Consider the following 523,702-nt stretch of genomic DNA (forward strand, 5'->3'; position numbering starts at 1 on the left):
ATTTCTGATAGGGCTGTTTAGGCCAGAGAGAGTCCCCAGTGGAAAGGCACAGCCTCAGAAAAGAGTCTTTTGTTTTGTTGGTTTTTTTGGCTGTGCCCTCAGCATTCAGAAGTTCCTGGGCCAGGGATCGAACCCATGCTGTAGCAGTGACAATGCTGGATCCTAAACCCACTGGGACACCAGAGAACTCCAGAAAAGTGTTTAAATAGGGGAATAGTAGGGTATCCCTGATTCTAGAGGATGCTGGATCACTCAGAGCCTGGAAAGACAGGAAGATGCACCGTTTGGATGTATATTTTAAAAATACTTGTAAACACAAAGAGAGTTTGTTTGTTTTGGTTTGGTTTTTTTAAATTTTTTTGTATTTTTGTTTTTACTATGGAGCTATGATGGGGTTTCTTTAAGCTGCCAGGTGGCGTCAATCAAACCAAAGAAAGGGCTGAAAACGAAATCATTAAATTTCCTTCTGGCCCAAGGCATCCTTAGCGCTGAACACCAGGTTAAGGATTTCTTTGCAGGGCTCAAAAGAGAGATGTGCGGATGTCAGTCAAGAGTCGTGAATGGCTGCATCCTCCAGAGCCGGTGAGTCTCCTGATATCAGGGTCTGGACCGCCTCAGCCCCTCGCCCTCGGCCCTGGCTCCCCCGCCCCTCCCCACTGGCGTATGGCGTGTCACACTTTTAAAAATAGCCCTGAGCAGTGGGGAGCTCTCTCTCAGCCTGGATCCCAACTCACAAACGCAGGCCTCCCCCGAGAAGCGCTGCCCCATGAGAGCGTAATTCTAGCTTCCCGATTACTGTGGCTGATTGGTGCGCGGATGCCGCTGTGAACGTCCCCTCCCCCCAAATCAGCCTGATCCTTTGAAATAGTCACAGCGATGTGGGGCTCCCTTAACCAAGTCCTGTCTTCCTTCACCTCCTTAATAATTCATCAGGCTCATTTGTCTGCAGGAGGAATCCGATAACATTGCTGGCGCTTTTTTTCTTGCAAAATTCCCTTGAAATTTCCCAAGGATGTTTGCTGTTTGCCTCGCTGTTAAAGACCAGCCCCAGCTCCACACGGCCTGTTCGGAACCTCAGAGAGAGAGACGTGGCTGGAATGACACTCCAGGCCTCAGAAGGCCAGCCTGGCCTGGGAACTGATGTGTTTGTCTTACCGAGCCTGCAAGGAGATGAAGAAGGCAGTGAGCTGGAGCAGACACAGGTACAGGAAACCATGGCCCCCGGGGGCTCTCAGGTATGTCGGTGTTCCTGGGGAGAGGGCTCCCGGCCCCTTAAGTTTTCTGCACCTCCCCCCACAGCCCCCTCTGCTTTCCTGACTCTGAAAAAGATCACCTTGTGTTGTTGCTGGAGAGTGAAGGCATTGTAGCTTTGTTTCTTTCTTTCCAGTTGAGTCCCTTCAGCCCCACCCCATCACCTACCTGTCCTTTCCTGTCTCTGTGTCCAAAGAGATATTAACTATGACTGTGATGACTTTGTCCTGCGTACACTCTATGCTAGGGAGGGATCAGTGTCTCCATTTGATGAGGAAACTGAGGTTCTGAGAGGTTAAGGTCAGTGAGAGACCTGAGACAGAGGCTGTTTCTATTGATATGATACTGACAAGAGGGGTTGAGGTCCTATAGGTGAGGGACTTAGAAGACAACCTGGCAAATAATAGATGCCTAGCCTGTGCCATCCAGCACAGTGGCAGGGCAGGGTCATAACTGTAGCCACATGCAGCTCAGAGGGAGTTGGAGGGAAAGGGCTTCCTCGAAGACCACCCCCTACCTCACCTCCCCGACTGTGGCAAGAAAACCTTGAATAAGTCGGTTCCACCTGCTTCTTTGAATAGACTACAGACATTGAAGAGTGTTTTTAGGTCATCATCAGTGGGTCTAGATCTGTCTCCCCCTCACCCCCTGCTTCTCCTCCAGGAGGATGTGTGAGCTTCCTATATGTCCTAGCAATGGGGAGGGGGCAGTGTTCTCGTACCCCTTTGGCCATTCTGTTCTCAGTGGCAGTGCCAGACTGAGCTCTGCATGCAGTGAGGCTCGCTTCCCTCTGTAGGCCTTGCTCACAGGGAGCCCTTGAGTCATGGTCTCTTCACCTCCTGCGGACCCCTCTGTCTCTGCCTCACCCTCTGTCTGGACCCTGTCTTGGTAGGTCTATCATGGGCCTTGACCATAGAGTCACCTTGCCTGGCCCCGGTAGGTCCCACTTCATAGCTACAGCTGTCAACCCAGTGTCCACCACCTGAGGCAGCTGAGGATGCTGGGGGGATGGCCAGTCCTCCTGAGCACACAGCTCCTCCCCCTGACCACCCCATGGAGGCACCAGGGTCCCTGCTGGTGACTCCTCTCAGAGTCACAAGTAAAGAGTGGTTGCACCCCACACTTTCCCACCCTTCCTGCCACCACCTGACCCCCAAGGAGCAGGCTTTCCTCCCCTTCCTTTCCTGACTCCAACTCCTTTCCAGAATTCCTGAGGTCCTGGGGGGTGGGGTGTGGGCAGGCCTGCTTCTGAGATGCTGCGGGGTCCGGGGGTGGGGGGGGGAGATCTGAGGACTTCTGGGAGGTCAGGGCCCCCCTACCCTGGCATCCAAGCCTCCTGACTCACACTCATAGGTGGCCCCCCAAAGACTACGAGAGCTATTGAATCACAGTAGTGAGTATCTGCAAGGATGCATCCCATTAGAGGGATTGAGGGCCTGGCTGTGATATCAGACCAGGGCTTTGATACCTTTCTCAGCAGGTTGCCAGCCCTGTGACCAGTCTTAACCTCTCAGACTTTAGTTTCTTCATCCCTGTGGAAAAATCATGTCAGGAGCAGAATGGCTGGAGTGCGTGAAGCTGAAACCTCACTGACCACTGTTGTTGTTGTTGTGATTAATGATTAATTTTCCTCTTCTGCCCCTTTATCCCCACACCTGACATGGTCCAGGAACGAGGCTGTGCCCATTGTCTTGTTTTGGCAGCTTGAGCAAAAACCAGGAAGTCCACAGGGCTGGGACAGAGGCAACCACACAAAGATGCTGTGCTTAATCATAATATTGTCATTTTTATGTATGTAAAAGTAATTTCAAAAACCATTGGAAACATAAAGGAAAAATTCACTGTAATCCTATTAATTCGATACAATAACTATTCACTTCTAGTCTTCTCCTTTGTTAATCTGATAGAGTTGTGCTTGTAATACTTATACTAGATCTAGTATACTTGTAGACTTATGCCCAGGTTTGTTTTTTTTTTTCTTAACCTAAAATTAAAGTCATAAATGTTGTCTAGGTTGAGATTAAACTTCTTAATTGTTCCTTTAATGGCTGAATAATATTCCATTGTGTGCCTTGCTGTAATTTATTAAGATTTATGGTGAAATGTCAGAATTCATAGGTACATTTTTTTTGGTAAATTTCCATGGAATTTCTCAGAAACTTGTCAACTGGTCATTCCCTAAAAACTTTATGAAATATCTGAACATGACAAAAAGAATCACAGCTCTGCAAGAGAGGGTGAGAAGTTAGGGTGTGTATGTGGGGGGCGGGCGTGTATGATTGGGGAGGATGTGCTGGCATTTTTTGACAAAGGAATCCTGGATGTGGAGAATTTTGAGGGAACCACAAGGACTGGATATAGTTCCCTGTGCTATACAGCAGGAACCTTATTGCTTACCCATTCTAAATGTAGTAGTTTGCATCTACTAACCCCAAACTCCCAGTCCATCCCACTCCCTCTGCCTCACCCTTGGCAACCACAAGTCTGTTCTCTATGTTTGCAAGTCTGTTTCTGTTTTGTAGATAAGTTCACTTGTGCCATATTTTAGGTTCCACATATAAGTGATAGCATATGGTATTTGTCTTTTTCTTTCTGACTTACCTCGCTTAGTATGAAAATCTAGTTGCATCCATGTTGCTGCAAATGGCATTATTTTGTTCTTTTTATGGCTGAGTAGTATTCCATTGTATATATGTATCACATCTTCTTAATCCATTCATCTGTAGATGGCCATTTAGGTTGTTTCCATGTCTTAGCTATTGTGAAAGGTGCTGCAGTGAACATACAGGTTCATGTATCTTTTTGAATTGTGGTTTTGTCTGGATATATGCCAGGGAGTGAGATTGCTGGGTCATACGGTAGTTCTAGATTTAGTTTTCTGAGGAATCTCCATACTGTTTTTCTGGATATATGCCAGGGAGTGAGATTGCTGGGTCATACGGTAGTTCTAGATTTAGTTTTCTGAGGAATCTCCATACTGTTTTTCATAGTTGTTGTATCAGTTTACATTCCCACCAACAGTGTAGGAGGGTTCCCTTTTCTCCACACCCTTTCCAGCATTTGTTATTTATAGACTTATTAATGATGGCCCTTCTGTCCAGTGTGAGGTGGTACCTCATAGTAGTTTTGATTTTCATTTCTGTAATAATTAGTGATGTCGAGCATTTTTTCATGTGACTGTTGGCCATCCATATATCTTCTCTGGAGAAATGTTTGTTTAGGTCTTCTGCCCATATTTTGATTGAGTTGTTTGGGGGTTTTGTTGTTGTTGAGCTGTAGGAATTGTTTGTTTATTTTTGAGATTAAGCCCTTAGTGGTCGCATCATTTGCAACTATTTTTTCCCATTCCATAGGCTGTCTTTTCTTTCCTTCTTTCTTTCCTTCCTTCCTGTCTATCTTTTCTTTTCTTTTCTTTTCTTTCTTTCTTTCTTTCTTTCTTTCTTTCTTCCTTCCTTCCTTCCTTCCTTCCTTCCTTCCTTCCTTTCTTTCTTTCTTTCTTTCTTTCTTTCTTTCTTTCTTTCTTTCTTTCTTTCTTTCTTTCTTTCATGGTTTCCTTTTCTGTGCCAAAGCTTGCAAGTTTAACTAAGTCCAATTTGTTTCTGTTTTTATTTCTATTGCCTTGGGAGACTGATTGAAGAAAACATTTGTACAGTTGATGTCAGAGAATGTTTTGCCTAGGTTCTCTTCTAGGAGTTTTATGGTGTCTTATGTTTAGGTCTTTAAGCTATTTTGAGTTTATTTTTGTGCATGATGTCAGGGTGTGTTCCAGTTTCATTGATTTACATGCGGCTATCCAGTTTTCCCAACACCACTGGCTAAAAAGACTGTCTTTTTCCCATTTTATATTCTTGCCTCCTTTGTCAAAGATTAATTGACTGTAGGTGTCTGGGTTTGTTTCTGGGTTCTCTATTCTGTTCCATCAGTCTGTTTGTCTGTTTTGGTACCAGTACCACACTGTCATGATGACTGTAGCTTTGTAATATTGCCTGAAGTCTGGGAGAGTTATGCCTCCTGCTTCTTCCCCCCACCCCATTATTGCTTTGGCAATTCTGGGTCTTTTATGGTTCCATGTAAATTTTTAGATTATTTGTTCTGGTTCTGTGAAAAATGTCATGGATAATTTCATAGGGATCTCATTCAATCTGTAGATCGCTTTGGGTAGTCTGGTCATTTTAATTATATTAATTCTTCCAATCCAGGAGCATGGGATATCTTTCTAGTTCTTTGACTCCTCTTTCTTTTATTAAAGTTTTATAGTTCTCAGTGAAATAAGTCTTTCACCTCCTTGAGAATCCACCAACCTGTATTTTTTAATTTTTTTTTGTTTTACATTTTAACAGCTTTCTTGTGAACTAATTCATAACATCATAAAATATACTCAGAGTATCTATTTAGGTGGATTTTAGTATATTCAGGGTAGGGCAACCATCACCACTATCTAATTTCATTATCTCAAAGGAAATCTACTCCCCTAGGCCTAAGTAACCATTAATCTATTTTATTTCTTTTTTAATTCAGTGAATTTTATTATATTTATAATTGTGCTACCGTCATCACAATGTAATTTTAGAACATTTCTAACCCAACCCCCCAATCCATCCCTCCCCACCAACCTGTCCCCTTTGGTGACCATAAGTTTTTCAAAGTCAGTGAGTCAGTTTCTGTTCTGTAAATAAGTTTATTGTATTCTTTTTTTATAGATTGTACATATAAGTGATGGCATATGATGTTGGTGTCTCATTGTCTGACTAACTTCACTTAGCATGATAATTTCTAGGTCCATCCATGTTGCTGCAAATGCCATTATTTCATTCCTCTTTATGGCTGAGTAATATTCCATTGTGTATATGTACCACATCTTCTTTATCTACTTCTCTGTCAATGGACATTTATGTTGCTTCCATGTATTGGCTATTGTATATAGTGCCACAGTGAACACTGGGATACATGTATCTTTTTGAATCATGGCTTTCTCTGGATAGATGCCCAGGAGTGGGATTGCTGGATCATATGGTAATTCTATTTTTAGTTTTTCAAAAAATCTCCATATTGTTGTCCATAGTGCTTTTACCAGTTTACATTCCCCCAGTAGTGTAATAGGGTTCCTTTTTCTCCACACCCTCTCCAGCATTTGTTTGTAGACTTTTTGATGATGGCCATTATGGTTGATGTAAGGTGGTACCTCATGAGTTCTCATTGTGGCATAGTGGAAATGAATCCAACTAGGAACCATGAAGTTTTGGGTTTGATCCTTGGCCTTGTTCAGTGGGTTAAGGATCCGGCGTTGCCATGAGCTGTGGTGTAGGTCGCAGATGCAGCTCGGATCTGGTGTTGCTGTGGCTCTGGTGTAGGCTGGCACCTGTAGCTTTGATTAGACCCCTAGCCTGGGAACCTCCATATGCCACAGGTATGGCCCTGAAAAGACAAAAAGACACAAAAAGTGGGGGGTACCTCAGAGTAGTTTTAATTTGCATTTCTCTAAAAATTAATGATGTGAAATATCTTTTCATGTGTTTTTTTGGCCACCTGTTTGTCTTCTTTGGGGAATTATCTGTTTAGAGCTTCTGCCCATTTTTTGATGGGGTTGTTTGTTTGTTTTTTATATTGAGCTGCAGAGGTGTTTGTGTATTTTGGAGATTAATTCCTTGTCAGTCACTTCATTTGTAAATATTTTCTCCCATTCTGTAGGTTTTCTTTTTGTTTTGTTTAAGGTTTTCTTTTCTCTGAAAAGTTTAGTCAGGTCCCATTTGATTATTTTTGTTTTTATTATCATTACTCTAGTAAGTGGATCTGAGAAGATATTCCTGTGGTTTATGTCAGAGAGTGTTTGGCCTATGTTTTCCTCTAAGGGTGTCATAATATCCAGTCTTAATTTAGGTCTTAAATCCATTTTGAATATATTTTTGTGTATGGTGTTGAAGATTGTTCTAAATTCATACTTTTACATGTAGCTATCTAGTTTTCCCAGCACCACTTTTCTCCATTGTATATTTTTGCCTCCTTTGTCATATATTAGTTGAGCATAGGTGTCTGGGTTTAATCCTGAGCTTTCTATCCTGTTCCACTGACCTGTTTCTGTTTTTGCACCAGTACCATACTGTTTTGATGACTATAGCTTTGGGGTATAGTCTAAAGTCAGGGAACCTGATTCCTCTATCCCCATTTTTCTTTCTCAAGATTTCTTTGTTATTCCGGGTCTTTTGTGTTTCCAAACAAAGTTTAAAATATTTTGTTCTAGTTCTTTGGAAAATGCTATCGATAATTCGATAGGGATTGTATTGAATCTGTAGATTGCCTTGAGTAGTATAGTCATTTTGTTGATATTAATTCTTCCAATCTAAGATCATGGTGTATCTTTCCATCTATTTGTATCGTCTTGGATTTCTTTCATCAGTGTCTTGTAGTTTTCAGAATGTAAGTCTTTTGTCTCTTTAGGTAGGTTTATTCCTAAAATAATTTTTTTTTTCTTTTTAATGAGATGGCAAATGGGATTATTTCCCCAATTTATTTTTCTGATCTTTCATTTTCACTGTGTAGAGATGCAGTTGATTTCTGTGTATTAATGTTGTATCCTTGGCAGAGCCTCATTGCCTGCTCACTTGCACACTTACAAGCATCTAATCTTAATAAATCTATTTCTTGCCTAAAAAATTTTGTATCCTGCAACTTTACCCAATTCATTGATAAGCTCTAACAGTTTTCTGGTAGCATCTTTAGGATTTTCTAGGTATAGTATCATGTCATCTGCAAACAGCAATAGTTTTATTTCTTCCTTTCCAATTTGGATTCCATTTATTTTTTTCTTCTCTATTGCTGTGGCTAGGACTTCCAAAACTATGTTGAACAGAAGTGGCAAGAGCAGACCTCCTTATCTTATTACTGATCTTAGTGGGAATTCTCTCAGCTTTTCACCACTGAGAATGTTGTTAGCTCTGGGTTTGTCATATATGGCCTTTACTATGTTGAGGTAGGTTCCCTCTATGCTTACTTTCTGGAGGATTTTTATCAGAAATGGGTGTCGGATCTTGTCAAAAGATTTTTTTGCATCTATTAAGATGATCATATGGTTTTTATTCTTAATGTTAATGTGGTGTATCACACTGATTGATTTGTGGATATTGAAGAATCCTTGCATCCCTGGGATAAAGCCCACTTGATCATGGTTTATGATCCTTTTAATGCATTGCTGGATTCAGTTTGCTGGTATTTTGTTGCAGATTTTTGCATCTATGTTCATCATTGATGTTGGCCCATGATTTTCTTTCTTCTTGTGTGTGTGTGGTATCTTTGTGTGGTTTTGGTATCAGGATGATTGTGGCCTCATTGAATGAGTTTGGGAATATTCCTTCCTCTGCAATTTTTTGGAGTAGTTTCAGAAAGGTAGGTGTGAAATCTTCTCTAAATGTTTGATGGAATTCACCTGTGAAGCTCTCTGGTCCTAGACTTTTGTTTGTTGGAAATTGTTTAATCACAGTTTCAATTTAAGTACTTATAATTGGTTTGTTCATCTTTTCTATTTCTTCTTGGATTAGTCTTGGAAGATTGTACCTTTCTAAGAATTTGTCCATTTCTTCTATGTTGTCCATTTTATTGGCATATAGTTGTTTGCAGTCATGTCGTATGATCCTTTGTATTTCTGTGATGTCTGTTGCAACTTCTTTTTCATTTCTAGTTTTATTGATTTGAGTACTCTCTCTTTTTTTCTTGATGAGTCTGGCTAAGGGGAGAACCCACCAATCTGTAAACAGCTCCTCCTCTAACCTCTATTTTAGTCTTTGAAGGGTTTCCCTCCAGGACCACCCTGTAGATTATGCCTTTGTCATTCTAGGGCTCTTTATAGGCTGGCATTACTGGATAGCTTATTGTCATCCACCGATACCTCAACAAAGATTAGTTTAGCAGATTCATTTTCAGAGTTGCCATTTCCTGCTCTGTATTCTCAGGTAACTCTTCCTGTGGCTTGTACATGTCTTCTATCTCAAGAAGCCCAGGAACCACATCTGCAGCATGTATTTGTCATTGAATAAATATTTATGGACCTCCCACTGTGCAGCCGGTGTTGTTCTAGGAGTGGGATCTGGAGCACTCAACAGGTCAGACAGGATCCAGCTCTCTTGAAACTTACATTCTAATGGAGGAGACATAATAAATAATTAACTTTTTCTATGTCAAAGATATGAGACAGATATCTTTGTGATAGAGGGTGACTGGCAGCAGGGAGGGGACATCAGGTGGGAGGGCAACGTTTGAACCAACATCTGAACGATGAGAAGACTGGTGAGAAGGTGCTTCACAGGGAGCAAATTCTAAGTGCAAAGGCCCTGAAGTAGGCTCAAGGTTGGTCTGTTCTAGAAACTGAGACCGGTGTGTCTGGAGAGCAGGGAGCAGGGAAGAGAGGAAGCCATCAGAGCTTTATGCTGCAGAAGGCAGCTGGGGGTTATTCTGAAGCATCAGGGAAGAGCCCTAGGAGGGTTTTCATCTGAGGGTCGGCTTTATCTGATTTATGTTTTATACCAATCATTCTAGCGGGTCTGTGGAAAATGGATTCTCTAGGGGACGAGAGGGGAAACAGGAAGATAAGTGAGGAGGCTTTGGCTGTAGTCAGGGAGGAAATGGATGGCGGCTTAAACAGAAGTGGAGAGATTCTGGATTTTTCTGGAGGTAGAACTTCCAGGACTTTATGGTAGGTTGACTATGGAATGAGAACTCAGAGGTGCCTCCCAGCTTTTTTCCTTCATAATTAGAAAGTCCTCTTTACTCAGCTGGGGAAACCCAAGGTAGAAGTGAATTGGGGTGGAGGGGACTGGAGGGTTCTGAGTTGGATATTTTTTATTTTATTTTACTTTATTTTACTATTTTATTATTTTTGTCTGCACCCACAGCATGCAGAAGTACCCAGGCCGGGGATCAAACCCATGCCACAGCAGTAACAACACCATATCCTTAACCTCTAGGCCACCAGGAAACTCCTGTGGGGGACATTTTAAATTTGAGATGCTTGTCATACATATATCTGAGTCGAAATGTCAGGTGGGCAGGGGCAAATACAAGCTTGGAACTTGGGAGATAGGTCAAAGAAGTCATTGGTATGGATACATGAAGTAGAGTATGGATGATGTTTCCAGCCATGAAGCAGGATGAGATCTCCAAAGGATAGGGAAAGGGACAGAAGAGAAGAGGCAGAGGCTGTGCCCTCCTGCTCTCTACCTTCCAGATACCTGGCAGGCAGAAGAGCCATCCAGGGAGACTGAGAAGAATAGCCACTGAGGTTGGAAGACAGCAAGAGGCCAAGAGGCTCTGTCTATAAACACCCTATGCTTTTATCATATTAGGTTGTCAGTAAATATTTCCAGGAAAGACAAGCTCTGTGGCTGCTCATTAATGTCTTTGCAGTTGCTGGCGCAGACCTAGAACATCGAATTCAGCCATATGGCTTCCCTTTATCTCTGACATCAACGCTGCTGCCTCTGCCTGGCTGCAGAGGCCTGGCGAAATCAGGCCCCACCCCAGCTCCATCCCTAGTCCTGCTGCACCCACTGTGGCACCCACCCTTCCCTCCTGGTGGGACTCGCCCCACACCCTACACTGGCTGTGCCGCCTACATGGCATGAGGCAAGCTCACTCCCACCTCTTCACCCAGATCCTGCCTCTTCCCCCTCCTGGAATGCCCTCCCGTCCCTGCTCCTGCTGCCTTCCCCAGCCTGGCCCAGCTCAAAGCTCAGTTTCCCAGTCTCTCCCCATCTGCCCACTGCCCCCCACCCCCCACGCTGGTACTTGATGGATTTCCCTCAGGACCACCTTTAGGCATTACACTCCCCCCAACTCCCCAGGCTACTGAGGCCCATTGGACATCCTCTGTCCAGCCCTTCACATCTAATCCCTCAGACTGTAATGGTTCTACCCCAAAATACCTCTTGAATTCCATCACTATTTCCCTCCATCTCTGCTACTCACCTCGGGCCTGAGTCACCATTTGTTTCCCGTTTGAACCACGCAACTCACCTTCCCGCCTCCAGGCTTGTCCCATCCATTCTCCACACAGTGTCAGAATGATCTTACTCACATCACTTATCTGCTTAATGCCCATCAACAGCATCCAATCCCTTAAGATAAAATACCAAATCCTGGAGTTTCCTGGTGGCTCAGCTACTTGAGGATCCAGCATAGTCACTGCTGTGACTTGGGTTGATGGTGTGGTGTGGGTTTGATCCCTGGTCCAGGAACTTCCACATGCTGTAGGCAAGGGAAAAAAACAAAAACAAAAACAAAACAAAAACAAAAAAAGCCAAAAAAACAAAAAACAAATCCTAACCAAGTCTTTCAGTGTCTCATGTGATCCAGCCAACTGCTCACCTTCCCAGACATTTCTCACCTCATCGCTCCTTACTCTCTATGCCCAGACACACACATTCAATCCCTAAACACACCAGCTTTCAACACTTCTCAGTACCTTGCATGTGCTGTGCCTTCAGCCTAGAAGGGGCAGCCCAGTGTAGCTAATGCTGATGGTCCCCTAGGTTTAGCTTAAAGGCCTCTTCCTTCAAGGGCCCCTCTGATTCCTTCCCCAGTTAGAACCAGGTACCCTCTGTGAGTGTCTTTTTTAGCACCCATTCTTTTCCTTGATAAGAGTTACCACAACTTATGATTGTAAATTGCTTTGTATTTATTTGTTTGTTGTCCAGCAACTCCACTGGATACTCACAAGTGCAGGTGCCACATCTCTTTTGACGCTCAGAACTATAGCCTCATGCCTGGCACTTATTAGTTGCTCTTAGGTCATTGTCATCAATGAATGAAGCTTTCCCTCGCTGCTCCAGCCCATACTGGAGCCTTTAGGTTCTTTGCTTCCAGGTTCACTCAGTTCTTCCCAATTTATTTGTTCTGTAGCAAAAATAAAAACAGCAATAGCTGCAATTGCCTAAGGTTTATTATATGCAAGATTCTGTGTGCCAATTACATATACATACGTGTATTCTCTAATCTTTACACAAAACCTGTGAAATAGGTACTGTTAACCCAGTTTTACAGATTAGGAAAATCAGCCTCAGGGAGAGAGAGCAATTGCCTAATGCTCCCTAGCTAGTCATTGCCACAGCCAAGACAGGAATTCAGGTCCATCTGACTCCAGTGCTCTTATTCTTTCCTCCACATTGGTCTATGTGGATGTTGTCTCCACTTTCAAGTTGTCTGTGAAATTTGGTTGTTGTTTGTAAACATTTTGTTGATATCCTCTCTGGTTGGAGAGGTTTTCTTTGTGCTCTTCCTGTATACAGCAGGTGCTCCCTATTGCCTGCCCTTTGTAAGGTGTGTCAGGGGGCTGATGAGGGCCACGCAGGACAAAACAGTCCATGTTTCTGTCCAAGTTGCCCTGCAAGGTGAGTTGCAGGGCTAGGCTAAGAAGGTTGAGTGGATGGCCATCCACCAAACCTGACTTGGGGGGGCTCCCCAGGCCCACCTTCCCCAAATAGCTCTCTCACCAGGTCAGGCTGGCCCTGCCCTGCCTTCTCCTCCCTGCCTAGTGGAATTCCCACCATTGGAGTCACTTCCATCTTAGGCAACATAGGTTGGCCTGGCCTTCAGATGGCCTCTCCCACAGGTCTTCAAGCACGATTAGCAAACTGACAGGATTAGCAAATTGCCCTTGATCAGGGGTATGGCCAGATGGAGAGTAGCAGAATCTCAAAGCTGAAACAGATCATCTGGACTCTGAAGCAATCTCCTGCCCACTGGAGGAATCTCCCAGGCAGAAACCCCTTGCATAATCCCAGCCAAAGAAACTTCTTACCTCCCAAATGACCAGGGTGGTAATTTTTTTTTTTTTTTTGTCTTTTTTGCTATTTCTTTGGGCCGCTCCCACGGCATATGGAGGTTCCTAGGCTAGGGGTCGAATCGGAGCTGTAGCCACTGGCCTGCGCCAGAGCCACAGCAACGCGGGATCCGAGCCGCGTCTGCAACCTACCCCACAGCTCACGGCAACGCCGGACCGTTAACCCACTGAGCAAGGGCAGGGACCAAACCCGCAACCTCATGGTTTCTAGTCGGATTCGTTAACCACTGCGCCACGACGGGAACTCCTTTTTTCTGCTTTTTTAGGGCCACACCTGTGGCATATATAAGTTTCCAGGCTAGGGATTGAATCAGAGCTGCAGCTGCCAGCCTATCCCTCAGCCACAGCAACTCCAGATCTGAGCCATGTGTGCAACATACACCACAGCTCAGGGCTGGATTCTTAACCCACTGAGCGAAGCCAGGGATCGAACCTGCATCCTCATGGATTGTAGTCGTGTTTGTAATCCGATGAGCCACAGCGGAAACTCCCCAAGGTCTTTCTTACAGTGAAATCAAATCTACCCACTCACAAAGGCCCCATTTCCATATCAGGTGTGACACAACATGTATGTAATCCTTTACTGTGCTTGATGGCACTTTTCTTCTCCAAAGCTAATGTCCTCATTCAGCAGTTTCAAGGCCCTCCTGTCCTGGGCTCTGGCATTAGCTCCAGTCAAGTGTTCAGTGAGCCATGGCTTTGCCCCCTTCCTGGCCCAGTGTGGGTGTCTCAGGTGGGGAAAGAGGAGGATCCAGATGGTGAGCAGTGAGCCAGCTGCTTGGTGGGAGGAGGAGGAGAGGGCCTCCCGGAACCTGAGGAAGAATTCGTGCCCTGGGTGAACCTGCCTGACCCTGTCTGTCCTCACTCAAGGCCACCTGCTGCTCTCAGAGGACAGGCAGGAGACAATATACTTGGACATGTTTTACAGAGTTGATGTGTGTGACTGTCTGACCGGGTGGCCTGGCACATGGAGGCACAAAGTGAATGTTATTTTCTTCCCCTGTCTCTTTATTTATGTGTCACATAATTATTTATTCAACAGATAATCATCTGTTAACATATAATAATTTTACTCTTTGAAAAAATCCTGACTATGAAGAGCACGTAACATCTGTTTAGTATAGACACTAGAAATATTTTAAAGTTTACTGAAGAAAAGAAACATTGCTAGAGTTCCCCATGTGGCTCAGTGGCTAATGAACATGACTAGTAACCATGAGGTTGCAGGTTTGATCCCTGGCCTCGCTCAGTGGGTTAAGGATCTGGCATTGCTGTGGCTGTGGTGTAGGCCAGAAGCTGTAGCTCCGATTCAACCCCTAGCCTGGGAACTTCCATATGCCGTGGGTGTGGCCCTAAAAAGACAAAAGACAAAAAAAAAAAAAAAAAAAGAAAGAAAGAAAGAAAAAGAAACACTGCTAATATCATCATTCAGGAGTTCCTGTCGTGGCTCAGCAGAAACGAATCTGACTAGCATCCATGAGGATGCAGGTTCCCTCTCTGGCCTCAGTCAGTGGGTTAAGGATCCAGTGTTACTGTAAGCTGTGGTGTAGGTCACAGACATAGCTCAGATCTGGTGTTGCTGTGGCTGTGGTGCAGGCTGGCAGCTTCAGCTCTGATTCCACCCCTAGCCTGGGAATCTCCATATGCCATACACACACACACACACACACACACACACACACACACACACAAATATATACATATATATATTATCATCATTCAGAGATAACCTCTTAAATCCTCAATATTTCCTTTCAGTCTTTTTCCTAGGCACATATATACATAGAAATCTGTTTTGTTTATGTATAAATATATATTTATACATGTAAAATTGAGCTCATATTAGGTCCTTCCCACCTAACAGCAATTAGTGATGGTAGAGGAAAACAAATTAAGTAATAAAAGATTTTTTAAAATGGCTATAGGGTTCTCATTGTGGCTCAGCAGAAATGAATCTGACTGGTATCCATGAGGAGGCAGGTTGATCCCTGGCCTCGCTCGGTGGGTTAAGGATCCTGTTTTGCTGTGAGCTTTGGTGTAGGTCACAAATGTGGCTCGGATCCCATGTTGCTGTGGCTGTGGTGCAGGCCCACAGCTGCAGCTCTGATTTGACCCCTAGCCTGGGATCATGCACTGCGGGTGCAGCCCTAAAAAGACCAAAAAAAAAAAAAAAAGGCTATAAGATACCATCATATCATCTAGGTTGTTTCCAATTTTTGATGCCCAGAAAGCATGATATTAATATCTAAATTGCAGTGATTCCACTCTCCTCTTTGCCAAGTTGACAGAAAATTCAATATTTTCCCTTCAGGTAGGCCAGAGAATTTCCAAGACTGTTGTCGTTGTCCATGAGGCATTTTTTCATTCATTCATTGGTTCATTCATTCCTCTGCTGACTCTAGACTTCTCTACAAAAGCATCTCTGCTGATTTGCCCAGGCTCAGGGATGCATCTGCCCTGTCTGGATCAAAGAGGAGAGTTCCCCCAGCAAAGTTACTTGGTTACCAAGTATCTCTTGGTAATGATACAGCTTAATACACACACATAGGGAGCCAGTTCTTTGCAAATAATTCCATAGTAGCAAGATGAATAAATATAAAGGGTGTTTGGCAATATCTCTGTCCCTTCGCTTCCAACACGCTAACGCCTAATACTGAGGCCAAGACACTGGTCCAAACCTCCCTCATCCTTATGGTGTATTTCCTCTCTCTCATTGCCCTTCTTTGCCATCTGCTCTCAAAGGATCTCTTCAGTTCATCATATACATTTCAGTGAATCCCTAATGGGAAGCTGTCAGGGTCCCAACCTCTCCCCCAACCCCCTGCCCCCATAGGCTTCTCTGCTCCTATGTAAATTTATGGGCGCAACTAGCTTCCTAAGGGAGAGTGCTATCTAGCCCCCGTCAGCAATGTCCAAGGCCCCAGTGCCATGGATATATGAGGGAGAAGGGATGACTGGTACCTCGATCCGTCAGTGACTCACTCCTAAGCCATAGCCCTTGTTAAGCCAAAGGAATAATGACAACAAAAAGCAATTATAGGAATAACACTGAATTGAATGTCTTTGAGGATTTGTGCAAGAGTTTATGTATAATAAATTCCTAGAAATAGAATTCCTGGGCCAAAGCTCATACAAGGTTTACAGATTTATAGAGATGACCATATCACCCTCAAAAGTTTGTGCCAATTTACATCTTTTTTTTCTTTCTTTTATTTAATGATTTTTATTTTTTTTCCATTATAGCTGGTTTACAGTGCACTGTCAATTTTCTACTATACAGCAAGGTGACCCAGTCACACATATATAGATTCTTTTTTTTCACATTATCATGCTCCATCATAAGTGACTAGACATGGTTCCCAGTGCTACACAGCAGGATCTCATTGCTTATCCATTCCAAAGGCAATAGTTTGCCTCTGTTAACCCAAAATTCCCAATCCACCCCACTCCCTCACCCCTGCCTTGGCAACCACAAGTCTGTTCTCCATGTCCATGATTTTATTTTCTGTGGAAAGTTTCATTTGTGCCATTTATTAGATTCCATATGTAAGTGACATCATATGATATTTGTCTTTCTCTTTCTGACTTAACTTCACTTAGTATGAGTCTCTAGTTCCATCCATGTTGCCGTAAATGGCATTATTTTGTTCTTTATGATGGTTGAGTAGTATTCCACTGTGTATATATACCACATCTTCTTAATCCATTCATCTGTCGATGGACATCTAGGTTGTTTCCATGTCTTGGCTATTGTGAATAGTGCTGCAGTGAACATATGGGTAATGCGTCTTTTTCAGGGAAAGTTTTGTCTGAATATATCCCAAGAGTGGGATTGCTGGGTCATATGGTAGTTCTATATATAGTTTGCTGAGGTACCTCCATACTGTTTTACATAGTGGTTGTACCAATTTATATTTCCACCAAGAGTACAGGAGGGTTCCCTTTTCTCCACACCCTCTCCAGCATTTGTTATTTGTGGACTTATTAATGATGGCCATTCTGACTGGTGTGAGGTGGTACCTCATAGTAGTTTTGATTTGCATTTCTCTAATAATCAGTGATGTTGAGCATTTTTTCTTGTGCTTGTTGGCCATCTGTACATCTTCCTTGGAGAAGTGTCTATTCAGGTCTTTTGCCCATTTTTCAATTGGGTTGTTGGCTTTTTTTGCTATTGAGTTGTATAAGTTGTTTGTATATTCTAGAGATTAAGCTCTTTTCAGTTGTATTGTTTAAAACTATTTTCTTCCACTCTGTAAGTTGTCTTTTTTTTTATGGTTTCATTTGATGTGCAAAAGCTTGTCAGTTTGATTAGTTCCCATTGGCTTATTTTTGCTTTTACTTTTGTTGCCTTGAGAGACTGACATGAGAAAACATTTGTAAGGTTGATGTCAGAGAATATTTTACCTATGTTCTCGTCTAGGAGTTTGATGGTGTTTTGTCTTATATTTAAGTCTTTAAGCCATTTTGAGTTTATTTTTGTGCACGGTATGAGGGTGTGTTCGAGTTTCATTGATTTACATCTGGCTGTCCAGTTTTCCTAGCACCCCTTGCTGAAAAGTCTGTCTTTTTCCCATTTTATATTCTTGCCACCTTTGTCGAAGATTATTTGACCATAGGTGTCGGCTTATTTCTGGGTTCTCTATTCTGTTCCATTGATCTGTATGTCTGTTTTGGTACCAGTACCACACTGTCTTGATGACTGTAGCTTTGTAATATTGCCTGAAGTTTGAGAGAGTTATGCCTCCTGCTTGGTTTTTGTTCCTCAGGATTGCTTTGGCAATTCTGGGTCTTTTGTGGTTCCATATAAATTTTTGGATTGTTTGTTCTAGTTCTGTGAAAAATGTCATGGGTAATTTGATAGGGATTGCATTGAATCTGTAGATTGCTTTGGGTAGCATGGCCATTTTTACAATATTGATTTTTCCAACCCAGGAGCATGGAATATCTTTCCATTTCTTAGAATCCTCTTTTAATTTCCTTGATTAACAATTTACACCTTAACAACAAAGTCTTGATGACTCTTCCCTGCACCATGACTAACACAGCATTACCAACTTGTCATCCTTTTCAATCTAATAGATGTAAAATGGCATCTCTTTTTTTGGTTTAATTTATATTCTTATTATTAGTGATAATAATTTATAGGCTTATTGCATATTCCAATGATTCCCAGACTTTGTTGAATGTCAGAATCACCAGGAACGCTTTTTAAATTCCAATGCTAGGAGCTTCCTTGTGGCTCAGCAGGTAAAGGACCAGCACTGTCACTGCAGTGGCTTGGGTTGTTTCTGTGGTGCACATTTGATCTCTGGCCTGGAATTTCCACATGCTGTGGGTGCAGCCAAAAAGAAAAAACAAACAAACAAACAAACAACAACAAAAAAACCCAGTGCACAAGTCACTTATCACTTATGTCAGAATACCTTGGAGCTGGGCATCAATATTTGTTTAAGGATCACCAGATGATTCCAACATTGGGGAGCCATGGATGTATATATTTCTTTTCTTTCTCTTTGTCCCCCCCCCCACCCCATCTCTCTTGTCTCTCTCTTTTTCTCTTTTTTTTTTTTTTTTTTTTTTTTTTTTTTTTTTTTTTTTTTGCTTTTTAGGGTCACAACCATGGTTAATGAAGTTTCTAGGCTAGGGGCTGAATCAGAGCTACAGCTGCCGGCCTACACCACAACCATAGCAATGTGGGATCCCCAACCCACTGAGTGAGGCCAGGGATCAAACCTGCATCCTCATGGATGCTAGTCAGATTCGTTTCTGCTGAGCCACGATGGGAACTCTCCACGGACATATACATCTCTGCCATGAATTACCTGTTTATATCTTTTGTCAATTTTTCTACCAAAGTGTTACTATTTATTTGAAAGAATTTTGGCTTATTGGGAATTTAGCCCTTAATAAATTTGGTACATATTGTTACAAATTTGTCTTTTATTATTACTTATAGTTGTTTGACAAGGAGAAATTTAACATGTATGCAGTCAGAATTATCCGCTGGTTTTCCTTCATTGCATGTCAGTTTTGTGTTTTATTTCCTCACTAATGGTAATAAAACAGTAACCAACTAGATTATATTTACATCTAGAATTTATTTTAATATAAGGAGTGAGATGTGGAACCAGCTTATTTTTTATCTGAATAGCAAAAAGTTTTTTTTTTTTGCAGAAGATGGTTATTTGTCCAAAATAGTATTAAATAATCCACTTTTCCACTATTAATTTGTAATGCCATAATTTTCATATGTCAATTTCTTATTTATTTTCCCCCAGGTTTACTTATTTTGTTTTTCATAGCTATTGTGTTTGTGATCTTACTTTCCTTTGGGGTGTGATTTCTATTAGAAATGTGTGGTTTTTATTTATTTTCATAATCAGCCATTCTTATTATATAATAAATTCAAATAAACATACATATATATTTTTGTACTGATTTATTCTCTTTATAGTTCTCCTTTTTTTTTTGTCTTTTTAGGGCCACAGCCATGGCATAAGGAGTTTTGCAGGCTAGGAGTCGAATCAGAGCTGCACCTGCCAGCCTACACCACAGCCATAGCAATGCCAGATCCAAGCTGCATCTTCGACCTATACCAGCTCACAGCAATGCCAGATCCTTAACCCACTGAGTGAGGCCAAGGATTGAACCTGTGTCCTCATGGATCCTAGTCAAATTCACTTCTTCTGAGCCACAATGGGAACTCCCAATAATTCTCCTTTTAATGACAACATAGAACCCCGTCATAGGACTGTGCCATCATTTATTGCTCTATCTACCAATATTGACAGTTTGGGTGATTTTCAGTTCCTTAGCATCAAAAATTTAGATGCAATTAATATTTTAAAGCATGTAGCAATTTTTTCCTTAGTGGAGTTTCCAAGATTGGAATTATCTGGGCATAAATAGTTTTGTGGGGTTTGTGAGGTTTTTTGGTAACTATTGCTATACTAAGTAATGCGGGTGGTAGTTGGATTTGACTATATGGTAAAGGAGGTTAAGAGGCTGGAAGGAAGGGAGTTGATGAAGAGTCCCTAGAATATGGGTTAGAAAAAGTAACAGATCTTGAAAAAAATGCCCCAGATTACTAATAATTGGGGAAATGCACACTAAAACCGCAGTCAGAGACAATTGCATACCCATTGGTTTGGAAAAACTCAAAAAGTCAGATGATACCTCTTAGAATTCCCCGATGTGAACTCTCTGACATAGCAATGGGAGTGTGAATCAGTAAAAATTACTTTGGGGGACAATTTGGCAATATCTAATGAAATTGGTGAAAATATACCTTTTAAGCCAGCAATTTTTTACTCTCAGGGGTGTATACACTAAAGAAATACAATATATACAAGAAAGCGCATGGTAGGATTGTTTGTACCATTCTTCATTGACTTTAAGCACATCATTCACCAAGGGAAAATACTGCCAGGTATTACATATCATCATGTTTAATAAGCATCCCATAATTCAGATATGTTAAAATGGGGGGGGGGGACCTGTCGAAATACGGTAAGAACAAAAACTTAAAAACAGCTTAAATGTCCATGGCAGAAAAATGGGCAAATAAATTGTAGTCTAGTTCACAGCTATGGCAAAGAATGAGCCAGATCTATACCCTCAATGTTAGCAAATCATATAAACATAATATCAAGTGAATAAAATGTTTACTGAAGAATACATATCCTTTATGTGATATCTCATATAAAGCTTAAAACATGAAAAACAATACCAAATACAGCTTAGAAATCTAGGAAAAGTACAAAGACATGCATGGGAGTGGTGACTGAATTGAGGTTCAAATTCAGGTTCATGGTTATCACTAGCAAGTGAAAAAGGGTAGAGACCAGGTGAGGGGCACACAAGGGGAATTCAACTCTTTACTAATTTTTCAGGCTGAGTAGTGGATTCATGGGTGTTCAATTTAATATTCTCTATACATTTTGAATATCGTAAATATTACTTAATCCCCTCACATGGCATTCACTGAGCTGGGTGCCCAGGCTCCAGTGAGCCCAACTGAGCAGATCTCACCATAGGCTCCCACTGCCCCACCATCTCCAGCAGGCCTGCAGCTCCATAATTTCCCAGGACTCCTCAGGCAGCCTTCAGAGTTTCCATAAGTCTGCCCAAGCTACTCTTTGGAGGGCTAACGGTGTCTCCCTGAGGTCAGACTTGCCCTCAGCTCTGAGATCCCAACAGTCTCTCACTGTTACCCCAGCTGTTGGATGGTAGAGGTAGGGAGCCCACAGTAGGATAAATGACTGCCTATGTATTTTTCCATATCTATTTTTGTATTTTCTAGTTATTTTTATTAAAAGAGGAACCAGACATGTGAAGAGGAAAATTACCGTATCCTAGGTAGATTATTAAAGTTTCTATTTTTAAATTATAGTTGATTTACAATGTTTCTTTAATTTCTGTTTTACAGCAAAGTAATCCAGTCATACACAGTTCCATGCGCTGTACAGTAGGACCCCATTGCCCATCCATTCCAAATGTAACAGTTTGCATCCACCAACCCCAAACTACCTATCCATTCCACTCCCTCTCCCCTCACCCTGGCTACCCCAAGTCTGTTCTCCTTGACCGTGATCTGTCTCTGTTTTGTAGATAGGATCGTTTTTGCCATATTTAGATTCCACATATGAGTGATATCATATGGTATTTGCATTTCTCTTTCTGACTTCAGTTAACATGAGAATCTCTAGTTGCATTCATGTTACTGCAAATGGCATTATTTTGTCCTTTTTATGGTTGAGTAGTATTCCATTGTATATATGTATCACATCTTTTCTTTATATATTATTATTTTTTAATAGTTATTTCCCCAATACAATTTTTTTCCTACTGTACAGCATGGTGACCCAGTTACACATACATGTACACATTTTATTTTCACACATTATCATGCTCCATCATAAGTGACTAGACATAGTTCCCAGTGCTACACAGCAGGACCTCATTGCTAATCCATTCCAGAGGCAATAGTTTGTATCTATTAACCCCAAGATCCCCAACCACTCCACTCCCTCCCCCTCCCCCTTGGCAACCACAAGTCTGTTTTCCAAGTCCATGATTTTCTTTTCTGTCAAAAAGTTCATTTGTGCCTTCTATTAGATTCCAGATATAAGTGATATCATATGGTATTTGTCTTTCTCTTTCTGACTTACTTCACTCAGTATAAGAGTCTTTAGTTCCATCCATGTGGCTGCAAATGGCATTATGTCGTTCTTTTTTATGGCCGAGTAGTATTCCATTGTGTATATATACCACATCTTCCTAATCCAAATGTCTGTCAATGGACATTTGGGTTGTTGCCATGTCTTGGCTATTGTGAACAGAGCTGCAATGAACATGCGTGTGCATGTGTCTTTTTTAAGGAAAGTTTTGACTGGATATATGCCCAAGAGTGGGATTGCGGGGTCATATGGAAGTTCAATGTATAGATATCTAAGGTATCTCCATACTGATCTCCATAGTGGTTGTACCAGCTTACATTCCTACCAACAGTGCAGGAGGGTTCCTTTTTGTCCACACCCCCTCCAGCATTTGTTATCTGTGGACTTACTAACGATGGCCATTCTGACTGGTGTGAGGTGGCATCTCATGGTAGTTTTGATTTGCATTTCTCTAATACTCAGGGATTTTGATCATTTTTTCATGTGCCTGTTGGCCATCTGTACATCTTCCTTGGAGATATGTCTATTCAGGTCTTTTTCCCATTTTTCCATTGGGTGTTAGCTTTTTTGCTGTTGAGTTGTATAAGTTGCTTGTATATTCTAGAGATTAAGCCCTTGTCAGTTGTATCATTTGAAACTATTTTCTCCCATTCTGTAAGTTGTCTTTTTGGTTTCCATTGCTGTGAAAAAGCTTTTCAGTTTGATGAGGTCCCATTTTTTAATTTTTGCTCTTATTTCTGTTGCTTTGGGAGACTGACCTGAGAAAATATTCATAAAGTTGATGTCAGAGAATTATTTGCCTATGTTCTCTTCCAGGAGTTTGATGGTGTCCTGTCTTATATTTATGTCTTTAGGCCATTTTGAGTTTATTTTCATGTGTGGTGTGAGGGTGTGCTCTAGTTTAATTGATTTATATGCAGCTATCCAGGTTTCCCAGCAATGCTTCCTGAAAAGACTGTCTTTTCCCCATTTTTCATTCTTGCCTCTTTTGTCAAAGATTAATTGACCATAGGTGTCAGGGCTTATTTCTGGGTTCTCTATTCTGTTCCATTGGTCTGTATGTCTGTTTTGGTACCAGTACCACACTGTCTTGATGACTGTGGCTTTGTAATATTGCCTGAAGTTTGAGAGAGTTATGCCTCCTGCTTGGTTTTTGTTCTTCAGAATTGCTTTGGCATTCTGGGTCTTTTGTGTATCACATCTTTTTAATCTATTCATCTGTCGGTGGACATTTAGGTTGTTTCCATGTCTTGGCTATTATGAATAGAGCTGCAGTGAACATAGGGGTACATATATCTTTTTGAATGAATGTTTTGTCTAGATATATGCCTAAGAGTGGGATTATTGGATCATATGGTAGTTTTATATTTAGTTCTCTGAGTAACCTCCATACTGTTTTCCATAGCAGTTATACCAATTTACATTCCCACCAACAGTGTGGGAGGGTTCCCTTTTCTCCACACCCTCTCTAGAACCTGTTATTTGTTGACTTGTTAATGATTGCCATTATGACCAGGGTGAGGTGGTACCTCACTGTAGTTTGATTTGCATTTCTCTAATAATTAATGATGTTGAGCGTTTTTTCATGTCGCTGTTGGCCATCCATATATCTTCTTTGGAGAAATGTCTAAGTCTTCTGCCCATTTTCCAATTGGGTTGTTTGGTTTGTTGTTGTTGTTGTTGAATTGTATGAGTCATTTGTATATTTTGGAGATTAAGCCCTTGTCTGTTGGATTGTTTGAAAGATTTTCTTCCATTCTGTGTGTTGTCTTTCATTTTTTTAATGGTTTCCTTTGCTGTGCAAAAGTTTTTGAGTTTAATTAGCCCCCACTGGTTTATTTTTTTTAATTGATCTTATTCTAGAAGGTGGATCAAACAAGATGTTGCTGTGTCCATAACTGTTATTTATAGGAAAACTGAGGCCTAGAGACATTCAGAAGCCAAGACTTAACTTCTGTTTCTCTTTGTATTTTGAAGATAGTCACCTTCCCCTTTTGAGGGAAGAAAGGAATATAGGGATTGCAGGGACCAAAACACAAAATTGCACAGGTTAAAAATGTTCTCATATCATCTTTTCCACCTGCCCCCCAACTCTTTAGTAAATTGGAGTTCTCTTGTAGTGCAGTGGGTTAAGGATCTTGCATTGTCATTGCAATGGCTCAGGTCAATGCTGTGACACAAGTTTTATCCCTGGACTGGAAACTCCCACACACTACAGGTGCAGCCAAAAAACAAATAAACAAAAAAATGATGAACAAAAACCCATAACTCTTTGGTAAATCTTTGATTCCCAGGAGAATCTATTTTTAACTAAAGAGTTCCTTATAAGAAGTCTGTGCAGAATCAGTTTCTCCAGAATTGGAGCCAGCTCTGGGCACCTCCTGAGTGCTTGGCAAACATTCTCTACTGAGGTCACACCAGCTGCCTCCTCCATTTAGCAAAGCCTCCTTCTTCCAGCACTTAGCACTGTGTGGGCTCCATGGCCACATAACCCCTGTGCAAACTGACCTCTGCCAACATCCAGTCTTATGGCCAGAAGAAAGCCCTTCTGTTCCTCTGAAGTGACTGGACAGAAAGGCAGTGACTGCATGTGTAGACTTAGTCTGACCTGAACACAGATGGACAGGACTCTGCTCGGGTCAAGCCAGGACAAGGAGAGACCAGGTAAGGAATGAGTGCCTGCCTCCCACCATCGCCCTCTGACACTTACAGGCCCTGCTCTGGATTCCTCCTTCTCCTCCACAGACATGCAGGCTGATCATTCCTGAGCACTGTCTCCTTGAGCCCAGAGTGACAGCTAGAGAAAATGAGGCAGATTCTGTGTGGCCCCAGAGTCCTGGGGGCCTGCAGGGCATTTGGGTAGGACCAGACCAATAGCCGTTCCTCTCAGGTTAAAAGGGAGCAAACTTTCTTTATTAGGGGCCTTCTGCAGGTGATGGCTTGCACCAGTGAGCCACTCTGGGCTCATGAAGGAGGCGCACCTGTCTTTTTCCCTAGACACATGATGCCGATGGTCACCTGTTCTGCCTACAGGAGCAGGCTTTGCTCTCTTTCTAAATACTCTTGCTCAAAAACTTTCTATGAGTCACCACTACCAACAAAAGAATGACATCTAGAACTTTCTTTTCTTTTTTTTTCTTTTTCTTTTTCTTTTTTTTTTTTTTTTGTCTTTTTTAGGGCTGTACCCATGGCACATGAAGGTCCCCAGGCTAGGGGTCAAATCAGAGCTGTAGCTGCCAACCTATGCCACAGCCACAGCAACAGCAACAGCAACAGCAACGCAGGATCTGAGCCATGTCTGCAACCTACACCACAGCTCATGGCAGCACTGGATCCTTAACCCACTGAGTGAGGCCAGAGATCAAACTCGCATCCTTATGGCTACTAGTTGGGTTCATCACCACTGTGCCACCATGGGAACTCCTAGGACTTTCTTTAATATTCTTTCTGAATATTGCTCAGGCTTGTTTCACCTGACAAAAATGCCCTTTCCTGCTTCTTTATTCCCTGGGTCCTTACCTTTCCTCAAGGGCAAGTTCAAATTTTTCCTACTGCAGGCAGCCTCTTCTGGCCTTCGAGCCCAGGGTGGCTATGTTCCCAGAGCATCCTATTTTCATACCTGTCCTCGAGTGTGACATGATCAGTCTGAGACCGTTTGCTTGACCTTTCCCTCTCACCCAGCTTTGGCTGTGCGCTTGTTGGGCAGGGCTTGACATTTCAGTCTCTGAGGTTGCTGTGCCATGGGTCACAGCACTTGCAGTAGATCCACTGTGAACTAAGGGCCAGCCACGTGCTAAGACATTTATCTCATTTAGTCTTCAACACCACCGTTGGAGGAAGAAATTATTATGCTTCTAATTTTACAGGTGGAGACACTCAGGCTTCGAGGGATGAATTTAACCCCATTCCTACAGCTAACATGTGGCAGAACCAGTGTGCAAACCCAGGTCTATAACTCTTCCATGTCTAGACCTTAAAGTAACTGGACTCTGTTCAATCACGTTTGAGACAAGGACAGTGTCATCCTCTCAGAGGGAGCTAGTAACAAAGAGCCAACTCTGTACAAAAGGCTCCTGGCAGTCTTACTCTGTGTAAGAGAGAGGGAGAGTCAAAAGCAGGAAGATAAAACCTGGCATCCGGTGGAAACCAGAGGCACAAGTTTTAGCAGCAGAAACTGCAACAAGTTGAGAAATGTGCTCTGAACACAAGGGCTCTGAGAATGCAAAGCACTGAGTCAGACTCTTAACGTCTTCTTACCAAGATAATGCCTAAAAGACGGGATCTGTTGAGAACACTAAGAACCTAAATATTACCTCCCTTGAAATGAAGATCCTTTCATGTCATATTTATCCTTATTTTGTGTCTCTTCATCATGAGATAGTCATGTCTAGTTTGTTGGCCAGAAGTTCTGAATCATCTTGACATATTAATTTCTATGGCTGATTTTTTAAAATCTTTCATTACTTGGAGAGTATACAGTTTGCTTTATTTCAGGTTCTCAAAAGTGTATTCACTCATATGTTTGTTTTAGGAAATTGAACTTCATCAAGGAACATAGGAACATAAAGAAGCCTTTGAAACACGTAATGGAGAATTTTGATTTTCTAGGCCAGTAGCATCTCCCAAAAGGCTGAGTTCTGATGGGACAGGCTGATTTGCATCACAGCCCTGTCACTTGCCAGGGTGACCTTGAGCAAGTGGCTTATCCTGTCCATGTCTCCATTCTTCTTCAAATGAGATAGTAATAGAATCTACTTCACAGGTAATAGAAGACGCAAAGAAACACTGTCATTTTGTAAACATTTCAATATTTGTACCCCCTTTGTCCCTGTTGACATCTGTGTGATAGCCCAGAGTGTGAATATGCCATAATTAACTGTCCCCTTACTGATGAGCATCAGGTGTTTCCAGTTATTAAACAAGACAAGCAGAGTTCCTGCCCTGAAGGGTTACCATCTAGTGGAGGGAGGCAAAAAGAATAAATGAACAAGATAAATTGTGCTGTATTAAATTTCATTTAACTTAATAACCAGAGCAACACAGAAGCAAGTCAATGGATGAAAGGCACATATGTTACCAAGGGTGATCCGGCAGGGCTTCTGGAGAGAATGCTGTTGGACAGAGCCATGACAGGAGAAAGAGCCAGCTAGCCACAGAATGAGAAGTCAAGGACTTTGGGCAAGGGAACAGCAAGTGCAGAATCCCTGATGTATGAAAGAATTTAGCCCATTCTGAGTGTGGAAGGCCATGAGATAGACCCTGATATTTAGGGGTCTGATGAAATCAGCACCACAGATCAATAAGAAAAGAACAAACTCTTTAGTAGATGACATGGACACCAGTGGCTGACCGTGTAGCGTGAAATACAACAGCATCTCCACTTCACAAGCTGAGCTGTGTTCCAGGGAAGGAGAATGTGAAGGACCATGGCAAGAAGGACAAGCCACCAGAAGCTGTGGGAGAGTTTTCCTCAGGGCCGTTGCTAAATCTTGTTCATGTTTTTAGGAAATCGTTTGTGCTCTTCTGTGGGGAATGGCTTATAGCAAGGCAAAAGTGGAAGCAGGAAGACCAGTTAGGCTAATACAGTAGAGATGAGGGAGATAATGGCTTGGGCTAGAGCAGTGGCTGGGATGCTGAGGGAAAGCTGGAGGGAAAACAGTTTCCCCTGAGTGCAGAGGGCTGAGGACCTGACCATTATCACCCTTGGTGCCCAGGAGCCGCAAGCTTATCTTCTCATTATTTCTCTGAACCCACCAAGCCTTTCCCATTCTCTCCTCGGAGAAAGGCAATCATTATTCAGCTTTCCCAGAGTTTTCCAATTTAATAGCTGCAGTGAAATTTGATTGTTATTTCAACTTCTCTGAATACCAATGACTTTGAGCATCTCCTCAAATGCTTATTTGTTTGGGGGGTTTCCCCTTCAATAAACTGCAGGTTCGAACCTCTACTTTTGTGTCAGCGTGGCCATCTTTTTCTTGTGCAGTATGTAAGAATTCTTTGTATATACTAGACACTGTGTCCTCTTGGGATTTGCAGCAGCATTGTGAATATCTTCGTGAAAGATACTGGAATCCAGCATTCTGTCAGCTATCTAGTCCCTGTTTCTCTGTGTTCCTAGTTGACAGAAATCTGTAATTCTTTTTTTTTTTTTTTTTTTGTCTTTTTGTCTTTTTGTTGTTGTTGTTGTTGTTGCTGCTATTTCTTGGGCCGCTCCCGCAGCATATGGAGGTTCCCAGGCTAGGGGTCCAATCGGAGCTGCAGCCACCGGCCTACGCCAGAGCCCCAGCAACGCGGGATCCGAGCCGCGTCTGCAACCTACACCACAGCTCACGGCAACGCCGGATCGTTAACCCACTGAGCAAGGGCAGGGACCGAACCCGAAACCTCATGGTTCCTAGTCGGATTCGTTAACCACTGCGCCACGACGGGAACTCCCAGAAATCTGTAATTCTTATGTACTCATTTAGAAATGATTTTCTTCCTTACGGTACATGGATTGAAAATGATGTTTAAGAAATCCTTCCTACCCCCAGACCACAAATTGATCCTCCTATGTTATCTGCTATTACCTTTACAAGTTTCCATTTCTTTTATTAATCCCTTTTATGGGATTATCCTCTGAGTCACTCATAACCATATCATCTATTTAAAAAAATCTGTTCTTTTTCTATTGATTTGTGGTGCCAATTTTATCATGTATTAACTGCCCTTAAATGTCAAGGTCTGTCTCTGGCCCCTCTTTTTAGTACCATTGGTCCTATTCTTGCACTAGCAAGCTAGTGCTTGTGTTAGTGTGACTTTGTAGTCTATTTTAGTATCCAGCAGTAAGACTTTCCTCTTTACTATTATTTTTTAAGAGTGAGTTTGTTATCCACAGAAATTTATTAAGAGGAAGAAATCTGGAATATGTTTTGGAGGTGGCGCCGTGCTTATCAGAATCTTTAACTTTTCTCCAGTTTTATATTTCTATGTATTTAAATCTGTCAATATTTCCTTATTGGTTTCTAGGTTTTCTACCTTGTTTAGGAAAATCCTCCTCATCCTCATAATTCTCAAATATTTTATTTTAAATCTTTCCTTCTATAGTGTTATTTTAATGTTTATATATTTAATCTATCTGGAATTTATTGTGCAGTAAAGAAGTTGGGATCTAACTTTTTTATTCCAAATGGTAAGCTAGTTTTTCCAAAAATGAATGGTCCATCTTTCCATTGCCGATCTGAAACATTTCCTTCATTGTAACTGAAATTTCATATTTACAGGGGGCTGTTTTTGGGCTCTGCTTGGAAGGTATTGGAATCCAGAATCTGTTAGGGTAGAAGAGCATTAGATGTGTTTGAGCAGGAGAATGACAGGTTGAAGGGATGACTACAAAGCTCACTAGCCTGCTAAAAATAAAGTATAAAACACACACACAGCTCACTGGCCACCCAGGTGTGTGGAGGAGGAACTCATGAGAGGCAAGAGGCTGAGAATCAGATGTTGCTGATGAGGTGGGAGGGAAGGACAGCACCAGAGGCATCTTGAAAGAGGACAGGTGAAGAATTCACCCTTGGGGGTTAGCCTGGGAGTGATATCAGCTGAGCCATCGGGAGGAACGCAGTTTCAGTGCTGTGTTACCTGAGGCCAAGAGGCTGCTGGTGGTCACCCTTATCAATGGGCCGGTCATAGCCAGAGATGGAGGCTCAGAGGAGCAGGATGGGGGTGTCCTGGGAGATCTCAGGCTCTCTGCTCAATAAAGAGGAGAGGATGGCGGGTAGAAAAAAATCCAGTCCTCTCCACTTTGTGCAGAGATGGCTTCAGAATTTCCACTGGAAGGAGCTCTGGGGGCAGGGATGTTAACTTGGAGCATCAGTTGTGTACCAAGAGCACTGTTGTGGCTTTAATGGTATGTTCATTCTGAGACACCCTGGATTAGAGGAGAGACTGCATCGTGTGGACGTTGCCTCATGCCTGGCACTCCTTGCCTTCCCAGCCCACTCCCCACTGTCCCCACAGGACAGTCCTCTGTCCCCTCCTGCCCTACTTAGAGTCCACACTGGACCATTCACTCCTTAATTCACCCTCTCTTCTCCCCTCACTAGATCACAAATTCTTTGCAGTTTCCTTCCAGACCGCACCCTGTCAGCACAGAGCCGGGCAGTCAGTCAATGCTGGCACATGGTCCATTCTGTTTGCTGTTGGATCAGGTCCCACTGGGGTCAGAGGCTGTGCAGAGGATGAGGAGAAGGAAACTTCCACCCACCGCCTGTTAGCCTCTTCATTCAACTAGAGTGAGGCCCTGCTCTTGAGGAGTTTGTGGACAATGAGGAAATACAAGGACTGGAGACCCAGATTTTCCATACGCTCCCTAGGACAGATGGATAGAGTGGGGTGGTGTGGCTAGGCTCCTTCATTGAGAAAAGGATCAGGTTCCAGGCTATGGGGGATGCCTTGGAGTTTGGGCTTGCCCTGGGCCTACTTGATGGTGAAGGGTGAAAGAGTGGAGGAAATGGGGAGACAGGTGAGGTGGCCCCCTGGATCTCACCATCGCCCTCACCTCATCATTTTCAGGACACTCCAGTACTGTGGGTGGGGTTGTCTACAACACCAGTCAGCATTGCCTTACTGAAATTCATCTCTGATCATGTCACTCTGCTGCTCACAAACCATCTATGCTCCCCATTGCCTAGAAAATAGTCCAAATTTAAAGCCTGCCTTTTAGGATTTCCTGTTGTGGCTCAGCTAGTTAAGAACCCGACATAGTGTCTGTGAGGAGGCAGGTTCCATCCCTGGCCTCGCTCAATGGGTTAAAGATCCAGCGTTGCCGTAAGTTGCGGCCTAGTTTGCAGACATGGCTCAGATCTGGCATGGCTGTGGCTGTGGTGTAGGCCATCAATTGCAGCTCCGATGTGGCCCCTAGCCTTGGAACTTCCATATGCTGCTTTTTTCCTAAAATGAGAAAAGACAATAAAAAATAAAATAAAATAAAAAGGCATGCCTTTTAAAGGTCACAACTATCAGGCCCTAATGTATTTTTCCAGATTGGTTCCTTCACAGAGCCTCCCTCTCTCTGCTCAGCTTCCAACGCTCTCTGTGTCCCACTCTCCACCTCCTACATCTCCCCCCACAACACAACTCACTGCTTCAATACCAGACCACTTACATACCTGAGCATACCCTGCTTTCTGGCCTCCCTCTTCCTGCTTGTGCTGTTCCTTCTTCCCGTCATGCCTTTCCCACCTCTCATTTGCTATTGCAATCCCATCTATCTTCCAAGACCCAATTCACATGCCACCTCCTCCATGAAGCCCTCTCAAACCCACATTCCCTTTCCAGCAAACACCCATTTCCCTGCTTCTGTGCCCTCAAGCCAGTTATTAGCTCCATAAACCACAGATATTTACAAATGTTGATCCTTCTAGGATACTCTCTGTTACCATGGGAGACTCAGCCCTCTGTGCCTTGGGAGGGTTGGAAGAATTTGGCTCCCCTACTGGAGTGTCAGCAGCTTCCTGCCTGGAATTTCCTCTCTCTGTAGCATGTATGCAATAGGTGCTCACTAGGTGTTGTAAATTAAATCAAATTTAGCAGATTCCACCGAGGGAGTGGCTGCTGAGTTTGTGTCCTTGGCAGGGGGGTATGGCAGGGAAGAATGGGAACTGGGAGGAATCCAATATCCCCTCTGGAGGGCCTGACAAGCAGAGGGTGACAGGGTGGGGACATCCTCCCCCTGGCACAGGAAGAGGCCCCACAGGTACCACCGACCAGGTTGCACCCTTGCATTTGAGCCCAGTCAGCCCTGCATACAGATCTCACCCTGAGTTTCATAAAATCACTTTAATCCGTGGGCCAGAAAAGCTGGTTGTGGGGCCCCAGGCAATAGCTCAGGCAGGAAACTCCCAGTGCACCCAGCTAGGCAGCCGAGCAAGCAGAGCCGCCTCACCAGGCCCCCGAGTGAGCCAGCCACTAGCCTAGAGATAGAGATCAGCTGGGTGGGTGGAGCAGGAGCATCCTCAAAGCTGCCCTGAGCCTGGGCAGGAGCTGGGCACACCTGGCCTCCAGAAGGGAGATCAGGGAGCACTTGCCCTTGACCATGTCCTCCCCAAAGATTCAGGCCATTACTTTCTTCATCCTCTCACTTTGGGAGTCCTGGCTGCAGTCTCCTGCCTCTCTCGAGGTCCCTGCTGCTTCTGAGGTGTTCCCAGGACACCTAGTCACGGGACTAAATAGAACCAAGAGGGAGGGCACATTCCCCAGAGACCACCTCTGAGCCATGACCTCCACAAGCTGCAGAGAGAGGGCTTTCCCACTGTAGCAGGGCTAATCCTAAAGCCACAAGAGGCCAGCAGCCTCTTCCTGGCATTCCCTATTTCACTAGAAAGACTGGTCATTCTGAGCTTCCAGGGGCAGCAAACAGCTGGTCCTGCAGGTCCCTGCATTTGCAGGATCTGAAGACCTGAGGGTCCCCTGATGCTAAGAGGCCTAGGCCCCTGCCTACCCATCAAAGCCCCTCCCCCTGGGCAATCCCAGCCACTGCCAGGAGTCTTGCAGAGGGCGGGGCTCTGAGTCAGTATAAGTTTCCCATCTCACCACCCAGCTGCAGAGTCACGCAATGCTCCAGAAGCAGGTGCCTGTGTGGGTCTCCCGCTTCCCGGGGGACCCACACCAAGCAGAAGATGGCAGGCCCCCAGCCGCCTGTACCTTGGAGGTGAGGGAGCAGGGTTGGGTGGGTGGGCCAGGAGCTGAGGGTGGAGACGGGCTCAGGGAGGGTTGGGAGCACTGCAAAGACATGAAGCAATTCAGCTCAGGCAGCCTCTGCCTGGAGACGTGGTCTGGTCCACTTGGGACTGGGCTCCTGGGTGGATGGCCTGGCTGCGGGTACCCACTGGCTTGACAAGATGCTGTGGAGGGGCCACTGCCAAGGGTGGGCCACGTTGGCCTGTCTTATTGGTGAGTAGGCTTTTATCCTGTGGACATCCTAAATGCCTGCTGTGAGAGCGTGGAGTGTGGTGTCTGGTGAGGGTCGGTGCCATTACCAACCTTTCGCCATCCACCAAGAAGCACCTCTCCTGGGTCTGTGGTCAAGACTCCTGGGTCTACACAGCCCCTCACAGGGAGACCCCAGGTTCATGGGTCAGGTGGCCAGGTGGCTCTAGCCCAGCTCTGCCTCCACTTCCCCATCGTATCTCAATCTGCCAATTAGCTGTAGGCTTGCCTTGCCCAGAGCTGTCAGCTGCAACTTCTCCCTCCTTACCTCCACCACCTCCCCCCTCCCTCCCACCCCGGCTAACACTAAGTCTGTAATGAGGAGTTCCCTTGTGGCACAGCAGAAATGAATCCAACTAGGAACCATGAGGTTGCAGGCTCCGTCCCTGGCTTCGCACAGTGGGTTAAGGATCCAGTGTTGCCGTGAGCTGTGGTGTAGGTCACAGATGAGGCTCAGATCCCGAGTTGCTGTGGCTGTGGTGTAGGCCAGCAGCTACAACTCCGATTTGACTCCTAGTCTGGGAACCTCCATATGCTGTGGGTGCAGCCCTAAAAAAATTAAAAAAAAAAAAAAAGGTCCCAGAATGAGACAAGCGATGCCCTGAAAGCCGCCATCCCTTGGGGTAGGAGGTGAGGACCCTGCTCTGCATCCACGGATCCCAGGAGAGGAACTCTGTGCTGTGTGGCACCTGGGATCCTGCTGCCCTGGGGCCAGGGTAGACATTGCTTTCTGGGCTGTGTTTCCTCAGAGCCCTCAGGGGGCCAGAAGGGCCTCTGGTCCACACGGGCTCCTGCCTCTCTGGTCTCGGCGAGCCTCCAGGAGCCTGGGCCAAGAGAGACTGCCACAAAGGGGACAGAGCTTACCTTGAAGCAGCAGCTGAGGCCATTGGGAGCTGTCCCATCCCTTTCCGGTCCTAGAGGTTCCATGACTCAGAGCTGGGACTTCTTGCCCAGACCCCTCACCTAGCTTGGATGATAAAGAGGAAATCCACCATGACGGCTTCTCCCAGATGACCCTGATCTGGGGTGCTGCTCAGACTAGCTGGAAAAGGTTCTGGGTTCCCCTAAGGTCCATATCCCAGTAGTCTCCTTTTAGGGAGAGTCCTTGCCTCCTGGAAGCTATCACTGGCCGGTGTGAGCTATGACCTGGGTGTTGCAGGGAGATGGATACACCCAGCTCCGGCATCACCAGCAGGGCCTGTCCTGAAAAGCCCTGAGGTTCCCACAGGCTCCCTGGGTGCAGTCTTCTGTCCCCAGCACCCAGCCCTCATAGGCTGTTTGCTTAGGGTATGCCTGATCCAGGCATGAGCCTCAGACCCACCACCTTGGACACAGGGTTGTCAGACCCTCCTCCCAACCTGGGTGGGAGCTGGACCGTGGGAGCCCATCTGTAACTAAATACTCTTCTGATGAAATTGTGACGATAGCTAGATTCTTGGGGTGCGGGCGGAGCACCGAAATGGGAGTTAGCAGTTTTCCTCCTGCCTCTGCTATTAACTAGTCTAGTACATGACCTGGAGCAAGTTTTTAATTGATTTAGTTAAATCCCAGTGAGAGGCAGCCTCCAGGTGGATGGAAAGGGCTGCCCTGTGGTCAGGTGGACCCAGACCTGAGTCCCAGCCCCGCCCCTTCTGGGCCACCTGACCTTGTGTGAGCAGGAAGCTCTTGAATCTCCTCCACAAAGCAGGATGGATCCTAGTACCTTCCTCAGAGCGTGTCTTTGGTGGGGGGATGGCGCTAGGTGAGAATAGATGCAGTGCGCCCCAGGCAGAGGAGGATAAAAAAGGGTGTTTCCAACCTCCCTGCCAAAGTCCTAGCTATAAAGTTTAGGGTTTTTTTTTTTTTTAGGGGTGACATTGGATTGCAAAACAGCCAATCCTGAGAGTCGAGGTCTTTTCTAAAGGAGCTGCAAGATCCCTCTGCCCTCTGGAGGTCTCGAGGGAAATGGAGTCTTGCAAGACCTGCTCCAGGGACCAAGGCCAGGGGAGGAGACTAGAGCCGGGTGTGTCTGCAGGCTGAGCAGTGTCTTCCCAGAAAAGTGTCATCCAGTCATCCTCCCTGAGCAGCCACCCTTCTGGACTGTTTGCCAAATAGTCCCTGCTTGAGCTTCATCCCCCTAAGTGGCCCCAGGACCCTCCAATGCCCCTCTGAACCAGAGGAATCATTCCCATCCCTGGTCCAGGACTACAGCCTAGCTGTCCTGGTGCCTGGCCTCGCCTGTTGTTAAACTGTTACCCTGATGCCCAGATGGGACATCCTGCCCAAGGAATGGGATTGTCCAAATCCCTAAAATTCTTACCTGGACCCCATAAACTACCTGTCAACTTTAAAAAATACACACAACCTGAAAGTTGAGAGTTAAGTTTTATTTGGGGCAAAATTAGGACTTAAGCCCGGGAGACGTCATCTCAGGCAGCCCTGAGAAAATCCTCCAAGGAGGTGAGGTTAGGAGCTCGGATCTATAGGAGTTTTTGCAACAAAGGGCAGGCAGCAGGAACAAAAGAGGCCTGGGCTCACTGAAGTCATTCCTTGGATGTGCATCTCTGCTATCAGGGCCAGTATCCTGAGTTTTCACAGCCTGCAGGACTCAATGGCTCTCACCCTTGCAGATGATCGTGGCATTCTTTGTTTTATCCTTAACTACAGTCCAGACGTGGTATTTCAGATAGCTCTGAAATATTGCCCCAAGAGGAAAGGGGGGACATCAGGATAGGATGAAGGTGAAAGGGAGGTGCATGCAGCCATACGCATGTTTTACAAAATCTGTTTCTGATCTCGTGAAGATTACTACTAGTCGCAAGGAGCAGACATCGCCTTGAAGGATTTTAGTGTTTTTCTAGATATGAGGAGATGCAAGAAATGGGCACATAAAATCTTCTCCAAAAATCTCTGACTATCTGAAGACCCATTCTTCCAGTTTCCCCAGAGCACAGAGCGCTTTCACTCCTGATTTTTACCCTGAGCTCTGCTCTGGGTGTGCTGTGTGTCTGCAGCTACCATGGCTCATGATTTAATCCATGGAGAGGCTGATGGCAAGTGCAGAACTCCAGTTCACAAACCCCATACACTTGGGTTCCCTAAACTCTGGTTCCCATAGTCACAGACATGGTATTCTGTTTATTACATCTTTCTACTGTGCATCAGTTACCTCCGGGGCCATGAAGTTTACTTGTGTCTAGCACCACTGCAACTGAGCAAACTATGTTCACTCATTTTAATCCCAGAAGGTCATTTTTCACAGCCCTGGTGCCTGGAATCATCTGGGCCCAAGATCCGAGTCTGGGGTTCCCACCGCTTTCCTCCCCACAAGGCTCCTCAGGGCTCTTTCTCAAACCTGCTGGGCTCCGTCTCCGTTGTGGCAGATGTAAGAGCACTGTGCAGAGGGCTTTGAAATTGAGAGTCTCCTGCAAATTCCTGAGCTGGAGGTGTGATCTGAGGCTCTGGGTTGACCACAAAGGAGCCTCTGTAGCTGCTAGAAAGTGAGAACTTCTCCAAGAACCTTTACCGCTCTGATGAGTTCATGTGTTTGGGCTACTTAAAAAAGGGAAATGACGGGATGTGTTAGAAGAGCATTGTAAGCAGAAGGACGGCCAGAGTTTTGGGGGCATTTTGAGGCTTTGGGGGGAATACAGAGCATAAAGAAGAATCTGCCAAGAAAATAGATTTTCAGAGGACAAGACCGAGCATGAAGAGACTGGGGCAAGTGGAACCCATCTCTGTGTTTGTGAAGGGTCATTCTGAGGTAAGGTGACAGTGTACTCCATGGTTACAAACATGGGCTTAAGAATTAGCACTGGAGGGAGTCCCATTGTGGCTCAGTGGAAACAAACCCAACTAGTATCCATGAGGATGCATGTTCAATCCCTGACCTCAGTCAGTGGGACAGGGATCTGGTGTTGCCTTGAGCCGTGGTGTAGGTCACAGACGTGGCTCGGATCCCACTTGGCTGTGGCTGTGGCATGGGCCAGCAGCTGTATGTCCAATTGGATTCCTAGCCTGGGAACTTCTACATGCCACAGGTGTGGCCCTAAAAAAAAAGGAAAAAAAAGAAGAATTAGAACTGGATTCAAACTTAGTTCCTTTTGATTCTAGCTCCGTGTCAAAAGACTAAGGGTCAGGTTTTCCATCTGTAAAGGGAGACTAATGATAACTCCTTCATGGTAGTAAGGATTGAACAAGATAAAATAGAGAGATTATACGCACAACATGTAGGGTGTGGTACACACTCACAGAGGGTAGCTGGTGTTGTTATTGGTACTGGGTTAGGATAGAAATAAATGGTCAGCCTCACTGGGAAGCATTGGGGTTAGATGACAGCAGAGAGCTTTTCCTGAAAGACAGGGAGACCTCGAGAGGGAAGCAGTGAATGCTCTCAGGAAAGACACAGGGCCCAGGGCAGCCCCTCCTGGAGGCAGGAGAAGGGCTGTGATGACTGAGAGGACTGTGACCCTGGGTTCAGAGACCTGAGGAGTGACCCTGCCTAAGCTGAGACCTTGGGCAGCTCCCCAGTTGAGCTCCAGCTGCTCTCTGAGAAAGTGGGCCAGGGGCACAGGCTTGGCCAGAACTGCTCTCCCGGATGAAAGATGACTTCTGCTTCCTCACCAGGTCAGGCTAGGATGCAGCTCTGCCCAGGTGGAGAGTGAGAAATGAGGGGCCACCGGGCCAGAGCAGGGCTGGCTAAAGGCCCAGCTCTACTTCCAGAACCAGAAGAGAAGCGGTGTGTGCAACCTCTGGCCCAAGATTCAAACCTCAAGATGTAATCCTGTTAGAGTCCTGTTTATTCACCCTGAAGATACTTGGTATTTCAGGTTTAATCTCACAAAAGGAATCCTCAGACCTATATGAGACTTTCAGTATGGCTTTTGTTCCTATTTTGAGGTATCTCCTGAGGAGACAGAAGAAAGAGTCCCTAAAATTGACTTACATGCCTATCTCAGAGACTAAAGGAGAGGCTTCCCAGCCATTGTCCTATTGTTCCTGGTTAGAATTAAGCTCCAGAAGAGGCTGGAAGGACAGACATCAAAATGATAACAGTTCTCAGGAGAAGGAAAAAAAAATGTAACTATGTGTGGTGATGGATAAGTAAATTTGTGGCAATCTCAATACAAAATACATATATCAAATCATTATGCTGTGTACCTCTAACTTATACAATGTCATGTCTCAATTATATCTCTCTCTCTTTTTTTTTTTTTTTTTGCTTTTTAGCGCTGCACCTGCAGCATATGGAAGTTCCCAGGCCAGAGGTCTAATCAGAGCTACAGCTGCTGGCCTACACCACGGCCACAGCAACGTGGGATCCAAGCCAAATCTGCGATCTACACCACATCTCAAGGCAACGCCAGATCATTAACCCACTGAACGAGGCGGGTACTAGTCGGATTTGTTTCCTCTGTGCCACAATGGGAACTCCTTAATTTTAAAAATAACAACACTTCGGAGTTCCCGTCGTGGTGCAGTGGTTAACGAATCCGACTAGGAACCATGAGGTTGCGGGTTCAGTCCCTGCCCTTGCTCAGTGGGTTAACGATCCAGAGTTGCCGTGAGCTGTGGTGTAGGTTGCAGACGCGGCTCAGATCCTGCGTTGCTTTGGCTCTGGCGTAGGCCGGTGGCTACAGCTCCGATTTGACCCCTAGCCTGGGAACCTCCATATGCTGTGGGATCGGCCCAAGAAATAGCAAAAAAAGACAATAAAATAAAATAAAATAAAATAAAATAAATAACTACACTTCTAGGAGTTCCCATCGTGGCGTAGTGGTTAACGAATCCAGCTAGGAACCATGAGGTTGTAGGTTTGATCCCTGGCCTCGCTCGGTGGGTTATGGATCCAGGTTGCCATGAACTGTGGTGTAGGTCACAGACGCAGCTCGGATCCTGCGTTGCTGTGGCTCTGGCACAGGCTGGTGGCTACAGCTCCGATTAGACCCCTAGCCTGGGACCCTCCATATGCCGCGGGAGTGGCTCAAGAAAAGGCAAAAAGACAAAAAAATAAAATAATAAAAAAAAATAAAAATAACAACACTTCTATTATAAAGATTTCATGAGATTTAGAAACTATAAGAAAAGTGTTGGGCAAGTAAGTGTTCAATAGATGTTATTAAAATATTTCTGATAATAGCCAAGGCAGATGAGGACAGTCTGAGTTGAAAAAAATTATTATTGAGTTCCCATCGTGTCTCAGCAGAAATAAATCTGACTGGCATCTAGGAGGACACAGGTTCAATCCCTGGCCTTGCTCAATGAGCTAAGGATCTGGTATTGTGGTGAGATGTGGTGTAGGTTGCAGATATGGCTCAGATCCAGCATTGCTGTGGCTGTGGTGTAGACTCAACCCCTAGCCTGGGAACCTCCATATGCCATGGGTGGGGCCCTGACAAGAAAAAAGAGAAAAAAAAATTATTATAACTTTTTAAAAACAACCGAAAAATGATAATAGAGATCCCCTCTGAGTGGTGGCATTATAGGGACTCTTTTTTTTTCTTCACACTCTGATGTTTTTCCCTAAACCCCAAGATTTTTTTAAAAAGAGAAAAATTGGGGGAGTTCCCTGGTGGTTTAGTGGTTAGGATATAGTGCTTTCACTGCTGCAGCCCAGGTTCAATCCCTGGTCTGGGAACTGAGATCCTACATCAAGACTCTGTATTCTGTGGCAAAAAGAAAAAGAAAAAAGAAAAAAAAAAGAAAAGAAAAAGAATTGCATCTTCTTAAAAGATTTTCAAGTGATTCTAGAGACATGGACTGGACCACGTGGCATGTAAAGAGTTCCAGTTCAGAGGCCTCTATAAACAGAGCTGTTGGGTGGGTTGGAGGAGTCTGAGGGTGCCTGCTGTGGACGTGGGCTGGGAGTGGACAGTAAAAAGACTGGCCTAGACCTGGGTCTTTCAGAGAAAGGGTTTCTAATCCCAAGATCCAAATAGGAAAGACATGGACAGGACAGGCACAAAGCTGTCCCTCTTCCGAGGTGTGCTGGCTCAAAGCAGGGTGAAGACAAAGCCCCTGGCCTCCACAGCCCCAGGGCCCCTGGGGACCAGAAGCGTCCTCCAGAGCCCAGAAACTGGGTGGAGGGGGAGGCTACTTGAGTCTGGGAGGTGGGAGCCAGTGCCAGATTGAGCTGCTTTCTCTGACAAGGCCATCTGCCACCGTTGCCTGAAGAGTGAGTCCACTGTCCTCTCAATCCACAGGAGAGGCTGTCTCCATGCCACCTGCTGACAGTGAGGGTCATCCGAATGAAAAACGTCCGGCGGGCTGATGTGGGTGAGTCACCCCTCCCACTTCCCTCCTCCTTCTCTGCTTATGGGGGCAGGAAGGAGATATGCCCTGGGGGAGAAATGGTCAAGTGTGGCTGTGTCTGTGTGCGTGTGTGTGTGTGTGTGTGTATACACATGTGTGTGCATGCATTCATGTGTGCGTGTGTCCTGTATTCAAGTTGTATTTCAGACTTTAGAATTTGTATCATTTTTCCAAGCCCTTCCCTCTAGTGGCCACCTTGGCACTACCCTGCAGTGGGCCTCATCCAAGAGCACTGATCACCTCCCTCTCTCCTCCCTACTCTCCCCTTCCTGAGATCTGTTCCAGGAGTACAGCTTCCCCCACGCTGGGCGCTCCTTGCTCCTGCGTGAGTTTAGGGGCTGGTAAGGGGAAGCCCTAAAGTACCTTGGAGCCAGTTCCTATCCAGCCCCAGTGCCCTTCTTAGGACGTGGATCTCAGGCGGGTTCGAGGGTGCATGCCAGGTGCCCCAGAGCACCCAGTTCCACACTTCAGCCCATGGATATGCTTTAACTCACCAGAGCTCTTTGTGCAGTGCCTTCTTGCAGCCTTACCTTCCCCTTCATCACAGCCCCTGCTGCATTCCCAGACCCTGGACACCCAGGGAAATCTCTGGCTTCAGGAAGAAATGAAGTCATCTGAGTGGGCAAGAAAACAAAAGCCCCTCTCTGGGCTGCCCTCTTCCTCCACCCCCGACCCCGACCATCCAGGGAGGAAGGGGGAAGCTTGGCCCTCAAGGAGGAGAAAGTTCTGTGCCAAGGCCCATGGCTGGGGGGTCCCCACTCACTAGTGACCACACAGGAATGGCCCAAGGGCTCCAGGTTCCCCAGAGCTCCAGGGTTTTTTTTGTTTTGTTTTGTTTTTTTAGGGCCTCAGGTGCAGCACATGGACGTTCCTGGCTAGGGGCCAAATCAGAGCTATAGCTGCTGGCCTACACCATAGCCACAGCAATGCCAGATCTGAGCTGCACCTGCAACCTACACTACAGCTCACACAACACTGGATCCTTAACCCACGGAGCAAGGCCAAGGATTGAACCCATATCCTCATGGATACTAGTTGGGTTCGCTACCTCTGAGCCATGATGGGAACTTCCCCAAAGCTCCATTACCATGCCCTCACCCCGGGGCTCACCTAGGCTGGGACAGCTGTGGTACAAGGGGAGGTATCTATGCCCAAAGTGATTGCAGAGCAGTAATAGAAGGTGGCATTCTGATCTTGTCACCACAGAATTCAGAAGTGGAGGAGGACACTGAAAACTGGGAGTAGCTAAGGAAGGTTGCTTTCAGGGCCTGGGGACTGAAGGGGCAGAGCATGAGCATCCAGAAGCTGGAGGGGAGGGGCCCTCCTGAGGGGGAGAGGGGAACCATGGGGCCAGATGTCCAAGTACCATTCCACCTCCCCACCCCCTGAGGGCAGGGGCTCACTTTTCACATGAAGGTTAACTGCCTGAAGCGGAATCCATGTCTGCCCCCAGGTCTGGATGCTAGGGGGCAGATGGACAAGCCCAGAGAAGGAAGCGGGAGCCATTCAGAGGATGGATAGGGATCTAAGTGACGGGCACCTGAGTACCTGAGGAAGTGATTGCAGGACTTTCTGAGAGATACTGGAGTGTGCAAGAGCACAGGCCAGAGAGGCTGAAACACCTTCTGCAATGCTGCACAGCAAGGAGGAAGGTGGAGGGTGGAGGACCCATGGCCCTGAGCCCCAGAGAGAGCAAAGGGGTCCAGCAGGATTCAGCCTGGGTCCCAGGAGGGTGACTGTCCAGAGCCTACAGCAGAGGACCAGTTCCAGCCAGTGTCGCTTTGGGCCCAGCTCTGCTGCGAAGCCGGCCAGAGGGCCAGAGACTTCTCTGGCTTTTCAGGGCCTTCCAGGCAGGCCACCAGAGAGTGATCAGAGGAGACTGGAAGTGTCCCCCAGACCTGGGGCCAGGCTGCCTCTCTTGCCATGTCACATGGGTCCTCAGCCACCTCACCCGACTCCCCTAGGGGACGGGATGGCCAAGGTTCCCACACACCCACAGCTGCCTCCGATTCTCTGGAGGCGTGTCTGTCCCCACCCTGCGGGTCATGCTTGCCTCACACCCTGGTGGCATGTCTGCACCTGTGAACTCAGACCTTCTCATCATCTAGGGCCCTTTCTTCTGTCTTCTCCTGGCCACCCCCATCACCTACGGGCCCCAGAGGTGGAGGTGGGATGGGGGAGCAGGCAGCCAGAGAAGGGGGCTGAGGTCTGCTCCTAACCCCTCCTCTCCCCCCTCCCCACACCCGCCTCTGGGATACAGGCTGCCCCCTGGGAGGACCTGATCCTCTTGTTATTTTCCTTATTCCCCTGAGGATCAAGGTGGGGGGAATCCATGATGTCTGGGGACTGTTGGCCCAGGTTAAATTGTGCCTGGATCCACAGCTGTCACCAGCTGGATCTGTTGCTGCCTTGCCTGAATTGGGACTATCCTGATGTCTTGCAGGTCCTGGGTTACCTCGGCCCAAATTGTTCCTTCTAGCTTGGATCAAAAATGAGCTCCTCTCTGGTTCAGTCTTGTAATGGGTGCCTGAGTATCCAAGATTTCCAGGAGCCTGAAAGGAATGAGATTCAGGGCTGCTGCCCCTATCCAGGAGAGCACCACCAAGCCCTGGGCCAGGACATGAGAGATCAGCTCAGAGATCTCCCAGCTGTCAGGGCTTTGTCTTCCTCTTGGGAAAATAAGTTAAAACTCAGACCAACACCCCAAGGCAGGTGTCTCTAAAGTATTAAGATAATGTTCTTGACACCTGTAGACCTCATTGAGTCACCTTGGCCACCCACATACTGGGAAAAGAGACATGCCATTCAAGTGACCAAGCTGTCTGTCATACAGTAAGGAACAAAAATTAGAATCTATCTATGCCTAAAAAATCCCCAGAAATCCCTGAAATCCTTAGACCTGGGTCATCTTCGCTTCACCACTCTTAGTTGCCAGCATGCTGGTCACTATCCTCACAGTCAGCTAATGATGCCCCAGGTTGTCATCTGGGCCCAGCACCTCCCTCCATCACCCTCACCTCCCCAGGATTAACCCCTCTTTGGCTGCACCCTCCTTCCCAACCTTGTGTGGGAGCAGGTGGAACAGATCTCTGGGAAAGGACTTGAAAACCAATTAACGGTTGAAATATGGGTGTCTGACCAATCCTGGCTCTTCCGGGTTATTTTTGTCTTAATTAGAGATTTAAGCCTTGGCTCAAAGATACCGCAGCTTACTTTAATGGATTTCACGGGACGATTTGAGGCATGGACTGAGGATAGGAAAGGGATTTTAGAGGGAAAGGGGCCTTTAGAGGTCCTTCAAATCATGCTAAGCAAGTGGGTGCAGGTTGATGGGGTCCCTGCCTGCAGGCTCCTCATGTACAGGAGTCAGACCAGCAGGAGGCACCCTGGAGTCCAGGAAAAGCCAAGGGAGGGTCCCAGGAAGACTGAGCAAGTCCCCAGGGAGTCCCCAGGGGCAGTCATTAGATATACCAACTTGCTTACCTATGTCTGGGGTGACTTGGCCCAGAATTTCTGATATAGACCAAAAGCAGGAAGTTGGCCTTTTCTATCATTCATTTGTTCAACAAATATCCAGTGGCACCAACACTGTGCTCCTGGGCTTCCCTGGGTTCAGGGCACGGTGGAGACAGATGTACTGACCCACCCTTGCAGGGCAGTGTAGCCAGTGCTCCACTGGGAGAAGAGCAGAGGGCTCTGGGCTAGGATAGGCACCTGGTCCAGACTTGTGGGCTCCGGCAAGGCTTCCGGGGGCAGTCCTTTCTGCAATCTGGAAGGGCTACCCAAGGAAGGGTAGCCTGAAAGAGGAAGAAAAGGCTGTTCATGGCAAGACAGCATGGCCTTCTGAGACCTGCAAAGGTTTGGGTTTGGCTCCAGGGGGTCTGGAGTGTGAACACACGTGTGCAAGTGTGTATTCCGTTTGCATGTGTGTGGGCACGTACCTATGCATATGTATGGCGTGTGTGTGTGTTTGGAGGCAGGGAAGGAGCTGGGGTGATAGGGAGGATGGAAAGATGAGGCTGAGGCTCAGCAAAAATAAATATGACTGGTATCCATGAGGATGCGGGTTTAATCCCTGGCCTTGCTCAGTGGGTTAAGGATCTGGCGTTGCTGTGAACTGTGGTGTTGGTTGAAGGTGCAGGAAAAACAGGTTGGGTATGGAAGGAAAAGATAGCGAATGAGTTCATCATTTTCTTTTGATTCTGTTGGATTTTAGTCATTCTTTGTTACTGGATTAATGATGATTGTGACATCTAAAGAACAGTGTTACCTTATCCCTGCTCAATGGGAGGAAGTCGTGAATTCTAATTCACTGAATGGCGAGCCCTTGAAGATGAATCGGCCATTGGGGATGACATCAGAAGCTAAGGATGCTGGTGATGCAAACTGTGGTTATTAAGTCTGATAAAGTTCTCATTACAGTGACAATGTAGGGCTAAGTCAGTCTGGGAGGGATACCTCTGGTTCCTCACCTGATACCTCACAGGATATTATTATTATTATTACTATTTAAAACAAATTGTTATTTCACCTTCATTTTCTAAGACACAGTATTTTGTTTGTTTTTTTAAGGCTGCACCCATGGCATTTGGAGGTTCCCAGGCTAGGGGTCTAATTGGAGCTGTAGCTGCCAGCCGACACCACAACCACAGCAATGCCAGATCCAAGCTGCGTCTATGACCTACACCACAGCTCATGGCAATGCCGGATCCTTAACCCACTGAGCAAGGCCAGGGATTGAACCTGTATCCTCATGGATACTAGTCGGGTTTGTTAACTGCTGAGCCACGACAGGAACTCCAGAAACAGTATTTTTTAATTGAAGTATAGCTAATTTACAGTGTCGTGTTATTTTTCTGATGTACAGCAAAGTGTTTCAGTTATACATGTATATACATTCTTTTCTATATTCTACTCCTTTATACTTTATTACAAGATATTAAATATAATTCCTGGGCTATACAGTAGGACCTTGTTGTTTTCTATTTTATGTATAGCAGTTTGTATCTACTAATCCCAAACTCCTAGTTTATCCCTTCCTCCTTTTCCTGCTTTGGTAGTTGTAAGTTTGTTTTCATTGTCTCAAAGGACTTTTTTTTTTTCTTTTCGTTTTTTAGGGTCACACCCGTGTCACACGGAAGTTCCCAGGCTAGGGGTTGAATCGGAGCTACAGCTGCCAACCTACACCATAGCCACAGCAACACCAGATCCCCAACCCACTGAGTGAGGCCAGGGATCGAACCCTCATCCTCATGGATTTTAGTCGGATTCATTTCCACTGTGCCAGACTTGATTACTCACAGGACATCATTAATTATAATTAGGAACTAGTTTGGATCTATCCTGTCAGTAAAGAACTCCCATCCCACCCAGCTTTACCAGGTAGAAGACTCTCTGACACCGGAAACTGTACTGGCTTTTCCCATTCTTTATGTATCGGGTGGGTACCCTGAGAATTACCCTGGCAGATTCCCAGAAGAATGACAAGGGTGACTCTGGCACCTCTTCCTCCCTCCTCCCAGGTAGGATGGGAAGAGGGAAAGGGGCTGGGCTGCCATGTTTCACCCTATGCCTTCCACTGCGCCAAACAGAAGGCCCCCTGGTGGCGTTCTTCCAATTTACAATGGCCTGTTGGGATCACAGCCTTTGCCCTTTTCCAGAGCATATATAGCGTCATCCCACTTGGTTATTAAAATAATTATAAGGAGTTCCTGTCATGGCGCAGCAGAAATGAATCCGACTAGGAACCATGAGGTTGTGGGTTTGATCCCTGGCCTCACTCAGTGGGTTAAGGATCCGGCGTTGCCATGAGCTGTGGTGTAGGTTGCAGACACGGCTTGGACCTGGCATTGCTGTGACTGTGGTGTAGACTGGCGGCTGTAGCTCCGATTAGACCCCTAGCCTGGGAACTTCCATATGCCATGGGAGTGGCCCTTAAAAAAAAAAAAAAAAAGATTGTAAAATAAGTGTGTGGTCTTGGGTGTGAGTGTTTTTTGGGTCACACACCTCAGGCTGGGAGACCAGTACAGACATGAAGACCACGTCTGGGTGCAGCTGAGCCTTCAGCCATGTGTGGACTGTAGTCCCTGCAGGATAGCTTGTGCCACTCAAGCCCTTCCCCACTGGGGCCCTTAGGGCTGCCTCCCAGCTGACCGTGTCCTTTCTAGTCTTTGCTTCTTCTTGGGGCAGAGCTGGGCTCCACTTTGCTTTCCCTGGTGCCGTGGGCAAAGGGTAAGCAATAAACGGGACACTTGGGGGCCAGTCCTCTAGAGCTCCCCTGGCAGAGGGAAAACCATGCAGCCCTGCCTTGTCCCAGGCCAACAGGTGTTTGCTCAGAGAGCCAGTGTTCTTCTGAGAGGAGCCAGAGGCCATCTGTGTCCATGAGAATAGTCAGTGAGACCTGGGTCCCCTTTGTGAAAGCTCTAGCCTGCCATCTATGACCTCATCAGGGTTGTGGGACAAAGGTTTCTGGAGAGTCACAGCCATGAGTCAGGAGGGGATGTGAAGCAGAGACAATCTCTGGCCCCTCACTGTCTCCTCTCTGGACCTGGGTTGGTGCCTTACCCTCCCCTCCCCCAACCCTTGTCTTGCTTGGACAGTGAGCCAAACTGACTGCTTTGTGAGCCTCTGGCTGCCCACCGCCTCGCATAAGAGGCTGAGGACCAGGACCATCTCCAACTGCCCAAACCCAGAGTGGAATGAAACCTTCAACTTTCAGATCCAGAGCCAAGTGAAGGTGAGACGGGGGGACCATACCTACCTGCCCTGCATGCAGGTCTTCTTCCAGCCCTGCCTGCCTGTCCTTCTCTTTGTGCAGGTGTCCTTCTTAGGCTTATTTATCTTTCTGCCAACTTCTTCTACCAACCTCCTATGACCTGTCTACCCACTCACCCACTCCTTCCTGCTGCCTGTCTCATGCTTGTCCCTCTGAGTGTACTTATCTTTCTCCCCTTTTCCTGTTTCTCTTGTCCTTCTGCCCAGTTGTTGCTAGAACTGGGCGTCTCCTGCCCCAAAATAGAGTGTGTTGCCGGTATCTTCCAGAAGGTACTCCAATCAGGAGAATGCAGTGGAGAGCCACTCAACTCATTAGGTCTGAGGCTAGTCTAATTCCAGCCAGAGGACTCTCTCTATCTTAAGTCCTTTTTAGATGGCTTTGTTATTTCTAATCCCTTGGGTGTGTGTCTTTTGTTGAGTTGCCGTTTCATGGTATTGGTCTTCTTCGGATATATGGTGACTCGAAGTTGCATTTACATCTCTGAGAGAGAATCCTCTCTTGAATATCCTTCCACAGGGTTGACAGCTTCAGCAGAGTGCCCACAAGGCAATCTTGGCCTTGTTATAGAGGCATCAACCCCAGCATTGAGGCTGTTGAGGCTTGACAGCTCCATCTAACTTACTACTTTCGTATTTTATGAATGCATCTCCATTTCTGCTTCATGATGTATCTTTTTTGTTTTCAGGTAGGGCTTTATAGTCATTGTTTTAAAATATTTTTTCTATCATATATATGGTTTTGTTGGCAAAGGGAGTATGGGTTCAGTCTGTCATCCTGAAACCAGAATTTGTGTTTCTTCTGTCTAAAGATCTACAGGGCTGCTGGGTTGGCTCTGAGACACACCTGGTTTCTAGTCATCACACAAGTCAACAGATTTCATTCATTTGGGAACCCCCAGAACCACCTCATGTCCACTAGTTAGGGACCAAAGAGGCAAACCTGTCCCCAACTTGCATCTCCCAGGATCCTTGGAACAAGAAGCTTCAGAAGCTAATCCATGTCATCTAAGATCATTAACCTCAGAGTTCAGCCAGATGACAGGGTAGCTGCTCCACCTTACATGCTGCTTTGGGACCATCCATGGGACCTCGTTAGGGGTTGATAAACCAAAGGATTGAATTTCAATACATCACCCCAACCCAAGCAATGCCTCTATAATCTTTGTCACATCACTCTCCCTGGTTGTTATGATGTTAGCTTCCCTGAACTGGGCTTTCTAGTACCAAAGGAACTGTCTTCAGTTCCTGGTCCCAGTGCTGGAAACATTCTATGTTGAGCAGGGGTCTTGCTTGCTCTGCCCTTCTATCCTTCCTCCAGGTGAAATGAAATCTCTCACATTTCACAGACCCCTCCCAATCCTGCAAAAGAGCAAAAAGTTCCCCAGTAGGAGAATCAGAGAAGGGCAGGAAGGCTTTAGAGTGTTGGAAAGGACAACTCTACATGTCCCTACAAGTGTCCCTCACACCTGAGCTGTGCTGGTCCCCACCCTTCAGACCCACCTCCTCACTAGGCCTGAGGTCAGCCCCTCATCCTGGAAGTGGGTTGATGAAACCTTGATAACCAGACTTGTGCCCTCTTCACCCCTAGAATGTGCTAGAGCTGAGCATCTGCGATGAAGACACAGTGACACCAGATGACCATCTCTTGACAGTTTTCTATGACCTCACCAAGCTCTGCTTCCGAAAGAAAACCCATGTGAAGTTCCCACTCAACCCAGAGGTGAGTGCTGGTGCCCCAGGCCTCAGCTTCCTGCCTCCTGAGGGTCAGCTGGGTATTCCTATGATGCTGTCCCACAGGCTCCTCTCTCTGTAGCCATGACAGGAGAAGACAGTGCTGGTCTTCAAATCCTAGCTGTGTGACCTTGTGGATAGTACTTGATTCCTTTGAGTTCTATTTCCTCAGCTATTCAGTAGTGATAATAATTCCTACCACAGGGCCACTGTGAAGTTTAAATGGGACTACATGCATCTCGTATCCTTCTAGAACAATCTAGCATTGTTCCTGTACCACATGGAGGTGGAGTTGGTTCTCTTTCTTCCCTCAGAGTCCTACTGGGATGGCCCCTGGGAGAGGACAAATAAGGGTAAAGGAGGGCAAATCTGCAAATCCAAGAAAGTTAGAGCTGGAAAGTGTGTTATAGATTCAACCATTCAAAAAGTACTTGAATGCCTACCAAGGGCCAGGCACTGTTCCAGGCACTGGGGACACATCAGGGGACCAGCACTCCTGCTCTCGCCTGGGTTCCATTCCAGTGAGGAAATTAAGGTCCAATGAGGTCATGACGTCCTGAAGTTATACAGCAAAAGATACAAAGTAGTGGATGAAGGAAGGCGCTCCTGGCCGTGGAGTTGAGCTTGTGGGGGCAAAATCTCAGCTCTCTCTTGTCCCAGGTGCTGAGGCCCTTGGTAGTGGACACTGGAGGGAGAAGATGAAAGGAAAAAAGTTCTGGGGCAGGGGGACTTACCCACTGGGGTTGGGGGTCAACTTCATACCCTGACCCTCCCTTTGGTGGTCAGCATGTTCCTGACATCAAAGACTTGGGGACAGGAGTTCCCGTCGTGTCTTGGCAGAAACTAATCTGACTAGCATCCATGAGGATGTAGGTTCGATCCCTGGCCTCAGTCAGTGGGTTAAGGATCCAGTGTTGCCATGAGCTGTGGTATAGATTGCAGACATGGCTCGGATCTGGTGTTGCTGTGGCTGTCGCTGTGGCCGGCAGATGTGGCTCTAATTAGACCCCTAGCCCGAGAAGCTCCATATGCTGTGCATGTGGCCCTAAAAAAAAACACAAAACACCAAAAAAAAAAAAAAAAAAAAAAAAAAAAAGGAAGCAAGAGCAGCTGCCTCCACTCCAGGACAGCTGGACAGCGGGGTGAGGACAGGGGCAGGTCCACAGGGTGTCTTGGGGTGGCACAAGGTCCTGGTCTGCAGAGAGGTATAGACACAGCTCACAGCTGCCATCCCTTGCAGGGCATGGAGGAGTTGGAGGTGGAGTTCCTGCTGGAGGAGAGGTGAGTAAGCGCAGCCCCCTGGGGTTCCCCCAAGGTCCTGACCCCAAGCAGATCCTGGGCACAGGCATTGCAGAGCCTGGTCCTCCTGTCTGCTGCCCCCTCATCTTTCCCACCCACCCCTGGTTCCTCACTGTGTCTCTGAATCACTTGAGAGCCTCTAAATACTATAGTTGCCTGGGTCCCACCCCTTCTCATCCAGTTCTGCTGATGTCAGTATTGCTTTAAAGACCTAGTATTCTGGCCTCATCACCTGCCTCAGCTCCCTGGCATTTCTGAGCAGGGCCTCTGAGAAGAATTCCTGCCACCCTGCTGATGGGGCCTTGCTGAGGTCAGGCTGGGAAAGAGGTCAGTACCAAGGCGTCTCCTCCTGAACCCAGAAGTGTTAGGGCAAAGTCCACCAAGCCGGCCCGCTGCAGAGGCTGTGCCCCTCTGCAGCCAACTCGGGAACCACATCACGGGAAGGCTCGGAGTCAGTATCTGGGGTTATTTTCCATCATTTCCAATTAAGAAAACTGGACCCAGGGTCCTAGAGATATGGCTGTGCTATGAACTTAAGTGGAATTGGGTGATAGAGCTAGAATGTGGGAAGAAGAGGATGAAGAGAGAGGAAGGAAGGGAAGGGGCAGTGAGGGAGGGGCACAAGGTCCCTGCCCGGAGGGCAAAAATCCCCTGTGATCAGGCGATCAGCCTAGGGATAGGGGAAAATGAGACCCAGAAACTGGAACAAGAGGTCTTGTCAAATTCCTCTGTCTGGGGGCTCTTAGAAATATTTGAGGTGCCTCGTTAAAATCTCCTTTTAAACTTTGAGTTAGATATAATTTGACACATTAAAATCAACTTCATTTGTTTCACATTAAAGAAAATCTGGGCTCATTCCTTCAGTTCTTGGTTTGACAGGACTTCCCACAATGGGAAGCTAAAGCTTCTTAAGCCAGTATCTTCCACAAGAACTAAGAAGCCTCTGCTATCTCCTTACTGACCCTACGTAAGTTTTTGTCATCTTTGTGAGAAATCCATCAAGAATGAGAGACTGGAATTCCTATCATGGCACAGCAGAAATGGATCCAACTAGTAACCATGAGGATGTGGGTTTGATCCCTGGCCTCTGTCAGTGGGTTAAGGATCCAGCGTTGCCATGAGCTGTGGTGTAGGTCGCAGACTTGGCTAGGTTCCCATGTTGCTGTGGCTGTGGTGTAGGCCAGCAGCCGTAGCTTCAATTTGACCCCTAGCCTGGGAACTTCCATATGAGGCAGGTTTGGCCCCCAAAAAAACAAAAAAAAGCAAAAAAAAAAAAGATTGACCAGGAGTTCTCATTTTATTTTGCAGCCCTTCTCCACCGGAGAACCTCATCACCAATGGCGTGCTGGTGGTAATTATCCTTCCAGGCTCTTGTATCTCCAGAGCCCACCTCTGGCTGCTGTTCTCCGGGAACAGAACTGAAGGGGGGGAACCAGGCCCCCACCCTTGGGCCCTTGTCCCAGAGCTATCAGGATTTGAGATTAAACGCAGCCAGACAAAGGGGGCATGGGTGGTGATGGGGCATCAGTTGGGCACCTGCTCCTGGGGAGGAAATACCAGAGCCATCGATGGCCCTGGACCAGCAACCTATCTCCCACTATAACCTCGGGAACCTCCTTAATAAAAGGAGGCGGCAGCCTCCTCCCAGTGTCAGTCTCATCCCATTTTATTCCAACCCCAATCTCTATAAGCACAAGTCCAGGATTAAAAAGATTTTCTTAATTCAGCTGTTGGTACAGCCATTTCAGTTAGAGATCTCTCCCCTAAACATCAGTCTTTGGGAATTTGTGGCCTGGTATGAACAGTGGGGCAGCTTGTGCTCCACATGACCTCACCTTCCTTTGTTTCAGTCTCGACAAATGTCCTGCTTAGAGGTTCAGGCAGAATCCAGGAGGCAGAAGAATAGGAAAGGTGAGCCCTTTGACCACCTCTGCCTATTGGGGGGCGGGGAGGGCAGCACCACTGCCCAACCTTGTCCATGTCAGAGTCACTGCTCCATGGCTGCCCTGGGCTCGGTCGGTGAACCAAAAGCTTGGCCAAGACTCCTTGGGATCACTCACCCTCAAGGGTCATGAACCCCTGTCCTTCCCCTGCACTAAAAGGGAACTGTGCTTCCAGGCCCCTGCATGACGAGCACCCTCAGTCAGAGGTCAGTGGCACAGCTCTGCCCATCTGCCCACACTGATCTGCGCCGCCCCCTGCCAGCCTGGGGTGTCCCTGGGTCTAGTGCAGTGGTCAGCATCCAGGGCAGTGGCCCGGACACACCCTGGGCCCATCCAGCTGTACCTCTTCCTCTAGTCAGATTATGATGCACAGAGACCTAGCATTTTAAGCTGGTGAGACCTAAGATCCATAGCTAGGAGATTCTCAGCTCAGCTCCATCCCATTCCCCCTGCAAGGGTTCCAGCCCCACAGGCCTGCCGGGGAGGGGAAGAGGGAGGTGGAGGCTCTACCCCCAAACCAGTGGTGAGGGGAGGGCCCACTTCAGTGCAGTGGGAGGGTAACCTTGGGGCACCTTGTAAAGAAGCAGAACCTGGAAGCACTAGTCCAGCGGACTCAGCGTCTCAGACCTCACACACAGACCTTGTTAAAATGCAGGTTCTTGGGCCCTGCCCTTGAGAATGAGACTCTCTGTCACAGCTTGTGGCAACATCAGATCCTTGACCCACTGAGCAAGGCCAGGGATCAAACCTGCATCCTCACGGAGACAACATGGGGTCTTTAACGCCCTGAGTCACAATGGGAACTCCCCTCTGGGGCATTTTAACCAGTGCCCTCAGTGTTTATATTTTTAATTGTATTTTTTAATTTTTTTTTTCTTTTTGCGGCATATGGAAGTTCCCAGGCTAGTTCCCACCTACACCACAGCCACAGAATCGTGGGATCCAAGCTGCATCTGTGACCTTAATCCACTGAGAGGGGCCAGGAATCAAACCCACATCCTCACGGATACTAGTTGGGTTCATTTCCACTGAGCCACAACGGGAACTCCCCCCCCGCCCCAGTGATTCTAAACCCCTGTCCTGGGTGCCTCCAGTGAGGCCTTTTACCGGGCCCAGTTGGGGTGGGGATGAGAGGCTTCTCAGGGGTCTTAGCCCTCTCATCCTCTCTCCCAGTGAAAGACCTCCTGGTGACAGTGACAGAGTCCTTCGAGCATACCCAGCGCACCTTACACCACCTGAACCCCGGCTGTCCAAACCCTACCTGCTTCCACTACCCCAAGTATCTCCAGCCCCAGCTACACGTGGAGGTGCCCAAGAGCCGGTGGAGCTGTGAGGTATGCATACAGGCCTGAGGCCTGGGGCGGGGGAGGGGAGAGCAAATGGGGCTAGAGGAGCCCCTCCTCCTCACAGAACCGCCCATCCTTCCAGCTTTGCTGCTGCTGTGTACACAAGAAGAAGAGCACTGTGTGCCAGCCCCTTGATTGCCTCTCAGATGGCCAGACGGTGACCCTATCCTTGGTGAGGGCTTGAGTTTGGGAAAGGGCCCCTGAGCAGCTTCGCCTGGAGCTCCCGTGGCAGGGAGAAGGGAAGAGCCTGGGGGATCCAGGGTGGTTGGGGTGGGTGGGAGGATGCCTCATGGGGTCTCTCTGAGGAGGGGTAGAGGAGTACTGTCGGGTAGGAGACTGCTGAGCTGCAGGGTGGAGCCTAAGACAGTGGTGAAGGCTGAGAGGAGGATAGTGGGGAGGGTCATGTGCAGAAGAGGGAGTGGAGCTGGAGCGTGTGTGTGTATGTGTGTGTGTGTATGCATGCGCGCGCACGTGCGCGCGCGCTAAATCAAGTGCAAGCAGGGATGCAGCGTGGTAAGGCTCCACAACTTTGGTTGGGACCACTTGGCCCTGAATGGTCATCCCTGACAAAGTTTTTATTTTTCACTTCCCAGAATGAGAACTGTGAATTGCACATGAAGTCTACACCCTGGTAAAGTGCCCTCTGTCTGTCTGTCCCTTTGACTTAGTCAACTTTTGGGGGGTGTGAAGTGGTATCTTGTGGTTTTGATTTGCATTCCCCTGGTGACCAATGATGGTGACCAGCCTGTCATTCACAGGCTTATGAGCCATTTGTATATCTTCTTTGTATAAATGTCTATTCAAATCCTTTGCCCATTTTTAAGGTGGGTAATTTCCCTTTTATTGTTAAGTTGTAAGAGTTTTTTGTATATTCTAGATTCAAGCCCCTTGTCGGAAGTGATTTACAAATGTTCTCTCCTATTCTCGTGGCTTTCACTTTTTTTTTTTTTTTTTTTTTTTGGTCTTTTTGCCATTTCTTGGGCCGCTGCGGTGGCATATGGAGGTTTCCAGGCTAGGGGTCGAATTGGAGCTGTAGCCGCCGGCCTACGCCAGAGCCACAGCAACACAGGATCCAAGCCGCGTCTGCGACCTACACCACAGCTCATGGCAACGCCGGATTGTTAACCCACAGAGCAAGGCCAGGGATCAAACCCGTAACCTCATGGTTTCTAGTCAGATTCTCTAACCACTGAGCCACGATGGGAACTCCCAGTCTTTCACATTCTTGATGGTGTCCTTTGAAGCACAGTTTTTGATTTTGGTGAAGTCCAACATACGTATATTTTTCCTTTTGTCACTGATGATTTTTGTGTCCTATTTAAGAAACCATTGCCTCATTCAAGGTCACGAAAAGTTGCTCCCACGTTTTCTTCTTCTAGGAGCTTTATAGTTTGAACTCTCACATTTAGATCTGTGATCAATTTTGAGTTGATATGTATGTACACTGTGAAACAGGGGTCCACCTTCATTCTTTTGCATGTGGATATCCAGTTGTTCCAGCACCATTTGGTAACAAGACTATTCTTCCCCATTTTGAATTGTCTTTCTGGCCTTGTTCAATATCACGTGACCCTAGTTTCTATTTGCAGTTCGATCACTATTTGTCCTTAGTCAAGTGATTAAGCCTCTCTCAGTCTGTTTTTTGCATCTGTAAATTGGAGCAATACCAAGAGTACAGCTGTCCATAACTGGGTTGCTTTGAGGATCTAGTAAGATGACACATGTGAAGGAATCAGTGATCTGAGAAGTGGGACACATTCAGCAAGTATGAACTAATGGTATTAGGACTGTTGCTTTATCATTCACTCCTTGTTGAGGCCAAGGAAAGATTTCCTCGGGGCTATGTCTGCAGGCCTGCACTAGACATGGAGGAAACGTGATGGGAGAGCTCCCAGGCTCTGCCATCAAGGGGATGTGACCTTATTTGTGACTCAGGTCACTAAGACTAAGGCTGGAAATTGTCAAGATCCATTCTCTTGGAGTCACTGGGGGCAGGGCCTTGGAGGACTCAAGGGATGTAGTTAGGCAGAGGGAGGCAGCTTCTGGTGGGGGCAAGGGCTTGCTCGAAGGCTCAGAACCTGGATGCTGCTCCTGGGCTGTGACAGTTGATGGACTCTTCCAGGAAGCAGTGGGAGATGAGGTTGGACAGATGAGGTAGGAGCTTCTATGCCTGGCCAGAAGCCTAGGAATGTGATAACAAGAGGGCAAGTGTTGGGGATGCTGCCTTGCAGACCCGTGGGGGTGACAGGGTAAGATCTGGATATGAAGGGGTTTGTCAATTACACAAACACACAGGATGATCTTACTCTGGGGGCTGGAAGAGCTCACCCAGGAACATGAGCTCCGTAGGAACACAGCCTCATTTATCCAGCTCAGAAGAGCCTTATTCCAAGGGATTGACCAAAAGGATCTTAGGACCCCTTGTCCCCCAGATCTAGCCTCAGACTCTAGAAGGTGCCTGCTGGAAGCTTTTTAGGACTTTCCAGATCGTGTTGAAGAGGCAGGGGGATCAGTGAGTTCCTCATTGTGTTAAGTACCTGCTTACAGTACTCTAGCTAAGACTTTGAGGGTTTGATGTTTGTCATCTCATTGAGTGCTGAAGACAGGGCCAGAACTGAGCACAATTAGCCCCATTTTACAGATGAGAAAGCAGAGGCTGAAGGTCACAGAGGTGCTACCTGGCAGAAGTAGGCTTCCATCTTAGGTCCAACTGACCCTAAAGCCATGCCTTCTCCCTGGAGGTGGTATCTACGGGCCACTCAGCCAAGGTCCTCTGTCCCCCCAGCCCCCAGACACTGGACGTGCGGCTGGGCTTTAGCCTGTGCCAGGCAGAGCTGGAGTTCCTGCAGAAGCGGAGGGTGGTGGCGGCCGAGGCATTGAAGCAGGTGTTGCAGCTGGAAGAGGACCTGCAGATGGACGAGGTGGGTAAGCACAGGTCCACACCAAGCCACTCTTGTCCTTCCAGCACTGTGCCTGCCAGCTGCCCCTTGCAGTCCATCTGTTGCCCCAGGGCGGCCTCAGCACTGCCTTTTCTGGTGGCTCTTACTAGGTGCCTAGGCGAGGGCTGTGCAGGATGTGACTCAGTTGTTTGATCATAAGGAGCAGGAAGGGCAAAATAGGGAGAAAGGAAGACACCCTGGCTGCCCCTTTCCGGGAGCTGGCAGATCCTGAGGTGATGGACAATGTCTTACTATGTGGGGATGACATGGCCTCCTGTCCCCAGACAGGAAAACCCCACAAGTTTACCAACGCCCACATGCCACACACCTCCACCCAAAAGACCCTTGGCCCTTCATTCTTCAGTTCTCCCTTCTCTCAATGTGCACATGTGTGAGTGCACACACACACCCAGAATGAACAGCTGTCAGCCTGGAGGGAAGCAGCTTCCACTTGCAGGGCCAGCTTCAGCTCACAGGGCAGATGATGATGGCTCTGTAAGAGACTTCTGTCATGTCCCTGGTGTGCACTGAGGCCCACAGTCCCCAGGGCAGCAGTTCAGCCCTCCCACAAGCCCACATTCTCAGGCCAGCCACAAGTGTGGACAGAGACCTTGTGCCCAGAGACGGCTGTGATAGGGCCCTGGCCAACAGAAGGGTCTTATAGTCCCACTCAATGAAGACCTCACACCTCCCTCTCCCACCTCTCACACTGAGGGCACCTTAAGCCTAGGTAAACCCAGAGCTGACAACCCTGCTGTTCCCCCACCTCAAAAAATTCACTTACTCCTGCTCTTGTACATCTAGTCTGTATTGAGCACATACCACGTGCCAGGCCTGGGACTGGGGCCCTGACACCAAATCCTTCTACAGATGTCAATTTGCAGCCACGAGGGAATTGCACATAAGCTGGCCTCTTTTTTTCTTTTCTTTATTTCTTTTTAGAGCCACACCTGCAGTATATGGACATTCCCAGGCTAGGGATCGAATCAGAGCTGCAGCTGCCGGCCTACACCACAGCCACAGCAATGCGGGATCCGAGCCACATCTGCAACCTATGCCACAGCTCGTGGCAATGCCGGATCCCTAACCTGCTGAGAAAGGCCAAGGATCAAACCCATACCCTCACGGAGACTATGCCAAGTTCTTAACCCACTGAGTCACAACAGGAACTCCCTAGCTAGTTTCTTGAGCAAGCCAGCCAGCCCTCTGGATCCCAGTTCCATCATCTGTTAATTGAGGGCTAGGTTAACAGTGCTAAGAACTCCTCCAACCATGACTTTCTGATTTACTGAGCCTGACACCGACCATTGGGTTTGGAGCTCAGATCCAGTTCTTTGCCTACCAGCTGGCCTGACACTCTGTGAAAGGCGGTTTCAGGTTACCCAGTCCCCACTCTCTGCTGTCTGTAGCCAGCTCTCCCTCCTCCACTGTTCTTTCTAAGCTCCTGTCACTACAGGTCTTCTCCCAGCATCACCCCAACAGTCTGCCCCTGTGTGCCCCCAGGTCCCGCTGATCGCCATCATGGCCACTGGGGGTGGAACAAGATCCATGACTGCCATGTATGGCCACCTGCTGGGGCTGCAGAAGTTGAACATCCTGAACTGCGCCAGCTACATCACTGGCCTGTCCGGGGCCACCTGGTAAGGAGCCAGGGGCCACTGTCCAGTGAAACCCAGAGCAAGCAGCATATGGGCTGCCGGGAGAGGGGTCTCTGGTGAAGCTCATCTCCCCCTGCCCCGCCATGTGAGAGTGACTCATGACACCTGAGCCGCTCTGCCACTCACAGCTGTGTGACCCAGGGCCTGCAGCTTAACTTCTCTGAGTCTCCTTTTCTGAATCTGTAAAGTGGGGACGGTGATTGCACTGATCTCAAGGGGTTGTGAGATGTGTTCCCAGTACTGGGCACACAAGGGGACATTTTGCACCTCATGTTGGTTATTACTATGTTACTATTTCTGAGGAGCTGTGGCAGGAACCCAAAAGTGTGATGGCCAGTGATAAGTGAACCACTGGTGCCACCAACCCCATCCCACTGGGAAAGTGCACCTGCCCTCTCGGACCGTGCCGGGTCACCTGGGGCCGGTGGTGCTGGCTCTGGCCTCTGGCTGCCCACATCCCAGCCCACCCCCATCCCTATGCACTCCCTCTGCCCTGCAGGCTTCCTGGGGCTCCTAACTCCTCACTCTCACTGTCGAGCAGGGACCATGAGCCCTTAGCTCCCCTGCAGGTGAGGCCAGCTTCTCTACAGGAGCCACGGAACCTGGGGCCGCCCGCAAAAATGGTTCCATTTCTTTTAAGATCAAAAGAAAAAAATGAACTTCTAGGTTGAAAATGTTTTAATAAATACTATTACTATACTTGTCTTTATACAACAGTCATAAAACATAGTTTTTAATATTTTGATGGTGGAAAGGGCCCACCAGAGTTATAATGCAGCCTTGGTCAAGGGTGACCAGGGCTTTGGAACCATCCACAGCCTCTCATCCTGGGCTGCATCTTATTCTGTGCTGAGCTAGTGGGCCTCAGAGCTCTCGGGGTCCCAAGCTGTGCCCTTCATCCTGGAGGAGCTCTGGGTAGCTTTCATTTGAACAGGTGGATGGGACCTTCTCTGGGAAAAATCAAGGGTTCCTGGTGCCCCAGATGCCCCAAGACTTCTGCCCAGATGGGACAGAGGGATAACTGACAATTATTGGCTGCTTCCGCTGGACCATCTCATTTCTTCTTCACAAGAAGGCTATGAAGGCAATGTTTACATTATGCTCATTTTATTTTATCATTGTTTTTGTTTTTTGGCTGTCCAGCAACATATGGAGTTCTCAGGCCAGGAGTCAGATCTGAGCCGCAGTTGCAACCTAAGCCACAGCTGCAGCAACACTGGATCCTTAAAGTGGGCCAGAGATTTAACCCATGTCCCAGCGCTTCCAAGACGCCGTCCATCCTGTTGCACCACATTGGGAACTCCACATCATTCTGGTTTTACAGTTGGAAAAACTAGGGTATTTACTCAGCTAGTGAGTGGTAGAGGTGGGATTTGAACCCAGGATGTCTGAGTCCAGGGTCCATGTTCTTAATCTCCTCATTAAACCACTGCCCATGGGAAGTGTGTCAAGGAGATAACCTTGCTTGCTTTGGGGTAGGGGACACATGCATCCTCTGGCCTACCCCTGGGCCAGGCTGGAAACTGGGAGGAACTCAGGCCAGGCTGGGAGGGGAAGAGGGAGCCTACTGGTGGCCTGGGGAAGCGTTGGGAAGGAGTTTTTTAAAATCAGAATCCATCTTTTATAATTTTGTTTTTGAAAGCTTTTTCAAAGCATAAAAGTAACAGCCTGACCCTTATGGAGAGCAGGGTACTTTCTGTGGAAGAAATCTGCTAAAGGAAGAAGCCACTGCTCAGAAAAACTGGGCAGCTGCAGACAAGGGCCACTGTGGGGAGGGGGACTCCTGGGTGCTGCCCTGAGCCAGACTGGGAGGAGCTGGGTCCAGGCCCAGCAGAGGCAGACAGAAGCCAAGACCCAGGCCTAGGGGATCTCCGTCTTTGTTTTACTCCTCCCCACTGCCCACATCTCAGTTAAGAAGAAGAAGGGGACATGAACCTTTGGCTGGCACCCTAATTATGGGAATTAATGTGGCAGAAGGGGAAGAGTCCGGGATTTGGAAGTGGGCAAAGCCTGGGTTGAAATGTTGGCCTGTAACTCAAGGGCCCAGCACTTACTCTGTGCCAGGTACCATCCTCACCATTTTGCATAGATGACTAACTCAGGTCATCTTCGCAAGAATGCTTGTGAGGTATGCACAATTATCATTATTCTTCCCAAGCCACAGATGGGGAGACTGAGGTGAAGAGCAGTTAGGTAACTGGCTGAGTCTGGCTTTGAACCCAGGAAGATTTGGGTCCAGAATCCTCACTTATTTTTGTTGTTGTTGTTGTTGTTGTCTTTTTAGGGCCGCACCTGCGGCATATGGAGGTTCCCAGGCTAGGGGTCGAGTAGCCGCTGGCCTATGCCACAGCCACATCAATGCCAGATCCGAACCGTGTCTACAACTTACAGCACATCTCACAGCAATGCTAGATCCTTAACCCACTGAGCAAGGCCAGGGATCGAACCTGTGTCCTCATGGATGCTAGTCAGATTCATTTCACTGAGCCATGACGGGAACTCCCCAGAATCTTCACCCTTAAGCAGCATATTCCACCTGGTACACAGCAGGCAGTCACGAAATAGCAGCAGTTGTGACTGACTAAGAGTGTTCTCTGCTCCCCCACCAGCCTCACTCCCTTTCCTCCAGGCTCCTCTCCCAGCAGGTGAGGGTTTCCCAGGACCTGCCCACCTTCTTTCCTGCCAGGGTCTAGGGACGATCTGACCACCGCTGGCTCAGCTCTCTCAGCCATGCCTGTCTTTCTCCAGGACCATGGCTACCTTGTACCGCGACCCCCACTGGTCCTCTAAGAACCTGGAACCTGCCATCTTCGAGGCACGGAGGCATGTAGTCAAGGACAAGATGCCCGCCCTGTTCCCAGACCAGCTCTCCAAATTCCAGGAGGAGCTCCGGCAGCGCAGCCAGGAAGGCTACAAGGTCACCTTCACAGACTTCTGGGGCCTGCTGATCGAGGCCTGTCTGGGGGATGAGGTAGGTACTCAGCTTCTCCTGGGGCCCGAGCTGCTCCTTCATCGGGCTGTCAAGCCATTCATCACAGCAGAAGGCAGTTAGGTTTAGACCTGCAGAGGGATCCTTGGGCCTTAGGAAGCATGAGGCATCAGAAGGCATGATGGATGCAGATGGTGGGGTTGTCTTCCAACATCCCTTTAGGGTGGCTTAGGTGCCACCCTGAGGAGAGGCAGTGGGGCCTCTGAGAGCCAAAGTACCTGTAAGAGGAAAGGGGAGGGAGCCATCAGACTGTGATGCGAGTCTGACCCCAAATGGAGGAGGGAGGGAAGGCTGGGTGGAAGCATCCTAGCCTGCTGTGTGGTCCAAAGGTCAGCAAGGCCCTTAGAGAGTCTTCCAGCCAAGGTGGCCAGCTGGGAACTCTGGCACCCGCTTCAGGACCCCTGCCCTGTTCAGTCACGGGCTGGGAGCAGCCCAGTAGGAAGTGTGGCCTCAGCACAGACTCAGCCATGGGTTTCTGAGCAGAGTAGCTGGGGCCCTCAGCCAGTTACATCGCCTGTAGCTGGAGGTCTGTTGGGCCCCTTCTCATGGCCACCACGCAGAGGATGCTCAACCCCCACCCATGAGGTCCCTTCCAGCTCTGATAGCCAATGATTTGAGCAATATGTGCCCAAGAAGAGCAGCAGCCTGTGTTGGGTCCCAGCAGCTGTGAGGGCCATGGAGAAGCAGTGGGGTTCCTGAGGAATGCTGGGGTCCCCGACAGCAGGGTGAGGTCAGCTAACCCCTGGCCTCCTCTGACTGCAAAGGCCCCAGGGAGGAACCAGCTTGGGCCATGACTTGGCCCCAAAGCACAGCTTCCCATCAAACTTCTAACCAGGCCCACACAGCTATGTGCCCCACACCCAAAGGTATCGAGGGGGTTCTGACTTCAAATCAGAACTTGCCAGAAGGAGGAGGTGTTAGGGTTGCCTTGTTTTGGTCCCTCGGCCCCAGCCTGCCACAGGAAAGAATTGAAATGGTGGGCGTGTTACAGAAAGTTTATTTGTTTCTTTGCTTGCTTGCTTGCTTGCTTGCTTGCTTTTTAGGGCCATACCTGGAGCACATGAAAGTTCCCAGGCAAGGGGTCAAATGGGAGCTGCAGCTGCCAGCCTGCCCCACAGCCACAGCAGCGCCAGATCTGAGCCATGTCTGCAACTTACACCACAGCTCACGGCAATGTCAGATACTTAACCCTCTGAGCGAGGCCAGGGATCGAACCTGCGTCCTCACCAATACTAGTTGGATTTGTTTCCACTGCACTACAACGGGAACTCCCAGAAAGTTTCTTAAAGCCAAAGTACATTCTCAGAGAAAGAGCAAGCTGCCCTGAGAGTACTGGGAGTAGGAATTGCCCGGCCCTGCAATTGGGTTTTCCTTAAATCCCCATACTGCAGTCCTGAGTGGGGGCCTGATTTCTCCACCCCAGCCCACTGGTGCTTCCTGCCATAGCCCACTGCGCATGCGTAAGGGCTGAGTGTTGATTGGTTTCAGGCAGCACCTTATTTGCATGTGGGACAGGTGATAGGGAAGTTCCAGGAGAGTCCCTTCAAGCTATGCTGGCTTGCTCAAGGTGGAGGGAGGGGCATTACAATGAGGCTAGTGGGGCGATTATAAGGGTCTGGTAATTCTAGTCTTGGCCAGAGCCTTTGAGTTCAATCTCCATGAAGCGGGATTTGAAGCCTCATGAAGGGACAGCAAATTATTTTCTAATAATATTTAGTAGATCTCCTCTTCCAGAACACCCAGACATTTTGAGCAACAAGGACTGGCCAAACCTCATCTTCAAAATTGATTCTTTCAACAAAACTAAGGATCTCCTACACACCAGGAACTGTGCTTGGCAGTGGGGATTTAGACTCAGGAACCCACAGCTTTGGATGGATCCCACTGTCTAATCTGTCCTCATGACTAAGCAGGGCAGGCAGAGGCTGCAGCTGTTGGCTTTTGGATTCATGCTGGACAGGGTGCAATTTCTGGCTTTGCTCTGTGCTATTCCTTTAAATGGGAATTTCGTCAATAAGTGATGGTTAATGTTTCTAACAGGAGTCAGTGGTGAGGAGCCACGCTCCAAGGCATTCACAGTAGAAGTATGAGCGCTGCCCGGGGTTTGGTGTGGGATGAAGCCAAGGTTCCTGGGAAAGCAATTCTAGGATGAATGGGAAGAGGCCCCTGCTCTTCCACTCTGGCCAAGGCAGAAGCCCCTTTCTCTCAGGCCCCCTTGACATTGTGTTTCTTTCTTTCTTTTTTTTTTTTTGGTCTTTTTGCTATTTCTTTGGGCCGCTTCTGCGGCATATGGAGGTTCCCAGGCTAGGGGTCTAATCGGAGCTGTAGCCACCGGCCTACGCCAGAGCCACAGCAATGCGTGATCCAAGCCGCGTCTGCAACCTACACCACAGCTCACGGCAACGCCGGATCGTTAACCCACTGAGCAAGGGCAGGGACCGAACCCACCACCTCATGGTTCCTAGTCAGATTCGTTAACCACTGCGCCACGACGGGAACTCCGACAGTGTGTTTTGACTGGGTTCGTTTCCAAATCTGCAGCCTCTTCTCCTTCCAGGATGGTCAGCTCTGTAGGGCCCATATTTTTGGGCCCGGATATGACAAGCACCTCATTGGCCTTTCAAGGGAGGCCTAAGAATTGTTTGACCCATACATGCATTTACCATCCCACACAGGTTCTGTGGCCTTTATGCACTTGGGCAACCATGCTTGTCACCCAGAAGGCAGCTGCTTGGCCTGGGGACAGAGCCTGGGCCTCTAAAAGCTCCACTGGCCTTGTCTACACTGGCTGATTCACTTTGGGAGGTGGCATGTGGCTCAGGCTATCTGTAGGACTCCTGCTCTGATTACACTGCATAGTGCTCTGGGGACTTAGAAGGAACTTGACTGCCATCTGGTGCCCATTTCCAAGCCCTTTGTTAAAAAAAAAAAAAAAATGCTTTTTTTTTTTTTCTTCCCAAATTTAGGAGGGAGCCCAATATCCAAAGCAGATTTTTTTTTTTTTTAATGGGGCTTCTCCTTTGGAATTCCCTTTGTGGCTCAGTGAGTTACAAACCTGACTACTATCCATGAGGATGTGGGTTCGATCCCTGGCCTCACTCAGTGGGTTAAGGATCTAGCATTGTTACAAGCTGCAGTGTAGGTTGCTGATGCGGCTCAGATATAGCATTACTGTGGCTGTGGTGTAGGATGGTGTCTACAGTTCCAATTCGACCCCTAGCCTAGGAACTTCCATATGCCACAGGTGCAACCCTAAAAAGCAAAAAATAAAAAATAAATAAATAAATGGAGCTGCTCCCATTTGAATGGGGTGGAAGGAGATGGGGACAAAGAGGGGCAGTGGTGGCCTCCTCCATGCCTACCTTTTCTTTCTCTGGTCCCTGAGATGGGAGAAGCTTGGGACTCTGAGGGACAGCCCTAAACTACAGACCAGGGGGAGTGGGGGGACGGGGGCAGGGGGTGGTGAACGGCAAGGGCATGGATGAGTGAACATTCTCCAGGTGCATTTTAAGAGCAGATGCGATTGGTGTCAGCTGGGACTTCCACAGCAGCCCATCGCTGGTGGGCTCAGGAGTTAGGAAATGGGCTCCCAGAGCAGAGGTCTAGACTGTCCTCTTATTCTATACTGCTTCCAGGCTGCTTGTCTGCTTCTTCTCCTTAACCCTTTCATTTCCACACAGAAGAACGAATGCAAACTCTCAGAGCAGCGTGCTGCTTTGTGCCAGGGCCAGAATCCCCTGCCCATCTACCTCACCATCAGTGTCAAGGATGATGTAAGCAACCAGGATTTCAGAGGTAACACTGGTGGCTAGCAATTTATGAGGGGGTCTCTTCTCAGCAGGCACAGGCACTCAGCACCCCAGCACACACGCCCCTTCTGCCCTTGATGCATGTGGTCCTGCAGCTTCCCGGCTCAGAGGTTTGACGGGACAAAGGAAATAAGGGTCATGAAGGGAAAAGGTCCTAGATATTTCTTAAGCTGCCCAGAAGAAAGGACTCTAGAGACTTGCCCTGCTTTGACATCCATTTTGGTCCCGTTTTCCTGTTTTGAGAAGCAAACGAACCCGTGCAGGGTGCAAACATGGAGCAAGCAGAAACCAGTCACAGGCGCCCCCGTGTGCCCTATGAGGGAACTGCAGCCTCCCTCCCACAGGCCCCACAAGGAGGATGGGTGGGACTGTTCCTGACCTGAGACTGATACTGATACCTGGCCCTGCTGCTCCCCGTGCAGAGTGGTGTGAGTTCTCGCCCTACGAGGTGGGCCTGCAGAAGTACGGGGCCTTCATTCCTGCCGAGCTCTTTGGCTCCGAGTTCTTCATGGGGCGGCTGATGAGGAGGATTCCAGAGTCGCAGATGTGCTACATGCTAGGTAACTCCAGGCTGGAGGTGGGGGGTGGGGTGCAGGGAACCCCACCCCAGGCTGGGTAGGCTTTACCTTTGAATTGAAGGAATGACTAGAAGACACACTCTCTGTGTCCCCAGGATCTTGTCCCAGGTGCTGGAACTGGTTTGGGTTGCCCCTTAGGCATATGACCCTCTGGCATTTGCTGGCATCTTCCTCTCCCTCATCCCAGGAGAGGCTCCTGAGCCTACCCTGAGACCAGTCTCCCAGACTGCACTGATCTCCCTGCTACCCGTTGGGCCCAAAAAGACCTGACAGGGGCCCCTAGGTCACTGGGGCCTCCAGGGGACTCTCCCGATGTCCTGGTCTCCAGTGGTCTCCTTGGGGTCTATTCAGAACCAGACTGGGAATGGCAGGCAGAGATGGAAGCTTCTGGAACTCCTAGTCCCTCTACCTCTGACTCTAGGCAGCACCATGGCTATTTTGGGAGGGGGTGGGGGCCGACTCAGTTCCAGGGATGCAAGGAGCCAGAGGAGACCTCAGGGTGAAGACAGTGTCTGGGGAAGCCTGGCCCAGCTCCCAACACTAGGCTCCCTGGTTCTCCAGAATCTGGTCCACTGAGTACAGGGGCCTGACTGGGACGTCCACTCATAGAGTTCTCCCCTTCAGAGGCTGAACCACATTCACCAAAGGGCAACTGCAAAAAATAGACCCATCTTGACAGCCTCAACAACAGTCATGCTCTGGTTTAAACTAGTTGTCCACACCCACTCCCTTCCATGTATCCCAAATCCAACCCACCCCAGAAAGTCCCACTTTCTCCTGTGAGGTCTGCCCTGAAGCCCACAGCCCCCAGCAGCCTCTCCTTTCTTTGAGCACCTATGCTGTTAGGTATGTGGCTTAGAAATCTGTAGTTAAGACACTTGGGCTTGAACTCTGGTTCCTCATTTATCAGCTGTGCAAAGTGGGCCAAATTACCTGATCTTTCTGAGCTTTAATTTTCTCATCCATAAATTGGGCTTGAGAGTAAAACCACCCTTACTGAGGATCCAGATGGGTTGATGTATATGAATGATTTTGTATGAGTATTATTGTGTTGCATTTTTTTAATCGTAATAATTAGAGATGGCATGACATAGACTGAGTGCTCACCAGGTGCCAGGCACTGTCCTAAACTGGTGTATTAACTGATGCAAAGGGTGATGTCTATACTTGAACTTGAAGCCTGCACTTGTCCACATAAAGTTCCTGCTGGGGCTGTGTCTTATGAGTCTTCATACGCTCTCCCAGCTCCAAGAGGAGGGTGGAGAAGACCTGTCTCCTGCATCAGCTGCACTGTGGAAAGAGGGCGGTCAAAGCCTGTCCCACCCCATGAGCAGCCTGACTGGGAGGGAGCATCAAGGCCAGGGCAGAACCAGTCAGTATGTGGGTGGGCCTGGAGGCGCTTGGGCAGAGCTACTCACGGCTGGTCCCACTCCCTAGGTTTGTGGAGCAGTATCTTCTCCCTGAATCTGCTTGATGCCTGGAATCTGTCCCACACCTCAGAGGAGTTTTTCCACATGTGGACAAGGGATAAAATGCATGATATCGGTGGGTGAAACACTGGCTTCCCTTCTCGATTGGGAGATGGGGGTGGGGAAGGAGGGTACCAACTGAGGACCAGTCCACCTGCCATGTGTTTTGACATCATCCCTGCGGCCCACCCGCAGGGATGATAGGAGGCAGGAGGCAGTTAGGGCTAGAGGGTCTACCTGGATGGAAGGGTGATTGTGATGGACACGCCCATGCAGCTCTGGCCTAGCCTAGGGGCATGCATGCACTGTGCGGTAGGCTTGCCAGAGCTACACAGTGCCCAGGAGAGCTGAAGAGGGTGGAGTCTATGAGCGAAATTCAAGGCTGCTCCTCTGGATGTCATCCTCTCTGGAACCCCTCCTTGCCCGTCACACTGGCTCCCTCTCCACTACCCTGCCCCTATTCTGTTTCTCCCTTGGGGCCTCCTGGCTCAGATGCCAGGTCCTTGAGAACTGGGCAAAGAAGAAAATTCCCATTATGGCTTAGTGGTAATGAACTTAACCAGTATCCATGAGGATGCAGGTTTGATCCCTGGACTTGTTCAGTGGATTAAGGATTCAGTGTTGCTGTGAGCTGTGGCATAGGTTGCAGATGTGGCTAGGATTCCATGCATGTGGCTGTGGCTGTGGCATAGGCCAGCAGCTGTAGCTCCAATTCAGTCCCTAGCATGGGAACTTCCATATGCCGGAGACCCTAAAAAAAAAAAAAAAAAAAAAACTAGGCAAGGAAGGAGTGCACTGCATTGATAGGCTGACTCCTGGGTGTGGGGCTACCACACTGTGCTTCACCTGGGCAATTCTGGGACCCCAGTTCTGTGACCTTCCCTCCATCCCCACTCCCTCTCCTGCAGAAGATGAGCCACTCCTACCCGAAATCCCCAAATGTGATGCCAACGTCCTGGACACCACGGTGGTGACGCCAGCATCGTGGCTGTCCGATACTTTCCGCAATGTCCTCACCCATCGGGCCTTTGTGTCCCAGTTCCACAACTTCCTGCTGGGGCTGCAGCTGCACACCGACTACCTCCAGAACAGCCAGTTCTCCATGTGGAAAGGTAACCTTACCTGCTGCCAACAAGGTCTGCCCTCTCTTTGGAGGAAGAAGAGTGGATGTGGAGGCTGCCACAGAGTGAAGGATGAGAAACTCCTCTACTCCAGGAGTGCGCTGGGCCGAGGGCAGGCTCTCCCCACAGCAAAGTCCACATTGGTGAAGCCTCAAACAGAGGGTGGAGCGGTGGTGTATGTAATTAATTGTACAAACTCCACACAACATCTGTATGACAATCCCAGGAGGTAGAAGCTGGCCCCATTTTACCTGTGGGGAAATGTGTGTCCTGACTTTCTATAGCTGTGTTCTGGGGGCATCTTTTGATGTGAGTGATGCCCCCGGAGTCAGGCTGGGATGGCCCAGTGCGGAAGCCCCCAAATGGTGAATGTTAGAGCTGAGTCTTAAACTGTGGCCTTGGAATTCCCATGGTGGCTCAGTGGGTTAAGAACCCAACATAGTGTCCATGAGGATGTGGGTTCAATCCCTGGCCTCTCTCGGTGAGTTAAGGATCCAGCATTGCCACAAGCTGTGGCATAGGTTGCAGCTGTGGTTCAGATCCAGCATTGCTGTGGCTGTGGTGTAGGCCAACAGCTGCAGCTCTGGTTCAACCCCTAGCCCAGGAACTTCCATATGCTGCAGATGTGGCCTTAAAAGAAAAAGGGAAAAAAAAAGTACTGTGGCCTTGAAGCTTCAGCTCAGTGCCTCATTCCCACCCTGCTAAGGCTCTGAGATTGACTTACTACCATCATTGGTATTTTACTTGGCCATGGCCTACAAATGGCAGCTTGAGCCTGGCCTAATAATCCATCTTCTCATGGTGTGGGGAGGAAAGGGCAGCTGGCTGTGGGCCCAGAGTTTGCACTAATTTATGGTCTTAAGCCCCTGCTACCCCACAAGCTCTGTGGCTGAGCCTCAGTGGGTTTTATGTCCATGTTCCATAAAAGACTTGCTAAAGCCCCAAGGTAACACTGGTCTTCCTCAGCCCACTCAGGGGCCCCTGGGACTCACCAGGCATCCTGGCCAAGGTGAAGGCTGGAGGCCAGGCTGAGGTGCAGGAGCTCCAGGAAGGGTATCTGGTCCCCACCAGGTGCCTCTGAGTGAAGGTAACTGGAAGCCTCAATTTTCAGACACGGTGCTGGACAGCTTCCCCAACCAGCTGACAGGGTCCGTGAACCACCTATGCCTGCTGGACACCGCATTCTTTGTCAACTCCAGCTACCCGCCCCTCCTCAGGCCTGAGAGAAAAGTTGACCTCATCATCCACCTCAATTACTGTGCCGGGTCCCAGACAAAGGCAAGTGCAACAAGGAACGGCTCCCCGGGCTGCTCCCCACAGGCTCCTAGACTCGGCGTCAGAGAAGCTCAAGGCTCTATACCTGACGGAGGTTAGATGTCCAGACCTCAGGGGGGCAGCCTGCTGGTCCTCACGCGTTGGGGCCCAGAGTTTACTAGGTTCACTGAGCTAGTTCTAATTTTATTCTTACATTTGAGTATTTTCCACATTTGGCAATTCTTTAGCTGCAAAAGAAAGTGCAGTTTTTTAAAAATAGCCTTAATAGAGCTGAGTCAGTTCTAAAGCTTGTAATGCTCTTTTTTCTTTTTTTCTTTTTTGTCTTTTCTAGGGCCGCACCTGCAGCATATGGAAGTTCCCAGGCTAGGGGTCTAATTGGAGCTGTTGCTGCCAGCCTACACCAGAGTCACAGCAATGCCAGATCTGAGCCACTTCTGCAACCTACACCACAGCTCAGGGCAACGCCGGATCCTTAACCCACTGAGCGAGGCCAAGGATCGAACCCGTAACCTTATGGTTCTAGTCGGATTCGTTAACCACTGAGCCACGAAAGGAACTCCAGTAATGCTCTTTTTTTTTTTTTTTTAAGCTTTTTAGGGCTGACCCGCAGCATATGGAAGTTCCCAGTGTAGGGGTCAAATCAAAGCTACAGCTGATGGCCTACACCACAGCCATAGCAACTCGGGATCCGAGCCATGTCTGCAACCTACCCCACAGCTCACAGCAACGCCGGATCCTCAACCCACTGAATGGGGCCAGGTATCAAACCTGCATCCTCATGGATACTAGTCGGGTTCATTAACTGCTGAGCCATGATGGGAACTCCGAGATGCTCTATTTTAAAAGTGATGGTATAGTTTTCTACCCACCCACCCAGCAGAAGTATGACCTTCCATGTAATTACACCAAAGAGTTAGGACCAAAGATTTTTATTTATTTACTTTTGAAAATTTCTGGCTTTTTAAGGGAAAGAAACTATTGTTTCTACTATCTACTTTAATACAGTCCTATCCTGAGGCCAGGAAAGGGGGAGTGGAGACAGATGACAAGCATGACTCCAATGATAATGCCATGTTTGTAAACAAGGGACAGTACTTTCCTACACATGATCTTACCTGATCCTTAATACCAGCTCTTTGAGGTAGTTGGCACAACTGCTATTATGTCTATGTTATAGGTGAGGAAGGTGAGGCACAGAGAGGGTAAGTGGCTTGCTTAAGGTCACACAGCTCATGAGCATAGAACAGAGGGTAGAACTAAGGGGATTCTGGTACTCTTGTGTCTGCTACTCCTTCTGTTATCTCATGTTTATAAAAAATGCTCTTTCGGGAGTTCCCATTGTGGTGCAGTAGTTAACGAATCTGACTAGGAATCATAAGGTTGCGGGTTCGATCCCTTGCCTTGCTCAGTGGGTTAAGGATCCGGCATTGCCATGAGCTGTGGTGTAGGTTGCAGATGCAGCTCGGATCCTGTGTTGCTGTAGCTCTGGCATAGGTTGGCGGCTACAGCTCCGATTCAACCCCTAGACTTTGAACCTCCATATGCCACAGGAGCGGCCCTAGAAAAGGCAAAGACAAAAAAAAAAAAAAAAAAAGATGCTCTTTCAGAGTCCTTCCCAGCCCTGTAGCACTTTGTCAGTCCAAAGCCCATGCATGTCCCACAGGAGCCTGGCCAGCCAAGTCTGCCACCATCTCAGGGAGCCACCCACATATTCAGGTCTGAGTTTGCATCATCAAAAGGGCTTCTGTTCATTTTCCTTGGGGAAGATGCTTGCAGTTGGGCACACACCAACCTACTGCCTCAGGCTCTTCATCCTGACCCAGCTTTGTCCTAAAAATAGCACAAACAGGCAAAGCAGTCAGATACCTGAGTCTGGAAAGATCAGGGAGCTGGAGCTAAGAACTCTGTATTTCTTACCCACTCCCAACCCCATCCTGATACTCAAATGCATCCTCCTGTGATGTTCTAGCCCATGAAACAAACCTGCGAGTACTGCACCGAGCAGAACATCCCCTTCCCCAAATATGAGGTGCAGGAGGAGGACAACCTCAAGGAGTGCTACCTGCTGGAGAACTCCCAGGAGCCTGACGCCCCCATCGTGATTTTCTTCCCACTCATCAATGACACCTTCCAAAAGTACAAAGCCCCAGGTAAGCCACTGCCACCGTGAGCTCGCACCCTACCTGCCCTGGCCTTCAACCAAGAGCTCCTGCTCTTAGGCTGTGTGCGGGAACAGGGAAGCCTGGCCCAGCTCCAGTCTGAGCCAACCTTAGCTTTGGCAAGAAAGAATAGCCCCCCACCCCCACCCCCACCCCCCACAGCCCCCCGCTCCTGGCTCTGTGCTGGTGCAGGGCCAGTCCTAAGACAGGCAAGCTGTGTCCCTGCTCTGAGGGACCGGAAGGTGTGCACACACACATGCCTGTGTGAGTTTGCACGCAGGTGTGTTTTCCTGTGTGTGCAGGGGTGGACCTTGGGGAGACGAACAGAGACAAGCCACTACAACGTCACATAATAAAGGGGCTACCATGAGTCCTTCTGCTCTTCCAGGTGTGGAGCGAAGCCCTGAGGAGCTGGAGCAGGGCCAGGTTGACATCTATGGCCCCAAAACTCCCTACGCCACCAAGGAGCTGACGTACACGGAGGCTGCCTTCGACAAGCTCGTGAAGCTCTCTGAGTATAACATCCTGAATAACAAGGACAAGCTCCTTCAGGCCTTACGACTGGCGGTGGAGAAGAAGAAGCGCCTGAAGAGCCAGTGTCCCCTCTGAAGTCCCAGGGCACCTCACTGATCCTGTGTCTGCTTCTAGCGTCAGAGACACAGAGCCCACCAGGGCTGAACCCACCCACACAGCTAGCTCTGCTCTCTGGCAGGGGCTGCAGGCAGGCTGGCCTGAGCTTTCTACCAAAAAACCAAAAATTTCTTAAAGTTGAAAGAGACAGAGAAAAAGACAAAGGAAAGCAACAAAGGGAGGTATTAGGGTTTTGTTCCCACTGGAATTTTTTTAAACCTTCCCTGCAGGGAAAAGGGGTCCACCAGCCGAAAGCTCCCACACATGCCTAAAGTGTGGCAAATAAAAGCACGCCTGGTTTTATGTACAGAAGAGGCTGGGACTTACCTGGTGGATTAGTGGGTTAAAGATCCAGCTCTGTCACTGCTGTGGTGGGGGTTTGATCCCTGGCCTAGCGCCCTCACCTCATTACTCCTCTCTGTTCAGGGGATGCTCAGGAAGATCTGAGAAGCATTCTGAGTTCTCTGGAAACAGTGCTTTTTAAATTTTAAGGCAATGATACTCTTGTGATTTTTTTTATAGGTAGTTGTATTTTATGATTTTTATTTTTATGAATCAGCAAATTAATAGGAAGCATGACACTCAAAAGATCTCGGTGGAGCAATGGAATCATCCTGGTCCCTTTAACAACAAACGCAAACAGGTGAGGGGGTTTCAGCAGCCCCTCTGAAGCTACTCGGAGCCCCAGGACCAGTGTTCCCCAGGATCCTGACCAGACAGCCCTGTCTGAGCATCCAGCTCCAGTGAAAGGCAAGGCAGAGCCCGAACCTGCAGCTCAGGTTTGCCGAACAAGGATCTAGGATGCAGCTCAAGGATATCAGGTGGGTGCTGGTGCCAGGCACCACTCAGGCCAGGGGCCGCCACTCATTGATCAGCCTGCTCCAACAGCATGTCTCAGTCCTCTCACCACCTCCTCTCTGGTTTCCAGGTGGGATTATTTATTTCTAAGTGAGAGTCCTCTTATTTATTATGTAAACACTGTGGCCAGCACATCCCAACTCTTGAAGAGCCACCCTGAGAAAACAGAACTGGAAAGGATCCACCCAGAAAGGACCAGGTTAACCCCTAGGAAGAAGCTCATCCATGGAGATGGTTCCCAGATGAATTGCTGGGAAAGCCCTGGGACACAGAGAAGCCCAAAGTCTCTAGGGCTCCCATCAGGCTGGGAACTTAACTAAAGAAATGTGTAACCTGAGCCATTGAGCTGCCGGAGCCCATGGAAAGTGTGACCAGAAAGGCATGTGGTCTGCATGAAACCCAGCAAACCTGGAAGATGGCCCTCTTTATGGGCCACCATGCTCCTTAAGCAGTCCTTTGGATGTTACAAGAACTGTCCTCTGATTTACATCCTTGTTACTTAAAGTGTGGTGGGGAGCTGGTTAGAAATGCAGAATCTCGGGCTCCACCCCAGCTATACAATTAATCAGAATCTGCATTTCAAGGAGATTCCCACCTCCTCGCCACTGCCCCCAGGTGATGCCTGTGTACCCTAAAATCTGAGAGGCATAGATTGATGCTAGACTCTCCCGTAAAGTGGAAAGCATGAATCCATCAACTCCCCTGAGCCACTGATAAACAGAGCTCCTGCAGATCTGGTCCCCACTTCCAAAGGATGCTGACCTGGGACGCCACCCCTCTCCTCCACCACAGCAGCCAGCTGCCTCTGCTTTGCCATCTTTTCCTTCCAGCTGCAGCAAACAGGTTCTACTTAAACTATCCGAGTGAACCACGGGGCAAGACCTGAGTGTTTATTGTAAGGTGAAGGCAGCCCCACCCTGGATTCCTCAAAGTATGTAAAACAAGATTTATAAAATCACTGTATCATCTTAGCATGGAATAAACTGGCCATGTGGGTCAGTGCTGTCAACTCATCTGCCTTCATTACCCGCTGCTGTAAAATATGTGTAACTCCTGCCTGGGCTTCACACACACCTGCCAGAGGTGTGAGAAGGCCACTTCCAGTCCCACCCCCCTCCCCTCCTACATGGGTGCCCCCTTCTTGTGATGGGCTGCCCCTCTGTTTTAATGAGGCCATGTCAGGGACCAGTGGAGCACCAGCCCTTGCTGATGGACGCTGTTTGAAGTTCAGATGGTTTTCTGGAAGTGCTGATAGAGGGGAAGGAAGGGCAGCCAGCTCAGCCAAGCAGCTACCTGATACTCAGTGGTCCCTGAATAGCCTTTGCTTTCCAGGAACGTAGAGAGGTATGGGGGGGCGGAGGGAGAAATGAAAAGATTTCTCTACAGACTTGAGAAGTTAGAGTCACATGGCTTCTGAAGCAAGGCTGCCAAGGAGTTCCCGTTGTGGCACAGTGAAAATGAATCCGACAAGGAACCATGAGGTTTTGAGTTCGATCCCTGACCTCACTCAGTGGGTTAAGGATCCGGCATTACCATAAGCTATGGTGTAGGTCGCAGTGCGGCTCAGATCTGGCATTGCTGTGGCTGTGGTGTAGGCCAGCAGTAACAGCTCCGATTTGACCTCTAGCCTAGGAACTTCCACATGACACTGGTGCGGCCCTAAAAAAGATAAAAGACAAAAAATAAAACAAGGCCACCAATGTCACAGAGCAGGAGATGAGTAAGGGCCACACAAGGAATAAGGAGTGTCGTTGACTCCAAGAGGGGCAAGGGCACAGTGCCCTGGAGAGAACAGGGAGGCTTCCTCCCCAGTTTCCCTGCTATGATTAAGTAGAATATTAAGGCGTTCTCATTGTGTCTCAGCAGTAATGAACCCGACTAGTATCTATGAGGACATAGGTTTGATTCCTGGCCTCGCCTAGTGGGTTCAGGATTCAGCATTGCCATGAGCTGTGGCATAGGTCACAGATGGGGCTCGGATCTGGAGTTGCTGTGGCTGTGGTGCAGGCCGGCAGCTGTAGCTCTGATTCAACCCCTAGTGTAGGAACCTCCATATGCCGCAGGTACGGCCTTAAAAAAGCAAAAAGAAGAAAATTAAAACTCTCTCCCCCAGTGTCCCCCCCACCCTGTCTCCCTTTTCCTTCCCAATAGCGGCCACACCCATACGCAGCCCAGACACCCTGCCCCATGGTAGATGTTTTCTGCCCTGACATCCCTATGGAGACCCTTTTCCCCAAGGTCACCAGTGTCCTCCTAATGGCCAGATACACTGAGCCAAACAGCACCGGCGCTTTATAGGCCTTATCTTATCCGACTGTTCTCCGCCTTTGGCCCTGCAGGCCACCCCCTCCTTCCTGAGACCCTCCCTTCCCAGCACTTCCTTGCCAACAGCAGTACAGTTCAGTTCCGATTGCAAATATTTATTGCCTTCCCACCACATGCCAGTCTCTGCTGTGGGTGCTGGGACAATAAAAAGGATTAACAATGGACACTTCCAAGAGCTTCCTTCTGGGCCCACGCAAGAGGCCTACCTGGAAACAGGCTGGCGGTACAAAGAGGAAATTCAGCATTTGCTGTGCACACAGCGGGCACACATTAGGGACTGCCGACCTAGCCCTAGAATGAAGGGGCCAGATGTGCTGGGTGCCTTTGGTCCTGGGTTTCTTCCACTTTTGAGCCCCTGCCCTGGCCGCCCCTCCCCCCACTCCTGTAACTGCTGGGATGCCTTGAGGCTCTCTCCTTAGTGTCACCCCCTTCTCAGGCTATACCCTTCTCAAGCAATCTCATTTTCACCCAGGACTTCTTTTATATTTTTTTTAATTTTTTCAATTTTTATTTAATTTTATTGGAGTAGAGTTGACTTAACAATGTTGTGTTCATTTCAGGTGTACAGCAAAGTGAATCATTCATACATATAAATATATCCATTTTTTCTTTTCATATAGGTTATTACAAACTCTTGAGTAGATTGTCCTGTGCTATACAGGTTCTCTTTAATCATCTATTTTATACAGTTGTGTGTATATGTTATTCGCACCCTCCCAATCCTTCCTCCCCCACCTCAGCAGTTTCACCCTGGTAACCAAAAGATGGGTTTTGAAATGTTGGTTTCTGTTTTATAAGTTCTTTTGTGTCATTTTTTATTAGATTCCATATAAGTGATATCATATGATATACGTCTGACTTACTAAGTATGATAATCTCTAGGTCCATCCATGTTGCTGCAAATGGCATTAATGAATTCTCTTTTTTCTTTTCTTTTTTTTGTCTTTTTGCCATTTCTTGGGCCGCTCTCACGGCATATGGAGGTTCCCAGGCTAGGGGTCAAATCAGAGCTGTAGCCACCGGCCTACGTCAGAGCCACAGCAACTTGGGATCTGAGCAGCGTCTGCAACCTACACCACAGCTCACTGCAATGCCGGATCCTTAACCCACCAAGCAAGACCAGGGATTGAACCTGCAACCTCGTAATTCCTAGTTGGATTTGTTAACCACTGCGCCACGATGGGAACTCTGCATTAATGAATTCTTTTGTAAAGCTGAGTAATATTCCATTGTATCTCTGTACCACACCTTCTTGATCCATTCCTCTGTTGATGGACATTTAGATTGCTTCCATGTCTTGGCCATTGTAAATAGCGCTGCAATAAATATTGGGGTGCATGTATCTTTTTGAATTATGGTTTTCTCCAGATGTATGCCTAGGGGTAGGATTGCTGGATCATATGGTAGTTCTATATTTAGTTTTTAAAGGAACTGCCATAATGTCCTCCTGGCTTGAGTCTATACTACAAAATTATAGTAATCAAAACGGCATGCTTTGGCAAAACCCCCCAGAAATCTAGATCAGTGGAACAGGATAGAAAACCCAGAAATAAACTCATATACCTATGGTCAACTAATCTATGACAAAGGAGGCAAGAATGTACAGTGGAGGAAAGAGAGACTCTTCAGTAAGTGGTGCTGGGAAAACTGGACAACTGTATGTAAAAGAATGAAATTAGAACATTTTCTAACACCATACACAAAAATAAACTAAAAATGGTTTAAGGACATAAACATAAGGCCAGATACTATAAAACTCTTAGAGGAAAACAGGCAGATCACTCTTTGACATTAATTGCAGCAATACCTTGTTTGAGCCTCTCTTCCTAGAATAATGAAAATAAAAACAAAAATAAACCAATGGGCCCTAATTACACGTAAAAGCCTTTGCACAGCAAAAGAAATGATAAAAAATGAAAAGACAACCCACAGAATGGGAGAATTATATCAAAAAAACAAAAATTTGTCCAGTAAAAAATGGACAGATGATCTAAATAGACCATTTCTTGGAGTTTGTGTCTTGGCGCAGCAGAAATGAATCCAACTAGGAACCATGAGGTTGTGGGTTTGATCCCTGGCCTCGCTCAGTGGGTTGAGGATCCAGCATTGCCGTGAGCTGTGGTGTAGGTCACAGACACAGCTCAGATCTAGCATTGCTGTGGTTGTGGCATAGGTCAGCAGCTATAGCTCCAACTAGATCTCTAGCCTGGGAACCTTCATATGCTGACAGTGCGGCCCTAAAGACAAAAGACAAAAAAAATCAAATAAAGTAAAATAAACAGACATTTCACCAAAGAGGACAGACAGATGGAAAAAAAAAAAAACATGAAAAGATGCTCAACATCACTAAGTAAAAACTACAATGAGGCATTACCTCACACCAGTCAAGAATGGCCATCATCAAAAAGTCTACAAACAATAAATGCTGAGAGAGTATGGAGAAAAGGGAACCCTCCTACACCGTTGGTGGGAATATAAATTGATGCAATCACCCAGGACTTCTATTAATATTTTGAAAACTCTTGGAGTTCCCTGGTAGCTCTGGTGGTGTTACCATTGTGGCTCAGGTCCCTGTTGTGGTGCAGGTTTAATCCCCGGCCCTGTAACTTCTGCATGACACAACACAGAAAAAAAATAAATAAATAAAAGGAAGGAAGGAAGGAGAAAGAGAAAGAAAGAAAGAAAGAAAGAAAGAAAGAAAGAAAGAAAGAAAGAAAGAAAGAAAGAAGAAAGAAAGAAAGAAAGAAAGAAAGAAAGAAAGAAAGAAAGAAAGAAAGAAAGAAAGAAAGAAAGAAAGAAAAAGCTCTCAAACCTTTAGCTCTGGCCAAGCTAATGTCCTAAGTTCTTGATTCATGTGCTCAAATTCCGTACCAGATAGTATTGCTTTTGCCACATAACCAAAAAAGTCTGAAGTGTCTTAAACAAAAGTTTATTTCTCCATATTTAATCAGAGACTCAGGTTCCTTTCAGCTCTTCTACCACCTAAGTTTTCCTTCTGGTCCAATACGGCTGCTAGAGCTCTACCCATCATGTCCACATTCCAGGCAGCAGGGAGGATAAAGCAGTCTGAGCATATTTCATATTATATAATGCCCTAAGTTTCATCTAGATTATGGCATGTGATAGGATTTCCTTCCTTTTTAAGGCTGAATAATATTTCATTGTATATATACATACAAATTTTGTCCATTCATCTAACAATCAACACTTGGGTTGCTTCCATCTCTTGACTACTGTGAATAGAGCTGATATGAACATGACTGTACAAATATCTCTTAGAGACCCTACCTTCAATTCTTTTGGCTGTATGCCCAGAAATGGGGTTGCTGGATAATATGGAAGTTCTATCTTTGTTTGAGAAACCACCTACTATTTCCCATAGCAATCTGCAGATTGCAGATTCACTTCTGCAATCTGCCTTTTTTCCACTAAGAACATATTCTAAGCATTTTCCCAGTCATTAATATTCTTCTTATATGCACAATTTTCAGAAACTGCACAGGAATCCATCATCTGCTTAACTAGTCTTTCATGGTGGAGCAACTAGTCAAAGCTTTTCATTATAAATGATATGCTGATAGACATTCCTTAGATAAAGCTTTACATTCACTATTCCCTCAGGATAAAATTCCTGAGATGTGTGAGCATGTCTAACCTAGACTAGTAAAGGTATAATTGACGTACAATAAACTGCATGTATTTAAAGTCCACAATTTGATGAGTTTTGACAGAAGTGTACAACTGTCAGCCATCACCACAAACAAGATAATGAGCAAATCCACCCCTACAAAAGTTTTCTTGTGCTCTTTGTAATCCTTCCCTTTGCTTCTTCCCTGCTGGGTCATGTGGTAGATGTATGCATCACTTTTAAAGAAACTATCAAACTGTTTTCCAAAGTGTTTGTACCATTTTACATTCCACTGGCAATGGATGAGAACTGCAGTTGCTCCACATCCTCACCAACAACTGATCAGACTTAATTTTAGACATTCTAATAGGCACATCGTAGTGTCTCGGTGTGGTTTTAATTTGCATTTTCCTAACAATGAATGATGTTGGACATCTTCTCATGTGCTTATTTGCCACCCATGCATCTTCTTTAGTGAAGTATCCAAATATTTTCTTTCTATTTTTAAAATTGGGCAGTTAGTTTTCTTATTGGCAAGTTGTAAGCGGTCTTCAGGTATTCTGGATACAAGTCCTTTATCAGATATGTAATTTGCAAATGTCTTTTTGCAAATGTATTCTCAGTCTGTGATTTGTCTTTTCATTCTCTTTATGGTATCTTTCAAAGATCAAGAGTTCCTAATTTCGATGAAGTTCAGTTTATCAGTTTTTTTCTCTTATAGACCATGCTTTTAGTATCATCTAAGAAAACCTTCCCTACACAAGGTCGCAAAGATGTTCTGTTTTCGTCTAGAAATTTCATAATTTTAAGTCTTAAATTTATGTTTATAATCACTTTGAGATAATTTTTACATATGGTGCAAAGTAGAGATCAAAGTTCATCTTTTCAGATATAGATATCCAACCGTTCTAGCATTATTGGTTGAAAAGACTTTCCTTTAGCCATTAAATTGTCTTTGTATTTTGTCAAAAATCAATTGACCATATATATGTGTAGGTCTATGTCTAGACTCTATTTTTTCCATTGCTATATATTGGAACAACCTATATCTATCTTTATACCAATACCATGCTATCTTGATTTCTGTAGCTTTATAATAAGTTTTGAAATTAGGTAGTATAAGTCCTCTAACTTTGTTATTATTCAAAGTTGTTCTGTTTTAGGTCCTTTGCATTTACATGTGAATTTATTTATTTATTTATTTATTTATTTAGTCATTTATTTATCTATCTATTTTTGTCTTTTGAAGGCCGCACCCAAGGCATATGGAGGTTCCCAGGCTAGGGGTCCAATCGGAGCTGTAGCCACCGGCCTACGCCAGAGCCACAGCAACGCCAGATCCGAGCTGCCTCTGCGACCTACATCACAGCTTACGGCAACACCAGATCCTTAACCCACTGAGCAAGGCCAGGGATCGAACCAGCAACCTCATGGTTCCTAGCTGGATTATTCATTTCGGTTGTGCCACAACAGGAACTCCCCACATGTGAATTTAGAATCAGCTTGTCAATTAACAAAAATAAAAGCCTGCTGAGATTGCAGTAAATCTATATATCATTTTGGAGGAAATTGACATCTTAACAATATTGAGTCTTCTGATCCAAAAGCATGGTCTACATTTTCATTTTATTTAAGCCTTCTTTACTTCTCCCAGAAATGCTTTTTAATTCTCAGTGTATAGAACTCATACTTTTTTTTAGATTTATCCCTCTTAATTTACTATTTTGATGCTATTGCAAATGATAATGATTTTTTCTTTTTTTCTTTTTCTTTTTTTTTTTTTTTTTTTTTGTCTTTTTACTGCCACACCTGAGGCATATGGAGGTTCCCAGGCTAGGGGTCAAATAGGAGTTATGGCTGCCAGCCTACACCTCAGCCACAGCAATGCAAGATCCAAGCTGCGTCTGCAACCTACACCACAACTTATGGCAATGGTTAACCCACTGAGCGAGGCCAGGGATCAAACCTGCGTCCTCATGGATGGTAGTCAGATTCGTTGCCAATGAGCCATGGCAGGAACTCTGCAAATGATAACTATTTTTTACTTCATTGCCCTATCATTCATTTCTAATATATAAAAATATAATATGAACATTTATATTATATAAGATAATAAATTTAAGGAATTCCCATGGTGGCTCAGCGGGAACGAATCTGACTAGTATCGGTTAGAATGAGGGTTCGACCCTTGGCCTCAGTGAGTTAAGTATCAGGTCTTGCTATGGTTGTGTCATAGGCCAGCACCTGTAACTTGGATTTGACCCCTAAACTGGGAACTTCCAGGAGTTCCCATCGTGGCGCAGTGGTTAACGAATCCGACTAGGAACCATGAGGTTGCTGGTTCGGTCCCTGCCCTTGCTCAGTGGGTTGGGGATCCGGCGTTGCCGTGGGCTATGGTGTAGTTTGCAGACGTGGCTCGGATCTGGCGTTGCTGTGGCTCTGGCGTAGGCCGGTGGCTACAGCTCCGATTGGACCCCTAGGCTGGGAACCTCCATATGCCGCGGGAGCGGCCCAAAGAAATAGCAAAAAAAGACAAAAAATAAATAAAAATAAAAATAAACTGGGAACTTCCACATGCCACACGTGTGGCGCTATAAAGCAAAAGCAAAATATTGATAAAAATAAATTCATCTTATATATAAAAATATAATAAAAATTTATGTCTTATACCCAACAACTTTGCTAAACTCATTAGTTCTAGTAGATTTTTTTGATAGATTCTATAGAATTTTCTACATAGATGATCATATTTTCTGCAAATAAAGACAGCTTTACTTCTTCCTATCCTATCTGGATACTTTTCTTTTTCTTGCCTTACTGTACTAACTAGAGCCTCTGGCACACTGTTAAGGAGAAATGGTATGAGTGGACATCTTTACCCTGTTCCTGATCTTAGAGGGAAATCAATCATTTCACCTTAAGGATGATGTTGAGAAGCAGAAGTCTTGAAGTGCATTTTCAAGATTTTTGAATAAATACAGAGTTCTCTTGTGGCCTAGTGGTTAAGGACTTGGCATTGTCACTGCTGTGGCACAACTTTGATCACTGGATGAGGAACTTTTGCATGCCACAGGTGCCGCCAAAAAAGAAAAAAAAAAAAAAAGGATTTTTGATAAGTACAGACTCCAGAAAATTGCCAATTTATTCCATCCCCAACAACGGAGGAGAAGGTATTTTTTCATATACCCGTGCCCATATTTGGCATCATCTTGGGAAAATAAGTCTGCCATTCTTAATGTTATCTATTTATTTTAAATTTGTTTATTTGATTACTACTGGGGATCAGTATCATTCAATTTTTACTATTAGTTGTCTTTTATCTTTAGTTGTATTCTGTTAGTTGTCTTTCTGTTCATTTGTCTATTGTAGTATTTATTTTATTTCCTAAGAATTTCATAGTAGCTTTTTAAGATTCTAATATCCTTAGTTAAATATAGCTATCATATATGTCTGTAATATTTACCCAATTTGTCTTTTGCCTTTTACTTTTGTTTATGCATTTGTTTGTTTATCTCTTTTTTTATTTTTTGCTTTTTAGGGCCGCACCTGCAGCATATGGAAGTTTCCAGGCTTGGGGTTGAGTCAGAGCTACAGCTGCTGGCCTATCCCACAGCTCACAGCAACACTGGATCCTTAACTCACTGAGCAAGGCTGAGGATCAAACCTGCACCCTCATGGATCCGAGTTGGGTTTGTTAACTACTGAGCCATGAGGGGAACTCCCTGTTTGTTTATCTTTTGGGGCCACAGCCTCGGCATGGGAAAGTTCCCAGGCTAGGGATTGAACCTGTGCCACAGCAGTGACAATGCTGGATCCTTAACCCACTAAGCCACCAGGGAACTTCTATATATACTATTTTTAATAGAATTTTTTAGAGAAGTCTTAGATTCACAGCAAAATTGAGTATGAATTACTGAGAGTTGCCATGTATCTGTTATTCCTCCAACACAGCCTTTCCCGCTATCAACATCCTACCCTATTACCATCCTGCATCAGAGTGCTACATATGCTACAATCAATGAACCTAACCTACACTTACACATCATCACCCCAAATCCATAGTTTACACTAGGATCCACAATTGGTGTTATACATTCTATGGATCTGGATGAATGTATAATGACATGTATCCACATTTATGTTATCATACAGAATTATTTTTAACTGCACTACAAATCTGTGCTCTTCTTATTCATTCTTCCCTCCTCCCTAACCCCAGGCAACCACTGATCTTTTTATGGTCTTCATGGTTTTGCCTTCTCTAGAATGTCATATAGTAGCAATCATCCAGTGTGCAGCCTTTTTAGATCGGCCTCTTCCACTTAGTAATATAGATTTAGGTTTCCTCCATGTCTTTTCCTGGCTTGATAGTTCATTTCTTTTCATTTTTTATTTTTATTTTTATTTTTTTTTTGTCTTTTTAGTTATTTCTTGGGCCGCTCCCGCGGCATATGGAGGTTCCCAGGCTAGGGGTCTAATCGGAGCTGTAGCCACCAGCCTACACCAAAGCCACAGCAACGCGGGATCCGAGCCGCGTCTGCAGCCTACACCACAGCTCACGGCAACGCCGGATCGTTAACCCACTGAGCAAGGGCAGGGACCGAACCCGCGACCTCATGGTTCCTAGTCGGATTCGTTAACCACTGCGCCACGATGGGAACTCCTCATTTTTTATTTTTTATTTTGTCTTTTTGGGGTCATACCCACAGCATATGGAGATTCCTAGGCTAGGGGTCCAATCCAGGCTACAGCTGCCAGCTTACACCACAGCCACAGCAACACAAGATCTGAGCTGAGTCTGCGACCTACACCACGGGTCAAGGCAACGCCAGATCCTTAACCCACTGTCAGGGATCAAACCGGCATCTTCATGGATGCTAGTCAGGTTCGTTAACCGCTGAGCCACAACAGGAACTCCTCATTTCTTTTTAGCTGAATAATATTCCACTGTCTAAACATACCACAGTTTGTTAATCCATTCATCTTGTTAAGGACACCTTAGTTGCTTTCAAGTTGAGACATTTCGGAATAAACTTCTGTAAATATTTGTGTGTGGCTTCTGTGTTGACATAAGTTTTCAACTTATTTGGGTAAATACCAAGAAGAGCAATTTCTGGATCCCATGGCAAGAGTATGTTTATATGGGTTTGTGTTTTATGTACTTAAAAAAACAATGAAGGCTTTACTTTTTTGTTGAGAAACCTACCTTTTTAAAATAATTTTTCTTTTATTTTAATTAGGCTTTTCCCTTCCAAAATTTTACAAATCTTCAGTAGCTTCTGAAGTAGTAGTTCTCCTTCTAGTAGATCTGTGGTGTCATTTTGACATTTCAGTCTTTGCTTTATTTTAACATAAAGCAGACATCTAACTTCATTTTCTCTTGGCTTTCTTTTCACTTCCCTGGTTACATATAGCTCCCTCTAAATATTTTATCCACACAACTCTAAAGGAGTTCCCATTTTACAAACAAGGAAACAGAGGCAGCGAGGAAACTCATTGCATTTAAAGTCACATAGCCATTAGTTTATATAGTCAGAATTCAAACCTAGTTCTTTTGATGACAAATCCTGTTTGCTCCACACAGCTTTGGTACTCAAAGTATGATCCATGGAAAAGCAGCATTGACAGAACTGGGAGACTGTTAGAAATGCAGCCTTGGGTTCCATCCCATACTCTGATTCAGAATCTGCATTTCTATCAAGTTTGACAAGCACTGTAGTGCATCCTCTTTCCCCAAAGTAAAGGTACACAGAATCACCTGGGGCTGCTTGTTGAGCTTCATTCCTCCTCAATGTTTTAACTCAGAAGGTCTGGGGTGATGACCAGAAATCTGCATGTTAACAAGCATCCGAGGTGCCTCACCACCACCACACTTGAGAAACTCTCTAAAACAACAGAGAACTATTCTAAAACTGTAACCTAGGGTACCAAAAATGATGGCTGATTATTTCTTCTAATTTCAATTTAGATGTGTCCTTTTCACCTGAAAAAGAGATTGGCTAGAAGGTAGCAGTAACTCTTTTCATGTCAATGTGTGGAAAATAGATTGTAATCATGAGGATGATGACTAAATCTTCGATTTTACAGAAAATTAAAGAAAACAAAGGGCAAAAGGCCTTCGATGGAGCCAGAATTTAGTAGAGGCAGCTGTGGATATGTAGGAGAACCATCTACCTAGGTAGATTGAGGCTGCGTACCTTACTTCAAATTTTATCAATTATGTGTCTTCACAACTAAAACGAGGTTTATAATAACCTGCCAGTGGGTAGAAAGAACCTGTTTGTCAACTTTCTGAACTTTTGCCCCTAGTGTCGACGTCCATAGGGCTGCGATGAGTAAACGCTCCGGGAGACTAAGCAGCCTCTGCAGGCTTGTTTTCTACCAGCTCAGATTTGCCCGGAAGCCGACGCCACCTGGCCAGAGGTGGAGCCCCGGCGACCCAAGCAGGCCCCTCGGCGGGTCAGTCTGTGCCTGAGGGTTCGAGAAACACCCTCTGCCCCGCCCAGTCCTTCCGAAGGTCTCCGTCATCAATAATTCATTAAGAGCCTCCTCTCCATTGGCTAGCGCCTCCACCCGCGCTGGCAGCGGCCCAATGAGGAACGAGTTGAGAGAGCTCTTCTGAATAGTGAACGAGCTCACGTGACGTAGCGACCGGGGATTGGCTAAAACGGCGCGAGGCGAGACCAGTCCGGGCGGGCGTGGTTAGGGCAGCTCGGTGTTGCCGGGGAGGGTCGAACCCGGAGGAGGGTCGGAGCTCGGAACCAGGACCGAGAGGGCGAGCGCGGGGCTCGGACGGGTGGACCGGCGTCAGGATGTTCAGCTGGATGGGGCGGCAGGCAGGCGGGCGGGAGCGCGCGGGCGGCGCGGACGCCGTGCAGACGGTGACGGGCGGCCTGCGCTCGCTCTACCTGCGCAAGGTGCTACCGCTGGAGGAGGCGTACCGCTTCCACGAGTTCCACTCGCCCGCGCTGGAGGACGCCGACTTTGAGAACAAGCCTATGATCCTGCTGGTGGGCCAGTACAGCACCGGCAAGACCACCTTTATCAGGTAACCGTCCCCGCCCGCCTCTCACCCCTGCCTGGACCCGTCTCCCACCACCTACGTGGAGACGGTCCTCCCCACGTGTGTGCGTGTTGTCACTAGCCTTTCGCCGTCCTCGGACCTCCTGCTGTGCCCACTTTCCCCTTGAAGGACCCCTCTCGTAGCTGCTTCTTCCTCCAGCATCGGCGTGACCACAGGTTCCTTGTCTGAGTGCGGTGCCCGGGTGTCCGAAGCCCCGCCTGGGGCGCGGCCGCCGGAGTAGGGACGCTGCCTGAAGTGTCCTCGGAACTCCTCCGCGAACTCTGAGCCCTCCTTCCTTGCTTTTGGAAAGGCAGTTCTCTGGCTAGCTTTATCTTGTCACCATAGCCCGGGGACCCGGAAAAGGGAAGGAAAGCAAGGCTACAATAAGCACTTTCCTGATGAGCGAGTGAGGCCCAGGGCTGGTAATGGGGACAGAGGTGTGGGATATCAGAATGTGTTATGAGTCAAACTGGCAAAGTTAAACCCCTAGCACAGTGCCCGGCGTATAACTTTATTATGAATGAATGAATGAATGAATGAATGAAAACAGAATATTGCCCGCCCCCTTCCCTTGCAGTTCTTCCATGCTGCCCCCCCACCACGGGGTTGGGCGTTGGGAGATGGGGTAGAGGCCGCCTTGATCCTACACTTGCACAGCCTCCCTTTATCCTGCCACAGGAAGTTAGCTGTGTGGAGCAGCCGCGCCAGCGCTCAGTGGAACTAAGGGGGAGTGTCATGTTACTATTCGTTAGTTTCCATTTCTTAGATGGGTCATTCCCTCCTCCCTCGCCCTTGACAACTGAAAATATTTGTCATGCTTGCTGTGTCTCTAAAAGCAAACAATTACTGTGCATGCCTTGACAGTTCAAATCATATAGTTCCAGAAGTGATTTTTGATGGGAAATAATTTATGTGGAAACAGATTGCCTTTTGAAGAGACTATTTTATTTTTAAAGCAGCTGGTATATTAACACTAACTTTCTTTGGTTGGGAGACTTATTTTCCTGGTTTTAACTCTGTGTCAGTTGAAACAAAGTGACTGATCATTTAATTTAAGGTTTTGGCCCATGGCTTTTGAAATGGTAACAGTCTCTTCATTGATGTTCAACAGGTGTTCAGAAAACTGCAGCTATATTTGGATACAAGCCATTTCTATTTAGTAGCGGCCTCTTTTCCTCCACTCCAGTGACCTAAATAGTTCCTACAAATAGAGTAGTTGTCACTACAGAAAATATGTTCAATCCAGGTCTGCAGAGATACTATGAATGAACTCAACAAAGCAAATATATTATATTGAAATATAGTTCTAGACAGTAAATTGAATGTGAAGAAAATAATTTTGAATTGCTTTATTTGATACTTATTAATAGGCTGAAAAGAATATTAACTGTCACCTCGCCAACACTCAGAATGAACCATAGGAATATTACAATAATTGAAACCTTGAAAGATGATAGACACTACCTTTAAGATCTCTATAATACTAACCAGTTTTTAAGTATATGGGCCAATGAAGTGTTATGACCAAGTAGTACAAGAGGGGGAGGTGGACCTACTCTTGGAAATATACAGATAAAGGGTAAGAAGGTAGCATTGTTATAATTGTAGTCTCAGACATTAGTGGTGGCATGTTCACAGCACCCCAGGTTGTTCTTCCCTCTGTCCTTGTGGTGGGGGCTTTATCATGGGGTCAGGGAGCTGCTGTTGACACTGCTAATCTGGATGTGATGTGGCCCTCTCTCTGCTCCCACAGACTGGCTAACAAGCAAGCCTGAGGCAGGAGAACAAATCCACAGGAACATGAATTGATCTTTTTTTTCCCAGTTTACTATTTCATTATATTATTTCCCACTCTTCTCTTTGTTTCATCATTTGGGGGAGTTTTGTGGAATAGCTAAGCATAGTTTGAAGAAAAATTTCAAGATCTGGCAACTCCATCCAAATGAACCACTTCTCAGGAGGCAACAGAGACCCATGTGCAACACCAGGGTGAGGAAGGAGTTGCCTTATCCAGAAGTCACTTGCTCTGGAGACCTTCCCTGGCTTAGGTGACTTTGTTGTTAGGCAGCAGGCACAAAAGCAGACCTCCGAGGGTAGAAGAAAGTCAGGACAGAAAGCTTGGTGAGGCACCAGAGACCTGAGTTTGGTTTCAGAGTGGAGCTGGGAGGAACCGTGTAGCTTCTGGGAGGAGAGCCTCAATACAAAAAGGCAGCTGTCCTCTAGAGTCCTGCACTGGCCCGGGGGAGCAGAGGTGTTGGCCTGGTGCTGACCTTCCTGGAACATGCCTTCATCCATGTCTATGTTTTCTCCGAGGCTAGTCTGTGCCTAGGTAGTTTGCTTCTAGCCGCTGAGAACTGAAAGCTTGTATTTGGCCATGGGGTACACCTATCTGCATTGTCAGAGATTCCTGCACATCCCAAGAGGTCACTGGTCACACGGGTCCTGCACTGATGTAGAGGGGAACTTCTCTCATTGTAAAGCTACCCAGTAAGGCCTTTGGTGTACATTCCACACCCTTAATGAAGCCATACTCTTCCTTCCTTTTGACCGATATTTGGGAAGAACTAAGAGCCTCCCTAAAGCTGTTCATCAAGGGTGAGGGAATTAAGTGTGTGCTGTGGTCTAATGAAGAGGCGTCCTCAATTGGGTGGTTGAAAAGCCTGAGTGTCAAGAAACTATGCCCACTCCTGCCCGGAAGTTCACCACGATGGTCCCAAGGGGAGGAAGAGGATGGGCGGAAGGAGCGTCTTAATGGACTCCCCTCACATGCATCACAAAGCTGGCCCAGAACTTCCGGAGATGTGTGTCAAAGTGTCTTTGGGTAGAATCAGAATGGCTGATAAACCTATTGTCTCACTGACACTTTTAATTCTCAGAAGACAGAGAATGCAGTGGGAGGAACAGTTGGTGCCCTGCCTCTGACCAGTAAGAATTGGCCAGAGCAGGAGAAGACATGTGCAAGGAGGAAGTGGCCATGTCATGGTAGATTCTTTAACAGCCAAGGAAGGCTGGATATATTGGCCAGGCTTATATCTAAAACCCAAGGAAAACAGATTTCAGAGTTTCCCACCGAAAATCCCTGGCCCAGGTGCTGTGAAGGAGGTCATTTCCACTTAGAGGATGCGAGGTTCACCAAAAATCAATTCAAACTGCACAATTGCAACTTCTGATTTTTAAGAGCTCCTCTTTCTCTCTTCCTCCTACACCTTGTCTTGTTCTCTGAAAAAAAAAAAAATATTCTAATGAGGAAAAAAGAAGGAAGTCAGTCACTCAAGAAACTATATAGACTTTAAAAGGATAGAGACCAGGAGTTCCCATCATGGTGCAGTGGTTAACGAATCTGACTAGTAACCATGACGTTGCAGGTTTGATCCCTGTCCTTGCTTAGTGGGTTAAGGATCCGGTGTTACCGTGAGCTGTGGTGTAGGTCACAGATGCGGATCGGATCCTGCATTGCTGTGGCTCTGGTGTAGGCTGGCGGCTATAGCTCTGATTTGACCCCTAGCCTAGGAACCTCCATATGCCATGGGTGTGGCCCTAGAAAAGACAAAAAGACAAAAAAAAAAATTAAAAATAAAATAAATAAAAGGGTAGAGACCCAGGCAGTTAGGCAAGAAAATAAATAGAAGGAATGTAGATTGGAAATGAAGAAGCAAAACCGTCCCTGTTCTCAGAGGCCATCATCTTGTAAATGGAAAAGCCTAAGGATTCAGGAAAATTCTTAAAAAAAAAAGTCTTTAACAAGTTCAGCAAAGAATCAGGACATAAGATTAATATACAGAATCATATTTCTATACACTAACAATGAACAATCTGAAAATGAAATTAAAACAATTCCAGGAGTTCCCACTGTGGCACCATGGGTTAAGAATCCAACTGCAGCAGCTCAGGTCACTGCGGAAATGTGGCTTTGATCCCCGGTACAGCGCTCTGAGTCAAAGGATCTGGTGTTAACCACAGCTGTGACTCGGATCCAGTCCCTGGCTGGGGAACTTCCATATTGCTGTGGGTGTGGCCATAATAAAAAAAAAAAAAAAAGAAGAGGAAAGAAAACAATTCCATTTATAATAGCATCTAAAAGAATAAAATACTTAGGAGTTAATATAACAAAAGCAAAACTTAGGCACTAAAAACTGCGAAACTTCGTTGAAAGAAATCTTTTTTAAAAAAGGAAGACATTGCATGTTCATGAATTGGAAGACTTAATATTTTTAGAATGGGAAGTTCCTGTCATGGCTAAGTGGTAACGAACCCATGGAGTAACCATGAGGAGGCGATTTCAATCCCTGGCCTCACTCTCTTTTGCAGTCATGGCTTGGATCCCGAGTCGCTGTGACTGGTTTAGGCCAGCAACTACAGCACCGGTTCTACCCCTAGCCTGGCAGCCTCCATGTGCTGCAGGTGTGGCCCTAAAAAGACAAAAGACAAATATGTATGTGTGTATGTGTATATATATATATATATATATATATATATATATATATATTAGAATGGCAGTACTACTTAAAGTGATCTTTAGATTGACTGCAATCCTAGCAAAAATTCCAATTGCCTTCTTTATAGAAGTTGACAAGCTGATTCTAAAATTCACATAGAAATGTGAGGGATCCGCAATAGCCAAAACAATCTTGAAAAACTCATTGAAATTGGAGTTCCCATAGTTTGATTGCAAAACTTATAAAGCCACAGTAAATAAGACAGTGTGATGCTGGTGTAAGGATAGACATATAGATAATTGAATAGAGTTGAGAGTCCAGCGATAAGCCCATACAGCTCTGATAAATTTGTTTTTTCAGAGATTCTAAGACAAATTCAGTGGGGGAAAAATACTCTTTTTAACAAACAATGATGGGACAACTGGATATCCATACTGCGAAAGAAATAGAGAGTGACTTCTAATGGGTACAGGGGTTTTTGTTGGGGGGGGTGGAAATGTTCTGAAATTAGTGATATTAGTTGCACAACTTCGTAAATATACTAAAAACCACAGAATTGTGCCCTTTGAAAGGGTGAGTTTTGTGGCATATGAATTATATGCCAATTAAAAATGTAAAACAGTTGAGTCCTTCAATATTAAGCATCCCATGATTTAATTCCTGTAATTCTACAATTAGTGCCAGTCAATTAATTTCTGCATCAGTGTGTAATAATTTAAAATAAAAATGGATGCCAGAAATAAAACAAAGACTAAAAAGTGGAAATAAGCTGAAAGAACAAAGGACAAAAGGAACTAGAGTAGGCAGGAGAAAAAGGGAATACAAACAGCTACCATACCATCCCTATATTTTTTCCTTGTATATTCTTGTCAGTATATAAACATGTGCATTCTTCATAACACTCAAGATAGTAAAATGAAGGTATGTTTTCCTAGCGAATGTTTGATAAAGTAATTATGCTTTCAAACTTTAAACATTGCTTAAACATAGCATTAACAGGGAAAAGGGAGCCAGGGTTTCCACATACAAAGCTGAGAACAGGGTTTGTGGACAGTATGAAGCATTAAGAAGCTGGAGTGAGTGGACTGAGAGGGCAGAAATACCTCAGGCAAATGAAAAAGACTTTTTAGATATGATAAGAACAAGAAAAAGAATCAGGAAGTGATAGGCCCACTGCTTGGGACCCTTGCCGTAACAGTAACAGAAAGCAGAACTACTCAGCTATTATTTTGCTTCCTCTTTTTCTGTCAAGGAAAATGCTCCAGAGATGGTAGAAGGGAACCCAGCCCTGTTTGAGATGGTGAGGAACTCCCCAGGGCCTGGCAGAGGCAAGACTCAGTAAATACCTGGGTGGAGAGAGGGTTGGGAGGCCTGTCTAGGAAAACTGGCAGTTGTGCTCAAAGAACTGTGGTGATTTGTAAGAAACTATGAACAATATGAAAAGTATCAGAAAATTGAAAGCAGGCCAACGTCCGAGTTTTCAAAAATGGGGCCTGGGGGATAGATTTTGTTTAAGGACAAAGCTCTACTTCGTTCCTTTGATAAGCTCTAGATTCCATTACTAAAGAGAAGTATAGATATTCACTAGAAGGCAGCCTGATTCATTTATTTAAAAAAAAAAAAAAGATGGAGTTCCCTTTGCGGCGCAGTGGAAATGAATCCGACTAGGAACCATGAAGATGCAGGTTGAATCCCTGGCCTTGCTCAGTGGGTTAAGGATCTGGTGTTGCCATGAGCTGTGGTGTGTGTCGCAGACACGACTCGGATCCCACGTTGCTGTGGCTCCAGCGGAGGCCGGCAGCTGTAGCTCTGATTTGACCTCTAGCCTGGGAACCTCCATGTGTTGCGGGTGGGGCCCTTAAAAAAAAAAAAAAAAAAACTATTAAGGAAACACTGGGACCCGGGTGGATGGTTCTCACCCTCATTCAGATGTTGGACCTCTGGAAATCATAGTCTTCTGTGGTAAATACCATGCCCTTTACAGATCTCTCTGAAATACTGAAACATTTGACTTTTACCGAAGAATAGACTATATTTACAATATACCCTATAAGATTGTACTGACCCACCCTAGTGTTCCTTTACTCAAATAATATTGAGTTCAGGGATGGGCCCAGCCATCGCAGACTATTGTAAGAATCAAGCCATGAGGGCTCTGGGTGACAAGAGCGGTGACACTAAAGCACAGGATGACATGGGAGCAGGTTGGGAGACTGGAAAAGGCCTCCCTGAGGACACAACCTAAAAGCTGAGCCCTGAGGAGTGTGCCAGAATTCACTGCCCCAAGGAGACAGGACAGTGAAAGTGATAAAGTGCCAATGATGAGGCCCAGGTTTGGGTAACCGGGAAGGTGGTCGAGCTTCTGATGAGATGGGGACACAGGATGGCAGGGGGCCATGCTTTTGAATTTAGATTTAAGCTTAAGTGAACACCCAGGTGTAGAGCCCATGAGGGGTTGGACATATGGGTATGGAGCTTGTGGAGATGCTGGGGAAAGCATCACCAGGGAGGTGGAGTAATGCCAGGGGAGGATGGTGGTCCAGAGCCATCCTAGGGCTCTTTGGGTTGCAAGTGACAGAAATTCAACCACAAAAGCCTTTATAAAAGGTCCGTGTGTTCCCATGAAACTGATGGGGCCAGAGTGTGCTAGCTTCCGGCCGGGCCTAGAACCCTGTCTCAGCTCTGCTGCCTTCCTCACTTTGGCTTCCTCCTCAGGCAGTGGGTGGGCAGGTGGCCCCCTCCAATTACAGACCCACATTCGGCCATCTCAGCAACCCCAGTGAGGAAGAAAATAATCTCTTCCCCCATAGTTTCAGCTAAAGTCTCAGGTTTGAGTTTCATTGGCTCGACATTGGCCACATCCTGTCCCAGAACGAGTCCCTTGAGCCAGGGGAATGAAGTAGCCATGCTACTGAGTGGGATATTCAGCCCCCAACCCACATGGACTAAGAGTGGGGAGAGGTGACCCCTTGGGGTATGGCTGTCAAAAGGGGAAAATGGATGCTGGACAGGTGGGACAAGAGATGGCCCCCACAAAAGCTGGGGAAGGAGAGAGGGGTGGTCAGATGATTCTGGGGAAAAAAGTGAAACAGAACCAATGGATTGGAGCCATCAGGAGCCAGGGTAACCTCGGCCAGTGCTGTCCATGTCAGTAAGTGATGGTGATGGAAGCCAGATGGTGGAGGGTTGAGGAGTGAGTGGGAGGTAAAGCGTCAAATATAGAAAACTCTTAGCAACTGGCACCGAAGGGGAGGAACTGTGTCCTGGTCACAGGGATTCCGGAGATTTGGCTGAGGAGCATGACCTTAGCAGAGTTAGAAGTTGATGGAAGGGGCCTGGGAGGGAGAGCAGCTGATGTTTCAGAAGCCCAAGAGGAGGAGGGATAGAGGACCATACGGGGCAGGCTGAGTGTGGTGGCATTGGTGGTGGCAGTCAGCTCGGTGAGACACCGTGGGTTGGCTTCTTGTCCACTCATTGCATCATCTACCTAACAAACAATAGTGGTGCCAGAGAATTAGAAGAAATGAAATCTAGACGCTTCTAAAAGATACTCAATATACTTGGCAAAACTTGGAAAATTATGCACCAGAAAACTCTGGTTCCTGGATCTGTCTTCAGATCTGAATCACCCAGAGATCTTCTGAAACAGGTCCCAGGGCCTCATCCCAGACCTTGTGAATTGCTCTTTCTCTGTTTTGTTTTGTTTTTGTCTTTTTGCCTTTTCTAGGGCCGCTCTCGCGGCATATGGAGGTTCCCAGGCTAGGGGTTGAATCAGAGCTATAGCTGCCAGCCTCCGCTGGAGCCACAGCAATGTGGGATCCGAGCCGCGCCTGCAACTTACACCACAGCTCACAGGAATGCCAGATCCTTAACCCACTGAGCTAAGGCCAGGGATCGAACCTGCAACCTCATGGTTCCTAGTTGGATTCGTTAACCACTGAGCTGCAGTGGGAACTCCAGAATTGCTCTTTCTCTGGATGATACTGAGAAATCTGTTTTTATTTTTATAGACTACCTCGCATGATGACTCTTAGGCAGCATCCCCCAGGAAACTTTTGGGAACTGTTGCTAGATGAAGGTTCAGTTGATGGAACCATGACAGTTGAACTATCAAGCCTGAAGAAGGAGTCTCCTTTTGGTGACTTTCCATGCCATGTGGTCCAAGCCCCATCTGTTCACATTTTTAGCAGATGACTTAAATAAATCATGATTACAAAACTAGGGATTACGCAATAAATGCAATTTATTAAGTAGCCTTTTTTTTTCTTTTTTCTTTTTAGGGCCTCACCCATGACATATGGAAGTTCCCAGGCTAGGGGTTGAATTGGAGCCATATCCGCTGTTCTGTGCCACAGCCATAGCAGCTGTCCTATTCAAGCCACATCTGTGACCTACACCACAGCTTAAAGCAACACCGAATCCTTAACCCACTGAGCGAGACCAGGGGTAGAACCCACATCCTCATGGATGCTAGTCAGGTTCTTAACCTTTTGAGCCACAACAGAAACTCCAATAAACAGCCTTTTTTTACTTAGTATGATGTGATGAATGTTTTCTTCTATCATTAAGTTATCTTCAAAAATAACTAATGATGGGAGTTCCTATTATGGCTCAGCTGTAGCAAATATGAAATGTGGCATATAGAAGTTCCCTTTTCAGAAAAATTTTTCCAAAATAGACTTCCACAAAGGAGTCTAATATGAGGATCAATATTTCACTAAACTGTTGGTAGAATTATTACTATTAAAGAGAAATGAATATGATAGGAAAAATTTGAGTTTGCTTTTTTTTTAATTAGTGAAGTTGAAATTATAAAATATATAGTCACCATCTATATTTATTTGTGAGTTGTCTGTGAACTTGGCCAAATTTTCATTTGGAGCATTAGTCCTTATCTTATAGATGTTTAAATATTTTACTTGATAGTGGCTATTAATCCGTTGTCATAGTTATTATAAGTATTTTTTCAGTTTGAGATTTGCCTCAAATTTTTATAACTTTTAACATATAGATATATTTAACATTTGTGGTCAAGTCTAAACATTTTTTTTCTCTCTGTAAGATGTCTTTTATCACACTTATATCTAGAAAATCCTTGTTTATCCTAAGACTCAGTAAATATTCACCTGTATTTTCTTTTCTTTTTTTTTTCTCTTTGCTTTTTAGGGCTGCACCTGAGGCATATGGAGGTTTCCAGGCTAGGGGTTGAATCGGAGTTGCAGCCGCTGGACTACACCATAGCCACAGCAGCAGCAACTCAGAATCCAGGCCACACCTGCAACCTCCACCACAGCTCACAGCAAAGCTGGATCCTTAAACCATGAGCGAAGCCAGGGATTGAACCTGCATCCTCATGGGCCCTAGTCGGGTTGATTAACCACTGAGCCACAAAGGGAACCCCCATATTTTCTTTTTTTAAGTAGTCTTTTTTAAAACCATGTTTTGAAAGTATTCATTTTTTGGTTTTTATTTTTAACCTTATTTATGTTTTGTCTTTTTGCCTTTTCTCAGGCCATTCCCGCGGCATGTGGAGGTCCCCAGGCTAGGGGTCTAATCGGAACTGTAGCCACCGGCCTACACCACAGCCACAGCAACGCCAGATCCAAGCCGTGTCTGTGACCTACACCACAGCTCACGGCAACGCCGGATCCTCAACCCACTGAGCAAGGCCAGGGATTGAACCCGCAACCTCATGGTTCCTAGTTGGATCCATTAACCACTGAGCTACGATGGGAACTCCTTTAACCTTATTTATTGAATAATCCTACCTTTTCCTGCTGTAACATGAGGCTTCCTTAAAGGCTAATTTATTAGCTATTGGAATCTTTTAGGACCTTTCTTTCTCTTTCTGTTGTTCTTTTGGTAGATTGGTAAACCTGCACTGTACTCTCTCTCTCTTTTTTTCTTTTTTCTTTGGTCTTTTTGTCCTTTTTTAGGGCTGCACCTGCAGCATGTGGAAGTTTCCAGGCTAGGGGTCCAATTGGAGCTACAGCTGCTGGCCTACACCACAGCCATAGCAACGCCACATCCGAGCTGCATCTTTGACCTACACCACAGCTCATGGCAATGCCAGATCCTTAACCCACTGAGCGAGGCCAGGGAGTGAACCCACAACCTCATGGTTCCTAGTCAGATTCCTTTCCGCTGCGCCACGACGGGAACTCCTGCACTGTACTCTTTTAATCACTATTACTTTATTTTATTTTTTTTCAAAATATTAATTTTTAATATTGATAATATTTTATTTTTATGTATTTATTTTATGGTTTTGAGTTTTATTGGAATATAGTTGACTTACAAAGTTGGATTAATTTCAGGCATATAGAATCAGGTAGACATATACTATGCCCGTTCCTTTTCAGATTCTTTTCCCATATAGGCTATTACACAGCATTGGGTAAATTTCCTTGTACTCTACAGTAGGTCCTTGTTACCCATCTATTTTATATATAGTAGTAGGTATATATCAATCCCAAGCCTCTAATTAAGTATTGTTACTTTAAAACATTCTTTAATAAGTGGTAGCATAGGGGTTCCTGTCATGGCTCAGCGGAAAGGAATTTCCATGAGGATGCAGGTTTGATCCCTGGCCTCAGTCAGTGGGTTAAGGATCCTACGTTGCCATGAGCTGTGGTGTAGGCTGCAGATGTGGCTTGAATCCTGTGTTGCTATGGCTGTGGTATAGGCCAGCAACTACAGCTCTGATTCTACCCTTAGCCTGGGAAGCTCCATATGCCGTGGGTGTGTCCCTAAAAATAAAATAAAAGGTATCATAGACCCTTCTGATCTTTCTCTTTATTTTCCAAATACTGTCAATCATCATTTCCTGTTATTCTTTATTTTTTTATTTTTTATTTTTATTTTTTTTTATGGCTGCACCCTCGGCATGTGGAGATTCCCAGGTTAGGGGTCAAATCAGAGGATAGCTGCCAGCCTATGCCAGAGCCACAGCAACTCGGGTCACAGCAATGCCGGATCCTTAACCTCCTGATCCTTAACCCCCTGAGAGAGGCCAGGGATCAAACGTGTCCTCATGGACACAAGTGCACTTCGTTAACCACTGAGCCATGACGGGATCTCCTCCTATTCTTTCAGAGGAACCTTAAGATCGCTTCATTAGATTTTTTTTTTTTTTTTCTTTTTAGGGCCATTTCTGAGGCATATGTAAGTTCCTAGACTAGGGGTCGAATCAGAGCTATAGCTGCCAGCCACAGCCACACCACACCAATGTTGGGTCCGAGCCCCATCTGTAGCCTACACAGCAGCTCACAGTCGGGATCCTTAACCCACTAAGTGAGGCCAGGGATTGAACCCATATCCTCATGGATACTATTTGGGTTCTTAACCTGCTGAGCCATGGAACTCCCTCCTTCATTAAATTCTTTCCAGAAAATCCCATTGGGATCCGTTTGTATTAGAACAGCATTATATCTGGATATTTGCTCTTCCCAAGCAGGGGTTCAGCATTGCTTTCACTCAGACCTCTTATATATCTCAGGAAGGTGGTTCTATATACTCCTATTAGTGTTCTCCTTGGGTATTTTATACTTCCTTACTGTCATGAATCTTATTTTTTTTCCTTATATTGTTCTGGCTAGATTTGCTAGTGTGTAAGATAGCCACTGATGTTTTGCATTTTGGTTTTGTTTGTGTTTGTTTGATTTGAGTTATTCTAACAGCTCTTCAGTAGATTCTCTTGGGTTTTCTAGACAGACAGCTGTTATCAGTTACATTCCTGATTACTTTGTTTTCTCTTCTCTTTCATATTTTATTGTATTGGAAAACGGGTGTCCATATCAAGCTTGTAATTTTCATGGTAATGCCTTTATTTTACCTTAAGATGTGATATTAATGGTTGGTTTAATATCTTATAAATTAATCACACTAAGAATCTCCTATTATGCAAACTATTACATTTAGAGTGGATAAACAATGAGGTCCCACCATATAGCACAGGGAACTATATCCAATCTTTTGGAACAGACCATGCTGGAAGATAATATAAGAGAGGGAATATGTGTGTGTGTCTGTGTGTGTGTGTATACATGAATATGACTGGGTCACTTTGTGGTACAGCAGAAACTGGCAGAACATTGTGAATCAACTATACCAATGAAAGAAATTCAAGTAAAAAGAAATTATCTCATTATTAATTTTAAAAGAATTCATTTGAAAAAAATTAAAAATAGAATGAATCTTGAGTTCTATTAAATGCCTTTTTACCTCTTCCTTTAACCTATGTTCTGCAGAATGTAATCTGGGAGATTGTTAATAAGTGTTCAAAGAAAAATGAGATATAGTCAAGTAACTTTGGGAAATGCTATGTCCTATAGCCTCCTCATGGAGCTTTGCAGTGCTCCCAGATCATCCTAAAGTCTGTTGTCAGATTCATAAATTACAAGTTATAACATAGAAAACATGTAATAGATCTCCATTGCATGAGCAAATGAATGACTGAAAAAATAAACAAGACTGTAAGAAACTGGGAAGCATGTTGCTTTTAACCCAGAAAACTACCTCTCCCTTCCTTTCCCTTTCTTCCACTCTCTTTGCAGAACAGCATGGAAGGGGGGAGTGGAGCAGCTGCAGATAATGACACAGGTTAGACAGCAGTGCGCCTTCAGCACATCCCAGCCCCACATAGTTGTTTGTGTTACTTTTTGACCTTGCCCCAGCATGTGGGCGTTCCTGGGCCAGGGATGAAACCTGTACCACAGCAGCAACCCAAGCTGCAGCAGTGACAATGCTGGTCCTTAACCTGCTCAGGCACAGAGGAACCCCCAACCCTGTGTAGTTTAAATTTCACTCATAGCTGGAAAAATAGAAGAATGCCGAAGGCTTAACCCAGCAAACTCTAGTTTCTTGGTCCAGCAGGCCATTCCAGTTTCTTGGTCCACTCCCTAAGTAGGTACTGTAGTTATAAGGATGATGTCATCTGAGCAAACAGTCTTGGTGATAATATGTCAATGATTTAACCAAGGGAAAAACAAAAATGAAAATTAGGTTTCATACTTAAGACATGGAGTTTTAAAATGGAGTGCAGCTTGGCCTGATTTAGTTTTCAGTAACTCAAAGAAGATTAAAAATTTTAAGTAATCTTGTAATAACTTTTAATGGAATAAAATCTGTTATAAATACTGAATTCCTATGCTGTACACCTGAAACTAATATAATATTGTAGACTAACTTATATTTTAGGAAAGAAAGAAGAAGAAAGAAAGGGAGGGAGGAAGGAAGGGAAAGGAAGGAGTTAGCCTAGAAAAATTTTTTCATGTAGATGAGATGTTTATTCAGGGATATTTATCTCAGCATTATTTATAATAGCAAGAAATGGGATGCTATTTCGGTGCCCGTGGATAAGGAGATAGCAAACTAAATTGATATATTTTACCTCAGAATAGAATGCAGCCATTATCTGTGTTTTCAAATAATTTTTAATGGCATAAGGAAAAACTAATGGTGAAAAGTCTAGATGCAAAATTATTGAAACACTTTGATCCCAATTGTATGAAGAAAAAAATTATACTTGCAGAAAATGACTGGATAGATATCTATCAAAAATGTTTAAATTTGTCCTTATCCTGTTTTAACATGGTCCTGTGTGAGCTGCTTAACTTGGCATAAACACGGTTCTCGCTTCTATAAACTAAGGATAAAAATACCTGCTCCGGCAAGAGAGTGAAGTGATAAAGCCTATGTGTGAAATGTCTTACAAACTATATATACCACATGATTTCATCATAATCTGTTGTTTGGTGGTGTCTACAAGTGGTGGTGGCGGTGGTACTAACTTACTAGGAAATGATTGTATATTCCAGACCACTTTTGTGATAATAAATGTTTAGTTCTTTTCCCACTTCCATTTCTTGGTGTTGCACATGAGGATAAACAGAGGAAACTGCTTTAAAAACATTGTTTCCAGATTCAGGACAAATCAGAGTTGAAAGACTAACCCTTTCTTCTCAATCCCTTTCCTAGTGAAATGGTGGATCAAGTATTATCACTTATAACTACTTTATTTAAGTGAACAGACTTGTCGTTTCCAAGAGGGGAAGGGAGTGGTGTAGACCAGGAGTTTGGGGTTAATAGATGCCAACTATTACCTTTAGAATGGATAAGCAATGAGGTCCTACTGTATAGCACAGGGAACTATATCCAATCTCTTGGGATGGATCATGATGAAAGATAATATGAGAAAAGTCATGTTATGTATGACTAGGTCACCTTGCTGTACAACAGAAATTGGCACAACATTGTAGATCAACTACAATTTTAAAATGTAAGAAAAAGTGTAAAACCTTCCAACACAATATAAATTGAAATGTATTTAAACTCATGGCCCTGGATTTAAATTAAATCAAGAACTCCACTGTTTCTCCACTGAATTCAAAAGTTGTATTTCGTCTATTTCTTTCTCATCTATATGGTTTAAAATCTTAGTAATACTCAAAGGAATAAAATGACCATTGGGGTTAGTTTAATGCTCTTTTAAAAAAATATCCCAGGGAGTTCCCGTCGTGGTGCAGTGGTTAACGAATCCGACTAGGAACCATGAGGTTGCAGGTTCAGTCCCTGCCCTTGCTCAGTGGGTTAACAATCCGGTAATGCCGTGAGCTGTGGTGTAGGTTGCAGACGCGGCTCGGATCCTGAGGTGCTGTGGCTCTGGGGTAGGCCGGTGGCTACGGCTCCAATTAGACCCCTAGCCTGGGATATCTCCATATGCCGCAAGAGCAGCCCAAGAAATAGCAAAAAGACAAAAAAAAAAAAAAAAAAAAACCCAGGCCACAGCAGTAAACTGAACCTCCAAGCACTGCACAGATGCCAGTGTATGCACAAATATTTTTAAATTTCATTTATCATTACACAAGCCACTTCTCTAGAATTTTACTTGAGAATTTTAAAATAATTCAGGAGTTCCTTGTGGCTTAAAGGGTTATGGATCTGACGTTGTCACTGCTGTGGCTGGGGTTCAGTCCCTGGCCTGGGAACTTCCACATGTCATGGGTGCAGCCAAAAAAAAAAAAAGTATGTAAAATACACCAAATATATGTGCCTTGTTACTTTTTAGAGTGCCTGCTTGATTTTTCAGTACCGGCTAAAAAGTCTTAGTTTTGTAGATTTGTTATAATTTATAGGATGCATTCCCATAAACACTTCTCACAGCCTCTCAGCTCTGATTTAGGGGAGGTAGTATTCTCACAGGGCTAATAAAGAATCGTAGGATCTAATAAACCACTTAATCTACTTGAGCCTTAGTTTTCTCATCTGTAAAATGGGTATAAAAATAGAGCCTAGGGAGTTCCCTTCGTGTTGCCGTGGTTAACGAATCCTACTAGGAACCATGAGGTTACGGGTTCAATCCCAGGCCTTGCTCAGTGGGTTAAGGATCTGGCGTTGCCGTGAGCTGTGGTGTAGGTTGCAGACGCGGCTCGGATCCCGAGGTGCTGTGGCTCTGGTGTAGGCCGGTGGCTATAGCTCCGATTCGACCCCTAGCCTAGGAACCTCCATATGCCGTGGGAGCAGCCCAAGAAATGGCAAAAAGACCAAAAAAAAAATTAGAGCCTATCTCATAAGGTGCTTAGGATGAAATAAGTTCATTTGTATAAAGACTTTGACACATAACAGGTTCTCAAATGTTAGGTCTATTACTAAAATAGTTAATGCCTTTTCCACTATTAAAAGTAGAATTGTGACAGACCAAACCCAGACAGAATGCATAGATGAATACCCAGGGGAGACGAAGTTTGCAGCTGGAATTTTGGATGTCTGTCATTGAATCATGTGCCTCCTAGTTTGTTTGCTTGCTTGCTTTTTAGTTACTCATCTTTGAGAAGATAGTGCTTGGGTATGTGGCAGGACTTTTCATGTCTGCAAGATTTTTTCTTCCCCTTGTCACAAATGACCGTTTTTTTTTTCTATGAACTCAAAGACTTTTATAACCTGAGCAATGAAAGAAGAAAGACACTGTCTGCACATAGCCTTGCATGAAAGCAGCTCCTTGACCCAGGCTGAGCCCGGGAGCCATTGTGCCAGGAGCCGCATGGGTGAGGCTGAACCGTGGCCCCGTACGGGTCTCCTTACCTCCCTACTTCCTCCTTTCTGCTCAGCTGCTTGGGATCCTAATGTCTGTCCCTTTTTAAGTTGATGACTTGGCTTGAGATTCTTGGAGCAATCACCACCGGAATTGGCAGCGCCCTCCGAGAACACAGGAAAAGGAGAGTGAAGTGGAGCCAGGGACAAACACACAGCCCAACACACAGGATGCCCGTGTGCTGAGCTCCCTAGCCCCGAACTGCATTGGAGTCTTTTCTTTGGTCTTCCTGTGGCCTCTTGTTCCTTTGAATTCTTGTTATTGCAGATAACACCACAAAGGCCCTGGAACTCCTAGCTTTGGAGAAGCCTCTGAGGTGTCCAAAGGGAGAAAATTAAACACGGGTGATCAACCTCATTCACGTGGCTGAGTGGGTAACCAGTACATCACACCTCTGGATCCGCTCAGACTCTTCCCTTCAAGGGTGTTGGGTTTGAACCTCATCTCATTCTCACTTTGTTCATGTCAGATACTCTGTGTTCTGGCTGTTCTTAGTCCCTCAGAGCCACATGTGACACGTTCCTGCCTGCCCAGCAGTGTGACTGAAGTGGATCTGAGTCTCTCAATCCCCCCATGTAAAGACTTTTCTGGGCAATCTGCTGGGAGTGTCATATATTAACTCCTGTATCTGACAGGTCCTACATAGGGTACCAAGGCTATGGGGCTGAGCCTGATGTAAAAGCAAAAGCCTCAGGCCAGAAGGGAGGAGCTTCAGGTCCTACAAGGTCACTCGCAAGTTTGACCAGCCTGCCCCTTTCTTGCCTGTCTTGGCAAAGCCAGCTATTTCTGTTAACTTTGATTCTATGGAAAAGTGCCTGTCAAGTTTGAGACCAACACTGGGACCTGACCTTTTGTGAGCTGTATGCTCCAGGATGCCTGGTGACGTTGACTGCTGTTCTTCAAGCCCCAGCCCCTCTCCCCAGTCGTCTCCTCGTCTTCCGGCTCTCCCACGGGCCTCCGGGCGCTGCCTCGTCCAGGCGACGGGTATGGAGATCTAACCGGACGTGGGAGGGGTGTGATCTGGACTTGAATTCTAGCCTTGCAGCTGAATCACTTCAGACTTAAGACCCCAGAGTGGCCGTAAAACCTAAATCCAACATTCATACATGTATAAGAAATCTACACACTCTTCATACACTCTGAGTGCTGGAGTGTCGCAGAATGGGGGATGCTGTCACCGTTGCTTTAACCAGTATTTCTAAGATTTGTGTGGAATTTCTTAAGAATTTATAAACATGAATATTTCTGCTCCTGACGATATTTACTAGTCTCCTGAGTGCCTGACAAAGTTTTGAAATTAAAAAGAAAATTAAATTTGAGAGTTCCCTGGTGGCTTGGTGGGTTAGGGATCTGGTGTTGTCACTCCTGTGGCTTGGGTCACTGCAGTGGTATGAATTTGATCCCTGGCCCCAGAACTTCCACATGCCAAGGGCGCAGCCAGAAAAAATTTAATTTGAATATATTTTGAAAAATAGCATCTCCTTTCCCCAGGTTTGGTCCAGGGAGAATGGAAAGAGCCAGCCCCTCATTGTCAGGGCAGCCCAGGGACCATGCAGGAGGCAGTTCGGAGAGCTCTTTTCCCAGACTTTTGAGGAAGTATGGGGTCAGGTCCAGTGGCACACTCTGTGTGAGGGCCCTGAACACCCCCTGTGCTCCTCATCTCTGAACAAACTACCAGCTGAAGCCAGGGTTTGAACGTACCTCAGGACAGTATAAGACCTGGAATCCAACTGCCTGTCTTCCATCTCCCCTGAAACCCCTATTGTGTGACCTTGGGCATGTTGCTTAGCTTGATGCCTCAGTTTTCTCACCTGTAAAATGGGGTAATGATAGTACCCACCTCAGAATATTGTGGAGATTAAATGAAACCATTGTGCATGTAGAGAGCTTTGTAGGATACCAGGTAAATGGTTAGGGCTGTCGACCTTCTGAATTGTCAAGAATCCACATACAATACGTAGTCAGGCTTCCATACCTGCATTTCCTCTGCAGCCACAGACTTAGCCTTTCCTGGGACAGGGTAGTACTGTAGTATTTACCACCCAAACCAATCTGAGTATAAGTGAACCTGTGCAGTTCAAATTGTATCATTCAAGGGTCACCTGTATTTGGTAAGTGCTGGATGCGATTATCTGATTTTTTTTCACATTTACTCTGAATTTAGGAGACATATTTAAAAGAGAAATCTGTTCTGGTGCTCCAAGAGTTCACAGAAATGTAGAAAAGTCAATTTCTACATTTAAAATGTTAGATGATGTTAAAAAATCAATTAAACGTTTATGGAGTACTTGTTGTTGCTCAGCGGGTTAAGGATCCAGTGTTGTCTTTTTGAGGATACAGGTTCGATCCCTGGCCTCCGCTGAGTGGGCTAAGGATCCGGTGTTGCCGTGAGCTGTGGTGTAGGTCAGCAGCTGCAGCTCAGATTTGACCCATTCCCCAGGAACTTCCGTATGCCACAAGTGCAGGAATAAAAAGGAAAAAAAAAATAAACATTTAGAATACTGCCTGCTAAGAATGCTAAACAATTTCAATTTTGTTTACATAGGGAACACAAGTCTAAAGGGTGGCTTAATTTCTTATTCTTAGAAAAATGGCAAAATTGTGTTGAATGTTGATAGTTCCGTTCTTTCCCTCTATCCCTGGAAATGAAAATCACAGGTTCTGAGTTTGAATTTGATCAGTTAGGAGATTTTAGAAGGAAAGAGCTGGTTTAGGACCAAGTTGATTGTTGGCTGTGGGAATGGGGAGCTGGGGAAAGTTGGGCCCGTTTCTGCCTTTAAGCCGCTCCCAGGAGATGAAGGATCGTCTCCCTGGTAGGGCTGAGACAGGCTTTGCCCCATCATCTCAGTCAGGGACTCTCTTCCAATGCTTGCCACCCTCCGTACCGGTTTGCTGTCCCTGTCAGGTGTTCTCTGAAGGTGTTGCTTGGTAATGAGTGAAATATACTCCAAAGCACTTCTTCTTGTTCCCCCCACGTTGCAGAAGAAGGAGGGGATGGCCCTTGCCCCACCCCACCCCCATTCCGACTATGCATGAATACACCTAAATAAATGGAAAGGAAATCTTGCCAGGGACGGGGGAGAGGGGGAGGGTCTCTGTGGCTTCAGCTGAATGACAGGCTGATGGGGGTGAGGAGGAGCTATGTTAAGCCATAGCCATTTCCCACCAAAAGCAAACTTTCCCCATGGCTTCCATCTTTGGCTCCCTTGCCTCACCCCAGTGATGTGACTGAGTCAGCCTTACACCCTAGAGCACATCGGTGGTCTCCTCAACCCCTGAAAGACAACCCTCAGTGACATCTGCTAGGGCCACTTATACAGGTTAAACTACAGAAAGGCAAAGGGGCACATGGGGGTAAAATCCAGCTAGAGTCCTGCCTACTAAGCTGTGAGCCCTGGTGTAGGGCTGGGTGTGCCTAGAGGAAGGTGCATCTTTTCCCGCTTTGCACAGAGGGCTAGGGATGACCCTGGTGATATCAAGTCCAAGTCCTCCCCTTCACCCCCATCCTCCATATCAGCCTCTGTTGCTGCTGAGTTCTTTGGAGATCATCTTCCAACCTCAACATCCAGGAGCCCAGAGGAGTTATAAAATATACAAGGATGCCCCAGCCTTACTGATTGTCATTGACAAGGAAGGAGATGCTTCATTATTTCAATCACTATAACAGGTGCCCTCTGTGGGCAGGCACGGTGCTGGGGTTATGCATCTGGCCGTAGGCATGGGCCTGCCTTCAAAGCCCACAGAGAAGTGCAACATGCATGGTGAGCACTACAATGGCTGCAGGCACAGGGTGCCTGGGTCCCCCAAGAGCAGGTGTCCCTAAGGTGCTAGAGGACCAGGGATATTTCACTTGAGGGAAGTGGGCCTGAGTAGGTTCTTGCAGGATGCTTAGGGGCTGGCTAGCTACTCTTTTCTGGGGTAGTATCTGTTGTGCCATTGGAACCATGAATTGCTGTGCTGAGCTACGGTCCACTTTCAGACGGTCTTTTTAGTCTTTCTCTAGGCTCCTTACACTGAAGGGTCTTTTTAAGCTTTGAAAAATTCATTATCAGCAAAAGAGTAAAATGCCAATCATTCTCTTTTTCTTGGGGATTGTATTCTAGGTTTTTAAATGATCATGTTAAAAATTGGGGAGTTCCCATCATGGCGCAGCAGAAACGATTCCCATTGGTGTTCATGAGGATGCAAGTTCTATCCCTGGCCTCGCTCAGTGGGTTAAGGATCTGGTGTCACTGTGAGCTGTGGTGTAGATCGCAGATGCAGCTCGGATCTGGCGTAGGCAGACAATTCGATCCCTAGCCTGGGAATTTCCATGTGCCTCAGATGCAGCCCTTAAAAAAAAAAAAAAAAATGGTAGCCCAGGAAGCTCTCTCTGGCCTCTTGATTTGTGACATCATGCTGAGTTTCTTTTCTTTTCTCCTCTCCCAGATACTTATTGGAACAAGATTTCCCAGGCATGAGGATTGGTCCAGAGCCCACCACTGACTCCTTCATCGCCGTGATGTATGGGGAGACCGAGGGCAGCACTCCAGGGAACGCTTTAGTCGTGGACCCCAAAAAGCCATTCCGAAAGCTTAGTCGCTTTGGAAATGCTTTCCTCAATCGGTAAGGATCAGCAGACTGTCATCTTTGGTCAGCTTGTTTAAACCTGTTTTTTTAATTCTTTCCAGTTACATGTACAGGTTCAAAACAGAAGAAAAGCATGTTTGTTCTAAAAGAGAGAAGTTAGAATATGTTCATTGTATTCAGACATTTGAAAAATTATAGGAAATGATCATTTATGCCTTTTCTGGGTGGCTTCAGAGGGCAGAGCGAAGGCCCAGGACATTCTATGGCCACATGGTGCAAGGGAACAAATTTCTAATTATATGGGCAATACAGAAATGGATCAAGTTATCTTGTGAGGTGGCGAGCTCCCTGTGGCTGGAGATGTTATGTGGTGGCTGGATGGCTACCTCTCAGGCATGGTATGCTGGGGCTTCCTGCATGGAAAGCTAAGCCCAGAGGACCCCTGAGGTTTGCCTGACACCCAGATTTAGTCTTGGTTATTCCAGAACTGGTCACCCCACCTCCCTGGCTATCCCTTTGGCTTATCACTCCCATGCTTTGAGCTGCTTCCTCATTCACTGGAGCAAGGCATGGGAAATAGGGAAAACATTAATTTTGTCGCATGGTCATTATTTCATGGCTGTGAAGTTATAGGATGGCTGAGGCTCTGTCTTGATTGGAGGTGTGTTTTATTTGTACTATCCTGTAACCTGGTACTCAAGAGTTCCCAGGAACCCAGAGAGGTACAGGACAGAGGACAAACCACAGGTTCTCCTGGACACAGCTCTGTGCTTTGGGGCGCCCCCTGCTTTTACCCCTCATTCCTTCCCTTTGCCACCCAGAGCTTGCTTTTTTAAACCCTTTTCTTGTTCTTCTTTCCTGTATTCCCCTCACCCCTCCATTCCGCTCTTTTATGAGTCTGCTGCTGTAGACCGTTTGGTTGGGGAAGGTGAGATGTGGGGGTGCAGAGCCAGGAAGCATCTTCCAAACCCCTTTAGGGAGACATGGCACTAAAGCTGACAGAGACTTAAACTGCATTTCTCCTTTTGAGATTTTTTTTTAAAAAAAGCAGGACCAGATCCTTCCAGCTGACTGGTGTCTTCCCAGAGGCTGAGGCACCTCATTGCACAACCCCGGGGGCACCATTCACAAAGACTGTGCAATGAGTGATGTTCCTTGGTGCCGTGTGGTGGCTCTGCCGGGAGCAGCCCAGGAGAACTCCACAGGTGCCTTCAGTGAAAAACTGAACTTTAAGGATCTCTCCTCTCCTCTAAGAGCTTGTTTATGCTCCTAAAACAAATCAAAGAAGGCATCCAAGTGACATCAGGGGAACTTGGCAGCAGGATAAATAGAAATGTGCAGCAAGTTCCTCTTGTGGCTCAGCAGGTTAAGAACCCAGCTCATCTCCGTGAGGATGCAGGTTCAATCCCTGGCCTCACTCAGTGGGTTAAGGATCCAAAATGGCTGCAAGTTGTGGCATAGGTCGCAGATGCAGTGTGTGGTGGTGGCCCTGGTGTAGGCTGGCAGCTGTAGCTCTAATTCAGCCCTGAAGCCCAGGAACTTCTATATGCTGCAGGTGCAACCTTAGAAAAGAAAAGAAAAGAAAAAGAAATGGGCAGATGATCTAGATGGAGTCATGGAGAAATTCCATCCAGTTGCTGGCAGTGATGGGCAGAATACTGTTCACATGATTTTTCCCACCTGCAGAGTCTCCTCTAGAGGAAGGATCCTCCTCAACTCAGAGCAGCCATGATTGGCACCAGACCACATCCTTGTAAGAGGAGTAGGGGTGGAACCCAGGAGAGAGAAAGCCAGAGGGTCTCTTGGGACAGAGTGGACTACAGCTGAGGGGAAGTGGGACAAGAAGCTCCCCCAGCAGAACCTCTCAGGAGCCGTAGTCACGGGGAAGGAAACTGCCAGTCTTCCTGTCCCAAGACTGGCCCTGGGGAGTTTCCGTCATGGCTCAGCAGTAACAAACCCGATTAGTATCCATGAAGATGTGGGTTCGGTCCCTGGTCTCAATCAGTGGGCTGAGGATCCGGCATTGCCATGAGCAATGGTGTAGGTCACAGACGGGGCTTGGATCCTGTATTGCTGTGGCCGTGTCGTAGACCAGCAGCGGTGGCTCCAATTTGACCCCTACCCTAGGAACTTCCATTTGCTGCAGGTGCGGCCCTAAAAAAAACCCCCCACCCCACCAAAAAAAAGACTGGCCCTGGAAAGTGCAGAGCACAGGATCCTTCTCCGTGGAAGGCTGTCTGGAATCCTGTGATTTCATTATCACTGTCCTTAGTCTTATTCTGTTCTTGCCTGACAAAGTCTTAAAAAAGAAATAAGCTCCCAGAGTTCCCTGGTGGTTCAGTATGTTAAGGATCCCAGCCTTGTCACTGCTGTGGCACAGGTTCCACCTCCAGCTTGGGAATTTCTGCATGCCATGGGCATGCCCCCTCCCCCCATCCCCACCCAAAAAAAAAGAAAGAAATAAATAAGCTGCACCTTTTTCAAATTCTCATTTCATGAAGTCTTTGTTCACAAGGGAAATGCTAAGAAGAGCAGCTATTGGCTTGTTTTATTTTGGCAGATGATTTACTTCCCTAACAAATTAATTTTTTCTCAAATCCCAAGCATTCAGCAGACAAGTACAGAAAAGAAGCATTCAGGACAGATTTTGAATGGCAAGGTTCATTATCTCAAAATTTAAAACTTGCTGAAAATAATTCAGGCAAGTGTTAATTGAATTTAGAATACATAGAAAATAATCGCCCATAATTATATGTCATTTGCTATGTGTCTAAACTTGTAAATTAGCTCTAAATTCTCACAAAAACACTATGACATAGATGCTACTCTTATCCTCAACATAGAGAGGAGAAAGCAACACATGGAGAGTTTCATTGTCTGGCCAGAGTCCTGCTAATGACCACTGTACTGACAGGAGGGTATTTGGACTGAGAGTCACTGCCTCCTGCCCTCTATCTAACATTTAAGGCTGTCCTTAAAATAGCCAGCCAACAATGATGATAAAGATGATAGTGATTATATATCCCAAATTATAGATGAATCATTTCATACATACCCTCTTTTCAGGGCTACTAAGACAGATGATACTATGGCCATTTACAGATGAGAAAACTGAGAGCAAAGAATAAAATGACTTACCCAAGAAGAGGCAAAGACCGGTCTAGAATTTAGGTTCCTTCCTGCCTTTTGTCTGCCTTCCCCTGCACCTCACGAAGCACCAGCAAAGAAGAGTTTGTCCTTCTGGCCACCCTGTGGCTATGTGTACCTGAGGCTCACATGTCAGGGACATACCTCCTAGAAATTAATAGTGTACTTAAGAGTAAACAGCCTTGGAGTTCCCGTCGTGGCTCAATGGTTAACGAATCCGACTGGGAACCATGAGGTTTCGGGTTCAATCCCTGGCCTTGCTCAGTGGGTTAAGGATCCGGCGTTGCCGTGAGCTATGGTGTAGGTCACAGACTCGGCTTGGATCCCGAATTGCTGTGGTTCTGGTGTAGGCCTGTGGCTACAGCTCTGATTAAACCCCTAGCCTGGGAACCTCCATATGCCGTGGGAGGGGCCCTCAAAAGGCAAAAAGACAATAAATAAATAAATAAATAAATAAAAAGATAAAGCAAAACCAAAAAGATGGACTCCTGTTTAAAAAAAAAAAAAAAGAATTAACAGCCTGAAGAAGTCGTATCCATGGGGCATAGCTGCTGTTTCATGCAGCACTAATGTAAGGAAGAGAGTCAGTGTGGGGCTCCCCAGTATGTGCACGTAATTACAGCATCCCCATGTGAACAGCAGCAGACTTAGCTCTAAATGCAGGGAAACTTCTTTTTACATAGCATACTAATTGGGAACTAAAATATAACACTTAGTAGGAAAGAGAATTGGTTGTCTGCTGTGGAGAACTTTCACCCCAGCAGAAACGAACCCGACTAGTATCCATGAGGACTAAGGTTTGATTCTTGGCCCTCTAACAGTGAATTGAGAGTAAGTCACACACAGGGGCCTCTTTCTTGGGGAGTTCTGGGGCTATGGCATGTTATTCTTTCATTCTAGGATGTTGCCCTCTGTGTGATAAAGATACAGAGCAGTGAGTCAAATGCATGGAATGGCAGTAGCCACCTAATAGTTAAAAGCTGGGATTGGCGTCAGAATTGTCAGGTTCGCATCCCAGCTCCATCACTCACCAGCTGTGTGACTTGGCAGGTTATAGTATGTGACCCCTCTGTGCCTCTGTTGGGGAGGAAGAAATTTCCCTCTATCCTTCTAGGTTCTTCTGGCTGGTCTAAGAATTAAGTTGACATGAGACAGATTAACAGGAGAAATTAAAGCACAAGTTTAATGACATGGATGCATGAGAGAGACCTAGGAAATCTGAGTAACTCAGCAGCATGGCTGAAGCCCTCACTTTAAAAACCGTCTTCAGTTAAAGACAAGAGAGGATGTTGGGGGGATGGTTTGGAAGCTCAAAAGGGAGGAAGGCTGTTGACATGGAGCTGGAAACAAATGTTTGGTAAACAAATGTTTGCTGGGCCAGGCAGAGACAATAGGACCCAGAGAGGAGTTTTAACAGACAGACTTGGCGAGGTTCCTCCCTGTCTATGCACCTCGGTCATACTCTCTTTATCTCTGGTGACAGCTCTTTCCTGGAACAGGTCCTCTATCTGCATTCCTTAGGCAGTTGAGAGGAGGTCAGAGATTCTCCCGAGTCTTTTGGGCCTTAAAAATAATCAGCCTAGGAGTTCCCACTGTGGCACCTTGGGTGAAGAACCTGATTGTAGTGGCTTGGTTTTGCTGCAGGGGCTTGGGTTTGATCCCCAGCCAGGCGCAGTGAGTTAAAGGATCTGGTATTCCTTTGATCAGAAAACACATCAGGTCAGCCCTGAGTGAGGGAGACGCTTCATAACCTGAATGGGAAGATCCTCGGCCTAACTGACACATGTCTGGGTATTTCACATGAAACGTGGAGGGCAAGGCATGGGTATGCTTTGTGTTAGTTCCTCCAGAAGAGGTTGGAAATCCATCTTGGGACAGCAGACCCATGCTTGGAAACATTTTGACCGACATTCATCAGCAGGGAGTACTTGACCCAAGACTGACTGTGTTATACCCAATAAATACCCCACTTTTCACCTTCTTTTCATAGAAAGTGAAAGTAAGACAGGATTAGAGTTCCCATTGTGGCTCAATGGAAACAAATCTGACTAGAATCCATGAGGATGCTCAGTGGGCTAAGGATCTGGTTTTGCCATGAGCTGTGGTATAGGTCGAAGACGCAGCTCGGATCTGGCGTTGCTGTGGCTCTGGCATAGGCCAGTGGCTACAGCTCTGATTCAACCCCTAGCCTGGGACCTCCATATGCCTCAGGGGTGACCCTAAAAAGCAAAAAAAAAAAAAAAAAGTGAGACAGGATTGCTCTAACAGTATTGCATTAGGGTGTTTTGGATTCTAGTAGGACTATTTAAGAAAACAAGTGGGTGGAGTTCCTGTCATGGCTCAGCCGTAACAAACCCGACTAGTATCCCTGAGGCCTGGCTCAGTGGGTTAAGGATCCAGCATTGCTGTGAGCTGTGGTGTAGGTTGCAGACATGGCTCAGATCCCAGATACCACGTTGCTGTGACTGTGGCCATCAGCTGTAGCTCTGATTTGACATCTAGCCTGGGAACTTCCATATGCCACGCATGTGGCCCTAAAAAGGAAAAATGGAAAGAAAAGAAAACAAGTGTGTGGTTCTAACCCCTGCAGTATGAGCTATGCCCCTGAAAGCTGACGTGTGCTCTGAGCTCCTTTGCCTACCTCCACCACACCCCCCACACACATGTGCTGTGCAAGGCTGTGCAAAGCCTAGGTTTGCACACACAACCCATCACCCCCTCTCGGGGTGCCTCTGGAGAGCTCCCTCCTCCCCGTCTCTCCACCTTCCTCTTGCCCCTCCCTCTCCTTTTCTCCCCCCTTCTCCTCCCCCCACCACCATGTGTCTGCAATTATCCATCCTGGCCCTGCACCCCTGTACGTGGTATGGTGATGTCACCACATCTGACTGTCTTGTTTCGTGGCTCACAGGTTTTGCCTCTGCTCTTGTGTCAGGAGGCACGGGAGTTATTGAAACCTCATCTCTTTGCAGAGAGGGAGTGGAGCATTCGTACATTTTGAATCCCTCTGTTAACTTCACACCAGAATCCAGGGGTTTTATGTTTCGGAAAAATTGATAGTGAGTGTGAGCTTGTGGCTTTGGAGAAAAGGTCAGCCTCTCGCAGGAGTACTTGATGGGGAATAGTTTCACATATGTGCAATTTCTTCAGCATCGCCAGATGCCTCGAGATATCTAATAAAAAGGATGGGACTGTGATAAGACATCAACTCATTACCTCCAAGAAATGTAGTTCACCACAGATGAGCTCAGAGCTCAGAACTCTGTTCCTGCCCCCATTCTAGAGACCTGGAGGTGGCATTTTTTTTTTTCTCTGTGAACTTACAAAGAATGCTTAGCGATCTCAGTGCACTTTATTCTCACAGATTTGCTGTCTAGGTGTTGGGCAGTGGGATTTATAGAGGTGGAGGGTGCAGGCGGGGCAGGAGAAAATCAGAAATGAGAAGCTTCTCATAAATTAACTGGACCCTTTATTTTGAATGTTAACGAGGTTTTTAACTTTATGAGTTGGCTTCCACTCAGCTGACATCAGTAATACCAGGCTGCAGTTTCCAGCCAGCCCCACATTAGCAGTGTGGCCTTGCAATGTCGTAATTGCCCTGTGCTTCAACTTTTCCAGCTGCAAAATTAGCATTAGCGTTCCTCCATGTTCCTGGGCTGCCCTGAAAATGTGGGAATGAATGTATGAGAAACTTGTCTGGAGGACCCTCAGCAAAAGTTCTCGTGAGATGTCAGTAAGGGCACCTCTCCCTAAGGGCTGCCTGCCCCTGCCGTGGGGCTGTGCTTTCCATGCCTGCACCATGACAGGAGGGGCAGCCCCCCCCCGTCCCCCCCCCCCCCCGCCTGCATTCCCAGCATACTTGCTTTCTGAGTAATCCCACCAGTTCCACTGAAAGAAAGAATTGAGCTTTCCCTGAGGGTTTTCAAGCTTTCGGCCCACGCAGATACCGAAGTTAGCCATTTACAGTGCAGTGGGGAGAAGAGGCACCCTACAGTTTCTGACGTAACCCAGACAGGCACTTGACAGGGATCCTCCCTGGGCTCTGTTGCCTGAGATGAGAGTAACAAAACGATTCCCGATGCTGCTCTAGAGTGACACAGTGTTAAAGCTAAAAGAATCTTGCCAGTCCCGGGCCAAAGTGTCTCTATTTACACACGAGGAAACTCAGCCCCAGAGTTGGGAAGCCCTCATCTAGGTTTCCAGGCAGGTTATTGGCGAAGGCTGAGCTGAACCAGAACCCAGGTCTGCTGACCCCCAGGCCACAATTTTCCTGCCACTTCACCCTGCTTCCCAGGCTGACACCAGGGTAGCCCACTGGAACCAGAGCAGAGGGACCAGGATGAGAAAAGGGAGTGGTTCAGGGAGGTGATGGATAAGAAAGGAGGCTTGGAGACTTTTGGCCAAAGCCCTCCCCAACCCCACCCCTTTGTCCACTCTTAGGGCACCGAAGCCCCTGAGGGACTTGGGGTTTTGCCCACAGGTACTTGCTCCCCCCCTCCCCGCCCCCAAGCCTAGAGCCACAGTGAGTGCTGGGCTGGATGCTGGGTCCCTCGGGCATTAATGACATTAGGGAGTGGGCAGGGGCTAGGCAGGGCTTCGGATACTCCAGCCAGATGGGGCAGTGACCTCAAAGGAAGCATGGGATTCCCTGGGAGGAGCAACATAAAGGAGAGGCAGGTGGGGCTAATGGGCTTGGAGTCACAGGGACCTGGGAGTAAGGCTCAGCTCTGAGTGACCCTGAGCAAATTACTTAATCTCTCAGATGTAAATGGTAATTTCTTTCTCATGAGATTAATATGAGGAGCAAATAAGCTAGAGTTGGTAAAATGCCCAAGTGTTCAATAAATGTTCACCAAGGTAAAATGAACAGTACAGGATCCAGTGGCAGGGAGCAGCGGGTGCCAGGCCACCCTCCCATACCTGCCCCAGGGACCAGCGTCTAGTCTCCTTAGCGCCGGTGGGGGTGCCGTCGGTCTCCTCCAAGCCCCCACTTGTCAGAAGATATCAGTAGCCAGGAGAGCAAGGAGCTCCGAGGTTAGAGCAGCCTGTGATGTGCTGATCTCACCTTTGATCCCTTTCTTGCAGATTCATGTGCTCCCAGCTGCCCAATCAGGTCCTGAAGAGCATCAGCATCATCGACAGCCCTGGCATCTTGTCTGGGGAGAAGCAGCGCATCAGCCGAGGTCAGTGCCCCTTTCCCGTCTCCCCCCTCACCCCCCACCCAGGGCTGGCTGAGGCTCTTTCTGATGCTGGAAGAGGATTTATGCCCCCATTGTATTCTGTCCATCCTCCAGGACACCCCGAGCATCCCTGGGCATCCCCAGGGACCAGAGCTGAAGGGGACTCGGGAAACAACCAGGAAGTCACAGCATCCAAGGTTTTGTAATTTCAACTGAGAAACTTTGTGGAGCCTTAGCCCTAATTTCTGAATTCCTTTAAACACTGTCATCTACTCTTTGTGCCCACTTCCCATAAATCTTCAGACTTGAAGAGGGAACCTATCACTTGCTGACCATTCACTTGGACACATGACAAGGGAATAAAGGAGGCAGGGAGTCACGGCAAGGGAGGGGACCCCCCCAGCCTCCCTTCTCCCTCCCTTGCCGTGCATATTCTACTCTGGGTTGCCTGCAGAAGCCTTCCACTGAGTGAGACTTTATTGGTATCTCCTTGGTGCCAGACCCTGTAGGGCATACAGGGAACGCAGAAAGGACAGGTGCAGTTTCTGCCTGGGAGGAACTTGCTGAGGAAGGCAAACATTAATTATCACACAGATAGATAGAAAGAGAGCTGGGATAATCAGTCTGCCATGGGGGCTGTTTATCAGGGTGGAAGGGGACCCAGCCTGGCCTTGGGGTGTTGGGAAAGGCTCTCCAGAGGAAGTGACGTTTGAGTCGGAATGTGGAGGATGAATAGGAATTGCCTAAGGGAAGCTCTAGGGTGGGGCAGTAGGGACTATGAGGCGTTCAGAGATCTACGAAGAATAGAAAAACTCTTGTAAAGAATATGGAGTTCCCGTCGTGGCGCAGTGGTTAACGAATCCGACTAGGAACCATGAGGTTGCGGGTTCGGTCCCTGCCCTTGCTCAGTGGGTTAACGATCCGGCGTTGCCGTGAGCTGTGGTGTAGGTTGCAGACGCGGCTCGGATCCCGCGTTGCTGTGGCTCTGGCGTAGGCTGGTGGCTACAGCTCCGATTCGACCCCTAGCCTGGGAACCTCCATATGCCGCGGGAGCGGCCCAAGAAATAGCAACAATAATAACAACAACAACAACAACAAAAAAGACAAAAGACAAAAAAAAAAAAAAAAAAAAAAAAAAAAGAATAGTGATGTCTAGGCTTCTTCAGCCTTCAGAACACAAGGCTGAGACAGTAAGCGTTTCCACGCCTGTGCTCTATAGTTAAACAGATGGGCCTGCTGTCTCCCCACCCTTCTGGAGAAGGGGCCATCGGGGGCAGACCGGAGGACACAGTTTACTTATGAGAGGAAATTCCTGACAGGGAGGGCATTAGGATGGATTCCTACAGTCCCAGAGGCAGGTCCAGTTCCCCTTGCCCTGGCCCTTGAAACAAAGGACAGTTCCTGAGGCTTTGCTGGGAGGGAGAAGGTGGAGCAGATTAATTGCTGCTGTCACTTCTCACTGATAACTCTTTACAACCCCTTGGCCAACAGCGGCCTGGGTCATGGCCAAGCGGTGAAGTCCCCCAGCACTCCTGAAGCAGAAGTACAGTTACGCAGGCCCTGGGATGCACCCACAAGGTGGAAACCAAGGGTCCTGTGACTGAGTAAAGAAAGGGCTTCCAGGGTCTAGAAGCCTTCCCTTCCCGTGGCATTTCATAAATTCTGATTTTGCAGTATTGCTGCCCTGCCTTGCCTTCCCTCATTCAATCAGGGGCTCAGTAGGCCATTAGGCCTCCCTGAGGCCTCCAAGAACATGGCACTTGTGGAAAAAGCCACAACTAACAATTAATGGTTTTCTCCAGCTCATTAGAGACTTCTTCCTCAGCATATACAAACATCATTTTACAAAGAAATTTGATGTTTTGCCCTCACAGCTGTCGCAGGCATCAGTCAATGCCAGTATATTCAGATTACTTTATTCCTTGTAACAGCAGCTGAGGTTTCATTAAAGGAATGAAACCTTGTTTATTTAATTTGTGGATATGTTGATGGTTAATAATTTTGCACTCTTTTATTTGGTAGCTTTACACCTCAGTGCTGATGGTTTTTTTTTTTTTTAATAGCCATTTATAACCATTAGTGTGGCCCCCTAAAAGTTGCACTGCAAATAAAATGCTTTGTTTTATAAGGAAAAGAAAGTAAACCCATGTTCCATGGCCCTTTTGAGCCACCCGTGTTTCACTGCCTCTGCGTATCTTACAGAAGCGTGCTGGAGATACACATGGTCCTGGTAATCTTTCTTTTGCCTTTAATTTTTAGGACCTTTAGATTTTAGCTTCAGCCTTATCCATTCCTTTTCATTGGTAGGCCTTTGGCCAGTGCCGATCATCCAGATTCTTCAGGGTTTCTCCCTGGCTTAGTGATTCTAAGTGTCTTTTAAACGTCACAGTAGTTAGATGGCGTAATGCTCTCAGGATGCTTTGAAGACAGTTCTTTTTAACTTTATAATATAGTTTTAGCTTCATAATAACTGACTCATATCCTAGTCTGACTTAACCATGGCTATGTCCTTACTCACATCCTATGCCCAGAAATAGCCCATATTGTTCCAGCCAAGCGGTTGGTCCCTGTCACCCTGACAGCAGCTGGGGAGGAAGGACCCAGACCTGCAAACCATGACAGCACCAGGCACTGCAGCCAGAGTCCTCAAGCTTGGGTACTGTAGCATGCTTGGGCACAGTTGGTGGCTGAAGTCATTCAGCTGACAGTTTCCACACATTAATCTCAAAGGATAGATACTGTTTTGAAGCTGCTTCTGTGTAAACTATTGCAAACAGTGCTGCATTCTCACACACGCTTCTGTCTGCTGCCATCCCTCCCACCCGTACATCCCAGCACCACCTTTGCCAGGCATCTGTGTCAAAGCTGGAGAGGCACAGACATAAACTCTGACCCTATAGAACATTTGAAACATTGCCATTGACTGTATTAGTGGGGTTTGTCCTCCCTATGGTGCTTTGTCTGTGAAAGAGGCAAGGTGGCCGCTGATGTGCCTCCTCCCTATCCCTTTATGCAGCTGATGGATAAACCCTCAACAGTCAGAGTCTCATCAGGCAGGACCCCCTTGGAGTTCTTGCTGTGGTTCAGCAGGTTAAGGGCCCGACATTGTCTCGGTGAGGATACAAGTTTGATCCCTGGCCTCGCGCCTTGGGTTAAGGATCTGGCATGGCGTGAGCGGTGGTGTGGGTCACAGATGCAGCTCAGATCTGGCATTGCTGTGGCTCTGGCATAGGCTGGCAGCTGCAGCTCCTATTTGACCCCAAGTCTAGGAACTTCCATATGACGTGGGTGCAGCCGTTTAAAAAAAAAAAAAAAAAAAAAAAAAACGTCCCCCCCCATCCCCTGCCATGTGTATCCATAGTAGCAGTAGGAGAATAGCCACTGAGTGTTGAGCCCTTGCTATGTGTCTGAGCTGTGCCTTTAGGATTTGCTAAGTTAAACCTGCGCAGTCACGCACAGACCAGAGCTCAGCCCTGGTCAAGGAACCCCCTCGCCGGCACTCCTCTGGGAAAGCAGATGGCCTAGTGAGTGTGTGTCTCTGGGAAACCATCCTGAAGCTGGAGTTGAGTCGCATGCTTCCCCTCACCTGTGGCTCCCCTCTTCCTTGTTCATTCTTCTCTCTCCTGTGTCGTAAGCTTCGTTCCTTTTTACTCTTTGGTCAATAGGGGGGCAGGGGTGATACCAAGGAGGACATGACATTTCAACGTCATGCTCTTCTCTTGGCCAAAGTCATAGGTGACAAGAGGAAATAGCTGACCTTTCTTTGTGAGGATTTGTATTTTGGGGTATCCAGTTTGAGGCAAAAAATGGCAAACCCACTCTTAAGTTAGAGGTGACCTTTACCAGTTAGAATTATCTTAGCACAGCCTTCTCAGCAGCAGAATCTTTTTCTTTCTTTCTTTCTTTGGCTGTGGCATGCAGCAGCCTGATGTGGGATCTCACCTCCGAGACCAGGGATTGAAATCAGGGTGCCACAGTGAAAGCACCAAGTCCTAACCACTAGAACACCAAGGAACTCCCCCCCTTCACTATCAGAATCTTAATACAGACCCTAGAAGTCAGGTCCCTGCTATGTGCTCAAGAGTAAAACCAGAATGCATAGTCAGCATCTGAGGGGATTAAATGTTACTTAAATTTCCTCTTTGGGAGCTCTATAAATGAAACCTACTAGAGTAGTTGATTTTGGAGCAATTTTAAGTAGACTACTCCATATGGAAACCCATTAGCCTTCTGATGTTCCTTAGTTTAATAATAGTTAACAGAAACTCTTTAGGAACAAAAGGGTGAACTAAAATACTAACCAGTAGCTTGCTTGGCTAACAGAAAATTCCCATCAAGGAGAGATAAGCATGTTCTTATGTATTTCTAAGAGTGCTTTTATTCTACTGAAGTAATAGCCACCTAAAATTCCTATACACTTTTCTTTTTTTTTTTTTTTTTTTTTGTCTTTTTGCCGTTTCTTGGGCCACTCCTGCGGCATATGGAGATTCACAGGCTAGGGGTCTAATCAGAGCTGCAGCCGCCGGCCCACGCCAGAGCCACAGCAATGCAGGATCCGAGCCGCGTCTGCAACCTACACCACAGCTCACAGCAACGCCAGATCATCAACCCACTGAGCAAGGGCAGGGACCGAACCCGCAACCTCATGGTTCCTAGTCCGATTCGTTAACCACTGCGCCACAATGGGAACTCCCTATACACTTTTCTTGATTCTTGTAGCTAATAAGAAAAAAAAATATTTAGGTACTTAAGATTTTCTACCCTGGCCTTGCTCAGTGGGTTAAGGATCTGGCGTTGCTGTGAGCTCTGGTGTGGGCTGCAGATGCAGCTCAGATCCTGCGTTGCTGTGCCCATGGCATAGGCCAGCAGCTACAGCTTCGATTAGACCCCTAGCCTGGGAACCTCCGTATGCTGTGGGTACGGCCCTAAAAAGCAAAAAAACAAAAACAAACAAACAAAAACCCAAAACCCACTGCTGTGCATTGGAGTTCCCGTCGCGGCACGGCAGAAACGAATCTGACTAGGCATGAGGTTGCAGGTTTGATCCCTGGCCTCAATCAGTGGGTTGAGGATCTGGTGTTGCCCTGAGCTGTAGTGTAGGTCGCAGATGTGGCTTGGGTCTGGCGTTGCTGTGGCTGTGGTGTAGGCCAGCAGTTGTAGCTCTGATTTGACCCCAAACCTGGGAACCTCCATATGCTGCAGGTGTGACCCTGAAAAGCAAATAAAATAAAATAAAAGATTTTCTAAGTTATTTTCTTGAAGTGGCTGGGTGAAGTCTGACTAGGTTCACCCTTGAAAGCATCCTTTGCCCTGATGATGGCATCCAGATTTTTGACTCTGTGATAAGAAAAGAGCATATATCCTTATTTTCATTCCTGATCCCTTCTTATTCTGACTCCTAAACTCTTTGCTTCCTAAAATACTGTTTATGTCGTGCTGAACCTAAACATCACCTGGGATTTATTTCTAGACTCAGCACAAACACAAGTGTGTTGCCAACCACAGACCCAAACCTCTGGGTTATGTCTCCAACCATAATGTCCCTGTCTAACGAGAAGACTGTGAAAAATTCGAATGTGGCAACTGGTGTATTTGTCTTATCTGTTCAGCACATAAGCCCTTAGAAAGTCCTTTTTTAGCAGCAAGTATTTATTCCTGTGGTTTCCTGAGATCATGCGCTTTTGAGTAGCTTTCAACAGACTTGACTTTGATAACAAAAGCAGTATAATTTTTCCCTTTTAAAAATTTCAATAACTTTGGGGAAAAAACTCTTGATCTGAATTTTCCAGCAGATCTACCAGCAGGTTGGAGCTAGGTTCTAGGATCAGCAGCTTGTCAAATCAAAGTTCGAGGGCATCCTTCTCTGATGGTTAAGCCCTTCTCATCATATATCAGAATCATTGTGAAGTGAATAGAACTGAAAAGACAGTGAAAAATGGAAGGGCAGAAAATGTCCTGAAGCAATAAGTAATGATAATGCATGAAAAGAATAGATCTAACCAGGCTTCAAATAGCATAACAGGTAATAACATTAGCTTCAAAGTCATTGATTAGTGCCTTAACATTCCATACAGACATCCTTATGTCCTGATTTTGGCAACATTGAGGAAAACCCTCAAGAATGAAAAAAGCATTTGAGTACTGACAGATACCTGTGAACAGATAGTTTCAAGGATCTGCCAGCACAGCAGAGGTGCCCAAACATAAAATAACAAAAGAATAGACAGAACAGGAAACAGAGCATGGAGCTCCAATGGGTAATTACTAAAGGTGCCGAGAAACTAGCAATGTAGAAAACAAACTGTAATCAGGGAAGTGCAAACACACCTACTTGACACATTTTTTGAACTTGACAGACAAAAGACCGGATTTTGAAGGCTGCCCAAGACAGGAGAGGAACATTTAGAGATGGCCAGATAAGAATGACTTCCCCTCTCAGGCTTGGGGAACAAGGAGGACTAGAGCAGAAAACATACATGTACACAGGAGTGAGAAGGCTCGGAGCAAGATGGCAGCCAGGCCCAACAGCAGCAAAGACCCTTCGAAGAAGCTCCTGTAAAGGCCAGCAGCTCCCAGGGTGGGGCAGTGATGGCAGCTGCAGCCTGTCCTTCAGGTGTCCCAAGGCTGAACTTCACTAAGAGTTCTGAGGAACTCTAATGCCTGCTGAGTACCCCTGGAAGAAATTCAGGCCTTACTCAGGTAGTATTATAAATAAGAGTAGAAATAATGATTAAATAAAAGGAGCTGTGAGGAAGCACTGTCCCCTCCTGCATTCTGTTCACCACACACTATAGACACAGCTCAGGACTGCCCAGCTTCTCAGCAGCAACTCAGACTTGTGGCCTCCTGAGCTTGCAGGGCATGGGACCCTTATTACAGGTGCTTCTCCTGTCCCCACCCTCTCCTCCTGTGGTTGGTACAGTTCTTTTATTTATTTTTTCCAGTTTTATTGGGATCTAATTGACACACAGCACTACATAAGCTTAGGGTGTACCATGTAATGATTTAACTTACATCCATCACAGAAGGTTTAGTAAAGATCCATCATCTCATATAGATACAACATTAAAGAAATTGAAAAAAAATTTTCCATGTGATGAGAGTGATTAACGTGCATTTATAACTTAACAACAGTGTTAATTCTATCATGTTGTACAGTACATCCCTAGTAGTCATTTGTTTATTTTATTGGAGTACAGTTGACTTAGAATGTTGTGTTAGCTTCAGGTGTACAGCACAGTGAATCAGTGATACATATATCCATTCTTTTTCAGATTCTTTTCCCATATAGGCTAACACAGAGTATTGAGTAGATTTCCCTGTGTCATACAGTAGGTCCTTGTTACTTACTGATTTTGTATATAGTACACAAATATATAGTATACTATACATATATAAACATATATACTATATACAAATATATAGTATACTATATATATGCACACATATATATACATACATATTATATACATATAGTATAGATTTTTGTATAGTACGTATATACCAATCCCAACATCCCAATTTATCTCTCCCTGCAGTGTTTCCCCTTTGGTAACCATAAGTGTGTCTTCAAAATCTTTGAGACTGTTTCTGTTTTGTATCATTTTTATTAGATTCCACATATTAGTGATCTTACGTGATATTTGTCTTTCTCTGTCTGACTTACTTAGTATGATGTCTCTAGGTCCACCCATGTTTCTGCAAATGGCATTATTCTATTCTTTTTTTATGGCTGAGTAGTATTCCATGGTATATATATAGCACATTTTTATCCAGTCCTCCGTTGATAGACATTTAGGTTGCTTCCATGTCTTGGCTATTGTAAATAGTGCTACAGTGAATACTGGGGTGCAAAAATCTTTTCGAGTTATGGTTTTCTCCAGATATATGCCCAGGAGGGGATTTATTGGATCATATGGTCATGTTCTATATTGAGTTTTTTAAATGATTCCCATACTGTTCTTCATAGTGACTGAACCAATATGCATTCCCACCAACAGTGTTGGAGGGTTCCCTTTTCTCCATGCCCTCTCCAGCATTTGTTATTTGTAGACTTTTGATGTGGCCGTTCTGACCTGTGTGAGGTAGTAACTCATGATAGTTCTGATTTGCATTTCTCTAACAATTAGTGATGTGTTGAGCATCTTTTCATGTGTTTTTTGGATACCTGTATGTCTTCTCTGGAGAAATATCTTTTTAAATCATCTGACCATTTTTTTTATTGGGTTTTTTTTTTTGTTTGTTTGTTTGTTTTTTGATGTAAAGCTGTATGGGATGTTTGTATGTTTTGGAGATTAATCCCTTGTCAGTTGCTTCATTTGCAAATATTTTCTCCCATTCTGTCTTTTCATTTTGTTTAGGGTTTTCTTTGCTGTGCAAAAACTTTGAAGTTTAATTAGGTCCCATTGCTTTATTTTTGTTTTTGTTGTCATTATTCTAGGAGGTGGATCTGAGAAGATACTGCTGTGGTTTATGTCAGAGAGTGTTCGGCCTCTGTTTTCCTCTAAGAGTTTAATACTATCTGGTCTTATATTTAGGTCTTTAATCTATTTTGAGTTTATTTTTGTGTATGGTATTAGAGAGTGTTCCAAATTGGTTCTTTTACATGTAGCTGTCCAGTTTTCCCAGCACCACTTATTGAAGGGACTGTTTTTTTCTCCATTGTCTATTCTTGCCTCCTTTGCCATAGATTAGTTGACCATAGGTATGTGGGTTTAATTCTGAGCTTTCTATCCTGTTCCACTGACCTATATTTCTGTTTTTGGCTGGTACCATGCTGTTTGGATGACTCTTGATTTGTAGTATAGTCTGAAGTCAGAGAGCCTGATTCCTCCAGCTCTGTTTTTCTTTCTTGGGTGCTTTGGCTATTTGGAGTCTTATGTGTTTCCATACAAATTTTAAAATATTTTGTTCTAGTTCTGTGAAAAATGCCATTGATAATTTGATAGGGATTACACTGAAACTGTGGATTGCCTTGGAAAGTATAGTCATTTTGACAATATTGATTCTTCCACTCCAAGAGCATGGTGTGTCTTCCATCTGTTTGTGTCATCTTCTGTTTCCTTCATCATCATCTTATAGTTTTCAGAGTGCAGGTCTTTTGCCTCCTTGGGTAGGTTTGTTTCTAGGTATCTTATTCTTTCTGATATGATAGTAAGTGGGATTGTTTCCCTAATTTGTCTTTCTGATCTTTCATTGTTAGTATATAGAAATGCAATACATTTCTGTGTATTAAATTTGTATCCTGCAACTTTACCAAATTCATTGATGAGCTCTAGTAGTTTTCTGGTAGCATCTTTAGGATTTTCTATGTATAGTATCATATCATCTGCAAACGGTAACATTTTTACTTCTTTTCCAGTTTGGATTTCCTTTATTTCTTTTTCTTCCCTGATTGCTGTGGCTAGGTCTTCCAAAATTATGTTGAATAAGATTTTTGCAAAAAAGTGGTGAGAGTGGACATCCTTGTCTTATTCCTGATCTTAGTGGAAATGCTTTCAGTTTTTCACCTTTGAGCATGATGTTAGCTATGGGTTTGTCATATATGGTCTTTATTATGTTGGGTAGATTCCCTCTGATACCCACTTTCTGGAGAGTTTTCATCAAAAATGGTGTTGAATTTTGTCAAAAGTTTTTCTGCATCTTCAATTTATTAATGTGGTGTATCACACTGATTGACGTGTGTGTGTGTGTGTGTGTGTGTGTGTGTGTATATGTGTATATATATATATATAGTCTTTTTGCCTTTCCTAGGGCCGCTTCCCATGGCATATGGAGGTTCCCAGGCTAGGGGTCTGATCGGAGCTGTAGCTGCCGGCCTATACCACAGCCACAGCAACACAGGATCTGAGCCGCATCTGCAACCTGCACCACAGCTCACAGCAACGCGGATCCTTAACCCACTGAGCAAGGCCAGGGATTGAACATGCAACCTCATGGTTCCTAGTTGGATTCATTAACCACTGCACCACAACGGGAACTCCCGATTTATGTATATTGAAGAATCCTTGTGTCTCTGGGATAAATCCCACTTGATCATGGTTTATGATCCTTTTAATGTATTGTTGGATCAGTTTGCAAATATTTTGTTGAGGATTTTTGCATCAATATTCATCAACAATTATTGGTCTATAGTTTTCTTTTTTGTGGTATCTTTGCCTGGTTTTGGCATCAGAATTATGGTGGCCTCATAGAATGAACCTCGTAGAGTGTTTGTTCATCTGCAATTTTTTTGAAATGGTTTCGGAAGGATAAGTGTTAACTTGACTCTAAATGTTTGACAGAATTCACCCTTGAAGCCATCTGGTCCTGGATTTTTGTTTCAAAGTTTTAAAATCACGGTTTTAATCTCAATACCTGTGATTGGTCTATTCATATTTTCTTTCTTCCTCGTTCAGTCTTGGAAGGTGGTACTTTTGTCAGGATTTGTCCATTTTGTCTAGGTTGTCTGTTTTATTGGCATGTAGTTGCTTGTAGTCGTCTCTTATGATCCTTTGTATTTCAGTTGTGTCAGTTGTGACTTTCCCTTTTTCATTTCTAATTTTAGTGATTTGAGCCCTCTCCCTTTTTTTCTTGAGGAGTCTGGCTAAAGGTTGATCAATTTTACTTATCTTTTCAAAGACCCAGCTTTTAGTTTCAGTGATCTTTTCTACTGTTTTCTTCATTTCTATTTCCTTTATTTCTGCCTAGATGTTTTATCATTTCTGCTACTAATTTTGGGTTTTGTTCTTCTTTCTCTAGTTGCTTCAGGTGAAAGTTTAAGTTGTTTATTTGGGATTTTTCTTGTTTCCTGAGGTGAGGTTATATTGCTATAAACCCTAAAGTTATTTATCTTATAACTGGAAGTTTTTATATTTTGACTACCTTCATCTAATTACCCTCCTACAACCCTGGTACAGGTGTTTTGTTTCTTGGGTTTTGACCATACAACTGTTGACATTCTCTTAGCTCCTCTTTCTGTCCACAGTGGCTCCTCACAGCTTAAAGGCATCCCCAGCCTTCATCAGCTTTTGCCCTTGGATCCAGAAACTTGGTGGACAGGACCCAAGGTGGAGACTCTAGGTAATCTAATAGAGACTGCCCTCCAGGTTCACAGCAGTTTATTAATGAACAAGTTCATTTGAGATTCATTGAGCTAATGTATACCAGGTACTGAGCTAGGAACTGGTAGCACAAAGATGAACAAGGTAAGGCCCCTGCCCCGGAGTTGCTACAGCCCTGTGTGGTCATCCAGCCAGTCAATGATGCACCAAATTGTTCTGAAAGAAAGGTGTCACCTACATAGAGAGTTATTATTCGTTCAACAAACACTAGGCAAAAACTATGGACATGGTCACTGCCCTTGTGGAATTTACATTCTGATGGGAGAGTTAGACAAGAAAAGCAGGTAAACAAATGAATAAAATCATTGTAAACACTGGTAAGTGCCAGGAAGGAAACAGATGAGGCATTGAACTCAGTGAGAAAGGAGTGAGGTGGGAGGGCCACAGTCTCAGAAGGTGGGGGTGCCTGTGGCTGGAAGTTCGGAAGGAGCTGGCCTTGCAGAGTGGGTCAGGTCAGGGTTTTGCAAGTTTGGGCTGACCATACTGTCTATTCAGATATTTTCCACCTGATTTCAATAAAGGATATATAAAACAATAGACTTTTGAGCATCAGATATTTACACATGGATTCCAATTCCTGCATATTCATGTTTTTTTTTTCCCCTGAAGTCTTTTTTTAATAGCCTACACTCTTCAGTCTGTAAACCCAGAAACAAACAATTGCTTTCCTAGATCCAATCAAAGGGTTGAAGTCCCTATAGGATATCCTATGTCATATAGCAGGAAGCATGCTGGCAGTAGAATCAGACTTTCTGGCTTCCAGTTCAGCTCAGCCATTTACCAGCCATACAGTCTTGGGAAAGCTGTTAATCTCTCTATGAAATGAGGGTAAAAATACTATCTATGACAACATGTTGTTGTAACTGAGTTACTACCTAGAAAGAGAAAATAATACCCAGCCTAGCACATAGTAAGTACTGAATAAATGTGAGCTGTTATTATTACTTTCATCATCTTATTGTATTATTATTATTGTTGTTGTTGCTATTGAAGACCAGAGAGTTTTCAAAGGCTGAGTTTAATGAACCTTTATATTGGCCGATATTGGTTTCTTCCCTCTTAAATCCTTCTGTCTCAGAGTAGGGGACATTTTTGTCACGTTTTTTTGAAAAGTGGAGTTTGTTGTTTAGGGACTGAATATGCTATTTGTAGCTAAGTGGTTTAACCTTTTTCCATGTATCTGAATCAGTTTATTGATAATTGGCTTTCTTTCTTCCCTCCTGCCTTCCTCCCCCCCCCCCCTTCTTTCTTGTCACACCTGCAGCATTTGGAAGTTCCAGGGCTAGGGGTCAAATAGGAGCTGTGGCTGCCCGTCTATACCTCAGCCACAGCAATGCGGGATCCAAGCCACATCTGTGTCCTATGCTGCAGCTTGCAGCTACGCAGGATCCTTAACCAACTGAGCAAGGCCAAGGATCAAACTTGCATCCTCACAACACTATGTTGGGTTTTTTGTTTTTTGTTATTTGTTTTGTCTTTTTGCCATTTCTTGGGCCACTCCCACAGCATATGGAGATTCCCAGGCTAGGGGTCGAATCAGAGCTGTAGCCACCGGCCCACACCAGAGCCACAGCAACTTGGGATCTGAGCCACATCTGCAGCCTACACCATAACTCACGGCAACACCAAATCCTTAACCCACTGAGCAAGGCCAGGGATCCGAACCCACAATCTCATGGTTCCTAGTTGGATTCGTTAACCATTGCGCCACGATAGGAACTCCACTATGTTGGGTTCTTAAGCCACTGAGCCATAATAGGAACTCCCATAATTAGCTTTAAATGTTGAAATCATATGTCTTTTTGGAATTAAAAAAGGGGTGACACTAATTGATAATCTGGTTTTTAAATTTTTGGAAATATTTAGAAAAAAGTTTAAAATAACAGACAGATACTGTATGTGTATGTGTGATCTTGCTGGTACTCTGTTACTTTAGAAATGATGATATAAAAAGCAATGAGTGATATTAGGGGTGTGCTAGAAGCTATTCATTCAACACACATTTATGTTGATTGCCTACTGGATGCCGAGCATTGTCCTAGATGCTAGGGTTCAAAATGAATGAGAGCAGACACTGGCCAAGGTCCTCACACTTGGCTGGGGTAGATGGACCTGCATATAAGCCACTCTGACCCTGTCCATTACAGGGATTCCGATCAAGAAGTGGGGGCTAGGAGATAGACAGCAAAGCTCCTAAGAGAAGGGGCTCTTCTTCTTCCCTTTTTAAAAAAATGTGTATTTTCTTGCTCTTTTTACAATTCAGTGGAAGTTTTTGTATATTTACAGAGTTATGCAGCCATCACCACAATCAATTTTAGAATATTTTCATCACCCCAAAAAGAAACCTTGTCCTCATTAGCAGTCACTACCCCTTCTCCTCCCCCCAGACCCTGGCAACCACTCATCTACTGTCTGTCTCTGGATTTGTCTGCTCTGGACATTTCATATAAATGGAACCATGCAACATGCGGCCTTTGTGTCTGGCTTCTTTCACTTAGCAGGATGTGTTCATGGTTCATCTGTGTCTAAGCTGCTGTCAGTGCTTCATTCCTTTTTATGGTTGAATGGCATTCCATCATATGGCTGTACCACATTTTATTCATTCATGAGTTGATGGACATTTGAGTTATTTCTGTTTTTTTGGCTGTGTTGAATAATGCTGCTATGGTCATTCATGTGTCAGTTTTTGTGAGAACATGTGTTCTTGATTCTCTCGAGTATAAACCCAGGAGCAAAGTTGCTGAATTATATAGTAACTCAGTATTTAATGTTTTGAGAAACTGCTAAGACTGTTTTCCAAAGCAACTGCATCATTTTACGTTTCTACCAGTAGAGTGTGAGGGTTCCGATTTCTCCACATCCTCAGCAACACCATCGTTTTGATTACAGCCATCCTGGTAGGTCTGAAGTATTTTTTCACTGTGGTTTCAATTTGCATTTTTCTATTGGTTAATGATGTTGAGCATCTTTTCATGTGCTTTCTTTCATTTCTGTATCTTCTTTGGAGAAATGTATATACACAGCCTTTGCCCATTTTTAATTGGATTATCTTTTAGTTGTTGAGTTTTAACATTCTTTCTTTATCCTATGTACTAGTCAAATATATGATGTGCAAATATTTTGTCTCATTTTCTGAGTTGTCTTTTCACTTTCTATATGGTATCATCTGAAGCATTAAAGTCTTTAATTTGATTTTCTTTTTTTAATGATTTTTATTTTTTCCATCGTAGTTGATTTACAGTGTTCTGTCAGTTTTCTACTATACAGCAAAGTGACCCACACACTTTGGGTCACCCACACACTTTTAGTCACACACACCACACACACACACATATATACACATTCTTTTTCTTATATTATCCTCCATCGTGCTCCATCACAAGTGACTAGAGATAGTTCCCAGTGCTATACAGCAGGATCTCATTGCTTATCCATTCCAAAGGCAATAGTTTGCATCTATTAATCCCAGACTCCCCGTCCATCCCACTCCCCCCACCCTCTCATCAACCACAAATCTGTTCTCCAAGTCCATGAGTTTCTTTTCTGTGGAAAGGTTCATTTGTGCCACATATTAGTTTCCAGTTATAAGTGATATCATATGGTATTTGTCTTTCTCTTTCTGACTTATTTCACTTAGTAGGAGAGTCTCTAGTTCCATCCATGTTGCTGCAAATGGCATTATTTTGTTCTTTTTTATGGATGAATAGTATTCCATTGTGTTTATATACCACATCTTCTTAATCCATTCATCTGTTGATGGACATCTAGGTTGTTTCCATGTCTTGGCTATTGTGAATAGTGCCGCAGTGATGAACATACAGGTGAGTGGTTCTTTTTCAAGGAAAGTTTTGTCCAGATATGTGCCCAAGGGGTGGGATTGCTGGGTCATATGGTAGTTCTATGTATAGTTTTCTGAGGTACCTCCATATTGTTTTCCATAGTGGTTGTACCGGTTTACATTCCCACCAACAGTGCAGGAGGGTTCCTTTTTCTCCACATCCTCTCCAACATTTGTTATTTGTGGACTTACTAATGATGGCCATTCTGACTGGTGTGAGGTGGTACCTCATAGTAGTTTTGATTTGCATTTCTCTAATAATCAGTGATATTGAGCATTTTTTCATGTGCTTGTTGACCATCTGTATATCTTCTTTGAAGAAATGTTTCTTTCGGTCTTTTGCCCATTTTTCAGTTGGTTTGGTTTTTTTGCTGTTGAGTTATATAAGTTGTTTGTATATTTTAGAGATTAAGCCCTTGTCAGTTGCATCATTTGAAACTATTTACTCCCATTCCTTAGGTTGTCTTTTTGTTTGTTTTTTTATGGTTTCCTTTGCTGTGCAAAAGTTTGTCAGTTTGACGAGGTCCCATTGGTTTATTTTTGCTTTTATTTCTGTTGCCTTGGGAGTAAATCTTTAATTTTAATGAAGTCTAGATTATCTATTTTCATTTTTTCCACTTGTGCTTTTGCCCTAACCCAAGCTCATGAAAATTTACTTTATATATTTTTAAGAAGTTTATAATTTTAGCACTTATATTTACATCATTGATTCATTTTAAGTTAATTTCTTGTATATGGTGTGCAATTGGGTTCCAGCTTGTTTTGCATGTGTATCTAGTTGTTCCAGCACCATTCATTGAAAAGACAATACCTTCCCCCTTCAATTGTCTTGGCACTCTTGTTGAAAATCGATCGGCTGTAAATGTGAAGATTTATTTCTGGACTCTCAGTTCTGTTTCACTGATCTGTATGTCTAACCTTATGAGGCAGCTCTTTTTGATCAGAGACTCCAGGTAAATGGGTGAGTTCATCAGCCTCCAAGGTCAGGGCCTCCCAGGTTGGTGTGAGGATGAAGTGAGATGATGTGACATTCTTAGCACAGTACCTACCTGGTGCACAGTCAAGGGAAAGGTGGCCTGGCCGCCCTTACTATTGTTATTCTCTCCCAGGGGGCAGAAGAGGTTGCAAGAACTGGAAGATGTGTGAACTTGGGGCCCTCTGGAGGCATGGGAGTTAAGCGCATGGCTGGTGTATGAGTATGTTGCTGGTGGGTATGTGGCAGGAGCCTGGGTTGATCCTGAAGGTGGCACAGAATATTGACAGATAGGAGGTAGTGGGTAACGCAGTAAAGAACTCTGTGGAGTAGAGTGTATGTCCACAGGCTAAGAAAAAAGCCATTTTTATATTAGAGCTTGAGCTCAATGACTTATCACTGAGCTTTGTTTGAATATGGCAACATGAGAAAAGCACACATCCCCAGGGCCTGGGGCTGACTTCTGAGGATTTGTTGGAAGATCCTGTTTTTGGGCCAGAGCTGAGGACAGTCTGAGGTTGGACATCATTCACTTCTTGGGCCTCCAACAGGAAATCCTGGTTTCTTTCTGTTTCAGGGAAGTTTGCTGACAAACACATTCATGGCTCCTTTTCCGCCGGTGCCACGGGAAATTCCACACTACGAGTGGGGCTGCTTCAGCCCCTACTGTGAACACGTCATGACTGTGACTCAGAATGGCATTCACCAAGCCCCAGAAGCTATTTTTAGTTTTTGTTAAAACTTTAAATGCATGCTTGATCATGGGAAATGACTGCTTCCACCCAAACTTTAAACCTTCCTAGACTTTTACATGAAAAACAAATTTTTTTAGTGGAGCGGAGGGTACTTCTCTTACTTCCCATGGAGATTAGCTCAATATCATCAAACATTTCATAGACACTGGGATACAGAGATTAATGAGAGAGAAGGTTTGCTTTTGAGTAACAATAATAATAATAATAATAATAATAATAGCCAATACTTACACAGTGCATTGTTAAGTGAGATAGATGGATAGATAGATAGATAGATAGATAGATAGAATTTTTTTTTTTTCCTTTTTACAACTGCTCCCATGGCATATGGAAGTTCCCAGTCTAGGTGTTGAATCAGAGCTACAGCTGTGGCCTACACCACAGCCACAGCAACACTGTGTCTGAGCCACATCTGTGACCTACATTGCAGCTCATGGCAACATCAGATCCTTAGCCCCCTGAGCAAGGCCGGAGATTGAACTCGCATCTTCGTGGAGGCAGTGTCAGGTCATTAACATATTGAGCACAAAGGGCACTCCCTATCTATTATGAACTCCTTTGCTCCTCACAAAGCTCTGTGAGGTAGGATCTGTTATCCCATTCTATAGTAGAGAAGATTTAGACACAAAGAGGCTAAGTCCACAGCCCTGTAGCAGGTGTGGTAGCCAGTCTCAAAAGATGGCTCTTCCTCCCACCACTGCCAACCATGAGCCATGCCTTCTGGGACTTGTGCCCTGGTTCAGTCTCCTCTCTTGAATCTGGGATGCTTCTGATTTACTTTTTGATTAGTAGAATTCACCAAAAGTGATGCTTTATGACTTCCCAAGTCTGGGTCATAAGAAGCCCCGAGCGTTCCACTGGCATCTCTTGGCACGTTTGTTCTGGGGACACCAACCACCATCTAAGAAGTCCAGCTGCCCTAAGACCATCAAAATGTGAGGGGAACCCAAGGGAGTCATGTGGTATGGCCGAGAGGCTTAGCCTCCTTGGGCTGTTCCAGCTAAGATGGGAGCAAAGCTGTCCTGCATGACCAGCTCGGTGGAACCTTCAGATGGTCCCAGGCCCAGCTGCCATCTTACTTTCACTTTGTGATAGATCCCCATCGAGACCCCCCCCCCCCAGCTGAGCCCAGTCAACCCTCAGACCAGAGAAAATATTAAGTTGTTTAAGCTATTGAGTTTCAAGGTGACTGATAACTGAAGCAGCTAGGAAGTGACTAAGTGGGATTCAAACCAGACAGCCTGGTCTCAGAGCACAGGCTGTTAACCACACGAAACAAGGACACAAGCCAAGGAAGCAACCCTGCCTGTCTCTCTGTCTCTTTCTCTCTCACATACACATAGACTGAGAAGGCAGCACTGGGGCAGGATACCATGTGGGGCATGTTTCCCCATAAGTGACACTTTTCCCCTACAGACACCAAACCTCCTGGGGTTTTTTCCTTTTGATGGTAATCTTTGGGAAAGACAGTACACACCGCACTGTGTTCTCCTCCCAAGGAGAGTGAAAGGCGGAAAGGTTTCCTTACATTGTCTGTCCGCTGTGCACCACGGCTGGGTCCTCAGGCCCATTGCTTCCGCACACACCATGTGTCAGGTACCAGGCCCTTTAGAGTTAAGAGCACCAAGATAGGTAGGCCCTGTTGCTGCCTTCCTGGAGCTTAACTGCGGAGGGAGTGGGGATGCATGGATGAGCTACAGTAAGAAACAACTGGAGTTGAAACAAAGATGAAGGAAACAGTTGCAGAGCCCCACAGCAGGGGTGGTCCTCCTTCAGATGGGTAGTGAGGGGCAGTCTCTCTGAGCAGATGCATGAAGCTCAGACCTACAGAATGAAGGGACTAGCCTGGCAGACAGTTGGGGGAAGGGCAAGGCAGATGAAGGCTAGAGGTTTCTGGCCGGTTCAGGGAGACTGGAGGCTGGGGATGGGCTGGGAGGGCCTGCTGGTGGAAACTCTTGACTTAGGGAAGCACATAGATTTTATTCTGAGAGAAACAGAAGGATTATCTTCCTTATCCTTCTCTTGATTATCCAGAATTATCCCCATGCACATCCAGGTGTTCTCATCCTGGGCAGCCACAGATCTAGCCCTGGTTCTGCAACTCCGTTTCTGTGGCTTCATTTGATTGGTCAGTTTTTCTCTTCCCTTGATGCCAGGCTGCCACTGTTATTTCTTCTTCCATCATACCTATTCTCAAGTACCCTCTCTGCTCTGCTTCTGTCCTGGGAATGATGCAGTGAAGCCTAGAGCAGTGAACCTTAGGCTCCAGGGAAGTTGTTCATTTGCTGTTTCCTGGCCTCAAGCACAACCTGGGGGATCTGGAGCAGGACCCAGAAAACTGCTTGTCCAGGGGTTCTGGTGCAGGAGATTCCCCACTTTGGGGAATCTGGGGTAGCACCAAGCTTGCCCCCTCCTATGCGCCCTGCTGCCCCCAAACCAAGTGAAAGATGATCACAAACTTGGAAAACCTCCCAAAACAGGCTTGAGCTGTGCTCCACGTTCCATTTCACCAGTGTGAATGCTGCCCTCTTGAAGGAAGGACTGAGAATGTAGGTAGTAGGGGACTTGGTCTTTGGGTGGGTGAGTGGCAGCCTAGCACTGGGCTGAGCTCTGTGACTAACCAGTATCCTCCCAGGTGAGGGCTTTGACAGGAAGCACAGGTAACCAGGTGATTGTAGCCTCATGAACATCTAACAGGGACACCTGGCCTGATGCTGTCCTCCTCCTGTGTCTTCACTCCATGGAGGACACCCCCAAAACATTCTGGACTTTTTGGAAGTTAGGCTTTTTAGGAGCCACTAAAGAAAATTAGATTTTTAAAAGATTTTTCATTTACATGTTCAAATGTTCAATAACTTCACTGCTATATTAGGGACATGCTTGTTACAAACCTCCATCCCTACTGTTACATGTGGCAAAAGCCTCCGCCCATCACCACGTACTTCTGGGGGACCCCCAGATTGAAGGATGGGGGTGATCAGTTGTAAATGCAGGGTTGTAGACAGGAAAGGAACAGTATCATGCCAGAACTGGCCTGGGACTGTTCTCTACTTCCCTGGCTCTTCCACTGACCAGCTGGGTGACCTGGGCAAGTTGTTCCTCCTCTGTGAGCCTCAGTTTCCTCTTCTATAGAATGGGAAGAAAAGCACAGAATTGGATGTGAATAATCATGTAAATACCTAAGTGATTCATAGGCATTTGCCCCAAAGCGCACTCAGAGCAAGAGGACCCAGGGTGGACGGAAGTCAGGTTCAGGCGCCAGAGCTGGTGCGGAGGCATCTCCAACCAGTGGATGTAGAAACACACTGAAAACATAGGCGCTTTCAGGCCATCTTTGTTATTGGTGGCTGTGGGCCCTGGAGGAGGCTGACCTGAGCTCAAACCCCAGCACCCCCCTCCTTCACTGTGGGACCTTCTGAGCCTCAGTTTAACACTTTTATAAAACAAAGAAATACTCTACCTTCTGCCCCCCGGATTGTTTGAAGATAAAGTGACATAGCACATACAGGCCATTTGGCATGGAGTCCTATTAAAGCCCTGATGTTGACGATGGGTTTGTGGAACTGGGGTGGCCCCAGAATAGACCCACCAGGACTGCAAGGTCAGCTCAGCCAAGGGCTCCCAAGTTCGCCCTGGAGAGTGGATAGTGCCTGAGACCTGGGACTCAGACAGACAAGGACCTTGTTCTTCTAGGGACCCCAAAGAGGAGGGGAAAGGGGAAAGGAAATATTTGGACTCAACAGTGGAGCTGTGGAAAGAATGCCAGGAAAGGGCCGTCATGGAATGGCCAAGAGGAACCTGCAGCAGAGAATGACCCAGAGGAGGTGTCCTCAGTGGCAAGGGCCCCGGCTCTGGTCACTCTTCCAGTTCTCCCTTTCCCATCCTCTTTCTGGTATCTGCGCTTATTTCTCACTCTGCGGGTATTTCTCACATTGCTGTGACACCGTTTCCTCTAGAAGCCTCCAATTCGCCAGGAGGCTTCATCTCCCTCTCAAAACCACCCCCTGTTGGAATCCAGATCACGACGCAGAGCACAAGTCGGACCATTTATCCAGCGTTTCGTCTTTCTGAAGTACTCTTCAGAATTGCCACTGTTTTGTAGGATTGGGCGTATATGTGCTTGGGATGAAAAGTTCAAGTTACAAAAAGTTAGTGAAGAACATCTGTCGCTCCCTCATCCTGGCTTCCTCTCCCAGAGCAAAAAACCCCGTCAGCAGCCTCGCGGGCTTCCTCTGAGTGGGAGGAAGCTCACTGCGCTGCACCAAGATTTTTCTACTTAGTCAGTCTTAAGGCACACCCATGCCAGAACTTCAGAGCTGCCCCCTTCCTATTGCATCATATAGATGTGCCAGAATTCATAGCTGGTGTCCTTTTGATGGGGGACCTTCAGGCTGTTTCTAATCTTTTGCTGTTACAAACAGTGCCACAGAACATGGGCAATTTTGCGTGTATGTACAGTGCAAGTATGTATAGTTGGCACAGTAATGGAACCCTCAGCTACGCTCCTCAGAGTGGCACTGCTGAATCAAAAGGAACTGTGGTCTTTTTACTGTGTTAGCCGATGCCAGAATGCCCTCTCTAGAGGATGTTGTCTGTTGACATTCCCTCCAGCAATATAGAAGTGCCTGTTTCCACACATCTTCCCCAGTTTAGGGCATTACCAATTTTGCATCTTCACTTTGTCTCTGCATTGTCAGCTAGGTGGAGAGCATCTCATTATAATTCTAATTTCGGGAGTTCCCCTTGTGGCACAGGGGAAAACAAATCCAACTAGTAACCATAAGGATGCTGGTTTGATCCCTGACCTCGCTCAGTCGGTTAAGGATGCAGCATTGCCGTGAGCTGTGGTGTAGGTTGCAGATGCAGCTCAGATCCTGCGTTGCTGTGGTTGTGGCATAGGCCGGCAGCTGTAGCTATATGACCTCTAGTATGGGAACCTCCATATGCTGCAGTTGCAGCCCTAAAAAAGGCAGACAGATTAAAAAATAATAATTCTAATTTCATTTCTCGTTATTCAAGTGTTTGAACATCCTTTCATACTTACACGTCTTTACAGCAGTTCTTTTCTGGAGATGTTTCACCATTTTGAAATATGTTGGTAACTACATAGACTTTTTTTTTTTCCTCTTTTAGGGCTGCACCCACGGCATATGGAGATTCCCAGGCTAGGGGTCGAATCAGAGCTACAGCTTTCAGCCTATGCCACAGCACAGCAACGCCAGATCCAAGACTCATCTGCAACCTACACCACAGCTCACGGCAACGCCAGATCCTTAACCCTCTGAGAAAGGCCAGGAATTGAACCTGTAACCTAATGGTTCCTAGTCAGATTCATTTCTGCTGAGCCATAACAGGAACTCCTACATGGACTTTAGTAAAATGAATGAACCTTTTTTTAAAATAGAAAACTCAATGTGGACTCACATGGCCCCCACTGACTTGATCTGTCTTTCTACCTGTGATATAAACCCAGAAATAACCATCTCTGAGCTGTGGTTTGGCTTTTGGAGCAGTTAGCTGATAACTTAGTTGCTGGAGCTGCTCTTCATGACTGGCTGTTTTCCAGACGCTCACTTAACACTGGGAATGTTTAAAAGGAATTACAGGGCAGGGCGGAAGTCAGGGTCAGAGGTCACCCTCAAGTCATTTGTTGATCCAAAGTTGTCACCCACTGGGTTTAACCATTCTCTGCAGAAAATTATGGCTTGAGGAAATATTGTCTTTTTGCCCTTCTGAACCACAAAGTGACAGGATGCATTGTCAGAGTTGAAGACTTGTTTGTAAATATCTGGCTTCATCACACTTGAGTGGACTCTGTATACCACTGGCATTTTGCCTCAAGAAAATCCAATACAAGTACAAACTGCCTCTGCCTGATTTATAGATATATTGTATGAGACCTTCTTGCTTGAGTTAGGGGCAATTTCCTTGTGCGTGACTCTTGATTCTTGGGTTCTGCTAATTATAGTATCAGAAGGTTGACTCTGATGACCTCTTCAGCATCCTTGAAAGTCACAAATCTAGGAGTTCCCGGTTGTAGCTCAGCATAAGGTCCATGAGGGTGTGGCCCGACATAGTGTCTGTGAGGATGCGTGTTTGATCCCTGACCTCACCCAGTGGGTTAAGGATCCAGCATTGCCACAAGTTGCGGCATAGGTGGCAGATACAGTTTGAATCCAGTGTTGCCTTGGGTGCATCTCCAGTTCAACTTCTAGCTTAGGAGCTTCCATATGCCACAGGTGTAGCTGTAAAAAGAAAAAAAGAGTCTCAAATTCTGTGACTTTTCCTCTGGTAATTTCTCTGAGTACAGAGAATTAATCTTGTGGGGCAACTAACTGTGCCTATGGAAACATGCAAAGACCTTTAAATCAGCCCCCAAATGCCATAGCACATGAGTTCAGTGGGACAAATACAATAAAAATGAAATGTTTTACTTGTTAATTTTATCGCTTAAAGTTAGTCATTGACTTTCTATAACCATCCATATGGTTTTACATTCTTACATTGGTACAAGTACTAGATGATATCTACTATACAAACACTAAATAGATTTTCCTGAGATTTTGACTTTTTATTTCAGAAAAACTTAACATTCAGAACCACCGAATGTATCTTTAAGATTATGAAGGAGGTGTTCTTGCTGTGGCACAGTGGGTTAAGCATTTGACATTGCTACACCAGTGGCATAGGTTGCAGCTGTAGCTCTGATTCAGTCCCTGGCCTGGGGAACTTCTGAATGCCACGGGTGCTGTTGGGGGGCGGCAGGGGGAGGAGATTATGAAGAGTCCATACTGATCCTCTAGATGTACAAACTGAGGCCTGGCAAAGTGAAGTTGCCGAGCCAGTCTCCAGGACATGTAGGTTTTTCTGGGTAGATTTTTACGAACTTCCCTCTCCAGCAAAGAGCCTAAAATGCTGGGTAATATTGCTGTCTTTTTCTAGGGATCAGACTTGCTTCTTAACCTAATTTTTAATCTGAAATGGAAAATGAAACCTGAAACCCAGTTTTCCCTCTGACTTGGCCAGGTGACCAGGAGTAGCCACGTTCACTAGGCTAAATGTTCAGTAGCACCTTCCTCGTTCCCCTTCTGCCCGTGGTGTGCTTTGATTCCGTGACGCCAGCGCCTCCAAGGTCACCTGGCCCCACTGCCCCATCAGTATCTTCACAACATCCCCCAGAGGAAGGAGAGACAGGCGGTGAGGCTAGCTTGTTTATTTTAGGAGGAAACAGGCACAGAAACATGCATTCACAAGGCCAGGGACTAAATTCCAAAGGGAGAAGGAGTTGGGAGAGGAGACAGGATAAACAAGACCAAGCCCAGACTCTCATACGAAGTGAAGTAAGTCAGAAAGAGAAAGACAAATACCATATGATTTCACTTATATCTGAAATCTAATTAGGGCACAAATGAAACTTTCCACAAAAAAGAAAATCATGGACATGGAGAACAGACTTGTGGTTGCCAAGAGGGAGAGGGAAAGACTGGGAATTTAGGGTTAATAAATGCAAACTATAGCCTTTGGAGTGGATAAGCAATGGGATCCTACTGTATAGCACTGGGAACTATGTCTGGTCACTTGTGATGGAGCATGATAATGTGAGAAGAAAGAATGTATACATGTAGGTGTGACTGGGTCACCTTGCTGTGCAGCAGAAAATTGACAGAACACTGTAAATCAGCTATAATGGAAAAGATAAAAGTCATTATTAAAAAAAAAAAACAAAAAAAACAAGCCCATCCCAGGACAGATTCAGTCCTTGGTTTAGTTTGAATTGTGGTGTATTCAGTGGCCAGACCATCCTCAGGCCAGGCAAAGTGACGCAGGGGTGTTCTTGTAACAAATTACAGTCTGAGAGGAAAACCTTGAGGTGAACACACATTGAACCTCCACCCAAAGAGGTGACTGCTGTGCAGATAAAGAGGCTACAGTGTGTGTGTGTGTCCTCTCTGCACGTCTTGTTGGATCCTGAAAGTGGCTTCGTACAGCCCCTTCCCACACCCAGCATGAGCCTGCTCCCCCCCACTCCCACCCTACCCACCCCATCTGTGCACCTGCTCAGCTGAGAGGAGGTGGAAGCCCAGGAGAAAAGAGAGGGAGGGAGGGAGAGAGGAGGCAGGAGCAGGGTCTGCACTCGCTTTCACACCAGCATGTTTGCGTTAAGCTCTGGAAAGCGCAGCTGAAGCAGGGCTGCCTCTTCCCACAGGGGCTTGTGTGGTTGCATAGACACGGCTCCCCACTCAGGGTTTCTGGAGATGGTGGTAAGTTGGAAAGCGCTAAAAATGCAGACCCTAGCCATAAACACCCTTACAGAGGAAAAGAATGCCTTCCTCAATAATACTGCTATCCCAGTCATTCACAGACCAATGATTTTTTACATTTTTTATTAATACAAAAATAGTATATATTCACTGTAAAACACTTAGAAACTACTTCAACCAAAAAGAGGAAAATAAAAATCACCTCTAATCCCACCATCCTGGTATACATAAGATGCCGTGCAAGGGATAGAATTGCAGGCTCTGGGGTCAGCATCCCTGGGTTTGAATCCTGGCTCCCCTAAGAAATAGCTGTGTGACCTTGAGTAAGTTATCAAATCTCTCTGAGTGTCTGTATCCTCCCCTGTAAAAGGGGGATAATAATAGCACCTGCTTCATGGGGTTACCATGAGGATTACAGGAGATTATGTTGATTTAAAGCACTCTCCAGGTTGTGCAGGAATCTTGAGAGAGGTCAGTAAATATTTGCCACATTTCTTTATTTTTAGCAGTCTTTCTTCATCCAATCCCAATAACATTGTCAGGAATAGCCTCTTCCAGTTGCAGAGTAAACTCAGCCTGGAAACAGTACAAGGACTCCCTACACGCGTTTAATTGAAGCAGCTGTTATTGTTAACTGAAGAGGCTATTTTTGAAAATACATATTTAATACCTGAGTGATCCCAGATATTTGGTGTTTATTTTGAGATGATTTGTACTTCCTGTAATTAGTAACAGCCCTTTTTTATGAAACCCACAGCACTATTTAAGCAACTAAACCCTCTGACCCACTAAACATCAGTTATACTTCTTGTTCAAGTCAATTCACTTCATTAAATGAAATTTACTTTATTATTTTATTTTGTATTGTGATAAGAATAGTTATGTGGTCTACTCTCTTAAATTTTTGAATGTACAGTACAGTGTTGTTAACTATAAGCCCAGTGCTATACAGCAGATCTCTGGAACTTACTTGGCATAGCTTTATGCCCATTGATTAGCAGCTCCCCACCCCTCCACCCCACCCCACTCCCCGGCAGTCACCGTTCCACACTGTAAGGCTATGCATCTATCTTAGATTCCTCCTGTAAGTGGAATCACGCCATACTCGTCTTTCTGTGACTGGCTTAGTTCACTTGGCACAGTGTCCTCAAGGCTCACCCATGTTGTCATATGTTGCAGGATTTCCTTCTTTAAGCCTGAATACTATCCCAGCGCATGTGTATGCCACCTCTTATTTATTCACTCCTCTGTCAGGGACATTTAGGTCCTTCCCATGTCTTGGCTGCTGTGGATCATGCTACAGTGAATGTGGGAGTGCTGGCGGCTCTTCATTGTCCTGATTTAAATTCTTTTGGGTCAGAGTTCCCCGTCATGGCACAGCAGAAACTAATCCAACTAGGAAGTTGTGAGTTCAATTCCTGGCCTTGCTCAGTGGGTCAAGGATCCAGCATTTCCGTGAGCTGTGGTGTAGGTTGCAGACACAGCTCAGATGTGGTGTTGCTGTGGCTGTGGTGTAGGCTGGCAGCTGTAGCTCTAATTCAACCCCTAGCCTGGAAACCTCCATATGTCTCGGGTGCAGCCCTAAAAAAATAAATAAATAGATTCTTTTAGATCAATCCCCAGGAGGGGGATTGCTAGATCATGTAGTAGTTTTATTTTTAATTTTTGAGGAATAAGCCAAATTTATCAAACACCTGCTATGGTCAGTAGCAGATCCTGGCTGTACGGTGGTGAACGGAATGAAGGGTAGAGTTTGCCCTCAGAATTTCTGTTGTGTAACCACTGAATAAACATCACGTTATAGAGAATAAGTGCTATGAGAGCAAAATCACTGACTCTGGATGAGTACATCACAGGGAAAGCTGACTTAGTGTAAAGCGTTCTGTGATTGGCTCTTGGATTCCAAACATGATGACTTCTCGTCCTGAGGGCGGGCTGTGGCAGAGAACCGACCCTCTCAGGCGAGGCTGTTCGGCCCCACGCAGGTGGGGAAGGACTCAGAGGGATGATGGGTAGGTGGAGATGGAAAAGAGGGAAGCAGCCCAGTAGACAGGTGCAGAGGTGAGGAACTGTAGGATGCTTTGGAGGAGCAGCAAGGAGCCCACTGTAGTTTCTGGGGTGGGCAGGGTAGTTTATATGAGAACTGTGAGAGAAGGCTGGAGAGGAAAGCTGGGGCTTGTCTTGAAGACTGTCAGCATTATTCCAGAAGTAATCAGGGGAGTTCCTGTCATGGCTCAATGGTAACAAACCAAACTAGTATCCATGAAGACTCAGGTTCAATCCCTAGCCGCCGCTCAGTAGGTTAAGGATCCAGCGTTGCCATGAGCTGTGGTTTAGGTCACAGACGTGGCTCAGATCCCATGTTGCTGTGTCTGTGGTATAGGCTGGCAGCTACAGCTCCAATTTGCCCCCTAGCCTGGGAACACTGATATGTTACAGCTGTGGCCCTAAAATGACAAAAAAGAAAAAAAAAGTAATCAGGGACTTGGAGCCTGGGAGATTATCTAAGCTCTGAGAAGGGGCGGGGATCATTTGAAGGCTGCATTGCAGAGGTCGGAGCCTGGGGACAGGAAGGGTGGTTAAGGGCACTGCCAGTACCCTCTCAGTGCCTGCCTCAGGGCAGTCTGTGCTAGACATGCGACTGGGGACCAGAGGGGCACAAAGATGGACATGACACCTCCAGGAGAGGGGCCAGTGTTGCTCACACAAATCTACGCCATAGGTGCAGGGTCATGGAATGGAGCCACCAGCTCTGGGAGGTGCAGCCAGGGAGAGGAGGAGATGTCTGAGCAGAGCCCTGGGCCATGGCCAGCTGGGCAAGTGGCCTTGCCCACCTGAACAATGGCACTGTGGTGTGGGCTGGGAGAACCTGGCCTCTGTCTGCCTGTCCGCCATTGTCTTGCATCTTTTTATTGGCAAACATCTCGTTTAAAACTCATATAACTGGAAACTTGGCTCTGGGAAGAATCTGAAGCATTTTTTTCTGTCGTTCCATTAAAAATAGTCTGCCAGATTTGCTTCCTCAGCGCCCCCGCCCTATGTGTACCTGAACCTGAGGGCCACTGTTCTAACCTCAGATGCCATTTCCTAGTGGGTCTTTTCGACATGAATAGAGACTGTGGTTTCCATGGGCTGAGCCCGGAAGCCCCTGATTGGGTGGAAAGGGGCCCCTTCCTTCCTCCCCTCTTTGTTCCCAGAACGTGGAGCCAGAAATGCCAAGCTGGAATCTTCCGCAGGACAAAGTCTCTGGAAAGACTCCCGAAGCTATATAGCTTTTGGGTCCTTGCGCAAAGATAAAAACAGTATTTCTAAATAGATTGCTTACATCTCTGTTGTGTTCAACTATTAAAAGTTCCATTGGAAGGTCTTAGAGAATTGAAATGTCAGTAATTGAAATGTCAGACATTGAGCACCACAGGGGCAGCTCTGTGTAGATTCCTTTGCCCACCACACACACTCGTACATGCACATGCACGCCCACCTGTGTGCTTGCACACACACGCCCAGATCTGTGTGTGCCCCAGGCCTGGTTGCATTCTATCCAGTGGAATGGATTCTCATAAACTCAGAGATGGATTGTCCCTGATCCATCACCATGAAAGGCTCTTGAATCATCTTGGCCACGAGGCAAGAACTGTGAAATTACGCAACTCTCAGTGTTGCAGCAGACATGCCAAATTGTACAAGACTGATTTCAACTATAGGGTAGGACTCCTACTTTAGCTCAGTCCAGCTCTGTACATAGCCAGATTCGTGGCATTGTTCCCTTGATGAGCAGATTTTAACTTCCTAGTCCATTCAGTGGTTTATGGAGATGTATATCTTCAAACAAGTTTAGCAGCCTTGGATTTTTTCTTTCTTTTCCTTCTCTTTCTCCTTTTCTTTCTTCTTTCCATTCGTCCTTCCTTCCTCTTTCCTTTTTTTTCTTTTTTAAAATTTTAAAGTCAACTTGGAGTTCCGGTTGTGGCGCAGTGGTTAACGAATCCAACTAGGAACCATGAGGTTTCGGTTCAATCCCGGGCCTTGCTCAGTGGGTTAAGGATCTGGTGTTGCCATGAGCTGTGGTGTGGGTCGCAAACGAGGCTCGGATCCCGCATTGCTGTGGCTCTGGCGTAGGCTGGTGGCTATAGCTCCAATTAGACTCCTAGCCTGGGAACCTCCATATGCGGCGGGAGCAGCTCAAGAAAAGGCAAAAAAAAAAAAAAAAAAAAAAAAAAAAAATTAAAGTCAACTTTATTTGAAGTATAGTATGTTATCATGCACTCATTGTAATTGTACAGCTTGGTGAGTTTTGACCAATTTACAGATTTACTCATGTACTTGTGTTTCTTGTGTAACCACCACCATCCTCAAGAAATAGAAACTTTCGGTCACCCGTGAAGTTCCTTTTTTGTTTGGGCCCCTTTGTGGTCAGTCCCAGCCCCTTCCTCGGTTGGCCGCAGGCAACCCCTGATCTGCCCTGTTACTGTAGTGTAGCTTTGCCTGTTCTAGAATTTAATATAGGTGGAATCACATCAAATGTGCTTTTTAGTGTTTGGCTTCCCACTCAGCATGTTTCTGAGACTCACCCGTGTGGCCGCACGTGTCAGTAGTTCATGCCCTCTATCCCTGAGTAGTATTCCACTGTACAGATGCACCACAGCTTATCCATTCACATTGGGGTGTTTCCAGTTGGGGGCTATTCAGGGTAAAGCTAGCACCCTCAGTTGCATAGAAACATGTTCCTCAGGGACACTTCCCAAGTACATCATAGGAACTTAATAATCATTCATCCATTTTTTTTTAAGTTTTTGTATTTGAAATGTCTTATTAAATTCCAAAATGTTTAGTGTACTTTCGAATTTCAGAGAGATGTGTTCCAAAAGATTGTTTAAAGTCAGTTCTGGGAATTTTATTAACTTTTGCTTTTTAGGGCTGCACCTGCAGCATATGAAAGTTTCCAGGCTAGGGGTCAAATCAGAGCTGCAGCTGCAGGTCTACAGCACAGCCACAGCAATGCCGATCTTTAACTCACTGACTGGGACCAGAGATCTAACCTGCATCCTCATGGATATTAGTCGGTCTCCTTTCCACTGAGACACAATGGGAACTCCGCAGGTGATTCTAAATCCTATATTAACTCCACAGCCGCATGAAATATATGGAAATTATTATTAGCCCCATTATACAGATGAGGAAATGAGGCACAGAGAGGTTCAGTAACTTGCCCAAGGTCACAGAATTAGTAAGTGACGGAGCCAGGATTATATCCCAGGCAGCCTGAGGCCTATGCCCACAGTGATAACCACTGTCTTGTGCAGCCATAAGGAAGATGTGGTCCCTACGGTTGAAGAATTTGTGAGTGAGAGGCCCTGCACCTCCATCCAATCATAACACACTGCATGAAATGGTTTGGTTGGGAGAACAAGCAAAGGGCTCTGGGGGAGGGAGTTCTCGTCGTGGCTCAGCGGTAACAAACCTGACTAGTATCCATGAGGACTTGGGTTTGATCCCTGGCCTCGCTCTGCTCTGTGGATTAAGGCTCTGGCGTTGCCATGAGCTGTGGTGTAGGTCACAGATGCAGCTCAGATCCCATGTCACTGAAGCTGTGGTGTAGGCCAGCAGCTCCAGCTCTGATTTGACCCTAACCAGGGAACTTCCATACACTGTGGGTGCGGCCCTAAAAAGATAAGGGGGGGGCAGCTCTGGGAGCTCAGAAGAGGGAGGTGGTGGGGAAGGGATCAGAAGTAACAATGAAAGTTTATATTTATTGCACGTTTACTAAGTCTTAACAGTGCGTTAAGCACCTTTTCTTATGTAGCCATTCAACAACCCAGTTTTACCAATGAGAAAATGGGAGCTTGTGGAAGTTCAGTAACATGTCACTTCATCAAGGTTGCCTCAGGGGTTTTGAAGAATGACGAGGGTTTGGGCTGGATTTCTAGGTCCTAAGCCAGAGTAGAAGGGCTTGCCAGGGCCTCGGTGCAGCACAGGCAAAGTGGGGGGAGCTTTCAGGGATATGAAAATCCATCTTCATGTAAGCAGATTAACATGCTGCTTCCTAGGTGGTGTTCTGTGATGCGCCATCTAACCATCTATTGATAACTTTTTAGAATAAAAAGAAACTGTTTCAAATGTGTTTTGTTTTACCGACCAATAGTAACATAGACACATCTTTCCCATTCCATGCCTTGGGCTTCAGTCTAGGGCAGGGATCCTCAAACTTTACTGGGCATTATAGTCGTCTGGGGAGCTTATAAAATGCAGGTCACCCATCTCTACTTTGAATAAAAGTGCCAAATGATAGGAAAGCAAGCTGTTAACTAAGGAACTGAATGCATAAATATTTCTGATATTATATTTTGAAGTTAGTGCATAATTCATTTCTGTCCATTGTGCCTAAAATATAATTTTGGCCTTTTCAGAATGATAACAGAGCCTCGGTAGAAACCATAAATTATTGAAGGCTTCAGTTTTCTTCACCACCCTGTGCTTACTAAAGCCAGAATAGTGTATAAATATGTCAGAGAAGCTTTATAAACAACTCTTAGCCAAAAATAAAATCTGTATACTCTAATAACAATAAAATAAAAGGCAGGTCATCAAGAGATTCTGATTCCATGGTCCTAGGGAGAGCCTCGGCATCTACATTTTAACAAGCCGCATACTTGATTCCGATGTAAGATCATGCTTTGAGGTTAGTGGTCTCCAGGTCCTTCTGAATCATTTTCCTTCAGCAGGCAAACTAGATAACACCTCATTAAATTACACCCCTTTTTAAAAATCAGCTGGAACTTTTTGGTAGACAGATATTTGTTGCCTTTCTTAAATCATGAAGTAATAAGAATGGAGTAGGCCAGTTCTCAAAAAAGGAAGGAAATTCCGATATGTGCTACACCATGGCTGAACCTTGAAGACATTATGTTCAGTGAAATAAGCCAGTCATAAAAGGACAAGTACTGGATGTTTCCACTTATATGATGTATTTAGAGTAGCCAAATTCACAAAGGCAGAAAATAGAATAGCGGTTGCCAGGGGTTGGGGGAGGAGGGAATAGAGAGTTACTGTCTAATGGGTACAGAGTTTTAGCTTGGGAAGGTGAAAGGAGTTCTGGAGATGGATGGTGATGATGGTGGCACAACAATGTTAATGCAGTTAAAGCCACTAAACAGTACACTGAAAAATGACAATAACAATAATAATAATAACAACTGTATGTGAGGAAAAAATTGAGCCAACCAACCTCTTTCAGCTTCGATAATTCTTTGCTTTCTTCTGAGACACTTGATGATCTTTTTCACCTTTATTGTGTTGCCTAATGTGTAACAAGCAATCCTCTTCCCCCGCTCAATGACAAAACAGTCCTACCTTCCTCTACTACTTAAACTTTAGTAAACTGTCATGGCTCAGTGGTTAATGAATCCGACTAGGAACCATGAGGTTGCAGGTTCAATCCCTGGCCTTGCTCAGTGGGTTAAGGATCCAGTGTTGCCATGTGCTGTGGTGTAGGTTGCAGACTCAGCTTGGATCCCGAGTTGCTGTGGTTGTGGTATAGGCTGGCAGCTGTAACTCTGATTGGACCCCTAGCCTGGGAACCTCCATATGCCGCAGGAGCGGCCCTAGAAAAGGCAAAAAGACAAAAAAAATTTTTTTAAATAAATAAAACAAGGAAATACATGTAGCCATTCCTCTGGACATGAGTACTGCTCTCACTTAGAGTCAACTTACAAATGGCAGCTCTGTCCCCAGTAACTTTTTCTATCATGAAAGCACTGGAATGAGGTCTTTTTAAAACCAACTCTTAGGAACCCAAATTTCAGTTGAAGTTTGAACACACGTGGTGCGATTGAGGCCACCCACTTGACCCAGGTGGCCCTTGGAGGAAAACAGGGGTGTCTGCATGGCTGGATTTGCACAGTGCATGCCCCCGGGGGGAGGCGACAACTCTTGGGTTGGCAAGTTCATTTTGGCAAAGAGGGTTGGAGCATCCAGAGGTCAGAACTGTTCCCATGTGGGGATAAATTGTTTACCAATCGTGGTCCTTGGTAGCAAACCAAAGAAGCTGATGCTGGCTAACTTAAGCAGAAAAGGAATTTTTCAGGAAATCAGGGTGTTCCTAGAATTAACGGAAAGGTTGAAGAGCTATGCTCAAAAACTAGGTTAGGAAGCCACCACCACCCTCTAAACTCAGACACCTCTGCCACAAACAACTGCTCATTTTCCCTGTCTCTTTGCTTCATTCCCTCAAGATTCAACACTGCCCTCTGATAGGAGAGGATTGTCTGATTCCAGATCCCCTCTCTGTACACCAGCCTGCTAACGAGTGGGGCAGGGGACTGTCTGCCACACCTTCAGACTCTGTGGCCCCAAGGGGCCCCACCCAGACCCCCACCCAATGGAAGGTCATTCAGCAAAATGCAAGTCATTGGGGTTCCCACTGTGGTGCAGCGGGGATTGGTGGTGTTTCTGTAGCACCAGGACACGGGTTCAATCCCAGTCCCACACACTGGGTTAAAGGATCTGGCATTGCCACAGCTTGGATCTGACCCCTGGCCCAGGGAGTCCATATGCTGCAGGGCAGCCAAGAAAGATAGAAACAAACAAACAAGCAAAAAATACAATTCTTGTCCTCTCCAACATGCACTTTGTGGGGTTTGTTTGTTTTGTTTTGTTTTCAGGGCTGCACCTGCAGCATGCGGAGGTTCCCAGGCTAGGGGTTGAATTGGAATTGCAGCTGCCAGCCTATGCCACAGCCACAGCAATGGTGTATCCAAATGGCATCTGCCACCTACGCCACAGCTCACAGCAATACCAGATCCTTGACCCACTGAGCTAGTCCAGGGATCAAACCCACATCCTCATGAATACTAGTTAGGTTTGTAACCCACTAAGCCACAACAGGAACTCCTTCCAGTATGCACTCCGGACACAGCATTTTTCTTTAATCTGTTTATAAACCTCCAGTTACCAAGTGAGAGAGGGTTTGGGTCAGAGAGACAAGTCTATTATCACTATCGGAAAAGCAAATCCACACACTCGTTGTTGGTTGTTTCCTAAACATCTTCCTGGAGCCCAGGGATCGGTGCCATCTTCCATCTACTGAGGATCTACTACCTGGGATCTGGGTGATCTAGTGTACAAGTCAGTCTCGAATGAACTTGAATGAACAGAACTTCCTGTTACCTTAGCAGGAGGTTTGCTCTGGCCTCATGGGGACAGAACTCAAGTGAAACCTTGACTCTGAATCCTCACATAGTACTGTTTAACCCATTCATTGGGTCTCAACTTTTCCTCTGTTCCAAACTGGCAGCTGACAGCGATGAAAGTAAACTCTGGCTCACATTCGGGGAGCTACCTTTGTCCTCCTCATCCCCAGGGACTTAGGGAGTGCCAGAGTGAGACAGGAAAGAGGAGTGTGCCTGAGCTGGCAGCACACATGCATGCGAGGTGACATAATGCCTCTGCATATCTGGGGCCAGGGTTTCCTCTGCAGAGAGGTTGAGGAGCGGACTTGGGAAAGAGTGCAGGGGGGGCTTCAGCATTTCTGGATGTTTTCTTTATTTAAAGGTATCTGCATCCAGTTTGCATATCCAATTGCTCCCCTTATACCTGCTTCTCATGGAAACTTTAGTCCATGGATCCCCTTTATTTTTGCCTAAAATCTCATTCTCCAGATACTTTTTTAGCTACTTTAGATCCCTCACTCCCTCCATCCCCAGAGTCAACCAGCATCCCCAAACCAGTGTGACATGTTTGTATATGTGCATAATTCGAATAATTTGTATCTGTGGGCTATTGAGTGGTGCTTTGTTTTTTTAACATTGTAAGTGAATATTATCATACTGTACCTGTCCTTTTGTCTTTTGTCTTTTTTTGTTGTTGTTGTTGTTGTTGTTGTTGTTGCTATTTCTTGGACCGCTCCTGCGGCATATGGAAGTTCCCAGGCTAGGGGTTGAATCGGAGCTGTAGCCACCAGCCTACGCCAGAGCCACAGCAACGCGGGATCCGAGCCGCGTCTGCAACCTACACCACAGCTCACGGCAACGCCGGATCCTTAACCCACTGAGCAAGGGCAGGGACCGAACCTGCAACCTCATGGTTCCTAGTCGGATTCGTTAACCACTGCGCCACGACAGGAACTCCTGTACCTGTCCTTTTGAAACTGATTTTTTTTTACTCACCAGTTTATGAGAGATTTGCCTGTGTTGACAAGTGAAAATCTAATTCATCCTCACTACTATGTGGTATTTTGTTATAGAAATAAACTAGACTTTGGAGTTCGCATCATGGTGCAGTGGAAATGAATCCAACTAGGAACCATAAGGTTGCAGGTTCGACCCCTGGCCTCGATCAGTGGGTTAAGGATCTGGTGTTGCCATGAGCTGTGATGTAGGTCACAGAAGTAGCTCGGATCCTCCGTTGCTGTGGCGTAGGCCGGCAACTATAGCTCTGATTTGACCCCTAGCCTGGGAACGAACCTCCATGTGCCACAGGTGCAGCCCTAAAAAGAAAGAAAGATAAAAAGAGGCAAGAGCATGGCATTTGGGTCAGGAAAGGTGCTATCCAGGTTCTGATTGGGCTGCATTGCAGCTCTGATGCCACAGCTAATCGAATTGAGAATAAAAACAAACCTTGTGGGACTAACCTCTCTTGTGGGAGTTTCCTGGGACTCGCCTCCCTGGAGAAATGCCTGGAGGTCTTGACCACAATTGCAGAAGAGTGTTGACTTAGCTGCCTGATTCAGAACCTGTTGGCGCATGGCCAAAGTGAACGAAGCAGTGTTGTCACGGGCCTAGTCGTTTTTAGAAAGAACTTGGCCAGAGACCATTTCACGGAATGGCTGGGAGACACAATTTTTTAAAAATATTTCCAACGCATTTAAGATCTAAATTGTCCAAATGATAAATATAAGTCACAGTTTTGGCCGGGCCAACCTTTGGCCTCCTTAACACTCTTAAAAACTTAGGTAAAGAGAAGCCAGTTTCTTTGTTTGTGGTGCTTCCTGGACACCCCACGGGATTCCCAGTGGCCGCTAGGTTTTCTTCCTTCTCCAGCTCTGATGCTTCCAGAAAAGTTTGAGAGAAGTTAAGAGCTTTTGAGCCATGGCCTAGGTCAAAATTTTTACAAAGCCATTGACCACGTTTGCTATTGATCCAAAGGACTGTGCAAGGTGAAAGAAGCAGTTCCTGGGGACAAAATGAAATTGCTGATACAGAAGTAAATATCGCCCAATCAAAATGACCTAGTGCCCCTTTTAAGTCCCTTTTCTTCCCTTGGAAGGACTCTGGGAGAGACCCATGTGAAATGATTTTCAGGTCATGAGGCCTCCTCTGCCTTCAGCTTGGAGACCCAGGTGAGCCAGGGCCCTCGTGGTAATCATGTGCCCCTTGACAGTGGCTACACTGATGTGCCCTTTCCCCCCACAGGGTATGACTTCTGCCAGGTCCTGCAGTGGTTCGCAGAGCGGGTGGACAGGATCATCCTGCTCTTTGATGCACACAAACTGGACATCTCAGATGAGTTCTCGGAGGCCATCAAGGCCTTCCGGGGCCAGGACGACAAGATCCGAGTAGTGCTGAACAAGGCCGACCAAGTGGACACACAACAGCTGATGCGTGTCTACGGGGCCCTCATGTGGTCCCTGGGCAAGGTCATCAACACGCCCGAGGTGCTGCGAGTCTATATTGGCTCCTTCTGGGCGCAGCCCCTGCAGAACACTGACAACCGCCGGCTCTTCGAGGCCGAGGCCCAGGACCTGTTCAGAGACATCCAGAGCCTTCCGCAGAAGGCGGCGGTGCGTAAACTCAATGACCTCATCAAGCGAGCCAGGTTGGCCAAGGTAAGCCAGTTCCCCCTGCTCTCCTCCCTCAGGGAAAGGGGCGGGGCGGCTCTGCTCCAGGAACCTCAGGGAGAAGGATGTGAAACAGGCTTCGAAGAGAGCCTCACCATACACATCCCTCTTTTTTTTTTTTCCCCTCCTATCTTTTTAGGGCCACACTTGCAGCATTTGGAGGTTCCCAGGCTAGGGGTCGACTTGGAGCTGTATCTGCCAGCCTACACCACAGCCACAGCAACACTAGATCCAAGCTGCATCTGTGACCTACACCATAGCTCACGGCAACGCCAGATCCTTAACCCACTGAGCAAGGCAAGGGATCTAACTTGCAACCTCATGGATAATGGTCAGATGCATTTCCACTGAGCCAGGACAGGAACTCCCACATCCCTCTTTAGAGTCTGGCTCCTAGTTCTGTGATCTTGGGCAGATGACTCAACCTTTCCAAACCTGTTTTCTCATCTGTAAAATGGAGCCAGTAAGAACATACCCTGGGGTGCATGGGAGGGTTCAGCGGACCTGGTGTGCAGAGTGCTTGGTGTAGCACCTGGCGCATGGGGAGGCATCCATGCGCTCACCGACCGGAAGCTGCTGTTATGTTAGGATGGTGGGAATGTAACCTGCTGAGCCAGAGAGATAGCATTGATGGGACCAGTGGGGTGCCGCGATACCACCACTCATCACTCTGTGCCTAAGGCAGGGAACTCTGTGTCACCGCCTGGACACAGAGGGGCCTCAAGAGGAAGGTTGGCTCAGCCCAGCCTGCCACATGTGCTGGTTTGAGAGGCTCGCCACCTCCCCTTTCCAGGTGATGGCTCCCGCTCCCCCAACCCCACCCCGCAGCTCAGCCTTTCAGCAGCCCCAGGAGTCTGTGCCCCAGGAGGGTGGGTGATAATCTGCTGACCACCCCAAGTAGTATAGTCCATTCTGTCCTATCTCTGAAGAGCAAGGAGCATGTGAGACTCCTCGAAGAAAAAGTATGGAAAAAATTGTTCTTTTAAAATTATGTGTATGGAGTTCCCATCATGGTTCAGCGGAAAGGAATCTGACTAGCATCCATGAGGACACAGGTTTGATCCCTGGCCTCAGTCGGTGGGTTAAGGATCTGGTGTTGGTGCTGTGGCTGTGGTGTAGAACAGTGGCTACAGCTCCAATTCAACCCCTAGCCTGGGAATCTCCATATGCTGCAGGTGCGGTCCTAAAATAAGACCAAAAAAAAATTATGTGTATATTTCATAAAGTCACATTCGTCTAAGGCCATAAGTGCCTCTAGAGTTTATCTAGTCCCTGTGATCATCCGAAGCACCCAGAGCCCTGATACAGGTGTGCATGTGTACACGTAATCTCCAGGTGATTCTGATGATCAGCCAAGTTTGGGAACCAGAGGTCTATCCTGACTCCCTAGTTTTACAAGCCCAAGGTAGGATGAGTGATTTCTTCAGGGTCACCTAATCCACTAGTAACAAAGTTTGGACTAAAAGCCCTCCTGGCTCTCAGTCTCACCTTCTGCTTCAGCCTTGTCCCTTCCACTAGAACCTTTTCTCAGCCTGCCCTCCAAATCCACTGATACCCAGGTCAGGAAGTGCGGTCAGTTCACTTCTTTGTTTTCTGGTAGCAAAGAACCCATGTCCCTTCCCACTTCCTCTTGCTGCTCTGTGAATGGCTTCTGCCCTGGCCCTGGGGCCCACAGGCTGGCCTCCTGGAGTCGACCACCACTTTGCCTCATTTGGTCAACAGCTGTTGAGCACCCCTGGACCAAGGCTGGGTAGCCTAGTCTGGTGGAGGGCAAACCCCTCTGTTACGGAATGGTGGGCTGTGTGCTGCTGGGATGTGGACACTGCGCCCCGAGCAGGGGCCAGCGTGGAGTGGGGGTGGGGAGGGCTCCACTGAGGCTACCTGCTGGCAGGTGACCAGCACCTGACATCCTCATTGCCCATCATCACTGCCCTCCTGCCAGTGTACTCACAGGGCAGCCTCCCTCTCCATGATGAAAAAGCCACCCCCCCAGCAGCGGGCCCCACCCATCATCCCTGGATCTGCTCTTCCTCCCCACTCAGATTTGCACCCAGCCCACTCATGCCCTCTTCCCTGTGGCACAGATGATCTGGAGTCACATGTGCACCTGTGACTCGCTGCTTTTTATCTTTTCTTCCTGGTACAAGCTGCTTTCCTCCCGGAACTGTGGCCACTTTTGTTCCAGTTCTGCAAGGCACGTAAATCCACTTATTTGCAGCTCTCCTGAAATGGTTTCCCTCCCCCACTCGTCCTGGGCCTGATGCTTGATGGCAGGAAGTCTGTTTTTGCCCATTTAGTGACACAAACACACACAGACAGACACCTCCAGCATGGGATCTTTCTCTTCTCCAGCTAATACTGCTGAACTTAACCTTCAGGATACCTAATACCCAATGTGATTTTATAACCAAGGCTGGTAAATGATGCCATGGCCTTTGCAGATTTCGAGATCTTTTGAACTACTTTTCGACGCCCATGGACTTTTTTTTTTTTTAATTTTTTTTATTATAGTTGATTTACGATGTTCTGTCAATTTCTTCTGGGCAGCAAAGTGACCCAGTTATACATTTATACACATTCTTTTTCTCATATTATCCTCCATCATGTTCCATCACAAGTGATTAGATATAGTTCCCTGTGCTGTTCAGCAGAATCTCATTGCTTATCCACTCCACATGCGATAGTTTGCATCCACTAACCCCAAACTCCTAGTCCATCCCATTCCCTCCTTTTTAATTTACAAGTCGTTGCTGAAGGCCAATGGACTCAAGATGCAGCTGTGTTCAGTCATAGAAATAAATAAAGAGCGGAAAGCTCACTGGAGGAGCCAAGTACATGGGACTTCACTGCTATCCTTGAGCCCTGGGCCCCGTGAAGGGGCCAGCAGGGCCTGGGTTTAGAAAGGCACAGAACGCTGCTGTGTCCCGATGCTGGGAATAATGAAAGCCCTTGTGTGGAGGTGGGGGGCAGGGGGCGGTCAACTTGCTGAGCTTACTTCTAGGAAGAAAGCTTGTCCTTTTTTTTCTCCCTAAGAATAGTATCTGGCTTGTTCCTTTTCATAAAGAAAATGTTTGAAGTACGGATGTTTCCAGCCTCAGCTGCTCAGTGCCAGCGTGTTCCTGGGGCGGTACCATGCCACGAAGGGGGGCAGGAAACAGAGTCTGGGGTGGATAAGAAGCCGAACTCAGCACAATGGCCTTGGCAGCTAACCAGTGCCATCCACTTCTACATCATCTGCAGTTTTATGTTCCATTTGTGAACTTGTTGCTGAAATGGACGAGGAGTCACCTGAGTTCTCTTTGTAATGTTTCTGTTTCATAAACATGCTCTTTGACTTTGGTATATTAATCTTAATTTCTCTTGATTCAGTTTTCTTTTTACAAGCCAACCATTACTGAGGATCTGCAGTGCTCCAGAAGTGTCATGATTTGTATTGCATGTGTCATTTTGTTGATCATGTCAATAAATGCACAAAGTTGGGCATTTATTTCCCACACAAAGGAACTAAAGCTCATTAAGGTCAAGTAATGTGCCCAGGGCTTTCTCAGCCTTAAGTTACAAAAATATAGATTCAAACTCCAGTGGACCTGACTCCGTGGTCCCGAAAGCATTCACCTGAAGTCCAGAGTGGACAGCATCCATTGCTTCTGTGTCCTTGCTTTCTGCATTAATCTGTCATTCTATTTATTCTATAAAATTCTCCATCCACAACCCTACAGAGTTTAGAGGTTTATCGAGCTGACATTTTGAAAGCATGCAAAGGATTTCAGTTTTCAGGTGTCACTTAGAAGGTGTCACATCTGAGTTGGGGTGTGGAGCGTGTCTATTTATAGACTACCATAATGAGGTGGTGGTTCTGTAGTAATCAAGCTCAAGATATCAGAAAGGTGACATTTTATTTATTTATTTACTTACTTACTTATTTACTTACTTACTTACTTATTGTCTTTTGCCATTTCTTGGGCTGCTCTCACGGCATATGGAGGTTCCCAGGCTAGGGGTCAAATCGGAGCCATAGCCGCCGGCCTACACCAGAGCCACAGCAACGCAGGATCCGAGCCGCGTCTGCAACCTACACCACAGCTCATGGCAACGCCAGATCCTTAACCCACTGAGCAAGGCCAGGGATCGAACCCGCAACCTCATGGTTCCTAGTCAGATTCGTTAACCACTGGGCCACGACGGGAAGTCCAGAAAGGCGACATTTAAATAATATGTAAAATGGCACTCTTAACCAAAGATCTCTTGAAACAATGATTTCCATGCTTTTTCTATTTATGTATATTTTTCATAGCTGTCTATTTCAAAGAACAAGAAACTTTTAGAGTGGATTTTTTGGTTAGCCTCAAAGATTATATCTTATGATGTCAGCAGATATCCTTCTTTGAAGACTGTTCACAATTGAAGAGGCCAGTCAAGTTTCATTTAATGATTTTTTAGAATAATCTCTCTGGGGAAAGCCCCCAAAAAGGATTTAGGACGTACAAATTTAGTTTTACTCAGCTATCATTAAAATAGCCAGGTTAAAGAAATTAGGCTCAAACTCCAAATAAGTATAGTTTATGGGATAAAGGCACAAAGGTAAAATAGCAAAGCAAGGTTACTATAGGACCCCTCCCTATAAACATAAATAAATAAACACTCTTCCCAAGTCAGGAAAGGTTCCCACCCACCTGGAGACCTTGGATAGAAACTGAGTCAACATTTGAGGAAGGAGTAACTGCAAATGAGAACGAAAAGGAGAGGTTAGTGATTTCCACTACAGTTCCGTGGAATTTAGTTTCGTCTTCAAAGCATGTTCTCCTCTTAGTCACGTGGCGCATGCAGGGCCCAGCTTTCCGCTCTGTCTGTGCTGCCCATTCCTTCTATGGAGAAGTTAGATGTTTTGAAATTCACCGAATGGACCCAGGCGAAGTTATGCAAGAATTATTCTCCAATGGCAGATGAGCATCCCTGTGATGCTTAGTCTGCCAGCTGGCAGGGGGGGGGGCTCTTACAAAAAGCTCAGCTGGGGGGTAGTAGCCCTTGTGGCGCACTGGGTTAAGGATCTGGCATTGTCACTGTGGCTTGGTTCGCTGCTGTGCTGTGGGTTCAATCCCTGGCTTGGGAACATCTGCATGCCTCATCAGGAGAGGCAAAAAAAAAACCCTCCATTGGTAGGCCCAGACTTCTGTGGGTGTGTCAGTGCTTGAGTCCACATAGGTGAGCCTCTCTTTGAAAGCTGATCTCAGATGACTGAGTGGGCCCCCTCATGTCCCCTTTAAGGCACTTCAGAATCACATGTGCTGTTGGTGCCAGCTTTGATTTCAACAGAATAACAAACCCCCAAGTTCAGCTGCCTTTCAAAGCCTCACACTCTTAGTACCCCATAGGTTCATCTTCTGGGTCTTTAATTCATGAACTGAATGTTCTATATCTTCATAACCCCCATTTTAAATGCTGATCTCCGGGGTTTAAATGCTCTGTGCAGATTTCCAGCTGGGCCTGCAAAGATACAGGTCTCACACAGGTCATGTTAAGCCTGACCTGACTTCCCCCATACAGTGTCCCAGGATCCAAATTCCATGGACATTTCTATTCCTACTGCCTGTGAGCACCGCAGGCTTCTAGCACTCCGCCACCAGGAGTGGCCCCCCAATCCCAGGCTGGATATATCGAGTATCCCTCTGTGTGCATGCTTCCCAGCCTCGGCTATACAAACACTTGTCCCTGGACACAACTAAGGAGATTGTGGCAGAGTGTAGCTGTGAACTATACACCCGTGTTCATTTAAAGGGGAGGACATCTCTTCCTGCTCATTGAGGTATTAGCCCAGAGGAAAGGTGATATTTTCATCCATTTGATTTACCCCTAGTCACCACCATCTGATGAGCTGGGACTTTTCCAGTTTTATATAAAGGAAAGAGAAAATTGAACAAGATATGTCCAAGAATGTTCAGAGGTCCCAGGGTTCAATGTCATTCACTTTGAATGAAGTACTGGGAACCCAAAATCATCATGTTACTATTTAAATACTTAGAGTTTAGGAGTTCCCTGGTGGCCTGGTGGTTAAGGACTTGGCATTGTGACTCAGGTTCTGTCCCTGGCCCAGGAGGTTCCACATGCCACAGGTACGGCCAAAAAGAAAAAAGAAAAAAACCAGGGACTTCCCATTGTGGTTCAGTGGTTAGCAAATCCGACTAGGAACCATGAGGTTGCAGGTTCGATCCCTGGCCTTGCTCAGTGGGTTAATGATCTGGTGTTGCCTTGAGCTGTGGTGTAGGTCGCAGATGCAGTTTGGATCTGGTATTGTTGTGGCTGTAGGTTAGACTGGCAGCTATAGCTCTGATTCGACCCCTAGCCCAGAAACCTCTATATGCCACGGGTGCTGCCCTAACAAAAGACACAAAAAAAATCAGCAAATACTGAGTGAACACAATAAATAAGTACATAGAGTTTAATAATTGTTCGGTAAGAGCCAAAGAGCCCCCAGCCTCCTCTGTCATTACTATCCCCTAGCTTCTCTTTCTAGTGGACAGAGTGCATTCAAATACATGCTCTCTCGATTCTCATAACCACAACCTATGAGGTGAGAGTTGTATTCTCCAGTTTGTGGGTGAGCGAGCCAAGGTGGGGAGAAGCTGGCCCAGGGCTGCTCAGTGAGCTGGTGGGCAGTGGCAGTGGGCCTTCCAACACTAGGTCTCTTCCTGCCCACTTCTGTTTTCTCCCCATCTTCTCTTTCCTATTCATCTTCCTCTCGATTCATCTTCTCTCATTACAAAGAACAAAAGGTCACACTGTGTCTACTTCCTGCCACGGGACCATCACCAGGTCTGACCCTGGGTCCTACATTTATTTGGAGACATGTCAGGGCAGGAGTGCGCTTTCCAAGCTGACAGGGGATGTCGATCCCTGTTTACTGAACATCCTTAGAAAATCATAAGGTACCGTCCTGCTGGAAGATTCCACGTGTTGTTCCTAGCATTGTGTGCCATAACAATTCTGTATTGTATATATAGGGAGGGGAGAGAAAGTGACATTTCCAAAGCTTCCCATGAGTTAGGAATGATCAGAAACCAAACCTCAAAGTTGTTCTATAGGCATTCCCCCTGTGGCACAACAGAGACGGTGTCTCCGCAGCACCAGCAGGTGGGTTTAAGCCCTGGCCTAGCACTGTGGGTTGAAGGATCCGGCATTGCCACAGCTGCAGTCTAGATCACAGTTGGGGCTCAGATCTGATCCCTGGCCTGGGAATTCCATATGCCTCCTGGCAGCCAAAAAAGAAAAAAAAAAAAAAAAAAAAAAAAAGGTTTATAGGACCGAGTTAGTTTCAAGTTTCAGCAGTAAGATTTTTAATTCATACCTACAAAAAGTAGTTAATTTTATAAGGTAGGGAATGAGGCAATGCTAGTGCCAGTTCGGCATCTCCTAATTAGTTGAATGACCTTGAGTGAGTCATGTTAGTTTCCTGGAACCAGGAGTTCAATCTGATACAGGGGCCCCTTCCAGATTTGCTACTCCAGGATTTGAAGGATTATATTTTACCTCGTAACTTGTTAAGCTACTTAAAGGCAGGGCCTGGGCACAGCATCTGAACCTGGGTTACTGTCTTAGGAAGGGCAGGAAGGGCAGCCACACAGAGGAGACCTCAACAAAACAGGCCAGTGACACTTCCTGGAAGTGCAGGGTGAGGCTGAGAGCAGCCGACAGCATGCACAGGTCACCTGAGGGTCATGACTCAGGTAGCGCCAGGCAGGTGGGGGGAGGAGAGAGATGAGGCCTGGCATCCAAGGGTGGCCCATTATCCAACAGGCTTGGCCATCAGGGGTGACCACTATGAGGGCAGGGATGAGGGAGAAGGTGCACATTACCTGCAGCCCAGCCCAGGGAAGGCAGGCCCTGGGTACCAGACAGTGTTCAAGAATGGCATGCAGATCCCAGGGGAGCCAGGGATGGGACGGGGAGCTGGGAAGGAGGTCAGCCTTCCCTGAACAGGGCCCTGGCAGCTTCAAGCCACTGCACTCATAGGTGGTAAAGGCACCTGGAGATCGCTGCAGAGACCTGGCAGCTGCCCCAGGCTTGGGCTCTGGGAAGGGATCTCGGAAAGAAACCCTCATGGATGGAGACTGAGCCAGCGGGAGGACTTCCCACTCCAGCTGAGGCTGGATGCAGAGCAGGGCAGGCCTGAGCCCAGAAGAGAGAGGGGTCCACAGGTCCAGTGCAGAGGATCCAAGAGGGCGAGGTCAAAGAAATGACATAAGGACAGCTGGTGAGCAGCTGGCTCTCCCCAGTTGAGTGTGGCAACCCCTCCAAGTCCTTTGGAGTTACCAAGGGCCCTCCCCAGCCCCATTCAAACCAAGCCAGGTATCTACTAATCAAGGCAAGGAAATTACTAGTCTTGCTGATTTTACCACTGACCCATCATATCCTCAGGAATGCAAAAAAAAGCCTGCCATTCTAAATACAGGAGTCCCAAACCTGGGATTTCTCTAGTTGTCTCAAAGAATTGTGTAAATATTTTAAGTTGTTTTGATTTGAAAAGTAAGTAAATAAGTTTTCTAGTGATGGAAATGTACAGAAGCATGTCTCCCAATCTGTTGGTTTTTAAATTTTTTATTATAATTGATTTACAATGTTCTATTTTTGTAGCAGTAGCCAGGCAGCACACTGTGTGCTTGTGTTAAAATGATCTTTATCTAGATGGAGAAGTTAGCGCCATCTGGTTCGAGCACATCTGCATTTGCGTTATGCACTTGTTTTAGGGTTCAGATCTTAGCAACATGTTTCTGGCTGTGCCCAGTATATATCCACGCACAGAGGCTCACAGCTGAGCCATGGGATGTGTCTGCTTACCTGCTATATTCCATTTCCATTCCTGCACAGGATTAGAGTAGACGTCTGTTTTCTTTAATAGGATTTTCCATCGCTGCATAGTCATTTTCCTTTTATAATCACTGCCTTGAGTTTCATCTTTTCTTATTTTAGTTATTTTCTTGACTTCTAAATTTACCCTGTAGAATTCTAGATAGACAAAGAGAACTTCTGTAACAAACATTTCTTGACATCCTAAAGTTAGAGATCACTAGAAGGGTGGGAATGTTAGGGAAGGAGGTGACGTGGGCCAAGCGGAGGCCTCCCAGCAGGACTCACTACCCTTTCCCATTACAGCAGCAGGCCTGCGACCCAAGTGACTGTGGTTTCTGGGGCTCCCCCATCATGTACCGGGGGTCCCTCTCTCAGAGGGAACTTCTGCCATCTAACCTGGTCCTAGGCAGCTTGTTTTGTGCAAAAACATGTTCCGTGATCTCAAGATCTGAACTTTCCACAGCGGCAGGGGTGGGGGTTGTGGGAGTTCACATCTCACTGTTCACTGGGCACAGATTTGCATGCAGATCAGCCATTTCCATCGGCCTTCAGCTTCATGTCCTAGTGCTCCCGTGCACCTGCCCTGGTAAGACTTTCTCTGAGGTCTTTTCAGGTTAATCACCAAAACCAAGATCTTTCCCACCTATGCTCTTCTCCAAGATCCCCGCCCTCCTCCCGTCCAGAGGACTGTGACTCTGGGGGCAGTGCCTGTTACATGTTGCGACGCATGTAAGATGCTGTCTTGTTTGTCCTTTTCTGGTGCAGTTGTAAACAGCACTTCCTCACTGACCTATACCCTTTCAGGTACATGCCTACATCATCAGCTATCTGAAGAAGGAGATGCCAAGTGTATTTGGAAAGGAAAACAAGAAAAGAGAGCTGATCAGCAGGTTGCCAGAGATCTACATTCAGCTGCAGCGAGAATACCAGATTTCTGCAGGGGACTTCCCCGAAGTCAAGGCAATGCAGGTAGGGGAGCCCATTATTACATCACCGGTGGGGGTGGAAGGGCACCCACCTTGTCTAGCTGATTGCTGGAATCCTGCGTGGGTTTCATTCTTTCTTTTCTTTTTTTTTTTTTTTTTTTTTTGTCTTTTCTAGGGCCACTCCCATGGCATACGGAGGTTCCCAGGCTAGGGGTCTAATTGGAGCTGTTGCCACCGGCCTACACCACAGCCACAGCAATGCGGGATCCGAGCTGTGTCTCTGACTTACACCACAGCTCACGGCAGTGCCAGATCCTTAACCCACTGAGTGAAGCCAGGGATCAAACCCGCAACCTCATGGTTCCTAGTCTGATTCGTTAACCACTGCGCCACGATGGGAATTCCAGGTCTCATTCTTCAGGATGGAGGACCACACATTGAATTTTCCTGGCAAACCATGAGAAATCAGGTCCTGTGAATAAAGCAGCAATTGTCTGCCTGCCTAAACATTTAAACAAGAGGGAGACATTTCAAGAAGTATATATATATATATATATATATATATATATTTTTTTTTTTTTTTTTTTTTTTTTTTTTTGCTATTTCTTGGGCCGCTCCGGCGGCATATGGAGGTTCCCATGCTAGGAGTCGAATCGGAGCTGTAGCCTCCGGCCTACGCCAGATCCACAGCAACCCAGGATCCGAGCCGCGTCTGCAACCTACACCACAGCTCACAGCAACACCGGATCGTTAACCCACTGAGCAAGGGCAGGGACCGAACCCGCAACCTCATGGTTCCTAGTCAGATTCGTTAACCACTGCGCCACGACGGGAACTCCTCAAGAAGTATATTAAGCTCACCTGAAAAAAATCCTAGGTACACCACCTCCCCTTAGGTTGTGTTCAGGGTTTTCACATTGAGGTGACACCTGTTTTTTTGAATCCCAGAAGGATTTCAAAATTGTAAGGGAATTAGAGCTGAGGGTGACCTTGGAGGTCACAGAAGGTGGCCTCCTCAAGCCGGCCCTCCCCAGCACTGCCCTGCACTTCAAGATTATGTGCTCAGGCAGCGTTGCTGGCTCAGGGGCCCAGTCCAAGGCCATGGTGGTCTGTGGACAACGCTGGAGTTCACTAGATGCCATAAGCTCTGCTCACTGAAGGTTCTGTGTAAAGGTCAGCTTTGGGCAGCCTTGAGCCTAATTTCAGAGTCTCCTTGAGCTGTGTCTGGACATCCCCAGCCCGAGTGGGTGCTGCCACCCTAGACCCATGTGCCCACCTCCCTTCAGTGGTGTTAGATGACTGATAGGTGACTACTGATAGCAATTCTTGACTGTGTTCCCCCAAGCAAAGCCACTCCACCTGGCTCCTCAGAGAGAGCCAGACTGACCATCTCCTTGTCCAGTGCAAGGACATGCCTGCACCGGAGGCCACAATTTTCTCTGGAAGGCAGGCAACACAATTCAGATGCCTGCAGCCACCAGCCGGGAGTAACATGAAAACAAGAGAGGCAGGCTGCCCCCTCTGACCACCACTCATTTCTTGCACTTGGTAGAGGTGTGGGTTCCTAGAAATACGTCGCTCCCAGGAGGAGAACAATTCTGCAAGTGCGATGAGAACTTGTGGGGCTCACAGTGGGGGCATACTGGGAAGTGTGTGTCCCCCGCCTTGATGGGGAGGCCCCGCCCTGCCTGGTGGTCACTGACCTATGGGGGTGCAGGCCTGGATGGTTCTTGAGAAGCTGAGAATCTGTCAAGTGTCCTGTCTTTGAAATTTTGACTCAGACTTTCAAAGAATAGTGCATGGGCCAAAGAGAGCAGACTGCATACTGGCTGCACCCTGGAGACCTCTGGCCTCGGAGCCACTGGCCTACCTCAGGAGGGGCCAGGGGATGGCAGTGGAGGCAGGGGTCAGCAGGCCACAGCAGGGGACACATCAACCCTGAGGGGTTTTTTATGAACACTCTGTATAAAGTACCTGCTTAAATAAGAGTAGGATACACTTACTGTGATACCTGGGATCAGGGCGACTGTATCTGGTATATATGATCTGGTCAGATATGTTTTAGTTGCCTTTAAAAATTACATTAAAACAGGGAGTTCCTGTCGTGGCACAGTGGTTAACGAATCCAACTAGGAACCATGAGGTTGTAGGTTCGATCCCTGGCCTTGCTCAGTGTGTTAAGGATTTGGTGTTGCCATGAGCTGTGGTGTAGGTTGCAGACACGGCTCAGATCCCGCATTGCTGTGGCTCTGGCATAGGCCGGCGGCTACAGCTCCAATTCAACCCCTAGCCTGGGAACCTCCATGTGCCGCGAGAGCAGCCCTAGAAAACGCAAAAAGACAAAAAAAAATAAAAAATAAAAAAATAAAAAAAATTACATTAAAACGTCTTTCTTTTTTTTTTTTTTTAAATAAGTGAGTTGGGATTCCTGTACTCAGTTATTGAATTTGTTCTGGTCACAGAAAGTTGAGAGCTCCTGGGACCTCTTCTTGAGCAGGTTCTGCTTTCACACCCTCAGGTTATGCCCTGCACCCCATGACCAAACTGAGGGCAACTGTCTCCTTGCATCCTTCTGATATTTTTGAAGGGAAATGGGTTTCTTGCCTGGAATGAAAGCTGTGAGTAAATACTCAGTGTGTCTGATGGCCACATGAGTCATCTGTGGCTCGTCAGCCTCCTGAGGGTCCTGTGCCGCCCCCCAAAGAGGTGCTGCTCCTAAGCCCTGAAGCCTTCCTGACAGACCTCCCCTGCCCATTTCTGTGGAGCTCCCATTCAGAGCAAGCAAACACTGTGACTGGAGCCACTCCTGACCACGGTAGCCTGGGCCTGGCCGGTCATAGGGCATTAGGCCCTCCCGAGCTGGCCAGAGGGGCAGTCCCCCACCTGGATCCAGGGAGCAGCCACAGCCCATGTAGCTGGGACATGCAGAAAGGGTCTGAATCTTCACTGAGAACCCCGCAGGCAGGCCCCACACTAGGAGCCTTAGTGTCTGCAGTGGACACCTGAGTGCCCTGGGAATGGGAGCAGGAGTCCCACCTGACTGGTGTTCATTTATTCATTCACCTAAGAACAGTGATTAAGGTGCTGTTCTAGTCCCCTGGAATCAGTGAACAAACAGTAAAAATAAAAATCCTTGGGAGTTCCCTTGTGGCGCAGTGTTTTAAGGATCCATTGTTGTCACACAAGCAGCTTGGGTGGCTGCTATGGCACGAGTTCAGTCCCTGGCCTGGGAACTTCTGCATGCCATTGGTGCAGCCAAAAATAAAATAAAATATAAAAGCCGGAGTTCCTGTCGTGGCGCAGTGGTTGGCGAATCTGACTGGGAACCATGAGGTTGCGGGTTCGATCCCTGGCCTTGCTCAGTGGGTTGGGGATCCAGCGTTGCCGTGAGCTGTGGTGTAGTCACAGACGCGGCTTGGATCCCATGTTGCTGTGGCTCTGGTGTAGGCTGGGGCTATAGCTCCAATTTGACCCCTGGCTTGGGAAACTCCATGTGCCACGGAAAGCAGCCCTAGAAAAGGCAAAAAGAGAAAAATAAAAATAAAAGCCCTTGCCCCTCCAGCGTATCCATGCTGGGTTACGGTCTTTTGTTGCTATGACTATAACTGGCAGCACAGCCCCATATTGGGATCTGCGCTTGTTATGACATAAGTACTGTTATGCTTCAGTGTAATTCATGTATTTGGCATCTCATTTAGTGTCTCTCTCCTGTGGAAGGTTATAATGCCAAGAAGTCAGTGACCCATGTCCTGTTCACAGCCACATCCCCAGCCCCTGGGGTATAGCAGGCGCTCAATGAACACTTGTTGCATGAGTTAGTAAGTTAGTGTACGTTAACCCCATAGCAGGCTCCAGGGTCTCGAGTTCCTCAGACCCTGACTCCCACAGGGCTCACAGGCCAGTGGTTTCTGGAGCCAACCCCTGAAAACTGGCCAAGGATTCTTCCTTGGGAAGCCAGCCAGGTCCTGATCACACCACTCCAGTCCCTTCAGGGAATCCCCAGAGAACAGGGCAGGCCTGGAGTCCCGAGGCTCTGCTTACTGTCAGCTGATACCTCAGGCTAGTTTGCTGTCACCCGGGAAGCTGTGGGGGTTCCTGGTGGGGGTCAGGGCCTCTGTCTTCCCACAACCAGCACAGGCTTTCAACGTCAACTGTGCCTGGGGCAGTGGCAAGTGCAGAAGTTTGGAGATGACTTGATCGTGACCTTTGCACACCCCGGGGTCACTCAGAGGCATTGCCACTGCCAGTGTTAGGTCTCTGTTCTCCCTGTGCTCCCATGTCCCAAGCTGGCCAGGGTGACTCTTTGCTGTAGCAAGGAGCCGAGCATACTTTGCAGACTTTTGCCCAGCACTGGAGCAGACCTGTGACCTGCTCACGCATCTGCCTGTGTCTGCCCTATACACTTTGCTGCGTGATGAGTCCATACTATAGCCATCTTGATTGCTGGCACAGTTGTCTTTCTTAGAGAATTGGGCCCCCACAACTGATGAATTGGCAGCATTTCAACAGCAGAGGGCAGCAGAGCCATCCCCTTCTGGTCGGACCTCCCCAGTGGATGGGAAACTGCTCCTGGTACTTGTTGAGAGTGAAGGCAGGGGGAGCCTAGTGGAGGCGGGGCTGAGACCGACCTTTGTCTCTTGGGAGGGAATTGCAGGATCCCAGGTTTGATGGCTTTGATGGATACCGTTGTTGATGAGTAAATCCTTAAATTCCCCAGTGCGTGTTCATCCGGTAAAAAGTCTTGGAGCCACCCTGGTGGAGGACAGGGATGGTGTGGTTTAACTTGGGTCACACCTGCCTGTTCAGGGCTGGGAAGGTGGGTCCCTCCCAGATGAGAGTGTCGGGCTTATTTCCTATGCGCCCTGCGAGGCGGGATTGGCTGCTGCTTCCTGTCCACCCCTGCAAATATGTGGCCCATTCCCCTGGCTGGTTTTCCAGAGATTTGCAGTCTGAATGCATATCCCCTGCAGGTGGGTGGATGGTTTGGGCGGGCACTGCCCTCATTCGTCCACTTGGCCAGACACAGGGGTCCTGTGTGTGCCCAGAGCTGAGGCTCATTCATGAGGAAATAGGGTAGGTGTCCACGCACCCAGGGGAATCCAGACTTGTTTACCCCAGCGGCACTCAGATTTTTGTGTAGGCTGCCCGCTCTCCTTCTCCTGGGCTTTCTCGCCTCCATTCCCTTAGCTGACCAAGCTGCCAGCAGCAGGAGCCCGGTGCCGGCAGCAATGTTTGGTGCTGATGTTAGGGGAACATGCAAGTGACAGTGATCCATCAGCAAAGATGAGGACATGCAAACTGGAACACTCCTTAGAAACCAGACAGGCCTGACTACCCCACCACTCTAGCCCAGCCCAGCCTGCTTTGACAGCCATAGATTGTGCTGGTGAGAAGAGTGTTGGGAGGCCACCTCTGTAGAGGCATGTCCGGCTGTTCAGCTTTCAGATCTGTCCCCTCCACCATCTCAAGCTCAGGGCTCTACTTCTGAATTACAACCTGGTATGCCTGCCCTGTTGGGTACACAAAGAAGGGCCCAGCTCTAGAGTTCCACTCCTGTGCCTGGAAAGTTCAGACGTGAGAACCCCACCAAAGAGAGAGCTCTGGACAGCCCAGGGTGTGGAATGCCTGCTTTAAGGGCGCATCCGTCTCCCTCCAGCCGTCCCTCTCCCCTTTTGCTTCCTTCAGGGAGGGTGTTCACCAAGTCTGTGCCTCCCCTTTTTCAGGAACAGCTTGAGAACTACGACTTCACCAAATTCCACTCGCTGAAGCCCAAGCTGATTGAGGCTGTGGACAACATGCTGAGCAGCAAGATCTCGTCCCTGATGAGCCTCATCAGCCAGGAGGAGATGAGCATGCCCACGCAGCTCGTGCAGGGCGGCGCTTTCGACGGCACGGCCGAGGGCCCCTTCAACCAGGGCTATGGGGAGGGTGCCAAAGAGGGCGCCGATGAGGAGGAGTGGGTTGTGGCCAAAGACAAGCCTGTCTATGACGAGCTCTTCTACACCCTGTCCCCTGTCAACGGCAAGATATCAGGCGTCAATGCCAAGAAGGAGATGGTGACCTCCAAGCTGCCCAACAGCGTCCTGGGCAAGATCTGGAAGCTGGCCGACTGTGACTGCGACGGCATGCTGGACGAGGAGGAGTTTGCACTGGCCAAGCACCTCATCAAGATCAAGCTCGACGGCTACGAGCTGCCCAACAGCCTGCCCCCCCACCTTGTGCCCCCCTCCCACAGGAAGTCCTTGCAGAAGGCTGATTGAGAGGCGGGCCGCACGGAGGGCAGGTGGTGCGGGGGGGCCTGGGCCAGAGACCCACGCTGCCACTGACTCACTGAGTGACCCTGGGCAAGGCTCTGCCCTCTCGGTGCCTCTGCTTCCCCATCTGTAGAATGAGGGAGGGAAGTCACTGGACACAAGATGAAGTCCTTTCACCTCTACAATTCCCAAAGTTTCTATTAAAATACTGAGGGGAGAGGATGGATACAGAGAGTAAAGGGTTGAGAAGAAAGGGAAATTGTCCAAGGAGTACTCAGAAGCCTGGAGAAGCCCAGATGTGGAATCCAGGAGCCACAGGGAGTAAGCTAGGGGGCTCTGCTGGGCTTCCCTAGACTCTTCATCCTTTGGAACCTGGCTGTCCCTCAGAGGGCACTGGGTGGGGGGTGGGGGGGCCTGCAAAGACAAGCTTATTTTGTTTATTTCGTTTCCTGCTGTATTTAGAGTAGAAAAACAAAAAAACAAAAAAACAGCAGAAGGGGTTTCTGTTCTCCCCAAACTGTCTACCAAAGAAAAGATTGCTGCCCCAGCTTTTAGAGGACACGCCACATCCACATGTCCCCATCTTTTCTGCAGCCCCGCAGAATAGTTGGGCAGGCCACAGAGAAGTGTATCCCGGTGCCCGCTGGCTGGTCCTCCCAGAGACCCTCCAGCCCTGGGGACTTCCCAGCAGAGTTGCATTTGGTTAGGAATTTGGAACTCAAAGCCTTAATTAACCCGCGCAAGATTTCTAGTATTCATTTCTAGTCACATTGAAATTTGAAGATTAGTTTTACTGGTCTATGCAATCATTTGTAGCAAAGTCTATCATGCCTCAACTAGAGTAAGAAAAGAGGTGGTTCTCCCCAGTCCTCAGTTACTGTGGTTACATGTCCCCAGGGCTCCTTGGTCAATGGCCAGACTTAAATTCAGCAAAAACACAGCTTGGTGTTTGCAGGGTCCTGGCCCTGTGAACACCAGGAGATGAGGGGCCAGCCTGCACTAGCTGTCAGGTGGAAGAGGTCAGTCTACTAGGGTTAGACACTATTTTCATTTAAAAAGGGGGGGGGGCATTCTTTATTATGTCCATTTTTTTTTAATATCATTTCTGTATAGAGGACAAAGAAAGGCCTTTATACAGAAACAAGATGGAACCTTCGAAAGGCTGTGTGGTTCGTACCAGGAGCTAGGTTTGGGCACTTAACCTGTATGTCCGCTCCTGAGCATCCTCTCCCCAGGTGCCCCATGTAAACCTCTCTGGACCACTTGCTCAAATACCTGTGTCCACTGGAGCCCAGCCTCCCAATATGTGGGCTCCCGCTGGGGGACACAGGGGCCTTTCACCATTATTTATGGAGTGAGAGAGATCTGAAAGAGTGATGGCTGCGTGGCCTGGGGTCTTGCCAGCACCAAAAAGTAAATGAAATCTGGACAGTTCCACCTCAGTCTTCCGAAATCCACTTTTTTTCTTCTGGTGTCACCTGTGACATCAGAGCCAGAAGTGCAGGTTTAAAAAAAGGTTCATTTTAGAGGAGCATTTATCTGGATGCCAGCCCTCACACTCCCTAGCTTTCTAAATCGTTGTAAGCAAAGTCAATACTTTAACCTGGTTTTTAATCTTAATGAGCACTTTTTAATTAATTAGACACGTAGGAAAGAGACATTTATAATTCCAGTTCTGTAATCTGAGCAGATTGTTCTGTGAAGGCACAAGGACCACCAAGACGCGTTAGTGCCATGGACGCGCTGAAGGGCAAGGTGGAGAAAGGGGCGTTCATTTGTTCAAAGGTTTAGAGATGCCAGATTAGCAGACTTCCATTCAGAACAATCTAGCTTCTTTCACTCTCAGTTGTCATATATAAAGATAAATATATGCACATGTTGCGTGCGTATGTATTTTTGACACTCGTTGATGTATGTCTTGATATAGCCAAGTCCCTAGGAACACAGAGGAATATGTTTTAGAGGAGCAGCAGATGAGGTTTCTGGTTCTTCATGGATGGAAACGCCTCCTAGCATTGTGAGTGCCCTCGGATGAGAGAGCATCCAGCAGCTGAATGCTTCCCCTGCTGAGAAAAAAAGGAAGAAAAAGGAAATCACATGTCCTGCTTTCTTACTATCTTAAAACACGAAGTCATCCGTCATGAAAAAGTGGATTGGAAAGAAAAACACTGGAAAACCTTAGGGATGGCGGCCAAACGAGCACCCATGTTTTCCCAGGACTGGCATAGAGTTCCTTGAGTCTGTGTCCCAAACACCTGTCACCCCCCGGCCCCACACAGCAGGGCCAGGAGCCCAGGGCCCTCAGGATCTGGACGCCTTGCCCAACCGTGTTGCCTTCCTACACCGCCCCCTCCCCAGAGTGCTCAGAGATGTGGGGGGTGGGAGTAGGTAAACTCTAGAACTCTGAAACTGTCTCCATGCTCTCTGTGCTTCCACAGAAGGAACCTAAGCATCTGGAATCTGTTTTCTGTGCAGCACGTGGTATCACAGAACACAAACTTCTGCCATCTTGAATTTTGGACAAAGTGGACATTCAAGTCATGAGCCTATCTGCACAGAAGCATTGCACTGAGACCTGCCCAGCCCCCCAGCCCTGCGGCCTCACACAGAAGTCCAACCTGCTGGGCATCTTAGGTGGATTCTTTCCTCACCACGTGCTTAGATGGCCCGGAGCAGGGCTGCTCCTCCTTGGAGACGGCCATGCAATCCAGCTGGCTTTCATTTTTCCAGGGCTGGACCAGGTTCTCTAGGACACTTGTCATCAGGCAGCAATAATGCCTGGGTTGGGACCTTGGCTCTTCCCTCAGAGCGGTGGACCTTCAGGGGTTGGATATTTATTCTGTATCGTGGGATTGGAGTCCAGATGCATGAGAAGAGAAGCCAAGTGCTCCTGCTCTCCCTCACCCCCCGCCCCCATTATCAGCAGAGCCCTCGTCCCAACGCCCTGGCCACAGCCTCTCCTGTGTCTGCTGGGTCTCAGGACCACCCCGTGCCACACTGGGCATGTCTTGTACCCAGATGGAGTACAGGTGGATGAAGTCCACCACTTAGGGTGGGGTTTATCCACCAGAGTCATGGCCTGCCAGCCTCCACCAGAACCTTCCCACTTTGCAGCTGCACTTCTTCCTGGTGACCAGAGTGATGCCTTGGAGATAAGAAAGGCCTTTAACAGAGGCTCTGTTTACTCCCTCCTTGGGATGTGGCGGAAGAAAAACATTCTTAGGACAGATAACTCACCGAGTGCCCACAGACTGAAGTGAAGAGTATACCAGACGATTAGCCGATGCAATTAATACACAATGCTTCTATTTTTTTGTAATCTTGTTTAGAAGTGTCAGATAAAAAAGGACACAGCCTACTATCAATAAACTTCTGAAAAAAAAAATTCACTCTCTTTTCCCCATTGGCTGTGGTTTCCTGTTGACTGTGTGCCAGCTGTCTAGGGAACAAAGCGGAGATCCCTTGGGTCCATTCTGAAGTGAGGCAGAGGGGTTAGGGGGAGGGTGTGCCCCTTGGCAGGCCATCCCTGTGACCCCACGACTCTTCCTGCATCCTCTCTGTGTGGGCAACTCCCAAAATGGGGCTCCTCCAGCAGGAAAGCAGTTCCACCCACTGTGGGCTGAGGCCAGGTGTGGGAGGTGGCCCCAAGGGAAGCTCATGAGGGGACCCTGGAGAAGACCCTTCTGAGGCTGGGGACAAGAGGTCACTGAGCATTCAGGAGATGGCCTCTGTCCAGCACCTGGGGCTACAGCAGTGCTAGGGTGCTGGCAGGCTGGTGCTGCACCTCCCTCTCACCACACCTCACTGATGGGGACCACCCATCTGTGGTTTCCCCACCGGCAGCCATCTACTTTTTGGTGATCCAGACCAGGAATATCCTTAGCAGACCCCTCCCCACTTTCCCACCCTCAGTCTGAGACATGAGGTTTGGGGAGATAGACCCTACCCCTTCTTTCCAGGGTGGGTCCTGATTGGCTTGAACCATTTAGAGTATTTCACAGAAATTGTTCAAGAATGGGCATAAGGCTGTGAGAGAGCCAGGCCTCTCAAACTTCTGTTCCAAATCTCGGGAGAGATGTCCCCTCTTTTCTGAACGATGCAGTGCAAAGAAGTGAGCCTCTTGGTACAACAATATAAATAGCATTGAGAGGCGTGTCCAAGGTGCTGGGGGAAGAGGAGGGAGGTGAGGCTTGGCAGCAACCAGCCTGTGGAGCGAGAAGATGGAGGAGGCATTGAGAAAAGCAAAGGAAATCCAAACCTGTGGTGGCATCATTGGAGCTGCTGGATCAAACCTCATCTAAAGTCCTCCTCCTGTCAGATTTTTCAGTTACATGGGCCAGTACCTTCCCTTGATACTGTTCAAATCCATCTGACTTGAGGTTTCAGTTCCTTGCAACACAAATATTCCAACCCTGTACTGACCAACAAGGATTCTCATTTCAGCAGGGGCTGCAGTCAGTCACGGCACAAGAGGAGCCATTCCTGGCAGCACGTGTGGTGGCTTTACTGCAGCTGAACTAGGGAGGAAGAAAAGCAGTTCCGGAGTTCCCGTCGTGGCGCAGTGGTTAACGAATCTGACTAGGAACCATGAGGTTGCGGGTTCGATCCCTGCCCTTGCTCAGTGGGTTAACGATCTGGTGTTGCCGTGAGCTGTGGTGTAGGTTGCAGACGCGGCTCGGATCCCGCGTTGCTGTGGCTCTGGTGTAGGCCGGTGGCTACAACTCCGATTCGGCCCCTAGCCTGGGAACCTCCATATGCCGCGGGAGTGGCCCAAGAAATAGCAACAACAACAACAACAACAAAAAGACAAAAGACAAAAAAAAAAAGAAAAAAGAAAGAAAGAAAAGCAATTCCCCCGCCCCACTCAGCAACCTCTGTTGAGATCCTTGTGCAAAGCATCATGCAGCTCCATCCCATCCATCCTCTGGGGGTCACATCACATGGGATGACCTGGGCCAAAGCTCTTAAGGAGGTAAACAAGCTTACCGGGGCAGGAAGGAGCAGGTCTTTCACTGGGGCTGATAGTATAGGAAAATGTGGACAGTGAGAGTAGAAATGACCTTCTAAGCTGAGAGAACAACTGATGCTCAGATGTGGGTAGAGAAGCTCTGGTCCCAACCAGGTGAGTCTTGGAGTTGTGCTGTGCGAAGGCACCCTGGGTGGGGTGTAAGCTGACCTGCAGGCAGGGTGATGAGTTGGGGATGGTGATGAGGATCCTCAGGGGCCTTGGGAGTAACCAGATGGGAGGGTGCCCTGTGGCGTACTCACTGGGGGCACAGCAGCGGCAGCCATTGGTGCCTGACTGGACCCAGGGCTGCAGGCGAGGAAGAAGCTCAGGTTCATCCCAAGTGGCCGGGAAGCCAGTCAGTGACAAGAGGAACCTCATAGGGAGAGGACAATAGGGGCAGAAGTTTCTCAGATGCAGGGCAGTGGCCCCCTCGCAAGAGTAGCAAGTTCCTCCCTCCCAGCCATGGGGTGACGCGGTTCTAGTGTGATGGGTCCTGCCCAGCTATCGAGAGCAGGCTCTGCCACTGCCCCTCTCCCAGGCCTGGGCTGGCAGGGACACCTCCCTGAGGAGTGATTCTGGGGCTGCTGTGTGGATGAGCCCACGGACACAAACCCCAGTCCAGTGACTGTAATCAGGCTATCCTGTGAAACCTCATGAGTTAGAACTCACTCTCCCTCTGGCATGTGGTCCAAGATTGCAGGGAGGGAGGAAGAGAAGCCTGTCGGCTACCGTCCCACCCCGTCCACTCAGCCTCTGGCCCAGCCAGTGCCGAGGGAGCACAGGTGTTTTTACCTTGCTGGTGCCCCAAAGAGTGAACTTTAAGGCTCCAGGTGAGAGGAAGCAACTGTGCTCGGTTGAGAACATTTCCATCAGGGCCTGGGAAGCCCAGCCCTGGTCCCATGATTCCCTGGGTCTGTGGTGCATCCCCCAGAAGAGGATGCGAGGGCCGAGGTGCAGAGAGCTCACTCCCCTCCCCGCCCCTGCGGATGCTCATAGACAGGTCCTGTGGGGGTGCAGAAGGGCATCCCCAGCATGGGAAGTGGGTGCAGAAACTCTGACCAGAGAGCTCTGCCCTGCTGCACCTTGTACCCAGGTGGCAGCTCCCCCACGATGCTCCCACCAGGAGCCCACTGGAGGCCATCCCATGAGCCTCTGCATCTGGGGGGCAGGACCGCCACCTGACACTGGGGGCATCTGCAGAGGAGGGACAATGAAAGAGGAGACCCTGGAGCATGGATCCGGAGCATTCTTGAGCCGCCCCCTCCCAGTCCGCCACGCCCTGCGGCAGGTGGGAGGACAATGCCGGCTGTGTGCCGTCACTCTGGTCCGCTGGCTCAAGAGGAGGGCCATGGCGCAGCCCCAGTTCCAGCCTCGGCCTCTCCTGGTGTCTCTCCCTCCGCGCCCAGCCCCTGCTGTCTGCCGTCTCCATCCTCCAGTGGGCTCTCCTCCCAGGGCAGGGCCTGCCCATCACCAAGGTGAGCAGTTTCCTGTTTTCCTTCCACCTGCCTCATTCATCCCCAGGGGCAGCAGCCAAACCTCTGGAGCTCTTGAAGGAGAATCTAGAAAGTACGGTGGGACAAAAGGGGCTCCAGGCCCTTCAACCTCAAGGCACCAGCCAGGAGCACCAGACCTTATTACCTGGCTAGGTTCCAGGCTGCAACCACCCCACCCCCACAAAATATGGGGACAGTCTGGCACGGAGGGGCCCCTCACCCCTGGCAGAGACATATCCCTCCCAGGGAGTCATCAATATTCATACTCTGCGCCCTAACCTCCATGCCTCCAGCATCTCCAGCCTAGGGAAATACCCAGTGGTCCCTTCTCCCCAGAGGGCTCCAGGCCTGCTGGCAGGTCAGCCCCACAATCCCCAGCAGTTCCTTGGGGTGACAGGGCACCTGAAGCAGGAGGCCAGCGGCAGAGCCCTGGGGTGGCTCTCCCCTTCCAGGCCCGCCACCCACCATGGACTCTGCGTATGAGATGGGCCACGTCCGCAAGCTGCAGGCTCGGCACATGCAAATGCAGGAGAAGACTTTCACCAAGTGGATCAACAATATCTTCCAGCACGGCCGGGTGAGTGTAGCTGGGCGTGGCCCACAGCCCACCTCTACTGTCCCCCCAACTCCTTGCCCAGTGGACCCTGGGGGAGGAGGGGCGACCGCGAGGTCATCTGGTTGAGGCCACTTCTTCTGACCCCAAAGCACAACTGAGGCCAGTGTTCCTTCCTCAAGGCAGATGCTCTGGGCTGCACCGCCCAGGACCTGGGAGGGGGCAGACAGGTGAGACTGGGCTGACCCTGTGCCTGGACCACCCCTTCCCAGGTGGGCATCAAGATCCAGAACTTGTACACAGAGCTGGCCGATGGCACACACCTACTGCGGCTGCTGGAGCTCATCTCGGGGGAGGCCCTACCACCCCCCAACCGGGGCCGCATGCGTGTACACTTCCTGGAGAACAGCAGCAGAGCTCTGGCTTTCCTCAGGGCCAAGGTGGGCATTGGGGAGAGGGCTTCTGGGCGTGGTGCTAGGGCAGGCGGAGGGAACAGGCTGGAGGACTCTATCAACTTTCCTGGGCTGGCCACAGGGCAGGGCAGAGGATCTGGAGCCAGAATCCAGGAGGAGCAGCTGGGACACAGAGGTCCCAGAAGCAAAGCCCTTCCTTGCATGGTTCTCCCAGCTTAGAGAGCACCCAACCCGCTAGAGCAGGAACAGCCATCATCCTTAGTGGGTGGGACTAAAATATGCCCTTGACTAATGAGAGACTGCAGGAGTCTGAACCGAAAGATCCAAGATCCTTGGTGGTTGGGCACTTGCCTGAGTGTGAGGGTGTGAGAGCCAAATCACCCACCTTCACTTTTGATATTCTCTTCTCATAAATGAGGAGATTATAGCAAGACCCTCAGTCAGCAGTTCCTGGAGGTGGGGCTATGGTGGGGCGACTGACAGACATGGGAGAGGAGCCTTGGACACTGAGCCAGGCAGTGGGGGGAGGAGGTGCTGTCAGGAGAAGCTGGACCAGGAAAGACTCTGAGAGAAAGGGACAAGCCAAAGCAAATAGTCACTAAAAGGAGACCAGAGCTCCGGGGACGCAGAGGGACCCTCATAGCCAGTATCAGGGGGCTGTGCAGGGGTCTTTTATATGGAGAAGCAGAAATCAGGAAGCCCAAGGGCTCCTGGCCTCGGATACTGAACCACGAGGTGGCCTTCCCTGGAGGTTGCAAAGTCACAGCTGGAGCTGCCTGGGCTAAGCCTGAGTGTGCCCATCATTTATGTCCTGGAATGAAGGTCACAATCGGCCCCCTGGGAGCCTGGCATGCTGCAGGGAGGCCAGGGAGGTGAGAAGCCAAAGCAAAAGATGGGAGTACGACAGTCCCCAGGTGTACAGAAGAGTAGAAAGCTGCCAGCCACACAATGCCAGGCCCTACTTGGTCCCAAGGACAGTAGCCTGTGAGCCAGCCACCTCCTCTGGGGAAACTGGGAAGGATACAAGCCCTTTGGCCCTTGTCAGAGGCTCTGCATCTCCCATCAAGCTTTGAGACACAGCATGTCCCTGATACGTAGCCTGTGAAGGTGACAGCCTTGTTTCCTCTGTATGTACAAGGCAGTTGTGGTCAAATTGCGGCCCCCAGCACATAGTAAATAAGCTGCAGATGTGGGATGCACTCGTTTCTGGAACCCTTGCCTTGAGCTGGGGACTGCATGCCAGGCCCTGGGGACCGTGATCACAATCACGAAGCTCAGACCTGAGCAAAGGGGGCCCACAGTTTAGGAGAGATCGTTATCAGAACCAGATGGGCAGTGTACTGATAAATGTTTAATAACAAGCTATCTGGGCCGGAGGGTCTGGTGGGGAGGCGATGGATAAAAGCATTGGTTTGTAGCATTTGCTGATTTCCTCAGCCTTGATACCCTGGCAGGGGGGGAAGCTCAGCCTTCATGAGCTAGTAAGACCAGATGCTCCAACTCCACCCTGAGGCAAAAGCAGAAGAGTGCAGTGTGCCAGAGGAAGAGGGTGGAGCGTGGGGCGGATCCTTTAGAGACCCAGACTACAGTGTCCTGGGGGAGGGCCCGGGATGCAGCCCCTCCTGCCAGTCTGGTGGCTGAAGCCAGCGTCCCACCAGGTCTTACCGAGAGTCTCTCCTTTCTTTCTTGGCTCAGTGCATATTGATCAATAAGGACTTTTGGTGTTGACTCTTTCTGATGCAGTTGTGGGAAACCAAGAGGTAGATGGAGGAAGATGGGGGACCATCTCTTTGGTGTTCAGGATACTGGGGATCTGGAAACCTCCAGGGCTGGGACTCCCTCTATATGTCCATGGCAAACACTGTGCAAGGTACTTAGGAGACGTTAGGGGAAAAAATTGAGATCCCCACCCAAGTGGGGCGAGGGGATCAAGCTCGTGTGTTTAGGGAGGATGAATAGTCCTCGGGTTTTAATGTTTTACAAGGTGGCCAGGGAGTAGCATTTGAGTAAATACTTGAAGAGAGAGAGGGAAGCCATGGGGCTACCTGAGGGAAAAATATTTTCAGACAGCGGGGACAGCCAGTACAAAGGCCCCAAGGCCCAAGCTTAGAATCTCAAGGAAATGCAAGAACCCCATGAGCCTTGGAGCCATGGGGTCCAGAGAGGAGGATGGAGCCAGAGGGCGAAGGGGCCCAGGCCATGTGTGGCTTTGATATTTAGTCTATTCCTTTCTCCCCTGACTCAGCCCTCCCTGCCCAAGTGGCAGGATCTAGGGCAGCAGGTTCTCATCTTTAGTGCACAGAAGAACCACTGAGGTGTTCATCCAAATGCAAATGGCTGGGCCCTGGCCCAAGAGTCTGACTGGGTGGGGCTTGGGAATCTGAATGTTTAACAGATGAAACTCTGATGAAGAGGGTGGAGGTTCAAGTGTGAGCCAGGCACCCAAGCACTCGCTGGGGATCCCCAGATGCCCTGGGAGGTGGAGGCAGACAGTTGATGTTATCTATTGAGCTCATACATTGACTATTATGACTCTTCGTTTCTCTGACCTTGGCCTGGGATTACTGGTAATCCACACGCGGGAAGTCCACCCACTCCACTGATCCAGACCAGTTCACCATGTTAGGGCTTTACCCAATGGGGCTGGGGGCCAAAGCCCCATCTGCTTAGAAAGCTGTCACTTGCCTGGCCTTGCACTTGCCTGCTTCTCCCTTGGGGACCTCCTGGGGCAGGACAGACCCCAGAACCCTCCGTCTAGCAGCCATTCCCCTGGACCTTGGGTCACTATGAGTCTTCACAGCCCAGCCAACTGTGCCCACAGGTGCCAATACCCCTCATTGGGCCAGAGAACATCGTGGATGGAGACCAGACACTCATCCTGGGACTCATCTGGGTCATCATTCTGCGTTTCCAGATTTCCCACATCTCCCTGGACGGGGTACGTCTCAGTCCCCCACACCCAGCCCTGGCCTCACTGCAGGGCCCTGGGGACAGAGCGGTTTCACACAGCTGTCAGGATCCGCACAGCAGATCCTTGGCCTCTACACAGCTACTGTTCACTTTTCAACCACGGCAGAGAATTCAAACTGTCAGAGAGACTGTCATCCGCTGAGATAAGAACTAGATCCATGGGCTTCAAGCCCTGATCTGAGGCAAGTCATTCACTACTGAGGGGGTCAAGGTGCCTGCCTACCACCCACTTTTCATCCCCAACTTTTCCCCTACTTAGCTCTGAAACCTGGTAACTTTCATTACCCCTTTATGTAGTGTTGGAGGAAATTAAACATGCAGAGGGAGGAGTTCCCATTGTGGCTCAGCAGGTTAAGAACCCAACTGGTATCCATGAGGATGCAGGTTTGATATCTGGCCTCACTCAGTGGGTTAAGGATCAGGCATTGCCATGAGCTATGGTGTAGGTCGCAGACATTGCTTGGATCCTGTGTTCCTGGGCTGTGGTGTAGGCCGGCAGCTATAGCTCTGATTCCACCCCTAGCCTGGGAACCTCCATATGCCACAGACACAGACATAAAAAGACAAAAAAAGAAGAAAAGAAGAGAACCCATAACCCATAGAGCTGGCTGACATTCAGGGGGACTCTTGATTCTCATGTTTGGTCTCTGAGCCCCAGAAGGTCAGGGGTCTGGCCTGGCTGTGTCCCAGCACCTAGCACCTATGTGGTGAATGGATGGATGGATGACTTTCCAGTTGACCCCAAGCCCTTCCAGGAAGCTACGCTCCCCTCTCCAGCCCCCTAAGCCTGTTCCAGATGCTCCTGCCACCCTTCCCCTTGGGAGCAGCAGGTCCACATCATCCCCTGACCAGCCACCAACCACCAGCTGACTCTGCTTGTCGGCAGCCAGCTCGGGCCCTGCCCCCTGCAAAACTCGGATGTGTCTGGGGCCAGGCTAACCCAGCACCCACACTCATCCTGGGATCTCTTCTGGTTCACATCTCAGGGTATCTAGGCCCAGCCTGACTGTGGCAGAGCCCCCGTCTCAGCCCCGAGGCTCTTTCCCCTGCTCTGCGCTGCCACCCCATGTCCTGCCCACCCACGTTCTGGGGCAGGGAAGAAAACACAGCCTGCTGTGCTTTGACATTCTGAGTTTATAAACAGGAACTGGTGGAGGGGAGAAAATGAGGGGAAGAGGACATTGGAGGCAGGGACTCAGGTGTGAGGGTTGAGAGAGAGGAAGGGGATGGACCACTGAGGGCAGGACAGGGACGAGGAATGGAAGGCAGGGAAAGACCTGGAACCCAGGAAGGAGGGGGAAAGAAGCCCTGAGTGAAAGAGGGAGGGGTTGGGCAAGGGGGCAGGCAGAAGAATAAAGGAAATTATCTACGGGACTGAAACCAGACATAGATGGTCATTTCTCTGCCTGAGGAAGCAGAAGAAGCCATCGCGTGAGGTGTCGAGGGGGAAGACAGGTGGGTTCCCCAGGTCAGAGTGGGCTCTGGGTCAGATGTCTCTGAGTCAAGAGAGACCCTCCCCTATCAGCTGGGGAACCCAGGGCAGCTTCCTAATCTCTCCTACTGCACCTTGTATGCCATCCTTAGCAAATAAATAATAGTGCTTGCCTCCAGGGGCTGTGAGGTTGCAGAGCTGTGGGTGCCAGCCTGGTGCCTGGCTGGCAGAGAGCCCCCAGTGACCACAAGCAGGTCTAAGGAAGTCCAGCCTCAATTCCGTGTGGCCCAGGGTCAGTGAGCACAGTGCCCAGCAGAGGGCTGGAGAAACGGGAACTACAGCTGCTGTTGTCACCAGGGGTGACCCAAGCCCATCTGTTCAGAGGTGACAGCTTTCAGGCACCAGCTTCTTTGTAAAAAACGATCTTCCGCTCCCACCCCCAACCCCTGCCCATGATGCTTTGAAGGGAGGGCATTCTGCACCACCTCCAGCAGGGAGAGCAGGACTACACAGTGCCCAACCTGCCTCTCCCATGGCCTGTGGGCTCTGCTGCCTCGCCACCTGTCCCTGCATGTGACCTGCTGCCCTGCCCTTCCAGGAGGAGTTTGGGGTCAGTGCAGCCCTGCTGTCTGCCAAGGAAGCTCTACTGGTCTGGTGCCAGCGGAAGACGGCCGCCTATGCCAACGTCAACATCACTGACTTCTCCCGCAGCTGGAGTGACGGGCTTGGCTTCAGTGCCCTCATCCATGCCCACAGGTGTGCGAGAGGGAGGGGACCCAGTGCCTCCCAGCCCTGGTCTGGCCTGAGACAGGCCTCCGCTTCCTTCCCAGAGGCTTCTACCCACTGAGCCAAATGCTCAGGGACTTGGGTTTTCGACTGGCCCATCCTCTCTCTTCCCTCTGGGCCCTTGGTAGAAATGGCTGACAGCTGAGACTGTGATGCCCCTCCCTTCTTCCAGGGCATTGGCCAGGTTTGCTTTTGACCCCTCCCTTCCTCCGCTCTGGCCCCTGATTTTGTTTTCAGTCCTCTCCCAGCAAGCTCCTGCTCTCTTGGAGTTTCTTCCCCTACCCCGAAGCCCACCCCCTCACCATCCAAGCCCTATTCCTTCAGCCAGGGTCTCAGATAATCATCAGGTGAAAACTAAAGCACAGTAAGGTGTGAATGACCAATAAGGAGCAGGTTTGTCTTCTTAACAAGACCCCTGAAAGCCAAGCAGTCAATTACTCTGGTGCAGAGCCCTGCCTGCTCTCTGTCCAGGCCAGACCTGCTTGATTATGGCTCCCTGCGTCCCGACCGCCCACTGCACAACCTCCGCTGTGCCTTCCATGTGGCTGAGCAGGAGCTGGGCATTGCTCAGCTGCTGGACCCCGAGGACGTGGCAGTCCTCCAGCCCGATGAGCGCTCCATCATGACTTACGTCTCCCTCTGCTACCACCACTTCTCCCGCCTGCACCAGGGGCAGACTGTCCAGAGGAGGCTTGCAAAGGTTGGTGACAAAGGGAAGGCAGCATCGAGGTGGGGGGTGGGGTGGGTGGGGCATGAACATGGGCTCTGGAGTCAGACACACCTGGGTTCGATCGCTGCCCCTGCCTCTTCCTGGCTGCATGGCCTCGGCCGTGTCACCTAACTTGACTGCTCTCCCTCTGCATAATGGAGATGATGACGCCTGGGTAATAGGTAATTGATTCTGGCTAAGAGAAGACTGCTAGGAGTGTTCAAGGGAGCACAGTGCCTGGCACACAGGAAAGCCGGGTGAGCGATGCCTCTTCCTGCCCCTCCCCCTCCATCTCTACTCTTAGGTTATTAAGCTCCTAATGAGATTAAAAGGAGCTGGATTCTGCAAGGACAAGCACAGAGCAGCTCTGCTGGGCTGAGTCCATGTTTTGGGGGCATTTTCTTACCCTCTGGGCACGATGGCAGAGGCTGAGGCCTGGGAGGGCTATTCTCAGGGTGGGTGTCTAAGCTGGGCATGGGGGAGATGATACAGGCCAAGGGCTCTGAGCTGCTTTGGGGTGTGGGGGCCTCAGAGAAGCAAAAGAAGGCTCAAAGAGCATCTCTAGAGTTAAGGCCAAAGGAGATAAAATAAGCTGGAGGAAGGCAGGAGGGGAGCCCCACACTCCCAGGCTTGAGTGTGGAATGGAGGCAGACTCACTTGTCTGGGTCTGGGAGCACCCCCACTTTAGTGCCTCCTCAGCTGAGGGAAATAGCTACTCCCCACTCGGTCAAGCCTGGCTGGCACTCAGCACCCAAAACGGGAGGGCCCCCAGGGCCTTCCCCGGGGGCACTGCCCTGACCTCTTCTCACACCCTCTGCCAGATCCTGCTTCAGCTCCAGGAGACAGAGGCGCTGCAGACCCAGTACGAGCAGCTGGTGGCCGACCTGCTGGGCTGGATCGCAGAGAAGCGGGTGCAGTTAGACGCGCGGGATTTCCCAGACTCCCTGCCAGCCATGCGCCAGCTACTGGTGGCCTTTGCCTCCTTCCGCATCCAGGAGAAGCCACCTTGGCTGCAGCAGCGAGGGGCCACAGAGGCCCTGCTCTTCCGGCTGCAGACGGCACTCCGAGCCCAGAACCGCAGACCCTTCCTGCCTCACGAGGGCCTGGGCCCCTCAGAGCTGTCCCAGCGCTGGGCAGGCCTGGAGCGGGCAGAGGCCTCACGGAGCCAGGCCCTACAGCAGAGGCTGCTGCAACTAGAGCGGTTGGAAACCCTGGCCCGGCGCTTCCAGCGTAAGGCGGCCCTCCGGGAGAGCTTTCTGACAGACGTGGAGCGAGTGCTAGACCGGGCTGCAGCCTCACCAGCCAGCCCAGCCACAGTGGAAGCAGCTACCCAGAGGCTGGGCATGTTGGAGGCCAGCATCCTACCCCAGGAGGGGCGCTTCCAGACCCTGGCTGAGATCGCAGACATCCTCCAGCAGGAGCACTACCACGGCTGGGTGGACGTGGCCTGCAGGTGAGCCCCGGGCCTGTGAACAGGCTACGGCCTTACTACCATAGCCATACCCTACCATAGCCATACCTGGCCACAGAGGAGGGGTGATTTATGGGTTCAGGGTTCCTTTTATTTTATTTTTATTTTGCTTTATTTTTTGGCCGCACCCACAGCATATGGAAGTTCCAGGCCCAGGGATGGAACCCACGCCACAGCAGTGACAGTGATGGATCCTTAACCTATTGCACCACAAGAGACCCCCCCAAGATTTGGTTTTTACTCAGCAAAAGACAGGAAATCATGGCAGGACTTAAGAAGTGACACAATCTAAATTTGATTTTACAGTGATCACTTTCGATGCTGTGTCAGGAATAGACTGAAGCGGCAAAGGCAGAAGCAGAGAGACCAGTTATGAAGCTACTACAATAATCCAGATTAGAGAAGCCATGGAAGAGATGAGAAAGGGTGGGATTCTGCATACATTCTGAATCCAAGAGGATACACATACAGATCAGATGTGGGATGTGGGAAAGTGAGTTAGCAAGGTTCTGGCCGGGGCACCCAGAAGGCTGGAGTTGCTTTTACCTGCGATGAAGACTGGAAAGAAGGCCTGGGAGTGTGTGAAGGGCTGAGCCTCCCAAGCCCTCCTTCCAACCTCTCTGCCTGTGCCTGAAAGGCGGGAACACTCCCCCAACTGCCCCAGGCTAGGATGCTCACAGCCCCAACATGAAACTTGGGCTCCTCCATGACAGCCAAGTCCCCCCACCCACAACCGTGGGCCCCAAGATAACATCCCTGCCCAGCCAGTGGAGACCACCCTTCTCTCCCGCCTAGGCAGGAGGAGATCACCTGCCGCTGGGAGCAGCTCCTTCAGCGTCTCCAAGGGCAGAGGGAGCAGATAGCAGACCTGCAGGCTGTGCTGAGTCTGCTGCAGGAGGTGGAGACTGCCTCCCACCAGCTCAACGAGCTACAGGTGGGCCCTGGACTGGCCAAGCCCTGGCCCTCGTGGGGACCCAGGACTCTGGGACTTTAATGACCATTTGTCTGCCCCTGGCCAGGTGCTGGCCAGCTCCACAGCCTGTGGGCAGCAACTGGCAGAGGTAGTGGAGCTGCTGCAGAAGCATGACCTGCTGGAGGCCCAGATCACAGCCCATGGAGCCCATGTGAGCCATCTTGCCCACCAGGCGACACAGCTGGACTCTTCACCAAACACTAGTGTGGAAGTGCTACAGGCCAAGGCCAAGGCGCTGATCCAGCTCCACCAGAGCCTGGTGTCTCTTGCCAGGTCCCGGTAAGAGCTCACTCAAACTCCTCTACCCTCTCCAGAACTTCTCTATAACCCAACCTACCTCCCACCCAGGTTAAAATACTGTTGCCTGGCAATTTCTTTTTTGCACTGGCCCTCAGCCCCAAGGCCTCTGTCTGCTCTGCTGAGTCATCCAGGGGAAGGAAAACTCCTGCCTAAAGGGAGGGGGGTGTCTGAGCCTGGTGAGGAATCCCCTGCCCATGACCTGTGAGTGCCAGAGCCCCTCAGTGGCCCTTGCCCTCCCTCAGGCGGGCCTTGTTGGAGCAGACCCTGCACCAGGCAGAGCTCCTGCACAGCTGTGAGGAGGAGGAAGCCTGGTTGAGGGAGCGCAGGCAGCTGGTGGAGAATGAAGCCCCAGGCCAGGATCTCAGCCAGATCTCTGCGGCCCTGCAGAAACACAAGGTGCTCACTACCCTGCACCCTGCAGGATCCCCCCTCTCAGCAGTCCTGCCTTCCCGTCTCCCAGCTCAGCTTCCTACTCTGCGCTTCCCCAGGTCCTAGAAGCTGAGCTCCGCCACCACCAGGCAGTGTGCACTGATCTCGTGCGGAGGGGACGCAATCTGGGCCCAGTGCACGGGCCCCCGACATGGCCTGATCCCCAGGAACGGGCTGAGGCAGTGCGGGATGCATGGCAGCGGCTCTGGGCCCACATGATGGGGCGGGGTGCGCAGCTGCAGGCGGCTCTGTTTGTCCAGCAGGTAGTGGGGCAGTGGGCGCTTGCCAGGCAGCAGGGCAGGGTGTGTGGGTTCGGGCCACACCCAGCCTGCCCTCCTGCCTGCAGTACTTTGCTGATGTGGCGGAGGCGGCCTCATGGCTCAGGGAGCAGCGGTCGGCGCTGGAGAGCGCGTCCTTGGGGGAGGACCAGGTGGCCGCCGAGGCCTTGCTGCTGCGCCATCTGCGGCTGGAACATGCCGTGCGCGCCTTTGGAGCTGAGCTGCAGCAACTGGACGAACAGGCGCGGGCAGCCACGGCCCGGGCATCTCTCTTGGTGCGTGGGGACTCCAGCTGGGCAGGGAGCCAAACCCACATGCCTCCCACACCAAATGCACATGCTGTGCCTGCTCTCCTGTGGCCACACAGAGGGTGGAAATGGGAAGGCTTTTGTGGCTCCTGGCTGGGGAATCACAGCCTTCGCATAGGTTTAGGGTTGCCCACCCTTCTTCATAGTCTCTCCCCTGCCTCCCTCACCCAAGTTTGTGGAGTTCTGTCTGCCCACTGTTGGAGGCCATCCAAGTGTAATTTGGCAGTTGCTCACTTTACCCACCAGTTTGCAGGTGCTTTGTCCTGGAGTGTCCCTTTATGTTGACCACTAAGCCAAAGGTGACCCTTGACCCTTGACCCCTGTTTGGTTCTCTTTCCTGACTTGGCCCTTGTAGGTTTGGGGTGGCCTAATCACTACACCAGACTGCTTTCTGAACCCCTCTCTCAGTTCATTGAGCCTCTAGTTTTTAAAAAACATACCTGTCTGGGGGAAATGTTTGTCCAGCCCTATGAGGGCTTGCAGGTGTCTTTCAAGAAGCTGTGTATGTAATATAAGATGTGTAAATCACAGCCCTCAGACCCTGCACTCATATTTGGCCCCTCTACCCTCATCCTAAGGAAGTTTCATGTCCCAGACGCCCTCCCTCTGCCCAGTCGTGTCCCATACACCTGCAGAGCTGCAGCTCAGGTCCTTATATTTTAGGAGGGAGGGTGATGGAGTAGCCAGTAGCTGTCTAGGGTTCTGGTCCTGACTACCAAGACCAGACAGCAAGGTCTGAAATGTCTCTGGATCTAACTTGGCTGAGGTCCAGTTCTCCTTTTTCCTTTGCATTTATTCCCTGGAATAATGTATGATTAACTCTTTTTGAACATAGCTCCACAGTGTATTAGCAGTTGTCTGGTCCAGCCCTCTCACTTTGCAGATGAAGTAACCAGGGTTCACAGAGGCCAAATTACTACCCTTGGACCTGCTGGAAAGGCCTCCCAACACCTGGCCCAGGGTTGTTTCCACCCTATCCTTCCTTGGGTGCTAGGATTTTAACTCTGGGCACTTGTGTTATAGACTAACAACACATTACCGCTTTTGGTGTCTCTTTCCTCCTGTTCTGTGCGGTCTGCTTCTCCAGTTTGAGTTCATTGTTTAAACAAATGAATTGGATGTGCCTTAACCTTCTTTTGTATCCTCTACTGACCAGCCAGCGCTGGCATTGATAGAGGGCTTAGTCCTTAGTCCCTGGCATTTTCAGACCCTTGCTTCGTCCAATGATGCTGGGGGTGGGGTGCAGAGGTGCCCCCTCTGCTGGGGATGGGGAGCCACTTTGGCAGCTAAACAGAGCCTTCCCTCCTCCATACAGAAGGAGCCCACAGAAGACTGGAGCAGAATTGATGGGGATGTGACTGGGAGTCCCCAAGATGGGACCCAAAATTTAGCACTGTCGGGCAGCCAGCACCCGTGCCCTCAGGTCCAGATGAGCTTCGTCTACAGAGGTATGAGGCCAAGACCCCATGTGGGAACCTTAATAGAGCATCATAACTTTATCCTGTGTGGCTTTCAGAGGCATCTAAAGACTGAAGGGAAGAAGTCAAGAAGAGATCGTTTGGGGCTTAGCATGAAGAAAAACACGAAGCTGCCTGAAATTCTGAGCCTTCCCTTTGCTTTTTCCCCCTTTCTTATCTCTCTCTGTACCTATTCCTTTTCTTCAGCCCTCTCAAGACAGCCCTCAGTAGCCAACCTGGCTGCCACTGCTGCCTGACCCTTGCCCAGGGCAGAAGCATAGCTGTTCATCCACCCCACAAGCAGGGCCAGCCTGTGTTTCCCCCACCCCACTCTGCCCCAGCTCCTACCACCAGAGCCACTTTGCCTCCCCCTCTGCAAATGCTACTCCCCAAGCCAGGCCCAATGAGGCCCACCTTGTCCTTGAAATCTTTCCCAGCAACCCCAGACTGTGCTGGCCATTTCTCCCCCCTTGGACACCCATAGTATTAATTTCACATGGCGCACATTCTGCTTATCTATGCACAGACCTGGGAAGTGTCCCACTGGCTCTGGGTCTGTGGGCTTGCAAGCCTGAGAAGATCGTCAAGCCTTCAGGAACTCAGGAAGCTCCAGCATGTCCCCTTTTAACCCCCAGGGCTCCTGGCACAGGGCTGAGTAATAAATAAGCACCTGCCCTTCCCCACTGGCCAGATCCTGGGTCAAGAAGAGGAGCTGGGGAGTTCCCAGTGTGGCTTGGCAGTAACAAACCATACCAGTAACCATGAGGTTGCAGGTTTGATCCCTGACCCCGCTCAGTGGGTTAAGGATCCAGCGTTGCTGTGAGCTGTGGTGTAGGTCACAGGCGTGGCTTGGATCTGTTGTGGCTGTAGCTGTTAGTGTAGGCTGGCAGCTACAGCTCCAATTCGACCAAGCCTGGGAACTTCCATGTGCTGTGGGTGCAGCCCTAAACACCCTCCTCAAAAAGATGAGCTGGACCAGTGCAGCCTTCAGAACCTGTGCTCCCACAGGGACACACTTCGCCCCACTCCCGGGAGAGGCTGGGCAGTGCCTACTCTACACGCACCCTAACACCTGGGAGCTGAAGGACTGGGAGGGCCGCCGGGCCATGGTGCCCATTAGCCATGTCATGGAACAGGCACCTCAGGTACAGCTGCTGGCCCCACCTTGCCAAGCCTTCTGCTGCTTGTGGGAGCCCCCTCCAAACACCTTGCCCTCCATGCTGCAGGTGGCGTCTGCCCTGAGGGAAGGTCCAAGAAACCCAAGGGCCTGGCATGAGGTTTCCTGCTACTCTGACCCCCAGGGTACCCAGAAGATAGCACTCCCAGATGAGCCTGACCCTGACTTTGACCCCAACACCATCCTGCAGACCCAGGACCGCTTGAGCCAGGACTATGAGGCCCTGCGGGCCCTGGCAGAGGTAATGCTGCTTGTTGAAGGAATGTTCACGAAGTACCTACTCTGTGCCAGACCCTGAGCTGTGAGCCCAGGGACAGGGCAGTGACTGGATGTGCTTCCTGCCTTCGGGCACAGTAGATGCGAAATGAGTCCTTAGATTGTGAGCTGGGAGCCTGAGAGGGGAGCCCGGGTCAGGCTGGGGAGTTGGGGAAGGAGTCTCTGAGGTGATGACCTTTAGGCTGAGGCTTGAACAGTGAGAAGCTGAGAGCAGGTGGAGCTGGGGGAGGGCAGGGGAAGATGGCGAGGAGGAGTGTTCTCAGCAGGACCCCTGCGACAGCCAGAGAGAGGCCCTATGCAGAGGGGCCCACTGTGGCGCAGTGTGTTCAGGGTCTGGCATTGCCACAGCTATGGCGTAGGTCGCAGATGTGGCTTAAACCAAAAAAAAAAAAGGCGAGGAGTGAGGGCCAGGGTGCCTGGAGCACAGCGGTGCAGCAGTGAGGTCTGGCAGCAGCTAGAGGGGAGCCCACGGAGGAAGGGCCAGGTCCCATGGGAGAGGCATGAACTACACCTAAGGGCCAAAGGGCAGAGTAGGACAAAATCATCAAAAGCCCACACTCTGGAGGTCCTGGTGGCTCAGCAGGCTAAGGAGCCAGCATTGTCACTGTTGTGACACAGGTTTGATCCCTGGCCTGGAAACTATCTCATGCCTTAGGCATAGCCCCCAACGCCCCCCAAAAAAGGCACATATTCTGCTGGGGCCTCCACCCTGTGCCAGCTTCCTGCCCTGGACCTCTGACAGAGGGTTTCTGGCCCTGGGCCCTGCTGCTGGGGATGATGGGGACCTGCTCTGAGCATCCTGTGGATGGCACTGACCCTTACCCAGTCTCTGGCTGGCCTTTCCTCAGCACCGCAGGACCCAGTTGGAGGAGGCAGTGGCCCTGTTCAGCTTCTATGGCTTGTGTAGGGAGCTGCAGTCCTGGCTGGCAGACCAGACAGCGCTGTTCCAAACACTGCAGCCCCAGGCTGACAACTTGGAGGTCATGCAGCTCAAGTATGAGGTATTTGTCCCCTTGGAGCCGAGGAGGGTCTTAGCTGCTTGGCCCCATTTATTCCTGTCTTGCTCACTCCACCACCTGCTCCTGCTCTCCTGTGTCCCAGTGCTCTGTGGTAGGTGCTACTGGCTGGGAGGAGGGACAGAGGGAGATGGGCCTTGAATTTTTTGTGCTTTTTAGGGCCGCACCCGCAGCTTATAGAAGTTCCCAGGCTAGGGGTCGAATCGGAGCTACAGCTGCCAACCTACACCACAGCCACAGCAACGCCAGATCCGAGCCGCGTCTCAACCTACACCACAGCTCACGGCAACACCGAATCCTTAACCCATTGAGCAAGGCCAGGGATCGATCTTGTGTCCTCATGGATACTAGTTGGGTTCATTACTACTGAGTCACAACAGGAACTCCATGAATTTCATTTTAACTGAGGTGTCATTGGCACACAACATTATATTAAGGTGTACAATATAATATTTAGATGTTTGTATATATTGCAAAATGAATGACCGCAATAAATCTAGTTAGCATTTATCACCATACATAGGGAAATTTTTTTCTAGTGATGAGAACTTGTAAGATTTACTTTCTTAGCAACTTTCAAGTATTGATATAGTATCATTAACTATAGTTGCCATGCTGTACATTTTATCCATGACTTATTTATTTTATAACTCTAAGTTTCTACCTTTTACCTCCCTTCACCCATTTCACCCACTCCCCTTGCCTCCCCTCTGTCAACCACCAGTCCATTATCTGAATCTATGAACTTTTTTTTGGTTTTTTAGACCCCATATATAAGTAAGGTCATGTGGTACTTGCCTCTCTCCATCTGACTTATTTCACTTGGCGTAATACCATCAAGGTCCATCCATGTTGTCCTGAATGGCAAGATTTTATCCTTTTTATGGATGAATAATATTCCTCTCTCTGGCTCTTGCTCTGTGTGTGTGTACATATCACATTTATTTTTTTTGTCTCTTCATCCACTGATGGATGTTTAAGGTGTTCCCATGTCTTGTCTATCGTAAATAATGCTGCAGTGATCATGATGGTGCATGTATCTTTTCAAGTTAGTGTTTTTATTTTCTTCAGATAAATACCCAGACACAGAGTTGCTGGATCATATGGTAGTTCTATTTTTAATGTTCCAAAGAACATCCATACTGTTTTCCATAGCAGTTGCACCAGTCTACATTCCTACCAACAGTGCACAAGGTTTCTCTTCTCTACATCCTTGCCAACACCTGGTATTTCTCATCTGTTTTTTGGGGGGATGGGGGCTGCACCCATGGCACGTGGAGGTTCCCAGACTAGGGGTCAAAGCGAAGCTGTAGCTGCCAGGTTACTTCACAGCCACAGCAACGCCAGATCGAAGCCGTGTCTTCGACCTACACCACAGCTCACGGCAACGTTGGATCCTTAACCCAGTGAGCGAGGCCAGGGCTTGAACCTGCATCCTCATGGATGCTAGTCGGATTTGTTTCTGCTGAGCCACAGTGGGAACTCCTGTATCTTGTCTTTTTTGATGTTAGCTGGTCTAACAGGTATGAGATGATATCTCTTTGTGGTTTTAATTTGCGCTCCCCTTATGATGGTGGTGTTGAGCAACTTTTCATGTAGCTATTGGTCATCTATATGTCATTTTGGGAAAAATGTCTATTCAGAGCCTCTGCCCATTTTTAAATTGTATTATTTGGTTTTTTGCTATTGAGTCGTGTAAGTTCTTTACGTATTTTGGATATTAACCCCTTATCCTATATATGATTTGCAAATGTTTTCTCTCATTCTGTAGGTTGCCTTTTCATTTTGTTGATGGGTTCTTTCCTGTGCAGAAGCTTTTTGGTTCGACATAGTCCCCCTTGTTTATTTTGCTTTTGTCACTTTGTTTTTGGTGTCAAGGGGGTTTCCCCACTATATTTTCTTCTAGGAGTTTTATGATTCCAGATCTTACATTCGGTCTTTAATCCATTTTGTGTTCATTTTTGTGTATGGTATTAGATAGTGTTCCAGTTTCATTCTATTGCAGGTGGCTGTCAAATTTCCCCAATACCATTTATGAAAAGACTATCCTTTCTCCACTGTATAGTCCTGGCTCTTTTGTCAAAATTTAATTGACCTGTATGTGTGAGTTTATTTCTGAGCTTTCTGTCAGTTTCATTGATCTCTGTGTCTGTGTTTATGCCAGTACCATACTGTCTTGATGACTATGCCTTTGTAATATAGTTTGAAATCAAGGAGTATGATGCCTCCAGCATTGTTCTTCCTCAAGATTGCTTTGCTATTTGAGATCTTTTATTGTTCCTTACAAATTTTAGTCTTCTAACCCATGAACACAAAATATCTCTTCATTTATTTGTGCCTTCAATTATTTTCATCAATGTCTTAAGGTTTTCAGTGTACAGGTCTTTTACCTCCTTGGTTAAGTTTATTCCTAGCTATTTTATTCTTTTTGGTATAATTGTAAATGGTACAATTATAAATGGAACTCTTTTCTTAATTTTTCTTCCTAATAGTTCCTTATTGTATAGAATTTCAACAGGAGTTTCTGGTTCAGCTCAGCAGGTTAAGGACCCAGCATCTCTGTGAGGATGCGGGTTTGATACCTGGCCTCACTCAGTGGATTAAGGATCCATCATTGCTGCAAGCTGTGTTGTCAGTCACAGATGCATCTCAGATCCAGTGTTGTCATGGTTGTGGTGTAGGCCCCAGCTATAGCTCCAATCTGACCCCTGGCTCAGGAACTTGCATATGCCACAGGTACAGGCATGAAAAAAGAAAAGAAAGAAATTGAACAGATCTGTATATCAATCTTGTATCCGACAACTTTATTGAATTCATTTATTCTAACAGTTTTTTGGTGAGCCTTAAGGGTTTTCTATATGTAAAATCGTGTCATCTGGGAGTGTGGCTCAGCGGGTTAAGAACTCAACTAATATTCATGAGGATTCAGATTCTATCCCTGGCCTCACTCAGTTGATTAAGGGGATGGTGTTGCTGTGAGCTCAGACACAGCTTGGATCTGGCATTGCTCTGGCTGTGGCTGTAGCATAGGCTGGCAGCTATAGCTCAGAATCAACTCCTAGCCTGAGAACTTCTATATGCTATGAGTGAGAACCCAAAAAGGAAAAAATCTTGTCATCTACAAATAGTGACAGTTTTACTTCTTCCTTTCCAATTTGGGTGCCTGACCTTGAATTTTTACAGGGCCCTCCCAGCCCTTTCCTTCCAGAGGGAGACAGCTCATACATCTCCGTAGCAGAGTTGGTCTTATGTGGAGTGTGGGAAGAGAAAACTCTCCCTCAAGGCAAAAATCTCCTTTCCCCAGAACTTCCTCACTGCCCTGGCTGTGGGAAGAGGCCTCTGGGCAGAGGTTAGCAGCTCCGCCGAGCAGCTGAAGCAGAGATGTCCGGGACTCTCCCCCAAGATCCAGCGACAGCAGGAGGAACTGAGCCAGAAGTGAGAATGAAGAGGGGGTGCAGGGTGAGGCGGGCAGACTGGAAGCAGTGCCCAGGCCAAGTGCCTGCTCACCTGACTTCCGAGCCACCAAAAAGAAAGACTGGATGCATTGGAGGCAGGGAGGAGAGGGCAGGCATGGGGACGGCCAGCCCGACAGGTCCCAGGATGGATGGGGAGGTGTCCTTGGGACAGAGACATCCCTGCTCCCTCTGCCCAGGTGGGAGCAGCTGGAGGCCCTGAAGAAAGAGAAGGAAACGCGGCTGGCGAGCACCACACACATGTGCAGTTTCCTGCAGGAGTGTGGGTCCGCACGGGTCCAGATGCAGGACATGGTACTCCAGCTAGAAGCCCTGGAGCTGGGACACTTAGAGGACAGCCACCACATCCTGCAAGTGGCCCAGCAGAAGATGCCAGCGCTGGAGAGAAGTGTTCACTATCTTCAAAGGGCAGCCAGCAAGTACAGCCTGGGTTCAGCATCGTGAGGGCCTGAGCAGGGTTATGGTTGGGGCAGAGGATGAAATGGAGGTGGGGAGGGTGGGCAGGAGGTGCTGTCTGAAGGGTAGGGGCACAGGTTGGGGGACAGTATGAGAAAGTGCTCATGGTGAAAAGGAGACCACAAGCTCACTGCCCCCAGGTCAAGGGTGAGGGGAGAATTCAGAGTTGCCACGCCTTTGCCCAGGGAGCACAGGCCGGGGCGCTGACTGCATGGTGTGCCCTGTCTCCCAGAGTGGAAGAGCTGGGTCCCGCAGAGAGCCAGTTCCTTCAGGGAGAGGTGGCGATGCTGCAGGGGCTGCTGGAGCAAGTGCAGCAGCAAGTGGCCCAACAGGCCCAGGCTCAGGCCAAGGTGAGGACCCGCCAGCACTTCCTGCAGGAGAGCAGGCGGCTGCTGCTGTGGGCAGATGGTGTCCGGGCTCGGCTGAACAGCAAGGAGGAGGCGGTGAATGTGGCCTCAGCCCAGCGGCTGCTGGGGGAGCACCAAGACCTGCTGAAGGAGATCCAGCTGCAACAGGAGAGGTCAGGACAGGAGGGGCAGAGGGGGTGCGCTTCAGGCTGGCCACAGCCTTTGGGGAAAGGCCATCAGAAAGGGAGAGGCTGGAAGCGGTGTGTCCCCTATGACTGGCCCAGGCTGGTGTCTGGCATGTTGTTTAAGGCAGGTTTACAAAGACAGTGTGACCAAGGGCTGGTTGGGCAATCCAGCCTGCATATTTTCGGGAAGGACCCAGAGCAGAGTCTGAGCTTTCTGGAAGCTTCTATCCACTTGTCTGGGCATCACCATTAGCATGGCCAACTGGAGCAAAGGTGTGACATTCAGGGAGCATGGCAACTAGTGAGTCCCACGGGCTGGGCTGGTTACATTCAGTGTCTCACTAGTGGCACAGGGCACAGCTGTCCCATTGGACAAGAGGACTGCCTGGGCTAACCAGCCTCAGACCCCTGCCAGTTACCCTCCCATCAGAGCTCCAAGATAAATGAACTGCGGAGGTGAGAGGGGAAAAATATTGGCGGTGTGGGTAGATAGGCTTTGACTCTCTGCCTGTCGTCTTGGACAGGCTGCAGCAGCTGGCGGCTCAGGGCCTGCCCATGGCAGCCTTGGACTCCCCAGACTCCAGAGAGGTGGCCAGTGCTCTGAGGCTCCTGGACCAGCAAGGCCAGGAGTTAAAAGCCGCCTGGGAGCAAAGGCAGCAGCAGCTGCAGGAGGGGCTGGAGCTACAGAAGTTTGGTCGAGAAGTGGGTGGTTTCACTGCCATCTGTGCCAGCCACGAGTCTTTCCTACAACTGGACAGCCTTGGGGTATGTAGCCAGGGGTGTGTAGCCAGGGTGCCCCTTCCCTAGGAAGTAGGAGCATAGAAGCCAGGCTGGGTGGTGGGCGAGATGGCGCTGACCCCCATCCTCCCAGCATGACCCTCATCTCTGCATCCCCAGGAGGACCTAAGGGAGGCCCAGAGTCTGTTGCAGCGGCACCAGGAGTTTGGGCAGTTCCTGAATGCTCTTGGCCATCAGGCAGAGGATTTACAGGCACGTGGCGAGAAGCTGGCTCAGAGTCAACCCCCCGCTGCACACAAGTGAGACCTGCACAGCCTGTTGCCCTGAGGCTGGGAGAGTACACGGGGAGTTGGGGGGACAGTGGGCTGAGCTGGGTGCAACATTTGGAGAGGGTCTCAGGCACAGTGGAGCCTCCCCACATGCTCCCCAACTCCACCTGACCCCCAGGGTCAGAGAGCTGCTGCAGAGCATCCAGGCCCAATGGACCAGAGTCCAGGAGAGGAGTGAGCAGAGAAGGAGGCGGCTGCTGGCCTCCCTCCAGCTCCAGGTGAGGAGCCGACGCGGGTATAGGAGGCCTCCTGGGAGGAGCGCCCAAGAGCCCACTGCTGCACTAACAACTGTGTCTATGTGGGGCCCTCTGCAGTTTCCAAAGCACTTGCCCACATATTACATCATTGACTGTCCCCCCAACACCTTTTCTGAGATGGGCTTTCTGGCTCTGATTTTTCCAGATAAGGAAAAAAGTGAGGCTGAGGCCACACAGCTCAGAGGCAGGGCTGGGCCCAAAGCCTGGGCCTCTTGAATAACCCCTCACCGTCCCTCATCTGGCTGCTCCCCTCCACCACGGTTTCTGGCCACGCACTCCTGGCTCCTGCACGGGCCATGGGCTCTAGGTGCAGATCTTGATTCTATCAGGTATTTGTTCTGCCCGTGATGGAGCCTCAGAGCTGGGCTAGTCCACAGGCTACCCGGGGCCCAGGCCTGTTTGGAGACAGAGAGCTGTCCCTGATCTGACGCTGCTGGAGCCATGGGGACCTGGCCAGATGCTCCTCCTCGTTGGGCACAGAGCACCATGGGGCCAGACTTTGATTCTCCGGGCTGCTTCTGCTGTTTTCCCTGAGGCCTGTTCCTCCCCATCTTGGTTTCTCTGTCCCCACTGGGGAGCAGTAGCCCCAGGTCCCACCTCTCCTGCATCCTACGATCAGCTGTGCATCCTTCAGCACCCTGAGACCCCTCCCACTAAAGGTCCTCATACCAGCCCTCACCCCCACTCTGTGACACCAGCCTCTCCTGGTCCCTTGGCAGGAGTGGAAGCAGGATGTAGCAGGGGTAATGCTGTGGATGGAGGAGAAGAGGCTGATGGTGGCAGATGAGCCATCCCAAGAGCCAGGCAACATCCTGAGGGAATTCAGGCGGCACAAAGCAGCTGAGCGCGAGCTGCTGGCCACACAGGGGCATGTGGAGGGCCTGCAGCAGGTGAGGATCATTGGATGCAGTGGGCAGGGCCTGGTGGGCTCCACATTTCCCCTGCAGAGCATGTTTTCAGGGAGCATAGTCACTGGAGGCAGAATCCACCCCAGTCTCCACAGGGTTAGGATTGCCCAGCTTCCTCCCCTAATCAGGCACCCTGTGGTCTTAGTGCCCAGAAAGCTTCTATGGTCCCTTCTCCTCAAGTTTAAGAGACAGCCCTGGAGCCTGCTGCCTCTCCTGGCAGTCTGGCGCCTGCTAACCCCTCACTATTCACAGGCCTCAGAGGAAAACCCTCCCACCTCTGCCAACAGATTTGGGGCCATGGGAACAGCTCGAGGTCTTGCAGCCTGTGGAGTGCAGCTCACAGCACCTCCACTGATGGCCCCGGGCCCAGCCTGTCATGGTCACACTCAGGACCATCAGCTCAACAGGATGCTCCGGGCTTTTGTGTCCCCTGCAGGTTGGAAGAGAGCTGCTGAGGAGCAGGCCCCATGCCCAGGAGGACGTGCAGGCCATGCTTCGGGGTCTGAGTAGCAAGTGGGAAGGGTTGAACCGCAGGATGGCAGAGCGTGGGAAGCAGCTCCAGCAGGCTCGGTGGCAGGACCAGCTCCTGGGGCTGCTGCAGGTCAGCCGAAGAGAGGGATGGGCACAGGAGGGAGACCGAGGCTGGGCTGGGCTGGGCTAGGAACTGACAGGAGGGGAGAGGAGTGCTCTGCTGACTCCAGAGTGGCCCTGGGAAGTCCTGAAGCCTTTGGAGGCCTCTGGCCTATGTTGATCCTGACTTCGCCCACCATTGGCCATTCCAGGATTGCCTCCTGGGTGCCCCTGTGTGCTCAGCACAGCTCGAGTTGCCAGAGAGGAAGAAGTGTGAGGGGAACAGGGGTGCTCATGAGGCTCTGGGAGAAGGGTTGGGCACCCTGGGTCAGGGTGGCCAGTGGCATGGACAGAGGTCGCCAAAGTCCTTGGTGTATCTGGTTGCTACTAGCACTGCACCTTAGAGCCCAGGAAGGGGTACTTGCCAACCTGTACGTGGAGAGCATAATGCAGGGCCCTGTGACCCTCCCCAGGACATCAAGAGGAAGATGGAGCAGCTAGAGGGGGCCCTGCAGAGTGCAGAAATGGGGCAGGACCTGGGCTCAAGCCGGGGGCTGCAGAAACAGCACCGCCAGCTGGAGGCCGAGAGCCAGGCACTGGCCAGCAAGTTGGCTGCCCTGGTCTCTCAGGCCCACCAGGTGGTCAGCTCCCAGACCATCGCAGAGCAGATCCAGAAGCATCTCCAGAGGTACTTGCCTGCTTGATCCATCTCCACCCCATTGTGTGTAACTGCCACCAGGTGAACCTGAGGCCAGTTTCACCCAGTGAGCCCAGCAGAGGGGCCCCCCACAAGCCCTGATGTTGTCAAAGCCTCTTTCCCTTGTGAGTAGTGTCAGCCCTGGAATGGACTCTGCACTAACAGCTGTGTACAATGAGGAGCCCTTTCGTTTCCAAAGCACTTTGCCCCAGCCAGGCGGGTCCTCTGAGTGGGACCCTCTCAGGTGCCTCCCCCTCATCAGATAAGACTTCCCCTACTGTCACCTCATTCCTCATGCATGGGTCTCTGGCTGGGCCAAAAAAAGAACCAAGCACTGGACCTCACCAGCTCCCAGCCTCTCCTTCTCCCTCCCCCCAGGTTGGGGTCCCTGCAGGGACGGCTGGCCACCCGGCGACTGCAGCTGCAGGCCTCAGTCGAGCTGTACCAGTTCCACCACCTGAGCAACGTGGAGCTCACGTGGGTGGCAGAACACATGCCCTCAGCGAGCTCCTGCTCCCCCAAGTCCTTGCATGGTGCCCACAGCCTTCTCCGCAAGCACAAGGTAATGGTCCCGTTTTCTCCCTTTCCCAGACCTTAGTCTCTGCCCCCAGCCCTTTTCTGCCAGTGAGTGTTGCCAGAATTGGGCCCTGGAGCCGCATCCACAGCTCTGTTCCAGGCACCCCATGGCTAAGAGAATCCCAGAGGCGGCAGCGCCTTGTGTTGTTCTGTGGCAGGAACTCCAGGCAGAGGTGAAAGCCCACCGGGGACAGATGCAACGGGTGCTGGGTTCCGGGTGGAATCTCGCAGCCTCCAGGCACCCCGAGGCCCAGCACATCACGGAGCAGTGCCAGAAGCTGGAAGGCCGCTGGGCAGAGCTGGAGCAGGCGTGTGAGGCACGGGCCCAGGGCCTGCAGCAGGCTGCCACTCTCCAGCAGGTAGGATGCCGAGGGCATGGGGTCAGGGGAAGGAGCCAGTCAGTGGCCTCTGTGAGCAATGTCTGCAGGACCTGGGGCTCTCAAGGAGCTAGGTCAGTGGTGAGAACTCGGGGCCTGGAACTGCCTGGTCCCCATGGGTGCAGAAGCCTCTCTGGGCTGCCTGCTGGAGAGCAGTGGTGTGACGGCCTCAGCAGGTGATGTAGGGGTCCCATCTGAGACCATTGGGGTGAGTTGGCACCATTCTTGGCAGTATTTTCTGGATGCATCAGTGCTGGAGGACTGGGTGGAGGAGAAGTGGCAGCTCATGAGCAGTCAGGACTATGGCAGGGATGAGGCAGCCACCATCAGGCTCATTAAGAAGCACCAGGTACTGTGTCCTGAGCATTACCTCTGTGGTCTGGACTGGGCTGATGCTGGGCCAGGGGAAGGGGTCTGTCTCATGCCCAAAGGGCACATCCTGCTTCTCAGAGACACAGAACCCTGCTCTTGCTGCCTGGAAACAAGCCAGCCAGCCCCTCCCCATCCCCCACCCAACTCCTGCAGGGCCCCTGCTCACCCCCAGCAGCCCCCTTCTTCAGAGGCCACCCCTTTGAAAAGCCCATCTGCCTTCTTTCATCTCTGTAGTAATTGACACCCCTGAGACCTCTGGATTTCTCTGCCTTCTCTTCTTGTGTCTTCTCTTCCCCCTGGCACTTTTCTCCTTTCTGAGGGTTACCCGTTCCAGCCCTCCCCACATCTTCCACGGGCTTCTTCTTCCCACACTTTGACTACCTTCCTTTGAGTTAACCAAATACCCTTCCTGAAACCTACCTCCCCCACAAGCATCCCTGATTAAAGCAAGGGAGGCCTGGAGTCCCCCTCCCGCTTCCTGGAATCTGACTCCTAGAACCACACCTGAGCCCTGGACCTATGGCAGTCCTGAACCCTGTTGTCACTCAGTGTCCTCCTACCTGGGCATTTTGTCTACAGAGCCCTAGTGGTCAGTATTTCAAGGTCCTGTGACTGAGGACTTGGAGCCATTCCTAAGGGACTTGCCCATAGCTGTGGCCTCACAGAGCTTCAACATCCCAGGCAACCTGGGAAACTCTGAACTCCATCCATTTTTCGTACTGTGGTGCTGGGGCCCAGGTTACCCATCACTCACCCTTCCCTGCTAGATGGCAAGCCTCTGCAGGCACAGACTGTGTCTTCACTTTCATGGGACAGTAAGATCTCTGTCACCATCGGGTACGCAGATGGTGGGTGCATGAGAGAGCCAATGGGTTGGGATGGGTGGGTGGGTGGGTGGATGCGTGGATGGGGGAGATGGGTGGGTTTCCGATCATCAGGCGAGTGAACAAGAGGGTGAATGGATGGATAGATGGATGCGTCACCCCGTCTGAGCCTTGTGTGCTGGCAGGCCCTTCAACAGGAGCTGGCCTGTTACTGGAGCTCCATGCAGGAGCTTGACCAGAGGACTCAAACCCTCACTGGCCCTGAGGGCCCTGCACAGCTGGGAAGGGTGCAGGAGAGGCTCCGGGAGCGGCTGCAGGCCCTGCAGGAGTTGGCAGCCACACGGTGAGGGGTGCTGTACCCTCAGGTTTAGGGGACCTAGCCACGGTTGACTGTTAGCATCCCATAACCCTGAGCTGGAAGGAGCCCGTAGTCCACATAGGGATGGCAGCTGACTCCTTGTTGTGCATTGCTCCCCTCTTTCCCTAAATCCCTCAGTGAAGGCCCACTGGGCAAGAACCCAGACCCCTAGCCCCCTGCTCCCTGTCCCGCTCTGGCCTTCCTCTGTTGACCTCTCCCTGAATCCAGAGCCTCCAGCTTGGGCAGAGACCATGAATCACCTCCTCCTTCAGGTAACCCCCTGTGGCTGGGCCGGTTGTCCCCAGGGGGGTGGGCAATTAAGTTCTGGGGAACCACGGGTTGTCCCCACAGCAACCGGGAGCTGGAGGGGACCCTGAAGCTGCATGAGTTCATGAGGGAGGCTGAGGCCCTGCAGGGCTGGCTGAGCAGCCAGAAGGAGGAGGCCAGAGGAGGAGAGAGCCTTGGGGAGGACTATGAGCACGTCCTGGTGAGAGGAGGCCTGGGCCAGGGAGGAAGCCCTGGGGCAGGATGCTGGGGGCTAGGCTGGCTGGAGAGGGGGCCATGGGTTCTGAGCCCTGGCTGAGGATGGGTCTTTCAGGTCCAATGGGGCAGGCGCTACAGCCATCCAGCACCCCCTGGCCCAGATGTCACAGAGGTGCCTCGCTCCCCAGGCTGCTTGCCACTCACCAGCTAGGGGCCACCCTGTCACTTGCTCCCCTTTCTCCTCAGAGTGTCCGCACCAAGTTTGCAAGGTTTCAGCACCAAGTGGAGAGGGGTGGCCAACAGGTGGCCACCTGCCAGCAGCTGGCAGAGAGCCTGCTGGAGCATGGACACAGCGCTGCCCCCAAGGCCCGTCAGAGGCAGCAGGATCTGCAGTGAGTGTTGGCCAGGCTGCGTATTTGGAGGAGGGCAAAGGGCAAGCAGGTCCTAGAGTGTTAAGAGGAGGCTCTGTCTTCCCCCGACATGTCTGGAGAGGGGGCTGCTTTCAGAGAAGCTGAGCCTGCCACAGGTGGCCATGGCCTGTAAAGAGAGACAAGGCTGGGTGTGCAGATCAGAGAGCCCTGCCAGACCCCTGGGGCCCTTTTCAAACCGCTGGCTCCCAGGACTTGGAGCAGGGGCCGTGGCAAGACTGCTTAGCTGCCCACTGGCTCATGGGGATCCTCCCCCAACCTTTGAGCTTCGAGGCAAGTCATCCTCGCTTATAACCCCCAGCACGAAGCCCAGCCCAGTCTTAGGGACACAGGGAGAGTTTGCTGAGTAAATGAGGAATGGAGAGCAGATGCGGCCTCTGTCCCTGAGTGATTATCATCTGATTGACCCATTGGGACCTGAGGGCACAAGATGTAAAGAATATACACAGCCCAGAAATCAGTTCATGGAGTTCCCGTCGTGGCGCAGTGGAAACGAATCTAACTAGGAACCATGAGGTTGCGAGTTCAATCCCTGGCCTCACTCAGTGGATTAAGGATCCGACATTGCAGTGAGCTGTGGTGTAGGTCACAGACGCGGCTCAGATCTGGCGTTGCTATGGCTGTGGTGTAGGCTGGAGGCTATGACTCTGAGTCAACCCCTAGCCTGGGAACCTCCATATGCCATGGGTGCGGCCCTAGAAAAGAGAAAAAGACAAGAAAAAAAAAAAATCAATTCAGTGCTGAGCATGCCAACAGTGAAGGATTGGATTCAAAGCAAAGCTAGAAAGACAGGCTCCAGGACTAGGTGGGAGAGGGGATTAGGAAGAAGAGTTTGGGTTAGTCCTGGATGCAGCCCAGAGAGCAGCGGGGCTGACCAGCCCAGCGAGGGGGCAGAATGTGGGTCCAGGCCAATGACTGACTGGCTGCCCCCTCCCTCACCCCCGTGGGCAGGGCCGCCTGGTCGGAGCTGTGGGAGCTGACCCAGGCCCGAAGCCGCCTGCTCCAAGATGCTGAGGTCACTCTGAAAGTTCACAGAGATCTGTCGGAGGCCCTCATCCAGGTCCAGGTGTGAGCCTGGGGGAGGAAGTCGGTTCTTTCTAGAACTGGATCCAGGCTCAGTGCTCCCCCCTCCATTCCTAATGCCCTTGGCCATGTCCTTTCCTCAGGAGAAAGCCTCAAGTCTCCCCTGTGACGTGGCCCAGGACCTGCGTGGGCTGGAGGCCCAGCTAAGGAGACAAGAGGGACTGGAACGGGAACTTGTGGGCACTGAGCGGCAGGTGAGCCCAGGTCTGGCTGCCTCTCCCACTCAGTCCCACAGGCCCCGGTGGACACCCATCTGCTCTCTGGCTTTCTCCCCACTCCCTCAGGGCCACCAGCCATGCCCACTGTGCATGGAGGGCATGGGCCAGGAGGGACTGTGAGCTGAGCTGGCCCTTCAGCCTCCCCTCCCTACCCCCCACCTTGCCCCCAGCTGCGGGAGCTGCTGGAGACTGGAGGCACCATGCAGAAGCTGGGGCCCAGGCCTCAGGCTCTGGCAGTGCAGCAGAGGCAGCAGGCTCTGGAGCAGGCCTGGGAGGCCCTGAAGCTGCACGTAGAGCAGCGCCGGACCCACCTGGAACAGGCACAGCTCCTGGCCCACTTCCACACAGCGGTGAGGCTCCTTTCCCCTGGTGTGCGTGTGTTGTACTGTGAGTGTGCATGCACTAATAAGGCCCTGGATGGAAAACGAGTGTGAACATGAGCAGGAAGAGCATTGGGCAGGAAGAGCAATGTAGGTATCTGTCTGGCCAGTCAGAGGGCTCAGCCCAGGGGGTCCTGCTGTGATTCCTTAGGTTTGTATCAATAACAGCCCAGGTGAGAGAGAGCACAGTCAAGAGACAGGGGTCATAGCCAGAGCACAGGAGGAAAAATACCCTAGGAGAGCCCATAACAAGAGACCCAACTGTCCTAAACAGTGACCTCTAGATCAACTGGCATCTTTTTTTTTTCCCCTTTTCTTTTTAGGGCCACACCTGCAGCATATAGAAGCTCCCAGGCTAGGAGTCAAGTCAGAGCTACAGCTGCCAGCCTACACCACAGCCACATCAATGCGGGATTCAAGCCAAGTCTGTGACCTACACCACAGCTCATGGCAATGCTGGATCCATAACCCACAGAGTGAGGCCGGGGATCAAACCTGCATCATCATGGATACTAGTCAGATTCGTTTCTGCTGTGCCACAAGGGGAACTCCAGCCAACATCTTTTTAATACCTTTGTTGAGCTCTGTGCTAAGAGCTATGGGTGAGAGAGGAGGTGATATAGAGCCTATGAAAGATGGACTCGCTGCCATCAGGGAGCATATCTAGCTGGGGACATGACCCTAATGCCCCAGAGAGTCAGGTTGGGACAGTAAGCCCCAGCCCTGGGCTGTCTAGGAGTCTCCATGTCCCGGTGCCTGGCAGACCAGAAAGCCGAAACTATGACACAGCAAAAGGGATCCAGTTTGAAGACCCAGCTCTGCCACTTCTTAGCAGTGTGGACTCAAGCAAGGCACTTATCCTAGCTTGTAACACCCTGTGTGTGAGTGCCTAGAAGTTCCATAACTCTTGCACACACATTGTACCCTCTTGATCTGGGCAAGGAGGTGTTAGGACAAAGACCCAAGGCTCTTCCAGCTCTAACATGTATTGGTACACAAATCAACAGAAGACTATTTGTAAGTAGGAAACCAGAGATTCAGAGGACAAGGCAAGCAGTGAGATGTCATGAGATGTCGGGGGGCCAGGGCAGGCTCCATGAGGCACAGGAGGCCTTGGCTTTTGATGAACATGTGAGCTGGGAAGGGATGGAAGGAAGGGGAAGAACTTCTAAGCAAGAGGCCCAGCGAAAGCCAAGGGTGGGGAGAAATCTCAGGTCGGGGCGAGGAGGAGGCTCTTCTGCACCTGTGGAAGTTCAGTGGCCCTGGGGGGACTGGGTTGAATGATAACAGAGGAATCAGGTGACCCCGGGCCCCTTGAGCCTCACCTGAGGCTCTGACCCCCAGACAGCTCAGGGCCACTCCAGGGTGTGAATGGATCCTCCAGAGCTGGAGGGCTGTAGTTGTGCCTCCGAGCCTGGTTCTCTGCTGCCCAGCCCAGGCCTCACCTCTCTCTCTCCCTCTGTCTCCCTGGGGTCCAGGTGTGGGACTACACCTCCTGGGTAGCCAGTGTGTGGCCAGAACTGCAGGATGGGGAGAGCTCCCAGGAACCCCACCACAGTCTGCTAAAGCTCAGCGCCCACCAACAGCTTCAGGCAGAGCTGCAGGCCCGGGAGGAGCTGCACCAGCATGCCACCCAGCTGGGCCAGCAGGTGCTTCTGGCTTCAGGGACATCTGTCAAAGAGGTGGGCCCCCTTTTCTAGTGCCCCCAGCCTCCCCTGACGGAGCCTGCCCCGATCACTGTGTCACATGCCATGGCCTCCGAGGCTTCCCTCGGGATCCGCTTCTGTCTCGTCCATGCGGCTCTCTCCAGTGCAGGCTCCCCACGTGCCCATCCCCAGGTCCAGGAAGAGCTGCGAGCCCTGCAGGACAGGCGGGAGCAGGTGTTCCAGGCCTGGGAGCAGAAGCAGGAGAGGCTGCTGGCCGTGCACCGGGAGCAGCTCTTCCTCAGAAAGTGTGGCCGCCTGGACAAGATGCTCACAGCCTGGGAGGCAGGTGTCCTCACCCCATAGGAGGCACACGTAACTCCTAGTCCCATTCTTCCCCCTCTCTCCCCTCCCCCCACTCACTCACTTGCTTTCTGGGGCTCTGGCTTTTCCTTGATGGGGCACCCAGAGGCTGCACACTGCCTCAGCCCAGAGAGCTGCAAATGAGGATGTGGGGCTGGCTGTCAGAACAGTCCCTGATGGCCTCTGCCTTTTCCACGGGTTGATCCAGGTCTTCCTGAAAACCAGCACCCTGGGGAGCTCTGTGGAAGAGGTGGAGCTGTTGATCCGCAAGCATGAGACCTTCCAGAAAGTGCTGACTTCCCAGGATGAGAAGGTAATGGGTTTGGTCAGAGTTGGATGGTGGGAGTCTGGGAAATCTACACAGTTCGAAATGGGGGACTTGGGTACTTGATATGTACCCACAAGTAATGCTGATATATGAGGGTGGGCTGGGGCACCTGGTTAGCACTGACTGAGCTTAGGAGGAGGGCCTGGGCTGGGATGGCCCAACTGCGAGGACACAGGGACCATGTGTCACGTGGTCATGGGGAGTGGGAGGGAGGGGGCTGGTTCTGGCTTGCTGGGAGGACCCGCCAGCCCTAGGTCGCACCTGTGGGCCAGCCCCTCTCCAGCCTCCCCAAGTGGAAGAACAGCGGGCTGTGCCACCCTCAACCCCCACCCCACCCACAGGTGGCAGCCCTGTGTGAGCAGGCGAAGATGTTCACGGGTCCCAGGGCACAGGGCCTGCTCCACGTGGTGCTGGAGCGCCGGGCGCGGGTAAAGGAGCTGGCGGAGGACTGGGGATGCGCCCTGCACACCTCCCTGCTGATAACTGCCTTCACCAGGGCCGCCATCCAGGTCAGCCCCCCCCCTCCCCAGCCCAGTGCCTTCCACTTGGGCCACATGGTACAGGTTACAGATAACGTTTACCTTCATGGGCTCGTTCAGGCTTCGACACAACCCTGAAGTTTGGAGAGTTAAATGGCTTTCTCAGGAGCCATGCTGGAGCCCAGGCATTTGACTCAAAGCCCTGTGAAGACCCTGCTGCTTCCTAAGGTCTCAGTAACCTGGGGCAAAAAGAGGCATTGGGGAGTTTCTGTTGTGGCTCAGAGGGTTAAGAACCCAGCTAGTGTCCATGAGGTTGCAGGTTTGATCCCTGGCCTCGCTCAGTAGGTTAAGGATCCAATGTTGCCGTGAGCTGTGGTGTAGATCACAGATGTGGCTCAGATCGCGTGTGGCTGTAGCTGTGGTGTAGGCCTGCAGCTGCAGCTCCAATTGGACCCCTAGCCTAGGAAATTCCGTATGCTGTGGATGCGGCCCTAAAAAGAAAAGAAAGAGAGGCATTGGGAGAGAGCAGAGCAGTCCAGAGCCCAGGGCAGGCAAGCCTCACCTCCAAAATGAGATTCCACCCAGTGTCCCTGCCCAGGCCCTTCCTGTGTCTGGGGGGTACCTGGGCCCCGGGCTGTCTTTTGGGTCTGGGACCATTGGATCTCATTTACCAGGCACTGCCCAGCCCTGCCCTTGGGCCAGCAGTCAGCTACCTGGGCAACAGCTGGGAGCAGGCATGCAGGACAGCTCTGTGGACCAAGGCAGCATCAGCATCATGAGATTCGTGTCCCCACCCCCACCAGGTCGAGGACTGGATCCAGGAGCGACTCCAGCAGCTGAAAGAGCCAGTTCCTCCTGGGGACCTGAAAGATAAGTTGAGGCACCTGCAGAAACACCAGGCCTTTGAGGCAGAGGTCCAGGCCCATGAGGAGGTCATAATCTCTGTTGCCAAGGTACCAGCCAGGCCCCCACTCCCACCCCCCATCCCCCACCTCCAGTGGCCAAGGGGAAAGGTCTGAAGCAGGAGGAGCCCGTGATGGAGAAAAAGCAGGAGAAAGGGCAGCAGGCGAAGTCTCCTGATGTCCCCTCTCTCCCCAGGAGGGGGAGGCTCTCCTGGCACAGAGCCACCCTCGGGTGGGAGAGGTCTCCCAGAGGCTGCAGGCACTGCAGGAGCACTGGGAGAAGCTGAGGCAGGCAGTGGCCCTCCGCAGCCAGGACCTGGTGGACAGGCGGAACTTCTTGGAGTTCCTGCAAAGAGTAGACATTGCAGAGGCCTGGATCCAGGAGATGGTGAGACCCAGCCGGGCAGGGACAGAGCGGTGATTGGGGCTTCGGGGCTGACAGATGGGGGAGGGAGCCCCAGCAGGGAGTTCCCAAAGTTTCCCCCTGCCCCAATACCACCCTAGCCACTGGTGCACCCAGCGCTGGGTGCTCAAGAGTGCAGCCTTCCTGACCCTGGGCCTCCACAGGAGGTGATGGTGAACATCAGTGACCTGGGCCACGACCTTGAGCACTGCCTGCAGCTCCGTAGGCAGCTCCGCCAGCTCCCAGGAGTCTGGGCCGGGGTAAGGGGGCCCTGCCATGCATCCTTGCATTGGGAAATGCAGCTCGGGGTAGTGACTGAGCCTGGGCTCTGGAGCCAGATGTGGGCCTTCATGTCATCTCCACACTTAACAGCCTGCATGCACTTGGGCAGGCTCCTCAGCTTGCCAGGGCTTAGTTTCTTCATATTTAACATGGGAATACCGCTTACCTCATAGGTAAAAGAACATGCGTGTGGTGGTAGTAGTTACACAAATCTACCCACGTGATAAAACTTCCTGGCCCTGTACCTGCCCCCAACACACAGATGGATGCATGTCAGTTCTGCTCGATGCTGAATAAAGTCTGTAGTCTGCCTAACAGTGATACCAAAGGCAGTGTCCTGGTTTTCATATGGTGCCATAGATAGTAAGCTGTGACTGTTGAAGGAAGCTGGGCAAAGGGTACATGGGTCTTCTTTATACAAACTGTGCGATTTCCTCTGCATCTGATTATTCCAAAAAATGTTTTAAATGCACTTATGCCTGAGCGTGATGGATGATCAGTAAAGTGCAGTTGCTCAGAACCCTCGTTCAGCATCTCAGTGTCTCCCCTAGACCCCCTTCCCCACTCATACACACCCGCAAAATCAATTTCTCTTATGTGGTGCAGAGGAAAGAAATTGGACAGGTGTATTCACAGTCATGTGTTAGAGCCCAAATGTTCTAACTTCATCCCCTGAAGTATGTGACTTCTTTTTTTTTTTTTTTTTTTTTTTTTTTTTAATGGCTGCATCCATGGTGTCTCTAAGTTCCCCAGGCCAGGAAATGAATCTGGGCCATAGTTGTGATGTAGGACACAGCTGTGGCCATGCCAGATCCTTGAACCTACCTGCGCCTCTACAGTGACCCAAGCCACTGCAGTCAGATTCTTAACCCATTATGCCATAGCGTGAACTCCAGTATATGGCTGCAGAGCTCCAATGTAAGCCTTTTGTGGAGTTTCTTGCTGGCCTAGCAGGTTAAGGATCTGGCATTGTCACTGCTGTGGCTCGTGTTACTGCCGTGGTGCAGATTCAATCTCTCCCTAGGAACTTCGCCATGGGTGGCTTAAAAAAAAGAAAAAAAAAAAAAAAAAAAGGCCTTTACTAAAGTGGAATTTCACAGCCACTGCGCCAGATGCTGTAGTAGAAGGAGTATTAGATAGACTTGAGGAGCTGGGCTTGGGTCCTACCTCTGCCATCAATTGACCATGTTAGCCTTCAAGCTCTGCCCTGTCGATAAAAGAGAGAAACCCCCTTTCCTGCTCAACCCCTTTGAGACACCTGTTAGGAAATGCTTTGGAAATGGAGACCAACGCAAGATGCTTTTACTGGACAGGACACCTGCAGTCCTACCCACTTCAGGGACCCCCTCCCCATGTAGCCACCAGCGGCCCCCTACAGTGACTGAGCAGTGGCAACTTCAACCCAGTGACTCCCAGGGCTGGGGACGTCCTGACCTAAGGAGGCTGACACCACTTCATTCTAACCCTTACTTTGCTTTGCTTTTCTTTTTTTTTCTTTTTTTTTTTTTTTTTTTTTTGGTCTTTTTGCTATTTCTTTGGGCCGCTCCCGTGGCATATGGAGGTTCCCAGCTAGGGGTCGAATCGGAGCTGTAGCCACTGGCCTATGCCAGAGCCACAGCAATGCAGGATCTGAGCCGCGTCTGCAACCTACACCACAGCTCACGGCAACGCCGGATCGTTAACCCGCTGAGCAAGGGCAGGGACCGAACCCGCAACCTCATGGTCCCTAGTCGGATTCGTTAACCACTGAGCCATGACGGGAACTCCTACTTTGCTTTTCTTATCCTGAGAAGCTGCATTTTCCTTTAAAAACGTCTATCCATCAGTGAGTGCTTGCCCTCCCCCTCCTGCCTGCTCCTGGCCTGGAGAGCACATTTTCTAGCCTTAGAGACAACCCTGGGCTACAGGCCAGGCCCAAGTGTATCTTGCTCGCTGCACTTGGCCTGGGATGGAACGGCCACGACAGAGAAAGCAGCTGCCTCCACTCCCCAGACATGCTGTTTCTCAAGCTCTCTCAGGCCCAAGCAGACCCCCCAAGTGCTGACTGTGTGCAGAGAAGGGGCTCAGAGTGGGTGTTGCCGAGACCCTCACCCTGCACCCCCACAGGACACGGTGGATGACGCCCACATCAGGAGCATCAGTGACTTGCCAGTGAAGCTCAAGAATCGGGACTCTGAGCAGGTCGAGACCATCTGCCAGCGGCAACATCAGCTCAACAACAGGCCAGTCCCTGAGCTGGGAGCAGCGGGGCCGGGAGAAGGGGGCTGGAGGGCCGCCTCAGACTGAGCCTGACACCCTCTCTGCCAGGTGGAACCGTTTCCATGGCAGCTTGCTCCGGTATCAGCAGCAGCTTGAAGGGGCTCTGGAGAGACACACGTTGTCCCAAAAGCTGGATGACATCATTGAGCGGATTGGGGAAAAAGTGAGCAGCCAGGAGCCAGTGCGTCCACCCCTCGCCTGCCTCTCCTCTTTAGTTGGGTATCAGAGCCAGCTCTCACTAGGGGCCCATCAGGGGGTCTTCCAGGGCCTCTTGGGGTCACTTCTAGACCTAGAAGCCCCCATTGCACGCTCAGAGGCTAGCCTACCTGGCTCCCTTCTCCCCCAGAAGCACCACGAATCCAGAGGCCCAAGCACCCCTCTCCCCACTGTTTCCTCTATTGTCCCTGAGCAAGGCCAGAACCCTCAGGAGGTTTGCCCAGAGTTGTGTCAGCAGTCACAAGAAACCTGGCCTTGACACTGGCAGAGGCAGGAGTAGAGAAGTTGTACACATCCTGAGAAGTGCCCCCATGAAGCAGGCTATGCTCCGTTGCGAGCATTCAAAGGCCTCTGGTTCCTGCCTCTGCCAGGCAGGTCTGTGCTCAGTTCCCCGCAAGAGAATGAGCGTCAGGTGAGACAGTGACTGCGGCTGCACCACACCCACCGGTGGAGGTTACTACCACTGGGGAAACGCCACCCCAGAGGTCTCCTGGCAATCTTCCTCCTTCATAGAAGGAAGGGACCGCTGGTCAGGGCCAGCGTCCTGCTCCAGCCTCAGAGGGCACTGAAAATGAATCAGGCTGGGTGCTTGCTTCCTGCACAGAAACCCCATGGCCGGTGACCCCTCTGCAATGAGGGAGGAGCTGGAGCTAAGGCTGGTAGCAGCACCCTTTCCCTTCCCAGGCTGCCCTGCTCCAGGCCCTGAACTGCAGGCAAGATCCGGAGAGCCTGCAGAGGCTGATGTGGAAACACAAGGCATTGGAGCAGGAAATAGGCCTCATCCAGGCCCAGGTGGAGGTGTGCAGCTGGGTGTCGGGTGGGTTCCAGGCCCAGAGTTCCTAGTCCGTGGGTCCCCAGGCAGGCGTGCTGGGGCGGAGGAAGCAAGATTCAGTACCTCAAGAGGCAGCCAGGCCCACTCAGTTGTACAACCCCAGGCTGGGCTCCCCTGAGTACGATCCACCTCCGTGCTCCAGCCCCTGACCTTGGCTTCCCTCACAGCTTCTAGAGTGTGAGGTGAGCCGCTTCTGCCAGAGGAGCCCTGAGGCAGCCTCCAGCCTCACCTGCAAGCAGCAGGAGATGATGGATAGCTGGTGGCAGCTCCGGAGTGGGGCTCAGAAGTGGTACACTCCCCCGGGGCCTCACCCTCCCTGCCCTCTTCCCTGCAGCATCTCAATCCCCACTTTACCAGAGAGTCTCTCTCCGTCTTTCCAGTAACCCCCTGTATTGCCACTGTATAAATTCCCAGCCCATGGGCCCTTCTTTGGCTAAAGGGATTCTGGGAGAGAAGGCACTGGTGGGCACAGGGGGAAAGGGGCTCAGAGGTCCTGGGACCAGCTGATGAACCCCGTGGGCAGGAAGGAGTCGCTCGATGCCTTGCACCAAGCTCAGAAGCTGCAGGCTGTGCTGCAGGAATTGCTGGCCTGGGCCCGGAGCCTGCGAGCTGAGATGAATGTGAGGAGCACCCCTGGCAGCCTGGAAGAGGTCCGGCTCAGGCTGGAGGAACACCAGGAGAGCAAGGTGAGGGGCCCAGACCCGGGGGCCTCTCCTAGGATCTCACCTTGTCTCTGGCCTTCCCTCACTGTGGTCCTAGTTTTCTCCAGGGTTCTTTCTGCAGTGGCTCCCTCTGCCTGTCTCTTCTTCCACCCCAGCCCCTCACCTGTCTTCCCTGCCGCTCCTCCTTCCCACGTGGCCTCTCCCCTCCCACTCAGGGAGCCTCTGCCACTGGGATCTGAGCCCAGTCCTCTTACAGGCCGAGCTGGACTCCCACAAAGACAGCATCAGCCTGGCCCGAAGCACTGGGCAGCGACTGCTTGCCACTGGGCACCCATCCACCCCCGACATCCGCCAGGCCCTAGCTGGTTTAGACCAGGAGTTGAACAGCCTGGAACGGGCCTGGCATGAACACCAGCTCCAGCTGCATCAGGCCTTGGAGCTACAGGTAGGCAGCCTCCATCCCACCACTACCCCTGGGACCTGTGCTAAACCCCTGTCCCTGGTCAAAGCCAAAGCCAGAGAGGCTGCCTTGCCAGGGGCTTTTCCCACTGCCGACCATTCAGTCATGCATGGCCAGTCTCACCTGCTGTGCACTGGTTCTGTTAAGCCAGGCCCCTGGTCCCTGGTCCCTGGTCCCTGGTTTCCCACCGGACCACCAAGAGGGTCAGTGGACCTGCAGTGACTGGACCCTCTGCTCACTTCCTCTCGCCTTTTCCTTTCCCAACAGCTGGTTCTGAGCTCTGTGGAACACATGGAAAGTTGGCTCTGCAGCCAGGAAGCCTGCGCAGCCAGTGAGGGTCTTGGGGTATGTGCCCAGCAGAAGTGAGGGAGGGTTTGTAAGAGCAGCATTAGGGATCGAACTGGCCAATGCTGCCTGAGCTCCCCAGGCCAAGGGCACCCCCTGACCCTCAAGCACTTTGGTCTCTAAGCACTTACCCATCCAGCATTGGCAGTTCTGGTGCCCTGCAGGGGTGGGGGACACAGGGAATGCCATGGGAGCTTAGAGGATGAGTGTGCCCCCTGCCGCCTTCTTGCCTCCTTCCCCAAACCCTTCTCACCTCTGCCCTCCTCACCTCCTTATACCTGGAGGTTTGTTTTCCCACAGCTGTCCCAACCACATGGCAGGTGAGCCTGACTCACTCAAAGAATAATTGGGGGCTGCCTCGTCTGTGCTGGCACAGCCTTACTGGGAGTGCAGGGGGGACGTCCCTGTTATATAGAAAAGTGCCACCTGCCCTGGAAATTCTGATACTTGACCCTTATCCCCCGTGCTTTCCCTAGTTGAGAATTACTGCCCTAAAGCCAGATACAGCCTTGAGGAATAGGGGGATGTGTTTCTTAGAATGGTTCTAGGTAGGAAAGCAGACAGTTTGGGATGGGGAGGGGGCCCCATGGACCGCATCGCTTCCCAGGATTCCTTGGCCGATGTGGAGACCCTGCTGTGGAAGCACAAGGTGCATGAGCAGGACCTGGAGGCACAGACGGAGAAGATCACCTCCCTGGAGGCCACCGCCCGCAGGCTGCACCAGGGTGGACACCCCAAGGCCCAAGGTGCCCTGGACCGGTGCCAGGCCATGCTCCTGAGGTACCTCTGGCTACAGGGCTAAGGGGATCATGAGTGGTGGGCTGGTACAGGCACCTGGATCTTCCCCCATCCTTCTACCTCTTAGCCTGGTCACAGCCTTTTCCAAGGTCTCAGATCAGATGTCAGGGCCCTACCACTCCAGCCTGCAGTGTGTCAGCCCATTACAGAGTCAAGCAGCACATGGTCACCCCGTAGAGATAAAGGGGACTTTTAAAAAGAAGCACACGCTAAGAGAGGGATGACCTCATGAAGTGGTGGTACCAGAGCACAGTGGTTAAGCCAACAACGCCAAGCTTCTGCACTGCCCATCACGGCGGAAATTGGGGCAGCCTCCTCGTGGAGTCTCGGGTCTATGTCTACAATGAGGGGATAAAAATACCAGCCTCTTAGGGTTGTGGAGAGGATGGGAAAGGGGCCCTGGAGGTCCTGGCACGGTGCCTGGTGCTCAGACACATTGGCAGATTTCTTATACTCATTTAACTGAAGCTGGCACAGCCGTGAGACTCCAGGCTCTGCCTCTTTTCCTCATAAAAGCCCATCTGGTTCAGCTGCCTCATCCAGCCCCTCAGACCTTTAGATAAAGGCAGATTGGACCAAAAGTTGGATCCCAGGCTTGTGGGGGTCTCCATCCTTTGCAGAGAGCCCATCAGGGCCCACCAAGTTTGTGGCTCCCTTGCTGGTACCTGGTGACCACCCCCCACTTCCCTGCAGGAGAACCCCACCTGGGTGCCCAAGGTCTTTGGCAGATGGCAAACATTGGTTTGCTGGTCTCCATCAACGCACCCCCATGCCCACCCTTAGGTGGCTCCTGGCAGGCCCTACTGCTCCCAGGACAATGCCACCCTGACCCACTCCCTGTCAGGTTTCTGGCCTCCTCTAGGGGGCAGCGTTTTCACTCCATCAGTACTCTGCATCTCCCCTGCGCCCCACACACTCACAGCAGCAGGGCATGTGAGTGCCAGCAGGATGTGTGCCTGGACCTCTGTAGAGTGAGGGTGGTGGGAGTGGGGGTGGGTATGAGTGCTTCTTTTCCTATTTCTTTAATAGACCTCACTTCTATTCTTGTGCATATGGCAGTGGACTTCCCCGAGGTACCTACATGTATAATCAGTGTATATATACATACGTGCACACATACAAATGCATACCCAAACTCCTAATATAGCAGAGTATGATTTTTTTTTTTTTGGTCTTTTTCTAGGGCCGCTCCTGTGGCACATGGAGGTTCCCAGGCTAGGGGTCTAATCGGATCTGTAGCTGCCGGCCTACGCCAGAGCCACAGCAACGTAGGATCCGAGCCGTGTCTGCGACCTACACCAGAGCTCATGGCAACGCTGGATACTTAACGCACTCAGCTCAGCGATGCCAGGGATCCAACCCACAACCTCATGGTTACTAGTCGGGTTCTTTAACCACTGAGCCATGACGGGAACTCCTAGCAGAGTATGATTTTTTTTTAAAGTGGTTTAGATACTGATTAAGTTTGCTAGGGCTTCCATGACAAATTAGCACAGGCTGGGTGGCTTAAACAACAGCAATTTATTTCTCATAATTGTGGGGGCTGTTAAGTCCACGATCGAGATCTTGGTGGCCTTGGTCTGTCCTGAGGCCTCTCCTTGGCTTCACATGGTCTGGTCCGTCTCTCTGTTTGTGTCTGTCTCCTAATTTCTTCTTATAAGGACACCTGTCCTATCAGATTGGGGCCCACCCTAATGACCTTGTTTAATTTAATTCTTTTTTTTTTTTTTTTTTTTTTGTCTTTTTGCTATTTCTTGGGCTGCTCCTGTGGCATATGGAGGTTCCCAGGCTAGGGGTCAAATCAGAGCCGTAGCCACCGGCCTATGCCAGAGTCACAGCAACACGCGATCCGAGCCGCGTCTGCGACCTATACCACAGCTCACGGCAACGCCGGATCGTTAATCCACTGAGCAAGGGCAGGGATCGAACCTGCAACCTCATGTTCTTAGTCGGATTTGTTAACCACTGCGCCACAACGGGAACTCCTAATTTAATTCTTTAAAGTAATCTCTTATCTTCAACACAGTCACATTTGGAGGGACTGGGGATTAGGACTTTGGCATAAGAATCTGGGGGACACAGTTCAGCCTGTAACAGGCACTAAGGGGAGAAGAATGTGGCTCTGTTTCAAAGGAAACCCCAGGCTCAGGGTCTGTTGACGCAGAAGAAAGGCTGTGCAGACAGGTAGGGCACACCCCCCACCCCTCAGCTAGGGAGCAGATCTGAGGCCCCTAAGATGCTCATTCTGGCAGGAAAGCGGCGCTCCTGGAGCGAGCCAGGACCCGTCGCCACCAGCTGGAGGAGCTCAGGCAACTGCGGGCCTTCCTACAGGATTCCTATGAGGTTGGTTGGGGTGAGGGAAGAAGTTGCCACAGGGAAAAGCCATTCTTCAGGGCAGCCCTAGGCAGCAGAACCTGGTCCTCCCTGTGTGCCCAGGTGGCCTCATGGCTGAGGGAGAAGAGCCTGATGGTCCTGGAAGAGGGATGGCAGGATCCAGTGGAGCTGCAGGCACAGTTGAGGAAGCAGCATAACCTCCAGGCTGAGCTGGACACGAGTGTGCACCACCAACAAAGGCTACAGACGGTGAGGCCCAGGAGCCCAGGACGGGCTTACAAGCCAGAGCAGGGGGCAACCCCACAGAACCCTGGCAGCCAGCTCTGAATCAGCCATGGATGTCCAACCTGCAAGTGCTTTCTGTACACAGGCATTGTGCTCAGCATCTGGGGGTAGTGAGACACGGTGGCTTCCCTGGGGCATCCTCTCCAGAAGCAGTGCCTTTTAAGAATTTTAAAGATAGTATTTTTTTTTTTTTTTTGGTCTTTTTGCCATTTCTTGGGCTGCTCCCACGGCATGTGGAGGTTCCCAGGCTAGGGGTCAAAGCGGAGCTGTAGCCGCCGGCCTACACCAGAGCCACAAGCAACACGGGATCCGAGCCAAGTCTGTGACTTCCACCACAGCTCATGGCAACGCCAGATCCTTAACCCACTAAGCCAGGCCAGGAATCGAACCTACAACCTCATGGTTCCTAGTTGGATTTGTTAACCACTGAGCCATGACGGGAACTCCTAAAGATAGTATTTTGATATGATAGTTTTTTTAAAAAGCCTCTTGGAAAGACATCAGATAGGGCCCGGTCAACAGTCCTATGGGTCTAAGAGTCAAAGAAGAAGAGCACCTTTTAAATTTACACTCTTTCACCTACAACGGGCAGGCCCTATCCCCACACTGCCTCCCTCTGATATAAAGTGCCCTGCTAAGTATCTGAAATGTTTGATCTTAGCAATATCACCGTTATTATTTCCATTATGTGAATGAGGAAAAGCAGCTCAGAGAGGTTAGGTAACTTGCCCAAGATCACATAGCTAGCACACAGACTGTGAGGCTAGGGTTTGGAACCAACTCAAGTACCCTGACACCAGCAGTCCTGAATGCATGAGGTATGTGCTGTATTGTGGCCATAGGAGGGGCAGAGGCTGCTCCGGGAGGGCCACCCAGCCTCAGAAACAATCCAGGAGCGGCTGCAGGAGCTGAGTAAGCTCTGGGAGGAGCTGCAGGCCAACTGCCAGAGGAAGGCAGCCAATCTACAGGAGGCCAGCGAGGTGAGGCTGTGCAGGCCCCAGAGAAGGCTGGATACAGCTCTGGGCCTCCCTGCCTCGTGCCCACTTCACATTCCACCTCAGGCCCTACGTCTTCGGCGGAGCATGGAGGAACTGGACAGCTGGCTGGGGCCCGTGGAGGTCAGGCTGAGAGCCCCGATCGGGAGCGCAGACCAGCTTGGGCTGGACGAGCTCCTGGGATCTCAGGGAGAGCTGGAGGCAGCGGTGGACAGGCAGGCCAGGCGGGCACAGACCCTGCTGGGCCAGGCCCAGGCCTCTGTGCGGGAAGGCCCCTGCCTCGCCCAAGCCATGGAAGAGCAGGCCCAGCGGCTGCTTCAAAGGTAAATCCATTCCTCCTCCCTGCCCCCCAGCTCAGCTCCTCAGGGCCTCCCCTGCCCACTGTGAGGGGCACAGAGTGGATGAGCTGATGTGCAGGACATAGTCCGGCCCTGATCCTGACAACCAGGTCCCCCTACCTGCCGCCCTGGGCCCGCCCTCCACTGCTGCAGGTTCGACAGCCTGTGGGAGCCCCTGCGGGAGCGCAGAATGGCCCTGGAGGCCCGGAGTCTCCTCCTGCAGTTCCTCAGGGATGCGGACGAGGAGATGGCCTGGGTGCAGGAGAAGCTGCCCCTGGTGGCCTCCCGGGACTGCAGCCAGAGCCTAAGCGCCTTGCGGCACCTGCAGGAGAAACACCAGGTGTGGCCACAGGGAGGGGAAGGGCTGTTCTTGGGCGCTGGAAGCTCTCTGCCTCCTGGGGGACTTTGTGGGTCCCCTGAATTCCTTGTCAGTCACAAGGACAGGGTTCTCTTTTGGGGGGGTTCTGTGGGACCCCACAATACCTCAGAGGGAACTCTGGGTCCTCCAAGGATCACCCAGGAGCATCCCCCATCAGAATCCCCCATCCTGTTTTCCTTCGGCTCCGCAGAACCTGGAGAGTGAGATGAGCATCCATGAGGCTCTGACCCGGGCAGTGGTGGGCACGGGGCGCAAGCTGGTGCAGGCTGGACATTTTGCTGCCGGGGATGTGGCTGCCCGGGTGCAGCAGCTGGAGGATGCTATGGGCCGCCTGCAAGCAGAGGCTTCACAGAGGCGGCGGTGGCTGCAGCAGGCTCAGGAGGCCCAGCAGTTCCTGACAGAGGTTAGCGGGTAATGTGGGGCACAAAAGGGTGAGGGCTGCGCACAAGGATACACAGGTGTAGGCAGGTCTGGAAGGTACCCCCTACCTCTGGTGTGGCTCTGGGTTCGCTGTGCATCTTCTGTCAGCTCCACTAAGTGGTATACTGCCCCCAAAGTCTTCCTTCTGTGTGCTACCCAGGAAACAGCCTACTGGGTTTGGTTTGCTTTTGGTTTTGCTGTTCTAAACCGGTGACCCTTGATCAATGCTTTACGTCAGTATCGCCTGGAACCTTTAAGAACTGCTGCTACTGGGAGTTCCCGTTGTGGCACAGTGGAAAAGAATCCAACTAGTATCCATAAGGATTTGAGTTCGATCCCTGGCCTCACTCAGTGGGTTAAGGATTCAGCATTGCCACAAGTTACAATGTAGGTCGAGGATGCTGCACCAATCCCTTGTCGTTGTGACTGTGGTGTAGGTGGGCGGTAGCTCTGATTTGACCCCTGGCCTGGGAACTTCCATATGCCATGTGTAGAGTCCTTAAAAAATAAAAAATAAAAAGCTGCTGCCACTCAGTCTCTGTTGCTGACCAAAACAGAACCTTAAGGGGGTGAGAGGCAGGTATCAGAAGCTGTGAAAGCTCTGGGGTGATTGCTGTCAGCCAGGACACACACCACTCACTGCTCTGAATCTTAAGACCATGAACGCAACCTTGAGAGCCCTGGAGGGCATCACCCAGGCAAAACTGTCCTCTGTGCCCCCCAGCTCCTGGAGGCAGAATCCTGGCTGGAAGAACGGGGCTGTGTTCTGAACACTGAGGATGTGGGCCAGAGTGCCGAAGCCACATGGGCCTTCCTGCGGCAGCTGGAGGCCACCAGGAGAGACCTGAATGGATTCAGCGTGCGCATTGAGAGGCTACAGCAGACAGCAGTCCTCCTTGAGAGCAGGCGGAACCCAGAAAGGTACGTGGGAGCCAGGCCCCATTAGGGAGAAGAAGGGAGGACCCTCTCTATAGGGGCTGAGGCTGCCTGGCCTAGAGAGAGGGCTCCAGGCGGGTTGTCTTTCCTGCCACAGCCCCAAGGTGCTGGCCCAGATGCATTCAGTGAGGAAGACCCACTCTGGGCTGCTCCAGAGAGCAGAGAGCAGGGGGCAAGGCCTGAGGGAGCAGATGCAGCTGCACCAACTGGAGCGGGAAGTCCTGCTCCTGGACACCTGGCTGGCCAGCAGGGTGGCCACTGCTGAGTCACAGGACTATGGGCAGGACCTGGAGGCTGTCAAGGTGAGTCCTTCCTGAGCGAACCGGGAGGAGAGGGGATTGAGTGACTTGAAAGGGTAGAGAGGGAGGGGTGGGGGTGGAGGAGCAGACGGGAAGTGTGGGGCTCTGGGAGGATCCCTGCAATTCTAGAGGCAGGGCTGAGGGACCTCAGCAGAGAGAGAAGCCCTTTGTCAGTTTTGGAGGCTGCTAGACACCGCATCCAGAGTGACCTCCGCGGCCCTTGCCCTGCAGGTGCTGGAAGAGAAGTTCGATGCTTTCAGAAAGGAAGTCCACAGCCTGGGGCAGGCCAAGGTGCAGGCCCTGCGGGAGCGGGCAGCCTCCCTGGAACGGGCAGCCCCCAGGTTCTCTCCCCAGATCCAACCACAGAGGAGTCGCATTGAGGCCGCTTGGGAGAGGCTGGATGGAGCAGTGAAAGTCCGCACACAGGTACGTGGGGGCAGCCAAGGGGCAGGGACATCTGTGCCTTCGGCCTGGACCAGGCAGCCCCACCAGCTGTGTGTGTGCGTGTGTGTGTGTGTGTGTGTGTGTGTGTGTGTGTGTGTGTGTAGGGTGGTGGCTGCCTCTAACTCCCAGTGCCAAGCAGATCAAAAGTCTCAAAACCCTCAGTCCTCTCCAAGTCTCTCTGTACCTCCAGAGAGAAATGGGAAGCACATGCCTGGTCGGCTTCAGGCCCCCTCTAAGCCCCACCCCCAACACAGACTTCAGGTTTATTAAGACACTCGCCCTGTGCTCTCTTGTCCTTCACCACACACACTAACCAGGTGACATCACTCCATCTACCCACTCTTTTTTTTTTTTTAATTTTTTTAAGTCTTTTTAAGGCTGCACTCACGGCATGTGGAAGTTCCCAGGCTAGGGGTGAATTGGAGCTGTAGCTGCTGGCCTATACCTCAGCCACAGCAATGTGGGATCCGAGCTGCAACCTACACCACAGCTCATGGCAATGTTGGATCCTTAAGCCACTGAGTGAGACCAGGGATCGAACCTGCGTCCTCATGGATATTAGTCGGGTTCATCACTCCTGAGCTACAGTGGGAACTCCAAACCCACTCACTTTTTCATACTCGGAATGGATTTGTATGCTGAGGAAATCCTCAGTGTTCCTCCATGACCTTAGCTCTCAGCTACAACTGGCAGTTTCTAGAAAACAGCCCAGCTCCTGGATCATCTGTCAGAGCCCACAAGCCAGGACTGCTGTGTCTGAGGGTCCTGGCTCGCCAGCCTCCTGAGCCAACCCCCTTCTCAGCCAGATTCCCCAAAACAACCCTCACCTCCATGGATCCATTCCCGCTTCCATCTCTGCCTTTCTCAGGAGTTGGGCACTGAAGACCCTCTCCTCACAGCACCCAGACCTCACCCTGTTATCAGTAACATCACCCATTCACAGAGCAGCTGCCTCATCTGGGGCACTTTCTGTACCTGGTAATCATGAATGAGTCACCAAGCACCATGGACCTCCCTGTTTAAAAGGAGGTGGCCCAGGAGGCCACATCTCCAGGAAAGAGGACCCTGGCCAGAGCAGGCCCTCCCTCCTCTCCCAGAACCTGACTGCAGCTCGTGAGGTGCGCGGCTTTGAGCAGGTGGCAGCCGAGCTCCAGGGCTGGATGCAGGAGAAAGCCGCCCTGCTGGCAAGAGATGCCTATGGCTGCAGCCTGTCATCAGTACAGACCCTGCAGCAACGGCACAGATGCCTGGAGGTGAGTGTCCATGCCCCGAGGCCTGCCCTTCTGCCCTTCATCCTGAACCCGTGGGTCAGGGGCCCACCGAGCTGGGAAGGGAGGACCTGCTTGCCCAGGTTGCAGAGCAGAGCCAAACACCTCAAAGAGAATGGGTGTCCCCCAAGAGGAGCAAGCATCAGGTTGCCAGGAACAGTGGGGGCAGGGCTGACCCTGTGTTTTGGCGGCAGAGGGAACTGGCAGCCATGGAGAAAGAGATGGCACATGTGCAGACGGAGGCCTGCCGGCTGGGCCAGTTATACCCTGTGTCTCAGGAGGGCCTGGCCAAGCAGCTGGCTGAGGTGCAGGAGGCCTGGGCCACCCTGAATGTGAAGGTGCAGGAGCGGGCTCAGCAGCTGGAACAGGCTGCCCAGGGCCATGCCTTCCTTGGCCGTTGTCAGAACCTACTGTAAGTGGTATCCTGCCCCTGGCTCTTGGTTTAGCTCTGCCCTAGAGAGTGGGGAGGGGTCACTCCAGCTTTTTAGGGAGCCATGCCCTGCCCCCTGCCCCCCCACCCCACCCCAGTTTCTCCTCCAGGCCCTGATGGCAGCTTCCTTTCCCTGCCCCACAGAGCATGGGCTCAGGAGAAGCAGGTGCTGGTCTGCTCAGAGGAGCTGGCTGGGGATGTGCCTGGGGCTGAGCGGCTCCTGGAGCAGCACGAGGCACTGGGGCAAGAAATCAAGGATCACTGCCTTCAAGCCCAGAATGCACAGCAGGAAGGGCAGCAGCTTGTGAACAACAGCCACTTCATGTCCCTGGAAGTATGAGCACAGAGATGGGTCTGGGGGTGAGCTCTGGTACTCAGTGCAGTTACCCAAGGCCTCGGGACTCCCAGCAGGAAGGGAAGGCCAGGCAGGGACGGGGAGGGTCCAGGCCTCATGGTCTCCCCTTGACCCCTCTGCCAGGGCCTCCAGCCCTGCCTACCTGGTGGCTCTGCCTGAGCATCTCACCCACAGCGTCCCCTCCCACCAGGTGACAGAGTGTCTGCAGGAGCTGGAAGTGTGGCTGCAGGCACTCAAAGAGGCCTGGGCCCTGCGCCGGGAACACTGTGAGGAGAGCTGGTGTCTGCAGAAGCTGCGTCAGGGGCTGGACCAAGCTGAGGCCTGGCTGGCCTCCCGGGAGGGCCTCCTGCTGGACCCCAACTGTGGGGTGAGCCAAGTCCCTACCCCTTAGGTGGCTGCACCACTTGGAAGCTACAGCCAAGGGCATCTTTTGCTGCTCGTCTGCTCACTGGCACCCAGACCGGGTAGTGGAGGCTGAGGGCATGGCTCTCTGCATCCCCTCGAGCTGGGCCTCACCCTGGCTTGCTTCTCTCCAGCACTCAGTATCAGATGTGGAGCTGCTGCTCCGCAGACACCAGGACTTAGAAAAGCTGCTGGCTGTCCAGGAAGAGAAGTTCACCCAACTGCAGAGGAAGGCAGGGGTGAGCGGAGGCTGGGGTGAGGGCGCACTGTGGGATGGCGGGAGTGGTCCTGGTCACAGCCTGAGTCGGGGTCTCCCCAGGCACTGAGCCCACATCTGACACTTTGGGAAGGCAATCTTTGGGAAAAGCCCTTGCTGGCTGCAGCGTCCTATCACCCCCATTTCCTGGTGGGCTAGGGCGCACTGGGCCTGGGGTGAGAGGGGCATCCCCTGAACTGGAGCAGGAAGAGATGAAGAACAGTGAGGAGACAGGTACTCTGTCTGGGTAGCAGGGATGTGGGGAGATGGCCTGGCCTGGCTTCTCTCCCCAAGATGGGACAGAAGCAGCAGGTGAAGGGGCCGAAACCCAGGAGAGTTGGCAGCAGGCTGACCTCCCTCCAGCAGAGCCTCTTGGGAAGCTGGGGGCTTGAAGTACCCCTGGCTGAGATGTGGGACCTGCAACAGGTGTCTCCATGGGGCCACCATGTGTGATTTTTGCCACCACTGTCTCCGCAGGGGGCGGGGTCATTGGGGATGAGGTTACATGTCTCCCCCCTCCACCTTCCAGACAGAACCTGTCCTCTGTGCTGGTCATGACATTCCCCAGCCCCATCTTGCATTTTCAGGATGCAAAGGGTGCACCTACCATGGGAGGAATTTTGGAACCTAAGCAGCAGCTCCTGCCTGGGGGGAGGCAGGTTAGTGCCAGAGACTCCTGCAGCCGCTCCCCTCCACAGACCCACTCGAAGTGCTCAGAGGGTCCCGGTGCCTGGAGCTGTAGTGGATACCACAGCACCTCCCTGCATTATTGGGACAGTCTGGCTCCTTGGGGCCACTTCACGGCTTCTGCCCTCACCCGGCTAGAGCTGGGCCCCTCTTCTTCCTCCTCCTGTTTTCCCTGGAAGTTACCCTCTGGCTCCCTCTTCCCCGTGGGCACCTTGGTCCAGTCCAGTACTTTCCCTGGGAGCCTCTGGAGACACAGGCTGTGACAAGGCTGCTACAGCCCATCCTTGTGTACAGCTGCTGCGGCCTCACCACCTTCTCTCCACAGCGCAGCTGGAGTCCCCAGGGGCACTGCTGGGGGTCCTTGGGGGGCAGCTGCCAGAGCCCGCTCCAGAATGCCAGGACGGCAGCTGAGGTGTGGGCAGTGGGAGGGCAGGCAGAGGACAAAGGAGGCCCCAAGGCGAAAAGCAGAGATGGGCGTGGTAAACCCTGCCTCTCATGGCTCCTCAGGACACGGCTCCCACAGCCATCCTTGGCCTCATGGAAATGCAGGATAAAAGACCAAGGGGTCACCATGATGGAAAACACACTTTCTCCTTAAGGTGAGGGCTGCAGCGGGAGACAGTGGCCCCGGGAAACGTTGACCCCCACAGGCCTTGCCTCCCCTTGCAGCTGAGAGAGCTGGAGGCAGGGGTCCCTCCATGGGAGGCAGAGTCTGACCCATGACTGTCTGGGTGGCAGGCGGTCTGGGGTAGAGCCCCTGTTTGCAGCACCACCTGAAGGACAGACTGAGAGCTGGCATGGCGCCCTGAGCAGTGTGGCAGGTAGGTTCCAGGGGAATTCTAGGGGTTAGGGGGGTGGGGGGCATTGAGTCCCTGGGCCCCAAGGTACTGATGTTTCATGCATCCTTGGAAGTTTCACATCTAGTACCTCTATGCCTGAGAGGTAAGTGGGATTTGTTTTTCAATTTAAGGCCCAGAGAGTGTAAGCAACTTGCCAAAGATCACACAGCCAATTAGTAGCAAAGATGGGGCCAAGTCCATCTCCTGACAGCCTCCTGGTTCTGTTCCACCCATTTTGGAGTCTGATTCCCCTGAGCCCTCAAGGATGCTCATGGGCTTCCCCGTGCTCTGCTCCGATACGGAGGCCTTTTCTAACCATCCAGTCTTGAAACAGCTCTGAATGCACCTCCCTTGGGGTGTCTTGCAGACAGTGGCCAAGCCCAGTTCTACTACTAGGAGGGACACATAGAAAGCAGCCCGTCGACCAGAAATCTGTCATTACTGATAGGCTCCACATGCAGGGTGTTCAGAGGCCCACCAGGAGTCGCTCTGGGTTCCTGGCTCTGTGCCTCACAGGGTCTCTGTTCTCCCCAAGGCTCTCCTTCCAGAATCCCAAAGGGACCTGAGTTTCTCCAGGCTAAGCCTTTCTGAGCCCATCAGCATCTGTCTTCCAGGAGGGTCGGTGCACCGAGGGAACCTGGCCCTGAGCACTGGGCTTGGGCCGCACCGCCCTTTGGGCAAGGCTTGACATGTGCACAGCCTCCAGAAGCAGGCACCTTGGTCTATTTGGGCGCTATAACAGATACACCATGGCCCAGGTAGATTATGAACAACAGACATTTACTTCTCACAGTTCTGGAAGCTGAGAAGTCCATGATCAAGGTGCCGGCAGGCTGGCCATCTGGTGAGAGAAGGGGCAGAAGGCGCCTCCGTGCTGTGCTCATGTGGGGGAGGGGCGAGGTTGCCCTCTGGGGTCTCCTTGAAAAGGGCTCCACCCTCACGACCCGATTACTTCCTAAAGGCTCCTCATCTTGGGGTTAGGATTCCAAGGTAGGAGGTTAGGGGAGGACACAAACACTGAGGCCATGGCGAGGAGGAAGGGGTGGGCAGGACATCTACTGCTGCAGATCACCTTGCATCCGCTCGAGGCGAGGCGGACCACTGCCCTTCCTTTGCTCTGCAGCTTCCAGTCTGAGCCCAGAGCTCCGAGCCAGACCCCTGGGCTTCCTGGCTGAGTACTCAGTCGAGAGGGTGCCTGGCATGGCTGCTCCGCTCAGGTAGGCACCTGGGTGTGGGGTGTCATCTCCATGACAGGCACAGATGCTACCCTCCGAATCCCAAGGCCCTAGGACTCAGACTGCTCGGGTGTGGAGCCACCCTTGCCCAAACTGACAACAGAGTCTGGACCCTGAGGCTCCCTTTCCCCAGATTCCACGGCTGTCCCCTGCCCTTCCCATTGAAGGGGATGCAAACGTGCACCGGCCCCCAGCAGCCTGTGGAGCTCCTGCAGACGGCTGGCCCTGCCAAGGAAACTGCACAAGGCTCCCGGCGGCTGTCCTGCCCAGGCCAGAGCCACGGTAAGGGTACTGGCTTCCCTGTCCATGTGCCATGGAGCCTGCCTGGGGCCCACACACTCTCCCTCTTCGCTGTCCTCCTCCCCTTCTCTCCAAGATGCAGCACTGCTCGCCAGGCCCCCCTGTGCCTGCCCCACCCCCCCCAGGCTTTCCCCAGTCAAGGACCAGGTCCCTGCTCTAAGAGGACAGGGGGTGGGGGGGAGTGTCCTAGAGGGGCTGGGAGTCAGGATGTCACCCAGACCCCCACTCAGGTTCACACACTGACCCAGCATACAGACTTCACACTCAGCCTCACGGCTGAGAGATCACTCACATCCCAACAGAGGGTGGCCACCGCGGCTGAGGTGTCTGGTGTAATGTCCACGCCTGCAGGGCCCACAGGTTCCAACTTAGGATTCAGGTGATGTGTTCCGGGGTGAGCAGGCCTTGTCCAGGACCCAGTGGCTTCGAAGGTTATCAGGGCTGCCATTTGTGCTCTGTGCCTCCAGCCACACACCCAGGGCAGATGATGCAGTGAGCTGGATGGTGAGAATCAGCCATCTCCCATCCACCCCACACCTTACGGTCACTCCTGCAGCTGCCTCCCAGGACCTCCATCCCACATCCGTCTTAGAAGGAGGGAGGTATTCTGAGGAAGGCCAGGGGTCTGGGGCACTGGTGCTCAGAGAAGATTCTGGGGCAGCTAGGCCCTAAATTCACTCTACCTCCCCATTCTCCCAACAGGTCTGGGCCCTGAAGCAGACCCTGAGGTGGCGTCGAACCTCAGGGCTACATGCGAGGACACCCGAGAGGGGACCATGAGACTGAGCTCCCAGGCCCCTGAGGACCAACTTCTGGAATAGACGGTTCCGTGTTAGGAGAGGGGCCCTGCCAACATTACAGCCTGCTGAAGTCACACCCTTAACACCTGGTCCCAGGTCCTGCCACCCCTACCATGGGACAGGAAGCAGCCCTTCGAGTCCTGGGTGAGGAGGATGGGGGTGCTGGCTGGTTTGCCTGTGAGTCACCTGAGCAGGGCCAGGGCTGCAGCAGCAAGACCTCCAGGCCCAAGTGGCCTCTCTGCTTGCAGAGCTTGGGCTGGAGTGGAGCAGACAGGGCCAGGAGCTCACAGCCAGCTCTTCGGGGGCAGCCCAGGCTGACTCGCCAGCTTTGTTAAGGTGCCTGGGAGATATTTTGTTTTCTAAACCAGTCTTGCCCTGTGTAACTAAGACGGTGGAATGACAGGTCCCCTCTTGGCAGCAATGACAGAAATCTCCATAACGCGTCACATTTGTATGAGCCCCTGTAATACATAAAGTACTCTATCTCACTCTGTATAGCTACTCGAGGTGGCAGGGACAGGAAAGGAGACGCAGGTCACGGGGCGCTGGGCACGTACACAAACATGGCCAATACTGGCCCCCCTCTAGCGGAACCTCCAAATCCTCTCCAGCCACAGTATGAGGACAAGGCCTCTCCCGGCCTGAGAAGAGTGGGCCCAGCCCCTGTTTAAATCCCTCGACCTACTCCAGAGCATCCATGGCAGGGGTGCTGCTGGCTTCAGTGCCAGGTCTGAGTGGTGCTGGGCACCTTGATGAGCTACTTAGAGGGCAAGATCCCACGGCTGGGTTGTCCAAACCCCCAGAGGCTCCGGAACTTGTTGATGGTCGTCTCCATCACAACTCAGCCAGAGCATCAAGGCAGGTGGGGAACCAGACTGAAAGTCAGGGGCCATGGGGCTGAGCTAGAGGCCCCCCAGGAAGTCACAGCATCCCCACCCCCATTCACTGCTTGTCACTCGGGCCGGCGCTGCCTCCGCCGCTGCACAGCCTCACGAAGGGCCTCCAGCAGCCGCTCCCGGTTGTTGCAGATGTTGTACTGCGTCAGACGGAGCAGCTTGTCTGTGTCCTCCTGGCTGTAGGTCACCTTCGAGAAGTGGTAGGGGGAGTCGGAGGAAGAGAGGTTCACTTGCCCTGCCTCCTGCTCCTCCGCTGTCCGCCGGACTCCTGTGGAGAGAAGCCAGGATGGGGGAAATGTGCTGGGGTGGAGGGTGGGTTTAGGGTCACCTGGGGGAGGCATAAAGGACAGAGGACGGGTGGTGGCTCACCAGGGGCTGAGTGCTCCCGGAAGGAGGCATTGACCAGAGGGAAGTGCAGCACAGCGGGGGCATCAGGGCAGGCGGGGTCCAAGAAGAGGTGGCACTCCTGGGGCTGGCACTGTTCCTCCGGGCTGGGCGAGATGGGTGGGAACGGGATGCCCTGCTCCTGGCAGAACTGGCCCAGGAGCTGCAGCTGCTGCAGGACAGGCAGAAGGGGCATCAGCAGGATGGGCCCATGGGCTCCTGGTATCCACACTGGACTGAATGAACACAGGGGTCCACCAGGACGTGGCACTAAGTGCCCAGATGCCAAGTAAGATGCTAGTGCATCCAAGAGTCCAGCCTGGGGAAATGCTCTAAGCCTGGCAGCCCTTCTGCACCAGCTCTTCTGGCCTCAGCCAAACTGGGCTGCCAATGAACCCCCACCGCCGCTGACCCCAGTTCTGAACTTGGGAGGCAAAATCCTTCATGAGACCCGAAACTCAAAGTGAGAAAACCCAGGCTGCAGGTGCAGCAAAAGACTCAAATATAAAATGCAGTTTAAAACATTGCCAGTGGAGTTCCCATCGTGGCTCAATGATTAACAAATCTGACTAGCATCCATGAGGACAAAGGTTTGATCCCTGGCCTTGCTCAGTGGGTTAAGGATCTGGCATTAGTGTTTGCTGTGAGCTGTGGTGTAGGCTGGCAGCTACAGCTCTGATTCAACCCCTAGACTGGGAACCTCCATATGCTGCGGGTGTGGCTCTAAAAAGGATAAAAAAAAAATCTCCAGCTTCCCCATCCCGCAAAGTTCCCTGGTGGGGTGAATTCACTGAATCCACAGCCTTTCACTCACTCACATAGTGTCACTGTCACAGTCCCTAAGGGAAGCTGGCCTGAACACCAGACTCCAAAGCAGATCTCTCCAGAGTGAGGATGTCAGGCCAGCTGAGGCCAGGCCTGGGGTTGCCCCCTTCCCCCCAAGACTGCACTCAGCCCACCTGGAAGGCTCCGTGGAGGTTGTAATCCAGCGACAGGATGAGGTCCACATCCCGTGTGGGGCGCAGGAGAGGTGGGCAGCTAGTATTGATGAGGTAGCCAACATCCAGCAGGCACAGGTGGGGCTCTGCAGGGGTCAGCTGGTTGGGGAAGCCATCCAGTTTGGTGGCTGGAAAAGTTGGGGGATCGAGTAGAGAGCGGCTGCCATGTGTGCTGAGGGCACCGGCCCCCGCAGCCTCATGCCAGCTCCTTGCTGCTAATGGAAGGCTCTACCCTCTGCCTCCTACTCCCTCCTGCCAAAGCAGCACCTCAGCTCCCGAGGCCCCATACATGTGCCCTGACCCCAACGTGAGAGGAAGAGGGGGCTCCGGCTCCAGGCAACTCAGGGACCTGAGCTCAAAGGGCATGGCGCCAAGGGGCTAGAGAGTGTGCGTGTCTGGACCAGGGACCCCAGGACGGCCATGGAAAGACTTTCGAGAGCTGGACCAGGGGGAGAAAAGCAGATACCTTTCCAGGCAGAGAAGTGAGGATGCTGGTAGTAGTCCTTGTGGAAAGAGAGGCCACGTAGGAAATTGTGGGTGGTCTGGGCAAGTGGACGCCATGTCAGAAGGTCAGTGAAAAACTCAGCTATCCTGCCGGCCACTGTGGGAGGCTCTTCTACCTTCAGAAGGGGGACCTGGTCCTTGTCTGCAATCAAGAAGAGGAGACACGGGGACCCTTGGACCTTTATTCTGGCCTCTGTGGACTCATGAAGGCCTGAGGGCTACCCCGAAGCTCCCCAATACATCCCAACCTACCCAGGCTGATCTGATCCTGTGCCCAGCGGTCCCAAAACTGGCTGGGCTCGGAGGACCAATACAAGCTGTCCTGGAGGTTGGCTGTGTACAGGTTGCTCCAGATACCTGAGGAGAAGACATGGGAGGAACAGTCTGACCTTTCCCCTCAGCCCAGTGGGGACCAGGGAACATCCCAGTGACTGAGCTGGGACCTCTGGGCTCACCATCTCCCTGGGTCCCATTGTCCCACCTACCAGTCACCCTCACCTTCCAGGAAGCAGATGCGGGACTCAGGAAGCTGCTTTGTCAGGCGCCCCATGAAGAACTGAGAGCCAAAGAGCTCGGAGGGGATGAAGGCGCCGTACTTGGGAAAGCCAATCTCATAGGGGGAGAACTCACACCACTCTGTGAAGAGGCCACACAGGCTCGCCTTGGGGCCCAGAACCTGAGGACCCACCCATCGGGCCCCACCACACCTACCGGGGCCCCACGTCAGGGAGCCTGCTGACCAGGAGGTTTGGCCTTGTCGCTGGCACCCTAAGCATGGGACCCACGGCCCCTGCTTCCATCCCGAAGCCAGAGTGACTCTGGGAGGATGACAGGCTCTGGAAAGCATGGGACCAGGCCCCGAAGCAGTGGGTGCCACACCCACCTTCACACACAGGCCCAGCTACCTCTCACCCTTCCAATTGCAAGAGCACAGGTCTCAGCTCCAGGGCTGCTCACCCCCAAATTCAAAGGTGGTCAGACCCTTTTCCTTGGTGTTGAGGGCACAGTAGATGGGCAGAGGGTTCTGGCCATGACTCAGGGCCTCCCGCTGGTCTGAGAGTTTGTGGTCGTGGGGCTGGAGGAAGAGAATTTGAACCTGAAGCCATGGCCTCCTGGGGCCCCGGCTCTGACCACCCGGTTCCCTGCTCCCACTCATACCCCTCCCATACCTGGTCATGCAGCAGTGCCTCGCTGACCAGGGCCCACAGGTCGGTGAAGCAGGTCGGGTAGCCCAGGCGGGCACGCTCGGCCAGCTCCTGCCGGTACCGCCACAGCTGGCTGGGGGCCAGCACGCCCAGCTTGCTCTTGGTCACCTGGGTCTTCAGTGACTCGATGGGTCCCACCAGGTCCTTCTGAGACCACTCTGGGTCCTCGTAGAGGTTGGCCAAAGCCCTGGGAAAAGCCAAAGCCAGGGGCTCATCCCTCAAGGACCCCAGTGCATGCCTTGGGCTCTCTACTCTGGGATAACAGCCCAACAGAAACTAGCAGGTCCCCCTGCGCACCTTTCTTTCTGGCTCTTGGTCTCCCACCCTTTCCAATCTGGTCAGAGGGACCTGTGGAGTCTGAGAGCCTTACCACCGCCACCACCTCCCTGCCCCTGCCCCAGGACCCAGCTAGCCACCCCCAGGCCCTGCACACCACCTCCTTCCAGCTCACCAGGTGGCACCCGAGGCCCCTGTGATGTAGGAGATGCAATCCAAGAGGCCCAGCTCCTTCAGGCCAGCCAGCTGCCCATACAGGGAAGTCATGGCCCGGGTCCCCCCACCGGTGGCCATAACAGCTATCACTGGGATCTGAAAAGGGGACAACCAGGCTCAGAGAGGCCTTAGGGACAGGGAAGGCCAAGCCTCAGGAAGAGGAGGGAGCAAGCCAAATGGCCACTCAGCCCACCCACAGCTAAGGCCAGCCAAGATGGATCAGGGCTCTGGGGACCTAATCAGGTCAGGCCTGTGGAGAAGGGTCTAGTTGGAAGTAACCTTGCAAGGGTCAGGCTTGTTTGGTTTCAAGAACTCCGGGAGAAATGGCCAAGTTCCAGGCCTCATTTCCTCACCTCCAGCCCCTGAGGAGTCTGGTGACTGATTTCTTGAAGCCCCAGGGCCACCTCCAAAGTCTCCCACATAGCCACCCCTCCCCCTCCTGCAAGAAGAGGTTATTTTCCTGGGAGATGCCCGAGATGGAGCTGTACCTCCAGGGATTGCCCCAGGCCAGCAGACAGCCCTTAGGCTGTATGCCCCACTGATCAAACACACTGGGCCCAGTCTCAAAACCTGAACCAGGCTGAGGATCAAGAAACAGAAGGCAGGCTAGGCCAGCGGGCAGCTCATCAGTGCCTGGTGCCTTTTGCAGTGCCCTGCATTTGATGTGACCAAGCTCCTGACAACAGCCCAGTGAGAGGGAAGTAGAGCAGGGTCCAAGCCTGCCTCGGCACCAGCTCTGGTCTGGTTAGGGCACAACCAGTTCCAGCATCCAGCACTGGGCCAGAGGACCCCCACCCAGTCCAGCTCTGTCCCCAGACCTCGTCCTCCTGCAGGTCTCCATCCAGCTGCAGGGCCTGCTTCAGGGCCTTGGCCACCACCTGCTTCCTCCTGCTCAGGAAGGCCTGCTCCTCGGCACAGGGCTTGCAGCCCAGCCGCACAGCCAGCTCCCTGGGCCTGGATGAGAAGGAGGGGACCATGAGGCAGCTCCCGGCCTCGTCACAGAAAGGGAAGCGGGCCAGCCTGCCTGCCCTAAAAAGCCCACCGCCATCCTCTCCTCTCCTCTCCCCACCCCTCACCCCTGCTCCTGTGATCTGACTGAAGTGCGGGGTGTGGACTCTGAGGTGGAGAAGATGAAGCCAGATCCTTGCAGAGACACCCCTGGGGAGTGCAGCACAGCTAATTCACAGGACCAGGAAAGCGGTGACTGAAGAGCTTCAGTCACCATGGACCCTCGGCAGGACTCAGCATACCCTACCGAGACCTAGGACCAGGGATCTACTTCTGTCTGTGGGCCTCTCTGCATCATCCACCCAAAAATGACTCCAGAGGAGATGGGGTCACCCCTTTTCCTGGTGGGGAGCTAAGCTCCCAGGCCTGCAGAGGACCAGCGTGAGCAGCTCCTCCCGTCTCCTGAGGGGCAGCTGAGGCCCACCCACAAGTCTACCTCCCAGAGCGGCCCGACTTTGCTCCTTGCCTTCTCTGTGCCTCTAACCATGCTTCCACCTGCCATCTGGGTTTCCAGCCAAATATCATGTGCCTCCCAGGTGCCAGACACTGGGCTAGGCACCCACCCCTCTGACTAAGTTAGGAATGCATGCGAAATTTAAGAAAAAGAGCCTTCATCTGCCAAGGCTCCTGCACCTCGCACCCCACCCTCGGAGAAAGCCCCGAGCACCTTAAGATTCATGATTGTCAGTCTTGCTAGGAGCTGCCCCACCACCCCTCGCTCCTCCAGGCTGAGTGCCCTGGCTGTCGCTCCCCATGACCTTTCCCAGGGCCCAGCCAGACTCTTACCCTTCTTTGTTTTCCAGCTCCACCCTCATCATGGGCTCCTGAAAACCATGAATGCCCTAGTTACTAAAAGGGGCCTCCCTGTTCCCCTCCCCCAGCCCAAGCCGTTTCCCATGATGGCCCCATGCTCTCTCGGGCCCCAGCCATCTTCCACAGGGGCCAGCCCGAGGCCTGAAGGCAGAGATGCTCAGAGGACCCCTCTCCTGTGAGCCTGGCCCAGCCTTTGTCCAGGGCAGGACCCAAGGGCAGAAGCAGACCAGCCCTGCCCATGCAACTGGCTTTCTTCTACCAGGTGACCAGTACCTGGGAGGTAGGGAAGACGAGTCTCACCACCTGGCCAGAGGGCAGGGCCCTCAGGGGCACCTTCAGTTGCTCTTGGGGGGCATCCTGCAGACAGGATGAAGGAAGACCTAAGAATCTCCAGCCTTTGGTTACCACAAAGCCTCGCTGATTGCCCGGAGGGATGACAGAGAAGCAGTAGGAAGGGGGATAGAAGGCCAAGGTTAACCCCACACTTCACAGGGTACTGACTCTGCCAGGGAGTGATGGGGAGGGGACTCGGGGTGAGCAGAGGGGCAGGCTGGAAGGAGGTGCTCAGGGAAGGAGGGAGGAGAGCTCAGCAGGGACAGAGCGGTACTGGGACAGAACAACAGTCTACCTGCAGGTGAATCCTCAGTTCCTGCTCCCAGCAGGCTGGCCAGTGGAAGTGCCAGGGGCCGGTGCCCACAGAGGCCTCCTGTGGACCCTCACAGGACCCAGGAACCACAAGCTGCACTCTGCCCTCTGACTCTGGAAATAGGAACCAGAGCAGAGAGGCTGGGAACGGGATCTCAGCTGAAGGGACCAGGGGTGGGGGCGCTTCCCTCCCCCTACTGAGATGGAGGAAGGGAGATGGGGCTCTGCCACAGCCACCCTGAGGACTGAGGGCAAATGCTCCAGAGTGGATTCGGCCCCCAGCCCCTGCTCCTGCCTGAGAACTGGGGGAAGCCAGTGCCAGATCCCCTCCAGGGTCCCCTTAGAAAGGGGAAGACAAGGGCTGAGAGCTGGGAGCTCTTCCAGTGGGTCGGGGGCTCACCCTTCTGGTCTCCAGCCTTCTCTAGTCGAACATGCAAGCAGGAGAGCTCCCGGGCCTGGGTCATAAAGAGAACCCCTCAGACTCTAGCCCCTTCTCTGTGGAGACCTCAGCCTCCCAGCACCCTGGCTCCTGCTCCTCAGCAGTGTATTACCTTGGCCCTGAGTCACTGAACATATGCTTGGGGGTGTGCCCTCTTGAACTGAAATCCCAGGGCCTCCCCAACTCTACCGTACGGTGGGCCCGAGCTGCAGGCCTGGGGAGGAGCGTGAGCAGATGGCAGGAGGGAGGGTTCTAGACTCACCACCAGGATGCCGTTGCTGACGAGCTGCTCACAATCAGTTCTGGAAAAAGCCCCCACAGACCTTGAGCCAGAGTTGGAGTTCCAAGGTTCTCACCCCTCAAGGAAGCCCAGGCTCGCCCCCTCCACCCTAATGCCTCTCTGGGAAGAGTGAGCTCCGGGTATGCTGGGTTCAGGCCTTCCCATGATCACTCCCATCAGGAATGTGCCCCACGGCCCAACTCACAGACTCTGCAGCCGAAATTCAACTTCTAGCCGCTCCTCACCCTGGACAGAGAGAAGCAAGTTAGCAAGTGTGAGGAGTATAAGTGAGAGAGTTTATGTGTTTGTAGACCTGGGCTGCTGAGGTCTCAGTGGCGAGGAGAGTCACTGCCCTCCTTCTCTGCTCCAAGAAAGCTGCCCTTGGCTTAGGGACCAAGCCAGAAAAAAAGCAGGACTGCTCCCCCCCCCCTTTTTTTTTTGGCTTTTTAGGGCCGCACTTGCGGCATGTGGAGGTTCCCAGGCTAGGGGTCAAATCGAAGCTGTAGCCACCAACCTACACCACAGCCATGCCAAATCCTTTAGCCACTGAGAAAAGCCAGGAATCAAACCCATATCCTCTTGGATACTAGTGAGGTTTGTAACCTGTTGAGCTGCAACAGGAACTCCAGGACTGCTCTTTGATGGACTGCAGCTCTTAGCAGACAGAGGCCTCTGGGATACCAGGAAGCCTGGACCACTCACTGGAGAAGACAGCCATGTACCTGGCCACCCTTCAAAACACCCCCTTCCTAGGGCTGAGGCCCTCCGCTGCCCCACACACAGTCTTGCCTGAGGGTTCAATGAGAAGCTCTCGCGCCGCGACTCCCCAGCCCGCAAAGTCCCCACGTCAAACAGCACTGACAACATGGGGTCATCCTTGGTCAGGAAGTCCTGGTCAAAGACTTTGAGTTGCACGACGTTCTGAAAGAGGAACAGAGTGAGGGGGCTGCAGGAAAGGGGTGGGACAGGAAACAAGGGGCCGTGGGTGGACCGGGACAGTGAGCAGGGCCAGGGCCAACGCCCGCCCACCTTGAGTTGGCTGTGGATTCGGAAGTGAAAGCTCTGATTCCAGATGGGATTTCTGCTGTTTTTGACCATGCGTGTCTGGAGCTGGTGGCTGGAGGCCGTGGGCAGCCACAGAGTCACATAGCAGTCGGAGGGGCTCACTGTGGGAAGGAAGAACAAGCTCCCGGTGATGGCCAAGGGCCCTTCCCAGACCCGCTGCTTCCATCACAGGCAGTCCCAGGAGACCAAGCGAGGATGGAGCGGGGCTGGGCCAGGAGGTGCAGGCCCAATCTCTATGTTCCACCCGGTACCCCTCCCAGCATCCTCTCCAGGACCACCCTGCGTGCCCGGCCCTAGTCACATCTCTTCCCACTGCCCTGCCTCACTCCGAATCCTGCTGCAGAACTACTGCCCTCCCTGAGCCCAGCGCTCACCTAGGTCCTTGGAGGGCAGGCCATGGGCCTGCAGGACACGAATGGTGAGCAAGCAGGTCCCAGGCACCTTTGCCTACAGAGGCGGGAGAAATAGGTTTACTGCTGGCTGACGGGCCCAAAGGCAACACGGGCCAAAGGGAAGGCTAGGGTGACACCTTGAGGCCTCATCCTGAACCTGCCCAGCTTCAGGCCTGTCCCCCACCCACCAGAGTCCTGAGCCAAAAGGCGGCTGTGATATCTCCTGATGACTCCTGCCAAGTCTTACACAACACTGTGCTGGCTCTGGTCCAAGGGTTTTATGTATACAAACCCAATTTAATCACCCACCCACCCTCTGCGTGGGGACTACTTATTATGACCAGCCCCACAAGGAAACTGAGGCACAGAAAGGCTAGGTAGTTGCTTGCCTAAGACCTAGGGCCAGGATTGGGCCATACTAGCTTGACTTGTCCTCACAGCCCCCACACTGATCTGCTTCCCGGTACAGTATCCAACTCTTCCCACCCCACATCCCTGGCTCCCCTTTACTAAGCAAACTTGAGGCTGGTCTTGGGTGGCAGGGGCCCAGAGCGGCAGAGGGTCTGTGGATGGCTACAGAGGGAGGGGAAGAGGTATGACAGGGCACCACTTGGCCTTGGTCTCCCTGCTTGAGCTGCTTCCCAGCCTCTCCATCTTTGGTCGAAAGGTAATTCTGGAAATGGTCTCTCCACTAGGCTAGGGACAGCAGCTGTCAACTCAGGACCACGCACAGGCTCTCTGGTCCTCTAGGTGCTACAAGTTCAGGCTAAAGATGGTCCCCAGGTGGCCCCATCCAAACCCACGACCGTGGGTCTGGGGAGGTAGAACCTGTGCCAACCAACTCTTCCTTTTGGCCTTCAGCCCTGCCTCATGGAGAGCCCTGATGGATGGAGTTCAGAGGCAGAGCTGGAGAAGCCCATCCATCAGTGTCAGCCCTGGGGCCCCCACACCCCAAGCAACTGAGTCAGAGGGAGCACGGGAGCAGCCACTTCCTCTGGGGCCCCAGGACAGCAGCTGGGAGACTGAGTTCTCAAGGCCCCAAACCACGGTGCCAGGGAGCTCTGTCTGGAGGCCATCTCAGGACAGCAGGAAGAACTCAGGATGATCCCGCATCCCAAGACCCTGCCTCCTCCCTAGCCTCCACTGCCCACCCCGGGCCAAGGCCAGCAAACACTGAAGAAGCCCAGTGCTCCCTTAAGCAGCAGCATTAAGCAGGCACCAGAGGGACCAGTGCCCTACTGGGTCTTACCAGAGCCATGGGGCAGAGTCTTTGGAGCAAGGAATGACGAGCAGTGCCTGCAGGACTGAGGACTGTCAGCTTTTTAACCCAGAGCCAGGGATGTCCCAGCTGGCCCCAAGCTCCTCCCCAGTTCCTCCCAACCGCCTCCGCTCCACCCAAGCCCCACACCCACTCCTGGACCAGCCTCCTGTCCAGGAAATGAGACACCTTAATCCTACCTGGAGCCACTGACACCCTCGTGCTGGGGGTTCAACACACCCGAAGACGGGTTCTCTCCAGCCATCTCCACCTGGGCCCATGCCCCCTCTGCCCCACTATCCAGGCCTAGACCTCAAGGGACAGCCCCTAAGGAAGCTCACTGTCAGCGGCTGAGCAGGAACCTGGAAGGTGGGGCCTGAGGTCTGGAAAGCAGGGAGTGGGCCCCAGAGCAGTGCCAAACCTAAGAGCCGCATCCCCTGTTGCAGGGCCTTTTGCAACCTCCTGGTGCCAGGGTGACAGAACCGCCCGGTCTTGATGGATGCCCTTGGCCAATGTGAGAGGAGCACCCCAGGCCCCAGCATAACCTGGCAGGGCTGCGTCTTGTTCTATGCAACAGCCCTTCAAGGCTGCCTGCCAGGCTGCCTCCACCTTGGAGCTGGTACTGGGTGGCTGAGGAGGAGGCCCCTGGGCTGGCACCCAGGAAAGAGGGCTCTTCGGTTTCCAGAGCCGGGATGGGGCAGGGAAGGGGGTTCTGAGTGTGGGGACCCACTCCTTCATCGGGGAATAGCCTCAGGAGGGACAGGGGTTTCTGTTCCCTCCTGTCAGCGCTTGTTACAAGAGCAACGAGGGTGACCCCCTGATCAGCAGACCCCACCAGCTGCCCAGGAGCTGGAGGACAAGAGCAAACAAGCACAGCTAGGAAGAGCTTTACAGGCCCTGAGTCAATGAGTTCCACACCACAGAGCTACACCAAGACTGAGGTCAGCCTGCCCGTCCCAGGGAGGCCACGATGGTTCTACGGGACAGAGAGCACTGCAGGCCCCAGCCCTCACCCCCAACCAAGGTTCAGGAAACATTCACCTGAACCTTCCAGCCCTCACCAGAGCACAGAAGGCAACCGCAAGGGAGTCTCAGCACACGTGAGTCAAGCTGCCTTTTATTGATCACTTCCTCTGCGCTGGGCCTGTGCCATCCTACAGACCTCGGCTCTATCACCCCGTGTGGCAGGACCCATCATTATCTCCGTTTCACAGACAGGACACCAATGCTCTGAGGCAGTAACTTGCCCGGGGCTGCCCTGAGCCCACCCCTCTTCCAGTACAGGCTGCTGCTGCCTCACCTGGGCGCCGACATCCCAGGAGCCCACACTCAGGCCTGCCTGGTGCCTTCGGATCCGTCAAAGCCGACCCTAACCCCCACTGGCAGCCAGCACCTCCGACTCCAGTCTGCCTCTAGAACCGGCCTGGGAGGGGCGCCGACCTTTTCCACAAACTGTTCTTGGCAATGACAACCAGGGCTCCGTCAGTTGAGGCCTGCGGCCTTAGTGAGGGAGTCAAGCAGCTGGAAGTAACTGTACTTGAGGTCATACTCCATGTCGTACCAGAAATTCACTGCAGGGAGAATGGAGCCTGGAGCATGAGGGTGCCCCTTCAAACCCACGCTTCCACAGCCACAGCCAGGGAACCCGGGCAGCCCCTCACCTGCAATGCAGCCGTGCGACTGCTGGACATGGTGGAACCACAGGGCCGGCAGGTAGAGCACATCGCCAGCCCGCACAGTGCAGTGAAGGGCCTGGGCCTGACGGTAACTGGGGTACCGGACCAGGTCTGGAGCCAAGGGGTCCAGTGGGATCCACGGCACCTGGGGGCACAGCACATTCGAGGAAGCGGGCCAAAGCCCCCAAGCCCTCCAGCTCTCTCCCTCTCAAAGGTAAACACTTTGGGCCCTGCCTTGGGCAGCACTGGGAGGCCCCAGACATAGGGATTTTCAGAGCAAACTGCCACCACCCCATTTCTCTCTTTTTTAGGGCTGCACCTGTGGCATATGGAAGTTCCCAGGCTCGGGGGCAAATTGGAGTCTGTGACCTACACCATAGCTCACAGCAATGTCGGATCCTTAACCAACTGAGCGAGGCCAGGGATCAAACCTGCATCCTCATGGATACTAGTTGGGCTCGCAATCTGCTGAGCCACAATAGGAACTTCCCCCATTTCTTTTATGCCTGCTCCTCAGAGCCCAGCCTCCTAACCTCCCCTCTCCCCAGGGCCCAGAAACAAGGCAGATACCTTCTCCATGGCCTCTTCATCCACCATCTTGAAGCAGCCCTCTTCACTTAGCTGGTAGGTTGCTGGTGTGTACAGTTCTGAAGACAGATGGAGAAAGGTGTGGGGATCTTCAAAGGGCCTGGAGCTTGCCAGTCCCTCCCACCTGTTCCCTGGGTGCAGGGGCAAGAGGGCCAGGGGTCCTAGCACAATGGAGATGCTGTGTCCACACCTCAGGCCTGGAGCCCAGCCCACCCCGGGCTCCTGGCTGCCCCCTTGGCCACCTGCTCCCCAGCCCTTGCAGGCTGCACCCCCTACCATAGGGAATGAAGGGCCGGTCGCTGGGTGGATGCAGCAGGAAGTGTTTCTCTCCCGAGACCACGCAGTAGAGGTTCTCATAGTGGTCCTTATGCACTAGTGACACAAAGAAGGCCCAGTGGGTGGGGTTAGTGGGGGCAGATGATCATGCTTGGGGCCCTACACCCCATGACAGCTTATGGTGTGACAGAAGAGCTCACAAAGTCAGAGCTGGCCCAGGGCAGGGGGGCAAGGAGTCTGGCAGGCATACGGAATCTCAGACCCCTGCCCGCCAGGGTCTCAATGCTCACCCTGGGCTCATTTTCACCAAGAGGGGAATTTGCACAAAGAGGGTTCTTTGCCTTCATCCCCAGATCGAGCTGGCCTTCAGAGTGCATTCTAGGGACTTAGAGGATATAGTGTCCCCTACCCCCATGCCTTGGGCACCCTAAATCACTTGAGCTGTTGAGGAAGTCCCGCCCCACACCCCCGCCACCAGATCCCAGAAACCTTAGAGAATAGTCAGTCAACTTTCATCCAGGCCCAGCCTTCCTCACTCAGCCTCACCTTCCTTCCCATACACCTCCCCCGCTTCTATTCCCCTGACACCTACAGGATGTCACTGCAGCTGCCTCTCCCAGCCAGAAGTTCACAGCATCAGGCATCTTTCCTGTGGATCCAGAGGAGAGAAGGCAATTGGAAGAGGTCATCCCCAAAACCAGGCTGGGAACTACCACCAGGTAGTAATGTTGGGTCTCCAGGGAAAGAGCAAGGAGAAGGGGCAGAGGTGGGCAAGCATGGCAAGGGATCTCTGTCCCCTGGGGCAGAAAGAAGGGTGGCAATCTTCTTAAGTTCACTGAAATGAAATTGAGACCTAGGGACCTGACCCAATGAGGCCTAGGTTATAAGCCGTCATCACCAAAGGGAGCCAAGTGGCAAGCAGATCTGGCTCCCTCCTTCCCATTTCTTCCCTGCCCAGCCCCATCTCCACTCACCCAGAGCCTCAGAGGCCCAGGGCACATGGGGCTCCAGATCAGGAAGCAGCTGGGGCAGCTCGTTGGGCAAGTTGGAGCACTGCTTCTGCACGTAGAGGACCCCAGGGTGCTTGGCTCGGCCCTCCAGCACGTCTAACACACAGCTCAGGGGCAGGCGGCGCTCAGCGGGCATCACAAAGCGATCCCCTCGCACGGCATCTGCATAACCATCTGGGGTCACAGCCACACTCACCTCGGTGGAGCCCACAGTGGCTCTGGAAGAAAAGACATTCAGGCCATGCCCAGATGCCACAAAGCACCGCCCCATCCCCACCCCCACCCAGGGCAGCCCCCACCTGAGGTACTGGAGGGACCACTTCTGGAGGGCTGGCCAGTGCTGCAGGGCATTTCGGATGATGCAGGGCCTGTTGGGGCAGACCCAGTCCCGGTAGAAGTGGAGTGGACTGGGGACCTCGTCCAGGTAGGGCACAGCAAGAGGCACACTAAGCTCTGAGAGAAAGGGGGCAGGCAGGGGGGCTGAAGCCAACAGTACCCAGTAGCTGCCCCACAGCCTGCATAAGAGATGTCCTCTCTATGGAGTTCTCATTGTGACTCAGGGTAATGAACCCACCTAGTATCCATGAGGATGCAGGTTTGATCGCTGGCCTGGCTCAGTGGGCTAAGGATCCAGCATTGCCATGAGCTGTGGTGTACATCGAAGGCCCAGCTCAGATCCCGAGTTGCTATGCCTATGACTTAGCCTGGGAACTATTCAACCCCTAGCCTGGGAACTTCCATATGCTGTAGGTGCGGCCCTAAAAAGAAGGAAAAAAAGAGAGAGAGATATCCTCTCTCGGCAGGCCACACTGTGTTGCCAGGCAATGCCTATAGTTGACCAAAGGGCCCTGGACAACCAGCAATAGAAGAATGAGTGAAATTTAAGGGAGAAAGTGTGAGACATCCACAAACACATCAGGATGGCCCCTAAGAATCCACAGGGCCAGGGGCTGCTGCTCAGCCCATAACCCAAACCCTCCACAGGGACAGGTCTGGCCCTGCATAGCAGACCCTTGGCCTCCCCACTCTGGAGTGGCCAACCTCCTGACATCCATTAGGAAAGGCAGCCACTGAGGCAGGGCTGGGAGCTCCAGAATGAGCAGGGCTGAGGCCTCACAGCCAATGCTGGTGGGTAGGACAAGGTTCTGGAAAACCCCCTCAAATGGTAGTATACACTAGCACCCAAAATGTGCTCCATACTTGGCTTGGCCAACGTGGAGGTTTTAAGGGATGATCTGAGCATCATCTCAAGAAGCTCACAACTGGGGAGACAGACTGCTACACAAACCCCCTGGAGGAAAAGAAAGGGCTGAACTGTCTTTCTGGTCTTACTGAACAGAACCATCTTCAGACACCCAGGGCTGCCATGTGCACTTGGGCAGACTGTGCCAGTGGGCCATCTGTGTGGACGTCAGTAGTGGCCCTATGTCACGCTAACAAAAAAGTCTCTTCTTTTAGACTCTCTTCTCCCTCATTCCTGTTATCCTATTGATTATTTCTAAGTCTTGTTCATTCTACCTTCTATGTGTCTCGAGCCACACACCCCCCTTTCCTCTGCTGGTGTCCACATTCAACACTAGTTCATTTGGGTCTTCCAATGTCACTTTAATAATGCTTCCTTCCCTGGCCACCCTTTTTAAAATTATAACCTGCCCCCAACAGTCCTTATACCCCTTCCCCTTTTATTCTGTCATTTATTACCATCTAACACACTATATATTTATCCTGTTTACCAGTCTCTCTTGCTAGAATGTATACCTCGTAAGGACAGGGATGCTTCTCTTGTTCATTGATGATACCTGGGACCTAGAATTAGTACCTGGCACATAGCAGGTGCTCAGTAAATATCTGCTTAATGGTTGAATGAAAGTCTCCAACATTTCCAGGCTGGATGATTGCATCAGTGAACGAACTGGTTTCCTTGGCTTAATTCTACTCCTCAAAGCATCCCGCACCCTGGCCCCAGTCATCTTCCTAAAATAAAACCTCATCTTGTCACACCCCTAGTTAAAAGTCCTTTGATGGCTTACCACTACTCCTTACAAAATGCAGTTGGCCTGGACACACATTCAAGGTGCTCCGTGATCAGGCCCAACCTACTTTTCCAGTCTGGTTTCCTCCTGTCTGGGGCCTGCCCCTTAGCACACACTCTATTCAGGTGGTGCCCAACATCATTCCTGCTGCTCACTCAGACTGGAATGCCTTCCTCCCGGCTTTTATCAAGGGCATAAGGCTTCGTTGTGTTTTCATCCTTGAGTTCTAGCCTGAATGTCTTGGCCACTACACTCATTTTCACCACTGAGGCCACGTGCTCTTTCTGATGATCAAGTCTCTATGCTGGTCATCTCAAACTTGCAACCACTTGAAAAGTGAAATGTCTTTAGGTTAAAAATTGAAGCTGTATGGGAAGACCCTGGTGGATCCGGAAAAACTGAAAAAGAAATATGGTTGCTTCACTGGCTAGAGTTGCAAGATGGAAGGTGCCAGGGATGTAAGGGAACGAGGGTGGTGGTGGTGGTGGGGAATCTGGTAATGGGCCTTCCCAGTCACGAAAGCCCATGCAATCAGTCACCTGGGAGTGTGATTTGGGGCTCAATAAATCTCCCTATTGGAGGGATTTTTTTTTTCTTTTTGGCTGCACCCACAGCATGCAGAAGTTCCCAGGACAGGGACTGAACCCACAGGAATGACCCAAGTCACAGCAGTGACCCTCAACCCCCTAGGCCACCTAGGAACTCAAATTTTTAAAATATGTGGAAATTGCCTCTTTCTTTAACTCTTTATAATTTCTGCAATTATTTCAGTTCTACTTTCCCACCATTTAATAGATTTCCTTTGGAGAATGGCCACTGTTCCCTCCTGGGGCTTCCAAGTGAGAATTTCAAAAAGGACCCAAACAATTCCTTTGGTCCAACAATTCCTCTGCTAGGAATTTAACCAACGAAAATATACATGAGCCCAAAGACTCTGCTCCAGGCACACGTGCCTCCTCACTAATCCTTGAACACACCTGTTACACTCCCACCTTAGGGCATTTGCCTACCGTGCCCGCTACCTGGAATACTCTTCTCTCAGAGGTCTGCTCAGCTCATCCATTCCCTTCCTGCTTCAAGCCAGTGTTCAAACATCGTCTTAGCAAGGAGGCCTACCCTGAATGCTTTTTCTTTTGTCTTTTTAGGGCTGCATCTGCAGTATATGGAATTTCCCAGGCTAGGGGTCCGATCAGAGCTGGTCTACACCACAGCTCACCACAACACCGGATCCTTTACCCACAGATCGAGGCCAGGGACTGAACCCACATCCTTATGGATACTAGTTGGGTTCTTTACCACTGAGCCAAGACAGGAACTCCCTTTTTTTCTTTTTATGGCCGCATTGGGAGCATATAGAAGTTCCCAGGCTAGGGGTTGATTCAGAGCTGCAGCTGCCAGACTATGCCAAGGCAACATCAGATCTGAGCCACACCTGTGACCTATGCCGCAGCTTAAAGCAATGCCGGATCCTTAACCCACTAAGTGAAACCTAACACCATCCTCACAGAGACAACATTGGGTCCTTAACACACTGAAATCACAATAGCAATTCCACCTCAATTCTTACTTGAACTTGTAGCCTCTACCCCAGCCCCACATCCTGAGCCTCATTTTGCTTTTTTTTTAATCCCATGGCACTTATCTTGCAACCCACTTTTTCTATATTGTTTACTTATTTCAATGTGCCTATGGTTGACTGTCTCCTCACTTAGAATGTAAGCTCTATGAGGAGTTCCCATTGTGGCACAGCGGAAACGAATCCAACTAGGAACCATAAAGTTGTGGGTTCAATCCCTGGCCTCGATCAGTGGATTAAGGAACTGGCATTGCCATGAGCTGTGGTGTAGGTCACAGACGCTGCTTAGTTCACAGACGCTGCTCAGATCTGGTGTGGCTGTGGTGTAGGCCGGCAGCTATAGCTCTGATTAGACCCCCTAGCCTGGGAACCTCCATATGCCACGAGTGCAACCCTAAAAAGCAAAAAAAAAGAATATAAGCTCAGAGTTCCCGTTGTGGCGCAGTGGTTAACAAATCCGATGAGGAACCATGAGGTTGCGGGTTTGGTCCCTGGCCTTGCTCAGTGGGTTAAGGATCCGGCGTTGCCATGAGCTGTGGTGTAGGTTGCAGACGTGGCTCAAATCCCGCATTGCTGTGGCTCTGGCGTAGGCCTCAGCTACAGCTCCCATTAGACCCCTAGCCTGGGAACCTCCATATGCTGTGGGAGTGGCCCAAGAAATGGCAAAAAAAAAAAAAAAAAAAAAGGAATGTAAGCTCTACGAGGGTAGAGATTTGTTTTGTTCAGTGATATAAGTGATAAAGCCTAAACATAATGAACAGAGCCTGGCACACTTAGTGCTTACTAAGGACTTGTTAAATACTCAAGGTATTCGTTACAGTATTGAAAATAAACTGGAAATGACCTAAATGCCTACCAATAGTGGGCTAAGTAAACTGCAACACTAGTAACAGGTGTGGAAAAGACTGAGGTAGCGTGATATGAAATGATTTTCAAGATACACAGAAGAGTGTGCTTAGCAGGCAACCATTTATATAAAAACGGAGACATACAGTCAGTCATACGTGGGTGTGGATATTAACAGTGTACTTCTGGATGAGGCACACTGGAGCCTGGGATGGGAGGGAATTTATAAGTCTGCTGTTATTTAATAGATATTTATTTTTAGCTCCTTTATTGTTTTCTTTGAAGGATGCTGGAGATGTCTAGCAGACGTATATCTTGTTCTGGTCAGGTTTACAGTCTAGTTGGGTATATTAGATTAACATGTACAAGTGACAAGTGATGTAAAGCAGAAGGTATATAATAGTTGCAAAAGGGAAAACAGATAATAGAATTCAGTGATAGGGAAGCTCAATTAGGGCTGAAATTTTCTAGGACAGAGTTAGGATTAAAGGTTGGTTTTGAAGAACTGAATAGGTTTGGGGGCTTTACGGGAAAGGCTTCTAGGTCAAAAGAACAATATGAGCGGAGGCAGAGACCAGCAAGATGAGTCCGCTGTTTTTTAAACCAGGTCCCTGTGTTACTATTCGGTGATAAGAAACTACTTGAAAATAGAAAAAAGAAAATAAGGTAGAGAGGGAGAAAAATAAAAACCCAGCAGAGGAAGAGCCAGGGATCACCAGCACAGCCGCCTCCAATCCTCCCAAAAAGTCTGTAGTGCTCCCAGCTTGGAGGAGTCTTTTCCTGAGTGAAGAGTAGAGTTCAAAGAGAGTGAACCGACCACCTTAAAGCCTTCACAACAGGAAAGGGTGGGAAGGGCCACGACAGAATGTCTGGGACCCGGTTCCCAGCAAGTCCCTCCAGGGTCTTGAGGTTGCTCGGAGGTCGGTCGACCAGCCACCCAACTCACCTCTCGCCGCAGCCGGGAATTCTCGTAACTCCCTGCGCACGGCGTCCAAAGCCGCTTCCGCCATGACGCCGCTGCCGCCCGAGGCTCCGCCCTCTCCCCTTAAGGCCCCGCCTCCGCTCCGAGGCCCCGCCCCTCCCTGCGGCTCACGCATTCCGCCAGGCTCCCAGCGGCGTCCCCTCCACTCTCCGCCAATGAAGTCTGCGCCTCCAGCCTCCCCCACACCCCCAATCCCCACCTCCTCAGACGACTGACTCCACCCCACCTGACGGGACACTGCGCCTTCTCTCGCCTGCCTCACTCGCAGGCATCCTAGTTAGCAAATGATTGTGTTTATTGATGAGTTCATACATCAATACAAACGGACATGTTAAAAATAGCCTCTGCCCCTTGAGACCTGGGGAGGAGGGAAGCGCCACGGCCTGGACAAAGTATAAAAGTTATAAATAAGGGGCTTTCGAAACTGGGTCAGGGCAAATCTGAACGGGGGCAGTGACAGCTGCCGGTAGCCTCACACATGCAGAAGGGGATGAGCGCCGGCCACAAGACCCCACCCCCACGCCCCCGGCGCCGGGCTGTGGGTAGGGAAAGGGCGGCCACCTCCTCACAAACCTTGGCAGGAGTGTAGTTCCTTCCTCGTGAAAGAGACTGGATGGCGAAAAACCCAGCTCAGATCCCCACTTGGAGTGGGCGGCTGGTGTGCAGGTTAGGGGTACAGTAGGAGTGGGTTTCTAACTCTGACAAGGGAGCTGCAGCCCTGCCCGGGATCCACCCTCAGCTTAGTGAGCATTCTCAGGCCAGTTCTTTGCAGCTTGGCCATGCAAGTGGTGGTAGTAGAGAATAGTGAGGGTGAAACAGCTTTCACCTGTTCAGGTGCACGCAGCCTGACAGAAACAGAGCTGTGCATGCTTCAGAATCCAATTTCATTCTAAGCCTCCACCTCTAGAGCCAGCAAGGCCCAAAGGCCAGTCCGTGGGGATAATGGGCTTTTGGGGCCTGGAGCTGCAGTAGAGCTACCCTGACTTACCGGAAGCAGAGGGAAGCAGTTGGGCCCAGAGACACATGTTCTTCACCCCAACTCTTCAACAACTGCTTCACCACCTGGTCCTACTCTATCTACTTGCCCACTGTGCCCTATCTCCTTCCCCTACACCCCAAATCTGCCCTTCTAATTCTAATCTATCCCCTCACCTCTACCACTTACCTGTCCCACCTACCACCTTTCCAGTGTGTCTCTTGGCCCTTGCTGCAGTCCCATGTGCCTCCCTCTCCTCAACCTCCAGTATCTAGCACCCACTGCTGTCTTTGGGGAGGCTCCTTCTACCCAAGCCAGACACTCTATGGGCCATCTCACATCAGCTAGGCTGTGGACACCAAGAATCCAAAATTCAGGCTTCCATGAAAAGGGATGCAACTCAGTGTGTTCCATCCCTTTTCATGTTCTTTGATAAGAGACAGGATGGTGAAGCTAGGGCAGGACATGAGAGGAAACCAGGTGCACATCAGCCAGCCAAGTGCTCTAACAGTGAACATTCAATGTGTGTGTGTGTTACTTCACCTGTGGCCAAGGTCTTTAGAAGGTGGGCCAGTGCCCTGTAAACCATAAGGGACATTCCAACACAGACTTCTGACTAAGCATCACTCAGGACATGGGGAGAAGGTGGCCTCGGCTCCAGCAGCCTGCTGGGGACCAGGGCTGGAGGCCAGGGAAGGCCAAGGGGCTGAGGAAAGGTAGGCCAGGGCTTCTTGTTTGCCCAGCAGAGGGCTTTACTGTCCTGCAGCAATGTCCCATAGCTGGCATCACAAGTTCCGGCCAGGAGAAAGGGGGCACCGGAAGAGACAATGCTAAGACCCTCTGTAGGGGGAATGGGAGTGGAATGTGGGGGCTCAGGCCTTGATACCAACTCAAGCCTCCTGATGGCTGGGAGCTCTGGTGCCCCGGAGGGCCAGAGGACTCGCCTTTCTGAACTGCTAGGAGGTGGGGAAAACAGATAACCCCCACCCTGGCAGCCAGGGGAGTGCAGCTGGTGTGGGGGGGAGTGGAGGTAGAGGTGACGCTCCGCTGTTGGCTAAAGGGCACGGATACCAGACGACTTCGCACCTCTACCCCACTGAATACCCTGTGTGTGCTCCACCCCAGGGAGCTGATCCCTGCAGTAATTTCAAATGGCTTCTAAGAAGAGAGGGCCAGCCTTTCCTGATTTCCCCCAGAGGGGGCAGGCTGCCCTCCTACTCCTCACAGCACCAAGATGACAAAGATCCAAGACCTACCCCTGCATGAGCCACTGGCGGGGCTGTGGAGGCAGGAGTTCCAAGAAAGTGAGGCAACAGTCAGGGAAATAAATTAATAAATACAAGGGCCCCACGAGGAGCAGCTGGGAGAGCTGCTTCCTCTCTGAGCACTGATCCCTGCTCTCCACTCCAAGCATCCCCACAAGTTTTGATGGAGTGGAAGAGAGGCTACATCAAATAGGGGGAGCATTCACTTGAGACAGGCTTCTGGACCTCAGAGTCTGCGTTCCATGCGCCGTTCCACGGCTCGAAGCAGCAGCTCTGAGTATTGCTCGAGCAGGGCCTGTGTCTGCTCAGCCCCCACGGCCCCAGGGCTTCCGGCCGGGCTGGACATCACTGCCCCAGCCAGGCCTTCTAGCTCTTGCCGCACTGAAGAGAAGGTGTTTCTCAGGAGCTGGGTCATGCGACTTTGCTCCGCAGAGGGTGTCTTGCAGCTGGCCACCTGCAACGAGAACCCAGAAGTGAGTTGGATGAACAGTAGAGGGGACTATCAAAACAGATGTATAAAAGGGAGCCCCCCTGCCCCGTGGGTCTAGCTGCCCCCGAAGGAGGGCATCTAGGGACTGCATGCCCCTGCTAGGTGTGGCTGGGAGTCCCATACTCCAAGGTCAGCAAGTATGACCAGAAGCTAAGGGACAGAGGCCTGACCATCAGATTATGGCACCATCTACATCTTGTTAGCAACTCCTCTTTCAAAGCTTGGCCCTGCTGGACTGTCCCTTCTGTCTAGGGCTGACAAATCTTTCCTGACTATGAAAAGGGATGCTAGTATGATATTTTTTTTTTTTTTTTTTACTTTTTGCTTTTTAGGGCTGCACCCATGGCATATTTAAGTTCCCAGGCTAGGGATCAAGTTATAGCTGCCGGCCTGCAACATAGCCACAGCAATGCCACATCTGAGATGCATCTGTGACTTACACCACAGCTCATGGCAACGCCAGATCCCTGACCTACTAAGTGAGGCCAGGGATCAAACCCTCGTCCTCATGGATACTAGTCGGGTTCGTTTCCGCTGCACCACAATGGGAACTCCCTGAAAAGGGATACTATTAATAATTACCCTGGGACAACAGACATAAGCTGGGATGGTCTTGAGTAAACTAGGACATGTGGGCTTTCTACACCCCACTGTCCTGTATGAAGATGTCTCCAGCTCTCAGCCAGAAATGACCGCTAAGTGCTCAGTTCAAGAGGCCTGTCTGGTCCTCTAAGCCGCTCACCTACTCAGAATGTTCTTAATTGCTCCACCCACCCATCTGTGAAAGTGCCTTATTATGTTCTGGATGCTCAACTAGCATGCCCGACATGATCTGTCTTCCCACTGGCAGGTACCCGACACGTACCAAGTGGTAGAGCCGCACGGCCTGGTGCACGCTGCCCTGGAGCTCTGCCACCAGCTGTTCGCACTGCTCCAGGCTCACTGCTGGTTCTGGGAGGGACAGATACAGCTCAGGAAGGCCCAGCAAAGCTGCCCTTAAAGGCCTCCCCACCCAGGGGCCACTCAGGGCAAGAAAGGCCTACCACCCCTGCCCCCATCCAGCATCGGATGCCCTCAGCCCTTTACTCTGCCTCCTTCCTTCCCAACACCCTCCCAACACTATACAGAAAACAAGGGCCAGAGGAAAGGGCCAGCGCCAGCCCCAGGGGTCCCAGAGGGCCAGAAGGCACTGAAGGGGCAAATGAGTCAGAGAGAGGTCATGAAGGTTGGCAGGAGGGCCTCACCATCAGGGGTGTGACTTATGGACCAAAACAGGAGCAGACAGGACGAAAAACGTCAGAGGCTGGACTCACAGAAATGGGATGGAGCCAGAGAGTGGCCAACAGAGACGGGAGAGAGAGGATGGGGCAGGAGATGAGAGCTGGGGAGCTGTGCACACCTGAGTCCCAGCTCAGGGCTGCCCCTGGCCTGGTGCATTCCATGGGGCTGGGAGTCTTCTCAGGGGGTGGGGGCTGAAAGTTCTCAGGGCCTCGGAGGAGGCTGCTGACCGGCAATTGCTGGGCACGGGGACTGTTGGGCCCCGGCTGAGCCGGGCACTCGGTCCTAGGCTTGGGAGTTGCACCCTCCCCCAAACAGGCCTGCCTCTCAGATGTACTGTGAGTCTTTCCCAGGCCCACTGGGGAGCCAGGCTGTTCTGCCTCACCAGGGGCCCGGCCCTTGGTAACAGGTGAGAATGTGGCCAGGGTAGGACGATCAGGCAGTGGCTTTGGGATATCCAGGACCAGGTGAGCCCGGCTGGGCAGGGACAGCTTGCTAACTGCGGAGACTCGGACTGGGGCAGGAGCTTGAGGTTCGGCAGCCAGGCTGAGGTTCTCCCCAACGGAGATGCTGCGGGATATCTTGGCCATGGAACTGGTGGTGGGGTTCTGGTAGGAGCGGGGCCGAGACAAACGGCCATCAGTGTGGGGCAGGGAGCGCAGGCGCCCCTGGGCCTCCATCTCCTGTAAGAGCCATGGGCCTGGTGGAGGGGCTTCATCTGCAGAGGAGACAGAAGTACACACGTCAGGGGGTGAGGAGACCATCCTGGGTGCTGAGGCTCAACTCCCTAGGCACTGCCATGCCCTGCACGAGCCACTAAAGGCCACCCACTGGCAAGCACAGTGACATGGCAGGGCTCCACGAGGTCGCCTTCCTCAGGCATGCCCCCATGCTCCACACTCCCCACACCTGGAGCTGAGCCCCCAGCTCCTCACCCTGTGGCACCAGACTTTGCACGGACTGGGCTTTCTGGAGGCCCCCTGAGGAGGTGGTTGTGGCCACCCTCTTGGGGGCCCAGCTACTGTCCAGGTTGAGGCGGCGGCGTGGCAAGAGCACAGGGGCTGCCTGCTGCAGGCCGGGGTTCCCAGGTGATGGCCCTGCCTCTGGGGGTGCTCCTGGAGGACTGGCACCATTGCCTCTTCGCTGCTCATCAGGAGTCCGGGGCACCTGCACTGGTCTCAACGTCTGTGCCAGGCTTGAGGAAGGTGGGGACAGTTCCCTACAGGGAGGAAACGTGGAAGAAAGCCCACAGAAGGCTCAGGGCTACTCCCTGCTGAGTCAGGGAGGAGCTCTCACAGCACGAGAGGCACCAGGAGAGAAGGGCAGACACCAAGCCAGCCAGAAGGGGCTGTCCCAAAACCTGGAGTGCACAATACTGCTGGGCGTGGAAGACACAACCTTGGAGAGAGGAAGGCCATGTGCTGCCCCAGGGGCAGGACTGGCCCTCCTGGGAGATCCTTGTAGGAAAGGGGGCCACTGTGGGGAGAGTACCTGAGTGGGGGGGTCTGCACTTGCAACAAGAATCGGGAAGAGATGCTCCGAGACTCTGTCCGCTCTGCTACCCGGACTGGGCCCCCTGCCAGGGTGATAGAAATCATGAACTGAAGCAAGCCCTTGCCCCAAGCTCTGCCTCTCCTAGAAGGCAACCCTCGGGCATGGCCTGCCCTTGGACCCTCCCTCTCAGCCAGGCGAGGAGGGAAGAAGGGTAGACTGCAGTGACCAAATGCTGGCCCTCTGACCACACCTGGAGCAGCCCCATTGGCCAGCGTCTCAAAGTGCTGTTTTAGAAACTGCTCCTGGTCGGGGGTCCGAGGACTGCCTTCCTGCAGCCCATAGGGGCCAGGGCCTCCCTCCTCTTCCTCCTCTTCCTCATCACCCTCGGCTGGCTCTTCAAGGTCTGAGGAAATGCCATCCACACTCAGGGGCTCAGTGCTCTCAGAGTCTGGATGTGGGGGAGGAGGAGAGAAGCATCACACTGCACCCATCTGTCGCCAAAGCCTCTACGCCCACCTTAGTCCACTGACCCGCATGGTCCTGGCCCTCCCTCAGGGCTGCAGCCTCACCTTCCGTGGGATGCTCAGGGCTGGAAAGGCGACTGCTGCTGAAGTCCACAGAGCAGGCGCTGTCAGGGCTGTGCTTCTCTGAGGCCCTGCTGCCTGGGTACACTCTTCCCAGGGCCCCGCGGACTGGTGCCTGCACCTGGAACTCACTGCCAGAAAGGCCAGCAGGGGAAAGAGGAGGGATGAGCAGCAGCCCCACTGGACTCCTGCCTTCCTTCTGCCCCTCCTATGAACAAGACTGGGGATGAGGCAGTGCTGTAGCAGTGGGCAAGCCCTGTGAGCCTGTGGCCAGTCCTCTGTTCAAAGACAGAACACTCAGAGGTAAGCGAAGACGGGGGGCGGGAGTGGCCATGGAGGGCTGCAGGACCTTCACCTGGTATCCAAGGTGGGGCTGTCACTTGGCTCCGGGTAGACAATACCATCTTCCATGGGTGCAGGCTCCAGATCTTGAGCAAAGACCCCTTCCTCTTGGGATAGCAACTGGATAATGTGGGGGCAGGAACAGGGTTGGGAAGCCTGAGGGCGAGGGGGCTTTTCATCCTGGAAACACACAAAGGGGTATCACTGGGGCAGCACTGTGAGTGAGGGTCTGGGGAAAGAGGTGGAGGGGACCAGGATCTGGCGGGCACCCATTCTGGGAGAGGCTCCAACTCTGAGGACAGACACTGAGGAGCCAGGCTAGGCTCCAACTAGTGTTCTTGAGCTTCTGGAGGAATACTCCAGACTGCCACCACTTCATATCATGAACACTCCAAGGAGCCCAGCCCAGGACAAAGGCAACCCTTTGCTTCTCCACCTCAGTCACTGTACCACTCAGCCTAGCCAGCCCCACCTGATTTTGCAGCTCAGGTTACCCACATCCCACAGGGGCAGGGCAAGCACAGCTGGATGTATGCTCAGGCCCCCAGCTGTTGGCACAAGGCTGGCTGAGGCTGCTTGGAGATTTCTAGGTTGCTGGGAGAAAGCGGGCTCACCTGACTAGCACGTGAGCTCTCAGGGGCCTGCTGACCATTGTTCCCAAGACCAGGAGGGGTCACGGCCACAGAGTCCTGGCTAGGGCCCCGAGGATTTGGGACCAGAGTTTCCAGCTGCCGCAGGTCCAGCATGGAGCGAACACTCAGCTCCACACCTGGCTGAGCCCAGCGCCCCCTTCTCCTGGGTCCTTGGTTGGCTGCGGGAGCTGGGTCTAGGAACTCCTCCGTTTCCTGTGCCTGGTGTGGTGGGGGGGGGACCAGAGAAGAGTAACAATGACAACCACACAACAGCATCAGCAAATGCTCACGTCACCTGCTGTGTGCCAGGCACTTTACATGTACTAGCACATTTAATCCTCACAACCACCTTGTGAAGCAGGTACTACTATTAGCTTTATATTTATATGTGGGAAAATAGATGCACAGAGGGCTTCAGTGATTTGTCCAAGCCTCAGAACAACCTGCGTGCAGGTCATAGCTCAGGTAGTCTGGCTCAAGTTCACGCTCTCAGCTCCACTCTCTGTCCTATCCTAGAGGACCTTCTGGTCTCAGTCACAGACACCTCAGAGCGGGGAGTCTCTAAAGTCCCCCACTCTGAGGACAGCCCCAAGTCCATAGCACCAAGGGCAAACCTCAACAGCTCAGGCTGGGGACCCATGGCCTGGTCAGAAGACACCGGACACCACCCCGCCATCATTGCATCAAACTGCTGGTAACAATGAAAGATGCCAGCACTTGAAACACTGACATGGGACATGGGAGGGTTGGGCTGCCGCTGAAAGCCTTTATCCTCCTCCTGCCACTCTGAGGCTGCCACTCAGCTATTGGTCCTCTTAAGCATTCTTCCCTCTAACTGTTCCAGAACTTCTGAGCTTTCCTCCTAACCTAGGTCTTCAGAACTACAGTTTCTCCAGATTTCTGCTCTTTGGCCCTTTGACTTTCTTGAAATTTCCTTCTAACTGCTTGGCTCAGACTCCTTTCCTATTCCCCACCTCAACCTGTTCTTTGTTCACGTTTCCTCCCAGGGCCCCAAGAGCTGACAAGTGGAGGACTTCCTTAGGGGCCCCTAACCCTTGCAGCCACCTCACCTGGCCAAAGGGATGAAGCACCTGGGCTTCGTCACCCCTTACCTATGACCAGCCCGTGGCTCACATTCCCCTTCCTTGGACACAAGGGGTACAAGCATGCAGGCAGACCCCATGCTCAAATGCCTCGCCAGGTGTAGAGAGCCCTATTTACACCCTCCTTCACCTCTTGTAACCTTGGAAGGACATTTTAACAATGGTGACTCACCCGACTCATCTCCCAGTGGGACAGGCTTCGGGGCAAGGCTGGACTGGGCACCAAGGCTGCAGAGACAGGCAGTCAGACAGTGTCTCCTGCCCACCCACCCTGGAGCACTGGCCCCACACCAGCCCACACCCTACGAGGCCACAGTGATGCTCCTGTTTCCTCAGCTCATGCCGCTCTCACCCCCAGAGTCCCAGAAGGGGCCCGTCTAGACACTGTACCAACTGGTGCCTGTCTGGCCCCACAGCAGACTTCCACAGACCTGGCTCTTTCCTGGTGCCCTTGGCAAGGATGGGCAGAGCTGGAAGTTCTTCTTCTTCGGTGCCCTCGTCTTCTCCCTCCTTGTCACTGTCTGATGAGAGAGTTGGTCCGGGAGAGAGCACCGATGGGGCCTTGTGCCTGGGTCTGAGACAAGGAAGGGCATGGGAAGAGGAGACTCAGTGGGGGAAGAGACCCAACACCATTGGTCTTCACATGAGAAACAGGTGTTGGGAGATACAGAGTTACTGAGTGGTCCAGAGTGAGGAATAGGGGCAGTGACATCACAGCAAGCAGTCCTGATGCCCACCCACCACCTGCCCACAGCCCACCCTCTGTTCTCACCGGTGGGGTCCAGCGGCCCTCTGAGGAGAGGAGGGTCCTTGCTGCTTGGCCCCTCGCTGACGCTGGCGCAGCTCGGCCAGACGCTGCCTCATACTGATGGTCATCTCTGAGCTCAGGCGCCACACAAATATGCAGCTGGGGTAGAGCCACAGAGTTGGGTGATGGAGGAGGAGGGTGGGACCCCAGGGGTGTCACTCATACCCCTTCTCCATGGGCTGGCAAGGAGACCACAGCCACCCTCCGGTGCCCAGTCAGGCCCAGCCAAGAAATACCCCTGTTCAGCCCTACTTCCCAAGACATCACTGACGTGCAGAGAGGGGAAGGGCAGGGTGTGTTTGGGACACAGAGGAAGAGTCTGCGTCTCAGGGAAGCTAGCTTCTACTCACCTGTCCCCTGACACAGAGATGAGATGTTTGCAGTCATTACTAAACTTCATGCCAGTGACAATCTCTGTGAAGAACAAGGAATATGGTTTATGAGCCACCCTGAAGTCCCAGCCAAGTGTCTGTCCCAATGGTGGAAGTAGGGGATTTGCTGGAGGGGAGGGACAGACAGCTCTGCTGGGACCCAAGAACCTTAAGGAAGAAAGAGAAGAGTCCAGGGGGAGGATACCGGGGCCACGCTCACCTGAGTGGCCAAACATGGTAGCCACGCACTCGCCTGAGGAGAAGTCAAAGATGGAGAGGTTCTTGTCCGAACAGCTGGTGGCAATGTAGATCCCTGAGGGGTCTGTCTGCACCTGAGGAGCAGGAGACATGGCTGGACGGGGGCAGGAGCACTGGTCCCTCCCCGGCCAGCACCCTGCCGCCCTCCCATGATCTGGACCAACACCCATGCTCCTGGGCCCTCACCTTAATCAGAGTGCCATCCTCACCCTGCGACCCTTTAAACAGCTTCTTCTGCTTCCCACTGCTGATGTTAAAGATCCTGGAAAAACAGACACTCTCATTCACACGAGGAGGAGGTCACAATCAAGCATGTTTGAGTGGCAGCAACACCAGCCTGTTCTCTCTGGAATCCACGCCCCAGCACCAAAGGGGCTACCACCTCTTGGGTGAGGAAAGTACTCATTCTGTAGGCTCCAGGGGGCACAAAGTCCTGGACAAAAAGACAGCCATGGGGACTGAGCTGCCTAGAGCTGACCCTCTCAGGCATGAAGGAATGTGGTCAGGTGGTCTGAGAAAGGGATGCCCACCGGATATTTCGATCCTGGCAGCCGATGGCCGTGTACTTCCAGCTGGGCTCCACATCCATGTCATAGAGGGTCGTCTTCCGTACCACGTGGTGTGTCCGAGTAAACTGCACTCCATCTCCAGACTGCAGGGGTGGAGCACGCGGGCAGACCCCGCACCCAAATGCCTCACTGCGCCCAGAGAGCCCTGCTTTTGCCTCCCTTGACCTCCTGCAACCTCAGGTCGGGGGAATGGTAGTGGCCCCACCCCCACCCCTGACTACTGCCCCATTCAGGGAAGCCCAGTAACCTCACCTTCTGAGCAGTGCGGAAGTAGATGCTCTTGTCTGCTCCACAGCTGATCATGCGGACTTGCCCATCGCTGGCTACGGAGGAAGGGGGCTGGCTGTTCCCAGCGCTCTCACCAAGAAGGGGCCAGCCTTCCCTCTCTTCCCCTCCACATTGTCCCCCTTTCATTCCTCCAAACAATTAAACCAGGATGCTGCCCTCCAAGCTTAGGCTTTCCTTTCTCCCCATCCTCAGTCAACCTGGTTTTGCCTTCCTTCCAGGGTCCAGGGTTCCTTCCCACCCAGCCCCGGGCCCGCCAGCTGCTGTGCGACACTCTCCTGCGACTGACACCCCTTCTTGTGGAGGTGGGGGGCAGGTGGCAGTGGGGAGCAGGGGAGAAATTGGTGATAGGTGACAGGAAGTATCTCAGTTGCCCTCCCCTCACCTGCAAACTTGACAGCGGTGATGGATGATGAGTGCTCATCCAACGTCTGCTGGAGGCTGTACTCCCGTCCAGCGTCCAACACATGGATCAGCCGATCCCGACTCGCTGATGCCAGCAGTTTCAGACCTGGGAATGGAAGAGCTCCATCAGCCCATGAGTGCCCAGCGTAGGCTCCTACCTGGGCCCTGCACAACTAAGCCCCACATCCCTAAGTCCAGCAAACCATAGGGAAGGGATGGAGCTATCCTCTAAACCTGCAAAGATACCAAGTAATTTAAAGGATTTTCGGTCCCACATTCAAAGCCAGGATGGATGTAAGTGACACTAGTAGGACTGGAGAAGCCCTGTGCCATTCTGGGCTGGGTGCCAGACATCCTCTTTACCTGTGTCTGGCTTAGAGTACTCCAGACATAGAATTTCTGAGTCATGGGCCTCCACTTTCAGCATCTCATTTAGGGACTGCAGTTCGTGCACCCTGCAAAGAGGACGAGAGGAGGGAGCAGTCACTGACAGGCTGCAGAAGAAGAGACACCTGCTTTCTCTACTACATCCTCTCCCTGACCTTTTTGCTTTTTCATTTTAGGGCCACACCTGCAACATATGGAGGTTCCCAGGCTAGGAGTGGAATCAGAGCTATAGCGGCTGACCTACGCCACAGCCCTAGCAACGCCAGATCTGAGCCTCATCTGTGACCTACACCACAGCTCATGGCAATGCTGGATCCTTAACCCACTGAGCAAGGCCAGGGATCGAACCCACATCCTCATGGAGACTATGTTGAGTTCTTAACCCACAAAGCCACAACGGGAACTCCTGACCTTTTTTTAAATTTTATTTTTATTTATTTTTGAACTTTTGGGTTGGAGAAAAGTTGCAGTGGGTACAGAAGGTTTCCATACTTCTCTTACCCAGCTTTTCCCAATGTTAACATCTTACCTAACAACAGTTCAATTACCAGAACCAGGAAATTAACACGGGTACAATACTATAAACTAAAGGCTTTATGTGCACTTCACCAGTTTTTCCACAATATTCTTTTCCTGCATCCAAGAGCCTATCTAGGTCCCAGTTGCACTGAGTTGTTACGGAATCAACTTTAGTCTTTAGTCTCCTGTATGTAACAGCTCTTCAGTCTCTGCTTACTTTTCATAACATTGACACTTTAGAAGAGTATTGATTAGTACAGGCGCTCTGTCACATGTACCTCAATTTGAGTTTGACGTTTTTCTCATGATGGAACTAAGTTTCTGCATTGTTTGGCAAGAATACCACAGGAAAAATGCTATGTTATTCTGAGGCATCACATACGGATTTCGTGATGTTGATACAAGGATGTTAACACTTGATTACTTGATTAAGACAGTTTCTGCAGGGTTTCTTCCTTACAAAGTAATTATCTTTCCCTTGTAGATGAAAATCTTTTCCCCAACCTTTTTAAGCCAAACTTTTAAAAAGCTCTGTCCTTGGGGACTGAACCCCTCCAGCCTGTGCCATGTGAGGCAGGCAGTTCCCATTCCAGACCTGGCATTACCTGAGTGTGCCCACACGATCCCCGGAAGCTAGATGCTGTCCATTGGGGCTGACACACACAGAACGAATGCCCACGCGGGGATCCATCAGGGACCCATCAGCTTTGTCTCCCCCGGGCAGCTCAGTGTCCACCAGGGCCTGAGTGTTCCCATCCACATAGATGATCTTAATGAGGTCCTAGCGGAGCAGATCAGGAGAAGAAGTGGATAAGGCAGGGCTGACTCAGTACAGAGGCAAGAGGAGAGGAATGCTGGACAAGAGAGCCTGGCCTCCCAGAGGATGGCCACCTAAGAGCTGGAAGATCAAGGTCTGGGAACCCAACCTGGTTCCTGAGAGGCGGGGGTGGAGGTGAGTGGACACAGGTACTAGGATGGAGTGGGGGCCCTGTGGCTCACATTGCTGAGGATGTTTCGGTGCAGGGTGGAGCCATGCACCCCAGAGCTCTCTATGTTCCACAGGCGGATGGTGTTGTCAGAGGAACAGGTGATAAAGGAACTGGGGGGCAGGCAGGCCTGGTTACTGTCCTTCACTTCGGGGTAGACCTGAAGGGGCAGAAGGAACAAAGCCAGAGCTCCAGTTAGGGAGCAGTCCCCTGCCTGCCCTTGGAGCTGGAAGGCCATGGGGTTAAGGAGCCGATGCTGGCCAAGGTTTAGTGTCCGTTACATAATAGACAAGCCTAACTATTAGATACTCTTCAAATCACTAGGGGAAAGAACCAGAACCAAACACCTACTATGTACCAGGTACACTTCCAAGTCTCCCACTCACATTATTTCACTTAATTCTTAAAACAATTAGAATCCAGTACATCATTTTACCATTGAGTAAATGAGGCTTGGTCAAGTTCAATAACTTGTCCAAGATCACCCAGCCCAGGATGAGGCCAAGCTAAGGATGGACAGGGGTACATTCGCAGAAGCACTAAAATTCAAGTTCAATCCTCAGGACCTATCTGAGGGTGTATGGACACAGGGATGTGGCTGGAGAAACGAGGAGGCAACAGGAACATGATGTCCTACTTGGAGTCCCCATTTCCTGCCCTTACAATGGTATCCCAGGAAACCGGGTCAAGCCAGTCCACCTACCTCCACACTCCAGACGCAGGAGGAATGATACAGTGCTGAGTACACTTTGCCCACTTTCTTGGGGTCCCTTACATCCCAAACATAAATGCTGTGGTCGTTGTATACACAGGACAGCCACTGATTAGTAGGATCAAAGGTCAGCGCAATGGTGTCTGGATACCTGGCATTGGCCACTCCAGAGAAGAGGCGACTGTAGGGAAGAGGACAGGGCAAACTGGTAAGGGACAAGCTGATGAAATGAGGGCTTAAGGGGAATGAAAACAGAAGCCAACCCACAAAGGAAGGTGCAGAGCATGGGAGCCCTCCCAGACCCACAGGTCTGGAAGCAGCTGCTTGAGAGGAAAAGGCCTCCTCCGACAGCTCTCACTGAGAGCTGCCCCAGCACCAGCTGCTGGGCCCAGGTGCTCTCCTGAGGAAAACAAACGAGGTCACGGAACACCAACGGCAGACAAGGTAGTTCTGTGGCCATGACGGAGTCCAAAAAGAACAAGACTACTCTGTAATCGTGTCTGAGACAGATGAAAACAAGTCACTGTACAAACCACAAAAATGACCGAATATCACGCTTTTCCATCTATCAGAACTGAGAGCTGCTTCTTTACCAGTTATAGCTTTAGTGCCATACCTTTCCTTCCAGCGTTTAGATAAAAATTATTAAATGTCCAAATGTAGAATTGACCACTCCCTACTTCCTCACAGCATCCAACAGAGCCAAACTCCAGTCCCTGTAACACAAGCCCAAATCTTCCAATAAGCCCGTCTTAACATCTACACACAGCGTACAATACAGCCAAACCGGTGTGTGTGCAGAGACGTTGCTGTCATCCCTGAAGCACAGGGAAGGAGGGCCGGGTGCGGAGTAAGGCTCCGAAATGCAGGCAGAGGCCCCACAGCTCACCTGGCCTCCGTGACACTGGCAATGTCTGTCCCCAGCGCGTGGGGCCGGGGCAGGGTGCTGAGGAAGTGCAGGTTGGAGGGGTTGAAGAGGCGCACGGTTCCATCAGCGCAGCCACAGAAGATGTAGTCTTGGCTCACAGAGATGCAGTGGGCCACAGTGGTCTACAGACAGAGGGGCTCAGGTCAGCACCAGCCACCTGCTCAACCCCTCCTCAGCCGTCACCTGCCAAGAGGAGACACCAGCCAAGACCAGGGCGAGGGGGAATCAGCCCAGCTGCTCTGGCCTGAGCCCCTCAGCTGTTATCTGGGGATGCCCGGCCCTCCAGCAGCAGGTGGCCAGATGGGGGATGGGAATCAGGGAGCGGGGAGCCTTCTAAGGCCCTAGAGGTTTTGGCAAAGAGGACAATGTAGGAAAAGCCCAGCAAAGAGAAAGGAACAGCATGAGAAAGAGAGGAAAGTCTAGCGCCACTTACTGTGAAGCTGTCTGTGTTCTGAGCAGAAGAGGAAAGCAGGGGAAAGAAAGACAGAAAAAGAGAGCAGAGAGGAGGCAGTTACACAGATCTGCATGGGCTGCAACCAGGCCAAGCTCTGGCTCCCTCAAGCTTCTCTCTCCTGGGGTCCCTTCCTGCATGTAGGGCCCAGCCCCTGGTCCAGAACCACAGGCATCTGACCTCCCCTGAGCTGGGACACGGCAGCCCCCACTGGGACAGAGGTACTTACTCTCAGCTCCACCCACTTATCCAAAAGCCTCCGGTCACTGAACTCGCACAGCAGCCCCGAGGATGTGATGCAGAAGGTGCTATCTGCCTTCTTGCCTCGGCCACAGGCCACATCAGTGAACAGGTTGTTCCGGAGCTCCCCCAGCAGCCCCGAGCGGCCCAGCAGGGGCACAGTGGCGTTCACCTGTGAAGACACACCACTGCTGCCCACCCATCCACCCTGGAGCCTTCCCAGGAATCCAGGCCCTGGGGAGAAGGAGGGAGGAGACGCAGCCAGCCCCCTTGCCCTGTGCAACTATCCTCGGCCCAGAAAACATCTGGCTCATCTGCAACTTCTGACTGACTGCTGAGCAAGCTGAGGCGGCCCAGGGCAGCAGGGCTTCCTGCCATGGGGTGAGCAGACTCTGGCCCTGGGGCTACTTCTAGCCTCAGCCCCTCACCTTTGAGGTCTTGCTGTCATCAAGGTACCAGAATTTGATGTGCCTGTTGCCAGCAGTGACAAAGTAGCTGCAGTCCTCGGAGAAGGAAACTGCTGTGACCCGACTGGACACTTTATTGGAGGCCACCACGATGTTTTTCTGGAGGGAAAGTCAAAGGAAGAATCAAAATTCCGCTTCTTGGGGATAAGAAGAAAGAGGTTCACACCTCACACCAGTCAGAATGGCCATCATTAATAAGTCCACAAATAACAAGTGCTGGAGGGGTTGTGGAGAAAAGGGAACCCTCCTGCACTGTTGGTGGGAATGTAAACTGGTACAGCCACTATGGAGAACAGTTTGGAGATACTTTAGAAATCTATACATAGAACTTCCATATGACCCCGCAATCCCACTCTTGGGCATATATACAGACAAAAGTTTCCTTGAAAAAGACACATGCACCCGCATGTTCATTGCAGCACTATTCACAATATCCAAGACATGGAAACAACCCAAATGTCCATCGACAGATGATTTGATTAGGAAGATGTGGTATATATACACAATGGAATACTACTCGGCCATAAAAAAGAACGACATAATGCCATTTGCAGCCACATGGGTGGAACTAGAGACTCTCATACTGAATGAAATGAGTTAGAAAGACAAAGACAAATACCATATGATATCACTTATAACTGGAATCTAATATCCAGCACAAATTAACATTTCCACAGAAGAAGAAAGAGGTTCAGAGAATGGAGGGGGGATAAATAGGATCTGTATTTTATTTTATTTATTTATTTATTTTTATTTTTTTATTTTTGTCTTTTTGCCATTTCTTGGGCTGCTCCAGCGGCATATGGAGGTTCCCAGGCTAGGGGTCGAATCGGAGCTGTAGCCACCGGCCTACGCCAGAGCCACAGCACCTCGGGATCCAAGCCGCGTCTGCAACCTACACCACAGCTCACGGCAACGCCGGATCGTTAACCCACTGAGCAAGGGCAGGGATCGAACCCGCAACCTCATGGTTCCTAGTCAGATTCGTTAACCACTGCGCCACGACGGGAACTCCAGGATCTGTATTTTAAAATGTTTCTTTCCAGGGAGTTTCCGTTGTGGCTCAGTGGTAGCAAACCCGACTAGTATCCATGAGGATGCAAGTTTGATCCCCGGCCTCACTCAGTGGGTTAAGCTCACAGCGTTGCCTTGAGCTGTGGTATAGGTTGCAGATGCAGCTTGGATCTGGCATTGCTGTGGCTGTGCTGTAGACTGGCAGCTGTAGCTCTGACTTGACCCCTAGCCTGGGAACCTCCATATGGTGCTGGTGTCGCCCTAAAAAGCAAAAATAAATAAGTAAATAAATAAATAGTTTCTTTCCAGGATTTAATGGTCAAAAAAAGAGAAGAGGGAGGAGAATCCCTTCTTAGAGGACTGAAGAGATTCGTTTCCTCTGGAGGGCCTCCGAGGCGAAGGCTAGCCTCTTTCCACCAACACACTTGGCTAAACAGTTGGTTTTTTTCTGCTTCAGAACATTTTCTAGAATGAGACCGAAATCAGCTGAGTGGAATTAAGGTTGGCAGCTTTCTGGCTCCCCAAATGACCCTCAGACCCCTATGATGCTATCAGGCCAGGCCCCCAGCCCACTCACCTTCCAGGCCCAGACGTTGACGATCATGTCATGCTGGTAGCCCACAGAGACTATGTACTTGGCGCTGGGGGAGAAGGCCACACAAGCCACACCATACTTATGCTCCTGCAGCTCTGCCACCTGGCTATGCTCAGCCACGTCCCAGACCCGCACGGCAGGCATGTGCCCACTCTGCAGGGAGGCAAGAACTGGAGTGAGGGCCAGGGCACGCAGCCTCCCCAGGCCTTTCAGGGTGGAGGCCCCCACCTCTCCAGCCACCAGACACAATCTCTCTGATAACCCCTTGGCCAAAAGCAGAGTGCTATAGAGGGCAAAGGGATAGAGGAAACATGAGAAATATCTCAGGACAGCAATGATTATCAGAGAGAAAACAGCCCTAGATTTGGTTCAGTATTTCCAGGTGAGGGTCTGCACCTCTGTTTTTGTTCAAAGCTCCTAGAGTGATTCTGAGGGGCAGCCGGGGTTGAGAATCACCACCACCCACATCTATGTCTGCCCCACTGCCTCCCTGTGTGACTGAGATGGGAGCGGTGGTGTCCCTTGTGCGCCCAGCAGGGGGCCTTCGAGGCTAAGGAATATCTTTAAAGCAGTGGTTTGCACCATGTGCTTCCCAAACTAGCAGAATCAGCACCATCTGGGAGCTTGTTAGAAATTCAAATGTGGGGGTCCCCTCCCAGACCTACAGACATACAAATTCTGGGGGCAGACCCAGCAATGTGCACTTTAACAAGCCCTTTAGTGACTCTGGTGCCCACCAAGGCTTCAGAACCAAAGTCTGAAGATACAACAAACCCTGGGATTTGGCATCTGTTCAGGACGCCAGAGTGGCAACAGCTCTGACCAGGCCTGGGATGGGTGCTCTTCACTGAGGCCAGGCCACCCACTCTCCTCAGAGCAGCCTGGCTCCCCTTCCTCACTCACCTCTCCAGTGACCAAGTACTTGCCATCCGGGGAGAAGGCAAGGGCGGTGATGGTTTTCCTGCAAGAAATGAGGCAAACTCAGAAGCCCTGGCAGCCTGGCCTCAACCCGGTTCCCTGAGAGTCCCCTCAAAAGGCAAGGCAGCAGACACCAGTAGCACATGGGCCGGTTCCTTATCTGGCCCTGGAGCCCAACCTGGTTCCAGTCCCCAGAGCCATGGAGACCTCAGACTTTTCACGGCCCCCAAGAGATGCTCCCTGAAGGCCTAGACCACTTACCTGGAACTGTTGAGGATGTGGTGCTGTTTGTGCTTCCGGGGATTGAACAGCACGACTACGCACCTGGGGAGATGAGTGAGACCACTGATGTCAGCACCAAACCACAGCCCTCCACCCCACCTCACCCACCTGCTCCGGGAATTCTGGGCACCCAGCACCGAAGACTGGGCAAGCAAACTCAGAAGGGCTCACTTGCCACTGAGGGCAACTGACTGCTTTCCCCTGGAAACCCGGTCTTCCTGTTTCCTTTCTTCACCCACAGGGGCCCCTCTCTACCGCCTCACAAGGGTGAAAGGGCTCCCTGGAAGCCTATCCCCACCAGGTCCCGGAGCACCAGTGCCATCTCCACCACCAAGGGCAGCAGGAACACAGGCCTTCCCACGGTCCTTGCACAAAGCCCAGAAGGGGTGCAGGAGGGAAGAACTCACTGACTTGGGCAAAGCAGGCCACAGGTGTACAACCAGGGCACGGGAGGGAGCCACGTGTGTGTCAAGTATTTGTGCTCCAAGGATGAGTTAAGCCTCTCGTGTGTGTGTGCGCGCGCGTGCGTGTGTGTGTGTGTGTGTGTGTGTGTGTGTGTGACTTGGCAAGAGCCAACCTCTGCCCCACTTCCCACAACCCCACAAGTCAGGGGATAGAGCGCGCGGGAGGCAGGGGGCCAGAACTGCAAGGAGGCTCAGTAAGACTGGGGGGAGGGGCAGAGAGGCTGAGAGGCCTGGGGAAGGCCAGCCCCAAGAATCCCCAGCTCCAAGGAGCCTGAGAAGGACCCTCCAGACGTCAGAAGACAAGCAGAGAAAGCTGGGAGCATCCTCTCCAGCCAGAAGGCAAGGCTGGATGGGATCAGGATCAGACTGACTTTCCAGAGGCAGCTCCAGAGGGGAGGCCAAGGGGTAGGAGTCAGGGGCCAGGAGCAGGAAGCCATTGCCAGCACTGTTCTCCCTGAGGCACCTTGGCTGTCAGCAGCCCAGCCAGTCGCCCTTCTGCCTCAGAGCTTCATTAGAACTGTAACTAGCTGACAGGAGTGAGCATGGAGCCTGCTATACCAGGTAAGGGGTGGGAGAGAATGATCAGAGGGCTATGTCCCCCAGACTCAGCCTTGTTCAGTGGGAAACCACAGCGGCCCCCACATTCTGATACCCCTGCTTGCTGGAAACTGGAAACACAGGCAGGTACAAGCTGCTAGTGAGTACTCACCATCTCAGGCTCAATAAACCACTTCAGTATGCAAAAGCCACAGGTAATCGCTGGGGATACTAGGACCTCAGAGGTACCCCAGCTATGCCCAGAACTGCCAGGCGGACCTTGGAATTCCTGAGTCACATCATCTGCTCCTCTAACCCCCTCCCCTAAATCCCTCCTCACCATTTTCTTTCTTCTTCTCCCTCTATCTCCTAATCTTTTGGTTTCCCTCTTCTCATTCCTTTTTCCTTTCTCTCTCTTTACACAGACTTGCAGTCTTCTGCTTCCCTTCTACAATGCCATGTCAGGAGGGTTTTTAAAAATATGACCAAATTATCAGATGGCTTTGGAAACGCTGTGCCCCACCCCTCTCCCTCCCTATCCCAAGTTCACACACATACACGGCCTGGGCTGCTGGTAGGGGCAGTCCAGGATACAGGGAGCCTAACTCCTCCGAACCACATAAGATTCATAGAACCTTAGAGCCAGAAGGAAGGATGGAAGGGAAGATCAAATGCACTGTGCTAGGTGACTTTAAAGATCTCCTGGTCCAACCCTCCAAAATCTTGAGATGAAGAACTCTATGTTCAGAAACCTAGGCTTCTACAAAGAGCAGAGCCCAGATTCGTGTCTTCCAGCGTCCACCGTTCTTTACGTCAAACCCAAGCATCTCTGATCTGATTGTGCCACCTCCTGCTGAACATCTCCGGGGAGCTTCTAAGACCCAGCCCTTTAAAAATGCCAGGGAAGGCCTTGGGTGCTGTGGCCCCTGCCCACCCTCCAGCTGCACCCTGCACCATGGCCAACCACATTCTTTCACCCCCTCTAACTTGCTATGCTCCTCCCACTCCAGGCCTTTGCAAGCCCTTTTGTCTGGAGTATTCTTCCCTCCCTTTCCAACTAGTTAACACTTAGGCCTCCTTCAGGTCTCAGGTCAGATGGCCTCAGTATATGCTCTCACAACACAGCTGTATTAACCTTCTGTGACACTGATCACAACTACAATTTTATATTTATTAATGAATGCCTACCCCACTAGACTGCACTTTCCATGAGGTTGGGAACTGTGTCTGGTTTTGCTCACTGCTTTGTCTCCTGTGCCCAGAGGAGTCTGACCCACCACAGTCATTCAAAAACCATTTACTGAATGGATGAATGCCGGAATGCCTCCTCTGGTCCACTAGCTTGGTCCGCTGGGGTATGAGTAGGCCCAGCCCTTCTCCTCCCTACTGCACATCCCACCTGTCTTCTATGGAAGGAGGTGCAAGGACCTCCAGATCCTCAGAGGTGGTGTGGGGTAGTGGGGACACTGTGAGTCTTGGGGGTCAGAGACCAGGGTTTGAATCCTTGCTCTGCCGTGTATGGCTTTGGGACCCTGGGTAAGTCCCACGCCAATCTTATCTGTAAAAATGGAGCCTCTAGGATCAAGCTCTTAGGGCTGAAGATTAAACGATTTTCAGACACACAGTGGGGGCCAGATAAATGGTATAAATGGCAAATCTTGCTATGACTCCTCCTGGATCATGGACAGGAGGCCCAAAGGGACTCCTGGCAGTGAGGCACAAGGTGCTCTGGGACTGTCAGGTTTTTCCTTTGGAAAAGTGGAGGTGAGTTCTGTTAGGATCTGAGCCATGGTAACAACTCTAAAGGAGGTTTTATTTTTTGTTCTGGGATGGGAGCCAAGGAAGGAGAGCTGGGTTAAGCTTGGGAAAAGAAAACATCTACATCATCATCCACTTAGGAGATGATAAGCTTGGAAGGCAGCAGGGAAGGGATGGGGGAAGTGCTGGGAGAAACCACCTCAAGTGTCTAGGACGGCAGTACTGGAGCACAGAAAGAGAATGAAAGTGACATCTCCTGGCTAAGGCAAAAGCACCACTCGAGAGTTTTAATGAACTCTAAACATGAAGGTGTCCACTGCCTTCGGTAACTGGTCTACTGCTCTTCACGCAGTGGGCCAAACAGTAAGAGTTACAGTTATCAAGCACTCTCTACATGGCAGCGCCCTGCTAAGCACCTTAGAGGTCTGGTCTCAGCTAATCCATGAGATTAGGCCGGTGACGATAGGCTGATGACACTGGCACAATGATCCCCACCTGAGGATGGGATATGCGTTCAGAGGCCTTGTTGCAGGCCTCTTGGTGAAAGCAAAACACAGTCAGGATTCCGGAAGCTGTGTGCTAAGGAAAGCCGAGTGGAGTGAGTAGGACAGAGAAGAGAAAACTGAAGTTAAAGAGGACTGACTTACACACAGAAAGCACACGAACCTAATGCACAGGGCGCCAGGGCAGGGGCCTCTGCGAAGAAGGAGATAAGACTGAAGCACTTGGAGGGAAAAAGGACTCAGGCCACAGAAATTCTGGCACATGAAAATTACAACAGTTATAGCTCAAAGTTTATACATCTAGTGTTTAGATTATTTATTTCTTTATTTGGTCACACCTGCATCTGGGCCAGGGATCAAACCCAAGCCTCAGCAGTGACCCAAGCCATAGCAGTGACAAGGCCAGATCCTTAACACACTGAGCCACCAGGGAATTCCCTAAATACTTATATTTTAATACTTTATTCAGTGTATGAGCAAGATAACTCCTGGGCCTGCCACCATCATGAAAAGTCCAGCAAGTGTTTCAGAGAACTGATGTTTTCTCGCTACTTGTGCTGACTGGCTAGGGAGGCCCTCTGCAGGCACATCTCTCTGGCGATGGCTTTCAGTCTGAGCAGATACCTCACTTTCAGATCAGCCCCAGATAAACCATGGCAAAGGGCTTCATCTGAGAGCTGATCTGACTTGAACCCCCTCAATGCAGATTCCAGAGAGTCACATTCCCAATCTAGAAAAAGGAGGAAACGACGGCTCCATGGTATAGGCTTTTGAGTTTTCCCTTAAACCCAAAGCAGCATGATGACCTCTCAAGGGCAGGGCATTAGATGCATTAAAACACTTTCCAAGTCACTGCACATAAGTTCTGAGTCTTGCTGGTTTCCTGCTTCTGTTTCCTGCTTCCCCTAAATTTGACTCCATAGTGTAAGAAGGAAGAAGGGTGGCATGTGTGTGCATAAGTGTGTGTGTGTGTGTGAAAAGACAATGTAGACAGAAAGATGACTATAAGGCAACCTCTCCCTTTCTAACAGCCTCCTCCCCATCCCATCCCCCGTCCCAATATAGCCTGAAAAATTCTCATGTGTAGCCTGGAGGAGTTAAGCAAAGGAGGGAAACATACAGAGATAAGAACTTAAGCTGAAATTTTTACTACTAATTATTCAAATTTGTAAACCTTCTCTAACATAGAGAAAGAGGAAGGAATAGACCAAGCCATGGTCACAGCTCCATTTGTAAGCATAATAATGCAGATGGCAAAGTGAAGGCAGAACTTGGCAAAGACATCCAAGGTCCACCTGTACCCACATAGTTGACATCATCCCCAGAGAAGAGACCTCAAAAACACTGATGTGGGAGCCCCTCAGTCTCCTCTGAACTTTGTGCAAGTTCCTCAGTCTGGTAGGGTGCAGTCTGCATCAATCTCTGGCCTTTGGCCTCCACCTCCCTTGACCCCAGCCAGCACAGTGGGCAGGCATCTGGACGTGCCCTTGCAGCAGTATTGGCTGCAATCCTCCACAGGACAAGGGTGGAGCTGGCCCAACCAGCTGAGTCCTGTAACTTGGAACCCCAGGGTGCAGGTGCAGGGAGACTGCTCCCTCTTGTATAGAGATAGCCAAGCCTCAGCCCCTTGGGGCCTTGGCCTGAGAGCCACGTGGTTGAGCAACCATACCGAGGTGCTGGGCTCACTGCCCAGGGACTTCTCTGAACCAGGAAGGGCAAAGCCCTCAACAACCCCCTTCCCTGGACAGGTGCAGGCCTGCTGCCATTATCAAGAGCCCAGCATTCCCACTGGATCCACCTCCTACAACCCTCCATCTCTCAGAGAGCAGGAACAAATGAAACCTGGGAGGAGCAATGAATGCAGAAGCACACATAGGGAGCAGGAGCAGGACACAGAAGGTCTGAGCAGCGACCCTGCACCTGGGAATTTCTTCTTTCAGACCAAGTAAAATCAGGTGACCGACAGAGGCACACCAAAGTCCTTCAAGTCTCCCTAGAGTCCCATTTAACAGTATAACCCCACATCCCTACACTCCCTAGTCCCTTTCACTGCTTATGGCTTATACTTTTTCCAAAGCATGTATCAGTTTGTAATAGTCCATATAATTTACTTTGTGGGGAGGCAAGAGGATCTATCTTCATCACGAGACTGCCAGCTCTGTGTCAATGGTATTTGTTTATTTTGCTTATTAGAAAATGGGCACTAAATAAGTATTCGTGAATAAATCTTTAAGTCACTAGCTACCAGATCTCAAAGCCCTGACTCACAAGGAACCGCCTGAGTAGCAGGCCTCAGGGGAGCTTCCCAACCTAGACCTTCAGGACTCACTGATGCGCAAAGGCAGTGTGATGATGGAAAGAAAAAGAAAACTGGGGTCAGGCAGACCTGTCTGCTAACTTTGTGATTTGGGCATATCCTTTAACTTCTCTGAACCTCAGTTTCCTCATGTGGAAAACAGAAATAAAAATACCTATGCCAAAACAAAAAACAAAAAAAAAACCTATGCCGTAGAATTGTTGTGCAAACTAAAAAAGTCATATGCAAAGCGACCAGCATGGTGCTCCTGGCCATCTTCTCGAAGGGTTCTCTGGGGCACCAATCGCAAGGAAAGAGCAATCAGGGGGGTCAGCAGTTGCTGCAGGCACACCAACTATGGTTCCCACACAGGACTTGCTGGACACTAGTGACTCATTAGGGTCCTCACCCTGGTACGGAATTACAAACCATCCCTTCACATTCACTCCCAAAGGGGAAGTCTTATAGCTTTAATTCTTCTAAGAGATAAAAAGAGTCTAGGGTGTTTCCTAGGGCATCCTTGGTTGTGGTCCTCTTTAGGTACCCAGAATCTAATGCCTTCCAAATAAGTAACCTTCTGAGGCCAGCCCATGAGACCCACTGGCATCTCTGTTTCTCCGATGTTTTATGAGACCACTCCCCCCACAGGTGTGAGAAAAGACTTGGTGGTAAAAACCCAGTGAATAATATGGTCATGGTGTAGAGCTACCAGTACGCCTCTCTCTGCCCAGGGGATTCTAAACGCATCCCCTTCCGGGACAAGAGGGGGGCTCTCTGTGAGCTGCAAGACTTATAAGCCAAGTCCCAAAGGCAGGGACTGAGTCCCCTTCCTCACACCCACTGGCCACCATGGCTGCTGTCAAACAAGTGAACTGGGTCCTTCTTTCTTTGGGACCTTTGCAATTGAGGTCTCCAACATCTGGAAGCATGGATCTTCACACACATGGCCAGACACTTTTCCATAGATTCCTCTTTGCCATTCAGATAGCAGCTCAAATGTTACCTCCCACGGAGCCCTGACCACAGGTCTTAAAGTAGTCCCACCCCTACCCACTCTCAGGGACCTACTCGCTCTCCTTTTTACTTTCTTTGCAACACTTACCGCTCTCTGATACTATCTTGCTCATTTGTTTGTTTATATGCTTAGTGTCTGTTTACCTTCCTTGATCTTAAACCCCACAAAAGCACTGACACGGTCTTACTGCTATATATCCTGTGGCTGGAACAGTGCTTGGCCCAGAGCAGGTTTTCAACAAGAATCGGCCAAACAAATGAATGACTACTGATGAACAAGCACTTTGTGAGTGACCTCATATATGATTCACAGCCATCAGGGCACCAAGTCCACACATCCTCTTTCCTTAGGCCTGCCAGTCTCTCCACAACTCTACATACTCCCTGGCAACCCCTGCACAGTGTTTGCCACAGAGAGGAAGAAGGTAGCTGTGTGCTCCTTCAGCTCAGATGTCACTGGAACACAGACAGTCCAGGGGGAGTCTGTGGCTTCACACATAGTTCAAAGCTTTGGAGCTGGGGCTCTCAGCATAAATTCCCATACACGCTGAGTAAATGGAGGGCCTTCTCAGGAGAACTAGGTTTTCCCTCCTCCTCCGTACTTAAACCAACCAAGAGTCTCCCCTTGGCTGCTGAGTAAGGCCAGACACTTTTCCAGGACACCTCCCACTCTAGTAGCTGCCCTGCATGAGGCCCTGCACTCTGGCATCAAGGGTCAGGAGAAACCCATCCTGTGCACTGATTCTACAGCGGCAACAGGGGCTGTGCTGGGCTCTGAAGGCCCCGAACCCTCTACCAAGCCAGCAAGGGAAGGGGCCCGAGTCAATTATGGGGTGTTCAACTAGACTGAGAGGCTCAAAGAAGCTATCTGGGGACTGGCTTGGCCTCCTAGGGCAGGGGGGCTTAAAATGTGACAGGTGAAGTGTGGGCTTCCTGTGGGAAAGATAAGAGCAAAGGGAGTGCTCCCCAGAAGAGACCCAGGGGCCACTGAAACTTGAGGGGTCTCCACCCAGAGACTTTAACCCACCTCTGCCTGACATACGTCCCCTCCACCCAACCCTCCCTGAGCTGTTTCATTTCCTTTCAGAAAACTTTGTTTTGGTTTGATATTTGCCTCTAGGCCTCTGGGAGAATTTTCTGAGCTTTGTTTCTCTTCTTGTTTCTAGGATACCTGAGCTGCTCCTAGAGCAACAAGCGCAGTAGGAACTAGAGAGTGGGGGATGGAGGTAGGGTTAGGATCACCAGATAGGAAGAGAAGGAAGGGGGGAGGGAAAGAGCCTGCCTGACTCACACAGGCTTTGGTGGCCCCCAGATACTCAGCGGCACACATCAGGGAGCTGGAGCACAGGGCAAAACTGAAACACTCAGAAAAAGGCCATTTACAAGGAGAGCACTCAAAGTTCTAGAAAATGAAAAGGTCAGGGGGTAGATCAGGGCACTGCCCAGGGCTGGCCCAAGCCAAACACGCAAGAAACCTACTAAAGGTGACAACAGGGAAGCTTCCACACACCACCTGGAAGGACAGTGACTCCCAGGTACACATGCCAGGCTGGGACCTGCCCATAAACAGAAGCACACACCCTTCCTTAAAGGCACTAGGCCTGGGTTGGAGCGAAGGGCTCTGTGCCCCTCAGGGCTCAGGCAGCAAGGAGCAGCAGGCCTTTCCTGCTCGCCCCACATCCAGCCCCAGCCCCACCTCCAACAAGAAGGAACCTGGCTTTCCCAGGCCAAGGCAGGCACGAGTGGAATTCCCCAGAGGCAGACTGCACAGGGTAGCCAGCAACAGAGACGGCTCATCAACCTCCTTCTGGAAGGGGAAAAGGAGGCCAGCTCAGCCTCTGCCAGAGGAAGTCTGTGCTGCTCCCACAGTTCCCCACCACGGACATCAAATGCCAAAGGGCCACGTAGAAGGGACAGAGCCCAGATCCCGGGGGCAGAACTCTCCCTGACCTAGGCTGAGCTGCCTGTAAATTGGCCTCTTCTCCTTCAAAAGGCAGGTTAAGAGCTTAGGGGGAAAGCAGCTTTTAAAAATAAGTAGAAAGTCTGGTCTTCCCCACCTCGTGCCATTTTTATGAGTAAGAGCTCTGCACTCAGACTCCTTGGGTCGGAATCTCAATACAGAAACACACTAGCTGTGTGACCTGGGACAAACTGCTAATTTTTTTTTTTTTTTTAAGGCCACACCCACGGCATATGGAGGCTCCCAGGCTAGGTGTCGAATCAGAGCTACAGTTGCCAGCCTATGCCACAGCCACAGCAATGCGGGACCCAAGCCACATCTGCAACCTACACCACAGCTCAAGGCAACACTAGATCCCGGATGCAACAAGCGAGGCCAGGGATGGAACCCAAATCCTCATGGATACTAGTCAGATTCGTTTCCTCTGTGCCACAGTGGGAACTCCTGGTTAACCTCTTTGAATCTTAGTTTCCTTCCCTAAAACATGGGATGATAACAGTACCAGCTTGGCCTCACAGGGTTGCTCTGAGTATTAAATAAAATAACTCCTGTAAAGTGCTTAACAAAGTGCCCGACACAGAAAAATTCTTCATAAAGGCAGCTTTTTTCGACAGGGTAATAAAACTGAAAAAAAAAAAAAATCACATAACCGATACAAAAAACTACAAGAGTTGCTGTGGAAATCACACTGGGGAACTTGGCATTCCCCAGTTGATGGTGGGGAAAGAGGCAGAGCAGCGGCCTGCCCATTTTCACGTTCCTGTGCCCAGCGGCACGGAAGAAAGGATGACAGAGAGAAGCAAAAGCAGGAGAGGCCCCAAGCCTCCAAAAGAAACACTTCAGCAGAAGCTTAAAGCAGCTACAGTTGTGGGTTTCTCATCTGTAGGAGCAGAGGAGTGAAAAGGAGCAAGGGAAAGAAGAACACCAGCCCCAGACTCCTACCTGTCTCCCACCTCAGTGACACCTCTCCAAGTGACCAGAGCAGACAAATGTTCAGAGCAGTATTATTCATAATAATAATAATTCCCCAAAGTGGAAACAACCCAAATGGCCACCAGCCAATGATAGCTAAAATGTTGTGTATTGACATAATGGAAGGTTACTCGGCCATAAAAAATAATGAAGTACTGATACCCAGTACGACATATATTGAACCTTGAAGACACTATGCTAAGTGACAAGCTACTCACAAAAAAATATGATTCCATTTATATAAAATGTCCAGAATAGGCAAATCGATAGTGACAGAAAGTAGATTAATGGCTGCCCAAGGCTGGGGGTCTTGGGGGGAAATAGAGAGTGTTGATGGGTATGCAGTTTTTTTAGCGGTGATGAAAATGTTCTAAAATTGACTACAGTAATGGCTGCACAACTCTGGATATATTAAAAACCACTGAACTGTACGTATTAAATGGGCGAATTTTGTGATATGTGAATTACAGCTCAATAAATCTGTTTTTAAAAATGACTAAAAGGTAGATATTAAAGACATTGAAGATGGTGCTGGGAGCTGTGGGTGGCCAAAACGCAGGAAGGATGGCAACAAAGAGTCAACAACCATCAACGAAGAGTCTTTACCTGGCCCTGTGTATCTCCTTTATAAAAATGGCACCAAATCTTAACTTGGAGGTATCTGCCCACCCCAACTGGTTTAGCATAGCTATAAATACCCGAGCAATAAAAAAAAAAACCTCTTCCAAGGCACTTACCCAGCTGGGTAGGCAACTAAGCCCGATCGGGGGTCACAAGCAAGTCCTCTGCCTCCAGACACGGTTATTCCAAGCACCTTCTCCAAGGTCACCTGTTTGACCAAGACAGAGAAGTGTTATATATGGACAGAGTGGGGTTGGGAAGGAGGTACTGAAGGTACCCAGGATCTTCTGCTCTGCTGATTGCTTTCCTGATGGCCTTGTCTCCTGGAGAATGACTTGTTCAGATTCTGATCTGTCCATGGGTTCCCTGATCACATGGAAAAAAGCCAGTGTACATTTTGGCTTTTAACAGTGATCAAACTGCTAGGTCCATGGAAAAGAAAATGAAGTGGTTAAAACTCAGCTCATGGTCAGAGAGGAACAAGTACTCCTCCAATCCAGGACGGCTCCATTGAGAAGATAAAGTCTTAGGAGTTTGACACAGACTGGCCTCTGGGGTCTGTGAGACTCGGGGGAGGTCACTGAGTTTCGTGCCTTGGCAGGCATGAAGGAAAGGCCGCTGTGATCTCCAAGAGCCAGAACAACGTTAGGTATCAATTAGGTGACTCATAATATCCCTGATCTTTACATTCCACCACGTTCTTCCCCTCCATCGGAGGGCTCCACCTCCCCACCAGATGTCTGCTTAATGCTGTGTTTTGCAAAGCACAGATGCTCAGAGTACTCTAATTATTATTATTAAGCCACGACTCCCAGAGAGATGAAAGGGAAATACACGTAAAGTGCTCAGGGGCCTGTAAAGTGCTGAGAGGACACAGCCACGCAAGACACTCACCACCACTCTCGTCGTCATTGTTGTCCCCCTAAACTGTCTGTAGGCACTGGGATGCACCCAGGACTAACCTCAAGGTAGTTCACTGGTCTTTCTGCTAGATGACCCCATGGAAGATCTGAACTGCCCTAGAACCTAGCACTTGTCACCCTACCTTGCCCTCTGTTAGAGTGTCTCACGTGTCCCTCCTGGTCCAGTCCCCTCCAGTGCTATTGGGAGCCCCCCCGCCCCCCCCCCCCCGCCACACTGGCCCTCCTCAGGGACGTCCCTGGCCCACACTGGCTGAGAGACGGGGGCTTCTGAATGCAGACTGGCCATGTAAACAGGCCAAAATGTTCTCTGCTAAGAGCTCTTGGGGGTCTTAAGAGGGCAACATGAACCAGAAACACTTCAAGGCTGGTCATCTCCATGGCAGGGTGGTCTCCTCCTAGTCCAGGTCAGCTTCTAGAGAGGGGAAGCCCAGAGTCCATTAGGGTAGTTTTAAGATCTCTCCATCTCTCTTATTTGCCCAACTGGAGAATTCCGAGTGTTCCTAGAGGGCCTATTTAAATTCTTATCTCCAAGGACCATTTTAGTTTGAATTAGGTTGGAAAGAAATGCCCTGAGGTGGCCAAAGACCACAATAGGTTTCCTGGGATGTTACAGTTAAAAACTCTTCCCCAGGAAGGTCCCCAAGAGTCTTCTAGCTTCCTGGGGATGTGGACCAGGAACATGTGCCTACTCACTGACAGAGGCAGGTTAGTTGCAGGCACCACATAGCCGCCTGGCAAGCACCAAACTTGCCAGGTACCTGTGGGCCTTTCTGAGGCACTACCAGTGAGGGATACACTAACTTTAGCCTACTTTATATATTCTTGATAGTTTGCTCTAACTTACGCCTCCTTCCACACTTTTTCCTAGCTTAATAAGCCCCTGGCACCCAGTCACCTTTCTAAAAAGCCCGAGCACTGTGCGCGAACTGGAGAGCACAAAATAACCCTGGGGAAGTACGGGGGATACTGGGTTCTACGCCCCACCCCCTGTGCTGGCACTGTGCCTCTGGCTCTCCCAGAAGGAGGGGCCCTCAGGAACATTCCTACTGCACCAACTGGCTACTGCAGAGAAGGGAGAAAGAGGAGCCCGAGGCCAGCATTACCCACATAGATGGGAAAGGTCACCAAAGCAAGTGCAGTGAGCTCAAAGGCCCTGATGCCTATTCTCTCCAAGCTAATGTGACTGCAGGCAAGTCCTCAATCCTTCCCTCATGCTTCAGCTTTGCTCCCAAAGAATCAGACAGGTTGGAGGTTCTCAGCTTCCCTTGTCTCTGACAGGAATTTGGGTAGGTGTTTTGTGGGTAGATGATCTAGTTCCACAGAGAATTAATTCTGGAACTAGCTTGGAGTTTTTCAACAGCAAGCTAAAGCAGGAAGGAGACGAGAGTTACTCAGACCCGAAAGACTAGTGTTTATCAAACAGTAGACTACAACCCACAGTGAGAGACACAGTCTCTATCTTGACCCAGTATACACATACATATATGTGTGCGCATGTTCATAAAACTGAAATAAAAGTTTCACAGAACAATACTTACTCTTTCTGTATGTGGTATGTTCCAATTCCCATTATATTCTACTTCATTAAAAAATCATTCTGGTCGTGGCCCACTTTATTGATTTTGTGACCTACAAGTGGACTAGGAGCTGCTGCAGTCTGAGAGGCCCTGCTAAGGACCATCTCTCTCCACTGGGCCTGGGATTCATCTCTGGTCCCTGGCACTTTCCTCCTAGGACTCTGGGCAGTGGAGCAGACATCCGGGCTAGGAAACCCCACGGACAGGAGTTTGCTTGGGCTCAAAACTTGGATGATTTTCAAAGGATTTATGGTTTTTGGCTTTTTCTGGCTTTCTGAGCAGCTATCCAAGGGGAGGGGGGCGAAGCAGTTTCCTTTGGCTCTGTGGAGGGGGAGGAGCAGGGGAAAAACATTCAGGGGCATCAGCTGGTTTTTATTTTATGTTCTAACTCAAACCAGCTTCCTGTTTGCAGGGAGGTTTGGGGCTGAGCTCCACTTTCAAAGGATCTGAGAGCCCAGAGCTCCTGCAAGGCCTCCAGTGTCTCGGCTTATTCTGCAAGGCTCCAGCACAATGGACTTTTTAAAACTGACTCTCTCCCTCTCATAATCCTCTCTATCCCTTCTTTCCATCTACTCTAGGAAATGGAGACAAACCTGGACACCCCGTTGCAAACATGCCCCAGGCTGAAAGTACCTGAGCTCAAGCCCTGGTTTGCTGCAGCTGGCTCACACTGGCTCAGGAGGGCTGACTATGCACCTCTTTTTCCAGCTCCACATTCAGTGACACCCCATTGGTAGCTTGAAATCACCACGATGGGAACACTTATATCACAAAATTAGACAACTACAAATCAGGCCCCTCTTTCTCCCCTCAGAGAACATGTAAAAATTTACCAATGCACCACTCAGTTTAAGCAACTTTCATCTCTCCCTCGAACTAGGACTGTAACTCCCATGTCTTCTCTCTGCTCAAGCCTTGGTGCCTAGAGTCTTTTTCTCAACATGGCAGGCCATGGGGATTCTTTTAAAATATATATGAGACCATGTCATTACTCTGCTCAAAAGCCTCCAATGGCTCCCCATCCTCAAGTTCAAATCCAAATTCTTTACCCTAGTTTATAAGACCCAAGTCATCCAGCCTCTGGCTACCTCTCTGACCTCATTTCTTACACCCTTCCCCTCACTTACTCCCTACCTCCCTGGCTGCCTTAAGTACCTAGTAGGTTCTAGCCTCAGGTCCTTTGTACATGTTATTTATTGCTTCCATGAAAATGCTCTTCCCTCAACTATTCACACAGCTAATTCACTCAGGTCTCCTCCCCAGAGAAGGCTTTCCAGACTGGCTTTACCACTAGCACTCCATACTCAACTTTTTCTGCTTTATTTTTCCTCATTGCACTTGGAGTCAGGTAGTGACCCGACATCGATGATACCTTTGTCCACACACGTCCTGTCTGTCTCCTCTACCAGAATATGAGCTTGTAGCTCTTTAAAAAGTGCCTGGCACAAAACAGGCACTTGAAACATATTTGAGGAATAAATGAATGCATGGCAGAAGCTTTAGGAACACTGAAAGGACAGACATGGGAAGCACTGGAAAACTGGCGTATTTCAGGCCAAGAGACTTGATCTCCACAAAGTACCTAAAACTGGTTTTGACAGAAAGGCAGCATCCAGGAGTTCCCTTGTTGTGCAGCAGGTTAAGAAGCTGGCATTGTCACTGCAGAAGCTCAGGTCACTACTGCAGTGTGGGTTCAGTCCCTGACCAGGGAACTTCCACATACCATTGGCATGAAAAAACAAAACAAACAAACATCCAGATGAGAACAAGCATAAACAGCAATTAATAGTATAGGTAACATTTTGATTCTTAAGCTGATGGTGGGCACCCAACTGTTCGCTCTATTATTCTATGTGCCTTTAGTGTATATCTTCTTTTTTTTTTTTTTTTTTGCTATTTTAGGACCGCACCCATGGCATATGGAGGTTCCCAGGTTAGGGGTCGAATCAGAGCTGCAGCCGCCAGCCTAAAATGCCGAATCCTCATGGATCTTAGTCGGGTTTGTTAACCGCTGAGCCACAAAAGGAACTCCAAGTGTATATCTTAAATATTACATGGTAAATGTTTAAAAGAGAGAAAAGATAGGGTTCAGGATGTGCTGTGGGGCTCTGTACCTCATGAGCAATATCTTTCTACAGTTCACATCCCTGACTTCTCTTTATCCTCAAGCCACTTGGTTGACACTCGATGACCTAGCAATGTGAGGGGAAGGGTACAGAGAAGCCAAGGATCTGTGTTTTTAAGTGACTTAGGTTTCTCACTGGGGTGCTTATAAGGCTACACATATTTATGATGCTCTGACATGACACTTCCAGTGGGAGATTTTTTTTTTTTTTTTCTGGCCGCCCCACAGCATAAGGAGTTCCCAGGCCATAGCCACAGTTGTGACCTATGCTGCAGCTGAGCAAACGCTGGATCCTTTAACCCACTGTGCAGGGCTGGGAATCGAACCTGCATCCTGATGATGCAGAGACACTGCTGATTCCATTGCGCCACAGCAGGATCTCCCAGTGGGGGTTTTCAAGGACCACTGCACACATGCCTTCTCCAGACTGCTAAGCGTGGTAGCAGTTGATGAGACAGGGCCCCCTTAGCCTGGGTGCCTGAGTAATTCTGATGAGCAGAGCGCCTGCAGCGACCCACACTGAACAAAAGCATGAGCAAGAAGTAAACTATCCATTCGGCAGGGAGATGCTGAAGTGATTTGTTACCACAGCATGACCCAGCCTGGCAATTTTCATACTTTTTGGTCTCTTACATGCTTAGAAATTATCAAGGACCTCAAAGATCTTTGGTTTATATAAGTTATATCTATTAATATTTACTTTATCAGAAATTACAATGGAAATACTTAAACATATTTAATTCATTTTAAAAACCCATTATATGCTAAGAACTTTTAAATAGAGTTAAAAGTAACTCTATTTTTAAAATTCTATTCAAAAAAGTAACTTCAAAACAAAACCAAAAAAAGAAAAATTTGGTACTGTTGGTGGTACTGTTTATCATTTTTGTAAGTCTCTTTAATGTCTGTCTTAGTGGAAAACGGCTGGATTCTCCTATCTGCAGCTGTATTCAATCTGTTGTGATGTTATGCTGGGTGAAGATAGATCCCCTAAAAGGGTTTTGGGGACCCTAGGGATTCTCTGACCACACCCTGGGAACCAGTAACCTATTCCTTCCTGAATACTCCAGTATCTCTCCTCATAAGGAAGCAAGCCCACTAGTGTGAGCTCACACTGGCCTCAAGCATCATCTGAGGAAACAGAGGCAGGGAAGAGGGCCTACGAGAAAAGAGCTGTCCTCAGAGTCAGGGATGGGACCCCAAGTTCTGACAGGACCTATAGTTCCAAATCCTCGTGGCCCAAAGGCCAGTGAAACATAGCCCAAAAGACAAACCAGTCCAGGTAACTGATTATGGCCAGTGACTTGAACACATCTGCTACAGACAGCTGGCACCCTGATATATCCAGAGTTCTAGGAACATCACTCACAAGAGAAAAGTCAGAACTAAGAAGAGGGCATACACTTTGTGCTCTGCTGTGACCTCCTCCACATCAGAGCAGGAAGAATATTCAAGCTGTGGCCCAGCCTTTTCTTGGTCAGGTGGAGAGTGTTGAGGTGGAAGAAAGCCTACACCAACCTAAAAGAGAGTGTCACCTTTCCCCCCAACCCCCGGAAGCAAGGCTGCCAGAGGGCAGAATTACTGCAGACATACCGCAAAAGAAGGCTTGAATACCCACCCCTCCCAACATGCACGGGGCAGTAGTCTACCCTCTTGAGAAAAAGAAGGCATCATCTCTCCCTGTAATGAGATAAAGGGATAACTTCATAATGGCCTATGCCCAAGAGAAAAGGAAAGAATAAAGCCAACTGTTTAAGAGCTCTTCTGGCTCTCATTAAAGTAGATGGAAAAAACAGGTGTCTCAGAGGCGACAAACAGGACTACTCATTCATACTAGACAGAACAGTATTTTCCAACATGCAGATTACAGCCTATTAGTGGGATCTGAAATGGATTTAATAGATAATGAATAAATAACTACAAAAGAACCAAAAGTAGTATCTTATGGCATGTAGTAATGATTAAGTATTGATCATGAAACTTTATTTCAGGTGTGTGTGTGTGTGTATGTACTGGGTCGCAACCTAAAAGGTATTTCTTTTTTTAATATTTTATTTTACTTTATTTTAAAAAATTTATTTATTTTCCTTTATTCCTTTTTCAGCCACACTTGCATTAAAAGGTTTTTGTTGTTGTTGATGTTGTTTAAGGGCTGTACCTGCAGCATATGGAAGTTCCCCGGCTAGGGGTCAAATCTGAGCTGTAGCCACCAGCCTACACCACAGCCACAGCAACGCCAGATCCAAGCTGCATCTTTGACCTACACTGAAGCTCACAGCAATGCCGGATCCTTAACCCACTAAGTGAGGCCAGGGGTCAAACCTGAGTCCTTATGGATACTAGTCAGGCTTGTAACCTGCTAAGCCACAAAAGGAGCTCCTAAAAGGTATTTCTTTCTTTCTTTCTTTCATTCATCTTTTGTCCTTTTAGGGCCGCACTGGCGGCACATGGAGGTTCCCAGGCTAGGGGTCTAATTGAATCTGCTGCTGCCGGCCTACACCAGGGCCACAGTGACGCCAGATCTGAGCCATGTCTGCAACCTACACCACAGCTCACAGCAACGCGGGATCCTTAACCCACTGAGCGAGGCCAGGGACTGAACCTGCAACCTCATGGTTCCTAGTCAGATTTGTTTCCGCTGCACCATGACAGGAACTCCCTAAAATGTATTTCTCAATGTAAGTTGTTCTCAAAAACACTGGAAAGCCACTGGGATGCCGTGAGGGTTCTAAGATGAAGAATATATAGTCTCAATCCTACACCTTCAAAATCCATTAGGGAAGATGAATGAGTCACTACAAAGCAATCCAATATGTGATGAGGGTCATAAGAAGGATATAAATTGCTCAAAGAGGATGAAGAGAGATGATTTCTGAACAGGATCAGGAAAGCAAACAATGAAGCTTTCTTGTAAGACTAGATGGAATTTGGCCTGGGCCTTGCAATGAGGATAGGATTTTGACAGATGGAAATACAGAGTGAAGGGATTCTCAGTAGAAAAAAGCTGTATGAATGAGTTTGGCAGATGCAAACAACAGAGCAGGTGAACAATAGTGAAAGCAAAGTTTTTGCAGGAGAATTAGGTCAGGAGAGGTAGACTGCAAACAGACCAAGAAGGGCCTTGACTGCCAAACTTAGTGGGGTCATGTGGAGGCTCTGGGAAGCCACTAAAGGGCTTCAAACTGGGGACACAACCAAAACTATGTTCGGTGATGTGCATATAGGCTTACGACACAGGCAGGGAGCCAAGTTAGGAGGCTATTACACTAGTTCTGGTGAGATGTAATGAGGACCTAGACCAGCATTAAGATTGTGGGAGCAGGAAAAAAAAACAATGACAAAGAAAAAAGTGACAAAGTGAATAGAATTGGCAAGACTGGGCACTATACAGCCTGGAGTAAAAAGACAGAGAACTCAAATTTTGAACCTCATAGACAGGGAACCAGGTAGTGCTGTAAAAAGAAGTGATCAGAAAGAGGACCTGGGAAGGATCAGAAAGAAGAAGAATGGGACCCAGCGATGTCTAGGCATGCTGAATCTAAGGCACTTCAGGGGTATTTAGTAGGTACCACAGAACATTCAATTTAGCAACATACACATGGAATTGATGCTGGGAAGAGAGGTCAGGGCTAGAAATAGATATTTGAGAATTATCCACATAGAGGTGACAACCACCACTGAACGTACAATTAGACAGGAGATGACAGAGGGAAGGGAGAGTGAGGCTGAGGACAGAAAGGTGGGGAATATCTATTTTTAGAGTATGGAGATGAGGTCCCAGGCAGTTAGAAAGGGAAGACAAGAATCAGGAAACCAGTGAAGGGGAGAGTTCCCAGGAGGAAGGGGTAGTCAGTGTAAGCACTAAGAAGTGTAGGAAGCGGGAAACTCACTTTCCAGAGTCCAGAGCCATCTGCGACATAGGTGGCACATCACAGAGGCCCAAGCACGCTCTCAGGAACTCAGGGCAAGGGCCTTCTAAGCTTTTTTGGTGGCTGTCTCTCTCTGATCCCTAGATCTGATCAGCCCACAAGCTTGAGAAGAAGCACCAGTCAATGAAAGATCCAGGGTATGGAGCCAAGACAATGGCACTCCTAGAGAAGGGCTTCTTGCCCCAGTTCACAACATGAGTGGTTCGGATCTGGTCTCATTCTCTTCATGTGAGGGGCTACTACAGGGCGTCTGCCATGGCAAGGGAGCAGCTGCTCTCTTGAGAGAAAAAACTAAGAGGCCAGAGCCACAAAATGCCGGGGTCATCTAGGATGTAGCTGACCTCAAACTTGTAAAGAAACCCCAGCAACTGGGAGGAAGCCAATCTCTGTTTCGGTTGCCATGTTTTGTTGCCACCAGTTCCTTTCATCCCCCTTGTCCCTTTCTCCACTTCTCAATCCCACTCAATACAAGTTATAAATACCTGAGTTATAAGTCATTCCAGACAAACTACAGGCTTGCTATTTCTATCAACAAGCATGCCACAGACCTGTCCCAGGCAGAGCCCTCTCCGCCTTTCCCTCCCTTCCCGCAGGTTAAGAATAACTATGCTTGTCTCTTGCCCACACACTACACTCTCATCTCACAAAGCAGACTCTCCACCAGATTCTGAGAATTGCCACTTATGCAAAAGCCACAAAGGAAGCCCAAGGCCAGCAGGCTTTGTGCAAAGACTTAGCCAGCTGGGCAAAGACCAGTGACCAGCCCTGGGATGGGGGTGGGAGGTTATCATGCCCAAGCTCACTCACTCCTGCTCCTTCAGAGTCCAACGTGCCATCTGGTCAGAGGTAGGAAGGGATGCAATAGCCACTCCGAGACTGTAGTACAGACCTGGCCTCTCCACTCTGCTGGTCTCTAGCCCAATCTGGCTGATTTACAGTTCTGTCTATACCATAAAGCCTCCAGAAACAAATAAGTTCCAGTATGACTGAAAAAACAAGCTCCCTCACCAAGAGTTCAAGATTAGCTGGAGTTAAGCCAGTTTGGCAGTGCTGGGATTAAAACAGCCTCAGCATTGGCACATACACACTGAGGTATATGGCCAAAGGGGACCTGTTGGGTAGCAGAGAGAACTCTACCCAATATTCTGCAATAATCTATGTGGGAAAAGAATCTGAGAGAGAATGGATATGTGTATATGTAGAACTGGGTCACTTTGTTGTACAGCAGAAATTATCCCAACCTGGTAAATTAACTATACTTCAATAAAACTTAAAAAAACAAACAAACAAACAAAAAAACAGCCTCAGTTTCTAAGGAAGGTGAGTCTGCTGCTGCTTGGGAAGAGGTGACTTTACAGATCCCTCAGCCAGAAGCCCCAGAGGTTCCCAATCCCGGCCCATCAATAGAATTACTCAGAGGATTTAACAAGGTTTTTTCAGATAGCAATCCCCACCCTATTCCCATCCCCTGCCTCTGTAAGACTTCGAATCAGCAGCCTATGGAGTAGGGTTCAAGAATCTGCATACTAAATCTCTCTCCAGGTGGTTCAAGTGATTAATCAAGTGGAGAATTATTTGATTAAAGCATTTTGCCTTTTTATTTCCAAATTTCAACCCCCCAGGGGATTGGGGAGAAAAGAGTGTTCCGAGTATTCCTCTAAGAATACCCAGACCCTGGCTCAGCAGGTTAAGGATCCAGCATTGTCACTGCTGTGGATCAAGTCACTGCTGTGGCACGGATTCAATCTGTGGCCCAGGAAATTTTACATGCCGCAGGTACAGCCAAAAAAAAAAAAAAAAAAAAAGGAATACCCAGACCCATGGACTGCAAAGGGTCTTGGGCAGAGAGAGACTCAACTACAGCTCCAACAGCTACACTTGCTGAATGTGTACTCTGTGCCAAGAACTGTGCTAAACACTTTATAAGATCATCTCATTTAATACTCTTTTAACAATTTTATGAAGGACTAGTACTACATCCATTTTCCTGATGGAATCAGGTAAGCAGTGAGTGGAAGAAGAGCCAGGACTCAGAACTAGGTGCGTCTGGCTCCAGAAATCATGGTGACCAAGGAGGGAGCTCAGCTTCTCCTAAACCACCAGAATGTTGCAGTTTTTGAAAGAGTACAAGGGGAAGTCACCATGGCATTGTGGAGGCATCAGGGACAAGTCTGAGAACCAACAGAGAAGGCAAAGGGCACAGAAGCAGCAGAGGGGCAATGGAGCTTTCTCCAGCTTGCATTAATTTTTTTTTTTTTTAAATAGCAGGCCTGATCAGTAGCTTAAATGGGTCTAAAAATGGGTTTTGACCTCCTCTCACTTAGATGGTTGCAGAGAAAGAGGAATAGAGGGTCTTCCAGTGTCAGAGTATCCCACATGGTCAGAGCTCGCCCGCGTCCAGCTGGCATTAGAAACTACAGTCAATATGGACAGTTGACACCATTTCCAAGGCAACTGGCATTACAGTGTCAGAAGCAGGGGAATCTGATTTCGTGTGCAGATGGAGGAAGAGGTAAGGATGGCATCAGATCTCAGACCAGAAGAGAGGGGGTGAAGGGCCTCTAGCAAAGGACTCAATTATAATACAACCAACAGAAGGTGCCCAAGTCCAAAGGGCAGCTTTAACAACACAGTGCCTGGTACCAAGCAGGGTACTCCTACTCTCCCTTTCTCTTCCAGTTATCAGAAGGGCAAGGACAGGAGACACCTCAATTTTAGCAACCAGAATAAAGGGAAAAAAAAAATTGTTTCCTCTCCAAGGTCAGTCCTTGCTACAGCAAGACCAGAACCACAAACAAAGCTTTATGACCTCAAAATCTGATCATCAAGAAGGGTCTCATTCTTCCTTATTCACCAACTCTATATGCCTGAGTTTTCTTTTCTTTTCTTCATAGCCTCACTCACGGCATAAGGAAGTTCCCAGGCCAGGGACTGAATCTGAGTAGAAGCAGCCACCTCTGCTGCACCTGTGGCAATGCCAGATCCTTTGAACCACTGCACTGGCTGGGGATCGAACCCATGCCTCTGCAGTGACTTGAGATGCTGCAGTCAGGTTCTTAACCCACTGTGCCACAGTGGGAACTCCTGCCTGAGATTCCTTAATTTCAAGGTTTCCAAACTTTGTAACCAGAGAGAATACTAACTGTTCCTTATCTGGACTAAGTGTGCCAAGTGAATGTGTGTTCTGGGACAACAAGGGGGGTGGAGAGGACTCTCGGTGCCCCTGCAATCACACCAACTTGTGCCTTGAGGCTCTCCTAGAAGAAGGAAGTTCTCTTCAACCTGTTCTCTATAAAGTGCTCACTTCCTTTCCACTCCTAATGCCAACACCCTGGTTGAGGCCTTGAGCACCACATTCCTGGATATGGCGATGGCCTTCTAATCAATTTCTTTACTAAAGACCCTGTCCTCCCCTCCCTCACCCACCAGAATAATCTTTCCATAGTACAATCGTGTCACTCCCTTGCTCAAAAACTTTCAATGGCTTCTTACTGCCAACTAAATAAATTACAGATGTCTTAGCCTAGCATCCATCTGACAGTGGACCTTGCCTTTCTATTATTTCCTTCTACTCTCCTATGTGAATCATGTGTGTCTGTCAATCTGGATTACTCATTATTCTGGAAAGGAGCTTCAGGGCTTTTGTTTATATTCTTCTGCCTGGAATGCCCTTCCCTTCCACCACCCACACTGAAACCCTACCCTTTCTTCAGGAACCAGCTCAAATATCACACCCCTTATGATTCCTTCTGTGATCACCCTGGCCAGAAGGGACTCCTCTCTCCTTGGTATTCTTACAGCAGCACTTAATCTGCATCATTCACAAGGCATGTGCTACTCAGTAGCTTGTACAGAAGTTCTTTATAGATCTTATTTCTCCTGCTACTCTATAACCTCCTGGAAGGCAGAGGCTATGTCTCATACAATTCTATGCTCATAGCACAGGGCCAGTGTTTAATATAGCATATATGTTAAATTTATTTTTTTTTTTCTTTTTTTGTCTTTTTGCTTTTTCTAGGGCCACACCTGCGGCATATGGAGGTTCCCAGGCTAGGGGTCGAATCGGAGCTGTAGCCGAGGCCTACGCCAGAGCCACAGCAACTCGGGATCCAAGCCGCCTCTGCAACCTACACCACAGCTCCGGGCAATTGCCGGATCCTTAACCCGCTGAGCAAGGGCAGGGACCGAACCCACAACCTCATGGTTCCTAGTCGGATTCATTAACCACCCACTGTGCCACAAAGGGAACTCCAAATCTATTTTCAATACTTTAAAAATGTTTGTGGGAGTTCCCGTCGTGGCGCAGTGGTTAACGAATCCGACTAGGAACCATGAGGTTGCGGGTTCAGTCCCTGCCCTTGCTCAGTGGGTTAACGATCCGGCGTTGCCGTGAGCTGTGGTGTAGGTTGCAGACGCGGCTCGGATCCCTCGTTGCTGTGGCTCTGGCGTAGGCTGGTGGCTACAGCTCCGATTCAACCCCTAGCCTGGGAACCTCCATATGCCGCGGGAGCGGCCCAAGAAATAGCAACAACAACAACAAAAAACAAACAAAAAAAAAAGACAAAAAAAAAAAATGTTTGTGAATATTCTTTGGTTCATCTTACTTAGTAAATTCTTTAACCTCCTAGAGAATTCTCCAACTTCTAGCCATTCCTAGAAGTTAGAGCAGGAGGCAGGATTTTGATGCCTTTCCAGAAAGACTGGGGAAGGCCTGCATGGAATAATCCATGGGTCTTGAATGACTACAACAAAAGTCTTATCCCCAACTTTAGTAAATACACACATAGCATAGCTCTTCATAAATCTGACTTAGATCATAATCAACAAGTAAATCTAAAAAGAGATAATTTGTTTAACAAAAGTAACAACACTGTTGTTTAAAAAGAGCTTTATCAGTCTTTTTAAATCAGCAATGGATGCAGCTATGCACAGTTATTCTGGATGTTAGAATTATGAATGACCTTTTTCTTCTTTATGCTTCTTTACATTGTACAAAGAAATTTTCTCAGAAAGCATGTATTTCAGAAAGCATAAAAAAGCATTTTATTTTCCAAAGCTAACCAAGGAAATATTTTTGAAAATATCAGAAATGAATTAAGTCAAATTCAAGACATTAATAATCAATCTGTGAGAGAACATTTTTATGTCCTATTATTATTAAAAAACCCCAAAGCTCATTATACCAGATATATCTTCTAACATTTGTACATAACTACTTTAATAAACTGGGTATACAGATTTTAAAATTTAAACATTTCAGATTTAAATATGAAATATACATGCTTAAATTGGAGAGACTTTTATCTTTATTTTTTTTTTTACTACTTACAAAAATAATACAGACTCATTGTAAAAAATTCCAACATTACAGAAATATAGAAATGTAGACAGTGAATGTCCACCGTCATCTACTATCCCTCCCTGAGGTAACCAATTTTAACAATAGTTTGGTATTTATAGCTTCACAATTTTTTCTACACATATACTAACATACGTGTTTTAACAAAATATAATCATGAACATAAAAACTGTTATACAGTTTGCATTTTGTCACTTAATAGATCTCATATACCCTTTCATGTGAGTGCATATAGATTGACCTCATTCTTTTCAGTGAGTACAGAGTATTTCATTTGATGGATGCATACCAATTTTCCAGTAACGGTGACTTGGATTACTTCAAAGCTTTCACTATTGTGAGTAACACCCCCTCACACTGAAATTCAGTTGTATACACTTTTGTGTTGTGTGAATGTTTGCATAGGTTAAGATCCAGAATTATAACTGTTAGATTAAAGATATGACTACGTAAAATTTTCTTCTAATGGTTATTACCAAGTCGTCCTCTAAAAAGTTTAGATCAATGTCTGTTTCACCAACAGTAAAAGGGTACAAATACACTTGTTTCTTCTTTTCGCCACATCTTCACATTTATTTTCCTTAAGCAAACGTTATTGAAATAGAACATTTCACTCTTGTTACATTAGAAACTTAAAATGATCGGTTATAAAATTAACATATTTTCACTCTGCCTTAAATTCTTAGTCTGAGAGGAAGCTCTAAGACTAATTCACTTCCCGAATTATTTCCCAATATAAATTAATTAGCCTGCAAAGAAGAAAAAAGTTATATCTATTTCTAGAGAAGCTACTGCTGTTAAAAAGCATGCTTATTACCCCAGTGACTTACAAACAGACACAGTAAATTCGGACTCCTCCCACTACTGGTTCCCAGGTTTGACTTTTTTAATTGCCAAAAATCATATCCATAGCCCTGAAATAAATTACACAGTAGTTAATATCAAAAAAATATTTGCTGGCATAGGCCGGCAGCTGTAGCTCCAATTAGACCCATAGCCTGGGAACTTCCATATGCCACGGGTGCAGCCCTAAAAAGTAAAAAACAAACAAAAAAGTAAACCAGCTATAATGGAAAAAAAAAATTATACACATAAAAAAAATTTTGCTAAGCTTTTCTTTTAGCCAGTAGTTAAAGTATAGTTGATACAAGTTAATATTGGCAAGAAAAAGGTGAAGATAGGTCACAAAAAAAAACTGCACAGGGAGGATAATTAAATGTTGGAACAGAAGAAGCTGAACCTGCAAAAAAAAAGGACTTCTCACAAATGGAAACTTGAATAAAATCTTGCCAGCAAATCAGAAGAAAATTCCTGGGTATTCTAAAAAAAAAAAAAAAATCTATGGACATAATATCAGCAACCTCATAATAGCTGTCAACCTATTTAGATCTGACAATGTGCTTTCACATTCATTAAATCTCTTTAACTCTTAGAACAGCCCTGGGAGGAATCCATCAGTATTCCAGTTTTACAAATGAGAGAGAAACCAGTTCCCTCAGAAGTGAGGAAGTTGTCCTGCAGCCCCCTCTCCACACACACGCACGCATGCACGCACGCACGCAGGCATGCACGCGTGTGCGGCACGGCTACTTGAAAGTAAGGCCCAGGGAAGAGCAGCATGGGCATCACTTGGGAGCCTAGTAGTAAAATAGTCTCAGGGTGGGTCTGAATCTCAGCCGGCATTTAACAAGACCACTGGCCTCTTGCCCCTGCCCACTAATCTGCCTGTACCTTAACTCTTAGAAGCCCCTTGTTCACTAGCCAGTTCTGGGTTTACCAAGAGGGAAAGTCTCTTCCACAGCTGCTGTGGAAGCCTCTCAAGAATGCCTGGGGAAGGAAGCAGCCTGAGGAAAAAAGGACCATCAAAGGCCATGTTTAGAAAAGTCAGCAGCAGGTTATTATGTCACATGAAAACCATCATGGTGTACAAAGATACTGTACTTTTCCAAACAGAAGCTGACCAATAGTATCAGGGTAGTGGAGGCAAGCCTGCAGCCTGCCTGCTGCATGCTTAGTCCTGACAAGCAGCTGCTTGCTTTTCTCTAGGCAGTAGCTGAGCGATGGCAAGAGTCAAGGTTTCAGAGAATGCTCCAAGATCCTCCCCCATGATCGCAAACTAGCTTTGGGCTTCCTTTCCTCAGGACTAACTGGGGCAGCTGCAGGAAAGCATGTATTAAGATCCCATGCTTCTGCACCAATGTTATCATTGTTGCCTATGTGAGGAAAAAAAATCAAAATAATACAAATCTGAGATCAGAGGAATCAAAGCACTTGTTCAAGGAATACCGTGGAGCTAGCCCAGCCCAACAGAATCAGGTGGGCATATGACCTAATTTTTGCTCATTTTCATGTTCACTGAACCCCAACTGTCATCATCCAGGTCAGCCCCTGCAAAGGGCATTTTAGATCCAGTTTCTAAAATAGGTGTTTTAACTCAGCAACTCTCCACAGCTTCAAAGGCAAGGTCAGTTGTGTGTAGGAACAGTCTCAGAGGTAACAAAGATAGGGGTAAAGAGGGAGGGCTTTGGGGTGGGCAGCAATAGTAAGCAGTCAGGGCTGTTAGCTACACCATCACCACCTAAGAGCAGAATAACTGAAAGCCCCAAGATACCCACGCACAAAAACAACCAAGGCACCTGTTGGCCTCCACTTCACTCCTCCACCTCGCTCTAGCCCTAAGAGAGAAGCAGCAACTGCTTGTGGCTTATGGTCATCTGGAACCACACAGCTGTGCCCTGTCAACTCGATAGTCATGTACCCACAGAACCACAAGCTGTATGGTTCCTAATGGTACCACAGGACAAGAGGTGAGGATACAGTTCAGGCAATCTGAAGTTGGGAGTGGGAAGAGGAGCAAGGATGGAGAGGGACAAAGGTTACTGAATGATGGTCCTAAAATAACAGTCTGACAAGTTCATCAAACTAAATTTTATGGGGACCACTGGGAGAAAAGGCTGTTGTTGTTGTTTTTTAAGGTACTGCCCTCTTCCAAGCTGACTACAGCTATGACTCTTGGCTACAGCAACACCAGGTATACTTCTGTGCTCAGTGTCATGTTTTGTGCATGAAGACTCCCTGGGAGGAGTACAAGATAAAGAGCAAGAATAGGCTGTGGAGTTAAGACAGCCAAGGTCTGAATCCCAGCTCAGTCGCCTACTGACTATATAACCACCTCTCTTAGCATCAGTTTTCTGAGTTCAAAGTGAGGATAGTAACAATACCTAAAGGAGGGTGGTGTGAAACTTAAATGAGGGAGTTCCTCTCGTGGCTCAGCGGTAACCAACCCAACCGGGATCCATGAGGATATGGGTTTGATTCCTGGCCTCACTCAGTGGGTTAAGGATCCGGCATTGCCACGAGCTGTGGTGTAGGTCTCAGATGAGGCTTGGATCCTGAGTTGCTGTGGCTGTGGCGTAGGCCAGCAGCTGTAGCTCTGACAAGGTCCCTAGCCTGGGAACTAAAAAGAAAAAAAAAAAGAAAGAAAGAAAGAAAAGAAACTTAAATGAGACAACATGTGTACATGTTTAGCACAGTACATAGCAAAAAGCTCAATAAATGTTAGCCATTATTACCACTACAATTTATTATTATTTCTAGTATTATCTGGAGAGTAAGATTAGGTCAGGAAACACTGATAACAAAGGCTGGAAAGGGGTGGTTTCAATAAGCATACCATCTGGAAATGCTAAATGGCACAAATCTACAGTGCACGGGAAAAGAAGAAACTTAAAAGGTAAGAGAACAAATAGTCAAGATCGAATCCTTGGGTATTTTAATTTTTAACAATAAAATGATATATATATATATATATATATATATTTTTGTCCTTTCTGGGGCCGCTCCCGCAGCATATGGAGGTTCCCAGGGTAGGGGTCTAATTGGAGCTGTAGCCACTGGCCTACGCAACAGCCACAGCAATGTGGGATCTGAGCCGCGTCTGCAACCTACACCACAGCTCACTGCAACGCCAGATCCTTAACACACTGAGCAAGGCCAGGGATCAAACCCGCAACCTCATGGTTCCTAGTCAGATTCGTTAACCACTGAGCCACAACGGGAACTCCAACAATAAAATGACCTTAATTACATAAGAAAAACACTTCAGCCTAATGACACCATTAGCATCATATCCTTCAGAAACTATCCACACCAGAGTTCCCACTGTGGCACAACTGGATCAGCAGTGGGATCCCTGGTCCGGCACAGTGGGTTAGGGATCCAGTGTTGCTGCAGCTATAGGTTGCAACTATAGCTTGGATCTGATCCCTGGCCTGGGAACTACTCCACATGCCACAGGGCAACCAAAAAAGAAAAAGAAAAAGAAAGAAAGAAAGGAATGAACAAACAAACTACCAACACCTTGGCAGTGTTCTATCTCTTGATTTGGGTGGTAGTTACATGAGCAATCATAATTATTCACAATGCAAGGTTATATTATTAAATGTCAAACTTTTCAATGTCTGTTTTACTTCACACATTTTTTTTAAGTTTTGTTTTTAAGTGCCAGTACCTTTAATGGGTCATCTGAACTCACAGGGAGAAGACCAGAAGCACCACTAAAGGAACAGAGATCGAAAGGACAGAGAAGAACTAGGATGGGAAGTCAGAAACTGTAGTAAGCTCAGCACAAGAAGCAATCCTCAAATCCAGATGAACATACGGAATTCCTTCTCAGGATTCCTCCAAAAGAGAATGTGACTAAGTTGGGGGTGGGGGGGAACAGCCATTTGGTTTCACAAAGTGTTGTTCCAAGATTTTCCAGTATATTTAAACCTCAACTATGAATGAAGGGACAGAGAAGGAGAAATATCTACAGCTCTACTCCAGGTTTAGGGGGAGAGATAAGGTGCATAAACTTAAAATCTAATCTAAAAAGAGAGACTGTTTTATAGACTAGGAAAGCAAAGCATTACAAACATTCTCTGTGATAAAATGAGAGAGGGTGGAATTGACTCCCTAAAAGTCTAAGAGGAGATATCCACATTGTGAATTTATTCTTCTGGAAGTGTCCTTCAAAACCAGAGAAAAATGTGGTGGCCAATTAAGAAGCCCTGTGGGCTTGCTGAGATAACTGCTGGGAGGAAGGAAACCAAGATTTGGAAAATCTGAACAACCAAAAATACCAACCCTAAAGATCTACACTGCCCAATCTCTGACACTAACTTTTTACTTCTTGCCCTCCCCAACCACCCTCCCCCTTTTAAAGGGGAACAGAAGTTAAAGTAAAATCCACGTTGTGGACCTGATTCAATAAACTTCCAAACAAGGGGGCAGCTCTCACTCCATACCTCTACTGAGAACTGCTGTAAAAAGGAAGCTGACATAAAACCTGGCCCTGTCCTGCAACTAAACAATGGAGCCCAGAGAAGAGGTTTAGTGTGCAGCAGCGGGAATATGATGCATAGTATAACAAACCCCACTGACAACACTGAAGCTTTTTTTCCCTACCAACACAGCAGTCTGGACATGAAGTAAAAACTAACAGATACTCTGAGAACAACAGCGGGACAGACCGTTTTCCCAGGGAAACTTAGTTTGAAAAAACATAGTCCCAAATTTCAAGCCTAGACTGTATTCCAAACAAAGGGGCAGTGATAACAGCCACAAGTCCAACTTTAGACTCAGTAGTTGACAGAGAAGTTATAGAGATTAGGTTGAAGCCTCATTTCTAGGAATGTTTTCTCGTTAGTCAAGAGACGAGGACTTCCAGCTGTGGCACAGCGGGTTAATGATCCAGCTTGTCTCTGTGGCATTGCCTCTTTGGTCCCCAGCCCAGTGCAGTGGGTTCAGGATCCAACATGGCTTTAGCAGTGGTGTAGGTTGCAGAAGAAGCTCAGATTTGATCCCTGGCCCAGAAACTTTCATTTGCCTAGAGTGTGGCCAAAAAAGGTTAAAAAAAAAGAAAAAAAGAAAAAGAAAAAAGAAAGAAAAGAAAAGAAATGAAAATACACAGATAACAAATGGAAGAGAGAAGTGAGGTCAAAGAAATACCAATGGCTCCAAAGACATTCAAAATACTGGCAAGAAATAAGACAGTGGCTCTTCGATCCTACAGGGGAAACTTGCCCTAAATTGCAAGCTGAGAGAGGTAAAAGAAACTTGGACAGCAGCAATGCTGTTAGACTCTGAAATGAGTGAGGCCAAGTACACGAGGGGATGCTTTGCAAGACAACTTAAAGCCTGAAGAAGCTGAGCTATTTTAGACAGCGAAGCAAGAGGTGCTGGGCTGGGGAAGAGAAGAATTCTCTCTCTCCAGTGAGACTCACTTTGAAGGCTGAGGGCAGCTGCAGGCACCGGAAGGAGAAGGAAATGGAGATCAAAGGGACAAGACCAGAACACCTCACACTTTTCATTGTACACCACCTGTTCTGAGGATCTCAAGACACTTCACAAGCCTTAACTGAAGAATACATCAGAGATAGGAAACTCAACAAAAACTTGCCCAAGTTCATTTGCAAAGGCAGGTGAGGGGCAGGGCTGCTAGCCACAGAGATCTCTACTCTCGGTCATCTATTCTAGGTGGAGAGCCCAGAGAGTGTGTGTTCAACACTAAAAACTCCTGGTTCCTATGAGTCCCAAGGACAGTGGGTAGTGGAACGGTGACATAAAGAGCTGCCCAGGACTCAGGGATATTATCATAAAGTTTCCTATCCCTGCCCCCAAGGGAAATTCCTGCTGATCCTACTGGATCCAAGCCCCATTGGCAAACTACACCACAGCTTGCAGCAACACCAAATCCTTAACCCACTGAGTGAGGCGAGGGATCGAACCTGCATCCTCACAGATGCTACATCTGGTTCTTAGCCCACTGAGCCACAAGAGGAACGCTGGAATGTGTATTTCTTAAATGTTGCACAGGTATTCTAATGTCTCACTGCCCTCCTGACTCCTCCCCCTAGTTGAGCACCATCAAGCTAGAGTCAGTGATCCATAAACACTTTGAAAATGAATATGACTCCCCACTACCAAATAGGCAGAATAATAAGTCTAATAAAGAGTCTAATGCCTGGAGTTCCCTTCGTCGCTCAGTGGTTAACAAACCCAAACAGGATCCATGAGGATGTAGGTTTGATCCCTGGCCTCCCTCAGTTGGGTTAAAGATATGGCATTGCCATGAGCTGTGGTGTAGGTCACAGATGTGGCTCAGATCCCAGGTTGTTGTGGCTGTGGCGTAGGCCAGCAGCTGTAGCTCCCATTCGACCCCTAGCCTGGGAACTTCCATATGCCGCAGGTGCAGCCCTTAAAAAAAAAAGAGAGAGTCTCATACCTGAGCTCAAACAGTAAGCAAAAGCTGAAATTATATTACTGTCAGTTTTTTCTTCTCTATGAAACTCACCTGCACAAAGTTTTTTTGGCTATACCTGCATCACATGGATGTGCCTGGGCCAGGGACTGAACCCAAGCAACCCAAGCCTGCTGCAGTGATAACTCTGGATCTTTAACCCACTGTGCCAAAGAGAACTCCCACAAACTCTTCTTAAAGCCACATATTAAAAGACTCAAAGCATCGCCATAAAATCAGGCAGGCAGGAGAAAAATTGGGGGAAAAAATGAAGGGGAATGAGTTAGACTTATAAAAACTGAGAACCAGAAAAAAGAAAGTTACAGTCACCTTGCCCACTGTTTCCAAAGAGATAGCATATTACTCAGATTGGATCAGTGGCTATTAACGAGGAAGATGATTTCAAAAGCTCCTTCACTGACTTTTTCAAAAGCTAACAACGCCTCAGCACAGGCAATGCTTTTGTATCCCTAACTTAAATCTTGCCTGCTCAGCTTTGGTCCATTTCTGTCCTTTGTTAAAATGAAAAACAACCCAGTTCCTTCCACATAAAAATCCTTCAGAAACTTTAAGAGGGGGAGGGTCAGCTACCAAAAGCACACACAGTTGCTTCCTAAGGACAACACAGCCTCAACTGAGATGAGAGAAAGAACTGACAATTGCACAGGATTTGAAGTTGAAGGGTGTTTACAACTGATAACTTTGAGTTATACTTCATCAAGACTCAGCAGATTTGGCATAAAACCTCAAATTAGTCTCTTCCAATTCTATTACACCGCAGAGACTTCCCTCCCTTTGAGAAAATTTGATAAAAATCCCAGCTCTCATCTACTCTCTCTAATAATTTAAATCCCAATTTCTACAGGCTCTCACTTCGGCTTTTAGCCATATTTTAACCGTATTTTAAACTGGTCTCTCCTGAATTAAAAAGCCTTTAACAAGCACTTCTTTCTGCATATATGTATTTCCCTTCTCTCTAAGGCCCTTCGCAACTAAATAGGCTGCATCACTATTCCTTTATACATATATATATATTTGTCTTTTTAGGGCCACATTTATGGCATATGGAGGTTCCCAGGCTAGGGGCTGAATCAGGGCTGCAGCCACCAGCCTATGCCACAGTCACAGCAGCGCCAGATCTGAGCCGTATCTGCCACCTATATCACAGCTCATGGCAACATCGGATCCTTAACCCACTGAGCAAGGCCAGGGATCAAACCTGCATCCATGGATACTAGTCAGATTTGTTTCCGCTGAGCCATGATGGGAACTCCTTTTTAAAAATATTTTATTATTCCTACTTTTGATTTCTCTTCTAAAGAAGTCACAAACTTCTCCTGACCATTTGCTTGTCTTTTGGAATTACACGTTTATCCTCACTACATCTGACATCTTTAAATTGTTCTCATTGATTTACTCATTTGGTATTTACTGCATACTTGGCACTGTACTAAGCAGTGTGATGTAAAGGAAACAAAGAACATGGCCCCTGATCTTAAGAAATGAAGACATACATAAAAGAACAATTAGAGTTTGGTTCCAAGGTAGCGTGGCTAGTCAGAGAAGTCCTTGTGGCTCCAATAAATATAGAGGTAGATCTAAAAATAAATGGAGAGTTTGGAAAAAAGGCTACTTCAGACAGAAGGAAGAGTTATGATTAAAAGTAGAAGGCCATATGAGGTAAGAGCTGTATAAAGGCCCTCTGTCACTTCCTTCTTTGCCCACCCCACAAAAAGCATGTGTCTTTTGGTCTTCAAATTTTGTTCCAGAGTTAGTTATTGATGAATCACAAGCTCTCTGTTATCATGATTATCCACAGCTACCACGTATTAGAGCAACTCACAGTGCCTTCCATACCAGGTCTTATGTTGCTTACCATGAGACAGGTTTTATTTATTTATTTTTAAATTTTTCTTTTTTTCTTTTTTTGGCCAAGCCCACTGCATGCATAAGTTCCCAGGCCAGGGATCAAACCCACACCACAGAAGTAACCAAGCTGGCTTTTAGAATCATCTTAGATAGTCTCCAATAAGGAGTGTGAGGCACCTGCAAGGTTCCAGGCACACAAAGGCAGTTACTACTTTGGGGTGCTAAAGATAGGCACCAGGACTCTTGCTCTGTCGGACTATTCAAGGGTCATTTAACTTCAGCTAAGTATTTCCTTGATTCACAGCTCTAGGACAAACAAAGCCATTTAAAGAGTCTGAGGCACTGAATTCCTACTTGAAGCAGGGATGTTTAATGGTGATGCCAAGGATTCCCCTTTTCACTGTTTTCCTGGAGAGATTCTTCTCTTCTCTTGCCTCAGGACTCATCCTTTCCTCTGTTTTTTTTTTTTTTTTTTTTTTTTTTTTTTTTTTTTTCCCTAATTCCCATAAGCTGATTTAGGTTCCTTTCCCTGTGTTCCATTAACAGCTTTACACATACTTCTAGGACAGCACTTACCACACCATGTTGTAATTATTTGTTTACATGTCTGACTAGCCACAAGGTCTTTGATGGCAAGGATAATGTTTTATTCATCACTGATTTTACACATAATAAGCACACAATAAAGTCTGTTGAATGTGTTAATGGTGAATGACGTGGCAAATTGTAGAGAATGGTGATCGTATCTTCTGGATTCCAGACCAAAATTACAGTAAGTATTAATACTGAAGCTTAAACACCTGTCACACATTTCTATTATCTACACCATTCTTGGTCAGAAAAAGAGGCCAAAGATATGAGAATATGGCTCTAAAGCACTGATTGTTGCCAAGTCACCAGCCCAAAATATGAAAGCTTACAATTCTAAAAAGGATCCAACAAAACAAACAAGTGAACAGAGCCAAATCTAAGTCAGTGTCTATGTTTCAGTCTCATTCTCCTGCCTCTGGAGACTATGAACAATGATTGTTCCTCCTGTGGTGCAACAGGATCGGCGGTGACTTGGTTGCCACTGGGACAAGGGTTTGATTCCTGGCCTGGCACAGTGGGTTAGGGACCTTGCATTTCTGCAGCTGTCGCTTAGGTCAAGACTGTGGCTCCAATCTAATCCCTGGCCTGGGAGCTCCATATGCCGCAGGGCAGCCAAAAATGACCAAAAAAAAAAAAAAGAAAGAAAAAAGAAAAAGGGCCTTTGGAAGAGACACTATTTCCACAGCGGTGGAACCCTGTAGCCAATTTTGATTCCTGATGAAATACACAGGAAAGGTGTTTACCTTCTGACCAAATCCAACTAAGGTTCTGCTAAGGGACAGGGATCTAAGCTAAGTCCTCCCAGAACTCTGCCATGCTGTACATTAGCATTCTCAGTCATTCCTCATTGGTTTTACTTATTTCCGAAGAGAGATAGGCAAGGCAGCAAAATGCTGCTGTCTCAAATGCCTCTCCCTATAGCATTCCTGCACCACACAAGGCTACTGTGTTCACAGGCTGCTAATACAACACAATCGTCTAATCTGATCCTGTGGGAACAAGGCCCTAGGTTCCCTCAGGGATTAAATAAATTTAGTCTACTTCTGTATTCCCAAACCTGTGGGGCTTTACAAAGTTGAAGAAAGTGTAAAAAACAACACCCAAACAGGTGAGGGGATGGAGAGGGACTTGTTCTCTGAGGAACTGAGGCAGCAGGGTGGGATGTGGCTTTTGGCAATGAGCAACGTTCACGGGCAAACTAGAATTGCTTGACTGGCAGATAATTGGCCCCTTGCATGTTATCATTCCTAAGAAGCCAAGAAGCTCCAGTTAAATTAATTCAGGTCTCTTAAAGAGACAAATAAGTTTGTTTTAACCCCAGCCCAGAGTATTCACCAAGCCAATTCCTCCCATTAGATGTTTTAGCATATTTCCTTCTGCTACCACTGCCTTATATAACCCCAGCTGTGACACTAACACTTGTGGCTACAAGTAGTGACAACTCAGCCCTTCACAGGGTATATGGTCCCACTATCCTCTTCCAAGAAGGTAAACTGAGTCATAACATATCAACTGGCTTCCCCAAGCACAGACTTAGTTTGTAGTGTGGCCACAATTGAACCCATGTTGCCTTCCTTGTGTTCTCTTTTCATGGATGAATCTCAGCATGCTCTTTTCCCTTTAATCTAAAACCAAATCACTCCTTTCTTGAGGGGCAGAGATGGGCACACCTGGGCCTTTCAAGCCAACATGAAATGAGCTTTTCTAGTTCTCTTCTTTCCCAGGAAAGAGCAAGGTAAAAGACATACAAATAGCAGAGGAGGGAAGGGGAGGAAAGGGCTGGTTCCCAATACTAGTTCTCACCTTGGAGCTGAGGTCCTCTCGCCGGTTTCCTGCCTTACTCCTGCGTAATTTGATGGACGGGGATCGCAGAAGGTTCTTGATCCGGCTGGTAATGGTTGACCCTTCGACAGCCATCATGATGTGGCGCCCGGGGGTCAGTTCTTGGGCCCAATCCTGGGACTAGTCTCAACAGCAGCACTGCTTTCCCACTCCACGAGGCCTTCCAGTATGCCCTCTCACTGACCTGAGATGGCAGAGGCCACCTTAACTTCTGCCTAGCCCTGTCTGAAGCTCTTATTTCTAGGTATTACCCTCTCCCTTCTCATCCCGCCGCCAAGCCCTGCGCGGTTTCTTACAAAGCCTGAAGGACAGACTCATGAAAAAGAGAGTTAAAAAGTCTCAGCTGTGAAGAAATGCAAGGCCCACACCTGCCAGAAGCGTTCAACTGAAAGGATGGGATGGGCCCTAGAAGGGTTAGTGGCCGGTCTGATTCCCGTTAATTCCCAACTGTTCTCATGGCAACTGCAGCGTCCAAAGAAGGAGGCCACCAAGGAGTCCCGCAGGGGGCCTGGGCACCTGCGCTGGCGCCCGCAGGGGGACTCAGGTCGGCGGGTCGCCTTGTGGCCCTGCAACACGTTCTGCCACAGGAGCCTCCCCACCCACGACCCTCCTGAGCTCGCTCTCGGCCCTCCACAGGAGCCCTAGACCTTTTTCACTTTCAGCTCCCTCAGAAGCCCCTGCCACTCGCCAGCGCCCCCGCTCGGGCCCAGGCTCACCAGCCCCCGGGCGCCGGGGCCGCCCGGCTCACAGCGCCCTCAGGCATCGCGCTCAGCGATTTCAGCTCCACCGGGGCAGCGGCAGCAGAAGCTATGGTGGCACGAGCGGCTCAAAACGCGAACTACCGCCAGGGCTCAGCTTTGGGCTGGGTAGGAGGAGCCGAGGCAGGGGGTGCGGTCTGTACGCATGAGGGCGTTTCTAGAGTGGACGGCTACGGCTTGTGGGGGCGGGGCAACGAAACAGCCCAGGAAGTAAAGGGCAGGGACCCAAGAACCACGGATTCACCACCAAGCAGTCGTGGGTATTGTTCCTAGAAGAAGGTCTGCAGAACGCGGCTTCAGAATTGAGAAAATCAAGCCTTTTATGGTATTATCAGGCCTGGTCACCCCCAGAGAAATGCACTTCCCAGAGCCCCAACTAGACGGTAGCCACGCCCCCAAGGTACTACAATTGGCATTAGATAGGCCCCAGGGACCAGCGGGGAAACTAACTTCCAGCTCAGAATTACAAGAGTGAGGTACAGCCAAAAGGCTCTGTTCCCATGGACCCCCCAAGCGCTGGGATTTAAAGCGGTTAAAATAGTTTCTGCTCGCCGCCTGTCCAGCACGTTGACCTACGTGGAAATGAGTAACTCTTTTGATCGCTGAGAAGTGTACTGAACTAGGCAACACAATTGGCCCCCACAGAATAAAGGGGAGGGAGCTGATGGCCTAGAAGAGATTTCGGAGAGCTGAAGTGTGTCGATGTGCCTATGGGAAATAATGTTTCATGGTTTCTTTAGCCTCCAATGTCCCATCGAGTTCTCATCCAGAGTAATACAGGACTTTGTTCCTCCAGATCTTTCCATATTCCTGTCAAAATTTACTTCTGAAATCTTTTCCCTTTGGCGAGGTCACTTCTAAGCTTGCTGGCACTAGATTTAATAGTTTTAATAGCACATGGGACAGGGGGTGTGGTGGAGCATGCACAGAAATACTTTACAGAGTACTTCATATGTACCTCAGCCTAAGTTTATTTTCTAGGAACCTTCCCGAATCACTGCTACTTTGAGAAATTACCTTACAAAGAGGTTAGCCTATGCCCAAAGACTTGGGCCCCAGAAAAACAGAACACTGATGTATCTTATCCAATCCAGGTCCTTGGAACCCTTGGGGGAGATGACAAGTTAGCAAGAGGGAAAGATTCCTAAACCGATTGAAATGAATGGCTCTTGTACAGACAAACGGCAAAACAGGTATGTACTTGTGTGTACCGCAGCAGGTATTAAAATGAGAACTGTAAAGCTAACAAATTGACACAAAGATCAGGAAAGTCATCTCCTAGAAGACCAAATGGCAATGGCTACTGGAAGTATGAGGCTTCTTCCTTCCCTTCAACCATGTACTGCTGATGTAATGAAATATAAAATGGAGTTTTCACATTTCTCAAATCTGGAGGAGGCAGCAAGAGTCATTAGCCACAACAGTAAGAAAAGGGATTGGTTCCTCAACTCCTTGCTAGCCTGTGATTTTTTCTTTTTTGGCGGGGTGGGGAAGAGAACTCAATATAACAATGCTAGTGAATAAAGAGTGCCACCTGGTGTCCTTACTTGCGTGCTGCATTCCCCAGCAACCACCATCTTTACCCACTAAAGTTGTTCCTCATTCTCTCCAGATCATTTTTGTGTCCACTAGTGGTTTTCTCACCTACGTAACTCATGGCCAGGAAACGGGTTTACAAAATGCCATTGGACATTTTCTATCCAAAGCTACCCTGGTTTATCCCCACAGAGAAAATGCTCCACAATTTATTCCCATCTGAAGCTGAAGTTGCAGAGACAATATAAGCTCCTGCTTTCCTTGTCTAAGCTGATCTAAGCGAAAAACTGAGAACAGTGTAATGAAGAGATTTCTTTAGTCTAGAATCTAGATGCTTCCAGTTTAGGGCCAAAACCACATATTTTTAATCCTTCACAATTTAATCCAACCTTTATTGTCTATGATACGTATGTACCAAGCAGCCTTTTTTTATCTTTATTTTTTGGCCATGCCCAGGCTAGGGTTTGAACCCGTGCCACAGCAGTGACCCAAGCTGCAGCAGTGACAACACCAGATCTTTAACCCACTGTGCCACAAGGGAACTCCCAACCCTGCAGCCTTTTAAGTGCCAAGTTGGGAAGAGGCTTTAAGCTCAGAAAATAATAGTCCCAGGCCCATGGAGTTCCCGTCGTGGCTCAGTGGTTAACGAATCCGACTAGGAACCATGAGGTTTTGGGTTCAATCCCTGGCCTTGCTCAGTGGGTTAAGGATCTGGTGTTGCTGTTGCTGTGGCATAGGCCAGTGGCTACAGCTCCAATTAGACCCCTAGCCTGGGAACCTCCATATGCCTCGGGAGCGGCCCTAGAAAAGGCAAAAAGACCAAAAAAAAAAAAAAAAAAAAAAGTCCCAGGTCCAATGTGAGTAGAAGCATTATTCCCTTTTTTCCAAATTAGGTAATTGCTATCCCATCCTCCAGAATGCAGCTGACTCTCATATATTTCATTGTACATATGCTATTTCACTTTTGATTTTGCTTATTAGATTCTAAAATCCCAGATGTCTAGGTGTATACAAATAGTCTTTTTTGTCCTATGCTCATTAGATCAGATTTTTAAATTCACCCTAGGCTTAACATGCAAATAGGTGCAGTTATAAGATCCTGGAAAACTAAAAGGCTAGAGTAAACATTTGCTTATCAATTCAAATATTTATTGAGCACCTTAACATGCAAGGCACTGTGGGACAGCTGAGACCATTATTTGCAGTTGGAAACAGGATGGATCTCAAAACAATGCTTCCAAGACTGCTTTCCTATTTAACAAAATCTAACAGCAGAGTTTACAATGATAGAAGAATTTAGATCTCAGATTTGTCTCAAAATTCCCAATTCATCCCATAGTTTAGCCTTCTCACCCTCCACATATACCTCACCTCCATCACTAATACTTAACGTATCTTTGTAGAGCAGTTCAGTTACATTTAATATAGGACAATTATATCTCAGTTCAGAAGTTGTATATATCAAATTATTTCCCTCTTATTTTCAAAAATGCATTTTGACTGTTTTTTCCTCTCCAAACAAATGACAAGTATGTCTTTAATTTTCTCTACATCCAGCAATTCATGTTCCTGTTTAAAAAAAAAAAAGAGTCTAAAGGCCACGCCCATGGCACGTATAGGTTCCCAGGCTAGGGGTCGAATTGGAGCTATAGCCGCTGGCCTACGCCACAGCCACAGCCATGCCAGATCCAAAGTGTCTGGGACCTACACAACAACTCACTCCAGATCCTTAACCCACTGAGCAAGGCCAGGGATTGAACCTGCATCCTCACGAATGCTAGTCAGATTTGTTTCCACTAAGCCACAATGGGAACTCCACATTCATGTAAAATTTAATTAGAGATAATACAATAACATGAAGTACTGATGCCCTTCCAAGCATTTTCTTAAAAATCAACAATTCTGTGCAAGAAATTATACTTTGATCCCCGGTTATCACTCATTCGTTGTAATAGTATCTGAAAATGTGCCTACTCTGTGCCTCTGTGTTGTTGTGGTTTTTTTGTTTTTTGCTTTTTTTTTTTTAATCTTCTGGGAGTGAGGAAAAAGGGTTATCACTATTTCTTCAGACCCATCTTCAAAGTGCATTTACCTCTCAATTCACCTGATATTCCATTTCAATATTTCAACTAGTATAACTTGGGGGGGGGATAGTTATACTACTAAAACTTGCTCCAAATAATATATGGATTGTCTGCTTTCTGTGTTCAAAACATTTTCAAACTTGTTATAGAAAGACCTATTGTTTATTATTTCATCGTAATTCTGGTGGAAATATTACATACAGTAATTTGTTTAAAGTTTATATAACTGGACTTGATCTCTTAGTGACCTTAGAGTAGTTCAATGTCTAAAGGACTCCTTTAATAAAAAAAAAATTTCATAAATTAACTATATTATAGCTTGCTTTAAGAACATCTACTGTCCTTAGCCACTAAGACTATGTTTGTATTCCATTATTCCCCAGGGTAACAGGCATATTAGACCCTGCACACATTGGTACTATGAGAGTAGTCTTGCTTCACTGCACTTCTTGAGACAAATAATTGCCATCAAGTTGTACAAAACTTCAAAGTCTCCAAGTAAAACATGCTGCAAGGATTAGAATACCAAAAACCTCTTCCAAATAGCTGTTAGAAACTTTAAAAACAGTGAAGAATTCCTCTGATCAAACTCCTTCAGTGGCACCTCTTCTAAATATGTCTCAGGGCATTATGATTCTCTACTCCAACTCAGCACAAACCTCCCAACAGCAAGTCCTGTTTTAATTATTATAACTGATTTATTTCAAATTTATACATTCTCCCTTCTACTCACCAAATTTGTTCTTAGGTTTCTAAAAAAATAGTCATTTTTTCAAAAGCAGAAAAAGAAAGATATATATTTAATATATAAAAGAAAAAGCTAAATCTGACATAATTATATTCTGAAAAACATTCCATTTATTTACAGATGTATAAAAAGGCGAATTATTGGTCTACTGAGATCATGCTTTTTATAGAGTTAGGGTGAGAGCTCACTATCCTCCCAATTCCTCACCTCCTCACTCAACTCCATCTTTCATAGTCACACATGTAATTCTTATAGATCAGTTTCTCCTGGGGTAAGGTTAAAGGGTAGGAGTTTTTGGAGATTTTAGATTTCTATCAAGACTGCAGGATTTTTCTGAAGACTGAGCCCTCCTCAAATTAGCCCTAACAATTTCCTACTTCTAAGAGGTCTTGAAAACACCATTATGGGGGTCTGTAAATGACATCTGCAGCCTTCCTTGAACACCTGGGATCATCTCTCATTTCCATCTTTGAACATCTCTCATAAACAGAGTCAAATATCTTCCCATCAAGAACTGAATACTACCTATTTGTCTATTTTCTTCTAAAAAAGGGAACAGTGTTCAGAAGCAGAATAGTCCTTCTTTTCCTGAGGATTACTCGCTTACTTGCCTGCTCCTTGGCTGACCCTCAAAAGCCACAAAAGCCTTGGGAAGTCAGGAGGAAATGTGAGGACAAGACAAGCAAAGAACTAATGGGCAACTGCTATACCTGGATTAAAATACTATCATCTCCAAGGACAATGATTAGCAGGGAAGACAGGTGCTGGACTCCTTGGCTAAGGCATTGAATGAAATCTCCTGGGTAAAGAGAAGTGGGAGGGATAATGAGAAGCTGAGAGGCACTCATTACCTACTTCAAGCTTCTTCAAAAACCTTTAGAGGTGGGAAGGTTGAATGCTGATAAGCAGGTCTAAAAAGGCAAGTAGCACAAAAATCAACAAAGAATTTGTTCCCTCTGCAATTTGCAGAGGAAACTTTCCCACCCTTTTCAATCTGTTTATTACCAGAGGTACCAGAAAGGGAACCAACAATGGAAGTAATAATTCACTGGCTAGAACCATCCAAAGTTGGTTTCACAACCTAGTTTTGAAGATATGCTGAGTGGGATTTGGGATAAAGAAGGCAGGGGATATAGAAGAAATAGCATTACCTAGGCACAGCCCAGGCAGTGGAAGCTCTTGTGTTAGTGTTTCACAACACAAGCAAATCCTGTCAATGAAGACAGAACAGGGGTTACATTCCAAAATATAATTATTTAAGAAAGGCAAAATGCAGCAGCTAAATCCCAGTCTATACATTTTCAGAATAGTGATTCTTGCCCCCAGGAGTTTCCAAGAGACCCCTCAAGTGCACCATGATTATTTACAAACTAGATAGGAAACATCATTTCTATACTCAATACAAATCTCATCTTCTAGGTTGAAAACTTCAGCCTTTGAGAAATCTATGAAAACAACTATACAAAAATATAAATATCTTTATCTTTACAAGCTGTCAGTCCTTCATACCCTGACAGCTAATGAGTGAAAAAGCTCTATAGATCACTGAATCCATGGTAGCAGATAATAAAAAATATATCTTGTGATTCAAATACTGCCTTATTCCCCTGGTAAAGACTGCCTACTGTGACTTTTCTTTTCTTTACATCCTGTGCAGGTAATAGTGAATGAAACCTTCAAGCACCAGAAGGCTGGTTTGATTTGGGAAATATCCAGCCCCACAGTTTATTTTGGCCACTGTCTCTGGCATGGGGAGGGAATGCTTTTCATTTTAGCTGTCTCTTGGGTTATGTGATTTGTGAAAGAGGAGGGCTCCCTCTATGCATATCTCCAAAATATATATATTCCAGGGAGAAATCCTTGGTACTGTGAAACGGTCTTCTCAGTGCCTAAAGACAATAAGGAGACCTAGTATTTTTTTTAAACATCTCAAAATGACCACTAGTAATGAAACTTATCATTTTAGTAATAAAACTTGTTTGTTGTTGTTGCTGTTTTTAAAGCATTCCTACTTTACCAGAAGGCTTAGATTTATAATTCTGATTGAAAAGGTGAAGGAATGGAAGCTACTTGGGATATGAAAGAAGAGCAATTTTTGTTGAATGACACTAAGTCCTTCACTTTGGTATTCCATGGTACCCATCCTCTCTCCCCCTACTCTTGAAACACCAACTAAAAACTCTCTCTTCTGAATCCCTTTGCACAAGTGCATCACATTCCTCGGATTTCAGACTTACACAACTTAAACAAAGCTATCACCTAAGGTTCAGTCCATAGCAACTCCAAAGTCTCAAGCAGCTTTTTCTCTGGGAGGGAAGAACTGGGAACCACTATGGATGGACCTAGAGTCTAATTATGAATTCCTTGTGTAAGAGGGGCACCTCGTGTTCAGTAATGGATCACATCTTCTTAGAGAGGATGAGGCGACCCAGCACCACAAGTGAGGTAACACATTTTAACATGATCAGAATTTCATAGTAGTAATTTCTTATACCAAGGTCAGCACCCCCACCCCCTTTCTCTACCATTATCCGCTGCATCAAAGTCAAGGATCACAGTTCCATGACACAAATAAACAGATGCCTTCAGAGAAAGGAGGTTTCCCCTCAAAGCCTGGTTTCTGCCTGAGGACAAATAAGTTCATTTCCCTGTAGAACTTGGTGAGGCCCCAGAGTTGCCCAGTTTGGCCACAACAGGTGCCAGTGTAGGCATCACTTTGCTCTCGCGGCATTCCTGGTCATTCCCTGTTAAGTTCATTTTGTGTCCAACGGACCCAACTTTGGCAGCTACAGGTGCCAAACAAGGCATCACCTTAAGACTCTGACCATCTGAATCACTGGAAGGATTAGCTACTTTTAAACCTAGAGGTGCCAACTTGGGCATAGGCCTCCACAAAGTATCTGTGCTACTGTTCTCCAGGCCAGCCTTCATGTGCAGAACAGGAGGTGAGGAAACACTTTCAGGCTCCGTAGGGACACCAGAAGTACTCTTTCCTCCATCACAGGCTTTCCTGTGGGAAAGGAGGGAATCCTTTATCTCAGAGTCAATAACAATCTTAAGGACATCTGGCTCAGAGGCTGGTTCTGCAAGTTGTTTTTCATTCTCTGAAAAGTCATCATCTTCCAAGTGCAAGAGGAGGGGGCTGACAGAGTCACTCTCCCCTTGTACATCAGGCAACTCTTTCAAACCAGTTCCCAAGTGGCCAACCTGGAAAGTTGCTCTGTTCCCAGGAGGAAGCTTACTGATAAAAGCCTGTCGAGCATCCCCTGGGAACTCTGTATCCATAGAGCTGGGCAGTTCGGCCAGGCTAACAGAGTCATCATTTAGCTGCTGATTAAGAAAGGCAATCTCATTGAGCAGAGAAGTCAGTGTTTCATCAGTATCATCTTCATCTTCCATATTAGTTAGCAGTTCGCTGGGATCCAATGCGGCTTCCTCTATAGCTGATGCTACCTTTCTCAGTTCCATCTCTATGCTTGAGTCTTTGAGATCTTTCATCTTTAATTTATGAAATGCAGACTCCTTTGGCTTTAGTCTCTCCCGTCTTGATTCACTCTCTTTCCATTTATGCTGAGTCCCTCTCATATCACCAGCAATTTTTTTAGGTAAGAACTCCTGAGCTTCTGGCATACTGGAAACATCAACTATTTGTGGAAAATCAGAATCTTTATTTGACAGATAAACCTGTGTTGGACCCAATGCCATTCTGCCATCTCTATGGTTGCCTCTAGAAGAGATTCTACCCAAATCTTCACAGGAGTTATCTTCATTCCTGACAGGATTTTTCAGGTGGTCAGGTGGCTTGCCATCAGGAACTTCATGAGGATATTTGCTGCCACCCATATCTACCAAACCTCCCTCTGTGGCCAGTGATGTCACATTAACAATTCTTGGCATCATAAATAAGTCGTCGTTTTCTGGGGGGGAAAAAAAATTCATTTATATCCACAGTGGTAAGCATCTCTCTCCCATTTATACCCAGTGACAATCACAAGGACCTCTAGTTAAAAATTTTACCAGTCTACTTTTATGAAAAAGATGAAAGGAAACACTAGTTTTTCAAACTATGAACTTAGCCCAAGAAAATAGGTAAAATCCAACCAAAAGACTCTTTTGATATTCCATCATTAATAAAAGTTCTATTTAATTATTTTATAGAAATGCTCCCCAAGTTTTTCATCCTAAAGCAGCCATGCATCTTGATTCTGTTCACCCAATTAACTGCTACTCCAAGGGAAAGACAAAGGCCGCAAGGCAGCCCTGTAAGAAAGGATGACTCCTCCAGACTGGGTTTAGCAGGGTTAATATTGGTAAGGATACCCTCAATAGAAATTTAGGTGCTTATGGAGTTCCCATTGTGGCTCAGCAGCTTCAAGGACCCTATGCTATCTCTGTGAGGATGCAGGTTTGATCCCTGGCATCACTCAGTGGGTTAAGGATCCAGCACTGCCTCAGCATAGACCACAGATGCAGCTGAGATCTGGTATTGCTGTGGCTGTGGCTGTGGCTGTGGCCTCAGCTGTAGCTCCAATTCAACTCTTGGCCTGGGAACTTCCATATGCCACAGATGTGGCCATTAAAAAAAAAAAAGTACTAGAGGTCCCGTCATGGCTCAGTGGTGAACAAATCTGACTAGCATCCATGAGGACACAGGTTCAACCCCTGGCCCCACTCAGTGAGTTAAGGATTCAGTGTGACTCTGACTGGCAGCTGCAGCTCTGATGAGCCCCCTAGCCTGGGAACCTCTCTGTATGCCACAGATGCAGCCCTAAAAAAGCAAAAAAAGTAAAGAAAGAAATTTAGGTGCCTAAAACCTAACTCATCAACATGAAACTTCCTTTAAAACTCAACTCCTTATCCCCAAAACAGAGGGTGCTCAAACTAAAACAGGCTAGTAACTTAGAAGTGCACCATCTCTGAATACAACACAAAATTGACAAATATTTATCAACACCAAAACTAAAACACAGAGTTCCCATTGTGGCTCAATAGTAACAAACCTGACTAGTATCCATGAGGAATCGGGTTAGATCCCTGGCCCCGATCAATGGGCCAGGGGGATTCGGCGTTGCCGTGAGCTGTGTAGGTCAAAGACTTGGTTTGGATCCCGTGTTGCCGTGGCTGTGGCGTAGGATGGCAGCTGTAGCTCTGATTCAATTCCTCCCCTGGGAACTTCCATATGCTGCGAGTGCAGCCCTAAAAAACAAAAAACAAAAAAAAACCAAACAAATAAAAAAACCTAAAACATTAACTCCTTATCCTCCTCCTACTTTCACATCTTTTCAGTTCTTTTCCAACTCAGAAAGAGAGATCACAAAATAGTTCCCATTCCCAGGTAAAAAAGACCAATCAATACCACAGATAGCACCAAACATGTTCAACATGTTCTAATAAGAGAACTGTCTCTTACAGAGGCAAAACTTGAATGTGAGAGCTCTTTGTCATTACAGAACACATGCAAAAGCCTTCTCTGTCCCTGTCAGAGATCAGGGACAACTCTCCACCAAGAGAAGACAGCACTTACGACATACCTGACTGAGCCACAGCACTGCTAGTGACTTGAGGTTTCAGATCTGCTTCTAAGACAGCAGGAGAAACAGTAACCACTGGTCCTGAGAAGAGGGGACCTTTTAAGGTGAGCAACTGCCCTTGTGGAGTCATCACGATGTTGGCAGAGGTGTGTGGAGTGTTAGAGGGTGAGGTATTTTCTGTAAGGAAAATGAGAAATTAGTTAAGAATAAAAGATCTTCAACTAATGCTAATGTATAGCCTAGGAGTCTAGGAGACATCCCTAAAACCACACTCTGACTTAAGTGGCAAGAAATAAATTTCAAATTTAGTTAGGGCGCCTCAACTGGAATTTACGTTTTGAACCACTTTTCACTGAGTATTTCACTGAGTATTACCTGTCCACTGATTCTCTTACGGGACAGAATTTCTTACTGTTGAGCAACAGAACTCTGGAACCACTTTTTCAATGGAATGCTTCTAATGGTCTTGATTGTAAATCAGGATGAAGGAACACAAAAGTTTATCCCTAGGTTTGCTTTTTTATATACCGCTTAACAAAGTACTTTAGGTTTTCTGACCTCAGTTTTTCCATCTGTAAAGTGAGGTGATTAAATCAATCCTTTCTTAGCAATAACATCATTTGAATGTGCTATATTAAAACTAACTCATATTTTAGTATCCATCACTACTTTCTTAGTTGATACAATAAACCAGATTTCCTTGGTTCAAACACTGGGCTACCTAAAGATTAAAAAAGGATATATACCCTTCTCAAAGGATATAAACAAGTACTATAAAATCAATACAGTGTTACTTTCAAAATAAAGATAGGAGAGATTAAGAAACTCAAAACTAATTTACTTTGTTCCTTAAGAGCAATTCAATGACAGACTACAATGTGATGGAAAACAGAACCTGATTAATACACATGCAATTTTTTCTTTTAAATTTCCAATTTATTTGTCTCATCTAGATCTAAACTTTCTCTATTCATGAGCAGAACTACAGGAAAATCAAGAGTTCATTTATAAAGTCTGAAAAGATGGCAACTTTAAAAAAAAATACTAAAAGATTAGAAGAAATATATTTGTCTGGACACTGCTATCAGAAGTAGGCCCTTATATCTTTACCATGACTGATAACTTACTAGGATTTTCTTGAGTGTGTAAAGCTAGAAACTGAAATCTCATGTACTTACTATCATACTTTTCATGTAACCCATCTTTAATTCCCTTAATTAAAACTAAAACTATGTCCAAGAGAAGATGTTCAATCCTCTAAACTAAACTAATGTTCATCTACATTAAAGAAAGCAAAGAATGTCCCTCCTACCTGTGGCCTGGTCTCTTTTTCTGGAAAGAATCAAAGGTTTCCCCTTCCTGCTATTTATAAACATCTGTCCGAGATCTACAGATGATGCAGAGGATCCTTCCTGCTGTTTGCTAGTTCTGGGAGACACATCAAACTCATCTGATCCCATCTTCTTTTTTCTTTTTTGTGCCTCTAGTGCTTGTTGTTTTGCATAAATATACTCTAGCTTCTTCAGGACCACTTCTTCTGTCTTACCTATAGGTTGATAGGGAATAAATCGTCACTCTCTAATTGACCCCACATAATAATGAGAAATAGAGTCAACTGAAATCCAGTTGATTTAACTATATTCCCCAAAACTATGGAAGGCAAGAGTGATTATAATCCAGAAGTTGCACCCACTCAAAAAGATAATTCTGATGTTAACTCTGGGAACCAAGCCTCAAACTAAGTAGTATCTAAAAGGTCTACTAAGGATCTTTCCTCGCTAAAGCTATATTTACACTCTTTACCAGAGATCATTCACATATCTCACCTGAAAGAGATGATACTTTCCGTATCAAAATATTCCGTTTTCGAGTCAAGAGATTTTTCTGTCCTATCAATTTGTCTGCCTGATCTGTTAGTCCTTGAATTTCGCTGAATGCCTAGAACAGAAATAGTAATATCATGTCCATCAACTTGCTTCTTCCAAAAAATGGGCAAGGCTTACACAATTTCTTTAATTTCAAAAATTTAATCTAGTATTTTAGAGACTTTTATAATGCCAATTAAAATAATGTTGAATGCTTTGGAATTTATTTTGTTTGTTAAACTGCAGGAGATTTTTCTGGCTTACACTTCTAGGGAAAGTGATTGCTTAAAAAGAGCATCATTGAGGGGTTAACAGGTATTTCCACTATTCCAAAAAGATACAAAAACACTTCACTCTGCTTAGATCTTAAAAATCAACTTTAAAATTAACTCCTAATCTAAAATCTGGTTGAAATCAGAGGGATGTGAATTGCCTTATGCTCTTCCCAACTTCTACTTACAAGCAATTTAAACAAAATTACCTTAAATATTCTACATGCAAAATTAAAACTTCTTACAAAGACCTCCTACAGCTCAACATCAAGAAAACAACCCCCCATCCCCACAAAAAAAAAAAAAAACAACAATAAAAAAGTGGGCAGAAGATCTAAATAGACATTTCTCCAAAGAAGACATACAGGTGGCCAAAAAACACAAGAAAAGATGTTCAACACCACTAATTATTAGAGAAATGCAAGTCAAAACTATTATGAGGTAATACCTTATACCAGCCAGAATGGCCACCAGAAAGTCTACAAACAATAAATGCTGGACAGGGTGTGGAGAAAATGGAACCCTCTTACACTATTGGTAGAAATGTACATTGGTGCAACCACTAGGGAAACATTATGGAGGTTCCTCAAAAAACTAAAAACACAACTACCATATGATCCAGCAATCCCATTCCTGGGCATCTATCCAGAGAAAACCATTAACTTGAAAAGATACATGTACCCCAATGTTCACTGCAGCACTATTCACAATAGTTAAGACATGGAAGTAACCTAAATGTCCATCAACAGAAGAATGGATAAAGACGTGGTACATATACAATGAAATATTACTCAGCCATAAAAAGAATGAAATAATGCCATTTGCAGCAACACGGATGGACCTAGAAACTATCATACTTAGTGAAGTTACAGTGAAAAACAAACAACATTGTCACCTATATATGGAATCTTTAAAAAAAGGATACAAATGAACTATTTACAGAACAGAAACAGACTCACAGACTTTAAAAAACTCAGGTTACCAAAGGGGTCAGGGTGGGGTGTTGGGGGATGGAAGGGATGGAATGGAGGTTTGGGACTGGCATGTGCACACTGAGGTATATGGACTGACTGGCCAAAGAGGACCTGCTGTACAGCACAGAGTACTCTACCCAGTATATGATGATAATCTACATGGGAAAAAAAATCAGAGAGAAAGGTAGGTGTATATGTATGACTGGGTCACTTTGTTGTACAGCAGAAATTATCACAGCCTTGTAAATTAACTATACTTCAATAAAACTTAAAAAAAATAAATTTCTGATAGCTTGAATACTGCAGATTTTCCTTTAAAATGACTGTCAACTGTTAAGAAGTATGTTAAAAATACCAGTTATGTTGTGCCTCACTCTGACAACTCTTCTAAGTGCTATGGCAAACACCAGTGTAAAGAGACTGTGGAGGAGTTCCCATCGTGGCGCAGTGGTTAACGAATCCGACTAGGAACCATGAGGTTGCGGGTTCGGTCCCTGCCCTTGCTCAGTGGGTTAACGATCCGGCGTTGCCGTGAGCTGTGGTGTAGGTTGCAGACACAGCTCGGATCCCACGTTGCTGTGGCTCTGGTTAGGCTGGTGGCTACAGCTCCGATTCGACCCCTAGCCTGGGAACCTCCATATGCCGTGGAAGCGGCCCTAGAAAAGGCAAAAAGACAAAAAAAAAAAAAAAAAGAGAGAGAGAGAGAGAGTCTGTGGAAAACAGAGTTTATCAGAGTTTCTAACTTTATTTCAAGGAACGATAATAACTCCGCTGGTTAAGAATCTGTCAATAAAAAGCTACTCTAACTCAACATAAGGAATTTACTGGGCACTCACTAGGCCTTATTCAGATGTTTAAAAACAAGTTCTATTTCACTATTTCTCATTCTCTTTCTCATAAGTATTTCTAGAAGATTCTTTTAGTCAAACTTTTATTTGTCTCCCATTTACACAGAACACTTACCCTGGTAAGAATGAGACTTTTGGAAACCTTGGAAGAATGAAGTAACCCCAACGTGATCTTCAATTTCTCAAAGAGATCTCTCATTTCACCACGGCGGCGGCGCTCATTGGCAGTGTGTGTCCGACGATAATAAGCAAAAGCTTCTGCTTCTTTCTGTAGTTTTTCACTCCAGTAATCAGGCTTTATCTTTAGAGGAACTGATGGAGCCTGTCCAAACAAAAGATTGCCATCTAAGTGTCCTTTCCATGTACCTGTCTTCCTTCTTCCTCTACCCGAAATGGCCCAGCTCTGTATCACTGTCTTCTGCCTGGACTATCATAACAACCTCTCGATTGTGCATCTTACTTCCAAGTCTATCCTTCCTCCAAATCTAACTTCAACAGTGTAAATTCTAATACATACTAATATAATTTTAGCTCAAACTTCAGTAGTTCTCAAATGAGGAAGAATTTGAGAGAGAGGATGTAAAAAAGCTTATGTGTTTATTCTTAAAACTTGTTTTCACGACAAAAATTACAAGAAAAAAAATCAAACAAAATCTTGATTGGTAGAAAATAAGTTGAAATTTTTTTTCTTTTTTCTTTTCGCCTTTTAGGGCCACACCCACAGCATATGGAGGTTCCCAGGCCAGGGGCCAAACCAGAGCTCCAGCTGCCAGGTCTATGCCACAGCCACAGCAACAGGGGATCCGAGTCACGTCTGTGACCTACACCACAGCTCACGGCAATGCCGGACCCTTAACCCACTGGGTGAGGCCAGGGATCAAACCTGTAACCTCATGGTTCCTAGTCAGATTAGTTTCCACTGTGCCACTATGGGAACTCCAAAAAATTTTTTTCTTAAATACTGTAAGACACTTTACAATTTGGGAAAGAATCAACTATCACTCTTCCTAAATCACAGTTTTCTCCAACCACTGCAAAGTGACAGAAGTTTCATAAAGCCACTATAACCCCACACTTCCCTGCCATTACACAGGCTGTTGCCTGCACCTATTCCTTCCTACCACCTCCATAATTTAACATTTAAAACTCAAACTTTGAGCAGGATACAAGATTAACATTCAGAAATCAGTTGCATTTCTGTATACTAACAATACAATATTAGAAAAGGAATATAAGAAAATAATACCTTTTAAAATTGTACCCCCAAAAATAAAATACCTAGGAATAAACCTGACCAAGGAGGTGAAAGACTTATATGCTGAGAACTATAAAACAATAATAAAGGAAATTAAAGAGAAGTCAAAGAAATGTAAAGACAGCTCATGCTCCTGGATTAGAAGAATATTGTTAAAACAGCCATACTACCCAAAGTAATCTACAGATTTAATGTGATCCCTATCAAATTACCCATGACATTTTTCACAGAACTAGAACAAATAATTCAAAAACTTATATGGGAGCCTAAAAGGCCCAGAATTGCCAAAGCAATCCTCAGGGGAGAAAAAAAGGCAGGAGGCGTAGCTCTCCCAGGCTTTAGACAGTATTACAATTACATAGCTACAGTAATTAAGATGGTGTAGTACTGGTACAAAAAACAGACATATGTATCAATGGAACAGAACAGAGAGAGCCCAGAAATAAACCCAGACACCTAACGTCAATTAAATCTTCAACAAAGGAGATACGAATATAAAATGGGAAAAAGTCTCTTCAGCAAGTGGTATTGGGACAACTGGATAGCTGCATGTAAATCACTAAAACTGGAACGCATTCTCACACCATGCCCAAAAATAAGCTTGCAATGGCTTAAAGACTTAAACATAAGACAAAACACCATAAAACTCCTAGAAGAGAACATAGGGAAAATGTTCTGACATAAACCGTACACATGTTTTCTTAGATTAGTCTCCCAAGGCAATAGAAATAAAAACAAACAAATAGGACCTAATCAAACTTAGAAGCTTTTGCACAGCAAAGGAAACCATAAAGAAAAAAAAAAAAAAAAAAGAAAAGACAACCTAGGAATGGGAGAAAGTAGCTACAAATGATGCAACTGACAAGGGCTTAATCTCCAAAATACACAAACAACTCATACAACCAATAACAACAACAAAAAAACTCCAATCAAAAAATGGGCAGGAGTTCCCGTCGTGGCGCAGTGGTTAACGAATCCGACTAGGAACCATGAGGTTGCGGGTTCGGTCCCTGCCCTTGCTCAGTGGGTTAACTATCCGGCGTTGCCGTGAGCTGTGGTGTAGGTTGCAGACTCGGCTCGGATCCCGAGTTGCTGTGGCTCTGGCGTAGGCTGGTGGCTACAGTTCCGATTCGACCCCTAGCCTGGGAACCTCCATATGCCGCGGGAGCGGCCCAAGGAATAGCAACAACAACAACAACAAAAAAGACAAAAGACAAAAAAAAAAAAAAAAATGGGCAAAAGATCTAATTATTTACTTCTCCAAAGACATAGAGATGACCAGGGGGCATGTGAAAAAATGCTCCATATCATTATTTATTAGAGAAACGCAAATCAGAATTACAATGAGGTACCATTTCACATTGGTCAGAATGGCCACCATTAATAAGCCTACAGACTACAAATGTTGGAGAAGGTGTGGAGAAAACAAACTGTCCTACACTGTTGGTGGGAATGGTGCAACCACTGTGAATAACAGTATGGAGGTTCCTCAAAAAAACTAAAAATATCACTACCATATGATCCAGCAATCCCATTCCCGGGCATCTATCCAGAGAAAACCATAATTCGAAAAGATACAAGGCCCCCTATGTTCACTGCAGCACTATTCACAATAGGGAAGACATGAAAACAACAATTTCCATCCACAGATGAATAGATTAAGAATATGTGTTACACACTATACACAATGGAATACTACTCAGCCATAAAAAAGAACAAAACAATGCCATCTTGGACACAACTAAAGATTCTCATACTAAGTGAAGTAAGTCAGAGAAAGACAAATACCGTATGATACCACTTAAATGTGAAAACTAAAATGGCACAAATGAACCTATCTACAAAACAGAAGCAGACTCACAGACATAGAGAACTTGTGGTTGCCAAAGGGGACGGGGACGGGGAAGGAAGTGGGATGGACTGGGAGTCTGGGGTTAGTAGACACAAACAATTATGTTTAGAATGGATGAGCAATGAAACCCTACTGTATAGCACAGGGAACTATATCCAATCTCCTGGGATAAACTCTGATGGAAAATATAAAAAATGTATGTTCATATATATATATATATGTATGTATACATATATAAAACTGAGTCACCTTGACGTACACCAGAAATTGCAAACCACTGTAAACCAAATCTACTTTAATTAAAAAAAAGATAATATGAAGTTTCTGTTGTGATCAGCAGGTTAAGAACCTGACGTAGTCTCTGTAAGGATGCCCATTTAATCCCTGGCCTAACTCAGCAGATCAAGATTACAGCATTGCTGCAAGCTGAGGTGTAGGTCGCAAATGTGGCTCAGATCTGGTGGTGTTGTGGCTGTGGTATAGAGTGACAGCTGAAGCTCAGATTCAACCCAAGCCCAGAAACTGCCATATGCTGCAGGTTTAGACATAAAAAGAAAATAAGTACATACAAAGACACACACGCACACGTGTGTGTGTGTGTGTGTGTGTGTGTTTGTGTGTACACCAAACGTTTTGCATTTTTTAGGAAAGTCTTTCCTGACCCTCAGGATGCCTTAAGCTTCCTTTCTTTTCTTCCTACTTCAAATTTTAAAGTTATTTACTATATAGAAGTAATAGATACACATAGGGTTTTATATATAAATATGCAAAAAGTCTATAATGAAGAGCCTTGCACCTGTACCTCAATCCTCAGAAACAACCACTTTTTTTTTTTTCTTTTTCTTTCTAGGGCCACACCTGCAGCATATTGAAGTTCCCAGGCTAGGGGTCTAACTGGAGCTACAGCTGCTGACCTGAGCCACAGACACAGCCACAGCGTGGGATCCAAGCCATGTCTGCAAACTACACAACAGCTCACAGTAACGCCAGATCCTTGACCCACTGAGAGAAGCCAAGGATGGAACCCACATCCTTGTGGACACTAGTCAGGTTCATTACTGCTGAGCCACAACAGGAACTCCCAGAAACAACCACTTTTTGATTCTCTTAGAGCTTTTTCTTGTTCTTATGACTATATCCTAAGTTAAAAAACAATAATATACACTTACTCTTTTCAATTTTCAGTGGAATCTATTTACTCCCTGCTATGCAGGAAAGGATTTGGCTCACCACTTTTCTTACATCTCCTAAATCAGATACATCATTCATTTTAGTTCTATTGCTCCCTCTGAAACTTGAATATAATTCTATCTCCATTTCTCATTCATCAATAGACAGTATCTTTGCAAAATGACCATATCCATACTTGTGTCCTTCCCTTAATTTCTTCTTCACAGTTTCATCTCCCAATCTGTCATTTATACTTGCACATTTTTCAAGGCTGAAATTAAATCTTCCAAACTTTATTCATGGATTATAAAAGCTTCTAAGAATCATTAACAGTGACTATCCTATTGTGACAATATATAACTCACACAAAGTGAGTAATAATTACTTTTCCTGTTTACACAGTTTCTTGGTTTTGTGTGCCCCTCCCCCATGTTTCTTTCTTTTTTCCTGACACCAATTATCATTACCATAGTAACAATGGAACCATATCATGGGATATGATAGTATCCCAAAACCTTTCTACCAAATCATTGTCTTTCTCAAGTTAAAAACTCACTGTTGGAGTTCCCGTCGTGGCCCAGTGGTTAACGAATCCGACTAGGAACCATGAAGTTGCGGGTTCAGTCCCTGCCCTTGCTCAGTGGGTTAACGATCTGGCGTTGCCGTGAGCTGTGGTATAGGTTGCAGACGCGGCTCGGATCCCGCGTTGCTGTGGCTCCGGCGTAGGCCGGTGGCTACAGCTCCGTTTCAACCCCTAGCCTGGGAACCTCCATATGCCGCAGGAGCGGCCCAAGAAATAGCAACAACAACAACAACAGCAAAAGACAAAAGACAAAAGGACAAAAAAAAACAAACAAACAAAAAAAAACAACTCACTGTACATTAGTATAGTGTGGGACAATTAAAGATACAACCAGATAGAAAGAAAATAATACCATGTTTAAATACACCAAGACACTAAAAATAATTTGCATGCAATTATAATTATGGTACAAAACAACTGATTATAAACTATTGCAAAAATTCTTACACCCGAGAAATGTTTTCGGATGAATGAAAAAGTATTTTGACATAAGCAAAACAATGACAATCAAGTAAATATGCTCTACCAAACCAGATTAAATTCAAACTAATCACTCAGTTTTTTCCAAAGGATCTGAATACCACCCTCCACCTCAACCCAATCTCATTATCTTTCTCTCTTAAATTAAGAAGACAGAATAACAGTGGAAAATGGTTAAACAACAACTGAACTCTCTTCCACTCTTAGCAAAAAAATAAAGACAAAACACCTTGCTTCACTATGGTAACATGATATCCTACACTGAATACATTAAGAAAATCAGAAGAGTTCCCATTATGGTGCAGCAGAAATGAATCCGACAAGTATCCATGAGGATGCAGGTTCAATCCCTGGTCTTGCTCAGGGGCTCTGGTGTTGCCCTAAGCTGTGATGTAGGTCACAGACTCAGGCTCGGATCCTGAGTTGCTGTGGCTGTGGCTGTGGCAAAGGCCGGCAGCTGTAGCTCTGATTCGTCCCCTAGACTGGGAACTTCCATATGCTGTGGGTTCGGCCCTAAAAATAAAAAAAAGGGGGGGGAGAAAATCAGAGAAAGTTTATAATTTCATGGCTCACTGAATGCTAGCCATCATTTAAGAGAATAATTAATTTTTTTGGTCACTAGAAAAATCATGTGTCCAGATAACAAAGAATGCTAGCCTATTTTACATCATATCATTACATTACAGGATTAGTTTTCAAATAAGCACATCAATTCTCTTAAACTCTACACATTTTAATTCCTCTAAATAATTCTGTTGACTAGGGAGTCAGTAGAGCATTAAGAAGAAAAAAAGCATTAATAGTATAATTTCATTAAAGGGGCACTGATTATATTCATTCACTGGTAAAAATGGCTCTGAAAATAGTGATAGCTAATAACAGCTAATGTTGTTTTAACCTTAAGGACAAATCTTATCAATTTCATTAAATGAGTAGTTATCATTAAATATGCTGTAAATACCTTTCGACTCCTTTCAGCAGCTTTATCATCTGCAGAGTTGTGTGTACGGCACCTAGATGAAGACAGTATTTTCCAATGTCTTATTGAATTTCAATAATCTAAGACCTATTTCACAGCTATATTAAATCAAACCATCCCAGTCAATTGTAACCAGCTTCTTTTCCCCAAGGTCCAATATGTGGTAATATGATTTATTCAACAATATTCTTTTTTCTTAAATAAAAGTGTCCAAATAGACCCTAAATCTTCAGATTACTTTTTTTATTGTGAAATATTTCAAACATATAAAACTGTACAAATTATAACCAACATCCTGTCACTCAACCTGAGAAATAATTCATTTCCAAAATATGGGCAAAACACAGTTATTCACATTTATATACCACCTTCTTCCTTCTCATAAGTAAACACTCCCAAGTTGAGTTTACCATGTATATCTTTACACTTTTACTAAGAATGTACTGCTCATAGCTAAACAAGATATGTAGCATTTTTAACATTTCTCATAGGTAGTCTTTCTTTCTTCAACTGATTTGCTTCATTCAACACATACATCTGAGATATGATGATACATCTAGTTCAATCATTCAGCTGCTATATAGCATTCCAAAGTGTGAATCTTCTAAGATTTTTTTTTTTTTTTTAGAATTTTAGCAGTTATTTAGGTTGTGTCCAAATTTTCACAATAGCAAATGCTGCAACAGACAATCCCATACATGGCCCCTTGCATGTGTTTGTTTTTTGTTTGTTTTTTAAGGCCACAGGTGTGGCACATGGAAGTTCCCCAGCTAGGGGTCATATTGGAGCTGCAGCTGCCGGCCTACAACACAGCAACACCAGATCTGAGCTGCATATTCAACCTACACTGCAATTCACAGCAACGCTGGATCTTTAAACCACCAAGCGAGGCCAGGGATCGGACCCACATTCTCACAGATACCAGTCAGGTTCGTTTCCACTGAGCCACAACAGGAACTTCTGATGCCTCGTATAGGTATGTGAGCCTTCCTAGGGTGTATACTTAGGAGTGGAACTGCTGGGTATAAAGAAATGCATGCATATCTTCAACCAGAGTCATGTCACACTCCTCTCCGAAGTGGTTTTCTTATACTCCTGCCTGTAGTATGTTTCCATTGCTCTATAACTAGACAACAATACTGTCAGAAATCTCAATTTCTGCCAATCTTAAGGGTATAAACTGGTAGTCAACGTGGTTTAATTGCATTTCCGTAGGTACTTGAGAAGCTGAACAAATGTGCATATGGTTATTTGCAGTCTACCGCTTCCTCTTCTGTGAACTGCCTGGGATATACACTTCTTTTCTACTCGATCATCTTTTTCTTACTGACTTGTAAGAATTATTTTATATCCTTGATACTAATCCTTTGCAAACACAAAGACTGAGACTGCCTTTTCACTGATAGAAATTTAAAATTTTTTAACAATCAGTTCTTTTACAGTTTGTGCTCTTTATTGGTTGGTTATTCTCAGCTATTTGTTATCCCAGTCCATTAACATGGATGGTATCTCTCAGTTTACTGAATTCTTCTTCAGTATTTTTCAGTAACATTTTATAAAAGTTTTTGCACAAATTTGTTGATAGACCCAAATACCTTTTTTTCCTGTTATTACTATAAATGGTATTTTTAATTACTTTTTTTGTCATTGCTATTGTTTAGGAACTCAATTTTAGTATGCTGAACTGATATCCTGCAATACTGCTGAACTTAAGTCTAATTAAGTTTTTAAAAGAGTTGAATTTTTTGTCTTCACCAGTCGGCAACTGAAATATCCTCCAAACGTGGAGTTCCCATTGAGGCTCAGCAGGTTACAAACCCGGCTAGTATCCATGAGGATACAGGTTTGATCTCTGGTCTCGCTCAGTGGGTGAAGGATCTGGCATTGCCATGAGCTGTGGTATAGGCTGCAGACATGACTCGGATCCCGAGTTGCTGTGGCAGTGGGGTAGGCCATCAGCTGTAAGCTCTGATTCAACCCCTACACTGGGAACTTCCATATGCCACAGGAGCAGCCCTTAAAAGCAGAAAAAAAGGAAGAAATATCCTCCAGATAGCCCTGGAGTGAAGAAAAATACCATCCTTCCTTCGACTTTCTCACTAGGTATGAAGAATTACTTTCTCGACTTATTGTTACTTTAGGTGGTTAATGAGAAAGCAGAAAAAGGAGTTCCTGCAGTGGCTCAGTGGAAATGAATTTGACTAGTATCCATGAGGATGCGGGTTAGATCCCTGGTCTTGCTCACTGGGTCAAGGATCTGGTGTTGCTGTGAGTTGTGGTGTAGGTGGCAGACACACCTCAGATCTGGCGCTGCTATGGCTGTGCCGTAGGCTGGTGGCTACAGCTCTGATTCGACCCTTAGCCTGGGAATCTCCATATGCCATGGGTGCGGCCCTAAAATATAAAATAAAGTAAAAATATCTAAAAAAAAAAAAAAAAGGTAGGAAAAGCACAATGTCTGGCATAAAATAAGAACTCTTTATCATCTTTCCCTTCTTTCTCTCAAACCTCAATTCCTAGTCAATACAAGGCTTACTAAAACAGAAAATAAAATAAAATTTTCTAAGTCATCATGCTCTCTATTTTCATCTCATCAGCTGAAGAAGTAGGAAAATTTTCCTAACTATCTCACCTGTTCAACTGCAAAGTAAACAAATTTTAGAATTTAATGCCATATTCTTAAAAGATAAAAGAACTAATCTTTATTGCATAATCCACTTGCACAAGTTATGCTAATTATCTCACATATTAGTTCATTTAATACTTTAAATGAGGGCATTTTCCTCATCTCATAAGTAAAGAATCTAAGATTCAAAGAAATCAGACTCGCCCCAAGTTAAAGTTACAAACTAGCAAAACTAACATCTTAATACCATTATGTCAGGCTCCAAAAGTTTATGTTATTTACATTTATATACTGTCTCCTAAAGCAATAACAAGGCAAGTTAATTACCTCTGAATTCCAGCTCCTCCCCTCATCTACTAATAAGAAAAAAGTTAGAGAAATAAAGGAACCATGTCAGTCCTGGAACTCCTGAATAGATTTTCTTTTTTTTTTGTCTTTTTACCTTTTCTAGGGCTGCTCCTGCGGCATATGGAGGTTCCCAAGCTAGGGGTCTAATCGGAGCTATAGCCCCCAGCCTACGCCACAGCCACAGCAACGGCGGGATCCAAGCCACATCTGCAACCTACACCACAGCTCATGGTAACACCAGATCCTTAACCCACTTAGCAAGGCCAGGGATTGAACCCGCAACCTCATGGTTCCTAGTCGGATTCATTAACCACTGCGCCATGACAGGAACTCCTGAACAGACTATTTAGTTTTGCTTATTGTCATAAAACAACAGCAAAAAACTAAAACCTAAAGAGAAGTAAAACTTACGACTGTTTGAAAGTCTGTGTGTGGGCAGCTGTGGTCTTCATGTGGGCAACATTAATTTCCTCAGGGAGCTCTTCCACAGTCTCAATGTCCACCTGCTCTTCATCATCCTCAATGTATTCTACACAGTTATTCTGAAATACAGCATTCCAACAGTAAATACAGTATTGGGAAACAAGCACATTTATAAACTTTTCAACCGAATACTCCCCTTATGAAACCAACCAGGGTCAAATGCTGATCTTAAACCATGAGTACTGATAATTCTAAACTTATTAATCATAGGAAGGAATTTAGTCATAAAGACAACATATGGTTAGAGCTAATAACCAAGAACTACATTATAAATCACAGACATATAAACAAACATCATTAGACTGAAGAGACAAAGTCCCCAAAGAGCTGTATTGATGCTTCACTATTATTTCTAGCAGACAAAATTCAGGTACAGATATATTAAAAATTTGTAAATCTTAAGATTAAATAGCAGTAAAATAAGATCTGGTGAAGAAAGTAGAAAGAAGAAAAATTCAGGCTCAACTTTGAGTGCTTTATGCCTAACCCCATGTTCAACGCCTGCAAAAACATTTTCAAGGCAGATACGGAAACAGAATACAGCCCAGACAGTCTTAGAAGTCTCAACTCCACACAGAATGAGAGCTTTTGAAGAAGTTAGATACCAAGAGAAGCCCAGACTCACCGTACTTGCTAATTACACCAAAAATTTAATCAATCAGTCAGTAAGCATTTACTGAGACCCTATCACAGAAACTCACTGTATATTTATTATATAACAGTGGTATATGTTTATGGGATATGCAGATAGTTTTAAGTCCAGCTTTAAAAGTAGTGTTTACTACGCCAGAAACTAAACAAATCATCTTATAATTTTACTACACCAGGGAGGCATCCCAATTGCTTTATTAATTCTATGTTTAAAATTTTTTTTTTTCTCTTTTGGCCATCCTGCAGCATACTGAGTTCCCAGGCCAGGGATCAGATATAAGCTGTACTTGCAACCTAAGCCGCAGCTGTGGCAATGGTGGATCCTTAACCCATTTTGCCTGGCAAGGGATCAAAACTGCATCCGAGTGCTCCCAAGACACCACCGATCCCACTGCTCCACAGGAGTTAAACTTTTTATAAGGCTAACAGATATAAATGATACAAGCCATCATTTATGTTCCCCTATTTAAGCATCATCTAAACAATGTATATTAAATATAAATAATGTATATTAAAATTAACTTTAGTAAGATAACAGAGCCCCAACAGAATCTAAAGAGTTTGAACAATAACGTAGGTAGAAGCTTTACTATACTAAAGAATGTGTACTACATGGCTTTAATTGAGGCTTTGTAAATAATATCCAATAAACTTAATTAGGGAAGATTTAAATCAAAGAGGCTATTCTTTATACTTTAACAAAAAAGTATCAAAATCATAAAAAAGAGGCTACTCAGAACTTTCCTCACACTATTCTAATATTACTAATCACAGGCATAAAGATATCACAGGTGTCAGACATGTACACAAATTCAAGGCAGATTTCAGATTTGAGAAATTGTTTAATATAACACCCTTTTTTGGGGGCGGGGGGGCAGACTTGTGGCATATGAAAATTCCCAGGCTAGGGGTCTAATCAGAGCTGCAGCTGTAGGCCTACACCAGAACCACAGCAGAGCCAGATCTGAGCTGCGTTTGCCACCTACACCACAGCTCATGGCAATGCCGTATCCTTAATCCACCGATCAAAGCCAGGGATCAAACCTGCATCCTCATGGATACTATTAGGGTTTGTAACCTGCTGAGCCACAGCAGAAACTCCAACACCCTTATTTCAAAAAGGGCAGTGTACCTGTCAGATTCACTATTACGAAACTAAAGCAATGCCACCTTGTATGACTAAGCCATTCTAAAGGTTCCATTAAGTCAGTTCTACTGACAGCAATAGTTTTCACTGGTTTTAAAACTGGACTGATTTTGACTTGTGGTTGGCAAGGGGAAGGGGAGGGTATAGACTGGGAGTCTAGGGGTAGCAGATACACAATATTATATATAAAACAAACCAGCAGGGTCCTACTGTATAGCACAAGGAACTATAATCAGTATCCTGAAATAAACCATAATGGAAAAGAAAAAGTTTCAAGTAAAAATAAAACAAAGTTGGTCTGCTGCTTACCTAGGCTAACTTATAATGAAAGACTCTGCAAGAAGTACAAGATCTGTAATCTCACTCCTAAACTACCTACAGATATAAGTCCTCAAAAAGGATGAGACCATAGAATGTGAGGCAAATGCATACAGAATCATCCAGTTGTACAGCTAGATCCTCATTTTACAAATGAGACAGTCAAAGTTAAAAATAACCAACATAAGAACATGAGAATATTTAAAAATTTTAGAGTTTTAAAATACCAATCTTTTTGATATATTTTATCTGCATAAGGCATTTAGGCACTAACAGAAAAGGAATAGGTAACACAGAGAATGAATGAATCTCAGGAAGTGAGATTCTAAAACAGCCATGCATGACAATCATTGCAGAGAGCCTTATTATGATTTGCTCCTGAAGAGAGGAATATAATTCAGATTTCAGAGCACCCCACAGGCAGCTGGCTATAACCTCTTTATGTTTTACATCAGACCCTATGTCAGGGGGCAGCAAGCCACAGCCTGCCATCTGTTTATCTAAGTAAAGTTTTATTTGAACATGGCCACATTAATTTATTTACTAACTGTTCATGGCTGCTTCCTCTCTACAACAGCAAGTGAGTAGGTGCAACAGCAAGCCATCTAGCCCACAAAGTCTTAAATATTTACAATCTGGCCCTCTACAAAAGAGTTGTCCTGCCCTATATCATACTTGACTCTGAGTTACTTAGAGACAACAAACGCAACCCTAAATAAAAGTCTACAAAAATGGCTTCAGAAAAATAAAAAATTAAACTCTAAAGGTCGAATTACAAAGGAAGATGACCACAGTTCAGAAAGTAAATTCTAGAAACTAATTAGTTAATTTTAGGAGAAAGCAACTTTAGGCAGGATTATATTGAAATATTAAATGTTATTTTTCATTTCTCTCCTCTCCAGAAAGAAATATATCTCTATAAATGCAAACAGATAAATTATCTTCCAGTTATAAGGTCACCCATTCCTTCTTATACATCTGCCAGAAAAGCTACAATCCCTTTATATAAAAAATGTCAAAGGAACTGAAATCGAATAGTAGTGGTTTCAGGACTTTTTTTTTTTTTTTAATCAAATTTGATAGGGACTCTCAAGCATCTATCCCCTAGAGTCCTAAGCCAGCCTTCCTGTAATATCAGACAAGTTTCCATGAACAATATAAGCTCAATAAATGTTACCGGACTGACACAGCCTAAACACTAAAAGTCATTTAATCATGATCTAAACCCAGGTGTTCAATTGAATGTATCCCGTCTTAGTGATTTTATGGAAAAACCAGTCTCTAATAAATCATTTAAATCCTTGAGGTTTTCAATCACAACAAAAATGGGCTCACCACCTTTTCTACATCATCAACCTCCTCACTCTGGTAGTCAGAAACAACATCCACAATCTCATCAATAGAATCATCGGTTTTCTCATTCTCATCTTCCTCATCATCCTCTTCCAAATCCAAAACAGGGAAGTCAGCACTGCTTCTCCCACCCTTCTTCTCTTGCTTTGGTTTTATCCGTTCCCCTGAGAGCAGTAAGTGACCTTGAAAACGTCCTTCCCCTCTGCTCCCTTTAGAGGCTCTCCTAGGAACAATGGAGAAAGCTGCAGGACTAGAAATCCTACTCCAAGAATCACATTCAGATTTTAAAACTCTGGCATTCTCAGTAGTTTCACTTTTTCCAAGTAAATCAGAGATGCCTTGTTCTTGTTGAAACACATCTGAACTTTCCTGACAAGTCTTTGTTTCTTTAATTAACCGCTCATTGGTCTCTTTCTTGTATTCTTGTGAAGTTCTAACACACTTCTGGGTCAAAGGGACCTTCAGATGTTTTTTCCACCTCTCCCTAATGGTTTCCTTCTCTAGAGAATCTCCACATCCCTTCTCCTTGGCCTCTGGCTGTTGATTAGACTGCTGTTCAACAACTTTGCTCCCTGATAATTCAAGCTTACTTTCTTCTTTAGAGATGACTGGAAATTCATCTGATTTTTCCTCTGGATGGTCTAAGGCTTTCTGCTGTTCCACTTTCACATCACCAAGTTTTTTAAGCTGCACATTACTTACACTTTGGACTGTTATATTACCAGCTCTTTCAGAAATGGTGTTAACTTCTAGAACAGTCAGTTTTTCTTTGGAACTGTTATGATTCCTAATCCCATACTCTTCATTAACATCTTTATAATCATGCTCAGAAGGCTTAACAGTTGCAGGACCTTCTTCTGCAAGGGATTCTTCATCTAAAGGACCACCCCCATCTTCCAAGGAATCAGTCAGGTTTTCTTCTGAGACACTAGCTCCTGAATTTTGCTTTATCATATTAGCCTCAGAGCCTACTGCTTCTCTTCCTGACTGTAGGGCCTTCTTAGTTTCCTGCTCTCTTTTTAAAAAGCTGGTTTCATCTTTCTGGTCTGCATTCTGAGATTCTCTTTTCATCTGAAGTGAAGCAACATGCTGAAGAATGGAGCTGGGAACAGGCTTTTGTCCTGGGAGCTGCAACAAGGCAAAACTACCAGACTGTAGAGGAATAAGACTGGCTGTACCAACAGGCTGCCCTCCTGAGCTATAGGTTATTTTGGTTTCAGAGCTTGTTTTACTTGCAAAGCTTTGTGGCTCAGGAGGGGAAATCCTCAGAGTCAATGTTCCAGACTGAGATACAAAACTAGGTCCAGAAGAAAGTAATGATGGTGCCTGAGTGATAACATTCATTGTGGGAGAAGACCCAACAGCCTGAATTACAGGATTCATAACAGGGAAAGTAGAGGACGAAGTGGAAGATGGTGGAGTCTCTGAAGGTTTGGAAGGAGTAGGTAACCGGATTCCCATCACAGACCCTGGTAAGAGAAAGAACACTTTAAAATACCATTGTCCACATCAAGACTTCCAAAGTATGCATTTATTTTCTAACAGGTGACTCCAAGAGACTAAGAACACCAATCCTGGTGTGTTAACATACCATATGACCAAATTATTTAAGAAAAGAACTTAACGGAAAGATCTCTAATTTTATACCTGGGTTCCGAAACATGACAGGCTGTAAGTTGGGCTGGGAATTAGAGCCTCGAAGCTGATGCAAAGGGAGGAGCTGGACAATCTGCCCATTAGGATGCCTGAACAGGTTCATTCCACTTGGGCTCCTAACAGGCTGCAAGACCATCCGATGTCCCTGGACTTGTGTGTTTGGGACAGGTCTAAGAGTAGGAGAACCCTGCTGCACTGGAATCAACAACAGTCGAGGTCCAGTACGTTTCACTGCGTTAGGAGAGACCTGTGGAGTAGCCACTGGAATCTGAGGGGCATTTTCTGAAAAACAGGAAATGGAAGCATAGTATCAGAATTTCCCTTTAAATACTTAGGAAAAAATAATTATGACACAGGATCTAACATGCTACAAATAACTTCTAATCTGCAGAATTGGTAAAATCCTGTACTTCCACAATACACTACTTACTAGTCTTATGGCTGAAAACAATTTACCTTAATACTAAGTGTTAACCAGACATTGCAGGGCCTTAAAACCGGTAAAAAAGAAAGTATCAACTGTCAAGAGGTGCATTTATGCATCTGCCTAATGAAAAACATGGGTAGGCCTCTAAATCTGGATTCTCATTAAAGTGCATGATAAAACTGTCTCGCTCAATCTAAAAATTCTGACTGTTAACACTTAATAGATTTATGATTTAGTTTCAAAGGTCATACTCAAGTAAAATAAAGTCAAGGACTGAAAATCACAAGGCACAAAAAACTTCTTGGCTTTTAAAATTCAATGACAAATAAGCACAGCATAAAGATGTGTGGACATTATTTTTCAGAAGGAAAAAAATACATACTCCCCAAAAATGGAATGAAATTAAGAGACATCAAAGAAGCTGGGAAATAAAGCCTTGTTAGGAAGAAGCAAAAGATAGTTCTAAAACAAACAGAAAAAGCAGAAACTTAATACAGAAGATATGAATTAAAAGAGATTTCAAGACATTACTAGTACCTAAAGATGCACTTTAATGTTTGGAAGAGATATTCAGAAATACTAAAGACAAGGGAAAAAATAATACGAATAATCTACAGATCGGTTTTTGGCCAGAGGAACAAAAAGGTAGGAATAATAAGAGTAAAAGGATAAACAAAAGTGGTCTCATTACCCTTCAAATTAGTGAACTTCTTTAACATTATTATTAAATAAAAATTTTTATTAATTTGTCATTAAATAGAAAAATCAACAAGCCAAATAATAAAACAAAGATTTTAGCTTAATGTGTGATATTTTTTCAGACAGGCACTCTATCCAAAAAACATCAAATTTCTAAAAGAAGGTGATGCTCCTAACATTTACATGACAAATTATATATAGAAAATCCAGGACTTTTGAAAATGAAATAAAACATGAAGACCAAACTGTTCATGAAAAAATGTGTGCAACTTAAACAAAAACCATTCATCTATCTTATGTGAATTAAGAAACAAGCATTCTTAATTTTCTGAACATTTCTGTTCAAATTAAGTTTTAGAGAATGACTCAAAACCAAATTACTCTGAAAGCAGCTTTTAATACACACACTAAATACATGATTGTTTACCGAAATGAGGGGAAGAAGGGAAAGACAAAAAGAAGGAAAATCAAATGAAAAGGTCACAGATGTCTAAATGCCTGAGTTGGGATCTGCTTTATGAACCCATAACAAAACCACACACCCTTCCTTAGAAGTTGCAGTTATTTCAGTCAAATCCATTTATAAAAGAGTGGCTAAGAAAATTAACATCAGCCTTTCCTCAAGTAGCATTACAGAAGATATACTTTTAGGTGGTATATTGATATAACACCATATCATATTGTCAGATTTTTAATCTTTTGATTAAATTCAGATGAAATTACCAGTCTTTAATATTATGTCTTTAATGATATACCAGCATTTTCTAGCTTTCTTTATTAACAGAGAGAGCAAGCCACATGCTAAGAACATACAGTAGCTAGTTAGTTAGAATTTAATACTTTTTATTATTATTGTTTCCAGTGTATTTGAGACTAACCTTTATTTTGGCAAGTAATATTGGTTTCCAATTACACTAATATCGCTCCTTTAAAAAATATATTTAAATAAACAAATGACTTGATTTAAATAAAAATATTAAGTTCAATGATACTACAAATGGGAACCAGAGCAAAATACCTGAAAGTATGTTCTAAGTGACTAAAATCTGAGCGACAATGAACTACAAAAGCTAAACTACTTCAAAGTTTCATGATAGGATTAAAAATATAAAAAAGGCTGGAATCCATGGTTTAAAAAGCATGACCAGTTAAAATATGACTAGATATAAAACTTGAGATTTCACAGGAAATCAAAACAGTCTTTTCAACAGCAGTCTTATTTCTGAAATTACATATTAGCCATTTCTTGGTATGTTTGTTTATGCGAAGAAGCAAAAGACAACAAATTTAAATATTGTGATCTTCTTTTCCTTTCAATAGCACTTCAGTTTATGAATCACTTCTTTTTAAAAATATTGACAGGAATTTGGACCATGCCCCTAAAGATCGAAATATTAGCAGAAAAAAATATAACCAAGACAGAACTGATGTTGGCTATTTTATCCCCCTTAAATCCTGCAAAGTCTTTCACACTCTTTTCCGTACTCTTTTCTAATTCCTCTTTGAGTACACTTAGAAAACTTACTTTACCAGGTTGAATCAGGACATAAAAATTACCTAAGTGTAAGATATTCCTTTCAAATTCACTTTATCTAAGTCAACACGGGAAAAAATTTAAGTAAAAAGTTGACAAATACAAAATACCAGAGTCCTAAACAAGATACATGCCTTATTTCTATTTCAATCAGTTCACGTATAATAACAGGAGGATAATGTCAGCAGTACATAAGATTTGGACTGATTCATAAATGATTTTTACTAGGCAAGAGGACCTAGAATTTTAATCGTCAGCAAGGAGAGAAAAAAGGCTCCGTTTGGCTGCAGCATAAGCTTTTAACTATAAAGCAGCAGCAGGCCTCTTCCACCCCCAAAACATAGAGCACCTACATCTGGTTCCCTCCTCAGAGATGTGCACTCCTAGCTCTCAGCACACAACAGGCTGTGCTTCCTCCTGGGCCCACGTTATTGGCTGCTCAACGGCTCAGGGTACCACTCCCAGATGCAGTATTCCAGTGTCCTTCAGCCAGTTACCATTCTAAAGTTTTGAGTATTTTTAATCTCCTAAAGGAAATCTCTTGCCCCACTAAACCATCTGCCAAGTTACAGTATTTATTGGTGCTCTGGTTACAAAACTGCATGAATTTCAGTGGCTGTCCAAACCTTATATTGAACATGAACTCTAGTGTTTATCTTTAGGGTTCAGTTTTGCAGAACGCAAAGGTTTTTAGGAATATATGTATCATGTTATAGCAGGAACATCTGACATATCTATAATCCTATCACAACCATGAAGTTCTATAAATAGCTGTGCAGGAAACCAGCTAGTAACATGTGGGCCTTACCTGGCCTCTGGCTCACTGGTGGACTCCCATCAATTCCAGAGAGTATAATGGGAACAGAGCTCAGAGATGAAGTTGGTGTGGTCACCATGGAAGAAGATGCAGCTGTGGTCACCACGACTATGGAGGTGGAGGCAGTGGAAGCAACAGGAAGAGTTATGGTTGGAGGAGATGCTACCAAAGACTTAGGAAAAGCAACTGAAGCCACAGGGGTAGTTATCCCAGTCGTTTTGATAAGGTTCACAGTGGCTGTAGACTGGGTAGGTGTTACAAGGGTGCTGGTATTAGTTTCAGAGACCTCAACAACCCCTGTAGTGGTGGCACCAGAAGAGTAAGTAGTTTCTTTAGTTCCCACGTCAGAAATAGCAGTCATAGGTGTCACAGTAGTAACATTCTCTAAAAACACTTGAGGGGTGGTAGTAGTGACAGCAGCAGTCACAGGGCTGCACACCTGAACTGGCTCAGAAGAAACCACAGGTGTGACGACCATTACTGGAGAAGGTCTGATACTGAACTTCTGTGGCCCTGTTAGGGGTTGGGGTGTGCTAACTCCAGGTATCTTCTGCTGCAGGGCTCCAACTTTACTCATCACAAACTGTGTGAACACACCACCAGGAGAGGGTCGAGCCGCTGCAAATAAAAATTTGCAGGTCAAAAATCTTCAGTTCTTATATTTCATCCCTGTAGTGATTGTGTTTATCAACATTTATTGTGCACCACTGGGTCAATTTCTTACAGGTATGACCTACCTGCATTACACATGCCAATTCCCACCCACAGAAATCAGATATATCCCTCCACCCAAACCAAACCTTCAAAATTCTAACAACAAAGGGATTAAAATTGGGTGTTCCAGAGTTCCCACTGCGGCTCAGCAGTAACAAATCCAACTAGAATCCATGAGGATGCAGGTCTGATTCCCTGGCCTCGCTCAGTAGGTTAAGGATCCAGCACTGCTGTGAACTGTGGTGTAGGTCACAGATGCAGCTCGGATGTGGTGCTTCTGTGGCTGTGACATAAACTGGCAGCTGCAGCTCCAATTCAGCCCCTAGCCTGGGAACATCCACATGTCGCATATGCAGCTTTAAAAAGCAAAAAATAAAATAAAATAAAATAAATAAAATAAATAAATAAATTAAAAATTAAAAAACTGGATGTTCCTTCTGAAATTCTTTTGGTTATGCAATATAGCCAAATATCCAGGACAAAAAAAAGAATACAGCAGCACACAACTTCATCATCTAAAATAGACGAAGAAAGTAAGAAAGAAATTGATTCCTAATTCTATTTTAAAACTTGTTTTCTCCACTTCCTCCTGTCCCAGCACCTCCACCTCTTTATTGCTGTCCTTTTACAAGACAGTAAAATTTTGCATTCCTAAAATGTATAAAGACATTTTTCAAAAGAGAGCAGGATAAGACTATCTTTTCTTTTTAAATCACTGATTAAAAGTACTTTTTAAAAAAGAGGTAAAACAGGTTCATTTTAAGGCATACAATGCCTCTCTTCCATCTTCACAAAACTCCAGCATTCAGCCAGAGATTTCAATTTCCTATTAGAGGAATAAAAACAGAGCAAATGATATTTTTACTTAACATTCCTAAATAGATCTGAAACAACAAAAAGAGGAATCCAATAAACCAATTGTACATATTCTTAATGCTAAAACACAAATGATTTCAAGAAAGTAATTTGTTACAGACTCTAGCATTGGAATGTTAATAAACAAAAGAGGTTTTTACTCACAGAACAGAAATGAATAGAATAAAGCAATGTTTACAAAATTATGTTTTGCAAGAGCCTTCTACTTCAAGCCTATACTAATTCAACCCACTTAAGATTTTGCTAGCTCACTGGTTTCAAAGTTCAAAGAATATACACATAATTGGTATCAAAAACACCAGTTCTCAGAGGAAAAATATTAAATCAGGGAAAGTACTTAAGAATATGCCTTCCCTTTTTAAAAGCAAAATTAAAAACCTAAGTCTCTTCTACGTTAATAAAATGGTCAAAAGTTTGGGAAATAACTAGACTTTAATGAAACTACCTAGAATCGATTCATCTAGTATTGTAAGTCAGGTCATCAGAAGAGTTACTCAAAAATTTAAAAATTCAGGCAAGACAGACATCAAGAATAAGAGTAACGCCCAATTCCGTATTTCTCTAATTTTTACAACCCCCATATCTACATCCACTGGCCCAGCCCCAAATCACAGCCCTTTCCAAAACACATATACAGTTTAACTTACCAATTGGTCTTTTTGCTGGGACAAATGCCTTCAGATTCTTCCCAGGGCGATTTGTTGTAGTGCCAGAGGAGGATGTCGCTTTGGAATTGGATGTTGAAGGCAACAGGGTACGTGGTTTCCTGGATGCAGCCACCTTGGCATTGGATGCTACCTTGGAGATGACAGTACTGAGGGTTGAGAGGTCCAGGACTGAGGGTCGCAACCTGCCTGTGATATAAGCAGCTAGCCTATTGGCTGGATGCAATGCCCCCATCTGTCCCAATAGCAACTTAGCCTGCGGGTAACTCTTACCATTAACCTGAAACAAGTGGCAAAGAGAAATTCTGTAAAGATAAAATTCTCTTGCTAACTCATCTCCCTTGACAAGGGTTTCATTTTTACAAGGTTTTAAAAGTCTCTTTTTCAGATTTAAAGGGAAAAAGAAAAGGACTTTTTCCATTTAGTATAATCTGAGTATTCAGGAGATGAAAAAAAATGTTGTCATCTGATATTCTGAACTAATCTTATCTCCTTCATTTTGGTAGTTTGGAAACAGAGAATCTTAGAAATTCATCATACCTGCATCCTCGATATGTGGAAGACACTATCAACTCTAAGGAATCACCCAATTGTTTCACTTGTCAATAAGCAATTCTGGTAAAGTTATTAACAATCATTAGCCAAAAATGAGTTACTGTGTTCCACAGAATCTCTGTTAACAAGACCAGAGGCATAATGAACCCTTCTCAAGAGGGCCCTCTCAAGCATCCTTCATATTTAAAAAATATATGATGAGTCTACTTTAAGTTATGAGAAAGCCACTGTACAAACACCTAAGCCAAAAAGTCACCTCAGTTTTCAGTTGTCAAAAACTCAACTTTAAAGACAACTGTCTTCATCTTTTGGGCAAAACTTGGGCTCAAGATAAATGCTAACTGAAACTCACTGTAATTTTTAAAATAATCACTTGTCAGAAGAAAGTGAATCAATGAGTGAGGAAGATATTATTCTCTACTGCCGGAGTTGACAGACTGGCCATCTTGAGCAGAAAAGTTGTGAAAACAAAAACCTTCCAAGTTTCTTACCCAAGTTCTTTATGTCATACTGCTAAGTGGCTAGAGAAGATACCCTTTCCCTCCCTTCTTTCCATCATTTAAAGGAGTGAGGATTGAGGAAGAAGAGTGAGGTGGAGAAAATCCCACTCTCTAAATTAACAGGGACTGGGGAGGATAGCTACAAGGTACTCTCTCTTCTAAAACACAAAACAAAATTACTCTTTGCTACTTAAGTAAAATTGTTATCATTTCCAGACAGATCAGGACTATCTTTGCCCCAAGTCTGATATGCAAAGAATGTGATCTTTCCATACTAAAATAAACTTTATAGTTTTCCAGGCTCTATGGTGTCTAGATAAAACACCCCATCTGCTCTTTTGGGAACTGTTCTACGACAACTCAGCAGCTTCCCCAAAGCATACCTTACAGTGGCCTGACTGCTTATACAGGTTCGTATTTTATGGTGGCTTTCTAAGTCCTAGACAGGAGAGGAGTACATAAAATTTCTATGACTGTATTTGAAGGGGGTCTAGTCTCACTAGAAATGACTTCATATTAAGTCTCCATTCTCAAAGTATCAATCAATAAGTGGAACAAGAAGAAAACATTATCATCATTAAAAATTTAAGAAATACCAACAGAAGCAGTTACACAGCAACTGCAATTAAAACTTTTAAATTAAATAGATCAGTCATATTAATGGAATGGTCCTTAGCCCAGAGAAGCAGTCAAGCTGGTAAACTCAGCCTTGGCAATGTTAGACACTACCGCCATATCTGGTACTCCAATGTAAAACTGCATTTAATGTCACTGAGCAAAAGGAGAAAACTTTTTTGACTATGACAACATTTTACTCCAGAACTTTTATTTTCAAGAGCTTTTCTAGATGCCAATGAGGTATTTCACTAATATACCTGCCTGAATTACTGAACAGCAAGGATATAGCTATGTGTCCTACAACAATGATTATACTGGCAAAAACTCCATGAATCAAAGAAAAAATAATACATAACCTGTGGCTCAATTTTTTAAAAATTCATGTATGTGAATAATACCTTACTAATTAAAAATTTCTCCCAAGCTTCTAAGCATACACTGTCTATTTTAAAAATCAACCTTACCTCATTTTATTTTGAAACCTGCCTGCTAATAATAATTCCAAGAACTAAACTGAATCCTTTACTATCCTTGCTAGGTTGTCAAAATATCACTACAGCCCAGATAATACAGTTTAAGAGGAGCAATCGTCTGGGAAGACCACAAAGAAAACTATAAGCTAATAGAGGGCTCTATCTTTCTGTTTGTAAATTTGCCAAAAATTGACCCTAGGTATGCATCTAACCCAGGCCTATTACGAAAAAGAGATAATGATTTTGTCACCCAGTTCCCAGGAAATGTGAAGATAAATACTATAAAGCCCACAAAGGGCTCTGAAAAATCAAGATGTTACCTAGGTATAAATAGGTGCTACATCCAGATTAAAGATAATTCTCACCTGGATAAGCCCAGATGTGCTTGAACTGGGTTTACGTTTATAGGCCACAAGCTTCCCTGCAGGAGAAAGCCCTGCATAAAAGGGCAGACCTTTGCCTCCATGTAATCTCTCCCTCACTGAATCCAGGGCATCTGTCTGTACAGGAGAGATATCATCCATTTTCCCAGGGGATAATGGACCGTCAGGAGTCTCTGATCCAGATTTCTCAGCCATATCATCTTGGTCTTGACATGATGGCATAGAGATTTTCACACGAGAAGAATAAACGGGAGGATTCTTTTCACCCCGGCTCTTTCGTTGAGAAGCCAACTCAATGATGAAGCTGCCCACCTTAAGTGACTGCGGCATGTTGCTATTGATGTGCTGGGACAAGATGCTCAAAATCTTGTTCCGATCCTCCTCCCAGTTGCAGTCTGAGATGATTTCTATCAGTTTGGTGGGACCACCAGGTGACCTCTGATGCACATAGGAGGTAGAAGAGGATTCCCCTTCATTGCAGGAAGACTTCTGGTTCTTTTCTGATAAGGAATTGAAAGATATTTCCACATCATAGCATTCTGTACTGAACTTGGAAAATTTTTTTAATTTTTCTTGAGTTATCAGTAGTAGCCCATTCCCATGTACTTTCAGCAATAATTTTAACTCACAATTTGGAAGTTTTCCACAAAATAGAAAGGTTCCAGAGAATCAGACTATAACAGTCTTCACTATTCTGTTCACTGAGCTCTCTTAATGAAAGCAAGTCCCACTTAAAACTGCTTTTTTAAAAAGCCATAACTATTTACATAAGGAAGCATTACCTCACAAGCAAAGCATATAACCAAGATTAGACTCATTTGGTATAGTTTAGTGTACTTGCTATCCATATAGGCAAAGCAAAGATTCTTGCAAGATGCTTTGTAATATGTGATGGGTAGAGTCAATCCTAAAAAACAGCAAGAGAGATGGTGTTCTGGTTTTAAAAGGTGGGTGGGGAGCACTTTACCTCTAGTTTCTACTGCAAATACTACTTCTGAATTACTTTGGTGCCTCTGGATATGATCGCTCCACTTCTACACTTTATTCAAAACCACTCAATTCAAGTATAGTTATATTCATGACAACATGTTAATTAAATGTGTATTTCACTAGACACCTAGAGTCCTCTATATCAGAATCTCCCAACCAACATGCTACAGTTACAAATACATTAGGACACAGCTCCCCCTCATCCTTGAAGGTGGTCATGCTCACAGGCAGCCTCTTCTACTTACCTGAGTGTGATAGAAATGTTATCATTTTTTGTGATTATGCCATTTAAAAAAATGTAGGAGGCACTGCTGCTTAAAGTTTCTGAAGTCTTAAGAGGCAAAACCAAAACAAACTGTCAACTCTCTAGACACTACCCTTCATCACAGTAATTAAAGCAGTAGTCCTGAATAAACATCACACGATAAATTAGTAATATTCCTTCCTTTCTCCCTCTGCATTTCTCAAATGGCGACAGCTACTGAGAACCTCAGGGAAAATTTCAATAACTAACGACGCCAATGTTGTTGAGGTTTGTAAAGAAGTTTAGAAAGAAAAAAAAAAAAAAAAATCACTGCCCTCATCCTAAATGTCTCTTGCAACAACATACCATATTAACACCAATGGACTGTATTTCTCAGAAGAGGAGTAATAAACACAACAAATATCTGGGAAAAAACTTATCATCTTTATTTTTAGCCAAAACTAGACAGGGTAGGCAGACATACATTGGATTGGTAGTTTTGGTTTTTCCCCATTATTATGATTATAATCTATACCTATATAATTCTGATCAAATGGTAAGATCTAGTTTTCATTCTAACCTTGTAATTTATCAGGATCATCCTCCAAGTCACAGGTGATTGGTTTCAAGGGCTGCTGTTCAGAATCTGGCTCCTGAAGAAGAGAATGACACAAAAATTATGTCTATTCAACACACATTTAATATCAATAGAGACTAGGACATAAGCATTAAATCTCTCAAAGGAGCCTAAAACAGTAGAAAGATTAAAGTGCTCAAAAAAACATCTTCACATCCACATGCACAGCTGCATTACTATCTTATTGCACAACTACAAAAACAAGTAGTCTTGCTCTCTTATGTCGCTGACAGTGACTGAATTACCAAAAAAAGAATTAACATTGCACTTTATAGTATAATTCTACTAAAGAAGGAAAAATATTTGATGTTTAATGGAGTAAGTTTCAGTTATTCAGAAAATTCACCAACATGGAAAGATGCAAATCTTAATAAATACAGATAAAAAGATTTCACTAAAACCAAAAACATTTAGGACATTTCCAGTCACCAATTTATTTTCTCTCAAGAAAATGTCATGGATGTGGGGTTCCAACTGCTCTTGATGTAACTTCTTTGTCTTACACAGGAGCAGATTTTGGCAACATTCAAAACCAAAGCCTGCTCAAGCACATGTGTTTCTTCTATGGTAACTTTGTTATGATGACTCCTCCCAGATCTTTAAAATTCAAAAGTTTCACCAAAATGTGTTTGGGGATTTATATTTTATCAAGTTGACCTAAGAAATGTGTTTAATCAAATCTTTCTTCAAATTAAAAAAAAAGCCAACAATATTTAAATTGACGTAATCTTTTCAAAATTACTCCAACATCAGCAAGAATAATACTTTTAATGACCCTAAGGGAATGTTCTCTAGAATTAAGTATGCAGAGAAATAGATAAATTGATATACACATGATGTAAACCTTCTCTGTTTCTCAAGAATACTCCGAATTATTCCAAACATAATGCAAATTCTAATACCAGCAACAGGGAATTGGAAGTTAAAAAGAGAAATCTATGCAATAAGTAATTCACCTTTACACTACAGTTCTCAGGACTAGAATGACATGAGCCCTGCTGTTGAAATGATGGGGATGGTGATGGTGATGGTTGTCTCTGTTCCTCTTTTTTTCGTTCATACACTCGAACTCGGGCACAAGTCATCATACTTTCAAAGTACAAGTAGACTGGATCCTTGTCTTCTTCCCGAATCTGTAAGTTTCATACAACAAAATATTCCAAACATTGGGGGAAAAAAGTCTCCAGGACTCCAAAAGAAAAAGGATGTTTTATCTGTTTCTATTACAACACTTAAAATTTTGAAATGTAAACTTTAAATGGTACAATTACACACTTCATATGTGCTGAATTGTAGGGCAGTAAAAAGTACAAGTCCAAGTTTTTCATTACTGGATTTAACAGATAAAAAAATTTCTCAGAGTTCCCATCATGGCGCAGCAGAATCAAATCCAACTAGGAACCATGAGGCTGCAGGTACGATCCTTGACCCGGCTTAGTGGGTTAAGAATCTGGTGTTGTCGTGAGCTGTAGTGTAGGTCGCAAATGCGGCTTGGATCTGGGGTTGCTGTTGCTGTGGCTGTGGCCTAGACCGGCAGCTACAGCTCCAATTAGACCCCTAGCCTGGGAACCTTCATATGTCACGGGTGCAGCCCTAAAAAAAAAAAAAGCAAAAAAACCCAAAAAACTCTATCAACTTGTAACCAAAGTTTCCAAACTCTACTCTCATTTTCTACACTTATCTCAACACAAACTAGTAACGAACAATTATGGATCGGTACTGTACAGAGACCACACTAGATAGCACTGAACTAAAGGATCTTTCCTCAATTTAATGGACTAGAAGGACTGAAATGGATTTAATAATGAGAAATGCTTAAGTTATTAACACAAGAGAAGTTTGAGCTCTTTTACCTATTGTCTTCACATGGTCATGTCAACCATTACTTTATATCTTGAACTTTACTGTTATTGTATATAAAGAAATTTGCTTTAAAAAGATGATAGTTACTTTTTTTTGGCCATGCCCACGGCATGCAAAAGTTCCCAGGCCAGGGATCAAACCTGCACCACAGCTATAACCAAAGTGAAAGCAGTGACAACACTGGATCCTTAACCTGCTATGCCACCAGGGAACTCTGACTTTTTAAAGGGTTACTTCTTATAGCTTTTTCTTAACACTTTTCTAATAATGTGTACTACACCTCAGTCATTCAATATTCTACACTACAGAAATAAGAATATCTTTAAAAGACTTTTGAAAGTCATGTTTAACAACAACAACAAAAAAAGCTTACTTAATAGGATCCCCCTGAAGACAGATTTGGTTCTCTTTAAGAATTACAGTTGAACTGTAATTTAAACTACACAGGTCCACTTACACGTGGATTTTTTTTCCACAGCAAATACTACAGTACTACACAATCCTCAGATGGCTGAATACACACAAGCAGAACCACAGATATAGAGGGCTGACTGTAACATGAGGATTTCCAACTGCACAGAGGGTTCACGCTCTAATCCCTGTTGTTCAAGGGTCAACCATAGTTTTCACTCTACTTTTACGACAATTTTTAAGTGTCATCAATTACACCGATTAAGTCTGAAAGAGAGATGGCTTGCAGACATGTTACCTGAAAGCACCATGATTCACAAAATACAAATCAAAAATCTAGTTGAAACCCATTTTCCTTACAAACGACTTTTGTTACTTGCAATAAAAGATATAACTCCAAGCTTACCACAGGATTGGGTTTGGGAGTATATGCCCGAGCAGGTTTAATTCCAGTGAGCACTTTGCCCTTCACAGCAGTAGATAAAACTTCTGGCTGAGGCAACAGCAATGGTTTCATAGGCTCAATGACAGAAGGCGTTGGGATATAAACTGGCTCTGGATCTACTTCACCTTCTACTTTCACCCATAATGGGTAATGTCGAACAGGCTGCTCAGGCTCTGTTTCACATATAGCTTAACAAAAAGAAGGTTAAGACTGTTAGATACCTTTGGCAACAAGAGTTCACTGAGGCATTGCCAAAACAAAATGTGCTCCCTCATAAAAAGCATTAATTCATTAAAAAGTCCAACAGATGTCCCCTAAAAAACCTTTGGTTGTCCTCATGCACCTTAATTTATTCATCCACTAATCAAATATTTGGTGAATACCTATTATAGATCTGCTGCTGGTTTAGACACTAGAATGAACACAGCTATGAATAAAAGAAGTTCTTGGCTTCAGAGTTTATAACCCACAGGAGAAAAAAACTAATGAACATAGAGTATCATATAAGAGCCACATGGAAAAACACAGCAGGGTAAGGGATGAAGAGTTCAAAGGAGATGCTATTATATTTTAGTGTGGTCAGAAGAAGCCTTCTCTGTTATCCTGGAAAAATAATTACTTTTAATGTAATTTATAGTATATAAATATATACTACACTTTTTTGGCCACACCTGTGGCATGCAGAAGTTCTGGGGCCAAGAATCGAATCCACGCCACAGCAGTAACCCAAGCTGCTACAGTGACAATGCCAGATCTCTAACCTGCTAAGCCAGCAGGGAACTCCTATACTATGCTTTGTAATTTTACAAATACCAATGAATATTTATTGAACCTTACTATGTACAGATTCTAAGCACTTAATATGTTTTAACCCATATAACCATAACAGTCCTAAGGTATTACTATTCCCACTTTGCAGAAGTTGAAGTTCAGAAAAAGTCCAACAGTAAGAGGCAGAACCAGGATCAAACCCAGTCAATCTGGCTCCAAACTGAGCTGTTAACTGCTGCCTTCTAATGACAAATTCTACTCAAACGCTAGGCTGAACTCAGAATAGGAATAATAATACATCAACAAAAAAGCAATGAAACCCAAATGAGATGAAATCATACTATTAAGAACTATACAGAGTTCCCGTTGTGGCTCAGCAGGTTAAGAATTCAACTAGTACCCATAAGGATGCAGGTTTGATCCCTGGCCTCACTCAGTGGGTTCAGGATCCAGCACTGCCACAAATTGTGGCATAGATCACAGACGCAGCTTGGATCCAGCATTGCTGAGGCTGTGGTGTAGGCTGGCAGCTGCAGCTGTGATTCAATCCCTAGCCTAGGAACTTCCATATGCCGCAGGTGAGCCCCGGTGGCATAGGGAGAACAAAAAAAATAACCACACAAAAGAAAAAGAAGACAACTATACAAATGAAAACCTGCATTGATTAGCTAAATTAAGGATCTAGGAGTTCCCATCATGGCTCAGCAGAAACAAATCTGACTAGTATCCATGAGGACACAGGCTTGAGCCATGGCCTTGCTCAGGGGTTAAAGATCCGGTGTTGCTGTTGAGCTGTGGCGTAGGTTGCAGACGCAGCTCAAATCCCAGCTTGCTGTGGCTGTGATGTAGGCCAGCTGCTGCAGCTCCAATTTGACCCCTAGCCTGGGAACCTCCATATCCCGTGGGTGTGGCCATAAAAAGACAAAAAATAAGTAAATAAATAAATGGAGGATCCAGCTTAAGGGGCTGCTGGCTTTATTTTCCAAGCAAACTGCCCATCCCCATGAAGAAGACAGCTACAGAGAAGCAAACATTGTTTTTTGCACTTCAGCAATCAGTGCTCAGAAAGAATATAGCTGATTCTAAACCAAAGACCCAAAATCTTTGCCTGAAGTCACATAAAATGTGACCAAGCAGCAATAACACTTAATTAGACAATCTTTCATAACAAAGCAGCATCCAAATTGCTACCTGATTTCATAAGTATGTTTGCTCTGAACATTAAGACCCAACTATAAACACCTTTGCTTAAAAAGTTCCTAAGGTTAATATCACTCAGAGCATAACCATAAAATGCTGCATAAACGTTTAAAAGTTAAAATAGGTAACAAAAAAATCTTCAGAGCTAGAAGTGATTGAGCCAATTAATTAGCTACTTAGCAGTCTGTTATCCAAATTTAAAACTTAAGGTTATTTATTACATAACTCACAAAGGCTGGTAAGACCCCAGTATTCATTCATGTATTCAAATATCTCCATTTACTATGTACTTTGTAGATATAGTAATAAACGAAACTGACAAAAGGAGTTCCCTGGTGGCTCAGCAGGTTAAGGATCCAGCATTGTCACTGCTGGGGCTCAGGTTCAATCCCCGGCCCCAGAGCATCCACATGCCAGGGTACAGCTGGAAAATAAAAATAAATAAATAAAACTGACAAAAAACCCCTGCCTTCATGGAGCTTACATTTATTTACATTGGAGGGAAGAGCGTGAAACAGGAAATAAATAAGACAAATAAGAAAAATACACTGGGAGTTTCCGTCACGGCCCAGTGGTTAACGAATCCGACTAAGAACCATGAGGTTGCAGGTTCCATCCCTGGCCTTGCTCAGTGGGTTAAGGATCCGGCGCTGCTGTGAGCTGGGTGTAGCTTGCAGATGCGGCTCAGATCCTGCGTTACTGTGGCTCTGGTGTAGGCCGGCGGCTACAGCTCCGATCAGACACGTAGCCTGGGAACCTCCATATGCCGTGGGAGTGGCCCTAGAAAAAGCAAAAAGACCAAAAAATAAAATAAAATAAAATACATTGGATTCTATTAAGTGCTTACAGGAAAAAACAAAGCAGAGAACAGAAATAAACAGTATGTTTAGTGAATATGAGTATATATTTTGAGGGGGAGTATTATAATTTTAAAAAGGATAACCAGGGATGTCCTTCCAATGAAGGTGGTGCATGTAGAGTCTCTATCTATCACTCACTTGGTTAAAGCTTTGTTGTCTAGTTTTACTGTTTCATTCACACATTTTTTTTTGTCTTCTGGCTTTTGTCTTTTGAGGACCACACCCCCAGCACATGGAGGTTCCCAGGCTAGGGGTCTAATTGGAGCTGTTCCTGTCAGCCTATGCCAGAGCCACACCAATGCCAGATCCGAGTCCTGTCTGTGATCTACACCACAGCTCACGGTAATGCCAGATCCTTAACTCACTGAGAGAGGCCAGGGATCGAACTGTAACCTCATGGTTCCTAGTCAGATTCGTTTCCACTGCGCCACGACAGGAACTCCTTCATTCACGTCTTAATGCTGCTACAAAAATAAAAGCCTCTAGGTCAAGCACTATTGTCTTAATGTTGCAATCATCTTTCAAGGATTTTCTAAGCTTCCATAAACTAAGGATTATACTAAAGTAAGAACTCTCTTCATCTTTGTTCTTTTGAAAATATCTCCTAAATACACAGTTGAGTACTTCAGAAGAAAACCTCTCAAAATGTCTTAAAACATCTTAATTCCTCACAGGGAATCAAAGACAACTCTAAAGTTTCAATTGCAGATAAAAGGAAGACAGGTGGTGGTTCCAGTACATAGGGAAATTCATAAAAGCTAATTCTGAGTTATGTTGAACATATGTAAGACTAGAGTGACAGCAACATAATCAACAGGTTAAGCAATAAAAATTAGGACTGTCAGAGGAAGGGATACTCCCAAACTCACTTTATGAGGCCACCATCACCCTCATACCAAAACCAGACAAAGATACCACAAAAAAAGAAAACTACAGGTCAATTTCACTGATGAACATCGATGCAAAAATCCTCAACAAAATACTAGCAAACCACATCCAACAATACATTAAAAGGTGTGGACATCATGATCAAGTGGGATTTATCCCAGGGATGCAAGGGTTCTTCAATATCCACAAATCCATCAGTGTGATACATCACATTAACAAACTGAAGAAGAAAAACCATATGATCCTCTCAATAGATGCAGAAAAAGCCTTTGACAAAAATCCAACACCCATTTCTGATAAAAAACCCTTCAGAAAGTGGGCATAGAGGGAACCTATCTCAACATGTCATAAAGGCCATAATGACAAACCCACAGCGAACACCATTCTCAATGGGGAAAAGCTGAAAGAATTCCCGCTGAAATCATAAACAACACGAGGATGTCCAATCTTGCTACTACTCTTCAACAGAGTTCTGGAAGTCCTAGCCACAGCAATCAGAGAAGTAAAAGAGATAAAAGGAATCCAAATTGGAAAGGAAGAAGTAAAACTATCACTATTTGCAGATGACATGATACTATACCCAGAGAATCCTAAAGACTCTACCAGAAAACCGTTAGAGCTCATCCATGAATTTGGCAAAGTCGCAGGATACAAAATAAATACACGGAAATTGATGGCATTTCTATACACTAACAATGAAAGATCAGAAAGAGAAATTAGGGAAGCAATCCCGTTTACCATCGCATTCAAAAGAGTAAAATACCTAGGAGTTAACCTACCTAAAGAGTCAAAAGACCTGTACTCTGAAAACTATAAGACACTAATAAAAGAAATCAAAGATGACACAAATAGATGGAAAAACATACCATGCTCTTGGATTGGAAGAGTCAGCATTATCAAAATGACTATACTATTCAAGGCAATCTACACATTCAATGCAATCCCTATCTAATTACCAAGGACATTTTTCATAGAACTCGAACAAAATATTTTAAAGTTTGTTTGGAAGCACAACAGACCCAGAATAGATGAAGACATCTTAAAAAAGAAAAATGGAGCTAGAGGAGTCAGGCTCCCTGACTTCAGACTACACTACAAAGCAACAGTCATCAAAACCATATGGTACTGGCACAAAGACAGAAATACAGATCAGTGGAACAGGATAGAAAGCCCAGAATTAAGCCCATGCACCTACAGCCAATTCATCTATGACAAAGGAGGCAAGAATATACAATGGAGAAAAGACAGCCTGTTCAATAAGTGGTGCTGGGAAAACTGGACAGCCACATGGAAAAGAATGAAATGAGAACACTCCCTAACACCATACACAAAAATAAACTCCAAATGGATTAAAGACCTAGATGTAAGACCAGACACTTTAAAACTCTTAGAGGAAAACATAGGCCAAACATTCTCTGACATAAACGACAGCAACATCTTCTCAGATCCATCTCTTAGAGTAATGACAGTAAAAACAAAAATAAACAAATGGGACCTAATCAAACTTAAAAGTTTCTGCACAGCAAAGGAAACCCTAAACAAAATGAAAAGACAACCCACAGAATGGGAGAAAATATTTGCAAATGAATCGAATGACAAGGGATTAATCTCCAAAATTTATAAACACCTCTTACTGCTCAATACCAAAAAAACAAACAACCCCAATCTAAAAATGGGCAGAAGATCTAAACAGACGATTCTCCAAGGAAGACATACAGATGGCCAAAAAACACATGAAAAGATGTTCAACATCACTCATCACTAGAGAAATGAAAATCAAAACCACCATGAGGTACCACCTTACACCAGCCAGAATGGCCATCATCAAAAAGTCTACAAACACTAAGTGCTGGAGAGGGTGTGGAGAAAAAGGAACCCTAGCACACTGTTGATGTGATTGGACTGACATAAATTGGATTGTTGGTGGGATTGTAAATTGGTGCAACTACTGTGGAAAACAGTTTGCAGATTCCTCGGAAAACTAAAAATAGAATTACCATTTGATCCAGCAATCCCACTCCTGGGCACCTATCCAGAGAAAACCATGACTCGAAAAGACACATGTACTCTGATATTCACTGCAGCACTATTCGCAATAGCCAAGATGTGGAAACAACCTAAATGTCCATTAACAGAGGAGTGGATCAAGAAGTTGTGGTACATATACACAATGGACTATTACTTAGCCATTAAAAGGAACGAAATACTGGCATTTTTAGCCACATGGATGGACCTAGAAATTATCATGCTAAGTGAAGTCAGTCATTCAATGAGACACCAACATCAAACGCTTTCACTGACATGTGGAATCTGAAAAAAGGACAGAATGAACTTCTTTGAAGAACAGATACTGACTCACAGACTTTGAAAAACTTATGGTCTCCAAAGGAGACAGTTTGGGGGGTGCAGGGATGCACTGGGGTTGTGGGATGGAAATCCTATAAAACTGGATTGTGATGATCATTGTACAACTACAAATGTAATACATTTATTGAGTAATAAAAAAAAATTAGGACTGCCACTGACAGAGGCAACATCAGATGCTATGAAAATGGACAGACTCCACACAAGGACCAGAACAACAGACCAATTCCTCACACTATTAGCCTGTTTTCCACTTGATTCCTTTACACAGCCTGGAATCCAAGACAGAGCTCTCCTTTATAATACACTACAGAGCTCCTCCTACCTTTCATTTGAAACCAAGAAAAAGGAAGCTAGCAAAGGTAGGATATGGGGAGAAGCACAGTAGCATATACTGACAGAAGCCAAGAACAAAAACTTGTTTCAAGAAAAGTAGCATCCCCTTATTTCTATTCAAATGCCTTCTTAGATAGTATCTTCCCAAGGTTCCCTAGCATTAGCACTCGGTCTTCTGAGTTCCCAATAAGCCTTTTGTTCATGACACTTAAAACATATGGCACTTTTATTTCTGTGGCACTTTAAATTACCATAATTATATATCTATGTTTCTCATATACCTGTTTCATCAAATTAACAGTAACCTCTTAGAGATGAACTTAGTTTTAAAACTGCTATGCTAATAATCAGCATACCATATTCATCTCCATCCCAATTTGAAGGCTTTTTTTTTTCTTTTCTAGGGCCACACCCACGGCATGTGGAGGTTCCTAGGCTAGATAGGGGTCTAATTGGAGCTGTATCCGTTGGCCTACGCCAGAGCCATAGCAATGCCAGATTCAAGCCATGTCTGCAACCTACACCACAGCTCATGGCAACGCCGGATCCTCAACCCACTGAGCAAAGCCAGGGATCGAACCCACAACCTCATGGTTCCTAGTTGGATTCATTAACCACTGAGCCACAACAGAAACTCCTTGAAGGCATTTTAAACCTCTTCATTGTGAGATATAATACTCATGAAGTGCAGGAACAATGTATATATACCTTAATACATATTAGCAAGTATACAACCATATAAATACTATAGAGATCAAGAAATAAAATACTGCCATAAATCCCAGAAGCTTTTGCAAGCCTTTCTCAATCATAATTCCTTCCCATAAGGGACTCACTTAAATGACAGCCAGTTCCCTGCTTTCCCTTTTTAACACAAAAGTACACACCCCTAAACATAATAGCTTAATTTTGTCTGCATCACAAATTTATTTCAATATAATCGTGAATGTGTTCTGCTTTTTTTCACTAACGTATTTGTACAATACACTGTTGCACATAATTCATCTATTTTTTACTGTGGTATACTACTCCACTGATTATTCACACCATTTTTTATTCATTCTACTGCTATTAGATATCTGGGATTGTTTTCAGGTTTTAGATACTGTGAGTCACAGTGCCATAAGATGGTTATACAACGTGGTTCAGCTGGTTACTCTAGATCAAGGGCATGTGAATCATCCATTTCAGTAGACAGTGTCAAATTACTTTCCAAAGCCGTTATACCAATTTACATTTCTATTAGCAGTGCATGAGAGTTTCCATTTATCAACAGTTGATAAACTGATACTGTAAGAGGATTTTAATTATAACCATTCTGGCAGGCATGTCGTGGAGTCTTATTCTGAATGTAGTTTGCATTTCCAGTTATAAATGAGATGTTCAACATTCCTCCTCATGAAGTGACTCTGACTTGCCCTTTTAAAAATAAGACTTTAAATCTGATTAATTTGTACACACCTCTATATATTCTAGATACAGGTCCTTAAATGTTCTCTCATTGTAGCTTATATTTTCACTTGCTTTAATGTTTTAAAGACCTGAATTTCTTATTTTTAACTTTTCAAATGTATTAATTTTTATGCTAAGGATTGGTGTTTTCTTCTGTCACGCTTACAAACCCTTCTACCAATATGAGATCATATATATACTGTGTGTGTGTGTCTGTGTATGTGCGTATTTCTATATAACCTTCTAAAAGTTGCATTGCTATATTGCTTAGCATTTGAAAATTAGGTCTATAATAGATTTAAAAATGATTTCTACGTACAGTGTGAGGAATAAAGTATCACTTTTTCCCATACTGATATTCAATGATGCCACCAACATTTACTGAAAAGATCATCCTTTTCCTTACTCTTCTGTCATTTTTGTCAAATCAAGTGTCCACATATATTTGAATCTACTGTAGCCTCTCTAATCTGTCTACTGGTCTGTTCAGTTTATACTCAAGCCAGTATCACCCTATATTAAACATAGGAGTTTTATAAGTTTTGATATTCAAAAGAGGAAGTCCTCTTACACTGTCATTGTTCAAGACTGCCCTGGCTATTTCTAGGTCTTTTGCAATTTCATCTAAGTTTTGGAATCAGCTTTTCAAGTTTCACATAAAAAAAGCTGTCAAGATTTTGATAAGGATTGCAATGAAATCACAGATGAAAAAGAGAAAAAAAAGGAGTTCTCAACATGGCGCAGTGGAACAAATCCGACTAGGAACCATGAGGTTGCAGGTTCAATCCCTGGCCTCACTCAGTGGGTTAAGGATCTGGCGTTACCGTGAGCTGTGGTAGGTCGAAGATGCAGCTCGGATCTGGCATTGCTGTGGCTGTGGTGTAGGCCAGCAGCTGTAGCACCGATTGGACCCCTAGCCTGGGAACCTCCACGTGCCGCGGGTTCAGCTCTGAAAAGACAAAAGCCAAAAAAAAGAGAGAGACAGAGACAGAGAGAAATCACCAAAAAAAAAAAAGAAAGAAAAGAAAAAGAGAGAAGATACCATTACAATCTTCAATTCCGCTTGCTAACAGTTTTTTGCTTTTTAATTAAGAATGGACGAATTAATTCCTATCGTGGCTCAGCAGCTTAAGAATCCGACTAGTATCCATGAGGATGTAGGTTCAATCCCTGGCCTCACCCATTGGGTTAAGGATCAGGCGAGGCCATAAGCTGCAGCTTGGTGGAAGATGCAGCTCGGATCTGGCGTTTCTGTGGCTGTGGTATAGGCTACAGCTCCAATTCGACCCCTAGCCTGAGAATTTCCATATGCTGTGAATGTGGCCCTAAAAAGACACACATACAAAAATTAAGAACGGAGTCTGGGGAGATGGCAGAGTAGGCAGCACCAGGATATAAAGTAGGCAGACTCTATATCTGAAAAACTGCACTGGCAGAATCTGTCTGATGTATTTTTGAAACTCTGGAGTCTACAACTTCCAGGGGAAGACTTGGACAATAAACGTTCACTGTGTTTAATTTCAGCTCTTAGCACAATAGCAGCTACCCATTCCTCAGCCCCCCAGTCACCTCTGGAAGGCAGCTGTGCATGTATGTGTTTCCTGAGCACCTCACACCCAGTGGGAGCGAGGGTGGGCAGAAAGGACCTTGTCCTCCAAATATCAGGGTCTCTGCTCTGATTGCTGATTCTGGTCACAGAGGTGCAAAGAGGATGGAAGCCACTGTTAGTAGTTAAAGCTCCCCCTACTGTTACAAGGCCTGGCTTGGTCTTAAGTAACTTCTAGGGGCTTTAAAGAGACAGCACCCTTTTTCCTCCTTCATTTTTCACTTTTCCCCCTTTTCAGAAGCCAGAAACTAAAGACTATAACATTAAAAAAAAAAAACCTGCATATATGAGAAAAATAACTAAGTATGCATGCCAAGGAAAGGCTTAGAAAAAACCTGAGAATACCTTAAGTTTACACCTCAACATTAATAGTGAGACTGTTTTCTGATCACTCATGTGTGCCCATTTACTATCCTTCAAGAACTTTTCCTTTGCATTCACAACCTGACTAACTGTTCAGTGCAAGAGACCTAGCTTTCATCCCATCAGCTTTGACATGCCTTCTTCACTAAGCTTAAACATTTCCAGCTTTGATTTAAAATAAAGAGATATACCATTTTTTCTCTCACTTGAACACCTCAGAAGCCACTGCAGGGTTATAAACTGGCCTAATTTCAATATTATTGTGTCTCAGGAAAGAGGAAGGCCAAGGAGAGAGACAGAGATGGGAAAAAGTCAGTAGGTAGAGCAGACAGAATACACACAACATTCATTAAGTTTACCATCTTTTATCAGCACAGTTCATAGAGCCCCAAAACAATGAAACAGTAACATCAAAGATCACCACAAGTGTAATAGTGAAAAAAATTGAAATACTATGAATTACCAAAATACAACACAAAGACACGAAGGGAGCAAATGCTGCTGAAAAATGGCACCAAGAGACTTGCGGATACTGGTTGCCATAAACCTTCAATTTATTTAAAAAAAAAAAAAAAAAGGCAGCATCTGCAAAGTTCAATAAAGCAAAGTACAATAAAATGACTTATGCCTGTGTATATAGGTCTTTTTACATCTCAATGACATCAGCTTTATAGTAAAGTCTTAAAATCAGGTAGTTCTTGGAGTTCCCATCATGGCTCAGTGGTTAACGAACTTGACTAAGACCCAATGAGGACTCAGGTTCAATCCCTGGCTAAGCTCAGTGGGTTAAGGATCCAGCATTGCTAGGAGCTGTGGTGTAGGTCCAAGACTCGGTTCGGATCTGGTGTTGCTGTGGCTGTGGCACAGGCTGGCAGCTATAGCTCCGATTGGACCCCTAGCCTGGGAACCTCCATATGCCACAAGTGTGTCCCTAAAAACACAAAAAAATTAAAAAAATCAGGTAGTTCTTCATCAAAGTTGCTTATCAAAGGACTATTTGAAGTCCTCTGCAAAGTCTTCCACATAAACTTTAGAAACGACTCATCAATTTCTACCAAAAGAAGCCCACTGAGGTTTTGACTGAATAGCATCAAATATATAAATCAGTCTGAAGAAAATTGTATCTTACCAACAAATCTACTGATACATGAAAACTGTGAAACTCTATTTACATAGATCTTTTAAAGTGTTCTCAGCACTTTCTAGTATGGGGGGGGTGTGCCTGTAACTTTCGTCAAATTTATCAACATTTTCTTTGTATGCTATTTAAAAAAAAAAAAAAAATTTCCCCCATTTTTATCCACCCCACAGCATATGGAGTTCCCAGGCCAGGGATCAGATCCAAGCCACAGCTGCAATCTATGCCATAGCTGGATCCTTAACCCAATGTGCCAGGCCAGAGATCAAACCTGCATCCCAGTGCTCCAGAGATACCACTTACCCCACCACACCACAGCAGAAACTCTTATATGCTATTTTAAATGGTGTATTTTACTCTAATTTCCAGTTGTTCATTGACATATACACAAACACACTGTACACTGATAATGTTGCAAGCTGTAACCTGACTAAATTAACTTCCAATTCTAGTAGCTTTTTTGCAGATTTCCCTATGAAAGAGTCAATTTCTTACTTTCCAACTTGGATGCATTTTCTTTCTTTTATGCCTTACTGGACTGGCTAGGAGTTATGATGTGAAATAGACATGATAAAAGACGCTAACTTTCCTCATTCCTAATCTTTGGGGAAAAGCACTCAGTCTCTTACCATCAGTATGTTGTTGGCTGTAGAGTTTTTTTTTAATAGATGTCCTTTACCAGGGTGAAAGTTCCTTCTATTCCTAGAGTGCTAAGAATTTTTCCAGAAATGGATTTTGTCATTTTATTTTATTCTTGTCTTTTTAGGGCCACACCCATGGTATATGGAAATTCCAAGGCTAGGGGTCAAATGGGAGCTGTAGCTGCTGGCCTACACCACAGCCATGACAACTCAAGATCCAAGCCACATCTGTGACCTACACCACAGCTCACAGCAACACCAGATCCTTAACCCACTGAGCGAGGCCAGGGATCGAACCTGCATCCTTAGGATGCTAGTCAGATTCGTTTCTGCTGAGCCACAATGGGAACTCTGGATTTTGCCATTTGAAAATACCTATTGAAAACATCCTATGGGAGTTCCCGTCGTGGCGCAGTGGTTAACGAATCCGACTAGGAACCATGAGGTTGCGGGTTCGGTCCCTGCCCTTGCTCAGTGGGTTAACGATCCGGCGTTGCCGTGAGCTGTGGTGTAGGTTGCAGACGCGGCTCGGATCCCGCGTTGCTGTGGCTCTGGCGTAGGCCGGTGGCTACAGCCCCGATTCAATCCCTAGCCTGGGAACCTCCATATGCCACAGGAGCGGCCCAAGAGATGGCAACAACAACAACAACAACAAAAAAAAAAAGACAAAAGACAAAAAAAAAAAAAAAAAAAAATCCTATGGCACTTAGAATTTTTTTTTTTTCATATCGCATTTTTTTAAGTCTGTTATGGAAAGTAATGATGAACTACAATGATGATTATCAGATGTGAAATCAATCTTGCAGACCTGGAATAAATCCCACTTGGCTGTGATGTATTATTATTCTTTAAATATACCCTTGGACTTGATTTGCTAAATATTTATTTATAATTATTATATATGTTCATGAGGGATATTACTCTACAGTTCTATTGTAATGTCTTTTTCTGGCTAGAGTATCAGGGTAAGCTGGTCTCACAGAATGAGACCATTTTATGGAATTGTTTGTGCAGAATGGCTATTATTTCTTCTTTAAACAGTTTTGTAGAATTCAGCAGTGAAGGTATCTGGAACTGGTGTTATTATTGTAGGGCTTTTCACTACAAGTTTATACAAAGAGGCTAAGCAATTATTTCATCTTGAGTGAATCTGGGAGCTCTATGTCCTCCACAAAATTTATTCATGTCATCTAAGCTGTCCAACTTATTGGCATAAAGTTGTTCTTAATATTCCCTTATTATTCTTTCATGTCTGCAGTGGTGTTACTTCTCATTCCTAATACTGGTAATTTGTGTGTTCTCCTTTTTTTCCTAATCAGTTTCCTACAGGTATCAATGTTATTGGTCCTCTCTTTACATAAAATTAACTTGTAGGTATAGATCTCTAACAAAATTCTAAGTGGACTGAGAAAGCAGGAATTCCAGATTTTATCCTTTGTCTTGGTACCACCTGCAGCAGCTAGGCACAGTGCTTTTATATCATCTGCAATATTTTTAGACAAATGAAAAGGTAAACGGGTGATAATACCAAAGGGCCAATTTCATAAATTGTATCATACATGGTAGAAAAAACACATGAGGACAGAGAAGTCAGAAAAACTTGGGTTCAAATCCCTATAGCTCACTTGACACCAATGCGACCTTAGGGAACAAATTACTTAAACTCTCTAAGCACTCAATTAGTATATTTGTAAAATGAAGAAACCTTCTTGTCACAAAAGACTGTAAGATTTTAAGTGACAAAGAGTACTCTGCATAAACAAAGACTGTCTAAAAAGGTAGTATCCCTCTGTTCACATCAATAGATTAATGGCAGAGAAGTTTTAAGTCTATTACAATGACAAAACAAGCTATCATTAAATATCTAAAAAACACGCATGCATCAAAAACACTAATTTTTGGAATTCCTGTCGTGGCTCAGTAGTTAACGAATCCGACTAGGAACCATGAGGTTGCAGGTTCGATCCCTGGCCTTGCTCAGTGGGTTAAGGATCTGGCGTTGCCACTGGCAGGTACAGCTCCGATTAGACTCCTAGCGTGGGAACCTCCGTATGCTGCTGGTGTGGCCCTAGAAAAGATAAAAAAAAAAAAACAAAAAAAAACCAACCAACAAAAAAAAATCCACTAATTTTTAATTTATGTATTAACTATAAATACACAAATATGAAAAATTCAAACTCAAACTGAAGTTCGAATTCAAACTCAAATTTGAGCAAAAATGAAAGGCAAGTCTTCCACACCCCATGTCACAGTCCCCACAAGTGAGTAGTTTGGTGGGTTTTTTTTGGGGGGGGGCACCCACAACATGTGGAAGTTTCTAGGTGAGGGACTGAACCCACAAGACAGCAGTTACTCAAGCTGCTGTAGTGACAACGCCAGGTTTTTTTTTTTTTTTTTTTGGGTCTTTTTGCCTTTTCTTGGGCCCCTCCCGCAGCATATGGAGGTTCCCAGGCTAGGGGTCGAACGGGAGCTGTAGCCACCAGATCCGAGCCGCATCTGCAACCTACACCACAGCTCACGGCAACGCTGGATCCTTAACCCACTGACCAAGGGCCAGGGATCGAACCTGCAACCTCATGGTTCCTTGTCAGATTCGTTAACCACTGAGACACGATGGGAACTCCCAACGCCAGACTCTTAACCTACTACACAAGAGAACTCCCACAAGTGACTACTTTCAGCTAATTGTGCTTAATTTTGGTGGTTTCCTCAATAATTATAAATCAAACACTTTCTCCTCAAGCCCATGAGTTAGCAGTAGCTAAGGACTCAGTATAATGAAAGATAAGGAAATTAGCATACTAAACTTGCTCCACCTCTCACTGTGAGCTATAGCACTAATTTCATATTGTCACAGTTTATAGTACTGACTTTTATTTTAAAACAATATCTGGAAGCTGGGGAATTTGTATATGCCAATTCTAAAAACCAAAATACCAATCCATTTGCTTTAAAAATTATGCTTATATGATTAATCCTTTTAATAATCAACTAATGTGACAGACCCCTTAAAGGAAGAAAACATAATTCTATACTACTAAATTTGTTCAAGTTGTCCAGATGTAACAAATTCTTTTTTTACTCTAATTACTCAAATTTTTTACCAAAAATTGTATTGATTTAATTAATTTTCCTACATAAATTTTTTCATTCCAGTTTTCTTGACTGCTTTTTTTATTTTTTTTTTAATTGATGAAGCTGGCATGTATTTTCACCTGATCATGAATCATTCAGGTTCTTCGCAGTATTTCTTAAACCTAGTATCTTTTTAAAAATTCTATTGAAGTATAGTTGATTTACAATGCTGTTAGTTTAAGGTGCACAGCATGAGTCAGCCATATATATATACATATGTATATATATACATATATATACACACACACATATATAAAATATATATCATATATCATTCTTTTTCAGATTCTTTTCCCACCTAGGTTATTAAAGAATATTGAGCAGAGTTCCCTGTGCTATTCCCTTGTTTAGACATCTATTCTTTTTTTTCATTTTATTTTTTCCTTTATAATGATTTTTATTTTTTCCATTACAGCTGGTTTACAGTGTTCTACCAATTTTCTACTGCACAGCAAGGTGACCCAGTTACAACATACATGTATACATTCTTTTTTATCACAGTATCATGCTCCATCCTAAGTGATTAGAGATAGTTCTCAGTGCTATACAGCAGGATCTCATTGCTTATCCACTCCGAAGGCAATAGTTTGCATCTATTAACCCCAAATTCCCAAACCATCCCACTCCCTCCCCCTCCCCCTTGGCAACCACAAGTCTGTTCTCCATATCCATGATTTTTTTTTCTGTGGAAAGGTTCATTTGTGCATATATTAGATTCCAGACATAAGTGATATCATATGGTATTTGTATTTCTCGTTCTGACTTATTTCACTTAATATGAGAGTCTCTAGTTCCATCGAAGTTGCTGCAAATGGCAATATTTTGTTCTCTTTGATGGCTGAGTAGTATTCCATTGTGTCTATATACCACATCTTCTTAATCCAATCATCTGTCAATGGACACTCAGGCTGTTTCCATGTCTTGGCTATCGTGAATAGTGCTGCAATGAACATGTGGGTGCATGTGTCTTTTTCAAGGAAAGTTTTGTCTGGATATATGCCCAAGAGTGGGTTTGCCAGGTCATATGGTAGTTCTATGTATGCTTTTCTAAGGTACCTCCATGCTGTTTTCCATAGTGGTTGTACCAATTTACATTCCCACCAACAGTGCAGGAGGGTTCCCTTTTCTCCACACCCCCTCCAGCATTTGTTATTTGTGGACTTATTAGTGACGGCCATTCTGACTGGTGTGAGGTGGTACCTCATAGTAGTTTTGATTTGCATTTCTCTAATAATCAGTGATGCTGAGCATTTTTTAATGTGCTTGTTGGCCATCTGTATATCTTCTTTGGAGAAATGTCTATTCAGGTCTTTTGCCCAGATATCTATTCTATATATAGTAGTGTGTATACATCAATCCCAAAACTCCCAATTTATTCTTCCCCCCACCGTTTCTCCCTTGGCAAATGTAATCTTGACTTAAAGATCTATGAGCCTATTTCTGGTCGGAAAATAAGTTCATTTGTATTATCTTTTCAAGATTCCACATATAAGTGATATATGATATTTGTCTTTCTCTGACTTACTTCACTTACAATGACAATCTCTAAGTCCACCCATGTTGCTACAAATGGCATTATTTCATTTTTATTTTTAGGGCTGGGTAATATTCCATAGTATACACGTACCAAATCTTCTTTACCATTCCTCTGCTGATGAACACCAACACTGCTTCCATATCTTGACTACTGTGAATGGTGCCACAATGAACAAAGGGATGCACCTGTGTTCAGAGACTCATCTGTATCTTTTTATATTATAGTGTTCTCTGGATATATGCCCAGGAGTGGGATTGCTGGATTATATGGTTGTTCTATATTTAGTTTTTTGTTTTGGGGAGGGTTTGGCTGTGCCTATGGCAAGTTAAAAGTTCCCAGGCCAGGGATCAAACCCGTGCCACAGCAGTGACCTGAGTCACTGCAATGATAATGCCAGATCCTTAACTCGCTGTACCACAAGGGAACTCCTTACATTAATTTTTTTAAGGAACCTTCATACTGTTTTCCAAAAATAGTCATATCAATTTACATTCCCACCAACAGTGTATGGGGTTCCCTTTTCCCCACACCCTCTCCAGCACTGTTTATAGACTTTTTAATGGTGGCCATTCTGACAGGTGTGAGGTGATACCTCCTTCAAATTTTGACTTGCATTTCTCTGCTAATTAGTGATGTTGAACATCTTTACATGTGCCATGTGGCCATCTATTTTCTTTGAAGAAACGTCTGTTTGGATAGTCTGCCCATTTTTTCATTGGGATGTTTATTTTTTTGATACTGAGTTACATGAGTTGTTTGAGTATTTTGAAGATTAATCCCTTGTTAGTCGCTTTATCTGCAAATACACTCTCCCATTCTGTGGATTGAATTTCCCTTTTGTTTATGGTTTCTTTGGTTGTGAAAAGCTTTTAACTATGTCCAATTTGTTTATTTTTATTTCCATTATTCTAGAAGACAGATCCAAAAAGATACCACTACAATTTATGTCAAAGAGGACTGATCCACCTATGTGTTCCTCTCAGAGTTTTGAAGTACCTGCCCTTACACTTAGGTCTTTAATCCATTTTGAGCTTACTTTTGTGTATGCTGTTGGAGAATGTCCTAATTTCATTCTTTTACATGCAACTTTCCCAGCCCATTTATTGAAGACACTGTCTTTTCTCCACTTTTCTTGCTTCCTCTGTCATAGATTAGCTGACCATAGGTACACGGGTCCTAGTATCTTCTTAAGGATAGTCTTCTCAATGTCTTCTGATGTTCTACTTTAAATTGGATTGCTTGCTTTCTAGCCTTGCTTTGTAGTTGTCATCCTAAAGTTTGTTCCCCCTTGTCTTGGGTCCACTGTTCACTAGCTGTGATCTCATGCTTCTTGAATTTTTTTTTTTTTTTTTTTTTGGTCTTTTTGCCTTTTCTAGGGCCGCTCCCATGCCATATGGAGGTTCCCAGGCTAGGGGTCTAATAGGAGCTGTAGCCTCCAGCCTACGCCAGAGCCACAGCAACGCAGGATCCGAGCCGCGTCTGCGACCTACACCACAGCTCACGGCAACGCCGGATCGTTAACCCACTGAGCAAGGCCAGGGATCGAACCCACAACCTCATGGTTCCTAGTTGGATTCGTTAACCACTACACCACGACGGGAATTCCTTGAAATTTTTTTTTTCCATTTTCTAGAGCACAACCTCAAGAATTCACCAGCAACTTCTAAGAGATTGATTTCCTACAAGCTGTTTGTATGTTTTAATGTATCTTTTTCATGCATAATTATAAATTATGGCTTACAATTTAGTTGGCCAAGAGTTCTAGGTTAAAAATTCATCCATTAATTCAAACATCCAATGTTACTGATGATCTCTTTGAGATCAAACTGATTCTAAATCCTTTCTAGGAAAAGAAGCTTCTCTTTTTAAAAGTTCAGGATATTTTCTCTATTCTCAATGGTATGATACATTAGAAAAATATGTCTAGAAAGAGTCATCTTAAAATTATTACTGCCTGATACTCAGTGGCCCCTTTAAATCTAAAATTTTATGTCCTTCAGCTCTGAGACATTTTCCTCCATCATTTCTTTAATTTCTCCCTTCACTTTGTCCCACTCCTTTAAACCATTTGCAATTTCTCTCTCTCTTTTTTTTTTCACTTTTTAGGACTGCACCCGCAGAAGATGGAAGTTCCCAGGCTAAGCGTTGAATTAAGAGTTACAGCTGCCAACCTACACCACAGCCAAAGCAACGTGGGCTCCGAGCCTCATCTGAGACCTACACCACAGCTCATGGCAACGCCAGATCCCTGACCCACTGAGCAAGGGTAGGGATCAAACCCACATCCTCATGGATACTAGTCAAATACATTTCCACTAGATCACAACAGGAACTCCCATTTGCAATTTTTGTTTCTCATTTTCCATCTACTTATAAAGCATACTGAAAGATTTCTTCTACTCCTTCCAATTTTTGCATTTAAGTTTGTCTTTTGCTCTCGGCAACATTTTTGCCTCCAAGTATTCTTTCCTATTTCTATTCCTTTTACCCAGCAATTGTAACAGAAATATCATCCCTCCTTTCTCATCCCTCCCCAAAAGTGTAAGAAAACTCACAGCTCCTAGAACATAGTAGACCATATTTTTGCTTTTTTTTGTTTTTGTTTCTTTTTTTTTTTAATAAGGACTATACCAGTGAGAAAGCCAAGAAACACTAAGATAATTAGCTGGCTTCTGAAAGTTCTTTGACTAAGACAAAGGGTAACGACACTAACCAAAAAAGCAAAGTAATAAACCTAATAGACACATAGCATCCCTATGTTGCTATGGTGCAGTGGTATGGCTTTTGTAGCTTATTCCTGTTGCTTTGGAATGGAAAAGTATTGCTATAGGTGCAAGATGGAAATAAAACCCAGTAAAGATACATGAATGAAACTAAATTAATAATTTTATAATATATTTCATTCAAATCTTTAAAATTTACAAAGAGATCATTTAGGTATATAAAGGTAATCCTTTTTAAACACTGAAATAGATATTAGAACAGCCTGGGACTGGTTACAAAGTGGACAAAAGAGACCAAAAACAGACCCAAACATTAGTATATTTTAATTTCCTATATCATAGGTGACATTTTAAACCAGTAGGTAAAGTACTTATTCTCAACAAGTGATGGTACAACTGGCCAGCCTCCTGGGGAAAAAATGATTTTCTACTACAAATCTCACATCAAATAAATTCCAGATAAATAGGCTTAAAGATTAAACTGTCAATTATTAATCTAAATTTTACTTTTGAGGATAGAGAGGGACTTTTTTCTTTTTTTCTATTTTTAGAGCTGCATCTGTGGCATACAGGAAGTTCCCTGGCTAGGGGTCCAAACGGAGCTACAGCTGCTGGCCTACACCACAGCCACAGCAAAGTGGAATACAAGCTGGGTCTGCAACCGACACCACAGCTCAGGGCAGTATGGGATCCTTAACCCAATGAGCAAGACCAGGGATTGAACCTGCATCTTCACGGATACTACTAGGGCTCTTTACTGCTGAGTCACAACAGGAACTTCTGAGAAAGACTTTCTAAGCAGGATTCCAAAGAACTAAAACCATAAAAGGAAAAGGCTACCAGATTTAACCATCTCTGATTTTCCTGTGTCAGGAGGAGGTAAGAACTTTGAACAAAATTAAAATGTAAATTAAAAAATTACAACCTGAAAAAAGACAAAGCTCTTGGAAACATACAGGAAAAATACACAGCCACTCTAATAGAAGTTAGCAAAGAATTTAAAAACGCAATTTAAAGAAGAAAGTTTATAACAAATGGTTAATAAACCTACCACTGAATATAAATTAAGACAAGATATCTATTTCTGCCTATCAACTTGAATATCCAATGTTAAGGATATAGAAATGGGAGTTCCCGTTGTGGCTTAGCAGACTAAGAACCCAACTAGTATTCATAAGGATGCAGGTTCGATCTGGGCCTCACTCAGTAGGTTAAGGATCCCATGTTGCTGTGAGATGTGGTGTAGGTCGCAGACACAGCCTGGATCCCACTTTGCTGTGGCTGTAGTATAGGTCGGCAGCTGCTGCTCCAATTTGACCCCTAGCCTCAGAACTTTCATATGCCACAGGTGCCACCCTAAAAAAGGGGGGGGGGGAGAATATAGAACTGGCACTATCCACCTACTGGTAAAATGTGTAGCTGGCACAATTCTAGCAACATTTATAATAAATGTTTAAAGAGCACTCATTGTCATAGCAATTACACTGGCCTATATTGAACATCGATGTTTATCATCATACTGTTCAAAAACTCAAAAAGGTTAAATGTCCCAAAGGATTGTAATAATATGAAGCCATTAAAATTAAAATTGTAATACAGATCTATACTTATTAATATAGAAACAGAACATGAATTTATGATACGAAATTTTTAAAAGTTACTACATATAGAGTAGCTCAATTTCTATAAAAATACCCAAGTGGATTAAGAGAAAGTGCTGGAAGAACATACATCAAAAATATTAATCATCCAATCTGACTGAAATAAATACATGGCAAGCAATAGCAAATGTAAACTACCAAAGATGAATATTAATCCTCTAATAAACTAAGAGCAGGAGACTCTTTATACAATAAAATTATAGTCAATATATTTAAGCAAAATAAAAAGATAAAGTAGAAAGGTAAAAAAAATCAAAAATGAAATACATAACTTGAGTCTATATAACCACTTAACCAAAAAGGAAAAATAAGCTTTTCAAAAGAGTATAAAATGCTCAACTCAGTTATGCCCTTCTTCTGTTCCCAAATCGCCAACCACCTGGTGAACACCTCAAACCAAGACCAGAGTCTTTTTTGCAAACTACTTCTTTCAGAAAATAAAATGAGACGTGTTGGTCAACTGATTGTAGTAATCATTTCACAAAGTATACCTATGCCAAATCACCATGTTGTACACTTTAAGTACATGCAATTTTATTTGTCAATCATACCTAAATATAGCCGGGGAGAGGTTAGAAAATGATGGATTATCATGATTATCTATATATTCAAAAAACATGGCAGTAGAGAGTGGGAACAAGACACAGAGAAAAACAGATGAAGCCTCAAAGGCATTCTGAAAATACAAATGAGAAAGATTCAAATGTAGCACAAAAAAAAGCTTTGTTCAAGAGAAAATTTCAATTAAAAAAAGGCATGCATGCACAGGTGTGTGTATGTCACACATGCCATACAGAAAGAACATTTAAGGATAATAAGAATTAAATTCTTATCAGATCACTGATCAAGATTAAAGTAATAGCAATAACTGAAACAGGTTTTTAAATAACCATATATTTCTCCAAAAAAAATAGTTTTGACTCTCAATACTCACTGTATTCCAGCTTCTTTCTCTTCTTTTTCTCTTTCAGTTGTTCTTCCTCCTCCTTGACTCCCTCTTCTTCTTCTCTTTGCTCCTCTCCCATATTATCATAAAATACTGGTTCACGATGAGCAGCCTTCCTCTGGAAATGCTTAGTTTTGGATCCCCCTTTAACAAGTACAACTTTTCTTTTCAAACAAGTGCAGCCAAACATGCAGTCTGGTCGGCGGCAGTGAGCAGGCTGGCGCTTCTCCAAAGCTAGACTTGAACATATACAACCCAATCGACAGAAGTCATTGTTGCATGGAGGAGCTCGTTTCCTTATGATTGTGTGGATAGGTTTAGTTTTTAGAGATGCCTAAAATTAAAGTAGAAAATTATAAATGTACTAAATCATCCCCTAAGAGTCATATTTTCTGCCTTCTACAACTTTGGGCACTCAGCACTAACAGTACAAGATTAGCACAGATTAAAAGTATAAAACATGAATATAACCAGAACTATGAGCAATCTCTCAATCTTTTTTTTTTTTCTTTCTTGCTTTTTAGGGCTGCACCCCGCAGCACATGGAAGTTCCCAGGCTAGGGGTCGAATTGGAGCTACAGCTGCCAGCCAATACCACAGCCACAGCAATGGGGGATCCAAGCCATGTCTTCAACCTCACCAAAATTCACAGCGACTTCAGATTCTTGACGCACCGAGAAAGAACAGGGATAGAACCCACGTCCTCATGGATACTAGCCAGGTTTGTTTCCACTATGCCACAATGGGAACTCCCCCAATCTCTCATTCTAATGTATAGCACAGACAAGCAAGAGAATATTTTAATTAATTATGAGCCAAAATATCAACAAGGATGAATTTATTCTCAACAGAAATCACACATAATGTTCTAGGGCAAGGATTAACATAAGGTCCATGGGCCAAATCCTGCCTTTTTTATAAGTAAAGTTTCATCAGAACACAGCTAGGCTCATTCGTTTACATAATATATCTATGGCATTACAATAGGAGAGTTGCATAACTGCAACAGAGAGTGAATAGCCTGCAAAGCCTAAAATATTTACTATCTGCTCCTTCACAGATATAGTTTACCAACCTCTGCTCTATGGTAGTTCATAAAAAGAGAATAGGATAATACATGCATAAAAGTCTTTGGAAATGATTGACTATAAAAAACACAATCTGTATTTAGTAGCAACATATGATGATCTTCAGCTCTAGAATTCAGTCACAGAATTTAAGAAAATGGGAGGTAAAGTACAGAAATTTCAAGACCAAAATAATTAACCATATGCTGCTATATCATTTCACATGCACGAGAGGCTGCTAAAACAGGTGAATCAATAATTACTGAAAAAGGGAGTTCCCGTCGTGGCACTGCGGAAACGAATCCAACTGGGAACCATGAGGTTGCGGGTTTGATCCCTGGCATCACTCTGCAGGTTGAGGATCTGGCGCTGCTGTGAGCTGTGGTGTAGATCACAGACACAGCTCAGATCTGGCGTTGCTGTGGTTCTGGCATAGGCAGGCGGCTACAGCTCCAATTAGACCCCTAGCCTGGAGACCTCCCTATGCCGTGGGTGCAGTCCTAAAAAGACAAAATAATAATAATAATAACTGAAAATTTTTTGGAGTTCCCATTGTAGCTCAGTGGTAAAGAAAATGACTAGTATCCATGAGGATGTGGGTTCAATCCCTGGCCTTGTTCAGAGGGTTACTGTGAGCTATGGTATAGTCTGCAGACTTGGCTTGGATCCTATTTTGCTATGGCTGTGGTGTAGGCCAGCAGCTATAGCTCTAATTCAACCCCTAGCCTGGGAATCTCCAAATGCCACAGGTGCTGCCCTAAAACAAAAGAAAAAAATAAATAAAATAAAAATAATTAGTGAAAAATTCTTAAAATAACATTTACAAAAGACAAAAGCTTTTTCTCTATAGGTTTGTAATTTGGAGGATTTTCTGGGATTTAGTACCATATAAACAGAATTTTCAAAGCTGTTTTAACAAGATCAGTAAACATACTTGCCAACACGCTAGAGAATGAAATTAGAAACATTCAGTATAGCCAGCTGCCTTTACATAGGAGAGGACAATTCAAAAGCACAACTGAAGTGTCTCCCTCTGCTGGCAGGAGAAATCTACATGTGATGTACAGCTGATAAAGAACCACCAATGTGGAAGATATCTCCTTAGTTGTCGTTGCTAAGATAACTAAATATCCCATCCTCGTGCCAAAAAGCTCCATTCCCATTTCTCCTATCTCATTCTTTCTAGCCAAGAAATAATATGCTTCTGGAGAACAACAGATACTTACTTGAGCCGTAAGCAGAGTTGTTAAGGATACATCTGCTCGCTCTTCGGTGATATAGGTCCTTGGTTTTCCTTCCCAAAGTGCACAGTCTTCTAGATCCATTAGTTTCACTTGAGATTTAGATAAGCCTGGAGGGCGACTTCCCTGTTGTTGCTGCTGCTGCTGGTGGTGTGCCTGCCGCAAACTAATCTGCTTTGGAAATGTATTTTCATCTAAAGCTGGCACAACCAAGTTATTCACCTGATTTTCTGAGATGTTGTTTGAAGCATTCTTGGTAACCTTATCTCCAGAAATCATATGAGTGTGTTTCTGCTTTGGTGAAACAGGGTAGGGTAAAATAGATTTATAAGATGATTTAGTTCGGCCACTGAAAGTTGCCTGTTTGTTTTGAGACTTTGCCTTTCGAGAGGCAGGGGGTACAGAATGAGGCTTCAAAGAGTAAGAGGTAGAAGGGGAAATGGTTGATTGCTTCTTTAGTACACTATCAAGTGTTCGAACATAGCTGGTACTCTTGGTAGGAAGCTGGTATACCACAGGAGATGTGGGAGCATTAGAAGAGAAACCCATGCTTGTTTCCATCAGCTTGCCTTCATTTTCCAAGTACTCATCTAGTTTATCACTGCAGAAAGCAGAACGGTTTTTCAATGAACCTTCTGAATTTCCACCTACAGATAAAGAGACACAGATACTTAAAGAAATCTAGGACGGATTTTTAGATCTCAAGACAAATACTTTAAAAAGCCAGGAACATTAACTTATAAGCTACTGAATCTTCTAAAATTGTCCCTCCTCAGAGGAAGGAAAAATAAGAGTTCTGTTGCGGCACAGTGGAAACGAATTTCACTAGTACCCATGAGGATGGGTTAAGGACCCAGCATTGCCGTAAGCTGTGACATAGGTTGCGGATGCGGCTTGGATCCAAAGGTGCTGTGGCTGTGCTGTAGGCCCACAGCTGCAGCTCTGATTCTACCCCTAGGCTGGAACTTCTATATGCCATGGGTGTAGCCCTAAAAAGGAAAAAAAAAAAAATATATATATATATATAATTACCTTATTATATATATTTAGGATTATTTTTTGCAAAGTGCTAATAATAATAATTAACACTAATAATCAACAACATCTGATAACTTATGGCCTTAGAATAGAGATCACACTCTACATGGTGTAAGTTAAACCATAAAAGCAAAAAATATACTTAAATCTGACCTCAGTAGAATGCCAAGAGATTGCAATACCTAGATTATGACAGAAAACACAAGCAGCAGATAAGGGCACAAAAAGAGTATAAAATTTAGCTTTTAAAGAACAAGGAAAAGGGTCAGTGGTTAACGAATCCAACTAGGAACCATGAGGTTGCGGGTTTGATCCCTGGCCTTGCTCAGCGGGTTAAGGATCTGGTGTTGCCATGAGCTGTGGTGTAGGTTGCAGATGTGGCTTGGATCCCTTGTTGCTGTGGCTCTGGCGTAGGCCAGAGGCTACAGCTCCAATTAGACCCCTACCCTGGGAACCTCCATATGCTGTGGGAACGGCCCCAGAAAAGGCAAAAAGACAAAAAAAAAAAAAAAAAAACAAGGAAAAGCAAGCTTAGTAGAAAGATAAGCACTACACTACTAAAGCAATGTACAAAGATTCAAAAATGAGAAAAACTTGGAACTCCCATCATGCTCAGCGGTAATGAACCCAACTAATATGCATGAGGACACCCATTCAATCCCTGGCCTTACTCAGTGGATTGAGGACCCAGTGTTGCTGTGAGCTGTGGTATAGGTTGCAGATGCAGCTCAGATCCCGCACTGCTGTGGTTGTGGTGTAGGCCAACAGCTGCAGCTCTGATTCGACCCCTAGCCTGGGAACCGCCCTGTGCTATGGATGCAGCCCTAAAAAGACCAAAAAAAAAAAAAAAAAGAGAGAGAGAGAGAAAAACTATATTGGACAGATGGTAAATTTATCTTGTCAGACTGTAAACTGCAAACAAGTGTAGTAGGAAAGGAAAAGCACTAAGAAAGGAAACCAATAGGCATACAGTCAAAATTTAGATTTTTATATTGCATTTATAAGTTTATTTTGAAGTACTATACACTGCTATTGGGAATCATTACATAGCTCTGAAGTGTAGAGTTCTGGAATAATGCTTGAGAATGATGCTTTCTAAATAACTGCGGAAACAGAAAGGAAATATGGTTTGGAAAGGCTGCAAGGATTGGATTTGGTTAGGAACTGAACCCTAGGATGGGGACTATGGGAGACAGAAAATGAAAAGAAATAGGCAAGATATTTTCAGTTTATTTTAAAGCATGGGAAGAGCTAAAGAAAAACAACCAAGGCTTACTTTCAAGAAAAGACTTTGGCCACATGTTTCAAAATATATTTAAAAATTTTAAAAGCTGATTACCTTCATTCCTAGATGCAGAAGCACCATGAAACTTTCCCCTCCAGCCCTTAATCTTGGTGAAGTCATTGGTCTTCCCTGTCCTAGAAACAAAGGGAAATCCAGCATCTATAAAAGAAAAAAATGATCAAAATTCTAGCAAGCCAATATTGAATATCTAATTAATTACTAAGATTTCATCTAAAACATATAAATCATTGTTAAGACTCACCACTGAATAAAAGATCTATGTTAGAATACCCTAAACATCTCTAGCAATAGTAAAATTTTGTTTTTATTACAAATTTCTTTGACCTTACAAATGCCATGCACTTACCAGGAGAGGCAGGGTTGGTTCCTGTAAGGTTCCAGAAAGGAAAACTAGTGGCTGGAGCCAAAGGTAGCTGTACTCCCAAGTATTTAAGATCAATGCTCATTGTTGGATCCACTGAATTCAATTTTAAGCCCACTACAAGGAAAAAGGACCAAAAATCATAACTTTTTTTCTGACTGTAAATGGGATTTTTTTTTTTTTTTTTAGTTTTATTAAAGTATAGTTAATTTACAAGGCTATGATGGTTTTCTAAAAATCTTTGGTTGTGGGGCAGAACACAGTAGAGATAAAATAGAGATAAAGAAAAAGTGGACAACAAAAATGATGAAAAAAATCTGAAAGTGGCCTTTAAGGCCAGCTTTAAGGTGGCCTCATGATCCTCTCATCCTGGGTATTACATATTTGTACAGTCCTCTCCCTTCTTGGTCTTAAGTGTGGATGGGTCCTGTGATTTGCTTTTGATGGATGGAATGTGGCAAAAAGGATGGGATGTACATGATTATGTGTACATGATAATATAAGAGTTGAATATATCACCCATCCTTCTAGAGCTACAAGGATATGAATTCTGTCAAAAAACAACCTGGGAGAAACTGGAGGGTTTCCTTCAATGGGAAACCAGGCCTGACATTTTGACTGGAGCCTTGTAAGAAAAAAACTGAGTTAAGCAGTGCTAAAACACCTGCCCTACAGAAACTTTGAGACAATAAATGTTTCATTTTAAGGTACTAAGCTTGTGCTAATTTGTTAAGCAACAATAGATAATATATAAATACAGCACAATTTAGATCTTTTGTACTTCAACACTTTGTGGCCCAGAGATTTTCTAGGACATCTAATATAAAAAAAAGACCCATAAGATCAAAATGAAAACAGATAATCTCTAGGTTCAAAGGCAGAGTCACCTAAAGCGATAAACTGCAGCAAAAAGAAAAAAAAAAAAAAAAGCTTGCCTCTAGTTAAATCCACTTAAATATGAGATATCCACAAAAATACATTCAAGATGAATAAACATTTGTAAACTAGCCAATACAGAACAGAAAACGTAATTAAATGTATGAGAAAAACTCTAGCTAACCATTGACTTAATTCTACATTTGGAATACTTTTTTAAGTAACTAAAAAGGAAGAGACAGAGTACTCTGGGAATACTGTCATAAAAGTATTCAACATTAAAACTGACAGGAGCCCACATTGATATAAATGAGTAAAAATGAGGGAGGAGTTCCCGCATGGCTCAGCAGGTTAAGGATCTGGCATTATCACTGCTATGGCTCTGATTACAGCTGTGGCATGGGTCTGATCCCTGGCCAGGAACTTCCACATGCAATAGGTGTCACTGGAGGAAAAAAAAAAAAAAAAAAAAAGACACAGAATTGACTTGGTAGCAATGAAGTAGAAATGCTCTTATAAAAATACCTCTAAAGATCAAAAACATGATAATTTCAGATTGACAAACTTAGAAAATAAACCAATTTGGATATAACAAAGATTTACAGGAGACAAAAATATACTGTAGAAAAGAAAATTAAGAATGTTATTTTAGGAGTTCCCATCATGGCTCAGCAGAAACAAATCTGACTAGTATCCATGAGGACACAGGTTCAATCCCTGGCCTCGTTCAATGGGTTAAGGATCCAGCGTTACCGTGAGCTGTGGTGTAGGTCATAGATGCAGCTCAGATCTGGCATTGCTGTGGCTGTGGCGTAGGCCAGTGGCTACAGCTCCAATTTGACCCCTAGCCTGGGAACCTGCATATGTGTGAGTGCAGCCCTAGAAAGACAAAAATATAACAAATAACTGAAAGAATCTTACTTTATTTTAGTAACAAAACTTTCAACAATACCAAAAAATGTTTTCTTGGACTTGGTCAATGTTTCTTCCACCATTTCGAACTAGTTCAAAAAGCTTTTCAGATTTCTAAGTGCTTATTTTCTAAAGAATAATGTAACTCTACAGTTGATAGAAAGGCAAAGAAATATGACATTACTGAACTGAAATTTAACAAATTACTTCAAGCATCAATTTTTAGAAAGGACCTGGATGAATACTTTCACTGGGATGGGCACCATTCAGTTACCACAAAGATTTAGCTGAACTAACTTTTTTTTGTAATTCTGCAAGTCTTAAGAAGCAAGAGTTGGGGAAGTGGGGGAGACAGCTGTCAAAATAAAATAGAGAAAAAACTCCAAACTAGGTCTCTACCTCATACATTATGAAAACTGCCATAGATTACAGATTTAACACTTAAAAAAAAATAAAACTATATAAGAATGCAGGTGAATTAATTTTAACAATGTGAGGATGAAGTAAAAATATGAACATGACGATACCAAATGCACAAGCCGTACAGCAGGTGAAAACAATGGCTCACACACTTTTTCACCCAAAAAACCATACCAACTGCCACCACTTAAAACTGTGATGTTGGAGTTCCTGGTGTGGTGCAATGGGATCTGTGGTGTCTCTGGAGCACTGGGACACAGGTTCGAGCCCCAGCCCTGCACAATGGGTTAAGGAACCATTGTTGAATCAGCTGCAGGTGGAAACTGTGCCTAGGATCTAAGTCCTGGCCCAGGAACTTCACATGCCTCAGGGAGGCCAAAAAAAAAAAAAAAAAAAAAAAAAACCGACCTCAACTTCTACAGCCCAATGGCAACATCGGAGAATACTAGGTCTACATTCTCTTACAACAATCCACTGATCTACTTCCTTTAGATGTAGAATCTATGCACCAGCCCATCAGAGTCCAACCCCTCCTGCAAATTCAGTTACCTATTAGTATCCACAAGCATTTGACTTTGAATGCCCATTACACAAAGGGAAAAAACCGTAAATTTGACTAAAACATCTATAAGGGAAGGAAAAAACTCAAACCTCAGCCAAAAAGGAAAAAAAAAGTCAAAAGGGCAAAAAGACAAGCAGGAAGAACTGAATATATTTAATTCTAGAACTAAAACATGAAAACAAATATGGGAATTAAATTGTTACAACGTAACATAAACGTTATATTCAGAATTGGAAAGGTTTTTCTTAGGATAAAAAAGGCCTAGACATTTTTAAGTTATGGAAAGAATCATCTACAGAGGGAAGTGAAAAATTCAAGCTGAGAGAGGTGCTGAGAGAAATAAAATCAAGGATGGGGAAAGAAGCAAAGGCAAGGGAGGGGAGAGGAGAAAAAGAGGGGAAGGAGAGAAGAGAATTAAAAATTGGCTTGTAGGAGTTCCCATCGTGGCGCAGTGGTTGACAAATCCAACTAGGAACCATGAGGTTGCAGGTACGATCCCTGACCTTACTCAGAGGGTTAAGGATCTGGCATTGCCGTGAGCTGTGGTGTAAGTCGCAGACGCGGCTTGGATCCCTCATTGCTGTGGCTCTGGCGTAGGCCGGTGGCTACAGCTCCGATTCGACCCCTAGCCTGGGAACCTCCATATGCCTCGGGAGCGGCCCTAGAAAAGGCAAAAAGACCAAAAAAAAAAAAAAAAATTGGCTTGTAGGAGTTCCCACTGTGGCGCAATGGAAATGAATCCAACTGGTATCCACGAGGACGCAGGTTCGTCCCTGGCTTTGCTCAGTGAGTTAAAAGATGTGGCACTGCTATGAGCTGTGGCGTAGGTCAAAGACACAGCTCGGATCCTGTGTTGCTGTGGCTGTGGTGTAGGTTGTCAGCTGCAGCTCCAATTCGACTCCTAGCCTGGGAACCGCCATATGCTGCAGGTGCGGCCTTTAAAAGAAAAAATAAAATTGGCTTGTATACTTTTTTAGAGAGTATTACCTTCTTGAAGACTCGGATGTATCACCTGCTTGTGCCGTAAGGCTTTCAAATCTTCTATCAATTCCTTTTCCAACTGGGAAATTCTTGCTCTACAGCCTACTCAGAAAACAAACAATGATAAAATAAGCTACTATATACTACAGAAGAATATATATTGCATCTTTCACTTCTAAAGCCAAGCCCTCAACATATCTCCTTTTTAATACTATTATATAATACCTGGGTCATTTATGGTTGATGCCTGAAGACTAGAGGACTCTTCTGTTGTTCCATCAACTGCATGAATGTCTAGAGCTTCCTATTTTAAAAAGAAAAAAGTAGGCCGTATCACTTCTAAAGGTTTAAAAGAAAGGAGCATTTTTTTCATTTTGCTACTTTTTACTATTTTCTAAATATTCCACATCAGCATCACTTTAATACCAGGGTTGGGGGAGGCAAAAAATTTGAATATACTTAGTTAACTGACATAAAACTATATTTATGCTAATTTATCACAATTTGTATACTGATTTTTTAGAACCTATGACAGCTTACTCAGCAATTAACAAAGAGGGAGGAAAAGACTATGCAGAGAGAATTCAACCTCCATGTAGCTGATTGAGAAAGATTAGGTTTCTAGGAGTTCCCACTGTAGTTCAGCAGAGTCACTGATACTGACTCTCTGAGGATGCAGGTTCGATCCCTAGCCTCACTCAGTGAGTTAAAGATCTGGTGTTGCCATGGCTGTGGCACACGCTGCAGCTGCAGTATGGCCCAGGAACTTCCACATGCCATAGGTGTGGCTATAAAGAGAAAAAAAAGAAAGATTAGGCTTCTATAAAAATCTAAAAGAAAAATAATGTAGAAGAGTTGGAGTAAACAAAGCAACTATCACTGTGACAGGATTAATAGACTGTTGTGCTCTCCAATGACATTCTGCTATTGTTGATAAAAATCAGGGGATGGAGTGTCCCTAAAGAGTGAGTAAACTTTTCATGTACTTATGCCTTTTCAAAGTCCATAAAATGATAATGAAAATTTCAGTAAAAGCCAAAGATTTTTTTTAATTCCAGCTAAACACAGTGTAAAAATCATAACTGAGATCAAAGCAGACAATTTTTTAAGTCTGTTCAAACAAACTTAAGAGATGACTATTAACCCAATATTCTGGAGGTACTCCCTTCCTCACACACAAAATCTCATGTAACGGATGCAGCATTCACAGGAACAACATTCTAAGTTATCAGCCAGTGTACAATTCAAAGATGACTACTTGGCCTTAAAAAGAAAGCAGAAAATCAAGTCTCACCTTCGATTCAAAGGAAACAAAGAGAACACCGTCTACATCTTCCAGATCAGGTTTCACATCTGGAAAGGTACTTCCAGGGCCCACAGATGTGTTCTTTGTAGAAGGTAAAGATTTTCCTGTGTTTTTAGGTGGTCGTCCTGCCTTGGAGAGTTTCAACTTTCGTGGCCTTCCTCTTTTCCCAGGGCCATTTGGAGGGGCATTCTGATTAGCATTTGCGTTCTTGGAGGCAGCTGAAATCTTAAGCACAGTTGTTCTCTTTCTGCCCAAGTCCTCTTTTCCTACAAATGAGTCCCCAGCTGAACTCTTTGAACCATCAAGTATTTTTTCTGTGTTGTCAGATGTATCGGAGTATTTCCATTGAGGTTCTTTAAGTGAGGAATATTTTTGTACCACTCTGAGATCTGGTGAATGTCTTCTAAGACCATTTTCTGATTCCTTGCCTAGGCAGAAGCCAGTCTCATTAGAATTTTCAATGTATGTAGGCAAATAGTCTAATTCTGTCAACACAGAAGATCTATCCTTTCGAGATGTGGAAAGCATGTTATCAGGGAGCTCAGAAATCTTCACTGTGCTTTTGGTGACAGCACAGGGCTCCAGATAGACTACTGGCATCTTTCCAGCATCTAATTTGAACATTTTAGCTTTAGCAACACCTGATGGGCTACTTGGTAGCCATTTAGAAGAGAGATGGTCAGCTTCTATGTTATCAACTTTATTGTGCCTCTTCAGCTGTTTCTCTAGTATAGGATCATCATCACTGTTTGAGTATACATCTGTTTCCTCATCTGTCTCTTCCTGTTTCACAGTGACCCCTTCTGAACACTCACCAGGTTCATATTCATAGTCATCTAGAGGCTCTTCTTTAATGACAACATTGAAGTTTCCATTTGGGTTTAATGGTGATGTTACATGGGAGCCATCTTCAAAACTGTTGGCAACAAGACTGGAGAAACAGGGGAAGCAGCATTAAAAATGACTTAACTATCCATAAATAAGATTCAAGATGGAGAAAGAAAAAAAAATTGCTGGAAGCCAAATAAAAACACATCAAATTTCAAGAGCCATTCATCAAAAAATACTCTGTATAATATAACATTCTCAAAAACTGTTTTTTCGACATCACACTTTCACATATTCCGTCAATTTCTCATGAAAAACTATATAAAATAAAGGGTAAAGTTTTAACAAGTAACTCTCATCACTAAATCAAAAAGCCAGATATAGCGCTTATTTTTCTAATAGTGGTCTTCAAATGAACTCAATTTTGAAAGTCAGCTGGCACTGACCTAAAGGCAAACTCTAGAAATCTACACACTAATCAGCAACTGCCAATAAACACATGTCCATTACAATTAAAAACTGGAGTTCCCATCGTGGCTCAGAGGTTAGTGAACGTGACTAGGATCCATGAGGATGCAGGTTCAATCTCTGGCCTCACTCAGTGGGTTAAGGATCCAGCGTTGCCATGAGCTGTGGTATAGGTCACAGATGTGGCTTGGATCCCAAGTTGCTGTGGCTGTGGCGTAGACCTGCAGTTATAGTTCCAACTGGACCCCTAGGCTGGAAACCTCTATATGCACCGGGTGTGGCCCTAAAAGACAAAAAAAAAAAAAAAAAGACCATTACAATTTAAAATTGCCATAAACAGGAGTTCCTGCTATGGCACAGTCGGTTAGGAATCCGACTGCAGGAGTTCCCATTGTGGCTCAGTGGTTAGCAAATCTGACTAGGAATCATGAGGTTGTGGGTTTGATCCCTGGCCTCGCTCAGTGGGTTAAGGATCTGGCATTACCATGAGCTGTGGTGTAGGTTGCAGATGCGGCTCAGAACCCGAGTTGCTGTGGCTCTCATGTAGGTCAGTGGCTACAGCTCTGATTCGACCCCAAGCCTGGGAACCTCCAAAGGTAAGGATTCCACCCTTGGTCTGGCACAGTATGTTGCTGCAGCTATAGTGGTGTAGGTCACAGCTGTGGCTTGGATTCAATCTCTGGCCCAGGAACTTACATATGCCACAAGAGCACCCACTTAAAAAAAAAAAAAAAAAAAATCACTTGATAAAATTCAGTACTCAAGAGTTCTGATGTAGCACAGCAGGTTAAGAATCTGGTGGTATCACTGCAGCAGCTCAGGTTGCTGCTATGGCGCAGGCTTGATCCCTGGCCCAGAACTTCCATGAGCCACAGGCAGAACCAAAAAAAAAATTTCAATACTCATTGTTAACAACACTTAGAAAATTAGGACTGAAAGGAAAGTTCTCAACATAATACAGGGCATTACAAATGATAATACCCGGAGTTCCCATCGTGGCGCAGTGGTTAACGAATCCGACTAGGAACCATGAGGTTGCGGGTTCGGTCCCTGCCCTTGCTCAGTGGGTTAACGATCCGGCGTTGCTGTGAGCTGTGGTGTAGGTTGCAGACGTAGCTCGGATCCCGCGTTGCTGTGGCTCTGGCGTAGGCCGGGGGCTACAGCTCCGATTTGACCCCTAGCCTGGGAACCTCCATATGCCGTGGGAGCGGCCCAAGAAATAGCAACAACAACAACAACAAAAGACAAAAAGACGAAAAAAAAAAAAACAAATGATAATACCCAATAAGAAATAATGAACAGGAATTCCCATTGTGGCACAGCAGAAATAAATCTGACTAGTATCCATGAGGATGCAAGTTCAATCAGTCCTTGCTCAGTGAGTCAGGGATCCAGGGTTGCCATGAGCTGTGGTGTAGGTTGCAGATGCAGCTCAGATCCTGCACTGCTGTGGCTGTGGCATAAACTGGCAGCTTCAGCTCCGATTTGACCCCTAATCTGGGAACTTCCACATGCCTTGCATGTAGCCCTAAAAAACAAGAAAAAAAGAAAGGATGAACAATTTTTTTCTATGATCAGGAGATACAAATGACCATTCCTCAAAATTTACTATCAGCATAGCACTGGAAGTCCAAATAGTGTGATAAGGCAACAAAAAGAAAGACTAGTAATAAAGACTGGAAAGGAAGAAGTAAAACTAACTTTGTCCACAGATAACATAATTACGTATATAAAAAATCCTAAACACTACATAATAATAAGTGAATTCACCAAGGTCATGAGATCCAGAAACAAAAACCAACTGTATTTCTATGTACTATCAGACACTGGAGGCTTATACTACCAAATTCATATATTTATTTTATCTAGTGTCATCAAGACCATATGGGGAGATCCCATCATGGCTCAGCAGTTAACAAACCCAACTAGTATCATGAGGACTTGGGTTCAATACCTGGCCTCACTCAGTGGGTTAAGGATCCAGCACTGCTGTGAGCTGTGGTGTAGGTCATAAATGCAGCTCAGATCCAGCATTGCTGTTGATGTGGCATTAGGCCAGTAACTACAGCTCGGATTCAATCCATAGCCTGGCAACTTCCATAGGCCACAGATGTGAGTCTAAAAAGACCATGTAGTATTGGCAAAAGAACGGACCAAAAAAATGGAATAAAAATTAGTCCAAAAAAAGTCTCAACCATAAATACAGTCACCTGGTTTTCCAAGGCACTTGGAAAAGTAAAAATTTTAATGGGAAAGTAAAAATAAAGCCTTTTCAAAACGACGCTAGAGCATACAGATATCTGCATGGAAAAATATAAGTCCTAACACCCAACTTCAGACCAGACAAAAAAATAAGCCAAGATGGACTATATTTAAATGTTAAAGCTAAAACGACTTCACCTTTCAAAAAATTCAGTTAGGGAGTTCCCACTGCGGCTCAGGGGAAACAGACCCAAACAGTATCTATGAGGACAGGGATTAGATCCCTGGCCCCACTCAGTGGGTTAAGGATCCAGCACTGCTGTGGTGTAGGCCAGCAGCTGCAGCTCTTATTAGACCTCTAGCCTGAGAACTTCCATACACCGAAGGTGCAACCCTAAAAAGACCTCCCCCACAAAAAAAAATTCACTTAAATGAAGAAAACAGCTATTTCTTTACTTGCTAGGTTTTTTAATGGTGTTACTGTATAAGTTATATACCATAAAATCCACCCATTTTGGAGTTTCCTGGTGGTGCAACAGATTAAGGGTCCAGCATTGTCACCACTGTGGCTCGAGTCAGTGATGTGATGCAGGTTTGATCCCTTGCTGGAAACTTCCACATGCCACAGGTGCAGCCAAAAAATAAAAAAACAAAAAATAAATAAAAACCCACTCATTTTAAATAACTCAATTTTTACTAAACTGATAGTTTTGCCATCACCACTATCCAGTATCCCTTTACCTGTTTTTAAAAGTGAAACAAGCTGTCTCTTTTCCCTTTCCCTGTTCTCTCAGTTTTTGTTTATTTATACATAAATGTCATTCTCTATCAAGTAACTGAGATTCGCACTTAATGATAGTTTTCTAAAATCAGGAACAAGATGCCCACTGTCACCACTTTTATTCAACATAATATTAGAAATTCTAGCCAGAAACCAGACAAGAAAAAGAAATAAAAGGAATTCAAATTTATTTTATTTATTTTTTTTTATTTTTATTTTTTGCTTTTTAGGGCCACACCTGAAGCATATGGAAGTTCCCAGGCTATGGGTCAAATCAGAGCTGCAGCTGCACACCTACACCACAGCCACAACATGGGATCCCAAGCCACCTGCTCAAGGCAACACTGGATCCTTAACCCACTGAACGAGGCCTGATATTAAACTCGAATCCTCATGGATACTAGTCAGGTCTGTTACCACTGAGCCACAAGAGGAGCTCCCCAAAACCCAAATCTAAAAGGAAGAAATAAAACTGTCACTGTTTGCAGCTGACACACTACTATATATAGAAAATCCTAAAAATGTCACAAAAACCGATTAGAACATACGATTTTGTAAAGTTGCAGGATACAAAATTAAAATACAGAAATCTGTTGCATATACACTAACAAGTTATCAGAAAGAGTAACTAAGAAATCAATCCCCTCTACAACTGCATCAAAAGGAAATGGATACCTAGGAATAAATCTCACTAAGGAGGAAAAAGACCTCGACTCAGAAAACTATAAGATAGTAATGAAAATAACTGAAAACAACACCAACAGATGAAAAAACATATGGTACTCATGGACTAGAAGAATTAGTATTGTTGGAGTTCCCACTGTGGTTCAGGGGTAACAAACCCGACTAGTATCCATGAAGATGGGGTTCAATTCATGGCCTGGCTCAGTTGGTTAAGGATCTGGCATTGCCAAGAGCTGTGGTGTAGATCGCAGATGCAGCTCGGATCCCATGCTCCTGTGGCACAGGCCAGCAGCTGCAGCATCTCCAATTCAACCCCTGGCCTGGAAACTTCCATATGCCGCAGGTGCAATTCTAAAAAGCAAAAAAAAAAAAAAAGAAGAAGAAGAAGAAGAAGAAGAATTAATATTGTTAAAATGATTGTACCATCCAAGGTAATCTATAGACTCAACTCAGTAACTCAATTCCTTTCAAATACCAATAGCATTTTCAACAGAACTAGAATACCCTAAACTTTTGTATAGAAACCCAAAAGACTCCAAAGAGCCAAAACCATCTTGAGTAAGAAGACAAAAGCTGGATGTATTATACTCCTGATTTAAAAATATACTATGAAGCTACAGTCATCAAAACAATATTGTACTTGCACAAAACTGTCACATAGATCAACAGAACGGAATAGAGAATCTAGAAATGAATCCACACTTATATGCATATTTTAATCTACAAAACAGGAGGCAAGAATATACAATGGGGAAACAAAAGCCTCTTCAATAAATTGTGTTAGAAAAACCACACATGCAAAATAATCAAACTGGACCACTTTCTCACACAAATGCAAACATAAATTCAAAATGGATTAAAGACTTAAAGTTAAGACCTGAAATCGTGAAACTCCTAGAAGAAAAAACAAAGGCAGTAAACACTCTGACAACAGTTTTAGCAATATTTTTTGGATGGCTCTCCTCAGCCAAGGAAAACAAAAGCAAAAACAGACAAATGGGACTACATCAAACTGAAAAAAAAGATTTTACACCCACACACTTATGGTCAATTTATCTATGACAAAGGAGGCAAGAATATGCAATGGAGAAAAAACAGTCTCTTTAATAAGCGGTGCTGGGAAAACTGGACAACTACATGTGAAAGAATGAAACCACAACGTTCTCTAACACCATATGTAAAAACAAGCTCAACATGGGAGTTCCCATCACGGCACAGCAGAAAGGAATCCGACTAGGAACAATGCCATTACAGGTTTGATCCCTGGCCTGGCTCAGTGGGTTAGAGATCCGGCATTGCTGTGGTGTAGGTCACAGATGCGGCTCAGATCTGGCACAGATCTGGCATTGCTGCAGCTATGGCGAAGGCCAGCAGCTATAGCTCTAATTACACCCCTAGCCTGGGAACCTCCATATGCTTCAGGTGCAGCCCTAAAAAGACAAAAGACCAAAAAAAAAAAAAAATTAATTAAATAAATAAAAATAAAAATAAGCTCAAAATGGACTGAAGATCTAAATGTAAGGCCAGATACCATAAAATTTCTAGAGGAAAACAAAGGCAGAACACGGTGTCATAAATCATAGCAGTATCTTTTTGGATCTGACTCCTAGAATAATCGAATAAAAAACAAAAATAAATATATATAATATACACATATGTATATAGATATAAATATATAGAGATCATATGCACACATATATATCAATACATCAATCACTGTAATGTACCCTTGAAACTAACATGACATTGAAAATCAACTATACTTCAATTTAAAGAAAAAGCTTTCAGTTTCCTAGTGGCCTAGCAGTTAAAGGATCTAGCAGTGATCAACAGTTGTCACTGCTGTGGCTCAAGTCACTTATATGGAACAGGTCCAAATCTTAGACTGGGAACTTCCCCATGACAAGTGAGCAACCACAAAAAAAAAGCTTTTGCAGAGCAAAGAAAACCATCAAAAAATGAAAAGGCCACCTACTAAATGAGAGAAGACATTTGTAATCAATTATCTAATCAATGGTTAATATCCACAATATATACAATTTCATTTAACACAACACAAGAAAAAAAAGCAGGAGTTCCCGTTCTGGCGCAGTGGTTAACAAATCCAACTAGGAACCATGAGGTTGCGGGTTCGATCCCCGCCCTTGCTCAGTGGGTTGATGATCCGGCGTTGCCGTGAGCTGTGGTGTAGGTCACAGACGCGGCTCGGATCCTGCGTTGCTGTGGCTCTGGCGTAGGCTACAGCTCCGATTGGACCCCTAGCCTGGGAACCTCCATATGCCGTGGGAGTGGCCCAAGAAATGGCAAAAAGACAAAAAAAAAGCAAAAACAAACAAAAAAAGCAATCTGATTATGAAATGGGCAGAGGACCTAAACAGACATTTTTCCAAAGACATACAAAATGGGTAACAGGAACATGAAAAGATGCTCAACATCACTCATCCTCAGGGAAATGCAAATCAAAACCACAATGAGCAATCAACTCACACCTGTCAAAATGGCTACTGCCAAAAAAGACAACAGATAACAACAACTGTAAGAATATGGAGAAAAAGGTACCCTAAGGCACTGATGGTGGATAGGTAAATTGGTGGAGCCACTAAGGAAAACAGTAGAGAGGTTCCTCACAAAATTAAAGACAGAACCCACAGTAATCACCAAGCAATTCCACTTCTTGGCTTTTTTCCAAAGAAAACAAAAACACTAATTCAAAAAGACACATGCACCCCTATGTTCATGGAAGCATTATTCACAATAACCAAGATATGAAAACAACCTAAGTGTCCATCAACAGGTGAATGAATAAAGAAGATGTGTATGACAGTTGTGGTACAGGTTGAAGCCATAGCTCGGATTTGATCCCTGGCCCAGAACTTCCATATGCTGAACCTGCAGACCAAAAAAAAAAACAAACAAACAAACCCACAAAATGCACAAAATGAATACACAAAAATAAACTCAAAACGGATTAAGGACCTACATGTAAGGCCAGATACTATAAAACTCCTAGAGGAAACTATAGGCAGAATGATAACTGGAGCAACATCTTGTTTGATCCACCTCTTAGAATAACAACTACAAAAACAAAAATAAACCAATGGGAGCTAATTAAACTCAAAAGCTTTTGCATAGCAAAGCAAACCATAAAAAAAAACAGAAAGACAACCCATAGAATGTGAGAAAATCTCTGCAAATTATGCAACCAACAAGGGCTTAACCTCCAAAATATACAAACAACTCATATAGCCAACAACAAAAAAAACAAACAACTCAACTGAAAAATGGGCAGGTGATCTAAACAAACATTTCACCCATAAGACACATAGATGGCCCATATGCACAATGAAACAATGCTCACTGTCACTAATTACTGGAGAAATGCAAATCAAAATTACAATGAGGTACCACCTCACACCAGTCAGAATGACTATTTTTAGTAAGTCTACAAATAACAAATGCTGGAGAGGGTGTGGAGAAAAGGGAACCCTCCTACACTGTTGGTGGGAATGTAAGCTGATATAACCACTATGGAAAATAGTATGGAGGTACCTCAGAAAACTAAATATAGAACTACCATATGACCCCGCAATCCCACTCTTTGGGCATATACATGGCCAAAACTTTCTTTGAAAAAGACACATGCACCTGCACGTTCACTGCAGCACTATTCGCAACAGCCAAAACACGCAAACGACCTAAATGTCCATCGACATGGATTAAGATGTTGTATATAAACACAATGGAATACTACTCAGCCATTAAAAAGAACAAAATAATGTCATTTGCAGCAACATGGATGGAACTAGAGACTCTCATGTTAAGTGAAGTCAGAAAGAGAACGACAAATACCATATGCTATCATTTATATGTGGAATCTAAAATACGGCACAAATGAACCTATCTACAAAACAAAAAAAGACTCACAGACATGGAGAACTCCCTTGTGGTTGCCAAGGTGGAGGGGAGGGGATGGGATGGACTGGGAGTTTGGGGTTCGGAGAGGCAAACTATTACATTTAGAATGAATGGGCAATGAGGTCCTACTGTATAGAGCTATATCCATTTTCTGGGATAGAACATGATGGAAGATAAAAAGAGAAAAGGAATGTACATATATGTATGACTGGGTCACTTTGCTGTACAGTAGAAACTGGCACAACACTGTAAATCAACTATACTTTAATTTTAAAAATTAATAAAAAGATGTGTGTGAAAGAGTTCCCTGATGGCTCAGCAGGTTAAGGATCCAGCACTGTCAGTGCTATGCTATGGGTCTGATCCCTGGCTTGGGAACTTCCACATGCTGTATGTGGAGCCAAAAAAAACAAAAAACAAAAAACGATGATACGCATGTGTGTGTGAGAGACAGAGGGAGAAAGTGATAGCAAAGTGATGGAATAATAGCCACAAAAAAGAATGAAATCCTGTTATTTCCAAGAACATGGATGGACCTAGAGGATATGTGCTAAGTGAAGTAAGTCAGACAAAAAAAGACAAATATTGTATAATTTCACTGGTAAATGGAGTCTAAAAAAAAAAAAATGAACAAACAAAAACAAAAACATAATTACAGATAAAAAGAACAAAGAGATAGTTACCAGAGGACAGGAGGGTGGGGGGAATGAAACAGGTGAAGGAAATTAAGATGTACAAACTTTCAGTTATAAAATAAATGAATCACAAGGATGAAATGTACAGTCCAGGAAATACCACCAATAATAATACAGTATCTTTGTATGCTGACAGATGGTAACTAGACTTATTAAGGTAATCACTTCATAATGTACATAAATATCAAATCACCCTATGCTGTGCACCAGAACTAATACAGTGTTGTAAGTCAATTACACTTCAAAACATACAAACACACTCAGAAAAAGAGATCAAATTTGTGGTTACCAGAGGTGGGGGAAGGGGAAATTAGATGAAGGTGCTGAAAATGTATAAAACTTCCAGTTATAAGTAAGTACTAGGTTTCTAATATGCAATATAATTAATATAACTATCACTGCTCTAAGTTAGACATTAAAGTTAGTAAATCCTAAGAGATCTCATCACAAGGGAAACTTTTTTCTTATATTTTGCATCTATGTAAGATAATGGATGTTCATTAAATTTGTGGTAATTAGATCATGATGTATATAAGTCAAATCATGCTACACACCTTCAACTTATACAGTGCTGTCTGTCAATTATATCTCAGTAACATTAGAGGTTAAAAACAATACACACAAAAAGAAAAAAAAAAGAACATTACCTGGCACAAGACTCGCAATCAATAGATGTCAAAAACTAGTATTATTGTGATATAACTACACTACAATAGTTATTTGAATAAAGAAGTTTGGAATGACCAAAATTACGCTAATTTAATATGAATTAAAATTAAAGTAATGGGCTTGCTTAGATGCCTTAAATAAACATGAGTGACCATCTTTAAAAAAAAAAATTTAAGGAGTTCCCGTGTGGCGCAGTGGTTAACGAATCCGACTAGGAACCATGAGGTTGCAGGTTCGATCCCTGGCCTCGATCAGTGGGTTAAGGATCCGGTGTTGCCGTGAGCTGTGGTGTAAGTTGCAGACACGGCTCAGATCCCTGCATTGCTGTGGCTGTGGCATAGGCCGATGGCTACAGCTCCGATTGGACCCCTAGTCTGGGAACCTCCATATGCTGTGAGAGTGGCCCAAAGAAAAGGCAAAAAGACCAAAAAAAAAAAAAAAAAAAAAAAAAAAACCCCGACATAAAGATGAACAGAATAGGCATCCCAGAAATCAACTCCCATGCGGATGCTCAATTTTTGACCAGAGTACCAACACCAATTAATACGAAGAGTCCTTTGGACACGTGTTGCTGCAAAAACTGAACATACCCATAAAAAAGAAGAAAACTGGACTCCTATCTTATACTTAAAAACACTGAAAACGGTTCAAAGGCCTAAATTTATGTGCTAAAACTATATACTCTTAATAGAAGTCATGGAATAAAATCTTTATAATCTCATATTTGGTAATGGTTCCTGATGTATGACACACAAAGCACAAGCCAACGGAAGAAAAATTAGAAAAATCATTCTTCATCAAAAATAAAATCTTTTATTTTTGCGCAATAAAGAACACTATCATCAGAGTTCCCGTCGTGGCACAGTGGTTAACAAATCCGACTGGGAATCATGAGGTTGCAGGTTCAGTCCCTGGCCTTGCTCAGTGGGTTAAGGATCCAGCTTTGCTGTGAGCTGTGGTGTAGGCTGGCAGCTACAGCTCCGATTAGACCTCTAGCCTGGGAACTTCCATATGCCCTGGGAGCGGCCCTAGAAAAGGCAAAAAAAGACAAAAAAAAAAGAACACTATCATCAGATTCAATCCCTGGCCTGGGAACTTCCACATGCTGTGGGTATGGTCATAAAAAAATAATATTAAAAATTTTAAACTTTAAAAGAATATAATGGATTTGTGGAGGGAAGCAAAAATAATATTGAATGACCATGATACCTAATACAAAACAGCAGGTCTTAAGATGAAAAAATCCAATTGGAGTTGGTGGTATCAAGAAACATTATAGGTAGAATTCTAGGAGCCAGGAGGTCTAGAGGTCTGGAGCTAAGAAATTAGTCCAATCTAAGATGGAGGCATTATTAGCTCTCAAAACAGTACCACAAAGAGCAGAGGACAAAATCACGGATAGACTATAAGAACATAATTCTGGAAAATACTATCATTTAGTAATTGGCTAAATATATAAGAGGAAGTAATGAAGATGGCTGAAAAAGGAGTAAAAAAATCAAGTTAGGAAGGACTTCCCGTTGTGGCTCAGCAGAAACGAATCCATCTAGTATCCATGAGGATGCAGGTTCGATTCCCGGCCTCACTCAGTGAGTTAAGGATCCCACACTGGCTGTGGTGTTGGTCGCAGACTCAGTTTGGATCTGGTGTTGCTGTGGCTGTGGCGCAGGCCAACAGCTGTAGCTCCCATCTGACCCGTAGCCTGAAAACCTCCATATGCCATGGGTACGGCCCTAAAAAGACAAAAAAAAAAAAAAAAAAAAAATCAAGTTTGGAAAATCAAGTGAATAGTATATTACAGAACAAGAGGAAAAAAAGAGATTAAATAGGAGACAGTCTAACCATAGCATATGCAACAACAAAGGCAGAATAATGTTCAATTTACAAATAAAGAATTCATTCATGACTAAGATAATCAAAATGGAATGATAAAGCAATCACATTTCAATGGACTAAGCAGAAGATAAGAGACAAGGAATAAAAAAATCCATATGTAAATTTTTTTTTTTTTTTTGCTATTTTTTGTGTCGCTCCTGCGGCATATGGAGGTTCCCAGGCTAGGGGTCGAATCGGAGCTGCAGCCCCTGGCCTACGCCAGAGCCACAGCAACGCGGGATCCGAGCCGCGTCTGCGACCTACACCACAGCTCACAGCAACGCCGGATCGTTAACCCACTGAGCAAGGGCAGGGATCGGACCCGCAACCTCATGGTTCCTAGTCGGATTCGTTAACCACTGCGCCACGACGGGAACTCCCTCGTATGTAATTTTTTAATAAGACTTCATAAATCAGAAGTTAGGGAGTTCCCGTCGTGGCGCAGTGGTTAGCGAATCTGACTAGGAACCATGAGGTTGCGGGTCCGATCCCTGCCCTTGCTCAGTGGGTTAACGATCCGGCGTTGCTGTGAGCTGTGGTGTAGGTCGCAGACGCGGCTCGGATCCTGCGTTGCTGTGGCTCTGGCGTAGGCTGGCAGCTACAGCTCCGATTCGACCCCTAGCCCGGGAACCTCCATATGCCGCGGGAGCAGCCCAAGAAATGGCAAAAAGACAAAAAAAAAAAAAAAAAAAGAAGTTAGGAGTTCTCTTATGGTGTAGTGGGTTAAGAATTTGGCATTGTCACTGCAGCAGCTTGGGTCACTGCTGGGCGTGGGTTCCTGGCCTGGGAACTTCCATGTGCTAAGGGCATGGTAAAAAATCAATCAATTGGAGGTTTGCAAACTTTTTCTATAAATAGGCAAAGTAATATTTCAGGCTTTTCCAAGTGTCTTATGGTCTCTGTCACATATTCTTATAAAAATACAAAAACAGACTGGAAGCTACATTTGGCCAACCCTTGACTCAAAATAATCCCAGCTCCCAAGTCAAGTACTTGGAGATAAGGTTTGCACAAGCTAAACATTATTTTCAGGCATGAAGATAATGCCATTTCCTGGAGAATGCACTTTATTTATTTATTTAGTCTTTTGTCTTTTTAGGGCCGCACCCAGGGCATATGGAGGTTCCCAGGATAGGGATCAAATCAGAGCTGTTGCCGTCCTACACCAGAGCCACAGCAACGCCAAATCTGAGCCATGTCTGTAACCTACACCACAGGTCACGGCAATGCCGGATCCTTTACCAACTAAGAGAGGCCAGGGATCGAACCTACAACCTCATGGTTCCTAGTCGGATTCGTTTCCACTGCACCACAACAGGAACTCCCGCAGAATGCACTTTAAGGTGTTTTTTCCCCTTCAGTAACAGATACCCATGGACTCATAAATCTAAACCATCTGCTTGACCCATTAAAATCAGAAGCTCATTAACACCATATGTAACACCAAAACCTACTGTCTATAACAAAGGAATACATGTGACCCTTTCAGCTAAAAACTCCATCTTACCCTAGCCTCCAAAGTAATTTTAAAAGTAAATTCTCAGTAGGGCACTACTGCATGGGGAGGAGGCCCTGGCCCTCGGCACCTGTGTCTGGCAGAGCCAGTGTGAAACAAAGAGACAATCCTTCCCAGCATCCCAGATAATCAAGAGCTTTTGGCCAGACCTGTGAGCACACACCAAGATAGTGAGGAGCCAGATGAAAAGCACAGACTATGGCACTGACGCAAATTAATAAGGAACTTAGTGATTTGGCCAGTGACCCTCCAGTACAATGTTCTGCAGATCCAGTTGGGAGTAGTATGTTTCCTTGGCAAGTCACAATTATGAAACCTAATGACAATCAATATCAAGGTAGTGTATTCTTTCTCACAATTCTTTCTCCTCCAGACCACACCTAAGGTTGCATTTACAACAATTTATCATCCAAATATTAAGTTAAAGAAAGCGGAGTTCCCGTCGTGGCGCAGTGGTTAACGAATCCGACTAGGAACCATGAGGTTGCGGGTTCGGTCCCTGCCCTTGCTCAGTGGGTTAACGATCCGGCGTTGCCGTGAGCTGTGGTGTAGGTTGCAGACGCGGCTCGGATCCCGTGTTGCTGTGGCTCTGGTGTAGGCCGGTGGCTACAGCTCCGATTGGACCCCTAGCCTGGGAACCTCCATATGCCGCAGGAGCGGCCCAAGAAATAGCAACAACAACAACAACAAAAGACAAAAAGACAAAAAAAAAAAAAAAAAAAAAAAAGAAAGCATTAGTCTTGATATTCTAAGATCATAGCGGTTTTCTGCTTTAACTCTTTCTAAAGTTCTTTTACCCATTTGTTCACTTCAGTGTCCTGTGTGATCCAAATCCAGATGACTCTCTAGTGCCAGAGATTGCACGGATCTATAAATCAGAGATAAGGAGATCCCATCTTGGTTCAATTAGTATCCACGAGGAAGGGGGTTCAATCCCTGGCACTAAGGAGAAGACTCAGACAGAGACAACTTAAGTTCTTCCAGCTTTGGACAACTGCTTTTAGAAACTATAAAGTTGGAGTTCCCATAGTGGCGCAGCAGTTAACAAACTAGACAAGGATCCATGAGGATGCAAAGTTCACAGTACAGAGGTACGGGCTCACTAAAAAACTGAGACTTAGCAAGACTAAAGAATGCTTCCCTTTCCCTCATGCGTATACTTTACTACCACTTTTTTTTGTCTTTTGTCTTTTGTCTTTTTTTTTTAGTGCTACACCTGGGGCATATGGAGGTTCCCAGGCTAGCGGTCCAATCGGAGCTACAGCTGCCGGCCTACACCACAGCCACAGCAACATCAAATCCTTAACCCACTGAGAGAAGCCAGGGATCAAACTGGCAACCTCATGGTTCCCAGTCAGATTCATTTCTGCTGTGCCATGATGGGAACTCCTACAATCACATTTTTAAAGGCCTATTTACGGCACTTCCTTTTACCTAATATATAATGTCGAATTATCAAGAAAAAATTACAAAGCATACTAAAAGGCAAAAAAATACAATCTGAAGACAGATAATCATCAAAATTATCATACCATGATGATGAAATACCAGATTGGGAATTAAAAACTATGATTAATATGCTAAGGGTTCTAATGTACAAAGTAGACAACATGCAAAAACAGATCGCAGCATTGGTAGTACAGTGATGAGCACAGCCGCCTTTTCAAGAACAGATGTGCAACGTAAGCAGAGAAATGAAAATCCTATGAAAGAACGAAAAGAGATGCTAAAGATCAAAAACATGGTAATGAATTAAGAATGTCTTTGATAAGCCTATTAGTTAGAAGGGATACAGCTAAGGAAACAATCTGTGAGCTTAAGGATATCAACAGAAACCTCCAAAACTGAAAAGCAAAGAAAACAAAGACTGAAAAGAACAAAATATCCAAGGACTGTGGGCAACTACAACAGGTGTTAATAGACACATAATGGGAATTTTTCTTTTGCTCTTATGCTTTTTTTTTAAGTGGTTGTTCTATGGTTTGAATACACATTTTTCAACTTACCCAAGTCCACTTTCGGATAACACTGTACTGCTTCACAGGTACTGTGTAAGTCCTTTCTCCTGTTTAGTATTTATACGTGTATGTGAAATGAATGACAGCAATGATACAAAAAGCAGGAAACGTTGTAAAGTTGTAAAAATGTATACTCAAACCACAGAGCAACCACTTTAAAAAAAAAAAAGTGTAACCACAGGCTAAGAAAGAAGAGAAAAACAAAACATATAAAATGCTAAACTAAAACCAAAAAGCCAGGAAAAGACTGGAAAACAAATATAGGAACAAAGAACCAGAGCAAAAGAAAAACTGTAATAAATATGGTAGATATTATTATCCAATAATAATCATTTGGAATGTCAACAGTCTAAATGCACCAATTAAAAGACAAAGATCATGAGGTTTTCCCAGAACTAGAAGAACCCTAAAATTTATATGGAACCATTAAAGACCCAGAATTGGCGAAGCAATCCTGAGGAAAAGCAACAAAGCTGGAGGTGTAACGCTCCCAGACTTCAGACAATACTGTAAAGCTTCAGTAATCAAAGCAACAAGGTAATGGCACAGAAACAGACTATCGATCAATGAAACAGAAATAAAGAGCCCAGGAGTTCCCGTCGTGGCGCAGTGGTTAACGAATCCGACTAGGAACCATGAGGTTGCAGGTTCGGTCCCTGCCCTTGCTCAGTGGGGTAACGATCCGGCGTTGCCGTGAGCTGTGGTGTAGGTTGCAGACGCGGCTCGGATCCCGCGTTGCTGTGGCTCTGGCGTAGGCCGGTGGCTACAGCTCCGATTGGACCCCTGGCCTGGGAACCTCCATATGCCGCGGGAGCGGCCCAAGAAATAGCAACAACAAAAGACAAAAGACAAAAAAAAAAAAAAAAGAAATAAAGAGCCCAGAAATAAACCTACAGTTAGTCTTCAACAAAAGCAGTCAAGAAAATACAAAGGAGAAAGACAGTCTCTTTAGGAAGTGGTGTTAGGAAAGCTGGATAGCCACATGTAGATGAAATTAGAATACATTCTCACATGGTACACAAAAATAAACTCAAAATGGATTAAAGACTTTTAGACATGACATTATAAAACTCCTAGAAGAAAACATAGGCAAAACATTCTCTGACATATATCCAACCAATGTTTTCTTAGGTAAGTCTCCCAAGGCAAAGGATATAAAAACAAAAACAAACAAATGGGACCTAATCAAACTTATAAGCTCTTCTGGAGTTCCCACTGTGGCCCAGAAGGTTAAGAATCCTACTGCAACAGCTTGGGTCACAGGCGAGGCACAGGTTTGACCCCTGTCCCAGCACAGCAGGTTAAAAGGATCCAGCATAGGCCTCAGTTGTGGCTCAGATTCAATCCCTGGCCTGGAAACTTCCAAATGCACCAAGTGTGGCCACAAAAAATAAAATAAAATAAAAAATAAGTAATTTTCAAAACATACAAGCTTTTACATCACAAAGGAAAGCATAAAACAGTATGGCAACTCCTCAGAAAACTAAAAATAGAACTACCAGTTGATCCAGCAATCCCACTCCTGGGCATCTATCCAGAGAAAGTCATGACTCGCAAAGATACATGTACTCCAATGTTCACTGCAGCCCTATTTGCAATAGCCAAGACATGGAAACAACCTAAATGTCCATCAACAGAGGAGTGAATCAAGAAGATGTGGTACATATACACAATGGAATATTACTCGGCCATTAAAAGGAACAAAATACTGGCATTTTTAGCCACATGGATTGACCTAGAAATTATCATGCTAAGTGAAGTCACCCATTCAATGAGACACCAACATCAAATCCTATCACTGACATGTGAAATCTGAAAAAAGACACAATGAACTTCTTTGAAGAACAGATACTGACTCACAGACTTTGATAAACTTACGGTTTCCAAAGGAGACAGTTTGGGGTGGTGGGGGGATGTGCTGAGGGTGTGGGATGGAAATCCTATAAAATTGGATTGTGATGATCATTGTACAACTACAAATGCAATAAATTCATTGAGTAATTTAAAAATAAATAATTTTAAAAACTTAAAAGCTTTTACATCACAAAGGAAAGCATAAAAAAATGACAGTGACAACATGCAGACTGGGAGAAAATATTTGCAAATGATGCAGCCAACAAAGGCTTAATTTCTAAAACATACAAACAGCTCATACAACTCAGTAACAAAAAATAAACAACCAATCAAAAAATGGGCAGAAGACTTAAATAGACATTTCTCCAAATATAGACAGAAGGCCAACAGGCAAATAAAAAGATGCTCAACATTGCTAATTATTATTAGAGAAATGCAGAGCAAAACTACAATGAGATACCACCTCACCCCAGTCATAAGTCCATCATTAAAAAGTCTACAAGGAGTTCCCGTCGTGGCTCAGTGGTTAACAAATCCAACTGGGAACCATGAGGTTGCGGGTTTGATCCTGGCCCTCGCTCAGTGGGTTAAGGATCCCGTGTTGCCATGAGCTGTGGTGTAGGTCGCCGACGAGGCTCGGATCCAGCGTTGCTGTAGCTGTGGTGTAGGCAAGCGGCTACAACTCCGATTAGACCCCTAGCCTGAGAACCTCCATAGGCCTCGGGTGCGTCCCTGAAAAGACGAAAGACACACACACACACACACACAAAAAAGTCTACAAGTAGGGAGTTCCTGCTGTGGCTCAGCAGTAATGAACCCAAATGGTATCCCTGAGGATGAGGCTTCGATTCCTGGCCTCACCCAGTGGGTTAAGGATCTGGCATCTCTGTGAGCTATGGTGCAGGTCACAGACATGGTTCGGATCCCACATTGCTATGGCTCTGGTGTAGGTTGGCAGCTACATCTGTGATTCAACCCCTAGTGGGAACTTCCATACACTGTGGGTGTGGCCCTAAAAAGAAAAAAAAAAAAAAGCCTACAAATAAGAGTCCTCTTGTGTCTCATGGATCCAGTGCTGTCACTGTAGCAGCTCAGGTCGCTGCTGTGGCATGAAATCAATCCCTGATGCGGGAACTTCCACATGCCCTGGGGCACCGCCAAACAAACAAACCAGAAAAGGACAAAGATTGACAGAATGGATCAAAAAACAAGACCTAACTAACTATATACTAACTACAAAACCCACTTTAAATACAGATGAATAGAGATTAAAAAATAAATGGATGGAAAAAATACACCATGCTCACATTAACCAAAAAAAGCAGGAGTCAGTATTTTAATTTCAGACAGAGCAGACTTCAAATTATGGAAATTAATAGGGGATAAAGCAGGGCATTACATAATAATATAGGGTCAATTCTCTATAAGGATATAACAATCTTTAACATATATGGCCCTAAAACAGAGTATCGACCTACATGAGGGAAAAACTAAAAGAAATGCAAGGAGAAACAGATGCATCTACCATTATAGAGTCAGACTGAAACATCCTCTATCAGAAATGGACAGATGCAGCAGGTAGAAAAATCAGTAAGGACATAGTTGAATTAAATGACATCACCAATCGACTGGATATAATTGACATGTACAGACGTCATCCAACAACAGCACAAAACACATTCTTATCAAGCTCACATAAAGCATTCTGTCAGGCTAAACCACATTCTGGATCATAAAACACATCTTAAAATATTTAAAAGACTACAATGGAATTAAACTAGTAATCACTGACAGAGAAATATCAAAAATCCCACAGTAAGTGATTAAACAACACATTTCTAAATAACATATGGGTCGAAGAAATCTCAAAAGAAATTACTAAATATTCTAAACTAAGTGAAAATACAACTTAGAAAAATTTGTGGGGTGCAGAGAAAGCAGTGCTTAGAAAGAAATACAGCATTGAATGCATATATTACAGAAGAAGGAAGGTCTAAAATCAATCCTAAGTTCCCACCTTAGGAAATTGGAAAAAGAAGAACAAATTAAATCCCAAGTGAACAGAAGAAAAGAAATAGTAAAAATCATGACAGGAAGTTTCCGTTGTGGCACAGCAGAAACGAATCCGACTAGGAACCATGAGGTTGAGGGTTCTATCTCTGGCCTAGCTCAGTGGGTTGAGGATCCGGTGTTGCCATGAGCTGTGGTGTGGGTCACGGAGGCAGCTCAGATCTGGCGTTGCTGTGGCTGTGGTGTAGGCCAGCAGCTACAGCTCCAATTATACCCCTAGCCTGGGAACCTCCATATGCTGCGGGTGCGGCCCTAAAAAAGACAAAAAAAAAAAAAAAAAGAATCATGACAGAAATCAATGAAATTGAAAACAAAAAATCAATAGAGAAAAACCAATGAAATGAAAAGTTGATTTAAAAAAATTTTTTGTTTTTTTAACTGATCTTTGAAGAGATCAATAAATTCAGTAAGTCTCTAGCCAGGCTAAGGAAAAAAGATAGAAGACACAAGTTCCTACTAGCAGAAATGAAAAGAGGGATATGATTACAGATCCCATGAACATCAAAAGGATAATAAAAGAATATATGAACAATTTTATGGCAACAAATTTGATGACCTAGGTGAAATGAGCCAATTTCTTGCAAAACACAATGCTCCAAACTCACACAAGAAGAAATAAACAATCAAAATAGGCCTATTTTACTAAAGAAATTGAGTCTATAACTAATAACCTTCCAAAACAGAAAGCACCAGGCCCAGACGAGTTCCCTGGTGAATTTTCCCAAACAGAAAAGAAATTATACCAATTCTCTACAATCTCTTTCAGAAGATGGAGCAAAGGGAATACCTGCTAACTCATTCTATGAGGCCAACATTACCCTAATACCAAAACCAGACAAAGACATTACAACAACAAATCATCACTCAAGAACATAAATGCAAAATACTCAATAAAATAAGAGCAAATAAAAAACCATATATAAAGAATTATACACCAAGACCATACGGAATATCCCAAGTATTCAAGGTTGGTTCAAAATTCAAAAACCAATTAATGTTGCAGTTCCTGTCATGTCGCAGCAGAAATGAATCCAACTAGGAACCATGAGGTTTCGAGTTTGATCCCTGGCCTTGCTCAGTGAGTTAAGGATCTGGCATGGCTGTGAGCTGTGGTGTAGGTGTAGACAGATCCTGTGTTGCTATGGCTGTGGCACAGGCTGGCAGCTGTAGCTCCAATTCGACCCCTAGCCTGGGAACCTCCCTATGCCACAGGTGTGACCCTAAAAAGCAAAAAAAAAAAAAAAAAAAAAAGTTAATGTTTAACCAACTTTATTAAAAAAAGAAAAAAAATCAATGTAATCCTTCACATCAATAAACCAAAAAGGAAAAAAAAATTACACCATAACAACAGATTCAGAAAAAGTATTTGACAAAATCTAACATCCATTCATGATTAAAACTCTCAGTAAGCTGGGAATAGAAGGGAACTTCCTCAACTTGATTAAGAATATCTACAGAGTTCCCATCATGGTTCAGCAGAATCGAATCTGACTAGCATCCATGAGGACACAGGTTCAATCTCTGGCCTCACTCAGTGGGTCACAGATACAGCTCGGATCCCACATTACTGTGGGTGTGACATAGGCCAATGCCCCCTAGCCTGGGAACCTCCATATGCCATGGGTGTGACCCTAAAAAGACAAAAAAAAAAAAAAAAAGAGTATCTACAAAAACCTAAAGCAAACATTGCACTTAATTAATGGTGAGAAATTAGAAACTCTGCCACTGAAAATCAGAAACAAAGCAAGGATGTCTCCTCTAATCACTCCTTTTCAATATCATACAGGAAGTCCTAGCTAATGAAATAAAGAAGAAAAGAAAGTAACAGGAATACAGATTTGGGGGAAAGAACCAACACTTCACTCTGAAATGACATGATAATCAAAATAGAAAACCCAAAAGAATCCACAAGAAAACTTCCGGGACTAGGGAATGATTACAGCAAGGATGTAGAATGTAGCATCAAAGTACAAAAGGCAACTTGCCTTCCAATATACCAACAATGAACAAGTGGAATTTGAAGTTAAAAACACAATACCATTTAATTACATCACCCCCCAAAAAGCAAAATACTTGGTTATAAATCAAACATGCACAAGATCTATATGGGGAAAATGACAAGAATCTGATGAAAAACATTAAATAAATGAAGCAGTATTCATGTTCATGAATAGGAAGATTCAATACAGTTAAGACGTCAGTTTTTCCCAATTTGATCTACAGATCAAATGCAACCACAATCAAATCCCATCAAGTTATTTTGTGGATACTGATGAGCTGATTCTTAAGTCTACATGGACAAGAAAGACCCAGAAAATCCAATACAATATTCAAGGAGAAGAACAAAGACAGCTGACCCTACCCAAGTCCATGACTTACTTATAAAGCTACTGTAATCAAAACAGTGTAGTACTGTTCAAAGAATAGACAAATAGGCCAGTGGACTAGACTGCAGAGCCCAGAAATAGACTCACAGTCAATTGATCTCTGAAAAAGGAGCAAGGACAGTACAACACAGCAAAGAGAGTCTGCTCAATAATTGGTGCTGAAACAGCAGGACAAGAAAAAAGCTGAATCTAGACATAGACCTTCCAACCTTCACATAAACTAATTCAAAATGGATCATAAACCAAAATATCAAACATTAAACTGTAAGGATCCTAAAAGTTAACTGAAGGAAAACCTACAAGACCTTAAATATGGCAATAACTTTTTAGATACAAAACCAAAGGCATGGGAGTTCCTGTTGTGGAGCAGCACAAACGAATCCAACTAGGAACCATGAGGTTGAGGGTTCAATCCCTGGCCTCACTCAGTGGGTTAAGGATCCAGTGTTGCTGTGAGCTGTGGTGCAGGTCAAAGATGGGGCTCAGATCTGGTGTTGCTGTGGTTGTGGTGTAGGCCAGCAGCTACAGCTCCAACTTGACCGCTAGCCTGGGAACTTCCATATGCATATATGGGTACAGCCCTAAAAGGAAAAAACAAAACACCAAAGGGATAACCCATGAAAGAAATCACTGATAGGCTGAACTTCTGCTTTGTGAAAGACAAGATCAAAAGAATAAGACAAGCCACAAACTGAGAAAATATTTGCAAAAGACATCTGATATAAGAAGAACTAGTAAGACAACTAAAAAACAATCTGATTAGAAAATGGGTCAAAGACCTTAAGAGACAGCAAAGAATATACATAGATGGTAAATAAGCATATAAAAAGATGCATCACATCATGTTATTAGTGAGAGGTAAATTTAAACGAGATAATACTACATATTTATTAGAAAGGCCAAAACCCAGAAAATGCGTGAAGCCAAAAAAGAAAGAAAAAAAAAAAAAAAAAAAAAAAAAAAGAACTCTCATTCACTGCTGCTGGGAATGCAAAATGGTACATCTACTTTGGAGATTCTGCAGTTTCTCATATATCTAAACATACTGTTACCATACAATCTAGCAATCATGCTCCTTGGCACCTACCCAAATAAACTGAAGATTAGACACCGATGTTTATGGCAGCTTTATTCATAACTGCCAAAACTGGGAAGGAACCAAGATGTCCTTCAGCAAGTGAATGAATAAATGAACTGGTACAACCAGACAATGAAAGATTACTCAGCACTAAAAAAAAATGTGCTATCAAACCATGAAAAGACATGAAGGAATCTTATATACATATTTTAAAGAAGCCAATCTGAAAGGCTACATACTGCATGGGTCCAAACATATGACATTTTGGTCAAGGCAAAGCTATGGAGATAATAAAAAGACCAGAGGTGATCAGGGGGCATTCCGGTAACAAGGGGAGCACAGAGGATTTTTAGGGCAATGAAAATACTCTGTATGATACTATGATGGCAGATACACATCACTACACAGTTGTCCAAACCCACAAAATGTACAACAGCAAGAGCAAATCTATGTAATCTATAAACTTTGGACGATTATGATGCATTAATATAGATTTATCAATTGTAACAATGTAGCACTCAGGTGGAGGGTGTTGTTAATGCAAGTGGCTATGCATGTGTAGGGGCAAAGGCTGTATGGGAAATCTCTACTTTCCTCTCAATTTTGCTGCAAACCTAAACCTGCTCTAAAAAAAATAAAGTCTTTAGCAAAACTTTCATTCAAAAAGATACATACGGGGAGTTCCTGTCGTGGCGCAGTGGTTAACGAATCCAACTAGGAACCATGAGGTTGCGGGTTTGGTCCCTGCCCTTGTTCAGTGGATTAACGATCCGGTGTTTCCGTGAGCTGTGGTGTAGGTTGCAGATGCGCTCGGATCCCGAGTTGCTGTGGCTCTGGTGTAGGCCGGTGGCTACAGCTCCAATTGGACCCCTAGCCTGGGAACCTCCATATGCTGCGGGAGCAGCCCAAGAAATAGCAAAAAAAGATACATACACCCCTATGTCCACTGCAGCACCATTCACAACAGCTAAGACATGGAAACAATCTAAATGTCCATTGACAAATGACTGGATTAAGACGTGGTACATATACACAATGGAATACTACTCAGCCATAAAAAAGGAGAAAATAATGCCATTTGTAGCAACAAAGATGCAACCATAGATTCACATGCTAAGTGAAGGAGCTTAGAAAGACAAATACCATATGATATCACTTATATGTGCAATCTAAAATATGGCAAAGTAGCTCCCGTTGTGGCTCAGTAGTAACAAATCTGATTAGTATCCATGAGAATGAGGGTTTGATCCCTGGCCTCACTCAGTGGATTAAGGATCCAGCACTGCTGTGAGCTGTGTTGTAGGTCACAGACTTGGCTCAGATCTGGTGTTGCCATGGCTGTGGTGTAGGCTGGCAGTTACAGCTCCAATTTGACCCCTCGCCTGCGAACTTCCATATGCCATGTGTGCGGCCCTAAAAAGACAAAAAAAAAAAAGGCACAGATGAACCCACCTACAGAACAGAAACAGTCTCGGAGTTCCCATCGTGGCGCAGTGGTTAACGAATCCGACTAGGAACAATGAGGTTGCAGGTTTGATCCCTGGCCTTGCTCAGGGGGTTAAGGATCCGGCATTGCCGTGAGCTGTAGCGTAGGTTGCAGACTTGGCTCGGATCTGGCATTGCTGTGGCTCTGATGCAACAGCTCCAATTAGACCCCTAGCCTGGGAATCTCCATGTGCCGAGGGAGCGGCCCTAGAAAAGGCAAAAAAACAAACAAAAAAAAGAAAAGAAAGACTGTCACAGACATGGAGAACAGACTTGTGGCTGCCAAGGGGGAGAGGGAGAGGGAATCGAACTGACTGGGAGTTTGGGGTTAGCATACAAAAACTATTACATTTGGAATGGATAAGCAATGAGGTCTTGCTGTATAGCACATAGAACTATATCCAATCTCTTGTGACAGAACATGATAAAAGATAATATGAGAAGAAGAATGTATATATATTATAACTGGGTCACTTTGCTAAACAGCAGAAATTGACAGAACATTGTATATCAACTATAATTTAAAAAATTTTTTTAAAAAGTTGGAGCTACCACTGTGGTACAATAGGATCAACTGCATCTTGGGAGCACTACAACACAGGTTCAATCCCCAGCATGGACAGTGGGTTAAGGATCTGGCGATGCCACAGCTGCCGCTTAGGTCAAGACTGTGGCTCCGATCTGATCCCTGGCTCAGGCACTCCATATGTCAACGGGTGGCCAAAAATGAAAATAAAAAAAAATTTTTAAATAAATAAAGTCTTTAGGAGTTCCCACTGTGGCTCAGACAGTTAAGAACCCATCATACTCTCCATGAGGATCTGGGTTCGAACCCTGGCCTCGCTCAGCGGTTTAAGGATCCAGTGTTGCTGCAAGCTGCAGCAGAGGTCACAGATGTGGCGTGGATCCAGTGCTGCTGTGGCTGTGGCACAGGCTTTGCTGCAGCTCTGATTCAACCTCTAGCCTGGGAACTTATGCCACAGGAACAGTTGTAAAAAGAGAAAAATAAAATAAAATTTAAAAATTAAGAATTTTATAAAAAAAATAAAAATAACAAGTTCAAATTTAAAAAGCACAACTTCCCTAGTGGTTAAGGATCTGGCATTGACACTGCTGTGGCTCAGGTCACTATTGTGGTAAGGGTTTGCTCCCCAGACTGGGAACTTGCGTGGATGCAGCCAAAAAAATGAAATAAAATATCACACATAAACAAACAGATAAATAAATAAAAACAACAGTACAGCATATTATTTTAACATGTAATAACCTTCAGCTTATTTTTCAGTCAGGTAATTTATGGATTAGGATTGCATAGGGCAGTAAATTCTTAAATACTAGCTATAAGTTTACTTTAAATCCCTTCTGTGCCTCATTTGGATAAGTTCTGTTTCAGTTATGATTTAGGAAGTCATTCGTTCCCTCCTTCAATTAATCAAGAGTTATCTACATATATAAAATACATCAACTATACTTCAATATAAAAAAAAAAGTTGTCAATATACATTAACAACAAACAGTCATGTGTGAGTTAAAAAGTCTAAATCTAAATTCTAAATCCACGATCCCCATTTGATAAGTCATCTAATTTGCCTACAATTCTGGACCGTGAACTGTTACAGACAAAAGAACAGTCACTTCAGAGAATGTAACAGCAATTGCGGTATATTTTATATGCTTTACATTTATCAATGTCTTAAGTGACCAGTACATACAATCAGTATGTTAAATTCAAAATCTCTCTTTAATCTTTAAGAACAGAAAAACTGCTACCTACCTTTCAGAAACCTCTTGCTTCAACTGAGGAGCTTCACCAAGTGATGAATCAATATCCATGAAACCAAGAAAGTCTCGTTTTATACTAAGGGAAGGCTTCTCCAAACCCTTGCCTGATGTTTCATGACCCCTGGACAAAGGATCCGAATCAGTTAGCTGTATCTCTGATCCCTCACCTTCTGTAAGACGGGCCCGTTGACCAGGAGAACCAGGAACACCATTCCCTTCTTGGTCAGAGTTGATCTTTTGCTTTCCATCTCTTTGGGGCTTATTATTCAACCCATCATCCCGGAATCCTTTGGCAAATGGATTGTAATCTATTTTCAACTGGGTAATCTGAATGTTTTGATAAGCTGTCACTGCAAAGAATTCAGTCTGTGGGAAGGTAAAAGTGTGGACACCAGGGCCATTTAATTGTATCACTTCAGTAGCCTTTTCTGCAGGCACCAAATGAAGCCTTGGCAGGTAGCGATGCATAGAGTGCAATATGATATGCCCCTCTTGGTCCAGTGTATTGTTGGTAAGTTTGAGTTTATAGAAAGATACTGGTTGATGCATCCAATAATGACCTGTGGAGGGAGATTCTGGATGAATAAAAACCCGCCCCAAAACATGGGGCTCAGCCTTCCCACTGGGCTCCCACCAGCGACCATTCCATTTATAACGATGGTTATCCACAGGAGATATATCCATGACGAGAATATACTTCATATTTGCATCTAAACCTGTTATCCAGTAACGACAGTAAGGAAACATGCGTCTTCCCTGCTTGGTCAGAATCATCTCTGTGCTTCGATGATAGAATTCATTCCACATACTATTGTTATCCAAGGTGACAGTGATTCCTCCTACAGTACAATCAGCTGGAAGGCAAATCTTTCCTTTAGACTTTCCTGGTGATGACACACTGCTAGCCAAAGCACAGGCATCCCGATTAGTAACCAAAATTCCTTGATCAGTTTTGCCATTTCCTGGCTGTTTTAGGATGACAAAGAAGGTAGGTGCTGCTCCTGCCACTGTCCCACCATCTTGATTAGCCAATATAATCTGCTGTTTCTCCTCCATGATTCCAGTGGGAAACTCAGTAGTAAGATAACTGTAGTTACCACATAATCACAATGGCCTCCACAGCCTAAAAAACAAGCAACAACAACAACAAGAAAAAAACCCTTTAATCAAGTGAACACTTAACTTTGATAAAGGAAATACAAGAATGATTGTTATCCTTGAAATATAGCTCTAAATTCTTCTTTCTCTCAATCACTATATGGATATTCATTCTGGAATATCTGATTATCTTTTTAAAAGTTAATTTTAACCTATTTGGTTAAATTACTCATATCCCTAATTCTCCAATAATTCAGCATAATTTCAAAGAAAAACAAAAGTGCATATTCACTTTAGAAAACTACATGAAAATATAAAAGTATACACATTTAAGGAAATTAAACTGGAAGGAGGTCTGGGAGTTCCAGTCGTGGCTCAGCAGAAACGAATCTGACTAGTATCCATGAGGACACAGGTTCAATCCCTGGCCTCACTCAGTGGGTTAAGGATCTGGCATTGCCGTGAGCTGTGCTGTAGGATGCAGACACAGCTCAGATCTGGCATTGTTGTGGCTGTGCCACAGACCATGGCTATAGCTCTGATTCGACCCCTAGGGCCTGGGAATCTCCATAAGCTGCGGGTGCAGCCCTGAAAAAAAAAAAAAAAAAAAAAAAAAAGAAAGAAAAAATGGAAGGCTGTCTGCATTTTAAAAAGATTCCAATACTTTATGAATTTGCCAGAGGATTCCACTACATAGCAAGTTCTGCTGGGTTGAGTAAAAATTAATACATTTCTATGTTGTCACTGTACAAAACTGTTATTTTATTATGGTACTGACAAGAGTTCATATATAAGTAAAATGCTACTTAATTTGTTAGTATACACATTTAAAGAAACCATGACAAATCACCAGAACTTACTGGAAAACAAACAGCTGTTTTCATATATCAGACCTTACAATGAAAAAAATTCCAGATGGACCAAAAATTTAAATCCCCCTGCCTCACTCCCAAGTCTCAGTGTAATTTTTTCTTTAAAGGTATATTTAGAAAAGCTTTTTTTTTTTTTTTTTTTTTTTTAAGGGCCATATCTACAGCATATGGAAGTTCCCAGGCTAGAGGTGAAACTGCTCGCCTACACCACAGCTGCAGCAATGCCAGATCTGAGGTGCATCTGTGACCTACAATGAAGCTCACAGCAACACCGATCCTTAACCCACTGAGTGGGGCCGGGGATCAAACCCGAATCCTTACAGGTATTAGCCAAGTTCATTACTGCTGAGCCACAATGGGATTTCCAAGAGTTCTGACAATAAGTAGGACACAAAACCCAGAAGTCAGTGAGACAACAAAATTTTTGATAAATTTGACATCATGTAAATTTGTTTTTAATTTGGCAAAAACCATCCAAGTAAAATTTTTTTAAAAAATGACTAACGGAGTTCCTGTCGTGGCACAGCAGAAACAAATCCGACTAGGAACCATTAGGTTGCGGGTTCCATCCCTGGCCTGTCTCAGTGGGTTAAGGATACGGCGTTGCCATGAGGTGTGGTGTAGGTCACAGATGCGGCTCAGATCTGGCATTGTTGTAGCTGTGGCATAGGCCAGAGGCTACAGCTCCAGGTTCAACCCCTAGCCTGGGAGCCTCCATATGCTGCACCCACCGGCCCTAAAAAAATAAATAAAGATAAATAAAAATGACTAACTGGAAAAAGATATTTGCAACTTGTATCACAAAGAACTCATTTCCCAAAGTTCCTCTGTGGCACAGCTGGTTAAGGATATGGCATTGTTACTGCAGAGGCTGAGTTGTTGCTGTGGCTCAGGTTCAATCCCTGGCCCAAGAACGTCCACATGCCAGGGGTGCAACCTCTCCACCACCACCGAAAAAAACTCATTTCCCTAATATAAAAAGGGATCTTCAGAGTTCCCGTCGTGGTGCAGTGGTTAACAAATCCGACTGGGAACCATGAGGTTGCAAATTTGATCCCTGGCCTTGCTCAGTGGGTCAAGGATCCGGCATTGCCACGAGCTGTTGTGTAGGTTGCAGACTTGGCTTGGATCCCGAGTTGCTGTGGCTCTGACATAGGCTGGCGGCTACAGCTCTGATTAGACCCCTAGCCTGGGAACCTCCATATGGTGCAGGAGCAGCCCTAGAAAAGGTAAAAAGACAAAAAAAAAGGGGGGGGGTGTCTTTAGGAGTTCCTGCTGTGGCTCAGCAGGAACCCAACCAGTATCCATGAGGATAAGGGTTTTTATCTCTGGCCCCACTCAGTGGATTAACCATCCAGTGTTGCCGTGAGCTGTGGTTTAGGTCACAGACGCAGCTCTGATCTGGCACTGCTATGGCTGTGGCATAGGCCAGCAGCTGTAGCTCCAATTCAACCCCTAGCCTGGGAACTTCTGTTTGCCACAGGTGTGGCCCTTTAAAAGAAAAAAAAAAACAAAACAAAAAAACTAACAGAAAAATGGGCAAAGGTTAGGAAGAGCAAATGGTTTATGAATACGTACATAGTCTCAGAATAGAAAAAAATTAAAGCTATCCTAAAACACTTTTTTACCCTCTCAGAATGACAAAAATTCAAGTTTGGCAGAAATGTACAAAAGGGTGCATGACAACCAGCATTTTCATCTAACCAATTACTAAGAGTATAACATGACAGAATCTCAGAGGGTAACATGAAAATATCTAAAGTACAAATGTATACATCCCATGAATCAACAGTTCTTTAACTGTGATTAATAAAAGGCAGTACAACTACTGAGTGGAATATTCTGCAGCTGGAAAAGAGAATTATAAACTTATGGACTCCTACAAAATTATCTACTAGATATATATATAGATATATCTATATATATATTTGTCTTTTGTCTTTTTAGGGCCACGCCCACAGCACATGGAGGTTCCCAGGCTAGGGGTCTAATCAGAGCTGCAGCTGCCGGCCTACGCCACAGCCACAGCAATGCCAGATCCGAGCCACATCTGTGACCTACACCACAGCTCATGGCAATGCCAGGATTGTTAACCCACTGATTGAGGCCAGGGATTGAATCCACAACCTCATGGTTCCTAATCAGATTTGTTTCCGCTGCGCCACGACGTGAACTCCTACAAGATATATATTGAAAGTATGATGTTCAAAAGAGTGGAAGATTATGCTACATGTTTCAAAAAAAATTTTAAAAAGAAAAACTCGGGAGTTCCTGTCATGGCTCAGTGGTAATGAACCCGACTAGTATCCATAAGTATGCGGGTTTGATCCCTGGCTTTACTCAGTGGGTTAAGGATCCGTCGTTGCAGTGAGCTATGGTGTAGGTCACAGACATAACCCAGATCCCATGTTGCTGTGACTGTGGCATAAACTAGCAGCTTCAGTTCCGACTTGACCCCTAGCCTGGGAACTTCCATATGCCATGGGTGCCGCCCTAAAAAGACAAAACAAACAAACAAAACTTTCATTGAAAAAGATACACGCACCCCCCTATGTTCGTTGCAGTGCTATTCACAATAGGCAAAACATGGAAACAACCTAAATATCCACCAACAGATGAATGTATTAAGAAGATGTACACACATTCCATGGAATACTACTCAGCCATAAAAAAAAGTAAACTAATGCCACCAACAGCAACATGGATGGAACTAGAATGAAGTAAGCCAGAAAGAAAAAAAAGAATACATGATATCACTTATATGTGGAACCTAAAATATGGCACAGATGATCCTATCTACAAAATATACAGATCACAGCCAAGGAGAGCAGACCTGTGGTTGCCAGGGGGCAGAGGGGAAGGAGTGCAATGGACAGGCAGTTCAGGGTTCCTGGATACAAACTGTTATATTTGGAATAGATGGGCAATGGGGCCCTACCATACAGCACAGGAAACTGTGATTAGGTCACTTTGCTGTACAACAGAAATTGAAGAAACATTGTAAATCAATTATACTTTAATAAAAATTAAAAAGAAAAAGTCAAAGAAAGAGAAAAATGTATGTATTTGCTTGACACAGACTATCTGTAAAGATAGAGAAGGAACAGGTAGTACTGGCTTTATGAAAGGAAAATGGAATAGCTGGCAAAATACATACTCTGACACTTTGTAAACTTTGTATCTTGAGAACATACAATCTATTCAAAAAATAAAGTTAGGGAGTTCCCGTCGTGGCTGTGGCACAGTGGTTAATGAATCCGACTAGGAACCATGAGGTTGCGGGTTCGGTCCCTGCCCTTGCTCAGTGGGTTAATGACCCGGCGTTGCCGTGAGCTGTGGTGTAGGTCGCAGACGCGGCTTGGATCCCACGTTGCTGTGGCTCTGGCATAGGCCGGAGGCTACAGCTCCGATTTGACCACTAGCCTGGGAACCTCCATATGCCGCGGGAGCGGCCCAAGAAACAGCAAAAAGACAAAATAAATAAATAAATAAATAAATAGTTAAAACTAAATTAGTTAATTCATTAAAGTTAAAACAAAAAACACCATATACAGTATGATTCCATTTATACGAAATGTCCAGAATAGGCAAATCTATGCAGAAAGAAAATCAGTGGTTGCCAGTGAACAGGGAGAGGAATAACTGGGACAATTGCTAATGTGTATGGGGTTTCTTTGGGGGGTGATGGAAGTGTTCAAGAACTAAAAACAACTTATATGTATCCTTTAAAATGATGAATTTTATGTTATGTGAATCACGTTTCAACAAAATCTCAGGGTGTTACATTCAAATGAAGTGATGTGCTAATATAAATTATCTAAATATTCTATAAGATATAAAGCTATCACCTCTGATTAGCTTTTATACAAAAAAAGGAAAATGCTACATCACTCCTCCCACTGAAGTGGGTCAATAATTTTGACAAATCCAATTGAGCCACTTATTGGTGCTCCTCATTTTAATTAAGTCTAATTTTATTTTTCATTAGAGCTTCTAACAAGCAGCAAAAGCATCTAATCTGAATTTTACTTCTTCTTACAGGTCTGGCCACAAAACACTGTGCCCACCAAAAGAGGGGAGAGTTCCAAAACTTAAACTATTCATCAGCCTGAGGATAATATTTTAAAAATCAAGACTTCAAAGGAGGATAGCTAGGAGTTCCCTGGTGGCTCAGCAGGTTAAGGATCCAGCATTGTAACTGTTGTGACTGGAGTCTGCTCCCTGGCCCCAGAACTTATGTATGCCTCAGAAGAGCACCCCCCAAAAAAAGGTTGCTAATGTTTCTTATTATTGCTAGATATAAAAATAGGAACCAACTTTCTAACACTGAAGTACTTAATACCAAGGAAAGGTGAAAACAGAATCTCTCCTCTGATTTGAAGTTTATTTTTGAGACAGATAAAATTTAGGGTGATTCTTTTCAAAAGCTTCCTCAGCTTTGATGCAATTAAGTTTATTGGTTTCCTAAAACTAACAAGTTTAAGTAATACCTATGAGGAGTCTCTGTGTGGCTCAGCAGGCTAAGGATCTGGCATTGTCACTACGGTGGCATGGATCACTGTCGTGGCATGAGTCCCACTCCTGGCCCAGAAACTTTCACATGCCACAGGTATGGCAAAAACAAAACCACCACTATCTTTTAAAAATTAATCTATGAGGGAGGTCCCTTGTGGCACAGTGGGTTAAGGATCCATCACTGTCACTTAAGTAGTTCAGGTCACTGCTATGGCAAGGGTTCAATCCCTGGCCCAGGAATTTCCACATGCCACAGGAACAGCCAAAAAAAGGCTAATCTATGAAATATCACAGTCTACTGAGAGAAATACAGTTTAGTGTCAAATAAGTAAACTTTGTGCTTATGGTATTTATACACATTTCAAATTTTTCTTTTGTCTAAACAAAAAAAAAGGCAGAAGAGTCAGATTTCCAATTTGAACTCTGTACACAGATGAATGTGGAAATGTGTATTAAGACAAAAAAGTTAGAACTTTCAAGCTTATAATTTACATAAGGTTTTTTTCCACCCTCCAGCCAAGTTATTCCACGAGTTGATCAAAATACATAAAACCAAAAACCTAACTTATGACCAAAACAATCCCTATCTTGAGCCATACGTTGTTACTGATTTACAAACAAGGAATAAAATTTTACTTCACAACAATATTCAAGCACATATTTCACTGCACTATAAGCAATATGCCTATGCTTTTGGAATACTGAATTGGATTTTCCAAAGAAAGGATAATCAATTAAGAAAATTCAGCTGTTTCAGAGACACAAATACCACTCCAAAGTCTAAGATAACTTTAACAAATTGCAAAAATCAAATGTACCCTCAGAAGAGGTGAGCTACTCACAGAGCAATAAATCTTCCACCAAGATTCTAAATATACTATCAATGTGGCTCTCTACAAATACTAAAATTTTGATACATAGATAAAACTTAACACTCAAAAAGCTCTCAGTTCAGCTTTTCAAGATCAAGCATTCATCCACATAAGGTAACTATAATAATGACCCAAGGAAATAAGTTTAGTTGAGGGTAGAAAGATTCTGAAAATGTCAAAATCACAAGATGCAGGCGTTCACATACAAACAAATGCAAATTCACAGAGAAAGTTTTCAGGAAATGTGGTCAATTCCATAAGTAAACTGTTACAATTTCAGAGTCCCTATTCTGAATGTCTTTTCACCAATGACCTCTCTGGGAAATGTTTAACTACTAAAGCCATGACCCTCATACAACTTACACAATACACTGGTTAGTTTACTAGGTAGTTACCTAATTCAACGATTCAAGTACTAGACTAAAAAAAAAAGTACACCAAATTAAAATTCCAAATCAATACCATTACTTGAAAAACACAAAATATTCAAATGCTGGTCAACTTAAACTGAATGTTTCTCAAGTTGCTAAAAATAACCATAACTTTTCACATAACAAATGCACAGCTGTATGGTAGGCACAAAAATGTCAGTTTGTTCCTTAATATAATTTCACTACAATAGCATGGTTAAATTACATTTCTGAAACTTTTGTGAAATAGGTTCAGTCGAATTTCAGTACTCACCAATATACAACTGGCCCAGAAATTTGAAAAATCTTTTAAAAAGTATAGTCTGGATATTAAAATAATCAGAAAATATGCTAGTAAATGATAAAAAGACAGTAAAAATAGCCAAATATTGGTTTTTAATAGTCATTAAATTAAGTTAATAATTAAATGGTATTTGCTGTTTTATTAGGAAGCACTTACTTTGGACCAGACTATACCCTGGAAACTTTATCATCACCACAACTCCAAATTTGAAAGGTAGATTTCAAAATGTTACCCGAAATGCTTTAGGTTTTAAGGCACAGAGTTGCACCTACCTAAGATGATACACCCTCCACTCCTTTCTCTCCCCAAATACTACTCCTGGGAATGATCCCTTAACTGCAACTCGAGCAAGCTCTCAGGTCCCTAAGAGTTGTATATGGAGAATGTGAATAACTAACTTTTTATGGCAGAAATGGACAGCAATCAATAAGCCACTCTGCCTTGGACCAAGTATGGCAAGGTAACCTAGGAATTTCCTCAAATCCCAGCCATGTGTTTTCTGCATAGTACACCCAACCCACTCACCTCGTACAACAGCTGGAGACATAACCCTATGGCAGCAAAAAGCACTAGCGCTCACTTCCTACCCTTGGAGTGAAAAAGCCTCCGACCAGTCACGGAGAAGAACAGTCGTCCTCGACTATTGGGGCCCACATTACCGCTTTTCAACTGCAGAGGCCAGCTAGCCAAAAACCACGTGAAAAAATGCCGCAAGGAAAGCTCTTCCGGGGAAGAGCAGTCCCGACAGATCACGTGCCGCCGGCCGGAACCCGCGGATCGCTCGGCAGGATCCAGTCGCATTCTGTTACCGTGGAGACTACAGAACCAGCAACCCGGCCCTCTCAGGCCTGCCCCCTTTCCCAGGAGCCGCCACGCCACCTTCAGGCAGTTTCTCTGCAGCCTAGCCGCGGCGTCGTGCCCAAAGAAGCAGAGCAGGCAGTGTTTGTCAGCGACTCTGCTGCAAAAGCCCGAGGAACTTTACAACATACACAGGCAGCGCACGGGTGGGCTCGAGAGTTCTTTTGATCCACGTGTCTGCCTTGGCGACGCGAACCCTGGGAGAGTGGTCTTCCCTCAGAAGGAGAGTACTTTTGGTTATTTACGCTGCCATCAGTAACCGCTCCCCCCGCCCTTTTCAGACCTCCAGCACGCTCCCCGCTAATACCCTCGCCAAAAGGAGGCATCTCCAGAGTTCCGAAGATAAAGTAAAAACCTTCAGAGCAAGACACTATCACTTCCCATTATCAACCCAGTTTGAACTAATCCCTAACTTCTCCACACTCTTCGGACACAGATTCCTCAACTTTGGTTACTGATGCTTCCAAGAGATTTATGTCCCAGACCCATCTACCACTGAAAGAGGACTCCTACTTGATAATTTAACAGAAGCAGGAAGCCACACAGAACCAGCCAAAGGCTGCCCCACAGAGGTTTAAAGAAAATAACACCTGCTCTCCCCACCTGTTTTCCCCGCCCTCATTTCTGCACTTAAGAACCACCAGCCCTTTGTTTACCAAGTTCCCTCTCCTTTACAGCTCACTTCCTTGCCCTCCTTCTTTATTAAACTCGCGATCTCGCCTCAAACAACTTGCCCCAAAATTACATACTAAATGAGGGGTTTTGTACAGGTGTCAAAACGAAGCACACAGCTCCTTAGAAAAGCGAGGTCAGCACCGATTCCCTCGGAGTTTAGGAACCCCAAGACCTGAGCTCTCAAAGGTAAAGCACAGAAGCACAGCTCTCGAACTACAGCCCGGCGCGGGGCTGGAAGGCGTCACGCGGATCGTACCATGCGGTGCAGCACCCCACGCACGCGAGGGCAGGGCCGCGCCATGGGCGCTTCTCACCCCGCCCGCCTCGTGGCCGCTCTTGCTGGCGTCGATGTTCCCAGCTAGTTCGCTGCGCTACGCGGAAGTGAGGCCGGGGACGCGCGCGAGGTGACATGCGCAGCCTCGCTCAGAGGACCATAGGCGCGCGCCAAAGGCAGCCCCGCGCAAGGCCGGGCCTGGCCGCGGCGTGCGAAGATCGCTCAGCTGACCGCTTCTCACGCCGTAAAAACACTCAAGAGCTTCAAACTCTTGGAAAACTCCAATTGGGCCAGTACTAAGGAGACGCCCTCCACCCAGGCCCGAGAGTTACCGTGCGGGGCGTGGCCGGCCTCACCCGGAGTCCTTCACATCCCGCTGGGGGCGGGTTATTCTGTTCGGTTCGCACACCGTGTGTCCGCTCCAGCTGAAGAGTCTGCGCGCGCACCGGACGTCCACGTCATCGCGCACGCGCTCCTACCCGCTCGGAGCCCGCCGCGCAAGCGCAAAAGGAGGCGCGAGCAGCACCACCCTCGCCCCTCCCCCAACACCAGGAGGCCAAACGGCCCCGGAGCTGCGACAAGACCCTTGGGACCCGCCCCTGGAGCTGAAGCCGCTGCCTTTCCGGGAGTCAACAACCAAGAAAAGCCTACTGAAGCTTCCAGAATCAAGAGTGGCGAGGCAGGAGGGAGGCACCCCAATTCCCTCAGCGTCGCGCACGAAGCCTTCGTGAAAACTGTGAAACCTTTGCCCGCGGGGCTTTCTCAACTGAACCTTCCACCTTTTCAATTGGGCTTTTCGCCGGCCCCGCCCTGCCGCGCCCAGCCCCAGCCCCACCCAAGTGAGGTTCCGCAGCCCCCAAGGCTTTAGGAGCCCGTCAAATGAATCTGAGATCTTCCTCCTCCTCAAAAGTGCTGTGGGCTTAGAGAGCACCAGGACTTCGGGAATCGTTGAAGAAAAGACCCTGAGATAGAGTTTGCAACATCTACAACCAAAGAACACTAGTAAAGTAGGGAGGAGTCTGAAAACCTCAATGCCCAGTAGGAAGGGAAGAAGAGTTGCTACTAGCTTGCCTGATAAAAAGACGAAAGATGTCTTGATAGAAGGTTAAAACGTGGATATGAGAATTTTGCACGATAGAGTATTATCTGAGCTTTAATGCCCTGATCCTGCGTTTTCAATTTTTGTTTGTTCAAGATATTTAAGCTATGGGTTGCAAACAAAAATCTAACAAGTATATATTGAGTGTCAGACAGTTGCTAAGTTAACAGTATTTCTCCCAAGGAAATATCAAAGATTATCCTTCTTCTTTCCCACCCCTTACCAGCCATTCTTTCTTCTGTGCTAACACTCTAGTAAAAAGGGAGAGTTGTTTAAAGTGAGAGAAAAGAGGCAAAATAGAAGTAGGTAGTAAAAGAGCAGAAACTGTGGTCCAAGTCTCCAAACTATTTCCTTTCACTCTCTTAGAAGAACTGCCAAGTACTGAGAACCTGCTAGGTGGACTTAATGCAAAATACTGCGAAGGAGAATGAGGGGGTTACAAGAAAGGAGCCAATAAGAAGAGGCTTATCCCAGAATGATCTGAGCTGGACTCCAGGCGTATTAGGAATGGTCTTCTTTTTCTTCCTGAGAGGATATGCCACATCACCAGGTGAAAATGTGCTGGAGTTAGCATGGAATGGAAAACATGTAGGCTAAAGTTGACGGACTTCTGAAGTTGCTCTGAAACCCCCATTCAGGCACTGTCAACCACAACATTGGTGCAACAAATGAATAATACCTAAGTTCCAGGCAAAACTGAAAAGTAACAGTTTCTTTGACACCTTCCTCCTCTTCCCTGACCCCAAGAACCTCTTTCCTGGAAGCTGCCTTATCAGAATCTCCCACTTATTCAAGAATGCTATTCTCTCAAAGGTCTAAGGTTTCCTCATACAAAATTTCCATTTTCTGAAGCAGAAATAAAGTCTGACTTACCATTAAAGCATCTGATCATAAGGTAAATGACAACTGGTTAACAACCATGGCTGGTCGTAGTTGCATCCCAAAAAGGATAGTTTAACGCAAATGATATCTCAGTTGGGAAATCTGTGAGGACATCTTGAAGGTGAGGGAGAATGGAGTTTTTCTTTTCCTAGTTTCTCCTCACACCAGGCAAACAGATTATGAAATGCTAGGTACTTACTAAAAATTTTTTTTTCAAGAGTCAGCACTGGATCTCCTGATGGAAAAGGTAAACTACTCATATTTTTTCAAAATGGGGTCTGCCTAATCTATAAAGATCTAGAGATATACTCTCAAGAATCGAAACTGGGAGGTCCCTGGTAGCTTACTGGTTAAAGATCTGAACAGTTAAGGATCCAGCACTGTCATTGTGGCACAGGTTCAGTCACTGGCCCAGGAATTTGTGTGCCATGGGCACAGCCAAAAACAAACAACAACAAAAAAGAATCTGAGAACTTATAAATATTATTTTCATACAGATAATCCAAAAATAATAATACTGCCACACTATTTCAATGGTGTACTTTTTTCTCTTTTTTAGCCACCCCACAGCATGTGGAGTTCCTAGGCCAGGGATAAGATCCCTGCCACAGTTGTGACCTACACCAGAGCTGAGGCAATGCTGAATCCTTAACCCACTGTGACAGCCAGGGATGGAACCTATATCGCAGGACTCCAGAGATACTGCCAATCCATTGCACCACAGTAGGAACTCCTGGCCTACTTCTGACTTAACACAATGCTAGTATCAAGTAACCACTTTTTTGTTTCCTTTTTCAAGTAACCTCTGTGCATTCAACCTTTAATGCAAGGTTTCTCGGACTAGGATCCTAGGATATATTCTTGGATATATATAAAAGAACTTCTTCCTTTAAAAGGCATCCTTATATAAGCCAAGTTTTTAAAATGCCAAGCTGCCTAACTGCTAGACTTGATCCTCATAAGTTTCACTTTTTCTTTTGGAATTCTCTCATTCCAATTATCAGAGCTCACCTTGTTCATCCAAACTGATAAAAAAAAATTTCCCTTGGATTTCCCTGGTTGGACTTTCAAAGAGATTTTACTCTTTGTAAAAGAGTAAAAACAGAAAATGCATGTAATATAAACAATCTGGCCTTAGTTTTGATCCAAGACTGCTCTATAAACACAAAAGCCCTATCTCAATTACATGTACATTTTTCCTATTCAACAAATACTTGAGTGCCCTGCATATGCTGAGGATAGAAGACAGGCAGCTCCATGGAAAATGGCCAGTAGGCACATGAAACAATGCTCAACATCATTAATTATTAGAGAAATGCAAATCAAAGCTACGATGAGGTAACTTACACTGGTAAGAATCACCATCATTAATAAGTCTACAAATAACAAATGCTGGAGAGGGTTCAGAGAAAAGGGAACCCTCCTCCACTGCTAGTGGGAAAGTAAATTGGTACAACCACTATGGAAAATAGTATGGTGATTCTTTAGAAAGCTAAATACATAATGATCTAGCAATCCCACTCCTGGGCATATACCTGGACAAAACTATAATTCAAAAAGATATAGGCACCCGTATGTTCACTGCAGCACAATTCACAATAGCCAAGATGTGAAAACAACCTACATGTCCATCAAAAGATGAATGGACTAAAAAGATGTGATACATATATACAATGGAATACTAGTCAGGCATAAAAAAGAATGAAAGAATGTCATTCACAGCAAAATGAATGTGACAAGAGATTATCATACTAAGTGAAATCAGAAAGAGAAGGAGGAGTTCCTGTTGTGATTCAGCAGTTAACAAACCCGACTAGTATCCATGAGGACGAGGTTCCATCCCTGGCCTTACTCAGTGGGTTAAGGATCCAGCATTGCTGTGAGCTGTGGTGTAAGTCACAGATGTGGCTCAGATCCTTGGCTGTGGTGTAGGCCAGCAGCTGTAGCTCCAATTCAACCCCTAGCCTGGGAACTTCCATATGCCACAGGTGTGGCCCTAAAGACCAAAAAAAAAAAAAGAGAGCGAGAGAAAGAAGGACAAATACCATATGATATCACTGTATGTGGAATATAAAATATGGCACAAATGACCTATCTACAAAACAGAAACAGAATCACAGACATAGAGAACAGACTTGTGGTTGCCAAGAAGGAAGCGGGAGGGAGTGGGATAGACTGGGAGTTTGGGGTTAATAAATGCAAACTATTACATTTAGAATGCACAGACAATAAGGTCCTACTGTACAACACAGGGAACTACATCCAATCTTCTGGGACAGACCATGATGGAAAATAATACTAAAAAAGAATGTAAAAATGTAAAGAATGTAAAAAAGACAGGTACCACATGGCTGTTCAAATGTCTACACTAGGAGTTCCCATCGTGGCCCAGTGGTTAACGAATCCGACTAGGAACCATGAGGTTGCGGGTTCGGTCCCTGCCCTTGCTCAGTGGGTTAACGATCCGGCGTTGCCATGAGCTGTGGTGGAGGTTGCAGACACTGCTCGGATCCCTCGTTGCTGTGTCTCCGGCGTAGGCCGGTGACTACAGCTCCGATTAGACACCTAGCCCGGGAACCTCCATATGCCACGGGAGCGGCCCTAGAAAAGGCAAAAAGACAAAAAAAAAAAAGATGTCTACACGAAAACCCCAAAGACTTGGCAAAAGTTAACAGAATCAATCCACCAGCAAAATAAACTATATTCCTTATCCAGTCTATCCAGATCAACCTTCCCAGATCTAATTCTACTGAAGACATACTTCCCTCAAATGACTAAAAGATAAAATGATCACTCTTCAGATAAGACCATTACCACCTCTAATAACTCCTGGGTTGTAGTCTTTACAATATCTTAATTCAATACTATAAAGATCATTCTTAGAATAAGAGCTATATAAAGACTGGATCCCAAAATAAGCTTGTTTTTTTAACACCCCCCCCAAAAAAAACTTTCACTAGCCAGATTTCACTAAAAACTTATGAGCTTAGCAGTGGAAAAAGAGGGAATCCTACCAGCTTACATTCAACTCCATCCTTGAGTACTGTTTCGTACTGAAAATAAAACCAAGTCATGTAGGAAGAAAATAAAACCAAGTCATGTAGGAAGAAAATAAAACCAAGTCATGTAGCTCTAATATCTGAAACTTGGACTAAAGAATTAAAGGCAGCAAGAGTCCTGCCCTGAAGGAGCTAATAATCTATCCAATGAAGTTAAAAGTTTTTTAATCAATATAGTAATGTGATTAAAAGCATGTTAAATATTAGCTAAGAAAAGTAAGGCTGAAAAAAAGAATAGAAATGCGATGGAGTGTTTTCAGCGTACATGAATAAACACCATTCCCTCTTGCTACCCCGTATCTCAAATCTATGCAATCATATTCCTTACCCTTTACTTATGATCTTCCCAAATGCCTCAAACCTAACTTCTATTCGTCATTCATGCCAAAGCCTAAATGTCCCTTCTTCAAGAAACTTTCCTTAACCCCCAATATCAGATACGGTCTTCTATTACATTTTCTCACAGTACTTTTTTATAACACCTACCACAATTGTAATTATTTTTTAAACTATGCACTAATGAATAATTTGCCCACTAGACTGTTATCACTATTCTAGTGCCTAGCAAAATGTCTGGAACAAATCAGACACCTAATATTTGTTGAATAAATGAATATGAAACCATAGGTCCCAGTTTTCCAGGCAAGTCCAAATATCACGTACTGAATTAATGTCCAACTATTTGGAATTTGGAGAACAGTCATGATACATCTAATCATACTCACATTATATAAGGAAAAAAGCATCCTACTTTGGCCGACATTTTCCAAAGGTGTATACCTGTAGTTAGAAAAAACTAGTACCAATGTCTGTTAGCTCAAATTATTTCTCCTTGGAGGAATGGATAAATATATTGACAGGGCAGATGCTTTAAGAAATAAGAATATTTTTCTAGGAAAGTCTAATTACTTATTGACTGCCTTTTGCCTGGGTGACTTCTGACTGTATATTACCCAGGAAATCAACAAAGGCAAGCAGATTCTTTGCATTGGGGAAAATCCTATAATTACATAATTTACCATGTGGTAATAAAAGCAACAAGTTGTAATGGAGACTGCCATCTGCATACTCATCTACAAGAAAAAAACAGTAAATATCTTCAAGATCAAAGATACTTTAATAACAGCAAATTTGTTTTAGTAAGCTCTAAAGGGAAATTGTCAGAAATCAGTGAACTAAATGAAGTTCAGAAAGCTAGTTTCAGAAAGATTACAAAACATAAAAGAATAGGTCTAAAAGAAACATAAACAAATTTTCAACGTAGTATTGAGCCCTTAGAAGAAATATCTTATCTAGGAAAGCATAAAAGAAAGAAGTTCATGTAACTAGGCCTAGAGCCACACAGGGATTTAAAACACACATGAGAACACATAAAAACAGAAACTAGAACGACTAACCAAAGAAGAGGACTAGGAGAGAGCAAGTAAATTGCAAGGCTCAAATCAGGCAAAAATCAAGAAGCATATGACAGAAAAATACACTGAAAAATTGTCTGCAAATGAGTACGAAAGAAGCCATGCTTAGTTTTACATGAAGGGCACCTCTGCCTCATGGAAATGAGCTATGGTGGACGATATAGCAGTTCCTAGACTACTGGGACATCGTAAACCAGTAAAAATTTCCCCCCAGAAGATTTAAGTGACCATCATGGAATAACCAAATTTTTACCACCTACTGTTACTACTTTTTTCTTAAAATAATGGATCTTTTAAGACCAAATATCAAGGAGAACACATTTCATAATGAATAATAGTCATTTTTTAATACATTTAGATAGATGAAAAACATACTGTCCTTATTTCATGATATATCACTGAAAATTTGCAGCAGGTATTTAGAAATATGTTTAGAAATGAAGCAGGTGTAAAGAAATGAATGCTAGGAGTTCCCATCGTGGCGCAGTGGTTAACGAATCCGACTAGGAACCATGAGGTTGCAGGTTCGGTCCCTGCCCTTGCTCAGTGGGGTAACGATCCGGCGTTGCCGTGAGCTGTGGTGTAGGTTGCAGACGCGGCTCGGATCCCGCGTTGCTGTGGCTCTGGCGTAGGCCGCTGGCTACAGCTCCAATTCGACCCCTAGCCTGGGAACCTCCATGTGCCGCAGGAGCGGCCCAAGAAATAGCAACAACAACAACAAAAAGACAAAAGACAAAAAATTAAAAAAAAAAAAAGAAATGAATGCTAGCTTTATAGCAGGTTCCCTGGATAGCTAAAATTTGGTCTTCTGAGAAAAAATAAAAATACCCTGGGATGGGGCATAAGCCACCTTTCCAGGATGTCAAGAGTCAGCCCCTCCTCCTCAGTACAGTAGAAGAGAAGAGGATATTTGCTAGGAGACATCCCAATTCAGACTAAAGGACAGCCACATGATTAGCAAGCTACTCTTGAGTTTGTTGTTGATGGGCACAGGAGTCACTGAAAACAGGATGATAGCTTTTGCACTGTGGCAAGATCTCAGAACCTTGCTAGAGCTATATGAGAACAATGCAGTGAAACCAAGAACCAAGGTCAGATTGGATGAACCACCCACTCGTATCACTGCATAATTAAGAAAATCTGTGGGACATATGGTGGCTTATGGTGGCACAGGAAGAAGCAGGTCGAGCTGGGCTTCAGGCATATCAGACCTAAGGAAAAAAATGGGGTAAAAAAACTTGTTTTATCTAAGAAGTAAATCTAGTGGGATTTTAAAGAAGACTTAAAAATAAACACTGCAAGTTCCCATCATGGCGCAGCAGAAATGAATCCGACTAGTAACCATGAGGTGCAGGCTTCGCTCAGTGGGTTAAGGGTTAAGGATCTACCATCGCCATGAGCTGTGCTGTAGGTTGCAGACACGGCTCAGATTCTGCGTTGCTATGGCTGTGGGGTAGGCCAGCAGCTGTGGCTCTGATTCAGCCCTTAGCCTGGGTACGTCCATATGCCATGGGTGTGGCCCTAAAAAGCAAAAAAAATTTAAAGAATTTTTTTAAAATAAATAAACACACACTGCAGAGGATTTCATAACCTTTACCTTTACTAAAAACATGAGCTGTGATCTAACTATTCGCAGGGAACACCTATTAGAGGAAAGGAAAAAGATGTAATGAAATATAAAATATAAAGGTTATTCAAGCAAGTTGAATACTGTACATTATCCAAATTATCTATCTATAGATTATAGAGATTACACAGGGCTGACACTTTTCATCCCAGGATTATTTCCACCCAACATTCTCTGGGTTATCTAAGCACAAGTGAAATATATAAGGATAAAGGAGTTCCCACTGTGGCACAACAGGATCAGTGGTGTCTTGGGAGCACTGGGACGCAGGCTGTATCCCCAGCCTGGCGGAGTGGATTAGGGATCTGGCATTGCCACAGCTACAGCTTAGGTCAAGACTACAGCTCAGATGTGATCCCTATATGGGGAACTCCACATGCCATGGGACAGCCAATAAATAAATAAATAAGGATAGAATCAGTTAAGTAAATATTTAAGCATAAACTATGTGCAAGGCACAGAACCAGGGATTAAAAAACTAATAAAAATAAGTCCTTTCAAGTTCTAGATAAAGAGACAGGATAGCAGCACTACAAAATTCTTGTTGAAAGTTTGGGAAAAGACTTCTAGGAACACCATAGGAATGCACACAGCCTAGGGAATCTAAAAATCTACAACAAAGAGGAACTTCTGAGCTGGATCTTCACCTGCAGCATGTGGAGGTTCTCAGGCCAGGCATAGGGCCTGAGCCAGAGGAGTGACAATGCCAGGTCCTTAACCCACCAAGCCATCAGAGAACTCCAAGCTGGGTCTTTAAGGAGAAATAAAATTAATGAGAGAGAAAAGAAGGACACTGCAGGCAGTAAGTAGCTATATAGTCAATAAACAAAGAACTACAATAACTTATACAGAATTAGGAGATAGGCTGCCTTTCTAAAACACTCAACTAAAGATCTGTGTAACAGGTAAAATCAGTACCATGTAGAAGTAACATACACTATGAAATGGGATTGGGCACTTGAGAAATATTTATCCAGTCTGTAACTCTATGATAATCATGATACACACACACACACACACACACACACACACACACACACACACACATTCATTTACTCAAACATTTAGATCCCTACTCAGTACTGTCAAACATTAACAAAAGGTTTACAAAAGCAAAACTATAGAAGCACAGTGGAAGTAGGAACTGCCATTAAAGTACTGAGGAAGTCTCAGTGTTAAATAAAAGGTGTCTAGTGTTGACAAAGCAAAGGCAGGAAGGGCATCCCAATCAGAAAACAGTTTGTGCAAAGGCACATGATATAAAAGAACAAAGCATTAATTCTTCCAGTCAAAAATTTATTGAGCATTTACCACATACAGATCATGGAACAGAAAAATAAGACATCATTGCTGCTCTGAAGACTTTGCAGTCAATTAACAGACTGCCAATTATCATTTAGCCAATAATCAATAACGACAGCAAAAAAAATAAAGAATGCTACTGTTACGGCTCTGTCCAGGGTGCACTGGAAGCACATATGAAGGGCAGCTAGGAGTTCCCATTATGGCTCAGCAGGTTACAAACTCAACTAGTATCTATGAGGGTACAGGTTCGATCCCTGGCCTCACTAAGTGGATTAAGGCTCCAGCATTGCCATGAGCTGTGGTATAGGTCTTAGACATGGCTCAGATCCCTCATTGCTATGCCTATGGTGTAAGCCAGCAGCTCCTGCTCTAATAAGACCCCTAGCCTGGGAATGTCCATACCCCTCGACTGCAGCCCTGAAAAGACAAAAAAAAATTTTTTAAAGACATTAAATGATATATAAATAAACGTAAAGCATAGAGAATGGTATATGTGCCGTGTATATACTTCATGTATAGTCATTCATTAACTGTTAGCCATTGTTTAATTCTAAACAAATTGCTTATAACTGAAAAAATAAAATTAGGTCATTTATTATATTATTTTTAAAGCAACTACTTTTTTTTTTTTTTTTTTTGGCTTTTTGCCTTTTCTAGGGCCGCTCCCGTGGCATATGGAGGTTCCCAGGCTAGGGGTCGAATCAGAGCTGTAGCCACCAGCCTATTTCAGGGCCACAGCAACTCGGGATCTAAGTCGCATCTGCAACCTCCACCACAGCTCATGGCAATGCCAGATCCTTAACCCACTGAGCGAGGCCAGGGATCGAACCTGCAACCTCATGGTTCCTAGTCGGATTTGTTAACCACTGTGCCATGATGGGAACTCCTAAAGCAACTACTTAAGATAAATAAAACTGAAAAAGATCAGTCTCAAAAAGTAGAATTTAGAGTTCCCCAATGGCTCAGCAGGTTAAGGATCTAGTATTGTCACTGCTGTGGCATAGATTCAATTCCTGGCCCAGAAACTTCTGCATGCCATGGGCATGGGAAAAAAATTAAAAACTAGACTTTGCACTTTCTTAGAAAACATAGAACAATGGATTTAAAATTTAAGATTCTTCAAAAATCATCACTCTGAGTTAACCTACAGAGCAGGAATTGTCTTTTACTTATGTCAATGACATGTACTTAATCAAAAGTTTTTCTACAATAAATGAGACAATTAGTACTTTATAACCATTGTCTCTGAGCCCTAAATTTAAGACTTTCATATTCGTTCTGACTATTATGGCTGTTTTCCACTATTTTCCTACATTATCCCACCTAATTTATGTTTTAAAGGATCCAACATTGCTGCAAATTGCAGCACAGGTCACAGATGTGACACAAATCTGGCATTGCTGTGACAGAAGCCAGCAGCCGCAGCTCTGATTCAACCCCTGGCCCAGGAACTGCCATATGCCACAGGTAAGACCCTAAAAAAAAAAAAAAAAAAAAGGAAGGAAGGGAAGGAGGAAGAAAGATTCTTTTCAAGAAAAATCAAGAATTAAAAAAAGGAAAAAAAGAAAAATCAGGAATTTTTCAAATCGCCGTACTTTTAAAAATTAAAAAAAACAAAACACAAAATGCTGTTTATTACCAAAATAATAAAAAATCACTTTCCTTTAGATGGCTAAATTCATAAAAACATAAATTCACATTTGTATTGATTCTTACCTTTTTAAGAATTTGCTGTTTAATTTAATCTACCTCTAACACGTAGTTCCCGTTGAGGCACAGCAGAAACAAATCTGACCAAGAACCATGAGGTGGTGGGTTTGATCCCTGGCCTTGCTCAGTGGGTTAAGGATTCAGCATTGCCATGAGCTGTGGTGTAGGTCACAGACAAGGCTCAGATCTGGCCTTGCTGTGGCTGTGGTGTAGGCCAGCTGCTGCAGCTCCGACTGAACCCCTAACCTGGGAACCTCCATATGCTATAGGTGCAGCCCTAATAAGCAAAAAAACAAAAAAATAAAAAAACAAAAAAACAAAACTACCTCTAACAGTCAAGCTATAAAAGCCTCTCTCAAAAAATCCATATATACATATGTATATATATACACACACATAATATATATATACATTATACACACACACATATCCCTACAATGGAATATTACTCAGTCATTAAAAAGAATGAAATTTTGCCATTTACAACAACATAGATGGACTTTGAAGGGATTATGCTATGTGAAATAAGACAGAGAAAGACAAATGTTGTAGGATATTACTTATATGTGGAATCTAAAAATACAACAAACTAGTGAAAATGACAAAAAAAGAAGCAAATTTACAGATATAGAGAACTTGAGGTTACCAGTGGGAAGAAGGAAGTGAAAGGGGGCAATAAAGGGGTGAGGAATTAAGAGGTACAAACTCTCATGTATAAAATAAGCTATAAGGACATTGTACAACAGGGAGACTATAACCAATATTTTATAATAGCTATAAATGAAGTAGAACCTTTAAAAATTGTGAATCCCTATATTGTATAATTTTAACTTACATATTATTGTACATCAACTATACTTCAACAGAAAAAAAAATTTTTTTTTTTTTTTTTGGTCTTTTTGCCATTTCTAGCGCCGCTCCCGCAGCATATGGAGGTTTCCAGGCTACAAGTCTAATCAGAGCTGTAGCCGCTGGCCTACACCAGAGCCACAGCAACGCAGGATCCGAGCAGTGTCTGCAACCTACACCACAGCTCACGGCAATGCCAGATCCTTAACCCACTGAGCAAGGCCAGGGATCAAACCCACAACCTCATGGTTCCTAGTTGGATTCGTTAACCACTGAGCCACGACAGGAACTCCAGAAAAAAAAATTTTTTTGAGTTCCCATTGTGGAGCAATGGAAGCGAATCCATCGAAGAACCATGAGGTTGTGGGTTCAATCCCTGGCCTCGCTCAGTGGGTTCAGGATCCAGCGGTGCTATGAGCTGTGGTGTAGGTCACAGACATGGCTCAGATCCTGCGTTGCTGTGGTTGTAGCAGAGACCAACAGCTGTAGCTCTGATTGGATCCCTAGCCTGGAAACCTCCATATGGCAAAATCCTTGACAAGTGGAAGTTTCCAGGCCAGGGACTGAAACCTAGCCCTGCCGGCAACCCAAAAGCAAGGACAGATCCTTTGACCTACTGCCCCAGGCCAGAGATCAAAGGGCCAGGGATTGAACCACATCTCTGCAGTGACTGGAGCCACTGCAGTCAGATTCTTAACCTACTGCGCCACAGCGGGAATGCCTAAAAAATTTTAAAGCCATGTTTAAAAATTAACTCTAAAGAATAAACAATCACAGGAAATCCCTGGTAGTACAGTGGGTTAAGGATACAGTATTGTCTGCTGTGCTGTGGCTTGGGTCACTGTTGTGGTGGGGGTTCCCTCCTTGGCCTGGGAACATCCTGCATGCCACAGGTGCAGCCAAAAAAAATAATAATAATAAACAATCATAACCACACATATATGTACAAAAAGAAGGAACAAAGCATTATGTGGTTTTCACTCAATTCTAATAAAAGATTTTTATACCACATACTAAGAGTATACCTAGCTGTCCCGCATCATCTCTGAGCATAAACTCCACCTACTTACAATTTCATAGCACTCTGTCAAAGCTTCCTCCAACCTAGAAATTTGTTAAGACGTATGGCAACAAAAAGTTAGAAAAGTAAAAAATTTGTTATTATTTCCTATCCTCCGCAAAATCGGCCAAGATTAAAATTTCAAAATAAAGAGCAGTTCCTGTCATTTTTTTTTTTCTGTCTTTTTGCCTTTTCTATGGCCACTCTGATGGCATATGGAGGTTCCCAGGCCAGGGGTCAATCAGAGCTGTAGCCACCGGCCTACACCAGAGCCACAGCAACTTGGGATCTAAGTCGCATCTGCAACCTACACCACAGCTCATGGCAACGCCGGATCCTTAACCCACTGAGCAAGGCCAGGGATCAAACTCACGACCTCATGGTTCCTAGTCAGATTTGTTAACTACTGAGCCACAAAAGGAACTCCCAGTACCTGACCTTTTTAATAAATTGCTCCAAATTTACTTTTTAGGTCACAAGTCCTTTTTATTTTTCATTCTTTAAAGTTTATTAATGTATAGTTGATTTATAATACTGTGATAATTTCTGCTGTACAACAAAGGGATTCAGTTATATTTGTACACATATCCATTCTCTTTCAGATTCTTTTCCAATATAGATTATCACAGTATATTGGGCAGAGTTCCCTGTGCTGTACAGCAAGCCCCATTGGCCAGTCATTCCATATATATTCCATATACTCAGTGTGCATATGCCAATCCCAAACCCCAGTCCATCCCTTTCCCCCAATTTTTTTTTTTTTTTTTAGGCTGCATCTATAGTAAGTTCCCAAGCCAGGGATGGAAACTTCAGGGTGACGTCGGATCCTTAACTGCTAGGCCACCAAGGAATTCCAGTCACAAGTCTTAATAAACAGACTTCTTAAGGAGAAAGTTCATATTTATACATGTTTTTTTCACATAAAAATTCTAGGATTAGACACTCCAAAAAAATCTAAAAGCTCTTTAGGTAGAACACACACACACACAAACCCCACAAAATTGTACAAATATTTCCTTAAGTAAAAATTAAACTATATAAACTCCTATTCTTTTTTTTTTTTACCTTTTCTCTTTTTCTAAAATGATATCAATCTTGACATAAACCAGTAGTAAAGTTTTCAAAATATCATCCAGAATGATTTCCCTCACAGACCTGCCTCCATCAAAGTACAATTTTCCTCCCAGTAGACTTATTCTTTCAAGTTATGAGAGAAGTTGGCAAACTATTACAGCCCACAGGCCAACTAGGGCCCTCTGCCTGTTTCTGTTTAGTCCATGAGCTAAGAAGAGTTTCTATACTTTCAAATGGTTGAAAAAAAAATCAAGAGTAATGTTTCATGATGTAGAGGTTATAAACAATTCAATTTTAAGTGTCCAAAAATAAAGCTTTATTAAAACAGTGTCACACATTTATTTATACATTGTCTATGGCTGCTTTTAAAATGAGAGACTTTACTATTTGCAAGAGATCATATATGGCACTCTAATGGTTTTGCACGCAGCTCAGAGCGCTACTAATTACAGTAATGCAACTATAATAACAGCTTTTCGAGCACTAAAATTATCCCCATACATTTTACTTTTTATTACCAGTGTATACCCTTTAAGTCAAAATTAGAAGATAAAAGTGGGCTTCAAATATCATAATGGGAAGATACAATGTAGTATAGATATGAGCCCATCATCAAATTAAATTGACAAAGCATTGTGTTTATTATGCAATGACTCTATAGCTGTGCCGAAAGAATACAATATACATCAATACTACCAGACTAAGCACTCATCACAATATTTCCAACTCACAGGAAAACACTGTCAGAAAAATTAGAAAATTTAAAGAAAAGTTCTCTTCACAGCTGAATTTCCTCACAAAAATTAAAATGACCAAGTTTCTGAATGGCTCATTTGTTAGCCAAACAAGGAAAGCTTTTTCTAAATGGTGAGTTAATTAAATCAAGTTTATAGCTGCCAAAGAAATATCTAGAGAAAATATCAATGAAACTAGAATACACCCTCACATCAGGCAAAAAATGAACTCAAAATGGCTTAAAGACTTAAACATAAGACACCATAAAACTCCCATGAGAACACAGACAAAACATTCTCTAAAATAAACTGTACAAATGTTTTCTTAGGTCAGTTTTCCAAGTCAATAGAAATAAAACCAAAAATAAATACAGAGTTTCTGTGGCTCAGCAGAAACAAATCTAACTAGTATCCATGAGGACGCAGGTTCAATCCCCGCCCTCAGTCAGTGGGTTAAGGATCTGGCATTGACCTGAGCTGTGGTGTGTATGGCAGATGTGGCTCAGATCTGGCGTTGCTGTGGCCATGGGGCAGGCTAGCAGCTATAGCTCTGACTGGACTCCTAGCCTGGGAACCTCCGAATGTCTCGGGCGACTCTAAAAAGACAAAAAAAAAAAAAAAAAAAAAAAAAAAAAGGTACATACACCCCTATGCTCATAGTCAAGACATGGAAACAACCTAAATGTCCATCAACAGATGCATGGATTAAGAAAATGTGGTAATGGAGTTCCCACTGTGGCTCAGCAGATTAAGAAGCTGACATTAGTGTCTGAGGATGCAGGTTCAATCCCTGGCCTTGCTCAGTGGGGTGAGAATCCGGCATTGCTATGACTGTAGCATAAGCCAGCAGCTGCAGCTCCATTTGACCCTTAGCCTGGGAACTTCCATATGCCACATGCATGGCCCATAAATAAATAAATAAACAAACAAAGTGGTGTATATGTGTGTGTGTATACATATATATATATATATATATATATATAATGAAACAGTACTCAGCCATTAAAAAGAATGAAATAATGCCTCTCACAGCAACATTGATGCAACTAGAGATTATCATACTAAGTGAAGTAAGTTAGAAAGAGAAAGACAAATACCATATGATATTAATTATATGTGGAATCTAAAATGTGGCAAAAATGAACCTATCTAAAGAACAGAAACACACCCACAAATATAGAGAACAGATTCATGGTTGACAAGGGGGACGGAGGGCCAGTGGGATGGACTGGGAGGTTGGAGCTAGTAGACGCAAACTATTACATTTGCAATGGATAAGCAATGAGGTCCTACTGTATAGCACAGGGAACTATATCCAGTCTCTTGTGATAGAACATGATAGAAGATAATATGAGAAAAAAGAATAAATATATATATATATATGACTGGGTCACTCTGCTGCACAGCAGAAATTAACACAACATTGTAAATCAACTATAATTTTTTTTTAATTTTTAAAAAAGGAAAGAAGGAGTTGCCATCTAAGCTAAGCAGAAAGAAATCTGACTATCATCCATGAGGGCACAGGTTCAATCCCTGGCCTCACTTAGTGCGTTAAGGATCCAGCAGTACTGTGGGTTGTGGTGTAGGTCTCAGACACAGCTTGGATCTGGCATTGCTGTGGCTGTGGTGTAGACCGGTGGCTGCCAATTCCAATTCAACCCCTAGCCTGGGAACCTCCATATGCTGCAGGTGAAACCCTAAAAAGACCAAAAAAAAAAAAAAAAAAAAAAAAAAAAAGGAAGGAAAACAAACTGCAGGTTACCAAAGAGGAAAGAGGGTGGGGAAAGGATAAACTAGGCGTTTGGGATTAGCAGATACAAACTACATATAAAACAGATAAACAACAAAGCACAGGGAAATATATTCAATATCCCACAATAAAACATAACAGAAAAGAAAAAAATACCTAGAGAGAATAAATTTGAGATATAAGCATTTCGGCAAGAATATTAGCTTCAGGAATTGAAGACTTTGCTAGCAATAGCAACAAAAAACGATTTTATTCATCAATTAAAAAATAATCATATAATATCAAGATGAATGATTTTGAGTGTTCCCTTGGTTCTTGATAAGTCAACAGGTGCTACCAATACCTCTTGGTTATTGTAGTTTACTTGCAGAGGAACTACAAATTTGAAGTGATTAAATAGCCTGTATGAATAATCTGCATGAAATAACAACAGGCAAGAATATCCTCAAAGAAACTGGAAAAACACTAATTCAGTGCAACCTAAAGTGGGATCTGCTAAGATGTATTACAAGTGATGGTGGTAAAAAGATATGTGGACAGGAGTTCCCATCCTTGGCCTCGCTCAGTGGGTTAAGGATACGGCGTTGCTGTGAGCGTTGGTGTAAGCCAGCAGCTACAGCTCCAATTCAACCCCAGCCTGGGAACCTCCATATGCCATGAGTGCAGCCCTAAAAAGACAGGAAAAAAAAAAAAAAAAAAAAAGCAATAGTTATTCACTGCATTATTCATGGAAAGATACTCTGCAGAAAATAACTGAATCTATTACATGTTATTCAACCAGTAGTATCAGTGGTAAATTTCCCTCTCATGGACTGAACCATCCTTGATTTCATGATTTTTTTTTTTTGTCTTTTTGCCATTTCTTGGGCCACTCCCGCGGCATATGGAGGTTCCCAGGCTAGGGGTCCCATCGGAGCCGTAGCTGCCAGCCTACACCAGAGCCACAGCAATGCGGGATCTGAGCCACATCTTCGACCTACACCACAGCTCATGGCAACGCCGGATCGTCAACCCACTGAGCAAGGGCAGGGATCGAACCCACAACCTCATGGTTCCTAGTCGGATTCATTAACCACTGCGCCACGACGGGAACTCCGATTTCATGATTTTTGTTAGAAATAGAAGATGAGTATCCTGATTTGCCTTACCACCACTAAGTAGTTAGCAGGTTTAGCAGTGGTAAGGTTTTACTGTAATTTTTTTTTAATTTGCTTTATTGAAGTATAACAATGTTATTAATTTCTTCTGTATAGCTGATTCCATTTTATATATATGTATACAAAAAATTTATGTATTATATATATTCCCTTATATATATGTATATTCATTCCTTTTCATACTCTTTTCCATTATGGTTTATCACAAGATATTGAATATAGTTCCCTGTGCTATACAGTAGGATCTTGTTTATCCATGCTATAAATAATAGTTTGCATCTGCTAATCCAAAACTCCCAATCCATCCCTCCCCCATGGTCGGTTCTCCATGTTTGTGAATCTATTCCTGTTTTGCAGGTAAGTTCATTTGTGTCATATTTTAGGTTCCACATATAAGTAATATCATATGGTATTTGTCTTTCTCTTTCTGACACACTTCACTTACTATGATAATCTCTAGGCTCATTCATACTGCTGCAAATGGCATTATTCTTTTTATGGCTGAGCAGTATTCTACTGTATATATGTACCACATCTTAATACATTCATCTGTAGATGAAAATTTAGTTTGTTTCTTCTATGTATTGGCGATTGTGAATAGAGCAGCTATGAACATAGGGGTGCATGGATCTTTTCGTTATGCAATTTTTTAAGCTGAAATTTTTCTGAATGAGAACTTCCCTAAACAATTCTTACTGAACAATGAATAGCTTTTAAATTAGTTTTTCTTCTTTCTTTTTTTTTTTTTTTTTTTTGTCTTTTTGCCATTTCTTGGGCTGCTCCCATGGCATATGGAGGTTCATCAGGCTAGGGGTCTAATCGGAGCTATAGCTGCCAGCCTACACCAGAGCCACAGCAACGCAGGATCTGAGCCGCGCCTGCAACCTACACCACAGCTCACAGCAACACCAGATCCTTAACCCACTGAGCAAGGGCAGGGATCAAACCCACAACCTCATGGTTCCTAGTCAGATTCGTTAACCACTGCACCACGACAGGAACTCTGTAAATTAGTTTTTCCTACAGACTTGATAATGTTTCTCAATTAATTCAACCTAAAATCAAGAGGCAAAAACAGTGGCTATATGCAAAACTTACACTGCAACAGTTACTTCAATAAAAACTGACACAGTTTGAATCACATGTCAAGCTCATACACATCCCACACCATCTAGAATTAAATGAATACACAGTGTCCATTCCAAGAAATATCACCTCACACCTGTTAGAATGGCTATCATCAAAAAGATGAGAGGAGTTCCCACTGTGGCACAGTGGATTAATGACCTGGCTTGTCTCTGTGGAGGCACCAGTTTGATCCCAGCCCATCACAGTGGCTTAAGGATCCAGTGTTGCTACAGCTGTGGCATAGGTCATATCTCTGGTTCAGATTCAATCCCTGGCCTGGGAACTTCCATATGCCATGAGTGTAGCCGAAAAAGAAGAAGACAAAAAAAAAAAAAAAAAAAAAGACAAGAGATAATAAATGCTGTCAAAGACAATGGATAAAAAGGAAAACTTGTGTCCTATTGGTAGGACTGTAAATTGGCACAGCCATTATGGAAACAGCACAGAGGTTCCTCAAATAATTAAAAACAGAACTATCATATGATCCAGCAATTCCTCTTCTGGGTATATATCTGAAGAAAATGAAATCACTGTGTCAAAGAGATATCTGTACCACCACAACCACCCCAACCCCCAAACCATCCCATGTTCATTGCAGCATTACTTATAATAACTAAGACATCATAGAAACAACCTAACTGTCCATCAACAGATGAATGGATACAGAAAACGTAGTATTAAAAAAATGCACGTGTTCCCTTTATGGCATAGCAGGTTAAGGATCTGGCATCATCACTGCAGCAGCTAGGGTCGCTGCTATGGTGCAGGTTCAATGCCTGGCCTGGGAACTTCCACATGCTGCAGGCAAGGCAAAAGAAAGAAAATGGGAGTTCCCATCATGGCACAGCAGAAACAAATCTGACTAGGAACCATGAGGTTGTGGGTTCGGGGGAAAAAAAAGAAAGAAAATGTAGTATATACATATATATACATAACAATGAAGTACTTTTCAGCCTTAAAAAAGAAGGAAACCCTGCCATTTGCAACAGCATGAGTGGACCTTGAGGGAATTATACTACTCGAAATAAGTAAAAGAAAGACAAATACATTATGATCTCACTTATACATGGAATATTAAAAAAAAAAAAAAAAACCTCACAGAGATAAATCAGATTTGCGGTTACCAGAGGCAGGGGACGGGGGCAGGGGATTAGGTGAAGGTAGTCATACACATCACAAACTTCCAGTTATAAGATAATTAAGTACTGAGAATGAAATGTACAACAAGATGACTGTACTTAATATTGTTGTATCATATATCTAAAGCTGCTGAGAGTAAATATTAAAAGTTCTTACAACAAAGGAAAAAAACTATTTTATTTATTTAATTTTTTAGTATCCATATGAGATGACAGATGTTAACTAAACTTATTATGTAATCATTTTACATATATATGTCAAATCATTATACTATCATCCTAAAACTTACACAGGGCTGTTTGTCAATTATATCTCAATAAAACTGAAAGAAAAAAGTGGGGAAAAAAAAGATGTCCATTCCTTTGCAAATTTGTAATAGTTACATTTTCTTGTTCCAACTACTGTTGCAAGAGCTCCTGTTGTGGCTCAGCAGTAACGAACCTGACTAGCCTCTATGAGGACATGGGTTTGATCCCTGGCCTCGCTCAGTGGGTTAAGGATCCGGCATAGCCATGAGCTATGTATAGGCCTGCAGCTACAGCTCTGATTTGTCCCCTAGCCTGGGAACTTCCATATGCCACATGTGTGGCCCTGAAAAGCAAAAAAAAAAAAAAAAAAAAAACCACTGCTGTTTCAGCAGTGTTTTTCAGACCTTGATACAAAAGAAAGAGTATTGCCCTATCTCAAAATCTATTTACATGTGCAACTGAGGCACTTCCAAATAACTTTAAATTGGAAATAATTAATCTGCCATTAATACTAAACAGCAAGTATCAGGAGAAAAATATAACAGAATTCTCTAAGTGCCTTCCAAGCAATGAACATGCTCAGTTAGAAACATACCCTTATGGAATGATATCAGTGTTTAACAGTAACTATCCATGTAAAAGAAATTTTCAAGATGAAACATGCAAAACCTCAAACAGATCAGCAATAACAGATAAACATTTGCAATCAATTTTGATGCTAAGGAATACTAACTTCGAATACTGATCTCGACTAAACAAAATATTATCCTCCAAAAAAAGAAACCCATTCTTCTCGAAAGACAGGTATTACCAAAAATATATATATATTCAATTATTATGGTTTTTCTCTTATTATCTAAGTATCTATGTACTACTCTACTTTGCCCCTTGGTCCAGAAAGCCTAAAATATTTACTATCTGACCCTCTAAAGAAAAAGTTTTTAACTCTTAGGTGAAAGCATTAGCTCTGATTACAACCTTGATAGAACCTCTGATGCAACCTTGGACATCAATTAGCTTCCCCAGGAGTTCCTGTCGTGGCTCAGTGGTTAATGAATCCGACTAGGAACCATAAGGTTTTAGGGTTCGATCCCTGGCCTTGCTCAGTGGGTTAAGGATCCGGCGTTGCTATGAGCTGTGGTGCAGGTCGCAGATGTGGCTCAGATCCCTAGTTGCAGTGGCTCTGGCACAGGCCAGCAGCTGCAGCTCCGATTAGAACCCTAGCCTGGGAACCTCCACATGTCTCGAGAGCAGCCCTAGAAAAAGGCAAAAAGACCAAAAAAAACAAAAAAAAAAAAAAAATTAGCTTCCCCAGGTCACTATTTCCAAATTTATAAAATGAAGGAGATTGAAAAAAATCTCTGTGGTACCTTCTAATTCTAATATTCCAACAATTTTATACTTTATACAATATTTTTAATAGGAGTTTAGACCAATTTATTAATTATGAAGAAATATCCTATTACACAAAGTATGAAGAAAAACTTTTTTTGTCTTTTTGTCTTTTAGAGCCACATCTGAGGCACATGGAGGTTCCCAGGCTAGCGGTCCAATCCACCTACGCCACAGCCACAACAATGCTAGATCCGAGCCACGTCTGGAACCTACACCACAGCTTATGGCAACGGCGGATCCTTAACCCACTGAGAGAGGTGGGGGATCGAACCCATGTCCTCATGGATGCTAGTCAGGTTCATTAACTGCTGAGCCACGACAGGAACTCTGAAAAATGTTAATACTTCAGAAGAGCAACAAATCACATGGACAACTAGATCTACACAAATGAAAGAATGAAGTTGGACCCCGACCTCACACCATAGGCAAAATTTTAAAAATAGACCAATGATCTAAATGGGTTAAAACTATAAAACTTTTAGAAGAAAACATTTGGGATGATCTTCACAAACTTGAATTTTGTCAATGAGACCAAAAGCACAAGCAATAAAAGAAAAATAGTAAATTGGACCTCATTAAAATGTAAAACTTCAGCACATCAAAAGAACCTGTTAATAAGATAGTGAAGAGACAACCCACAGATTGGGTGAAGATATTTACAGGTCATATATCTGATATAGGACATAGACAGATAATCAGACATAGATTAAACAGACAGACAGATACATATAGATAGATCCAGAATATATAAAGAACTCTTATAGCTCAACAACAAAAAAACCAAGCAAGCCAATTCAAAAAATGGGCAATGGGAGTTCCCACTGTGGAGTAGCAGAAACGAATCCAACTAGCATCCATGAGGATGCAGGTTTGATTCCTGGCCTCACTCAGTGGGTCAGGGATCAGACATTGCCATGAGCTGTGGTGTAGGTCACAGATGTGGCTCGGATCTGGCATTGCTGTGGCTGTGACATAGGCCAGCAGCAGCAGCTCTGATTCCTCCCCTAGGCTGGGAACTTCCATATGCCACAGGTGTAACCCCAAAAATGAAAAAAAAAAAAAAAAATTGGCAATGGACTCAACCAGACATTTTACCAAAGAAGAGACATAAATGGCCAATAAACACACATGGAGGAGGAGCTCCTGCTGTGGCAGAGTGGGTTAAGAATCCAACTGCAGTGACTTGGGTTTCTGTGGAGGTGCAGGTTTGATCCCCGGGCTAGCACAGTGGGCTAAAGGATCCACCATTGTCACAGCTGCACTGTAGGTCACAGCCATGGTTCAGATTCAATCCCTGGCCCAGGAACGTCCATGTGCCATGGGTGCAGCCATTAAAAACATGCACATGGAGGAGTTTCCTGGTGGCACAGTAGGTTAAGGACCTGGCATTATCACTGCTGTGGCTCAGGTAACTGTTGTGGTTTGAATTCAATCCCTGGCCCAGGAACTTCCCCTACCTCGGGGTGTGGCCAAAAAGGAAAAAGCACATAAAAATCAGCCATTAGTGATTAGAAAAATGCAAATCCAAACCATAGTGAGATACCACTTTATTCACACTAAGTTGGCTATAATCAAAAAGAGAAATAATAACAAATGCTGGCAAGAATGTAAAGAAACTGAAACTCATCTCTAAGAAAAATGAAAAAATACGTTCACCCAAAAAGAAAAACACATGAATGTTCATACTAGCATTATTCATAATAGCTAAAACAGGGAAACAATCCAAATGTCCATCAACTAAAGGATGGATAAACAAAATATGGTATATCCTTTCAATGGAATATTATTCAGCCACGAAAAGGAATGAGGTACCAATACATGCTACAACATGGATGAACTCCGAAAACATGGTAAGTGAATGAAGTCAGTCATAAAAGACTTCTTATTGTGTGTCTCCACAGATACAAAGTAGACTGATGGTTGCCTAGGGCTGGGGAGACTGGGTGTAAATAGAGTGACTGCTATTGGATATAAGGTTTCTTACAGAGGTTATGAAAATGTTCTAAGATTGACTGTGGTGATGGGTGCACAACTGTGAGTGTACTAAAACCCAGCAAACTGTATACTTTAAGTGGGTGAATTTTATGGTCTGTGAATTATATCTCAAAAAAATTTTTTTAATCACAGAGGAAAGTCTTACAACTAAATGCTGAGTAAGAGTATTACTGTCACAAAATTAAAATGCAAATATATGTGGTCTTATCTCAACTACAAGAAAAAAATTATCTCACTTCTCTGGACTAAATTTCACTGATTTGCAAATGCTCATAGTGATTTTAAGGTCAGTGAAAACTTCAAATACAATTAAACAATGAGCACCAAGTTGTACCTAAACTCATTAACTTAGCATAAAAAGACCTCAAAACTCTGAATTTGGCTTTTTCTTTTTTTTTTAATGAACCTCTTGCATTTACATCTACCACTGCCGGACTTCCCTGTGTGGCTCGCAGCATAACTAACTCGGTGTTGCTTCTACATCTACCACTGCCTTAGATCTTCTTCCTGCTGTCGCAGTCCATAAATTCATCAATATCATTCTCCCTAATCCCTTCCTGAAATCCGCCTGAATCTTAAAAATCGAGTGCTTTCATGGAGTTTGTCTTGGAGCCCTTGCTCGGTAAACACTGGCCTTCTTCTAAATGCCAAAGGATTTTGTTTTGGTGCGCAGCAGTCTAGTTCTCACCCTGCTGAACAGATTCAACACAATTCCCCCTCAAGGTAAAAGTTCTACCAACGGTCCCTTACATATTAAGGAGCTGTGTGGTGACCTGTAATTCAGTGTTCTCCCAATCTCCATGTAAGTACCACAAGAACCTGGCCCTTGGGCCTCGCCAATTAGATAGGGGGATGCACCTGACTCAAAAGTCAGCAGTCTAGCCACCGGCCTATGGGGAAAGAGCTTGCCAAAGGGCTTAGCCCAAGAGGAATAACAAGTCAAGTTTTCTCTCTCAGATGTACAAATGCACTCTCTCAGCTGAATGGAAAGTGGTAGAGAGAGATTCATGTAGCTCAGAAGCAAAAACAGAAAATAAAACATAGCTGGAGAAGAGCCCAAAGATAGCAGAGACCATACATGAGATGAAACCACAAGGTAAGAAAAGGCATATAAAAAGAAGGGGGTGAAATCAGGAGTTGGGATGAAATATGAGTGCTATGACCAGAGATCAAAAAAAGACGTTAGGGGAGTTCCCGTCGAGGCGAAGCAGAAACAAATCCGACTAGGAACCATGAAGTTGTGGGTCTGACCCCTGGCCTCACTCATGGGTTAAGGATCTGGCTTTGCCATGAACTGTGGTATAGGTCGCAGACTCGGCTCTGGTCCTGCATTGCTGTGGCTGTGGCTTAGGCCAGCAGCTGTAGCTCTGATTTGACCCCCTAGCCTGAGAACCTCCTTATGCCACAGGTGTGGCCACAAAAAGCAAAAAAAAAAAAAAAAAAGACATTAGGAAACCCCAATGCAGGGGTAGAAAACAGGACAGCTACATGTGAAAGAATGAAACTGAAACATTTGTAATGCCATATACAAGAATAAATTCAAAATGGATTAAAGATTTTTTTTGGGGGGGGGGTCTTTTTGGGGCCACACCCACAGCATATGGAAGTTCCCAGACTAGGGACTGAATCGGAGCTTTGGCTGCTGGTCTATGCCACAGCCATAGAAACTCGGGATCTGAGCCTATCTGCGACCTATACCACAACTCACAGCAACGCTGGATCCTTAACCCACTGAGCCAGGCCAGAGATTGAATCCACTTCCTCATGGATACCCGTCGAGTTCATTTCCACTGAGCCATGATGGGAACTCCTTGATTAAAGATCTAAATGTAAGACCAGAAACCATAAAACTCCTAGAAGAAAATATAAGTGGAACACTCTGACATACACTGTAAAAGTTTTTTTTTTTTTGATCTGTCTCCTAAAGCAAAAAAAGCAAAAATAACAATGGAATCTAATTAAATTTAAAAGTTTTTGCACAACAAAGGAAACAATTGATCAAAAAAAAAAAAAATACAACCTACTAAATGAGAGGAAATATTCACAAATGACATGATCCAGAAGGGGAAAGAGTATGGAGGTTTCTCAAAAAGCTAAAACTTGAACTACTATATGATCCAGCAATTCCACTTGGATATATATTTGAAAAAAATGAAAACACTAATTAGAAAAGTTACATGCACCCCCATGTTCATAGCAGTAGTATTTACAATTGCCAAGATGTGGAATGAATGGATAAAGAAGTTGTAGTGTATATATACAACAGAATAATACTCTGCCATAAAAGAAGAATGAAACTTTGCTATTTGCAACAACATGGATGGACTTAGAGGTATGTTAAGTGAAATAAGTCAGGGAAAGACTGCATGATATCACTTATTTGTGGAATCTAAAATAATACAACAGACTAGTGAATAAAACAAAAAAAGAAGCTGAGGAGTTTTCTTGTGGCACAGCGAGTAAAGGATCTGGCGCTGCCACTGGAGCAGCTCAGGTCACTGGTGTGGCGAGATTCTGATGATCCCTCCCCTGGGAACTCCCACAGGCCATGGGCACAGCCAAAAAAAAAAGCAGCAAACTCACAGACAAATAGAAAACAAACTAGTGGTCATCAGCCGGGAGAGGGAAGGGGGAAGGGGCAACATAGGAGCAGATTAACAGTAGAAGTCATATTGTACAGCACAGGGAATATAGCCAATATTTCATAATAACTATAAATGGAATATAAGCTTTTTTTTTTTTTTTTTTTGGTATTTTTGCCTTTTCTAGGGCTGCTCTCCTGGCATATGGAGGTTCCCAGCCTAGGGGTCTAATAGGAGCTGTAGCCGCCAGCCTACACCAGAGCCACAGCATCTCAGGATCTGAGCTGCATCTGTGACCTACACCACAGCTCACAGCAACGTCGGATCCTCAACCCACTGAGCAAGACCAGGAATCGAACCCCAAAACCTTATGGTTCCTAGTCGGATTCGTTAACCACTGCGCCACAACGGGAACTCCAGAATATAAGCTTTAAATATTGTGAATCACTGTATATTTGACACTTCTTTGAAATCAAGCCACATACTTGGGACTTTAAACCAGTTTCACTACCAAAATAACTTGTGTCAAAGTTCAGACAACTGAGCCCAATCAATAACTTCCAACATGCAAAGGCAGTAGTATCCCCACCATGATCTACCTTTCTCACCTAAATGTCCTCAGCACTGGTTTCTTCCATACTGTCACTGTCCAAATCTTTTCCATTATGCCCAAGAGAATAATTATTCTCTTGTTACTAAACCCCAGGCTTTCTCAATGTTTTTGAACAATTCTCCTTCTAAGTATTTACTTTGACTTAAATCTGGCTTTCCCAGATTTTCTCACACTTCTTTTTACTGTAATTCATACCCCAACAGAGCCAGAAATGATTGGCATTCACTTACCTTTCTACTGCAGCTTCCAGATCATAACCACCCACCTTCAAGATGTATCTTCTCATCACTGTCATCTTCTGATCCCTTAGTCATACCTTCTTCCTTCACTAAAGACCTGGGAGCCCAGTTCAGAGCCGCCTTCTCTACTGAATCTTCTATCACAATCCTGGGAGATTTCAATGTCTATGAAGATTACCCATCCAATTACTGTACCTTTGAATTCACAGACCTCTTGAGTTCCAAATATTCTTAGTTTAACTCTATTTAGGCATCATTCTTCAGCTCTTTACTCTGGATCTTGTTATCATTTGAAACTGCCCTCCCTTGATTACTCCAGCAGCTCACAAAAATCTTACTCTGACTTCAGAAACCTCTTGCCTCTCAAATCCTGATTTCTCCCAACCCAGATCCTATGGTTGGACATCTAAATCTCTTAGCAGAAACTTCATATTTGTTCCCCTTTCTCTGGACCTGACCATAAAACCACAGCTTCAAATTAATACTGTTTCTGGAAGCTAAGCTACTATAAAGAAAAACCACATTAGATACATTCATACCACTATAAAACAGTCTCCAACTATAAACCTTTAAAATAAATTTGATAAACTTCTTCTTCCATGCCCCTCAACAATTCTTTGATTTTCTCAACTCAAGCTCTCTATTCACTCCCTGCCCCGATCCTTCACTCTCAACCAAACTTGCTTCTGATCCTATAAAAATCTGTGAGTTCATCAGGTATGCCTTCCCTCCTATAAAAATCTGTGAGTTTATCAGGTATGCCTTCCCTCTACCCAATACCATTAACTGTAACCTTATCTAAATTCATACCTCTCCGTACCTATCTTTATTTTAATCCTAGTAAATGAAGTGTCCCTCCCATTCAAAGCCAGCCCATCACGTGTACCCTTGACCCACACTGTGACTCTTATCCTCTTCCTACCTTCTTCAACACCCTGCTCTATCAACCATACCATATTTTAAATCTTCAATATCTTCTTCCCTAATAGCACCTTTCCCTTCACCACATAAACAAAGTTAGGTCTTATCCTAAAAAGAAAGTCCCTCCCAGTTCCCATATAGTCTCTTCCTCTTCTCAACAAACATTCTCAAAAAGAAGTTATTCTCTTTATATCTCCTTCCCTCTCGCCATCACTTCTTACCTTCCTCTTTTCTCCCACTTCTCCATTTCCCCTTTCACTCTCTTGCTCCTTCCCCCTTCATCTCTGTTCTCTCCTCCTCCTCCTTTTTCACCTGCCATTTACTCTTCCACCGACTATAAGGGAAATTCTACCTTAACCAGCTTTTAAGGTCACCCGCCATGACTTTTTTTTTTCTCTTTTTCAGCCACACCCATGGCATACGGAAGTTCCCGGGCCAGAGATCAAATCCGAGCCACAGCTGCAGCTACAGCTTAACCCACTGAACCAAAGTGGGAACATCCAAGGTCACCATGACTTCTTAATCGTCAAATCGAACGAATTTTTTTCTTGTCTTTAATTTTGTATACCAAGGTACCGTATCTGACACTGGTACTGTCTCTCGAATTTTTCTACCCATCAGCACATTGGCCAACACAAAGTAGACATTCAGACATATTTGAACAAATGAATAAAGGTACAGAATGAAACAACATCACACATTTCTCTACCTGGAGAAGAATATGAGTCCACAGCCCATGTAACATTCATGGGAATTAAGTACATCATCAAAGACCAAATTAGACTAAGCAGTACATATCAGTAATGGAACAATTAGCTCAATTACATGATTTTCTCCAGTTAACCTCAGAACCAGAAATCATAAACAGAAAACCAGGACTGATGATAAGCAAGGGCAAAGCAATGAAAATGCTAAAGAAATCTAGAATGCTAAGAAAAACACAATACAAACCTTTTTTCTTAATATTTTTTACTAAATACTATACCATAAACTCCTTATATATGATAAAAAACCATACCTATGTGTCATGAGGACACATACAAAGCTAAAGAGCTAAGCATAAATCAGTCTGAGGTACCAAATGATGAAAAGTTCATAAATAAACATGAAGTTTAGTTTTTCAAGTTACGAAAAGTGAACCAGCAGAAGACACACATGAGAATGTAGAATTACTACCATCTCACACCAAATTTAAACCACAGAAAATTTACTTTGTTTCTAAGCAAATTTCTTCCCATACATTTTCACTTAATTATTCCCACCATCAATGTTTTAAATGATTTCAGGTGCTAATGTCAGCTACGGTACCTATTAAAATCCATTCCTGTAAAGAGATCTTTCCAGATGCAAGATAAAGACTTTGAGACCAAACATTACGGTCCCAAAATACCAGAATCCCCTGCACCTTCTTGCTATTGGAGCATTGTGATACAGTAAACTACATACTCTATACAAAGTAAATGGCTTTCTACAACACTTGACTACTAACAATAGGCAATAAATTTGTATAGCATCTTAAGTTTATAAAGCATTTTAACATATACTTCTTTCATTTTTGACTTACACATCTATGAAACAAGCCAAGATAAATGAGAAAACTAAAGTCTAGGTTGTTCACTGATTACAAATCCCACAACTAAAAAGTGGCAATTGGGACCCCACACTTCTAAATTTTCTCCCATCTCGCCTATTCCTTTGTCCTCAACTATTCTTACCTCTTTCCTATCCACCTTAAAGAAAAAGTATCTATGTCTCCTTTCTAAAACACATCTCACCTCAGACTCTTAAGCCTAGAACCCCCAACCTCCTGAAGAACTTTTAATTAACTCCTTTTCTCACCTACAACATTTGCCTTTCCTCTAACCACATCTCCTCATTCTGTATGTTCGTCTTCCCTTCTTAAGAAAAAAAAAAAAAAATTCAACTCTACCTATCCCATAAGCTGTGACCTACTCTCTTTCCATCCTTTCCCTGATAAAAAATTTACAACTGTAGGCACTTATACTGCACTTTCATCCCTCCACTAAAATGTTCCTTACTAAAGGTCACCAGTGAATTCCTAGTGGCAAAACTCAATAACCACTTTTCAGTTCTTATTTTTACATTTTTGGTCTTTGTCCTAAGGTATCTGACACCACTGCCCACTTTACCCTTCCTAAAACTTGTTTCAGTCCTGGGCTCTATTATGTCCCTCTCTCCTTATTCTCCTACCAATGACTTCCTTCTTAGTCTCTTTTACTTAACTTCTCTTCTTTTACAAACTACCTACATGTTGATCCTCTGCAGAGTTCCCCCTTTCCTTTTCTCTCTTCAGCTAAACTTCCTAAATAATCTCTTCCACTCCCATGCTCTAAGTTACCAATTATATGCCTATGATTTCCTAACTCTATGGTCTCTACATAACCTTTCACTCTTAGAGGAAAGAAGCTAGAACAAAACAAAGTGTTATTTATTGGAGTTCCCACTGTGGCTCAGCAGAAACGAATCTGACTAGCATCCGTGAGGATGAAGGTTTGATGCCTGGCTTCAATCAGTGGGTTAAGGATCTGGCGTTCCCATGAGCTGTGGTGTAGGTCATCAGACGTGGCTCGGATCTGATGTTGCTGTGGCATAGGCTGGCTCCAACTGGACCCCTAGCCTGGGAACCTCCATAAGCCTCAGGTGTAGCCCTAAAAAAAAAAAAGTTCTGTAAACTAAGACCAATGTGGAAAATAGATAAAACACATACATACCTATATATTTACATGTGTGTATGTGTGTGTGTGTGTGTGTGTGTATACATATATATGTATTTGTATAATTAATATAACTTGATAAATAAATGGAAAAATCAGGAAATTTACAAAATAAAGTGAACTATTATTTAAAATCATTGAAAATGTTTAAAATTACTAGCAATTTAGGAAGTTTAATTCAGGCCTATCAATTTTTTTTAAATGAGGCAATCCATATAACTTCCATAAAATTTTAAAGGTGTCCTTAAGACCCCCCAAATTAAGAATTACCTTTCCAGAAATATTTCTATTCATGTTCCAAGACTGCCATTCACTTTTTTTTTCTTTGCAGTTTTATAAATTTATTTGGCAATTAGCAGTTAGTTCTTATTCACAGGGACAGTTCCTAGGCTTTTTTGGGGGGCTGCACCTGTGGCATATCTAAGTTCCCAGGCTAAGGGTCGAATCAGACCTACAGGTGCCAGCCTACACCACAACCACAGCAATGTGGGATCGGTGAGCTATACAATAGCTCAGGGCAACACCAGATCTTTAACACACAGAATGAGGCCAGGGATTGAATTCGCATCCTCATGGATACTAGTGGGGTTCATTTCCATGGAGCCACATTGGGAACTCCTGCAGATTTTTTAAAGTAGTGACAGGTAGATATGTAACAAATGTATAGAGCTTGTTTGGTGAATCGTCATCCTCATTATGTTTGCTGGACAAATGCACATGGATATTGTATGGGTCATTTCTTATTTCTTTAGCCCATGGAGCTTTGTTGAGCCTGGTGTCACCACACACATCTAAAGCTCCCAACTCCAAATTTCTGGATCTCTCTGAGTGCCTGAAGGACACTTTTTTTTTTTTTTTTTTGGTCTTTTTGCTATTTCTTGGGCCTCTCCCGCGGCATATGGAGGTTCCCAGGCTAGGGGTCGAATCGGAGCTGTAGCCACTGGCCTACACCAGAGCCACAGTAACGCAGGATCCGAGCCGCGTCTGCAACCTACACCACAGCTCACGGCAATGCCGGATCCTTAACCCACTGGGCAAGGGCAGTGACCGAACCCACAACCTCATGGTTCCTAGTCGGATTCATTAACCACTGCGCCACGACAGGAACTCCAGGACACATTTCTTGAAGCCCACTCCATGGATATGCTTGTAAATGGCAATAATGTATTTATTCTATGGACACAACCCTGCTGATGGCAAAATGGCCCTTCTTCTTCTTGCCATCCTTCTTCACAGGAGACATCCTGCTGGGTTCAGGTTGGAAAGGAAGAACATAAAGTATTGCTGCATTCACTTTTTAAATAACATTTTAATATGCTCTTAACGAAGTCACCCTTACCACATGTCAGGCACTCTTCTAGGTGATAGAGGATTCAGCAATGAACAAAACATAAAAATAACTATCTCCCTGAAGCTTATATAGGATTCTAGTGGAGGAGGGAGAAGAGACAAAATTAAATAAATAAAATATATAAGGTGTTATATGATGACTAAGTGCTATGGAAATAATGCAGGAAAGGGAGACTAGTAGTGTTAGGAAGGGTTACAAATTTTAATAGCGTGGCTATAGGTTCACTGAAAAGGCAGTAATTAAGTAAAACTTAGAAGAGTTGAGGGATTAAGCCCTATCTGGGAGATGAGTATCCCAGGCAAAGGCCCTCAGTTAGAAGCTTTCTCAGAGTGTGTGAGGGACAGAGAGAAAGCAAGGAGATATTAGGACTAAAGAGAAGTAATAGAGATAAACAATAATAGAAAATTAAATCAAGGAGGTAATGGGGAGAAGGAAGAAGATCACTTAACGTTTACCATGGGCCCTGAGTATCTCTGCACATCTTTGCTAAGTATGCCAAACACCAAGCCTAATTGTTCCCTGATTCTGAGCCACTTCTGTAGCTACTCACAAAGCAATTAAGTGAGCCAAAGCAAGGCAATCACAGCACAATCACTATACGATTGCTCACTCCCAGGGGGTAGGTAGGAAGTTGGAGGTCTGGGGGCACTAGAAGATTAGGGCTCAGTTTTGGACAGGTCAAATTTGAAATCCAATTAGATATCCAACTAGAGATGTTGGGTAGGTAACTGAATATAAGTCTGGATTTCAAAGAAAAGGCCAAAGCTAAAGGAATTAATTCAGAAATCATCCATGTAAGAGACTAAATGAGCCAAGGAATTAAACAAAGACTTCTTAAAAATATGATGACCAAGGTGGGAGCCCTGGAGCATTCTACCACTGAGAGGTAGGGACCTTAGGAGGAGCTAGAACACACCAAGGAGGAGAGACCCTGATATAGTAGGAGAACTAGGATAATTTTTTTTTCTTTTTTTTTGGCTTTTTAGGGCCACACCTGTGGCATATGGAGGTTCCCAGCCTCAGGGTCAAATCGAAGCTACAACAGCTTGGGATCCAAGCCTCGTCTGCAACCTACATCACAGCTCAAGGCAACGCCAGATTCCCTGACCCACTGATCAACGGCAGAGATCAAACCCACCTCCTCATGGGTAACAGATTTGTTTCTGCTGAGCCACAACAGGAAGTCCAGAACTAGGAAAATGTGATGTCCAGAAGCAAATGGAAAAATGCTTTCAAAAACAAGAAGTAACCAACTGTGGCAAAGCTGCTGATAATCATGTGCAATAAGGAATGACCACTGGATTTAGCAAAAATACCTTTAGGTCACAAGGTATAATTCTAGAGGTCAGTAGAATTTAAGAAAAAAATGGGAGATGATTAATTTTAAGTATTGAGACAAGTGTTTTGTTCTAAATAAACATTTATTTACTGAATTGATGATTATTAAATGCATCCTTTATCCTGTCAAGTGCAAAGTGAATTAACATACTTAGCCGGGAGTTCCGTCGTGGCACAGTGGTTAATGAATCCGACTAGGAACCATGAGGTTGTGGGTTCGATCCCTGCGCTTGCTCGGTGGGTTAACGATCCGGCGTTGCCGTGAGCTGTGGTGTAGGTTGCAGACACGGCTCGGATCCCACGTTGCTGTAGCTCTGGCGTAGGCCGGAGACTACAGCTCCGATTTGACCCCTAGCCTGGGAACCTCCATATGCCGCGGGAGTGGCCCAAGAAATAGCAAAAAAAAAAAAAAAAAAAAAAAAAAAACATACTTTGCCCATGGAAATATAAAACAGTACAACCTCTTTGGAAAGAGACCTAACACATACCTCAAATCGGTTTTTAAAATGCATAAGACACAGGAGTTCCCGTCGTGGTGCAGTGGTTAACGAATCCGACTAGGAACCATGAGGTTGCAGGTTCGTTCCATGCCCTTGCTCAGTGGGTTAAGGATCCGGCGTTGCCGTGAACTGTGGTGTAGGTTGAAGATGAGGCTCGGATCCCGCGTTGCTATAGCTCTCGCGTAGGCCAGTGGCTATAGCTCCGATTCGACCCCTAGCCTGGGAACCTCCATATGCCGCCAGATCGGCCCTAAAAAAGGCAAAAAGACAAAAAAAAAAAGCATAAGATATACAGATAGATATTATATCTCTAGAGAGGAATTCACCAAAATGTTAAAACAGTGGTTATCACAGCACTGTAAGATAACAGCTGATCTAAGTTAATTTCTATACAATATTTCTATATTTTTCAAATGTTCTACAATAAATATATATAATTTTTATAATCCATAGCTTTTTAAATGTTCATATCTTCTACCCCAGAAGATATATCTAAGTATTGCTTCTAAGGAAACAACCTGAAATTTAGAAAGAGTTTTATGCACCAAAATTTTTATCATGGTTTATTTAAACAGTAATAGCAACACTCAAGTTTCCAACAATAGGGGCTAGCAATTAAGCAGTCATTCAGAAGGCCTGTTGGGGAAGTTCCTGCAGTGGCTCAGCAGGTTATAAACCCAACTACCATCCATAAGGGATACTAGTTCAATTCCTGGCATTGCTCAGTGGGTTAAAAGATACGATGTTGCCGTGAGCTGTGGTATAGGTCACAGATGTGACTGAGATCTGGCGTTGCTAAGTCTGTGGTATAGGATGGCGGCTGCAGCTCAGATTAGACCCCTAGCCTGGGAATTTCTATATACCACAGGTGCAGCCCAAAAAAAGCAAAAAAAAAAAAGAAGAAGAAGAAGGAAAGAACGGTGTTGGATAACTGGGAAAATGCTTATATTAAAATTAGTTGAATTCAAGTGAATAGGTAGTGGACTAGTCATATGAGATTCTCTCTTTCCCTCCATAACCACCTCTGAAACAGTAAAATCATTTAAAAAAATAAATAAGTAACAACGAAGACTAAAGAAAAGGGAAAAAAAGAACAAAGAGGTTAAGAAATGGAGTTCCTGTTGTGGTTCAGCGGAAATGAATCCAATTAGGATCCATGAGGATGAGGGTTCAATCCCTGGCCTGGTTCAGTGGGTTGAGGATCTGGCGTTGCTATGAGCTGTGGTGTAGGTGGACTCTGCAGTTCCACATTGCTCTGGCTATGGTGTAGGCTGGCAGCTGCAGCTCCGATTTGACCCCTAGCCTGAGAAGCTCCATATGCTTCGGATGCAGCCCTGAAAATCCAAAAAAAAAAGAAGAGGTTAAGAAAGGATATAAAACAAAAGATGTCAACAAATTTTTGGAATTTAGGAAAATGTTTAAAATGATTTAGCAGATCAGAGGAAGTACAAATTAAATGCCTAGCAAAGGGGATTCAAAAATGAACATGTCGTTTCACTTTACTGAGTAAATGTTTGAAACCAATAGTCCACTCACGTGCTTTCATTCCACAAATGCTTCCTAAGTGCCTACCAGAGCATACATAAGTAAAAAAGACTAAGTCCTTTATGGAGTTCACCTCCTCATCATCCAGATTTCCATTTTGAAGTTTGTAAGTTAGGCTAACATATTCTACCTGTCACTTAAATCAATACTGTCAGGAAGCCAGCAGGAATGGTACATTGAACATAACAATTCCTTCTAGCTAATTCCAAAGCATGATACCAAATGTCACTGCATACTTTCTCAGGAGGCATATAATTACCAGAGTAACAACAGATCTCTTTGACAACCCTTAAGAAAACTCGATTTAAAAATTACCTCTTAACACAATATTTATTGCTTTCATTGTAGTGTTCACTGCTTGAATTCTCATGTTTCTATAAGATATTTGTAGTAGCTTTCTTTAGGAGAAAAATTAAAACGTCAATATTCTATCATATGCAAAAGTATTACTTACGCTACTCATCTTTTTATCAGATGAACAACACTGGAAAATATATCTGTTTGGAGTGACCACGAGGTTACAGGATTGCTAAAGTGAGCCAGTGAAGGGTTTCCTTCATAAAATTAAAATTCATCTGCATCAATGAGTTAGACAAAGTGGGTAAAAGCCAAAAGTTAAATGCAAGGTAACCATTATTAAGCATACCCCTAGTCAAAACTAGAAATCAAATCAAGAATAGTTCCGGAGTTCCCGTCGTGGCGCAGTGGTTAACGAATCCGACTAGGAACCATGAGGTTGCGGGTTCGGTCCCTGCCCTTGCTCAGTGGGTTAATGATCACGGCGTTGCCGTGAGCTGTGGTGTAGGTTGCAGATGCGGCTCGGATCCCGAGTTGATGTGGCTCTGGCGTAGACTGGTGCTACAGCTCCAATTCGACCCCTAGCCTGGGAACCTCCATATGCCACGGGAGCGGCCCAAGAAATAGCAACAACGACAACAACAACAAAAGACAGAAAAAAAAAAAAAAAAAAGAATAGTTCCTAGCTGCAGAAAAACCACATAACAGAAATAAAATGATAACTTCCATCTTCCTAATGGAGAATATGCAATATGTGGACAATCTGTAATGGTGGTTACATCGGAGGAAAAATATATCAAGGTGAACAATCGAGCCAGTCATCTCCAACTAAGTAGTTTCTCAGACTATAACTTAATAGTTAACATCCATCTCCTAATAACAAGGCCCTTCAAACCACAATTTGCATGAAAATGTTATAAAGTGGTAGCAACAGATTAACAAGAGCCTTTGATTCAACCCAAAAGACAACTGAAAGACTTAACTAGACTTAAAAAGTGGTTGTACAAACACTCCAATTTAAAAAAATAGACAAAGAAGTGGAATACACATTTCTCCTAAGAACATATACAGTTTGCAACAAGCACATGAAAATATTCTCCACGTCTCTAGTCATTAGGTAGGTAATGCAAACCAAAACCACAACGGGATACCACGTCATGCCCATTAGGATAGGTATAATTAGAAGTTCCCACTAGTCGGTAACGGATCCACCTAGTATTGATGAGGACCATCACTGTGAGCTGTGGTGTAGGTCACACATGCAGCTCAGATCCCACATTGCAGTGGTTGTGGTGTAGGCCAGCATCGGCAGCTCCAAGCCAACCCCTAGCCTGGGAACTTCCATATGTTGTGGGTATAGCCCTTAAAAGCCAACAACAACAACAAAAGGATAGGGATAACTTAAAAATTGAAAAAAAAAAATGACAAATATTGGGAAGAAGTAGAGAAATTATAATCCTTGTGCATTGCTGGTAGGAATGTAAAATGGTGCAGTTACTATGGAAAACAGTTTGCTTAAGTCTCAAAAAGTTAAACACAGAATTACCAAATGGTCCAGCAATCCTACTTCTAGGTATATACCAAAAAGAATTTAAAGCAGGGACTCAAATAGAACTTAGACTCCAGTGTTCATAACAGAATTACTCACAATAGCCAAAAGGTAAAAACAAGACAAATGCCCATCAACAAATAGATAAACAAAATGTGGTGTATATACAAACAATGGAATACCATTCAGCCTTAAAAAGGAAATAAATTTTAACACATACTACAACATGGATAAACCTTGAAGACATCATGCTAAGAGAAATAAGCCAGACACAAAAGGACAAATATTTTGTATGATTCCACTTACATCAAGTAGCTAGCAAAGTTAAATTCATAAACACAGACTATTCAACTGCTAGTAATTTTTCTATTTTTCTCCAGTGAAGTTTCCTTAATACTCACTGGACATATCGTACAATGCAGTTTGGGTCATGGCTCATCCTATAGATGGTAAACACCTGGAGGATAGAAATGCAGTCTCAGCACCCGTCAAAAAACTGACACAGGGTTCTGCACAAAGCAGGTATTCAATAAATTAAAATACTGAAAATTTCTAAGACAGAAACCTATATAAAGTTTCCTCCTAACACACTCAGTAAAATTCAAGTGGCTCCCCCCCCCTTTTTTTTGCTTTTTAGGGCCACCCTCACACACATGGAGGTCCTCAGGCTAGGGGTTAAATCAGAGCTACAGCTGCCGGCCTATGCCAGAGCCACAGCAACTCGGGGTCCAAGCTCGTCTGCAACCTACACCACAGCTCACAGCAATGCTGCTGGATCCTTAACCCACTGAGCCAAGCCAGGGATCGAACCCACACCTCATGGTTCCTAGTTGGATTCGTTTCTGCTGTGCCATGACGGAAACTCCTCCACTTTTAACTATGTAAAAGGTGTCTTAAATTAGCCAATTTCTATTAAGTAGAGACTCAAAATCCCATTGATAAGGCAATCAATGTTTACTTTTTTCTCCACTTAGAGTTTAAATGCTGGGGAGTTCCAGTTGTGACTCAGTGGTTAACAAATCTGACTAGGAACCACGAGGTTGTGGGTTTGATCCCTGGCCTTGCTCAGTGGGTTAAGGATCCGGCATTGCCGTGAGCTGTGGTGTAGGTTGCAGACGCAGCTTGGATCCAGCACTGCTGTGGCTCTGGTGTAGGCCAGCGGCTATAGCTCCTATTAGACCCCTAGCCTGGGAACCTCCATATGAGGTGGGAGTGGCTCTAGAAAAAGGCAAAAAGACAAAAAAAAAAAAAAAAATTAGAGTTTAAGTGCTGGGAGGCAAGCAAATTTGGTAACTTTATTAATAAAATATACACTAAAAATGCTACTATATAAACACAACTAGGTTTATATAACAAATACAGTCCTGGGAGTTCCCGTCGTGGCGCAGTGGTTAACGAATCCGACTAGGAACCATGAGGTTGCGGGTTCGGTCCCTGCCCTTGCTCAGTGGGTTAACGATCCAGCGTTGCCGTGAGCTGTGGTGTAGGTTGCAGATGCGGCTCGGATCCCGCGTTGCTGTGGCTCTGGCGTAGGCCGGTGACTACAGCTCCGATTCAATCCCTAGCCTGAGAACCTCCATATGCCGCGGGAGCGGCCCAAGAAATAGCAACAACAACAACAACAAAAAGACAAAAGACAAAAAAAAAAAAAAAAAAAAGTCACACCTAAATTATTTCATCTTTTTTACTTTTTTATTTTTGGCTACCCCACAGTATATGGAGTTCCCGGGCCAGGGATCAGATCTGAACCACAGCTGTGAACTATGCCACAGCTGCAGCAATGCCAGATCCTTTAACCCACTGTGCCAGGCCAGGGATCAAACCTGCATCATCAGAGTTCCCGTCGTGGCTCAGTGGTCAACGAATCCGACTAGGAACCATGAGGTTGCGGGTTCGATCCCTGGCCTTGCTCAGCGGGTTAAGAATCCGGTGTTGCCATGAGCTGTGGTATAGTTTGCAGATGCATCTCGGATCCCAAATTGCTATGGCCCTGGCATAGGCTGGCGGCTACAGCTCTGATTTGATCCCTAGCCTGGGAACCTCCATATGCCGCGGGAGCGGCCCAAGAAATTGCAAAAAGACAAAAAAAAAAAAAAAAAAAAAAAGAAAGAAAGAAAAAAAACCTGCATCATGGCACTGCAAAGACACTGCCAATCCCATTGCTCCACAGTAGGAACTTCTAAGTTATTTCATTTTAAAAGCACTGGAGAAAGTCAAAAAGAAAAGCAAATAATGTATACAGGCATAAGTACACAAAAATAATTTTTTTAGAACTACAGTAGAATAACCCATTTACAAAATAAGTGACAGATTGAGAGATAATCTCTAAACATATATACACAAATGATTATCAACTATGATACATAATCCTAAAAAAAAAAAAGGAATAACAAACCAGTATAAAGTAAGCCAAAAAAACCTTTTTTTTTCCTTTTTTTTTTAGGGCAGCACCCGTGGCATATGGAGGTTCCCAGACCAGGGATCGAATCAGAGCTGCAGACGCCTGCCCATGCCACAACCACAGCAATGCTGGATCCGAGCCGCATCTGCAACCTACACCACAGTTAACAGCAATGCCAGATCCTTAACCCACTGGGCAAGGCCAGGGATGGAACCCTCATCTTCGTGGATGATAGTCGGGCTCATTAACCAATGAGCCATGACGGGTACACCCCCAAAATTTTTTCATATGCAAAGATGCAAAGGATATGAACAGGCAATTCACAAAGAAATACACATGTCAATAACTCTACTAAAAGTTGCTTAACTTAGTAGAGTTATTAAAAATAGAAAATGCAGATCAAACTGAAAAATATTTTTTCAAAATACCATTTTTTAATCTATCGGATTGGTAAATTAAAATACTTAATATCTACTGCTGATGAAGCTCTAGGCAAACAAGAACTCATATATTTTTGGTGGGAGTGTAAATTACTAGTCTTTCTTTTTTCTACCCTCTAATTCGGCAAGAACACTTCTAGAAATTTATCCTCCAGAAGCACAAACTGCAGCATTTTTTATAATAGCAAAAAAAACCCAATTTTAACTCTTGAGTTTTCACCTGCATCACTAGACAAGAACTTCTCAAATTCTCCTTGACTGGGGACAATATTGGTCTCAGACTCCAGGATAAGGCTGGGAATTTATTGATTCCAACTGGTGCCATCTACCAAATACAAAAAGCAATAGCTGGAGTTCCCGTCGTGGCGCAGTGGTTAACGAATCCGACTAGGAACCATGAGGTTGCAGGTTCAATCCCTGGCCTTGCTCAGTGGGTTAAGGATCCAGCGTTGCCGTGAGCTGTGGTGTAGGTCAAGACGCGGCTTGGATCCCGTGTTGCTGTGGCTCTGGCGTAGGCCAGTGGCTACAGCTCCAATTCGACCCCTAACCTGGGAACCTCCACATGCCACAGGAGCGGCCCAAAAAATGGCAAAAAGACAAAAAACAAATATAAAAATAAAATAAATAAATAAATAAATTTTTTTAAAAAACATTACTTAAGGAGGATCTAAAGCTTTCAGATAGTTTTAGTTGGAATTTAGTCTTTAAAGTTGTTATCACACAAAAAGTAATTAAGAACAGGTAAAATAAAGTCACCTACTGAAGTCAAGCTGAAACAAAAAAGAACAGGTAAAATAAAAAGTTTACTTCCAAAAATTTTGTAAAAACATGATTTACATTGTTTTAAAATTTGTTATGTAGTGAATATAAATTTGCACTTGAACACGTTATTTTTGTTTTTATTACTATCTGAAGAACCCTTCACAATAAACATACCATACAAATTTAGCATTGGTTCAAGATAACTCGCCATGAAGTACTTACTTACCACCTACTTACTCAGCACTGTTAATAGCAGAATTTGTAAGTATTAAGATGCCTGCCCCGCCCCAGCCCTACCCTGTGAGCTTGAGCCCTGAGCCCACAGCAGCGGGGATGACACGGTTCTTCAACTAGACCTGGTCAGAGATTTCCTGTTAGAGTTCAGCCCAGCAACCCCACCCAAAATGGTGCACTAGAGGCCCTGGGCCCTCCACCAAGGCTGCAAGAATGCCACAGGCAGCCCAGTGTCCATCTTCATGTATGATGTGAATCCCAGCAATGAAAAGCAAACCCAGGTAGTCAAAGCTACCTTCAAGCACCTCAAAACTCTCCAGCATTCCAACATTCCGGCCTACATGGATGGGCTAGAGACAAATGCCTCCTTTTAGTCAGAGACTATGAATCCGCTGGAAATGTGCCTCAAGGCACAAGCGGAGGCTGATGGCCTAAAGGGGCTAGAGCTTTCCTAGAAGCCAGAGAAAACTGTGTAAGCCCTCCACTTCCTGGACAAAGACTGCAGCTGCATCCACAACAATGTCTGCGTGGCCACTGTGTTTGTGGACCACATTGTCAAGTGGAAGCTTGGGGGCCTGGACTACATATATTTGTTAGGGAACTGTTGACTGAAACTGCCCACCATGGCCAGGCAATCTTAACTGCTTTCATGACTTGTCTCACAACAGGAGGCCCCCATAAAGAATATGGTGCTGCCTGGAAAACTGGGAGGATTTGGGAAGGGCCAATAGATGGGAGGAGACAACCAACCTCCCAGAATACTTGGCACTGGCATCCACCTTGGCTGAGAGGTGCACATGCCACCAGGAAGGACCCTGAGTTAGACCAAGTATGGGCCAAGCAAGACAACCAGCCAGAACCCAGAAACTAACCCCATTCCCATTAAACCTGAGGCTGCAAGCCACACAGCAGAGAGGTTCTCTTGGGTTCCCTTACCTTGCTGCTCTCCAACTGGACGCTCCTTCCCTATAAAGTCTTTTGCTTTGTCAGCATGTATGTCCCCTTGGACGATTCATTTCCAAGTGTTAGATAAGAGCCCACCCATGGGCCCTGGAAGGGGTCCTCCTTCCTGCAACATATTCAGCCCAAAGCAAAGGTGGGGGACCTCCCCACAAGGGGTTCCCTGAGCTATGACCCCCCAGAGTTGGGTGATGTCACCAGAAGAACAGTCAGAGAAAAGTGGTCAAGTGACATGTAGCACTTGGGCTGCCTCATCTGGGAAGTCTTCAATGGGCCCCTTTCGTGCAGCTGCCCTTCATTTGGAAAGATTCCCAAATCACTGGAGTCCCATTACATTACAGTGAGCTGGTGGAAACCAACCCCAAGGTATATCCCAACCCAGCCCACTTCCCAAAGAACTGCCAGGTGCCCAGTGGCTTCATGAGTTTCATGGAGACCAACCTCTTCCTGGAAGGGACTCAGATCAAAGAGCCAGCTGAGAAGCAAAAGTTCTTCCAAGAGCTGAGCAAGAGCCTAGACTTGTTCCCCAAGGATTTCTGCCGGCACAAGGTGCTGCCCCAGTTGCTGACCACCTTCAAGTTTGACGATGAGAGGACTGTTGTCCTCAAGCCCCTCTTGAAGGTGGGTAAGTACCTCAAAGCTGAGGTGTATCAACAGAAGTTCATCCCTATAGTGGTCAAGATGTTCTCATCAATCTACAGGGCCATGCGCATCCGTCTCTTACAGCAGATGGAGCAGTTCATTCAATACCTGATGAGCCAACAGTGAACACCCAGATCTTTCCCCACATACATGACTTCCTGGACACCAACCCTGCATTCAGGAGCACACAGTAAAGTCTATGCTGCTCTTGGCCCTGAAGCTAAATGAAGCCAATCTCAATGTGGAGCTGATGAAGCACTTCACAAGGCTACAGGCCAAGGACAAAGAAGGCCCCATCTGCTGCAACACTACCCTTTGCCTGAGCAAAATCAAAAATCAGCTCCTATCTCAGTGCCATCACCAAACACTTCACCCTTTAGCCAGGCCATGAAGGACCCATTTATACCATCCCGGATCGCAGGTGTTTTGGGCTTCACTGACACCTACAACCTCTATTCGATGAAGGTTAAAGCACAGAGAAGATCCTGCCTGTCCTTGGCAGCCTCAATATGGATCCTGAGAAATCTGCACAGGACCAGGTCTTCAAGGCCATTCAAAGCTTCCTGTCCAGGAGTTCCCATAGTGGTGTAGCAGAAACAAATCCAACTAGTAACCATGAGGTTGTGGGTACAATCCCTGGCCTCCCTCAGTGGGTTAAGGATCCTGCATTGCCGTGAGCTAGGGTTGCAGACTTGGCTTGGATCTGGCGTTGCTGTGAGCTGTGGTGTAGGCTGGCAGCTGTAGCTCCGATTAGACCCCTAGCCTGGGAACCTCCATATGAGGTGAGTGCAGCCCTAAAAAAAAAAAAAAAAAAAAAGCTCCTGTCCAAACTGGAGTCTGTTTCAGAGGACCCCACCCAGCTGGCCCAAGTGGAAAAGGATGTCCATGCAGACTCCAGCCCTAGAATGGGAAGTGAATCAGCCAGCTGGACAGGCTGGGCTGTGGCAGGTCTCCTCACTCACCTTGAAGCTGATCCATGCACATGCACAGCTGCCCCAGCCGAGACCAATATCCCCCAGTCACCCATGCCTGAGGGACTTCCTGCCCCAGCCCCTACCCCTGCAAGACCCACAACCTTAGGTTGTTGGGAGACACTACAGGAGGGCAAGGACACAGAAGAGGACAATAGTGCTGCCAAGAGAAGGGATGACAAGACTGGAGCAGCTTGGAGCAGGAGGCCGAATCTGCGCTGGCCCAGCAGGACAACTGAAGTTCTGGGGGCCAAGCCAGTCAGACTGGGCAGACCAGCAACCATGGCTACAAATCCCCAGAATCAGACTGGAGCAGGTGGGAAGATGAAGGCTTGTGGAATCAGGGCTGGCAGGAGCCAAACCCCTGTGGAGACAACCCCTGAGGGCACATGTGTAACTGGGGTAGACCAGAGCCTATTGACAAAGGCGACCCCCTTAGCTACCCTATCAGTACGCTAGGAGGTTGGTGCTCAGCTGAGACTAGACTCTTGGAATTGATGACAACTTGGAGCACCTAGATATTGAGAGCCAACAGGCGAAGACTGAGCTAGCACGGAAAAAGCGTGAGAACTCTCAGCAAAGATGGAGGATAAACGCACTGAGAAAAAGGCAGGTAAGGGCCCCATGAAGCTGGGAACCAGGAAGGTAGACCGAACCAACAAGTGTGGGGCCTTCCCAGCCATGCAGAACAGGCCCCAGAGATTTATTGCACAAACCACAAGAGCTGGCCAGCCTGACCAGGCACATCTCAAGTGTACATAACCAGAACTACAATAAATTCTATTTAATTTTTAAAAGAAAAGAAAGAAGTATAAGACAAGGTTCCCAATGTTAAGAAACTTACTAATAGGGACATGAACTGAAGATATGAAAAAACTAAGCAACCACAGATAACATTAATGAAGTGTACAGACTGATACTATAGGAGTTCAGAGACAAGGAAAACAACAAAGACTGGGTGGAATCAACAGAAAGACCCACAGAGTCCAACTGTAGGGAAAACACTTTCCTCACCCTGAGCTGACTTTTAATGAAAATAAAACTCTTCTGAGCAATAAAGCATCAATTTTAATCATCAATAAAAATCACCTTACTAGACTACTTCAATAAGTGAAACAGGTATGGTCCTTGTCTCAAGTGTTTATAATAAAAGGAGATACAGAACAAATACCAATTAAAAGATTATAGTTCATCATAATAATACTTTTTTTTTTCTTTTGTCTTTTTAGGGCTGCACCCACAGCATGTTGAGGTTCCCAGGCTAGGGGTCTAATCAGAGCTACATCTGCCAGCCAACACCACAGCCACAGTAACACAGGATCTGAGCCGCGTCTGCGACCTACACCACAGCTCATTGGCAACACCAGATCCTTAACCCACTGATTGAGGCCAGGGATCAAACCCGAAACTTCATGGTTCCTAGTCGGTTTCATTTCCACTGCACCACGACTGGAACGCCCAATAATAATTCTTTCTTGATTTAGGTACTAGATCAAAAGTATCATCATTATGTAAAAATTCATCAAGCTGTACATTTATGGTATCTATACTTTTCCATATGTATGTTACACTATAGTTAAAAGACAAAAAAAAAAAAAAAAAAAAAAAAAAAAAAAAAAAAAAAACAGGATTATAGCTTCAGTTCTATTCATTTTCAGAGGGTAGTTACACATCTCCCACTGCCACCTGGACAACACCACCTGGATGTCATGCCCCTCAGACTCCACCTTCTCTTCAAAAAAATATTCCCTCCAGATTTTTCTATTTTGATCAATGGTAGACATTCAAGCCAAAAACCTTGGACTTATTGGACTCTTTCACCAACTCAGGTGATTTATTAAGTCCTTACTTACAAATCTAATAAGTACCAGGTAGCTTTCCAGGTGTGTGAATAACAGCAGTGGAAGTGACAAAGTCCCTTCTCTCATGAAATTAACATTCTAAGGGGAAATGACAAATACATTTTTAAAATCAGATGGTGACTTTGCTACGATGATAGCAAAAAAGAATGAAGCAATAAGGGAAGGTGCTTTAAAACTGGTGATCAGGAAAAACCCGAAAAGTAGTTTAAACTGAGAACCTGAAAGAACCAGACTTGGAGAAGAATATTCCAGGAAAAGAGAAGCTAAGTGCAAAGACATTGAAGTCAAGACAAACAGTCCATTCAAAATTTAAAATAGCTAGCAGAGCCAATGAGAGGAAAGGCGGCAGGAGACAAGTCTATAGAGGGAAGCAAAAGTCAGATCATGCAGCATGTAGTAGGCCACAGTAAGGAGTCTGGGTTTTCCAGTTATACTTTATCTCATCTCTATGCTTGAATTTCCACTCTCACTTCTCAACTTCACCCTTTATTATCTCACTTAAGAACTAGGTCATTATAATAATCTTATAAACACTGTCCCTGATTTTACCTTCTTCCCACTGCAAGACATTCTAACACCATAGCAAAATTAAGTATTTTTTTAAAGCAGTGTTACACATTATCACTCTTCTGCTCAAAAACCTTCAAAGGACAAGATAAAAACATCAGCTCCTTAATCTGCAGCTCAAAGCTCCCAGTAATAGGGCCATAACTCTCTCCCTCTAACTTTACTGTATATCATACTCCTAAACAAGACCTCATTCTAGCTAAACCGCTCCCTGAACATATGTGCATTTCCCACCATGGGATCTTGGCACATAATATTTATCCCTCCACCTCCCTGAACAACCTTCATACCCTTGACTCTTCTCTAAGTCATAATTTCTTCAACAAATGAAGTTCTACCTCAGTAGGAGGCGGGAAAGGGGAATACTCCCACTGAGGAAACAAGAGCACAGAAGCCTGAATATGTATATGATATTCACATAAACAGGGTCTTCTGACTGAGGTCAGAATGCATGATGAGATGCAACAGGAAATAAAGCCATTCAGTAGGATGGTGAAGAGCTCTATTGGTCTCTGCAAGTTATTTAACCTCTCCTGGCTTCGTATCTTCATCGTAGAATGAAGGTAATAACAGTGCCCATGCCACAGTACTGTGGCAATTTAGTCACTCACTCAGCAAACATTTCCTGAGCACTTACTCTGTACACCAACACTGTTCTAAGTGACGCAGAGATAGCAGTGAGCAAGACAGGCAAAAATCTCTGCACTGCGGTACTTAAATTTTAGAAAGGGAACTATCAAACAAGCAAAATAAATAAGTATATGATGTACTATGTTATCTAGTAATAGGTGCTATAGAAAAATAAATAAATAAACCAGAGAAGGGAGATAGGGAAAAAAGCAAAATTTGAATCAAGACATGAAAGAACTGAGAAACAGCCATGCGGTATTCCAGACAGGAAATCAGAAATGAAAAGGCATGATTAAGGAAAAACAAGAGGAAACGATATTCAATATCTTGTGATAAACCATAATGGAAAAGAATATTAAAAAGAAAATACAAATGTATATAACTGAATGACTTTGCTGTACAGCAGAAATTAACAAAACATTCTTAATCAACTATACTGCAATAAATTTTAAAAAAAAAAGGAAGGAAACCAAGCAGCTGGAGCAGAAAGTCATAAATGATGAGGTCAGAGAATTAAGAGGGGATCAGATCACATAGAACATTAGAGGCCGTTGTAAAGATTTTCGCTTTTATTATGCCAGAAATTGAAAACCACTGGAGGGTTTTGAGCGTGACATGACCTGACTTTAACAGTATCTCTGATTTAACAGCATCTCCCTGGCTGGTATATTAAGAATATACTAGTAGAGAACAAAGTCAGGAGGAAGAGACCACTTAGATTAAATTAGATAATGGGGCTTAACACAATGTCTGGCATAAAAGTAAGCATTCCGTAAAAGGCAGCTATTTTTTCTAGAGTAAGAATGAATTCCTATGCTGTTGGACCAAACACCTGTAAATAACCAGCTGAATTTAAGGCTGAAGTTTGGTGGCAAGGCAAGTATATCTCATATAGTTCTAGGCTCATCAAAAATAAAAATGTTTAAACAAATAATAATTAATGACTTTTATAAATGATTATATTATTTCCCATAAAGATGACAAAAGAAGGTCTGTTCCTGTCATCATCTTTAAAAGCATGCCACTCAGAAGGCAGAGTATCCTCAAAAAACAAAATTAAGGAGAATTTGAGAAAATAAAGTATGCATCTGTATGATACTATTTCAATCTGGAAAAATCCGCTTTTTAAAACTCTACTATTTCAAAATGACACCAGTATTGGTTACCTCTATTGATCTAATTATCTTAAATTCTTACTGGCAATACAAAATGCTGCTTGTAAGATTACTGGCACTATTGAAAATAAAAAGACAGTTATAACACTTTAAAAAGAACTGAAAAGTAACCTGCAGTGCTGAAAAGTCTTCATTTTGAAAATATAAACACAGATGATCATTGTACAACTATAAACGTAGTAAAATTCATTGAGTTTAAAAAAAAAAAAAAGAAAATATACAGAGTTCCCGTCATGGCTCAGGGGAAACAAAACTGACTAGCATTCATGAGGACATGGGTTTGATCCCCAGCATCGGTCAACTGCCGTGAGATGTGGTGTGGGTTGCAGACATAGCCTGGGAACCTCCAAATGCCTCGAGTGGGGCCCTAAAAGCAAAAAATAATAAATAAAAAAATGCAGTTAGCAGCATGGAAAAGTGTTTGATTAACACCAACATGCAGAAGTTCCTGTCGTGGCTCAGAAGAAACAAATCTGACTAGCATCCATGAGGACGCAGGTTCGATCCCTGGCCCCTCTCAGTGAGTTAAGAATCCGGGATTGCCGTGAGCTGTGGTGTAGGCCAACAGCTATAGCTCTGATTAGACCTCTAGACTGGGAACCTCTATGTGTCGTGGGTATGGCCCTAAAAAGACAAAAAAATAATAACACTAACGTGCATAATATCGGTAAGGGGTAACCTGGGTGAAGAAAGGTATGTGTGTACTTTGACCTCTCCTTCCAAACTTAGTGAATGCAATTTGGGACCAACTTCTTCTCCTTTTTTTTTTTTTTTTTTTTTTTTTTTTTTTTTTTGCTTTTTAGGGCAGCATCCTCATGGATCCTACTCAGATTCACTTCCACTGAGCCAGGATGGGAACTCCATTGGGACCAACTGATTATGGGCTTCCAACCTCTGTATTAGGCTCAGGGCTACGGACTATCCCACTCCCCTTCCTTAACCCTAAAGCCCAGAGTTCCCATCATGGCTCAACAGAAACTAATCTTGACTAGCATCCATGAGAACACAGGTTTGACCCCTGGCCTCGCTCAGTAGGTTAAAGGATCCAGTGTCACCCTGAGCTGTGGCATAGGTCACAGACACGGCTCAGATCCCATGTTGCTGTGGTGTAGGCCAGTGGCTATAGCTCGGATTTGAACCCTAGCCTGCAAACCTCCAACTGCCTCAAGTGAGGCCCTAAAAAGACCAAAAAAAAAAAAAAAAAAAAACTAAAGCCCTACAGTATCACTTCAAGCTATCCCAGACTTTGTCTATGAAATCAAGACTCTACACCATATGAACCCCATGGTTCCAGGTTATGGGCTGTCAAAAACACTGGAGAAGGCATTTCAATTTATAAAATGATAGTGCTGCTAATGATAACAGCAACAACTACATAGTGCTTACTATATACCAAGCATTGCTTTCATCACTTTACTTTTGTGTGTGTGTGTGTGTGTGTGTGTCTTTTTGGAATTTCTTGGGCCTCTCCTGCGGCATATGGAGGTTCCCAGGCTAGGGGTCGAATCGGAGCTGTAGCCACTGGCCTATGCCAGAGCCACAGCAACGCAGGATCCGAGCCACAACTGCCAACTACACCACAGCTCATGGCAACACTGGATCCTTAACCCACTGAGCAAGGCCAGGGATTGAACCCGCAACCTCATGGTTCCTAGTTGGATCCGTTAACCACTGAGACACGATGGGAACTCCTTTACTTTTTTTTTTTAAGGGCCACAGTTTATGACAGGAAGTTCCCAGGCTAGGGGTCCAATCAGAGCTGCAGTTGCAGGCCTCTGCCACAGCAAACACCAGATAGGAGTCTGTGACCTACACTGCAGCTCACAGCAAAGCTGGATACTTAACTAAGCAGGGCCAGGGATCAAACCTGATTCCTTATGGATGTTAATTGGGTTCATAACCACTGAGTCACAACTGCAACTCCAGCACTTTACATTCTTATCTAATCAATCTTTGCAGCAAGCCTAGGTAGACATTATTATCCCCACTGTACTGAGAAAGATAAGCGACAAGAATTTAAATAACTTTTAAGAGGCACACAGAAAAGTAAGAAGTAGGAGAAGGGGTGGGGGAGACTGGTTTTAAAAAAGGATCAGGAGATCCCACTGTGGTGCAATGGGATCTGCAGCATCTTGGAAGCCACTGGGACACTGGTTCAATCCCTGGCCTGGCACAGTGGGTTAGGGATATAGCGTTGCTGCAGCTGCAGCTTAGGTCATGACTGTGGCTCCAATCCAATTCCTGGCCCAGGAGCTCCATAAGCTGCAGGGCAGCCGAAAATTACCAAAAAAAAAAAAAAAAAGATCAATGGAGTTCCCTTGTGGCACAGTGGGTTAAGGATCTGGTGTTGTTACTGCAACCACTCTGCTTGCTAGCTGCTGTGGCATTTGTTCAGTCCCTGGGCTGGGAACCTCCACAATGCTGAGGGAACAGCCCCAAAAAAGGATCAAGAAATCAGAAAAGCAGGCGAGTTGTCAAACGGAATATTGAAAGCTAGCAAGTCCTTCAAAAATTTTAAAAGAAAATGTTTTCCACTATAGAATTCTATTATTCTATCTTCTTAGATGAAGAATGGTGAATATATGACAGGAGTTATCAAACCACTAGGTCTGAGGTCTGCTTTTGTAAATAGTTTTACTGAAACAGTTAACATCCATTCATGTATGCATTGTCTACGGCTGGTTCAGGAATATAACAGCACAGATGAGTTAAGTCATGGACTCTCTGGCCTACAAAGGCTAAACTATTTACTATCTGGTCCTTTACAGAAAAAATTCACCAACCCCTAGTTTATGAACATAAGAGCAAATGATGGCTATGAAAAGTGGAGGACTGATGGCAGCTGATAAGCATTTGGAAAATAAGGGTAAGACTGCAATGGCACATTTTCTTGGGAAAAAACAGGTTTTCAATACTATTTGAAGATAGTGCCAAAAGACCAGTTTCTGATTTTTATCTAAGTACTTACCTCCTGCCATCTCAAGAATTTTGAAGAAAGCATCTAGAAAATGTATGGTCATTAGTAAATTATTTGGAGGATAATTATAAAATGTACAGACTTCCCAGAGGTTTTGCTTCTTTTATTCTCTGGCTGACCAACTTTTGAATATTCTGCTACTTATTAGCACTTTCAATGAAGATGTACAGGGAAGACAAAAATACATGAACGGCAAGCTGGGAAAGAGTTGGAAATTGTTATAATGTGTTAGCAAAACTAAAGTTTTAAATACCAACAAATTAAGTTCAATATAAGCCAACAGTGGGACACAGCTGCAAAAAAACTCTAAAGTGGAAGTGTGGTGTCCAGATCCTTAGAGGAAATTATTCTATATGCTGGGCTAGCTTTACAAAATCTGGACTAGTATATCCTGTTTTGGGCACCACCTTTTAAGAGGACCAAAGAAGGCCAAAGAGAGAGCTAGAATATGTAGAAACTATAATATATTCTTAAAAGGTTAAAATCATTGGGAATTTTTGTTTTAATTTTTTGTTTTAATTTTCATAAGCATTACTATAGCAGTAAACATTAAAACCATCAAAAAGAAGTTTCCCCATTCAACTCATTAAACAACCAACAAAGACTTATTGTAAAACTACTACAGACCAGGCACTGCTCTAGGAAAGACCAAAATCTTGACCTCTTTAGAGTTTGCATGCTAACGTGGAACACAGAAAATCAACAAATAATATAATTTCAGATACCTACAATCTTACCACTGACCGTAACTCTTTATCCCTCTAAATTGCTATTTGCATGTGTATATATTTTTATAGGGTTTTATAACTTAAAATCTAAAACATAAAGCAAAATCTTTGTGATTTGGGTTCTACTTTTCATTTAACATTATTTTAAGAACATATTTTCAAGTTGCTACATAGTCTTTAACTTATATTTTTCACCTTTTTTTTTGGCCACACCCAAGGCATTCAGCAGTTTCTGGGCCAGGGATTGAACCATGTCACTGCTGCAGCCTGCATCACAGCTGCAGCAACCCCAGATCCTTAACCTGATGCATCACAGGGGGACTTCCTATATTTTTCACTTTTAATGCCCCAATTTACTTAATATTCCTCTATTCTTCAACACCTATCCAGGCTTTGCTATAAGTGCAACAAAGGACTATAGTGAGAATGATGATTTTCCTCTCCGGAGGAATGTGGGCAGGGTAGGCAGTGAGCTGTTAGGTTTTCAGGAGGACTATAAGACTGATAGTGGGAGTGCAGAACATTAAAACTATCATTTAATAATGATAATATTATTATTAATATTATCATTAATAAGGAAAAAGGTCATATCCAATCACTCCGGGCAAAATCTTGGGTAGAAAAGAGAACTACTGTTGAGGTGAAAGAATACAGTAAAGGTACATAGGCTCTATTCAGGAACCCAGATTGACAAGGAAGGAAGGAAGGCTGGCAAGCAAGGAATCCTCCCACACTATGTGAGAGTGCACTACCATGCCCAGAGAAACCTTACTCAAATTCCTTTAAAGTCTATACTGTAAGAAACTAAAAGCATGAGAATAGCCTTTGGGAAACTTAATGGGAACATCAGTGTATTTAGGAGAAGTTAATAGGCCAACAGGGCAGTTATAAGGTCAACACCCATAATCTCAAAGGCACCACAGTCGTTGGCTCTTGAGAAGAGCACACAAGAACACTAGCTGCAGATTTAAGGCCCACCAGGGAGTAGAGGCTTGTGCAATAGTCAATTGTAGCAGAACCAACAAATCAAAACCCACAGAACAGTCATGAGCCAATGAATAAGGATATGAAAGGATTTGGTGATAATCAGTCCCAAAATCAAGCATGATTTTCATCATCATTGCCTAGAAAATTTAAGATGTTGGGTTGGATTACGAAGATAATGATGATAATTTAAAGGATCACCTGAAGTTTGTCATGAAAGCAGAAATAGACTATTCCGGAGTTCCCGTCGTGGCGCAGTGGTTAATGAATCCGACTAGGAACCATGAGGTTGCGGGTTCAATCCCTGGCCTTGCTCAGTGGGTTAACGATCCAGCGTTGCCATGAGCTGTGGTGTAGGTTGCAGATGCGGCTTGGATCCCACGTTGCTTGGATCCCACGTTGCTATGGCTCTGGCGTAGGCCAGTGGCTACAGCTCCGATTCGACCCCTAGCCTGGGAACCTCCATATGCCGCTGGAGCGGCCCAAGAAATGGCAAAAAGACAAAAAACAAAAACAAAAAAAAAAAAACAAATAGACTATTCCATATACTCTAGAGGATCCTGGAATAGAAATTTCTGAACATAAGGTTTCACATCAGCATAAGGAATAACCTGACCTCTAAAATTACCTGACAATGAAATAAGTTTCCTCAAGGTGCTAAGCTCCCTGTCACCAGATGTATTTAGCAAAAAGTGATCAACTTTGGTGGCTTTTGTAAAGGAGAATCGCTATTTGGGTTTTTTGCTGTTGTTTTTTTTACCAAATATCTTTAACTTCATGTTTGTTTTTATCAAAGTTATCCATGAAGTGAGATTAAATTACTGAATAAATGCAAAGATTTATTATAAAAAACAATCATCCTCCATCTCAATAATTTCCCAATTCCCAGGCAGAAAAATTTTCAATTTTTGTAGCTGAATCTTTTGATCTATATCTCTATATCACTATATGCTTTTTCCTTTTTTCTTTTTCTCCAGTTTTAAGCACTATTACCTTTGCACTATAGAAGATAAAATTTAGCTCTCCTTCCACTTTACATTTCCATACTTGTGCACACTTCCCATCCCCACTCTTCCCAGTATAATTATATAATTCTATGAGATAAATACTCCAGGTTCACAATGATCCTATTCAGAGCTGAGCAGAGTTTCATGGCAGCCTAGTGATTAAGGATCTGGCATTGTCACTGCTGCAGCTCAGGCCACTGCTCTGGCTCAGGTATGATCCCAGGAACTTCTGCACGCTGTGGGTGCAGCCAAAAAAAAAAAAAAAAAATGGAAGAGAGAAAGAGCTGAGTGAGCATGCAGCACACTTATTAAAAAGGCAGGATAGGAGCTCCCACTGTGGCGCAACAGGATTGGTGGCCTCTTGGGAGCACTCGGACACAGGTTCCATCCCTGGCCTGGCACAGCAGGTTAAGCATCCAGCATTGCCACAGCTTCAGCTTAGGTTGCAACTGCAACTCGGATCTGATCTCTGGCCAGGAAGATCCATATGCCTCAGGTCTGCCAAAAATGAAGAAAAAGGGGGCAGGGGGGCAGGGTAGGCTATACAAACAATTTCAGAATATTAACCTGGTGAGTGAATACTCAGGTCATTAATTAAACCAGTTCTCTTCCAGAGTCATTCTAGGTCTCAGACTGATAGCAGTTCTGCCACCTTGAGTACAAGGCTTCCAAGGCTGTCCCAGGTATTGCATTCCAGATAACCAGCAGAGGCAGACAAAGAGGAACACATGAAGAGGTCAGGCCCATTTCCATTTCCACTCCACTAGAGAAAAGTTAAGTCATATTGTTTCATCAAACTGCAAAGGAGATTAGGGGATTCTGACTAGCAACATGCCCAAAAAAGGGGAGAACAGCTATGAACAGACAGTTAGTGGTCTTTGCCACATATACCATAATTACTTTTCCTCAAAAAATTCTGAGTGAAAAAATCTGTAATGGGGAGTTCCCATTGTGCTCAATGGGTTACAAACCCAACTGGTATCCGTGAAGATGCAGGTTCAACCCCTGGCCTCGCTCAGTGGGTTAAGGATCCAGCACTGCTGTGAGCTGTGGTATAGGTCACAGACACAGCTTGGCTCTGGCATCACTGTGGTTGTGGTGTAGGTCGGAAGCTGCAGCTCCAATTTGACCCCTAGCCTGGGAACTTCCAAATACCACACGTGTTGCCCTACAAAGACCAAAAAGAGACAAAAAACACTGTAACAGACCTTAAAAACAGACACTGAGGGAAGAGAAATTAAAGGATGTAAGAGTAAATAAATCAGTTAAGTAAATCTAAAGGAAGTTTATGAACATCCTACAAAAAAAGGAAAGGAAAAATTAAAAGATAACTAATTCATTCAAGAAACACTGTGCTCTTATCTACCAAACTCTGTGCTAAGTACTAGGGAAACAACAAAAAACATACAGGCGGAAAAGAAAAGAAAAGGCCATATAAACTAAATGCAATGTAGTATCTTCAAAACCAGGAACAGAATAAGGACATTAGTGGAAAAACTAATACAATTCAAATAATGCCTGGAGTTTATAGTAATGTACCAATGCTGGTTTCTTAGTTGTGACAAACATACCTAGTAACATAAGATGTTAGGAGAAACTGGGTAAGAGGTACACAGAAACTCTGTACAGAGAACTGTGAAGATGAAGGGTGGTGATGACTGCATGACAATCTGAACATACTTAGTACCAAAGAACTATACACTTAAAAATGGTCAAAACAGTACATTATATATATATTTTACTACAACTATTGAATGACAGAGGTTTTAACAGCATGTCCATCACCAGAAAAAGATCTTAAAAACTCTAACTTCCCTGAGACCATGATATCTAAGATGAGTTCTGAACAAAACAGTCATACTATGCAAAGAAATGGGGCAGCAGAGGTACAGCAAATGTGGTAACCTACAACAGAGGTCAGCAAACTATAACCCCACAGCCCATGTCCTCCCATCTTTTTTGCACACTCCACAAACTCAGAAGGTTTTTATATTATTTAATGGTTGAAAAAAATTAAAATAATAAAATTTTGGAGTTCCCATTGTGGCACAGTGGTTAACGAATCTGACTAGGAACCATGAGGTTGCAGGTTCGATCCCTGGCCTTGCTCAGTGGGTTAAGGATCCAGCGTTGCTGTGGCTGTGGCGTAGGCCGGTGGCTACAGCTCCAATTCAACCCCTAGCCTGGGAACCTCCATATGCCGTGGGAGCGGCCATAGAAAAGGCAAAAAGACTAAAAAATAGAAATAAAATAAAATTGTATAACATGCAAAAATTACATGAAATTCCAATTTTCTTTTTATTTTTTTTGGTCATAACAGCAACATGCAGAAGTTCCTCACCAGAGATTGAATCCACACCACAGCACTGACCCAAGCCACAGCAGTGACAACACCAGATCCTTAACCCAATGAGCCACCAGGGAACTCCTGAAATTAAAATTTTAGTGTCCATAAAGTTGCCCTGGAATACAGCCATGATCATTCATTTACACATTGCCTATATCTGACTTTATGCTACCATGGCACAAGTGAGTAGTTACTGATGAAAATAGTAAGTCCCACAAATATATTTACTATCTGGCCCTTTGCACAAAAAAATCTGGCAACCCCTGATCTAGAGGCCCGGGTGGGGAAGGGAGAATTTAGAACCTAGAGAAATTTTACATGTGTGTATGAGATAAGCTATAAGGTAGTAGGCTTTATGTACTAGGCTAAAAAATCTGAACTTGTCTCAAACTTGATTCCATTTATTATGAGAAGCTACTAAAAGAATTTTATTGAGAGTAATCTGATCAGATCCACCTTGTGTAAAAATAATTATTCCTGTCTAGAGTTACCTAAAATATTGATTTTAGTTACTAAAAAATAAAATGGGAGTTCCCGTTGTGGCGCAGTGGAAACAAATCCGACTAAAAACCATGAGGTTTCAGGTTCCATCCCTGGCCTGGCTCACTGGGTTAAGGATCCTGGCCTAGCTCAGTGGGTTAAGGATCCGGCGTTGCCATGCATGAGCTGTGGGTAGGCTAGCAGATGTAGCTCCGATTCGACCCCTAGCCTGGGAACCTCCATATGCTGTGGGTGCGGCCCTAAAAAGAAAAATAAATAAATAAAATATAAATAAGTAAAAAAATAAAAATTAAAAATCTTTGCAATTCTCACTTAAAATAAAAAATGAAAAAATAGGAGTTCCCATCGTGGCACAGCGGAAACGGATCCAACTAGGAACCATGAGGTTGCAGGTTCGATCCCTGGCCTCACTCAGTGAGTTAAGGATCCGGCATTGCTGTGAGCTGTGGTGCAGGTCACAGACTCGGCTCGGATCCTGCATTGCTGTGGCTCTGGTATAGGCCGGTAGCTGTAGTTCCAATTAGATCCCTAGCCTGGGAACCTCCATATGCTGCAGGTGCAGCCCTAAAAAGACAAAAGACAAAAAAAGAAAAAAAAAAGAAAATGCCACTAAAAAAAGGAAGCCTAGAAGCATACCAATAAGGCTGTGATAGTATATTAGAAATTTTTATTTCCTTCTTTGTGCTTATCTATATTTTTCATTTCTTGTCAAATGAGAAGAAAACTGCTTTTATAATTCAAATCCAAAAATAAGTACTTTTAAACTCATATTCATACACACACAAAATTTCTCTAGGTTCTAAATTCTTCCCTCCCCACCCCTCATCCCCAGCAGCCTTAGGTAGGAAGAGAAAATATGTTTTAAGAAAACCTACATATAGCAAAACTATAACAGGATACCTCTGTCGCACTTATAAAGGATAAATGACATTCCACCTTTTCAAATTACTGCATTTGCTTTATAGTTGTGAAAGAATAAAATGAAACCAATATACTGGCAGAGTACTCTTTTCCTACATAGGGCTTTCATCACATCAACGAGACCTATCAATAATATCTTTTTGAAACTAAAAATGTTAAAGAACAGGAGAAAATGCAGAGTTTGCAAGTCAAGTCAAAATGTTGAAAACTGTAGTTCCCGTTGTGGCTCAGCAGTTAACAAACCCAGCTAAGATCCATGAGGACACAGATTCAATGCCTGGCCTCCCTCAGTGGGTTAAGGATCCAGCGTTGCCACGAGCTGCGGTGTAGGTCGCAGACACGGCTCAGGTCTGGCATTGCTGTGGCTGTGGTGTAGGCCAGCAGCTATGGCTCCAAACTGACCCCTAGCCTGGGAACTTCCATATGCCTCAAGTGCAGGCCGAAAAAGAAAAAAAAAAAAAAAAGTTGAAAACTGATGCAAATAAAGCTTTGAAAATATAATTATGGGCTCTTAAGAAATGTAGTCTTTGATATATACCATAGTACTTTGCACTTACTGATACATCGCTTGTTAACATTAAACTCATTTTAAATGTTGTGTTTCAGTTCATCAGGGATTCATGTGCAGGAAATCATTACTTTTATTTCTTTTGTGTGTCCCCCACCCACAGAACCTCATACAGTGCCCATATATGGTGGGTACTCAGTAATGCTTACAATTGAATGACAAAATAATTAACCCTATTTAAGCTCACAGACTGAAACCCTCACACCTACAATTCACACCATTAAGCCTCCCTCTATGGAACAGCTTAAAGGACATTCCTGGGGTGAGTACTGCTGATTCTACTGGATTTATTACATTAGGTTTCTCCTGTAGCAAAGAGCTCAAAGTGCACATGTAATGTTAAAATAGAATTCCTGACTACTGAGAAGGTGGGTGGGAAAGTGGGCAAGTGAAGGAAGAATCTATTATAATAGCTTGCCTCTAAAGAACAGGCATTATTCAACTCTAGAGATTAAACCATTCCTAAAATGTCTCCGAACTAAGACTCCTAAGGGATGTCATTTCATTAAACTTAGTACTGGCTAAATGCCAGCACAATACCGTTGAAACCAAAAACTTACCATTAAAAAAAAAATCCTAAAAATCTCGGCTAACAATCCACATGATTGTATAAGATCTAATTTTAATTATTCACTCTCTTTTGCCAAAACAAAACTTCTGAACTTTTTCAAAGCATTAAATTGAGCAGCTACCACATGCTGAGCACTGGGGAAACAAGTGAATTAAAGAGCCAGACAAAATTAAGTGATTTTGTATTCTGCTATAAATTAAAGTACAAACAACAGAGCTGAGGAAGTACTGTGCAGTGAGGAGTCAACTTCTATCCATGGACGTTTGGGGAAATTAGATAGCAAATTTAAGCTGGACATTGAAGACTGATTAGGAGTTAGAGGCAACAAGCAGGAAGAAGGGTAGAAAGAGTATTCAAGGCAAATAGAGGGCTATACACAAGCAGAACATTGCATGGCAGGAATGATAGAGGATAAAAAGGAAAGAAAGGTAGGGTAGAGTTCAACAATGATAGGTCTGGTATGCTAAACTATGAAATCTGGAGTTATGCCCCCAGGTAATGGAGAGAAAATAGAAATTTTGAAGTACGGCAGTGACAAAAACCTGAAGAATCAGTTCACCTAGCAGGAAAAGCCTAAGTTAAATTATAATCATCTCAATGGCTTTATTTAATACTACACCATACAGACATCAGTAAATACTGCACTGATGCAGATAACAAAAGAAATCTATGAATGTGATCCATTCCTCTGTCCATGCTTTCAGCTGAGTCTCAGGGCTCAGTCATTATTACCCTCTTCCCTACTCCCTGGCTGATCTCACCAGACCCATGTTTCCAAACACCATCTAGGTACTGAAGACATCCCAAGTGTAATCCACAGCCATGACTTTGACTCTGGGCTCCAGACTTGAACAATCAACTACCTATTCCTGGATACCCAGTGAGAATCTCAAATTCAACATATCCAACCAAATTCTTCATGTTAGCAGGAAAGCTTCAAGTTTCTCACTCCTAGGTATGATGTTAGTTAGCTATAGGTACTTTTGTTTTTGTCGGCTGTGCTCAATGCATGCAGAAGTTTCCTGAGCTAGGGACTGAACCTGCAGTTAGAGCTGTGACAACACCAGATCCTAAACCCACTGAGCCACCATGGAATTCCCTAACCTCTTCACTTTAAACTCCAAACTAGCTCCTTCCAATTTTCCATCTCTGCACATGGCACTAGTTGCTCTAGCTAAAAACTTAGAAATCATCTTTGATTCCTCTCCTTCTCTCACAACTAATCAATCAGCATACTGTATTGGTTCTACCTTCAAAATATACCGAGGAAGTTCCCTTGTGGCACAGCAGGTTAAGGACCCAGCACTGCCACAGCTGTGGCACAGGTTGAAACTGTGGTGTGGGTTCAATCCCTGCTCTGGGAATTTCCACACGCCCCAGGTACAGCAGGGAAAAAAAAATACACACACACACACACACACACACACACGCCCTGAATCTGACCACTTCTCACTATCTCCATCAGCATTGCCTCCCTGATCCAAGCCTTATTTACTGCTCAATCCCTAGACTTGGTACAATACCCAGCATATAGTAGGGCTCATTAATTATTGGGTTGTTGAATGAATGAATTTACCTAACTACCCTAATCAATCTTATTTATATTTTCATTCCATTATGCATAATTGAATAATTCCTTTCTCACCTTTAAATTTAGATCTAGGAGTTCCCATCATGGCGCAGTGGTTAATGAATCCGACTAGGAACCATGAGGTTGCGGGTTCGGTCCCTGCCCTTGCTCAGTGGGTTAACAATCCAGCGTTGCCATGAGCTGTGGTGTAGGTTGCAGATGCGGCTTGGATCCAGCATTGTTGTGGCTCTGGTGTAGGCCAGCAGCTACAGCTCCAATTCGACCCCTAGCCTGGGAACCTCCATATGCTGCAGAAGCAGCCCAATAAATAGCAAAAAGACAAAAAATTTAAAAAAAAAATAAATAAATTTAGATCTAATTCATGGTTACCAGGCTGTACTTCCTCAGAGTTCTAAAACCATTGAAAGACTATTAAAACAAACTATACTATACTAATGATCTTTAATTCCTTTAATTCCTATAATTAGCTCTTTCAGTAATTTGGCCAGTTATATTTATTTGACTGTAACTTCTATTATTATCTTCCTACATTATCAACTTGTCAATGTACTGCTTATGATAAATGCTATTGATAAAAATGGACAGATATGCCCAGAATATTATAACAAATGCTTTTTCTGCTTAGAAGTAACACAAACTATTTTTAAAAATAGAAACTATAGAAAAACAAACAATTAAAACAAATTCACAGGCACATGATCAAGGTCAACCTCAAAAGTGACAAGTCGGGAGCTCCCATTGAGGTGCAGTGGAAACAAATCCAACTAGTAATCCATGAGGATGCCAGTTTGATCCCTGGCCTTGCTCAGAGGTTCGGGGATCCGGTGTTGCAGTGAGCTGTGGTATAGGTTGCAGATGAGGCTTGGATTCCATGTTGCCGCTGTGGTGCAGGTTGGCAGCTGCAACTTCAACTCTACCCCAGCCTGGGATCTTCCATATGAGGCAGGTGTGGCCCCAAAAAGCAAAAAAAAAAAAAAAAAAAAAAGAAGAGTGACAAGTCATCTTGATAATATGTACTCTAACCCCAAGCTAGTCACGAAAAAAAAAAAAAAAAAAAAAAAAAATCAAATCCCAACTGAAGGTCATGAAAAACAAGAAAAGTCTGGAGTTCCCGTGGTGGTGCAGTGGTAACCAACCCAACTAGTATCCATGAGGACATGGGTTCAGATCCCTGGCCTTGCTCAGTGGGGTTAGGAATCCAGTGCTGCCCTGAGCTGTAGTATAGGTTGCAGATGCAGCTCAGATATGGTGTTGCTATGACTGTCGTGTAAGCTGGCAGTGCAGCTCTGATTCACCCTCTAGCTTGGGAACTTCCATATGCGGAGGGTGCAGCCCTAAAAAGACAACAAAAAAAAAAAAGAAAAAAAAGAAGAAGAAGTCTAAGAAACTCTCGTAGCCAAGAGGATCCTAAACGGGACATGACTATTGAAACTATTATGGTTGTGGAACTTCCACTGTGGCACACTGGGTTAAGAATCCAACTGAGCCACTGCAGAGGCTCAGGTTTAATATCCAGCCTGGCACAGTGGATTAAAAGCTGAGTACGTCACAGCTGTGGCTTGTATTCAATTCCTGACCCAGGAATTTCCATATGCCATGGGTACAGCCATAAATTTAAAAAATAAAAGATTATGGTTGTATAATACAAGGTTCTGAGAGGCAGGAACTTTTTATGAAATCTCTGAAGATGCCTCTTGCCTTGTTTCTGTGACTATGTGGTTTTGATCCGTGGCCTCACTCAGTGGGTTAAGGATCCAGCATTACCACAATCTACAGCATAGGTCACAGATTCAGCTCCAATACCAGTGTTGCCATGGTTGTGGTGTATATGCCTCAGCTAAAGCTCCGATAGACCCCTAACCAGGGAATTTCCATAGGCTGCAGGTATGATCATTAAAAAAAATAGTAATAGAGAGTTCCCATAGTGGCTCAGCAGTAATGAACCCAACTAGGATCCATGGGGATGCACATTTGATTCCTGGCCTCACTCAGTGGATTAAGGATCTGGGACTGCCATGAGCTGTGGAGTGGCCCAGCAGCTACAGCTCTGATTCGACCCCTAGCCTGGGAACTTCCGTATTCCATGGGTGTGGCCCTAAAAAGCCAAAAACAAAAAACAAACAAACAAAAAAAACTACAAAGAAAACCCTTAAATGAACATCTTTGCAAACTTACCAATTAGTGTCTTAATAAAGAGGAGTAGCTGCTGAGTCAAAGGACATATAGGGTTTTTTTCGTTTGTTTGTTTGTCTTTTTGCTATTTCTTGGGCCACTCCCACGGCATATGGAGATTCCCAGGCTAGGGGTCTAATCGGAGCTGTAGCCACCGGCCTACACCAGAGCCAGGGATCCGAGCCGCGTCTGCAACCTACACCACAGCTCACAGCAACGCCGGATCATTAACCCACTAAGCAAGGGCAGGGACTGAACCTGCAACCTTATGGTTCCTAGTCGGATTCTTTAACCACTGCGCCATGAAGGGAACTCCAGGTTTTTAATGCTTACAATAAACATGGCCAAAATGTTCTCCAGAAAGGATATTCAAATGTAAATATTCACCAATAGCAGTTGTTTGAGTGTGCCAATTTTCCCACTCTTATGCCAATACTAGACAGTAACATTTCGTTAGTATACACGCCAATTTGCCACAGGAAGGGGGGTTGTTTTGTGTTGTTTATAAGTTGGAAACAATGTATTTTTATCCTTATTGGTTATTTTTACTACTCTAGGCATGCAAGCTACCCATTCAGGTCTTTTGCCAATCTATTAGATACTAAGATCATTAAACTTCTGGGTCCAACATATGGTGCAAATTTTTTCCCCCACATTTTGCCTGGCTTCACTCATCACTGGATCCCCTATACCTGAAAAGTTGCCTGGCACATCCTAAGCACCCAATAAACATGTCAATGAATACTAAATGACTAAATCTGTTTAATTTTATGGTGTGGTTGCCAACTAGAGGTTGTTTATGTAATAATTTGATCAATCTTGGGTTCTGCCTTTGCAATCATGCTTAGAACAGCTCATCCTATGTCAAGATTTAAAAAAAACTATTTACCCATTTTTTTTGGCCACACCCACAGCATGTGAAAGTTCCCAGGCCAAGGATCCAACCTGTCCCACAGCATCAATCCAAGCTGCTACAGTGATAACGCTGGATCCTTAACCCACTGTGCCACAAGAGAACTCCATGTTTACCCATTTTTTTAAAGCAATAATTTTCTGACTTCATACTTTTAAATACTTAATTCACCCAGATTTCATTTACATTTTAAGGTAGGACTCCATTTTTTGTTCAACTGGTTAGCCAATTGTTTCAACACAATTTTGGTGGGGGTTTTTTCTTTTTGCTTTTGTTTTGCTTTTTTAGGGCCGCACCCATGGCATAGAGAAGTTCCCAGGCTAAGGGTAGAATCGGAGCTACAGCTGCTGGCCTACACCACAGCTCACAGCAACACAGGATCCCCAACCCACTGAGGGAGGCCAAGAATCAAAACTGCATCCTCACAGATATTAGTTGGATTGGTTTCCGCTGCTCAAGGAAGGGAACTCCTATTACAACACAATTTTGAAATTCTTTCACAACTAATAAGAAATGCCATCTTTATAATACAAAATAGTCGCATATTTCTAGATTATTCTGTGCACTGCTCTGATCTATTCTACAGTTACCACTTACTGTTTTGATTACCATAGCTTCATTTGCATATTCACTAGTACAAGTGTCCCTTAACTTTCCTCTTTTAAAAACTTTTCTACTTTATAAGTTCATGCTTCCAAATGAAAATCAGAATGATTCTGTCAAGTTTTCAAAAGTAATTCTGGTTGGAATTATGTAAATTATCAGTGATATGACTTTGGGCAAATTACTTAATCTGTCACTAAATTTCCCACATTGGGAGTTGCTGCCATGGTGCAGGGGAAGTGAATCTGACTAGGAATCATAAGGTTCCATTCCTGACCTTGCTCAGTGGGTTAAGGATCCAGCGTTGCCATGAGCTGTGGTGTTGGTCGAAGACGCATCTCAGATCTGGCACTGCTGTGGCTCTGGCATAGGCAGGCAGCAACAGCTCCAATTGGACTCCTAGCCTGGGAACCTCCATATGTCACAGGTATAGCCCTAAAAAGACAAAAAGACCAAAAAAAAAAAATTTCTCACATTGGTAAAATAGAAATAATAGTTCTTAACTCATAGGTTTGTTATGAGAACTAAATGAATTAAGACATATAAAGTTCTATACTAGAAAAATGTTAACTCCTACTATAATTGTTTGAAAGTGATTACGATGATTGCTCAATAAATGTTTTCCAAATTGTGCTCCCACAAATTTCAATGGCTCTTTAAGATCCATCAAAGGGTAACATAAAACATAAGCAATGATATGAAAAATAAATAATTTATGCCTGCTTCATTTCACCAATGCCTTGATCATTGGTTAAAACCAAGAGCTGGAGCAGGGGGCAGAGAACCACGAAAAATACCAAAGGCTGGTGGCAGGAAGCCTCAAAATGTTTATAAAGTTTGGCCCAAGTGGAGAAAATGACTTCTTTCTAATCAGTATTACCAGGCACTAGCATGTCCCTCTAACTCCTTTTTTTTTCTCCATCTCCATAGTTATGACAATACTACCTATCTCTTGATTGCTTTCCAAGAAAACACATAGGAACTAGATGTCTAAGAATACTTTTCAAGAGAGACAGTGGGCATGTACAGAGTAAATATGCCACTGATAAATGCGGACAGACAGGGCCATAATATTATAACAAGCTACCTCCACCAAGCTTCCCACATCTCTGTGACGATGGGGGTAAGGGAGTTGTTGTGTATCTATCTATCCTTGTGGGCAAACGAGTTTGTCTCACATTGACTGTTAATGACCTGTTCGTTTTAAATTATTTTGCTATTAGCATGACCCTGGTATAAGATAGAGGTCATACACCTTTTAAGGACCTTTAGAAAATTTATTTTCTATAGAAAGCTAATATATAAGAAAAGAGAGGCCGAGGAGCAACATGAATTTGCTAACTGCAAAAGAAGCCAAAGGCCTAGACCCCCAAGTCTCCTAATTCCCAGAAACCTGCTCTTTCCACCACACCACACAGCCTCTCGCCGAAGCCTGCCACGCTTCGAGGTGGAAGGAGTAAAACAAAAGTGTCTGGTCAAAGCAAAGACACTCAAAACTGAGGGACAGCACAATCTGGAGCACATGACTGGCCACGCCTCTCCCGTCCCACCCTCCCCCCTTCCCCGCGCCAGCAGCACGCGCTGCCAACCTCGTCATGTGACCTTCACGCGGCCCCAGCGCTCCCCCTGCTAGGCGACTCTTTCCAGCAGCCATTTTGCCTAGAACTTGTCGCCCGTGCTCACAGCGGAGCAGGGCACCGCGAAAACCAGCGGTTAGAGTTTACAGGCCGCACACGCGCTTCGAAAAAGTGCCGAGACTGGTAGAGCAGAGCTGAACCTCACTGAACACGTCGCACCCCGGGGCGCCGGGGAAAGCTGTGGGTGCGCCTCGGCCTGCTATTGGCTCTAGCGCCCACGTGACACCATTGCCCCCCCACCCTCTCCTTCCCCCCCGACCCACAAAAACAACCAGACACTTTTAACACCTCGCGCCAAGTACGCGCCGCTGGGCGCGTGGGGACAGACGGCGCGCGTGGCAACAAGGGTGCCTGCGCGTACCTGCCAGGGCCGACCGGAGCTGACCCACGCGCCGCTCCGCTCGCGGGTCCGGGAATCCTCGCGCTGCTGGACCACCCGACTAGTCATTGGCGGCCAGGTTTGGTCACGTGCTCAGCTCGGGACCGCCCCAAACCGCTAATCACCTGGCACCGTGCTCGAAGCGGCGCCGAAAGTCATTCGCACGCGGAAAGGGAGGATAGTTGGAGGACCTCCTTCTCTGCTGTTATGTGGTTACGTTCCTAACGGGGAAACGAGAGAACAGGGTCTCAAAACTAAATAAGCTCACACCTACCGCTTTAACTTCGCGTGCCCCTCCAGTAGCCGGGAACCATCGCCCTTGGGCGCTCCCCGATGCACGCCGGGATACGTCTGGCGCCCCTCAGGGTACTGCAGAGCATGCCGGGAAAAGCACCTCTCCCGATTTCCTGGCTCTCACCTCTCTGGTGTTTCTTATCCCTTTGAAAGACCTGTCGTTGGGCTGGGATTGAGGTGGTTTGGGTAATTATGAGAGTGTGAATGGATGTAACAGGGACTTACATTCCCCAGTCGTTTGATCTGTGTGGTTTTAGAGAAACTGCTTAACTTTTCTTCGTGGAGCATGCATTTAGTGAGTACCTGCTGAGAGCCTTTTTGAACAGTGCAGAAAAACATCAAAGGTATTTGCCTGCAAGTGAAGTGTCAGAGGTTCGTGGTCAAGGGAAAAGAATGCTAGTTTAAATACAACTAACTGCAAACACCACTAGCAACTAAAAAAAAAAAAAAAAAAAAAAAAATGCTTAGACTTTTCCTTGGGATAGAAGACCAGACCTTTCTTGGTAAACTTAACAAAAAGAAAAAGAAAAAAAAAAAAAGAGAGAGAGAGAGAGAGAAAGAAAGAAAAAGAAAGAAAGGATATCCCATTGTTGGGGAAAATGAGGTGAAAGGAGCCAGAGGCATTTTAAAGGTGCAGGAGATGTGACCCTGTTACATTTTCTGGTTCAATGTTAGCTATGGTATATTGGAAAGGGATAAGAAAAAATTTACTAATGCTGAGGAAAGATGGTCTTGCATTGTAACATATTCATAAAACCAACTCCTTTCCTCAGCTTTGTTGATATCAAAACTTTGTTTTTTCAGTTAACAAAGGATTGACTAAACTGGTGGAATTTGACTAGCATAGGTCAGACTCACAAGAATGCTGATATATATAAGCTAGAAATTAAGTGTATTAATTTATAATGTTATCAAGTCAAAACATACAGTTTTAGGCACTCTTTTCTGGTTTCCAGGAACTTGATAACCCTAAATACTTATCAGAAAATTATTTCCTAACTGGAGAGTCAAAAGAAAGAGAATTGAACAATCATATGTAATAAACCCTTTAATTAAAAGCCTATCTATGTTAAACCTGAAGTTTATCAATCACTCCAAAATACTTTATTACATTTGATCCTAATATCAACCCTGAGAGAAAAGTACTATACTAATATTACCATCTCTTGAGACAATCTTGAGTGGAAAACTGGAAAACGTGTTCTCCAGGCAATTTTGATTCACGACCGCACTGGGGTCTGTTGCCTATGGTGGAAAGAGCCAAGACCTTGAAGTCAGACCCATCTGACTTGAAATTCTCCACTTGCTGTACTTTAACAGTGAATTTTGTTTGTTTGTTTTTTTAGGGCCTCACCTACAGCATATGAAAATTCCCAGGCTAGGGGTGGAATCAGAGCTACAGCTGCCATTCTACACCACAGTGACAGCAACACCAGATCTGAGCCATGTCTACAACCTGTACAGTTCACAGCAACTCTGGATCCTTAACCCACTGATTGAGGCCAGGGATCAAACCCACATCCTCACAGGTATTAGTCAGGTTCGTTACCATTGAGCCACAGCAGGAACTCCCTTGAACAGGTTTTTTAACATTTTTATCCTCAGTTCCTTTAACAGCAATTTGGGGCCAACAAACCTAGTCTGTAGATCATCATGATGATTTCAAGATAAACAATATTTAGAATACCTGTCAAGTCCCTGGTGAACAAGAGGCACTATATAAAAGTGAGCACAGGTTGTATTTTAACCAGCATCCTGTTTTCTACCCAATAATGGCAATTTTTGAATCCTTTTTTCTCCACTATGCTATTTCTCCCCTAGACAGTGCTAGAGACACACTAACAAATTCTTACCCTGCAGATCTAAAAAGATTCCTTGGCGGCTGTTGCCCATCTGTTGGTACATATTGTTACATTATCTCCCACCTTCATTTCAAGGGTTGTTTTTTTTTTTTTTTTTTTTTCCTCTTAACATGTCAAAGTAAAATGCTTAACTGTAGATATTATTTTAGTAAAATAATGATAATACAGAGATATTTAGAGGGTGAAAGGGGCACCTGTGCTTACATTTCAAGGAAGTTAAAAAATTGTTCACAGGAGTTCCTGTCGTGGCTCAGCGTTAATGAACCTGACTAGTATCCGTGAGGATGAGAGTTCAGTCCCTGGACTCGCTCAGTGGGTTAAGGATCCGGCATTGCCATGAACTATGGTGTGGGTCACAGATGTGGCTCAGATCTGGCATTGCTGTGGCTGTGGTGTAGGCTGGCAGCTGCAACTCCAATTCCATCCCTGGCCTGGGAATCTCCATATGCCATGGGTGTGGCCCTGAAAAGACCAAAAAAAAAATTATTTACAGTTAAATACCTCAGAATAAAGGCATCTTCAAAACACATTCTTCCCTTCACTTATATAAGTGTTTTAGACTCTCTTTTTCTAGTAGTTCTTTCTCCTCTCCTACCTGTATCCATTCCTAGCAAAAGGAGGTTTAGCTAGGGGAGAACTTCCCATCGACTTCTGGAATTAATATTCCCAAAGTCAAACTAATTATTTGTCTCTTCACCCCGCACAGCAGCTACACTACACATTGCCTTAAATGAGTGATGACACCAACATTCCGGTAAGTTTCCCAGTCTAGAAACCTCCACTACCCTTAACTGGTCCATCCCATCTATTTTCCACTTTCAATTGGTCACAAAGTTCTGTTGCTCCCAACACTTAAACATTTTTTTTAAGTCCAACCCCTTTTTTCCATTTCTTCCACCATTGCATTTTTAACCCTTATCTCTACCAGACCTTACAAATACAAGTATATGAACATTTCATTATAGTGATAATAAGGTGTTGATTTCAGAATACAGTATTTATCATTTTACAATAGACTAGTAAAATGTTTATTAATGCCCTACACAGAGAATGCTCTTAGTAAGAAAGAGTTCAATAATTTTTTAATATATCTAATTACTGGAAGTTTGAACAGGGTTTTTGTTTTTGTTTTGTTTTGTTTTGTTTTTTCTTTTTCAGCCACTTCCAGAGCATATGTAAGTTCCCGGGGCATATAGAAGTTCCCAGGCCAGGGCTCAAATCTGAGCCAGAGCTGCAACTACACCACAGCTGCAGCAATGCCAGATCCTTAACCCACTGAGCCAAAGGGGAACAAATCAGTGTGGCCACAGAGACAATGCTGGATCATTAACCTGCTGTGCTACAATAGGAACTCCTGGACAGATAATTTACTGAGTGCTGAAGAGTATTAGTAGTGATCTTGGAAGTAGTTGTTCACATTTATGCTATTCTCAAATATTTCTGGTTCTCCCAACTTCCATGAACATGATATAATTACTCTTTCTGCTCCTATAAAGTTAGAAATGATTACATGACTTGCTTTGGCGATGAAATATGAGTGGAAGTGAAGTGACATACATGCATGACCTCTGGGGAGACACTTTAAATGCCAGCGTGCAGTGCAGCCATTTTCTCTTTCCTTACGCCACAGCTACTAGCAATGCTCCAACTGATGGTAGCAGGGCTTTGGTGCCATGGTATAGATAACACAGAGCAGATAACCCCAACCAACTAGCACTGAATTTATAGCAAGAGCAAGAAATAACTTGTGTGGTTTTAGGACACTGGAATTTGGAATTATCAATTACCACACAAAACAGCACACGCTGAATTGCACAAAAATGGAAGACATGGCTAGAGGTGACCAAAATCTATTTTGTTAAGGAAGACCTCAACTGCCAATGTCCAAGTCCAATGTACAAGTTTAGAAACATGGGAGTTCCCGTCGTGGCGCAGTGGTTAACGAATCCGACTAGGAACCATGAGGTTGCGGGTTCGGTCCCTGCCCTTGCTCAGTGGGTTAACGATCCGGCGTTGCCGTGAGCTGTGGTGTAGGTTGCAGACGCGGCTCGGATCCCGCGTTGCTGTGGCTCTGGTGTAGGCCGGTGGCTACAGCTCCAATTGGACCCCTAGCCTGGGAACCTCCATATGCCGCAGGAGCGGCCCAAGAAATAGCAAAAGACAAAAAAAAAAAAAAAAAAAAAAAAAAAAAAAAAAAAAAAAAAAAAAAAAAAAAAAAAGAAACATAAGAAAGTAGAAGACTCAAGCAGTATGAAGAGACAACAGCCTGAGGGTGGTGTAAAAGAAGAGTCTACAGAAAAAACATGCACTGGATCATTCCTCTTCATCTGCCCCCACTATATAACCCATTCTTCACAGACCAGCCAAAATGATCTTCTAAAATGATTAAAATGAGATCTTATGACTCCTCTCCATGAAACTTAACAGTGTTTCACATTGCATACTCTTTACCTTGCCTATGAACCCTAAGTGATCTGGCCTTTGCCTACTTATCATTTTGTGGTTTGTGCACCCTTGATCACTTTCAGCATCCCCACCTTATATCCTTCAAATTGATTGTGCCTTCAGTTTCAGCCTGGAATGAAATCTATGTAGATGGTTCCTTCTCAATGATTCTCATCAACTCAAAAGTCACTTTCTAAAAGAAAGATCTCCTTTTCTTTTTTTTTCTTTTTTTTCTTTTTTAGGGCCACAGGTGAGGCATATGGAAGTTCCCATGCTACTGGACAAATCAGAGCTGCAGCTGCTGGTTTACACCACAGCCACAGCAATGCCAGATCCTTAAACCACTGAGCAAGGCCAGGGATCGAACCTGCATCCTTATGGATCCTAGTTGGGTTCATTACTGCTGAACCACAAAGAGAACTCCTAAAAATACTGACTACCATATCTAAAGTAGACTCCCTCAATCCACCAGTCATCTGGATTTTATCAACCTGATTCAATATCTTTATGGCACTTCGCATTATCTTTCTTTTTTGCTTTTTAGGGCTGCACTGGCGGCATATGGAGGTTCCCAGGCTAGGGGTCGAATTGGAGCTACATCTGCCAGCCTACACCACGCCACAGCAATTCAGGATCTGAGCCTTATCTTCGACCTACACCTCAGCTCACGGCAACGCTTGGATCCGTAACCCACTGAATAAGACCAGGGATTGAACCCACGACCTCATGATTCCTAGTCAGATTCATTTCCACCGCACCACAAGGGAATTCCTCAAAATACCTTACTTATTTATTTTGTTGTTTCCCTCCTGCCAAGAGAATGTAAACTTCATGAGACTAGAGGCCACCTTTGTACTATCAACATTTGCAACAGCATTGGGCACATAAAAGACAGTCAATGAGAAAGTATTTCCAAACCATATATCTGATAAGGGTTTAATGTCCAGAATATAACTCCTACAACTCAACAATAACAAAGGAAAACACAATGGGCAGGGAATTCCCTGGTGGTCAAGTGATTAGGACTCAGTTCTTTCATTGCTATGGCCCAGGTTTAATCCCTGGTCTGGGAATTGAGATCCCACAATAAGCCACTACCTGCCACAGACAAAAAATAAAATAAAAATGAAAAATGGGCAAAGGAGAGGAGGGATAAATTAATAGCCTAGGATTAACACATACACACTGCTGTATATAATATATGTAATCAACAAGGACGTACTGCATAGAACAGGGAACTCTACTCAATATTCTAAAATAGGCTTTTCTTGGGAAAAGAATCTGGGAGTTCCTGTCATGGCACAGAGGAAACAAACCCGACTAGGAACCATGAGGTTGCGGGTTCGATCCCTGGCCTCACTCAGTGGGTTAAGGATCCGGCATTGCTGTGAGCTGTGGTGTAGGCCACAGATTCAGCTTGGATCCTGCATTGCTGTGGCTGTGGCGTGGGCTGGCAGCTACAGCTCTGATCCAACCCCTAACCTGGGAACCTCCATATGCCACAGGTGCAGCCCTCAAAAGCAAAAAAAAAAAAAAAAAAAAAAAAAAGAAAGAAAAGAATCTGAGAAAGAATGGATATATGTATAACTGAATCATTTTGTTGTACACCTGAACCTAATACAACATTGTAAATCAACTATACTCCAGTATAAAATAAAAATTAAATAAAAAATAAAAATGGAAAAAGACTTAAATAGATATTTTTCCAAAGAAGATATGCAAATGACCAATAAGGACATAAAAAGATGCTCACCATCACTAATCCTTAGGGAAATGCAAGTTAAAACCACAATGAGAATAACCAACAAGGACTTGCTGTATGGCACAGGGAACTATACTCAGTATTTTGTAATAACCTATAATGGAAAAGAATCTGAAAAAATATATATACATATATATATATATATATATATATATATACACACACACACACACACACAAATGTAACTGAATCATCTAGCTGTATAGTTGAACCTAACACAACATTGTAAATCAACTACACTTCAATTAAAAAAAAAGCAAAATAAGGAGTTCCCGTCGTGGCACAGTGGTTAACGAATCCGACTAGGAACCATGAGGTTGCGGGTTCGATCCCTGCCCTTGCTAAGTGGGTTAACCATCCGGCATTGCCGTGAGCTGTGGTGGAGGTTGCAGAGGCGGCTCGGATCCCGTGTTGCTGTGGCTCTGGCGTAGGCTGGCAGCTACAGCTCCAATTGGACCCCTAGCCTGGGAACCTCCATATGCCGCGGGAGCAGCGCAAGAAATGGCAAAAAAAAAAAAAAAAAAAAAAAAAAGCAAAATGAGATATCACTTCACACCTCTTAAGATGGTTACTGTGAAAGAAAGAAAAAGAGGAGTTCCCGTCGTGGCGCAGCGGAAATGAATCCAATAATATCCATTATGTTGTGGGTTCAATCCCTGACCTCGATCAGTGGGTTAAGGATCAGCGTTGCCGTGAGCTGGGGTGTAGGTCACAGACTCGGCTCAGATCTGGCATTGCTGTGGCTGTGGTGTAGGCCAGCAGCAACAGCTCAGCTTAGATCCCTAGCCTGGGAACCTCCATATGCTGCGGATGCAGCCCTATAAAGACAAAACACAAAAAAAAGAAAAAAGAGAGAGAAAGAAAATAACAAGTGTTGGCAATGATGTAGAAAAACTGAAACCATTCTGTGTTGTTGAGGGAAGTCTTAAGTGATGCAACCATTACAGAAAATATTATGGCAGTTACTCAAAAAACTAAATATATATTACCATATAAGCAGCAATTCAAAAGAATTGAAAATATTTGTACACCCATGTTCATAGTAGCACTATTTAGAATAGTCAAGAGATAGAAATAACACAAGTGCCCAGGGATATATGAATGGATAAACAAAATGTGGTAGTACACATACAATGAAATAGTATTCAGCCTTTAAAAAGTAGAAAATCTGACATATGCTGCAACAAGGATAAACATTGAGGATATTATGCTACATAAAAAAAGACAAATACTTTGTGTCCACCAGAGTAGTCAAATTCATGGAGACAAAAGGAGAATGGCAGTTGCCGGGGGTTGGAGGGAAAGGAAGAAGAGAAACCTTTTTTTTTTTTTTTTTTGGAGCTCCCATGGCACAGTGGAAACGAATCCGACTAGGAACCATGAGGTTGTAGGTTCAATCCCTGGTCTCCGTCAGTGGGTTAAGGATCTGGTGTTGCCCTGAGCTCTGGTGTAGGTCACATATGTCACTTGGATCCCAAGTTACTATAACTGTGGCATTGGCCCGCAGCTGTAGCTCCTGCAGCTGTAGCTCCAATTCAACCCTTAGCCTGGGAACCTCCATATGCTGTGAGTGTGGCCCTTAAAAAAAAAAAAAAAGGAGTTCCCATCATGGCTCAGTGGAAACGAATCCAACTAGGAACCATGAGGTTGCGGGTTCAATCCCTGGCCTCACTCAGTGGATTAAGGATCCGGCATTGCCCTGAGCTGTGGTGTAGGCCGCAGACGCGGCTCAGATGCTGCGGCTGTGGCGTAGGCCGGCAGCAACAGCTCCAATTAGACCCCTAGCCTGGGAATTTCCATATGCCGCGGGTACGGCCCTAAAAGGACAAAAAAGACAAAAAAAAAAAAAAAACTATAGTGGAGTTCCCACTGTAGCACAGTGGGTTAATGATCTGGCTTGCTCTGTGGTGTAGCTGCTTTGACCCCCAACCCAGCTCAGTGGGTTAAGAATCCATTATCGCTGCACCTGTGACATAGGTTGCAGCTTTGGCTTGGATTCAGTTCCTGACCCTGGAACCTCCATATGCTGTTAGTGAAACCATTAAAAAAAAAATTAGGGAGTTCCCGTCGTGGCACAGTGGTTAACGAATCCGACTAGGAACCATGAGGTTGTGGGTTCGATCCCTGCCCTTGCTCAGTGGGTTAATGATCCTGCGTTGCTGTGGCTCTGGTGTAGGCTGGCAGCTACAGCTCCGATTCGACCCCCAGCCTGGAACCTCCATATGCCAAGGGAGCGGCCCAAGAAATGGCAAAAAGACAAAAAAAAAAACAAAATTAAGATGGGAGTTCCCTGGTGGTCTAGTGAGTTACAGATCTGGCATTGTCATTGTTGTGGTGTGGGTTTGATCCCTGGCTTGGGAAATTCTGCATGCCACAAATGTGGCTAGTAAAAATTTGTTAAGATGGTAATTTTTTTTTTTTTAAGGCCACACCTGTGGCATATGGAGATTCCCAGGCAAAGGGTTGAATCAGAGCTACAGCTGTCCTTCTGCAACACAACCACAGAAACGGGATCTGAGCCTCATCAGCAACCTACACCACAGCTCACGGCAACGCTGGATACTTAACCTGCTGATTGAGGCCAGGGATTGAACCTGCATCCACCTGGATACTAGTGCATGAGGACTAGTTACCACTAAGCCACAACAGGAACTCCTGTTGCATGATTTTTTTTGTGGGTTTGTTTTTTTTTTTTTTTTTTTTTGGCTATGCCCACAGCATATGGAAGTTCCCTGGCCAGGGACTGAACCAGAGCCACAGCAGTGACCCAAGCCACTGCAGGGACAACACTGGATCCTTAACTGCTGTGCCACAAAGGAACTCTGTCTTTTGCGTCTTTTTTTTTGAAGGTCTGCACACATGACATATGAAAGTTCCCAGGATAGGGGGTCAAATTGGAGCTTTAGCCACCAGCCTATACCATAGCCACAGCAACACTAGATCTGAGCCCTGTCTCCAACCTACACCACAGTTCATGGCAACACCAGATCCTTAAACCACTTATCGGGGCCAGGAATCAAACCTGTGTCCTCATGTATACTAGTCAGGTTTGTTACTACTGAGCCACAATGAGAACTCTGGTCTTTTGTGTTTTTTGAAGAAGTTTTATAGCTTTAGCTTTTACATTTTGGTCTACTATCTGCCTAAAATTAATACCTGTGTATGGTAAGAGATAGAAGTTGTTTCATTTTTTTCCCTTAAGGATATAAAATTTATCCCATACTATTTGTTAAAGATTATTTTCCCCCCTTTGAATTACCTTGGCACTAGGTTGTTTATCTATCATTGTATAACAAATTATCCCAAAACTTAGCAGATTTAAACAGCAATATTTATTACCTCATAGTTTCTGTGGTTAAGGAATCTGAGCGCATTTTATATGGGTGCCTTGGAATAAAGTTTCTAAGGAGGTTGCAGTCAAATTGGTGGCAAGGGCTGCAGTCTCATCCAAAGGCTTGAGTTGAGGGGAGAGAGGGGAGTGAGCTCCCAAGCTTAGTCATGTGGTTCTTGGCAGACCATGGTCCCTTGACACACGGGCCTCTCCACAGGGCTGCCTTACAGCATGGCAGCTCTTTACCAATAGCAAGCCATCCAAGAAAGAGAGTGACTTCAAGATGTAAGTCTTTTCTAAATCTAACCCCAGAAGTAACACTCTATCACTTCTGTCAGTCCACACTCAAGAGGAGGAGAGAATACATAAGGGAATGAATACCAGGGGGTAGCAATCGTTGTGGGCCATTTTAGAGGCTGCCTACCACAATATCCTTTTTCAAAAATCAATGTGCTATACATATGTTTGGGTCTATTTCTAGGCTCTCTTCTATTCCATTGACCTATTTTTTTGTCCATATGCTAATGCCATGTTGCATTGATTTCTGTAGCTCTTTAGTAAGTCTTGAGGTCAGGTAGTATAAATCCTTCAGCTTTATCTTTTTCTTTTCTTTTCTTTTTTTTTTTTTTTTTTTTTCCCTGCCTTTTCTACGGCTGCTCCTGTGGCATATGGAGGTTCCCAGGCTAGGGGTCCAATTGGAGCTGCAGCCGCCAGCATACGCCACAGCCACAGCAACATGGGATCCGAGCCACGTCTGTGACCTACACCACAGCTTACAGCAACGCCGGATCCTTAACCCACTGAGTGAGGCCAGGGATCGAACCCACAACCTCATGGTTCCTAGTTGGATTCGATTCCTCTGCGCCATGATGGGAACTCCAGTCCTTTGTATTTTCATATAAATTTTACAATCAGCCTGTCAGTTTCTGAAAAACTTGCTGGTATTTTAGTTGGAATTACAGATTAATTTGTGAATAATTAATTTCTTAATAATATTGTCTTCCAACCTATTAATATATAGTAATAACATGTGTATCTGACCAAGGACAAATATCTAGAATATATAAAGAATAAAGAACTGGAGTTCCCGGTGTGGCATGGTGGAAATGAATCCGATGAGGAACCATGAGGTTACGGGTTTGATCCCTGCCCTCACTCAGTGGGTTAAGGATCTGGCGTTACTGTGGTTCTGGCATGGGCCAGCGACTACAGCTCCGATTAAACTCCTAGCCTGCGGAGTTCCCGTCGTGGCGCAGTGGTTAATGAATCCGACTAGGAACCATGAGGTTGTGGGTTCGATCCCTGCCCTTGCTCAGTGGGTTAACAATCCAGCGTTGCCGTGAGCTGTGGTGTAGGTTGCAGACGCGGCTCGGATCCCGCATTGCTGTGGCTCTGGCGTAGGCCGGTGGCTACAGCTCCGATTCAACCCCTAGCCTGGGAACCTCCATATGCCGCAGGAGCGGCCCAAGAAATAGCAACAATAACAACAACAACAACAACAAAGACAAAAGACAAAAGACAAAAAAAAAAAAAAAAAAAACTCCTAGCCTGGGAACTTCCATATGCTATAGGTGCCGCCCTGAAAAGACAAAAAGACAAAACAAACAAACAAACAAAAACCTAGAAACAATTGATAAATGGATAAACAAATTTATTTCATTGGACTATTACTTAACAATAAAAGGGGAGTTCCCAGAGTTCTTTTGTGGGACAGTAGGTTAAGGATCTGACATTGTTACTACAGTGGATTGGGTAGATGCTGTGGCATAGGATCAGTCCGTGGCCCAGGAACTTCCACATGCTGCTGACACAGCCAAAAAAAAACAAAAGAAAAAAAGGGAGTTCCCACTGTGGTGCAGTGGGTTAAGGATCCCAGTGTTGCCACAGCTGTGGCATAGGTCACAACTGCAGCTCAGATTCATCTCCTGGCGTGGGAACTTCCATATGCCACCGGTGTGGCCAAAAAATAAATAAACAAATAAAAAGGAATGAACCACTGATACATGTAAAAACATAGATGAATCTCAAAACACACAGTGAGCAAAAGAAGTCAGACATGTAATAGTATACACTATACAAGTCCCCTTTTATGACATTCTGGAACTGAAATAAACTAAAGGATAATGTGGTGAAATAAAGATAGCCCAAATTCTTTGTCACTATCTGCACTGAAACGTGGGCTTTATTTCTCCACCCCTTTGAGTTTGGGCTAGCTTTATGTCTACTTTGACCAGCAGAAGTGATGCAGTACCAATTTGGAGCCTAGTCGTCTTCTTTTGCCACCTGTATAGCATGCAGAAGATCCTGGACCAGGGATGGAAACTATGCCACAGAAGCGACCACAGCCACTGCAGTGACAATGCTGGATCCTTAACCCGGTGTACCACAGGAGAACTCCTAGAGTCTGGTGTTTAAAAGGACCGGGATCTTCTACTTCTTCCTTGGAACCCATGCAGTGAGGAAGCCCAAACAGCATGTGGAAAAAAAACCAAGATCCATAACTGGCAGTCCTAGCTGAGATACCAGCCAAGAGCCAATCCCAACTTGCCAGCCATGTGAATGTTATCTTGGAAGCAGATTCTCCAGTTTCTGTCAAGCGATCTCAGCTGATGCCACAGAGAACAGAGACAAAATAACTTGACCAAGTTGCAATATCAACAGCAAATAAATGTTCTGGGTTTTTTTTTGTTTTGTTTTGTTTTTCAGGGCCACACCCTTGGTATATGGCATAGGGCTTGAATCAGAGCTACAGCTGCCAGCCACAGTCACAGCAAAAACCCCAGATCCTTAACCCACTGAGTGAGGCCAGGGAAAAAACCTGCATTCTGGAGTTCCCGTCGTGGCGCAGTGGTTAACGAATCCGACTAGGAACCATGAGGTTGCGGGTTTGGTCCCTGCCCTTGCTCAGTGGGTTAACGATCCGGCGTTGCCGTGAGCTGTGGTGTAGGTTGCAGACGCGGCTGGGATCCCGCATTGCTGTGGCTCTGGCGTAGGCCGGTGGCTACAGCTCCGATTCAACCCCTAGCCTGGGAACCTCCATATGCCGCGGGAGCGGCCCAAGAAATAGCAACAATAACAACAACAACAACAAAAAAGACACACACACAAAAAAAAAAACCTGCATTCTAATGCATACTAGTCAGGTTCTTAACCCACTAAGCCACAATAGGAACTCCCTGTTTTGTTGTTTCAAATCACTTGGTTGGGGTGAAGTTTTACATATTCAAATAACCAAAACACATCATAATAAAAATCTTATCAATAGTTGCCTTGCGGAAGAGGAGGGTTCAGTTGCAAGGGGCACAAGAAGAATTTCAGGGGTGATGGAAATGTTCTGTACTTTAACAAATGGGACTTAATCAGCTTCAAATCTTTTGCGCAGCAAAGGAAACCATCAACAAAAGGAAAAGACAACCTGCAGAATGAGAAAAAATATTTGCAAATGATATAATCAAGTGGCAATACACAAAATTTATAAACAGCTCATACTACTCAATATCAAAAAACCAAACAACACAATCAAAAATGAGCAGAAGAGGAATTCCTGCCATGGCACAGCAGAAAGAAATCCGACTAGCAACAATGAGGTTGCAGGTTTGATCCCTGGCCCCACTCAGTGGGTTAAGGATCTGGCATTGCCATGAGCTGTGGTGTAGGTCGAAGACTCGGCTCGGATCTGGCACTGCTGTGGCTGTGGCTGTGGCCGGCAGCAATAGCTCCGACTGGACCCCTGGCCTGGGAACCTCCATATGCCAGGGTGAGGCTCTAAAAATAAAAGAACAAAAGACCAAAAAAAAAAAAAAAAAAGCACAAGAACTGAAGAGAGAGTTTTCCAAAGAAGACATACAGATGGTTAACCAGCACGTGAAAAGATGCTCAACATGGCTAATTATTAGAGAAATGCAAGTCAAAACCACAATGAGATATCACCTCACACTGGTCAAAATTGCTATCATCAAAATGTCTACAAATAAGGAGTTCCCTGGTGGTGCAGCAGGTTAAGGATACAGCGTTGTCACTGCAGCTGCTGTGGTGTGCTTTCTCTACCTGGCCTGGGAACTTCCACATGCCACAGGAATGGCCAAAAATAAAAACAAAACAAAACAAACAAACAAAAAAAACAAACATATATAGCAAAAGCGAAACAGACTCACAGATATAGAAAACAAACTAGTGGTTACCAGTGGGGAGACAGAAGTGGAGAGGGACAAAATAATGGGTTTGTTTGTTTGTTTGTTTTGTCTTTTTGCTATTTCTTGGGCCGCTCCCTCGGCATATGGAGGTTCCCAGGCTAGGGGTCAAATTGGAGCTGTAGCCACTAGCCTACGCCAGAGCCACAGCAACTTGGGGTCCAAGTCTGCAACCTACACCACAGCTCATGGCAACACCAGATCGTTAACCCACTGAGCAAGGTCAGGGATCGAACCCGCAACCTCATGGTTCCTAGTCGAATTTGCTAACCACTGCGCCATGACGGGAACTCCAATAATGGGTTTAAGGGGTATGGTATTAAGAGATATAAAATACTGTGTATAAAATAGATAAGCAACAAGAATCTACTGTATAGCACAGGGAATTATAGCCATTATTTGTAATAATTTTTAATGGAGTGTAATCTGTGAAAATACTGAATCACTATGCTGTATATCTGAAACTAAAATAATAGTGTGAATCCACTATACTAAAATAAATAAATAAGTAAATGAATAACACTATTGGACAATTTAAAAGAGTTTACTCAATGTTCTATGATAACCTACATGGGAACGGATATGTGTATATGTATAACTGAATCACTTTGCTGTACAGCAGAAATTAACACAACATTGTAGATAAACTACAACAAAATTTTTAAGAAATTAAAATTAAAAGGAAATAAATATTTTAAAAAGAAATTAAAATTTAAAAATTTTAAATTTTAAAAAAGAAATTTAAAAAATTTTAAAAAGCTGGGGAATTCCCATCGTGGCTCAGTGGTTAACGAAATCCGACTAGGAACCACAAGGTTGTGGGGTCCATCCCTGGCCTTGCTCAGTGGGTTAAGGATCCAGCGTTGCCATGAGCTGTGGTGTAGGTCGCAGATTCGGCTCGGATCCTGCATTGCTGTGTTTCTCTGGCTGTGGTGTAGGCCAGCAGCTGTAGCTCCGATTTGACTCCTAGCCTGGGAACCTCCATATGCCACGGGTGTGGCCCTAAAAAGCCAAACAAAACAAAACAAACATTGAGGGCTCTCTGTGCACTAGAAAATAAAAACTAAATTCTTGTCTTGCTGGGAGATTCCTCACAAAGTGACCCCAGGCTGAATTCCCTGTATATTTTCTTCCTCTCTACACTAAAACTAAACAAAATGATTGGCAGTTCCACATAGACTCAGACCTCTTGAGATTGTTCTATCTTCCTGGCATGTCACTCCTTCTGATTTCAGGCTGCTGAAGTCTCAGTCATCCTGTGACGCCCACCCGCCTTTACCCACCCCTGCGCTGAGACAGGCTTAGTCACCACCTCCTCTTGCTCACAGAACACTTTGTGAATACTCTTATTATAAAACTTACCACATTCTATTGTAAATTTCTGTTTACATAAATGTTTCTCTCCTTCACTAGGCCCTGACTTCCTTCAGGAAAGCAACTCTTCCTGATTCATCTTTGTATCACCAAAATCTAAGTACCAGGCAGGTAATAAACACTCAGAAATGGTGAGTGGATTGTGGTACATTAGCCAGGATCCCTCCCTATCGCTCTCTCTCTTTTTTCTTAATGAGAAAAGCATGAGAAAAGTCCACAGCATGTGGAATTTCCCAGGCCAGGGATCGGACCTACTCCATTGCAGAGACCCAAACCATTGCAGTGACAATGCTAGATCTTTAACCTGCTAACTCCAGCCAGGGTCTCCTTTTGCTTCTCTTATTACTGCTTTTTCTCCAGCCCTGTGTGGTTCAGGAGAGTCTCCATCCACTGCCATCCTCCACTATCCACTTTCATCTCCCCCACCCCCACCCATCTGGCAGCCTCTAAAGGCTCACCTAACATTATGGCTGCAATGATTTCCTTCACTACAGATGTCTCCAAAAGTTACTCATTATCAGCAAATGTTTACTGAGCATTGAGGACACTGTACTAAAGGCTGGAATACAAGGACATACAAAAGAATCCACTGAACTTGAGGATTTGAAAAGTATTGAATGTTGAAGACAAGAGAGAGAAAGGAATCAAATACCTTCAAGAAAGTGAGCCTGTGTGCCCTAGAGAATGAGGAAGCATCATCAAATGGGGAAATATGAAGGAGGAGTTGGTTTGGGGAGAAAATATGCATTTCGTCTTAGTCATACTCTTATATATCAAGTGAAACTGCTATAAATGAAGATGTAGAATCTTGTGCGTTTGTAAATGCTTCCCTGCAAAAACATAGAGTTTACATATAATTATATATATATATATATGCACACACAAGTTTTGCCCTCATGAAGCTTATTAAGGTGACAGCATAAATCAAAGAATTCCGTAAACAAAGAAGTCAGGATGGCCGAGTGATCTAAAGAATTCCACATATAAAAATAAAATCGCAATTTATAATAAATGCTGCAAAAGAGGTACATGTTCCTATGAAAGCATAGAGTAGGAAAAATTAAACGGCTCAAAGAAATTGGCACTGATCCCTGAGGAAGCATAGAAGCCACCAGGGGATGAGGTAAGGCGAAAAATTCTAGGCAAAAGGACCAGCATGTGCAGAGGTCTACAACATAGACACAGAAAGTGGATTAGTTGTTGCCAGGGGCTGATGGAGGATTGGGGGGAAAAGAGTGCCTGCTTATGGGTATAGATTTTCTTTCTTTCTACCTTTTTTTTTTTTTTTTTTTTTTTTTTTTGCTTTTTAGGGCTGAACCCGTGGCATGTGGGGTTCCCAGACTAGGGGTCGAACTGGAGCTACAGCTGCCCACCTACACCACAGCCACAGCAACATGGGATCCAAGCCATGTCTGTGACCTACACCACAGCTCACGGCAATGCCAGATCCTTAACCCACTGAGCGAGGCCAGGGATCAAACCCACAACCTCATGGTTCCTAGTCGGATTTGTTCCCACTGCACCATGATCGGAACTCCTCTTTCTGTCTTTATGGAAGTTCCCAGGCTAGGGGTTAAATCAGAGCTGCAGCTGCCCACCTATACCACAGCCACAGAAACACCAGATCTGAGCCATGCCTGCAACATACACCCCAACTCACACCAATGGCAACACTGAATCTTTAACCCACTGACTGAGGATCATGGATACTAGTCGGGTTTGTTACCACTGAGCCACAATGGGAACTCCTAAAATTTTTTTTAAGGTGATGAAAGTGTTCTGGAATGAGATAGTGGTAATCTTGCACACCTTGTGAATATACTAAAGCCCACTGAATTGGATACTTTAAAAGGATAAATCTTGTGGTATGTGAATTCTATCTTAATTTTTTTTTTTTTTTTTTTTTTTTTTTTTGTCTTTTTAGGGCCGTACTGGCAACATATGGAAGTTCCCAGGATAGGGGTTGAACTGGAGCTGCAGCTGCTGGCCTACACCACAGTCATAGCAACGCCAGATCTGAGCCATGTCTTCAACCTACACCACAGCTCATGGCAAGAAGGGATCCTTAATCCACTGAGCAAGGCCAGGGATCAAACATGCATCCTCATGGATCCTAATCAGATTCGTTACCACCAAGCCATGAGGGGAACTCCTCTCAATTTTTTAAACAGAAAAAATTTACAAAATAGATGAAGATTAAACTGCTCAACATCAACAATTATTAGGGAAATGCACATCAAAACTATAATGAGATCTGGAGTTCCCATTGTGGCTTAGCGGTTAACAAAGCCGACTAGTATCCCTGAGGACAAGGATTCGATCCCTGGCCTCGTTCAGTGGGTTAAGGATCTAGTGTTGCCATGAGCTGTGGTGTAGATTGCAGACACAGCTCAGATCCCACATTGCTGTGGCTGTGGTGTAGGCCAGCAGCTACAGCTCCCATTCAACCCCTATCCTGGGAACCTCCATATGCCGCAGGTGCACCCCTAAAAAAGAAAAAGAGAAAAAAAAATGCTGGAGAGGGTGTGGAGAAAAGAGAACCCTCCCACATCGTTGGTGGGAATATAAATTAGTGTAGCCACTAAGGTGGGCCCTCAAACAACAAAAAACAGTATGGAGGGCCCTCAAAAAGATTAAAAACAGTAGTTCCCTGATGGCTCAGTGGATTAAGGATCCAGCATTTTCACTGCTATGGTGTGGGTTTGATCCCTGGCCCAGGAATATCTACATGCCCTGGACACAGCCCAAAAAACCCAAAACCTAGAACAGAGCTGCTATATGATCCAGCCACTCCTGGGCAGATATTGAGACAAAACTATAATTTGAAAAGATACATGCACCCCTATGTTCATCACCACATTATTCACAATAGCCAGGACATGAAAACAACCTAAATGTCCATGGACAGATGAATGGATAAAGAAGATGTGGTGCATATATGCAGTGGAATACTCCCCAACCATAAAAAGAATGAAATAGTGCCCTTTGTAGCAACATGGATGGACTTAGAGATTATTATACTAAGTGAAGACGGTCAGAAAGAGAACGACAAATACCATATAATACCACATATGTGGAATCTAATACATGACACAAATGGGAGTTCCCAGGTGACCTAACAGGTTAAGGATTCAGTGTTGTCACTGCTGCAGTTCTGGTTACTGCTGTGGGTCGGATTCAGTCCCTGGCCCAGGAACTTCCACATGGCATGAGTGTGGCCAAAAATAAGTAAATACTTCAATTAATTAATTAAAATATCACGCAAATGAACTTATCTATGAAAAGAAACAGACTCACAGACATAGAGAACAGAATTGTGGTTGTCAAGGCGAAGGGGCATGGGGAGTGATGGACTGGGAGGTTGGGGTTAGGAGATGCAAACTATTATATACAGAATGGATAAATAACAGGCTCCTACTGTATAGCACAGAGAAGTATATTAGGTATCCTGTGATAAACCATAGTGGAAAAGAATATGAAAAAGAGTATACATGTATCTACCTATAACTGAATCACTTAGCTGTACAGCAGAAGTTAACACAACATTGTATATCAACTATACTTCAGTAAAATAAAAATTTTTTAAGATGAAGATTAAAAGGAGTTCCCGTTGTGGCTCAGTGGTTAATGAATCCGACTAGGAACCATGAGGTTGCAGTTCAATCCCTGGCCTTGCTCAGTGGGTTAAGGGATCCGGCGTTGCCGTGAGCTGTGGTGTAGGTCGAAGACGAGGCTCGGATCTCGCTTTGCTGTGACTCTGGCATAGGCTGGCAGCTGTAGCTCCGATTGGACCCCTAGCCTGGGAACCTCCATATGCCGCTGGAAGCGGCACTAGAAAAGACTGAAAAAAAAAAAAAAAAAAGTCAGACAGGCCATAGCACCATCAAGAAACTAAAATAAGGCTAGCGTGGCCAAAACACAGAATGAGAGCAAGTGTGATGCCTGAGGAGTGACATTGGAGAGGTGAGTACAAAGAACAATGCAGGAGCCACACTTAGAGAAAGAACTGTAAAGCACAAGACCCAAAGGAGACGGAAGAGTAAGAGGACAGAGATAGATCAAGAAGTTGCATAGTGAACGTCCCTCTATGCCCGCAACCAAGGAGAGTAGAGGAAAAGAAATGAAACCCATAAAGGCAGAGAGGCCACAGGGAGGGAGAGGCAGCACGACAGACTTGCACCTATAGGCCAAGAGAGGAGATGCCTCAGAGCAGATAATTGACCATGGCAAAGAGGCTAAAGAGGACAGAAATCAAGAAAAGTCCTTTGAGGAATTCCTGTTGTGGCTTAGTGGTAACGAATCCGACTAGGATCCATGAGGATGCGGGTTTGATCCCTGGCCTTGCTCAGAGGGTTAAGGATCTGGGGTTGCCATGAGCTGTGGTGTAGGCCAGCAGCTGTAGCTGCTATTTGACCCCTAGCCTGGGAGCTTCCACATGCTGCATGTGCAGCCCTAAAAAAAAAAAAAAAAAAAAAAAAAAAAATAGAGAAGTCTTTTAAATTTGGAGATGGATGACCACAGACACAGCCATGTGAGAGTGGGGGTTGGGGGAAGGAGCCAGATGGCAGAGGAATAATGAGAGAGTGAGTCATAGACATGGAGGCACACAGTATTTGGCAGTGAAAAGAGGAAGAAAACGGGACAGTAGCTTAAAGAGATGGGGGTCATATGGAGGGAGGCCTTTTTCAAAATAGGAGAGACCTGAGTGTGTTTGAGGATAAGAAAAAGCAATCAATTTAAACTGTGAGGAAGAAAATACATTCAAAAAGTTCCCTTGAGATAAGAGAGAATGGCATCAAGACAGAGGTGGTGAACACGGACTTAAGAAATAAGACAAGTCTCTTACTCTGAGGTGGGGGAGGGATAATGACAGAGGTTTTTTTTTAGGTGGAGAGGAGTTTGGGTAATGGATTTCATGTCATTGGCCTCCGTGTTCTCAGTAATATTAAGAGCTAATATTTAGTAGGCATTTGCTATAGTACTGGCCTAAACGACTCTTATAAATTAACTCATTCCATCCTCACAACCACCTCATAAGGTAGGTGCTGTGGTTATCCCCATTTTACAATGAAGGAAACAGAGTCGCTGAGAAGTGAAATAACTTCACTGAGTCCCACAGGTATGAACAACAGAGGTCTTATCTCTACCTGTGAGGTAGAAGGGAGGGAGGGGATTTGCCAAGACTGAAAGAGGAAGTGGTGAGGAAGGAAGGAGAAAGGGGGATGGGGAACTTGAAGAACATTAAGAACGTTTAGACTAGTCAAAGTGAAATGTATGGTACTGAGGGTGCAATTCAAGTGAGACCTCTTCCAGGGGAGAAGTGCCCTCTTCCCCCACATAAAAAACTCTCAGATGGAGGATTCCACAATTAAGAATCACTCAGTTTTAGGTGGTTCAGCCCCTCCTTTCAAGTTCCTCAGCTCTGGGTCTGCCCAATGGGCAGGATTCTCCTAGTAAAGCTGAAGATGGCAGAGATTTATTCTGACTGACCACACACCTGCATAACTTTACTGAACCCTATAAAACGTATGTTTTATATCGGTGTGGAATGGGCATCTCAGTAGGCCCTACATTCCAAGGAAGATTTTCTAACTTACAGTGCGTTCAAGAGAAACAGAATATCTTGCTGAGGTTGTTTCTGTAGCCCTTACCACAGGTAACAAACCTGCTTTTCCAAAAGCAGATTCGAATTTGCTAAAAACTTTTTATATGCTTCCATAATTATTTACATCACCAAGGGAACAGAAGAATTTACAAGAAGCCAAACTGTCTCTATTCTCTTCCTCAAATGTCAGTGGTAATGTTGGCAAAGATTCTTAGCAGAGTGAGAACAGAAAAGCAGCAGTACTAAAAAGCCAAAAACCTCCTCATATAGACACATCAATCAAAAAATGCCACGGCCCAAATTTTATCTCACAAAAAGGCAAATTGGATTTAGAATAGTTATCAGGCAAATCTGCATCACTAGTATTACTTCCTCCAGCAATATGCATTAGTATATTTTCACCTCAAAATATTGTGAGGAACACCCAACTTCCTAATTACAATTCTCTTGAAGTAGCAACATTCACACAATTCAGTATTCTAGCTCACATGCACCGGTAAAGCTGGATTGCTGAGGTTTCATGACTCGAAAAGGATAAATACTGGCACACATGCTTGGCAAGTGAAGCAGCCTGGATATACCGCTAGACAACCAATTGAGAATCAGACTCAGAAAGATGTAGAGATCCATTGTTCCTAAAATGTGAACAAGGAGCAAACACAACACAGAATGGAACCGGGCTTAAGAATGTGTCATGTGAATCCGCCTACAGACAACTCTGGGAGCTGTTCCTGAAATGGGAGGAGGCTGTCATCACCTCTCCCTCAGTAGCACCATGTGTCACAGAAATCATTTTCGTTTTGGAAGTGCATTTGGATATGCTGTCTGCCTTCCCTCATTATCCTCCTCCCCGCTCTGGGAAACAGACTTGATGCTCGCTAACCTCTGCTTATGCCGACGGGGGAAGGAGGTGGGAGGAGTCTTACGATCCCCTCCAAAGCAGGGCCTCCAGCTCCACAGAGGCGGGCGTGCTCTCTGACTCCTCCTGGTGGATATGGAGGGAAGACATTCCTTACAGTGAGGAAGGAGGAAGGAGAACTAAACTGGGCAGTTGGGAGACCTCCAGGGAAGGTCAGTTCAGAAGGACTGATGGATAAGTTTGACCTGCGTCTTCATTCTTTGTGGCCAGTCCTGAGAGGAGTGCTGAATATCAACATCTACTCCTTTCCTGGAAGAGAAGCCCAGTTTTTCTAAGCACACTGTGTAAAGGCTGGGAAAGATCAGCCATGTCTGCACTACAGCTGACTTGAGTTTAGACAGTCAAAGCCAGGCGATCCCGTCATGGCGCAGCAGAAACAAATCTGACTAGGAACCATGAAATTGCGGGTTTGATCCCTGCCCTCGCTCAGCGGGTTAAGGATCTGGCGCTGCTGTGACTGTGGTGTAGGTCAGAGGCTACAGGTCCAATTAGACCCCCAGCCTGGGAACCTCCATATGCCGCAGGTGTGGTCCTGAAAAGACAAAAAGACCAAAAAAAAAAAAAAAAAAAGACAGTCGAAGCCATTACCTGAACAGCAAAACATTGTGCAGCCAGTCCTTGGGGCTCCACACACAGGAGCAAGTAATCTCTTATAACAGAAGGAGGTCATCTTCTAATTACTATTTCTAATCAGAGCTAGATATCATGCATCCACACGCACAAGGAAATCACAGATTGAGGATAACTTGTGATCATGCCAACTGACCTTAAGCTATCTGCAAGTCTTTTCAAGATTTCATACAGTCTCACCAAGATCCTGCCTCTCCTAACAGAACATGAAACCTACAGATTCTAAAAGTCTATCTTTCTGATAGGATGGAGTCGGCACAGGTAGTTTTAGAAGTTCCAATAAAGGACCATAGATAAGGGGACATTGGAAGATCACTGTAAGTTATTTGGGTTTTGGGGTTTGTTTGTTTGTTTTGCTTTTCAGGGCTGCATCTGTGGCATATGGAGGTTCCCAGTCTGTGGTGTACAGCTGCTGGCCTACACCACAGCCACAGAAAAGCAGGACCTGAGCCGCATCTGCGACCTACACCACAACTCATGGCAACGCCAGATCTTTAACTCACTGAGTGAGGCCAGGGATCAAACCCGCAACCTCATGGTTCCTAGTCGGATTCGTTTCTGCTGCCCCACATCGGGAACTCCTGATCACTGTAAGTTAATGACTGCTCAAGGAAGCCATCAGCACAGGCAGGCTTGCTTGATTAATGGAGGTGTGAGAAATGCCTCATTTTGTTAGGTGGGGGATGGGATGAGGCCTGCATTCAGCTTCAGACCAAGGGCAGGAGTTTGAGGACGGTCTTCTGCTAATTTGAATACACACCTCACCTGATACCAAGGAGGAGCTACTACTCCCAGAAAGGAAGAGGTAGTCTTTTCTGACCCCCACTCCCCTTGGATGATAAAACTGTAGCCCACTGGATCCTGGGGGCAGAGCTTCCACGCCTGCCCACTTGCTTCTCTCACAAGCGTCCTATCTTAATAAATCTATTTCTTGCCTATTACTTTGTCTCTCCCTGAATTCCTTCTGCACGGAGACATGAAGAACCTGAACCTCAGTGACTCCAGACACAGGGTAAGTGATTCTAATTTAAAACTGTGGGTTCAAGTCCCAATCTGGGTTTTGGCTGGGTTGAGTCAATTCAAGTCCCAGCTCATGTTCTGGTTAGCTTCAGGCCGTTAGTGCTGTCAGTTTCATTTCGCCCACTCCTTTTGCTCCTTGAACAGACTACAATCCTCCTCTTGAGTTTTAAGTCGTGTTTCACTCCCTCATTGTCACTGCTTATCTACATAGGTTTTTTTTGTTTGCTTGTTTGTTTGTTTGTTTGTCTTTTTAGGGCAAGACCAGTGGCATATGGATGTTCCCAGGCTAGGGGTCAAATAGGAGCTACAGCTGCCAGCCTATATCACAGCAACACCAGATCCAAGCCACATCTGCAACCTAAGACACAGCTTGTGGCAACACTGGTTCCCTAACCTACTGAGCAAGGCCAGGGATTGAACCTTGTAATCATGGTTACTAGTCGGTATCGTTACCACTGAGCCACGATGGGAACTGCTCTAGATAGATTTTTGATCTTTACATCTCTACCAGAGAGCAGCTTTTATTTTCTTATTCACCTTTCCTGTTTCCCTCTCCTACTGGTTTAGCGTTATCTCACTATAATCTCTTGCTCTTCCATTATTTATTCCTATAGCATTTTCAAGTTCATCCCCCTACACACACACATACACACTCTCTCTCTCTCAGTATTTATGTAGGGTCCAGATGTTCTAGGCCCAAGTAAACTTACTCTAAATATGCAGAGCCTTATTCTAAATAGATATGTAGGACTTCCCATCGTGGCGCAGCAGAAATGAATCCAACTAGGAACCATGAGGTTTCAGGTTCGATCCCTGGCCTTGCTCAGTGGGTTAAGGATCCAGCATTGCCGTGAGCTGTGATGTAAGTCACAGATGTGGCTCAGATCTGGGGTTGCTGTGGCTGTGAAGTAGGCCAGCGGCTACAGCTCCAATTTGACCCCTAGCCCAGGAACCTCCATATGCTGCGGGTGTGGTCCTCAAAAGACAAAAAAAATATATATATATGTAGACTTATTCTAAATAGATATGTAGAGATTTATTCTAAATAGATATGCAGAATCTATAGCTCTTAGGGAATTTGGTCCTGGAATACCTGCTTAACTGAATGAAGGGAGAACAAAAGTGTGAGCTGTGAATATTGGAGGGGGATCACTGCCCATAGAGCAGAAAATAAGACCCATTGAAAGGACAGACTTCATGTCAATCCAGTGATCCAGCAGTTGTTTTCCAAGTTCTCATCAACATTTCCTGCTGGCCCAGGGTTTGGGAAATTCTGAAATCATACAAATAAGACCATTCCTGACAGTCATAGTGAGGGACGGAGAAAGCTTGTGTTTTGGGGAAAGCAATTTCATCCTAGGCTATAGCCATCACATTTAACATTTGTTGGAGTTCCCATTCGTGGCGCAGTGGTTAACGAATCCGACTGGGAAACATGAGGTTGCGGGTTCGGTCCCTGGCTTTGCTCAGTGGGTTAAGGATCCAGCGTTGTCATGAGCTGTGGTGTAGGTCGCAGATGCGGCTCGGATCCCATGTTGCTGTGGCTCTGGTGTAGGCTGGCGACTACAGCTCCGATTCGACCCCTAGCCTGGGAACCTCCATATGCCGCGGGAGCGGCCCAAGAAATGGCAAAAAGACAAAAAAAGGAAAAAAAAAATTTGTATAGTAATTTGCAATATACAAAGCACTTTTATAAATGAGAGCTGATTTGATCTTGACAGTATTCTGGTGAAAAGGCCAGAGAAAGTGTTCTTATCTCTATTTTATAGACGCAGAAGATTCTGAAAGATTTAGTGGCTTATCCAGGGTCAAGCAGGACAAAAAGAAAACAAAGCAGAAGAAAAAGAGGGAAAACTCAAGAGAGAGATAAACTGCCTTCAAAGAGCTTCTGGCATCTCAACCTCTGAACCCCCTCTGCCAGTCTGGGGGCAGGAGAATGCAGCAAAGCCACTCAGCTCTGCTAGTCTCCCCAACTTCGACCTCCTCGACCACGTTGCAAGTTAGCCTACAGCTCTTCCCAGGAATGGGGACTGTGGAAACACCTCCCTTTATCATTAATTAAGGAATTCTCCTGTGTCTTAGCAGTTAAGGACCCAGTGTTGTCACTGCTGTTGGCTTGGGCCGCTGCTACTCTAGTGCAGGTTTGATTCCTGGCCCAGGAACTTCCACATGCCACAGGCCTGGCCAAATTCAACAAAAACAAACAAACAAACAAAAAAACCCTGCAAGCTTTCCTCCTTACTTTCATTAACCAGGAACTGAGTTAATATTATCATGAACACAACCCTGCCTTTCTGCCTTTCCCTCCCACTTTCATACTCCCAATTTTTTTCTGTTCCTGCTGCTGCTGCTGTTTGCCTTTTTCTCCTTCCTCAGCATCACTCACTTCCTCCCTCTTTTTGGCATGAGTCTTACTCTCTCCACTCCTCCTCCTTGCTGTTTTCCTCCTGGCCTCTTGAAGAAACCAAGCAGCTCCACTGAAAGGACTCTGTGAAACACAAGGAACAGGTGGTAGCTGACCGACCTGGTGAGTGGAAGACTTCACAGGAAACCACACTAGTATCCTAGGGCCAGTAAGCCTGGGCTGGTCTGGAGTTTCCCTGCTGTCCTATTGGCAACAACTCCAGGGAGTCCAGATGGTCCTGGAAAAATCTCTGGCCCACCAATATAAAGGCAGAGTTGATTTTAAGCTCCTAGAATGTTGAATTGCTGTCTGTGGGCTCTGGGATTGGGTGGAATCGTGGTCCCCTGACAGCTGGAATGTGACCTAAACCTAAGCCTACACGTGGCCAAGGGTCCTGAAACCCTGGCCACAGGCGGGAGCTGCCAGTTGGTGCTGGTTGCAGGAATATCAGGATGGACGGAAGACTGGGAGCAACATAACTACTCCTTGGAGTGGGGAAGGGGGCAGCCCAGAAACTTCCTGCCCGAAAGCAGTACCTTTCAGGAAAAGTTCCTCTACCCTGCAGGACCTCAGGAAGGGACAACACTGGGCTGAGCACATCATCTACACATTTCTACTCCTGCATCATGCTAAAGTGCTGTCCTGAGTCCGGCACGATGGAGGTGAGCACAGGCACATTTCTCATCTTTGTGGACAACAATGCCCCTTCTGGTGCTGGGAGCTGATTATTTTCTGCTTTAACATTTTTTTTTTTATTATTATTGTATTATGAGGGTGGGGGGGTAAATTAGGAGTTTGGGATTAAAATACACACAGTACTATATATAAAATAGATAACCAACAAGGACCTATTGTATGTGACAGGAAACACTCAATATCTTGTAATGACCTAAAGTGGGGCAGGGGGGAATCTAAAAATGTCAGGGAGATCCTTGGTGATTCAGTAGGTTAAGGATCAGGTGTTGTCAATGCCGTGGCTCAAGTGGCTGCTGTGATGCAGGTTCGAGCCCTGGCCTGGGAATCTCCACATGCTGCAAGTATGGCCAAAAAAAATTTTTTTAATTAAAAATAAAAATAAAAAATTATATGTATATATAACTGAATCACTTTGCTATACACCTCAAACTGACACAACATTGCTGACACAACATTGTAAATCAAGTATATTTCAATAAAAAGATTTTTTAAATAAAATACTATTATAAAAGGTAACAATGTGGCCTTATGATATCCATTTTCCCCTTCCTCACCCCAATCTGAATGGACATTTGCAGCGAAGGAAGGGGGTTGCAGCAGTGACTGGGTAGGAGCCCTGAGCCAGCCCTGAGTTGTGTGAGTCACTAGCCCTGGGGCTGGAGCAAAGGAGCTGCCAGAGGAAGAGAATGTAAAAGATAAACAGGGAGAAGAATTTTCTTCCCCAACAGATAATGAGAGTGGAAATATCTGGGATCCCTAAAGGCAAACTACACAGCCTGGGCAGGAGCAAAATGGCAACCATCTTGACAGCGGGACTTTCTGGAGAAAAGACCCTTTACATGGGGTTAGAACAATGCAGCAGAGAAACCTGACTTCTTCATCCACAAAATTATTCCAGGAATTTAGCTAGATAATGTGGTGGAGATGGCACAATCCCAAATCCCAACCTAAAGACCATATAGCAATTTGGGTTTTTTGTTTGTTTCTGAGTTTTGCTGCTGTTGTTGTTGTTTTAACAAGACTAGGATCTACTGGGAGAGGCTGCATACAGTGTATTTCAAGCCAGAGAGGTTATGGGGACCAGGAAAGGAAGTCCTAAGTCCAATCTTCCCAGGACTGGAGATGAGATAGACAAGAACAGAAGGGAAGAAACTCAGTCGACCTGGGGCTTCTATGTGCTCTGGGAAAGCTCCGTTTGTGGGAAAAAGTTGACAGCTTGGATATGGTCACAGGATGAGTTAGAACAAGCTCTAAGTGGGAGTGGATCTCTTAATTCAGAATTCCCTTTGCCTATTCCCCATGTATGTACGTCTCCTGCTTATAGAGTATTTGCCTTAAGATAATCATTCTTGGAGTTCCTGCATGGCTCAGTGGGTTAAGGATCTAGCATTGTCACTGCTGTGGCTCTGGTTACAGCTGTGTCGAGGATTCGATCCCTAGCCTGGGAGCTTCTGCATGCCATGGGTGAAGCCAAAAAAAAAAAAAAAAGACAATCATTCTCAAGGAGATGGAGGGTGGAGGTGGAGGGTAGGGAAAACGCATAGCAGATTCCCTCTGGGTAGACAAGGAAGTCGGGAATCGTGGGCAGTCATTGTTGGGTTTCCCAGGTGACTTTGAAATGTTCCTCCTTCTGCCTCTCTGAGGACCACTGCTCAAGAAATCACCTGGAGGGAAAAGAGAGAAGGGCTAATGATTTGTCAGGGTCAGTGTGCCTTCTGTTGACCCACCTAGAGCGGCAGTAAAGGGAAGGTCGTTTAAATCATTTAAAATGTCAATGGTGCATCCAGTCTGGAAGGATCCCGAACTCTTTGTCTTAATCCATTCAGACTGCTATCCTAGAATATCATAGACTGGGTGGCTTATACACAACAGAAATTTCTCACAGTTCAGGGGCTAGGAAACCATGATCAATGCGCCAGCAGACTGGAGATCTGCTGAGGGCTCATTTCCTGGTTCTCAGACAGCTGTCTCCTTTCTATGTCCTCACACTGGAGCTCTCTAGAGTCTTTTATAAGATCTCTAATATTGTTCTCCAGGGCTCCACTCTCATGACCCTATCACTTACCAAAGGACCCCACTTTTATACCTCACATTGGGGATTAAGTTTCCATATATGAATTTGGGAGGCATACAAGCATCCAGTCTACAGTACTCTTCAATCAACCTCAGAACCACTTTCGCACCACCCCGGAAATTTCATGTTAAGATGTGAAAAACTTACAAAGAGCTAACATGATCCAAACTAGATCTTCTCTCCTCCAAAATTAGAAGGATTTTTTTTTTTTTGTCTTTTTTTTTAGGGCTGCACCTGTGGCATATGGAGGTTCCCAGGCTAGGGGTTGGATCAGAGCTGTAGCTGCCAGCCTACACCACAGCCACAGCAACGCCAGATCCAAGCCGGTCTGCAAACTACACCACAGCTCATGGCAACGCCAGACCCCTAACCCACTGAGCAAGGCCAGGGATTGAACCCACATCATCATGAATACTAGTCAGATTCGTTTCTACTGAGCCACGACAGGAACTCCTAGAAGGATTATTACATGAAAAAGGTAGGTAGACTTGTTCTTGATTTATTCAGTGAGTAAACAAGCATTTATTCAAGACTGTATTTTCTATTTCTACTATAATAAATGATAGCAAATTTAGTGGTTTAAAACAACACACTTTTATCTCATGGCTCTAGCTATCAGAAGTTCAAAGTAGGTCTCAATGGGCTAAAATCAAATTGTTGGCAGGGCTGTTTCCCTGGAGGCTCCAGGGGGAATCCAATTTCTGTTTTTTTCTAGTTTCTAGAAGGTGCCCACATTCCTTGGCTCATGGCCACTTTCATCTCCAAAGCCATGTCCAGCACTGTCAGGGAGTCCTTCTCATACTATCTCTGATCTTCCCTCTTCTGCCTCCCTCTTCCACTAATAACAACTCTGTTGATTACCTTAGGCTCAATAGATAATCCAGGAATATATCTCCATCTCCAGGTCAGTTGATTAGCAACCGTAATCTTATCGGCAACCTTAATTCCCTTTTGCCATGCAAGCTACTATGTTCACAGGTTCTCAGAATTAAGAAATAGACATCTTTGGAGTTCCCATTGTGGTGCAGTAAAAATGAATCCAACTAGGAACCATGATGTTGCAGGTTTGATCCCTGACCTCGCTCAGTGGATTAAGGATTCGGCATTGCTGTGATCTGTGGTGTAGGACACAGACTCAGCTTGGATCCCAGGTTGCTGTGACTGTGGTGTAGGCCAGCAACTGTAGCTCCAATTCAAACCCTAGCCTGCAAAGCTCCATATGCTGAGGGTGCGGCCCTAAAAAGCAAAAAACAAAAAAACAAACGAAAAAAAGAAGTAGACATCTTTGAGGAGCCATTGCTCTGCCTACCATAGAGGCTATCATAGTCTGGGTAATTTTTCAGAGGCTGCTTCAGAGAGCAGTGAGTAGAAGTCAAACATGCTCATTTTGGGAGTTCCTGTTATGGTGCAGCAGAAATGAATCTGACTAGTACCTGCATTGCTATGGCTGTGGTGCTGGCTGGCAGCTGCTGCTCCGATTTGACCCCTAGCCGGGGAACATCCATATGCTGCAGGTGCGGCCCTAAAAAGAAGAAAAAAGTGCTCAGTTTATTATAGTTAATTATACCTCAACAAAGCTTTTAAGAAGTTAATAGCTTGACATTTGAAGCCCTCCATAATCTAATAGCAGCTATGGTGACCACTTACTGAGAGTTTACTATGGCTTTGTGTACATTACCACCAATTATCCTCACAACAACCTGTGAGGCAGGGGACACCCTATTCCCTTTCTATAGCTCAGAGAGATAAAGTGAGTTGCCCAGGCTCACACCTCCAGTTAGTAGCAAAGTAGGGACTGGAGCTGAGTCTGTGTGAACTCCATTGCCTATGTGCAAACCTCCAGGCTCTTCTTTCAGCACATCCTCCACACACCATCAAGGCAGCCTATGCTTCAGTTCCAAGGATGAGGTCACCAAACTGTCATGTACACCCTCAATGCAATATCTCTAAAGGATCTGCTTCAAAATCACTTCCTCTGAGAATTTCCCCTTGTGGCTCAGCAGTAACGAACCCAACTAGTATCCATGAGGATGCGGGTCCAATCCTTGGCCTCCCTTAGTGGGTTAAGGATCTGGCATTGCTGTGAGCTGTGGTGTAGGTCGAAGATGAACCTTGGATCTTGCATTGTGTGGCTGTGGTGCAGGCAGGCAGCTATAGCTCCCATTTGACCCCTAGCCTGAGAACTTCCACATACCATAGGTTTGGCCCTAAAAACAAACAAATAAATAAATAAATAAATAAATACACTTCCTCTGAGAAGCTTTCCTTGTCCCCCTCACTCACAAATCCTTGCTTCTTATGGGCTGACATAGCTCTACTAATCACTTCCAATAGAGCAGTTTTTAGTCTGTCTTATGGTGCTATGTTACAAATCATCTTCTTTCCCTAGATTCTATTCTCCCTGAGAGTAGAAGCTCTTATTCATTTTTCTAACCTCAGAGTGCCTTGTCAGTTCCTTGTGCATTGTGCATTCAAAACTGTTTTTTGAGATACTCTGAGTCAAGATGGCTCTGTGAGTTCACAATTCAGACACTCCCTCTGCTCAAAATACACAACAGAGATAGATAAAATATAAAAATAAAACACCAAAATGTAGTGCTGAGCTCAAAAACAAGCTGATCATCTCTATGGTTCTGAACTAAATGGATACACAAAGTCATGAGCAGGACTGAGACCTCAAGGCTGCAAGGATCCTAGTAGAGATTGGGGCCAGCAGCCAGGCACTTAGGGGGAAAAAAGTACTCCAGTCTGGGTCAGAGTCCAGAATCAGGCTCAGTGCTTGAAGCCAGGGTTTGGGGCTGTTTCTCCACTGGAGAATGACAGTGACATTGTCTGTGAGAGCTGCCAGAGAGATAGCTTGCTTGTGTTATAAAGGCCATTTTATGTAAATAATAAAAGATTTAGGTTTGGATGATAATGAAAGCAATATATGGCAAAACTAGTGGGGGAGTAAGGGGGAAGACTACAATAGTACAATAGCAGCAAAGTGTGACTGGAGTAGTAAACCAGAGACTGATGGATAATGTTTCCGCAAACCTAGGTGGCAAAGCATTCCTCTGAATCCGGATGCAAATTCAGGCAGGCAAGAATAATCCCTACCAGCTACAAGACTTGTGTGGGCTCAGAATCTGTGCAGGAGGAGGCACAGGGAAGGAATTTGGCTTTTGAGAACGCTGCAAGCAAGAGAACCCTCCAATAACCAACTCTTTTTTTTTTTTTTTTTTGTCTTAGGGCCACACTCACCGCATATGGAAGTTCCCAGACTAGGGGTCGAATCAGCCACAGCAATGCAGCATACAAGCCATGTCTGCAACCTACACCACACCTGAGGTAATGCCAGCTCCCCAACCCAATGCATGAAGCCAGGGATTGAACCCACATCCTCATGTATACTAATTAGATTCATTTCTGCTGCACCACAATGGAAATTCTCCCCAGTGACCAACTCCTAATGGAAGGTGGGAGGGGATCTTGCAGGGGCTAGCTCACTAGTGAGTATAACAGCACCTCAAAGATACAATAAGATCTCCTGGTGATGGGGAATACTGGGCCCTGTTCACTCAGAACTACAGACTTCCAACACGAAGACCTTCATTAATGAGAAACTTCTGGGAATGAAATCCCAGGAACAGGGGCAAATAGGAAGATCCAAGTTAAAGGGAAAGAAGCAGAAGAGGCAATCTCAGAAAATACAAGGCCATATATCTTTTTACATCGCTATGTGAATACAATTAAAGAGGAAGCTCTACTCTAGAACTTGAAACTATACATTGATAGAATATGCCACATATCTGGGAAAATTAATCCAGAATGGCGGGTACAGAGCCATGGTCTTCTGAAATTAATTGGACTTGAAAGAAAAAGAAACAGTTATTGGCATCCAGGCAAAAAAAAGAGGAGAAAAAAATTATATTGTTATATTTTTGGTTAGTTAACAGTTTATCTAGAAAGCAATAAAGTAACATATTTAAGACAAAGGAGTTCCCGTCATGGCTCAGTGGTTAACGAATCTGACTAAGTACCACGAGGTTGCAGGTTCGATCCCTGGTCTCTGTCAGTGGGTTAAGGATCCAGCGTTGCCACAAGCTGTGGTATAGGTTGCAGACATGGCTGGGATCCTGTGTTGCTGTGGCTGTGGCACAAGCTGATGGCTACAGCTCCGATTAGACCCCTAGCCTGGGAACCTCCATATGCCGCGGGTGCGGCCCTAAAAAGGACAAAAAAAAAAAAAAAAAAAGACAAAAAGTGTGAACCACAAGTTTTGTATCCAGCCAAACTGCAAAAGCTCAGAGACTGCTGTTCATCCTGAGTTCTGAATTATTTCTGAGAAATCAACCAAAGAAAAGAGTTATAGGTAACTTGAAAGGAAGAAAGAAAGGAAAGAAACAGGCACAAAGACTGGCAGCTGGGAGTTCCCTGGTGGTCTAGTGGGTTAAGGATCCCACATTGTCACTGCTGCGGCACAGGTTCAATCTCTGGCCCAGGAAATTCCACATGCTGCAGGTGCAACACACACAAAAAAAAAATAAAAGGGTTTTTTCTTTAATTTTTTAAAGCTTTAGACTTTCAGTGTTGTGATAATCTATGCTATAAAAAATGATTCAGTTATACATATACACACATCCATTCGTTTTCAGATTCTTTTTTTTTTTTTTGTCTTTTCTAGGGCTGCACCCGTGGCATATGGAGGTTCCCAGGCTAGGGTTCCAATCAGAACTGTAGCCACTGGCCTACGCCAGAGCCACAGCAATGTGGGATCCGAACCACGTCTGCGACCTACACCAAGCTCAGGGCAACACTGGATCCTTAACCCACTGAGCAAGATCAGGGATTGAACCCAAAACCTCATGGTTCCTAGTCAGGATCGTTAACCACTGCACCACGATGGGAACTCCCTTTTTCAGATTCTATGCCCATATAGATTATCAAAGAATATTGGGTAGAGTTCCCTATGCTATAGAGAAGGTCCCCCTTAGCCATTCATTCCATATACCTCAGTGCGCATTTGCCAGTCCCAAACCCCCAGTCCACCCCTCCCCCCAACCTGCCCCGCTTGGTAACCTTAAGTTTGTCATGGGTGCAGCCAAAAAAAAAAAAAAAAAAAAAAAGAAGGGAGTTCCCTTGTGGCACAGCTGGCTGAGGATCCAGCACTGTCACTGCAGCAGCTCAGGTCGCTGCTATGGGGCCGGTTTGATCCCTAGCTCAGGAACTTTTATGTGCTGAGGGTGCAGCCAAAAACAAAAAAAACAAAAAAACTGGCAGCTGGAACATAGTGTATGAGTAACCCAGCTTTGACTATACAGAAGAGAACAGCACCTTGGGAAACGTGGGATGATAAGATGGAAGGAATCTGGATCCCTGAATGAGCTTCTGGAAAAGAGCTAAGTACTAGCCTTAGATTATTCACTTCTATTTTACTTTTATTTTTTGCTTTTTGTCTTTTTTAGGGCCGCACCCACGGCATATGGATGTTCCAGGCTGGGGGTCGAATCAGAACTGTAGCCACCAGCCTACGCCACAGCCACAGCAATGCTGAATCTGAGCCTCATCTGCAATCTACACATCATAACAGTGCCAGATCCACAACCCGTTGAGCGAGGCCAGGGATTGAATACATGTCCTCATGGATCCTAGTCAGGTTCGTTAACCACTGAGCCACAATGGAAACACCATACTATTTACTTCTAGACAGTTGGATGAGAGTAAAAGAAACTATTCTGTCTGAGCCATTGTATTTTATAGTCTATCAATTTACCCTATATTCTATATTCTAATACTGTAGAAATTGCTACATGAAGTGAAGTTGCTACCATAACAAGAACTTAAAACATGAGGTTTTGACTTACTGGTAAGGCAGCTTGTGACAAAGAAACAGATTTTGTAGGCTGGACATTTGGTGACCTGTAAGAATTTCTGCAAAACTCTTCCCTGTGAAAACTTGGAAGTCACATCTATGGAAGAAGGTTGGACAGAGTCATAATGTTAGTCAGTATGCTCTTAGACTTGCTAAGGCACCTCCCTGCCCCCCCAGGCAATACACCTGCCTGAGGGAGTCCCTTGCTTTGATGCTCCTCCAGTGGCTTGGACTGCCAAGGACCAGAAATGCCATATAAGTGGGAAACCTCTGTCTGGAGCCAGGTCACACAGAGCTCTGGGTGACCAGAAATGCCTTCTTCAGATTTTTCTAAATCCCCCCCTGATGCTGGGATTGATCAGGTTCTGCAGCACCATCTAGGCAGAGCACCTGAGCCCAGACTGGACCTGTGTGGGCCCTGGGGACCACCTCTCCCCTTCAGGGCTCTCTCCCACTCTCTACACCTACCCATCCCCAAGCTAAAGTTATGGTTTGTCTTCCCCCACCCCCCACCGCCCACGCCTGCTTTACAGCCACACCTGCAGCATATTTAAGTTCCTAGGCTAGGGCTCAAATGGAGCTGCAGCTGCAGGCCTGCATCACAGCCATAGCAACACTGGATCTGAGCCCCATCTGCAACCTACACTGCAGCTTGCAGCAATGCCAGATCTTTAACCCACTGAGCAAGGCCAGGGAGCAAACCCACTTCCTCATGGAGACTGCAATGGGTTCTTAACCCACTGAGCCATTGCAGGAACTCCCTATTTTTTTAAATTGAACTGTCCTTGTTTGGTCAATAAATGGTACCTAGATAATTAGATATTATGAATAGGAGGGAAAAAAGAAATTATGTCATATACAAATATAATTCCAGATAAAGTAAAGATCTTGATATGAAAAGAAAATCTTTAAAACTTTACAAAGAATATTTAGAAGAATATCTATTTATTTATTTTTGGTCTTTTGTTTTTAGGGCCACACCCTTGGCATATGGAGTTTCCCAGATTAGGGGTCAAATCGGAGCTACAGCTGCCGGCCTAAGCCACAGCCACAGCTACACCAGATCTGAGCCATGTCTTTGATATATACCACAGCTCACAGCAACTCCTTAACTCACTGAGCAAGGCCAGGGATCAAACCCACATCATCATGAATACTAATAGGGTTCATTACTGCTGAGCTACAATGGGAACTCCCTGTAGGAGAATATATATATATATATATGACTTTGGGGTTAGGAAATAATTTCTTAAGTCAAACAAAGCTATAAAATATTAACACATTCGACTAGATTAAGACTTAAAATTTCCGTACAAAAACAAATTTCTGGGAGTTCCCGTCGTGGCGCAGTGGTTAACGAATCCGACTAGGAACCATGAGGTTGCAGGTTCGGTCCCTGCCCTTGCTCAGTAGGTTAACGATCCGGTGTTGCCGTGAGCTGTGGTGTAGGTTGCAGATGCGGCTCGGATCCCGAGTTGCTGTGGCTCTGGCGTAGGCCGGTGGCTACAGCTCTGATTCAACCCCTAGCCTGGGAACCTCCATATGCCGCGGGAGTGGCCCAAGAAATAGCAACAACAACAACAACAAAAACAACAACAAAAAGACAAAAAAAAAAAAAAAAAAAAAAAATTTCTGTATAAAAGGCAAGGTGCAACCAGGAAAAGATTGCTGTAGATGGCCAAGGGAAGAAAAAAAATAGTGTCCCATAAATATTTGAAATGATGCACAAACTCACTAATAATTGAGGAAATATAAATTAAAACAAAAATGACATATCATTTTACACCTATTAGGTTGTTAATTTTTTTTTTTTTTTTAGGGCTGCGCCCGCCGCATATGAATTTCCAGGCAAGGGGTTGAACCAAGGTACCTCAAGGTCAAAAACCATACGGTATTTCTTAAAAAACAATGAAGATTTAAATGTGTCGAGGACCACATTTATTATTTTCATCCATTTTACACATTATATTACAACATAATATTTCATTTTAACAGAGGATTACTACTGGAGTTTCTGTTGTAGTATCTATGAGGACGCAGGTTTTATCCTAGCCTCATTGCCAGGAGCTGTGGTGTAGGTTGCAGATGTGGCTAGAATCCCAAGTGGCTGTGGCTGTGGTGTAGGCCAGCAGCTATAACTCTGATTTGACCCCAGCCTGGGAACTTCCATATTCCGTGGGTGTGGCCCTGGAAAAGCAAAAAAAAAAAAAAAAGAGAGAGAGAGAGATTGCTACTAATCGTTAAAAATATATTGAAATTTTTTTTGTTGAGTTGAGTTATGGTTTGGGGCTTGTTGACCGGAAAAAAATACACAATCTGGAGTTCCCACTGTGGCACAGTGGAAATGAATCCAACTAGGAACCATGAGGTTGTGGGTTTGATCCCTGGCCTCACTCAGTGGGTTAAGGATCTGGCGTTGCTGTGAGCTGTGGTATAGGTCGCAGACATGGCTCAGATCTGATGTGGCTGTGGCTGTGGCTGTGGCTGTGGCGTAGGCGGTAGCTGTAGCTCCGATTTGCCCCCTAGCCTGGGAACTTCTATAAGCTGCAAGTGTGGCCCCAAAAAGCAAAAAAAAAAAAAAAAAAAACCACACAACCTAAAAAGTTGGAAGTTAGGTTTTATTTGGGGACCTTACTGTGGACTATAGACTGGGTGCTGGCCTCTCAGATAGCTCTGAGGAACCGTTCCAAAGAGGTAAGGAAGGAGCGAGGTTATTTAGGAGTACTTTGCCGCGGGGGTGGGGGAGAGGAAACACCAAAAACAAAAAAAAAGTCAAACATCAAACGATTATTCCAGATCACAAAGAACAGACCTCCCAGGTTAATGCTTCAGTGCTTTCCTGTGTGTGAGAACATGCAAGAGTCTGGGTTCCCTGAAATTATTCCTTTCATATGCATCTTAACCATCTAAGGGCCAATATCCCATTTTCCTCCATGCTGAATTTCCCTCATGGTACACTGTGGGTGGTAGGGGCAGCCAGCTCCAAGGACTTATGGCTTGATAGTGGGCAATCTTGGTAGTTTACTGAAGTGACAGGCAATATTTTTCATCCAAAGGCTTTTGCAACTTCCTGGGACCCTTCATTTACATTTTGTCCAGTAAGACACTGCAGACCTTAATTCCAGGCAGCATCCGCACAGCAGCAGCCACCTGCCTAGGACACCTTCAGGCCTCTGCTCTCGGGGCCCCAGGGCTCCGCCTACCTAGCTCTCTCCTCCTCCCTCCTCCCCATCTGCTGTCCAACTCTGCTCTTTCTGGACAAACTCAGCAAGGTTTTTCATTGCTTCCCAAGGCACAAGCTCCTTGGGCAAAAAATAAATAAAATAAAATAGTGCTCACAAGTCTTTTATATTCTTTGCAGCCAAGTCAATCCTTGTTGAGTTAAACTGTACCTCCTGAGAAGACAAACTTATTTATTTATTTATTTATTTATTTATTTATTTATTTAGGGTTTTGGTGGGGTGTTGTTTTTTGGGTGTTTTTTTTGTCTTTTGTCTTTTGCCTTTTTAGGGCCGCACCAGCGGCTTATGGAGGTTCCCAGGCTAGGGGTCTAATCGGAGCTGTAGCTGCCGGCCTACCCCACAGCCACAGCAAAGGACAAACTTTAGAATAGCTTTAGCAAAAAAAAAAAGAACCAGGACACATTTCTGCCTGATGGGAGGACCCACCCTTGACTTCCGGGTGGGGGAGCGCTCAGTCTGCCAACGCAGCTGCCCTTGGCTCCCGGGCCCGCAGCTGGGGCCCCTCTAAGCTGCGGACAAAGCGGCTTGTGTCCGGCCGCCGGCCTGAGCCTTTCTCTGCCCGCCGCCGCCACCGAGAGGCCTTCGCTGCGGCGGGGCGGAACGAACCGCGTGGCCGGGCTCCCTGGTGGGCCAGTTGAACTGGCAGGTTAGGCGGCTCTAGACCCCCCGGCCCCGCCTGCCCGAGCCGCCACCACTCTTCTCCCAAGTCTCTCCTGACTCTCCTTTTGTCGCATCCGGAGGGCAGAAAGGCCCAGGCAGCAAATGAGTGAACTTTGCCGGTACACAGTTCAGGCACAGCCCTCCGACTTGGGGCCTTTTGGCTCCTCAAGAATGGAAATGTAAAATTCCTTCCCTGCCTTTTAGTGATCCTAGGGCTTCCTCCACCTTTGTGTGTCTGAGGGCAGGGCCAGACAACCTCTCTCCTTTGCTTTACCCCAGAGAAAAACTGAGGGATTGGAGATGAAAAGAGAGGAGTCATACCTAACATTTACTGATATTTGGCTATGTGCCAGTCACTCTTCTAGGCACTTAGATATTGTTGCAGTTAATCCTCAGAAGGACTTGTGGAATAAGTTCACATTCTATCTGTACATTCTTAGGAAACTGAGGTTAGAATTTTCCCTCTGTGCCTGCCCTAGGCACTGGTTAATAATTTTATCATCCACCAAATCTTCTATTTATAAATTTTCCTTTCCCCTTAGTCCTACATCATTTAATGAATATTTTTCCCCATTGCCTGTGCCATGGGGAAATTCCTGCTCCAGGGATCAAATCCACACCATAGCAAAGACCCAGGGCACTGCAGTGACAAGGCCTGATCCTTAACCCGCTGCTTCACAAAAGAACTCCATTTAATGAATACTTATTGAGTGCCCACTGTGTGCTAAGATTCTGTAATGAATAAAGCAGACAAGATCCTTGTAGTCACACAACTGGGGGAGAGGAGGGAATCACAACTAAGTATTATGATGCAAAAGGCAAATGAGAGCCTTGAAGACAAATTCCCCAGGTGCTGGCTTTATAACCAAGTCTGCGTTGGGAGAGGTGAGGAAGCTTTCAGAGATGTTGCAGTACTCTAGGGGACAGGGGAGGTCTGAGGATGCTAATGGGATGCTGAAGGACCCATTTAAAAGAGACTAGGAGTTCCTGATGTGGTGCAGCAGGTTAAGGATTCCATGTTGTCTCTGAGCTGGCACAGGATTGATCCCTGGCCTGGTGTAGTGGGTTAAGGATCCAACAATCCCCAATTGTGGTGTAGGTCACAGCTGCAGCTCACATTTGATCCCTGGCCTGGGAACTTCATATGCTGTAGGTGCAGCCAAAAAAGTAAAATAAATAAATAAATAAATAAATAGAATGGGAGAGGAGTTCCCTTGTGGTGCAGTGGGTTAAGGATCTTTTGTTGTTACTGCAGCACTTCAGGTTGCTGCTATGGCTTGGTTTTGATCCCTGGCCCAGGAACTTGCACATGCTGCAGTCGCAACCAAATAAATAAATAAATAATTTTTGAAAAGAATAAAAGAGACTAGGAGAGTGAAATCAACAGGACTTAAAAAGGACCGTTTATTGTGGAATGTGACTAGAAAGTTGACCCAGTCTCTCTGCCACCTCTACCCTCCCACACTGGGGCACTGGAGAGATATAAGAACTAAGTAAATGCCTGGGTTCTGATGCTGATTGTATTCTTCCTTGCTTGGTGACATCATGGACAAATCACTGTTCTGTAAAGCCTTGGGAGACATGCATTCCTTCTTTAGACTGCAGGCATATCATGCCCTATAATGGTCTTCCTTAAACCTTAGGGGAACATTGCAAAAAATTTAAGAGGAAATTTGAAAAGATACATGCACCCCAATGTTCACTGCAGCAATATTTACAATAGCCAAGACACGGAAACAACTTAATGTCTACTGACAGAGAACTGGATAAAGATGTGGTACATGTATGCAATAGAATATTACTCAGCCATAAAAAAGGACAAAATAATGCCATTTGCAGTAACATGGGTGGACCTAGAGATTATCATATTAAGCAAAGTAAGCCAAAGATAAATATCATATGATATTACTTATATGTGGAATCTAATAAAAAATGATACAAAAGAACTTGTTTGTAGGACAGAAACAGACTCAAAGATTTTGCGATCAAACTTAGGGTTACCAAAGGGGGAACCCTAAATTGGGAGGATGGAATCAGCACATGCACACTACTATATACAGGGTAGATAACTAACAGGGACCTACTATAGCACAGGAAGGTCTACTCAATGTTCTATAAGAACCTATATGGGAAAAAAGAATGGCTATATATGTATATTTATAACTGATTCACCTTGCCTCAAACCTGAAGCTAATACAACATTGTAAATCAAATATACCCCAGTAAAATTTTTTTAAATATAAGAATCACAACACTGTAAATTAACTACACTTCAATAAATCTTTAAAAAATGAAAAATAAAATGTAAGAGGAACATGTAGGAAAACTACATCCCTCATCTACAGTAATTAAAATAGCGTAGTAGCGGTACTGGCACATGGAAATGGGATATAAAGTCTAGAAATAAACCCAAATACATATACAAGTATAATATATGATAAAAGGAATAACACATAGAAATACAGAGCTAGATTATTCCAGAAATGTTCAGAAAATATAGATTGTTCAATATGTGATTTTAAGACAGTGAATAGCCATCTGGGAAAAAAATGTTTGGATCTATATCTCCCTTCTTATCCCAAAAAATATTTTAGATGACTCAAAATGAAACAAAGAAAAATAACCTTTAGAAGCACTAGGAAAAAAACATAGGTTTTTTTAAAAACAATCTTGGAGTAGGAAAGTCCTTTCTAAGTAGTATAACAATAGCCCGAAGCTACACACATACACATGCATATATAGACATTCAAACAGCAACCACAAAAAACCCCAAATATATAAGCATATATCATAGATAAAGGAGTAACTTCCTTAATGTAAAATAAGCACTTCAAATTAGTAACAAGAGACCAACGGCCTAGTAGAAAAGTATATGACAAACAGTTCACAGTAAAGAAAATCAAAATGGCTCTTAAACATATGAAAAGATGCCTCATTCATAATGAGAGAAATACAAATTGAAATTTCAATGAAATAGCTTTCTCATTTATCAGATAGGCAAAACTCACCTATGGAAGGAAGCATGGCAATACCAACCAAAATTTTAAATCCACATTCTTTTGACTCAGCTATTTCTCTTTTAGGAATTTTCCTATAGCTATACACATAGGTATGAAATGACATGCCTCTAAAATTTGTTGCAGCACTCTTTGCAATAGCAAAGGATTGAAAACAACCTAAATGTCCATCAATAGGGAACTTATTGCAATAATACATTATATTTATATATATAATATATAGGAGTTCCCATCGTGGCTCAGTGGCTAATGAATCCGACTAGGAACCATAAAGTTGCAGGTTCCATCTCTGGCCTTGCTCAGCGGGTTAAGGATCCGGCGTTGCCATGAGCTGCGGTTTAGGTCGAAGACATGGCTCGGATCCTGTGTTGCTGTGGCTCTGGCGTAGGAATGCAGCTACAGCTCCGATTGGACCCCTAGCCTGGGAACGCCCAAATGCCATGGGTGTGGCCCTATATTTTTTAGAGCCGCACCTGTGGCATATGGAAGTTCCCAGGCTAAGGGTTGAATCAGAGCTACATCTGTCACCTATGCTGCAACTTGCAGCAATGCTGGATCCTTAACCCAATGAGGGAGGCCAGCGACTGAACCCACACCCTCATGGATACTAGTCCAGTTTGTTACTGCTGAGCCACAATGAGAACTCCTAAATTATAATATATTATACATCAATGTGAAGATGCATATGTACAGCTAGGGAAAAATCTTGTAGGGTATATTAGATTTGAATTGCATCTATAAAATGGAAACAATAATTGTACCTACTGTTGAGAAGGTTAAATGAATTAAAATGCCAAAAGAACTTAGAACAATGTCCAGAATATATATCATTAGCTATTTACTTACACATATATTGTTAATAAGAAGAATAAGGGGCCGAACAGATGTACAATTACCTACCATTTGTGTAAAAGAAAGATAACTATATGGGTAAAACATCTCTTGGAAATTTCTAAATCAGTAACAGGAGTTACCCCTGGAAAGAGGAACTGAGGGGCCAGCATCAAGGCAACATGTTTTTATTGTCTATCTTTCTATATTTGTTTAGTTGTTTTGGTTTTTTTTTTTTTTTTTTTTTGTGGCCACTCCCATAGCATGTGGACGTTCCCAGGCCAGGGACTGAACACGTCACAGCAGCAACCCGAGCTGCTGCAGTGAGAATGCTGGATAATTAACTCACTGCACCACAAGGGAACTCCTGCTTAATTTTTTTTACTATGGGTATTTGACATCTATTTGAAAAGATAAATTAATTTTTTAGTGGAAAAGTATTAATCAGAAACACACAAAGAAAAAGTAATCAGATTTTATGATATAGATATTAAATTATGTTCAATCTTTTCTGCTAGCGTTATTATGTTGAAATGATTATGTATTGCATTTATTGAATTTTTCAAACACTTGCTGCATACGTTCAAATTATCATTATTATTATTTGGTCTTTTTAGGGCTGTACCCTCGGCATATGGAGGTTCCCAGACTAGGGGTCCAATTGGAGCTGTAGCCAACTGCCTACACCAGAGCCACAGCAACTCGGGATCCGAGCCACATCTGTGACCTACACCACAGCTCACGGCAACACCAGATCCTTAACCCACTGAATGAGGCCAGGGATGGAAACTATGTCCTCATAGTTTGCTAACCACTGAACCACAACAGGACCTCCCACATGTTCAAATTATTGATAGAACATAGTGCTTGCACCTCAAAGTGTGGTCCCCCCAGGCCAGCAACAACAGCATCACCTCAGAATTTTTAGAAATGCAGAATCTCAGGTCCCACCACAGACCTACTGGATCAGAATCTACACTTCATTTGTTTTTGGTTTTGGGTTTTTTTTTTTTTTTTTTTTTTTTTTTTTTGTCTTTTTTGTTGTTGTTGTTGTTGTTGTTGCTATTTCTTGGGCCGCTCCCGCGGCATATGGAGGTTCCCAGGCTAGGGGTTGAATCGGAGCTACAGCCACCGGCCTACGCCAGAGCCACAGCAAGGCGGGATCCGAGCCGCGTCTGCAACCTACACCACAGCTCACGGCAACGCCGGATTGTTAACCCACTGAGCAAGGGCAGGGACCGAACCCGCAACCTCATGGTTCCTAGTCAGATTTGTTAACCACTGCGCCACGACGGGAACTCCAGTTTTGTTTTTTAATTTAATTTTTTTTTTTGGCTGCACTCATGGCATATGGAATTTCCAGGGCCAGGGACTGAAACCGTACCATAGCAGCAACCAGAGCCACAACAGTGAAAATGCTGGTTAACCCATTGTGCCACAAGAGGACCCCATCAGAATCTACATTTTGGGAGTTCCCATCATGGCTCAGCAGTAACCAACCTGACTAGTATCCACGAGAATGTGGGTTCAATCCCTGGCCTCACTCAGTGGGTTAAGGATCCCGCATTGCTGTGGTTGTGGTGTAGCTACAGCTCCAATTAAACCCCTAGTCTGGGAACTTCCATATGCTGCAACTGCGGCCCTAAAATGACAAAAAAAAAAAAAAAGGAATCTACATTTTAACAATATTCTCAGGTGAGGTGTCTGTGACATCACATTTAAGGTAGGAGAAGCATTGAGCCAGGATGAAACAGGAGGAAGAGGGGTAGGGCACAACCCTTAAAGAATGACAGAGTCATTGAAGATACAACATAAACTGGTTAGAACCAATAGGGCCAAGATGGCAGAAGATTTGGCTTCTAGTAGACTTTGAGACTCATTACATGCTCATTGTTAACACATTTGCATGCTAAATCACTCACCCACAGGTGCCACCACAGTTCCTTTTTTTTTTTTTTTTTTTTGTCTTTTCTAGGGCTGGACGCTTGGCCATACAGAGGTTCCCAGGCTAGGGGTGGAATTGGAGCTGTAGCTGCCAGCCTACAACCACAACAACACGGGATTCGAGCGGCGTCTTCGACCTGCACTGCAACACCGGATCCTTAACCCACTGGACAAGGCTAGGGATGGAACCCGCAACCTGGTTCCTAGTTGGATTCATTAACAACTGAGCAACAACGGGAACTCCTTTTTCTTTTTTTTTTTTTAATTTTTATTTATTTATTTATTTGTTTATTTTTGGCCACCACAGTTCTGAGGCCAAACATAAAAGGGCAAAAAGTGGGCGGTTACCCAATTCCTGGAAATTCCCCCCCCCCAAATAGTTGAAATAATCCTCCCACTCATTAGCCTGTGAAATTACCCAGCCCATAAACACTCACCACCCCATATTTCAGGGCCGCTCTCTAACCTTTTGAGACTGACCGCATTCTATGTCTATGGAATGTGTATCTGTTAGGGAAACATTGCCACCTTGGCCACGGACGACAACAGCCACTTGCAAGAGTTGTCTCACAACAGAAGGCACCGATGAGGAACATGACGGCTGCCCTGAAGACTAACCGGGAGGATTGGGGAGGGGCCCATATGAGAGAGGAAACCACCAACCTCCCAGAATCCTTGGTGCTGGCGTCTATCTTAGCTGAGAGGTGCGCCTGCCACCAGGAAGGACCCTGAATCAGACCAAATAAGGGCCAAGCAAGACGACTGGCCTGAGAAAACCCGGAAACTAGACCCATTCCCATAAAGCTTTTAGCCTGTGAGAGAGCAGTTCTCCTACGTTCCCTCACCCTACTGCTATCTGCCTGGGCACCAGTTCCCAATAAAATCTTTTGTTTGTCAGCACGTGTGTCTCCTTGGACAATTCATTTCCAAGTATTAGACAAGAGCCCATGCCCTCACCTTCTGAGATGGCCCATACTCTAAGGAGTGTTTCTGTCTCAAAAAAACTTGCTTCTTGAAGTTACCATCGTGGCTCAGCAGAAATAGATTTGTCTAGTAACCATGAGGATGCAGGTTTGATCCCTGGTCTCGCTCAGTGGGTTAAGAATCCGGCGTTGCCATGAGCTGTGGTGTATGTAGGTCGCAGATGCAACTCGGATCTGGCATGGCTGTGATGTAGGCCAGAGGCTACAGCTCCTATTAGTCCCCTAGCCTGGGAACCTCCATATGCTGTGGGTGCGGCCCTAAAAAGACAAAAAACAAAACCAAACCAAAAAAACTTGCTTCTTACCTAACACTTGGCCTCTCTTTAATTCCGTGTTTATAAACCTGAGCTTCAGTAAATCCTGACATCATTTGTGCAATTTCAATGAAAAGACAGTAGGTTCAAATCCAAGCCCATGAGTTCAAGTCCCAATCTAAGGATTTTTTTCTTTTTCTTTTTAGAGCCACGCCTACGGCAGGGAAATTTCCAGGCTAGGAATCAAATTGGAGCTGCAGCTGCTAGTCTTCACCACAGCCACAGCAACACCAGATCCCAGCCACATCTACAACCTACACTGCAGCTTGCGGCAACACTGGATCCTTAACCCACTGAGTGAGGCCAGGGATGGAACCCGCATCCTCATGGATACTAGTCGGGTTCTTAACCCTCTGAGCCACAACAGGAACTCCCCAGTCTGAGTTTTGGCTTGATTCAAGTCCCACATGAGTTGTGTGGTTTCAAGCGGACATAATAAAAAACAAAGAACTACAAAATAAAACAAAAACACTGTTCTATTCTTGTGTCTTCTCTTTGACCCCCACCTCTCAAAATTGGGGCTCTGAAACCGATCATGACCCTGTGGGGCCATCCTGGGTACAAAAGCCTTTTTATATCCCCCATTTCTTGTTTGTAGAAAAAAGGTTTTCAGCCTCCTAGATCTTCCCAGAGTTCCAAAGGGCAGATTCAAGCAGTTACTAATTAGGGGAATGAGGGAATGCAGAAACAAAGGAGGAGCAATCAAGAAAACAATAGTGCAGCGATGAGGCAGGGTCCTAGTTCCTTCTCAAGGGATACACATAACAATATCTTTGTGTTCTTCTGCAGAAACTAAGGCCCTCACCCAGTTGAAGGATAATGATTTAGGCCAGAGCATCAGCACGTGTACCCCAGACTGGTTGGAACCAGAAGGCTGATTCCTAAAACACTGCCTGTAACCACACCGCCAGCCAATCAGAGGAAGGTTACACACACTGCAGCCCTTCCCCTTGGAGTTCCTGGTGGCTCATGGGATTAAGTATTCGGCATTGTCATTGCTGTGGCTTGAGTTGCTGCTATGGTGCAGGTTCAATCCCTGGCCCAGGAAATTTACGCATGCCTCAGGAATAGCCAAAAACAAAAAAACAAAAACAAAAAAAACTTCCCCCAAAACATTGGGGAGATTGGGCTGTTTTGTTTTGTTTTGTGTTTCTTTTTCAGCCACACCCACAGAACATGGAAGCGAGGGAATCAATCTGAGCCACAACTGTGGCAATATGAGAGCCTCAGCCCATTGTTCTGGGCCAGGTATCAAACAGGTGCTGCCACAGAGACAACCCTGGATCATTAACCCACACTGTACCACAGCAGGAAAGTTTGGGCTTTTTGAGCATTTCGGTAAACATTTTTCTGCTTCCACAATCAATGTTTGTGTTTGCTTGGCCTCAGTATGCATAGTGTGCTTGGGTTTGACAACAGCTTGATGAGTCTGGAAAACATTGCTGAGTGAAAGATAAACATAAAATAATCCAACCTATATGATTCTATTTATATGAACTTCAAAACAAGCTACCAAAACTCGTGGTGGTAGAAGTCTGGATAGAGGTTACCTCTGGGGAAAAGAGAAGAGGTGGAGATGGGGCAAGGCCAAAGAATTGCTTCTGGAATGCTGGTAACATTCTGTTTCTTGATCTAGTTGCTGGTTATTTGGACCTGTGAAAATTCTTAAGGACTGTATTTTTTTTTTTTTTTTGTCTTTTGTCTTTTTGTTGTTGTTGCTATTTCTTGGGCTGCTCCCCGGCATGTGGAGGTTCCCAGGCTAGGGGTTGAATCGGAGCTGTAGCCACCGGCCTACGCCAGAGCCACAGCAACGCGGGATCCGAGCTGCGTCTGCAACCTACACCACAGCTCACGGCAACGCCAGATCGTTAACCCACTGAGCAAGGGCAGGGACCGAACCCGCAACCTCATGGTTCCTAGTCGGATTCGTTAACCACTGCGCCACGATGGGAACTCCTGTATTTTTTTTTATTAGTATAGTTCTTTTTATGTGTCTCATACTTCAGCCACTCTTATCATCTACCTCAAACCCCTTGACTGTTATGGGGGCCAAGGTCCAAGATGCTTGAAGGAGAGACGGAGCTGAAAAAAATTACTCATACTAATTTAATTACTAATAGGTAACTCTAACTTAGATTATTTTGTCACACACACACAATCTTATTGAAAATTTTGTGCATTTTTAAAGGTGCTTGCTATTGACAAGCATTCACCCAAAAATGGCATGATCGCCACAAAGCTTCAAGGTGCTCTTTGGAGTGGTGGGAGAGTTGCACAAGCTCTGCTCTCTGACTTAGTGGGTTTCAAGCCTGGATCAACTATTCAGTAACTACATAAGCTTGCACAAGTTACTTGCTCCACATTCCTGTCCTATCAGAGGATAAATATATTCCCATTTTATAGGAATGTTATTTGTATTAAATGAGATAATATACACGAAGTGGGAGTTCCCATTGTGGCTCAGGGGAAACGAACCTGACTAGTATCCATGGGGATGCAGGTTCAATCCCTGACCCCGCTCAGTGGGTTAAGGATCTGCCATTGCCATGAGCTGTGGTGTAGGTCACAGACGTGGCTCAGAACCTGCGTTGCTGTAGCTGTGGCGTAGGCTGGCAGCTGTAGCTCTGATTCAGCCCCTAGCCTGGGAACCTCCATATGCTGCAGGTGCAGTCTTAAAAAACAACACAAACACACACACGCACATGAAGTGCTAGGAACTGTGCCTGGCACATAAAAGGAGCCCAATTATAGCAGAAAATTATTTGAGAGTAAAGGTCTTCCTAGTCAATAATTCCCAATAATCATTGGGATACCTCACAGATAATCATTACCTGCAGTTAAATCTAATCACCAGTAGGAAAGATTCTGAAAGCCACCTCCCTGGAAATTACTTCAGTTCTCATGATCCAGGTGGGAACCACAATCTGGAGTGCCAGCAACAGGTTTTTCAGGATATTAGCTTTCACAAGCACCCGCCCCATTCCATTGCCCTCAGCCAGTAGCACAATACCTGTGTTCCCACACCCCACTACAGAGAGCAGCCTGTTTCTCACACCTCTTGTGGCTTGTTCCCATCAGCTTGCTCTAAAAGCTTCTAAAGTTTTCAGATGGAAACATTTGGAAGCAAACTTCACGCTCTTATATCTAATCTTCAAAAGGCTCACCATGCTCTTTGCCCATTTCTTCCCAGTCTCCTGGCTCTGTTCACATTGTGTGAAGGTGAGAGCGGTCTCGGTCTCCACATCCAGTGACAGACAAGAATCTGATAGAGGGTTAGGAGGCAGCCAAAGCAGTCTCTTTGTCCTTGTTCCAAGATAAAGAACTTTTTCAAAACATTGCATTTTCAAAAGGTTAAAGGTGGTATGGTTATTTGGCATTTTTAGACTTTCTGCATTTTCCTAATTATCTGCTATGTATTCTTTG

General features: G+C 45.6%; 7 protein-coding genes and 1 pseudogene across 78 annotated transcripts; 4 read left to right on the forward strand and 4 right to left on the reverse strand.

The window, feature by feature from the left end:
- Positions 1-504: 504 nt before the first annotated feature.
- Positions 505-76,760, forward strand: PLA2G4E (phospholipase A2 group IVE). Of its 14 annotated transcripts, none has more exons than XR_014813449.1 (21): positions 505-582; positions 950-1,235; positions 40,407-40,479; positions 47,115-47,251; positions 48,878-49,009; positions 50,261-50,301; positions 51,628-51,670; positions 52,170-52,230; positions 53,436-53,596; positions 53,691-53,780; positions 54,202-54,239; positions 56,394-56,529; positions 58,051-58,187; positions 60,954-61,176; positions 64,875-64,967; positions 65,426-65,563; positions 67,019-67,126; positions 67,959-68,162; positions 69,283-69,449; positions 71,416-71,596; positions 71,994-74,102. XR_014813449.1 is itself a non-coding variant. In XM_084973566.1 (21 exons), the coding sequence occupies exons 1-21, from the start codon at positions 533-535 to the stop codon at positions 72,212-72,214; spliced, it is 2,742 nt and encodes a 913-aa protein (XP_084829692.1). In that variant the 5' UTR covers positions 505-532; the 3' UTR covers positions 72,215-76,760. The 14 variants fall into 14 exon arrangements, 7 of the variants coding, with proteins under 7 accessions (XP_084829692.1, XP_084829697.1, XP_020952992.1 ...); XR_014813450.1 differs by having other exon boundaries at positions 1,012-1,202; XM_084973566.1 differs by having other exon boundaries at positions 64,875-64,989; positions 71,994-76,760.
- Positions 76,761-85,779: 9,019 nt separating this feature from the next.
- On the forward strand, positions 85,780-170,186 carry EHD4 (EH domain containing 4). Of its 4 annotated transcripts, XM_021097351.2 has the most exons (6): positions 85,780-86,094; positions 107,065-107,241; positions 115,435-115,532; positions 151,864-152,276; positions 161,937-162,101; positions 167,782-170,186. In XM_021097351.2, the coding sequence occupies exons 1-6, from the start codon at positions 85,859-85,861 to the stop codon at positions 168,316-168,318; spliced, it is 1,626 nt and encodes a 541-aa protein (XP_020953010.1). In that variant the 5' UTR covers positions 85,780-85,858; the 3' UTR covers positions 168,319-170,186. The 4 variants fall into 4 exon arrangements, 1 of the variants encoding a protein (XP_020953010.1); XR_014814296.1 differs by lacking the exons at positions 161,937-162,101; positions 167,782-170,186 and adding an exon at positions 158,592-159,573 and having other exon boundaries at positions 151,864-153,403; XR_014814295.1 differs by lacking the exons at positions 161,937-162,101; positions 167,782-170,186 and adding an exon at positions 158,512-159,571 and having other exon boundaries at positions 151,864-153,365.
- A 4,344-nt stretch (positions 170,187-174,530) lies between these two features.
- Positions 174,531-225,882, forward strand: SPTBN5 (spectrin beta, non-erythrocytic 5). Its single transcript, XM_085013907.1, is given in 72 exon segments — positions 174,531-174,608; positions 174,727-174,795; positions 175,060-175,171; positions 175,266-175,390; positions 175,639-175,806; positions 178,601-178,717; positions 180,780-180,937; positions 181,439-181,667; positions 182,498-183,129; positions 183,943-184,081; positions 184,167-184,399; positions 184,663-184,816; positions 184,909-185,112; positions 185,196-185,402; positions 186,751-186,883; positions 187,901-188,037; positions 188,194-188,310; positions 189,194-189,346; positions 192,666-192,796; positions 193,014-193,253; positions 193,523-193,810; positions 194,347-194,587; positions 194,720-194,859; positions 195,008-195,107; positions 195,866-196,036; positions 196,491-196,655; positions 197,098-197,312; positions 197,700-197,883; positions 198,056-198,256; positions 198,507-198,623; positions 199,656-199,813; positions 200,180-200,315; positions 200,558-200,703; positions 201,691-201,805; positions 201,906-202,016; positions 202,211-202,390; positions 203,899-204,102; positions 204,259-204,408; positions 204,635-204,739; positions 205,096-205,263; positions 206,037-206,186; positions 206,332-206,523; positions 206,703-206,798; positions 208,927-209,079; positions 209,081-209,242; positions 209,980-210,093; positions 210,295-210,416; positions 210,651-210,813; positions 211,046-211,234; positions 211,517-211,594; positions 212,202-212,374; positions 214,645-214,735; positions 214,829-214,975; positions 215,854-215,991; positions 216,073-216,329; positions 216,498-216,684; positions 216,914-217,126; positions 217,868-218,064; positions 218,177-218,381; positions 218,610-218,804; positions 219,920-220,075; positions 220,285-220,502; positions 220,665-220,854; positions 221,066-221,242; positions 221,412-221,516; positions 222,121-222,192; positions 222,728-222,819; positions 222,959-223,041; positions 223,853-223,903; positions 224,183-224,276; positions 224,428-224,576; positions 225,297-225,882. Coding segments are annotated over 72 exon segments (11,559 nt in total). The 3' UTR covers positions 225,416-225,882.
- Positions 225,843-244,789, reverse strand: JMJD7 (jumonji domain containing 7). 2 transcript variants are annotated; one of them, XM_085000362.1, is made up of 20 exons: positions 237,074-237,214; positions 234,498-234,570; positions 234,088-234,224; positions 233,848-233,979; positions 233,264-233,304; positions 233,041-233,080; positions 232,740-232,794; positions 232,323-232,453; positions 231,968-232,051; positions 231,668-231,705; positions 230,692-230,827; positions 229,833-229,969; positions 229,346-229,568; positions 229,134-229,251; positions 228,675-228,812; positions 228,429-228,533; positions 228,139-228,318; positions 227,634-227,800; positions 226,660-226,846; positions 225,843-226,558 (listed from the first exon to the last, which is right to left on the reverse strand). In XM_085000362.1, the coding sequence occupies exons 3-20, from the start codon at positions 234,154-234,156 to the stop codon at positions 226,347-226,349; spliced, it is 2,193 nt and encodes a 730-aa protein (XP_084856488.1). In that variant the 5' UTR covers positions 234,157-234,224; positions 234,498-234,570; positions 237,074-237,214; the 3' UTR covers positions 225,843-226,346. The 2 variants fall into 2 exon arrangements, with proteins under 2 accessions (XP_084856488.1, NP_001191173.1); NM_001204244.1 differs by lacking the exons at positions 225,843-226,558; positions 226,660-226,846; positions 227,634-227,800; ... (14 more) ...; positions 234,088-234,224; positions 234,498-234,570 and adding exons at positions 237,435-237,594; positions 238,020-238,096; positions 238,314-238,409; ... (2 more) ...; positions 239,623-239,776; positions 244,725-244,789 and having other exon boundaries at positions 236,871-237,344.
- On the reverse strand, positions 226,303-235,867 carry PLA2G4B (phospholipase A2 group IVB). The gene is given in 20 exon segments (NM_001204400.1): positions 226,303-226,558; positions 226,660-226,846; positions 227,634-227,800; positions 228,139-228,318; positions 228,429-228,533; positions 228,675-228,812; positions 229,134-229,251; positions 229,346-229,568; positions 229,833-229,969; positions 230,692-230,827; positions 231,668-231,705; positions 231,968-232,051; positions 232,323-232,453; positions 232,740-232,794; positions 233,041-233,080; positions 233,264-233,304; positions 233,848-233,979; positions 234,088-234,224; positions 234,498-234,570; positions 235,765-235,867. Coding segments are annotated over 20 exon segments (2,343 nt in total). The 5' UTR covers positions 235,774-235,867; the 3' UTR covers positions 226,303-226,346.
- Positions 244,790-245,037: 248 nt separating the features above from the next.
- MAPKBP1 (mitogen-activated protein kinase binding protein 1) lies at positions 245,038-299,581 on the reverse strand. 6 transcript variants are annotated; one of them, XM_084973090.1, is made up of 32 exons: positions 299,458-299,581; positions 298,703-298,925; positions 273,361-273,452; positions 263,099-263,161; positions 262,823-262,880; positions 261,902-262,072; positions 260,272-260,409; positions 259,833-260,015; positions 259,586-259,603; positions 259,114-259,274; positions 258,216-258,405; positions 257,526-257,672; positions 257,132-257,307; positions 255,984-256,075; positions 255,601-255,726; positions 255,183-255,253; positions 254,892-255,013; positions 254,548-254,623; positions 254,324-254,435; positions 254,083-254,146; positions 253,697-253,831; positions 253,356-253,498; positions 253,097-253,152; positions 251,804-252,040; positions 251,203-251,369; positions 250,833-250,978; positions 250,514-250,711; positions 250,261-250,345; positions 249,705-249,988; positions 249,155-249,487; positions 248,357-248,442; positions 245,038-247,455 (listed from the first exon to the last, which is right to left on the reverse strand). In XM_084973090.1, exons 2-32 carry the CDS (start codon positions 298,817-298,819, stop codon positions 247,228-247,230), a joined length of 4,275 nt encoding a protein of 1,424 aa, XP_084829216.1. In that variant the 5' UTR covers positions 298,820-298,925; positions 299,458-299,581; the 3' UTR covers positions 245,038-247,227. The 6 variants fall into 6 exon arrangements, with proteins under 6 accessions (XP_084829216.1, XP_084829212.1, XP_084829223.1 ...); XM_084973086.1 differs by having other exon boundaries at positions 248,891-249,487; XM_084973097.1 differs by lacking the exon at positions 259,586-259,603.
- Positions 299,582-303,797: 4,216 nt separating this feature from the next.
- On the reverse strand, positions 303,798-475,167 carry MGA (MAX dimerization protein MGA). 50 transcript variants are annotated; one of them, XM_084972889.1, is made up of 25 exons: positions 475,103-475,167; positions 399,100-400,230; positions 373,616-373,731; positions 372,789-373,228; positions 371,720-371,798; positions 371,501-371,596; positions 367,729-367,860; positions 367,416-367,520; positions 365,024-365,685; positions 362,719-363,064; positions 341,071-341,297; positions 339,347-339,523; positions 338,334-338,406; positions 336,502-337,019; positions 333,973-334,123; positions 331,727-331,843; positions 328,250-328,540; positions 326,588-328,071; positions 323,062-323,192; positions 319,659-319,710; positions 313,473-313,679; positions 311,225-311,336; positions 310,711-310,944; positions 309,399-309,575; positions 303,798-307,784 (listed from the first exon to the last, which is right to left on the reverse strand). In XM_084972889.1, exons 2-25 carry the CDS (start codon positions 400,161-400,163, stop codon positions 306,508-306,510), a joined length of 8,268 nt encoding a protein of 2,755 aa, XP_084829015.1. In that variant the 5' UTR covers positions 400,164-400,230; positions 475,103-475,167; the 3' UTR covers positions 303,798-306,507. The 50 variants fall into 50 exon arrangements, with proteins under 50 accessions (XP_084829015.1, XP_084828960.1, XP_084829012.1 ...); XM_084972834.1 differs by having other exon boundaries at positions 326,585-328,071; positions 331,727-332,353; XM_084972886.1 differs by having other exon boundaries at positions 333,973-334,270.
- Positions 450,162-453,457, forward strand: LOC110259510 (N-terminal kinase-like protein; annotated as a pseudogene).
- Positions 475,168-523,702: the final 48,535 nt, after the last annotated feature.

Source organism: Sus scrofa, chromosome 1 (assembly GCF_054392235.1).
Source record: "Sus scrofa isolate SSC_HxYL_T2T_F1_AM1 chromosome 1, Sscrofa_HxYL_maternal_Yorkshire_Landrace_v2.0, whole genome shotgun sequence".
Classification (NCBI taxonomy): domain Eukaryota; kingdom Metazoa; phylum Chordata; class Mammalia; order Artiodactyla; family Suidae; genus Sus; species Sus scrofa.

What these genes read in the sequence shown, in the direction of transcription:
- PLA2G4E (XM_084973566.1), top strand. Translation starts at nt 533, where the DNA reads ATGTGCGGATGTCAGTCAAGAGTCGTGAATGGCTGCATCCTCCAGAGC. An exon ending in CGTCCGGCGGGCTGATGTGG is followed by an intron (nt 40,480 to 47,114) that starts GTGAGTCACCCC and finishes TTGCTTGGACAG; the next exon opens with TGAGCCAAACTGACTGCTTT. An exon ending in GGATAAAATGCATGATATCG is followed by an intron (nt 67,127 to 67,958) that starts GTGGGTGAAACA and finishes CCTCTCCTGCAG; the next exon opens with AAGATGAGCCACTCCTACCC.
- EHD4 (XM_021097351.2), top strand. Translation starts at nt 85,859, where the DNA reads ATGTTCAGCTGGATGGGGCGGCAGGCAGGCGGGCGGGAGCGCGCGGGC. An exon ending in GAAGCAGCGCATCAGCCGAG is followed by an intron (nt 115,533 to 151,863) that starts GTCAGTGCCCCT and finishes TTCCCCCCACAG; the next exon opens with GGTATGACTTCTGCCAGGTC. An exon ending in CCGAAGTCAAGGCAATGCAG is followed by an intron (nt 162,102 to 167,781) that starts GTAGGGGAGCCC and finishes CCCCTTTTTCAG; the next exon opens with GAACAGCTTGAGAACTACGA.
- JMJD7 (XM_085000362.1), bottom strand. Translation starts at nt 234,156, where the DNA reads ATGGTCAAAAACAGCAGAAATCCCATCTGGAATCAGAGCTTTCACTTC. An exon ending in CCGCATCTGCTTCCTGGAAG is followed by an intron (nt 228,534 to 228,674) that starts GTGAGGGTGACT and finishes TCTTCTCCTCAG; the next exon opens with GTATCTGGAGCAACCTGTAC. An exon ending in ACCTCCACGGAGCCTTCCAG is followed by an intron (nt 226,847 to 227,633) that starts GTGGGCTGAGTG and finishes CCTGTCCTGCAG; the next exon opens with CAGCTGCAGCTCCTGGGCCA.
- MAPKBP1 (XM_084973086.1), bottom strand. Translation starts at nt 298,819, where the DNA reads ATGATGGCTGTCGAAGGGTCAACCATTACCAGCCGGATCAAGAACCTT. An exon ending in ACTTCCGCACTGCTCAGAAG is followed by an intron (nt 255,014 to 255,182) that starts GTGAGGTTACTG and finishes CCACCCCTGCAG; the next exon opens with TCTGGAGATGGAGTGCAGTT. An exon ending in CCCTGAGCATCCCACGGAAG is followed by an intron (nt 250,712 to 250,832) that starts GTGAGGCTGCAG and finishes CCCCACATCCAG; the next exon opens with ACTCTGAGAGCACTGAGCCC.
- MGA (XM_084972651.1), bottom strand. Translation starts at nt 400,163, where the DNA reads ATGGAGGAGAAACAGCAGATTATATTGGCTAATCAAGATGGTGGGACA. An exon ending in CTGAGAACTGTAGTGTAAAG is followed by an intron (nt 338,407 to 339,346) that starts GTGAATTACTTA and finishes TCTCTTCTTCAG; the next exon opens with GAGCCAGATTCTGAACAGCA. An exon ending in CTGCTGAAAGGAGTCGAAAG is followed by an intron (nt 313,680 to 319,658) that starts GTATTTACAGCA and finishes TTGTTTGGACAG; the next exon opens with GCTCCATCAGTTCCTCTAAA.